The 469650-nt window shown below is 31.0% G+C and overlaps 10 protein-coding genes and 4 long non-coding RNA genes across 21 annotated transcripts; 5 read left to right on the top strand and 9 right to left on the bottom strand.

Moving 5' to 3' along the window:
* Nucleotides 1-2257: 2257 nt before the first annotated feature.
* Nucleotides 2258-13289, bottom strand: LOC130451091 (cytosolic carboxypeptidase 6). Its single transcript, XM_056789887.1, has 9 exons — nt 13271-13289; nt 12332-12579; nt 9714-9808; nt 9361-9586; nt 9178-9307; nt 8340-8566; nt 7667-7758; nt 4894-5117; nt 2258-2733 (listed from the first exon to the last, which is right to left on the bottom strand). Exons 1-9 carry the CDS (start codon nt 13287-13289, stop codon nt 2258-2260), a joined length of 1737 nt encoding a protein of 578 aa, XP_056645865.1.
* A 2347-nt stretch (nt 13290-15636) lies between these two features.
* LOC130451326 (cytoplasmic FMR1-interacting protein) lies at nt 15637-29207 on the bottom strand. The gene is made up of 19 exons (XM_056790279.1): nt 29075-29207; nt 28776-29022; nt 28543-28722; nt 28262-28443; nt 27326-27656; nt 26821-27216; nt 26258-26472; nt 25154-25284; nt 24904-25074; nt 23231-23313; nt 22958-23100; nt 22304-22477; nt 21485-21737; nt 20954-21132; nt 20764-20897; nt 20242-20637; nt 19127-19460; nt 18876-19023; nt 15637-18188 (listed from the first exon to the last, which is right to left on the bottom strand). The coding sequence occupies exons 2-19, from the start codon at nt 28986-28988 to the stop codon at nt 17988-17990; spliced, it is 3864 nt and encodes a 1287-aa protein (XP_056646257.1). The 5' UTR covers nt 28989-29022; nt 29075-29207; the 3' UTR covers nt 15637-17987.
* A 98-nt stretch (nt 29208-29305) lies between these two features.
* Nucleotides 29306-37715, top strand: LOC130451327 (uncharacterized). The gene is made up of 3 exons (XR_008910706.1): nt 29306-29366; nt 30283-30496; nt 37542-37715. It is a non-coding gene; the product is annotated as an uncharacterized LOC130451327 (long non-coding RNA).
* A 953-nt stretch (nt 37716-38668) lies between these two features.
* On the bottom strand, nt 38669-41318 carry LOC130451211 (uncharacterized). Its single transcript, XR_008910694.1, has 2 exons — nt 40610-41318; nt 38669-40391 (listed from the first exon to the last, which is right to left on the bottom strand). It is a non-coding gene; the product is annotated as an uncharacterized LOC130451211 (long non-coding RNA).
* Nucleotides 41319-41532: 214 nt separating this feature from the next.
* On the top strand, nt 41533-303706 carry LOC130451864 (plexin-A4). 5 transcript variants are annotated; one of them, XM_056791218.1, is made up of 22 exons: nt 41533-41958; nt 112162-112261; nt 153422-153468; nt 206045-207204; nt 252274-252456; nt 271504-271632; nt 272993-273093; nt 273747-273876; nt 274678-274840; nt 277546-277754; nt 278200-278533; nt 279048-279394; nt 279511-279743; nt 279940-280225; nt 280318-280566; nt 280845-281082; nt 285388-286193; nt 289876-290059; nt 291011-291409; nt 293076-293387; nt 293499-293644; nt 293879-303706. In XM_056791218.1, the coding sequence occupies exons 4-22, from the start codon at nt 206083-206085 to the stop codon at nt 294053-294055; spliced, it is 5748 nt and encodes a 1915-aa protein (XP_056647196.1). In that variant the 5' UTR covers nt 41533-41958; nt 112162-112261; nt 153422-153468; nt 206045-206082; the 3' UTR covers nt 294056-303706. The 5 variants fall into 5 exon arrangements, with proteins under 5 accessions (XP_056647196.1, XP_056647199.1, XP_056647198.1 ...); XM_056791220.1 differs by having other exon boundaries at nt 41560-41958; nt 112162-112265; XM_056791221.1 differs by lacking the exon at nt 112162-112261 and having other exon boundaries at nt 41536-41958.
* A 634-nt stretch (nt 303707-304340) lies between these two features.
* On the top strand, nt 304341-312758 carry LOC130450682 (CTTNBP2 N-terminal-like protein). The gene is made up of 7 exons (XM_056789208.1): nt 304341-304731; nt 305175-305276; nt 307746-307994; nt 308511-308795; nt 309804-309964; nt 311658-311821; nt 311886-312758. Exons 1-7 carry the CDS (start codon nt 304588-304590, stop codon nt 312341-312343), a joined length of 1563 nt encoding a protein of 520 aa, XP_056645186.1. The 5' UTR covers nt 304341-304587; the 3' UTR covers nt 312344-312758.
* Nucleotides 312759-319900: 7142 nt separating this feature from the next.
* Nucleotides 319901-376673, bottom strand: LOC130451090 (ras-specific guanine nucleotide-releasing factor 2-like). Its single transcript, XM_056789886.1, has 21 exons — nt 376595-376673; nt 367428-367604; nt 347308-347439; nt 342637-342743; nt 341813-341960; nt 340496-340979; nt 340089-340282; nt 337332-337457; nt 337051-337277; nt 336194-336294; nt 336013-336137; nt 334977-335244; nt 334584-334916; nt 334334-334525; nt 333799-334280; nt 333596-333741; nt 333158-333533; nt 330178-330275; nt 329611-329893; nt 329135-329332; nt 319901-326745 (listed from the first exon to the last, which is right to left on the bottom strand). The coding sequence occupies exons 2-21, from the start codon at nt 367584-367586 to the stop codon at nt 326551-326553; spliced, it is 4374 nt and encodes a 1457-aa protein (XP_056645864.1). The 5' UTR covers nt 367587-367604; nt 376595-376673; the 3' UTR covers nt 319901-326550.
* A 17372-nt stretch (nt 376674-394045) lies between these two features.
* Nucleotides 394046-405269, bottom strand: LOC130451342 (GTP-binding protein Rheb homolog). 2 transcript variants are annotated; one of them, XM_056790302.1, is made up of 5 exons: nt 404941-405269; nt 404810-404881; nt 403937-404144; nt 402427-402556; nt 394046-400916 (listed from the first exon to the last, which is right to left on the bottom strand). In XM_056790302.1, the coding sequence occupies exons 1-5, from the start codon at nt 404987-404989 to the stop codon at nt 400827-400829; spliced, it is 549 nt and encodes a 182-aa protein (XP_056646280.1). In that variant the 5' UTR covers nt 404990-405269; the 3' UTR covers nt 394046-400826. The 2 variants fall into 2 exon arrangements, with proteins under 2 accessions (XP_056646280.1, XP_056646282.1); XM_056790304.1 differs by having other exon boundaries at nt 394046-400078.
* Nucleotides 405270-408635: 3366 nt separating this feature from the next.
* LOC130451417 (mothers against decapentaplegic homolog 4) lies at nt 408636-422226 on the bottom strand. The gene is made up of 10 exons (XM_056790414.1): nt 422190-422226; nt 421850-422084; nt 420711-420980; nt 420247-420591; nt 419379-419426; nt 418193-418240; nt 417836-417886; nt 416531-416949; nt 416123-416261; nt 408636-414877 (listed from the first exon to the last, which is right to left on the bottom strand). The coding sequence occupies exons 3-10, from the start codon at nt 420970-420972 to the stop codon at nt 414672-414674; spliced, it is 1518 nt and encodes a 505-aa protein (XP_056646392.1). The 5' UTR covers nt 420973-420980; nt 421850-422084; nt 422190-422226; the 3' UTR covers nt 408636-414671.
* Nucleotides 422227-422578: 352 nt separating this feature from the next.
* LOC130450897 (putative transcription factor capicua) lies at nt 422579-440149 on the top strand. 3 transcript variants are annotated; one of them, XM_056789606.1, is made up of 14 exons: nt 422579-422884; nt 422948-423398; nt 424185-425094; nt 425190-425394; nt 427593-427759; nt 429229-429335; nt 430296-430575; nt 430662-431146; nt 431237-431457; nt 431564-432627; nt 433252-433434; nt 433567-433720; nt 433778-434040; nt 434300-440149. In XM_056789606.1, the coding sequence occupies exons 2-14, from the start codon at nt 423084-423086 to the stop codon at nt 434629-434631; spliced, it is 4686 nt and encodes a 1561-aa protein (XP_056645584.1). In that variant the 5' UTR covers nt 422579-422884; nt 422948-423083; the 3' UTR covers nt 434632-440149. The 3 variants fall into 3 exon arrangements, with proteins under 3 accessions (XP_056645584.1, XP_056645582.1, XP_056645583.1); XM_056789604.1 differs by having other exon boundaries at nt 422582-422884; nt 433766-434040; XM_056789605.1 differs by having other exon boundaries at nt 422588-422905; nt 422974-423398; nt 433766-434040.
* A 508-nt stretch (nt 440150-440657) lies between these two features.
* On the top strand, nt 440658-445766 carry LOC130451089 (uncharacterized). The gene is made up of 2 exons (XM_056789884.1): nt 440658-441114; nt 442369-445766. Exons 1-2 carry the CDS (start codon nt 440658-440660, stop codon nt 445764-445766), a joined length of 3855 nt encoding a protein of 1284 aa, XP_056645862.1.
* A 4861-nt stretch (nt 445767-450627) lies between these two features.
* LOC130450898 (uncharacterized) lies at nt 450628-456629 on the bottom strand. Its single transcript, XR_008910640.1, has 2 exons — nt 451634-456629; nt 450628-451582 (listed from the first exon to the last, which is right to left on the bottom strand). It is a non-coding gene; the product is annotated as an uncharacterized LOC130450898 (long non-coding RNA).
* A 5422-nt stretch (nt 456630-462051) lies between these two features.
* LOC130451204 (uncharacterized) lies at nt 462052-463230 on the bottom strand. Its single transcript, XR_008910693.1, has 2 exons — nt 463128-463230; nt 462052-462719 (listed from the first exon to the last, which is right to left on the bottom strand). It is a non-coding gene; the product is annotated as an uncharacterized LOC130451204 (long non-coding RNA).
* Nucleotides 463231-463545: 315 nt separating this feature from the next.
* On the bottom strand, nt 463546-468314 carry LOC130451088 (ubiquitin carboxyl-terminal hydrolase 8-like). The gene is made up of 7 exons (XM_056789883.1): nt 468308-468314; nt 466481-466637; nt 466239-466398; nt 464825-464975; nt 464451-464767; nt 464210-464383; nt 463546-464055 (listed from the first exon to the last, which is right to left on the bottom strand). The coding sequence occupies exons 1-7, from the start codon at nt 468312-468314 to the stop codon at nt 463546-463548; spliced, it is 1476 nt and encodes a 491-aa protein (XP_056645861.1).
* Between the last annotated feature and the right edge of the window lie 1336 nt (nt 468315-469650).

Genomic DNA, 469650 nt, shown 5'->3' with positions numbered 1-469650 from the left:
GTGTATTATTGTCATTTGATGGTTATTTGTATCTTAATATTATATCTATTTATTATATAATTGTATAAGTACATACTGACATTAGTATTAGTTGAGTCATTTAGAAATTTGTGTAGTGTACGGGACCGCGATCGCATACCAGACCAGTTGTATTTTATCACTTTAATATGGGTCACTATTAGATGGATAATGTTTAGAGTTCGGTTCAGATTCGTGTAAAGGGTTTATTCACTAGAAAAGGGCTGTGTAAAGATGGGAACCAGGTCGGATACGGATAGTACTTAGAACGAAACTAAGTTATAAGTACACTGGACACTAGCAAATACTAAAATGGATGCGACTGCAATAAATTTATATTGCGAGTTGTACAGAGATCGACTACATTAATTTACACACGAAGCAATTGTGTATTTCAGGCTAGAAGTCGGTGTTATGCAATATTTGTACTTTTCCATGTTGACAAAATTCAGTACAATAAAATATAAAAGCTGTATGTTAGTAGTTTTTTTCGATACAACCATCCTGTTCAACCTTCAATATTTATCCAAAGGTAACACATTTTAAATATCGTACAATAATAACAATTGAGGTAAGTGGATGATTAAAATTTTTTAGTAATTCATTTAAAAATGCATTTACTCAAAAAAACGTCAACATTTTTAACAGTGACTTCGGTGTATTCGATTTAACACCCACAACGATTGTGACACTCCGTGTATCGTTCCACCAAAATCCCGTGGGCATCGGAAGCGTTTGCACATTAAACAAAACTAACGTTTGCAGTCGCAATGCAGTCATGTTTGATATTTATGTTACCAACAAATCACGGTAATCCATTATGAATTGAATTTTTCCTGCAAAGCTCAAGGTATTGTTAATTAGTACTCGTAGAGTAGCACTTTAACTGGGTTAAAATTAAAGATAGAGAAAGCGGTGTATAAGGGGTTTATCACTCTCTATCTATCTTTATTCACTATTACAATCAAAACTTGTTATCCTCAGCCTTCGTTAAATGGCCAGCTGATACCAACCTTACCCGAACATTTCGAACGCCAATGACGGTGTTTTTGGTATGGACGCTATCCCAACAAACATTTCATGTGTGGAAGGAAAAGGGGCCGCCATTTTTGTTTTGTCTAGAATGTTCCCGTCCTAGATCTAACATTGTTTGTCAGTGACTTTCCCTACCACCTGTTTGGCTTGTTTTAGTGTATTTTGAAGTATTTTTCCGGCGTAATTTTTTGGATATAAACATTATTATTTGTTTTTTTATTGAAAATATTCAGTGGAAAAGTGTGGGTGTGGTTTTTTTGAAAAATTACTAAGTTTTGGAGCCAGGAGAATTTGATAAGGTTAATTAACGTTTACGAAGGTAAACCTTTATTGTCGGACCCTAATAATGATGATTATAAGAACAAAATGAAAAGAAGAGATGCATTAGATGACATTGCAAAAGATTTAAGTGTAAATAATGTCGCCGAGATTAAAAGAAAGATTAAAACTCTTCTAGTGCAATATAGACAAGAGAAAAGTTACTAGCAACAAATTGTAAGTCCGGGATGGGGGCCACAGAAAAAAAGAAACCTGGGTGAGGATTAGCTTATTTTAATTTCTACCTTTTGATTATGTCAATTTTCTATTTGCACTCCACCAAAAATCGGGCAAAAATTATTTTTTAAGAGCGAATCAACTGCTCCAATAGTCGTGTGTACGATAGAGAATCCTGATTTAAGCAAAAAATGGTGCTATGAATGGTGACCGATTCCTCAGTAATAGTGCATTATTCTCAATCTCAAAATATATACTATATTAGTAAATTATTCACTAAAACTAAAAAAACTGAGATGAAATACTAAGTAGAACTTGTACACCAGGCTATTTATTCTTTTCTAATTATGCCATCTTTATTGTAGTTCAAGTAAAATCTTTGGACTATCATTTTGAAAGCTGCAGAAATCATCTTAATAATGGCTTTTATTGTACCATACCAGCACATTCTAGTATGAATAGAAATTATGATTAGATGATCAGACAATTATACAATTGAACTAAACTGAAAAATACTAATATGATATTTTGAAAAATTGACGTGAAGGTTTTGAACGAAAAAGGAAATAAACTTATATAACAGCGAACATTTTTATGTATGTATATAAAATCGAATTATCTATTAGAATTAAACAGTTATTCAAGATAAAATTTACAAAAAGTGAGGTAAAAAATTGAGGAATGTTACTAATGTAACTATATAACTGAACTAAGTTAAATTAGTACATTTTTTCTTTTGATTCTGGTTAATGTAAGCATTAATGTCTTCCCTAATTATTAAATTAAAATCTATGATAGATAAAGAAGGTTCTGGTAAGACCACGTATGTAGTAGGAGATAGTGGTGTATTATTTTTTCCTCCCTGCGTGTTATCTTCTTTCGTGTGTAATTGTTCTGTGAGTCTATTAAAAGTATGTCGATGTGAAGTTGCATGTCGATGACTGAACGTTAACTCATCAAAGGAGGTATCATAATCACATATATTCAGATTTTTGAAATGAAGTTCAGCTAATGTTCGACTAGTCAAAGGTCGTTGAAGTCTCTTTTTATTTCTTCTTCTTATTTCTTTCAATCTTGGTTTTTGTTTCTTCTGAACTATCTCTGTACCGAGTAGAATAGGAATTGCTCCTGTATTGTGATAATATTCTAGGAAAGTTTTCACCAAATTTCTACCACATCTCATATCGTTTGCTAGGTAAGGAAATGTAAGACAGAATATTTGTTTAAAAAACTATAAGGAATAAATTTAAAACAATTTTATAATAAGATTTCACACTCATCCATCTACAGGATGAGGTGTGGTTTGATAAGTCAGTCAAGATTTGTACATGCCATTTAAGTTAAGCAAAATATGTAGTTAACAACTTTCGTCTATTGCATTTTGATAGCAACTTTTTTATTTCGAATAAATATCTTGTACATCATCACATTTTTCTATTTTAGTGCCACATTGTGTTGATATCTGAAATGTACACTTTTCAGAATGTTCATGTTTCAATAAAAATTGACAATGGTACGTTTTTATGCTGATGGTTGATATAATTTTTGACAACAAATCGACACTTCAATGGAGATGCCACATAACTATTTTTAAACTTCTGGATTCCAAACAAACTTTGTACAGAGCTGAATTACTAGCGGTGAATAGATCTATTCACATCGTTTTAAAGATATAGGTATTTTAAGTTGAAAAAACTTATGTATGTGAATCAGCCTATCTTTTGAAGTAGGCCCATAGTTATAAATGTAATATGATCAAAATAGGCAATAAGGACCTACCCCTTCTTAGTAATAAACTTGGATTTGTATATTTTATATATACAATCATATATTGTATATATATGATTTTGGTATAGTTCATTCACTTTTAGTGTTTCAAATTTATGAAATGAATAAAATATCAATCTCAATCCCAAAAAATGATTGATCCACTGACCCACACCAACTTTTCACGTCAAACCATGTGGAGTGATTTCATAATACTGAAAAAAAGAACATTTTAACCAAGAAACGTCTTTGACCATTTTGACTTTCTCGAAATCCCCACATAGTAAGTTGAGCGATAAAACATCGTTACCTCACTTTTCAAGATAAGCTAACAATATTGGACAAAGTAGAAATCTCCAACAAAATATTAGGATTAGGACTCCAAGGTCGTTCCCTCCTCACTTTGTAGCATAGAACAGCCAAACTGGTTCCAAGAGCTTAAAGGACAAGATTAACACTTCGTTAAATATATTTGAAATAAGGGATTTTGCAAAAATGACCGATAAGGTAATCAATGTTTGGATAGCATAACTTTGCAATATCTATCCTGACCACACTAAATTGCCAATATTGGTAATGTACGAGGATATATTGAAAAATTCTTAGCCTAATATAGAACCAAACAAAATTTCAATGTCAAAATATTTTATTACTCAACATATTCTCCTCTTAATCGGATACATTTATTACAGCAAATCTGCAACGTCTGTAGACCTTTCAAAAAAAATGTTTCTTCTTGCTCTGCAAATCAGACCTCCACAACTCTTATTACCTCCTCGTTGGAAGAAAATTTACGACCTTTTAAACTTTTTTTCAGTTGAGGAACGAGATGATAGTCGGACGGAGCCAAATCTGGTGAATAAGGGGGGTGTTTTAGTAATTCAAACCCTAAATCACGAATTTTTTGCATGGCAACATGAGATTTTTGTGCAGGGGCATTGTCCTGCAAAAACAAAACACCTTTGGATAGCTTTCCGCGTCTTAACTCTTTAATTTTTTCCCGTAGAGTGGTCAGTAATGTCGAATAGTAATCTCCAGATATTCTTCTACCCTTATACAAAATCAATCATGATTACTTCATGTCAATCCCAAAAAACTGAAGCAAGAACTTTTCCAGCAGATTTTTGGACACGAAACTTTAGGTATTGGAGAACCAGAGTGTCGCCATTCTATCGATTGTTGCTTTGTTTCTGGATCGTAAAAATGTACCAAAGTCTCATCTATAGTAACAATTCGGTTTAAGAAGTTTACATAGTTTTCAAATCGAGCACAGATCGAACGCGATGCTTCTACCCTTGGACGCTTTTGGTCAACATTCAAACATTTGGAGATCCATTTTGCAGCAATTTTTGTCATGTCCAAATTGACGTAAATTTACCTCTTTTGAAGCTTGCAGTCCAACTCGGGTTTATTTTTTTGACGTCAAACTTTACACTGACACTTCTAATAAGTTATTGTTTGTTGCTATGGTAACGCTATATTTTGTTTATGCATTGAACTGGTCTAGGCTAGATATCAATACATCCTCGTACTAGTTTTCGATGAGATTATATCATGAATTTATGATCAAAAGGATACAGGTATCTTCTGTGTAAGGTATCACATTATCCGATGTTTTGAGTTTATAACCATAAATAGATACTTCAAATGTGTAACAGTTAACTCTATCACTTAATATAGAACAAAGATATCGTCTTGCAGTTCCAATTTTGTTAATGTCTGAATTGAACATAGTATTTTCAGGTACATAGTCATCTGAGGTATTAGCCAAAAGTTTTGGAAATAAAATATGCCGTTCGTACCTATAAAAAATATATTGTGCGTAATGTAAAAGTGTTTAACATGTGAACTTGTTTTATATGTAGACCCTGTTATGCAACGGTATGTTAATTCACATCTGGTTGTCAGCAGTTTTTTTTGAACAGAATCTATAAAAAATTGTATATTTTATTCCATTCACTCATAGAAGAGAAAATACAAAAAAGACATTCTTATGTTAAGTCATATAACACATTTTTGTTAGATTGAATATATTTTTCAATTCAATTTTAATCAATCCTTTTATCGGAAAAAATATTTATCTGTGTGGACATTTTGAGACCGTGGCGATGGAAAAACAGATGGTAAACATTTAATACAACATAAGCTGGATGATTAGTAATAATAATGAGGTAAAGATATTACATTTTTAAATCACAAATAATTATTTAACATCGCAAATTTTTAATAACAAAACAAAAATAAATGGAAAAATATTACTAGATTGTTTGGTCCAGCTATCATGCATTTTATTCTTCATCCACTTCCAGTTCGGGTTTAAACTCTATATTGGCACCAAGCATTGAAGTGAACATTGAATTACAGTTTACAGTGCACAATGCTAGTCGGCAATAATGGTATAGGATGAGTTTTTTGTAAATCGAACGTAAGAGTTTCAATACCCTTGTCCCCTCTTATTTATGCTAAGTCTTTTTTTATATCAGTACGCAAAAAAATTTCATGATCAACATGTTCTTAGTGACTTGATTCCAACTGTCGAAACTTTTCTTTTTGCTGCTCGCTTCTGAGCTTGTAAACAACTCACACCTCATACATTTATCTTTTTTTTAACCTGGTTGAGCTTAGAAGACTTTCAAGGGCATTGAAAACTGTGGTGGTTTCGGGCCATAGGTATTGTTTGCTGATGAAAACTATTTAACAATATAGTAAAAACAATTATCTACTTACCTCGTAAGACGTAAGTAAGAGTTAACATGTAAATGCAAAATCAAAAGAATATCTTTTCACTTTCCGTTAAGTGATGTAACACGTTATTGAAAATCTACGTTAAGGTACATTGTGGATTAACTTATTACCGTTTTCTAATCAATGGGCTTTATTTTCAGTACTGCGTAGAGAGAAAGTTTATCAACAGTTTTGCGATATGAAATCAATTTACATTGCATAACATGGTCCATGAATAGTGTAATATGTAATAATAATGTAATTTGATATATAACAGCCTAAATTGATCTGTTTTTCTATCTTTATCGTACTCTCTGATCACCATAAATAGGAGGAAACTACAAAATAACGAAATCCTATGTTAAGGGGCTATACTAGGCAAAATACTGTCCGTAATACGACATTGCCTTCCGATAGGTGGAATGCCAATTGTTTTTGATTTTTCGATGTTGTCTGGACCTAGGTTTGAACCTGAGTTACCCTTAGGGCTTTTCGGAAGTTGTAACCCGGGTTCAGGTAGATCACCTATCAGCTGATTGCAGATCCTAACTCAGAACCAGATTTGATCACAGTTTCCGTACGTGTTCAATTTTCGGTAGACATTTCCTATTTATGATCTAGAAGAAGTTTTGATTTTTGTTACTTTTTTTCGCGAATTTTGCACTAAAGTTTAGAACCAATAATCTATTTTTATACTGAAATACCAAAATACGATGCTGATAATCAAGATAATCAAAAAGTCACTATCTATTTTGTTTATTTATTTGTTTATTCTTGACTATTCAATGAAACTACTGAAAGTTTAGGTATTTAATTAAGATATTTTCTTTATAACTTCCCCACAAATTGAAGTGATTTTATAAAAAATAAAACCTTAAGCATTAAGTTTTTTTTATTGTCATCTAATTGTTTTCTGTAAGGTTTATAATTTTATGTTTTCTCCACTTTACCTGATGGTACAAATTAGGTAATGATAATGTATAGTTAGTTCAAATGCAAACAAAGTGATTCATGTGACTTTTTTTGGATTAAATCAGGATTTCCTTGGAGCAGTTGATCTGCCCTTAAAAAATCATTTTCTCCCAATTTTTAGTAAATATAAAATAGAAAATTTGACATAATCATCTGGTACAAATTGAAATAAAGCTATTTACTCCTTGATTTAATCCAGAGCTTCAATTTTTCTGTCTGAAGTATACGTTTTTCGAGAGTACGATTTTTCCTTATTTTCTTCACTTTTTGGAAGTTGGAAATTATTTAATAATCTTTTTCTGGAAGTACAAATAAAAACTAAGTTAACCATGTGCGATTTTTCTATAAAATCAATCATTATTCTGCCAGGGTCTTTCTGATATCTACCAAGGAACAACAATGAACGTCATCCCGGTAATTATCCGAATATTCATATTATGATCGGATTAACCTGATCATAGTTTCCGAAAAGTCCTTTTGTTAGCAGACAGAGCATCATTAGACTAGATTACGGCCACAACAGATTTTCTAAATTTAGTTTTTGTATTTAATAACAACTTAGTACCGATTTGATATTACTTTATCTTGCGACGTATATAATTGATTTGGATTGTGTGAAACCTCAATACGCTTATTAAAACTGATGCATACAAACCTATATACATCTTCATAACTATTTCCGTACATAAAACAACCCTTAAGGCTCGAATGTGCATGTATATCAATCACAAAATCTAATTGAAATTCCTGAAATAAGAAATTACTGTTCATTCTCAATTAACGTCTTATTTTTATAGAAAACGTTAGGAGCATTTGTGGTTAATGGAGGTGTTTTCTTATCTTTGTTATATCATAATTCAGTAAAATAAAATTAGCGTTTAGTTATTTTGAATAAGGAAGCAATCACCAAAGAAGAAAATGGATACATGAGATGTTTACAAAAAATCATAAGAAGGAGAATCTTATACATTGTTTAAGGAATTGGAGGATAATGAGATATGTTTGTGCAAACATCTAAACATCTCGGCATCAATTCTTGCTTACTGTTCATCATGCACATTCATACTGCTAGATGGGTTCAGCAACATTACGGATCGTTATGTTGAAAATACGTTTTCAAAGTATCTTAACGGATAGTGTCATTGACGGTGCTAGACGTTTGCTGTATATGGAAACATTTCTATGAAAACACCATTCCGGGTCAGTGACGTAACGTTGACATTCAGTCAAAATGCAAATTGACATTGAAATCGTAATGGAATTAGCAAATATCATAATAGTTGATACAATGTATTTTCGGAAACATATTAAATAAAATGATCTCTTACTTTATTTTTATCTATTCTCATTAACATATCAATCACAGCTCTTAATGCAGGATGGCACCATTGATTCGAAATATGCCAAGATCTGTTTAAATCTGTTCCTATAACGGTGCTTCTGTAATTACCTAAGAAAACTCCATCTGGATTGAGCATTGGAATAACTTTGAATATCACATGTTCTCTTAAAGTTGTTGCTATATAATTTGAACTTATTAGTAGTTCTAGCAAACCTGAAAAGCAAATTTATATTCAATTGCGTTCACTTGAGAAAATTACTTTTCTAAAAAATCAAATATCTAAATTCTCGATTACATCCTTATCGTAAAGCTTATAATACATAAGAAGTTTGATCAAAGCACACGGTAAACTATTTTATTAGAAATAAGGGAAAGGTACGCAATCCACTTCTCCCAACGTTGAAATCATGACTGGAAGGCTTTTTTCGGAATAGCTTCTATCTAACAAATGGTTCCCTAATGGAGACAGCAAACACTATTAAAAACGTAGGGACATATATAAATAATATGAATACTTAGTCCTGCTCCGTAATATATATGAATACCTAGTACAAGTTAGAATGGCTATCGGTCTATTTTATATCGATCATTTTCTAAAAATGTCAATTTATTTGAAACAAATGTAGTATGTAGTTCAGAAACAAATAGTTTCAATCGAGAATATAATGAAATTTTCTTTTAGGCAACTAGGTCACGTATAAAAAGAGGTGTCTTGATTCATTTAATGCTTTGTTTTGTTGTAAAATCGCATATATTATTACTCAATAATTTAAAGATGGCAGGTGCTTGAAAGTTCGTATACCTTTAAACATATAAAAATATACCTTGACATACAAAGCTAGATGGAGATTCTCCTGGGTGTACTCTTGCCATTATAGCAATCACTCTTCTTTTAGAATTTGGATTATTTTTATTTAGAGATCCTATAGTTATTAAATCGATTCTCCTTTTTTGCTAAAAGTAATTTTTTATCAATTGATAGTAATAACTGAGAATAGTTGATGTACCACAGAATGTTCAAGAAGTTCCTTTTTGAAGTTCTCAGTAAGATAAGCTGCTTTTTTCTCTAAAACATTTGAAAATGTCTGAAGCCTCGAATAACTATAAGGAGGAGCCAAACAAAATTGGAAAAGGTCATCTTCTTTATCGAAACCAAATGAAAAACTAAGAACATAATGGCCATGATGAAGAGCAGATTTATGATAGAAGACATATTGTTTAGGAATCCTTTGCCTACAACATATTTATTATATTTTTTCCAAATCCAATTGACAGGAAAAATTTAGAATATTTATTTTTATTACTAAATAAAGAATGTACGCTGGGATATGTAATAACAACCCCATTGAAGTGTACTTACCATTGTGGTCTACTAGAAGATTTAACTAGAGGTGTCATATTTTCCATAAATAAATTTCTATCTTTACTAATGTTTACAATATTGAATATAACTCTCTAGAAGCAATACATATATTCAATTACAAAAATCGGTGTTTGTCATATTGTCAATAAATTAAATAATAATATATTCTCTATGGTCTGAATTTATCTTCAATATCACCCATCAAATTTTTAAACCAGCAATAAAATGATACTCTGGATATTTGTCACATTAAGAATGTCTCATCAAGGTAGTTTCTATGCTCAGAGGTATATGATAGTTAGGATAAGGATGGATGGGATTAACCAACATTGTGCTGCAAGCAGCCCGAGGATTTGTATGTAGCCTTCGTTTGCTGCTAATTATTTTCACAAAATTAAGGCATGTATCAGAAACTCGCAAGATGAATTTTAAACTAACTGTATAAATATATAATAAATAATAAATTTATTAACTGATCGACAAACAAACTGTCTTGTGGAAATTGATAGACATCAGGATAGGTTTTATTTATTTTCAAATAGACAATTTCATCTTTTATTATTGACAACTATGCTCACATAAATACAAATTATTACAAAACATTATTAAGTTAATATATCCCTATCACCCATTGTTATTTCGCCTTTGTGTAGTCTTTCCAATTACAGCTTTGGAGTTAATATTTGGGTACATTGCGATGATTGCCGCATATCATTTAATACGAAATATGTTTTATTAGATATAATATTTTGGTGAAAGCCCTAAATAGTTCACTACACTATCACATATGTTTTTCATATGTTGATTAATTTCTGTTAATAGAGATTCAATTGTACGTTTAATACATATAAAATAATAACTAGTTAGCCAATAGCCAAATCAATTATTCCATTTTTTTTCTAAGCTTGATCTCTTTCGACAATAATCCTATAAAAAATAATTTCAAACTTAAAAATCAACTTACAAAAACCTTTCATTTGTTGTTGTGGAATAGATTTTACAGATTTTAATAATTATTGAGCAGTTACACTAATTTACACGGTTTAAATATTTAAATCTTATGAAAACGCTCCCTTTGTTCATCACTCTTACTTCCTTAGTTGCCAGGAAATAGCTTCAAATGTGATAGCAGAAAATGAATCTTCAAATACATTCACTTCTATCTGTTGATAGTTTTTTAATAAGTCAGCCACATCTTTTTTCAAATTTTCATTTTTTTATTTCCCAAAAACTTTTCGACAAACTTTTTGAATGACTTTCAAGCAGTTTTTTCATTGACAGATAAAATACTTCCAGACTGAGGATATTCTATAACTTTTCGAATCTGTGGGCTCAAATATATTTTTACCTTCTGTAATATTTGGAAATTTGGAATAACCATTCTTGTTTAGCGTCTTCAAAAAGTTCTTCATACGTCCAATGTTAATGTGTAAAGTAATGATTTTGGATCTACTAATGACCTATATTTGATGTTAATTTTCCTGTCATAAACTCGTTTCGAATAGGCCGTTTTTCTCTTACATAATGATGGCCTCTGCCCTGCTGTCCCACAGATAAAGGAGAGAAGAGTATTTGGTAAATCCACCTTGTAAACCCAATAACAAACCAAGGACTTTGAGGTTGCTGCACACTTTCCATTCATGTTCTTCATACTTTATTAATTTCATTAAAGTACACATTAAATCATAGCTGTCATCACCATTTACTGTCGAATGTAAAATTGGCTTTGAAACATTGGTGAATCAAATTAAAGGTATACGTTATTCCTAATTCACCATTTAAGTAAAAAATTCCAGAGTTTTAAAAATATACACGTTTCACTTTCCATCTTGGTTCGCAATATGAAATCCAAAATAATGAAAAAAGGTTTGCAGCTTTTGAAGAATCTATGAGTCTTCTCTTATATCGAAATATAAGCTGTCCATAAACCTCCACATTTTTATCAAATTTGAAACGAGATATTGGACGTTGAATGAGAATGTGACGTGATTGAGTTATCAGCGATTCATTAATACACATGGATTTTTCACCAAATTTTAATATAAGTTATTTTTATGTCGAAAAGAAAAAACTGCAAGCATCGGTAGCACTACCTATAAGAATCAATCATATAAGAAAAATTAAAGACTCTTTAAGTTAAAAAAAAATCACATTTACCTATGATATACTAGAATAAAAAAGATAAGATTTACTGTCCTTTCAAAGCAACAATCAACAATCAACCATTCTATTACTGAAAATATTTTCGAAATAATTTGAGCCTTACGCTCACTACCATCTTGCTGTAATCAAATATCCTCAAAGTTTACAGAAAGTTGTAGCAGCACTAATATTCATTTCTCTATTTTGTAGAATGTCATAGATTGGCTTCTCGTGTTCTATTGAAATTTAAACAGATAGATTGGAATTAAAGTGGTTAAAAATTTTACACTAAAATTCTTATATATAGCAGAATATTTTCCACTACGACTTCTAATACTATAGATATGTCTATACATGAGCCATAATGCTTCAGCACAATTAAAAACCTTAACATGTTAGCTCAAAATTCTGCGTATCATTTTAATAAGAATCACTAAAAACATGTTATGTTAAATATCCAAGATATTTCTTACCTGATCTTGTTTTACATTGTCTACAGTAAAATTAAACCAAAACCTCAATTTTGGGCTGCAGGTATCAGGTCGAATAAAAAGATCATATTCATATTCATTAATTAGATCTACCCTTCCTAAATTACCAGTTTCAAAAGAAGCGTCAAAGCATAAATGCCCTTTTTTTGCCTTTCCAGAATGTCCTGGAGGACGCATAATGATCCTACTTACATTTCCCATACCACCTTCACCATCACTATCATCCGAATCTGAAAGTACCAGTTATGTTAACGTAACGATATCAATGTCTGGTTTGATTATTGTGAGGGGTGTATGAATAAATGAGATACTTTGACATATGTCGGAAATTATTTACTTTGCAGCTATTGAAGAAAAATATACACAATAAAGTGCTAAATAGAAATTATTCAGATTTTTAACTTATTTGCCAAGGTAAGCATTTGTTATAACTATAGTGAAACGTAACAAATTTCTACACCTTCAAAATTGATAGTTTACTAGAATGTGAAAAGAACCCTTTTTGCTTTCTGTATCAATTGCAAGGAGATACAAAATAAAAACAGATTATCGATTTTCTGTAATTGTACACATTTTTAAATTTTTTGTAACAAAATCGACTACTTCGAAAACAGTTGAAACTTTATCTGTCTATTTTGTTAATTAAAAATAATAAGGATAAAATATACATAAAGATATGAAAATATGGAGAATAAAACTATACTCTTAGCAGTTGTGGTAAATTAACTCAATTTATTTAATATTATACAGTCCATGCTTGAAAATTGTTTTGCAGTATATTTAGTCATATGAAATTTAAGATTAATATGTTACTTTTCATTTAAACTTTCTGTGGTATTTTTCTAGCGTTTACAAATTAAAGTATTTTATTTAAGCAAAAATATTATTTTGATACCACTAATCCAAAAAATATATACTTACCTTCTCCGAAATCACCCATATTATTTTAAATTTGAGAAGGCACTTAAGTTTATTAACGACTTGGATTGAACTCATAAATATAGCACCTGGTAGTGACAATGTGTCTAGAAAGTTTGTTGACATTTTTCTAGCATATATTGTTTGATCAATAGGAAAATTTCGTTGCCTGTCTACCTTTGTACATGTTGATAATATAATGACCTAATTAAAAAAAGCATTTTTTTGTTAATGTCACATGTAACAAAAAGTTTTTATGTATAAAGGTAGACAAGCAATGAAATTAACTTCCATTCTTATAAAAGGTTTATCGATCCATATCTGCAATGTAACATGTGTTCTTCTTTTTGAAAAAATGTATACAATGTACCTTGAATAGCAGTGTATCTTATTTACTGATATTGTTAAAGCCACTTTATATAAGTCTGAATCAAATATCTAACAGAATATCTTATACCATTCTAATTTCTCAAAATTTTACATATTTCCACTAAAACTTTAAAACCTACGTCGTTTTCAAATGGTTTTATAATCGATTAGAATATCATAATAATGTTGTGTCGAACTTTTGGTTGATTTTTCCTATATCTTTGTTTCCCAATGCAATTCAAAATTATGTGGTTCACAACCAACAATTGACTGTTACACCTTTTCTCGCCTGAAATTTCCACTGTACGTAACCGTTTACTAAAAATTTCTATCGAGCACATATTTTTTCAATCATACTCGTAGTATAAAAATAAGCTAGTTCTTAAGTGGGTTCTTCTAACAATCTCCACTATATGCTTTTCTCTCGCATCAAGAAGAAACCAACCACAGACAATCGTTGTTTAATTTTACTTCGTATTACCTAGCTTTTCTAAATCCACTAAGGAAATAATGGTAAGGAGCTACATTATTGTAGCTTCTTCATTATTCTGGTCTCTAATTTAAGCTCATTTCTATTGAATATGTCTTTAAATACTCTGCTGTTTTACACCACTTTATATGATCTATCTATTCTATTCTACTTTCACATGCTTTTCCTTTGTCCAACACACCTTTTTAGACAACTTCTATTGTCTTATAGGGTATATTCATGATATCTAATATTTTTCTCGAATCAGTAGCGACCTTCGAACCACAAATGTTTCGCTTCAAGAACAAAGCGAAAATCTCTTGACAAAAAATTATGGCATTCTGAAGACATTGTATATTTTTGAAATCATTGTTTGCCTCCATTACTTTACTTGAAGAGTTAGAAGAAAAAAGTACTGAACAAAAGTTTCTACCAATAAATTCAGTTGCCTGCATTCTGGGTGAATCTGAAATAGGAAAATTTCAGAAAAAAACTTATTCGTCGTAATCTTAATTATTGTCACGCCTCCTAGTAGACATTTTGCAAACTTTAGAATAATTTCAAACTAGTTCTCTTTGCCAACTTCATAACAATTTTTTGTACCAAAAGGTTGTAAATAAAACAGATACAACCACACTTATTTGGCCACCCCATACAAAGAAATGAAAACTTGTTGGGAATTTTAAGATTTAAAATTCTACCTCAATATTATATTGTAATTCAAAATGAGTACCTTTAAAAAGTCTTCGAGTATGAGTACTTCTATGAAAAGTACTAGAATGATTACTTTTACAAATTTTAGAGTACTCGTAAAAACTGAGTAACGAATACTTCAAATAATTCTTATTAGAGACTACAGGACAGGTGAGCAAAGAAAAGAAAGAATTATAGTAAGTAATTCTGTGGTTCAACAATTGGGCAGCTAATTTAACCGCCCAGATCTTCGAAACCCTTAAATAAATCTGTTTTCAAGTTGTACTCAAGATTCCTCTTAATAGACATTAGTTCGCTAAATATACAGGTTTTTTTTTCGAAATTGTAAGCTGTAGCATTTATACATCTAGCGCCTCTTATAATTTGAATATATTAACTAAGAGAGTAGTGATGTATATTAATTGTAATAATATCCACTTACCTTAAAAATGAAATATATATACCAAGTTCATAGATTCTCAAATAAAAAAATAATCCAAGTACACAACCAATGAAACTCAACAATAACACAATACAATAATGAAATCAAATTGCAACTTTGCTATAGGCACCCAAAATAAGAAACTTTACAACACAGTTTAAGGGTTGAATATATTTTTAACAATTTTGGCGCCACCTGTTACGCTACGACGTACAGTAAGAAAAGACGTGCTGTGGACGTCAACTCTCCCCTGCCATCTATTGGTGGCGTCCACCTCGTCAAATGATATCCTCATAACGTTAACCTACTATCCTATTCTTTATACAATGATGATATTAAATTTTAGTTATCGTGTGTATATATTTTCTTTCTGTTTTAATAATTAAATAAAAGACATTTAATTATATAATATAATAAAGTAAATACATATTTATAAAGGATAAATTCATGGAAAATAAAAATTTTATGTTATATAAAGATACAAAATAAGAACATATTTCCAACAAAGCTGTAATATTAATTTACAAACCTACTCCATCATGCAAATACACAATATAATTTTTGGTTCATACTGTATAGTGTGCTACTAAAATATTTTTTATACCTTTTGTGATATTTAGCTACATTTATTTTTTTAAATATTGTTATGCTGTTGTCTAATTGAGTTGAGTATTTTCCTAAAATTGATAGTTTTTTCAACTATTCAAAGTGTTTTGATATTATACACTAATTTCACAATCAATTTAAGAACGTGTTGCTAATGATGACTTCATTCTTCTAATTAAATAACAAATAAAAAAACTTATATAACTAACATATTACTCATATAATATAAATAAATAAACTTTTGTACTTAGAAAGTGAATTATTAAAGGTTAGTAAAGCAAAATTTCCCGTTATTGTTTTTACACAATATAAAATTATTTAAAAATATAATTAAACTAAAGAGAAATATAAAAAATATTCTCCTAACTTAACTGGAAGTGTGGTCGACATAGGATTCAGTAAGAATGTGTAAACAGTTTTAGATATCAATCTTAATTAATCAAGAGCGGACTTAAAATATGATAAATTCATCAGTTTTTATCATTAACCTAAGATTTGAGTTTTAGTATTATAACGGACAAACATTGCGATTATCCACATAAATGTGCAAAATAAAATGAAAATACCGAAAGTTTCTTTATGGACAAAAATGGGGCTCCAAAGTAGTTTTAGTTCTTCGCTTCGCAAGTACTTGTATATTATGTACTTCATATGAGTATAAAAATCCTTTTATATAACAGTCAACGTGCTATACAGAAATAAAACTAAATTAAAAAGTTAAACGAAAATATAATTACAAACCACCCCACAACAATATCAACCTATATATTTCAAAACTAAATATGTCTGAAAAAAATTTATACTGATACCAATGTCTGAAAGATATTACTTAAAAATATTTTTTAATGTTGTGAGACAATTTATATGAAACGATTCTATATAAATCAAATCGACATAAAATAAACGGGATTCGATGTTATACCAATACAATCTATGTGAATACAACTTATATGAAATAATTCTATACGAATCAAATTTACAGTTTTGTGTTAGTATATAAAAAGTTGTATTCCTTACTATATTGGAAAAAGTTAAACAAATTGCGAAAAATACAATCTTATGATTCTGATATCAGTTTTATTCAGTTGGTCAAGGCAATACCCAATTTTTGTTAATTAAAATAGCCGGTGAAAATAGAAATCTTTCAAATGAGCTCATACCACAAAAATTGTAAGCAAGACTTGTTACAATTTGAAGTTGATGTGACACAATTTACTGTGTTTAGGATATTGGCACGATTTTGAGCGACATAAGAACAAAAGAAGACCTATATCGCCCTAGGGTAAAAACGAATAAGATCAATTTTGGCGAACAGTCATCGTTACTAACACTTCTCAACAGAAAAAATTTGATTAAAATGATTAAAGTTGATAAATGGAATGTATTTTTGTAATAAAATAGTGGAATTGCCTACATCATGAAACAAAATCCCAAATTTCAACTTTTTAGTTACCGTCAATTTTCAAATGCAGGAGCATATTTAGATTTTCTGGCATCTTCTTAAAAATTAATTAAAAAATAAGTTATAAAAATATCTACATAGTTTTAGTACAATTTCAGATGACAGCTAAATAATACAGAGACAGAGACACTACTATATATGCTAGTGATAAAAACACAATATTTTTTCTAAAAGAAGTTAATTGTTGCTACAGAGATGTTGAATTCTTTTTAGGATAAAGAAAACAATATGAGATTTTTTTTGCATCAACAGTTTTGTGGTTATATAATAAACAAGGAAAATGTTTATGTACATGGATCTGCTATTAGAAATACTATTATATATCATTATATAATGGAGTTAAAGTAGCTAAATTACACTATGAATAAAATAAAAATATTAGTTTTTCACAATTTTTCAAAGTGAATATAAAAAATTTAATAGAAATTGATTTTTAGAGTGAAATTTATATTAATTAGTTCGATTTAGTATTAACTACTTGTATAAAACAGTTTTGATGCAAGAATTTCAAGGTATAAAATTTTCCACATTAAGCGTTTCATTAAACTGTATCTAAAAAAGTTCTGGAAATTTTAATACTAATTAATATTCATCTTATAGAATACAAACATTCCAAATATAATGTTTAATATTGTAATTTCAATAAAAATTATTTTGGATAAGTTCTTTTTAAAAGTAATCAACACTGTCTCAGATGCTCTGGTGCATGATAATGCTGTTGTGGATTGATGGAGGGATGTATAGGTGGTGGAAAACATCTGACATGTTCTACAGATAATTCATCACTTTCTCCAGATCTCAAAAATTTATTTAAAATAGCGAATATCTGAGAGTTCAATACCTGGAAACGTCGAATCCTGTCTACCATCCTTTTAAGATTCTGAAAAGATAATTATAAATTTCAATTCATTTTATGATCACTACTAGAACAATCCGTTAAGTTGATTTATTTTATATTATTTGTTTATAATAAATTTACAGGTCTATTAGCTTTGCCTATACCATTTAGTTTAAAACTATATTAATAAAAAACTCAGCTTGAATTTACACTGAGAAGTAAAAAATTAAGCCAAATCTTGGCAATGGAAATTGATCCAATGACCTCAAGGTTAGAAACCATTGAATTATCAGATTAAAGTGAAATCGTTATAACCAAAATTATTATATGCGTGTAAATTGTGAAATAAATTCACAAAATTTCATGCAAGTAGGCCTGTGACAAAACATTTGTACTACTACGCCACCTTTAAATGGGATGTAAAAAAACTGTTTTAATACAGAAGTTTGATTAATTATCAAATTAAATTAAATTAAATAATCTATAATTGTTTTTGTATTTTTCATGATAATTAATCAAATGTGTGAAATTTCAAGCCAATAGATTAATTAGAAAGGAGTTATATTGATTGTATAATACCATCAAAATATATAGAGTGCATCAAGTAAAATAAAACAATGTCGGTGAAATTATCAGGAAATATTTACAGCCCATTATAACAAAATTAAATATACTTTCTTCGTAAAAAAATATTGGAATAAAAAATATGTAAAACTTCTAGATACTTACAATTCTTTTAACAACTTCGTCTTTCATATCTACCCTTTGAACTCGTAATATATGATAACAGAAATCCAATGCTTCAAATCTTCTTTGTTGGCCAAGAAGAACTATCATAGTACAACCTGCCCAATGTAATCCCTCTCCAAACATCTCTCTATCAATAAAATACACAAAAATAGTATTTACATTTAGTTGGAGATAAAGCTTATAATTTGAATGTCACTACAAATTACTAATGATAACTGATGAATACTTACTCAACAGTATATTCATTTTCACTAACTGGAATACAGTAAACAAACTGTAAGGCTGACCATAGTCTATGAAATTCAGTACATTCATCAACATTCATGACTCCATTTGTAGGTGGAGGTCCAACCCATACAGGATCATCCAAAAAGCTTCTCAGTCTTTTAAGAACTACTTCAAATATTGATAAACCACAACAAAGTCTTTCTCTTGTCAGTAAGTCCCCTTCGCGAGATATCATGGCTTGTTTTGCTGTTCCTAGTTTTTCTATATTAGGAACTATTTGTAATGCCTGGTACTTTGCTTCAAGTCGTTTCTGTTTAGCTTCAAGTTTTTCACCCTCTGAAAATACAGATATGTATTATGAAAATAACTGTAAAGGTGAGTGACTATCATAGAAAACTGAAACAGTTGGGAACGATGGTAAAGTTATTCAAATATATTACAAATACTATCACTTTGGAAATTTGGTGTCAGGTGATTAATAAGTACAGAATACACATTAATTTTCAGTGTGCAGACTTTGTTCATACGAGGCTTGTCCATAAAATAAGGTTCCCAACAAATTTTCATATGTTTCTTGGCTTTGAATACTAGATGGTAGGAATACTTCCCTCCATTTTTCGATAAAATCGTCGTTTACAGCAATGCATTTTTGCAAGTGTGCCATCTTCTTTATGCCTGAGTCGTAGAAGTCCACCGCAGAGCTGCGAAGATAGCTTAAAACCTCTTCTTTCGGCTCTTCTTCGGTTGTGAAATGCTTCTATCCCAAGTTCCTGGATTGTAAGGGGAATGTGAGACAATATTCCTTCCAAATCTGTGAGACCATCTTTAAATTCCCTGCACCATTTGCGCACATGGTGCGCACTTTTACTCATACACCTCACACACTTTTTTGCATACAAAAATCAAATTAAATAAAAGCCTCATCTTTCACGGCTACCAATGATAAGAATAAACGTTGTACGCAGCTCGCTGAGGCGGGAACTAAGAGAACGGAAGCCAAGCTGCACGCCAGTCTCGCTAAATCTAGCATAACAGCGTTCTTAGCGTCTGTAGCTCCTTGGTAGTCTCATTTTATGAACAATCCCCGTATACAAAAACTGATAAGTATTCATTTTACCTTTACAAAACGGTCTGGGAAGAATATTTTGGAATGGTGCAGCTTGTAAAAGATCACAAACTTCTTCCTGTGACAGAGCTTGTTCCATTAATAAACAAAATAAAATTATATTTCCAAATTCCCTAAAATTGTGAAATAGTTCAGTGCGAGCATCAGGATATTGAACAATATCATTGAGTTGTGCTTGATAGTAACCCAAAACACCTGGAGAACCATAATCATATCTAGGGAGTTTGCAAATCTTTGGCATTGCTTCCATAAGTGTTTTTGTAAATTGAAGAAGACTTCCTTGGATGAGACTTTTCACTATTTTGAGAAGTTCTTCCATTACTACAGCTATACCTTGATATCCCAGAAGTCGGCACATTGTGTGGAAGTGTTGAGGACCTACAAAACCTATAACAAAGAACATATATTCAATTTTTTCATATTTTTCCAAACTGTGAAAATGTTACGTTCGAAATAATTATATTAATTATTCAAGACCAAATGAAAATTGTAGTTGAGCTTTCTAAAATTTACCTGAATATTGTGAATACTGAGTAGTATAAGCTAAGTTCAATTGTTTTGTTCCCCACAGATAATGATGAGACATTTGTGGAGGTCTATCTCTAGACACAGCTGCACCAAATGATATACCTCTATATTTAGTAAACCTTAAAGTAATGAAAACATAAATTCACACCAAATTGTAGCAGAGAAATTAACCTACCTATTGGTGGCTGCGTTGTAAACATAGTTTGGTAGAAAATCGTAATTCAGCTCCCAAAACACATGTAGGGTTATTCTTCCATAAGGAGCCAGGACATTATGGTTTGCTTCTCTGAACATTGAATCAAAATCATCCAAAGCTAGCCATTTACTTAATAATTTGTGGCATAACCGATTGACCTAAAATTTCAATTTCAGGAGAAACAATGGAGGTAGACGAAATGAATCAAAAGTGGAAAAATGAATCGATCTAGCAGAGTTGTTTCATGCAGAAAAAATAAAGAAACTATTAATAATTGATAACAGATCAACATAAGTGATAAACAAGAATAACAGGGAAACAAATTAAGAAGATATTTAATGGATTCGAAATGACAGGGCACATGTAAATAGAGTAGTTACTGAAAATGAACAAACACAAGAAGAAATGAATGACTGGATAAAAAAATATTTAAATAGAAGAGGAATAAAATAAATAGAATATATTTATACTTAACCACATTATATTGGTACAGCAATAAAAAATTCTTACCTGTAATAGTCCATCCAATTCTATAACTCCAGTGATATCACCTGCTTCAAATTTACTAATTGCTAAATCTAAAGATTTTTGCATATCAGCATTTATTCTCTGAGTTATTAATTTGTTTAAATCAATGGATCTACCCAATAGTTGAACATGTCTTTGTTTCAGAAGAGTTTCGTATCGATTTGCTCTTGGGTATGGCAATAAGTAAGCACCAACTGCTGAACATTCTACTCTGAATCGTTTATCCAAGAATATACTGCCAAATGATAAAAACAAATTTGGATAATGCACTTTTCTTTGTTTAGAGTGCTATATTAATTGCAAAGTTATATATTGACAATATAAAATACACTGATTATTTATTGCATTTTATCCTTATATATATTGAGTGTTATGGTTTTCACCACTTAGCGAGTGAAGTTTTGAAGTTTAGCTGTCAATTATAATTACATATGTAAAAACAAGTTCAAAAATAAATTATTTCCTAATAACATGAAAATATTTTTACAGAAAATATCAAGTATGCCACACTGTTATGCAGTTCCGTTTTGGCCACAACAGTAAATACTTATTTAGTAAATAAACAAGAATTCACGCTCATAAACAGTGACTATTAAAATGAAATTTAGGAGACCTTCAGTCTGCACCACGTCTCTAATGGTAAATTCAATGAAGTAGTCCTCTTCGTAGGAGATTTTAATTATAATTAAGGACTGTCAAATAAAACAATGCAGGACCTATTAGCGTTAATGACAGTTCTTTAATATACTTCTGTCAATAATAATATATTTTATATTGTATTGAAATAACAGTAGTACTTACCTTGCTGCTAATTGTTTATAATAAGCAAAAATTTGTTCACTTAGTTTATAAACAAACTGGTCAAAGCACAAGTTTACCTCAGCTTCTACTTCATCATATAAAAACTGTTTCCTGAATATTGTTAATGCATATAAAGCACTATCATTATATAAGTCTAAAGGATACAAGACATACCTAAAATTAAAGTAGTAAAAACATTAGTCATGGAATGTGAAATACATAAATAATGTTAAGTATGAACATCAAATGTTATCTAAATTTCTACTATACATTGTCATTATCAACAATTTATAATAAATCTTCCTATTAAAGGCCAACATTGTTTTGAAATTCATCAGAAAGATGACTTTTTAATACAAAACATGAATAGACATTAGAAGAAGAGTATTAGAAATGGCAAAGTAGCAATCTGTCAACTTTCCTCCCGTAGTGAACAGTATAATAGTATTCCGATTCAGTTCCCAATATTCTTGCAATTTTCATACAAACAGTGAAAACATTCTAGAACATTGAGGAATTTTTGATAACTAAGCAATCATAGGCAATTGACAAATTACAGAGGAAAGAATAACCTATCTACACTCTCTACTATATTATATTATTTAATATTGAAAACCAAATGAAGGTAATAATTTTGATAATAATTATACTTACTCCATCATTGACGGTTCTTTAGTTTTTAAAATATGATCAGTAAGAATCCAAGGCATTGACATATCAATGGGAAATTGTATTCTTTTTTCCATAGTAATCAAATCATTACATTCCTCGTTGTGATTATGGCGTACTGTACATTTCTAAAAATAAATTTTAAATTACACTTATAATTAAGTGATATTCACAATTCTTGAAATTGGAAGGAGATTGAAAAAAGAGATTTAATAATATTGTATGAGCTTTATATTTATATAAAAAACAGCAACTTACATTAATTCTTTTGCCCATCGTCATCTCCAAGTAAAACTCCCTATACCATAACTGAGACAAATCACAGCACTTTTGCAAATATTCTGAAAATAGAGAATGTATGAAAACTGTACCTAGTCCAATAAATTGCAATTATTACACAAAAGTGCTTGAAAACATAGCACAGGATAACTAGTTTTCTTTAAGTATAACAGTTGAACTCCATAAATTAATCAGTTACAAGAGACAGATTTATTTCTTAATGCTTATAATAAAATAATTATGAATGATGAAATTCATACGTCAAGTTATATAGGAAAAAAGGCTCATGTATTCAAAGTTAGGCAATGATAATGGGTCTTGCAAAATTCATGAAATAAATGCTGACATTATTTCAATGTAACAAATAAAATCTTCAATTTTATGTAAAATAGTTAATTACGAATATTATTTTCAGCTATTCATTTTGTGTGTTTTGTAACTAAACAAATTTGGTTTTAGAAAATCAAAAGTGACTTCGTGAATGTAACATATATACATACATACAATTGTTATATATTTAATCGATGTACCTCCCTCTTGCTTTCATTATTTTAGTGCAGAATTTTGGCATTCTCTGTAAAGATTTCGACAAATAATTGTCGTCTATTTGGCTCCATTTATTTTTCAAGATATTTCAAACATGCGAAGTGGAAGTAGGACTCTGCTTTCTGACTTCCTTGTTCAATTTGATGCACAACCACTCAATTCTATCAAATAGTCTTTGCACAGCTTCGAGAAATGCTTGGGATCCTTATCTTGCTGGAAGATAATTTTCTGTCGATCGGGCGCTGGCCAGAACGTAGTAAATTTTCTTTTAAATTTTTTTATAGCCTTCTTTCTTCAAAATCCCTTGAATTTTTACCAGATTTCCAGCCGCCCTTCCTCCAAAACATTCCAAACCATAACTGAGTCTCCGCCGTGTTTTAGAATCGGGATTACACATGGATCTAACATCCGTTATTCCTTCGACTTGCATACAAACACTCTTAAACCTAAAAACCTCATCACTACATTAAACTTTCTCCCACTCTCCATGCGTCCAATTTTTATGTTTTTGGCACATTGCAAATTCAATTTGGATGTCTTAAAAGAGGTTTCTTCACTGCCATCCTTCAAAAAGGCCGGCTTTTCTTAGTCCTAGTTTCATTGATCTGAGCTGCTATCTCTGGGTCTGTGAGTCATTGATAACGTTTACTGATCAATACAATTAGTTTATTTTCAGGGGTTGTGGTTATTTGAGGCCGATCTGAACGTTTTCTATTGCCAAAGGTTCTGGTGTATGCATATTTTTTCATATTTAGTCCACGGTACGTCGGGTTATTTTTAAATCGGCGCTACTGGTTAGGTTAGTTTTGCCTCGATTATGAAGACTTGCAGTTAATGCGAGAGTTTAAGCCGACAGTTCCTTGGTTTTACACATTTTAAAACTTACCAAGTCTAAATTTACGAGAACGAAAACAATTTGTATACAAATTTTTCAAAAAGATATCTTGGTCCAAAAAGTTATGACATTCTCTGGACATCATGAAATAGAAAGAAAGTGTATTATTTTCAAATTTAATGAATGGATGATGGGATGAGTAGAAACTTTTGACCTGTAGTGTATAAATATAAAATTATTTTGTATTATTAAATACAATATAAGTACTCACCACTAAAACTCAATAAGTAATTCCAGTAGAATGAAGTTTTGTGAAACGAATCTATATGCATTAAATATTGTCCATCTATATCTTTGCGCAAAGTTCTTTTACCACCAGATTTATCTGCTATCAATGATTCTAACATTGTCCTGACCATATATAGTTGTGTAGACGATGGTCCTAAAAATTGATATTGAAAATTATCTGCTAGATATGTGATAAACTGTAATTAACAAGTTTATCAATGAACACTACTTACCAACATTTCTTCTGGGAACTTTGATATGGAAACCTGTATCAGGATCTTTTTTTCCTTTTAATACATGATCTTGAATGGGATCAAATTGTTTTGACCAGTCAGCACAAGTTTCTCTTACAGACATAATTATACTGAAAAATATCACAAAAAAGATTATTATCTTAATTATTTTTAATAGAAAAAAAAAGTATGAAATTGAGAGACTTCAAATATTGTGACACAGTAGTCACTACTGATTTACTTAAAGAAATTCAATAAAACTTCAGAATGTATTCCAATTCTTCCTCTACCTGTCTACACTTTAAATAAAAGTAAATTTTAGTTAATTTGTGGTGATTTTATTCTTTATATTTGATGGTAAGTTTTTCTTTGCTTTTTATATTTTGTTCACAAAAATTTATATATATATATATATATATATATATATATATATATATATATATATATATATATATATATATATATATATATATATATATATATATATATATATATATATATATATATATATATATATATATATATATATATATTAATTCAATTCATAAGGCGTTTCCAGCTTTTCCACCTTTTTTTTCATTTTTATGTCATTCCTTCAAAAGCTGGTGGCGTCCAATTTAATATTAATTCTTCACCCCAACTGAGTACCAATTATTTAAATACTTTAACTGAAGTCGAATACCACTTCCTGGGGAAGAGTCTCGTGCGGGGGAATAAGGTTATACATATACAAGAAATTTACCGGTGAAATTATTTACAATAGAATATTAATTTGATAGATACTTACTTAAGGTGTGAAAATAAGGACATATACATTAAAACAATCTGGATAAGAAGGTAACAATAGATATACAAAACTTATACTTAAAAGAAGAATCTAAGGACTGTGATTATTCAGCCACTCGATAAATATCAGAAAAAAAATAATGGAATAGACAGTTGAAGGTAGAATTTGTTAGTACTCAATATGACACATAAGAGAAGATTTGGAAATGAATCGGAAAAAGTGTAGAAGATAAGACATGGTAAATTTAATACCAAAAAATAAGCAGTAAGGATAAAAACATGTTAATTGAAATATTCATACTGTGCAAAACTAATCACCTTCGTATCAAATCTTTTTTATTTTTTATAGCTTTTCTTAGAGGTTCTCTCAAAGTAAGTTGTGCAAAATCTTGCAACTCAGCATAAATATTACGTCTTATAGCATCTGTAAATACAGTTTCCATTCTTGCCATTAATACTTGTAGTCCTTTAATCATGGCAATTACTTCAATCAATGCGAATTTTTCCTCTTCACTATAGTTGTACCTAGTAGCCTAAAATAACATATTACACATCAAATAATTTTACCGAAAACATACCAAAGTTAATAATCATTATATTACTTTAATAATCATAGTTTCCTACCAGTTTCCATATTTTAATGTTCGTAATACTTACATTGCTCCAACCTCTCTATCTATAGCGAGAAATGTAAGTTCCATGAATGTGCCACAAAATTAACGCATGATGTAAAAATTTAAAAAATTAATGTATGACGACATTTAAATATATTGCAGTGTGTGTTGTTGTCAACAGCTTGATGGTGAATAAATTAAAAAATATGAGAATCATACAATTTTGTTGAAATAATCTTACTTGTTCATGAAATCTATAAAACTTACTCTTTCATACTCTTCTGCATCCTTTGGACATTCCTTATTTTGATGATGATCAGTAGGGTGCAATAACTTCCAAGAGTACAACTCAGTTACTACACTTGTCCATTCAGATAGAAGCTGCAAGCCTCTCAAAGCCAAATCTGCAGTCTCTTTATTTTCTGTATCACTACCACATTCTTTGTATGTTGTGGTAACTTCATTACTATATCTAGATAACTCACTTATGTATTTAACATGGTCTTCTCTTATTTGGGGAAGATGGACCATAAGGTCAGCTTGTGGCGATGGTGTATTGCTGTTTGATAAAGGCCATTTGTTTGCATCAAAGTGTTTGCTTCTTTTTATATAGTTAAATGGAGCAATTTGCATATCACCAAATAAAGGAACTACTTCCAAATTCTAAAACAAAATCAAAGTTACTACATAGAAAAGGTAATACTAATTAGTTGTAAATATATATAAAACGTAAGCACTATGTAATTACTTCAAATAACATTATATGATTTACCTTAAAAATTCTATCAATTTTGTCAAGTCTCAATTTCTTCTTCGTATCAAGTTTATTAATATTGCACAGTTCACTATCCATCAAAAATAGTCCAAAGCCCATAACTTTAACCAACATATGTTTTTCACTGGGTGTCAGGTACATTTTTGTTTCAAACATGTGTACACAGATATTCACTACATCAGCAAGCAACTCTTCATATCCAGTTATTTTTTCTAAGTTTTCTTTAACAGTATCTCTTATTTTATTTTGAGTTGCCAAAAACATGGAAAGATTCTGAGATTCTTGTAGAGTTTGTGAATCTGACATTACTTTCAAAAATTGGGCAGCTCTTGAAAAAGTATTTATACATGAGATTTGATCAAACAATGAAATTAGTTTGATAAAATATTGGTTAATGGATAAAATTTTGGTATAATTATATTTCTGTAATTACAGTTATTTCCATAGCATTATGTTTTAAATGATTCATAGATTAATTGTACTCTCATAATAAAATTAAGTTAAATTTAAAATTACAGTAGACTGCAGATGAGAATCAAAAAACGAGAGAAAATGTTAAAATAAGTACATTACTACATTTATTTATTCATAAAAGGGTTCACTCTTAATACAAAAGAACAGACATACATTTAAATACTTATAAAACTAAACTAACTGACAAAATATGAAATTTATAATGCCCTATTCATTGAATATGAAAGAATTATTTATTTCAAGAACATTGAGAATTTTTCCTCAGTTACATGAAATGTGTAAATAGATAATAAAGCTATCTTTTTGGAATTTTCAATTTAAATAACAAGAAGTTTTCTATGCTTTGGTCAGTTCATTTGACTTCAGCTACTCATACAAAACAATATTCTTAACTGATTAAATATAATCCTATTTCAACTACTTATGACATGCTGATAATGTGGTTTATGATCAATTTACCTTCTATAAGTTGAGTAGTCATTTTTAACACTAGATTTCATATTTTTCAGTTCATCCAATACAGCAAACATATTAATAAATTTTCCCAGTGTTAGTAAATATGCTTCAGATACAAAATCTTTTCTTTTCTCTGTATGGCATAACCTTTTAACTTCTTGTGAAAACCTTTCAATTGCCTTTCTCTAAAATAGAATTATATCCTATTAGAATTTACTACTTTGATTCATGCAAAAACAAGAGGCTTCCAAAGTAGAAACATATACAACAAATAGAATTAATACCTGGAAATACATAAAATTTAATAGTTTATTCACTTCAGGTGCTAGCACTTCAACAGTCTTTTCATAGATCTCAACTCTATTAGGTTGTTCATTAGATTTAGGCTGTGGAATTGCCCTAGAACAGCAACGCCAGGTATAAAGCATAACAGCATGTTCTTGTCCTTCATCTAATAGTTCATTCTAAAAGATAATATTCATAATATTCGTAGCATGTGTGAATATAAATAACATACTAAACTAGCATGTACTGTGGCCTCTTCTATATATTTTGCTATGCCTGTAACGAATCCATTCCTATCTTCAAAGTTTGTATCAAAATTAGCTTGATACACTACAGAACATGGTTGGGCTTCTATACAAGGTTGTTCATCAGGTAAAGGAAGCTCATCTAATACTTCTACATTCGATAGAGCATCGTTTAATGAAACTCTCTCATTGCCAGCCATAGTTCAACTGATATATGATTTACAATTTAACTAACTGAAAAATAGTCTGATTAATGACATATACATTTTAAATTGAATGTACATACATGTTCACGTTGGTCTCATATCTAATAAAATGTTTATTAATTGTTGAAACTAAAAGAAATAACTATCAGTAATTAAAAGGTGCGGCAGTTTATTCGTGTAAACATCCCAGTTGACTAATTGATTTTGACATTCATGACATTGACGTTGACATTTTGACGTGTACTCCATTAGTGCGTTTTATTTATAATTTTTTATACTCTAGGCATGCTGATTGTTTAGGTTTTTTTGTTCTTTAATATGTTATGAAGTAAAATTAATTTGAAATAATTACTTCCAAAAACAAAATTGAAGGTAATAAACAATAATAAATACGCAGACTGAATATTATTTAGCCGACTTATTCTTTAAATAAGCTCGGAAATACTAAACTCAGTGTGTGAATTGTATTGTATTAAAGATCATAAACAATTTAATATTGATTAGCCGTATATAATTTTAGAGAGCTACAATGGCTTCTAATAACAACCCAAACTATTAAGTAAGCATTGACGATAAGACGTATAGTTATTAAAAGTCAGATCAGAAGAATAAAGTCAGTGTCACTCGGACCTCTATTTTCAGTTTCTAAATTATTATTATACAATGTAAGACCAATAATAATTTGTCATATTAACGGTTTATAACTTGTGCTAGAAAAAGTAGTGAGAATAAACAAATTAGCTCTCGTCAATTGTACAAAACATGTGACTAAATGACTAGATAAAATTTGTATTGAAGGGTCGCCTTCTTGATTTTATTATCGTTCTTGACGATGGCAGACATTCAATTAATACAACTTACCTCAGTAATGTTGACATTTCCCAAATTGCATTTATTTAATAAATTATGTCATTTGTAAGTTGTTTCTTATTTGGATATGATAATCTTATGGTATTTAATAGTTTTTCTTCTAAAATTATTGATTATAACAAATTTTATTTACCGTTACTGTCTAATTTCAAAACTCTAAAACATGTTCTAATAAATTATTCTGGCCCACCCTGTACTCTTCCGACCAGTTTATACTACTCCCACGAAAATGTTTATGCAGAGAGATTATAAGATTATATTGTACATTTAAATAAAAGATTGTAACAGAGATGCCACTAGTTCTAAAATTACATACTGTCCAACACAAAATTGAAATTGTTTTATTCTTATAACATCACAAAAAAGCAGTTCTAATGATTCCATATAACTAAAGTTTTAATTTATTTTGCCCTTTCAGATGTCATATGTAGTTTGTTTTAAATTATGGAACAGCGAAATGGGATAAATTCATCAAATCTATTATTAGGCATTTGTAAAATCCCGAAATACGTGAATTTCACATTTTAACATGGCATATATTTTAAAATGATAATTTCATTCCTCATTCCGTTTCCTTTGAATGACAGTCGCAGCCTCAAAATGTTTGAAAAGGAAGTAGGAACTTGTGATAGGTATCATTTAAAAGTTTCCTATGTTCTGTTTTAAAATATTTTTATTTCCAAATTTATTGTCATAAATAGGTTACAAGGTTATCGTTTTTTTTTTTAAATTAACATTGTTATACCCTACATTCTAGTTCATGAGGTACAGGCCGATAAAGGCTATAGAAGAATTAAATATTTTATATAATCTCGTGAAATGGTCATACAAATTCAAAATTTGATATGTTATACACTCTTGGAAAGAAACCAAAATTAAATTTAAACCTTTACAAGCCAGTGGCGTAAAGTACCTGAGTTTTGAGAGAATAAAGATATCGTTTATAGCATAGCTATTTGCTTTACATTTTTTTAAGCTATCAAAATTATCTCATAACTCTGTTAATGTGATTGGATATAATAAAAAATCAATTGTAAAAGTATAATTTACATTTCAAATAAGAAATCACATATAACCATATCGGAATTAGTTCGAACAAATTGGTCGTTTTTCACCTCTCTTGAAAATATTGAATAAAGCAGTAATTTGATAATGTCTCGAAAATCAAATTAGGGTATGATATGGCAAAAGTTAGACTTTGTTTGGGATCTATGTTAAATAACTGCCACTGACCAGTAGCAGATCTACAATTTTACTTTGGGATAGGGGGGTATTGAACGGGGGAAAATTTTGTGAATGGGACCGCTGAGTCACTGTATCTGCGTCCTCGATAGTGCGCGTTCATTTCAATGAAACTAGATAAACTGATCGGGCACAAAAACCAAAATACTATCTGTCGATTGATTGCAGACAAAAAAATGCAACTAAGATATTATACATACGTTTACGGATATCATACAATTGAAAACGTAGTAGTGGAATTATGTCGTTCTTGCTAATGAATATATGTTAGGAGCTTTAAACTAATTATATTTGTATTAAATTTGTATTTTTATAAGTACAAGTTATTACACTAACTGCAACCTTAAGTGAACTTTTCAAATTGTATATGTATCTATAGTTTATACAAGTTTTATTTCATAGATATCTAATATGAAGCTGAAAGCGCTATGATTCATTAAGAGATGTTAATTTGACAAAAAAACGTTCACCAAAAGAATATTTTTCACTCAATATACTGTTAGAAACATTTTATAAAATAAATTTAATGCGACACTCTACTTCAGAGGATCATAAAAGAAGAGTAAATTTCATTGTTCGTACAAATTTATAATGATGTTACTCTCTTAAACTTAATAGCAAGATGTGTCGAAAGAAGATTTGATAACAATGGGATTGTTAATCATAACAATTGCTAGTATTGTTAGCTATTTTGAAACTTATACGACAAACAAATTTTAAGATAATAATACATATGAAGAGTTTTTAGTTTCCTAGTAATTATTTCGAAAAGAGGGTTTTTTCAAGTTGAATCTACCTGTCAAGCAATGTTAAAAAATGATGGACGTCTTTAGAATAACATCTTCTAGGATTACCTACCTCGCCATAGAAATAATTAATTTGTAATTACAATTACCATCATACATAGTATCAAGGTTCTGAAACATATTAGAAATAATGTGTATTGTAACTGATTCTTTTCATTGGAAAAACTATCACTTTTTGATATCCGGTAGCCTAATTTGGCTAAATAGTAGGTGAGTATACTCGACCATTTAGTCTACCAATGAAAACTGCTCTTAAGTAGAGTTAATCACGGTCCCAGACCTTCAGTATCATCAATGTTCATATGGCCCCAAAAAACCGATTACTCAATAAGACAGAGCCCAATCAGGATAACTTTTACGTAATTTGGCCTCGGTTTGTTCAATTGTTTGATCATGTAATAATATTTAATTAATACTTGGAATTCATAATCTTCAAAAACAATATAATCAACGTAGCGTTGTTAAAAAAGTCACTTCCGTCAAACCTCCCTCGTAAATATTTAATGCACTCGATGTGACTATTGCAAATTAACCTAAGCGTTTTCTGTTCGTAATTGTTAATACTGAATACACTGTTTACACCAACACTTACAATTACACTGTCAGACAGTTCCAGGGATTCCAACATAGTCGTAACTGTTAAATTTAATATTTGTCGTTTTCAAAGTTTTAAAAATAGTAAGAGAAAACGCTTGGTAGGACATACTGTACATATTGCAATATTGAAGCGTTTCAAAGCATTCCTCAGGAATACAATGGAAGTAGAAAGACCTGCTATTTAATATTAAATATGAACCTACATTATTTTGTGTTTGAAAGCAAATCGGTGATGACGTTAGCTACTCGAGGTATGTTAGATATGTTCGAAATATTTTCGAAGTATGTATAAGATTTTCTTTTGAATTCTGCAGTTTGAATTGGAATGTTAGTTGTTCAAAAACAGTTCATATCAAGATATTGTAAAATGTATATATATATATATATATATATATATATATATATATATATATATATATATATATATATATATATATATAAATCACAAATTACATGAATATAATTTTGTTTTTGTCAAAATTGTCAACATATACAAACCAACCAACTTTATAGCGGCCACGAACCACGAACACACATAAAGAAACAAATAAAATGAAATCTAAATATAAAGTACATATATACAAAACTACAAGTAATAACGGAATTTAAAATGTACATGTGAAAATTTTTATATGAATATACTTTACATGTATACATTGTCAAAATTGAATCAGAAAATAAAACTAGCTACAGCAATCTCTAAATAGGTAATAATTTGTATTATAAGTCAATAACAACATAAAACTAGTGCATAGGATGCTCCGATTTAAATATTAGTATTGGAATAAAAGGCGTTTATAGAGTAGAAGGCACTTTCCAGTAAATATTGCAAAATGTGGGAAAAATGTTATAGATTTGATTTCAATTATCAAATGATTGTGCATTTTTTGCACTGTATAGTATTGAGCTCTTAACTAATTCTGAAGAAGGTAGATAGAGGTCGTTCTCCACGTTCCTAAGTGGATAACTGTGCAATTATCTTTCTAAAATTGGAGAAGCGTGCTTACGTATTAGGCGAACGGATTCAAAAACGAACAAGGAAGGAAGAGTCAATATTTTCAATATAGTAGTCCCGACAGTGAGCCCTGCTGTTTAGTCTGATTTAATGTGTAACAGCTCTTATTGGTAGTTTGAAGATTTACTCAAATTGAGTCGTATAATGAACTGTTACAAAGGATAAGTTTTGTTCCTTGGAAACTGATCTTAGCAAAAAAAAGGCAGAACTTAATTTTTTAGATAATGCGGCGATATGTATCTTTCATTTCAAAGAATTGTCTACAATAAGCCCTAAGAATTTTCCAAATTTAACGATGTCGATGGTGTTCAAATGAAACGGAAAGAAATGTCTTGACAGCGAAACTGGTTGACATTTGAATTCATCTTTTTGGGATAATGTAGCGAAACACATAGAAACGTGAATGTAAGGTCCAGTTTAGTTGTGCGCATGCGCTGGCGCCCACATATGACACCGAGGAGAGGAAAGCAGTTGTGCGTTCGGTTCAATTGACGTGACAGTACGCAAAGTGATAGTCAACGTCCAAAGTTGGATACTTGAACACTGAACATCCTGTGTGACGTGTACTTCGTATCTTACACAATTTTTCGAGTGCAAACGGTCACAGCACAGTACAGGTTTTCAGGGCTACACAAAGTGTACTGACCAATTTTAAATGGGAGCAGTTTGAGCATCCGCCCTACCTCCCGCACATGTTTCTCTGTGACTACCAGCAGTTTGATACACTAAGAAATCATCTTAAAGAGGAGCGCACCAGCTCGGACAAGGAACTGGTAGGAACAGTGGAAACTCTTATCACAGCCACAGGAATTCTGGCTCTCTGTGATGGTTTTTACTAAATACCTCTATTATACCCACAGTGTTGTTTCATACCTTTTTATTTGAACACTCTGTCTAACACAGATCCTTTGTCAAATGATGATACGTTTTTGAATTTCAGTTGTTGTTTTTGTCTGCATTTTTTGGTCTTGGAATGAAAAATTAACTTGGCTACTCAAACAGCGCACCTGAAATGGATTGATATGTACAATTTGACATGGTTAGACAAAAGGAAATCTAGGAGTATAGACATGATAATCTCTAGAAAAACAGTAGTTAAGTTGGTTGTGTGCTATTTGGAACAAATGCGCAATCAAATACAATACGAACTTATAAAAGAGACTTAACATAAGTGTTTCGAATCGAGAGATCTTTCCAAGTTCATACATTTATCGTAAAACTACTTTTCATTTTTCCAAATTATGATGTTTTTGAGTATGAATTATTCGCAGCATAATAAGTAGTAAAAATTAAAAGAAATCATAGATCGAAATATTTTTTATTTGTCCTATAAACTGCCGTATCATCAATTTAGATAATTTAATTGACGATTTAGTTAATTGGCTTTACAAAAGCTTTAGGAGAATAAATATTTTTGCCTGAAAATATACAATTTTTCCAATATTTATCATTATTTATGAATACTATTTTTTCATGCTATCATTTTATATTTTTTGAATGATTTGTATAAACATATTCCTGAGGAAAATGTTGAGTTAAAGTCTATTGACCTGTAAATAATTCTAAAAATCCAAACCATATTTTTCTAAAGTAAAGTGAAAACAAATAATAGTTTAGTTTAAATTTGAGAATTAAGATGAAATTGGAACCTTATGATACAGTTCCTAAGCATATTTTATTATGCATACAGAAAATATGAAGAGTTATTCCAAACATTACTGCTTTTGTTAACTTCTACTTTGTAGATATTTATGTAGACAAACTTTATCCCTTTAACATAAAATAATAAAGATGGGTTGTTTCGATTATTAAAATAATAAATCGCGATATTCGTCTTCATATATTTAAAAATGTATTAAGCTACTAAAAATATCACTAGTGTTATCCTAACAATATTTTGCTACACACGTGTACATTTTACTTAAATAATAATTATTCTAATCAGAATTATCATTATCTCTTTATTGTATCTAATTTTCTCTCGACTAAAGTTATCTTGAAAGGAAAATATTTCCCATGTACATCAGAATTTGTGATGGCCATATTACCATTAAATTATATTTCAAAGTATCGGAGTGACTACAATCTATGCCTAAAATTGTAAAAGTGGTCGATATATAATCTTTGGGGTCGAAATAAGTTTCCCAGGGTCGACATAAATGAAAGCTGATTTTGGGGATTGGCGACGTTTACAAATCGACCCTATCAATTAATATAAGTTCTTTAAAATGTTCAAGATATTCTATAGGTTGTATTACGTATATCAATTATTCAAGGACGAAAACAATTAAAATAAAATATATATGTATCTTGAATTCGATATTTTTTTGTGTAATGTATGAAAGTACATGAACAATAAACATACACTTCCCTCCAAAATTAACATAACTACAAAAAGGAGTTTCAAACAAAATCTGAAAAAACTACTTGTGCGTATTTCTTTCCCAGACATTAATTATAATTATACACTCTCTAAGCATAATTTTAATCCCATTTCCAATTTAATCGTGAGTAGAGGTCCAGTTGCAGGCACGCAAAATCTTGAAGGTGGAGGGAAACTTTTGTCTTAGCTTAAATGGGTCCCAATTTGTATATATTGCAAGGCCATGACCCTGGAGGGAAAACATTTTGTATAATTTCTCAAAGACCAACAGATTTTCTCTCCGGTGGGACAAGTCTACATTAGCCGTGAATGAAGCTCTGTTGTTAAAATAAATTCGATAAATTAAAAGTCAAAATAAATAACGAGAACATTTTTCGCTACACATTCAGAGATTGAAATGTTTTTTACCAACAAAGCTGTTCCATTATATCTCTTGCGACTGATGGTTCACCAATGATAATTTTTTTACTTTTACTTGTTTTCAAGAACCTTACTCAATATTTTCAGATATATTTGAATCTGTGTTGGTGTTTTTTCAAGGAAAAGATCCGAATTTGAATGAAAATATGAACAAAACAGTCATTCGGATAGATATTAAGGAGGTTTATGAATATCTTAAGCTCACAAATTTCTCAATAGATAACAAATTTATAGCTTTATTATAGCTTTTAAGGCTTATCAATATTGAACCAGACTTAAGTAGATTCACCAGTCCAGTCCATCACGAATTTGTCGTTGCTTTATCTCTCCTCTATGATTTTAATGTTTTGTCCAAAAAATCATTACCTTTCAAGTCATTTTATATTGATTATACTCTTAACTATTAATTACACTTGATCACTCTATCATGATAAATTTGGATGAGAAAATTTAGCCACTGTTTAGCCACTTAAACAACATATCTTTTTTGAAATTAGTTCTAACACTATAGTCTAGAGTTTTACTCCACCCATTTTTTGGTGGCCGCTTAAAACCCTTAAATTGGCAGTGTAAGTTGCAAGATACATGACTTTCCCTGATTTTTGTTGAAATTTAGCGCCTTTATTTCTATTCCATTTCATTATCTACCGCATAGTCTCTTTAGGCCTTGTACAGTAACCTCCATCAGTTTCCAATACATACTTGGAGTGAAACTTTGTTTATTTTTCAAATTGGAACAGTCAAATCAGCCTCATCCAAAGAAATGGCATCGACCTCCGGTTGGGTAATTTTTCAGTCAATTTACTATTATTTATCATCTGAATTCAGCTTTTCTAAATTATGATTCACCTGTATTTACATGTAAACATCTGTTTTGAACAAAAACTGAATCAATTCAATTGATATTGACCTAGAAAATTACGTTTTACCATCTGTATCCTGTAGGATACATTGCCAATTCGGCTAATGGTTTAAACATTACTTTTGATTTGGGAGAAAAAAAGTCATTACTTCAATAACTATAGTAAATTTACGTGTTATTTTTTCAAAAATCATATTCATTTCAAACAATGGAGTATAATTTAAAAAATCAGAGTTATTTTACCTCAATACAAAATTTATTTAGTTTTATTATTTTAGTTTCAATTTTATTTAGGAGTTTGTTAGCATTTTTGTCTTCTCAACCTCATTTTGATGTTTTTTTTCTTTTTCAGAGGAATAATTTTACTTCAAGAGCTGGCTATATTCTTTCATTACTTCCTAAGCCAAAAGCGAGCTCTGGTGATGAGGAAGAAAATGAAGAAAATTTGGAAAGTGAAGATGTATTACTTCAGGCAGCGAGCAAATTTTTAGATGTATACGTTGAAGAACGTTTTTATGCATAGGATGGATCACAAGCTCCAGAAGTGTCAAAGGATTAGGCAATGATGGACCGGTCGATTGCTGACGAACCGGTACCGGTAGATGAATTGTACACAGACCTCCTGATGAGAGATCTTTGTCCATCTGTAAGCATAATTGATCAACAGAATAGCCAGCATCACTCAGTGATAATATAGCGACCACCTCACATCAGTCTGGATCAACTCGTTCTCGGAGACATCAACCCCAAACCATTACTTCTGCCGCCAACCTTAAACCAGCTTATTTGGCAATGTATCCTACAAGATACATATTGCATATTTCATTCAAAAATGAACCCAAATTTTTCAAACTTTAAAATTTGTTATCATCAAATTAGATCGTTGCCAAATTAAGGGTTGTAATTAATTTTGCAACTCCGCATGAGAATGTAGGATCACCAGTATATTTAGAGTACACATGGAACCCCAAACTAGCTTATAGTTGACTTCCACAGAATTGAGTAGTGTTAGCGCTGCTTGGCTGTCTTTGGAAAAACATTTTTAAGCATCTATCTCTCTTCGTAGCAAGACAATTTTTAACTCTAGAAACTATATAATCTGTTTCCTTGGAAAAATATCCTGCGAGCGCCACTGATTCCAAATTATAGTAATCTCCGTTCGTTGAAGAAGCCGCTAGTAGAAAAACGTATCAATATTCATTGAGCCATTTTTCATAACGTCTAATCAAACTTCTCGGTTACCTCATTTCCAATAAGAATATTACACCTGGCCATGATCGACTAAAACTTCTCAGATTACTCTGACCTTTCAAATAGTCTTCACGCTTAAAATCGGTATTGGAATATTTGCATAATTTTCGTCATTTACATTTCTGAGCTCCGAAAAAATATAATACGTTTCACGAACTGTATTTCTATTTACTTAAGGAAACTTGAGGAAACCATTGTGAAAAAGGGCAAAAAATGAAGACCGCCATCTTTTTACTGTATTTTATTTAATCCTTCAAATGTAGATATATCCAAGATTGTATGAATAATGACCAAAATTGAACTAAGGACCGGACTAAGTTCGAAACAATAGGGTGGTGTAAAATAAAATATATGAATAACTCAGCCAAACAAAAGTAAATAATAATTGAAAATCGGCAAAAAGTCTGATAGTAGCTGAAATTCTGTAGTTATAGAAAACTTGTGCGTTTAACACACCATCTTACATGTTATCATTATGAACGATTTTCTGACAAAAAAACTCAATAAACCTTTTCATACAACCCTAGTACTCTGAAAATAAGGATTCGAATTTTATTTCTTCCTTTTAAAAATCACAAAGTCTATGAAATTTATTTCTAGTTTATTGAAATTATATTGTTTCTCCTTTTCTACTATAAACTTCTGGCCAACATTTTGTGAAAAACGCTTTTATTTTTTGTTAATGATAAAGTAAACCCACAAAATGTGAGTTTACAAGTTCATAATAATAATAATAAATAAATAATAAATAATGTTATTACCAAATTATTTTTCACTATCAATATACAAATAGGGAACCATTAAACAAAAACGATTGACAAATTTTATTGGTAAAGCGTTATTCTATTCATAAATCCAGTACTTTTGTAAAGAAATTATTTTTTTATTTGGTATACACATAGCGGATTTGGATATTTTTTATTTGCACATAGCTGTTTTCGTAAACTGAAGAAGCATAAGGAAGTAGTACAAAAAATCATTTTTTATCATTTTATTTAAATAAATCAAGAAATTCATTAAAATTTATAAACAACAGAATCGATAATTATCGTCAAACATATTAGAATTGAAAAACAAAGTAAAAATCATTTGTTTCACATGGATATTAGTAATAGGACTTATGCATTGATTCTTTTAAAGACTGCAATACATTATACGTTGACGTTTCAATTTTTAGCTGTTCTTGTACAATTTTTTAGAGGATTGATATTGTGACTAAGTCTACGTTGAGACAGGAGGTCATTCATCGCTGTGTCTGATTTTGTAAGAGAATTTATCGTTTTCATAGAGAATAGTCCTGATATTTACAACTGTTGGATCAGCTTATCGATGAGAAATTGTTTGGAAGGCTCTCAAAGTCTTTAAAAAAAGAGTAATTCACTTGGTTTATCGAATAAGGCTGTTTAGATCTCGCCTGTCTCATTCTGCTTACATATTCGGCGGGCGTAAAAATAGGAGCTTTGAAGTAATGTACTAATGATGAATGTACGGAGTCTACTTCCACCATAGTATGGCCTTTTTTTAATTTTAATTTAATTTTAATTGCTGGATTTGAAACTTTGTAATCTGCTGTAATTCTCACGAGATGAAACATAACAATGCGCGTCCTTGTTATTATTTATGTAAATTGTGAAATTACGTAGATAGATAGATAGACTCCTTAGATACTACAGATACTATTTACAAAAATTCCTGCAAATGTTTGTAATTCTATACCCAGGTCTAAATTATTGAGACTATTATTTAGTGTGTCATTGTGACTGATACCACTCAAATTTTGAAGTGAGATTTCTGTCCATTTGTGTGAATATTTTTTTTCACAGGTGCGTTTGAGAAACATACATTTTCTTTGTTTATGTCATAATTTGGGCTTAATGAAGTTTAAATTCTATTTTTTAAGACAAAGTTGACAGTAGAACGTGTTCTTGAGTTGCTTTTCTTCATTTTGCAACTGAAAATAACAAAGAATTTTCATTCGCGAAAGCCTTAAACTATTTTCTATAAAAAATATTTATTTCAAATCCTAAAATATTCCTATGTCATTTTATTCGCGAACTCCCGCGCTAACCTAACAAAATACATACGAAATTGGTCTATATTACGTATTAATAAACGATTAATTATTCTCTAGTCAAATATAGTCATACAATCGTAATATAATGTTATTACCTCATTAAAAATTGGAATATTAATCGAAAAAATAACGATAACTGAACCAAACAAGCTATGCGGACGAAAATATCAGAAGACCGCCATTCTGAAAAGTAGAAATCCGCTGTGTACTATGCTTGCACATAGAGAGTTACGGCGCCCAATTCAAATGGGTCAGAAAACGCTAATCGCAGGAAATAATCATTTTCTTCACCTAGCGTCTCTTGAAGACAGACTTTTTGAATGTACACATAGGGTGATTCATATTTTTGTTTTCGTGTGACAAAATGCTTAGTATTTTCACATTTAACTGATTTTTAATCGACGGAGTTTGATTCACTATATTTTTTTTGGAGGCGCAACGCTATGTATTATACGTACTATGAAGAATAACGATTTAGGTATTAATATTCATCCATTTATAATTCATGCACTAGAACATCTATTTGTTAAAAGCGATCAGAATATCAGCGAAGTGATCATACCTATTTTTTAAATCGTAAATAATTCGGAACATACTGTATTATAAAAAATCTACCACCAAGAGAGAGAAGTGTTGGAAGGTTTAATAATCATTTCTATTCACTTTTCGTAATCGGTTTTCTTCTGATGTGTACGAGGTTCATGTACTTGGAATATTCCATTTTTTCTATTATAGAAAATATGTTATCTAACTTTTAATTCTTCTCGATGCATTATCAGTTTAATAGAACAATGTAGTAGTTATACGCAGTCGAAAATATGAAGTGAATATTTATTTCTAATCATGTAACAGTCTTTTATTAAATAACAATTTTCTGAAAATGGCGGAATCCTTTCTTTTCATCCCCCTTTGACTCAAGGTCAGTGTTATAGACTGTGCAGTAGATCCATCAAAAGATCATGCTCGGCGAGCGCGTGCGTATGCTAGGGTGCTGGGTGGGGTATATACCTACTACACCACTATTCTAGCAGTCTGTGTACTGAGCCGGGCGGGTGTGCAGAAGTTTCATAACTGACTCAATATTACTAAATTTAAAATAATAACAACAGAAAATATGTAATTAATGCACGTCTCTCTTATAATTTATGTGACTCTATCAATAGCATCAAGAAATTTGCATAGAAGAACATTGAATAACAAAGCAATATGTGTTGGGTCAATTCTAACCTCTACAAACTGAAAGTGACAGAATGGCAGGTTACGAGTTTACTAATGAAATGTAAAGTGGACTAAATATTCATTCGAAGTATTTCACGAAGAGCTCAGTGAAATATATTTAAAACCATATAACTGCTTCATTTACTATAATAAGTGGAAAAAGTGGACAATACTTTCTTGCAGATTGAAATGTCATGTGAAAAGTAAACAACTGGCCATTATAAAGGTGCGTTCTTGTCTTATGTGTAAATTAGTTGTATGATTAAGATATTTTATGTTATTTGATTCAGATGTTGTTATGTTAGGCTTTGTATATGTGTTGGGTTTGTAATTGTGAAAGAATCTAGTTGAAGTGCTTGGCCAGCTCCATCACTGACACTTTATAATGGAATCAGGGATTCTCGTTATTAGTTAGATATAATGTTGTGAGCTAACATCTGCAAAAGAAGTATTGTCATGAATACTGATGCTTTGTCTATTACAGTTTATATTTAAAACTACAATTTAAATAATTTCCTATACATAGAGATTTTCCAATGCTACAACTGCCAACATTTTTTCTAAACCAAGAAAAGGTTGAAAATATTTCATTTTCTAGAGATTGAGTCTCTTTCATTATCAAAGGTAAATATTTTTCCTATGATCAAGCAAAATGCATTTATTATATTATGATAGTTGTAATATTTTTGTTAATTTCCAAAATAAATTCTCTAATCCACTTGAAAAGTAATATTTATATTCTGGTTGGATGCATATTTTTTTAATGCACAGCATGTTCATGTTTTCACTTTTTTTTTAATTGTCAAAATCAGGGTAAGTATTTCAACGTTTTAATTGTTGCATGATCCTGGAAAAAATAGTGTATGCCATGTCACCTGGAAAGAAGAACAGAAATCTATAAAAATGGGTACAAAAATTATCCAATTTATCTTAGGTATAGCAACTATTTGAAACTCAATTATGCTTATTCTGTGAAGAGCACACTGAAACATGTGTAACTTATATGTGCCATGGAACAAGAAGAATATGTCATAGTATGTCAGCATAACCTTCAAAGTTTGAAAATTTTTATGTTAGGACTATGAATTTTTCCTTCAAACTATAATATTCAAATTGAGGCATTAAAATAAATGGATCCAACAATAAATTTGAAGGGAATTTACAACCTTCACAGAATGAGTTTCATTAAATATTCATTTAATTTCTCATAAATATGACTGAAACCAGGAACAATAGCTTAGAAACGCTTTTCTGACTTAGGTACTAATATGGTTATTCTAAGGATACATATAATGTTTTGTCAAACAACATAAACTGTATACTTATTAGTGTGGGTAGGATAATATTAGCCATAATAATTTACTTACAACTTAAAATTGCAAACAGGCCTTTAACTACTTAAGTTATAATTGAAAGATTGTTGTACAGGGTATATTAAGTGTTCTGATACTTTAATTTTGGTTTTAAAGGAATTGTCTAAAGATGAGAGCTCTTTTATTTAGTTGGAACTATTTTGATTTACATAATAAAAAATTTCACTAAAGGTGGTCCCAATTTAAATTTGGTCATACTAAGCTGTATATCATAAAAAAGTTAAGTAGTAACATTTACTTAATGAAAACTAGAATCAACTCCATTGTTAGACCTATTTTAAAATAATGAAAAATATTTTACAGTAATATATACAATTGTTGATAAAAACTGTTTTTTTCTTGTTGACTGGAAACAAAAATTGGTTTTGGCAATTTCAAAAACAAAGTGAGCTGGTGTTAAATTTTTTAGATGAATCTATAGTATTCCAGCCCAAGTTATTCTAAAATGCAATACATATTGGGTATATTATTTTTCTTTCAATTAAAAAAAAAAGATGGAGTGTGAGTATTTTATAAATAGATATTCATAATTTATCATTTTGGTAGGATTTTAATCAGTACCTTAGTTATAATTTACAAAAATATAAGTGTCCAATTTTTATGCTTTCATTAATTTAATACTTAACTTATTTATTTATAAAAAATTGCCCATACCACTGGGAATCAAAAACGTATTATGTATGTATTATTTGTCCAAATCTATAGTACCACATTTTGAGTAGAACTTTTCCAAATGTAATATTAAATCAAAGAGTGACATATTAATCAAAATTGAAGTTTAGTACTTATGGGAATTATCATTTTGCTACAAACGGGTGTTTCCAAGTGATATTTTTATTTTTGGAAAGAGAAAACAGTGAAACATACCTATATCACAAGAATAAGATGGTTGTTTAATATAAATGATTGTCGTTTAATTGTTTTACTATGTTTCCCTAACATTTATTATGATATGGATTCTAACTGTACCACATTAAAAATAAAAAAAGTACCTGACTATCAATTATAATTCTTACTACTGAATAGATTCCATAATTTTGTCACCAAAAGAAAAACCATCAATATAATTATTAGCTTTATGTATTTTTTTTTCTCAAAATCCACCTCTATGAACATAATCAGTTTTTACTTCCATATTGGAAACAGTATTATTTATACTGTAAAAATATAAAGTAGCCCTGCTGCTCTTAAGAAAAGTATTAGGAATTGCTGTTGGCCTCAGAATTACTGAACTTTTTCAACTATAAAACTTTTACAACATTTCCAACTTCTTTCTTGTATAAATTATGTTGTATCTGTTAAGAAGTAACCAGTCATTCCACTCATATAAAAACATTACCTACTGTTGGATGCCCATAAGGTATGAGAAAAGGAAACCTGAGTTGTTTTCTTTATTTTCTATACAGATAGTATCAGATTACTAGCAATTTCAGGAAGAAATACTTTATCTGTTAACTTTTGGATCTCAGTACATAGACATGCTTTCTCGGCCAGTCTCTATTATTAACAAATGCCACAGCCACAACTGGAATATGGTTTATATGAATATACAATTACCTATCAATCAGTAACCTCACTAATTTTTATTCACAAAGGATGTGTGTATATATCCATATTAAATAAATCTATATATGTCGAGGCATAAAACTAGGAAAGTAAGTAAATTGACTTTTCCATCGAAGAATGGTCACATTTTCATTGAAAATATTTTCAAACACAGTTTAGTGTCAGTAGTATTTACTTATTACTTATAATTTTTTAGAAATATTTCTTAGTTTATGATAATGATTTTACAATTTATTGCTGTAGGACAGAAAACTTGAGCTTTCAGTTCTGAATTAGAATTAGAATTTGGTAGTTGTAGTACTGATAAGAGGCACGTTACAATCGTGTCATCTTCTGTTCAGATTAGAGAGGCAAAATAAAAAAGTATATAGACGAGTCCCGCAGATTATAATCGAAATCTTCAGATGCATTTTTTTTTGTAAATGTGAGTCAATTATCCCAACCACCGCCATGTTTTTCAAGGGAGATATGATTCAATATAAATGCTCCACAAATAAAAGTGCTCTCAGACATTTAAAGTGTATGCTTTTCAAATTGCAACAGAATGATTTTAAAAGAGATATTCTTGTAAGTCTTCTTGTAAGCACCAGATACTTCAGATACATTGTTGAGGTTTGAAGTTCTTCGAGTTTTATAATGAATTTTTAATCAAAGATGCTTTAGCAATAGGCGTGGATATATTTTAGGATCGATATCAGTATGTAAGTCATTAAAAATTGTGAAACTTCTTCAAGAGCTCTAACACGGCCGTGAGAACAAATCATCATTAAAATTTCAATAGGCTTTTTCAGGCAAAAGTACCATCAACAACTATCGATTTCTATATACTTGATAGTTATCGAAAATCTATTTCCACTATTTAAGTATTGTCATCAATTATTAACAACGTATTTTCACATCTAAATTACTTCTATTGTTACCTATTTATTTTTCATTTCTGTTATTAAACTTAATGACGTAACTCGTAGAATAAGTTTTTTATTTTAATTTTGGTGGTATTGAACCATTCTAATGCATGAACTAACACTTATTTACAGATTTAAGATTGCATGAATAGTTAATTGATTGAGATTGTTGACTTACAAGCTTCAACTATTTTTATACTTTTTTGAAAAAGCTTGTATACCCCCAAAAAACCTAGAAATTCGCGCGTATACGTTGCCGTACTTTTATTTTTGAAATTATTATTTCCATTGCCGTTTATTCCAGAGTTTTTTAAATTTGTTGTTTTATTATATTTATCAAGGCAATATTCCGATATATTATATATATATATATATATATATAAATATATATATATATATATATATATATATATATATATATATATATATATATATATATGTGTGTGTGTGTTTTGATATACTTATTTAGAACAGACTAATTATTTTATAACTATATCTTTCAATACATTGTAATTGGGTTGATTTTTAAATTTGTCATTATTCAATTTTCGTAGTTTTTTTTAAATAAGGAACCATTCGACCTATTCCTTCTTCATTTATGTCATAAGCCATTATGACATTAAAATTTAATATAGTTGGAGAGTAAAGAAGCTACTTCTTTGTAAAAGAAAAGCAAACTATAGTAATAATTGTTTTCTAATAAAAGTCATAAATGTTGTCAGCTCACCTGAAACTGATTTTCTACTCTTCTATTAAGTACGAAGTTTATTAGAAGAAATTAAATTGGACAGAACGTACTTATTTACATCTTTTACTTTTTTCAAAACAGTTTTGGTACGTTTGATACGATGCGCTTTAGCTTGTCATATTCAAAAAACAAAACAATGACATTTATGGCACTGGATACGGTTAAACAATTTTCAAATATCAATCCTTGTCTAATTTTCCCTTCAGAGGATTTCTGAGTTCACTCTTTAATACTGAAATACTCTCAAACCATCATATTGCCATCACCATATATAACAGTAAAACTCAAATAAGCTTCTGTTGGATATGAAAGTTTGAAATAATATTGTTTCTTTTTTTTACAGTTTTTACACGCATTTGCCCATTCTAGTCTTCTTTTTCGGTCGAATTTAGCTCTACCTACCAGCGTTAACATCACCTTTTAGCCTCGACAGTTTCCATCTTTTGATAGTTGTAATTGGAATGGGTGTTTCGCAGTTTTACGCTGTGGCATTTTTTGCAATCAAGCTTCGTTGTAATTGAAAACATTGATTCTTCACCCTCTTGTGTCATGTTCGTTATCATACTCCCTCTAAATTCTACCTGTGTTGCTCTCCAGTTAACACAGTTTAATAACAAATTCAAACGTCTGTGTTGAGAGACCGTATCAGGCAGAATACTGTCGATTGTATGCCCATTGTCTTCTGAGAGATGACTCATCGTATTTTTATTTTTATATTGTGCGAACCCGGATCGTGTTGCTTAGCAGACATAGCACCATTCCGCTATATCCTCTATTTTGATTTTCTTTAGTTTTCTGTTAAGAGTGTAGTTTTCACCTTTCAAGCTACTCAGAAGTTAAATGGACATTGTGGCACTCTCCCTGTAGGATACAAATAGCAAAAACATAAGTCAAATAAGTAGTCAAAATGTTCAGGATAGAGATGGTACGACACTTTCTCTACGCTAGATAGTTTTCGCCATGTTTCGGATGTCATCCGTGAAAATTTTATGTAATAAACTAGTATGCAATATTTTGGATGAAAGGGTAAACCATAATTGGTCAATATCATGTTAATTTGCTGACACTTTTTGATGCCGGACGCCCTCATTTGTTGAAGACAAGAGTTCTCTTCCATCACGTCAGTGTGCCTGCCCATTCGTTCGCTATATTCACCTGATCTGACTTCCTTCGACTACTTTCAATTCCCAAACTTCAAAAAATGGTTTAGTGGCAAGCGATTGCCGATTGATGATGGCAGAGACAAACGCATATTTTGTGGAACTTCCGAAATATTATTCTTTAAATGGTTTGAAATGGAAACTTGCTGGGCTAAGTGAGTAGAGTCAAAAGAAGATTAATTCGAAAATTAAAATATTTTTTTACGACTGAGTAACTTCAATTCATTGAAAAGTCATTTTAATTATCGGTTTTTATTAGATAAATTAACTCCTATATAAAATGTGTCATTTAAATATGACTGTTTTGTCATTTTGACAGCGATAAAAAATGTGCATCGTTTTTTATCACCGATAAAAACGCCTGTTCCACTATAAGATACGTCTCCATTGAACAAACAATGGGGAAACAAGTTTGTCAAACACGTTGATTAAAGTGCAGTTTTAACAAACATTTCTTATTTCAACAAACAATTGTTTGACAAACATTTTCACTTAAAAATTGCGATTCGGCATGAAACATTAGTCAGTTAGGTTTTGTCGAAGAATGGGTGATTTGAACCGCCGCCGTTAATATCGATGATAGGTGATAAGTAATCAAAATACTAATTTTCGCCAAGCAATTGGCGTTCAAGATCGTCTGGGTATAACACTCAGGTTTTTGGCTTCTGGTGATTCCTATCATTCGTTGATGTATTTATTTAAGGTATCTCAACAAAGCATTTCAAAAATTGTACCGCAACTATATACTGTTTGAAAGTGTACGAAAAGACACATTCAACGCCCAAAGAATGGGAGTTAGTTGCTGCGGTCTCCTCTGATAGTGGCAGTGTACCTTGGGAAAAGGACTATGCCTGAGTGTAGGTGATTTAGTGTATTTATTTTCTATTAATTAATATCGGCGACATTATTTACACCTAAATCTTTTGCAATGTCATCTAATGCATCTCTTCTTTTGATTTTGTTCTTGTAACCATCATTATTAGTGTCCAATAATAAAGGTTTACATTCGTAAACGTTAATTAACCTTATCAAATTCTCCTGGCTCCAAAACTCTTTACTCATTTTGCGGAAAAATCACACACACACACACTTTTCCACTGAATATTTTCAATAAAAAAATCCAAATAATAATGTTTATATCCAAAAATTACGCCGAAAACCCTTTCAAAATACACTAAAACAAGCCAAACAGGTGGTAGGGGAAGTCCCTAAAATTTTCGACAAATGTTTGGCAAATAATGTTTGTCCATTGTTTTTCCAGTGAGGACGCCGATTTAAGCGTCTATATCTAGTATGCTTACGTCACTTTAATGTCAGTTATTTAAGTATTGTTGATAACTGATAGTGAAACATTAGTCGTTTTGGGGAAGTTTCGACTCAACAAATATAGAAAAAGCAATCCCGCAATCCACAAAAAATACTGAAGCGTCAATATGGAGACAAGAGTTTTTTCAATTACGAACTGTCGATACAAAAAATAGCAGATATATTGAAGGGTTGGGCTTATAATATAAAAAAAGAGGAATGAAGAAGATTATAAAGAATATATAGTTAAATCAATTTGGAATTCAACTCCCGGTGCTTTACCTATTTTTATTTTTCTATTGCCTTTATTACCTCGCTCTTTTTTATGTCTGCTCCTGGCTTTTCTAGTATCGCGACCGCTACTGTTATGTTGCCGTATTCTCTTTCTGATTGTTCTTCATCTCCTTTGCTTCTTTCTGTCCCACTGCCCCTATTTTCAAAGTGTTCCTCCCATCTGTCAAATATTTAATTTTCTTCGGTTATATGTATTACCTTTTGTAGCTTTTAAGTTGCTTAGTGGATTTTTGATTGATCTCAATATGTGATACAGTTTTTCTCCAAATTCCTCCCAAATTTTAGCAATAATTTTATTTACATCGCCATATCTAATTGCATTACAAATACAGAAGATAGTATACCTACTAATATATCTTAATTATAATTGACGTCTGCCATATTCTTTTACTCACACCGACTGGGCAGCTGTTACATCTGATTTATTTAACCTAAAGGTAAAATTTCGCGCATATGTTGCAATGTAATGCAATGTTTTGTTACAAGTTAAAAGAGAAAAGTGTTTTTTTCAAATCTGTTGCAACGTGTTAATGTAGTACCAACTTTGAAGCCTGTATGAGTGGTATAAGCGAATCAAAAGTCGAATTGAATTAAAAATGGGGAACGGTCGAGTCATTCTTCGCGCAGAATAACAGATAAAATGTGCAAAAACGCGACAGACTTGATTGTTTAAACAGGCGTTTGGCTAGTCTAGAGTTTTTAGAAACGATGCTGAAAGATACCTGAAAATAGCGCAACGATCGTTTCACAAGTCTCTTTAGTTTCGTGAGTTTTTGACCGCTAAGTCTTCCTGTCTATTACCATACTAACTTGTATCAATATAACGAAGTAGGGATTGTTGAAATCAGGAAGAATGGTGATCTACCTGTCAACTAGACGACCACAGGTCAAACAGTGGGTCCGGATAGTGGAAAGAAAATAAAAATTCGGCATGTCACCTATCGGGAGGCAACGGCAAACTACCAACAGTACTATGCCGCACATAGACGTTTGAATTTATCATTCTAGATCCTTTGTATCTGTGGTAAATGAATAGCACAACACGACAGAAGTGACAGCGCGTGATGTAAGGATGAACTAAACTAACAACTTTTGATGGGGATGCAAAATAAAAAAGAGCAACACCTTTCCTGAAAAATCTCTGACAATAAATAGCGGTGATTGGAAAAGCGTGTTGTCGGGGAAAATACCATATTCTACTGGAGGCATGCCTCGTAGGACAAAACTGAAATCGTTGACCAAAAAATATTACTCAGAATAAAAAATTTTGCATTGAATTTTTTTGTTCAAATAATTGTGAACTAGACTGATAAATGTGTTAATTAAAACCGCGTATTTATAATTGCCAAAGAAATAAAGCAGATAGTGAAATGAAATAAAAAAACAGACATGAAAATGAATACAATGAGAACGTTGAAAATAAAAAAAACATGAAGAGGTTTTAGGGTGTAAAGTAATAGTAACATTAAATTTGAATAGAAATATCTGGTGTAGAAAAGTAATTTTTTTTTTGGATTATCATGAACAATTACAGTTCTTTTTTAATTACCTCGGTCAGTTATAATTCGTCCTAAATTTTCTGTAAAGTCGTACTTACTCTATATAAAATTCAGTACGAATCATCTGTGCAACTTATACAGGGTGATTCACTAAAAAGTGTAAATATAAAACTTGGCTTCTCTTGTTTCTTCTATATACCATTAGATATTTTTCGATCATAAGAGGTAAGGAATGTAAGTATATCAGAATACATTGAAATTTTGTTAAGATGGGGAAAATTTTTTCCTTCCTACATTCTTTGCCGCTGGACGGCAGAATTTTTCAATTCTGCAAGAATTTTTATCTAAATTATTTACTTACGCTTCTAAATTTAAACATGGGACTGCAATATCACATTGAAATCTGAAGATGTGTTTCATATTTAGATTTTTTCATCGTCACGAATTGCATTTAATTAACGAATAAAACGTTGTATTTTGCTATTTAATATTGAATATCAATGCTTACGGTTAAAAATATTACAACTTCAATAAAAAAATTGATGTAATGTATCCTGTGTAGAATATCATATAACTGTTTTGGTCTAATTGTTGGCTATGGTTATTTTGAAATGCACAGTTCTAAGTAAAAAAATAACTATTAATTACTTGGGGGTTTATGAAAAATTGACGCAATGTTTCTAAACTGGTATAATGGTATTCTGGATAATCTGCTACCTTTTGCTGTATTACTTCTAACGTCCTTATATAAACTATAAATTCTGCTAGGTATGAAATCTTGAGTAGCTTTGTCAACTGATTTCAGTTTTTCTTCACATGTTTTTCGGTTCTGTCAATGATCCACCCCTTTGGTGACTACTCGATAGATGGAAAATTCATTTACTCTAGCTAATTCTTATCATGATTACATTATTAGATTGTTGATGTTAATATCTAGCAGGAATATTTCGAAGGAATTGTGTACATACAGCTTCGGCCAATCGAAATGCATGCAATGTTCACGTATCGATGTTTTCATTAGTAAACAGAGTTCACTTAGACTGACGGTTTGCTAGATATTTACTGAATTTTATACGGGGAGTAAACATTATTTTTCATTTCTTAATTTGGTATGAGTGCCGTGCGTATTTATGAAATATTGATTGATCCTCGCACTACTACTGAGTTCCCTCGGTAGCTTATTGCTCTTATTACTCACTTGATCTTCTCGAATTCCTTCGTGATCTCCTGGTAATCTCGAGTCATCTGATAAAAGTGCGTTACTTGAATGTACAAAATTTTAGTTTTAGTGTTTTCTTGTTAAACTCTTGACCCATGAACATAGAACTGCTCTTGTAATATACTAAATTATATTCACCGTTGATGAATACTTTACATTTCTCACTATGTTCACATGCTCACTGAACTTCCTCAAACATGCAGAGACCACAAATCGATTATCACGTGCGGATCCTGACCTCTCAGTATAGTTACCGGTTTCATTAAATCTATGACCTCAGCCGCATAATATTGGCTATAACCATCATGATTAAAGCCACTACCTTTGCAACATCTGTCTCTATTCAGATCACTTTGACGTCAAACCTTTCAACAAAAAATCGTACGAAGCATTTAATTAATGTATGTAATGTCATCGTACTTATACAAGGATTAGTCTAAAATATTATATGCCTTTAAATTGAAAATGAAAATAAGTGGGTAGTGTATATCATCCTGTTTCTTTTAATTCACATGGTTAATCTTCATCAAATACCAAGGACCGTTCGTGATCTACGTCACGCCAAATTACACTAATTTTGACCCTTTCCTCCCCCACAGAAGCTGCAGCCCTCTTTAATAGTTCGTAGTGACTTGATAATAAATATTAATATTTCAAGATATTGTTTTTAATAAACTCATAATAAAGCAATAAATATTTGAAATTACAAGCAAATAAATCATTTTTTATATTTAATATCAGCGGCCCAAAGGCTCTCCAGCAATGTATGAAAAAATTTTTAACTTTCCCGAACCTCGCTCATCTTTATCTTTGTACCAGCATTTCCTGTTTCAACGGTATCAAGTATACAGAATCGGTTTTCGCTTTTATATCGGTTCTGCAAAGGGAACCTGTTGAAACGTGTTTACAGTAGAAGCCCAAATGGATCGTGTTGAACAACGCAACTTGCATTTAAAAGAGTAAGACAAACGTTCAGGTCAAGCACCCATAATTGCTACCATAATTTCGTGTTATAAGATCGACAAATAGTGAAAGACAGTGCCCTCGCAGAACATGTGATACATAATATATTTACTGCCGAACTGAACACTGAAAGATGCGAGAATGCAATAGCTCAGCAGGGTTCGTATTATTTGAGCGTTCCCCATATTTTTCAGATTTGACTACCAACAATTAACGACTGTTTCTAAAACGTGAAGAACACTTCCAATGTAAATGATTTTCTTGGGATAATTAAATCAGATGTCCGGTTTGTGGGGCTTGAACAAATTTTATATCAAGACGAATTTGAAATGTTAGAATATAGATGGGAAAATGTGTTAACCTTGATAGATGCAGGATAGAAGCAGGCTCCTTTGTGCTCCATCAAATTGACGCGACAGCAGCAAGGTGATACTGACGTCCATTAATAGTGACGTGAAATATGAAACGGTCGATCAAGAGCAACCATCCTCACAGAGGAAGTAACTCTGCTCCACGGTAACACGTGATCGCACGTCTCACACAAAGGCCAATTTCACGTGAGAATAGCTTGAGCATCTGCGGTGCGGACATGTCCCTTGTGAATTTCATCTATTTGTTAAGCTGAAAAATGTATAATAAATAAAAAAGTAAAGCGTTCCACCTCAGACGACGAATTGGGGGGCATAATAAAGTACTGGCTTTTGTCACAGACACAGAAAGTCTTGGAAGATGAAATCCATTGGCTCTTCAAACAATGGGGTAATTCAGCTCGGGCCTTGCAATGGGCCTTTGGTGATTGCTTTTGAATAAAGAGCACCCCCGTATTCTCTCGCACCGCAAAAACGTTTTCATAACTATTTAGGAAACCGTCATCATATGCATCAGCCCAATCTTTAGCAAATGCGATTTAATAAGGTAGATAGTCTATTTTTAAGCAAACAAAGGCAGAAGCGACATTTTATTTAATCAGTACTATTTACCAACGGAGCGGGATTTATGAGACTGACATAATCATCTCAGATAATTTACTTTTGTGGGACTAATGTTAATTCACACGACATAATCCAGGCGCGGCATCAGCAAAACTTTATTGTAAATATTTGTTCTGGATAATTGATTTCTAGTCCAATTATGTGGGAATTTCTTGAAAATAATGAAAATTTATTGTCAGAAGATAATTTATCAAAATCCATATTGGTATAATCCTAAGCCAATATGATTCTTAGTTTCCATTATATTCCATTTTGATTTAACTTTAATTTTTGTAGTGCACTGTTAACTAAACTAAATGTAAAATTTTAAATTCGCACTTTTCAAAAAATATATTTTTATAATCTGATATCTTGATATCACAATTTCCGTAAATTTCTGCTTACTATTATGGTAGATAATAAATTTATGATAATCCTGTTTAGTTCCTTATTTATTTAGTTTTATTTACGCGGTGAATATTCTTTTAAGAAACAAATGCTACAATTAAATATCAATAATATCAATAAAATGTATGTCTACCTGCTTTATACGCAATGCCTTTATATAGATTGGGAAATAGCAAAACATCATTAATTCAGATTGTTTAACAAAAAATATTTCAACTTGGAAGTACCGATGCGTGTGTGCATCTGTGATTTTCAAATAATAAAGCGCATACGTGTGATATACAATAGTTATTGATTTATTTATTCATAGTATAACACATGGTTAATAAATTGATCATATTTAAAACCACGGCTACTGACACTAGTCCACGGGGGAATATAATAACTGTCAGATATGACGAATATGCGTTTTAATAACTTTTATTATCGTGTATGTAATATCATTATTATTATAGTTAAATATGCAGCCATATTATATGTATTTTAACGAAAAACTCGCGAGCTCAATTTATTTTCAGATTTATTTGAAACCTACCAAATTATATTCTTTCCATTTATACTAGTCGTTTACATTGTTTATACCAAAGTGGCTCGGTACTGTGTCCGACTGATGACATGTCACATACTTTACAAAACTGTCCGTTCCAGACTGCACTTCGTTCCACCTCTCTCAAATCTCATATGATTTCTAAATAACGACTAATTACGACGAAAAACGACCTTGAACACTTTACAGATAAACTACAGATAATATAGGTGATTCCTCTTTATTCTTCCGTTGATCTGACGTTTTTTTGGTGTTGGATGCCAGACGTACTCGTCTCTGGTGTAGTTCGTTATCAACCTCAGCTGATCTATGGCGCTGATGCTTGTCTTAGGCTGATGTCCTGCTGGTCTTTGAGATTCTTTCGATAGGTTCACTCCTAGGTGTTTGGTGATGTTGGTCCAGGTGGTTTCTTCTTCCGAGGTGTCCACGTTGATTTCTGTTTATTCTTGTTAAAAAACACACTGCTTGATTTTTTTCTGCTATGATACAGATTTTCTACGTTTTCCACTAGTTGTCGATTTGACCCGGTCTTCGTAAACTCTTGTGTGTTTAAAGCTTGTGAAAATGAATTGGTGCATCCCTGCATCAAGGAATCTTAATCTAAAAGTCTATAGAAAGAATTACGGTTCTTCCAGATAAGTGGCAAAATGTCATCTATCTGAACGGTACATATATCACATTTAAAGTGTTTGAAATTCAGATTGGAATACAAGAAAAAAAACAAATTTCTTTTTCCACAACAAAATTTGAATCAATGTATAGAAGGGATTTATTGATTTTATAAATAAGACAAAATGTATGTCCCACACTTAATTCACTCAATATTAATGCATCCATATTTTATTTCCATGATTCGACCAATATAATTGTCCAATATTGGATAAATTTATTTATATAGGATATTTCCCAATAATTTGAAACTTAAAACTTCATTACGTTTTCTTTATTTTATTCAAATGATTTGTTTGAGTTTTTAAATTAATGTTATTTTTTTATTTTCATAATTTTGCCTTGTGTTTTGTGCAACGATATATTTTGTTAATTCATTGTCTGATTTCTACTTGACTTTTCTATTATTTTGGTTCTTATTGTTTGAGCAAATAAACATTATTCTTTGATCAATTGTTCACATTGATAATTTAATTGTCAGTTTTGCCAGACGTCACAGTTTTTTATTTACCAGAGCTTATCTATTTGCTCCGCTCCTGACCCACAGTCTCTAATAAAAATCGACATTTAAATTTGGTTCCACCAAACTTTTATTGTAAGAAAATCATGAAGCTATTCAAATGGCTCACTCATTTCTCAAAATTGTCGATGGTAGAATGAAATTAATACTACGATTAAGCTTCATGGTCCATGTTCTTTTAATATAATAATAAAGTTAGCAGAACAGCCAATTTTTCTAAAACTTACACTGCGGCAAATTTCATAGTATGGCACTTAATTTTCCGCTTTTTGTTTTTTCTGTCTGTTCATATTGCTTTGCTAAGTTTAGTAATATTCAAATCAGTGGTTTGAATATCTGAGTCGCATTAGAAATACTAGAATAACGATGATGAAAGTGCGTTAATCCCAATGGAGAAATAAAAATTATTCTTTGTCAATTTTTTGTTGTAAGTAGGTTAGGGGTGGAGAAAAGTCTTAGTACATTTATAATTTGCAATAAAAGATTAATATTTATTGCTCGATGCTCGGCCGTTCAGCATATTAAAAAGTTTATAAAAATTTAAAAAATGTGACTTTATGTATACATTTATGAGCTTACAAATTTGTTATGTAAACAAGTAGATTTAAAGGATCCTTTTAAAAAGATGAAAGTTCATAGTTTTTGAATAAATTGATAAAAAAATATATATCTTATTGTGAAATTATCTGCTACACTTTGAAGATATGATTAAAAAAAGTTTCAAATCTATAATTTGCAGGCTTGCTATTTCGATGGTAATTTGAATCCTCATTATATTTGACTACAGGCTGAGTTGGGGTTATTCTAATAATTAAAATCAATTTCAGTTGATACAATTTGCTATTCTGAGGAATTTTGAAGAATTGATTTTTAACTAGAGTCGATTTATATCCATATTATTATTTTAAAATATTCGTTATAATTTATGTCAATGTGACACGGTCCAAAATAAAAACTGGCTCAAATGTGTACAAATCTTTCTTATCTATGGCGGTCGAATTCTGAAAATAATGCTGAATACCTTTTGTATTCTTGATTTCTTTAGGCCTTTTTATGTTAACGGTCGGCTTTTGGCTCCTAGAATAATGTGTTTGTGTGGTTGAAGTTTACCAGTAGTGGCGTTGATTTATTACAATCTGAAGTATTGGACAAATTAATTATTCCAATGAACTTTATAAACCTACGTAAAAAAACTTGGCTAGATGGTGAACTCTTACAAAAAATGTAGAAATGATAAATATGTACAATTGTCAAAAAATACTACATAAACTATGAAAAAATAAAGCCTGATAGTTGGAGAATGTCAGTGGAAGAGTCATGAAAAAATTATTTTATGATGATTAGTTAGACTGAACAAAAAATATCCCTAACAAGTGGAACGATATTTAATTGATATAAGGATTACAAGGTATTGCCAACTACAATGCGACAGCCGGGGACCGAGAAAAAGTGGAAACAAAAAATGAAGAGAATAGAAGCTTGTAGCCTTAAAAACGTTTTTTGTGTATGAAGTAACTGTTGATATAATTGAGAGTTTTGAATTCCTATATCCCACTGATATATAACATGAAAAGCGAAAGCAAAAGGTTCCAAAAAGTAATATAAATAGATGGGCCAAATATTTCGTATGCTATCATATGAAATTCATTTTTTTTATTAAATTTCATTTTATTATTCAATATAGTGCCTTCGAGGGCAATACAATTATCTCTATCTATTAACTCTCGACACCATTTTTGTAGTACAATATGGTAATAACCTCTGGAGGTCTAACAATAGGAAAAAATCGCTGGGGGACTGATCTGGAAAATACGGTGGATGCGAAAGCAAATCTAAGCCCAATTCATGCAATTTTGCCATCGTTTTCAATCATTTGGGACACAGTGCATTGTCTTGATGAAAGATCACTTCCATGTTTTTCAAATGGGAACTTTTTCTGCAATCTCGTCCTTCCAATAGTGGAACGTAATGGTCGCTGTTTATGAATTTCCCTTTTTAAGATAGTTGACGAATATTTATCACATGCAACCGAAAATACTGATGCCATAATCCTACCAGCCGACTTTTGCGTCTTTCCACGCTTTGGGGTCTCTTCATCATGTGCCATTCACTCGGCTGACTGTCGATTGGACTCCGGTGTGAAATGCTAGAACTATGTTCCATCCATTGTCAGATTTCGACGCAAATGGATTTATTGCGATTGAACATTTTTAAACAATGCTCAAAATCATCAAATCATTGTTGTTTTTGGTCGATCGTGGGCTCACGCGGCACCTACTTCAAATGGAGCTTTCACATACCCAAATATTCATTCACGATAGTTCTTTTGGTAACTTTAAACTATCAGCTATCTCAATCAGTTAAACTTCACGTTTATTCGAAATTATAATGTGGACTTTGTTTATGCTTTCGCCAGATACAGCCTCTTTGGGGCGTCCACTGCATGTATCGTTTTCATTGGTTATTTCTCCTCGTTTAAACTTAGCAAACCACTTCTCAACGGTGGATCCAAATGATGTTTATCGAGCCAAGCCTGTGTTTCTGTAGTATTTTCTCCCAAAAAGCAATTCTTTATTGACACACTAAATTTTTTATATATTTTTTCAAACTAACAAAAGTTGCATCACTCAAAATGCTCTAACTCACAAACTAATTGTACGACAGCTGTCAAATTTATACACTTGTCTTTTAGAGGCTAGGTCTAACTGAAAATCATATGGATGCAATACTAGTAGCGCCATGTTAGCCTACAAACTTACTAGAAATTTCCAATATTATGTTATAATGTTTGCTTTTTTATATAGTTGGTTGATATCCGACGTGGAGGATCAATTTTCGTTAACCAGAGTTTTTTGGTTTGAAAAATTGGCTAAAGATGATGTGTTAGATAATAGGAAAAAAATATTTATTGACCGACGACGGGGTAGAGGAGTTTGTGCTTATACGGCTGTCCGTGTTGCCCAAGAAATTTTTCGTTACCGGTATCAAAATGCTTCCGGAGAGATGCCCAAAACGTGTGAGGGGAAGTATTTTCGATAATAAATGAATGTGTCTCGATCATATTTAAACCGCCCTCGTAATTTTAATTTGTGGTTGTGATGAATAATTACGTATGTTTTCTCTAAAAGTCCATTTTAACCTCTATAATTGTTCACTATAAACTTATTTGTAATAGTTTGGTGGGTTCATTGGGTGGTAACAATTCATTTCTTTAAAATTTTACAAAACAGAACGAGTGCGAGTTAGGCTCAAGGCATGGATTGTGCGATTCGTTTTTGTCCAACAGGTTAACATAAACTACCTATATTTCATCTCCGGGTACAATTTGCTCTACAAACTGTAATCTGTTTATCTGTTTAGACGAGCTGAGCAAATTACAGATTTACAGATTGCAGCTATGCTTGCGCCTGATTTTGTTTTTTTTGACATTACCAAATAACGACAATGAAATAGTTTTTTACGCTATTATTCTAGCAACTGATTTAGGAAATTAGAAATAATCCCATCCTTTCTTTTGTATTGGATTCTCATCTCCGGTCTTCATGATTTTCTGATTCTCTATTACACTACTCAATTAACTCTTGTTTCTTCCCTTCCTCTTCTTTCCAAGTAGTATTATTTGTATCAACATTTCTCTATTCTTAAATATTCGTTTTATGTATCCCAGCCATTTTCATTTATTTATTTACAAAATATTGGTTACATTGGAAATTTTTATTTGCTTAAATGACAGTTTCTGGAAATAAGCTTGCAGAATTTTTTTTTTCTCAACTGTGACGCCATTGGATAAGTCATAGTATTTTTTAAATTGAACACAAGAGATGAAAAAAATATTTGTGTCATTGGTTGCAAGCTACTGGTTTCCCGGAGCCCTTGAGAAACATCACTGTTATGTCATTGTTATATTTCACTGTTTATAAAAGAAGCAATTTTTTAAATGTGTTAGAACCTTTGCTCGAAAGATTTGTTTTCACACATAGTTTCTAATTAATTCCAGTAGCAGGAATTTAACACATTTTCCGTTACGTTGTGTCTCTTTACAACCAACGGCATTCAAAGTCTACATTTTTTAAACAATTGCTCTATTGCATCTATTATTTTCATTTTTATTAAATGTCTGTTATTGAGCATAAGAACAAAACTATGGTATATCTAATAAACATTGCATATAAACAAAAAGCGCATTTCCCTGGGCACGTTTGTCGGAAAAAACAAATTGTTGAATACATAAATGAATCTTATTTCTCGTACCCGTAGCTTTTGGTTTACTGTAACCCCTCAAGACATTCTCGTCATTAGAAAGGTAAGAGATAAATTCTACAATTTCCTGTTCAACTTGAATGGCAAATGGTTGAAGAGACGCAATTAAAAACATCTAATATTTATTGGGTTGCAACTGTACCTATTATTAACACAACTTCTAAAAAACCCATTCAGTCAAAGTTGTTAAAGACTACAAAATGGATCATAGGATGGCGGCTTTTTTTAAATATCGGATGTGCTATAAGAGATAACAACATGATTTTATATTAAAAAATGGCTCAGTCACGACGTCTTCAAGTTTTTCGTAGGTAATGAAACGTTGTCCACCTAACCACGCCTTCATTTCTCGGAAAATGTGATAGTTACTAGGAGCTGGATTAGGACTGTAAGGGTATAGTCAGAATTGTCACTTGTGTCTTGTAATGGATCAGAATCACGTCACATTCATTTTGTATCGTTCTCCAGAGATGATTTACACCATGGTAGACATTCTTTGTTATTGGTATTCCCTGTTTTATCTCAAAACACCAAAATCACTGTTTTTCTGTTAATCAAATTCTGTTTTAATTGTTTTGGTTTAATGTTAAAGTGCGTGCATCCATTGCTTTAATTGTTCTTTGGTATCGGAATTGTCGTTCGGTATCCAAGTCTGATGTCAAATAACAATTGTTATTATTATCTCAACTAAAAATTGTTAGGGCTTACGCCATTTATGGCTCTCGTCCAACAGTTTTCGGTATTCTGGCTTGGTGATTCCAATTTCATACAGTAATTTCCAAAAATTAGGTGATAAAATCATTAATCGTAAACCTTGATATCATCCGTCTCAATTGATTTATTTGGTCCACCATACTTACAGTAGCGATAGACTTGCTTTCTTGACCAACCGTCATAAGCGACTGTTCGACCTTTAGCAAGCTCCTTCAGCAGCAGCGGCACTATCACTCATACAGTGCTCATTGTATACTGCATTCATTTTGCGATGAATGTTAATAGTAGTGTAGCTTGTAAAAAACGGATCAAACGTCGGAACTCACAGGAGCATGATCATAGCAGCCTCCGTCATTGGCCCGTAACTTGGCGACAACTAGAGATACAATTGTACAGCGAGCAGACCGTTTGACATGAAAACAAAAACTGCCCTTGTATTATTATTTTTATTTTTTTTATAAATATAATAATTTTAACCGAGGTTTGTTAAATTAGAGAAATTAGATATGAGTTCTATATATTTAAATACAAACAGTTCCATAGGAAAATTGTGTGAAGCAGAAAGAAACTGATAATGCCAAATATGAGAAAATCCATTGCAGCTTTGTCGTACGTCGCTGGCAATCTTAAATTATTATCAAATAATGTGACGTTTACCCTATCGCAGTAACCCCAACAGCTGATGCCATTAAATTGCATGGACAGCAAATATAACATAACAGGAAGGGAAATGTGCTAAATCCCCTCCTGCGCGGTCGAAAGAAAACACAACTGTGTCCCTGCACCGAAATCTCGAATGAAAAATGTCATGTGGATGTTTAACTGGTTGTCATACGAATTGTAGAAAATTTGGCATCAAAAGCTTTATGTTTTTCAAGAAATCGGTTGCGAGAATTTGATATTTATATTGCAATCGTAAGTTTTTATATTGGATTATTTGAATTGTAATGATAAACAATTCATATATTTTATGACTACGAAATTTATGAATTTGTATGAAATTTTCATTGTACAATGTAAATGGTGAAAAGCTTGTCGGATAGTGTACTTTGTGAGTGATGGTGTAGCGGTAGAGTAAACAGTGTGTTCATTATGAATGTCATCAATAATTCCAGAATGTTCTCACATTCCTCAGAAGTGTTTTTAGTCCGATCATCCTAAAAATATATAATTTTGTTGTAAAAAGTATAACTTTAGTTTTATTAATGTTTAAATTTAGAGAAACGCACTTATTGTTGGAATATATGTATGTTTGAAATATTCATTGTGCACTCATATTATACCTAACCGCATGACTCGCGTTTTAACAAATTTTCGTGATAGTTTTTGCTATAATTATGGTTTATACACGCCAAAAATTCAAACTAAGACAATTCCGCCATTGATTTCGAAGCGTTATTCAACTTGTTCATCAAGACAAATACTTGATGCCATAATTCTGTTGTGTCAATTGCCGTTCAAAACTAGCTTGATGGTTTAGAGAAATCCTAATGCAATGCCTTCTAGCCATTCCGTAATATGGCACGAATGAACAAATCATTTGAACGATTATTACTTTTGTCTCTTTCTTTTAAAATAATTTTCGAGAAAATCACATTAAAAAAGATGCAACTAGCTGTAAATATTGCTTATTACAAAAACAATACCATATTTCGACAATCTTCCAATACCTAAGCCACCTAACACTCGACAAATTTCAAGTCATTGGAAGCTCAACGATATAATCAGAAAACTAGGCTTATTTGAAACAGTAAATTCAAGATGAAGCAGTGAGATCTCCTTAATTTTGACGTTAATGTTACTTTTTACCGCAAGCGTCATAGTCCCTTTATAGATTTCAAATTTTTGAGGGGAAAGTTTCCGGTTCAGAGCGAAGTCAACAATTACACAAAGAATATTTGTGCGTTCAGCATTCATTTTAAATTTGGTCAATTTTCGTTGATTTCACAGAAAATTTTACAACCATATTATTGAATGAAATACTTGGGATGTGAAAATTGTTTGGATTCGCACTTAAATTTTTCCATGAAAACATAAGTAGTGCACACAAAAAACGATTTCATCAAGATATAACCGTTATTTTTAACCCATAGAATCGTTTCACATGAAATGCTACATAAAATAGTTACTTATTAGGATGTAAGTAACATTTACTAGTCGAGAAATAAAGTTCGAGAGAGAATATACCTACATTCCATAATATCAAAAATTGATCAAGGGAGAAGTATGAAACAACGTATCAATATTTCAAGAAATTGTGACTACTACTGCAGTATTGAAGTCTCCATCAACCTTATGTTGTGAAATTTCCATGTCGAATTCCACCCTTTTCATACAGGAAAACATAGATATTCTAATAATTATACTATTAATATTCATATCACTTGATATTACTCAATTTTTATGAATCATTGTCAGTTTTACGTTGTTGGTGAAATAGAAAAGTATTTTATTCATTTCCTATGTTTGTAGTGGAACTTTGATGGATATAGGGTGTTTTTTAAGTAAATAAAATACATTCTTCATATGGCATAGATTATTACCACCCAAGGATGGTAAATTGACTTACAAGCCGTGTCAAGGGCAATTCATATATTTTTGGTAATTGTTACTTACGTACTTCAAAACAGTGTCAAAATGCGTTTCTCACAATATAGACAGGAGAAAAAAATTTATGTTGACCACTCTTATCACTATAAAATCATTATAAAATATGAAATTCCATTTTCATAATTAGTGTAGTGACTGCAATTCTTCAAGTTATACATGCAGAATTGTAATGGTTTCGAATCAGCTTATTGTGTCAAAAGTGATTTCTGTTCATTTATAATGGTCTCAATTTATAGCTAAATTAAGTTATGCCATCGAACAATTTTAAGCTGTTTGTTAGAATTATTTAAACCTGCGAGTTTTTCAAAACAAAAAAAAACTTTGAGGCAAAGGCTTCATTTGAAAAGGCATACGATGATTCCTCTTCAGAAAGATCAAAACATCCTAAATGGCACCTGGAGCTTAAAGGTGGGAGCTATACCAGAACTTAATATGCGCAGTGATTAGGACGTCCCAAAGAGGCGGTTACACCAGATTATATGAAAGAATTCCTGAAAATAGTGGTAGGAAATCGCAAGAGAAATTAAAAGAGTATCATTCTAGATAGACATTTGGGCATGAAAAAACTTCTTTCGGAGCACTGTTCGGAGTTTCTGCTTGACAAAACTAACTATTGATACTAACTAACTAGACACTTACATAAAAACGGCAGATATCTGAGTGATGTTAATTTGGTGAAAGTCGTTTAATGTTGGAACCCAGCAAAATTCGCTATATGATAAGATCTATATTGTGGATTATTGATAGACAATTTGAAAATGGAAAAAACAACCTCACCAACCCGAACACCCTACTATCACTACACCAACACTTACAATTACACCATCTCACACGTGTTTCCTTAAATATACCTTCGATCTTTGAAGACGCGTCAAAGTGTAATTGTGAATATTCATTTAGTGGTAGGGTAAACAGTGTGTTCAGTATGAATGTCACCAACGGTTACAGACATTCCAACCTATCTTTTTCACCAAGACAATGTTCTGTGTTGATAAAACGATTATCAAATTCAGTTAATTGCTTCCATATCTAATATATTCCAAAGACCTAGCTTCCAGTATCTATTAGCTGTTTGGCATAAATGCTTTAAGTAATGAAAATCAATCGCTGAAGCAGAAGATTTGAGATCGGAGAAAAATCATTCTAAAACAATGGCAGAGAAAGTTTAAAAAACATTTGACTGGTTATACTACTATCGAAGAATACTATTCTAACGAATAAAAAATAATTTGGATACTAATACTTTTTTTTTGCTTAATAGGGTTTTATCGATGGGTGTTTTCTATCACTCCTGTATGATCGTATGAATTCATCCTTGTTGATATTATTTAAGAGATTCTGTCATTGTGAATAACATTTCAAATCGGCTATGTAGCTATAACTAAATATCATATGAGACTTGGCAACCTTGATCAGTATTTACGGCAAGAATGTATTACGCACCCTCAAGGAGGGGTTTATCCCCGTCATGTTGTCTTTATGTGTGGCTGTAGTTGCTGTGAGCAAGAAACTGTGTTTACACAGGTTCTTGCACCTATCAAAATTGTATATCCACTTCGAATAGTGTTATATTAGAAATAAACACGTGGATAAAACTCATCCGCACTCTTTATTAGTACAACACGTTTTTGTTTACATAGGGGACGTAATCTAGATTCAGAATCGACATTTGGTCTAATCTACGGATATGTCGATTTAACATAATCGTCAAGTTATAAAAAGTCTTAAAATAACCCTTCGCTTATTCAGTTAAATTAAAATTTGAAATTTCTAATAAGAGTTCTATTAACGAGGCGTGATGAAAAAATAGGATAATTTATTTTGTTAAAAGCATAAAAAATTTGGAACGTTGATTGTCGAATAAGCATACCTGTAAATGATTATAGTAAAGGTGATTTACGCACTAGTTATGTCGGTGTTCTTTGGCTTGTACAATACATATTAGTTGGAATAGGTGCAGCTATAAAAATTTCATTTATTATTATTGATATGTCCTTAATTTGGTAAGTTAGATCATAAAATGTTGACTACTTTGCTTTATCAGTGAAACGGCATGTGTTGTACAATATTCTTTTTCGTGGAAAATCCAGATGATCGGGCAACTTCAACTTAAGTCTTAAACGGTAACCTTTCTTCATTCATCTTTAAAAGCTTTCAATCTGTTTTTACAATAAGGAGAAAGATTCAAAGAATGATTTGCTGTTTTTAAAATTGTTAAACAGAATTTCAAGCACAAGAATGGTAGTTTCAAGAAAAACCTTATCTACAAATCTTACAAATCCAGTAACGAAAGTTCAGAATTTTAGAAAAATAATAGAAGGGAAGAATCAGATCGAAGGAATGTTCCAGTTTCATATCTCGAGGAGGTTGGTAAAACTGACTTAGATTATCACCGTCGGTCCTATTTTATTGTAACTTAACTTTTTTCTTTCTATAAAAATTAATTAATGAGTTCGCGAGGTTCTAGAAATGATCAAAGAAAATTTATGTAAATTTAATTAACTGGAGGACAAAGTTATTGTGACTCAAAAGATGAGGCATGTAATAAAAGACAATTTTTGCGTTTACATAAGAATCTGTTAAATTTGTGAACTTTGAATCTCGATTACTTGAGGTCGAGTCTTGATAATGAGCTGCCACAATTTCATTATTGAGAGCCGTCGAAAAGTTTTCTTTAATTCAATTTCGTATAACTCTTAATTGTATTTCTTCTACTTTCATCCACATTACAATTGTACAGAGGAACGATTTATTTAACTATAAAAGAGTCGAGAAACTTGTAATGTAAGAAAAATCGTTGTGACAGTTGGCGATTATGAACCGTATCATAATCTCTTCGCGTCATACTCCACTAAAAACTATCAAAGACCGATGTCCTTGGAAAATTCAAAACTTGCCCCCCATATGTTTGAACCTCGCACGTGTGGACGCTTTGCACTTACCGATTACGTGGTCTGTAGTTCCTTCCTAGTCCAAACATTAGCAACATTCCGGATCGTCCGTAATGCATGGAGATCACTCCGGAGATCCGGGTTAATAGGCCAGTCACCAGTCGTATTTCGCACCTGTATGTATGTGAATCTTAGCCATAGTGTAATATCCCTAGAAATTTTGTCGCTAGCAGATTTCTGAGAAATGTGATAGCTACATTAAGAAGAATGGTCCACTGGTGGTTTTACTGATCCCAGTCTAACGCGCGAATCAGTCTCATTTCTCGACAAGGAAGAGAGCTTTTATAACGAAGAAAAGGTAGAAGATCATCTATGAAACTTTTCTTACAGAACTAATTTCTGAATAACTCAAAGCTAAGTAGAGCTTCATACGAACTCCAGATTTTTCTCGTCTCGATTTTTTTGACACAAGACTGAAATGATGAATTTTTTAAATTCTCGCCATACATTGTCTCGTGTGAAGCCATGAAGCTCGTCAGAGGGTAGTAAGATGCCGTTTTATTAATGAATAATAAACAGAACTACTTGTGGTATTATATTAGCAAAATTAATGAGGTAAAGATCCAGAAATATCTGGATAACCAAAACAAGATACAAAAAACTGCGTTAATGTGTTCCGATTATTTGTACTGAGTTATTTGCAAATACAGAATATGCAGCATGGACGAAATCCTACAATAGATCAAGATTCTTTGGCTGGTGTTTTTATAAATTTTAATTTATCAAAGTTGTAAAGAAAAAAGATATCGCAAAAATGTTAATTGCATTCAATTTTTTATACTCTGCATACATGTAACATCCATACAAACAAGGAATGAATTATTACAACGAATTCATTTCCATTGTGACTCTATCCAGGAATTTTGTTCCAAGTATAGCATATTAATTGTAGGACGTTAAAATTATCATGTAAAGCTATTTTTCTGAAATTATATGACTGAATAACTTTTTGGCGATTTCATTAATGTATATTCTTAATCAGTTAATTTTCAATTCCAGAAAATGATGGCTTTGAATGTTCATGATATTGTAGCGTAAAAATTTTTTTAACATGGTACAAACTGCCCCGGTTAAGTGCAGTTGCAGACGTCCGTTATAACGAAGTAAATTTTCCACGGTGTCAATTGTTTTTGCAGTGAACTGTACAGCTAATATGCAGATGTATTCTACTAAATATGAAAACAACTTGCAATATTGAATTGTCTAATTCTAAATGTTTTTTATTACAGCTTCATATGCCTGTTAATACAAATCCAATTTCCCAATTATAAATTCCATAAAAATTATGAATCAAAATATATTGTTAATTTGTTTACCTATCTATAGTGAAAGTAATTATCACATTCTCCATACACTATAATTGATTAAAATGTACTGGTATGTTAGTTACGTCTATGTGTGAGTAAGAACTGCAGTTGAAATAAAGTGTTAAGGTTATAAATATATGTTGGAATCAACATATTTCATCTGGGATAGTGTAGTTTCAGTTATGAAGTTATATTTTACCACTTTTATATTATTGCAGAATCACATTCCGGTTGAAATTTAATATTTCTCACGTATCAACCATTTATTTCTTAAATAAATATTATTTTCATGTTTTGCAAAGTATGAGGTACGCGAGAAAAGTCCGGGGACTGATTTGTCATTATTTTTTTCAAACGATTTTATTGCCTTTTAGGGAAGTCCCTTTAGGCAGCTTCATACTCTTGATAGCAGAGCTGAAAGTTTTCAACATGGCTACTAACTGATACATCAGTTTTCTTAATGTTCACTAGATTTTAAAACTACGTATTTTGAAGACATGTTCCAATTTCGGGAAAAAGAAAACGTCACAAGGATTTATCGGTTCTCACTTAGCCTTTTTAGGACACTTGGTAGATAGTTTCTCCTGGCGAAACAAATCCTTTATGTACGATCGAATTTAGCAGATTACACAAATGAACTACTAATATTACAGTTCTAATGCATTACGAGTGACAGTGAGAGGCATTCCTTAGCAACTGATTTGCTCTATTTAGGAGACTGATAGCCTCCCAAATAGAGCAACATTTTGGATACTGACAGACTTCCAAATAGAGCAACAGCTTATTTCTCCAACGGAGCTGGATGTTTCAACTACATAGGACATAAAATTATTTGGATAATTGTTAAGTATCAGTCGGAACGGTATTGTTTTCAAGATTTTAACAAGCGATTTCTCGAAAACCGTCATTTTTCATTTGTAAATATAAAGCTCAAAGTTATTTTTGGTATTAAAAAGTATCTTTGGGGTCCATCTTTCAAAATAATAGTTTTGAGAGATCCGCATTGACTTGAAAAAAATTATCGCATATATTTTGACTTTTAGTTATTATGAGGAATTTTACAAAATATGTAAAAGGATAATTTGGTATTTTATTGTGGAATGTGCAGGATATGATCTATGTATCAATCAATTAATGGTGTACTAGACATTCCATCAATCTTTCTCTTAAGTCTGCTGTATCTACCTTTAATTTTTACTTTAAGTAAAAGGCTATGTGAATTGTTGCCAAGGCTTTATAATAGAGTTTATTGGAGCTATTGTAACTCCAAACTGTATGAAACTCTATTTTAATAATAACAAATGTTCCTAATTTTCTAAAGTATGTAACTTCTATGTTGGAAACCAAGTTTCCAACGTATTAAGGTAAAATTAAGTTTTCCGACGCTTTTGTTTGTCAGTTGTACCATAAATAAACGTAGCTATTGAAGTTTTTTTAAAACGTGCATACTTAACTTCATAATAATGTTGATTTATTGGTTGTTGGAAAACACTGAAGAACGTCGACAAAATAATTCGATTTCCAATACAGGACCTGACCTGTTAAATAACGTCAATTTTTTCCACGTTTATTGAAACTTCGCAGTCTTCTCTACATCGCATCTACATCGCAAAAATTAGGAAGAATGAACAAGGAGTGAGTGTAAAGTTGAGAAGCTTAATAGAGATGACAATTGGACAGATAAGTGACCTGACATAAGAAGAGGAAAAATTAAAGGTTGAAATGAAGAAAAACTAATTTGCAATTATGTTGTTTAACCTGGGGCTTAAAGTCGTTCATAGAAAACTACTAGAGGGAAATAATATGGGTGAAAGTCAAATAACATGAAAAATATTTAAGAGATTAATAATAAATCCGTAAAAATCTAAAATAATGAGATTTAGAGAAACGAGGATAAAATAAGAATAAGAAAAAACCGGCGTAAAAAATTTTAATAACTGGGCGTGATAATAAACAGTAGAGGGGACTAAAAACTAAGTTTGAGGAAACAATAATGCCAAAAAACTGAGCATATGAAACAAATGAAAACCTATTCAAAAGCAAAATACATAAGGCTTACAACAATGTACGCATCAAAAACGATCACTATGACAAAAAAAGAACATGAGTTAAGAATTAACCAACAAAAAGTAATAACAAAAATTGGAAGAAATAAATGGGTTGAAAAATTTAAAGCTGTATACAATGAGGTAAGAACTAAAAGTAGTAAAAAAGGCTTCCGTTACAACAAAACTAATAACTTTTTTCCAAGGATTTCATTGAACCGATTTAATTTTGTTAGATTATAATAGAAAATGAAAACAAAAATTGAAATTTCCTTTAACAGCATTGCTTAGAGATTAATCTACATTTTCCATACATTGTAAACATAATTCCTCTACCGCGAGATATCAGTTTCGGGAGAATAAACAACTAACCATTCCTATAAGAACTTAATATCCCTAAACTAACGTTCGGACGGAAGTTCTAGGAGATTACATCTGAATTGAAGGAAATTTAACGGTAAATAAATATTTGAATCTTCTACAAAAATGAATTATTTCCACGGTTACATCTATCCATTATTTGCAAAATACCTCCTAGTTCAGAAGAATTATCTCCAAATAATTGTTTTCTTTATGCTTATCTAAGACAGATACACATAGCTTCCAAAGAGCTGCAAATTTAAATGAAGTAACAGTAACAGAAGGCGTTTCATTCCAGTAAGAGTTCCAAATTCGGGCACGAGCGCCTAGATGTTACAACTGTTATGATTGTTTTATACCATTTTCTCTGTTTCAGCTTGTATTTATTTGTAGAAAAATTATTAAAATTATATCTTAGGGAAATTACAGCGTAACGTAGATGGCCGGTTTGTAGCACTGATTCATGTTTGACAGTTGACTTTGGAAACCTTATTTGAAGTTGAAGGTTTGCTTAGGTCAGAAAAAACTCATCCTGTAAGAGGAATTATTACATTACTCATAATTGCATTACCTCTTTAGATAGTGATACATGATAATTTCTAATATATTAAACCATCCTACCAAATTAAGGTTGAGAAATTTCTTCACTGTAGATTTGTATGTTTTGTCCATATTTCATGACGACTACATTCACTTTGTCTGAAAACTCATTATAATTTATCGTAAAAAATATTTTAAAATTGAAATAACCTCCCACCACCCTCACAGGTGACCAAATAATGTATCGTTTAGTCACCTGTAAAATGAAACTGTTATTCAGGGGCACCAAGTCATTACAGAAAATTACCAAAAATCGTTTAAGAATAGAGTTCATTCTTACACGAAAATGCGTGTGAGAATAACGTTTTTGTAATACCGAAAGAAGGAAAGGATATTTCTATGTAATAGATAGGGATATTGTTTGGCTGACAGGTGGATTATATAGGTGACACTATATATTTTCACATTCAAGAAAACTACAAGTCTTCTTAAAAAAATATCTCTCTTTATGTGCAAAGTAATTACCATCTACATTAATACAATTTTATAACCTAAGTTTCCACAAGTTGAAAGCGTGAAGCCAGTTATTTTTTGGAATATTCTAAAAAAATTTAATTGCTTCTGGGAGCAGTATGAATATCGTACTGAATACACTGGTTTACACCACCACTACACAAACACTCATAATTACATTCTCTGACTCACGTCAGACAGTGTTGTAGTGGTGGTGTAAACCAGTGTATTCAGTATGAATATCGCCAACTTAGTATGAATATCAGCAACAATTCTAGTGATTATAGCCAAATAAGGCGAATAGGGTTGATCTTCAATGACAGTTACATTATTTTAAAGGTCAGGATTTACAGTTGCCACTCGCCACGTGGCGACCTACCTTTAATATGTGGCGAACTAAAAAATATACAACAATCGCTAATTTTTAATATTCATTATCCACGTGTTTTATATTTCCGAAAAAAAAATTCTTTATTTCCTTTCTCCGGAATACCGATGGTATTACTACCTACAATAAAAGAGATATACAATACAGAGTATTGCTCGCGGAGTATTATAAGTGTGCAATATACGATTTCAAAATCCCTCCCCACATCCTTTTCAATAGTCTCATAGTTTCATAGTCAAGGTCAAAGAACCTTTCTTCTTAAGTACTTGAGGGGTCTCGGCAACTGGGCCCCTTTCCCAAGTTATTTTCTTTTTCATGTGCAAACGCGATCTACAATAATTACCGATGTTATCGGAGATTGCGTTGACAGACACTATAATATTTTTCGCGAATCGAAGCGGTTCAAGGTCAACGCTAATCTTCCCGTATCAGGGTGTTTCGATGGTGACGGGTCACGTGATCTTCTATTGGTCAAGTTATAATCCAATGCTGATCCTCAGTCTGAGTTCTATACAATCTGTTCTCTGTAGAAGGCAAGGAAGAAATCTATTTTTAGACTGGAGAAGTCGTTTGTTTTATAAGTTGTTCGTTTCGTTTATTTACCATAAAGACAAATCTGCTACAGAATCTCCTACTTTGGATGTAGTTAGTGCATATGTGTTGAGTAATGGCCAGTAAAAAAAGGAAATTAACTGACGAAAATTGTCAGCCACGGAAAATAACATCGTTTTTTGTTGCAAAAGACAAAGTTACTGATAGTCCACATAGTCAGATTTCAAATGATGAAATCACCTGTGAACGGTAAGTAGCTTTTTTCCCTCTTCTGTTTTGTATAATTTATTTATTTTTGACTAAGAAGTGGATGTTTCTGTATGCTTAATAAGAAGGAGGGGTAAAATTTACGCAGATTTTCGCTTTTTTAATTTTTTCCCTTATCAATTCCGAAAGAGTGTTTATCATTTTTCAGTTGAGTGATAATGGGAATCTGCGTTTATTCGCTTAATTTCTGCGACTTTGGTGCGATTTTTTAACCTTCAAATTTATAAAGTCTAAGAGAATCTTTGAAAAAAAATGAAGTGGTTTAAAACGGAACGGGATGGAATTAAAGGAGGAAAAGAATGACTCTTACGTCAAATATTTAACAATTTTTTTCTCCTTAGATTACCACCGATGTCATTGATTATTCCCGTTGAAGAACAAAATGTTCTTTCAGTTGATAGCTCTAATCAAGGCCAGTCAGGCTGCGAGAAAGTTATTTATTCTCGGAAAGAAAACAGTCGTCACCTTAGAGAAGAATGGAAATTTGTTAAATATGATGAAAAAGCCACAGAAGAGAGTGTTAAAAATCTCATCATTGATGCTGATGATTCTTGGGGTATGTGGTGCATGGCTTGCACCAAATAGGCTCAACAGCTTGGCCCAAAATATCTTTCAAATTTCGTGAAAGATTCAAAAAATTCCCAACTTCCCCGCGAAAGAAGGAAAGTGAAAATACACTTTAAAAGTGCTAAGCATGCCCGCTGCTCAGAAAAGGCAAGAGCAATGGAAGAGTGGAAATCATTACGTCAACTTCTGTCTGATTCATTCAGACTAACCAAGAATAATTTAATTAGTTACACTAATCTGACTAACGTAGTAGACCAGGGGTCTCCAAACTACGGCCCGAGGGCCACATCCGGCCCGCGGACAGATTTTGTCCGGTCCGCGGATAGCATACTTGTTTTTGTGATAAGTTGGATAAAGAAACACAGAATTGTAATGAGTAAAGACATGTATAATATGCAGAAAATTTAACTTCAGTGTATAATAACTAACAAATTATTGAAATGAATCCAACTAACATTTTATACATTTTAAATAAAAACATAACTTACAACAAGCACAACGGCATATGAAATACTAATGAGATTTATGTAATTGAGATTTTCCACTGACAATAGTTTGTAGTTGTGGACTAATTTTACTTGTACCAATTATTAAAAGAGATTTAAGATGCTCATCAGTTAATTTAGATCTGTAAACATTTTGGAGAAGGTCTTCTCACACAAATAAGTAGTACCAAAAACAGAAAACAGACCACGATCAAATTTATGCAAATTATCAAATTGTGTCAGTGGAAAACTCATAAAATTCCAATAAAGATGAGTTTTGATATTTGTTCTTAATTATCACAATCACTGCACTGTATATCAATCATTTCCATTTGAAGTTCCGGGGCTAGGGTTTCAATGTCAGTATCAAAAGGATTCTGAAAAATCTTAATTTGATTCGCAATGGCATCAAAGTCCGAGAAACGAGTATCAAAATTTATTTTCAAAGCACTCAAAGTTTCGATTGCAAAATCGATAGGAAACTAAGTCTCAGTGGTGTGGCTGAATATTTAAAATGTGAAAAACATTTACTTCTTAGTTGTGATTGAAACAGTATCAATTTCTTCCGGAATGATTTGATATTAGTGTATAAATCAGGAAGATGCTGGTTTTCTCCTTGCAACCTCAAATTCAGTTCGTTCACATGTTTTGTCAAATCAATATAGAATGTTAACTTCCACAGCCATGCGTTGTTTTGTAATTCAGTAAGAGGGCGATGATTTTCATTTAGAAAAATTTCGATCACTGCTCGAAGTTCAAAAAAGCGCTGAAGGACTTTCCACAACTAAGCCAACGTACGGCAGTATGATAAGGTGAGTGATTTTCTCCAATCTCTTCAATAAATTGTCGGAATTGTCGCTGATTCAGCCCAAAAGATCTGATAAAATTAACAGTTGATATGACTGGTTTCAGAACTTCAGACATATCCAAACATTTTCCGCACAAAGATTGTTGATGAATGATACAATGTAAGACTAATGGTTTTGAACCACCGTCATTTTCTACAGCCTTTGACACAAGAGCGACCACTCCTTTATCTTTCCCACTCATGTTTTTGCCTCCATCAGTTGTAATACATTTCAAGTTTTTCCATCGAAGGTTCTTTTGATTAATGGCCATTTCAACTCCTTTAAAAATATCTGTACCAGTAGTTGGCCCATGAATACTATACATATCAAGAAGTTCTTCATGCACTTTATAGCGTTTATCTACTCGAATATAAATCAACAGTAATTAGCAGTATTAAATTTGTAATGTATCTGTATAAATATTTCTCTTTTTAAAGTTGCTTTTGGCATGAAAAAAGTATAAACTTTAATGATTGTTTAAGATAGTATATTACTTTCATGGAAACCTTGATTAAGACATTAAGAAGTGAACTTAAGTTTATCTATAATTCTTTATCTTGGGAGGTAACTGCATGATATTAAATTGAATAATAACTTAGAAATTTAATTTATTTAACTATATTAAAGTTGTGCAGTTATGGATACATACACAACGCATGAGTGGCCAGTGAATTAATCAGGTCCAGTGGCCACTGGCCACTTCCTAAGTTTCTAAGTCTTGACCTTTACATTATTTTCTTCGCTGTACATAATAATGCATTATGTGATATTAACTGACTCAAGAACTGCAGGTAAATATTTTGTGGTGTACCACAACTGGATTTTCAAGCTCAATTGCTTTTTTCAACACTGTACTACAAAACACAGCTGTGTATATAACTTTCTTGACAGAACTTTGTTTTTTGCATTGCATCCAACACGAAGAGTTGCATTAATAGCTAGATCATAGCGCGCAGATGTTCTCTTGAGAAATTTCGATGGTGAATCGTATACACCACTACTGCAACTGCAGTCAGAACTCCTCTAATTCAGTTTTGTGGCATCTTAGAAATATTCAGACTCTCGATACCTTATTACGAGAATATTTTATTTTATGACTACTTATTTTTGGCCTTTATTTTGTATCTTTATCACAATCTACCTATTATTCCTTTTTTTGATAGACTCGCCGTACTGGTTGCTCTTGTTTTGGTATCGATCAATTTCTAATCTAATAATTAAGGTACTGGAAAATAGTGCCGAAACAGCTTATTATAAGTCATATCGAACTCCTCTCTAGTCACACAAGTGCAAAAAATGTTACACTGTATGCGTTTCCCGATAAATCTAGTTTTCCACAACGAAACAATTATAATAGAATAGATCTGTACGAGTTTTGTTTAAAATGGCTCCCCCTCAAATATTTATTGAAGATGCATTTGTCTTAACGCATCACTATTCCATACGCCGGTAATAAGCATAACTGACTTAAATTCAAACCAGATCTTAACTCATTCTAATATCTTTTGGGTGAATCATTATGGATTTTCGCAAATAATTGTACGGTGACTTAATTTTTATTTATCTATTTCAACTAATACATTCCAGACTGTGTTGGCTCAAGCAATAACAAGTTCCGGATTGTCATTCTGCTACTACATCCGCTTTAGTAAGATTGTATGTCTTTCTGATGATAAAGTAAATTAGAAGAACGTTTACAAGCAGAAATTAGCCATTTAATATCGGGATGCCCTGTGGCTGGGCTAAATAGTCAATTAATTATTCGATAGCTTAGCAGCTAAGAAATAAACCTGAAAAAGGAGCTCTCTTCTTTCTCATGACAATGTGCCGTACCACGATTTGCTTTTTATTCGCAAATTATTGGTCGCTAAAAATATTATTGTCCATCGACATCTGCTTTACTCACCAGATTTAGCACCGCGCGACTTGTGACTCTTCCCGAAACTAGAAAACATACAAAGAAGGAAATTTTCTACATATGACAGAAAAGATGAAAACCATTTCGAAAGTAGCCTTCCAGTCTCAGATTTAACCTAAGGATAAATGCGTTATTATCTATCCAAGCGCAGTATTTTGAAAGAGAAAACTCAATTTTTTTGTTTCGTTTGTACTTGGTTTTCAATAAAATAATTAATATATATTATCAACCTCGTCATTAATGACCATTAAAATATATTTTTTTTGTCATTTTATTATACATTATCGTTGATGCCATGTGTTTTATTGATTTCACTTTATATATTATTATGATGCCCTGATCGATACTTTCCCCGGTAATGATTTCAGGTTTTTAGAGTAAACTTAAAAAAATGCTAGCAATTCGGATCGATAATAAATTATTATTTCGGGGGATTTCGCTTTTCATTTTGAGGGTATTATCAAGGTAGACTCCATTCTTTCTAAACGTTTCGAAATCAAAATATCAAAGTTGGTATGACAATTTAACGTCACATTTTTTCTCGAATGTATTATATGCTGATTTGTTTTAAAGTTTCACAATTTTTTAAATATTTAGGAGTTAACATCGCGAGCAATAGGAACTTGAAACAAGAAGTCAAAACGCAAACAACAGCAGCATCTAGGATATCAGAATTCCTTCGAACCGTGATATGGAGGAATAAATTTTTAAGTATCGAAAGCAAAACACGGATATATAAAACTTGTGTCAGACCAGTAATGACATACGCCATAGAAACGAGAGCGGAGACTGCAACTACTAAGCGGATTCTTAGAACGACCGAGATGAAGATATTACGTTCAATCACAGGGAAAACACTATGAGACAGAATAAGAAGCAATGAAATTAGAAGAATGTGTGACGTTCCGGATATAATGAGATGGGCCAGAACTAGAAGAAGAGCATAGAGAGATCATGTCAATAGAATGAACGACGATCGACTGACGAAAATCGCAAAGGAAGAGAGACTCAATACAAGTAAACCGCCTGGAAGACCACCAAAGCGCTGGTATGAGAGCTGGTCCTCGGAGTCACAACTTAGGCTGCCTCTTTGAAAACACAAGACATAGTCTTAAAATAAGAAGAAGAAGACAATTTTTCCACAATTAGTGGATTATTAATGAAAAAAAAAATATTGAACGAAACAAAGAACCGTTGATACATATTGACAATTGACAGATAGCATCTTTTTCTTGGTATTGGTTGTGGTTTTGCACATTGTATACTATTGTTTGGGTTTTCCATTTATTTTTTAAAATTAAGGTAGGAATGCTACGATTACAATTATGTCAATATTTCAATAAATATTTTCAACATTTCACAACAAAATAAACCTTAACTATTTATCTATTTTTGACAAACTGAAAAAAAATTTCGACGATTGCGAACAATATTTGTACAAATAAGAATTTTGACAAAAATGGAAAAAGTTTTACGTATTTGGTCATACATATGTCTTGCAATACTAGATTTTGGTCATGCACTGCTCGGTCTTGGTCTTACGAACCTAACCTAACCAAGACCAGTCTCTCTCATCACTATTCAAACTATTAGTGAGTAATTTGACTTGTAATAAGAAAACGGACTGCCTAATATAAAGTGTAGATCTTTACTCACGACAAATACACATATGACAGTCATAACAGTACAGTTGAAACGAAGGACGATCCAATATCTCGACTGACCACAATCCTAATCCTAATAAAATCGATAACTTGGAGATAATATAAACGTGTTCGAACTTGAGACATTATATTACGCTTAAAACGAGTAGACAAAATTGCAATAAGTAAAAATATCTGTACCAGTGGTCTTTTGTGAACAGGACTCTCTATAAAAAGTAATGTGAAAACTTTTCCATGCCACATCTATTCCTCTAATATTTAATGTGTTGTGTCGAATGAATTAATGATTTTGTGAGGGTAGTTCGAGTATTCATAAAATGGCAAAACAAAAATGGTCGTACTAATTTCACTCCACACGTTCGTCTTGAACTAATATTGATCATGAGATTATAACAAAATTTCGATTCTCCTTAAATCACTAACGTCAATTCTATTTGATGAAAAAATTATATACCTTGTAAAGAATTGGGTTCTCCGCTGACTCTCCTTGAATGAGATAGCAAAAATCAAAGTGTTCATCATGATCCCTCTCTTTCAGTGTGTGAACGATTTTTGGTTTGAATGGTATTTATTTAGTTCTAAAATATTACCGTAATGATGTTGCTTTCTTAAAGGAACTTCAAACGTATAAATTTTTATTTTGAATCAATAATGTAATCAACCTCGTTGTCAATATTTTACCATCTATTGTAGAATATTTAAATGCAGGAGCGATATAAATCAATTGTTTTTTAGTTAAACATCGCGAGATGACATTTTAGAGATCCTCCAAGTTTTCAATGTTATGACACAAAGATAATGTTGCAGTGCTCGGAATAATGAAAAGCTAAAGCTGCGATATTGAGCGAGTATGGTGGGTGGGACACCTTTTCTGTTGACAGTTTCCGCTTTTCGATTAAATATTGGTTCACTCGATCGATTTGTTAACAATAAAGATCCTCATTAACCATTTGTACAGGTTTTAGCACTTCAAAAGTAACAATTCCGTGTAGACTCCAAACACACAGAAGCACCTTTTTGGAATGTAAACCCGGCTTCACAGTACTCTGTGGTGATTTGCCTTTCGAGCTTTGAATTATCATATAGGATCAATGGTTCTGTATGGTGCAGTTGAACCAATACGTTGCATATGATGAATCGGTTGACTTAGTTCTGTTCGCATCCAAAAACCTGATCTGGTTATTTTCCCATCCCGCAAAAGTTAATGGATGGTCGACCAAGTTTGGTTAAGGGTGCTCCTCGATTGTCTTATACAGATTTTCATCCACCTATGCCATTAGTATTTAATTGTAATATATTGTTGGTCTTTCATATCTATACAAGTCAGAGAGATCAAAATTACCGGATCTGAACTAAGAGAACCATCTTCGACATTTACGAATAACCTTAAAATGTATTTGAAACAACTTCCAACTACATATTGTACCGAAACGACATCATTTCTGGGTTCCCTTTCTACATTATTAAGTTGCTGGATTGATGTATTAAAATTATTTCCAATACTTTTAGTTCTTTTCTATTTATCCATTTACGTAAATCAGTAGGTTGCAGTGATTAAATTTGTCTTCCTATTAAGAGGCTCTAGAAATGCTGAAACATCGATGGGAAAAATGGTTTAACTTTGATTGAAACTATTGAAAAATCGAAGCAAAGGGTTCAACCCTCGTACAATTAACTTTATTTGTATAAAAATAAGGTGGTTAGGTTGCTTGACCTTCCCTTTATTGGAAATCCACTCTGTAACCTGCGAAGGATGTTAAATATGAATATGAATATATGTTGTGAATCAAAACCAAAAATAATAACCCACGCAAAGAGCAATTAGAAACCGACCAGTGTTTGTCGTAAGGTCGTTGCCACATGTGGGCAATCTGAACTGTGTATTCTGCATACGGTGCTTTTATTTCAAAACTAGACAGTATCACTTTTAATTTCTCGAATATTTGAAGACAAATACAATATCTGAAAAATTGTTTTGCTTACAACCAACTAATCTATATATTCTAATTAAATTAGAATTTAAATTACTATCCGAAAGGCAAGCCTGAATTAATCATTCTAAATAGATTTTAACATATATTTAAAAGATTTTTTGTTGAAAAATGTTGTATTATCTATAAAATAATCGTGAATCACTTGTAATGTATTTGAGACGGTTTTGTAGAACATTTTAACCCCTAACATTTTTGTTTTTGAAATACTTATTGAGAGATGTACAAAATTTTAATCGCGTAAGAATCGTAGGAGACGGCTAGAAATAGTCAGTTTTGATTTACTGGGCTTCTGAATTTAATACCCAAACCAGTTAAATCACAAAATGACGAAATGCAAATGTATTTTTCTTTATCGCGGTGTCATCCGTATTCTTTACAGATGGGGACAATAAACGATATGATTTTCTAAGATGCAGATTTCAGATAGCGAATTCGTCGGAAAAGACTAGACTCTTCTTGTGCCGAACATTTGATTTTATTACAATCTTTATACCGTTGAAATATTTTGTAAACTTGATTTGAGAGGATGTGATTTTTATTGTTGTGAATGAAGACTTCAGAAATCAGGAGTTAGAATTATTGGGGCAAATTTATAATTCTTCCTTTCCATCTAGTACGCTCCCAGTTATCCGGTCCTTATTATCGTACTTTTAGTTTATTAAGTATGTGCAAGGGTGCTCCATTTTCTAGCCCTCAGAATCTGTAGTCGTCTCAGGGCTGTAAGGAATAGGCCTATTGTTCCTATTTACACTATTCTCACATTTAACAATCGCAATGTTTTCAAATGCATCTAACAATTTATATTTATTTCATAATTATGACTGATAATTTCATATATACCACTTATTTCCGAATTTGGTATTTTCTCCTTAGGATTGCCCAACAATTTTCAAACAAGTTTCAATGTACACCTGGATTTATAATCCCACTGTTGAAAATTGCTCCCAATCCTTTTTATAAACAGAATTGAAAGGTACCAGTGTAAATTTTTCTTCTTTTTAATTTTGATTTTGGAAATGGGGGGCTCCAGATTTCTTAAGCCTATGACGGTTAATCAGCTTATCTACAATTCTCTAATCATAACCGTTGAGTACAGCTACAAGTACATCCAAATAATTATCGAATATTAAATTGTTGGATGCATTTGAAAATATTGTGATTATTAATGTAAGAACAGATTAAATGGGGACAAAGGGACTATTCCTGACAGCATCTATAGATTAGTTGTTAAGGAATAAATGTGAAGTTTTCCGCTGGAATTATTTTCCGCGGAAGAAGGCTCATTAGTAGAAAAATTAATAATAAAAAGTTAGGTCAACATGATAGGTTCTAGTTTACCTTCAGTCTTTGTTATTGCGAGTGTTGGTGTAGTGGTAGTGTAAACTGTGTATTCAGGTTGAATATCACCAACGGTTCCAAAAATTCCAAATTCCACCAATTGCGTTTATTTTGATTCCTTTCACATTGGCTTAGATTATTAGAAGATTGATATAGCTGAAGGTTTAAAGTCTGAAAAGAATAGTAAAAAAAGTGAAAATAAGGAGGTAATCTAAATACTATTGGACTCCGCAACAAACGGAAAACCTCAGTCTTCCCCAAAGTTTTTCAAGTACCTAATTCTGTCCCAGAACCAAAAATCCAAAAAATTTCATGCGTACTAACACTGGAGTGTTGTTCCTAAGGTACCGCAGAAACTGTTTGACTTATTCAGGATAGATGTGAATATCTGCTTATTCAACGTATTCCCAGTAAGTAGTTTACAATATATAGCCTTCACACTGGATTTTTCAAGGCGATCCAAATTATTATTCAAATAATAATATTTATATAGACTGGTTATATGGAACAATGAGGTGGTCCGGTTGATCTGAAGCATTGCGTCGAAAAAGTAAATGTCCAGAAGCCAGAATAAAACCAAAAATGAAACGTACAATAAGAACTCGTATCCCATTAAGCCAACTGTAGACACTAGGTGACTTTTTGAACTCCTCTCGTAAATATGCCATTCAAAAGTTTCGCAAAATTAGTTATAACCCGCTGGAATTCTTGAACTATGGCTTCTAACAGTATTAAAGCTGCAGCAACTACATAAATCCCACATACAATTAAAACGATAACTATGTTTTATATTTCCAATGAGAATTACTGAAGATGTACAGACTAGAACATTAAATGTTCTAGTCGGTAACAAATTTTGTTACTTTTCTAAATCAACGAACATGATCTACACTTGCTCTAAAAATATCAAAATATCGTGGTTTCGCGATAAATATTCACATCTCTTTGATTTAGGTATATATAAACAATATATTTTCACCCGAGTTTGTCAATTTGCGGTATCCTTAGAACCTTTGGAAATCCTTCTTTGCTTCTCCGGCTTTTAATGATTAATTAAAGAAGAAGCAGTGAAAAAACCCAAATGAGTTTCTGAAATAGGCGACTTTGTTCTGTCGGAACCTGTGTTAATATTCCTAGTGCAGACTTGTTTTGCCCAGTCCATTCTTCTGATCTTTTATGGTCATAATTTCTAAATAGTATTTTTGCCTGTCTTACCTCTAATATGTTGTCTCAGAAATCCAATTTTTTCGTTTTTTTTTAATCTGGTTCGGTCAGCTCAAATTCATTCAAATTCAAAAAACACCGTTAATGGTTATTATGTTTGAATTTTTCATCTTGAAGCCTTTCGAATAATATGCCAGTTATGATATATTCCATATTTAAAAATAAGGGGTTAGGTATGGGGATTTGCGGACACACAACTGATGTCTGTATTTTAAAAATAAGCCCCCTTAGAAGAAAAGTTGACGTGTTTCAGCATTTCTGTTAACTGAGGGGGGACTGTTCTGTGGCCCACTCGGTATTCATTTACCTGTTTATATTTTGAATTGATACAATACTACTCTGTTTTCAAATATGTTATGTATTCATCTTACTGTAAGTAGTTAAAGATATATTTGTTAGAAGCTGGTATATTCGAGGACCCTCCACTAGCATACTTGTATCGATGACGAACAGTAAAATCAGTCAACAAGTAGAAACTTACATTTCCTCGTAAATTTTTACGTGTTTTATGTATCTAACCTCAAAATATGCCCGTAGCAACAAGCTTCTACAATCACAGAAACACTCACTCTATGTCAAAGATTTCTTTAATAACGGAAATAAGTATCTCGAGCTCTCAATAGAACTGAATTCTATCAATAGATAAATGTTGTTTCGTCTCAACTTTTCAATTGTTTTGTAAACTAAAATCTTCAGAGTTATAAATTTCTGAGTAAAGTTCAAATATTACAGCATATCCAAACATTCAATAAAGAAGGAAAACATTTTACCTTAAAAGTTCAGAACTAATTAGAAATAATAATTTTGAAAGAATGAATCGTTCTGGAGACTGGCGAAGTTAGAAAATGGCATATATAATGTCTCAATTTAAAAATAGATATAATCGGCTGGGGTATTTATATTTTGTGAAGTTACAAGAATACAAATATCATCTTTTTGGTATTATCACCGTAGTTTTGGTAGATAATTTGGTACCTTTGACTGGATACAACTATAAAACAGGAAGTTTAATCTCAGTGCTATCTGTCTTCTTTTAGTTTTTAATCTTCACGTTTTAATATTTTTTCTGATATTCTATTTTCTCCGTATGATCCATATCTGGAAGGCATTCCATTATCTACTACCTCAAAGGATCGAACTAAGCCCGTAACACATTCAGGGTGTCCCACATAAGAAGAGATACAGAGCGTATAGGGGAACCCAAAATGACGATTGGGGACAATTTACATCTATACCAAATAGGGCCCAAAATTTCGAAAAAATCAATTTCTTCGCAACCCTTCAATTTAAAAATATAAAATTTGGTACACTGTATTAGACTGTTGAGGGCAAAAGTAATGGTGAGTAGAAGGGGATTGAACCATTCTTAGTGGTTAACGACAGGTAACTTAATCTTAAAATTTCACAGAACCTTTTTTTATCTGACAAATTCTTTTCATGCCATGAAAAATTTTTCATAAAATTTTCCTATTTTCAAGAAAAGCGAACAATCAAAGATATGTTTGCAGCAATGTTATTTAAAAAGTTACAGAAAAGTCAAGAGTCGGCTATAAATTTATACATCAAATTTGCCAACGGGACACCTTGTATATGCACAGTTATATATCCTGGTTGATCGTTTTAATTTGAACTAATTTGAATAGGGGTGATTTCATTTTAAATTCTGTACAGTAATTACAAGATTATATTTCCAACAACCTAGGAGAATATCATTAAAACATTTTTTAACGTATTTGAAGTCATAGACATATTTTCTGGCATAACTTATAGTTTTAATTGAAGCCACGTGTGGCCTACGGAGGTCGTAACATCATATGTTTCAGTTTCCTTTTCAATAGGTCACAAACATATACGTTTCATTCGCAGAGAATGTCATTAAATCTTCCGAAAGATCAGGTTTTTATATTAACATTTTTCGGAATATATTTCATTCGCCGCCGTGTAGTTTCAATGTCTGAATTTATATTATTTAAGCCTATAGCCATGTGTAATTGGCGACACCGATGCCTTAGCATTGTCCATTACTATCACGCAATTCTCAGGAATGTCAAAAAATTATTGAAACATTCTTAACAAAATCAGTCGTATCTTTAGAACTCCATGCAGCATTCTTTTATATTTTCGAAGCCAAAAGGTATTTGGGCCCTGTATGTAAAATAGTTATCCTTGTTCCTGCGAAAGGAGAATCTTTGGTATTTTATTCAGCTTAAATAAGTTTTTAAGTTCGAACAATGTTCATTAAAGTGTATAGGTTTTTTTTAATCTAATGTGTTATTAAAGGTTTACGCAACCCAGAGCAGTAACGGTCGCGAAAGCGGAGGCGGTGGCTCGGTATATCTCCTATCGATATTTTCCAATCTTTGAGAAATGGGGTTACTAATAAATCAAAATATTTTTATTTCGATTATTGTAAATTTCTTTCATTTGATTTTAATGCTTCGGAAGGTGGTTCTTATATACGAGCAAGGTTTGAAGTAAGTGTGATTTTTGCCTCTATCGTCACCTCTAAATGTATCTGAAATCGCTTTCCAGTGAGCCATTTTTTCAAGTTTGGGAAAAGGAAGTTATTTGATGCAACAATAGCGGACGAATGCGCAGACGTATTATCGTGATGAAATCTGAAAGCGGAACAACAGTTTTTGCCTTCTCATGTTCTTAGGATGAAGTCTACTTATTCGACTATATTTTCTGTTTCTGAGGTATTAACTTTCATTTACTGTGATAAATCGACCGCAGAATTCAAGAAGATGACTTTTCAATATATCTCTGAATTTTTTATACGTGTGAGCTTTTGATCAACATTGGGTAATCGCGACACCAACTTTGCAGAGAGCTGTTTCATCTGTAATCTTCATTAACTTTTTTAAGTAATCTTATTCGACGATTGCTGAATACAAAGGCACGGAGCAGGCACGGAGCTTATATCCATTTCTGGAATAGTTGAAGGAAATCACGGTCCCAGATAACCACAAATACTTATAACTCATTCCATGGAATGGAGCACTCTCAATATAATATTTACGGCGTCCTTTTGTTTTGCTCAAAATGAATGATGTTCATTAACATTAACAATTTTTTTTCTTAATATTTACTCAAAAACTTTTTCCTCTATACGAGAGAAAAGCAGTTTTGAGGTTGACGTCGCAAGTCCTTGAGCTTGGTTACTTTCAAAACTAAATCATGCTAATTGGTTTGGAAATTGCAAATATTCTGAATTGAAATCGTATTTTGGGAATAAGTATTGTGTATCCCTTCGAATAAAAAGTTCGGCTTCGAGGATATCATTCGATAGCTGTTGTCTTCGTCTACGCTTCTTGTAAAGTGATATTTTCACGAGTGGTTTGGATTTGTAAATTTTTATTAGAATACTGTGTCGCAATTTTTGATTCTTCGGTTCGTTGTTTTTCGATTTCTCTCCTTCTAACGGTGCTCGTCTTAGTTCGTTGGGAGCGTAGACGCGTTTTTTATACTGATCTTGGAATTTAGTTAAAATAAAGTAGGTTAGGCCTCCTTAGCAACTCTTTTGTAACTTTAGTGGTAGAATCACTGTACTGGCATATCTGGATATTGTAACATTTTTTACCTAAAAAATATCTGCGTTAAATATTAAATAAAAGAATAAATTTTTATTTTCGTAGATTTAGTGTAGTATTTCGAAAAAGAGTACCTGAAAACGAATATTGCAAATATTCCACTGAAATATTTGTGGTAGAACTTCAAACAAATAATTTTATGAAACATGGTGTTCGATGAGAGAAAAAACCGTTAAAAGCCACCATATTTATAAACAATATATTGTGAAGAAACAGTGCGTTTCCAGATGTCCGAAGAAGCAATCCGATGATAAAAATTATGTAGTCCTGTTCAGCCAAGATGTTAATAACCGCAGGAATCAACACGTTGAAGAAATGAATCAGAATAATCTGCGTGGAATTTCTTCAGAGTTGAATAACGTGTAGCATATCGTTTCTGATATCCATTCCAATGTATGTTTTCGACAAATGATGGGATTCAAAGCAGATCATAATTATACCACTTTGACAAAACTTCGCAATGCGAACCGACCCAAACGACAGGCCGTGTTGACTGAAAATGGAGTAGTCCTGCTGCATAACAAAGCGACGCCCCATATTTCTTAAGTAATAATGTGGTGGAAATTCAGAGTAGTTCAGATTTGGCATCCAAAGTTGATGAAGGATACAGTTCTCTTTAGAGAGTGATGTCAAAATATCCACCGAAACCTTGCTTAATGGAGAGGGACTTAATTTCAATCAAGACGGGATAACAAACTAGTTCATTCATGTTTACCTACTAAATAACAAAAACTTTTATCAATCGTTTTTATTAACAAAGTAAACAATCCAGGTTAATTATTCTACAAAACGAATTTTACATTCAGTCACTGTAAAGCTTTAATTATTGGAAAACGTAAAGCTGTCAAGTAGCAATTAAAATATTTTTAAATAAAATGTACACTAAACATTTTTCAACGAAATATAAATAGCTGTTTTGTTAAGTAAAAAATTTTTAATTGGGGTTTCAAACTTTTACATTTTGAGAAAAAATCAAATGCAGTGCCGGCGAAAAACATATCCGTTGAAATTTATATGTGACGAGTTAAGTGGAACCACTTTAAAATATTATTTGCCATGAAACGCTGTGTCGATCAAGTTTTGCCAAAAGAACTGATTTTCTACAAAAACTCACGTAATCATCGTTGAAGATTGTTAAATCGAGTCAAATCCGATTCCACGTTTGAGAACCGCATTGTAGCAGGTGATAAGTTCACAACTTTGACTCTCAAACCAGTGAACAAATACCTTTTAATTAAAACTGAAAAAAGGATGTCAAAGTCAAATTGAAGGGCGAGGTTGATATTAACAGTTTTTTTCAACACAGACTTATCAGACAATGAGATGATAAAGTATATTATAAGTTATGCTGCGTTTGGAAGAAGAAATTTGTCGATAAAGACCAGATTTGTAAATAGAAAATAGAATAAAAACTTCAAAAAATTTGATTAATCACCGAATAATACTGATATCGGCACATCCATAAATTAGAGCGTCACTATAACAAGTTCAGAGAAAGTATATAAAATTCTAAAATGTTTTTCGAACCAAAGACAAAACTTCTTGAACAAACAGGTATCCTGAAATTTATTTGAAACTTTGAGTTTCCAAGTGACTGACCACTTACATTTCATGTAATCCCCCTACGAGGGTTGTCTGAAAAGTTTACGACGTCAACCTGGAGATTTCAGCACTTATCAATGTAGGTTGGAAAATACTAAAATTTCAGTTATTTTGGATGCTTATTTTGTTTGACAACCTTATAACTGTTGTGTATAAGTTGTTGTGAAGATTTTTTTTAAAATTGAGGAAAATTGAGTATCGAGCTGTCTAATTAAATAGTTTTTTATAAGTAATACGTCTATGCAAATGAAAGTTAAGATATTACATGCGGAAAGCACCATTATTTGCGACCTCAAATATTTGGGCTGCTAATATCACCAAATAGTTCGGACTACCTTCGGATTAATGATTGAGAGATAAAACAGGCTATCGAGATATCAAAATAACGCATCTTCCATATACTGACTGAAGAATTATGCACGCGTTAGCGTTTACTTACTTTGGACCAATAGCGAACATTTTCCAGGACTTACTGCCACGGTTTAAGCAAAATAGTCGGATTTTTGCGACGATTCATAACTTTAAATGAAACCTGGTTCCACCACTATACTCCTGAAAAGAAAAAACAAAGAAAAAAAAAGACATTAGATTGCAAACGGCGAACATACTCCGAAAACGTCAAGGAAGGTTTCATCAGCCGGAATGCTTCTCCATTCACGAATTGCATTTAGCATTGGTGGACTATCCACCATATTCTCCAGACTTTTTCCTATTTTGTAACCTTAAAGTTTCATTTTGTAGAGTGATTTTTCTCATACGAGGACTTTATCTTCTACGTAAACGCATATTTTGGGAAGAAAAACGGCAACTATTTGGAGGGATTAAAAAGATTAGAGCATTGCTGGAATAATTATATAGTTTTGGAAGGAGACTATTTTGAAAAAATAAAAATAATTATGGAGACGCTTTGTATGACCTTGTATAGTGCGTTATCTATCGAAAACTTTAATCGATACGATACAATTTATTAAGTAATATAAATACATTTCTGTAGCCCTAATGGTAAATCACCCAGCGGTGATCAAAAACAAAAAATTTGAACAATGTGAAACCAATATTTTCATGAAATTAGATTTCTGACTTAACATAATATATATGTAAGAATTGCAATATGCAATTTATTTGTTTTTATCGTATTGATGACCTTTTAGTCACTTTTCTCAACACTGAGATGTATACCCTATGTAGATAGGGACACAATTAGTACTAGGCACTTGATATATAATATCACTTCTTTAGTATTTTGGTGTTTTGGTTCACATTCAAAGAATGAAAAAGCTATAAATGATAAAAAATTTAAAGCTCTATTTTGTAAATTCCAATAAAACTACAAATAATTTAGTTGATGATTGCTACATATTTTTAAGATGAAAAACTAAGGAAGAATCCAATTTCTAGTTTATTTTTTTTATTTTGATATTCATGATGTAGGTAAATAACCAAATTGTCCGTGTCAATATCATATTTTGATAAATACTGAAAGTAGTCGAAACCAAAAAAAAATACTGGAAATTTTTTTTATTCGAAACGACACGCCATTGCATTAAAGAAGGAATATTGAGAAAAAACCATGTGAAGGACATATGTGTGTTTTTTAATTCGAACTAACAATATTTTAAATAAAACTTATACTTTATATGTATAAGCACTTATACATAAAGTATAAGTATTTTGTAGATCAAATTATGCAAATAAAAGGTTAATACATGTTTACAAGTTTCACTTAGCTAATTTTTTTTTTGTACTTAAGATCTCTTTTCGTACGTATGGATTTATTAAAATTTCACTATCTATTTCGTTTGTAATCATCTATCCAAATAATCATTTTACACATGAAGATTTAACAATGTCTGGAACGATTTAAGCATAACAGCACTCGGAACACAAATTGGATAGAAAAAATTTTAACAACACACTTCAGACAATATGCTAAAATAGTTGCTGCAACTTAGGGTACGTAATACCGAAACTGTTTCTGTATGAATAAAAATTAAAGTAGGTACGTTGAAATTTTTATAACCCTGATTTTCATACTGAACACATTGTTTACATTACCACTACATCAATACACAAATTCACTGTCTGACAAGCGTTTCGATGACCAACTTATCGTCTTCAGAGATTAAAGTTATAGGTTAAAGGTTCACATTACTTTACCATTCAGTTTGGTCACGGAAACGCGCATCAGATAGTGTAATCGTGAGTGTTAGTGTAGTGGTAGTATAAACAATTCAGTAAAAATTTCGGTATTCATGTGACTGTGATTGATACGAGATGTAATCATAATTACGTTGAATTATTTTATTAGAAATACATATCTCGTATAACTTAGTTTTCCAATAATATTTTCACACATAACGTTTCAAGGGAAATGTTGTTGCCGCCGCCACCGCTGCATTACGGTTTAATGAAAATTAGGCACGTTTTATATTTTTTTTTTGTGGTGCACGAACGCACGCATATGTACTATTAACCTACCGACTAGCGCAACGGGACCCTCAAGTCCTCACATATTTAAACGTATCGTTATATTGTATGTACTGCAAACCTTTTTTTCTCTGTTTTACGTTCGTGTAATTACCGGACATTCGATTAATCGCAACATTTTTATTGATCAAGCTAACTTAAAATGTATTTTATGCGCCTCCAATGGAAAAGCAAAAGAACATTTTGTAGTAAATTTTATAATACTTAGTAAGAACGTTACACTAGTTGTACCATTATAAAGATTAGAAAGTCATATCTGTAACGACACACTTGTTTTCATACTTCGACAGTAACAAGAAACATCAATATTCAAATCATTTTCCTTTTCATACTATTATTAGGCACTTAGAAATAACCGAAGTTGAAAACTGGACTTTGAAATTTGAATTCAGAATGTACCTTATAAATGATAAGGAGAATCAAGGGAGACCGAACCCTATTTACAATATACGAGAGAGATTTAACAGAAGAATAACTTTTCGAAGATTGGAAACACCTTTGCTACGGTAATAATATTGTTAATGTTCCATATGTTTCTGATATCATCTGTCAAAATTTTTCGTAAATCTTACTTAGATTAGCTTCAATACTCATATAAAGATAATACATGATTATATAATAATATTTGGAGGATTAAAATATTTTTACGTGGATACACATTTAAAGAAACCGAGAAAAGTTACGTAAATATGATACAGAAGTGGTTCTCTGCTTTTAAAAGTAGCCATATGAAAGCGGATGGTGCTGAACGTGCAGGGCCATCATTTACTGGAAGTACTCCAGAGATAGTTGATAAAATGAGCTTGTAATTTTTCCATTTTACCACCAATACAAAAATGCTGTCGAAGCAATGAATTTTATCCGAGGAATTTGCTCCCTATAAACCAAAAAAAATTTGTTTCGGTCAATAAGGTTATGACAACAATGTTTTAAGATTATAAAGTTGTGATCTTTGTTGATTATTTAGAAAAAGTGGGAAATCATAATTGGTCACTATTATTCTGATTTGCTGAGATATTTTAATCCCAAAGCTGAAAAACCAACCGCATTTATTGAAGAAAAGAGTTTTTACCATAACGACAATGCCCTTGCCCATGCGTCCGCTATTGCTGCCCAATAATTAACCAAACTCCTTTACAGTTTATTATCTCTGCCAAATTCACCTCCGATTACTTTCTGTTGCCAAACCGGTGGTTTGAAAAAATTGCTAGGCGTATTTGAACACTTCGTTGTTTTAAGGATTGACATAGTCACCGGTTTTTTCAAAATAATTCTTAGTCGAGAGTGGGAAGTGTCCTTCACACTATATCTTTTTCATACAGGAAAAATGTTTTGTATAGAATTTATATTAGTGTCCAATTGTATGCGAACCACATGAAAGTAGCAATCAGTGAGGCGTACTTTAGAAAAAAAGTATATAATAATTTCTCTGAAATAGAACACCAGGTATATTTATACAGCGAATTTGGAAATAAAATTTTTTTCTTTAAATACTAGTCGTTTCCTTACTGGTAGCTATAATAAATTACATAAATAAATGAATGTATTGTGTATTCCAGATATACCTTTGCTCGAAAAGAAGCTTTTAAGAGAAAAAAGATTTTTATGAAAATGAAAAAAATTAATATCAAGCTGTCATTAAATATTAGTTTCTGAAAATCAATACGCCTATGCAAATTAAAGAAGAGTTAGACAATTAACTCAAACAGAGCCGTATCACACTTCAACAAATGGTACTTGACGACTATCGGATTCATGTTAGAAAGATGGAAGAGGCTATCGGTATATCAAAACAGCGCATTTTACATAAATAATACTGACTGAAGAATTATGCATGCTTAAGCTAACCTCGCATTGAGTACCGCGTTTGCTCATTTTGGGCCAAAAGTGACTCGAATGAACATTTTCCATTTTCCGTTATTGAAGCGGTTTAAGCAAAATAAGATGAAGTTTTTGCGTCGGTTGATAACTGTAGATGGATTGGATCCATCACAGTGGATTATAGGGCGAACATGCTCTGAAAAAGAAAGACGGAAAAAAGTGTACCTATAGACTTGAAAGGAGCATTTTTTCTCTGTTAGGTCAGTAACTTTTCAGTATCAGTATCTTTCGACATAAAATATTTACATTAATGGATATCAAGCGTCTCACGTTTTTTTTTTACATCGGAATGATATCTTTTATTAATCACTCTATCGTTATTTGAAGTATTAAAAAAATTATTTTCTAACTTTCAATGTGGTTTGCTATTGAAGCGTGTTTTTATATAATATTGTTTTCTAATTATGAGACTCAACAGTACCATAGTGGAACAGTATAAAAATATGCTAATAAACTTTCTGCTATTTTAAATACGAGACGTTTTTTGGCGTTGTAGGTAATTGACCAATGAATTGTTTTTTAGGTAGAATTCACAATGTGTTTTTTTGCTTAAACCAAATATATAACGGATTATTTTTTGTAACTCAAAGATACAATCGATTGTTATTAAGAACAAGTGATTATAGAGTAACCATATAAGATGCATCTACAATTTTTGCTGTATTGAAACAAAGTCTGTTATAATCAGAGCAGGTTCAAATTGTAGTAAGATTCTTGATTATGATTGTAAAGATGGCATATATGAGCTTGCTGATAATGACGCTCGTGGTTCGAAATATCGGAATTCGGAAATAGAAAAGACAAGCTCTAAACTTTGAAAGAGTACGACAAAGTTTGTTTTTACTGATCTATCTAATCATAACCTCATTGAATGGGTTTTTTCAATACCTCAGAAAAGAAGTGTCGCTGGACATAAAGTATCATCTGATATTTTTGGTCACGATGACCCTTGACGATTAGATAAAATATAATCATAAGTAGACCAGTTTACATCGATAATATTCGTATTCGAAATTAAAGTTATTTATGTATAACCGTTCAAAACTATGATGAGGGGAGGGAACTTTTAGATATATTTATATGGTAATAATTGTAAACGGCATTCCTGCGAAAGCATTTAATTGATTCTTGACGTCATTTTTCATTTACTTGTTCATTGCTGCTTGCACACGGTATTATTTTCCGAGGTAAAATTATACACAATATAATACTTTTTTATAAAAAACGTATTAATTCGAAAATTGAATTATTTTGTATCACGTTTGTGTAACTGAATATTATAATGTAATTTGCCCCTGTTAACTTATTTTAATAACAAATTCTACCTGGATTATATTTGACCATAACTAATTGAATTGTTATACAATTTTAAACTGAAATTAACTTATCGTTACATAAAAAACATAAACTTCATTCTCTTTGAAAAACATTTAAAATGATTAAAACGTACCATGACATAGTATACTTCCGAAAAAACAATGATACTAATATAATATAGCGGATGCGGATAGGCTGAGAAAATTTTGTTGTATTAAAGATCCATCATAATTTTATACAAGTAGGTATCAATCCTGTATCCTGAATTTTATCCTATAACTTAAGGAACATCCTATATATCATAATATTTTAATGCGAACAAAGAGCCGATAAACGGTTACTAATACCTACAACTTGTGTTATATAATATACTTAAGCTTTAAACTTAGAATTTGAATGAACGTGACTCAACTCAACCGGAAACATAAAATAAGAATTATGGAATAATTTGAATATTGGCCGATGCAAAGAAATGGACGACCATAGTCTGATTATTAGTACTTGACATTTTTCCCCCAACTTACTATGTTAAAAACAACCTTCGCATAATAAATACTAAATTTCGGAAGTAGAAACTGAACCTGATAGGAATCTAAAACACCCTTTTCGTTATCATATATTCTCCCGCAATAATTCACATGGGCTGTCAACTAGACGTAGATTCCGACCAATGGGTTTATAAATGACGTCTCCATTAAAGTGCTATGTGAAAACAAAAGGGATTGATGCCTTTTGTTCAATTATAAACGCACTGCAAATTGAGCTGGAAATTTTTTCCTATAATAATTGGAATAAACTGAAAAGGGAAAAAAATATAATCGAGATTTAACGCTTTCAATATCTACACATATCAAAACCGAAACATTCTAGTAAGGACATGGACTGGGTTTTTAATAGAACAAATGAGTTTTGTAGTTAATAATCGTGCTTTTCTGTGTTCTTGTTTTATGTACACTATTTTTCACTAATCCTCTCTATGTAGTCCCGTCTCGTTTTTCTGTTAAATTATATATTTTGGTTTCTAAACTACAACATGTTCTCTTCTTCTAACAGATATACTGAAATACTACTAATGTAAAGAAATACTAATATTTTCAACCTAGACCTTTGCGGTTCTAAAGAGGAATGAAATCGACAAGTCATGGTCGTGCGGTTATTATTAAAAATAATGTTTTGTATTTTAAACGAATTGACTATTATAAAAATAAACAGGTCACAGTAATTGAATTCTTATAGAATATAAACCGATCAACATAAACTTTATTCTAAACTGAGTCATCTTTAGATTAATCAGTAGTATTTTAGCGTAACTATCTACGTTTTCAATGGTAATTTCAAGAATTACCAAGATATTTTGTCCTTTTTTTTATTACGTGCTCTATACATTGTGTCCACGAGAATTTTTAAGCATTCATATAATTTAATGCAATCCGTCTTTCTCTAAATAATAACCTTTTGGTTAATAAGTTTTTTGCACTTTTCCTATTTTGGTTCTGGCAGGAAACTCCTTTTCCTCTGAACCCTAAACTACTTCTCGTTTTCATGATATTAAACAAATGAACTATTATTGGAAAACTTTTCCTTACTTATCATTATTTTCTTGTTCAAAATTTTATGTTTTATTGCCATGCACTCATGTGGTTATAAAAAATAAAATATTTTACTACCCACTTCAGAACAAATTAAATATAACTAAAAATTCCAATTCAAATAAAATTATTTTCTATTAATAAACTAGACTTTTTCCTTTTGACATCTACATAAAGCAGATGTGTGGTTTGTCTGGTTCTAAGCTCTTGAGTGTTTTTCTAAACATCGAAATGCTTAAGTGAATTGGCCTATTAAGAACATACCTATTGTATATGAAATTCGATATGATGCATGTCGTCCGATAAGGTTACGTAGTCATTACTAGACAGCAGTTTGACGAATAAACGACTTCTCAATGAAAGTTACCTTATTATAAAAATTTCTCTCACATAATATCTCTTTAACTGTACAGTCCAGCTAGGTCTAAATTTCTTCAAACCATCCAAAGAATAATCTTCCGGCTAGGAAGTCATCGGAGGAAGAACGATCAGGTGAATTTGGCGGATCTCTTTCGCGCGTTTCGGTAACAAATTAACGTCTTCAAAGATTCAAATGTTCGTGTAAACAGTGGAATTTGACAGATTACTCATAATCATAGCGGAATTAGATTAATGGTATTAATATGATATATATATCGGGAGATGCAACGCCTAATATTTCGAGCTTGATTCACATTTTTATAAAAACTATAGCTAATCAACAGGTGGCGTAGTTTTTATCGTAGTTGCAAACGTATTTTTCCATTCCTCTAGTGCCCAGAACTTTCAATTAGTTCAAGTTCAAGTAATAAATCGGATCGACGTTTTTCTAAAAGTTCGGCCAGTATATTTTCTGGCTATTTTTTATCTATGATAATTTAACTGGTGACATTCACAACTTTGTTGTCAACAAGATGGAATCCCCCTTTTACTATGATGTACGAATTCCCAATTTCTTAGATGTTCGCATAGTCATCTACAGCTATGTCACCTGATTGAACTCCTATAGATTTTTTGTCCAACTATTTGAAGTATAAAGTTAACACTACATTACTTGAATCCTTTCGTCGACCTCAATAGTGACAAAATTTGGGAAGAGGAGAAACCAATGCATGAAAGCTGGAGATTTGCATTTAGCTCCGTACATAAGTTAACATTACGTGGCTTATAACTACTATTGTTTTTTTACAATAACAAGTAGATTAAAATAACGGAGTTGCATGGGCAATGGAAAACTCTTGCCATTTAAAGAGGCTTTAGCGCTATAAGGGCTGAAAAATTAGATTAAAACTTTTACTAATTTCAGCTCCCTCCAGGATAAAATTTACCTTCCAAATCTAAATATTACTCTAGATATTGAAACATATACTAAGGTTGTCAGATAAGTTACCGACCTAACAAAGAAACAAAACATTTTCTACGAAAATCATGTTCAATATTCAACATAGTCTGCTTTCAAGTCTAACCTTTCCAAATAATATTTGCCGTATTTCTCCTCATAATAGGTATTCACGTATTCCCTGTCTGTTGGAGTCAGAAAAAAGTCAAAGGGAGCGATATCTGGAGAATATGGTAAATCAACCAATTTGAAGTGCAATTCGTTCATTGTCCTGATGGAAACACATCTTTTTTAATCAAAATGCGGTCGATTTTTTGAAATCCCTCCTTTTACTTTATTTCCTGTAAGAGTTTGGTACAATGTGAGCAAACGCACTAATAGCTTACGTAGCGTTCTTTTGATACGTAGGTAGCCTCTTAGTATGTTTCTAAACTTATTTCTATGATCGTCCAGTCCCGTTTGACGAACTTTTTCGATGATATGGTTGGTTGCCACAATTTTTGGTTGTCCCGAACATTAGTCGAGTTGATACGGCCACGTTTAAATCCAACTGCTCAAAATTTTACGGTCGTAAATGATGGTGCAGAGTTTAACAATTATTTAATGAAGATTTAATACTCAATTTTATTCATTTTCAGGAAATAAGCGTTCAAAATGGCTGAAATTTAACCTCTCATCGCATACACTAATAAATTTACCAATTTAAATTGATAAGTACTGACATCTTCAATTTAATGTAGGAAACTTTTAGATAACCCTCGTAGGTATCATTAAAAAATTTTTGGTATCAAATAATTTTTATTCAGCTCATAACATATCTTGTCACAGAGTTGTTCTGAAAGTAAAAAATGTCGAATCACTTCCGTGTTGTTTTACAATGTTAAAAGCTTTGCTCTTGTTAACAGTAAAATAAAAATTTTGGAATTTGAAGCTGTCGGTGACGTGGTAGAATAATTCTGAGGCTGGATTCAATTTTCTCCAACAATCGACTTCCAATCTTTCAAGAACAACTCAAATTAATGTTTGATTAGAACAAATGAATGCGTAATTTCTTCTTCCCAACATCCACATCGATTATCGTTGGAAATCGAGATTTAACATAAAAGTTGAAAATTACACGTTTACCTTGTTTTTAACGATTTTATCGATCGCAATTGTAATTGTAAGAATAAAACTGTCTAAAAATTCATTTTTTTTTTCATAAGACCAATATTATTTCCGGACTGAGCTGTATAATAATTTAACAAAATCACATACATTAATAATATTCAAAACTTAGAGATAATAAGCATGAAGATATAAGCGCGTAATTGCATGTCGACAGAAACATCGCGGACAGAACTTTCATTTAACCACAACATAGTTACCTCTTCGTGTGAAGATCTTATTCTTTTACTGATATCTATAATAATTGTTGACATAAGCAATCTACTTTTTCTGTGGCATATACTTCATTTATATATTTTACAAACAATAATATTACATATTACTATAATTCAACAAACTAATAATGATTAGTCAGCTAAATGATCGATATATAAAAACGCTACTGGTAAAAGAACCTGAATTATTCATATTTGAAGAATATTTTTATCGTAAAGTCATGATTAATAAACGATTTAATCCCCTTCTGCTGATATGAAATCATCACTATCTTTGCTACTACGAGCCCTGAGTTTTTCAGTTTACGATTAGGGTTCCATAGGAATTATCGAAATTTAATAGACTTGTATGAAAGATAAACACCGAGCTGAGATAACGACAACTATGTGCCCGTTAGATTCTAAAGACCTTTATTATAGAGGATAATATTTGGGTCTTGAACGAGAATTCAGAGACAAAAAACAGTGACAGCAATAAATATCTAGAACGAAAAAGAAGTATTTGTTTGTTGATCTCAGAAACAAGAATAACACATAAAGTCTACTGTAAGATTCTATTTCGCCTTTGGAGAGCGATACATAATAAATGAAGAGGCATGCTCTTCTCCGGCGTGATTCTGATCCATGACAATGCACGACCGCATAGTAGGTACCAATCTGACGAAAAAACTTCTCCAAAAGTGACTATCATGTATTTCGAGGAATGAAAGTGTTTCAAGACGCTATAAAGATTTATATGATCGCACTAATGGCAGACTTGCCTGCAAAAAATATAGAAAAGCTGATCCTCCGTTATGACAAATACCTCAACCTTCATAGTTGAGAAGTAAAAGAGATTTCATTAATTAATTAAAAATAATAATAATGAAAACAATCCCCATATTATCGGTCCCAAAAAGAGAATCTAATTCCTTTATAACGTTTTTCTGTGCTAATGGGTATCGTTCGTAACTCTTTGTTCCTAGTTCTAGAGGATCGAGTTCGCTATGATACGGTGGCAGTCGTAAAAATGTAATACCGCATGCACGAGACATTTCATCGATAATGTATTGAATGTAACTTCTCGACGTAGTTTGATGGTTCACATTAACTTGTTAATTGCAGTATTATCAAATACAATCTCTTTTTTTATGAAGCTATTAATGTATTTCACCTTTTTGATTGTTTGACATGGGACTCCTGTGACTATGAGGAAGCTTATGATAATCGACCGCTTTTCGACACGTTGCAGAATAGATTCAAACCATATTCGAAAAGATCTGCGGTCATTTGCTCGTTTTTTCAAATACAAAAATCATGTCACTTTTTTTTCTGCCTGTTGGTGCTTGAAAACCTGTGGTTAAAACTTCGATAACTGCTTTCCGGTTGGTTGCGACGGCTGTTTCATACGACCTTAGTCTCTTCGAAATAGTGAATTTATCGATTTTGTCCTCGTAAATAGATCTCCGATACCAGAACATTGTCATAAAGTAGTTTTTTTGACGTATATATCTAAAAATAGAGGACGTTGTCGATATTATGTATCAAAATACTAATATATAAATAAGTCAATACCTATTTATCGTATTTTTTATAACACACATCACCTTCCGCTGGCGCTTGAATTCGAATGTTTTTATGTATTCGACTAATTTCATTTTGGGTTGATTAGACTTAGAACAATAAAATTCATACTAATGATAAATTTCTATATTTCTAAATAAAACTTTTGGTTTTATTTTTTTTATTCTTTTAGTGGTATGAATTATTCTTTTATAATAGCTTTTAAAATTAATTGTTTTATTTAATATAGTTTGGGCCATTTTTTCCGAATCATACAAATAATTAACTTTGAATATATTGAAGAAAAAAAAAATGTTTTGAAATGTAATATATGTACTAGCTGATTTCTGAATGGCATAAAATACTTCACAGCTATCCAGCATTTTTCTGTGAACACTTTATTAGCTGGAGAAGCTTTTCATGGGATTTTCGAGCGACTTAATACGATATTTTCCAGAAAATAGAGACTTTTTGGAAAGCTTGCTCATTTTTTAAGTCTTTTCAATACAAAACCCGCAATGTAAGAGACGACATCCTCAACTTAAATTGTTGGAAGTATCGTGTCGGACATAAAATTACTTTTATTAATTTGTTGTGTCACATTCACCATGAAAGCCAAATAATCTTCACTTTCTGCAGGATTTTGTCTGATTCGTTAGTTGAGTGGTAACAGAACGGTGAAAACGTTTAAAAAATGATTTTCTTATCGAGATAATAAAATACGGACTTTTTTGAAAAGTATCTAGCTATTATCTATTTATCTGTTGGTTTGGAACAGATATAGAAAATAACAAAATATATGATATACAATGCACTAATAATATCCGACGTAATCCCCTGGAATATGTTATGAAATCTTAAAATTATTGGTTTGTAACTTATAAAGAATAATTGGAGCTTCAGGATCTTAATTAAAACTAAATCAATAAATAATGAGTCTAAAAAAATTTTCGAAGATTCTACACATTCTATTTACATGATTAGTAATTATTTGTACTAGACTTCTCAGTCATTATTTTTCAGCGGCAAAGTCAACCTCTTGAAAACTTCTTGGAGGACCCCTACGTGATCTAACCGAAGTCGAACTGCTTTGGTAAACATGGTCTATATCAGGGGTCTTCAAACTACGGCCCGAGGGCCGCATCTGACCCGCGGACAGATTTTGTCCGTCCCGCGAATAACTAGCATACTTGAAAACTCCTTTTAGAGAACATTTTTTATAGCAAATTAAATTTAGTTCTAATTTTATGTTGAATAATTATTAATATGACATCTACATTGATATGGTCACGGGCTTACTACTCATAACATTGTTGTAGGCTTATTGTTAATGTTTTTGTGATAAGATAAGAAACAGAGAATTGTAATGAGTAAAGACATGTATAATATGCAGAAAATTTAACTTCAGTGTATAATAACTAACAAATTATTGAAATGAATCCAACTAACTTTTTATACATTTTAAATAAAAACATAACTTACAACTTACAAGCATAACGGCATATGAAATACTAATGAGATTTATGTAATTGAGATTTTCCACTGACAATAGTTTGTAGTTGTGGACTAATTTTACTTGTACCAATTATTAAAAGAGATTTAAGATGCTCATCAGTTAATTTAGATCTGTAAACATTTTGGAGAAGGTCTTCCCACACAAATAAGTAGTACCAAAAACAGAAAACAGACCACGATCAAATTTATGCAAATTATCAAATTGTGTCAGTGGAAAACTCATAAAATTCCAATAAAGATGAGTTTTGACATTTGTTCTTAATTATCACAATCACTGCACTGTAGATCAATCATTTCCATTTGAAGTTCCGGGGCTAGGGTTTCAATGTCAGTATCAAAAGGATTCTGAAAAATCTTAATTTGATTCGCAATGGCATCAAAGTCCGAGAAAAGAGTATCAAAATTTATTTTCAAAGCACTCAAAGTTTCGATTGCAAAATCGATAGGAAACTAAGTCTCAGTGGTGTGGTTGAATATTTAAAATGTGAAAAACATTTACTTCTTAGTTGTGATTAAAACAGTATCAATTTCTTCCGGAATGATTTGATATTAGTGTATAAAACAGGAAGATGCTGGTTTTCTCCTTGCAACCTCAAATTCAGTTCGTTCACATGTTTTGTCAAATCAACATAGAATGCTAACTTCCACAGCTATGCGTTTTCATTCAAAAAAATTTCGATCACTGTTCGAAGTTCAAAAAAGCGCTGAAGGAGTTTCCACAACTAAGCCAACGTACGGCAGTATGATAAGGTAAGTGATTTTCTCCAATCTCTTCAATGAATTGTCGCTGATTCAGCCCAAAAGATCTGATAAAATTAACAGTTGATATGACTGGTTTCAGAACTTCAGACATATCCAAACATTTTCCGCACAAAGACTGTTGATGAATGATACAGATTTTCTACAGCCTTTGACACAAAAGCGACCACTCCTTTATCTTTTCCACTCATGTTTTTGCCTCCATCAGTTGTAATACATTTCAAGTTTTTCCATCGAAGGTTCTTTTGATTAATGGCCATTTCAACTCCTTTAAAAATATCTGTACCAGTAGTTGTGCCATGAATACTATACATATCAAGAAGTTCTTCATGCACTTCATAGCTTTTATCTACTCTTCGAATATAAATAAACACCTGAGCAGTTCTGACACATCTGTGGAATCATTCAAGGATAAAGAAAACCACTCAACATGTCCATTTTTGTCGAACAGTTAAGAGGATATATTTTCAGCGATGTTTTCTATCCTTCGAGCCACAGTGTTTGCTGACATACTGACAGTTTTTAATAAATTTACCTTTTCAGAGCACATTTCTTCGGCTACTGCAATTATGACTTCTTTGATCATTTCTCCATCGGTGAATGGCTTTCCACGTTTTACATTTTCAAGAGCCACACGAAAGCTGGCACGAGTTGCAGCCTCTTGTTCAGTTTTGGGTTTTGTAAATGAAGATTGCTGCGATTTTAATCCGCGCTTCATAGCTTCGAATTTTTCTGTCCGCAAACTTCTTGTATATTTTGAGTAATTTTGAAAATGTTTTGTTTCATAATGACGTTTAATGTTATCTTCTTTGAGCTATGCTATGCTTTCATTGAAAATCAAATCTAAATCACACACAAAAGCAACAATTCAAATCAAAATACTGTTACAAAGATGTCTCAAACTTAAACACGTACAAACACGTTTTAAGGAGGTACGCACTATTTTATTTCACAACAGTGTCATAGGAACTGACTTGTAGTTGCGCCACTAGCCCTCTTATATATTCCAATTACTGCCATCTATAAGTGAGTGGAAGACACCAGAACTATCTCGAACCAACGAGATTATTCTGTACGTGCTATTAGCGCCATCTGTTAGCACTTGTAAAACACCAGATGTCGTGTTACGTTACTCCTCATAGCTCGTACTCTACGACTAATCTAGAAATTACAGATAATGAAATGAAAATTAATAATATGCAGTGTTGCCGTTTTGCGGACTTTAGTCCGATTTGCAGCCTTTTTTAAACGTTGCGTACTTTTTCGGACTTTTTGTTCATCAATGGACTATTTCACTTTTTACCACCGGCAACAATGATACTAATATGGTTTTGGCCCTCCGAACTTACTGAGTAATCAGTATGGCCCTAAGGCTGGAAAGTTTGGAGACCCCTGCTCTATATGAAAAAACATGACAGCCTAAATGATTGTTCCTTGAAGTTTCGAGCTAATCGTTACGGCTATGGTGCCATGAAGTTCGGAATTATTGTCTATAAAAACGAGTGGACTGCAGACATTATCCATTCAACAAGCACAAATTCTAATCAGCTCTCGATAACTTCCATTTTATTCTCCTCTATCAGTCATTAAACATTTGTTTTTTTTTTATTTTTAAGCCACTTATATTTTTTCTATTCACCAAATTTTGAATAAAAAGGAGAAAAACACTTCCTAAAAGAAATAAAAATGATGAAAATTTGTTGGAAAAGCTTGAATATTGATTAACAAATGCACAAATGATGCTATATTCTCCTTTTAGAACACAACACTAATTTCTTCATGTATTTCACTTAACGTGACTAATTCATATTCACTGACGCGTCCTCAGGCCTCGTTCATCCAATATTATACCAACTTCAACTTTCGATACATAGAAATTTGTAAGGTGAAGTTTTTCTGGAAGGTTCTCTTATTTGCATTCGCCAAATATTGAACAATTTAAATAAATTATAAGACGGCTTCGAGGCCTACATGAGTATTTGATTAAGTTAAAATATTCATATATATAGTATATTGAGTATATTATATTTTTTAAAATCGTGCTGTAGTTGTGATAACTAATCCTATGTTGAAATAATTCTTTCAAACAAACGATGCATGTTCGGTGATTAATTAAATATACATGTACACATTTTTTCTTACAATTAAATGAAAAATATGATAAAACAAACTTCAGAACCATACACGTAAACCAGCCATTCCGCATGACTTCCAAAAATCCATAATGTTAGACAACGTTGTCAATTATTGGTGTACATTTTACTCATATTTAAAATACCACATACATTAAACAGCTAGCTTACAGTTTTGATCGCTCTGAATTTTCGTCATTTCAATTCCATCGGTACAATGCAAATTTGAAAACAAAGATAATCATCGTCTCTGCACTTCTAAAGTTTTGGTAATATTAAATAAAAACAATATTAATTGTATCTTGGATCATTAAGAGCAGCCTTTCTCTGGCCATTTGTTATGGTTACTATGGCGATAGATTGGCAGTTAGCGCAACGACATTAGATGATTTTTTGCGACCTATCTGTGATTTTATCACACACTTGCAGTCGTATCTACTATAATGCGAAAAAACACACTTAAACAAGGTAGTAGAAACATTTAAAAAATCGAAAAGCAGTTGAGATGACTACAAACTTGTGGACTTATGCTAAATTATGCTAAGCTGTGGAATGGAGTTTTAAACCACAACCAAATAAAACCACAGTGGCTTCATTCACATACGGAAAAAACCCAAAAACTATGAAAAAATGAATTAGAGAAAAAGGAAATTATTATAAAACGGCGGTAATTGAATTTGAATATCCTTATGAAGTTCATAAAGACCTATCCAATAACAGTAATGCAAATTATTCTATCAAAAAAGAGATGCCAACGCGTCTATGACAATAATGGCCAAAGGCAAATAAGGGAGAAGAGAATTTCAAACCCGGGAAAATAGAAACGATTTACCTATTTTGAGTAGAACTTATCATAATTACTGAGTCACCATTTTAATTGGAAAAATGACACACTTTACTCAATCAGTAAACATACCGCGAAATAATATATTATGTTTTCAAATCCGAAAAAGGAACAGGGAGTACCGTACTGCAGGAAGTACTGCAATCTTATCAGACAGTCAATTGGTCTTAAGAGCGATCAAGTCTAAGTTGTTCACGTGTATCTATAGACACTTAATATAATAGGAATGGCAATTAAAGTTTTCCTAATCCGGATGCATAAGGGAAAAAAGTATATAATTTATGGAGAAAGGAGGCTAAGATCAGAACCGTTTTATTTTCGAAGAGGTAATCACTTAGATAGATAGCCTCAGTCGACTACTCGAATATATATATATCCGTCTCAGAGAATCAAAACTATATGTCCAAAAAGTGTAATAGATAAAATCGATTTCACGAGGTTTCCAAAGAGACACTATTATTTGAATGAACAGCTAGTGAGAAAGAGAATAGATAATACATTTAATAATGTTGTCTACGTAGTATAGTGTATAGTGTAAGTATATTGTGGCAGGCAATCAGCGTTGTTTGTGCATGCATCAGCAGAAAAACCGGCGTCGGTTTTCTTTATGTGTGCGGCATTAGAGACGATCGACATCGGGAACGGAGAGGTAACCCCCCTGTAGCTGTCTCAGATAATAGCCATCAATGCTCTGGGATTTATCAAGAGCTGTAACATACACGTTAAGCACAGCTCTAGCAACAGAGCATACAATAATTTTTGAAGTGGTAGTGCGTGTACAACTGCCTTAGATTTTCAATCTAATCTCGATATAAACAAAAAGAATGTTGTTTTAACGAGGTATTTCAATATTTTGTGTGATTATTGTTTGTTTAGCTAAAATCAAATTTATGTTACAACATAGTGTATTAATACAGTATGAATCATGAACTACGTTAATCATGAACTCAACAATCAATAATTTATCAGGTGATTAGAAATAAAATGTTATAAAAGTTGACTTTGACTACAAGTGGTTGACTAATGAATCATTCCAACAACGCCTTAAAAATACTTACATAAAATTAACGAAAACTGGTTCTAATGCTAGCATGATATTATAATTGGGAAACGTACAATATTCAATTATAAGTGTGTTGATTGAAAGTGCTTTATACAAACAATGGCGGTACAGAGAGTAACCTTAAACTTTGTATAAATTTAAAACACGTTTATTATTTTTGTTCAAAGTTTTTGTTTGATAAGAATTTATACAAATAAGGAAACTTTCGGTACGACGGAAAAATTATCTTTTTTTAATAATTTAAAATTACATACAGTAGTGTAAATTGAATTAATAAAGTTTTATCAGCTTAAAATTATTATTTTCATTACATTTAAAAAATTAAAACTATTTTTTATAAATTTACTGATGACTGCTTAATGTAACACATAATTATTAATTTTAATAAAAAAAACAATGGTACTCCAACTGTACATTTGAATATAAGAGTGAATCGAAACATTTAGTTTCGAAGGAATTGGCACATGAATACAGAAAACTATTTTTTTTTAACAAATTGTTTACTGGAATCAATTTTACAAAAGTTATTTAAGCATGATTTGAAACATGTAAGATATAATGGTATTTGTACATTTTTTGACATAAATAATAAATAATAAAAGGTAAGCGTGAAATTAGCATTTAAAAAACAGAAAAAAACAATGGAATTTGTTTAAATTTCTATTAGGAATATTATTAACTATTGTATGAAGAATTTAAAAATATTTGTATTCTATTTTTTCAATATATTATTCACGAGTTGAAAGCACCAGTCAAAATAGTTTTCAAATCCTTAAAAATTCATATCTCTAAAAATATTAACTTTATCGAGAAAAGTCATAGAACCTTTTTTATTTCTATTCCAATAAAGAATATAAAAAAAAATCCGAATGAAAAATAACAATTTCTTGCAATTTTTTAAACAATTTGGTTTAAACATTGTGGTATGGGGTGCCCCATGGCATATTCATTCATATCTTCAATAAGGCAATTTGAAGAGGATCGCATAAAAAAACAGTTTTTGGTAGTCATTGAGGTGAAATAGTTTTCGGTACTCATTCCTCCTGGACTAATTAACATGTTTCCAAATTTAGATATGAATGAGTACCTCCACCCAGATACGATAGGTCTCAGAGTACCATTCACGAGTACGTAAGGTCGTTTTTGTAACAAGAGTCTTAATTTAAGGCCTTGGAACGTATCGACTAGTGAATCTTTGAAGATAAATACGAGCATCGTAAGCACGCGGAAGGTTCTTTATAAGAAACGCGGATGTAATAAACCGAATGAGAAAAGGAAAATAACTGCTGAAAATAGCACAACCTGGATCAAAAATACCAGCTATAATTGTCACTTAAGTTGAGCAAATTAATGGAGTACTTCAAATATATAAAAATATCGCTTTAGCTTTTCTTCAAACATCTAAAAGTTCGGGTTTATTAGGTGGCGCCATCTTTATCGGCCACGTTCTTGCGACATTCCTGTATTATACAATTGTTATGGACATTCACAACAATATTATTCAATAGATCCTTAGGGTCGCAGTGTCGACGAGACCACAAATCTATATTTATATACATACAACAATGTATATGGTCCAAGGGAGTTTAATAATCGGCAAGTAATGGTGCTAGGTTGGCTTTCTACTGCTTCTCTTATAACCTCAATATCCCACGCAGATGGACGACGACTTGATCACTAACGTTAAATCTCTACTATTAAAACGATTAAACCGTTGCTGTGCCGCACACTCATTAATTGTGTGTTTCCCTTCAATTTTACATATTTTCCTTGCTGCCACGACTACTTTAACTTTGGTTTCCAATTATGTCTTATGTAAAGAAAGCAATTGTACCCAACCGAAAACCTTATATAGGTATTTAAAATAGTGCAAATATCAAATAAAATGGTATACACCTTGAAATTAATGGAGTAATCTATTATTTGAAATATATTTAGATCAATTCGTAAATGTTTTCATATAAACAATTGGTATTAATTTTCTTCATTGTAAGAAATAATAATATTAAATAATTTTGCTCAAATTGAGTGAATATCTTAATTGATTGCCGTTATGAAGGCAGTAAATTTTCAGTTTTAGAAATCGAAACAAATCTTAACTTTGTTCATTGTGAGGAAGTAGCTATCTGATCTTTACTCACGCAAGAGGCAAGTACATACACTTAAAATGATTAGAAGTTTGCTCACATGATACTCAAATTCCTTCCTGTACATAGTATTTTTCTTAAACCCCCAACAAATACCGAATTTTCATATTTTTTTAGATAGACAAGTAGAAGGAAGCAATATATAAATGTCGTAACATTGCTATCTATTTCCTATATAAAAACAATTTACATTTACATTTGAAAAATTATATCAAAGACAATAACCAAAAAACCTAAAAATACTCGTAAATACTTTAATTCTTGTCCTTTATAAATGATAAAAACCAGAGTCATGAAATAAACTTCTTTATGTTCCAATTAATATCAGAATGAACCCGAATTACTTTATGTAAAATTTAACGAATATCTGCCTTTGATGCAGTCGCGGGATACTGGGCATATGTTTTTTCTTGCAAATCTGTGAGACACGTGTGCACCACATGACTCCAAATTGATAATTTGATCCCTTGGGCTGCATGATATACACTTGCCTCACATTTGTGTTGTTTACCTATTTTATTTTAACTGTTCCAAACAAAAACAACATTCGATTCGGAATGTGTCAAAAACTAAAGCCACCGACGTGTTGGGAATTATATAGTTATTCTATTCTACCTGGAAACTTCTCTTGACTAAGGATTAACTCTCAGTGGGTATAGTTGTGGATTTTTTAGATTCGAAATTGGAAACTTTGTTCTAACTTACTACTTGATACAATAAATGTTGAGTCGATTGGTGACGCTTGAAAACACTTGAAGAAGTGACGCGGTCTCAGTCGTCATAGCATGCTTATATATAAAGAGCGGTTTTTTATTGGGAACGTGGCAAGGAAACACCAAAGTGGACTAATATTAATAAATTTTCCGAGCTTTCGAAGACATCGTCTGGGAAATAATTAATTAAGAATTACGTATGTTTTCTATAAGGGTTTCTCAGAAACAGTTGAGATGATGGAGACCAGCTTTCAAACCATTTTATTGGCAATTGTGATTTGTTTTCTTAGTAACTTACCGGTTATTTTGTCTAAGTGATCTCTCTACTCTCTCCTTTGTTTCTTACTTATATCTATTACTAAGTTCTGTGCCTCATAATATATTAGTATTATTTCTCTACTTCTCTAGGACCAATTTTACAAGTGAAGCTTAAACCTCAAACGTCGACTGACAAACTTTGGTTTAAACGTTACCGGCGGTCTGGTGGTAATAGTACATGGAAAGGAAAATCCGAACTTATTTCCAAATTGTTTACATTTATTATAAAGGGTTTTGGTAGAATGATCGAACATTTGCAGTGTATATTAGATGAACTCGATGAAGGAATTATCAACATTGTCGACACGCCGAGAAAACAAAGTTGTTTTTTCTAGAGCGAATCTTTAAACTGTCTCACATTTTTTAAATTCGTTGTGGTTCTATCGAAAACATGTTTATGTTAATTTCATCATTGAGTTCTCTGCCAACATCCCCATTTTTTTTCTTCGCCTCCAAGTTCTTTTTGGATTTGATTATTTCTTTGTATTTCTGCACAAGATTAACCAAAAGCACTACGGCGTACAAACTGCACGATTTTTTTGTTTTTTGTTCATTTGTGACAACGGACAGAAAAATGTCTGAGTAAATGTCACCTGTAAAATAGAGCAAACTAGAGTTCAAACCACAGATTGCTCCGAGAAGTTTTTTTAACATTACAAGATGTCGAAGCTTAATTTTTGTTAAATTTTGTATTTTTCTCAAATAAAAATATCTGTTTGTGATTAGCGAATAGTTGATTTTTGTCTACGTGTAGTTCCGAAAGTATATTGTGTCCTATAGGGATACAAGGTGAACTAATTTTTCCTGAACCAACTCGATGTCAAATTTTCGTTATAACTCGAATCGATCAATAAAATTTGGTTCGTGAGAAGGTGCCTTAATTCCCTAGAAACGAGGGTGAACCAGTTGGATATTCTCAGAAGAATCGAACTTTCAGTCTATTCTGGGAGGGATGCGGTAGACTATATAAAATGATGAGTTGAAAATCAGTTCAATTGTATGCCGATATTTGATTAGTTCGAAGTTTTCTGAACATTACACATTAAAGAGAAGAATAACATAGAATGAGTTTCATTTTTTTTATAAATTCAGTATTATATCCTAAAGGAATTTCGTTGAAGCAATTTTGCTAATAAGCCATTCATTGTTCCGTTTTAACCGAGCAGTTTTGGATCATTCACATTGTCTGAAATTGTTACTGGCGGTTACAGAAATAAACATTCTCGAAAGTACTCTTCCGGCTATATATTTTCTAAACTGAATACTACATCTTTATATCTAAACATATTGTGAATGTGAAGATATTTTGCCGAGTTTTATGAGTATTTTACTTTTAATGATTACATATTGAGACCGTTTTATAATGCGTAACAGTCGCGGTTTTAAAGATATTAAAACTTTTAAAACCTTTCCTTATAGTTTGTTAGATCTAAATTTGAGTGTATGTCGTTTGAGTGTAATACTAACTATGATAATTGCTTCCAGTGAAATTATTTTAGAGCATGTCTCTAAATTATATATATATATATATATATATATATATATATATATATATATATATATATATATATATATTAAGAGAAAACGCCCAGTCATTTAAGACTAAAAATCATCTAGCTGATCTACTATTCATTCTATACCGATGTTTCCTTATGGTTAACGAAGCACGAAAAATCTGCCTATATGTTGGTACAGATGTGGCTTGAATGCTGAGAAAATCCCTCGCCATCGCACTCAGCACAGGAAACTGATAGTCATGGTCCTTCCACCATTGTCTTGTCACATCACGGCAAAGAAATATATTGTTGAAACTCCTCCATCATTTTTTGGCTATGCGATAATGATGAAGCCATCTTATATAAAGCATCAAAATCTGAGTTTAAAAAGCCTTTGCAAAATTCTTAAATTTTTTTAGGCTAATTTTCTTCAATTCTTTTTTTACTTGGTAGCGTCAAAAGTATCTAATTTATGCTGACAATCTAAAATTAAAACTACGGTGTAAATCCAATTTGTTCTTTGGTAGTGTTTTAGAATTTTATCTTTGGCTGTCTGAAAGCCCATTATAAGCTGTTCATCTACTTAGTTTTAGTCGGCTTAAAGGTCCCATTTAACAGTTTTACTTTTTACTTTGTCATTAACACATTGATTGGTACAATAAACTTTGGCAACCCAGCATATTTTCCCATGTAGTTTGTTTTGTTAAAATTTTGTTTATCAATAATTTATGTCTATCGATTTTCTATTACTGCAAATTTTTGTAGATATGCATTCTAACATAAAAAATTGAGGCCCTTTTTACATTTCAGTGTAACTGCTAGAGCATGCCATCACTGAAATTCCACCATCTTGACTAAAAGCTCTAAAAAAGGGCGTTGTAACGTGGTAAAAAATTTCGAAAAAATTTTGCGATAATTAGAATAATCGATTAATATAATCCATTTTTTCTGCTATACTTCGAAATTTTTGCGAGACTCTCACGCGAGACTGGAGGCTTTTTAAAAGTTCCGTCTTGTTTTGCATGGAAAATGTAAGGTGTCGTCTCCACAGCCTCGAGATTCTACCAAACGAAAATATCGTGGGCAACACTACATCTATTTCTTCGAACGCGATCTACAGCCTATATCATCAGAAAAAAATAATTCGATCTCTGCTAAATGAGTCACTTTATAATGAAGGAGGCCTCACAGCTGCTTATAAGGATAAAGGATCAAAATCTTCAAAGATACACTTCTTCGTCTGAGACATTCTGATCCTTCTGACCCCTGAACGAATTGGAAACCTTTCAAAATACACCCTACACTCCAGAGTATTTCCTCAACAAAAATCATACTAATAGTATTTCGGTATACTGCATTGGTGTTTTGTAAAACCATAAGATTTCATGAAAAGTTGAGTTTTCTAAATCATTATTGGAGAACTTGGAGACTGAATTAATTCTCGCTTTGTCGAATGCTCCAAATTTTTGTACCATCACCATTTCCATAATGGTGATGGTACTGTGTGTTTAATTCATTTTACCAATATTAGCATTGTCTTGACATTTTTGAATCGAATGAGCTTTTTTGTTAAATTCATAGCAGGATCTTAGAATTTTAAACCAAATTAAGCGACTTTGGGCCAGGATAAGAAATATATGCTGTATCTTTTACTTTGTTTATACTGAACCAAAATAATGCGAACTAAACTCAATTTCAGTTTTATTACAGACATATTCGTATAATTTTGTTCTCACGTTTTATATTTTACCTTCGATAAAATAATACATACGACTATAATCATCGCAAAATAAGCAATTTGTATTGGTTTACCGCAAATTTCACTTTGAAGTTGTTATTGTTTCCCAAATTAATTTTACTGGTTATGTAAAATATAAACCTCTCATTAGTCGTTCGTTACATTCCTGGAGCAATTGAAATTTTATTGAGCCTGAAACAGATATAACAGGTTATGGCAAACATCTGAATCTATAATCTTCTATAAAAGTAGTACTACTATTTGTGTCTAATAGAATTAGTAACGGTTAACTTTTTTACAGAAATTCTGTTGTTAAAATGGGCAAATTGAAATATCCAGGTCACAGAAGAAAATCTATTAATCTTATCATGTTTTGAAGCAACAATGGAAAAAAGAAACGGGTAGGTATGTATATGGACTAGACTTAGAATTAGGAGATTCAAACATTTAGCATAGAAAATATTATAATATACCATAAGGCCACTACCGTTGAATAGTTGAAGCAGGACTTTGCTCATATGATACTTTAGTTCCGAGTAGCCACCGATACCCTTTAAAGAATCATCATAACTACTAATGCTATTTACTTTTGACAGTTTTCCACCGTAAAAAAATAATTCTGATCTGAAAAAACTTCAAATTACGATTAAAAAGGTTATACAGTCTCACTACTTTATGTTTATGGAATATGTGATGTGGTCAAGTCTCTTTCATATCCAAACACATAACAGCAGTATTTCTTCCGCCTACTCCGAGGGGATTGTTTTACTTGAGTAGGTTTTGGTTATTTAGCAGCCATATTTTTAGATCCTTTGTTTTTCTCTCTTTCTCACAGTTTAGGTGTTCCTTAATCCGTGAGGAAGGGCTCTCAGGAACAAATCTGTCGTCCTTTTGCCTGCCTGCTCATTGAGCACCTTTTATCATTCTAAAAGAGAGAGAGAGAGAGGGAGAGATTATGGAAAGAGCTGAAAATGAAAGAAATGGGGAATCAAATTTTCAAAATTATTCAAAATATATCTATAGATGAAACATACAGAAATTTCATACTACAAAATAACCATAAACTAGATGGATTTAAAACCACTATAAGATTGAAGCAAGTAGGAAGATTATGCCCACTGTTAAATGTAATTGTGGACAAAATGTAGGAAAACTTGACAAAAGATAAATGTAGAGAGACAAATTGCTATAGGGTTTTTTGGAGATTTATTATTAATAGCGAGGAGCTAAAGAGATTACAAGAAAATATAAATTTATACAAAGCTGTAAGATGGTATGAAATTTAACATAAAAAATTTAAATATTTGAAATTTCCGTGGAGAAATTAGAATGGATAACATTCAACTAAAACAATTAAATTCAAATTATTTGCAGCTACATTGAGATTTATAAAATATAATTATAAGTTTTACTAGAAATATTCATCATCAAATCAGTGAAAACTTTCTGATCTTTTTTTCTTGTATTTATATTGATTCAAGAATTTTCGCAACTTACATTACTAAATTTATGTTTTATTTAATATTTCATGGTTTATTAATGTTAATTATTATTTTTGTTGTAATAATAACTTTCTAATCTATTTTCTAATTATCAAGATGTTTGTCCTATATAAATTATTATATTATATACTATATTAATTTCTTGGTGTCTTAGGATTTACTTATTATTCAATTATTATGTATATATATATATATATATATATATATATATATATATATATATATATATATATGCGTTTTCTTATTGGGAACGTGGCAATTAAATATCAAAGTGGACTAATTTTAATATATTTTCCGAGCTTTTCTCTTTTCTGGAAAATAATTAGTTAAGATTTGAGGTGACTTTAAATTGTATAAATTGTAAAAACTTGAAATTCATGGGATTCAAAATTCAATATTCAAAAACGACGTGTGAGAAATATTGATTAATTGAAATATTTCAATTTCAAGGTTCCTATCTTCATTTAAATTTGAGAAAAATATTTAGAGATTTTGTTTTACTCCCCTGTCCCCACTTTGGTTGAGAATAGGCAATTTGCACGTTGGAAGTTAGAAGCACCCTGATATTGTTATGTTTTGAGATCTTTATTTATTTTATTTTCAATCTAATATCTATCATTTTGATCGTATTCATATCAATAATAACAGTCAATTTACTTATAATAACGTTGTCATTTATAAAATGTAAATGAAAATAATTTGAATCCATAGCATCTTCCATTTGGTGTTGGTGAAAATTTGAAATGTATTAGTTAACGATAAAATAATATGCAATTTTTTTTGACATTTATGTGGTAAGTGATCGATAATAATTGTTAAGTTTTATTTTCATTATATAATGAGCAAACGTCAAAATTGCATTCATGTATTATTCGTCGTTTTAGTTCTTTCAACGAAGTAGGCTCTGTTTTATAAATTTTGCTCATCCCACAAAAATAAATCCAAAGACCATTGGAGGATTTTGCAAGCCATTCAATAAAGCCTCTACATTCATTCCGTTACCAAGAAAGCGTTCATAAGCTACTGTCTTACAGTGTCTTAAGCTCGGCAATAATGTCGATAAAAATAACCGTTCAAATTTTGTGGCAAACAATTGTTTAACAATACGATGGTACCATTAATTCCTGCACACACATTCAATTCGAGGGGGTATGTGTTTTAGAATACTCTTATCATTTTCGTTATCTGATTAATATTAATTACGTCGATTTATTCTAAGAAAAAGGAAAATCATCTAAAAAAACAAATATTAAATAAAAAGCATTAGTATTTATTTTATGAGTGGTAATGTCAATTAACAGTAGTCGTGTATCTCTAAGAAATGTATCATTTAAAGATGAAAGCTATGATATTTTAAAACCGTAGTGCACGAAAAATAAGATTCTTCAGCCAATTTTCTTGTACTTGTGGGATCTAAATTAACATGACATAAAGGTGGTGCTGCAGTGCTAACAATATTTTCATAGTTCTTTGATTTTATTAGCGACTGACTCAGTTTTACGAAATATACTCACTAGCTTTAAAACTTATGTGAATGATAAAGTTGCTTGTCTCCATGAAGCTGATTAAATACATTCTCTCTTCTTGCGCACTTTCTGATTTTAAAAAATACTCGTTCTGCAATAGAATAATATATCATTTTGGAAGCACTCAAAAATACATTTAAACAAATTATTCTAATATCAAATTACAATTTTTTTACAATATGTGACACATTAGCAAACAATAGGCCCTGCATTTCATTTTTAAGAGGTGTTGAACTCTTTTGCACACAAAGTGTTAATAACCGAAAAAATCATTATCAGAGATCATTATATCTGAATACTCTCATCTCGTGCCCCTTTTAGATTTAGATTCCATACTAATAAATACGAAGAGATAATCCGATATAATAAATAAAACAGTAGATAAAGTTAAACAGAATAACTATACTGTTGAACATGAAACATACAATACTTTTCTATCAACCTGTAAAACCAAATATTTCATAGTTTGCAGGAAATACTTCTTCATATTCTATTATTATTATTTAGTATCAATTGATAAACCGAACAATTATATCAGCTGAGAGCACTTGTTCTTTTTATCATTTGAGTTTGATTGTTGTGCTTAATTATCTCTTCGATTAAATGTGTTGTTATCATGTTTTTAATATGAAGAGTCATTAACTCTTGACAGTCAGATATTTTGTGTGCGTGAAAATTTATTTTTAGTTTTTGTTTAGATAAGGAATAACAGTATTAGGAAAATACTCAATGTTATATGTAAGTGAATATTATACGTATGAAACTAATTTATAAAAGATATATATTTTAAACGTAACAAGTCTCCTTTCCTGAACCATGTAATACAACCAGTTTCATTACAATCTAACAGTGCGAATAGAACGTCGCGGTAAATTATAAAATTGTTCCACCGGATTCCCATTCTGCTTGTCAAGTACCCCACTTATTAGAATTGAAACCGATCATTATCAAAACAAGAATGGGGAGGTTTCTATCGAGAATTTCTAACAACGACTAACGAAATTCTTTCCGAAGATCTTATCAAACGTAAATATATTTTACGGATGAATCTACGCTCTCAATACATCGTAAACATTACCTAATTGGTTTCCTAAAAGTAAACACTTGAACATGTCTTTACTTACAGTCTCAATATCACCAAAAAGTTTAATCTTAGACGAGAATTTTGTGGATCTACATAATAGGCCCTTTCTAAATTAATGACATTTATCGGAAAATGAATATTTGGATAAATGCACATTGTTTCTATAGTTCTATCTCTTCATGTTAACTCTACGACGGTTGTCTTGCTCACAACAAACCGCACTCCAAGTTATTTCCAAGTATTTCTTCACGTGGTGCCATCAAGCGACGTTTCAAATCACTAGATTCATATTTAAATGATTTTTGTTCTTTGGTGTTATTTGAAACATAATACTCACTATGACTTTGAAAAAAAAAGATAAGAACACATAATCAAGTTTGTGGTAGAATCACAGATAAATAATTGAGAGTTATGAGATTGTAAAGAGATGAAGATATTGTTTGGCTGACAAAAGTAGATTATTCCAACCCTTATTATGATTTTGTTTAATATTACTTTTTATTTTTTGTAATTATCATTTTGTTTATTCCTTATACTCCTCATTTTTTGGATTCTTATTTATTTCTTGTCTCAAATAATAATATTAATTCAATAAATTATCGTTTAAAAAGTCTAATTTTCTCGTATCTTTGGTACTGATCAATCGAATGAGTAGGATACTCGAAAGAGTACAAAGGGAATTGGAACTGTTGAATTATAACTTGAAATTCACTGGTAGATTGGAAGTAAGTTGGTTAAAGTGTTAAAGTTTTTCCAATACCATATTTATAAAAAATGTTCAGGGAATTCATAAAGTTAGCTGACCGAGCAATTTTTATAGAAACCGCTTTTACTTCCATTTACTATATAATTAACAAATTGTTTTGGTATATTAAACATATATTTAATAAAATTTGAACAAAGTTGGTTATTTTGTTTAAAACTGCTCTGTATTATCTCAATGCAACTATTTTCTCAAATATGTGTCTATTGTACAACTACTTAGAATCTCAGCAAACTAATAACATAAGGTGTTTAATAAAATAAATTAAACAGCTCCTTACAAACATTATGGAACTATTATTTTCAATATTTGGTGTCAAGGTACAGAGCATCAAAGGCCGCTACAATTTATTATTCTATATAGATATGCAATTAGTACTCTTGTATGTAATGCCAAACGCCCATTTTTGGAAAGGAAATATTGTAAAATAGTAAAATACCTCCAAGAAGTAGTTATCTATACTTTTGATTGGACTTCGCCATGTCTTAACGGGACAATTTGAACCAGCAGGTTAGAGCTTTACAGCATCTATCTAGAGGTCTAATTGAATGGTCATTGAGACTAAGCGAAATATGGTAAAAAATGGATTAAATTGCAATCAGAAACTTAATTTGAAGTATGCCAAAAAGGTGTGCAGCAATAATCCAATTAATACAACAAATTGTACAACTGAATTTTTCCTTTCTTTTTTCATTTACCCAGTTTTATTTTTTGTAATACAGAACCATTGTTTGATACAGTTAAAAACTATTATACAGTCAACATGTTAGACCCTTAACTCGAGCCTTTACGATTTTTATAGCCTGGAAACCCATCGAGTAATTTTAGTAACAAAATTGTGCGTATCAGGATAATACTGTGGTTGTTTTGAGATTTGATTTTGGTCGGAGATTTTTTCGCAATCATACGGAGAATAAATTTTCTTATCCCAAATATGTTTTAGTTTTCGATCAATTTGTTTCATTAAACCCTGCATATCATTCAAATTATTTTCTCGTAACAATTCCGACTGCACTTTAGTTGTCTGTGTCACTTTCACTATTGACCGTCCATTTTTGGATTCCGTTCAACTCAAAGACGTAACTTCCTGCCTTTTTACCCAAAGTAAAATCACAAAATACACTGGGATGAACTGAGAAAAAGTAGCACAAAGCAACTGCCTTCTGTGAAAACACAATGCCACTTTAACGACGGGCTTTTTGAATGATGAATTCTGGGTACTTCCTTGAACATATTCACTCAAAGTGCAAATGTCTGCTAATTTGTTTCTCTATTAATCTTTCTAATTCATTTTCTCAAGTGCAAACGAAATTGTTTATATATTGAAACCATTCTCAAAATTGTGCTAAGTTTTTCCAAAATAAGTTGATTTTAATCAGTGGGACTTTTGTTATCCAATTTGGAGAAAAATTCGATCGGGAAAATTAACCTCAACTTCAACTGACGGCTGGCAATATATATATCTATCCACATTTATAGCTCTCCGTCAATTTTATCTCAATTAGTCCTACAGAAAATACGTTCGAGACATATGAATAGGGGAGTAGGAAATATTTTCTTCTACAAACGACTTCCTTTTACCATTGGGAATAGCTCTACGGGGCGAAATTATGGAGTATTGTTTTGACCCTTGCAAACACAGTTGTAGAAGGAAAGCGCAATGTAATGAAAGTTCCACGAAACATAAACTAAAAAACAAATTTATTTCCTCATCAAACCATCCATCAATATCAACAAACAGTGTTAAAAATTATATTTCAGTAATATAAATAACCATAAATAATTAAACTCGTTAATATACTTTGATGTGTAGATATACACGCATGAACGATTTTTAATTAGTTTGAATTCTTTCAGCCATTATATCTTATCATCCAAGATTTCAGATTGTTTGCTATCTAAATATAATTGTGTACTAATAGAACTGCAGGAATCGAATTCCCGGTCATTACAGGAATATGACAAGAGAGCTCTCGTACCCTAAACGGAATACGAATCGGAACAATTAGTAGCTTCAGCAATAGGGCATTTATGAAGAACGATTTCCAAACCGAATCATCTCTCAAAACTCTTATGTTAACAAACATTCAAGCTTGTACGATTTCTTTGTTTTGTGTTTTTTGGAGCTACATATATATGTCAAAATTTCATTGAAACTTGAAGAATATTATGGATTATACCAACATATATGAGTCTCTGACCAAAATTGAATGACAGAAAGGTGCGTCAATAAAAAAATACTTTCACAAGTTCTTGCACTTCCTTGAAGGAAAGTCTATTGCAGACGACATGAAAATAGTATCACCTGAGTATAATAGGCACCTCAATTGTATACAAATTAAAATCAAGAGGTCCAATAGAACGGATGAATGTAGAAGTACCTAAAAAGGGAATAGAATGGGATAAAGAACAAATTGGCAAACCTTAAGTGATAAAGTGTTGAATAGTTTAAAAGAATTGTAGAAGCAAAGCTAAATCAAAGAAGAAATGGAATATACGAAACCATGTCTATATATTCATATAATTAGGCTTTTAACTTTATAACTGATATACATTTGAGAGATATAGTATTAAAAGTCTATTTATATTTCAAATTTTCTAATCAGACTACGACTTAAGGTGTCTATAAACAATCTGATTACGTCTCAATGTTCTCATATTTATTTTGATGTAATTTATCACTGTACCGTTCCCATCTGTCTTTCAACCCCGCTAAATAGAGAATGGGTCTGTCTAATCGAGAGGGGAAGCTTTGAGGTCCGAATTATTTAGCACTAATTACTCATTTGATATTATCAAACCTCATTCGAGAAACCATTTGATGAACTGATCAAATGTCCTGGAAATCTTACGGTCAATCAAACAAATTTGTTAATGATCAAGGTCAATGAGTATTATATACTGATCATCTTTACGTCCTACATGAAAATTTCACGTTTAACTTTTGAATTTTATCAATTTTCTGAATTATTTGGTGGATGGAAGAATGAAAGAGTACATAATTTGTGGACCATTTCAGGAGTGGTTACAGTAAATGACAGATCCGAAAGTTTTGTATAATCCGTTTTGATATTTCCACATGGTAAAGCAGAATACCACCTATAAGTATACTCATTCCATGAAACCAAGTTTCAAAAACTTGGATCGGCACTTTGTGATGATGATGTGTATTAATTCTATCGAAAATTCTCACTATATATTTTCCACTACAGTTATCTTGATATAAACGCTTTTTGAGAAAAACGCAGCTTCCATTTTCTTCCAACGCTGCGTGCCCGTTGAGGCAGTTCCTTTTCAAACCATCGACTGTTTTTTGGTTTCAAGATTGTAGCGATACAACCACGACACATCACCCGTAACGATGTTTTTCGTACGTTCATCACCAATTTAGCCCAATCCACTCTATATGCTTTACGTGCATTAGTTAACAAATAGGCACTCATTTTGAACATAGTTTGGATGGACATGAATGATCTTCAACATATTTCAATTCGAACGCCGAAAATCTTTAATTTCGTCATATGTCACATGATTATCTTTGATAATCACAGCTTCATTGAGATAATCCCCACTGGGTAGTCAACCAGGACGAGGTTCACCATCTAATATTTTCGTTCTTCTCTTAAATTCTACATACCTATTACACGTTTTTGCTCTCGAAGGGGATGACCAACCAAAACACCAAAGATTGATGACATTCCTCTTATTGTAGGCCTTTTTAAAAATCTTTAAAATTAATTAATATCACGAAATGCACGTCGAAAGTAATATGCCGCTGGTCGTGTGGCAGTGTCGGGGACCTTTCACATTTCTCCTCCCTCCTTTGGTGTTGACTTCGTCCTCGAAGTCTTTGAGAACAAATCTTGGAGAATCTGGATTTGAGTGGGTTGTAGTTTGGGACCATATAAGAACCTGGGAATTCTTCTTCGTTTCTTTACAGAGACTGTTATTCAAATGGCTAAAATTATCAAAATTTTAATTAAGGAAACAATACTGAGTCCTGCAGAAAATTGCGGCAGGAATGGAATTGGTTCAATGGGTTGATCTTGTCTATGCGTCTCTGGAATTTGGAGTTTTTCCAGCATAATTTCGTGCTTCGGATGCAGCTTGATCGGGACTACTTGCGGCACTGTAATTTCTTGCACAGTTTTCTTATTGTATCGTATTACTTCTATAGTAATTGGCTCGTTTGTCATTAAGATGCTACTTCTCCTAATGTCTTGGTTTTGAAATATGGTTGGATGAACTATTCCTAATAGAATTACTTTGCTGGTTTCTTGTGAAAAGTTCTCTGTTGTGATTGACTTGGTGCAATTCACTATATTCGGGATTTTGCATTGCGATCTTATACGTTTCGTACAGATGATGTGTTCAGCTAAGCTGGTGCTGATTTGGGTAGATTCTAGATGTAGGGTAAGAATGAGGATAAAGGATGGGTACTTTCAGTATTATGAGCATTGTCTTGGTGCTAATGCAAACTAATGATTTAGAAGATTCAATTAATTGATAGAGATGTTCGTTACTGATTAAAAGGTCATTTCGAGAATATGCTTCTAATAATTCTTGTTTTTAAGTTTCCAGTTCATCTAAAGTAAAGAGTTCAATATTCGAAAGGTCTTGTTGGGATAAAGTTATAGTTAGAATCAGTTTCAAAAGGAATTCGTTTATAGTTTGAATGCTTAGTATGTCATTATGAAGTGCAATTTAGAAGATTACTAAATCTCGTATCAATAGAGTGTCCAAAAGATATCTCTTTATTAAGATTGTTAATGATTTCATTTCCTTTAACCTCTACAGCAGTAATTTGTGATTTCAATAATTCCAAGTCATAATCATCAGGGTTTCCAGATATATATTTAATAGTTGTTCAGAGGACGTTGAACAAACCTCTTTTATGTTTTGCTTCGTTTAAAAGGTGATTATATTGAAATTTCAAAGGAGCTAAAGATCCATTTTCTAAAGGAGAATCGAAAAGGTCATTAGGGTTCGTTTCTAAAGTATCAGTTAATTTTTCTAAATTAAGTAAAATATGTCTATGATTATGATTTTGCTATGATAATGATATCTATGATAATGATTGCCTATGTCTTCTGCATAATAGCCGTTATTGGGGATTTCTTGTATCTTGAGCAGATGTCCCAGGGATAGGGTCGTCCTGTAAAGATGAGATATTCTTTTTCTTTACGTTACGAAGTCGTTTTGCGAATTTTAAGTGAGTACTTGTGGTGTTTTGTTTGTCGGTCATACCTACAATTTTAGTTTTGATTTGTTTTTTTGGATGTAGTTTAGAATATGGAGAGCTTAGTTTAGGTCGATGTTTTTTCTTAGTTACGTAGACAGAACTAGTTGGATCGATTACAGAAATTGGTTCAGTATTTTCATTTTGTTTGTCTAGAATTTTCTGTCGTTTTTCTTTATTATATAAGTCTATTATGAACGGTTGGAGTTCGTCTTTATTTCTTTGGTTCTATGTTTCGTATAGCGGGAGATCAAAATCGAAATGTATTTCTTCGGTATAGGGGCCATAGAGAATTGAAAAAGGTGAGAAGTTAGTGGAACTGTGGATTGATTGATTATAAATTAAAATTGCATGTGTGAAAGTATCATCTAAGGGATCATCTGGATTTTGTTCTCGTAAGTTTTTCTATAAGGGTGGAATGGAATCGTTCAACAGGGGAATTAGAAGATGAGTTATTGACCGTTGTGAAACGTATTTCAATTTTGTGGAGTTTCATGAATTCTTTAATTACAGTTTTATCAGAGATTTTATAGCATTGAGCATGTTTGCTAAATGAATCTACAATCGTTAGGTAATAATTTTTGTTACAATGGAACAAGTCGTTCATATTTATTTTTTAAGCAAATCTCGCATTGGTTAATGAATTAGTAATAGTAGTTTTCATGGCTGGACAATAAAATTGATTTTTCAAATGTTTATAAGTTTCGACTATGCCGTTGTGATATTCGGTATGATATTGTTTTACACAGTATATTTGTCTTTGTTCTTCTTCTATGTCTTGTAGTAACTTATAGCCTTAACGGTCGAGTCAATAGTTTTCTTGAAGTAATCACAGATAAAAGGTCGAAATTCGTGGGATACATGTATAGCGAATTTTTCATTTGGTCTAAGTATTTTTTGAGAGCATCAGGTATTTCCATTATCCAATTAATTAAATTAATTAATTAAAAGGTTTCTTATAAATATTGTCATATTCTCTGAATTTAGGGATAATAATAATTTGATTTGTTGCTGAATTGATGGGATCTTCAGATATAGGAATTCCGAAAATCGGATTTTCGGTTGCGGTGTGTTTGGTATTCTCGCTGAGAGATTGATTTTTATGGATTCTTCTTTAGGAATTCGTCTAGATCGAAAACGTGGGGATCAGGGGGCTCGGCACAAATAGAAGAATTTGAAAGTGCGTTGACCTGTACTGTGGAAAGACAGTCGGCTACCTGGTTTTCTTTGCCTTTACGTTATATTACATCGAAATTGTAATCTTCCAGTTTCAATCTCCCTCGGGTTAACCGAGTCTTTAATTTTGCGAATCCATACTAGAGGATTGTGGTCGCTTTGGACAGTGAATTTTTGACCATACAAAACGGGCGGAAGTATTTAAAGGAATCTAAGATTGCCAGAAGTTCTCTTTCGAGATAGTTGAATAATTTTGCTCGGTGGAGTTCAAAGTTCGGGAGTAATACGAAATGGGATGGTTTGTTTTGTGATAATACAGAGCCAATGGCAATATTGGAAGCGTCGGTTGTCAAAACAAAAGGTTTTGAAAAATCTGGGTACTGCAGAACTGGGGCATTGCATAAGAGTTGTTTGCACTTCTCAAAACATTATTTGTGATTAACATTCTTTGTGTCTCTGATAGCTCCTTTACGAGTGCATCGACAAAAGGGTGATGTTATTCTTGAGAAATTTGAGATGAATCTTCTGTAATATCCAATGAGTCTTAAGAATGGTCTGACTTCTTTCACAGTCTTTGGAATAGGAAAGTTTTTAATGGCCTCTATTTTACTAGGATTGGGCCTAATGCCTTCATTCATGCCTTCAAGGAGTCACAATGTGAATACAGAGAGTCGTTCTAAGTGAATTAATTGGTAACCGCATTAAAGCAAAACGAAAGTTTTTAAAATAAGTATTTATAGTTTTTCAAAGGAGAATAAATGATATAATATTAGTAGTAAGATTTCAGACAACGCGAGAGCGTTTCGTGAGAATATGGAACATTAACAAGTAACTAAATATAACTTACAATTTCAATGTGCTTACAATTCAATCGACTATTGTTTTATAGAACCAGCTTACATCGTCAAGATTGACAAATGTAATTTACGTACAGTTGATATAACTCGAATAATTATTGAGTCAAGTGTTAGGTAACATTGTGAGCCTCGAACAGATCTATATAAATAATTCTACCTACCATCTAAATTTTCTTAGTATTTGACATACATAAACCAGTAAAAATTGCTGATTGAAATTCAAGAATGCACAAACATACTTAAAACGGAATGAAACGAAAATTGATGGCTGTGCTGTTGGGCCATCCATATTAAGTGATGACAATCATAACAGAATGAGTCTTAGAAGATCTTGAGGATCGGATCTTTAATTTAAATACACAGTTTTCAAAATAACAAAAACTGCATCAAGATAAAATAATTATCTCGATAAAATAATAAATAAAGTAATCAAAAGAAAGATGAACGGATTAATTAATCAAATAAGAAACAGAAAATGAAAATCTAGGGATGATTCCTTTACTTTTCCAATAAAAATTTTGCAAAGATATCATTCCCATTTTTCAATATTAGTCATTAAGGTTACAACATTTTTGCTTACGTCAACAATATATTGTTTAACCGTTTCATACTACAACAAAATCTGTTACCGAAGAGTTTTGGAAACAGCCGTTGATCGCTGGGGCCAAATCTTGGAAAAATGAGGAGATGGACTAATTGAAAAGGTGCGATTTTCTGATGAAGAGGAACAACTTTGTTCAACTTTATTTCCGTTTTTGTCTCATTAGCTCTCGTAATTAAATGGACATAATAAGTACCTGTAATTATGACTCCCTTGTACCCGCAGTTGTGGCTGCATATAATCTGTTCACATTATGCCCTCAGCATCTCAACTGCAATAACATGACCTTACCCGATGAAGGTTTCATCTTGAACTTTTTCGATGTCTCCACTCTTTACTCTACATTTTGGTATCTACGTAGTGCGGCCTATGAGTTCTTAGCCTAACAGAAAGAAATGTCATAAATAAGAAACCTATTATAAATTTTCAATATATTCTCCCTTTATTTTCAAACACTTTTCAGAAAGTCTGACTAATGCTTTCATGTTACTATAAAAATGTAATGCATCTTTAGAGTCCAAATGTTTTATACCGCCTGTTAAATTCCATCGTCGCTGTTAAACCTTTCAACTCGGTCTTCAGCTTTGCAAAAGAGAAATAGTCAGACGGGACCAGATCAGGGTTTCAATTTCTGTGAAGCTCCATTCCTTTACAATAACCTTGGAAAGCGAAACAGTGTGGATTGGAGCAAGTGCACACATCAAATGATTTTTCAGCATATTTTTTCGATGATTTTTTGACTTAACTACCTTTGTAAGATTTGACTCCCCAATCAATCGAAAATATATCCTCGCACTACCAAAATATTGTAGTCACCACTTTTATGGAGCTTTTTGTGCCCTTCGCTTTCTTTGACTCTCATTTTCGATGCCGTTCCGATGCGATTTCTTTTGTTTTTATATTCCTGTCACTTAGACCAATTTCTTCCACTAACTTTTTTAATGTTTTCTAGTAGTTACCGTCACACGACCTCCTGCAAGTGGATCATCTTCTAATTATTCGTCCTGCACGTGGGTCTTCTAATGATTCTCGTCCCCAACTTAGACCAACAATTTTTTTAAATAACTTGACTGAGTAGTCATTCCAGCTCTATTATAATAAAATGAATCGAAGCAGAAACTGTAAACTTTATGTAATGCTTGATGAGACATATCACTGACGCGTGCATTAAGATTTTTGTCAGTGAAGTCTACCATATGAGGCTCATATGGTAAACTCATGTACTACACTGTGTACATCATTGTTACTAATTTTCTTTGTTTTGACTACACTCCGCTCATTTTGTCATGTTCAGTTCGGTAGTGAGTATATTATGTACTAAATGGTATGAGAGACCATAATCCTTAACTATTTGCCTAATAGTCTACCACATTTAAAATCACGACACTATCCTCTGTTCACTCTGATATAATACTGCAGATCCCCTGATGTAAATGCCAAAATTTTTGTGAAATTGCGTTGGGACCAACTCATTTAAAAAAAACATAAAAAATTAATCACCGCTTATGGCTCTACCCGATCCATTTTTGAACTGAGAAGTCAGACTTTTACTAGGACTAGGATTGCTTTAACAAATTGATATTTGTCAAGTTCTACCGTGATTCCTGGTATAATATGTTACAATATAACTTATTTTGATTTATAAACTCAACAGTTATCAAATTATTTTAGGAAAAAATAAATAAGTTATGAAGAACATAATAAATTATCAAATTATATCTTGCTTTTGCTACGTTATTTGTATCTGTATGTAATAAATTTTACATAATTAATATGAGAATAAAATGAATGTAAAGAAAATTAATTTCACTGTTCTAAAGGCGTGGGGTGCTCAATATTAATAATATACCGTTTCACTTATCTTATTTCGAAACACAAGATAGTTAAAAAATGTACCCCACGCTATTGGAACAGAGACTTTAATTTTCTCGTCATATTGCTCTTATATTAAGAATTATTTTTTGTTCCATCGTTCGATTAACTCTAATAGCATATTTTTAGTATTTTTTAATATAATTTATATATACATGATCACAATATCTGGTCGTATTATGAAATATTTCGCAATATAATCATTTTATTTAACGCTTTATCGTTCTATCGGATTCTGCTCGTTTAGAGCCATCAAGTTCTTCTATTCGAATACCGTTTGAGAACTGTACGCGGCTAGGTGCTACTACATAAATTTGTTAAGCAGAAAACAGTCGAGAACATGTATTAATGACGTTTCAGATTAATTCAGAATGACGTTTTCAATCGATAAATTCTTTTATTAATTCTACGTCATCTGAAGGCGGAGAATTTTTATTAAATAACTAATTTATTTACTCCACTGGAATAATAGACTCCGTTCCTCAGGCCGCAAATCCAAGATAAAATCGTTAATTTTTATTATCCGGATATGAACATAAGACAAAATTTTGAATTTATTCAAGTTGGCAGAAAAGAGTAAAAATATTACGATATATACTATTATATGTTATTTTAAATCTGGACATTTGATCACAGATGGTGCTGAAGGTCCGGGACAATAATACCTTTTTTAAAAAAAGGTTAATAAATTTCGTACTTAGCAATCGTGGAATATGTGATAGCTCCTGGAATATATATTTCAACCGAATGAGTCTGCAATATTTTGCATAAAAATTTACATATGCAAAAGTTATCTACAAAGTTGGTGTCGCAGCTGCTTAGTGCTGATCAAAAACTTGCTAGAAGTAAAAATTTAAACGAATGTTTGAACATCTTCAAACTTAATGCAAGTAAATTTGGAAACATATTGTACCGCATTGCACCAGAAATAAAAGTTCAGCCAAAACAATGGAGTTCATCGGAGGATCTTACTCCCAGAAAAGTAAAAGTAATTAATTAGGACAGTTTTGGGTACCTAAAGATGTAACATAAGTTCATTGTATTGAAGGCAGAGAACTATAACTGACCAATATATCCTCATTTGCTGAAATGTTTAGAAGCCGAAGAAAAACCAACTGCATATGTTGCATCAGAAAATAAGCCTGTCCATTATTATCACAACAGCGTTGATTGCTTAATTTGCCATTTTTACCTGTTCTGGCTCCCACTGGGTGGAGAGCGATTTCAGACAGATAGAGGCGGAGACAAACACGTATTTTGCGAAACATTTATTTTTTGAATGGTTTTAAAAAAATTGGAAACTCGCTGTTAAATATGTATAGTTATTATTTTGGAAAGTAAAATATTTTTCATAGTAAAGTAACTTTTTTTTATGAAAAGTCAATCTTCCTCCCTCGTACTGGAGTCAAAATATCTCAGTCCTGCACTGGATAAGGTGTGGTGAAGTTTCATAAAATCTCGACCATTGAAAGCAAGGTTTTTTAAAACACTGTGTGAGAATATGGAAGCTGAATACTCGTCTTTGTTGTACTATTGCAATTGCACGATGGTTCTTTCGTGATGATATTTTGTCACGTACATTTGAAATGAGGCAGGAAATTTTCATTTCACTTAAAGAAGAAGTATACAAAGACATCTAAATTTATTTTATGTACGTGTGAAATTCAAATCAAACCAAAACTAATATAAATTATATGAAAATTTGAAATATAATATTAAAACAAATTGGAAATCTAGTTCTATCAAATGACTTACATATTTTTTGTTCCATCAACTCTTATGTTTTCATTGAGTTTCAAAAATTACTGAAAGCGACTCCCATTTTCGAGTGGATTATCTCACTTTCAAGCCACTTTAATTACCAGTATAACGTTTGACGCTATCGTTTGTTGGTTTTACCATTCCTTAGTTATATTAGAAGTGGAACAATGAATACCTACATTTAAAAACAAGAATAATAAGGGGGTGATAATATTTGATGTAAGAGAACTCAAGAATCAAGAGGTACAGAAAGAGTTACAGATAAAGATATGACGAATTAATAGGATTGCCAAATTCGAAGAATGTACTGACGGAACAAAAATAGATAAAAATCATAAGAAGACTAAAACTTAAAAATAACAATATTCCAGTAAAAATAGACATTTGAGTTAGGCAAAATTTGCATAGAGCTGAAAATTGACATTAAATACACCATTACAAATGAAATGTCAAAAGTCCCCTTCGATCCTACCCCTGCAAAAAATTTTATTCAAGGTCAAAAGTACAAAATTAAGGTTTTTTTTATTTTTCTTGAAAACAGTAAGTATTATCGTGAAAGTAGGTCAGACAAAAGTTGTAGATCATACAATTCTCTACAAAAATGGTCCATTCACTTTTTCTCTTACGACTCAGCATTCGTGAGATATCGCGGTTTTAATCATTAGAAAATTCATATATTACATAATATGCACACATTTCCGCACCACCTATGGGGTAATGTACTTGGCGCATGTTTTTTAACGTGGTTTCCCCAGTAGGTATACTCCACGATCTATTGTAATAAAGAAAGTTTGATCAGATCTTATCCTATTAATTGAAAGAATAGTAATATTGCTAATGATTAAAGTGGAATAGGTTGTTTTTTTTTCTACATATATAACATGATTCTAATTCTACTTCGACAATTATTTCTTCGTCTTCATTCTCTTCTTCTTGCAGAATTTCTATTCGCTATTCTAAGAAAAGGGATGCATCAATAGTCTCTTCATTAATATCATAAATATCTTCATCTGTTGTATTTGTTTCTATATTGGAGCTAGTCTAACCCTGACAATTGGTGCATACTTGCGAGCAAAATAATCCCACTTTTTGACAGCCACAATTTTTACTACTTTTAAAAATTGCTGATTTAGTATCTCAACCAGTTATTGCATGTAAAAATAACGATAATTCTTTCTTGTTCATTTTATATGAAAGAGGATATGTAATCAATATTGGCTAACATAGTTTTGATTGAAATATCTTTAGTAATTATAGGTTTAATACTTCAATACTGAATTTAGGTCCTAACGATAGAAACTCTAAAATATCCTTAGGTATCTTTGTATTTGAAATATTTTTAATCCAATTATCTTGGGTTTTAAGAACTGAATTGATTTTTTTGTTAATAAGTTTATTCTTTTGTTTGTTTTTAATTTTATGAAATAATGTATTATAAATAACTTGTTGTCTGCTCGAAAAATTTTCAAAAGTGTATCAATTATTTGGTTTTTGAATTGTGAGAGATCATTTTCAAGTTTGAATATTGTTTTTTGATTACAAACAATTTCATTATTTAAAAGTTTATGTAGTAACATATTATAGATGTAATAACTATTGTTAGTCTCTTGTTCTTGGCGTATGAGTATTTTTTCAATATGCTTGATATTATTCTGTAGATAGGTGGGAAGAATGTTCTTTTTTCTACATTGTAGTAGGAAGCATCTTCTGTTATATTCCTTCGCCATTTTGATTTTTATTTTAAATTTTTAACAGCTAATTGACCAGAAGTTCTTGAGATGGTTTGGAAGTATCCCATATTTGTATGTGAATTGTAAAGAAGTCTTTGTCAGCTATATTATGAGCGGTTTTTTATTGGGAGCGTGGCAAGGAAACGCCAATTTTAATCAAACCAATCAAAAATTAATAAAAACTCCTATAGTAACCAGAATAAATATTTGAATATTGAATTTTGAATTCCATGAGTTTAAAAATTTTTACAAGCCTTAATAATATCAAAATCACCGGAAATCTTAATTAATTATTGTAAGTAAAATTTTATTATTGTTATACATTTATAAATATTTCTTATATTGTATTTGACCATAATTTCAGTCCCAGACGATGAATAGATAAGTATTCAAAAGCTCGGAAAATATATTGAAGTTAGTCCACTTTGGTAATTCCTTGCCACATTCCCAATAAAAAAACCGCTCATAATATACAAAACAAAACAAAACAATTCTACTTTATTTCATTCAAATGGACTAAAAAAATATGAAATCCATGTTATTAGAGGCGACGTATTTTTGGTATCCCGTCTTAAATTCAAATTAAAATAAGTGGAATCTATTTTTACACAGAAATAAAGCAACCTAAAACACTGAATATTGATATTTTGATGTGAATTAAAGTAGGACAATAGAAGAAACCTTTTTGGAACCGCTTGACACGCGAAGGTATTGAATAATTGTACTTTTCCGCACATTTTGATTAATTGAAGACTGTATAACTGGATATTTCCAATTGTCATTTTTCATCCAAGAGCCACTTGACAAAAGAATCAGATTAGAAGAGAATAAACAACATGCAGCCAAAAATAGCAGTGCAGTTGCTCTGAATTAAATGATAATTTAAAAAACGCCTTATTCGAAAACCGAATTAAAAAATAAAGAAGATAATGAAATGAATACAATTAGAGTGATTAAAAATATAATAATTTCACCATCAACAGCGGGGTGAGCTTATATCTCTATATCTTTAATGTCTTATTTCTTAGTCCTTTTCATATATTAATGCTTCTAAATTTTAAGAACATTTAGAAGCATTAATATGTCTATATCTAAATCAATAAATATATTTTATAATAAACAGATATTAATAAAAATACAGTCTGCAAAAAGAACACGTAAAAATCATAAAAACCAACCTACGCTTTTGATAATATTTTCTTCTTTAGTTGTATTCTAGATATATCGGGGATGATTTTTTGATCACTTTAATTTTACGTTGAGAGTTGGTTTTATAATGAAGCGTGCTTTAGTTTTTTTCGACTTTTATATTTTTCATTTAATTGAGTTTTACAAACCAGAAATCTGTGAAAATTTAATTGCTTACAATATTTTCAGTATCTAGGAATGAAGTAAGCTTGTTTATTTACGCCTTGGGCACTTTGTAAACAATAGATTATCCAACTAACTAAAATATTCATCAATAATTAAGGGTGACTTAAATAAATGAATTTAAATGCAGCAATTTCACATTTTCTTTCCAATAATAGTGTGTAGAAGAACGATTTTAACATATTTTGTAAAAGCACACTGCTGAAAACTGAACATTTTCTCGATATCTTTATTCCAGAAATTTTCCTGAATCAATATAAGGTAGCGATCTCCTTTTAGCTGAATTTAATCTTTCTGGCAGCTGGTAAAATCGTCATAGATTCCTAGATTTTAAATTTATCCATTTTGCGCGTGAGACTTCATGTGAAAAGTGTAAAACGTAGATGTACCTGGTTAAAAGCGACTCCATTGTAGTTGTTATAGCGGTAGGACTTTCGATACCTGAGTGCTGGATTCCATTAAAATAAAACTGATTTTTAGAAAATTAGTGTATCTATAGTTATTTGCTCTTGAAATTTTGGCATTAGTTTTTTGTACACTCGCTACATAAACTTGTCTGTAATAGAAACATGATAAAAATTTAAGAAATTATCTGAAGATTATGTTGTTTTCCACAACTGTTAACACAAACCTGCAGTGAAGTTTTATTTGAAAGATATTTACTGAATGTCGAAAAAACCGAGAATATTTTTGTGATTTCTTTGGTATTTTCGATACTTGCTTGATAGCAAGTACTGTTATAGTCCCAGACCTGGCTACATAAAACAGCATCGATAAGGTACACGACGTTTGAGCTTGGAAACGGCGGGCCCGTAATTAGTACATCACCAAACGGCATTTCTGGCACTCTGTACAGGTCGGATATGAAAATGCCAGCCGTGTTTCCCGGGCGAAAAAATGGTCTAGAAAACCTCATATGGTATAAGAGAGAAAACTATTGGATCGTGGGGTCCGAACCTCAAATAATAACGCCAGAAGTTTTGCAGGTCGAGAAAGCCTCGCCAGAAGTGACTGAAATTTCCGGAAAATTCGTCCGAAAAACCCGATTTGGTACACGAGTGAAACCTTGTGGAAAGTGAGACCGGACTCTCAACTAGTAGCGGTGTAATAGCGCCAGAAGTTTTACAGGTCCGGAAACCCTCGCCAGAAGTAACCGAAAGTGCCGGAAAAGTCGTCCGAAAAACCACACGCGGTACACACGTCAAACTTTTTTGCTTGTTTTCGCTCATAGCCTTAGTTTCTTTGTGAATCAATAACGGATTTTTTTTTTCTAATCACAACATTTTGAATTTGCTATCTAGGAAAATTTTATTTAATTATATATTGTTTAAACAGCTGAAATGGAATTCTTTTATTATTATATTGCGTGCAAAAAATGTAATGAATTAAAAATGAAATTGGGGCGTTAAATAAGCGAACACGTCAACGCATTTATAAGTTTCTAAGTTCATGAACATCGGTTAATAATTAGCGCTGTAAATGAATTTACAAAAAAAAAGTTAGAAGCCCATTTTCGCGGCAGCGGTGGTGCAAAAGGGGCGAAAATGAGTAAGCGTCATAAAATCCACGCGTGCGAAAAAAAAGATTGTATTTCAGCGAGTTTTCATCGTTTCCTAATGACTTTTTTCAAATTTTGGGTAGCGCAAACAGTTTCAATAAAGCCTACAAAAATAATTTTCATTTGAACCGAAAATAAAAGCGAAAAATTTTCATTTTCACGTTGATTTTCCTTATTTTTATCCCAAAAGTCAAGTGAAAAAGTTTGATGCGTGTACCACGTGAAGTTTTTCGGACGAATTTTCCGGCACTTTCGGTCACTTCTAGCGATGCTTTTCCGACCTGCAAAACTTCTGGCGTTATTACAGCGTTCTTATTTGAGGTTTGGACCCCACGATCCAAGAGTTTTCACTTGTGTACCATATGAGGTTTTCCAGGCCATTTTTTCGCCCGGGAAAACCGGCTGGTATTTTCATATCCGACCTGTACAGAGTGCCAGAAATACCGTATGATAATATACTAATTACGGGCCCTCCGTTTCCAAGCTTAAACATCGTGTACCTTATCGATGCTGTTTTATGTAGCCAGCTCTCCAACTATTACCAGAACCGTGTATGGCCAGAGATTGCTCAGAAAATATCATTTAAACACTTTCAATAAACTCAACTTACACAGACATTCTGCACAGTTATGACTATTACTCGCCTATTATCGCAACCGTTGGAGTGTCAGTCATAATAAAAACACCACTACAAATATTACACAAAATCGTAGATTTGAAGATAAAGCTTAAAAAACCGAGATATCGAAATGGCAACTATTTAGCTCGCAACTTCAGCTAGCACTCCAACCTCTATACCAAATTCAAAACAGATAAAAGAAAACAAAGCTAACCCGCTCGAAATAAAGAGACTAATGCAGAAAAGAGACAGGCTCAGGCTAGATAGCAAAGAAGCTAACACTCTTACAGACAAAAAACTACTATAATCGAGTCATAAATTAAGGAAAAAACTTGAAGGAATAAGGGATGCACAATTTGAGGAAAGCGTGTCTTTACTAACAAGAGCAGATAATTCCATTTGGAATTATCACTACAGCCTTCTAGCCACTGGGTCACGAATTAGATCCAGAAGTAGAACAAAACATAGCAAATCCAATAAACATAAACACCTCATAAAAGCAATGACTCCTAAAGAAATGCGCAATGAAATAAAATTACTAAACCAGAAAAACACACCGGGCACCAACCTAATAACCGCCAAACTGCTGAAAGAATTGCCACAAAAATGGGTAATCATGCTAGTATATATTTACAATTTATAATAATTACGATACTGACCAAAACCATATAAAATTGCACAAATCATATTAATTGGTGAATCAGGCAAAGACTCAAGCAACGTGTCATTTTACCGTTCAATAAGTCTGCTACCAACAATATCCAAACTTCTTGAACAACTACTCCTATGTAGAATAACTGAAGACTTACTTCCACAGGAATGACTGACGCAGGAAATAAACAAAGCCGTGGAGAACGAAGCTCTGCTAATTTCCTCGATATCGGACAGGCTTTTGGTAGAGTATGGCATCAAGGACTGCTATACAAAATTAAAAGAACTCTGCCTCAAACTACTACTTACTCCATCAAACTTTGGTTTCTATTAATATAATCAAACAGGACGACTGTTTTTCGGGATAGTCATGAGATTGTGTACATGGACTATCTTCAAAAAGGTAAAACAATAACAGGAGAATTACGTATCATTACTTTATAAGATGAAGATATTTCAAAAAAGGTTGGAAAAGTTGGATCAGTGCTGGAAAAGTGTATAAACTCAAAAGGTTATGCTGAAGAATGAAAAAAATTATGAAAAAACTGTTTCTTTGTTAACTCTTTAGCGCTTCAAAATAGAGAGATCTAGATTTACATTCTCCACGATTTTGGTTTTTCGGGTGTTGAATCGGTCTTCTCCAAAAAATTCACAAACACTGTAGAATATTCTGCTCGATCTATGGTGAGTATTGATTTCATCGAAAAAATCGATGAAAAAATACGCGACATTTCACAAGATCCAAATTTTTTGCACTTTCCAAACATTTTTCACTCGGACAGTTTTGTATGAAATCAGCTTCCAAAAGTTGTGTACTCGATGGGTATCAAAAATGCTTTTTCAGAGGAATTTGGTTTGTTGTTGTTGATTCAAAGACAAATCAACAGGTTATGACATGGTTGGTTATGCCCGTACAAATATGTCAATGAGGAATCTGATTCTTACCGTCTTGTGGGATGCTCAAATATTCTTGCTTATTAAATCTATCACACGTGGAGAAACAATCAATTTGGAAGTCTCACGTTAAATAAACTGAAAATAGCGATCCATAGTCGACTACTTAATGGGATTGGGCTTGTGCACGTTAATGCACACCTTCGCACAAAGTTGTGCGCCAATTTATTTCAACATATTACCCGTAGCCCGGAATTGGCTCTTGATGATTGATTATATACACTAAATGCCTGGGGAAAGCATTTCACTGACAACGTGGAAAGAAAACACTGTGAGATATTGTTTGAAATCGCAATCGGCCGCTTCTCATGCAAAAAGAATTGATAAGTCCTTGAATCATGAATCTTACAAAATAGTTGTACTCGTAAATATTTTTTCTTCCCTTTGTGCTCGATCTTTTTTATAGCGATTCCAAGTTACTTTCCGAATTTCCCTGGTATCATAAATAAGCACATTAATGTGCTCTGTGGTGACTTACAATTTACATCAAAAGCCATTGAGTTTTACTAAGCCAATTATCGAGTTAAAACAAATAAAATAACCATAAAATACGAACTAATTTCCTCGTTAAGTGATGTAACTCAAGTGGTGAAATCTAAATGTCATTAAAATTTAGCGTGTTTATCAGAAAGATCCTAGAAAGAGGTTCACATGTTGACAATTGTTCGTTATCTTTTATTAAAATAAGGTAAATATTCTGTATATGGAAATTTTGAAATAGTACCTCCCTTTCTCAAAGACAAGATAAATGTATTGGATAATTCGATTTCTTATAGAATCTTCTTTTACATTCTGTAAATATTTTCATAGAATTTGTCAATGTTTCAGATGTATTCTTTCAGTACTCGTCATAAAATATTGTTCTGCATTTATTTCTTTTTATGAGCTTAAAATAAATCATTTACTTTAGACCTGTACTAGGCTAAATTATATGACACTCAAATGGTTTTGTATGAATCCAAATAAATAAATTTTCGTTTACTTTCAAATTTTGTATTAAGGTATCATTTTGACTATATGTAAGATTGAAATGTTTCAGCAGGCCAACGAATTAATTCCTTCCAGTTTAGCTGCAGTCTTTCTTGTTTCTATAGTTGAAATTCAGTGATTATTCTTTAAATTTGTTTTTTAACGTTCACTCATATATGGAAAATAATAAATCATCATATAAACACTTGGAAATGATGTATGAAATATAAATATAGATAAATAAAAGAAAAATAGGAGTATTAGAATTATAGGAAGAAATTCTCCGTGCGAAATGACAATTTACCTTTAAACTCTGAAGGCGATTACTTTGTTATCAAAACGCGCAACATCAACGTAATTGTGAGTATCGGTTAAGTGGTAGTAGTGTGTTTAGGTTATGTTGCTCACACCGATAAAATAATACCCTACAAAAGGATAATTGATGGAATGCATACACTGTTAACCCAAAAAACAAAGACAGTGTTAATTATTTGTTGTAAAAATGCACATGAATCGTAATTAAATACGTAGTGCAGTCCATGAGTTCTTAGCCTAAAACAAATGGTCATAAATAAAATAAAAATATACACTTTTCAGAATGTCTCACTAAAGCTTCTATACCACTATAAAAATATGATGCATCTTTAGACTCAACATGTTCTACACCGCCTACTTAATTTCATCGTCGCTGTTAAATATTTTACCGCTCGGATTTCAGATTTGCGAACAAAAAATAGTCGAACGGGGCCAGATAAGGGCTATATGGCGGGTGTTCAATTTCTATGAGGCCACATTCGTGTACAGTAACCTTGGAAAGTAGTGTGAAATGGAACATGCTTGAAGCACCTCGGCCGATTTTACAGTCCCTTTTTTCCGTAATTTCTTGATGCAACTGCTTTGGTAAGTCAGAGTTGTATTTGATTCCTCAAAGTCATTCAACAATATTTGCAGTCCCAAATATTGTAGCCACCACTTTTTTGCTTTTTATACGCACGGGCTCGGGAAGTAAAAGACCATAGTTTCATCACCTGTTACAATTGATTGGATTACACTTCCTTGGTCCTCGATCACAACATTCTTTCTATTCGGCGATGTTTTTACGCTGAAAATGCGGGACACACACCTTGCATTAATTTTTGTCTTGTATAAATACTCATATAGGATCCTTAGACAACTTATCTTGGAAGTGTCGGTTTGTGCTGCGATTTCAATTGTTTTTTTTTGTTTCATCTTGTAGATCCATTAATTTTTTGAGTATCATGCAAACTACTTCTCATAGTAGTTAATTTACGCATTCAACCATAATTGATATTAAATTCAAATTATTTATGCTTATTTACTTGAAGCTTATTACCGAAATAGAATTAAATTTGTTGCAAATCGATTGTTGAAAGTAGTCAAGTAATTTAGTTTCAAAAACCATCTGGTTAATGAATACGAGTACATTAGAAGAAAATATTGTTATTGCTCTCATAAACTTTACATATTGATGATGCTAGATGCAGACTCTAGGACCTGTTAAGGCAAGAAAAACAACTGTGTATACTGTGATAATATAAAAGGCCGCTCAGCAAAAATGGGTTTGACTGAATACACTCCAGACATTGGCACTATTTATTGACAGTTTAAAACGTATTGTTCAATGTAGAAATACCAAATTTACTTCAATTCTTATTGGCCATTTCAATACTATGAAGGAATATGAAACAATTGGCTTAAAAAAACACTTTCGTTAAAATGCACCAAAAAATAAAATGTTTGACGAACATCTTTGTACATTTGGTCTTTAAGAATGTTTCAAATAATAATTATGAACTATATTATGCTTCCCAAAATGGTTACAAAAATGCAGAGGAAAGTTGATCGTGTAAATATTACTGTCGCTAAATCTGGTAACCAATTCATACTTTCTACAAATGGAAAAATAATTCAAACATGATTATGATGATAATGTCTGTTTCTCAATCAATATTTGTCTTTCAGTTAATACATCTAAAATCTGTTTGCAATAAATATCTAATGAATGATATTCGATCTCGAATCGATATAGTTTTGTTAGTAAGCGAATTCTACCTTAATCGTTATCTCTCAATTAAACTATCCGGTTATCACTTCGTATTACACTTTTATCCTTTCACAACGATATCGATACATGGTTTCGATTGTCGACTAATTTCTAAATATTGGGGTTGATCGGATCTATAATTTTACTCGCCGTTGAATTTGATTTTTGGTGATTTTACAAGAAAAAGTTGTCCTCTCATGTAGCGGTTTATCTGTTTCGTTTTGGAACCAATCCATTGTGAACAAGAACTTGTCTTGTTTAATTTACAGTTATACTGAATAGATTAGATTATAGTGTCTTCCAAATATATAAATCGATTTAACAACTACACAATTTTTACCAGAACAAACAAATAAAGAAATATGTAAATCTTCCTAATGGTTGTAATGAAGTTACTTCCTATTTATAATTTTTTTGTACACTACACAAGTTACAAAAAATAGAAATAGAAATATTGGAAGTAACATCAACTTTAGTATTAAGGGAAATACATAAAGTACCTCTCTGGATTCGTTCTGAATAGAGTTCAAATTAAAATTGTCTCTACAACTTCTCTTCCTTCACCCTGCTGCTCTTAAACCAATATGGCAAATCGAGAGGGAACAAAGATTTTCTAGAATTTAATACTGTGGGAAGAGCAATCAGGGAGATTTTTATATGAGATATTTGCATCACAGTCTGGCTTGTTTATAAAGTAAGATTTTGAAAATAATGTGTTTCATTCTTCATTTTTTTAAATTTTATAGAAATCAAGACATAGGAAAACATTTAATTGAATAGTTTTTTTTAGATATCATCAACTTTTTCCAACCATAATACAAAAGCAATATAGCAATAATTATAACAAAACACTATTCTGAAACAAACTAACTTACAACGCAATCGTTATACTGATTTCGTAGAAATAAGTATTTGATAGCATTCCCCATTTCTAACTTATCACGACTTTGTCGTTTTCGAGTTCTAGTCTTTATTGGAAACTAAATAGTAAGTAAGCATCTTGATTGCGATGAAATTCCGTGTCCAAGGCAACTTTCTTAGTTCACTTCGACTTTGACGTTGAATTCACTCTCATATAAATTAAATAGCAACAACAAATGTTTTTTAACTCAAAATTAATAGAAACCTCAGTCGTGGTTTCCTTCAAGTCCCCGGTCGGACTCGTAGAGGTCGTCTCAAATTGCATTTCTATATCTACCCTTTAAAGTGCCAACTCTGTTTCCTCCAGTAGTCAGAATTTTTATTATTATTATTTACAGCGACCATTCTTCAGGAAATTATTGACTGGTATTCAGAGAACAATATAATAAAAAAAATGTTGCATCGATATGTGGCCATGTATGAAACTTGAAATTACCACTTCACCACGACACTCGTTCCAGTGGAGTGGATCCAATAAAAGCCATCTGAAAAGAAGAAAAACTACACACTACGTTCTGACTCCTGTATTTTGGGATACATACGGCATATTTTTCATCGACCGTTTGAGAAGAGAAAAACAATACAGTCACCAATATTGTAAATTATTGGATCGATTAAATGGGAAAATCACAAAAAAATCCCATAATGCAAATAAATATTAGCAAGACAATTCGTCTATCGATAAAACGGTGGAAACATCGATAAAAAGCATCCGCTCCATCTGTATACTCCAGATCTACTCCACATCCACTATTGCGACTGTTTTCAAATCGGATGGAATGCTTAAGAAAATATCAATTGATTTGTCATGGCTTAAATAAATGTCTATTTTCAGGTCAAAAAATATAATATTTTCATAAAGACTGAAGCTAAGTCAAAATATAAATTTTTTGCATAAAAAAATATTTAAAAAACTAATTTTAGAACAGAAGATACCTAAACAAGAACATTAAGCAAATATATATATATATATATATATATATATATATATATATATATATATATATTTACTTCAGGCCTTGAAGGCCTACGGCCAATAACTCTTGTATTAATTAGATACGGGACAAACTAAAAAACTAAAAACTATTATCAGAATTTCTTAAATTTCATCAATAATACAACATTTTTAAAAATTACTAAACCTGTTAATGCGACAAAAACAAGAAAATTGCTCTATAATTGTAATATTATAATATGTAATTATAAAAGTCATAATTAAAATCAAATTTATACTACCTATTTTGAGAAATAAATATCAGTTCGACGGCGCAATTATTTTTTTGCCACATTCTATTTCTTGCAGAAAAGTGAAGGTCGTATTGAATTCTCCTCTGTATTGACACAGCAATTATGTAGCAATCATATACAAAATATTTTTCAGAAATGGTGTTTTCTACACACAAAACAGTTCAATAGTTGTTTTGATTCTTTTTATAAACACAAACGCATTTGATATATGATCATACAGTTGAACCTAGGTAAACGAGAATTTATCGGATCCAATTGATATACTTTTAATAAAATATAAACAACAGTATATATACACATCTAGCTATAGAAAATACGTATTTTATTGAAAGAAAAATGGCAGTTGATTTTTCTGAATATCTTTCTTCATACTTTTTCATGCTTTGAAATAAAATACCGTGAAGTGTATCAGCAGCATTTGAAGCATTCTCTTAATAGACTTCCTATCTACATCCTTCTTCATTATATCCATTTTTTTCCTTGAATGATTTCGCTTACAGAGGTCTCTAAAAATGGTCTAGACTAAAAAACTGTCACTACAGGGGTCTAAAAGTGAAAAATGATTCCGACTGGAAATGTTTCTTACGCTGTCCATTAATAGAAAGTAATTATCATTTAAAAATGATAAATAACATATTAAAAAAAAGGATAAACAAATACTATAATAATTTAAGCCATATGTACTAGAACATATTATTTTAATAAAAATATTAGTATGAGTAATAAAGGACATAATATATTATCGAAATATTTCAGTAAACTTAAATATGAAACATCCCAAAACAAAAGAAGTAATATTATATATCAAATATGTACCTTGTAGAACAAAAAATATCAAAACAAATCAAGAAACTCAATATTTATATCAATTGTCATTCTGTAGGTTGTTGGGGCTTGCGACGACCCTGGCATGTGGTGGTATAGAGGAAAAGCGAGTTATTTCCGAATATATCGTGATACACGTGGAAGGTATAACAAACAGCTTCTCCTAATTATTAGGATCTTCTATTTCATTTTGCGACCCTAGATATTCGATCGTTTACGTTTAAATCCCTGTGGCGTGTACTCTTTAAAAGAACACATTTTTAGTTCCTTTACTATACCAAACTACGGTCTTAAAATTTCAACCCTCAAGGGAGGGGTTTTATTTTCGATCGATTGCTGCCAAAGTTGTTAGTTAGAATTCTGAACTGGATTAGAATTAGGTGGGGTGACTGCATGAATTTTAAGAACAATTTTGGTGGGAGCATCAACCTGCCTTAGTTTATTGGAGATGGTAACCATATTAAATTTCTGCAAATGATTGTAAATTCCTAAGAGACTAACTGCTATGTAAGTTGAAGTACCCCGAATCAATTAAATTATTTGAAAAGAAAAATAGTATTAAAACAACTAATGAAATGATGGAAAAACTAGATTTATCTACTTGCCTCAAGACTTACCGTGGAGGTGAGAAAAAAGGGACTAAGAAGATCTAGATTAAAAAATAACAATTTGACAGCCATATAAAAACTTGTAACCAACACACCGTTCAGTTCAGTGAATGACAAGGTCGCGCGAATTAAAAAAACATAAACAACGTCTAATTGAATTAAAAATCATTATAGTGTCATAATTTGGTCTTATGACACGCAAATAAATTGAAATAATTTGTTTAAATAAATGGATATTAATTGGACTCAGACTCTTATTATAGTTTGATTATATGTTATAATAAACAAAGTGAGTTTTGTACTATAATTTGAATCGTAGTAAATTCAAAGCCTTGTATCAATCCCATTTTATCTATTGGTTGGTAGATTATCAATTGATCTTATAAAATATATTTCTCTTCGCCATTTCAATTTCCATAATAATATTTTCTTTTGGTCCTCATCTTTACGAAGCACCAAATTTCTATTTCGCACATGTCTAAAAAGTATATAATTTGAGGCACTTGATAGATATTTATATTTTTTGGTTTCATTTGGATCTCTTAATACGTACTCAAAACAGAAAGAAAAAAATTAATATATTTAATTGCCAAATAATTTAAAAAATAGTGTTTATGCCTGTAGGTATCCATTCCAAGCAAATGTAATCGTAAGTGTTGATTTTGGTATGTAAAGATAACGTTACCTGTCACCACACATGTGTTACTGATTACTTTCCGGTTTATGTAAGCAAAAATTGTCATTTTTGTACAAAATTGAAGTCCAATATTTACAAAAATAGTGTTCGTAGGAAGAAAAGCTTAGAAAAATAAACTTAGACTCGCGTGTTGTCTAACATGATTAGTGCCTTGTTCATTCGCACTTGTATGAAATTTGTCGCTTGTATATCTCGTCGTTATGTATCCTAATATTTTTCAAAATATTCATCAGCGTTATAATAGCAAAAGAAGCAGCAAAGTGCAATGAAAAAAATAAACAAATAGTATTGTATGCGAGTAGTGTGGATATATGGAAAATCCACACGCGATGTGCAGAATATTATTTCTACGACCCACTTAAGAAAAAGTCTGGAATATGTAATTTTTATTAAACTATACGTAATAAAACTACAATTTTTATTAATGTTTAAATGTATTTTTTAAGTCAAAATTTAATAATTCAATTTATAGATGTTTTTATTGATTTTTAGTGACAGATGTTATATGTTTAGGTTCCCTCTTTTTCATTTGCGTATTTATGTTCTGCGATGCTATTAATTTTGTTTGAATTGAAAATGACAGTAGATCTTGTTCTTTTTCCACTGACCTCACGAAGGTATTACCGATACTTGTCTTTTTATTACCCAATAGGAACGTCCTATATAATTTTACGGTGATTTCTAGCCACCGAAATTTTTCAATGTTAAGGCATGACCTCCTGTATTTGCAAGATATTGGCCTTTTCACTATAATATCCTTTTAATTGTACTCACCAGCAAGTTCTCAATATTTTATATTAAAAAAAATATATGCGTTTGTCTCTGCCATCACCTCTTCATTTCTCTAACATCATTCGGCTAATTTTTCTGCCACAATAAATATGGTCGTGTTTCCTATATCAGAATGTATCAACAAATCAACATAATATTGGCCAGCGAGCTTTTGATCATCATCAAGCAATATCAGCCCTCACCTTGCAGATATCTTTTTCATATGTAACCCATACCCATTCAGTTGAAATATTCACTCTCTTACGTACTTTTATTCAACTATAACTGAATACAAAGAGGCTGAGTTCATTTATCATTTTTGAAGTAATTAAGTTAAATGACGGTCTCGTACGTTCAGCATCATACTTGTTGAGATGGTCACTTTTAAAGCAGAGAACCACTCACATTCCATGGAGCGCGACACCTTCAAGATAATGTTTACATAACTATTCCTCGGTTTCTTCATTTGTTTTGCATCTTTTAAATGATGTTCAATAACACTCGAAACAGAAACTAACGATATAATCCCCGTACGAAAATGTAAACCTCTTTCGTCAAACTTCCCTCGTATATGTTTCTAAAGCACGTCTTTTAATACTTACAAATTAATTTATACATATTACATACAAGGGTTGTCGTAAAAGTTTCCAACCTCAACTTAAGAATGGCCGCACATCAATGTTAGTTTGGAAATATATTTGCGCATGCGTTGAGAGATTTTCACTAAAATTTCAACCATTTCGGATGCTTAGCGTCTGTTTAACTGTGGTATAAGTAAGTAATTTTTTCTAAAATGGCAAAAATTGGACTCTGCACCATCATTTACGCTGGAAAATTTTGGGCAGCTGAATTCAAACGTGGCCGTATCAGCTTGACTGACGACCAGCGTTCGGGACGGCCAAAAACTGCTACATCAGTCGATTTGATTGAAAAAGTTCTTAAAATTTTACTGGCCGACCGTCGAATTAAGGTTAAATTTATAGAAGAGGCTATCGGAGCATTCAGATGCTTTTTTGACACGGTTTAAATAAAATGAGTTGCATTTTTTGCCGATTCATAACTTTAGATAGAACCTGGATCCACCACGACAATCCTAAAATGGAAAACAGTGAATCGCAAAGGGCCAACCTGCTCCAAACAAGGCAAAGACGGTTTCATCGGGGACCGGGGACCGTTTTTGGGATAATCTTGGGATTGTGTTCATCGACTATTTTTAAAAAGGTGAGCCAATAACAGGAGAGTATTACGCATCTCTGCTTGGTGAAATAAAGGGAGAAATTATAAAAAAAACAACCGCATTTGAAAAAAAAAGAAAGTGCTTTTTAATTAGGACTACGCTTCTTCTCACACTTCAGTGGTTGCCGTGGTTGAAATACCTGAATTACCCTTCGAATTGGTCGACCACCCACCGTATTCACCAGATCTGGTCCCTAGCAACTTTATCTTGTTTCCTAACCTTCAATGTTCACTTACAGAGAGAGATTTTCATTAGACGAGGCCGTTATCCAAGAAACACTATTATTTGGATCGCTGTACTATACTTGAAATGGAATATGATTATGAAAAAAAGTGTCATGTTTCTTTATTAAATCAAAAACCTCGTATATCTACTACTTTTAAATAGGCGATGAGTTTCTGTTATTTGTGTTAGGTGGTTTATTTGAACTAAAACTCCTGATTAGGTACGTCCAGTAGAAACTTTTTATTTGCTAAGACGTTGAAACTCTAGATCATTTAATTCTATATTGTAATTTAAGAAAGCATTCCAATGTACGGTAACTAATTTTGAGTTAACAGTTCTTTTCGTTTTTCAATGATTTTTTTCTAACAAAATTCATAGTATACTTATTAATTTTTAGGCTAATAATGTGCTGATATACGTCTTAATTATTAATTATTGATTCGTCACTGAAACCATCATTTTCACTAATATATTTTTTGAAAACTATATTTTAATACTTTTCTTTAAAATTGTAAAAAATATGAGTTGGAAAATACTAAATAATGATTGGTGGGTCTCATTACATTATATGAAATCATATCCGTTCAGTTAACTGATATGGCCTACATATTCATTCTGTAAATTGTGCAAACAAAATTGATAATATACATGTGGGTTTGGAAAAATATTGTTTCCTTGTTTTTTTTTTAATTTATAAAAAGTTATTATTCTTACTGTATCATGCAGTTTCATCATTTTCTTATCCGTTGGAGGATACTTTCTTCAATTTAATATTTATTGATTCAAAACTATTAGACGCTGATTTCAAAATAGGTAGCATATACGCTGTCGTTGAAAAGATCATTCGAATTTTAAATTGTACTTAACCATTAAATATCTATCGATTTATAAAGAAGTATAAAACCACAGAAAATTGTCCAGAAGAACTGGGAAATAATTCACCAAACCATGAATAAAAGACAACTGAAATACAAACTTCTCGGAAAAGAAAGGCGCAGAATAAGATACAAATTTGGTCCCTACTTTATATCAAATCAAGTGGAAGTAGCATGGGAACAACCTTTAAATAATGAGCTGTGTGCAGTGGTGAATGAAGTGGATTAAAAGACTTTCAAAACAGTATAAAATAGTGTATCAACGAGTTGACATCATTTGAAGACAGAATTGAGTAGTTTAGAATATGTAAATCAGCAAAAGGTCTAGAAATAAATTACATTAGAAGCAAAAGGGTGGAATGTTACGTTTCCATTTGAACTTTATAAAATCCATTAATTTTTCAATAAAATTTACCATATGTTATTTACAAGAAGCCTTGCTTTTGGAAAGGTTTCTTAAAATATTTCATTTCCTGCTGACTGATGTTATTGCTAATTAGATAGATAGTAGAAAAATATCTGCTCCTGTCTGATTATTTTTTATATTATTTCTCAGACGTTCTTCTACGTAGGTATAACTTTGAAAGAAACATCATTCCACGCCTTGCCCATAGTATCCTTAATTTTGTCTAATATTCTCAAATTAGAAGTTATTGTTTACGTTTTAGTTTTATTAACTCTAGAAGTGTGTTTTCTAGTATTTTCAAATTACAATTTATTTCTTATTTCGATTTGCTATAAAAGTGTGTTTTATAAACTCTAATTTATTCGTCAAATCATATGTCTAAAACTTCAGATCATCTTATGAATTATTTCTTCACCCCTTAATCTAATGCTTCACCAATCCATAGATTTCTGACAGTTAATCTCTAGCAAACAAGTTCTTCTATTCGAAAACCATCTAAGAATCGTATGTGGCTAGATGCTACTACGTATATTTGTCCAGCAGATAACAGTCGAGAACCTATATAAATGACCTTATAGCCTTGCATCTTGTGGAACGTCGATGCCAAACTCAGAATAATCATTATGCCATATTATGGCAGCTAACAATATTTATTAAGTTACTAATTTATTTACCCCACCAGTACTTATAGTAGTCTTCGTTTTTCAGCTGCATATCCAAAAAGAAATCGTCTGATGATTCTGCCGCCTTCAGCAGCTTATTACCCATTATTAAAATAACTTATGAGTTATAATAAAGTATTGAAACTTTCGAAAGAAACCATCTTTGGTTGCATCGTCAACTTATAGGTATCATTTTTCTGTCGAATATATAAAATATAATAAAAATTGAAATTAATTAGTCAATCCGTTACATAATAACATTTTCTGACTTACCTTCATGTTCTCGTCTTGACACTCAAACCCTCTGACATTGGTCATGTAAATTTTGATGTCCTAACTCCTGACTGATTTCCGTACTGAAACTTTCACTAGCCGTCACTGTATCGTCTACCTCAAATGGTCGCGTTGGCCATCAATGGATGAATCAATGAATAGTTAATAATGATACAAACGAAATACTACAATTAAATACAAACTTGTGAACTCTGATACTTTTGTATTCCTTCAAGTAGGATATCATTTAAAGTGCGTGATAATAGAGTCAATCATAAGAATTTATGAAAATTTTGCAGCGGCATTAGTTTTTGAACAGTGTGCAAAATTTTGAATTAATCCAACGTTGTAATTGAATTTTATAAAAACTCCGATGAGAATAATTATACGTTGCAAATTACTCTTCCAAATAACCTAAGATAACCACAAGAAACTTGAATACTATCAGAAATTTTCCTCTATTTTCGATGATAATTTTTATTATTTTGTATCTTACGACTTCAATTTATAGAGTTCAATTTATGGAAAGAAGTGTCGTCAAAAATTTGTTAACGAACAGTTTGCCTGATACACCATAAAAACAGTTCCACCCCTTTTTCAAAATAGCAGTTGTGACCCCACATAATTGAATTTAACTTCACACTAACCTCTCCTACATATTAATGCTGCAAATCCACCCTATTATTTCTAATATTTTACGTATATTTGAAGACAGTTATAAATCAGCGAGACAATTGCCTTTACAGGAAAGTATCATACCATAAAGAGGTGGTCGCCGCACCGCTGCCAAAACGTATTATCACCATGTTGGCATCAACATTTATCGAATATTATAGAAAGCAATAATATTTATTGATTTAGCATCTAGACAACGAATTTGGAAGCCAATATGGGTGATAGGTCTAATTAAGAAATGTGAAAAAAAAAACAAAAATTGAATAAACTTGTTAGACAATACCAAGACGATAGAGCACTTTTCTAATAAAATGTGAAGGCTTCAAATAATGTTTATTATAATGGTAAGTAGCTGAATTATTATGTATAGACTCACGTTAGAAACTGACATTCTGAATCTGTTGAAGCGTACCTACAGTAGAAACACAAATTCGTATCACATCAGTATTGATTGTGTCGAGCAAATTCACAAAGATTTGGTGGATATATTAGGGGAATTTACAATGTCGTATGATATAGTGAAAAGAGGGTGTCGTGAGTTTGGTAGACAATATATATAAACGAACATGTAGGTAGAGCAGCTACAACCGTTACCAGACACAAAATTTTTAAAAAGACCATGATCTCATGCTGCTAAATCGATGTGTAACTATTAGACACACAGTTAACTCATATCATGTTGTACATAAAACGTACTGTTGAGTTGAAAACTTTCTTGCAAGGTTGAGTAGTAATGGATTTGATCAGAGACAAAAACAGAGAGTGGAAAGATAAAAAATTAAAAATGTAACGTAACTTTTAGCAGGGAAGATCACAGATCACAGAAACCTTATGAAGACGTAATTTAGTTCCAAACTAACGTGAGGCGATAATGCACTAGGTCACAAGTTCAATATTGCAATAATCGTAATAGTTCTGGCAGATAATGTGTCATATATGTGGTAAATAAATTGTTGAACAATCTTTCATTCGGATCAAAGGAAGTGCATATCGTAGTGATATGCCTTTAACCATTACTTTCCAATCTAGTGACGTAAAGAAACTTATGCTATTTGGTATAGTTTCATTTGTTAGACTATCCGCTCAGAAAGTGTTTTTTTATAGGAGTCCAAATCAATAAAAAGATGAAAGCTTTGATAGGATGGCTAAACCCTTGCTGTAATTTGTGACGTCTTAAAATTGGATTTTCATAAAATTGGATTTTTTGGCGATTAATGGAAATAGATCGTCCAATTCCTCGTAGAATAGTTCTTGATACTTCCCTCCATCTATTGGCAAGCAACAAGTGATTCTCTTCTTCTTTAGAATCTTGTCCTTTATTTGTGGAACCAACAGCAGCAACTGTATATACCAAAGAACGAAAATAATAACAAATGAAATTAAGTATACGTAATTGAATACCAAAAAGAGACAAATCTTAAAGTTGAAATTTTAATTCAAATGTTACAAAACCACTTGAAATCATCATATCAACATTTTCTATAAATATATTGAAGAGCAAATAATGAAAACGAACAGTTCGCTACAAAAGTATTACACGAAATCAACCTGCGCTCAATATAATTAGAAACCTCCTTTTCTTTATAGTTCTAAATTAACTTATCTCCAATAATTTGTTGCAACAAACTAAAGAGGTTTAGTCAAGGGTTCCGAGTCGAACTTCATTAAAACATTTTATATTTTATTGTTTTTCATTTAAAAATTTACAGAAATTGACTTTATCTAATTAATACTTATTCTAGAATATTTCTAATATCCTTTTGAAAAATTCTTATTACATACTAACTACTCATTGATAAGTGACATTACATTAACTACTGTCCTACCGATATCTTAACTATTATATTCAACAAAACAGTGTAATTCTGTTTGATAGATTGGCTACTGTTTACTTTGACAGTGAGACAATGAGAAAAATAATTTATCCAATGTATGATAAAGGAAAATACACATACTCGTATTATGATGTACGTCTAATTAGAATTTTGTATGTGTTATAAACTGAGTGTTTTATTAAGCATCCAAATAACAAAAAGTATATAAAAACCCCGTCTTTTATCACAATTGTATTGAAAATATAGAGGATGTATCATAAATAATGACGGTTTTCAATGTTTTTTATACAAAAAGTGGGCACAAGAGGGCTAAAACTATTACACTCTACTGGTTGAAGTGGTACACCTATTGTGTGGAGATGCCTGTGGATATTGATCTTTAACTTCTGTTGTTTGGAGGTGAACTCGGTGTTCTTGAACCACACCTGCTTGTCGAGTCTTATAAATAATGCTCTAGGTGTCAGATTAGGGATCGTTTTTCTATGCTCGAAGCTGTCCATGTTTATGATCAACTTTGGATCTCCTATAGGTCGAATTGCTCTCTTCTGTATTGAGTCGAACATTCTCAGGGTATGCTTGGGAGCCGAGTTCCAAATGTGCGAGCAATACTCCAAAGATGGATAAACCTGGGACTTGTAAAGGATTATAAGTTGTTGCGGAGTATATAGATTTGATAGTGCAGTTGATGCGACACCAGTGTGCTATCGTTGGCGAAGCTATAGATCAGATTTGCAGTTTTGTCGAGTAAATCTTTGATGTACAAGAGAAAGAGATTAGGTGACAAGATTCATCTCTGGGGAACACCATCGTTGACCTCTAACATATCTGAGGTGTGTCCATTGCCAGCGACTTGGATGGAAAGATCTTTGAGAAAGCTATTCAGCCACTCGATAAGTGAGGACCATAAACCGTACGATCTTATTTTATTTAGATAGTTGAAATGCCAAACCCTCTCAAAAGACTTCGATATGTGTAGTGGTCTGGACTCCCCATGTTTCTGTACGGCTTAAGTCCATACGCTGATTACATAGGCCAACACCTTGTCAATTGCTGGAAGTAAAGCAATCGGACGGTAGTTATTGGGAACCCGCTTCTTTTTGTTGGCATGAACTGAATCCAAGCAAGTTCTCAATCTGCAGGAAAAATATAGAGAAAAGAGTTTGCTTAGCGGTTAGCTCAGCTACGCATTTTTTCAATACGATTGTTGGTATTTTATAAGGGACAGTGGTTTTATTGATGTCCAAGCTTCTGAGAAGTTTTGTTACATCTCGGTGTCCGAATTATATTTCTGGTATCGATGAACCATCTCCAGGTAGGCTGGTTGGTAGTTTTCCCCGCGAAAAAAGAGTTGAATGTGAAGCAAACATGCGACCCAGTAAGTCCACCTTCCCTTTTGCGGGCGGTCACTATAAAGTACTTCGATTCGACTAATAAGCAGACATACATGCAGATTTTTGTGTGGTACTATTAGACCACGAGTCTGCCAGAAGTTCCTTCAATTGTTCGTGACAGGCAGGTATTTAAGATAAGGTATTAAAACTATCAATAATCACTGCAAATTAGCTGATAAGAACCGCAACTTGATTAAACAGAAAATGTAAATGGAGATCCATTTGGTGCTATTTAGTTTTACCTGTTTTTAATACTTGTTTTTAATTAGGGACTCGATGCTACTTATTCACAAAACTCATTGCATATTTCATTCACGAAATAAAAGTAAATATCCACGCCACTGTTTTAACTATTTTTCTATTTATTTTTCAAAACATGATGATCGAAACAGTTTGATTAAAATCGCATATTTTCTAAATCAACTCATCAGGAAAAACAAATGGTTTAAATTGAAAACTATAGTAATTTATTACTAGTAACTTCAAGGAACAGTACTTTCCATTTTGGCTTGAACAGCCCAGCCCCTTCACTTCACATCATTTGCATTGAACGACGAGTGAAATCAACTCTATTCAGTTTATGATTCTTGTTTACAATCGGACATTCAAATATCATAACGTCATTGGGAATATCAGTAATATGCATAAAGTTTTTGGTTTTGATATTTTTCACTAAGTAGGACGAAAAGAAGAAAACGAATTATTTTTCACTAAAAGCACCCCTTTTCAGTATATTCGACTACGTTACTTTACCGCCTAGGGAAGACCCGATCTAATTCACCCCAAAATATTTTAATTGCATTGGAAATCGAGTAAGATTACTTCCTTACTTTTTGAATTTTAACATCTGGCTCAACTTTTTGAGAATTTGTTTTGAACGCATTTGGGTGACAATTTTTTTCTGACAATCTGGCAACTTAACTCCAGGGGATTTTTCAAATTAAGGTCCTAGTTTATGTATTGTGAATTACAAAATAATATTTTTGTACATATCTATTTTTTCAGTCAATAATATATCGTTGATTCATGAAATAGTTTCATTGGTTGACCATTACGGCTTCAGTAGAATGTTTACACTGTTAAATAATCTGAGATAGGACTTCTTTGTACTCCATTACCTAGCTAAAAATAGAGGTTTGATAGAAAAAAACAGTGAATAAAATTTTATAACAGTAATTACTTACGCTGCATCTATTTCAACTAGAATGTTCTATACCCTCAACTGTTGGGAGTAGTAATAATAAATTTTAATCCATTCTAGTTTGCTAGTTTGCTATGGCAGCCTTAGAAAGATTGTTGTTGCAATGTATGTTTGGACGAGGAATGATCGGAAAGTCCTTCGAACGCGAAAATAGATAAAAATATGCAAAATATGGGCTAACTTGTTCCTTGAGATGAATTCTCTAGATGAGACTTTAATGAAGAATGTAAAAGTCCGTTGCGAAACATATATCAAAAATAAACTTGAAAAAAATGGCTACAGGCTTTTTTCCTTGCAACGTGTCTTGCTGCAAGTCGTTTTTAATACGCGAGTTTTTACAGCTCAAATTCCTGTCTGTCCACAACCACCTTACATGTTTTTCTTTTGAGTATGCCATGCACTTCGATGAGAAGCATAAAGAACCACATTTCAAAAAAAATAATCAATTGATAACAGGAATCTGGTTAAACTGGAGTAATACTTTATGCGTGTGTTCCTCAGACCCAATGACAGTTTTGAGAATAGTCAACGCCAGAGTTTTCAAAAGGATCCCAAGTAAACGGGACCAATTTTCTTTTGCTATATAAATTACTTCCCTTCATGGCAGATCTTCTATATTTTTGGATTTTTGATATAATATACGGTAACAATACGAATTTATCTATATTTAGCCATCAAGCTCGAATTGAATCTTCAAAGTTTCATGAAATCAACTATATATGACTGCATATGTTTAAAAAGAGTGGGTCAGTGGTCTCAATTGAATGTCTCCAGTGCAAAGGAAGATATGATATCCTGTTCATATCTTGATAAACTTAAGACAGAAAATATGGGATAATTTTTTATAAATCCATAACAAAAAATGAATGTAGAAAACAGACGTAATGCAACTTCTTTGGGGCGTTCAAATCATTATTTATTTATGACATTTTCCGAAGCAATTTAATTGAGTGGCTGATGGAGCATGTAATATTTAATTTATTTTGAAATTCTTTATTCATTCCCGAGAACTTGTATTATATATGTTCATTAAATTATCGTTTACCAAATATGATTTATGTTGGAAATGGTCTCGATTAGAAATAGGGAATCGATTTCAGTAATATATATTTAATGATATTTAAGTTATTGAAATAATGTTCGAACTGAATCGACATTGTTTGTAATTGCAGCTTCTAAATAATGAATCATTTCATAGAAATTATCAATTTATTAAATCTAAATGTTCATTCAATGCTGCAATACAATTGAATTACACAATATAAAACACTAACACAAGGATAAACATTATTTGGAGTGCATGTTTGTTTAATTATTTTTCTAAATATATTGGAAACTAAGTTACTGATTTTAACAAGTTTCAAAACATTTGTTAAAAGCTTCGTAATTTATAATTGTTTACTTCTCTTTCAGGAATAGAACGAGACTTAGCGATCACAAACACATTTTATAAAGTTGAGGTAAGCGTAACTCAGTTTTTGAACTAACCAAATGCCATTTTAAAAAAACAATATATTTTCACCTATTATATTCATTTTTAATTGATAGAGACCACATTTATGCAAGGAAGATTATAAATCAATTAATTGACAGAGATATTTGAACAAGTTATATTGCATAAAAATATGTGCGGAGTAACCACATTAACTAAATTAGAAGTTATGATACATAAAACATTTTCAATCAATATTGAATTAATGAATTATGTTCTAAATCGTATAATATAATATAATAAAACAATGAAAATATCAATAATTTCATTTATTCAATAATTTTGACTTCATTATTTCTTGACAATTCACATAATAATTGGTTTATGAATTGAAAACTGACCTCAAATGACATGAATTGACGTCCATTGAGGCCAATTGACATCTATTCGTATTTGATGTTGGTCGATGTCTTATGATGTCTATTGATGACGGCGACTGATGTCGAAGCACGTCAATCATGTTATTTGAGGTCATTTGGCTAATGTGATCAATGAGATCAATTTTAATTAACTTAATTAACTAACAACAAACTGTTTTGGCATTAACTTGATATTTTTGCGATATTCCAACTACAATTGCTGCGTTTGTCTTTGAAACCAAATGCTGCTGCGCGCAGAAAGTTATGGGTCAAATTGGACATATCGTACCTTCTAGAAGTTTCGAATTAGAAAAAGTATATAGCAATGGTTTGGGTTTTAGATACTTTGTAATTTTCCTGAGATTGCAGCCACTTCCATCTAAAATACCACTTTCCATAGTATCTTGCAACTGTTTTGAAGCGCACTTAGACCTTCCGATAGGCTCGCCGTGCTTCACTTTAAACTACCAAAGGCAGATGTTCTTTGAAAACAAAATCAGACACATTTGCTTAAATGTTTTTTAGCTTCAAAGTTTGAGAATCTCGCACGTGTGAGTGCTCTCACCTATGACTTGGTCTACAGTATGTTTTTCCGCAAACAAATTTCCGGTGACTATAGCATATAAATGACCATGTCCGGTTAAAAGAGCAATCACCGAGTCGAATTCCTCTATAAGTGGAACATTTCATTGGTAAGACAGGCAGAAGATCTATTTATGTGTTCATTTGCTTGTATCATCTGATCTATCCATATGAAATAACGTAAATTTTCCGTTACAGTAATTCAATATGTCATATACACTGCGACTCAGAAGATCTATTGTGCCTCTTAATATTCTGTTAATGAGGTATTATAATATGATCTATGTCAAGGGTACTACTAATCTAATAGGCTTATGGCCTCATCTGTTCTATCCCATTTTCTTCCTTTTCTTTTGGTTAATTTCATTTGTATATATACACCCCACAAAAATTATCGCATCACTGGTATTTTAGGATATTTTTAATACTTAATACTTTAGGAAAATCTGTATATGTATCAACTTAATAGATATTTCTGGTTTCTTATCATGGGCAAAAAATGTCACAATTTCTTACAAATTTTTTTGGAAGCAAAAATACTCGAGTAAATCATTTCTGTCTTAGAGAATGCATTGAGATCGAGAACTTTCAAAGCAAATTGTGTTCTTGTATAGTGAAAATTTGATTTATTTCGTTAATAATGGACGTGCCTCAACGTTTATCAAGACATGTGACGAATGAAGAAGCCAAGTAAAGATACGTCGTCGGGGTAATTGGAGTTCAACAAAGCTGAGTTGTTATTCGCTACCAAGAAACAGGACAGCTAACCAGAAGACCCGGACAAGGCCGCGGAAGGGTAATTTCGGTAGTAGATGAGGATTATTTGAGGTTAACGGCGTTAAGAATTAGGCATACCACCGCTTGAAGGCTGCAAACAGATCTGTTGGCTACTCGTAATGTCCGAATAAGCCTACAAACTGTTCGAAATAGGCTGAGAGAACCAGGTATATGAGCCAGAGTGCCAGCTACAGGTCCACGTATTACCAGAGAACATTGAGTAGCAAGATTGGAATTTGCTCGAGAACACGCAAATTGGAATATTCAAAATTGGTCCAATATTTTATTCACGGATGAATCAAGATTTTGTCTGTATTCATTAGATAGGCGTGTACCAGTATATAGGCGACGTGGTGAACGGCACGATCAGGTTAATTTTTGTCAAACTGAAAGCTTTGGTGGTGGCTCTATCATGGTTTGGGGAGGAATTTCTTTCGAGGGTCGCACGGAGTTAGTACCACTGAATGATGGAAGACTAAATGCTGAAAGGTACATAACCAATATCCTAGAACCCCATGTAGTGCCCTATATTCCTCATATCGGTGACAACTCTGTGGTAATGCACGATAATGCTCGTCCACACGTTGCTAGAGTGGTTCGGCAGTACCTAGAAGAGGTCGAAATACCCACCCTGAATTGGCCTGCACGTAGCCCGGACCTTAACCTATATAGAGCATGTCTGGGACCATCTAGGATGGCAAATTTAGCAACATCCGGCACCAATAAGAACACTAGATGATCTTCAAAATGTTCTTTTTAACTTCTGGGAAAACATGCCGCAAGCATACGTCCAGAACATGTTTAGAAGCTTTCCAAGACGAATAGAAGCTGTAATTAGAGCGAGGGGCGGCAACACACGCTATTAGAAATCCATTGGCTGGTTTTAGTTTAAGCACCGTTCATTTTTTGGTATAGACGTTTTGTACAATTTTTTTGATATTTTCTATGTTTTGGTAAATCAAACTTTTTGTCCTCTGTAGAATAAACTGATGTTGCCAAAGGCGTATCTATTGGTGTTTTAATTCGTAATAATAATAAAATTCGAAAAAGAGGCAACACATTTAAAATATTTAAAAAATAATTAGTGATGCGATAATTTTTATTATTGTTTTATTTATTGTTTAAAAATATTGTCAGAAATTTATACAGAACTTAACGTTTTGAAAAATATCATTCAACCAAGAAAAAATAAATATCTTCTTCTTGTTCTTTGCGAATATGTCTAAATAAATTAATGTCAGGTATTAACATGTAGGTAATTCTATCAAATGGATTTCATTTGCAAATTGTATAAGCTTTAAAAAGTTGCTGGAACAAGATTCTCTTAATCTTACACTAGAGTTACAATTGCATCTATCCGTCATTGGTTAACCACTCATTCTAATTTAAATATCCAGTTACCGGTAAAGGAAGGAATTCGTAGGAGGTTTTATATGGGACTATGAACCCTAATTAACTTTTTTCACGTTACAGACGATTATGTCATATAAAACAGATTCCTTCTCAATAAACATTGATTAATCTATTCACACTGTGGCATTGGACGCCTTGTCTATTGTTTTTCATCTTCGTGAAATAACGACTGAAAGAATGAAATGCTGTTTCGATTGTCGACAGTATATAATGTGAACAATTAATCTTTATTATGTTTAAAAAACAAGGATACAAATCTTCCTTTTTACATTAGGAAATATAGATGTTGTATGGAAATGAACGGATCAGTAGATGAATTTAAATTGATAATAAAATAATCATTTTTATTTGTGTTTTAAGCAATCAATAAACATATCACATAATTAATATACTCAGTGACATATACTCAGAAGAAGAAATAATTTATCGACTTCCATGTTTTGGTCAATAAAGAATTGCCCTCCTATGATGCACATTTATACTCCGTGTCATATTATGAACTTATTGATATGTGGTATATATCCCAAGTTATTGAATCCGTAACTGAGGATCGTGTAAGATATCCGGAAGGGGCTGTATATTACCCTATCTTCTACCGATCGCAACATTTACAAGTTCAATGGGCGACGCATCAAGCGGCCGAGCAGGCCATGGAAGGACGGCAACATCAACTTCTTCCAAAAAACTGTTGGTAAACAAACGGATCAAAAAAAAGAGTGTAAAAAAATATTAGAACATGATTGGACCGTATAGAGTCTAATTAATATTGGATACAGCTGTTAGTCACCAAGAACAAAAGAAGTATATCTATCATATCATATATGATGATTCTGACCCTAGTTATATAAGACAGACATCTCAGTATTTAGAAAATAGATTAAAAGATCATCAATACGATAAAAACATGAAACTGTATTAACAAACCATAAAATATCTAAAAATCATAAATTCGATTATAAAAGTCGAAAACTCTTGAAACGGGACCAAATAAATGAAAAAGAGCATTTTTAGATATGGTTTACATATATGGGAACAAGAGATTAAATTAAATTGGAATAATTCCATTGATGGCTGCTGCATATTTTTGAAATATAATAAAGAAAAATAAGGTCTATTTTTGAGATATACTACATGTAGCATATAATTTACATACGTTAGTTATTTATCATTTTAAATTTGGAATTTGGAATTTCATAGGTGCTGTAAATTTATCGTTGTTAGGCTCTTTAGGCTTGAAACACGGTGTTAAATCATCAACTCTTTTAAACTTCATTAGCTAATCTTTTTGTTTAATTTTACGAAGTTCAATAAGACTGTTGGAGGATAGAATGAGTATTATTTGAGAAAACATCACAGGTGTTTTTGCCAAATCTATTGGAAATTATGTACCTATACCTTGTTTTTCTTTATGTCTTTAGTATCAACAAAGAAAAAGTAGCAGACGTCATGTTAGTACACAAAATTTATTGTTTTTCATTTTTCAAATTGTCTACTGTACAAATAGCGCACGTGTTTTAGATACAACAATTTATTTTGATTTTTTAAATGAATGCAATAAACATTCAAAATTCACAAATTCAGATATATTTTTTTTCTTTCAAAATATATTAACATTGATAATGAGTATGTGGAGTTCATTGTTACTATATTATAAATCGACGAAAAGTAGCGAAAAATGATAGCACACCTCTATATGCGAAATCCTAATAATATAGTAAAGCGAGAATGACCAAGGAACGATGTATGGTTGTGGAGATGAAGCAGATGTGAAAAGGACAGAAGAAGACAATTCCAAGGATATAACAAGTAATTTAAAACATTAGATGGAGCTACGGCTAATTAGATTCTGAATAGGAAACTACCGTTTTGACAATTGAAGATATGTTTATTTGTGAATTTTTGGCTACTTTCAAAACTCAATCTACCTGTATCTTGAAGTCAAACTGGAAGGAAAACATATTGTACAAAATACTTACCTGTAAAAACGTTTGGTTGAGTGAGTCAACTTGACATCATTTTACTACTGAAGTAGGCAATATTTTTTGAAAATAAGCCCTAAAATTGGAAAGTTTTAACTATATTGAAGCACGATAGAAAAGCGATAATGCATTTTTGAGTGATTCACAACAATGCAGGATATTACAATGTTCTAATATTGCGCTGCAACTAAAACTTCTCTTAACCTAGTTCTTCCACGGTTGTGGTATTGTGAATATTTATTATCCCTTGCGAAATTTCCAAATTTAAGCGATCCTCAAACCTAGTAAAATACTTGTGTAATACGTGCAAGTGATTGCAATGTTATATAATTACATGTTCTTGAAACATTCTTGGCAATTTTGAAAATGCGGTAAAACTGGATATTCTTTACTGACAAGTTTTGTTTAAGAAGTAAGAGTTCACCACAAGAGTCGATATCAATGATTTTATTTTAATCTAGTTGAGTTAGTGACCTTACAACTGTAACTTACAACCCTATCAGAGATATACGTCAAGTAATAAATGCCTATTTTGCAATTTTTCAAGTTTTCTTCCAAATTCGGATCATTATCTTGTAAAAACACACCGTCAAAAATAGCGGAAAATCTTGTTAAACAACAGCCAGATAACTACAATGCGAGAAGTAGCTGAGTAAAAACTTTTTTTCCTCACATAGCTGAGAAAATACTTTAAAATTCAAAAAATTGGTCCGAATCTTGTTGAAAGCAATTATAACATTGTAAAGTTCTGAGGTTTCAATTCCTGTAAATCACGCAGTGAATGATAATTACCTAAGTCAGTTGTCGCTTTGTCCATAACATTGTAAAATTTTCTCTTTCTCTCTCTCTCTTCAATTCAGCTATAAAACCGTGTTGACGTCCAACCACCCAATAGAAACAATTTTCTTCGGTGTAATAGCTTTGCCGGTAAAAAAGTTCCACCACTTGTATTTTGTATGTATTTTCTTTTGATATCAGCCACTAAATATGCAAAAAGCACTTCTTGGCATATATTTTCGTCTCCATTGCCGTGTAATGTAAACTTATAAAATGGAGGGAGAAAATGTTGGTCTAAGAAACAAATTACATAAAGTGTGTTTGTCGCGTCTATTTACCCTTAAATAGTCCACGTAACACTAGCTATACAGTTTCAAATAAGACCTCTTCGATACCCAAAATCAGTTTTCGTTTATGTTGACCACTGTCTGAATCTATTTAAAGTAAAGTTCATCGTTCAACTTGTTTTGAATTAACTATAATTTATCACTAAACAAAATATTTTTACGAAAACTTGTAGTAATATTTGCTTTACATTCAACTAGTGTAATTTATTATCATCTTCACACGAACAAATAGGAAGAAAAATTAATGACGACAATATAAGATATTACGGCGTTAATTGTAGTTCCACTCTGAAAAATTATGTAATTTTAATATTTATTACGTAGTACGGATACATAAAGGTGCATCCAATTATAGAAAACAAAAATCAATTTGTGCAATACACATCTGTTTTGTAAGCCGCTGTTCATTAGTTATTATACAAATAATTGGACAATGTAAGTTATGACCAATAATTTTACCAAAATAATATTTTAATATACGAGGTGTGGTTATTTAGTAATGAGTCTAGTGCAGCTACAGAAAAAGTCAAAACTAAAGCAAACTTATAATTTATTAGAACAAATATATGTTTGTTGCATTCACGTGTTTTTGATTGATTGAAGTGATGGCCGAGAAAATGTTGAAGAGGATTTACGTTCGGGTCGCCCGTCCACGTCAAAAACGGATGGAAATAGCGAAAAAAATCGGCAATCTTGCTCATTCAGACCGTCGGCTTAGTATTCGTGCGATGGCTGAATCTATATACATTGCAAGAATGTGTCACAAAGTTCACATGAAAATTCTTACATGCTAAAAATGTGTGAAAAACTGGTGCTCGTTCCGCACTGTCCGTTAAGAGGTTTCTAGCAAAATACCATCGCAGTGATCACTCACCTTATTCGACATATCTTATACCGTGCGAGTCCTACCTCTTTCCTAAAGGCAAATCTGCATTGAAAGAAGCAAGATTTGAGTCTGTTGAAGCTGTGAAAGAAAAAGCGATACGCAACTGACTGAAAAAGACCTGCACTGTTTCACACACCGTATACAGAAAATAAAAATGATCATAGCTCAAATAATTTTCACGAAATTTAGAAAATATGTTAGTACTTATTAAAAAAGTGTTTTTACTTCTTAAAATTTTCAAATGAGAATCGCACTAAATCATTTCAATGATCATTTCCTCCCCTATGTATAGATATGTATCCATACATCCCATTCCACAAAATGGCACTTGGTTCGTTTAATGATTTTTTAATATGGTGCATATAAATAATAATTGATAAAGATTTTAATTTATGTATTTGCATAGCTTTTTTGAAATGTGTAAATTACTGAACCTGGTACACAAATTTATTCTAAGCTATATTCATTTCATCGCTAAAATAGTGCGATTGATAAAAATTGGACAAGCTCAACTTAAATTAGATAATATAAAAATATTGTCCATAAAAAATTTCTGAACATATAATTAGAGAAAAACTCGCCATTCAAATTATTTAGCCAAATACTAATGCACTTATTCTGAAATATTTGTTGAGTCAGAATTCCTTGAAGGACGTTGTCACTTACTTGCTATGAACCGCATTCGATATCAATATCCGAGTTGGCCGCAGATTGACGGGACAACGTTTATGTACCGCTTACATAGTGAGTGCATTTCAGTGTATATATCAAAAGAAAGCAGTGAAAGTTAAAAAAGAGAGAAACTATTCACATTTTCATTTTGAGACTATTGTCTCAAAAGTATATTAATTAGATGATTTGTTTTAAATGTAAATAAAAAAATTTTAATACTGAAATTAAAATATAAGAAAATCAATTACCGTATGCCAAATTGATCTAGAATGTTAAGAGTGTTCATTTTTCAATCGAATTTATTGTATTAGTTACTAAATTTTCATAAAAAATTATCTTAGTAATGTTTTTTGTCTAAACAATATCGTTTGGGGCCAAGGTTTAGTGATGAAATGTTCGATTGATAGAAATGGGTAAGATTTCTCATAAATCAAGAGCCGTTCTCCATTAGTCTAAGAATAGGAAATTTTCTTCACCTATTCAATTGAGATATTTCAAATTTAGTTTATAGATCTAACAATATTTTGAAACAATTATTAAGTGCTCAAACTCATATTTGGAACCGAGTGTAACCTAATTATTAATTATTAAGACAAAAACTATGTTACCAAACTAGGAGATCTGATATAACAACAGAATATCTATAATAAACGAAAATATGCATGGGCACAAACTATTTCCAGTACAAAAATGAATTTTATAAACAACAGCTATGGACAATTGCCTATGGCTGAACTATGAATCACTTTGAAAAGTAAATTAGTCAAGAGTTTCAGTATTTTCTCAGGGTATAGTACAAGTATATGTAGTCGTACATTATTTTTGCTATATTTACTACGAGAAAAATGTAGATTTCATCTTAAAACTCATTTCAAAATGTCCATCTATAAAATTTACTTGTGAAATGGAAAATAATGGACAATTGTTTTAGATACCTTAGTAATAAAGAATAGTAAAAAGATGTAAGTTGTTGCATTTAAGAAAACCACCGCTGCATAGAGGTACATCCCGTTTGATTATATCCATTTTGGCGAACATTTCCATTGCCTGGTGAATCGTTTAATTAATTTTCCACTTAATATTGAAAAATACAATAAGAAAAAGACTTTAATTGGGGGAGTGGCTGTACTTAACATTTATGATAAGAAAATTGTTGTTATATTGATTAACCGTCATAGATTTAAGAAATCTCTTTGTGAAAACGACAATACATCGTAACAATTATTGGTTAATCTTAAGGCTAAATTTTTGGATTTGGAAAAGAGTGGTATTAGCGAAATTAACTATAATGTTAGTGACAACAAATATTTTGTTTGAATTATTAGGTCTGTTAACATGGTATTTCCGAGCACGCTATCAGTCATAATCATGGAATAAATATAAATAAGTTGTGGTTTTCCCCACTGAAATAGTTTATCGTAGAAGGAGATTCATTGGTGACAAAATTTAGTAAAATTAGATAGGTCAAATCTTCAGTTCACCTTTAGTTTCTAGAATCGATAACTTGGTTATCAAAACACTCATCACACAGTGTAATTGTTTGTGAGTGTTTATTAAGTGGTAGTGTAAACAGTGTGTTCAGTAAAAATATCACCAAGGGTTTCAGGAATACCAACTTTGTAGGAGGTATGTTAATTTTTTATGTAAAGAGCACCTATATCTTTTAAAATATGGATAGGCCAAAAAGGCGGCTATTGTTGAGCACGCTGTTAATTATAATAATGCAATAAGCGTAAGTAATATAAAATAGGGTAATTATACACTTTCGCGGTCACCTGGTTTTTTGGCTCTAGAAAATCGAAAAATGGATGGATTTTAATGACCTTGGTCTCAAAATGTTCCATTTTACGGCGGATCTATAAAAAAAATACGAAAATTAAAAAAAATAAATATTTTTTACAGTATCATGACTTTAAATGCAAAAAATGACTCTACATATCTCTACATATAATCCTTCGTAACTGTTTCTGACGTCGTGGAATCAAGTTCGTATATTTTTTTTTCGCAACATTACATAAAAAAATGAATATTTTGAAAAAAAAAATTTCAAAAAAGTTAATTTTTCTGAATAATTGTGAGTTGTGGGATTTTGTCAATAATAAATTGAAATATATTGACAATGAGTTGCAACAATTGTGAATTGAATACATTTGAAGCACTTACAATATTCAGTGATACAAAACAACCTAACCTAACCTAACCTAACCAAAATTATAAAATTTATCTATCTATCTAACCAAAAACTATTAACATTGAAGAATATAAGTACGAAACTATTCACGAAAATTGATTGTTTTTCATCGATTTCATTTTAAGCTATAAAAATTGAAAAACTCATTCTTTTTGGATTTTTTTTAAATTGTTTATTAATTTATGTAGAATACAAAAAAAATATAAGAACTTTATCTGATAATGAGATAATTTTTTGTAAAGGATTATTATGCAAAACCGTTTTTTCTACGATATAAAACAGTAAAACTATGAGACATTTTCATTCCAGCTTTTTCTACTAATTTTTTTTATAAATCCGCCGTAAAATGGAACATTTTGAGACCAAGATCATTAAAATCCATCCATTTTTCGATTTTCTAGAGCCAAAAAACCAGGTGACCGTGAAAGTGTATAATTACCTAAAATAGTTTAAAAATGCATCCAACGAAAGGTTATTGCAGTTCAATATACTATATTTGTTATTTGTTATGTACAAGACGTTTCATGCAGACTAATAACCTATAGTCCGTTTTTAAGTTTAGAAATAGAATAGGAAATTTTCTTGGTCAAGTATGTTTTTCCTCTGAAATTCTTTTCTGCGAGAAAAGATGCATTGGCGTGGAAATTTAGTATATATATATTGGCGTGGCATTGGCGTGGAAATTTAGTTTTAGTTTAGAATTTCAGAGGAAAAAAATACTTAAATACTTGACCAAGAAAATTTCCTATTCAATTTCTAAACTTAAAAACGGACTATAGGTTATTAGTCTGTATGAAACGTCTTGTACATAACAAATAACAATATATATATATATATATATATATATATATATATATATATGTACGACAATAGCTTTGTTTTAGTTTCCTTCGTTCTCTATATAAAATATACGCGTAGGCCATGTAATTGTGTAATTATAGTGTAAGAATGTATTAGGTATCTGTTGATTGAATGCATTATCAAATTTAATATTTTAAAAAATTATAGTTGTGTGATCGTTTGATCAAAAAATTCCTGCCCGTGTTATGATTTAGTAAAAATTCCAATGTGGCTGCTTAAAAAATTAAGTTCATATTAGAAATCTACACACAAATACAAACTTACTTGTGCATGCCTGAAAACATAATATTTTGATTGAAAAAGAAAAACAGGTTACGTTAGTTTATGTTTGGGTTGTGTTATTATTAGTAAATTTATAGATTTTCAAGTGGAAACTCATGTAAAATGACAAAGCTATGAATCATATACCAAAAAAGTTATCAGAATTGGTGTGAAGGTATACAAAAATGTATAGACTTTAACGGCGAATATTTCGAAAAGCAATAATACACTTTGTTTCGACCTTGCTCGTTTCTGTTTCACTTTTCGTATAAACTTGAAAGGCAACCTTCGTATATACGGTTAACAACTAAATTATGGAAAATAATCATTTCATAAACAGAATACTTTTTACAAAATCACGAATCATGCAGATTTTTGTTACAAACATTCAAATTTCTATTCAGTGGTGGTAAAAATTTAATTAAATTATTTTATACAGACTAGGGAAATTTTTTGTTTGTTTAAATTTGCCAATATTTTACTTCATTTTGACAAATTGATAGAAGTAATACTTTCATTATAAAATATTTTCTTTTTATCAAGTGCAGGTAGTACCACCCGGGTTGGGGTCAATTGATGGCTTTCACAAATAAAAATAAAAAGGAAAGAATTTTATTTTAACAGAATAAAAATTAGGCATCATGTACATAGTATTAGGTACACTTATTATTTATTGAACATTATACGAAAAAGAGATTATACAGAAATTAAATTATAAAGAATCATAATATTCTTCGTCATCTGAGGAACTGTCATTTCCTCTTGACGTTATAATTAACGTGTCGACGTTCCGATCGATCAAGTAGTCAAGATCCCACATTTTCTCCTCTTCTTTAATGACATGCTGGACCGCTTTTCGCCAGTTCTTTGGTAACACCTCGTTAATGTCTTGATCAAACAGTAACTTCACGTCTTTTATTTTAAATGTCGTGTTGTGTCTTGCTACAAACTATTTCACTTGCGCCCATATAAGTTTTTCTGCTATATCTTCCACGGCGTATTTCATAAAACGATGTTTGTGTAAATTTGCTATAGCTAATAGTTCTTTTTTATCAAATTATCTTCAAATTCAATACTTTTGGTGGTTAACCAGTCAATAATTTCTTGTTTTCTCCAAGATGAAGTTGCAGTCTTCTCTATATGTCGAGAATGATAACTTGCGTTATACATAACTACTACTTAATCAGTCGGTAGATATTTTATCATTTCACCAAAATAATCTTCAAAAACATCCGAATCCATGCCCTCGTGGTAATCTCCCGTATGACACGGTGGTCCATAAAAGTTTTTCAGTTATCAACGGAATACTGTCATCCTGGCCAAGCTCCATCAAAATCTTATTTAGGGTGAGTATTTCTTTTTTAAACTAAAAAGAGTGAACTTTTCTTCGAATTACACTTTTGGTGTCTTCATCAAGGACTTTTACTGGTCTGCCTGGACTTTTCTTGGGAAGTTCCACTTAGCCTGCTATCTTTTTCCCCGCAATAATTTAAAAACGGTGGACTTTTCAACTCCAGTGATTCTGGAACATCGGTCGACAGTTTCTTGTACAGTAAATTTCGGTTAATCGCATTTAAAATAATAAGTTTTTCGTTCACTGATAGTAGAGAATTATTGGAACATCTTTTCGATGGTGTAAATGTCGCCATTTTATTACTAATCTTATAACACTATTTACGGCTTAACAGCAAATACTGATGCGCTAAACTAAACGACTATATTTATAAAGGTCTAAAAATTTTGGTTAAGGCACCATCGCTCTTCCGGCGCATGGTTAAGCCAAATCTGAAATAGAGTTGGAATTAGGCAGAGGAACTAATAGAAGGTTAAATGGTACCTGTTAAACGCAAAACGTAACTGTGTAATCTACTACCTAAGTAATCCCTACACAATATTTAAAGACCCACGTCTATGGCCGACACCGAAGTTGAACCGAACTGGACAGAATTCCCCATTTTATTGCTCTATACCTTTCTGAAAAAGATTATAGTTACTGTAACGCGTATTTGATGAAACTTTTAGAAGATTATTTTGTGGAAAACAAAATGTTTGAAAATGGAATATATTTTTTACTTCTTCATAAAGTTACTTTTCGGTCAAAACTTTCTTGTATTTAATATTTAAAATACATGAATTTTAGAAGTAATTAAAGATATACATATTAGCCAATCAACTATTTAAATCCAAAGAGAATTTAGAAAAACTTGGCACGTCAAACATATCCTTAAGTTGATATATACAGTCCATAGAGTTGGTTCAAAACAAATTTGTGTAGATACTGGAGTTTCTCAAAGATCGATATTACGTATTTAAAAAAAATACCATTTCTACAAAATTCCTCTATATCAAGAACAAAACTAGGAAAATCCTCATTGCAGTTTTCTGAAAGTGTGCAAGATTTATTTAACCACAATCTAGGGCTCATTAATAAAATTCTTTTCTGCGATGAAGCCACATTTTACCTACATTGTACAAGTGGATCGTCAAAATTTCAGGAAATGTAGTTAATAGAACCCACACTGGATGATCGAAGATCACACGTGAAATCCTCAGAAAGTGATTATTTGCGCAAGGAAAATAAATGACAGCATTATTGAACATTTTTTCTTCGAAAAATATCTAACGGTAGAATGTTTTTTTAGGACCCGTCCTTGCAAATTTGTCAATAACTCAAATTCACCTCATAACAATATCTGGTTTCATCAAGATGGAGATTCTCCGCACTTTACAGTAGGCATTCGACAATTTTTTAATTTCTGTTTTCCGGTAAGGTGAATCGATACACAAGATTATATCGAATGGCGGCCGACAAGGTTTAGTTTTGTCCTTGGGATTAAACACAGTAAAAGCTGCATATCAGATCACAAAACGAAGAAATGTAATGAGTGATAACTGCAACAATGTACTTGATGCAAGAATTTAATTTAAAAATTAATTTTATTTTTTATATTTAACATTATTAATTACAATGTTAGTGGTAACATTATTGAATTTAAATATAATAATACTGTACAAAATAATAATAATGCATTAGAATCCTGTAAATGCGTATTTTGAAATAAAAATTGACATTTTCCGCAATTCTTCATTATTCAATGCCATAGTTTTATTTTTTATTGTGTACTTTCAAGAACCTATAAATTTTGGGACCGAGGAATTTATCTCTTCCCGCGTGTTCCGTAGGCTTTCGGTTGATACATTATTTATTTATGACATAAGTAAGTCCAATTAAAAGAAAGATATTTATATTTTACATAAAATAATTGTAATCCATTAAACCGTTGGATGGAATACGGTTTTCCTATGATACTATAGACTATACAAACTTTTCTAGTCGTTTCCAAGTAAAATCACGAAGTATATAAATTAGGAGTCCAAAGAAGGAAGTCAGAAAATACCAAGAGATATATACGGCGTTATAAAAATGAATAATTAATGGTATTCTATAAATCAGTTATAATATTATTATAGAGTACTATTCATGTTAAAAAAATAGTGATTAATCAAATTGAACTATTAGTTTGTTTTAAAAAACTCAATTTTTAATGAGATCTTTTAGAATACAAATATAGCTCAGGATAAGAGAAATTTCGAATTTATCTCTGGTTTGAAATATCTGATACCAACCCAATTTGCAAGAAGTTTGATGAGCAAATTACCTCCCTTGAAAATAAGTTCGATTTAAGCGGTATAATGAAAAGGTAACTCATAAATTAAACGACATAATCATCGGTCCATCCAATATCAACCTAACTTAGTTCAAATATGCACACAAAATATGCGAGAGCCCCTTTGAAGTTACAAAGTGAAAATCGATTTTATAATGAAAATGGACACGTTTGGTGAGAACCTCTTCAAAAAAAAAGGAATGAAATCTGTGCAACCCATAAAGCGTTTATCAGAATTGTGATTAATGAACCCTTCTAATTTCTGTGAACGTTGCAAACAAATTAATATTGGGGCATCATTAGTTTAATATATAATTTGAAATTTTTTGCCTCGTAGTACTTTTTCAAAAAGCCAGTTTTTATCGATACACGGTCTTCTTTTCCATTATGCGAAAATCAAAAAGTAGGAGAGATTTACATGTCAATCGAAGTTCCAAAAAAATATTCACAATGTAGGTTTGACACGAATTGAACTAGGAAAACGAACATTTTGATAAATTAATGGGTGCTAAAACAATTTATTTGATATAACGTGTGCGGAATTTAGGTCTCATTCTAGTTTACTTATTTAAGGTCTACGATTTCATAAATAAATGAGCTTTCCCAAATTATTACCTTTAACGGTAATGCTAGAATAGAAACACGGAAAGTTATTTCCATCGATTTCTCTTGACTATTTTGATGAAGTTTTACGATTAACATTTTCTGATATACAGCCGGAGAAACGGCTTATTAGGTCCTCGCAAGAAACCATGCATTATATAAATAAAAAATCACCAAAATGTGTATAATTAGTCTGCATTAAAGTAATAATAGATCACGACATAAGTTGTGTCGTATTGACTTTTAATATAGCACGGCGTCGACTTGCTTATATTATAAAGTACCTAAAATTTGTCTATAGACTCATACAATATAATCTAATATAGCCATTGAAACAATCCAATCATTAATTTTTTTAATCTGTCTCTATTGAACCGTTGGCAATTGCTGGTTAACACCGCTACTATTTTCTACAACTTTCGTCGAGGACTATCTGTTGAACAGTGTGAAGAGAAAATCAAGAATGTATTTGTTCAGGATCATCCAGCCTCAAGAACCATTCAGCGAACTCAATTCAGCTTCTACTTACCTTCGAGTGTGCGGTATTTACACTGGCGAACTATACAGCATCCTTCAAGCTTCCAAATACATCTTCCACTTCATAAACATATCGCCATATGTACTGATTCCCTTCCGTCTATTCAATCAGTTAAAACCATTAGTATCGACCAACCAATGTTTCAAAACATACTTGACATCTTTCAAACTCTTTTTGCTCATGAAATGCTATTTGGCTCATATCGTACACTGGAATTACTGGAAACGAGTTTGCAGATAACATTAGAAACCTCTAACAACCCAAATCCTAGTCCAGTTTGGGAATGAATCAGAAACTTAACTTCAAATACCCCATCAAAAATCCTTTGCGTGATCTATGGAACAACAATAGCACAGCACAATACATCATCCAACCCTCTACCTTTCATTTATCCGTTAATTTAGTAGGAAAGAAGCTGTGGCAATAAGAAGCATTCGTATCAGCTACAAAACTTACAGACTCTTATTTGATTTTTTCAGAGATTTGTCTTGTGTACCATAATTATCTTGCTATTATGACCGTCAATTTCGAGAATGCTTTAGAGTTTCTCAACACTACCAACTTCTACCAAAAAATGTAATAAAATACTATTATTTATTGTGACAGTATTATACTAGGTCAACATATATTGTAATTTTTGTATTTTATGCGTTGAATAGGGAAAAAACTTTGTACTCTGCGTCCAACTGTGTCCAAATCAGATCTAGGGGTCAATCGGCCACATGTGCGCATTATCGTCAAAATGTTGCTTTTACTCAGCATTATACGCCTTTTATTTTGAACAACAAGGCGGAATATCCTCTTACAATGTTTATTTAAAGTTGACTTGGGCGACGTTGTCATTCCATAGACTGTTGTTTTGATGGTGTAAAATAGGCTATACATGTTTTATTGTCAATCTGTTTTAAAAATAATTGCCATCTTTGTCTGGCCGTCAAAGTAAAGTGAAAGCATTAACCGAAGACTTAGTGAAAACAATTTTCAATTGATTTCCAACAAATCGTTAGAAGTGCATGCGCGGAACACGATCACAACGATGCAGGCGCAGAATTTCAAATGGAAAATTACATTCCATTGACAACTAAAATTGTTTATAAAACAGTCTCCATATTTAGAAGATTTGAAGGGATGAATAGAACATCATATAAAATATCTTTTACTTGATCAAAATAAGACTCAACTCCGATTGATATTTCTATGAAATAATTTAGCTGTGTAGGTCCATAATAACTTTGTTCCTCCAGTTTCTAATTTTTAGTGCATTCATCATCTCGTCCATGTACCTATCTTTCTTCCTTCTCCAGTTCTACTTCATATCATCTTTTTAGGTACTCTTTCCTTATTCATTCGTTCTATATAACCACTATCCATTTGCGCACCTATTAAATTGGGTTGAACCGTTTTGAGGTTTTTGTTTATTCATTACAATTGTTGTTAAAAATCATTATTAATTCCACTAAATGTTTTTCACGGTATATTGATTAGCATTTTCTCCTATTGTCACTATCGTTTGACATGAAGCCCTGTTATAAGTACAAATATAAATACGTAAATAATACAGACAACGAATTGGGTCGCAATGGACAGCAATTTTTGAAGCATCTCAAAGAGAAAGCATCAAATAATTTTTTAAAAAATAGTTGCAGACGAAAATCACGAAATTATATTTTGAAGTGACAGAGATTTGCTGCAAACTATTATCAACAAAATACCTGTATTATTATAATGATAATTGAATGTTTCACAAAGACGTTGTACATTATTTAGACGACCCAACAATTCAAACTATTGAAAACGAGTGTTACAAATAGGCTTTATTCTTTGATTTTCAATGTGATAGTTTCATCAGTGACAACTACAAATTTAATTTTCATTTTGTTAATTACGTAAATAGGTGTACCATAAGTTTCCAGCGGCTATATAGTAGAAGCCAAACCAGACTTTTACGTACAATGTGATATCACGTTTCACCGATTCCATTCTCCGGATTTAATATAATTGGATGTACTGTTTGGGGTATGATGAAACTATGGATTTTTCGAGATAACTCTCCATCAACAATTCAGTATTTAAAAGAGAGAAAATTACCGAAGCGATACTAGAAATACAGCTTCTTTATTCGGATATATCAGAAATGTACAAAAACGGTGATTTATTCATTCTTTTGACAATTTAAAGAATATAAGTGATTAGTAACATACTCAACCATATCGTTGGAGACTAGCTATTTCATTACAAGTGATGTTCACATAGTCCGTCATATAGGGTTAAATTAAGTTGTAATGAGAGAAAATAAGCTGAAAACTCTTATAAACCAGCATCATAAAACCCCTTGTCTGCGTCTCAAGATATTCCGAGTCAAAGGGCACAAGATCAGTTCATTTTCTTATACATTTAACCGTTTTTCAGATATAGGATGGAGAATGCTCAATACTGGACATTAATTTATTTATTTCTCCTTTTAATTTAACCTACTCAAGCAGGGATGGATCATTTTGGCGCGATCACTTTTAACTTTAGTTGGTCTTAATGACATAGGCACAAACGACTTGGGTCAGTTCGACGGGGATATCAGAAAAATATAAGATTATACAAGAACACAATTGATAACTGACAAATTTAAATTTCGAAAGTTAATTGAGTACTGAAAATAGATTAAGATATTTCAAAATTTCAATTATAATTATTGTAATTACAGTTTTTTCTAGTGAATTCAATCGACTTCACACAAAAGCTGGTGTACGTTTACATTTATTTTTATACATGTTAATGAATTAGTAGTATATTAATGTCTCCACAGGAATGTGGATACTATTTTATTCTATATAAGTTTGAATATGTACAGCTTCCAAAACATTTAATAATTTATAGATATACAATTGTGATTTGAAGCTGCTATAATAGGATTCAAGAACTTTACTAATTCAAATGAAACCGACAGCGCATTATTTCAATTTGGCTCGACTGCTTTTTGTTGGATAGCCATTTTGCAAACAGAATGTAACATTACGCCAACACTCCCAATTACATTTTCTGACGCGCGTTTCGATAACTTATCATCTTCAGAGACTGAAGGTGAATCTATTAACTTGACTTACCTTTTTTTTACTAACTTTTCCCACCAATAAACATCCTCCCACGAAATTTAATTCCAGAGGGGGATATAAGGAATTGGGCCTTTGTCCCTATTTAAGCCTTTTTTACATTTAGCAATTTCAATGCTTTCAAATGCATCCAACAATTTATTATTGGATACAATTTTTATCAATTTCACATTATTAATATTTATGTCATGATTATGAGTGGCAGCGTGATCGGCAATACTCGAATTTTCGGTTTATTGGTCAAAAAATTTAGTATGAAACAGAAATGCAAGTTAATAGGTTTTAATTTACATTCAGTATCTGAAGACGATAAGTTGGTTATCGAAACGCGCGTCAGAAAATGTAATCACGAACGGTTCCAAAAATTCCACCTTACCTAACTTTTGAATCTATTCATTCCGGTGACTACCTCCAGGACATGAATGTTGATGTTTTTAAAGAACGGGTCGAACAAGTTATTAGTCGAGACTTTTAGGACAATTTCCCACAACTAAGTGGTTAAAAAAATATTAAAATTAGCTAAATTCAAAGAATAATAAGTACTGCAACTGTTAATTTTCAGATTGCAATTAGGATTTGGATTTGTAAGAAGTAGCACTACTGAGTTTTTATATTAAAATTATTATTTTACCTCTATAACCAGTATGACACAATGTTCTTTATACCTTGTGGAAAAATGGAACATTTTAGAAAAAATTACACTTTCTTACCTTCAGCTCTTTGGAAGTTATAAGCAGGTTAATGAGGTGAAAATTTAAGTATACACCCGATATATTCATTATATTTATATATGTGAAATGGTTCAAATATTTATAAGTTTTTATTCTTTATTGCCGTCCCACTACGTTACTCCACTGCCCAAAATTCTACTGAATTACAATGCCACATTTTTATCAGTAGACGTTCATGATTTAACAAAATAGAAATGAAATAGGAACAGATTGAGGATTTCATAGGATCAAGACAGTTCAAAGTTAAATTAGTGATGAATTTTTTCTGTATTTAACTATGTTTATGGAAGTAGGAAAACAGATTTTTTGCTACAATAACCTTGTTCGGTACGTTATTTTTCTCGTGTTATGCTGTAAAACAAAATGTGTATGCAAAAACACTCTTATGCTTGAGACTAGAAATACGTTATTAAGCTGAATTAGTTAACACAATAGGCGTAAAACCGCCCCTTTAATATTATGTTGATAAACACCACTAAATGTTTGTAAAGAAACGTTCCCAATGAAAATGTTTTGTTTGGGAGACAGTTTAATGGAAAGTTCCACAGGGCGTTTGTCTAATTGCAAATTGTAATCCTTTAAGTAGTATGCACTGTTTAATGGATATTTCAAAAAGTTTATCTTGACCTAAACTTACACAGGTATACATACCACCCTGGGTAAATATGGTTAATCCATATGCTTTAATTTTTCGACTTTAAAGAGATAGGCTACAATATTTTAGATTAAGAAATTCGAAAATATCACCATCATTAAACTTTGTTCTGATAGTTGCTTTGTTTAGTATTTAGTGTGATACATTCGAAAAATTTTGTACAAAATACAAATGTATATGGTTTACTATACGTACATTGGGAAAATAAATAAATGCCTTATTACAAAAATCAATAAATACACAAGATCATAGATTAAAGAATCCATAGATATACACTATTATCGGGGAGTTGTTCAACACGTTGTTTGGTAAAAAAATTAATCCAAGAATGTCTAGTTTGTTCTTTATTTGTTATATTTAGCGGCCCTTTCTCTGGCTTCAGTGGTGCCACTTTTTACTTTTTTATATTATTTTTAAGACTTAAAACTTTATTTTACAATTATATTTTAGAGTTTCCCATTTAGCAACTATGCAACATTAAACTAATTTTAACGCCATGTCAGCTTCACACTTGAATAGCATTAAATTATCAATCCCTTGATCAGGCATCTATAATAATTTTTAATGGACTAAAACTCCTAAAATGTTTGATGTAAATTATTTTTAAATTACTTATATATACAGATAATAGTTCTCAAAAAAAATTACGTCACCATTAAATAAAACCTCTAATTCACAGAGAGACCTTTTGGGCCAAAAAAACGTGAATCAGAAACTACTTATAGTCCAGATTATTTTTAAGATCTCATTCTTCTCTAAGCTCTTGAAAAGCCAAATGCCTTTTTGAAAGAATGAGTTTGTACATTTTCATCTGTTTTTGACGTCGAGAGACGTCCCGACCGGTTTTCGTCCGGTACCGACTCATTTATTTATATTTTATTTTAGACCTTCAGTCAGATCTCAACTCCCGTTTTTTTACATTCAGCTTCCTCATTATACGAGGGCTATTCAGAAAGTCCAAAATTAATAAAAAGTAAACCGGAAACAGATTGAGGTTCTTGTTATTTCTTCGTCATAGAATTTTCTCGCATTCGATATCTGCCATTCAGTTACTGGTATCGTCCTGCTCTCTTAAAGTCTCCGCGCAAAATTACAGATTTTATTGTTGCACCACGTTCGAAAATCAGAAGTCCACTTGCATATCCCTAAAGACAGATCTCTTAACTTTCCATGCGGATGTATCAAATCATTTTCTTGGTTTATTGTGGAAACTTTTATGTCTATAGGACTGTAATTTTTTCTCGCAATTGACCTATATCTCGTTAGCAGTTACGATTCGATTCAATAGTAAATCACCATATCGGTTCTAGACCAGGAATGTTATATATGCTTATATATGAACAATTTTGGGATAGCGTAGTTTTTCCTTGACAATTTCAAAAAGGAAACTCTGATATATTGTGAAAAGCAAAAGCTATGTTATAAAACGACGATTTTTACTAATATTTGAAGTGATTACAATTTTTCAATTTTTATACATTATGTTGTTTTATGTACCCTTTTCGGAAATTTTTCATATACTTCATTTTTTTGGGACTCAAAAATGGTATTAAAGCGCGCCCCTAGCAACAGATGGGATTTTCAATTGCGGGGCCCATTTGTTTACTCTGTAGAGGGCCGCATATGTAGATATTGTCTTATTATTTATCTTGGTTTGTTTGATATTTTCATTCTTTATGTATTTTATATATTTATCTTCATTTAATCATACATTAGTGCATTTATGTAGATTGGTATCTGTCTCTGGTATCCTATGTGTGCTTTCTCCTCCCCTTCTTTTTTTACTTCTTTAGCTATTTCCTTCATGGTTAAAAGCAATAATAACGGATTTTAAACGCCTCACTCCTCAGTCAGTTACAAAACTCCCTATAATCTTCCCGCTAACTCGTACCACATTCTCTGTTGTCTCGTATAGATTCTGAACTGTGTTTACAATTATTGCTTCCTAACATTTTATTCCTCATTTATTTCCATAATTTCCCCCTGTTCATACTATCTAAGGCTACCTCTAAATCAACTGCTGCAACATAAATCCCATTGTCTGTGTGTGTTATTTTTTTCTCTCATTTGTTTCAAAGTGAATATGCAATATTACCTTGATCTATTGCATCTGAATGTTGCCTGTGTATTATTTAATGTGTTGTCTATTTCCTGTCTTAGTTTTATATCTTCAAAATCAGATAACAATTGTGGTCCACTAATTTTCAATTGATATCCCTCAAATATATCTACACGAATTGTCATAGATTCACCCACAATTTCTACTTCTTCGCTAACATTTCCCCAGCTGTCTATCGTATCTTCTAATTTCACCAGTTGATACCCTCCTGAATTATCGCATGATTTCACAATTCTCGTTTGATTAACAATTGTATCGTGTGTTGATTTTATCATTTCTCTTCTCTTCCAACGATATCAGTCAGTTCTAAAGTTCGTAGTCATAGTTACTTTTCATGCTCTTACCATCTTCTTTTTAAAATTTGCTATCAATTTTATGAAATATTACCCTCGTATTCGTGAAACATTGTTCATATGCTAACTTGTGTTGATTATATTCCTTAATTTCAAGGAAAACGCGTAGGATCATAGCAAGTTATGTATACCGCTGACATTTAACGGGGATACGCTACCTTGAAACAATGAAATTCTTTCTTACGAAAACGAGAAATTTCGGTTAGACGGTTGTTAGTTGAATAACCAACTTCCTTCCACACAATTATTTTATGAAATGCGATAAATATTTATACATCGTGATGCTAAATAACGTTGGATTAGATAACAAGATTCTTTTAGTATACATAATTGGATCAAATAAATATCTGAAATATTTTGAATGTTATATTTCAAGTCACGTGCAGAATTAAAGTCCTAATTTTCTATTCACAAGCAATACCGTTACTAGTACGTAGACGATATGTACGAGGTATAGTTATAAAATAACGACGGAATAATTCTACCGTCATGATGGTTCAGACATTTGTTCAAGTACAATATTATAAATTTAAATACGCATTTGAGTAGCGAACAAATACTTTCAGATTTTTTCAACACACTTTGATTAGTTTCACTTGTATGTATTTAACTGACTTATTCTGCCAATTCTGCCGTATTTTGATCTAATTCAACGACTTAATTCAAACCTTGCACATTTATTAAATACTAACGACAATGCAATGATTCGATCAAAATATCTGATTACCCCGATTAGATTAGCCAGGATTCATAAATTTCTTTTTGTATCCTTTGCATGAGAGTGCATGGAAGTAAGAAAGATAGAGCTAGTAGTCAAAATACGTAAGCATTCAATAATCCCAGATTTACAAAATCGAGATGCGACCATCAACACATCTTGCATATTAAAATGGGTTCAAAATAGCAAATTGATCTAAAAAGCAAAAATAAAATATAATTCTAAAACACTGAAAAACACGTTTATAAAGTTAGTTATAGTAAAAAGTGAATTATAGTTCAAAAAAACTAAAAAATCACTTTAAGCAATAGTCAAACTAAAAAGTCAACAATAATTTTTGGGGTGAGGATAAAATTACTGATGAGATAGTTAATGTCACTATTACAAAAGTATGGAGTGCGATTTATAATATTTTCTCCAACTTTCGGGAAGACCTAGTTAGACCTACTTTTTACGGCCATTAACTCCAGAATCAAAAGCTGGCTGGCTGGCTGGTCATAATTAAGAAAGAGTTTTCTATTGAGAATTCTGAATCTTTTCTTTTAATTCCATTCAAAATAGAGGTCAAGAAGTCTTGGAACAAATTTTAACCAATGGTCACACTTGTTAACATATTTTAGATGGATCAGGGTCTCGAATAGTCCATCTTAATGTACAAAAAATTGTATCCGCTTTTGGCAAAATCCTCAAATCATCAAAGAGTTTGATTTTTTGTAACCATTTTTTCTGAACTTGAAACCCAACTTAATCTTAATGCGTTATTATAATTCACTAAAGCGGCTATAATAGCATGCTGATGAGCTGGACCGGGCTCAACCGCTTTTCTGAACAGTAGTATAGGACAAACTTTTTGAAAAATATGAGATCTGATAGTCATCAGATACCAAATAAAGAAACAGAATAACGCCAAAAAACAATAACAGGTTTTGTAAATTTTCTAAGAAACACCTCAACGTTTTTTTTAAACAATGATATCGCGTCAATTGATTCCTGATTACTTGTGAAAGCTTGTGTCTGCTTTCATGTCTTTCTTTCAAAAATTTTAGTTTTTGCTTTTTTAACTTGGCAATCCTTTTTACTTGTTTGTCTGAAGTAGATATTTTTTCTTTATCTAATGTTGTATAAGGTCCTGGTCCTAACCTAACCTAACCATATCTAATTCTAAAGGTCTCTGCGAATTATCGTTAGCTTCTGGAAATGTTTCATGATGTCAATTAATTTTTCCGTATCTTCGTCAGAAAATGACCTAATTTTTAAATTTTTTACATGATTTTCGAGCGAGACATGCGACACAATTTGTGCAGGTTGGAGACCGTCTAGGGTCTCTGCCTGTTGCATAAGTCTCGCAGTCTGACTACCTCTCATACAAAGCCTAAGGACAAGAGTTTTCGTCTCCCGTATTGGTCTCCAGTCTATGTCGCGGCGTGAACCAAGACCTTTATATCTAGTTTGACATTAATTTTCCATTTCATATTGGAAATAAAACTAATAATAATTAATGAATTGCAAAAGACAATAAAAAGATTAATGAACAGTCAATTTAGCAAGGCTTCGTAGATTATTGTCAGAAGTAAGTAATCATTAACACAATGTAATTTATTTTCAGCTATCTAGTCTTGCAATATCGACAGTTTTCATTAAGCTGAATCACAAGTTCACTTCTATTAAGTACATATATCATTTTTTTAAATCAACGTGACGTATCCATTATTGTGCGAAACAGAAAGAAACAGAAAATTGGAACAACCAACGTATTCAATAAAAAACATTCAAATGCATTGATACTTACGAAGTCTGGTGTTTCCGGGGTATTGAAAAATTTTGATGCAGAAGACAATTTCTAGAGTTGTAGCATTCAGTCCACGATATCAGTGAAAAAATTCACGAAAAAGTATGAATTCACACAAATAAATTAAATCCGTATTTTACTAGAAATGTAGTGTTTTCAGATGATGCCACATTTTGTCTAGATGGTACCGTTAACACTATTCTTACCGACATTTCCGTATACATTTCCTTACCTTTCCGTATACCTTACTATAATCAAACAAACGATCAGAATTTCGCAAAATTGTACATAATGGAAAAAAAAATTATAATCAGAAATCTTTTGCTTGCTGTTGTTCTATATACGGAGGCAGGTTCTATTACCAATTAAAATAAAAATGTTTGACTTGTTATCTTTTTGCCTGTAGTTTTTTTTATATTAGATCCATGCAGCTAAGTCCAAGCTATATATAATATTTGCAATGGGGCTATCTTCCAGACTTTAATTTTACATATTTGGTCTGTTACATCTACGCTAAATTAAATGCTATTGTATAAGCTAATTTTCTATGGTATATGGCTATTATTTCGTTAGGTATCCGCGGAATCATATATTGAGCTGAGAATCAGAACTTTTTCGTTTGGCTTAGCTTTGCAAAGCATAATGTGCAATTATCCGAACGGTATAATTCTGTTTAAAAGCATGTAGTTTATTTTGCTAAGAGTTTTTTCGCAAGAGAAATGCTTGCGAAAAAATTGTCGATAATTACATATCTTTCACATCCCGTATAGGTTGGAGGACAATGACATTGATAATCCAAATTTTCTTAATAGTGTAGTATTTTCAGGGGATCGGAAAAATTCCCACACCCAGTGCCTCCAAAAAATAACCGTTAACCGACCAGACTGTAGAACTTCGAAGATGATCGAAAACATTTCCTGTAAGAAATAGCTTTGGTTTAATATTCTCTTTAGTTAACGCTAAAATTAAGTTTATTTCTATTTCTATTAAGTTTCTCCTTTTTTCTGATGTGACCCCTAATTAAATTATTTTTCTAAAGCATAAAAACAATCAAATAGTGTAAAAAAACCGAGCTTCCTATTTAAAAAAAGATTCATAACTTTGAAGTTTTATTTTTTGACTTATGTGAAATGTCGCGGAATAAAATGAACTGGTTTTACATTTTCTTTAGTGATAGACATATTCATAGATAAAATTAAGATAATATTCCAGGTACAAGAATCTTCTAGTGCAGAATATATTGTTCAATGTATTGCCTACATTTTGAGGCATCTCGTTCTGAATTCAAAATGTTTCTTTAAGTTTACGTAATAACAATTAGATTCATTTTGAATGATCCACCAAATTTTCTTATGACAAACCACGTGTATCTTGAGATCTCATCACGTGCATGTTGAAAACTTTTGAGTTCTACTTTTGACGTTTACTAATTTGGAGTAGAGAAAGTTATTGACTAAATATGATATAAGATGTTTTTACAAATAATTTCTTCACTCCTGAAACAAGAGATATATTAGTAGATTTTTTTGCAGCTCCTCGATTTGGATACCTTGCTTCACGTAAAGTAATAACAACAAAAAGGTATATTTGATAGTTTCCTGACAATCACAGTCTTCAACAACTTCCTTCGTAGGTAGTAACATCAATTACCTAACGCTTCAAGAATAATAGTAAATAGGGACGGTATATCTCGATGCTTAACAATTAGGATTTGAATTGTTTGAGTAAAATTAGAGAAAAGCTAACTAGCCATATGTGAAATTGACGTTCTGTACGAATATTTGGTTTCATACAAATAGTTAACTTTTGTGAAAATTAAACAAAGTTTTTTATCCTGGAGATGGCTGTTTAATTAGTTTTGTGGGATTTTGTATAAAGAAGAGTTTAATACTGAAACATTTTTTTTAAATGAGAAAAATTTGTTATTTAACAATCAATTGTTAATATTGTTTTATTGTTTCGCTATTATTTGGTTGTCATACGTTTTCTTTAAATCAATACAACTGGAAACTCTTGAAAATCAATTTTTAATAATTTAAAGAAAATCAATAATTGAAAAATTTAATGCAAAAATCACTTAATCAGTTCATAGTCGCTCCCATTCATAAAAAGGTTAATGTCCACACAAAATGTCAACCTAACCTCGTCTTATTTACGTTCAGAGAAGTAACAAAAATTCCAGCCCAACTAGAATTTCTACGAGCGTTTAGCAGCCTGCCGATAGCGGTACGGTACCAGTATCTCACGGACGGTCGTGGAAGGATGTTGCAAGATTGTGTGTACAAATTTGTGTTGAGTTGCGCGCAGACGATTCTGTTTTACCCACTGTTCATTTATTCGGAGTAAGACTTCTTTCGTTCAATGTTCGATCGCCTCTCGAGAACAGCGTTGCCGGTTGGAACGAAAAGAACATAACTGAAACTCGAAAAGCAGGGGATTCGTTAAAAAAAGGTTTTGATTGTGTAAAAAATTATGTGCTTTCGCATGTGTTGTGTATCAATAGGTTTTACTGCGTTGCTGATGAGCTCGTTGATGTGTGAAGTGATTACAAACTAAATAAAATAGTAGGATTTACAGTAAATAAAACCAGCAGGTAGATACATATCATTGGAATTTTAAATTTCGGTACTTACGCTTTAAATTCCTATTACATTATGCTAAAAAACCGAGTTTATAATTCAAATACACCTTTACTGTTGCATATGATTCAAAATTTTGGTGGTGTATTTTCATAAAATGCTGTTATTTTTTAGGTCTCTATTAATAACTGTAAAATTTGAGAAATAAGTCATGTTATTATACCAAAGACACAAAACAATATACTGGGTATTTTGAAGCTTAATATATAGGGTTTATTTATTACGCTTTAACTGTACTTCAAGTGTTGACAAAAAGTTTGATATGTTGAGTGGCCCAACCAATTCACAAATTTATGTAATATTTCTATTGCCTGATGCTGAAGTCAGAAAAATATTTAATTCATAAATCATAACATGACTTGGGTACATGAAAATGTGATGGAATGTGTATCTATGCATGAATTAATAGTATCACATTGTAGTAGAATAATTTTTTTCTACTATTTACCTTGGAATGAATAATTTTATATACCATTTAACTCATATATTTGCATAATTCTATACTTTCCACGACCAGATGATATACAAGCAAAGCTTTCAAACGAACATCTGTCCGGGAACCATAAAGGACTAGTATTATAAACTCTCCTTAATTGTTTCCGGTTGTATCCAGGATCTGTAATGAATAAAACGAAAGTGCTGCTTGTGTCGATAATGAAGCAGTAATAGTGATAGGGAGAAATATAAGAACTATACCGAGACAGCAACTAGTGTTTCATCATTAATCAGATTTGGTCTTGTAAGTATTCATACAGCTAGTACCATAACGAATTTAGCCCGAGTATAAAGTATAAAAGTTTTGTGTGATTATATTCAGACTGTTACATAGTTTCACATGGGAGAACAGTATACAGTTTTTTTCTATTAAAATTTACCTACTCCAGGAACTTGTATCGACTCGTTTGTGGTAGTACCTTCAAAGAAATAGCGTTGCCAAGTTGTGAATTAAATCTCCGAAATCAATCACAATTCATTAGAAATTTTTGTAGTGTGTAGTTTTTGATTATTTAGAATATTTAGAAGTAGTAGATATCTGTAAAAAATTGAAAAAAAGTACTAGTCCTTATTTCTAATGTTAACCATTATTTTCTGCTAATACGCGGTTATTACTATCGGGAATGTATCAGTAAAAAAGCAGATACCAGAAAATTTTATTATAGAGTTCCATAATAGTTTCTATTCACCTGAAGTTGACCAGTTAAAAACCATAGTTACTACTTATTTGACCTCTACGTAAACATGATTACAACCTTTGAGGTTTGAATTCATCTTAGGAAATGAAAAAAGTCGTAGGTAGATATAGTCAGAATTTTCCAGCCAGGAACATTTTTGCGATGAAAGATGTCGGGGATATCGTAAAAACACGATCAAAATTGTCATCTTCTCCGCCCATTTCTAACTTTATTCACCTGTCACATCTAACTTCCGGCTTATTTCTAAATTTAGTAAAACAAATCCTGTATATCACTTTTCGCACTTGTTATTGGTTGAGGTTCAGACCTTTTGCGCAAATCTTGCGCATTTTTAAATCATCGTATAACATAATTATCTGACAAAGCACGAATGGTTAAGTGCTGATCAGATCTAATGAGCTCGCACAAACGTTTCACATTTCTGTTGGTACGGAAACTCCTCGTGGATCATCTTCTACTAACGCCCCTCTTTGAACCACAAACACGTATGGTTTTGGCGTACACCTCCGAATAATTTCACTAAAGTTTCACTAAAAATTGAATTACTACACGTTGCGTATACTATGAGCCACTTATTTCACGACACTACTTCTTTGAAAAAATACGTACCCAAACAAGCTATTGCCTTCAGGCTGATTTCGCTACATTTATATTTTCATGTGTTTATAGATGTCGCTATAACAAATCAATCAAGATGACGTCAAGCTGTTTTCACTGTTCTATGTATCAGGTGTCACAGGATTAGGTTAGAATTTTATTGAATCATTTAAGTTGCATTAATTATATCTGTACCGAGAATAAAATTCATTTTGCTTCTTCTACTTTGTAAAAATTATTATTCCTAAATATTTGAATGTACAAATTGTTGTATTATGTAACTGAAAAAATGGAATTCTATAGGCTCCACTTTCAGCATAATCACTTTTCATTTTCTACGTACTCTTGTAATTTTTTCTTAATAAGTGCTATTTAAAGACAGCTTGGTACATATGACTAATTTTTAATTTTTTATCAAATTGTTTATTTTGGTTCTAAAACTCACGCAATAATACCGTTTATCACCTTTAATGTACCTCAGATAAATCATTTAAGTGTTTGATGATGACATTTATTAGGAATTTATTTTAGTTATTCCGCCATAATCATTTTTCTCATATATTATGTCAACTAGTAATCTCAGAATTGCCGAATTTGGGAACATTTATTATAATCAATTATTGAATATTTAAAACATAGAATATATACTTACTACCTTAGCTGATATTCAAATTTGGTCCTTGAAACTTCAAATTATTAACCGATAATAAAGACGGTTAATTTAACTAGTGAGAACTCCAAATTCAGTTTGTGAAACAAAAATAGATCTTATATTGATATTAACATGATTGAGGTACATAAAATTAAAAGTTACTGAATATTCTAGAAAAACATTAAATATGTCATCATTGCAAATATAAAATCTAATTATCCATTTAAGTTTTTTAAATTAAGATGATGCTGGGAGTATATTGGCGTTTTGTGATAATAATCGCTCTATCCTATTTGGTGTTGATATTTAGTCACCATTCCCCTTCATCAACAGGTTTGTCGAGCAGTATCTGCAAATCTTCCAGGCAGTCTGTAAATCTGATTTTATTTATCACTTCCCTGTTCACTTTCGAGCTACCGTTCAATGCTTTATCAAAAATAAAATCAGGAGAGAGCATAAATAGTAGCGGCGAAGGGTATGACATATCCTAGGATCGGCTCTCCTAGAACCATTTGCATGTCAAATGATACTATTGTTGAAATATAGGTGAAGTAATTAATGTTTTATAAGCATCAAGGGAGCAATTATGAAAATTTTACAATCTTACCGGAGGATAGTTTTATTTTTAGAGATAAATTTAAAATTGAGAACAAAACTGATCTATTGGTTGCTTAGCATTATTTTTAATGGTTACCGGTTTTTTCCATAATCACTTTCACTCTCTATTCAAATAACAGTTAAAAAAACCATTTGTCGCAACATTTTATAGGTGATCTATACATTTTCCCATTTACAAAGTCAGTGGTTTGTAAAAAATTATTTCCAATATCTTCAAGATTCTAGTTATCCGAGAGAGGTGGAGGGAAAGAGAGAGTTGCTAGCGAGGGTCAAGTGTTTTTATTAAGCTAGGAATTCTCTAATGGTGGATTAGGTTCATTGTAGATAGTCCTGATATAGAATCCTTTTCTTCTGTAAGGCTTGGGTTGGGATGTTTTTAATGGGGTTGTTTCGCGTGTGTCGTCTGCGTGTGGGATCTCATATGGTGTTATTTTGACTCGCTTAAAAAACTATATTAAGTAGAGAAAGGAAACGGTACAGTTGCATCTGCATTATTTCCGTACTAAGTATAGGGACACCACAGAAATCCTGCAACATCGATTTAGTTTTGCTACTGTTAGTCTTATATATTCTCGTCCTCATAATCATAATATGGTAAGCCTGAGTTCGCCAGTTTTATTGTCTATTATTAGTATAAAATTTTTCGTGTTTCCAACCCATTCTTCAAACATCGTTGACTTTTATAAAACTCTCTCATTGTTACCTAAAGATATATGATATATCGTCTACAAAAATTTGTCCTTATATGCCTTGAATAGTATTGGACTGCGTACTAATGTGTTATTGTGTTAAATCTATACGTACTTAGTGTTCATTTAAAAAAATATATATTTTTTAATGAATCGTCTGTAACAATTTGTGCTACTTTTATATTATCCTTGTTCGCTTTAAAATTTTATGTTATTTATACAGGTTTGTTTCTTCTAAACAATTTTTTTATAGAATAGTAAATTAGAAATACCTCGGTGCATATATTTCCTAATTTGGCAAACTAATTCGTTTAAATAAGTAAGCAAATGACTGGTATTCGAAAGAAATAATTTTCAAAAACTTTTTTCTCAGAGTCATAGAACAGATTATTCTTATTAGAATTGGTCGAAATTAAAATCGTTCTGACAACAAACAAAAAATAATATATGCAATATTATTTAGTAATATTAATTGTATTAGCAAACTAATACGTGTTTCTTGTGGTTATACTTCAAGGTGTGTTGATGCTTATTACTTTTTATGTGAAGGTTTTGTATGGACATTGATCGAGTTGTTGACGAAAGTAAATATAGATAGGATTCGTTTCCTATATTGAATCGTTGAAATATGAATAAACAATTCTTCGAATATAAGTTTATTGCAGATTTTAATCATATGTGAACTAAACAATAAATTCTTCCACCATACCATTCAAATTTGAGAGGATTTTATGTGAATCATTTTTAAAGTAAGGACTTATTGCGCATCGTGTTAGCGCATCATTTCAAGTGGCGTCGGTTCAAGGTTGGTCGCTGTTTGTCAGTATCTCGCTACGGCGCCATTACGTTTCACCGACTGCTTCTTGAAGTTTATGTTGAAGGTGTAATGAATGTTGGGAATGTTTATAAATAGTGTAGGCTATTCATTGAAGGAATATATAAATGAAGAACGATCTGGCGGCCTAGTGTCATGAATGAGGATCTGACACAAAAACTTGATGAAAAAATTTTCACACATTCCAACACTAGCAGAGTTTCATCTTTTTCTAAGACTTACTCAAAATTTCTTGGTGGAAAGCGCTTGAAAAATAATGGCAAGAACTATTTTATCATTCAAGCGGCAGACTCCTTTGATGATGTGATCTAAAAGCATTATGCATAATAATTGCATTGTCTACAATTTTATAGCCCCAAAAATCAGTCTGTAACAACTGAAATAATCTGAAAAATTTGGAAATAGCTTGAGATTACAATGACGTCAATTTTATGCTCGACCGTGTAATAACTTATGTCTCTTACATGTTTCTTCAAAATACAAAAACCGTTTTGTGTTTCCGCCATTATTCGCAGAAGAGAGTGAGAAATTAGAAAGAAAAACTCCTGGCATCTGGTGTCAAATTATTACAAACAGAAATATTTGATAGTTTACGCTTAAACTTCCTTCTTTGTCGTGTAAAAGAATAGGATCCGTTCAATCATCTGCCCATTGTTGCGCTGATTGTCCAGTAGTTCCAGGTTTTTGACTCTTGACCTTATTAGCATTTACACGTTTTGCACGAAGTTCTAGATGGTAGATATCTCTCACAATATCCAATATTCTTAATTGTCTTGATGTGTTCGTGTTACGTATTCTGTCGAGAAGTGTGGTTCCTTTTAGTAGTCACGCCAATAACTACATAAACAGGCAATCTTTAGAAGTCCTCAGAAACAGCCCAGAATTTGTTTTTTTTTTATTTTCAAAAGCAGAAACCTTCTGGTGGCGGAGACGGATGTTGAAAAAATAATTATTTTCAATTCCATTTCCATATTTACATTATATATTTATGTTTTACTTGTAAGAATTACATATATTTATTTCTGATTTACGTTGTATTAGAAAAGTCTTCCGTGTTATAGCTTTGGAGCCTTCAAATGGAGTTACCAAATTTCACTCATCAATTTCTTGTTAGTTGTCTCTCGAAGAACATGTTATTTTGTATCATTGGCAATCCATGATTTGCTGGAGTTAGGTTGTTGAGGACAAAACAGGAATTTTTTGTATTATTGTATAATTTTGGTGATGATCTAGGTATATTCGGTGATGCCTTGAAACCGTTTCGTTGGATTAATTTTTATTTCGATTGCGGGACCAGACAATTGCATGTAGGAAATATATCTCGGAAATATGGTGTTAAAATTATTCCGGTGGACAAGGAAGTTAGTCTTTTGTTGTGGTACTTGGTGTGTCTCCTTCACAGTCATGTTGATCCGTTTACTTTTCTTTTTCATAGTTTTTTGTATTTCATTTTGTGCATTGATTTTGGTGTTATTACCAAAAAGCTGTTTATTTGTCTTTCAAAACACATAGAAACATGGAGACTTTTAATTTGTTGCATGTGGTATACAGAAGTGCTTTAATCAATCTCTCACTAATTTAGTAGACTTCTAGCTTCTGTGGTATATAATTACTGAAAAAGTTTAATGAAATATCGAAATTATAACTGTTTCCGAGAGGGAGAAAAAGCTTTATGGACGCTGGTATATTTTCTTCTTTTTTTATTTTCTCGCTAGATGAGACCCTCCCCTATACTTATATTAAGAGGCGATTGAGTAATATGTGTAGAAAATAATAGAATTATTAAATTGAGCGCATTGGAATTTTTTTGACATTTCTGAATTGCTTTTTCAATAATAATAAGATTATTCGTCATAGTAGAGTATAATTCGACTTAAAATGAATCATTTGAATACCAGTGATGAATCTATTTCCGGTGCTATTATAAATATGAGAAGACGTTATCAATTATTTATATATACAATAATGATGACACCTTATCATATAATAAATACATAAATTTTCCAAATAAATTTGTGTTATCCATTTTGTTCAAATATTTGGTGTAATGGTGATGGTACTTATTGTATCTTCAAATCAAGAGTTATGCAAAATTCAGTAAACTGGATAGATCCCATTCAATTTTTTTTTGTCCAAATGTCGATAAAACTGACTTTTTTCAACCCATTCGTGAAATAAAAGTTTTTGAAGGCGGCATCAGCGAAATTACCTGTTGTTCCGCTGAAAGCGTTAGTTGAAATAATTGAATATACATGAAACAAGGTAAAAACCCACATTACAGATCATATGTTACCTTTGATGTAAAATATTGAATACCCGTTTTATTGAAATATTTACTTAATATAAGTATTTTTGGTAATTATACACTTTCACGGTCACCTGATTTTTTGGCTCTAGAAAATCGAAAAATGGATGGATTTTAATGATCTTGGTCTCAAAATGTTCCATTTTACGAAAATTAAAAAAAATATATATTTTTTACAGTTTCATGACTTTAAAAATGATTTTCTACATATAATCCTTCGTAACTGTTTCTGACGTCGTGGAATCAAGTTCGTATATTTTTTTTTCCCAATTTACATAAAAAAATGAATATTTGAAAAAAAAAGTTTTTCTACTATTTAAGGTTTAAAACTATTAAAAACCGCAAATACAGCCACTACCCCCGTGTTTTTCATAAATTCGTCGTAAAATGGAACATTTTGAGACCAAAATTATAAGATTTATCAATTTTTCGATTTTTAATGGTCCAAAAACTATTAACATTGAAGAATATAGTACGAAACTATTCAAGAAAATTGATTGTTTTTCATCGATTTCATTTTAAGCTATAAAAACTGAAAAAATTATTCTTTTTGGATTTTTTTTTAATTGTTTATTAATTTATGTAGAATACAAAAAAAAAATATAAGAACTTTATCTGATAATGAGATAATTTTTTGTAAAGGATTATTTTGCAAAACCGTTTTTTTTTTACGATTTAAAACAGTAAAACTATGAGAAATTTTCATTCCAGCTATTTCTACTAATTTTTTTTACAAATCCGCCGTAAAATGGAACATTTTGAGACCAAGATCATTAAAATCCATCCATTTTTCGATTTTCTAGAGCCAAAAAACCAGGTGACCGTGAAAGTGTATAATTACCGTATTTTTATTCGACAATAGGTTAGTACACGAAATTTATCAACTATTTTTGGAGTATTTACAGTAAATGACTATCATTGATGTTCAACATCATCCGTGTTCATATAGTTACTTTTAAAAGCAGAGAACCACTCACAAATCATTCCATATGACTGAAAACTTACAGGCTGTATTTCACGTAACATCTCCTGGGTTTCTTTAATTTGTTTCTCTGAACAAATAATGTATAATTAGCACTAGAAATTCTTTATCTCCATATTTACCCAGCAAAAAAACAGTTTGCTTTATATGAATATTGAAACTAATCTGTATGGTAGATTTAAGGAAAATGTTGATAGATGATAGCAGAAACATTTCGGAATCTAATAATATAATGTGTTTTCAACCTCTGAAAAATTCACTTTACCATCAAACTGCCCTCGTAATATAGAATCTGATATTTTAGTTTATGAATCGAAATTTGAAATAGAACAACTTGAAAATTTAAAGTGTTTAATTAAAATATTTTATTGTTCTTCCTCATTGTTAAGACGCATTTGAAGAAATGTATGTTTTATTTCGAGAAAAAAATATTATCATGACTCATCGGTGTCGTCATGAAACGAATGAAATGAACCTTCCTGTCATATTAAATCCAATAATATAATATACTATTTTTAGCACAGTTTTGAGAAAAAATTCTATTTGCTTCCTTATCCTAATTTTCTTTATAACAATTTTTAGGAGAAATCATAAATATTTTTTCATTTCAATTTTCATTTAAACTGATAACAAGGGTTTTACCTGATTTTTAAGGATTTTCGATGCCGTCGATTGAATGTTTTTTCACAATAAGCTGATATTTTTTCTTTGTAACATATTTTCTTTCTTTGCCTCTTGCCTCTTGTCATTTCCAGTAAAACTCGTTACTGCCTTGAGAAGTATTATTTCCATTTATATTAAAGATGTATTGTTTTCCCAGTTTTCTCTCCTGTTTCTGTTTACAACTGTGGATTTTAGAAAACCGATTATGGATGATTTTTCACCTGGTACGTGATAATTTTCCCTAAATGTGAGTTACGCCTGAACAGATGTCGATACAAAAAGTGATTATAAATTTGAAATATAATGGAATATTGTCAGTATTACCACCTGCATACATCTCCTTTAAGAAACTAATTTCAAGAATGTTGAACACTTCAAAACTGCATAATCAACAAATTTCCGCAACCAGCTTAAATGATTTCAAACAAAAATTTCATTCAACATCTCTACTTGTCACTTAAATATTCTTTAATGTAATTCGCAGCAATTTTCTACAGGATATTATGTTTGAGGCTACAGTTTCATAGAAAATTAAACGCTAATCAAATCTTTGTAATTGTATTACTGCACTATAGTAATTTCATGTTCGTTCATTAAACTTTTACAAATTTAAATAACAAAATGAAGAATTTAAAGTGTATTAGAAGTAGTTTTTAATTAAATTTCCAAGGTCATTTATAACGAGAGAGGTAATTCTCCAAATTTATTACCAGTTGGTGTAATGCTTTGTTGAGACTTATTTCAACAGACTGCAACGTTGCCAAAGTTATCACATTCCTATTTAATCCGGCTGCTAGATAGTATAGTAGGTATATTTATAGCTTGATTCATGAAGATGTTTAACTGCTGTTGGATATTTATCCTTTATTAATAATAACAGCAAATCGGACATAATATAAAATTGAATAGAACATTTCTATTGATTACTGATGTTGTATGTGTTCACTACGTTTTGATTTATCCACCGGGTTCCGTGAATATCCGGCAAAAAATTATACTGTTTAACTAGTAACTTGGAAAAACGCTGTAACTCGTTAATTGATTTAATTTTAATGTATATGTTGCATAAAAAATATTTTCTTCAACAATTGCATGTCCTGTGTAGGAGGAAATATCGAGAAAAATAGAATTTTTTTCCTTCCATATATGGATTATTGGGCAATCAGAAAACATTTGTTTAAAAGCAAAAAAGTTTCTTTAGTGCAGTGTTGATTGACTGTATACTCAACTTGGAAGCTTCCAAGCGATGGTAAAGCCTAATATTTCCCAATTTTGTACGGCCTGAGAAGTCGAATAGATAAGAAATATGCTTCCTTCTTCGTTGATGTCATTTAAGTGTAAATCGCACAATTCACATTTTGGAGCCGAAGATACTGTGAATGCTACCACTAACAAACAATATCCAATGTCCGGTGCATGAATTTCCACCTATCTTTTGCCTTGGATACACATGCCATATTGGCTACTTCATTCTTCATTACCTTCATGAATGCACCCTCCTTCACAAATTATTTTATATTGACCCCTGTCATTACCCTCAACATTCTTTCCAATTTTGAAAATAGCCTACATAGTTGATGCTACTGCTCCGACATTTTCTGAAGGTTAACAAATACAACTCCATCATTTGTATTTGTTATCTTTTGCTCTTCAATTCATTTTTATAAGCGTATAACCCTGATTCTGCTCCACTATACGATGGTGGTATGAGGAAAGAGCCACTTTTCAGAGGTTGACGACATTTTCCTTACAATGATTATATTTGTAGTTTCTACTATGTTTCGTACATATGAATAAGCTATCCGCAAAGTGTGTGTGACGCGTTTGCTTGAAGCTGATTTAAAGTTCTCTCGCACTAAAACAAATGTTTGGATATATTCGGACAGAATCAAAGTGAATGGTTGCTTCTATTGAAACAACGGATTCCAAAGATTTCGACCAATATGATTTAGGGATTTAGCATTTTGGGATTAGAAAGGTGTAATCTTCGTTGATCGTTTAGAGTTTTTGACTGATCAATCACTATTCTGCTGATTTACTGACATGTTCTGATGCCTAATTTAAGAACTCACATGTTGTAGAAAAGTTTTCATTTATCACGAGAATGTGCCTACCCGCTATAGCTCTCTCCGATTACTTTCACTTCCCAAACTTGAAAAAAAAATGACTTGGTTGGTGTAAAGCAATATCAGACAAATGGAGAGATTATTGGAGAAAAATACGCGTATTCTACGGAATTTTCGAAATATTATTTTTCTTATGGTTTGGAACATTTAAAAATTTGGCTAAATCGTAACTATTTCATTGAGAGGCGTTTTTCCGTGAAAACTCTCTCTCGTATAAGTAATGTTATTTATTTTTAAACAAAATTATATGTCTCAGATATACTTCAAAATACTATCATTAAAATGTTGATCTAAGTACTGTAAATTGAAATTAATATGTATATACCAGTAGTAATTAACAGTGATATTAAGTCTCCTAAAATTGAATTTTGGTTTACAATTCAAAAAGATATTTCAAGAAATTTTCACAATTCTCTTATTTATATTGAAGTAGGAGAGTTATGAGAAATGTTTGTAAGAAGGATCTAAGGAATTGCCGAAACTGAATACGTCCCTTTCTTTTGGTAGCAGGTGTAATATTCTTCGTGTAATTTTCCTATAAAAACCAATGTGCGCCGACAGCCCGATAAACTTTACAAACATTGCGCGTCTAAAGAAAGTTCTTTATCCCCCTCTTTAACTTTTTAATAACAAGACCGTACCAAAGGAAATTCGGCAATTGTACACTGAAATTGAAAGACATTTTTAAAATTAATATCTTAATATATACTCAATAGAGATTCCGGTACACACTGTAAATATTTTTAATGATTACTTCCTAGTGAGACATAATTTGAAAGAAAATTTAGTCGAGAATTAGTACAAAATAATTCTAGAAAACATTCCAGCTATCTATCTAATCTTAGAATCTCAGATATTCACGCATATTGAGATTTCCTATAATGCTTCCAAGATTTTCGGGATTATTATTGCGCAATCATATCCAGATGATAACATCATCACCACTACAATTATTGATAGTAGGCACTACACGTATCTCTCACTTTCTTCTGTTTTGACTGGTGCACAATAACAACACATGAGCCGAAAATCAGAAACTTTGATCGGCTGCTTCGAAGGACTTTTTATTGACGAGGCTTTTCATATATATCAAAGGTGACACATGGGACAAGGACGGTTTTCAGTATTAACACAAAATCAAAGCTTATTATTCGCCATGTTAGTTGTATGTGAAAAATAATATTGTCAAGGTAATGTCCATCATTTCGAATGCAGGACTTGAGCCTCTTTCCAGAAACCTCCGGACTAACATCTCTGCAGGGCAGCCATTTCTTGGAAGATTACCCAAGTTTCACAGATTATAATTATAGACGCATCTCTTAACGCCCCAATAAAAAAAGTCACACACTGGTAAGTCGGAAGATCTGAAAGACCAGGAAACATTTCCGAAATGTAAAATAATGTATCCTGGAAATATGCATCTAAGAACTTTAAATATTTACACTGTGTGAACACGTTTTAAGGGGATTCGTCTTATAAGTTTTCAAGTATACAAATGTATCGAGCCGAATTAACAGTAACCTTGCCCCCGTTCTTTAAAAAAAAATAAGGTCCAACGATGTCAACAAAGCCAGAACCATTACGCTTAGAAATTTTTCTAAGTGTAGTGAACGCTGGTGGATAAGATGTGGATGCTCTTGTCTCAGTAACTTAGGTTTGGTTTAGTCAGGGTCCCGTTTGAATGAAAACTGAATTGATATTCCAACTCAAAATCACAAGCAAAGTCTTCGTCCCTTATCCCTTTTAATATTTTCTGATATCGTTACATTAAGTCTCGGGCCAGGATGCTTCTCATTCCGTATGCTTTCAGTCGATCCAAAGATTTGTGTTACGGCGCACGAAACAATCTGTTGTTTCAGTAATAGACTCGCCACATCTATAACGTAGTACCACTGCTCCATTTATTGAGTTAATGAAATGACGTCTCTTTTAGGGCACAATATCACCACCATCACCCACAATCACACACTCAGTATTATTCAAAACCATCCGTCTCCTTTGTGTCACTCTGTAATTATTTTTGTATAACTTTCTATAACTAAAAATAAATTTAAAATGTTCTTTAACGTCTTCAATTCCCAGATTCTATTTCTCCCAATTTTTATTTAGTGGTATCTTGTTCAAAATTTGTTTTAATCGTCATTATTCCAATTTGTTGGAAATGTCTACATTACTTTAGCAAACCAAGTATTGTCTTATATGATCATGATAATCTCTTTTTATTTAATTTTTAGCTTTGTAGCATTTCTAGATTCATTCCACACGTCCATTTCTGTGGTTTTGAACATTTTAATTTTATAATATCAACAAATATGAAAGAAAAAGAAAATTCAACGGTCATGTGCCATGAAGTTCAATCTGGATGTCACGTTCACCATCTTGAATCTCTATTGGTCTTTTCAAGAAAAATATCCGCTGTAGTGTAAACTAATTACATCACTCTAACGAGTTCAACTTATATTCCATTCGATGCCCTTTTATGCCCCCGTGACTTGATTGCACCATTATATTTTTTTCTCCTCATTTTTTGTCAGAATCGTTATTACGATGTCATGAGAGGTAGACCGCCTCCAAAATATCCAATATCGACTTCTCTGTTAATACTTTGATGTCATTCATTATATTATTCCTTTATTGATTCAGATAACAGTGTCTACACGTAAATATAGACAAAAGAAGATAAAGATCATAATTACTACTTATTTAATGATTTTCACTTTAATTAAAATGTATATTCTACTGACACAATCATTATTGAAATTACTATGGATAATAAGTAGAAAACAGCTTTTCGACACGTGGGTAACATAAACACTACAATCATTGAATTTTATAACATTATACGGAAGAGAAGAGTTGGAATTTCTGGAACCATTAGTGCAAAAAAGGCAAAATGTTTTTAAAAAATATAACAGAACCCCATCATGCAAAAAATATTTAGTCGCAAAGCGCCTTTCTTTGATAGCGGCATTTCTCCGAAATATTGTTTTCTTATTATTACAACAATACCAAAATAGTGAGTTGAGCGTTCGGGCGAATCGGGCGGCGTAAAAAGATAATAAATAGGTAATAATAAAGAATAAGCTGCTTGCGGCAAAAACGACAGAATATATTAATCCGACTAGACTAGAAAGTTACCTCAAATCTCGCCTCAATAATCAAATTTCCACTAGGTACGCTAATAGGGCGGCATATTTTGCTCTTGCACCCGGGCGGCGGATACCCTAGGTTCGGCCCTGCTGACTCTAGAGAACTCTGAGTTTGCTCAGGTTAGTTTCCTTCACCATATATTCAAAATCTCAAAAATAGCTTGACCACATCTAAGACACTTTCCGAATGACTCATTTTGTATTAGAAAAACCCACGTTGTCCTAACAATTGTTCAATAATCGGCACATTATCATCACTATCTTCAGAATCACTAGATGGTATAGACAAAATTCAATTTCTACTAGGTCTAAATAATTCCTAGTCAATTTCAATTATCACTCAATTTTAAAAAAATGGCCCAAAATATTTATAGGGACTGAAGGAAATACTAAGTGTGAGATACTTGAACATTATTCGAAACAGTTACAATTTTTTCTAGAATTGACATCAGTATTTGTACAGAACGTAATGTTCTTAAGATAACAAAATATGATTCAAAGTTTGTCAATTGTTTTAAAAATTTGTCTACGTAATCAATTGGACTAATAAGTTATCTTATTCCTATACCCGTGAGATCATTCCTCATACTAGTAGACAGACTTTCAATAAATATCCAATAACAACTTCAAATGTAACTATAGAATTTTCTTCGTTATCCGAGTTTCACGTAAATAATCATTTCCATTTGTACCCGTACCTTTTAATTGTATTTCTGATAGTTAAAAATGATTTAAAGTATTTTTTTAATGACACAGTAAGTAGATAGCTTACAGATTTCAATATTTCAATCGATTGTCTAAAGTTTTACTATAGCTTTCAATAATTCTAGTATAAAATTGTTCCGTTACATATGAATCTTTGTAACATGAAGTATAATTTTTGTCACAATTTTGTCATTTTGATATTTATGAACTCTTATATTACCAATCTGATTAGTAATGTATCAAAATTTATTTGTACAAAAAGATATGGACATTTTAAATATTTTTAACTTCATAGAAAGTATACGAATTATAAATCAATTTCAACCAAACAGCCAGTTCCATCTAAGTATCTTTCTACCAAAAATAAAGTATAGCATGGTGAGTAATAAAATCGCTTTTGATAGTTTTACATAGTTGAAAGGTATGCGGGCAATACTTATATCTAATTTAATAATTTTCTCGCTATTCTATGAATTTCTAATTTTTAATGTTCATTTCTGCATTTGCTTTACGGAAGCGATTTGTTGCAAGAAAAACAAACATATTTTATTTTCCAACATAATCCTATTAACTATACACAATGAGTACAGCGAGTTTCCAAGTTTTTCAAACCGTTAAAAAAAATAATATTTCGCAAATCCCTCAAAATTGCTTTTCATCAAACCGTGGGGGGAGGGAGCAGATTAGGAAATATTGGTAATTCAGTTCGACTAATTTTTCTGCAATAAAAGTGGACGAAAAGTCAAACGCATTGTCCCAATGAAATAAGTCATTTTTCAATAAATACGGTCGGTTTTTCTGAGTTCGGCATTAAAACGTGTCAGCAAATCACCATAATGTTGGACAAGGTGCCACCTTTGGAATTCCAAAGCATACTTAAAATTACCTTATGAGCCTAAAAATGTTTCTGGTGTAACCAAGGATCATCTGCCATGGCATATAGATTTCCAATAATAACTAATCTTTCTCCATATTTACCACATAAAGGAAATAGTTTTATTGATATCACTATTAATACCTATAAATTAATTTATTTCTATAATTTATGAAAAATTATGACAGTTGATAAATCTTGTACTTTATCCGTCCAACTGTCCTCGTATATATAATACTTATCAATTACAAAAACTGATTATGCAAAGAGATATTGGCTACTGATTCATATATTTTAACTTAAACTTTTGACTACAATAAAATAAATGTTAATGATAAATTGTATTGATAAACATTTATAATCAATTTGTTATGTGCATATATAATATATAAAATAAAATAAATAATTTCACGTAGGATAGTCCTTCAGATGTACAACGAAAATATATAGATATTGAATGAATTACATCGTTTGTACACAGCTATTTTTATGTCAGTTGCCCTCCTTCTTTGTAGGAATTTTCGTTGTAGACAAGGGCAGTCAACAAGTGTGTGAAGAGATACTTTTTTGTATTCGATCCTAGACGTTTTTTTTATTTCTTTGTTGGCATATTGACGGAACTTCCAGTCACATTTGAAATCAATAAAAAAATTCAATCAATTAGAGAGTGAACTCATCTAACTAACAAAGATAAAATCCGAGCAATCCTCTTTTTAATGTTTTTAATTAAATAAACACAAAGATGAATGCTTGTTATAAAAAGATCGGTAGTAAGTTTGCCCTGATAGCAGGTAGATGACCTTTTAGTGTGGTAAATTGTAAATTCGCCCAGAGAACTTTGGGATGCAATATGTGTACATGTAAACTCGGCCAGATTTTAGTGTGCTATATATAACTATCAGATAAGTATGTATATTTAAACTTCATATTTTCAAAAATGTACAAATTCGTACAAATACAACAACAACTTAAGCAGATATACAGGGTGGTCCAACCAAAACGCACGATGTTAATTGTAAATAAAAAAAAAGTTTTCTGAGAATTATCTTGATATTTTTTATAATGATAGAAGGATCTATGACAATTATGTGTGAAACAAAATATCGGCCAAATGCTCGCCACGGCTTCGGTGGCATATCTCTATCGGATGGTCCATATTTTCAATGACTCAGAGACATAATTGAGGTTCCATGTGATTAATGTGCCGAATTATCTCATCCTTTAGCTCTTGAATTGTTCTTGACTTATTGACGTACACTTTTTCTTTCAAATATCCCCAAAGAAAGAAGTCCAACGGTGTTATATGATCGTGGCGGCTAATTAACATCGCCTCGACATGGGATAACACGACCATTGAATTTTTCGCGCAAAAAACCCATTGTTTCGTTGGCTGTGTGGCAAGTGGCACCATCCCGTTGGAACCACATATCGCCCAGGTCCATACCCTCAGTTTATGGCCACAAGAAGTTCTTTATCATCTCGCGATAGCGAACACCATTCACGGTAACTGCTTGACCGAACTCATTTTCGAAGAAGTACGGCTCGATGACGTCGCCAACCCATAAACCGCACCAAACAGTCACTCTTTGTGGATGCATCGACTTTTCAACAATCACTCGTGGATTCTCATGTGCCCAAATGCGGCAATTTTGCTTGTTAACGAATCCACTGAGGTGAAAGTGTGCCTCGTCGCTGAAGATGATTTTCTTTGTAAAGTCACCATTCACTTCTGTCTGTTCAATCAACCATTCGGCATATTGACGACGCTTGAAATGGTCAGTAGTCTTCAGCTCTTGAGTCAATTGAACCTTGTAAGCGTGTAAATTCAAATCTTTATTCAAAATTCGCATCAGTGATGTTCATGAGATGTTTTATTGTTGGGAACGACGACGAGTCGAGGTTGACGGCTTTTCTGCCACATTATCGCGAACAACAGCAATGGAAACATTTGGTCGATTATGCTGACCAATAAAATCACGAAGTGCACGAAATGCATTTTGATTCGAACGCCCGTTTTTGTAAAAGGCTTCAACAATTTTAACGCGCTGCTCAATTGTGTACCTATCCATAGTTGAATTTGTCAAACACTGAAACAAAGAAATGTCAAATTAAGTTGGGCAAAAAAATTTGACGTTAAGGTGCGACTCACAAACATCGTGCATTATAGTTGGACCACCTTTTATAAAAATCTAATTTAGGGATGTTTTTAAGTCTCTTATTGTATTAAAATGTAAATTAGAGTGTACCGATTTAGTGAAAACCATTATTTTCCCATTTTCGAATACTTACCTGCCTACTGTAATCAGGTAGCTGTAGCACTTTTTGACCAGGGAACCTTTACATTGCATTGTTTTGATTGCTCTTTTGTTTCGGATGTGAAGTGATGAACCTACGTTTCATCCATGGTTTAGAAATGTCACAAACATTCTACTTTATTTGCGCATAGGTTTTTCCGCAATATTCCTGGGGATCGTCACCTCATTTGGTCGACCATTGCGATGCTGGTCTTCGCAGGTAGTACGGCCTTGTTTAAATTCTGCTATCCAATATATTACTGTTGATAACGAATGAGCAGTCTCACCCAGAGTAGGATCTGATTTAGCTTTTATATTGGTTGGACTAAGGCCTTTCAAATAAAAGTATTGTACGACATAACGAGGACCAATTTTTTCCATGTTTACAAATTAATTGATAACGTTCACTGTTAATGGCTGCCAAACAAATGCTTTATAGATTGTGTAGTCTCTAATACAGTGATGGTATTTCTCAAGCAACCACTGCCATCTCAAAGTTAGGACAGGTACTTCTGGGACCATCGTGGTATGTTTAAATTTTCAGTTGAAAGAAAATAATATTTATCTTCTTTAAAATTTTCTTCATTATTCATTCATTATAGCCTATCCATAGGTATTTCCAAAAAATTTTGACTGACAGTTTTGAGGAAAAAAGTAGCTTGATATCGACCCTATGCTATTTATATTTCGTTAAACCTTTATATCCATATAAAGTACAGGATTTCCGAATCATTCTCGCCATTACCATTCAAGCCGGAATCTAGGAGTATATTGTTCAGTTGTTGTAAAAAAAAAGAGATGATTAGAGTGAAATTTCCAAGGTGGTTAAATTCTCGCCTTTGCGATGATGTACTTCTGAAACTATAGGTCTTTTGAATGACTATTAGTACATTGTTCTACATTGTCAGTCGTTTTATGTGTATTTAATAAATTGTTTTACTCTAGACCTGTGTTAGCCGTGGCACATACGTGAAAATAGAAGTTCTAATGGATGTCTGAATTGATAATTTTTTTTTCTTTTTCGGAAGGTACAACTGATAAATGCCACTCATCGACCAGGTTTCGATGATTGAAACATTACGTGAAATAAGAGATAAAGTAAAGAATGTGTGACATTCTAATAACTTGCATTTAAAAGAAAACAGAAAATATTGAACATATCAACAACACCGTGGAGAATCGTTAGAATTTTGCAGTAAAAATAAAACGGTAGGAGCTCTATGTGAAATATCACATTCCATTATGAAAAGAGATGTTTTTAATAAGATTTGTGGGAAATGCGAATAGTTAGAGGCAGCGAAAAATATTCAGAACATGACGAAAGTTCTCATTTTTAAACAACCAATCAAAACAAGCAATATGTAACGTTGGACATACAGGCGCTAGAGGTTTTTTGCTCCAACAGGATATCCACAACTCTAGAACTAACGTTAATTATTTTGGACAAAATCTTTAACGATTCTTGAAAAAAGACAGAAATTATCGATACAGAACTAAAATGCGTATTTATTGGTGTATGTAATAGAAAACGCTGCAAGTAATATATAGAACAAAGGTATGCAGCGAATGAAAAAACTTTGGAATGTGACCATGATATTTAAAGATTACAATTGTCATTTTAATAGGGGATTGTGGGTATGAAAGAATTAGGAAAACGAATTCCTTATGACATTATGGTATATTTTTTTTAGTACTCGACAAAATGAAAAAAAGTATATTCTTACGAAACGCATTATACTGTATTGTTATCGGCTATACCGACGGTGGTTCTATTGTATCTTCACGATGTAAAAATAAAACTTTTTAATATTTGATTCATAAGTTTAAAATCAATCAATCTTTGATTATCAGTCATTAGTCGACGCCATTTAAAGAACCTATTTACGAATCTTTTGTATATTAAATTTTTGACTCGAAAAGCTAGTTTTCTCGCACAATAGCAAAACGGACTGAATTTAAAATCCTTATATCTAACTATTTCTTTATTTTCATAAAATTTCAACGATCTATATATTCACAACAAATTTAGTTATACGGGGCTGAAAATTCAGCGTAGCTTAGCATTTTCTGAAAAACACTTTTGTAGTTGGTGTAGGGGTTATTTGAATAGTTTAGTGATACGTGGAGAAACCGAAACTAAACAGTTTGTTGCAATTAGTTTAGCTGCAATTCTATTCAAGGAGGATTTTCGACTTTAGTATAACTACAAAATAACAAACACCAGGCCTACGTGTCATTTGTATTGGTAGTAAATTTTCTATGGCCCTGATTAAAATATATTAGGAAGGACTTTTTTAAATGTGTGGCAATATAGGTACTATCATCATAATCCTATGATAGAACAAATCATTCAACGGTCCTTCCTAATACATTTTATTCATGGCCATAAAAAATTTACTACCAATACAAATGATACATTTTTATGAATATTAGAAGAAAATGATTATATAATATTAGAATGCTCCGGTCTGACTCAAAGAGTATGAAAGAAAATAAATATTCAAAGTGGGTCTGATCAATTATAACAAAAAAAATTCGAGTGTTAATTAATTATTTATTATGAACAACAATTAAGGAAGTTAAGTAAAAATTATACTGATAGTACATTTATAAGTATTTTTAAAAGTAGCCATATTAACAAGTATGATACTGAACATCCCTGAACTGCCCTTGAACTGATGCAAGTAAATATTTTAACCGAACGGGTATGCAATATTTTCATGAAAAGTAATATATGTTCTACAAAGTGAATCGGTGATTGTTGAACACCAATTAAACGATCACTTGCTTTAAAAATTCAAATAAATGTTTGGATACCTTCAAAAGTAATCGATATGATATAGTAGATGAAACTTGGCTACACAATTACACCTCAGAAACCAAAATACAGTTTAAACAATGAACAATGTATATAAAATATCGTTTTTTGTCTTACGTCAACCAGATATGTAATTTTATAATAGTGTTATAGACTTCACCCGAGACCACATATACTTTTAGCTTCTATCATCATTGTAGGAAATGTTTCTACTATATAAGGTGCTGTCAATTTGTTTGCAATAGACAGCAACTATTTAATGGGAAGCATATTACCGAGTAGGCGTCTGTCAATTCATTTGTCATGCTCCCTTTAAATAAGAAAATTTTCATTATTTATGTAATACCTCAAATGGCAGAATACACGTTCATTGAATATGTATTCAAGGCACGGAAAAACATCTGACAATTCTAGTGAAGCTAGAACATTTTATTCGGAGAATTTCCCTGATAAAACTTTTGAGCGTGTTTGCAGAAGCAACTGAAAACGGTGTGGGAAGAAAAATTAAAATTATGCGGTTCAAATTAGAATACTTGCAGATACTTCAATACAATAAAAAAAACAGTGGTAATGACGGATATGTTATTAGAATCTAATTTTTGTGATATATATATATATATATTAAGGTTATTTGTTTTGAAATGAACTGTATTAAGAAATTTTTGAAATAGAATAATATTTTCCTCTTGCTGAAAATCTCCAAATCACTTCTGCAACATTTCCAATGATTCCTTAGCCAAACAGGTAACAAACACAAACTGTTTAAGATTTGACGCTCAAACTTCATGAACATCCAAATAGGTTGTACCAATTTAGAAAAAAAAAATGGTGCCCGAGTTGATTCACGCGCACAGTCCGGGTCAAATTTGATCAGACCATACGTCTAACAACGACCCTCTTCCAAGCACATAGCTTTGGTTATTATTGTTATCCAGCTACACCCTGTATTAGACAATATCTGTTTCTTAAAAAAAATATATATATATTTGTTACTAAATCACAAATTGATAATAGGATGTTGGTCGATGTTATTTTTAGCATAAACATTTTTGAGTTTATCTTTGTTTTAATGTAGTCTCCATGCAAGAAACTTATCACAAAAGTTGAAATATATGAAATCAGTATCCAACGTCTCTTTGCATAGTCAGCATCGCTTTTTGTAATTGATAAGTAAAATTAATATACATATAAGTTTGAATAGTTGACTTCTGTGCGTGCCCGTTTTTAGTTAAAATGTAAGTAGGTACTGTTTTTCGAAAAAAAAATAAAATTTTTTAGATAGTAATAAACAATTTTTCATATAAGCGTCAAGTTTAGGGTATCAACGACATTACCTGCTCCTGAAATTCGTTTTTGAACGAAAACAATCATTGAACACTTTCAAATAAATAAAACCATCATGAAGAACTGTTGTGTCTACCTTTTTTGTTGCCTATAATTATAAAAAACCGTTAGACAAGTGAGATTCATTTAGAATTTCAGATTTGTATATCTAAAGATGTTCAATATTCTTATTAGCCTTACAAAATAATATTGAATAACATTATTGACCCGCGGTAAGTGACCTTGAAATATATTTATGTTATATATATATGTTACACAATATTTTTTTGAATTTATGTAGTCAACATGATTAAATATTTTTATACATAATATCCTGTGGAAAAAGTCTTCGTAACAGAAACTCATATAATAGGATAGTTAAGGTGACAATAGAATAAAAAATTATTGGAATATGGAAAACAAAAATTACATGAACTTGTAGGTATTTCCTCTAACCAAAAATAAAATACCAGAAGATTGACATACTAGCATAAACACAAAGAATTATAGGAGACTACTAAAACGACCTTCAGGAATGTCAACTGCAAATAAAAATACGCCCTTTACCGCAAAAAACTGGCAAACAAACATACACCTTCATATATTTCAAAAATGTCTTTAATACAATACTTACAAAGCATTTGGTAAACGAAGATAGGATAGCCGAAAAAAATCTCTTAGGGACAGAATAGAGCAATGTTAGAAATAAAAAATTTACATAAAAGTATGTTAATAAAACGATTAGTTAACACCCTACGAAAACACAAAAGAGAAAAGTTATCTTAAGATATTGGAGTGATAAATAACAAGAATAATTATTATGGGACCAAATACTACCAGATGCAAAATTAATAAAGAAATAAATTAACTAAAAAGGAATAAAATCGTAAGATGTATAAAAGCACCAATGTTATAATAGGCAGGGCATCTAATAAGACGAAAAACAACGATCTTTCACTTTCTATGGAAACACATTTTTTTTGGTTATTGTGTCAGATTTGCCAATCGACTCATTTCCAAATCATATATTGAAATGGTTTGCACTGACCCGTACGAGCTTTTAAATTCTGCACCAATTTCTCTAATAGTCAATGAATGGCCTGTTTTAACGAACACGTTTTCAAATTTTCGTTTGTTTTTGAAGTCGATGAAGACATATCGACAATTCCTCGTCTTAACCGACTTCTAAATCGCTCATATTACTTGTAAACAGTCAAACTAACTATACGAAGACTATAAATTTTAACAATTCGTAAACTTTGGCACTTTTTAAAACTTGAAACAAAACTGCAAACACGATCTCACTAATACGGATATAAGAACTGGAAGACAAGCTGAAACAAATCAAACTTGTCGCCGTTTTTAGCAACACAGGAGGGTATGAGACATCCTTCATACAGGTGATATAAATATTTCTGTTGCTAATTTGTCTTGATTTTTCTAAACAGGTAAAAGTTGATGTTTCGACTGATTTCGGTGTATGCAAGAAATTAATTAGTCTTTTTTCAAATCTAAGTTCTACCATTTTACAAATCAGTTAAGGTTAAGAAGTTAAGTTAAGAAATATTAGCTAAATGATAGAATTTTAAGCTTCTAACGCGATTAGTGATATCAACAGTGATAGTGGTATGAGAACTTTGTTTCAGTTTAATCCGTCACGATGTGACGTAATTTGGCTCTCACATTGTGGCGAAGAACGACGAATTTTACCAAAAATTGTGAATTGGATTGCAGCTTTGGAACGATGAAATGGCCAAAAATAATAATACTTTTTGAAGAAATATCGGTGTCACACCATTTAATATAAATTCATTCTTCAATTAATCGTCTTATCGCTTTCTTTCATTGAATTTTAGCTAGTCATATCGAGTAATGCGATAGAATCATGCGTGAAATTTTTGATTTTTCCTATAAGGCATCGAAGAAACTAGTTGTAATCTGTGTGGCATGTTTCAAATAACTAGGACAACACTTGAAGTTTGGCTGGAAACTTTTGCAAATCTCATTTAAAAATTTGTCCAACCATACACCAATGTCCAGTACTATTCATTCGCAAAATCGTTCTTAGATCCCTTCTAATCGAATATTTTTGGTGCCTCGCCAAAAAAATTTCTTGAAAAATAGTCTCGTGTGAAAGTAAGTTACACTTGATTAAATTTAGGAATAGATTATTATATTCACGCCATTGAAAATATTGTAGCGAATTTATTTTAAAGATAGGAGTAGTTTCATTTTCACATTTGATCACTATTATATTTCTTATTTACATTGCAATTACTTTCACCTACTTTCAACGATACGCGGCACTGTTAGTGACTCATTGCAGGTGTTTTTATACTAATGTGAAATTGTATCTTAACATCTACTGATGCCAGTGTACTACTCTATGTTTCGAGTTTTTCTCCACACTTTGGACTCTATAATTCTAGTAAGATGTGAATTATTAAAACCGGATGGAACCCATATGAAATTCTCTAGAACAAAAAACATAATTAAATCGAATATATTGTACAAACTGGATAATCAATTTTCAAACGAAATTTTATTTTGTTTAAATGATAAGGAAATAATTCCATAATTTTGAATTAAAATAGTTGTCACAAATTTAAATGTTTTCTATCACAATGGGAGTGACTGAATTAAAAATTGCTTTATAAAAACATTTTAAGACTCAGGTTATATTTCAATTTTTGTTATAGGACCATGATGTGAAAGTGGACATCAGCCTGGTGCCGCCATGAAGCGGTCCTATCCTTTCCTCGTATTCCTGGCCACGGTGATGGCTACAGCAACATCAGCGGCCGTTCCCAAACAAATAGTCAAAACATTTTCGGATCCGAAAGTGCAAGCTTTTAATCATCTTGTTATTGATAAAAATACTGGACGCGTGTACATAGGAGCCGTGAACCGTCTTTACCAACTTTCCCCCGATCTTGATTCAGTTATCACCGAAGTAACAGGTCCTAAATTGGATTCAGATGATTGCTCAGTCTTAGAATGTAACAATGCGATCAACAAAAAACTCACAGACAACGTTAACAAAGCTTTGGTGATTGATTACACCACATCTAGATTAATATCTTGTGGAAGTCTTTCTCAAGGTATTTGCTCCGTTAGGCCTCTACAAAACATATCTGAAAGTAGCATAGAAGTAAGAGAAGCTGTTGTGGCAAACAATGCAACTGCTTCTACTGTGGCATTTATTGCCCCAGGTCCTCCAAATCCTCCAGTATCACAAGTAATGTATGTTGGAGTGACTTTTACCTTAGGATCGCCGTATCGGTCCGAAGTGCCAGCGGTGAGCAGTCGATCCTTAGATAAAGACAAAATGTTTTCAATAGCTCAAACGGCCGTAACGACGGGTACTAGAATGTTCGTTAATTCTTTAGCTAGGGAACGATATCCAATTACGTATGTATATGGCTTCTCCTCCGAAGGGTTTAGTTATTTCTTGACAACGCAAATGAAACATACTACTTCAAGCCAATACATCAGTAAATTAGTGAGAGTGTGCCACGATGATGAAAATTACTATTCTTATACAGAAATACCCATGGACTGCATTAGTGAAGCACAAGGGGGTAGAAAATATAATCTAGTACAGGCTGCATATGTTGGTAAAGCGGGTTCCGATCTAGCCTCAGATTTGGGTATAACAGCACAAGATGATGTATTGTTTGCGGTGTTTAGTGAAAGTGATCCAGTGATTGCCAATAAACCTTCTGATCTTTCGGCACTCTGCGTTTATTCACTAAAGTCGATTCGACGAAAATTCATGCAAAATATCAAGACGTGTTTCAGTGGAAAAGGACAACGAGGCCTTGATTTCATATCTCCAAGTCATCAATGTGTACTAACGGTAAGCGAATAACATTTTTTATTTTATTTATTACAGATATTCTAAACTACTGATTGATAATAACACAGAAGAATCTGATAATCGATTTCACATTTTTATGAATTGTATAACAGTTTGTCCAAATGTGCAGATATATAACGGAAATTTACAAGATGAATCGCGTACCGTTAAATTAGCGTTTTCTTTTAATGAAATATTACATTAATCAACATTTTGCAAAGTAACAGTTGAATCGTCATTATGTATTGCTTCAATTGCATCAGTCAACAATCTCTTCAGAAGTTTCAGTTACACAATCAGTAATCGTTTGATTTTGATGTACACATCAAATAAATTGATGGACGCATCAAATAAATTGGAGTCTTTATCGTATAGCAAGCAGGTAGTTAAACCGACACTCGATCTATTTAATTGATTCTTTTTTATCAAGGTAACGAGATAAGTAAAAGAGAAATAACTATTCAAGTGTTCACAATTATGGGTTAAAATTATTCTTAAAATTAAATAAGGTAACGATATCTACCAACTGGTTTTCCAAGTGACAAAGACACAATTTGATTATGGAATAATGGAATAACAAGGTGAAGTTAACATAAAACTTGAATTAATGTCATTTAAAGAACTCCGTTGGGTATCAATACACTTCTTCCAACCATGAATCCACGACTGGAAACATCTTTGGTAAGCTTCTTCAAGAATGGCGTCAAATAGTTACTCTTTTATTCCTAAAAATTCTCTCGTGGTGCTAAATCTGGTGAATAAAAAGAGTGGGAACATACAGAAAGAATTTTATCATATAAATACTCGATATGAAAGCGACTTCGAGCGCAGCAGATAAAATTATGGACTTTCCTATCAGACAAGTGTGTCGTTCAAAAATATATCCTTATATCTTGAAAACACTCGGAATGTATTGGCTTTTAGTTACCAAACATGTGAACGTTAAATCACTGCTAAAGCTTCCCATTCATTTAGTCTGACAATGTTACTATAGGCAACTTTACAGTAAACAATATGATAAAAATCAGTCTGCTGATTATCACCAATCCAACAATCATAAGAGAGTACCTGAAAGGTTTTGTCAGACAACAATTTTCTCGTATTTACTATGAAAAAATATTTGATTTAACCTAAACAGTTACTAAAATTGCAGCTTGCTGGTAATAATTGTTTTAAAGTAATTACATCGTTTCATTTCTTTGCTCTTCCCACATAAGTTTTGGAAGAATATTTTCAACGTTATCATTAACACACAGTAACACTATAAGTCATGTGATTAACTAAGAAAAATACGTTTTTTGCCAAAAATCCATTTTATTCCTCAATGTTATCTCCTTCAAAACAATACAATCCTTCCAACACTCCTCTAACTTATCGATGCCGTGCTTGTAGAAGGATAGACTATAGAAAATAGACTTCATTTTCAGCAATTGCTTCTTCATTTGACCTGAATTTTTTATCAACGAAAATTTTTTTGAGGTCAACGAATACTCAGTAGTCACTGGGGGCCAGATCTTGGAAGCAATTCCAAGTGAAATTCGTTCAATTTAACCATCGACTTGTGAATACGTGCATTGTCTTTGTAGCAGTGGTTTTTTTTTCGACACATCGGCAGCAGTCCACTCAGATTATGATCGTTTTGATTTCGGAGTGAGTTTTATCCATAGTTACACATCGACGCAAAAAATCTGATTTATTACATGTAAAAATGGCCAAACACTGATCTGAATCATCAACACGTTGTTGTTCTTCAGCGACTATGAGTAAACGCGGCACCCACTTTGAAAAAAGCTTTGTCATGGTCAAATGCTCATGCATAATTGTATACACACTGCCTTCTCATATCTTTACGGCCTCAGCTATCTCACGCAATTTCAATTTACGATTAGATATAACCAATTTGTGGACTTATTGGATGTTTTCTGGAGTAACTACCTAATTGGACGACCAGAACGTTTCATCGGTGTCTGTACGACCATATTTAAATTCAGTAAACCAATAACAAATGGTTCTTTTCGATGGAGTAGGGTCCGTATAATATTTTTGAAGCCATTGCTGAGCTTGTACAGTATTTTTTCATCAAGAAGTAATAATAAATTAACACGCAAATTGTTTTGAAAATAACAAAGGTAGCTTCAATTAAATGGCTGTCATTTTTATCTGACTAATCGAAATGCCATGAAATTTTACACATAGGGTTCATAAACATCATATGGACTTGACAATGGCAGCGCTATCTGTGTGTCAGTCATACGACTTATTGAGTGATGCGATAGCCGCCGCAGAACATGGTGTTGTACATATACAGAATTCTGACGAGGTTGTCTCTCACTGTCCGTAGGCTAGTTCTACGATTCCATGCAATTCCTGCACACCATTAGAGACATTTTATGCGTTTATTTCAGGAGTTTACTATCCATTGTCATGCTTGCTTCAATATTCTCCACATAGTTCTTATTTGGGCTATTATCAAATTGAAAAGTTGGGACCTTGTATAATTTCCGTTGGTGTATCAGATTAGGATTAATTAATATTTGGATAGATGTATTTAATATTTAAGTAGTTTTATTTTGGATCATTTCCCTATTTTGAATACATATTTGAATATATATTATATTGCTTTTAGTTACTATAATGGGGATTAAGAGGTCTTATCACCCTATATCAAAAACATACTTAAGATAAAGACTCGGGGAGTGTCAATGACATGAAAAGAATTGGAACGGGCTTAGGAAAATTGACTATTGAAGGTCAGCAATTCCTAATACCACCATAAAAGATATTAAATTCACTAGTAGTTTCTTGTAATTAAAATTGTAAATTGGTCCATCTCTCTTTAAAATGCTTTGTAAAATCACAACCCATAAAGGCGAATTAAAATAGAGGTATAATGCAAAAATACGGTGGATGCATGTTTATAATAGCAATTACTCACTTATAAGTTTGAACCCGTTTCAGCTTGCATTTGGCTATCATAGCTGCTTTAGCGAGATCGTGGATCTTAAACAACGCATTAACGTTTAGTTTAGTTCCAAGTTGAAAGTAGTGCCAAAGTACTTTCTAAGGGGAATATCAAATTGTACAAGGGGGTACCGGAACTGGGCTACAAGTGGCTTTTGATTCGCGAACTTTAAACCGCCAAAAGTCTTCCTTGCCTCTTCCCATACTAAAGAGAAAAAAAGTTGATACGACTTCTGACATTGAGACGACAGAGCAGATGGAAGTCATTCGTAAGATGCCTTCTAGAAATGCTAACTTTCATGAATTCCACGTTGGGATAAGTGCATTGTTGCCAAGGGTGATACTTGAAATTAAAGTTATGTGTTATTTTCTTAGTTTGTTTTAAGTGAAATCTTGTTTATCATAAATATGAAGTCGGTAAATAGTTGAATCTCACATTATTATAAAGTTGTTTTTAATTGTTCTTGAAAAGAAAAAGATTCAGTATTAGGTTAATAAAAAGTTTTTACATATTTATAAAAATCTGGCTTTTACTCACTCACTTCAAAGACTATTCGTTCAGATGGTTTGATAAAAATTGACAAAATCTCTATCTTCATATATTTTTTTGTATATTCTTTTTGTTGAAACTGTAAAGATAGAACGTTGTTAGCGTGTGTGATTCAAATTGCAAGAACTGGCAAGTCTGTATCTTTATTGAGTGAGAAATACTGTTATTTCAACGTTTACTATTTAGTAATTATTCGTTTATATTTCAAAAGAGGGACGAAATATCGAATAACTTTATACTCGTATGATTAACAATTAGTTTTGAAAATCAAATTGATGGGGCTGATAACTTGATTTTGCATGACTTTATTGACTTCCAATAAGATGGATCTCCACCAGCAATCCTTTAATAGTTACTTCGGTTGCCGAGCAATGTTTATTTATTTTATATTAGTACTATTAATCTAACTGCTATAAAATTTTAATGGGATATAAATATTTATAGCAGAATAAAGGAGTTCAATAATAAAATGCACTCAGATTGATTAATTATTCAATCGGTTTAAACTTAATGTTCGTTTGCCTTCTGGGCGTACCGTTATTCTTTTATTTAGTTGATATCTATGCATTTGGAATGCTTGAGTATACATATAAACTATACAATTGAGTGATAGACTATATATGTATGTCTGGGGTTAAGAAATATTTTTCCTTTTTTTCCAAATTCATCATATTGTGCCTAAATCCTATAATTTATTTTTTTTTTACTTATTTCTGTACTTAATTATTTCTATCAGATAAATTATTAATAGTTTTTATAGAACCGATGCAATTTTCTTAGTATCATAAACCTGAAAAGGTTTACTCACATTTTCTATCGATATGGCATCATTCGAAAATGCAAGAATTGTGGAACAATTTGTTTGAGACTCGTAATTTATTCGACGTCTAACATCCATGCGATATGGGTCTCCGGTACCAGCGCTATGACTATCATTTTCCTTTTCGTCATTGTGTTGTTAGATTTCTGAGGGGTGATAATACTGGTACAAATTACACATGACTAAAAAGTTTGTGATATTCATACTGAACACACTGTTTTCACCACCACTACACCAACATTTACAATTACACTGTCTGATGCACGGTTACCCTTCAAAGACTGAAGATGAACTTAGTCACTGACTCTGTTATTTTGAGTTTTAGTGTAGTGGTAGTGGTTCAGTGAAAATACAACAAATGTGGAAAAAATAATTCATAAATACCAGATTTATTCATACACAGAGTACCTCATATTTATATCTTTACTCACATATACAATCCTTTTCATTCTCGTCATTACATAATTAGACTTATAAAGGGCAGCCATATTATTTTGTGTCACCATTTCCATTAGTTTTGTTTGCTGAAATAGAAAATATTGTAAAAATAATGAGAAAAATACTTTTCACAACAAAACTTACACCAAAGGGAGTAATCAGATTTTTCAACCTAAATATATTTTATAAAAATCGGATCCATCTGCAGTTTTAGAAAGTTTTCATAACCAGCTCAAAATTTTCTTTTAAATTCTCATTGTTTTCCACATAGTTTCTGTTCACGGAAAATGTATATCTACTATAAAAACATTTTCGATTTCAACATGGATATCGCTGAGACTGCTATAAATAGAAATAAGATTCTACCATTCATTAATTACAGACTCCTTAGGGATGCCCATACATTCACCGAAAATACAGTGTGTTCAAATGTATTTTAATTGGAGAACATTTTTACTACTTAGCGCACGATTCTAAAAAAACTACGAAACCGATTTTGACGTGCGAGTAATTATTTTTTTTATTCAACTAATGCAATAAAAATAAATATTTACCTTTTGGCAAATATTCGTAGTCATTAGACTCATACTTACTATACTTTATAGTTTGCTAGCCTACAAATTTCATTTTTGAAATTTGTTCTGGACTTGTTAGATAATGGTTTGAGCGCTCGATCATATACATTGAGAGCACAAGTTTTCAGTGACATAATCATCCAGAACCGTCGAAAATGGAATGTAAGACCAACTTGAATATTATAAAATGTCAAAGAGAAATTGGCTGGATGGCCAGGCAACTGCTTAAAACTGATGACCCAGAAGACTGTCTTAGTGAAGATGAAGGTAGTACCAAAGAAAGTAGTAATGACGAAGGAAGTAGAAATGATAGAAGTGTCGACGAAGACATGAACAGAAATAAACATGATGAAAACAAGCCTTCATTTTTTGGTAGCATTTTGGAAAAAACCAAGTGCTTGAATAACAAATGTTCATACAAGAAAACTAATAGGATGATAACTTATGAAATAAAAGATGATGATCTGAAAAATTCTCATGAAAATACATTTATATTAGATTTCTGCGAGATTCCGCCCAGTAAATGTCCAAATTGTTTTGGAAAAACTAAAATCTGGAAAAATAAAATAGATAAATAATTATTTATATTTCTGTGGCTTTCCGGCATAACGGCAAAAAGTTGTAATTATTTGATTGTAGGTGAGATAGTGATATTTAGCATTTTTAACGGAGAGGAGCAAAACATTCAATTCCTATTGAAGGATTTTCACAAGAAAATCAAAAATCCTTTCAACGAGACTGAGCCGCTATATCTCACTGGAGTGGTCGGATACATTGGTCCATCGGGTCCTCCACGAGTATTAAGAAAATCAAATAATGCACTTATTGATCATGATGAGGATGAACCACTTGTTTATGTTGTTGACTAATGTAATGTCAGCGCATTCTTGTCAGAACATTTTTAATTCATTTCGCTTGTCCCTATTATCGTAATTAATGATGACATTTGTGGTTACAATATTACCAAAGCCTCGTTCAAACGATAAATTCCTTTATTCATAAATTGATCGTAATTACAACTTTTGCTTTTTTAAATGTGATATTTCCTTGCGCTATATACCTAGCGCTCATTCGATAACAGCACCGCTCAAAATTCAAAAATCGACAAGGAGGTATCCCGACGTAGATTGATGAAAAGTGTATAGTTTTCCATGGTACAAATCGAAAGTATAACTGCTAAGAATAAACCGGAACTTGAAGTGGCTTAGCTGCTAGAGGTATTTTTGCTCACAACCTTCAGCCCGCAGACCATCTAGCCAGCATATACCGTTTATCCGAAAATGAAATTTTTTTCCGACTTTGCGGGTACAATAGCTCAGTGATTTTTAAACGTACGCTCGTGAAAAATAGAAAAACAACAAGTTAAAAGAATTTTAATTGTATTTTTCACAAACATCAATTTTTTTAATGAAAAATTATTATTTACCGCGTATATTAATAAACTAAAAATTGCAACGTTACTTCGACGACGAGACGGCGCATTTCGTGATTATTGACACAAAAAAGGCAATTTTCTGACTACAACTTAGTCTTAAAAATTGATTAAGTATCCAGCTGCCGTAGCTTAAGACCGCCGAGGGGTTGTCCAGTTCGAGTCTTGGGGGTGGTTTTTGGGATCCGGGGCCCATGCCATCTTCTAGCAATTAATTAGCAATAAATTTTCCCGAAGAGTGCGCGTCCGTAACTATTTACGTCGCCGAGATAGCGTTTCCGGGCTGCCGTAGCTTAAGACCGCTAGGGGGTGGTTTAGATTTGTCAATATAGCAACGACCGGTATATTTATAATATTAAATTTGAAAAATTAGGATATCATTATATTCGTTTTAAATGAATTAAATCACTTCAATAGATAGACAATGCTGTAAAGTTAAACCGAATGAAATACCACAATACAACAACAAACGGTTATAAAACTCCAGTCAATTATTTTCATCACACGACGGGTGCAAAAGACATCATCTGTGGATTTATTTTTTTACTGGATAATGTGCTGCTCAAATTCTTATTAACGGTGTGTATTTAGGGCAATCGGTAGTTCATGTAACTTAATCCGTTTTAAATCTTTTTCTATTTATTTGATTATCTTAACTTCATAGAACACTTGTTTGGAGACCAAGTGAACATAACAAGTTTTTTAAGAAATTACATGATTTTTCATAAATTAAATAAGAGGGTTATGCTAGAAATTGATAACACGCAGCAACACAAAACAATCTCGTACTTTCAAGTGCAATGATTGGCATTTGTTGTTTTTATATCCTAGATAATCTTTTAATCAGTTCAGCACGAACTTCGCTATGGTGCTACGAATTAACGTAGTTTGTGCAAATAAACTCGATTGATATTATTTCATTATTTATTATGATTTTAACAATATCCTAAATAGAAATAGAATACTGAGAATGAACAAGGGTATTCTATTAGGGGCAACGTGACAACATTTAATGACATTTTTCCAAATAGTCTTTTAACTTAACAATAGTCAGCACAACCCTCGTGCAATATTACACTCTACTGTAAGTGTCATTAGGCAATAAAACGACATGTTACGTCTGAATTACTAGTATAAATTGAAAAGTGAGGTTTTCACACTTTTTACATAGACCCTTACATAAACAATGGTAGATGTACAAATTTTTTATCCTTTATTATTTTCTAAGAATTTATTATATTTATTCATACAATAAACTTGACAACTGTGCTGAAATAACTTAAAACTAGATCATTCGCATTGCTACATATTATGCATCTGTTTCTCTTTTCATTTTCTCAGAGATCACTACTATCCCATTCCGGTCGTACTGTGAACCTCTCGTTGTGGATCAAGTTCAATGAGTAGTTAAATTGAAATGTGTTCGGATTTTTCACAGAATGTGGACTGTAATGCCATTGTTCTTAGCTCTGACAAGGGTTAACACTGACAAATCGATAAAAACACAAAGGACCTAGTAGAGACAAATGTTACAAATATGTATAGAAGATAAAATAGGAGATGAATGGAGTGCAAAATGTGAATTAACCGGTTCGAAGCGAAAAATGTACATGGGGTAGAATTTTACTGATTCCAGTCTAACTTCTATTTTGAAATTAGAAAATTGTTTAGTTGTGTTGTAGAATTCAAAAAAATAGTACCAATAAATAATCTCGATTCAATTTAAAAGTACGATATGTAAAAGGTTGAATACCACAAGCATTGTTTTCGAGCAAGTTCTTTATCACGAATTTTGAATTCCAGGCGAGATTATTAAAGCCAACCAAAGTCGATATATAGTGATAAATTTACCAAATATTCTATAAAAAATATTTACAGCAATAATTTCGAGTTGTACGTTAACATAATGCGATTCAAACATTATTTTGTTATAGTTGCGGGAACTTAAGGAATGTTAATAAGTCACAACTGTTGAAGTAAACATTATTATAAATAATTTTTAGAATATTTGGTTCAAACTTGAAATTCTTTAACGATTTAAACCAAAAAAACATCTGATTTGACCTTTTAACGCTAAGTGCGGAGGTGTACTTGTCCTGTAAAGCTGAAAAAACCCCATTGAAAATTTTTCTTGGGTTCTAAAACAAGTTTTTTAATTGATCGTTGGTTTGTCTGTTCATTGAGGAATGTTTGTTTTCAATGGTAGCTATCCATTTTATCTATTGCGTTTCATTAGTTTAGTTTTTAAATGCACCTATTTTATTTCCATTTATAAACTTTCAATGACTTTCTCTAGAACGAATCATATTTATTTACGGTAAATGGTTTTTATAGTTTTAGAAACTTTGTTATTCCACAAAACGTAGATGTTTTTAAATTTAATGTGCTGGTATACTTATATATATATATAATTTATTAGATCAGTTTTATAGTATTAGTAAACTTCAAAATTTTGAAAATAATTTCCAATAGCACCTTCTTATAGCGATATCAACTTCTTCTTTTCATCAGTGAATAAAACAAGTTTTAGAGTTTGATGTTGCCCTCCAATTTTGATACAGCATTGTGTCAGCCATCTCAAAATCCACTACAATTTCCTGTAGCTCAAATTTCATTTTTAGTTTGGTATAGAGACTTTTAGATTTCGTTAAGATCACTTCATATGTCACTTCCTTCTCGGATTTTAATAAGCCGAACGAAGCGAAATATAATAACCATATATAAAATCTACACACACTTATGTTATTTTTTGATTTATCATAATAAATAACGTTTTTAAAAAAATATTTGATGTTTCAGCTCAATTTTGGACTTTAATATAGCAATGAAATATCAAAAAATCATTTATGTAACCATTACAAGCCGTTGCTATACTTTCCTGACTTGTTAGTGTAATTCCATGTTGTATTGTCTTCGTCTACAATTGTATATAAATCTATAGATTGAATTACTTATTGCAAATTTAGAGGGCAACATCCTAAAAATTTCAGAATAATTTTTAATATAAAACCTTATTCGCTATACAACAGTAGTTGTGTCAAGTATTAGAGGTAACTAAAAATTATAATTATAATTAATTGTATGGTAATTATTGTTTATCGCTGACTTGAACTTGAACTAAAATCCGTTCCGTTTCTATATATTCCAATTTCATTGCTATCCTGCCATGGCCTGCTCGGCTGCCTGATTTGTCACTCATTGAACTTAATGGGATGCGATCGGATAAGCTACCACACCGTATCCACAAAGTTTGTTCAAAGTAAGGTGAAGAAAAAACAAAAAATCGTTTGGTGCAAGGACCAGCGTCGTGCATAATAGATTACTAAGAGCCTAATTCAATTGAACCAAGAATTCATATTATTTATTATAGAATTCATAAAAAGAAAGAGTTGGTGGAAAAAAGTTGTAGATTAACATTGAAAACTACAGTTCTTTTAATCATCCACCCACACATACCGAAATACATGATGACTACAGAACCGATAATTGGGCTTAAATAGTTCTGTCTGTAACGCGTTTCCATTAGTTCATGCTCGTATATTTTTCCAGTGTCGTAACTTCATTCGATTTATATGAATTATAAATGTGTCCAAAATAAATCTTCTGATATTCCCATCTCAGTATTCATATTTACTTTTTTTCTTTTCACAGAATAATGTACCACCACACACTTTTCGATAAGCCTGTTAATCGAGTTCCGACAGTCAGTTTTAAGATAATGAAAAAGCAGTCCTTGACTTTGAATCAAATTCTTACTAGTCGTTGTGTTTCATTTCAAATTTCAATTTCTTCAAAATATCTCCAATATGCCATAATTATTATTATAGTTAAACAATGGACTATTATAAAAAATCTTGAAAAATAGGCTCTGACATTCAAACAATCAACCATGTTTACACAGAAAAAAATGATTTATGTGCCAACATTTTCATTTACTGAAACAAGTGTTGGCAATATGAAAAGTGTATAGTGCATTTATTTACTTGCTAAATATAAGAACCGATAAAAATGTTTTTGCTCTTTTCGCTAATGTTGATTATATCGAAAATACAACACAGAAAAACTAGAAACAAAAATTCCTTGTACATAAGGCTTCCATCAACTTACAAAGTATACATCACCCGATCTCCTGATTCAAGAACAACGATATACTACATATAGACATTTAACTTCATAAAGTCATAAAAAATCGTGACCAAGCAACTTATTGTTGCAATTTTTTTGGTTCTTTTCTTGTCAAATTCATACTTTTTATGTAATATTGTTATTATATTGGTAGGTTTTGTCTTCTACCAGCATCTTACTGGTCTGATTTGCTCGCGATTTTAATACAGAAGAAACGAATTATGACATGAAAATGAATTCTCCAGATATATCATTCACTTTTATCATGCCGCTCGTTTCTTTTAAGAAACAAAATTTATTAATATGGGGAAGACAAAAATCAATAACTCTCATAACTTTTTGTAGTCTGTCTGTAATTTCCAAGGTATGAGCCGACTGAATGGTCACCCTATACTACACCCTTTACGGAGTTACACACTAATGGAACAAACTTACAAAGGAGTAATCGATGACTCATAGGTATACTAGATTTATGTAATACATTTGAAGTATTACGCTATTGAAATCTCCAGCAAGCGAAGCATTTAATTCAACCCTAGTAATTCGATATTATGATTTAAGATGCAGGGTTGAACAGAACGAGAGAAAACTGAAGCTGGGGATTAAAAGTTGTACGATTCAACAGAAAACTTTTATATTACGCTAGTTTTCAACGTTTTATATAAATTAAGAAGGAATTAAATTGTTTCGTGATAAATTACTTCAATTTATAGTTAAAAAAAAAACAAAACTTATTTTAGTAGTAATATATATTAAGAAGCAATAGAGTGCAAATATTTTATTTAGCATACAAGATTTATAATATTCAATCTCTATACTACATATTCTAAGACCTAGTGATTAAAATTTAAATATTAATCTTCATATTTAGCATCCTCATGTTTTCACAATTGGTTTTTTGGAATGGGGATTTCCAATTCGGACTCTAATGTAGCATTGATAATAGAAGCCGCCAGATACACTTGGTTTTGTTAAGTAACTCAAAGTAACTGACAACCACTCCATCTCTCGCATTTTAAAAGTACATACAATTATCTCAAAAAAAAGTCACCTTTCTTTTGCAACTTCCTATGTCCTAACAGCATCCTCCTCTGATATACCTGGTACACGTTTTAGGAACAAACAACAAACCAACCCTGGCGAGACGTTTTGAATGGAATAGAAGTTTACTCTGTCTCGGGACAGCGAAGCGAGCAGATCTCGAACGCCTATATCTCATATATCAATTTTTAAAAAAATAATTATTGGTTACATAGTTTGCTTATTTGAAGTACGCCGCAATGGTATAGTTCCCATTGTTACATAAACGATCCGACAAACGTGAAGTCTATTTTAAATGTCAACTTTTCACTGATTGATCTGAAGAGCCACCTTGTAACATCTAATACAATTATTAACGAATGTTTTGGAAGCTTCGTTCAAATATTTAACAATCTTAAATTTTTCAATTAATGTGAAACATAAAGTTGGTATTGTTTAAAATATTTATGCTTCGGTTTGCATTTTTAAGCGAAACTAAACCAGCAAACTATTGCCACAAATATTAATTTCAAGTGATAACAAATTGATTTTTTCCAATTTTCACAATAACCAAAGTTGTACTAAATATATACTAACAAGAATTATATAACCATTTTAAATTATTTCCTATTCACATTTTTTTACATATTGATATCAGTATATATTAGGGTGGTCGATACAAGTATGCGACGCCCCCTAAAGTGCTCCTTTTGATGAAAAAACACTGGATATTTTTTTTAATTCAAAACAAGACGTGCTTGTACACGATCTAAGTTATTATTTATTATATTAAATATAATAATCTTTTTTGGAAATTTTTCAGTATTTAAAAAATAGACGTAAAGGCCATCAATACGATAAAAACCAAGAATTATCAAAGAAACGTGAATTCAATTATAAAAATTCAAAAGTTCTTGTTCGGAAAGGTTTCAGCGATGAAAATTCTCGACGTTTCGGCTCTCGCTTTGCAGCCATTATCAAGAGAAAGGTGGGGGTAAGGTGGTTATTCATTCATTGGTGGAAGTAATCAGATTTCGTGGTCTCAGTCTACCTACTTCACCAAACGAATCACCCCTTTTCTTGGTTGATACCATAGCCTCAATCTGCCTACTCCTTGGAATTTAACCGAAGAACAAAAAAATGTAAAATGATTAAAATAGAAAATAAAAGTAATACGCTTAACATAGAGAACACTGTTCGAGACTAACACAGTCACACTGGTGTGCTAGTCGTCTGGACCTTCTAATTATAAGAGTTTGATGAACCCTCTGGCGAATTTTATGCTCTTCGAAATTCCTTTAGAGTTTTTCTATGTACCTCGCACACGCGAGATATACGTATTTCGTATAAATTGTTCTTGTAGGATTCTAAATAGAGGGGTCCATTGAAATTGGTTGGTATTTCAAATAGATCTAGCAAATAAACAAATATTACACCACACCAAATGTTAACCTTAAACTCGTGCTAAAAGTCTTTTAGTATGTGAATTCTCTCAAATGATTATATTTCTGATTAAAAATTCCTCGGCAGGTTAATGTTGTCTCATCAGCAAAAAAATGTATCCAGAAAATCTGAATTTTGTTTATCTTGCAAAAACTGAACATAACTTTTTATAAAATTAAAATTCATCGAAATTTTTATAATTAAATATCTCTACAACCGATTTAGTTACATGAATCAAAGTTTTTCGATAGAGTTTATCGCATTTCATTAATTTTTAGCTTTAATCTTTGATCAAGATTGAGAAAAAATTGGTTTGGTTTACTGGATACATATGTAGCCAGCGCCCTTTGTAGCAATCCTTAATAAGAATCCAAATTGTGAAACCTCATACCAAAAAGCATAAAATTGTCATTTGTGAAAACATGAAAAGTTATTGCAAAAATCAGAATTAATATTTAAACTTTGAACATGAGGTATCTTCAAAATTGGAATAATTGTAAAGGCATCATTATCTTTTGGGTCTATGATATACGAGATTGGACATTCTTAATGAATGTAGAGAATCATATGTAAGAATTAAAAAATTCCGACAAAATGAGAATAAAAACAAGGTTTTATAGGGTATATCATATTTGGAAGTATTTCCCTAATTAAAATGTAATAATGAACACTTAAAAATAAGTAAATAATCTATAGAAGTTGACTAATTGATGAGTGTGATACAAGTTTCCTGTGATTCGGGTAATATCATGTCTCAATAAATAAAGATAAAAAATTTATCATTACAGCTAAATGACTCTCCACTGATAAAATCAAATTTTGTCAATAAACTTACAGGAGTAACTTTTTTTTATTGGTTAATAAATCGATAGAGGGTTTTATTAACAGTATTTTTATTATGTATCTATCTAACCAGCTTCATGCGCTCATTTCGGAACAAGGTCTCCCATTCCGTTCTCTATGCTTCTCTTTTTTGGCTTGCGTGAATTTGGTCCATCCAGCATTTTTAAATCGGAGTTTTCTAAACATCAGTACGAATACTCTTTTAATCTACAGGGCCACACATCGGAAACTTATATATAACTATGATAAATTGTCATCTAAAATGGAAAAAAAAATACCGTTAACTATCAAAGGAATATCAGCCGTTTTGAAACGTAAATAAGTAAATAGAAAAGGCGAGTCTTCCTGTGTCAAAAAAATGATGATACAATAAACTGACAATAATGAATCAATTTTTTGGTCGCTTTAAATTCAATATTTAATTTATATTCATGAGAATCGGCTGAGCTATACATTTTATTACTATGAAGATGAAGACTTTATGACAGATGAAAACTTTCTCTTCTTCCGTATCCATTTGTTTACTTTTCATTTCACAAAATGGAAATATATGCAATCACAATGAACGAAGTAGATACTATATGTACCCCATGCTTGACATGAATTAGAAACGGCTTCTGTCCAATGTCTATAAAATAATAAGTTCGACTTGTTTGTACTATTTTACATTCTATACCAGAAGTTATTTCCTTTATTTAGTTTTCTTGTTGCTCTTTTATTTGCTTCCTATCTCTATTATTTCCCTGGTTATTTCTTATCGGCTCAATCTAATAATGAGTACACAACAATTTAACTATTTATTTTTTATTTCATTTATTTTTAAGGTTTGTCCCGCATTTTCCTTTTGTGCTCATTGCTGATCCTTTTGTGTTCATTGCTGATCCTTTTGTTCTTCCTACTATTTCATTTGAATTACTTCAATTTTGGATTCGTGCTTTCTCTGAATTATCCAATTCTCTGTTGCATATTTTATTGTAGAGTTAGTTATGCAGTTTTATTTGGTGCACGAAGAATTATCTAGATACCTTGGTGTTGTTAAAAAAATGATACGGTTACACTGGATAATCAAAGAGAAGTGACTTTTTTTCCAAAGTAAAATTTCTCTCTTTTATTTGGAGTTATTGATGTTAAGCTACTTGGTCAATAATTTAACCATGACAATGGAGCACTAAGGTGATTGAATGGTAAATTTAACAAAATTCGAAAAATGTGTGAATTAAAATTTTTTGATCAATGGTTTTATCGAATCAAATAGTCTTTTAATGTTGCCGTATCTCAGAATTTTCAGCTCGCCAAAAATATTGTCCAATATTTACTAGTACGATATTCGATTTATTCGCGATCGTCTGATATTCACAATGTAACTAAACTCCGTTTACACATTACATGATAAATATAGCCTAATGGAATTAAATTTAATAAAATATGTCCATTATTATGTTTACGAACTTTTTAATGTAAAAACTTGATGAAACTAAATTCGAACCAATATTAAACTCCATCAACTTGATTAACACCATTTTACTTGAGTTTTTGATAAGTCAAATATAAGAAAAACATGTAAAAACAGTTGAAATTTTCTTGTGTAATTGATTAAATTATGGTCTACCCCTTCATGTTTGATTTTAGTACACGATTGTACACTCAACAAATTTAATAACATTTATTTACTTGAATAATTATTGGGGTCGTTATTTACGAATATAATGTGAGAAACTGAAATTTAAATTCTCACTATGGCATTATCGGAACGTATAAACCTGTGACTGATATACCTCAAACTCAGAAACACTGCGGAAAGATTGATTAAAGATGCACCCGTTAAATCGAAAACTCATCGTCATATGGGAAATCGGTCAATGTTCCTGCCACATAAATTAAGATATAAAATCCCGAAAGACCACATTTTCACTTGACTTTTGAATAAGATCAGCAAGAATCGTTTGTTTTTTGAGTAACGTTCATTTTTTTCTGTGATTTCCTGATGGAATCGCTTTTCTTGTCCTTTGCTTAAATAACTCGAATTACATTAATTTAACGCTCATTTTACAGCCTATTAGAATGATATTATAGAATCTCTGAAATATTAATATTGTGGGGAAAGGTTTGAAGCATAAGAGCACCAATTTCTACAGATATTTCTGCTGCAAATATTTATTATTTGGTTTATAAAACATTCGATTCCAGTTACAGTTAGAGAACGACTACGCTATAGGAGAGAATCGCTATTATGACATCGTCGTTATGGAAATAAGCCTAAATGGATCTAGTGTTGTATTGAAATCAATAGACAAAATTAAGTGAATACGAATCGTGTATGAGGGCCAATTAAATACGGAAACCCATAAACTCCGTAACTATAGGGACACATTTATAAGAATCTATCTAATTACATCTTTAGTCTTTCATAAAAATGAGTGATGTGCTGGGTATGAAAATATATGTAATGCGGTCCTCATAAAGTAATTAGAATGCGTCCGCAAACATCTTTATGTATGCGTCTCTGGCAAGTTTCATCTTTTTGCTTCGAATCATCTTATTATAATAGAGCTCGAACAACCACTCAAGTTGTTTCTAAAAAATTGAGTTCCACGATATTATGAAATTTTTGAATAAAGGATTAACACCAACACAAATCAAAAACATAATAGAGGCGGCTACGGTGACTTGTATCCATCAATTTTTAGAGCTTTGCTGCGAAGACTAAGAAAGTATAAACTGATCAATTGTAACGAATGATGGAACTATGGTCTTTTAATATGATTCGACCTACAAAAGAGATTCCATGGAATGGCATCGGAAAGGATAGCCTGTGGCAAAAAAGCAAAGATCACGAAAAGCACTAAAAAAGTGATTGTTCAATATTTTGGGCACCGTAAGGGTATCCTTTTGATTGACTTCAAGAAATCAAATACTACCTTGAACTCAGCATATTACCCTAGCTTACTAGTTTCGTCAAATAATTATCGAAAAAAGGCACGGCGAAATCAGCTGATGTACACGCTTGCTTCATGACAATTATCGAGTCCACACTGCTTTCTAAGGCTATATGTATACGAATGTGCCATAGAAACTTTAGTCAGACGTTCGGAATAATGTATGGAAATAAAGGGTGAATATATTTAAAAATTAAAACACTATTATTTATTTATGACCTTTCTTTCTATGTTAGGCTAAAAATTCATGGACCGCACTGCTTATATTCCAAATATTCAGTTGTGCATAGGTATATACGTTCATTCGTATTTTGGCTGTTATTGATTTTCTTGTTTGTGCCAATTTGGCCGTATTATAAGTTTCCCTATGCTTTAATGGGGCTATGCGGCCCGCCATTTCTTGCTTCGAGGCAATATCCCTTGACCAACCTGCTGCGAGTCACACGCATAGCGACGGAGATCAACAATAACTCTACTGTATTTTATTTTCTGAAATATTAACCTTCACATAACAATAGTCTTCTAATGACATGAAATGTGGTTGTGGATTCCAAAGTCTGTTGCGTTAGATGCTTGCCGCTATGTGAAGATTGATAATTTCTCTATGCCATAAATGCAATTTCTTACTTCACACCTTCATCCAACTTTCATCCAACTAAAGCGGCTTTACCTTCCGATCTTTTACCACAATAATACGGTAATATATACACCCTACTTAAATATTTCTATATGTCGTCCTTAACAACAGCAGGATGAATTCAATACTCAGTCAACTTTCTCGAAAATTTTTGCTCGATTATCAAAATATTAAATATAGAAATTTACACAAGTAACTCTATCAGGGTAGGTATTACTTACTTTTATTAAATGGTTATACATTGACAAGCAGATTGTGGTTTACAAGCAGTAAAATGATTTCAGTCAACAATGTTTTAATGATAATTGATAAGAAATATCTGTAGAAACATGAGTAGGGATTACTTTACATCGCGAAACCACTGTTTTATAAGCAACGACAATTGAGTCAATTCACAGTACCACTTAAACGTTACTTCGTCTGAAAATACAACACTGTTGAGAAAATTTGGGCCTTGATCACAATGCCTCATGGACGTATCACAAAATTCGAAACGTCTGTCCAGATCATTTCCTGAGAGTTCGTGAACAAGTTGAACTTTACAACAAATGACAACATTTTGTTGTAAGGCAATTTCTGTTGTGGTGTGATTAACAACACAAATTCACAATCGAGTTCATTTTATTTTCCATTAATTCTTAGTTTTCCAAGTGAAGAATTTTTACATTTTTTTTTTTCGAAATCAAAATTGTACGTTCTATGAACTGTTCAAAATGCCTGACTAAGACACCATTTTACGATAAACTTCTTAATAAATATAAATTCAATAATTTTGAAGTTTATTGAAGTTGCATAACTTTTTTGTTTGTCAGTATAGTGACGCTAATATGGTTTTCTATATTTTTATTCAAGTTGAAAGTTATTTATCTAAAGTTGAAGTGTAAATGTACTTTTAAACTTTAGATAACATATTTTTTAATAAGCACGTATACCTTCATGAAAAGTAGTCGAGTAATGGAAAAAAGAAACATTTAATCCGTCTTCAGTGCACAATGTGAAGCTATTCTATCTCGAGAAGATAGTAAACATCGCTAGTATAATTGATTTATTTGCAGTAGTTCCTATGTTAGTTCCATCTTGGGAAGTAAAAGTTAGCCCATACTGCTGAAGGATTCCATTTATTCTATTATAAATTCCATTATATTAATGAACGCTATAAATGTACTTTAATGCGATATCTAGTTTACTGCAACAAAAGTAAAATCGACAATAATTTAGTAGGCTCCTAGTTATACTATCTGTCAAACAAAGAAATTAAAACTTTCACAGTAAGGCTTTCGAACACATCAAAATTAATTATCATGAATCGTCGTTTCTTTGATAATCCAGAATAATGTAGGTTTAAGTTGAATTTATTGAACTAATCCGGTTAATACCGATTTAAGATACTTTCTTTTGATGTAACTTATTATACTTATCGAAACAATAATAAGATAATAGAGTTGTTTCCAATTAAAATCCAATCCGCGTTACATAATCAGGACATAAATAGATATAAAAAGCAGCGCATCTTGAATTATATTCTGATTTAATCCGTATTAAATATCAGTGAACGGAGTTGGACAGTTGGTAAGGTTCTTTCTACTTCTGTTTTTTACGAGGTCTTTCCAGCTCATTGCTAATTTTGCTCAATGCTTCCTAACCTTCTTCCCATCTTCTACTGTCTCTCATATCAAGACTCCTTTCTTCTTATTCCTATTAATCAAAATCATTTCTATTTAGCTAGTTTTGACTATTATTTATTTAATAACTGCTTCTTCAAATCTCTACTGATAAATGCGGTAATAATTTCATAACCTTGTGAATAGTGTTTTTCATTTCACTTTCTCAATGCTCCCCCATTTTACTTAGCAGAGCAATATGAGCAGACAGAAAAAACAAGAAGCAGAAAATTGAGTGCTAATTAAGTGCCATTTTACGAAATCTTTCGCCGTGCAAGTTTTTGATAAATTGGCTGTTCTGCTAACTTAAGAGAAAAAAGCTAGCAGAGCAATGCAAGTTCAATGTGCAAAATCAATATATGATTAAAGTAGAGTACTTCCATGATTAAATGTTCAGTTGTTCAATGATAGAAAACAAGTTTTTGAAAAAAAAAAATTCCCTATTATTGGACGTTAGGATGTTAAATATCATAGCATCTAATAGGGATTTCACTCTTTCATTTATCGATACTATTTTCTGTTATCTAAATCAAAGATATAATCTTATTGAATCAATCTATGTTTGCTATCTTAATTTTTAGAATCTTATAAATGTTCAGTTTTATCCACTATAAATTTTCATTGTTTCAATATCGATTAAGATTCTTTTGTAATATCCCTAGAATTTGCTATTTGCATTCTATATACATATAACTGTTTTCTTTTTGACCGGATAGTCATCAACCGCTCTTATTTCGTCATGAGATTTTCCTTGTGCCTCTTATTGGATAAAATGATTTCAACGCATCTATCATTTCTTTTATTTGTTCTTGTCCCCTACTTTTGAATTTTGTTCCCCTAACTTTCTAATTCCCTTATGTATTTTTATTTATACTACCACCCTAAAGTCTACTCAGTATAAACTGTAACGTAGTATGTACTGAACGTACATGGTAAACTTCGCTTTTCAAATCAAAAACAGAAGATAGGGAGAGAGTCATGTCTAATAACACGTCTTTTCTCATATAGTCTCAGTGATGTTTGAGCCTATTTGTTCATGAATTTGAAACTACGAGGGTGCCAATACTAAACTACTATATTCAGCATAATTGATAAATCCTTCAACTATTTAATATATGAAAAAGGACTATCAATAACATCTAGTTGTTTTTTTGGTTACGCAAGGTTTTCTTGTGGAAAATTCATAACTATATAAAACGATGCTTTTACGATATACCAGCTCCAATGAAAACTTTCCTCAACTTCAAAGCATGGTTATCATAACTTGCTGTCCCTGAATGAATTTGACTGAGGTGTGATGGGAAGCATCTTATCAGAAATGCTGGAAAAGGAAAGATCAAAACAAAAAATAATGAAGCCATATGGAACTAACTAAAAAAGTTTGTTCCATGGAATACATTTACTCTTAAATACTTACGAGCCCATTGTCAGTGTAGTTAGCCCTCCCCAAATCATCATATTTGTGAATATACTTAAAAGGCACGACAAAATCAGCCGAGGTACGCGCTTGCTTCATGACAATTATCGAGTCCACACTGCTTCGCTTTCCAAGGATACTATACACGAATGTGGCTTCACAGATATTGGACACCCAGCATATAGCCCTGATCTGGCCATGTCCGATTATTTTTTGTTCGTAAATTTGAAGGCGTAAAAGATTTAACAGCGACGATGAAATTGAACAGGCAGTGTACGAAGACTTTGACTCTAAAGATGCGTCATATTTTATAGTGGCATAAAAGCTTTAGTCAGAAGGAAGAATATATTGAAAAATGATCACAGTTTTTTTAATTATGACCGTTCTATATTAGGCTTAGAATTCATGGACCGCAAAGTGCTTCAAAATACATACGTTCAAATAATATTGAATGCATGGTGCCTCTAGTCATACGGATAAAAAGAAAGAGATCAAAAAGCAATATTTCAGTTTCAAAATGGACGTCCAATAGTCCAGATCTCTCGCCGATTGTGGCATAAAATAAAGTAAAGGCTCGTATCAAATCCCACAAGAACCAATTCAGAATTATTGCGAATTTAGAACAGAACAAGACCGCTAAACGTTAGTTAGTTTATGTCCAAGACAAATGGAAGTAGTATTCAGTTAAAAAGGCGATGTAACACAATTGTTATTTGATTTGGCTCCTTTGATTGTGGTAAGTCTGAAGTATTTCATTGTACTCTTCATTGGCCACTCTTATTTCTTCTCTAAGCGAGAGAACTTGTTGATTTTTTGCAATGATGTTATTAGAAACATACCATGAAGCATTTGTTATCATCGAACTTGATTAGAGGTATTTCTAAGTTTACTAATTTATCACAGACTTGACTTGAGGAATATCACGAAGCAGTACTTTGTGTCTTCCGGACCTTCTATGATTTCATTTGTTATCCTTGAAGAGAACCTCTATAGATTAAAAACAAAGACTTCAAAGCATTTCTTGGCTAAGTTACACGAAAGATCGAAAGGCTAGATTCAAAAATAGTTTAAGTGATAAAGAGGAAGTAATATTTAAAAAAAAATCGAGATGAAAATAACATGCAAAATTTTAAGTCAAAGTTTTATATTATAAAGTGCAGAGAGCTGTAAGCACAAAAAAAATTAATAAGAATCGTACATTCACGTGACAGAGAGGTCCAGGATTACTAACGAAATTTACCAACAGATAAAAGAATTCAGAAAGACACAGATTCGGATGTCGACAGTTATCTTGTCCCAGAAGAAGAATTCGATTTTAAAGCTAAATTATAAAAATCATTTTTTATTCTCATAAATTATATGATTTTTTCGGGTAAAATTTGTTTTTTTAAAGTTCACATGATAGCTGTAACATGTATTTGTTTTAAACATAACTTTATTTGTTCATATCTATATTTGTCCTTTTTTAAGCGCATTTACATTATAGCTAAAAGTCACATTAAAACACATAAACCCTTTCTACCGCTTCTCTTTTACATACATTGTTGGATAATAAGCAAATAAGTCATGAAAATTATGGTGAATACAAATTTTTGTTAAAGTACCTACAACATTACTTTCAAAGGAATATGTTTATTTATAACATAGATCATAAGATCAACTGTATCGATGGTCAATTTGGATTCTAAAAATCCCTTATTAATGTGTTCCAAAACTTCCTCGTGCCGACGACAGAATTGCAACACTTTTTCTTTGTCCCTGCCAAAACCTTAGCATAAAAAATTTTACTTTTACTCACGATAAATGTCTGGGTCAAACCTTTATTTGCAATAACTGTCACTGCTTATTCAAAGTAACACCTCGAACAATAATTTATATCCTTAACCAATTTGTCGGTATTAGTAATAATATCTGATATCAAAAAACTGGCAATATATTGCTTTTTCAGAAAATCATGTATATATGCCACTGTCCAAAATATGATCATCAGACTTCCAACATGGTTGAGTACCCAACATGGTTGAGTACCTGGTTTCTTAGTTTGAGGTTATGTGTTAACATTTGCAAGCCCCTAAGGCATTTATTTATACAGCAAGTAAAATATTGTGAACTAGAAATGGGAAATTCAAACCTATTTTTCACATTATCTAAGTTCTATAAATCCTAGAACTTTTAGTGCCATACAAAATACATTTATAGTCACCGTTAGAACTATAATTCTATAGTTATATAATCAATATTTAATCCATTCAAAAGGGTTTCTGAAATAAATAAAGAAATAAGAGTGGTGAGAAATACCGTGGGTAAGGTTAGGTGATAATAAAATCGGTAAACATAACATACCCATGGGTAAAATAAAAGTGAGATCGCGGTTTTAGAGGTCTTTTAGAGTCAATATAAACTAAAAATATGCGAATATTACATATTAAGGTCAAAATCATGATTCAATATGCTGCTATCAGTAATTATATTCAGGTAAAAGCACTCTAAATATAATTAATAGGCTTTCGATACTTTCAAAAATATAATAATGATTCATTTTGTTGAAAGTATAAATACTTTGCGTCACGACTTCGAAAACTGTTTTAAACAGGTTTTCTATAAAAAATCGTGCTAAGAACTTATTAGAAAATGTATTACAACGAGCGATTATTATTAAAATCGTTATCAAATGAAACTCGTAAAACGTAGAATTTAGTATGCACTTCACATATTTGATAAAACTTAAAAGTTACAAGTTTTTCAACAATATTTTTTAGCTTTAGATGCCTGAAAAGGTTTCCACAGTACCTTTTGGTAGTTTTCTTTTGATTATGGATCAATAAATTGCGATGTACATACGAGGATGAGTAATTTATATTAAATGTTGGTTTCTTCATCCAAAAATATGGAGATAATACTAAAAATTATGTAATAATAAAATAATATATAAAAGCTGGTCAGCTATAAATAATATTGACGTCAAAATACAACATTTTCAAGTTTTAATATAATATAACGATTTTTTGATAATGACATTATTTTATAAATTAGTTTGAAACAATATATCTTAATATTATGTTTCTATATCACAGTTCAAGCAAAAAAAAATTGTATTTTGTTTTTTTATTTTACAGTAATATGAATACATTTATTTGGTATTATTCTTTGTGATACAGTTTTGCAAACAGATAGTTCATAATATATAAAAAATATATTTTTGATATAACGGTAATCATTAAATTGATTTTTATATTTAAAACTAGTTTATAATGCATTATTTTTGCAAACAGTTCATACTTGTAACATTCTAAATTTTATACTTATTTCATGAACATCTGGTTGGCTAATCGGATAATAAAATGTTTGCATAGAGGTCAACACTTTTTTAAAATGATTCGTGTGGGATATGTTAATCCTGTTCTTCATACACATATTAAACAAATCTGCTATTAAGATCCTCTGCTATATTCTATTTCTAAACTATTTCTTGATTAATAATTTTATACAATAATTATTAATTTTTTCCATTATTCATAGTAGCAACATCTTTGAAAATATTAAAGGCATATTAGAGACATTATATGCTATTATGTCCAACGCTATCAGAATTCACACACGCACACATTGAAACACACATACACACACGCACACACATACATACACTCGCACACATACACACACATGGATGTTTACATCACCTGCCTCAAAGAAGGGATTTTTCCTCGACAGTGGAAACAGCAACGGTTAGTGCTGCTTCCTAAAGGGAAAAAGCCACCGGACGAACCGTCATCTTACCGCCTACTTTGCATGCTAGATACAGCGGGTAAGATATTTGAACGCACAATTCACCAGAGAATTGAAGCAGTAGTCGACCCACTCCTGGCAGACAATCAGTATGGATTCCGGAAAGGACGATCAATCCTGGACGCAATCAAATTGGTTGTTGATACGGCCAAGGAAGCAATGGATTTGCTTCGTGCAGGTGATAAAGTATCTTCCTGTACAGCTCTCAACACCGTGTAACTCTCAGATGTATGAAGGAATACTTCCTCAGAACCCACTTAAATGGTTCTGTTTTTAAAGTCCAATTGGAAACCATTACGTCTATTCCCAGAATCACGTCTTCTTCAATGTCAGCTACGATTACCTTCTGCACCAATTGCCAATTGGATGTGTGTTTCCCTGTGAACGCTGGCACTCTCACCTGTGGGGGTCCGTAATGTGGTTATGATGGTTCTAGTTGCTCCAGTATCTACCAGCACAGTGGATGTCTTCCCATTCACTTCTTTATCCACAAGTAATTTGAATATCGGCAAAAATATCGCTCTTATTATCGAAATCTTCTCATCCATATTAGCAGAAATATTGTTCTTTATAGTTGACATCTTCTCGTCAATATTAGCTGAAATATCGTTTTTCAAATTTACATACCGCTCTTCATTGTCAAAATATCGTCCTTTATTTGAGAAATCGACGAGAACAAGATCGAAGCCTCGTCTTCTAATAAATAAGTTTCTGGATCTGAGCTATCACTTATCAGTGCCACTTTGAGTCTTTCTACTAATTATTTATTCACACTATCACTATCGGTAATGGGAATTTATAAACACTGTCTCTCACGTTCTTAATTTACAGAACACTTTACACTACACATAACTAGTTCTTAATAAATAACTTATCACTACACCTTATATAATTTATGTAAATTCTGCAATTTGTTTTCTATTTCTGCTCCGTTTACTATGACTATTTATTATAAACTAACTAACTGCGCCAAACAAACTCGTTTATATATCCAAGACCAAGTTCTCAAAAATTCTAGAGAATAAAGAAACAAAACAAGTAAATAAATACACCTTCCTAGAAATTAGTTCAAAACAAACAAATTAAACAAACATCAAACGAATTCTGAGGTTTAAAAAAAATACCAAACGTACCGTCCTTCGCCGAATTTTAGAATTCCGCTACAACCGCACCGGCTCCAAGTTTGTAATAAATTTTGTTTTTAATGTTTTATAAACCACTAAATAAATAAAAATCGGCTACCGAACAAGATTTTTCCATGTTTCTTAGTTTATCTAAAAATTAACAAACCTAACCTAACTATTTAACTCTAATATCTTACTCAATACCTAGGCAACGAAGGAAGCGGTACACCCCGCATTTTGGGTGCCGCTGTTTTTTCTTTGGTTTTACTTAATGGATAAACACGTCAACGGATTCTCCACCAACATAATGAGTTGAAACCACAGTTATGGAAATCACACACAACATCAAAACTGACAGTATCTGATGCTTACACTGTGATCCGATAATTCATAATGATGATAATGATTTTTAAAATGATTTTGTATAATATAGCGACACAGTTCTCAACCAATTTTTTTTATATGGTTTGTATCAGTCTATAAGTTGTGAATAAACGGTCTTCGATTTTTTTATTACCCAATTAATTGGGCAACCCTCCAACTAATATGTACAATTCTGTTCATTGCAATAGAATACAAGTTTTGGGACAGATTTTTGTAATTTGTTAGCTGTGTTAATTCACTTGACATTTCTTGCAATGTCAATGACAGTGACATTAGGTAGGAACTCCGATTTATACAGGCAAAATGAAATGTATGGTTTTTCATTGAACAGAAGTGTACATTCCATTCCGAAAGTTATTAAATGAACTGGACATTTGTTGAAAGCAAATTTTGTCTTAGTGTTTAAATGCAATATTACATAAAAGACGTTATGAAAAATGTCTCAAAGTAGTTGTTTATCAATATGTATTTCACGTCAATAATTTGTTTATTTAATTAGCAAATCTGTTGTGATTGCACTATTGTTGCTTTTATTACCTTGTACCAATTTCAAGCCACAACTATAATGGATTTTAGTCATTAGCTCATCAAGTAAAATGAAGAAATTGAATTATTATCAAAAATAGTAAATTTCCGATATAGATTGGTAAGGAAACAAATTTTCGTAACAAATTAAATTTTTTTTTTTTTAGTAGCATACTTCAAATCAAGTAATACCTCATATAAAATGTTATTATTTCTAATAATAGCAAAAAATCTTAAAGAATCAACGAATTGTTCAAAATAACCTCCATACATTGATAAAATCTATTTGCATACTTAACAAAATGATATTTTTTTGTTAATAATCATTTCCAATTCAAAAATATTGAAATGAGTTTTTGTGATTCACGAAATCACAATTTTTTATTGTGATTGATGGCAGCTGCCCTGTGAAAGTATTCATGTCAAATATTATAGTACAATTAATAATATAAGATATGATTTTATAATCTCAATAATAATAATATTTCCACCTTTTTCACTATATATGGTGAAATACTGCAGAATCAACAAATTTATTACCGTACGTAAACCATCTAAAAATTCAATTCAATGATAACAATCAGTTTTCTCTATATTTCGCTGAATGGAATCAACTATAATTTGATGGTGTAAATAAAACCAATCAACCTGTCAAGACATAATATTGATTCATATCATTTTACTTCTAAATCTTGGTGAATATTAAAGTAGATCTTTAAAATACAAAGAGCACGAAAGAAATGATATATTGAAAACAATTAACAAACATTATAGGTTATATTAAACTGCAACCTTAAGGTACATTGTGTCCTGTATCGGATAAATGAACTCCACTATCTGTGCTGGCTTCAAAGAGATTGATCTTCGCTACAGGCTTCTGGTCCTAATTATTTTTTGCATATACTTGCATTAGCAAGACATGCTAGGACTGGATGAACGGAAATTTCATCCTTCTACCTACAGAATCTCGATTTATCAGTTTCTGCTAGACTTTATTTTATTTTATTGCTCTTTCGACCTATGATAGCAAAGTTCCGACGACACTTTTTGGAGAGATCCAGCCGGTTTCTTCCTTCTTCCAAAACACTTACAAGAGCATTTTCAGAAAGGCTCTGATCTAAAAATAGGTGTTCTCGATTCCTTCATGACGAATATATTGACATATTGATTTCCTTCAATTCATGTATGATCAGGACACTACACTAAAGAGACTGTATTTTTTTTCTATTGTATCAACATTTTTTCAGTAGTTCCATCTCAGCATTGAATGAATAACAATGAAGCTTGACATCAGAATGAATTGATACCTATGTCCGATTTTTAATAATTTCATTCAAAATATTCAATAAACAAAATAAATCATGAACTCCTGGCTTACCATATACACACTTTAAAACGTTTAGGAAATCTCAAATCAAAAACTAACTACATTTGAAATGCTTTGTAATGTATCTATCTAATTTTATTATTAACATTATTATTCAGAATGAAAGAATAATAAAACTTATTATTATATTATATTAAATAAGTCATATAGGACATAATTCTTTATCAAAATATTGAAGTAAAAATCTAAAACATCAAAAAAATGAAAAAAGTCGTATTATGTATACGGTTTTGAATGTATAACAATTATAATTTTTCGAACTACTTTACATACATAGAAAAGAGAAAGCCATTTAAATATTTAAAAGATCAAATCTTGACTGACCGATTGACTTGATTATCATCACACAACCATACTTATTAATGATCAATAAAGGTATTTCGACATTAGATTCCTTTTAAAATATAACCTCCCACTAGGAAAGGATTTTTCATTTTCTGACTCCAATGTGTTTAAATAGGGGATAAAAATATATTTGAAAGTCTATCAATTTTATAGTTAGAATTTTCCAGTTTTGTATTTAGATTAAAAAATGAGAAATAACTACTTCTTCCAGCGTTTTTGAAAACTCAACCCTACTCAACAAGGAGTGCAAAGGGAGATGAAACTTGTCTACGAAAAGTCATCCAATTTCAATTTAAAATTCATCTTGTTTATTGATGTGGGGCGTATAATTGATACTTTCCCATTCTTTTATAGTCACTCATGTATCCCTTATGGGGATGTAGAGCATCGATGCTTTACTACAAACCGCCATTTTCATCAGTATTTTATCACTCCCATAAATTCAGCAAGTTAGCCGTGAATACCAGAAACTTGAGAAAGAGGGATGACATTTGCATAAATGTTCTTTGAATGACATAAGTGCGTAAGTAAGTAAGTTATTTGAAAAATTCAGCAAGGGTGCAAGATGTGGGTTAGAAGTTCATAAATATGAAACTTCATTATACTACGTAGTAGCGATTCCAAACTCATAATTCATAATCTTTCTTAATAGTAAAGAAAAATACTAGTTTTTCAAATTTATACCTCAAAATAAAAATGGTGAACTATTTTTTTATAAACTTACTCAATGTTTAATCTTCACAAAAAATTATTACTCCTATTTTTATTGTGAACTATGAATACATAAACTAATTTTGAGAATTACCTTACCTTCAGTAGTTTCTATTGTTCTCAGCACGAATCAAATGAATAAATAATTCAAATTGTTAATGCTATGACGTTCATGTGATAAATAATGATTTTCGTCCACGACTATACTATAAAGCATTCATTATACATTTGATAATAATACCTATTATTCACCTGTGCATAATGATTCATTATCAGTGCATGATGTCACACTCATAACGAATATCTAAAATTTACATTTACATTCATTTACATTTTTATATTAATATATGTTAGATTTTGGGTTTTTGTATGGATGCACATCACCTGGAAATTATAAATTTTATTTAAATGTTGTTAAGTACTTATTATTATTAATAAGACGCGCAGCATTTATGTCCAAGCAATTTGATGAGTTTTCCTCAATGGCTCAATATGTATTCCTTATGTGCAACACATTTTACAATGTCTCGCAAGTTCAGATCATAGCTTAAGCCATAAAATCTTGGATTATAAACATCAAATTACATAATAGTTATGATGTATATTAAGTTGCGGCAGCTTTTTTAAGGGGGAGCGCCCGGACTGGTACCATAATTTTTCACTATTTAATTGCTAATTTATTACCCAAAAAGCGATTTTATTGCTCAAGCAGTTCACGAGAAACGCGACTCCTTCCTACCTTAATATTAAACTACGGCAACCATATGCATTATCTCGGCAACGGTGAAAGCTATCGAAACGAGCTTAGCGCGATAATTTATTGCTAATTAATTGCGGAAAGATGGCATGGCTCCTGAATCCCGAAAACTACCCACAAGCGCCGGACTAGCTTACACCTTAGTGGTCTTAAGCTACGGCAGCCCGGAAACGCTATCTCGGCGACGAAAATAGTTACGGACGCGCGCTCTTCGGGGTAATTTATTGCTAATTAATTGCTGAAAGATGGCATGGGTCCCGAATCCCGAAACCTAACCACAAGCGCCGGACTAGCTCACCCCCTAGCGGTCTTAAGCTACGGCAGCTGGATACTTTTAAATCTACGTTGTAGGTCAGAAAATTGCCTTTTTAGTGTCAATAATCACGAAATGCGCCGTCTCGTCGTCGAAGTAACGTACTATCTTTCCGGTCACTCTGAAGCTTGTTAAAAATCATCCATTTATGAAAACATCTAAATGGATTGTAACCTTATTCTAAAGCATTGGAAAATCATTTCAAAAGATGAAAACAGTTAAAATAATTGATGTTTGTGAAAAATACAATTAAATTTCTTTTAACTTGTTGTTTTTCTATTTTTTACGAGCGTACGTTTAAAAATTACTGAGCTATTGTACCCGCAAAGTCGGAAAAAAATTTCATTTTCGGATAAACGGTATATGCTGGCTAGATGGTCTGCGGGCTGAAGGTTGTGAGCAAAAATACCTCTAGCAGCTAAGCCACTTCAAGTTCCGGTTTATTCTTAGCAGTTATACTTTCGATTTGTACCATGGAAAACTATACACTTTTCATCAATCTACGTCGGGATACCTCCTTGTCGATTTTTGAATTTTGAGCGGTGCTGTTATCGAATGAGCGCTAGGTATATAGCGCAAGGAAATATCACATTTAAAAAAGCAAAAGTTGTAATTACGATCAATTTATGAATAAAGGAATTTATCGTTTGAACGAGGCTTTGGTAATATTGTAACCACAAATGTCATCATTAATTACGATAATAGGGACAAGCGAAATGAATTAAAAATGTTCTGACAAGAATGCGCTGACATTACATTAGTCAACAACATAAACAAGTGGTTCATCCTCATCATGATCAATAAGTGCATTATTTGATTTTCTTAATACTCGTGGAGGACCCGATGGACCAATGTATCCGACCACTCCAGTGAGATATAGCGGCTCAGTCTCGTTGAAAGGATTTTTGATTTTCTTGTGAAAATCCTTCAATAGGAATTGAATGTTTTGCTCCTCTCCGTTAAAAATGCTAAATATCACTATCTCACCTACAATCAAATAATTACAACTTTTTGCCGTTATGCCGGAAAGCCACAGAAATATAAATAATTATTTATCTATTTTATTTTTCCAGATTTTAGTTTTTCCAAAACAATTTGGACATTTACTGGGCGGAATCTCGCAGAAATCTAATATAAATGTATTTTCATGAGAATTTTTCAGATCATCATCTTTTATTTCATAAGTTATCATCCTATTAGTTTTCTTGTATGAACATTTGTTATTCAAGCACTTGGTTTTTTCCAAAATGCTACCAAAAAATGAAGGCTTGTTTTCATCATGTTTATTTCTGTTCATGTCTTCGTCGACACTTCTATCATTTCTACTTCCTTCGTCATTACTACTTTCTTTGGTACTACCTTCATCTTCACTAAGACAGTCTTCTGGGTCATCAGTTTTAAGCAGTTGCCTGGCCATCCAGCCAATTTCTCTTTGACATTTTATAATATTCAAGTTGGTCTTACATTCCATTTTCGACGGTTCTGGATGATTATGTCACTGAAAACTTGTGCTCTCAATGTATATGATCGAGCGCTCAAACCATTATCTAACAAGTCCAGAACAAATTTCAAAAATGGAATTTGTAGGCTAGCAAACTATAAAGTATAGTAAGTATGAGTGTAATGACTACGAATATTTGCAAAAAGGTAAATATTTATTTTGATTGCATTAGTTTTTCGTAACTTCTGTTCCAGTTCTGTACATTTATATTTATATAAAAATTTATAAAGGTGAAATGAAAAGGGTTCTGGTGAAAATTTCAATTTTTTTCATTTTTTTTTTCTACATTTTGTAAAAATTCCGTTTCGATAATATTTAGAAAAAAGCAACATGAAATAGTATTAAATAATTTTTTTTAAAAAAAAGACCAACTTCAAAAACAAAAAAATGCATTCAAGAGTGAATCGCCATATTTTGAAGTTGACGACAAAACAATATTTGTAAAAGTAATCAGACGTTGTTGAATGAAGAACTCGTGTCTGCTATCAACGATTTTCAAATACAGCGATTCAGTCTTAAAATGCATTTTTTAATACTTTTTAGTTTTTATAGTCAGTTTTTTTTTGTAAATAATTATAATCGTTTCACTTTCATTTTATAACCTTGGTTTAAACCTCGTATACAGCTTTTACTATGAATATTTATTTGACCCTGTGTAGTTTTTGAAAACGATATATTATGATAATAATGTTGTAGTCCACCAAACCGTTTTGTTTACGCTGCTCCCCATAAAAACCCGTGTATAAGCGACGAATTTCGGCATTTTTTTTTTTTTCGTTAATATTTCAGTGAAAAAAATATTGGAAAAATTCATGCTGGTGTAGCATGCTTGCAAGTACCACATATAAAAAATATCAGATAATTATATGATTAATCGAACTCGCCTGTAAGTGAAGCTCTATCATGCAGATTCCAAAAAAATCACTTAACAAATTTGACATGCAAGGTCTCAGGGGAACTATAGGGAATTGAATAAAAAAAAATGATTACTCGCACGTCAAAATCGGTTTCGTAGTTTTTTTAGAATCGTGCGCTGAGTAGTAAAAATGTTCTCCAATTAAAATACATTTGAACACACTGTATTTTCGGTGACTGTAAGGCCCTTATGAAAAATCGTCATTTAAACACTTACTTGCATGAACAGTGAAAAAACTAATAATTTTCTTGAATTGTTTACATTTGTTAAAATGATTTCCCATGCGTTGGACTTCATTCAGATATTTCAATTAATTGATAATGTTGGTCAAGTTTTAGAGTAAACAACACGTTAATGCGTTAACTCAACGACTAGAGGGCCTATTTTAATGCCGTCAAGGGGTTGTCGAGATCGAATCATGGGGATGGTTTTCGGGATTCGGGACCCATGCCGTCTTTCAGCAATTAATTAGCAATAAATTACCCCGAAGAGCGCACGTCCGTAACTATTTTCGTCGCCGAGATAGCGTTTCCGGGCTGCCGTAGCTTAAACCCGCTAGGGGATGAGCTAGTTCGGCGCTTGGGGGTAGTTTTCAGGATTCGGGACAGATGCCATCTTCCAGCAATTAATTAGCAATAAATTATCCCGAAGAGCGCGCGTCCGTAACTATTTTCGTCGCCGAGATAGCGTTTCCGAGCTGCCGTAGCTTAAGACCGCTAGGGGATGAGCTAGTTTGGAGCTTGGGGGTAGTTTTCGGGATTCGGGAGCCGTGCCATCTTTCAGTAATTAATTAGCAAGAAATTATCGCACTAAGCTCGATTCGATAGCTTTCATCGTTGCCGAGATAATGCATATGGTTGCCGTAGCTTAATATTAAAGTAGGGGCGAGTAGCGTTTCTCGTGAACCGCTTGAGCAATAAAATCGCTTTTTGGGTAACAAATTAGCAATTAAATAGTGAAAAATTATGGTACCAGCCCGAGCGCTCCCCCCTAAAAAAACTGCCGCAACTTAATATACGTATAGTTATGACTGTAACAAATCTAAGACGTTTTGTTAAGAATACAAATTAAAAATGTCGTGGACAAAGTATAGCATTTGACTCGTATATAGTGAGTATCTTCGTAATTATATTTAACATCATATGCTTGTTGAATAGTAATATTCCATTTTATAACAATATTGTCAATATCAAATGATTGAATAATGCCAAATAACTACCAAAACATCGTTTATAAAAAAAACTTATTGAAACGAATCGTTAGATAGATGAATAGGAAATAATGAAATATTAATAAATCCAAATATTCCAACACTTTCATTGCCTATATAAAAGACCGTAACAAATAATGGCTACAGGAGTTGGACATCTTGCTATCGTCCATCAACGTCCGATATATAAAAAGGATCTATCGTAATGTAACCAATGCTTTTCATTGAAATCAATAAAACATATAACGGAAGGCCCACAACTGACCTTCACGAGATCAACTTGGAGTCACCAACAATTTACAAAAGACTCTCTTAGTGAAAACGACTCTAAGAGAAACAAATTTTCATCATCAAAATATGTCTGCAAAATACTAACTGTACAATACATTGAATATACAATATGAATCAGTAATTTGAGGAAAATTTTTTCAAAAATTGCCAAACGCGTCGATTATTATTTTCAATCGCGATTTGTGCATAAAATACTAATGTATACAGGGTATCCCAATTTAGAGATATACGTCATCTTTGATTTTGGTAATCGCCAACAAATATTTTTGACTATTTTTATAAACCAATTATATGACAAATCAAACGCGAATATGTAATTTCTTCACATTTGTATAATTCAAAGACATTATTATTCTATAAAAAACTATCAATTTAAATATTAACAACAAGATAGTAGTGGGTTGTGGGTTTTAGTAAGTCGATAAATATTCAAAAATATTGATTATTAGCAAAGTTACTTCTTTTGGAGATATCGTTCAATATGGTGTATTTACCTTAAATGCATAAGATTGAAATTTTAAGAATGATTGGATATGGAGGTAGAGCAATAACACAAACGAAAAACATATCCCGACCTGCCTCTATTTTCCCAAAAGATTGTAAGTACTCAAACACAAATTATCTTTGTGTGATAAGAATGTATGCACCAATATGTCCTAATATCTCTCTTGGTATGGAAATTAGACAGTAGCACATAAATTGCAACCTTACAAACGTAAAATCAACAATATTATAGTAGAGAACATGATATTTGTGATGAATTTACATTCACCTTCAATGGTTGACATAAATCTACGACATTGTCCATATTGAGCGGATGAAACTCCACTCTGGATAAAACAAGGCCATACTCATCACCCAGAAAAAGTGAATTGTACTATCTCAATCCTTTGGATTTCTCAGGGGATTTTAAATCCAAACCGACAAAAACGTATTTAGATCACTTTTATATTTCCAAATAGTTAGTGGACAACAAATTAAGCGTTTTCTTTATTGAAATAATTGAATTCAACTTGTTTTTTATAACTTTGTTACTTTTTATCTTGAAATTAGCAAGCAATACAAATTTGGTATTTAGCAGTTACGTACAACTTTACTCATTTATGTAGTACAATGTTGCCATTTAAGAAAATTAACTATGACATCTTCCACTTGACCAACATATATTGTATACACAAAATCGCGAATGGTAAATCTAATCGACGAGTACGAGCATTTTTTTTAATTAATTTTCGAAATATTGAACTATTTTTATCACTACCTTGGTTAAAATTGTTTATTAAGGCCAACTTCCATAACAATAATAGACAGGATGTTGAAATTGAAAATATAGGATCAGCTATAACTAGACCCATTACTATTTTCATGCTACTTTCATCCTTAATATTACTTCGAACAAATATTGAATGACATATTTAATTAGGAATAGTAAAAATCACAAATCGGAGGCTCTTATTGTTGTCAGTGATGGGGACAGGTACATAAACTTCTATTAATATCTTGAGATATACAGCAACTGTAGCGGGAAGAGAACAATAACAAAGCAAAAGTTTGTTATTCGTGCTTACCAGTATAATCAAGGAGATACGTTCTCAATTTTATCGGGCAAGGTGTTTAATTTAAGCGGGCGTCGGCGTCGTGTTTAATTTCTGAACGGCATTTCTCAAGAAATTCTTATGAAAACGTGCTGAAAGTTGAGAGACACGTTCTTAATTTTGTCAGGCGAAACGTTTAATTTAAAAGCGCCTCGTGTTTGATTTGAAGACAGTCGGTTCTCAATAAATTCTTATTGGAATGTACTGGAAATTAAGAGTCAGGTTCTTAATTTAGCTTGTGAATATTCTTGATTTCATCAGCCTCATTGCTTCAGTCCTGAATATGTCCTTAAAAAGTCCTGTTTTTGAAATCAAACTGATTAATATAATGCTGTTGATGGTGACAAATAAATTTAATTAGAAAATTAGGAAACGGTTGGTGTTGGGCATTTACGAGTACTTTTTTTCACCTATTATTAATGTTAACTGATATCCCGTATTCTATGAATTTTGTAACAATTTTTGTTGTATGAGGTATGTTAAACCATTATTAGTAATATAGGATTATTTCATATATGTACTGAAATGTTTTTCCAAGTGAAAAAATCTGCTATATTTCAGGAAGTATGGGGCGCTTTAAGGAATAAATTACTTTCCAATAAAAAGTTCATTGGTCAACATAATTTCACACACTTAAGCCAAAGACTTACCGATTTTTTAAAACCGTCTAAAAATAATCGTTTCGAAGTACTTTTTCTAATTAGGGAACAGAAAATGAATATGGCCGATAAGGCATTGTAGTCGAAGAAATAAAGCACAAAAAATGGCAAAATCTAGGAATTTATGACGGATCAATTGTCTTCGAGTCAGGAGAGCTTCAGTAAACTATACAAACAAAAATTATGAATAGGAAATGAAAATATTCATTATAACTTACAAGCGGGAGAAGAAATGGAAAGAAATTCTTCCACTACTTAATATTTTTGCTCTGATTGATTCATTATATGGCTTATTCAAGCTTTTAAATTATCTATATTAGTCAGCCTATTGAAGTACATTCGCAATTTTAACTGTACCCATTAAAAATAGGTATAGTTAAAAAATTTATTAAGGTAAATAGATATTGCTGCTGGATAATGAAATATATAGCTACATATTTTCTATGAATTTCCATGCTGTGCTGATCAAAAGCGTTTTTATTTCAGAACTAAAATAATTATAAAAAATTTAATGTTTCCTCAAATAAATGTTTCTATCCATCATACCAACAAATGTATTAATACAAATTACGAGGTATGGTAGAAAAATACGATAAACGATTTTCTATAGCAGCAATTCTCATACCCTCTTGTGTTGAAAAAAAAAGTTCGAATCCGTTCCGGATTGTCAGTCTACTACTACAACCGCTTTAGTAATATCGTATTTGCAGTGTCTTTTCTTAAACATGGATCTAGAACAACGCATTAATTTTTGTTTCATGTTGGAAAAAGTGTCCAAGAAGTAAAAAAAAATGTTACAATGTAGCTACCATACTTCGAAGAAGTATAATTGCGGAAATGATCAGTCAAAGACTAAGTACGGTTAGGACGTTAATCGATTTCAAAAGCAGATGATTATATGCAAAAAGGGAACAAACCTCATCGTTCAAACAACTGACTAACTATTCCAGAGCATCGTGAATAATTCAGAATCTCCTAGCAAAGAATAGAAATTTGACTAACAGCTTTCTTCTACATCACGACGAAGGGCCGTGTTCCAAGTCGCTTTTGATTCGTGAATCTTTTGATACTAAAAGTCTTCCTTTATATCCACATCCGTCTTATGCACCAAAATTATCACCTTGCGTTACTTCCTGAAAATGAAAAATATTCTAAAAAATTGACGTTTCAACACCATTTTTGGAATTGAAAATCCGACGACAAAGCAAATGAAAGCCTTCCTGGAATGCTTCCAATTGTGGATTTTGCGTTGAGATAAATTCATTGCTATCCAGTGGTAGTACTTGAAGAAGATAACAATTTTATCCTTTTACTTCATCTTATAATAAAATGATTCACCGTTATTTTTTCATCATACCTCGTACATATTTACTATTTATGCGGGAAAAATATACTATTTCCTCTAAATCTATAATACGGTATAATATGCACATATCCGTTAGTTTGGGACTTCGCTGTATAAATTGAACATAATTTTCTTCATTACCAACAAAGCTAAATAATATTGAGTATAATTTTGTACGTTTGCGTGCAGCAATCAGTGTACCTACACAAGTACCATAATCACCATAAGCTTAACATCACTACTAAAGATAATCATCATATACAGTTATATTAGAATTATTCTAAAATATTGACAGAGATGTGGTATTTTACTTACGTCTAAAGATTTTTTTTCCTGATAACATGTTGTTTTTCAGTAGCATCCTTGAAGGTCGAAGAAGTACCAATAGTTGTTGATTTAACCCCGATAAAGGGACTGTAGACTTTTTGTTGCCATGTAGGGACAACTATTCTTCATACTTACACGGTTTTTAAGTTTCAACTGTCTTGTAGTGGGTTCGCATACATTCCATATTGTCAATGCATTTCACATATGCAATTTTATACAACAGGTCAAACAATGGAATTCCATGAACAGAAGTGATTAAATTATTACATAATTCTTAGAAAACGCACGTGCTAATGAGTAGTACAGTATATTTACCAGAAAGATGTAGTGAACGATTTTCATTGCTTATGGCAATCATCATTATTCAAATGAACACAATTAAAGAAAATGGTTATTGCAATACGTCGTATTCCTTAAGTATAGTCAACGTAACTACTGGAATTGTTATGTCTCTCAAATTAATTCTAACTATTTTGAATCATTAGGACTTTTCAGAAACTATAACCCAGGTTCAGGTAGATCACCTATGAGCTAATTGAGACCCCAACCCAAAACGAGATTTAGATGTCAGTTTCCCAACGTCCGGTTCAAATTTCGGTGAAATTTTCAAATTTAAAACATGATATACAAGAACTTTTTAATCTGCAAATATTAAGATTATGATGGGGTTAACCGTATCATAGTTTCCGAAAAGTCCTATTGTTTGTTATGCTACAGGAAAGTATGGCACAAACTTGCCGTGATCGCTCGTATCTTATATTCAATGGGAGAAAATCGTTTCAAATCAAACGAAGCTGATATCAGATTAATACCATAAAATATATGTATACAGGATGTCAAGCTGAAAACGTATACCACCCTCTATTCTTCGGTTCCTATAGAAAATTCAAAAACATGCAAAGCCACGTTCTACTAAGTTATAAGGGGAACAGGTTGAAGACTGGTTTTCAATTCAATTAAATCTACACTATAGGGAGAACAGCCACAACACATAAAGTGTCAAATGGAAATAGGGTTGAGTTATGAAATTATTTCAAAGGCCTTTTGACTACTTTTCAAAAAAATTTGACAAGGTATTTTACGTATCAAGTGTTTTGCAATAAAACGTGCAAAAAATTATAAAATAAATTATTAAATTTTCATAATATTGTAAGTTATTTATTGAACAGTCCACTCAATTTTTTCTCGTAACATTCCGAAAAACGTCTGCCTCAATTTCTCTACAATCTTGAGACTGTTTTATAACTTATCGATATTAAATATCTCCCTAGGAAGCAGACGCCAAGAGGAGCGATCATGGTGGCCATTCTATTCCTTCTATCAGATTAATCTTTCTGCCAGAAAATCGTAACATTTAGTTTCTGTCTAACTGGAAAAAAAAGGAAGAGTGGAGTTCCATTTTGCTAGAAGTGAATAAGATTCTAAAAATCTTGCTACCAACTGCGCTCATTTGATTTTCAAAATAGTTGTTATTGAGGGGTTTATTATTTCTTGAAGCAAATTTACGCAGAGCTTGCCGGTTACATTTAAAACATTGAATAAAATTCCAATACTACTCATAAATGGGTATATTTTGTATGATCTCTGAATTAGTAATTGTAGCGACAAATTAGCTTGTTAACATGCCTTCACTCATCCGTACAGCAAATATTTTGGTTTTAAATTATAAATTTGTCGTTTTTTCACAAAATTCAAACTCTCGAAAAGATTTTGCATTTTACGTAGAAGAAATTTATTTAACTGTGGTATTGTTCTATATTTATACTTGGACGTACTACACCGCGAAGTAATGTGCACGGTTCTATGGTGAACTTCCATAAAACTTTTATTTTTGTAACTCTATCCAAAACACGACAATCATTTCCCATTTTGATAGAAATTAAACCAGTTTCATTTATTTATTTCAGAACATATTTCATATATTCAAATTTGTATTCGGATATCTTGTAAACACTTTTGATGTTATTCGTGCACCTCTTTCACATTCCTCAAAAGTGCTAGTTTCGGTAAATTACATTCTTCCTAATGCCCTTTCATTATTTTGTTAAACATTAGAAGTAATTTATTGTTATTTGATATGAGTTTAAATTTCACTCATTTTATTACGTTAAACTGATATCACAATTTTTTTGATACATATACTACACCATTCTCGTACTTATTAAAAAACGTCAAATATGGGTTTGTATGCGCTACCTCAAGAGAAAATCATTCTAGAAACTATCTCCTTTAAAAATAAATGTTGCTGTATTTTTTCGACTCGATCACTTTGAATTTTACAAATGAAATATTTCTAATCCATTTCAGTAGAAAATACGGCTAAAAAAATCAATTGAGAAAATGAATAAAAGTGTGAATGAAAAAGAAAACAGGAATAATATAAATTAGAATTGGCTTTAATTAACAAAATTTTTTTAAACAATATATACTTCATCTAAAATAATAATAATAATTCATCAAAAATATCGTATTAACAAAAATATTTATTCTATTATAGCTTCTAATTTTGATAATTGCAAATTTTCCATATAAGAGGTACTGAAGCCTGCCCTGCTTCTTTCTAAGCCTAAATACGTATCCTACACGTTTGCTCAGGTGTCGGTCCAGTTTGTGATTTATTCAGTAATGTCAGAACAGGTTAAGTTTGGTTAGGTTATGTTGGAAACCGTTTTTTATTAAATATTAACCTCATAAATTTCATACCTATCAAACAAACAAGATAATTTTCCTAAGTCAGACAACGTCAATTATATGTAAAATTATACTGTAAGAACAAGTATATCGCATTTAATTCTAACGTTTATTTAAAATGTAAAATGAGCATAACTCTTCATCCAATAAATATTTTTCATCTAAATTATAATTTATTGGCGTTTGAGTAAATTATAATTCGTTTATTTTTTAAATAACCAAAATGTGGCAACATTGAAAAGGTATAAAATCGAATGCAGAATTATTTGGTGAAAATAACAGAATTTCATCAATTTTGTTTTTATCGACCTCTGAAATTTCTCATTATTGGAATGGCATTTATGAGGTAGAAACAACCCCCACACGAACATATTAAATCAAATTAAATTTGAATAATTTGTCGAAAAGTGACCATTTAATGGAAATGCAATGTTATTTTTTATTTCATTTGCAATTTCAATTAAACGTATACCATTTTTATTTAAAACAAAAGCCATTATGAACCGCATCTGAATTTCACACCACTCAATTTTGGTATTTTCCTTAAAAAGTAGGTATTCATTTAAATGTATACAATCTAAAAATATTAAACCAAATTCTTAAATGAAAATTGTAGACACCATAAAACACATTATGTTGGTAGAGTATTTGAAATGTTGCTATCATGTTCACTTCAGCAACTTACCAAATAACAGGGCACAATAAATTTTGAATTTAGAAATACTCCTTAAAAGAACTGACGAAATTCATTTCTGCAATTATGAATTGCCATCACCAATTCAATGCATCATTCTCCAACAATTCTAAGGACAATTGTCTTGGATAAATCTTTGTCTAAATTTATTTGTTGCCACAGTAAGTTAATTTGAAAATTTTAATTCGTGTATACTTTAAACTTGATGCCTTTTGTTTTCAAAAAGCCTATGCTACTTATATTCATGACGATCTTTGTTATTGAAGAATTCTTCATATTCCCTGTTAATTTTTGTAACATTGGCAAGTTAAAAAGTTATATAATAGGATGTAAAATTTTCCACACATATATTAGAAAACTCTTGCCTGATCTGATCTTTCTATCTTTCAACTTTTATACAATATAACTGTCATGAAAAGTATCAAATGAAGTTGGAACAGTTGTTATGGAAACGTTTAACATGTTCTTTAGTTATAGTTTCTAATTACATTCCATATAAACTTAATTCTTTTTCAATTTTCAATATATCGTGAAACTTTATTTTTCTATTGGATACATGAGAATTTCCAATTAATATTTGACATGCTGCAATATGTTTCTCATTCGTTCATTCGTTTAAAAACTTATCAGTTATTATACACATTTTAGACACCTCCTTGGAAATCTGTTAATTAAAAATATTTATCGGTATCGGAGAGTGAATATATTGGATGTAGCAATGTTCTTTTATCTGCTTCTCACCGGAAGGTTACATCCCTGATATATTCTACTTCCACATATCGAGATTTTCGCAGTATGTACACCCATTATAGGCGGTCTGATGTAATTAACAGTTGTGGGAAACATGAATGTGAATAATTATTAAATAACTACCTCTTCAAAGGATGGGCTCAAGCCAGTGGAATAACCTATAAAATCCGGGGGCAAATTAATAATATTTCATTATGTTTCATATAAATAATAGAATGTTCCCCTCTGTTTGTAGCATTCTAATTGGTTTCTAAAAGTAATCGATGTCAAAACTTTCCTAAATATGTTTTTAAACCAAATAATAGATAGCTTGTCTTATTACAATATTGAAAAAGAAAGAACTTAACATTTGAACAGAATCATTTATTTCAATTTGTTCCTTCACAGGTTAACTGTTATTTTAGGAAAAAAAGCCAAAAAAACACATAAACGAGCTCGGACGCCCAGCGACGTTGATGATAAGCAACACTAATTTTCTTGTGTTATCTGTAATATGAAACGTTGAAATATTTTATGTTATGATTTATAAAAAATTGGAGCGCTGTAATAAATCCCCGATTATAAGAACTAATTTTAATAGTGTGCATTAGAATTATGTAACTGAACTTATTCTCAAAATAAATAATTTATTTGGTATCTTTGTCCATCAGTTTACTTATCTTATATTTGTTTTGGTTTGTTGTGCAATCGAAATCACCAAAATGAAATGTTCTGAACAAGATAGACTCCATGTGAGTCGCTACCCAGACAGATTACAAACAGAAGACAATTCAAAAGATGTTTGTTTTATCCTTTTTCATCCATTGACGTTCATTCATAAGGTATCCAAAGACGGCAAATAATATTTATGTGTATAATACAGTACATACAAAATGTTCAATATGTTTGAAAAACGAGGGTCGTCAGAAAATTTTTCGATGTAACAAAGAAAAATACATTTTTTCCATAATAATCTGTATTTTTCAATATGCTTTAACCTAACCTTTTCAAATTATAGTTACCGACTTTTTATTCAATATAGGCGATAACGTCCTCGTTTCATGAAAATCACTCTCCTGTAAGTGAAACTTTGAGGTTAGGAAACAAAAAAAGTCGCTGGGAGCTATCTGGTGAATACGGTTGGGGGTCAAAACATTCGAGATGCAATTGTGTGAGAAGGTGCGTTGTTCAGATGGAAAATCACTTTCGTTTTCTTCAAATACGGTCGGCTTTTGCAATTTATTCCTTCACTTTGTCAACCAATGACTCGTAACATCGCAACAAAAGGAGAACTACACTTCTTCGGCTGATGAAACCGTCTTTGTCTTTCCGTAGCAAGTTCACCCTTTACAATCCACTGTCTTAACTATTTGTTTGTTTAAAGAGTGTAGTTGTGGATCCAGGTTTCATCTACGGTTATTAATCGAAGCAAAACGCGGCACCCAATGTGCGGATTGCTTACATATGAATAATGCTTCAGTTTTTATTTGACAAATGACGATAGTGTTTTCTATCTCTTCAACCTTGATCTGACGATCATCCAGTACGATTTGGTCAGTCTAGCTGATATGGCCAAGATTGAATTCACTCGACCAAAATTATACAGTTGTAAATGACATTGCACACTGTGTCCAATTCCTTTTTCATCTGTGTAGGCGTATAGGCTATGAAAAACAATTATTGTTACGCTCGGAAACCTGTAATTTTTTTATAAACTGACATTTTCAGTCACAATTATTCACTATGTGAATATTGATACTCAAATTGTATCATTATTAAATATTATAGCACGGGACAGCAAGAAAGCTAGGGCTGGGCAATTATCAAAAAATATAATCGATTATATAAAATAACCGATTATTTTCGATTATTTGATAATTTTCGATTAATCTATTACCGATTATTTTTAAAAATATATATCGATTAATCGATTATTTTTCGATTAATCAATTATTTTGCCCACCCCTAAAGAAAGCACGGTTGTTACATTTTTTTTTCTAAAAGTGCGAAGCTGGATATACAATTCGTTTTTTTATTTTCTTAAAAAACTAGATTGGAAATGTTTGGGAGAATACATATTATAAATTTATTGACTAACATTGATGAAAAAGTAATTGAAACAACTGTATATATTACTATAAACAACACAATTTTGAAGAGTTCTAATAAATGATTTTTTTGAAGTACCTTGCAAAATTGAAACTTTTCCGCACCTATTTTATACATAGTTTAGAAGGATTATTCTATATGTGACTACCAGCATTTTTCAAATGTATTTAACATACTTTCAAATGTTTACTCAAGCCGGAAAATATAAATGCTGTTTATTATAACAGAAATTAGCTTATAATATATGCTAACCTTTTCAATTTTGATGCGTGACATTTGTAAAAATAACGATTTTAATTTATTAATGCCTTTCAAACTGCGTGTGTAGCATTCTTAGACTAGTTATGTAAAATATCAATTGTCTCTTCAAAACTCACTTTTTTAAAAACATTTTTACGAACTACGACTTTTACAAGAAATTTAAAAGTATACACAACATAACGAAACTAAAACTAAAGTCAGACTGAATTTTATAATTTTGGTTTTGTTAATTTATATAAAAAATATTTATCGAATGTTCTATTGAAAGTGTTGTCTATCTATAGTTCTTTCATTTAAATGAATTAATTAGAAATAATTTGTTCAGTCTAATATACTGTAATCATATTTCATGATTACATGATTTTTTTTTTTGGTTTTTTGAGTTAGCAAAGACCAGCATCCGATATAATTTGTTTATAACGTAAACTGATATATTCTGTTCAGTCTATCTTAAAGAGGTTCAGAACTCGCATATTAGTTTTGATTAATCCGCTAACGGATCTTATAACTCCTACATATTATTGTATATATACTTATTCAATTGTTTTCAGAAACTACAAACAATCGGTGAAGATTTCTGCGGTCTGGACGTCAACACACCTTTAGGTGGAGAACATGCTTTGTCAGCTATGCCAGTTCTTATTTTCAACACTCGTTTAACAGCTGTAGTTGCTACCTCTACTGGAGATTTCACCGTTGTTTTCATTGGTACATCTACAGGTCACTTGAAAAAAGTAAGTACTATTCTGCGGTACCGTAATATAAAAAATATTCATTAGTGGTATTGCTTTGGTTTTCCAAAATTTATTCCAATTCAAGAAATTCTAACAAACCGACAAAACAAAAGATAATACAATTATTATTAATAGAAATGTTTCCATCTATATCAAATATAATTCGTAGTTGAACGAATCATTAATAGCTAAACAAAAATATTGTAGATACATTAAAATGTTGATGATGTTGTTGATGATATTTCCAATAACTGGTCAAAGTACATGAGTCAATATTTAATACATAGGAATAGATGATATTATAACACTCATCACCCACACCTAAATCCGATTGAGTTCGTTTGGGTGTGGCACAAGAAAATTCTATATTATAGGTGGTCGACAGTTATGTGACAACTTTCTTTATATATTTAGTGCTGCTAGGTAGATAAAAACGTGATAGGCACAAAAACAGATTCAATTGGGCAACTATTTTGAATCGGATCGTGAAAAGGAAGCAGATGATAATGACATTTAGCAGGCTACGATTACTAAATAATTCACTATTAATAACAAACTTTTAAAATAAAACGGCAAATATCCAAATTAGTTTCTTCATAAACATCATTTATATTTTGTCCGATTACTTTCTCTCTTTGACATATACCTTGGCATGACGCAGCCAACAGTTCAATGCATATTAAACTTAAAAGTTTTTTTTTAATATTATTGTTATCTTCTGATGTCTGATATTTGAAACCTGTTTCTCATTCATTATAAGATTGTAGTTAGTTTATATTCTCGTTTAACTAAGCCAAAATAAATTAATCTTTTAGATAGGTAATGGCAGTTACTAATTGCCCACCAGTTATCTTTGTTAATTACAGTTGTACACCATCTTGTGCGAACTACAATTCTTATATGTCCTTTATAAATTATGTAAATTAGAAAATACGTTATCTGCTATATTACCCTAATTTTAGTCTCAGGTAATCCTAATAAATTTGAAGCATCGCGTCAGGAATGTCGCTTCATTCATTCATGTCAATCTGAGCAATAAACTATGTGAAGCCTGAATAATACGCCATAGGAATGAAAAGATACTAAGACAGATCAAAATCATTATTATGTCTATGACTACCTTATTTTCCACAATTCGATGACTCCTCTTGTCAATTTAGTGAATGAAAAATAATCTAATAAATAATATTTTAGTCTGACATTACGATACTTTTATAAATACACCTCTAGTATAAGCCGCGCACGAATATGAAAAAATATTCGAAAGCTGGTTGAATTTCATTATGTGTATTAATTAATGGCTGTAATTGTAATAATCACGTTATAGTCGAAATTGGATATTCGGTTTTTCCAATCCTGCGATCGAAAAATGCCGATCACGCAGCACAATTTCAACCATTAGTATCCTTTAATTTCACTTTGATAAATTAACGCCTGTATAAAATGTGTCGCTTAATAATATTAGATTATATTAGATATTTAAAAAATTTCATTTTTCGTTATGGTATAAAAACATGTTCCTCATAATATGGTTCGTACACTTAGTTCATTTAACTAATAACTTGAAACTCGCATTAAACAATATTTGAATATTTTTTTTTTACGAATATACTCTGTGTAGAACTTAGAACATACTTGGATCAAATCATATACTAATAATTTTTTCACTGAGGACAACATTCTTATCTTTTCAAAAGAAATATAAATAATAGTTTAGAAAACTGAAAAACACGCTTTAATAGCAAAATAAATTGAAGATTAGAACACAATGTTTTTAACACTTTAAATAAGGATAGAGTTATTAATAAAAGATATCAATTTATTCTAAAGAATTCCTATCACAAATCGGATATAAAAAAATCACCAATCCTGGTGAACCTGATCATCATCGCTGAAATTCATAAAATTATTGTTAGGTTATCGATCCTTAATAAGTGTGCGTAATTACAAATAATGAAACCGGAATTTTAAAGTATTCAAAAATCGACTTCAAGTTTCCGTTATATATATATACCAAGCTTAACATAATCATAGCAGAAATTTATTGAATCATTTTATCGTCGTTCGGTCCATAATAGTACAAAATATCAAATAAATCTGACGTGTTCAAGTACTCAAAAATCAACTGCTAAGATTTCGTTGCATACATACATATCAAGCTAACATAAAAAATATTAGAAATGACATTTTGTACTCATATTAAAATGTGTCAGTTTCATATTCACATCAGAAGAAAAATTTTCTCAAATTTTGAGATTCAGTCGTGAAAAAAATATTAGTGCATTTTTATACATTAAATCGACGCAAATTCCTTTCTACTAAGGCAAGATTAAGATTTTTGCCATGTACATCAAGTTTATATCAGAAAACTGTTACTTTATGTTTCCCTAAGGTATATGCAAACCTAATTTGTATCAGAACAATGGGATTTTTACTCGGCAACTATGTCGCGTGTATGATGCCTTTTGATTCATGATCTAGTTTTCCCTGTAAGCCGAATAAAAACGCTGAATTTAAATTCTGTTCTATTGTATCTAATAATTGAAAATTAATTTTATGGTCAAACAATCTAATAGTGTAAATCTCAATCGTAAAAAACTCTAGTACACTTCCCTACAGCAGGGAAGTGTATGTCGAGTCCACAAAAAGAACAGATATTATTAGTTATTGCGGGTTCGTCTACTTGCCTTGCTAAGTGTAACAGAATGTCTTCGGCTAAAAGATGACAAAATTATAACCAAACTAGTGGTTTCTATGGACCTATCGAGATGTTGCTATATCATATCGTGTTGTGTTACTTGTACTGCAATAACGATAATGCATGTGAGTCGTGTGTGAATAGAAGAAGGTAGAGGAACATGAAGAAGTCCCACTGATCGAACAAGACGTTACACTGCCATTGGTTATTTTAATCGATTACCCTGTCGAGTTTATACGAAACAGTATGACAACTAGGCTTTATGTTGATGATGTCCTTTACATCACTCCACTGCGTTACTTGAATATGAGTTCATAAGTTTATTTAACGCAAGTAATATAACGCACATTTAAAGATAGCACGTCGAAATACGGAATTTCTTCAAGAAGCTGTATTCAATGTTCCTCCATAGAGAGTTGCTTGGAACGATGTGACACGTACATTGACTTCTTTATGTATCGAGCTACGAGGTCGCCAAACACATTATTATATTTTTTTCTGAGAAAATCAAGGTTCATACATATTGCTAAAACTGTCTCACACATAATTTTGTTAACCTCATTGTTTTTTCGAATCAACGGTAACCATTGACAAGATAAAGAAACATACTTTTTTATTTCATGGTGCTTGTATCAAAGGGTCAAAATAAAATTTAGACTGCACCTGCATCTCTAAAAATTTACAGAAAACCTTTAATATCTGGATAACGTTAAAGTTTAGGTCTAGGAAAGTATACATGAATTTGCCATATTTTTTACCCTTGCATGTATTTAAATAGAAAAAACCGGGTGGTTTTATTTAAAAAAAAAGAAATTTGATATTGATGTAGTTAAACTTTGAACACTTTTTATACACATCCTGTATAAAATAAAAAATTTTTCAACATAGATTCAAATACGTCTGACCTTGCTAACAGCAACCGAATTTTCATATCTTTAAGGGTAAAAAATAATTTACAATGGTCAAATTTAAAAAAAAAAAATTAATAACTCAAAAAGTATACATTTTTCGAAAACAGTTTTTTTGACAAAAGTATATTAAAATTTTACGTAGATTTCAAAAATGTATTAATATACAGAGTGTTCCATTTAAAATATAAAGTTACAGTTTTCATGATTTTACTATAAGTATTTTGCCATATACAGATAGTTTTATGAATGAATTCATTATAATGACCAAACGCCTGAACTGATTTTAGTGAAATTCGGCACAATAGTACTTGGGTACTATATCTCTGTCCAGTTTGTTATGTTTAACCTAGATCAAGCCGTTAATAAATAGCGGCTGTTAGAAAATTTTTGAACGGATAAGTTTTGAGAATTGATAAATTTTTTTGGAGATTTTTCGACATTAGCATTTATTCAGCTCAGCGATCTGACACTATCAGTGCTAGAAGAGTGTTGTCGTCGCACGGCCGAGTGATAAGGGAACTGCACGTGCACGGTTTAGTTCGGTCTCGATCCAGTTCGTCAATGGTTGAGCTTGATCCAGCTGCTTAAAAATGGTGGCCATTAAAGATTAACATAACATATAACAAATAACCCTTAAAAAAACTAACTTTTTGTATATAATATAATAACACAGTACGTACATTAAAACAAACCATATTTATTAAACACCTTTTTCACAAAATAATACGATTGCTTACAAACAATGTAGCTACTTTTTAAATAAAAATTGCATATAGTCAATTTAAAACTAATATATTAACATCTACTAAAGTTCAAAGCTGATTTTGGTTTCCTTAAGTAGGACCCGGGTCGATTTTAGCACCAGTCCCCACTAATTCTTAATGCAACGCTAGGTATATGGTAGTCCTTTTTTTACAGAAATGCAAGTAGAGCATTTCTTGCAGACGAGTGCGGCTCTTCAAAACTTTAAGGGGCCTCTGGAATGGTTGGCCACACTGGTAAATATCTAAACTAAACAAAGCTAGTGGCTTGCAAAGTGCATTCTTAGTGAGTGGGCTTTATTTTTAATAATAAAAAGAAGAAGAGAAGGACAATAAATGTTTGTATTCTTAATATACTGATCACTATCTGGATTTCTACCAACCATCAACTGTTCGTAAGTTGCATTAACATTTGGGAAAACCATCCACACCTTCCTAGCTCTTTTTAACATACTCCATGGAATGCTTAGACTGTAACACATCATGTGATTGAATGGAAAATGGGAAAATTCTTTCAGATATCTTGAGAAAACTAAAAACACAGAACATGTGTAGGAATGTTTCTTGGGTGTTTGCCGGTACCAAAATCAGTTCAAAGCTCTCTTATATTTATTAGTTGTTTGAAGACGGATACAGCCACCACCTTGACATCTGACTTTACAGTACATATTCGGATATATTAATGGCCATTACCATCTCATGCTTCACGTGAAGAAGAATGTGACCATCTATTTCTTCGTGCCACTAGAGTTACATTCTTCAAATTTGCACAGGAATTGGAATAACTGTGCTTTGTCTACTCACAGTCGTAGAAATTGCTCGGAATTGTCTTAGATGGTGTTAATTTGATTATTTACTTACAATCATTGTTCCATATATCATATTTATAATAAACTTTTTATAAGTTATTAGGAATTCTAATGATAATTAAACTCGATGAAATGAAATTAAAGCAGTTATAAAGAGGAAGTATTTAACATTTAAATATAGTGAATTTCCAAACAGGATTTTTTGTGATTGATATATAAGATACCAAGGTCAATAATACTGTGAATACAGTGTAGCTACACCCAGAGAAAGTTCACTTGTTTAGTTTTATTTTTAATAAATTTAATTTAATTTAAACACAAAAATAGTGTGTTAATAACCATGCAGTTATTCAAGAGAAACTAATATTGTTGATTTGTTCAGACCAAAGTAATTATTTTCAATTGTAATTCTTTCATTACCACTTTTTTATTTTGATTTATTATCAAAAAAAGGAGCGTCTATTCGACAAACCACTTATCTTTATATTTATTTTCCAATTTTTCCTCTTAGGGAAGTAGTCATCAGTAATTCAACATTATCGATCTGTAGAAGTAAACACGTAAATGTACGGACTAGTGCTTATCCCACTAATGGTCTCAATATCAGAAAATACCGGATGTTTCAAAATGAGTACCGGGGTTTTTAACGCTTCATCACATTTATTAAATTAAAATTACTGTTATAAATGATACATTAAATGAAAGAGCAACTTGAACAATTTTAAATAAAAATGTGCGATATGCGAGTGCTTGCCAAATGTGGATATCAATATCTCTCAAGTACAGCTGCTTCCTATTTGTCAATACAGAAAAGTTAGTTGGTTGGGGAAGCTCTTATACACAATCCTTCATTCACCCAGAAGAGTAGAAATCGCACGGCATTAGATCGAGTGACCATTTAAACCGTGGAAAACAAACTCTTTGCAGCCAATCAAGCGGTCGCGTACAGTACATTCATTACAATTACGCACTTCTTTATGTCAGAGAAACGGTGCACCATCTTGCTTAAAAATGAAGTTTTATGGTTCATCTTCTTCTAACTGACACAAGAGCATTAACTTCCCACTGGAGAGTATCGTTGCACTTGTACCATTACCTGAGGATTCGCATCCACACATCATGAGTGTTCACATGTCTACTAAGGTGAAAGGTGAATTCGTCACAGATGATTCACACACAGATGATGGAATCCAGAAAATCTTCATCGTCAAAGTGTGTAGGAATTGATTAATGACAAGTTCATTTACTAACTGTAAACGAGCCAGTTAGTGGAGAAATGATGATAATACACTTTTGAAAAACGAAGTTAATCCGCTCATTATGTGTATTCATATGTCCTCAAAAGTTTTCATCGACATGCAGCAAGATTTAGCAAGCGAACTTGGCATGTCAACTTTGTTTTGTAGGCTAGACTAGAGCCCTTAACAAATACAAATAATAAGGACGTAGTTGTAGATTATACTGGCCGTATAGTTGTTTTTAATTGCTAATTTACGACACTCACACACTCTCTCAGTGTAAAAACATTGGAAATTGTACTAGTTACATTTTTATATTAGAACACGCTAGCAAGACTGAAAAACATTACCAAGACCTCTCATACAAAACTTGTTTTAAATGTTGAAATAACTGGTTACATTGAGCAATTCCACTAGCTACTAGCAGCGAGCTCACACTCAACTAATCCCATTCGTGGAATAGTGATGACGAAACATCACTCAGTAACCTACTAGCTAACGACTGGTAACCACTGCTATGTACTCGTCTAGGAATTTAAACAACACATCATCGTTCGGAATGAGCAGAAGGAAATTTGCTATTAATTCACAATTTCGATTTAATTCTGTTCACTCATGGAGCACTTTTTTTCTCAAATTGTTATGTGAACAAACAGAATTGCCGAATTTGATGCGATTAGACTCGAAATACAAGTATACCCCAAAAAACTAACCATTTGGTGCACTTTATAGTGTGATATTATTACTAACTATGATGTAGTCGAAAGGCAATAATGTTGCACCAGGGTAACGCCATATACCCCACAGCGACCAAACAATTAATGTACATTTTCAGTACCAATAGTTTCACGAAATGTATCTGCTAAGTAGTCACCTCGTTCACGGGAATTGGCACCATTGGGTTGTTTTCTTTGAGTTTCATCACATATCTCCATGGAAAAACAAGAAAAACTGGAGCATTTGGATATCAACAAATCATCTTCAATATAAAAAATACCATTTATTATATTTTGTCTCATTCTCAATTTAGTATCTATAGAAAATATTAAAAATAGATTATTCAAATATAATTTACTTTACAATGTTTTTCATAGAAATAATAATTCTTTGTTTGTTTTCAAAAGATAACGTTTTCGTAAATAATCACAGATTTCGGAAAAATGAAATATTCAAATACAGTGGAACCTCGATATGTCGAATCCCATGGGGGACAGGAATAAATCTTTTTTGGAGGATTTCGATGTCTTGAGGTTCAACATATCAAAGTGATTTTCAGCAACTTTCGATATGTAGAAATTCACAGCATCGATAAATCATCAAAACCTAAAATCTTTCTAGTTTCTATAACATTTCATACGTCCCAGGGAATATAAAAAATAAGAACTTCACAAGCAAGTGAGGGAATCATTGAAACAAACAAATTACTTTGAATAGCATATACGTTACACTATAATAATTTCATATATAATTAAAGACAAATGTCGAACGTAGACTAGGTATACATATTGTAAATACTGTACTTCTAATTTAATGGTCTTGTTTAATAATAGTCCATTGAAAAAAACTCAAAAACTAAACATACACAACATACTACATCGCGCATCATGAAGGGTGGAAAATGGAACCGTTATCTCGACATCGCTGTCACCGACATCCTTAGTTTTGTCGGGTATTTGGATAAACTGATGCGACGTCTGCCTCAAACACACTGCTTATTGGTACATAACCGTCAACATTTACAAAACCTTCCATATTATTCCTTTAATATTTAGGGCTTTTGTTCCCATGTTCCAGTACTCTGGATTTTTATTTCCAGCATTAGGCTCAGCAACAACCATTATTTCACAGCTTCTTCTAGTTAAAACCCTAATTCTCCCTTCTCTTCCAAGCCTTTGCCTTCTGATGAGACTTGAAGTTCTAAATTATACGCTGCTCTGTTGCTCCAAATTTTCACACACATTTTTTTAAATAAATATTTCATTTCTTTTTTGAAGCTCTGAAACCAGCCATTACTGATCCCATTGTCTAGTAACTTCAATTCTTTTTTCTTGGTCAACTTATAGCCAGATACATCAAAGTTTCAACAACTGCAAAACGCAGTTTTCAATGTCAATGAACTCCAGACCTTCAATCTCATTGATGAATATGCATGGTTTTCATATTTCTTCTTGTACTTCAGTATTATACACCGAACTCTTTTACGATATTTCTGACATTCACGGCCTCTAAACTCCTTTCCTAGAATAAACGAACAAAAAACTCAAATAATCAAAAAATTGACATAGTCTGAAATGAGGGCATGGAATGGATGGTTCGCTCCACAATACAAGTGAACATGAGTGTGGATTCCAAGTTACAACATGAACGGTTTTTATGTATCTCTATCTAAACTAAGATATATAAAGATTTTTATTCACACCTTTGATATATACAGATGATTTTACAAGCTTAAAAACCACCAATAATGATTCTATTGAGATTTTACCGCAATTACGATATATGAAGCTGAAATTAGCATTGTAGAGATAGACAAGTTCAAGAAAAATTGAAAAATATCGATAGAGGAATGCGATATAATGAGGTTTTTTATATCCAGATTCATCAGTCCTCTCTTTTTACAAGCTATTTAACTTGCGATGTATATAACCATCTTGTTTGAAATGTTGGTAACTCATTTTGAAGCAGATATCCAATCAATTGAGTCGAAATTTTGTTTACACATTTTGTTTGGATGGTGAGCTATGTGTCGTCATTTTATATTTAACATGGCTGAACACCCAAGATGGCGGACTAGTTAGATTATACATTCCTAAAATATGGGTGTCAAATCAAAGGTCTTTCTGAGAATAAGTTGAAAAATAAGATGTAACTCGGGAACACACTAATAAACTTGTGAAGCGGTTAGTAAAAAGTGAAAAATAAATTGAAATTGAAAAACGTTTTTAAAAAACAAGCTGTTATTTAAATATACAAATAAGAATAAAATGAACAATTTTCATATACTTTAATGTCAATTATTAACGTCTTTACACATTTCATAAGATCGCGAGATTCAACTGTGATTATAAGTAAATTAAATAATATGATTGATGCTATTTTTTTGTGTCATACAAAGTAAAGAAGAAGTATACACTTAAATCTCGCAACAAACTTTAATGTTAACATAAATTGTGTAAAGATGCTATAAGATGGCATTAAGGAAAATGTTTATTCTATTCTTTTGAGTAAGTACATTTAGATAAAAGCTTGTTTTTTAAAAAGTTTTTTTTTTACTTTCAACTTATTCTTACTTTCGATGTAAAGAAAGATATAATAAATTGATTACTAAAAGATGTGACTCTATATATCTAATATTTAATTCACGATTTAAAAATTTATTTATATCATATATTATAACTTAATAAATAGAAAAACTAGCAAATCTATTCCAAAAATTTGAAGGTGTTTGTTCGATTCGATTTAAGTTTTATTCGAGAATATATTCAAGGAGACATCATAAAGGAAGCAATAATTAGTATGTCATTTCAGTAACTGTCAGCAAACCGATAATGAACGTATGTATATTCGTCGCTGTTAAAAAATATGTTTAAAATTATAGCCATTTCCGAAAGAATTGGAAGTTATTATTCAATGACACTGCGTAGTGTATATGTTTCGAAATACACAGGTGCTCGAAAAGTAATGTGTGAAGAATGTAGCAAATTAAAACTGAAAGCTTTCGCTTTTTGTTTCCATTTCATAAAATAGTGAAGACTCATTTCATTATAACAATATCATATTTGAAATTTGCTATTTTTCCCATTTTAAGCAAAAGTTCGACTATATTCACTTCGCTCGTAGCTCTGTAGTACTTTAATGTCGTCATCGACAACGAAACGTATCGACTAGTGTAAAAGCGGTCTTATTCGTCGATATATGTGATATGTCACTGTTATTTTATCTTAAAAGTATATTTTCTTGCGTGTGGTCATTCCAATTATTTGTGATACTTAATTCACTGGAGAATTTTTAGTTAAAATATATACTGCTATTTTAACTTGAAAAGGGACCCACATAAATTCCATTGTTGAATATTTCATTATTTCGTTTGGTAAATAGTAGAACGGGATGCCTGCTATAGAGTTCAGTTAACGCCGTTTGGGAACTAAAAGAATAAATAATGATAAAATTTTTATATATTCCCAAATTTGAATAATAATTCAGGATTAATTGTGATTGATCTTTCTTTGTTATTCGAAATAAATATGAACAAATGTTTATATCTCTGTTATTCAGTTATTTTTTCTTAACAAACCTGTTTTCGTTACTTGGGTCATGTTCTGATTCGTAAGAATTTGAAATTAAAAAAATGATAATAATTGAAAATTATACTATATGGTATTAATACTGCTGCTATTAGAGATAAAGTTGAAATACAATAATAGGTGATCAAAATACACATTTTTTCATGCCATTAAACAAATCAACATCTGTTTTGACTCTAAAGTAGATAACTAAAAATTTAAATGCTGCAATGACGTCTTTAGGCCTACATGCTTTCTATTTTTGAGTTAGAAATCATTGAAAACTGAATACGTTCTTATTACTCAAAAATAGTTTTTCGTTTTGTATAAAAGCAAGTCACGTCATGACCGAGAACTCAAAGAAATCCCCAAGAAGAATGAGAACAAAAAAAGAAAGAGGGGTTGCTAATCAGAGAAGCAGTATCTCAGTAAAGACAGTTTCAGCAAATATTGCAGGTTTTTATGAGGGCTAAAAAACACATAAACAAACTGCAGAATACAAAAGGTCTAAGGTGCAAGAAACTACCCTAAATAAAAAGAACAGATAGACGAATACGTTCACTGAACTCGTTTAAGTGGGTGGTGCGACCAGTCAACAATGAACGTATAGAATGTAATAGGGAAGGCTGAAAGTTTTTCCAGCATTCTTCTTTGAAGGATGAATTCTGGAAAGGATATGTTTTATCGAGTGTGTACCTATGCTAAGATTGCTCTGCATTTGTTTGTTTTTGTTACACACTGTTTAGTTTTAATATATCCATTTAATATAAAATCTGTCACATACGTTATGTATACTATAACTACAATTTTATGAATCTCATAAATCTTACTTGAAAATCTGAATAATGAATGAGAAATATTATCCTTTAGCCAATAAATATTTTCAATGTAACATACAATCCTTCAGTTCAAATTAAATGATTAATTTGCAGTCAGATTTTATTCACACTCATTTTCAGTTTATTGATCCCTGAATAGAGATACAATTTTTTGGAATAGATCAAAAATATTCAGTACTATTTCAATAGATATATGGATGAGACATAAAACATATAAAATACATATAAAAAACATACATATAAAACAACTGGGAGATTTCTCATTAAGTTGGCTTTAATTGTAAAAAAACTACTAGAATTAATTTTTGATCAAAATGATTCGATTATTAACATACACTAAATATTGTTGACTACTAATGTAGTGCGGTTCTGTTACGCATCTTCCAATGGTATTTTTGTTTCTTTCTCTGTCCTCTGATTTCCGTCAGTTACTCTATTTTATTTTATTGGTTTAATTGACATTTCATATTTTTTTCAACTGTTCTGAATGAATCTCTGTTACACAATAGTTTCTAATAATTGCGTCTATTCACTCTGATATTTATTAAGTAGGAATTTCTGTTTACTACTACCACTACACCAACATTCACAATTACAATATCTGACGCGCCTTTAGATAATCAAGTTATCGTCTTCAAACACTGATGTAAACTATAATTTAATTAATTTTCAAGTGGGGACAACCTACTTCAGCAGAAAAATTTAATAAACTATAAAGTTGACCGTAAGGAATAGGTAATTAGTCAATTCTTACTTATAAAAATTTCAAAACTTTCATCCAACAGGCTGACTCTATAATAGAAGAAGTGTACCTGCGCTAAACACAAGCAACCGATGGCAGTTACCTTCTGTTAAGAATGTAATTCCTCTCGTTACTGTATCAAACTGAACAAATCACTACAGAAACATAACTTATTGAAATAATTGTATGGCAGAAATGTTTATCTGGTACATCTATTTTTGAGTGATTAAGTGATTGAACGTTCTCAAGATGGTCGAGACCACGTTAGGAATGAATGACAATATTGAAAAAACGATTCGGTATGACTTTCGATTAAGTATTTGATTGCTGAAACTGTAGGAATTTATAATGAATAGGTACGGAAGAACAAGATCTGACCCATTCAGTATTTGTGGTAAAGGGGTTTCCAGCAAAGTTCAGCATCTCAACGTTTTAGTCTATTTTTATGAATGAGAGAGTGATGTAATGATGAAGCATACGTAATTTTGACAGGTTCAAAATCTTTTTCTATTGTTCTGTACAGCTGATGGTTATTAAAGACCAATAAAAGCCCGAAAACTTGTATTAGCTCAGGTAAATTTATTTTAGTTTTGGTTAGCAAGTAGGTTTTATTACTATATCGATGCTTATTAAACCTGACATCAATAGATTCCGTAGTCTGTATATACATGTATATAGCACAAATCAAGTTTGTTTTAATCTATCTCCCTCTCCGAAGACGATTATTCGGTCATCCAAATACGCCTCAGGCAATGTCATTGTGAATATTGGTGGAAGTAAGCAGTGCTTCACAATTCTCTTATTTATTAGTAATTTTCTACTATGAAATACTCACAGCTTATCTGTATTTGGGCTTATATTCTAAAATTTATCTCTATCGATTCTCAAGCTCTCTGTTCTCTTACGGATATTTTATCTCAGTTGATATAAGAGTATCTCACATTGATAAAATATAGGTCAACTGGCGTCTTCCAAATAAGAGAAGTAGTAACTAACAGTTAAAATGTCAAGGTTAATTATCCATTAAAAAGTATTTCAACAATTTCTAGTAGGAAATAATATAGAATATTAATTAAGGCTCCTGTTGTATTTGTGAAGAAAACATCACATTTTAGAAAGAATGTGAAACATTTACATTTAATTAATTTCGGGTTTTTTATTGAAGTTGTTAAAATGTGAATGTTTTTATTGATTACGTTTAAATATTTACTCCTTACATTCGAAATATATAACTAGGAGTTCAATTTATATTTTTATTACATATACATTTATGACTGTACCTTGCAAATAATTCTTATGTAAATAATGTATTATTTTCTCCTATTGCTTAGATTCTTCACTATTCTTAATAAGACTTATTCAATAAAAAATCCAATTCCAATAAAGTTCATTCCAAGATATTTCTTCTTGACTTACTACCTACAAACCAACGATAATCTCTGCAAGCTGCAAATTGCGAATATTAAATAGTAATAGGGTGGTACTTCAAAAATAAATTTATTATGTTTTTCTGTCAGGTTTGCAATAAAAGATTATAACATATAAAATTAAATATTTGGATTGTTATTGACTGTCACAACTCCAGAAACTGTTATTAAAATCCGTCCGCTTGTATTTAGCGATTGTCAAAAAAAAAAAAATACGTGAGATATCTAATAAAGTATATATTTCAACCGGGTATGTAATATTTTGCATCAAAGACTATACCTGTAAAAGGTATCTGCAAAGTAGCTGCCGCAAGTGCTTAATGGTGATAAAAATCTCTCGCATTAAAAATGCAAACGAATATTTGTAAATCTTATATCACCATAATAAGCTAAAAACCAAAATTAAACCCACACAATAGACGTCGTGTGGAAAATGTACTCACAAATAAAATCTCTCTGTCGGCCAATACAGATATTATTTTAGTTTTGTAAAGTTTTAAGGGACAACGACAACTGATCAATATTATGCTAGTTTGTTCACATATTTTGATGCTGAGCTCATAAAAAGACCGAATTTGTTGAAGGAAAGTTTTGTTGTACCACGACAATGCGCTTGCCTATCCATTTGTTTTTGTTGCAGAAAAATTAGCCGAATTACATTACAATTTATTACCTTATTTGCATCCGTCCTATTTAGGTACCTGATTTGGCTAAACTTTTTTTAAAAATGATGGAAAGCGGTTTCAGAAAAATGAAGATATGGAAAAATAAAGGCGGATTTTGCGGAACTTCCGAAATATTGTTTTTCTAATGGTAGATTTTATAGTCGTTTTGGCTTTCCAGTTGCTCTGCACTAATATCTAGAAAGATATTTTATGTTTAATTCTACATCTAATTATTCTGCCTTTAAAATGTGTAGACTCCTCGCAAAGAAGGCTTAGCAGAGTAGATGTTTCTATCTGCAGTTGTCGTCCTCTGTCATGCCTATCGTCTTAAAGTGGTATTTGACGGAGCAATGTCCCGTCAGAAAACCTACCACCAATTTAATATCGTTTCTGGACATGTTGGGAAGTCCCTTAAACTTATTAGCTGATATCTGAGACCCACGGCATTCTTCCAGTAAGACTTCATCCGATCGTATCCATTCAGTTTGTTGTTAATGTGACATCTCATTAGGCCACACTGAGGCTCGAGTAAAAAATATGGAGTCATTGCCCCTTGTTTGGCAATGCTGTTCGTTTCCTCATTACCTGGTATATCCTGGTGGTTTGATAGCCAGATTAGGATTACTTTCTTTATATTAGCTAGTGCTTTTAGAATTTGTTCAAAGTATCACGCTAGCTTGGACGTGAATTCAATAGCCTTCTATTCAAACAGCCCTGGTAACTCGCTGGACTGAATATGGAGAGTTGAAAGATGATTATAAAATATTTTTTATTTGTTAATTTGTTCATTAAAAAGTCCGGCTTCCATCAAACCGTCTTCGTATTTTACCTACATGGGTGAAATATTTTCAGATATTACTACATATCTTATACTGGAATTCTACTGATGCCATACGTGTTCAATTGCTTTCGATTCACAGGAGTATGCAAGCAGTCGCAATTTTAGCTGTAAATAATAATATTAAACTGCTACTAACGCTCTAAAATATCAGTTTTCTATATGTATTTGTTTTGCTGTAGCTTCTGTCAAATTAAATTTCAAGATTCAAAAAATATTATTCAGTTAATTTTATATTACTTGCGCTATTAGGTATATAACGGTATATATAGAAGAAAACACAGTTTCAAACAGCTGTGTTAACATGATGGTATTCCTACGCTTGCTCCTATGGTATGCTTATAGATAATGATAAGAACGCATTTACAATTTAACCTTTTGTTCTCTATGTAGTAGTGCTATTATCCGATATTCTTCAGAGGAATCTACCTTATTTCGTAGATCATACCATGTCTCATGAAGATAAATAGACTTCGATTTTCACTTCTATACGTTTTTATGTGAAATAAATGACAATCTCACCACACTCTTAAATGGTATGATTCCATTATTGCATATCTTTTTCGATCTTATGGTATTTAAACTCTATCTACTAATTCAATCATGGGTAGGTATCATTTGTTCTTTGTACGGTATCCTTTTCAAATTCTAAACATTCAATTGTCTTGGCATTTTTTTTCAGTTACCAAAATGTTTCAGTTTATAGTTACTTTCAATGTAGCTACTGTATTTTTGTTAATTGATCCTGTTTCTCAAAATCTCAATACTTTAAAATTTCATAAACGTTTTGTATAATCAATTTTGCACCAATAGTCAAATACACTTTGATTGCAGTATACTACAAGTTACAACTAACTCAACAATGTATAATTTGAAAATACTTGCAGTAACGTTAAAAAACTCTGATTGGATACTATCATTATTATTTTAGACTAACAATTCCTATGTGAAGATTATTTTATTGATAAAAATACCTATTTAAAACATTCTAAATTATTACCTGTACTAGTTGTTGGGGATTACTGACCACATACTTATGGATTATTATAGGTAAGTATCCGTATTTGTTGGAGTCGAGACGAACTAAATACATAGGAACGAACGACATTGAATATTGTGTTTTACATTGGAACGATTGATATTTTATCGATTGAGGAATAGCAGAATACAAGTTTTTTTTCACTTGAAATGCCAGTAGTTTCACAAATTGTGACCGTTTGGTACGAGATATTTAATGCCATTTTACGGTCCAGTTAAAGAATGTATTAGTTTTAAATTTCAAAACTTATTTTATAATAAAAAATCACATACCCACTATAAAATTTATAGAAAAATTGTTGAATAATAGGAACAAAATTTTCCATCGTTGTTGTTCAACAACGTCGAGTCGTTTTTTTATGGTAATTAGTTACATAAAATCCATATCACATCTAATTTATGGTAAATTTATGAAGATTCCATTTATAATTTAGAAGTTTCGAGTTCTACGATAAAGTTTCCTTATAACTATCAAAAACTGCTATATATATTCACCACAAGTGCCCTCAATATGTTCTCAGGAAAACAATCACGAAATCTCCATGTAAAAACGAAACTTAAAGTAGGTGCCCCTCCTATTAACAGATTTGAATCTAAGAATATTTATTATCAGCTTAGATTTTCAAATATAGTAGTTTAAAAGCAAATCTTTATAAAACCTTTTCACAAAGATATTCACAATGTAAATAACGGTATGTGAAAGATCAGCTTCGCATTTAAAAGTGCACCGTTTGAATAAATATCAAACATTCAGACGAATAAAATCCTTCTAACTTAAGTGAAATATTATTAGTTTCTGCTATTTACAATCAACAGTAAACAATTGTTTGTTCTATTCACAAAGGACCTTCTGTATTGAAAATATGGCAAAAGAAAACATTATCAAAAAATATATATATATAGGTATAAAAACATAATTTGTTTTTCTCACTGTAAAAGGTCAATACATAAATTCAACTTATAATTGAATTTTGGGTTTTATGTTTGCTCTTTATCATTTAATATAATGACAAATATCAATTTCTATATAAATTAGATCCATTTTTACACTTCATTATAAAAACTTTTCAATGATACAATGGGAGATAAAATTGAGCAAATTAAAACAATTTTTCAGAAAAAGATTGAAATAATGAGATTTCATACATTTTTCGCATTTTTATAAAATAACTTCCAAGAGTCTAAATTAAATAATACGCTGCTTTTCTTGTCGAAAGTAAATGGAGTTTAATTTAACTTTCATAATTCTTCCGCTGCTTAAAAGTCGCTAATTCTAGTTATTTTTAATATCTCATTGTTTTTATAAGCTTACGAACCTAACCCTGCATTCAGAATTGTGTGTGAGGAGAAATTAGATGGATTGTTCAAAAAGAATGGAAAATAATCAGTTTTATGTACATTGTTGATTGAGATTTTCGTGGAACTCTTACAAACAAATTTGATTGGGGAATGCTCTTTCAAATAATTATAGTTTATTAGTTGAAAGAAAGAGATAAATAAATAAAAGGAGTCTTGTTAGGCGTCACGATTTTCCTGCGAATGATATACCATGAAACAAATAATTAATTCATTTGTGTGATGGATAAAAACTATTACATCAATCAACCCTGTTCTGCCTTGGGTAATTTGTGCTTCGCAGCGAGAGGCAACTATTTCCTTCTAAATTGGTTTAAACTACCTATTTTCAAACATTATTAATATGCTCTACAGACCGTGTAGGAATAAGGCAAAAATGGCAAATGTGACAAATATTCTTTTAGCCCCATGTATTAAGCAGTTTGTTAATAACAAATCGAAAAATCCATTGTTTCCGATTACCGTCTCTAGGCTTCTCCATTTTTCCTGTCGACAGTTCTTTTTTTCTAATTTAAAATATCTTGGGTCTTCTATAAGATTTCACCTGTTTCTTTTTCTCTCATTATTTAATCTCCAAACGTATGCCTCTAATTCTTTATTAGCTTTTCTTCAGTGGTTTTACTCCGTAGATTCCTCTTAGTATCTTCTTGTCCTGTGTCTTCTTCGATATCTATATCTTGCATATGATGCCGTTTACATTTACATTATAATTATCCTTGACACCTACTTTGATTTGATCAGTACTCTTATGCCATATCGGATTAATTATGCTTAATGGATAACAATGATCCTGTTTAATCATCATCCTATTTGATACGAATAGAGGAAAATGAGAAAATGAATGAATGTTCAAACTACTTATCCTGACTAAAGTTCATTCAGAAGCTGTTTAGTGTAATAAATCATAATCACGCAGATTAGGAGAAATCTTTTTCAATTAAACCACTAAAAACTCAGCATTTGACCATGAACTTATTTAAATTCAAGTATAAAATAATGTTTTATATTATTCACTCAGTAAATATTATTTATGGCACACTTTTGGTTGGTTAAGCAGGTTATTTTTTGGAACATTTGTTCAAACGTAGAAATTTTGGCTCGTACTGTAAGGTAAAAGAAATGAACCTTAGACTGGTACTTGCGGAACTACATTATGTTTTGTAAGACCGAAACTATAGAAATTTGCATTCGTATACCATGGCAAATTTTTAAATAATAACTAATAAATTATAGTTCAAAAATATTTTTATAAGCGTATCAAAATGGTCAATATCATATTATCTGTCAATAACATGTGAATTTTCATCCATTATTTTCTTTTGTTTTAACATCGTTTCGAATATAAATAGATGTTATCACTACTGTAGTAACTGTGGTGACTGTAAAAAATATGCTTGATATTTTCCTATCTATTGAAATCAATATTTTTTTTTTACTTTTAGGTTGTCGTAGAGTTGTCAAACTCCGCTTTGGAATATGGAGATTTGACTGTCGAAGAAGGGTCTCCCGTAAATCCGGATTTGCACTTTGATTCACAGTCTATGCATCTATATGCGATGACAGAGAAAAAGGTAATGCGATTTGTATAAAATACATTAAAGATTTTCATATGGAAGAGTCACATATAACTTCAATATCATTTTGACAAAATTCCTTCTACCAAAAAAGTTGATATTGCAACTGTTACATAATAAGAAACATGCTAAGCTACAAAATTGTATTATTCTATAAAAATGAAATAAGAGTTGCGTATATTCAGTTGAATCTACCAGAAAAGAATGAATTTTTCATCAATCGATTACAACCTACTCTACAACTTATTTAAAAGAAATAACAATAATAGTTATATTTAAATATTCGACTATCCATTGTATCTAAAAGTTCTCGACAATCTTGTGCAGTAAATCCATGTCATATTTTTGGAAGCATTGCTATCAATTCTCTCACTGATGGGAAATTCTAATGATGGAATATTATTCGGACGGCTCTTTTCAGACAGTAATGTGAAAACATCTGCTGAGAACTAGCAATGTTAGACTCAATCGACAAGGACCTGATTTAATCAGTCAAAGGTTAAGATGGTCAATCTGCTCTTCTAACCATTTCCGTTAAACCTCCATACATACAAATTTTAATTATCGAGCCACGGGGGTCACTAATAATGATTTAAAGTATTCCCTTTCAAAATAATACTGCTTTTTCTAATTCTCGTATTATTTTATATGAAGGAAATAAAAGGGCTGGATGTTTTAAAATTTACACCCAATACTTAAAGTATTGGGTGGTAAACTGCCACTATAACAAAAGATTTCTCTCTCAATATACACATAATATCTACTTTCTTCATTTTTCTTGGTTATGTAATATAAATATGTTTTGTTTTTTTTTTCCTCTCAATTATATTTCCAACTAACTTTGATTTTAGTGTTTATTTGTTAATAATAAGAAAATTTGTACACTAGCATTTTAAAGTATTTTACATTAAATAATTAATTCATAATTGTAATTAAAAAAATTTAATATTGTTGAATATATATATATATATATATATATATATATATATATATATATATATATATATACTTTCGAAAAGTAAAACAGTGCAGGGTGTTATAGTTTGGAGAATCGATATTTAGAAATTGAATGCCTGGAATATTTTGCATTTTGATACTAATAGTAACCAAATAATCAATTAATCAATCATTAATACCAATATCTCATCTCTACCCAACACCTAAGCCCTAAGTCCTACATATTTCTGAAAATCAACAGAAAAAAACAATTCTCCACTATTTTTTTTGAAATGGCATTCAAACTGTAGTTTACAGCATAAATACTAATTTGTCGTTAATTAATTAACGATACTAATTATAGTCAGAATTATCTGATATATTCCTAAAATTGTATTACCATAATTAAATTACTCCACAGGTATCGAAAGTCAAAGTGCAAGAATGTACCGTTTATAGAAATTGTTTAGAATGTCTAGGAGTGAAAGATCCCTATTGCGGTTGGTGTTCCCTAGAAAATAAGTAAGTTTTGTTTAATTATTAGACAAACGTAAGGTTTATATATGGAATTTCTCAATATCATAGCTTCAATTATTATTAGTATAAATATTATTATAGAAAAATAAGATTGTACTCAGGAATCAGTAAAAGTTCTAAAGGACTTTCCTATAATTTGCTTTTATTTTACCAACCCTATTATATCACTATTTCGCCTTTTACTTCTGTTAAAGTTTAGAATTGTCTTCATCAAAACAGTTAATATTTAGACTAATTCAGTTGAATATTTTATCAACTTGGTCAACATGTCAACTCCATGTCAATATAAGGAAATATAGAAGAATCAATATATACGTGCTTCCCGGTTTTCTTTGAGCATCACTGACTATTGTATTGCTTCAAACTTTCATTTTGACTTAACAAAATTAGTTAATTATAATCTCAGTACCACCTAGATATTTGCTCAGTTACCTGTTGTTAATAAAAGCAACTTGATAACTTAAATAGAAGTAATCAAATTCAATCATTATTGAAATAAAACTTATTTGTCTTTTGAGATGTTGAATGTATTCTAAATTATTGCGATCTTCCTTTCAATTAAATTACGTTCAACTGTTACCATTGTTACCTAGATTCTTGATGTCTTCTACTGAATTGAATATTCAATTTTTTTTTAGATGTAGTCTACGATCTGATTGTCAAGATGCTGCCAAAGATCCTCTATATTGGATAAGTTACAAGAGTGGAAGATGTACAACTATAACATCAGTAATACCCAATCAATTACAAAGAACAACTGCAAGAACGGTAAATTTTTGTTGTTTAGTATTAATATCAAACAAAACATGTATTGAAACTAAATTAGTGTTCTTCTTTGATCATTAATTTATTTCTGATACTATTATAAAACAATTTTAATCCGCTAACATTCTCATTAATTTATTTTACAGATATGAATATTTTAAATTGGATTATTAAATTTTGCTTTTATTCGTAAAACAATAGCGGTTTAATCTTCAGATTACCTGCAAGATTCTGTAAAGATTCCTACTGACATACATTTCCTTTCTGAAAATTAGCCAAAATATATCTTCTTAGTAAGAATCTATTGTTTGTTCTTTAAATAATTTTTTTTCTTTGATTAGTTTCTGAGTTTTATCATTATTGATTAATTTAACTATGGATCTCCAGATTATTTCAATTCTTCCATGAAAATTTTTTGACTTTAATAAATTTGATTTATACCAAAAGTAAATGTGTAGTATGTTTTGTGTTGTCTGAAGATTTTGTGAAGCTATTTTGATAACAGCAGAGTAACTGAACTCTAAATCAAAATTTTTCTCTATATGAAGATTGTTAATATTTCTTGCTTAATTTTTTTTGATTGACTTGATTAGTCTTATGTTTAAATAAACATTAAATTATAGAGTTGATGTACTATTATTTCTTTTTTTTTTATTTTGTAGATGTTTGATATTCCAGCAACTATATGATTTTTTAGTATTTTTAGATTTTTGAATATTTTTAACAAATATAAATTAATTCCATTAATTTTGAAAAATAATATTAAGTAAGTGCATATATCTATTATTTTAATTCAATTTATAGTTGGATTTGGTCATTGACAATTTACCAACACTAGAAGGACACTTCTTGTGTGCCTTTACAGCTCTCGATAAAACATTGATAACAAATGCTACAAGAAAAGGATCAGGAGTGAACTGTACAACACCAAGAACTGATGCTTTACCTTCAATTCCTCCCGGACAACGTGAGTATATAAAAATTGATTTTACTTTTTACACTAAGCTCATTTATATTGTTACAAATTTTCTCATGATGAGACATTACAACTATGTTATCAGTTTTACTGGGTTGTTTTGGGTTAAATCATAATCATGTGGTCATTATATTTACAGTTCAAAGTATTTTTTTTCTAATTCGAAACAACGGATATATGAATACATTTGATACTCTTTCAATCTCTTATCCCTATGCCTACATTTGATGTGACAATTAAGAAAGACAAGAATTAACATTATTAAAATAGGTATAGATTGTAGTTTTCTATCAATTAATATGGTAAATAAACTTTTCAAACGACACGAACTGACTATAAAAATTACTCAAATTATGTGAACTTTTTTAACAATGTAACCAAAACATCTTAGATCTAAAAAATATAACTGAAAAAAAGTTCATTTCATTTTTGTAACATTTGTTTCAATTAACTAAGTCATAAAATAATAACAAAATTCAATTCGAACCGATATTTTTTAATAAATCCAGAAAATACACTTGTAATAAATAATACAGATACATGCAATTTGTTAGTTTTGCATCATAGCAGTTTTAACAACTGTATTCGAACTAATCGACAGAAAAAACTCATGAGAAATTAAAAAATAAGACAACTATAACATATATTGTACATCTACCACCACACTATTCTTCACTGTGAATTAGCAACAGTGTGACAGTCGGTAGAAGTAAATAGATACTGAATAGTCGAGCCTACTATTATGTAGTAAGTTCAAGCCCAAAACATTTGCAGTACCAATGACAACCACGTGTTAGGCAACTGAGTGGACAAATAATGAATAGAGAAATTGTATATGTGCAATTATACAACATAGTGAACCATGCTCAAGCGGGGAAGTTAATGAAGAAATAAACATGGATTAAAATAGAGTTATACACGTATTTTAAAAAGATTGAGGATTTCTTTGATATGAGAAATTCTCGAAATTTGTAAAAGTTTGTCCCAAAATTGAGGAAGATAAATGTATTTTGGCGAGAAATATATCCTGATTCATTTTTTCCCATCCATTCACTTCAGATGTTTGTTAAACTTATGTTAAAATTTCTCAATAGACTAATTTCGTTTTATATCGAAAATTGTTAGGATTTGATTTGAATTAAGAGAGAACAAAATAATCGTACACGACAGAAATAACTAAAATGTGGACTTGAAAATAATTCTTTCCAATAATTACGAACGTAAGTCAATAAACCCCTGGGGTGAATTAGAATATGTCGTGGCCATTTGTCCGTATAATCAAATCAATATAGTGTTGGGAATTTAAACGATCCATATCTTGGGAATATTATAGTGCACAGTATAATAACATCACCTGATTTGTTAGAATTTCCCATTTATAAGCTTATATTTCAGTTGTTATGTATATAACAGTAAATATAGTCATGAAAAACGTATAATCATTACTTAAACATAGAGTACAGAAAGTATAGAATGTCTCAAAAACAAAAACCGATTTTCATGAAAAACATCACTACTTTTTGTAGTTTTTCAACCAAGGACTAACACTAGAATTAAATATTTATTGAAAAATTTTAACGAAAATCTTTATTAAAAATTTAAAACCTCAAGTTTATATACTACAATTTATGTGAACATTAAAAACATCTTTATTTTTAAATTACAAATAAGATGTTTTTCCAATCGTTTGAAAAATTAAAAGGTTTTGAGTAAGTGAAACAAGGTCAACAAACCATACTTTCGATTGAATAATTTCATTTGAAAATAAATTTGTAGTCAAAATCTTTTGGACCTAATAAACAGAGTGCATAAAATGGTACTATACTTATACTTCCACCCTTCTACTTATTAAATATATTCACTATCTCACACTCAAAAAAATGCATACTAGAAGCAGTAGGTTGTCTATCAGCTTTAATAAAGTATATTTTCATTTTTCTCTATTCTTTACAAAAGAGTTTTATCAGACAAGGCTATGTAATCAAGATATGGAAGAAATTGATATAGGCAATTATGGAGAAATTTATGTTGATAATTTTGTATCATATATTTTATTTCAGTTGGTATTATAAAATGTCATTGCTTAAGAAAAATTGATCTAACCCTTTTAACTTATTGTAGCGACTTGATTATATTATTATTAGTTTAGATAAAAGATACAAGCTTTTCAATGTATCAAACCCATTTTTTGTAAAAGTAATACATTAATTTTATGATATAAGTTTTTTTAAATACTTTTATTTATTCACTGTTATGGTCAGAACTGATCTGCTTAACATTTCCAATAAATATTAATATTGAGGATATCATTCAATAACTGTAATGTAATAACTGTAATTTTTGGATCCGTTAGTGATATTTATACTGAATGCACTGTTTACTACTATTACTATACGATCATTCACAATTACATTGTCCCACGCGGGCTTCAATAATCAACTTATCGCCTCAGAGGTAGAAGGTGAACGATGGTGAACCGTTTACCTTTGATAATTGTGATTGTTGGTGTAGTGATTGTAGTAAATAGTGTATTCTGTAGAAATTTATTTAAAGCTGTATATAGAGTTGGCCCAACCAAATCGTTTATTTCTTTTAAGTTAAGTGAAAGCGAATATTGTTCTCAATAATCAAAAGAAAAATTCTTATAAATAGAACAAAATCTTCAAGATGTTAATATGTATGATTTTCATTTTCAGATCATTTTACTGCCAAACTGTCTGTTAGAATGACTTCGGGTCCTGATTTTGTAGCTACAAATTTCACTTTTTTCGACTGCAATACTTATAGTTCTTGTACTCAGTGTGTTTCATCCTCGTTTCCCTGTGATTGGTGCGTTGATGGCCACAGATGTACACACGATACTGCCGAAAATTGCCGAAATGATATTCTAGTTACTGGCATCAGTGTAAGTAAACTAGATTTACAAATATTCATGTCCCCAAATATTCACATTTGTATATTATCTCAGTTTATTTAATATCATTGAAGTTGTAGGAGGTATAAAATTTTAATAGTAAAATAGAATGCCTGTATTCTGAAATATAAAACATTATACTAAGTAGTAGTGATGTCATGAATCGATATCATACTGTTTCGTACCAAAATATAGTAACCAACATGTTATATTAATTGTTATTTCTTCCAATTATCAGAAGTAATTATTTACTTTGTTGAGTTACTATAAATTTGGTTAATGATTACTACATTGAAAATCTAGACAAACTCATATCTATTTACGCCCTGTAAAATAGTCATAACTATACACTTTCTTGATCAGTTAAAAATGGTGTCGGACTTATGACGTCATTCTCAGTGGCTATTTGATATTAATATATTGTTTTTCATTTCAGAGGGCAGGGCCGAGCTACAGATCGGGTCCGGCGTTTTGCCCAACGATAAATGCCACAGTGGGAAATTCTCCGGAAATCCTTGTTGCTTCTGGCATAAAGAAGGCCATTAAAGTGAAGGTTCACATAATTGGACAATTTATTGTTCAAACCAGATTTGTTTGTCAATTTAATATTGAAGGACGAGTGACCAGCGTAAATGCTCAATTACTTGGTGATACTATTTACTGCGACCCAATGGAATTTGCATATACCTCTCGAGCACCAAATATAACCGCTACATTTGCTGTTATTTGGGGAGGATCCAAGCCTCTTGATAATCCTGATAATATTCATAGTGAGTATTAATTTTTATCTCAAATTCACGCATTTAAACTTCCCTGTCTTCCCATTTTTTGAAGTGGTATGTACATGCATTTTTGCATTTTCTTATAAAGAGTTTAAGTGTATAATATATAAATAAAATTAATTCATTTGAAAGATACAGGCTATTTCAAATTACTAATAGATTAGTTTTTTAATAAATTAGCACAATAAGAAATCATTTAAGCTACTTGATTTTGAAGTATTTTTAATTTTATGGCGCCTTTAGATCTATATAGAGTGGATTTATTTCATTAAAATGCTCTTTAAGTATATTGAATATATATTTGAAAACATGCAAGGAGATTACTACAAATAATATGTGCATAGTTTAATTCAATATTGTTGTTACAAGTACGAGTTTTTTAATTCCATTTATTAGACAAATACTTCAGTGTGACTGGAAACGACAGTGTTTTTAATTTGCTTCAATGGAATATTATTACATTATTTATTGTGTATAAATATAATTATATTTCCATTTTTAGTTGTGATATATCGCTGTCGTGATATGGCAGACAACTGTGGAATATGTTTGGCACTAGCTGAAAAATATGATTGTGGTTGGTGCCAAAGTTCTGATCGATGTGAGGTAAAGGACCAATGCGAAAAAGGATCTGCTGTTTGGTTGAATAGAAGTCAAACATGTCCAAATCCAGAAGTAACATCTTTTAGTCCAGAATTGGGACCTTGGGAAGGAGGAACTAATATTACTATTCAAGGTATTAACCTTGGTAAAAACTTCCAGGATATCTATTCTGGTATTAGCATTGCTGGAATTAATTGTCAACCATATGAACATCTTTATATCAAAACTAAACAGATTGTATGTCAGGTTAGTATTGAATAATATTCAAACCAAATATTCTAAATTTGAAAGATTTTCAAATCATACATTTAATGTTTTAATAGTTTTGTATAATTACTAAGATGTATATATATTTATTACAGGTTGATGGGCCTGGTACTAAGGAACTGCGTCAAGGTCCTGTTACCGTTAAAGTTGAAGATTACCGTGGCGAATCTAAAATGCATTATAGATTTGTAAATCCCAATATTACTGGCATTTCCCCTAAGTGTGGACCAAAATCTGGAGGAACAATGTTACAAATTACAGGGGAATATATGAATGCTGGTAGTAATATTCAAGCGTTCTTAGATGATCTTCCATGTAGAATTCTTTCGTAAGTAAATTGATTGATATACACATTACTTATACCAATTCTGGAATTAAGCATAATTAAATTGAATTATTTCTTCAATTTCAAATGTGGCACAGTTAATATCGAATATATATTGAAATATAAGTCTACAATTGACAGGGGAAAGTTATCACATTTAATTAACAAGCAGTTTATTTAACAATAGTATTATTTTTAGCACTGATCAAAATCAAGCTTTATGTATAACCAGTGCGTCCGAAACTACTACCAAGAGAAAGCTGAGAATGAAGTTTGATAAGGGCGATCGATTTTTAGATAGTATGATGTTTGAATATGTAGATGATCCTGTAATCGAATCTGCAGAATCTGGTGTAGCTAGTCAAATAAAAGTACCCAAAGGCATACCAGCAGGCGGAATAAAGATCTCAGTTACTGGTAGAAACTTGGCTTTTATACAAAAACCACAGATGTATGTTTTTTATGAACAAAAAATGTTTATCAGTGTAAGTATACAACTAGACCCAATAATAATGTGTAATATTTTCAGCATCAACATGAACTTGACCACTTGACCAAATAATTTCGTATTTTTTAGGAATGTACTGTTTTAAGCAATACAAGTATGGTTTGCCTTAGTCCAGTTATTGATGCTGCTGAAGATGTTAAATTAGATGCTGACAACCCTTTGAAATTAGAATATGGATTTCGTATGGATAATGTAACTGGCGTTCAAAATTTAACACTGAACAAAGAATTTAATCGATTTCTTTTGTATCCCAATCCAATATTTATACCATTCGAAAAAGAAGTTAAATACTACAAGTCTGATTACCTCAATATTAATGTAAGAATATAATTATTATATTGTGTAATATTTATTGGTTTGTTTTTTCTGCTCTGTATACTTTACTCTATAGACTGTATTTCAGAAAGTATTCCATTCAGTTTTATTTTATACTTACATCATTTTCATTCTTCATCTGTGATTTGTTGAATCAGTTATTGGGATATTGGCCATAGGAATCTGAAAAGGTTTATAAAAATGATATTGACTTTACGAATTACTAATGTTTTATATAATAAATCTTGAACATTATTAACAATAGCTGTATCTTATTTCAGGGTCAAAACATTGATCGTGCTTGCCAAGAATCTGATGTGCAAGTACTAATAGGAAGAAGTACTTGTAATGTAACATCTTTATCACGTCAACAGCTAACATGTCGGCCTCCCGAAACTCAACCTCCTGCTATTAACGAGCAAGATGTACCAAATGGCGAAGCATTACCAGAAGTAGTTGTTATAGTTGGGGGATCTCTACATTATAACATTGGAGTTCTTTCATATTCATCACCTCAAGGTCCTTAAATTTCATTTGCTTGGTAGTAGTAGAAGTAGTAGTGTTCTGTATATTTTTTTTAAGTTTTATTTTTATTTTTAAATTTTACTCTCTACTAGTGAATTGGTTATGTAAAATTAAATTCTTTGGGAAAGTTTTGTTTTAATACAAAGATGAGACAGAAACCATATAAATAATTGATAGGTATTGTAGTTACAGAGGGTGGTGTTGATTGGTTGGGGTAACTGAAGGGTTGCGAGGAAGTACATTATTTACAAGTTATAAATGAATCTTTACAAAATATTAAGTATGCTCACAGATTAACATGAAAAAAACTTCGATGCTTTTCACATGTTCTGATTCCTCTTCCTCAACACCCTCTATCTGTTTCGGCTGCAAAGAAGGTGGTAAAGCCTTTCTAAGATACTATTTAAAGTTACAAAAACTAAAGCATATGCCTTACATTTATAGATATATAGTTTGGTTTAAAAGTGTTTAATATAAAAATACTTTACTTACGTGTATCAATAAACATTTGTTTATTCACTTTAGTACTGTTTCTATTTAGACATAAAAATGGTTTATAAACAAATATACAAATGAAAAAAATATTAGTTGTGAATGTTGGAGTAAATTAACACGAAACACATTGTTTATATGGAAAATTGGCAAAGTTCGCATGTTACAGTTTTCTATTGTATAACCTAGAAACAAAACAATTGTAGGAAGTTTTTTGAATATGATGTGTTTTGGAAGAAATATAAATAAATAAATAATTTAATATGCAACTTAATCTTCTGCACAATGTCTTATTTTTATCCTAACACAAAATCCATAAAATTGTGCTTATATAACCTAAAGAGATATGCATTTCAGAAGTACCATCACACAGATTACAGTGTCGCACCCTTATTTAAAATCTTAATTAATTATTGATGAATACATAAGTATTCGAAAGCTCAGAAAATATATTGAAGTTAGTGTTTCCTTGCCACGTTCCCAATAAAGAAACCCCTCATAACATAGCTGGCAAAGACTTGTTTACAATATATATATATATATATATATATATATATATATATATATATATATATATATATTAGGGTGCGACACTGTATCTTTGTGATGGTACTTCTGAAATGCATATCTCTTTATGTTATATAAGCACAATTTTATGGATTTTGTGTTAGGATAAAAATAAGACATTGTGCAGAAGATTAAGTTGCATATTAAATTGGTATTTTTGATTTGCATGATTAAATTACAAGGTTGATAGTTTTACCTGACCATGGATTCTATGCTTCATCATTAAATTAAAATGAAATCATTAGTTTCGTATCAATTACAAAAAATTAATATATTATAATAAGTTGATGTGTCTTTTATTTGATATATCCAAAGAACTGATTGATGTTTTGGCCCAGAAAACTCATACCATTGAATTACTGTACAGTAGAATCTGAAAAAGTAAACATCATGGTATGTATGGTACAAAAGGTGGTTTCTTTTCAATGTCCATGTGGCTACTTGAAGTATATTAGTATTTTGTTCTAAATTTTATATCGCTAATTATATTCTAAGATTTTCGAAGAGTAACTGCTAATAGAAATATATAAATAAAACTATAAAGAAGACATGTATGTTTACATTAAGAATAAATCTGATCTTAAACTTTTTGATAGTAATATTCAGCTTAAGTGGGTAAACTAATTAGATATTTTTTTCTGGCAGAGGAAATGCATTTATACAGTGTTGGACACAGTGTTCATCAATTCCCCTACCATCTAAAACCTTCGCCTCTTGTTCCGAATACTAGCCTGGAACTAACACATTTCTTTGAGTTGAGCTCTTTTTTTCGACCTTCAGGCTCGCTACTTTCATGCTCTTGCTTGAACCGCTATCTGGTCTAGATCGGCCTTTTTCATGCTTAGAACGCCTTGGATGTATTGAGAAACCAGATTCCCTTCACTTAACATCTTCACCACGATAGTGTCTGCTGACAGTTCGCCGATGTGCGACTCCAATACCTCTCTGTTCACTATCCATAGAAAAACATGTGCAGAGCATCATACTGCATTCCAACGCAGTAAGGGAATTCGGGCGAATCCCTCGTGCCTATCCTGCGCAAGTAGCACGCAAAATACCCATGTCTGGATAGAAATTGTTTAAGGTAATATCTAACTTCGTTATGGTGCCTTTCTATCCAAGATGGTACACATGAGATCAATTCCTTCGTTCATCTTCTTCTTTGATCTTGCTCCCAAGAATTTTGCCATTATTCTATCGTGTGAGTCCTTTCTTCCTGTGCTATTCTCATGCTAAATGTTATCCAAAGGAAGAAGTTTCACTGAAATAACTCTCGAAATCATTACAATATCTGGATCCGAGACCGTTCAATAAGCTGAGGCGACTCTCAATGCCGCACTTCTCTGCACCTATGTAAGTCTTTTTTGATACTTCTGTATTCTGATGGCTTAGGCTTCCCCTCCATACAAAAGTATAGATTAGACTGTGTTCATCAGCAACCGCCGCTTACTCGCCTCCTGTCTACCTACATTGACCATCAACCTGCTTAATGTTGCTTGTCAGGGCGAATCTGCTCTCAAATGTTTAGCTTACTATCGATAGCTATTGAATTTATTTTAATACTATAATTTTTGGTTAACAACTGTTTCAAAGGCAGAAATGGTTTGGAATTAGCACTATTTATGTATATGTATGTATGTATGTATGTTACCATGCTAAAAACATGCTAAATGACTAGTGGACCTCAACTATAGGCCATGGATCCATTTAATCATATCTTTGAAAAGACGTGTAATGCAATGATACACATAGAAAAATTTGCTAATATGGTTTAAAGTAACTGAACCGCGTCTATAGATGTGATATGTAGGGAATACAATGTATATTCCAAAATAGACTATGTTATTGATAAATCACAGTTATTAAACTTGAGTATGCACAGCAAAGTCACTAGTATCGACTATCAATATATACTTTGGCCTGAACTAAGGTTTTTTGCCATAACAAAGGGCAACCATATCACAGAACGTTGCAAAGAAACAAATTATTGTTGTGTATGTCGTCTCAGCTACGTTATCAACCAATAAAAGCACTTATACCTATAACTCCTCCAGTGTTAATTGTTATAGACTTCAAGCTACCCTCGTAAAACAATTACTAAAATAAACCCAAGATTTTATATTGAGTTGATTGACTTCTTGACTTCTATTTCTTTTTTTTTATAAATGTGTTTACCATCAAATTTAACATTCTTATCGAAAAATAAGTCAAGATTAAGTCATCTTATAAGTTAAGGTCATATCAATAATGGTTACATAATTGTATGATAATAGTTAAATGTTTAAATATACATAAAATTACAACTGTTGTTAAAATAAGTATATTTTGATAGTTAGATTATAAATATCATAACATAGTTTACAGTGAGTGTGCTGCTCAGTATACTGTTATTGACTGTTCCATGGCTTAAAGAAATTAATAAAAATTATGGTTGATTCCATAAAATTTTTTCATTATGCTATAATACAAAACAAAAATCAATCAATTCTATTTACAAATATGAAAATTCTATTAAAATTAATTTTAATGCTTAGCTATGGTAGTTTTATGAAATTATGAATGGAACTTTTTTGGATAAGATATTATGTTAAATTGTCAAATAGGTAATACTAACTCAGCAATAGTCTGATAACTTAGTGGTTTTTGGGAATACAAACACAACATTTTGAGACATATATACTATTTTAGATGATATTGGTTCTATGCATAAAAATTCAAAATAATCGTTTCACTATTTACTGTTTGGAAAAACTTCATAAAAATATGTGAGAAACACTTTCCAACCACTTCAGTATATATTTGGAGATAAAAATTGATCCTATGATCAACCAGTTGGTTGATTCCATACTTTCATCCTTAATTTATTTGTAATTTATTAATGTGGAGTATAATTTTTCTTAAATATATTTATTAATTCATTCACATATTTACATCAACGTATGGACATTAATTCTAAAAATATAGAACTTTTTTAGAGCTCAAATCAGTCCTACTATATACAAAAATATGAAGTTCTATTTATGTTAATATTTACCTTTATATCGACTAACTTTATTGTTTCTTAATTGACAATGAAAACTCTTATATAGTTTCTGTTTAATGCTGTTTTTCAAGCACATATTAGTTGCTTAACTAAAACAAGAATAAATATGAATGATTTTAAATGTATTAATTCAGTCTAAAAAATAAGAAACTATCTGTAGCTCTATAACAATTTTGAAATGTTTTCTATTATTTTAGGAATAAATGGTTCAATCACAAAACCCACACTTATTGCAATAATATGTGTAGCTGTTGCCATCGTCATCGTGTTTATTATCTTTTTGATCGCCTACCGTAGAAAGTCCACTGAAAGTAATCGAGTACTGAAGAATATGCAAGAACAAATGGATATTCTGGAACTTAGAGTAGCAGCAGAATGTAAAGAAGCATTTGCAGAACTACAAACTGAAATGACTGATCTCACAGGAGATTTGACTTCTGGTGGTATACCCTTCCTTGATTACAGAACTTATGCCATGAAAATTTTGTTTCCCAATGTTGATGATCATATCGTTCTCCAGTGGGAACGTCCAGAATTATTATGCAAAGATAAAGGTCTAAGGCTCTTTGGGCAACTCATTATGAATAAAACTTTCTTATTACTATTCATAAGGACTTTGGAAAGTAATAGATATTTCTCTATGCGAGATAGAGTAAATGTAGCCAGCTTAATAATGGTTACTTTACAAAGCAAAATGGAATATTGTACAGACATCCTCAAAACTCTTCTGGCTGAACTGATAGAGAAGTGTATGGAAGGAAAGAGTCATCCCAAATTACTGCTGCGCAGAACTGAAAGTGTTGCTGAAAAAATGCTTAGTGCTTGGTTTACCTTTCTTCTTTATAAGTTTTTGAGAGAATGTGCAGGGGAGCCTTTATTCATGCTGTTTAGAGCGGTTAAGCAACAAGTTGACAAAGGACCAGTTGATGCCATTACTTCGGAAGCTCGTTATTCGCTCAGCGAGGAGAAACTAATAAGACAATCAATAGATTTTAAGCCAATGGTAAGTTTTATCATTTAATAATTTCTCTAGATTTGAAAAGAGTGAGTAATAATTAATTTTTGATTTTAGGTATGAATGAGTCTTATTAGGTGATAAAATCTCTCAAAATTATTATTTCTAACTAAAGTGCTTATATTTTTGTTATTCAGTATCACATTTACTTTCATATATAGGAAGAAATTTATATACCTTGGAATTTTGAATGTTTGGTCATTTATTATACTGAATATAAGTTACATCATCATAATCACCACTAAACTAACTTTCAGATACATATGTTGATAACCAAAACATCCTATATACTGAAAATATACAGTGTAGCATTCACTTTCAGTCTCTAAACAAGATATTTGGTTGTTGAAACATGTATAGCTCATTACCCTCCTGTGACTTTATTCACATAGTTATTTATATTCTTTCATTTTTTGGCTAATCAATAATAAGAATATTGCAAATGTTTATCAAATTTCTAGATCTTCAAACAACTAAATTCAATATAATATTATGTTAGGTGAGTGTTTTAATAAAGAAATGTTGAATGAAACTAGTGTTGGTAAGCTGTAACCATTCTATGTATTTAATTTTAAATAATATTATATTAAAACTTTTGTTGATTCAGCTAGTAATGAAACATTTGACATCACTTTATCAAATTAGCTAATATTTTATGAACATTAATAGTAGATTGCGATGAGTTGGTTCAAAATTTATAAATAAAAATATCGAATAATAATCTGGGGCTTTTTACTTCATACAACTAATTGACTGTAGCTGTTATTAGAATGAATTAAAACAGCGTTTTATTCAAAAAATTTTATATATTGCAATTTATGACTCTCAATTTAACAAGTAACTTTACAAAATGAACATTAGTGAAAAATTGGTGAAATTTTGGCAATGTTTCAAACTAAAAACTCAATGTAACAATCTCTAAAAACTTCAGAGATACATAAATATGAAATTAATTATCAACAAGCAATTTGATGAAAAATGGATGTTTCAATGCATCATTTAAGGTGATTCTTTCAGTGGGGACGTATGTTAACATTTTTTTAATTAAATCAAAAAACTCGTTATGTTCTCGTTCTTCCATCATTTTGTATCTAATTAATGGTTCATATTTTAATCTTGCAAACTTTCCAATTATATCCTTATTGTTCCATTTGAGTTTTCCATTATAAAAATATTTGGTTCTACTTCTTTTTACCATCTGAAGTGGTATATTTCCTAGAACTTTCTGCATCATTGCTAAATGCTCTATATCCTCAATACTTTCAAATATTGTTATACCCAAATACAGTTCAAACAGAATACAACCTAGGGACCATACATCACATGACTGATTCCATCCTAATTTCAGAATTACTTCAGGTGCTCTGTAAGGGCGAGTAGAAACTAATGTATCATGATATTCGTGGTCAAATATAGCATTTCCAAAATCAATAATCTTCAAATCAGTATTCTTAATTCGTTTAAATGCGATATGTCTCCTATTGTTATAGAGTAATTCATAATTAGAATCGAGGAATAGAATATTCTCGGGTTTGAGATCAGTATGTGTTAATTTGTTATCGTGCAAAAATTTTGTGGAAATACATAATTGGTGAGCGATATGCCTTATTTGATCCAATGGGAATGGTTGGTATTTATTGCTTCTCATAAATTCTAGTAAACTCACACCAAGCATCTCCAATACAATAAACATATATCCATGGCCATTATACCAATCCAGCATTTTTATACAATGGTATGCTGACTCAGGATCTTTTTGTCCCAATGTTTTCAAAACATGTACTTCTGATATACCTATACTGTGCTTGCTAACATCCTTAAATGTCTTTAAGGCTACCATTTGGTGTTTTATCAAATCTTCAGCTTGAAATACCATGGCAAAAGTCCCTTTACCAAGAGTACTTATGATCTTATATCTACTCATTAAAATATCACCTTTCTTTACGCCCTTTTTCTTTCGTCCTTTTTTATTGACTTTTTTAACAGCTTGTTTTTTGTTATTTGATTCTTCATTTTTACTAGGATCATATAGCTTTCGTTTTTTTCTTACTCGAATAGCATTTGCAGGTTTTGAACCCTCACCAAGAGCATTATTTATCACATCTCCTATCTTTACATCATTTCCTTTCTTATGTAGTTGTGTAACAGCTTGGTTTTTGTTACTTAATTCTTTATTTTTGCCAGTCTCGGATATGGTGTGCTTTTTCCCTACTTGGATATCACTCGATGGTACTAATTTACTTATGGAATGTCGTCTTTTTCTTAAATTTGGCATCATTAGATGACTAAGTCTTTATCGTCGTACTGAAAATCTGCAAATTTTTAAAAAGTTTTATTCAAGTAAATTTGAGTTCATAAATAAATTACTACATATTAAAAATTGTTGTTTTAGATGAAAGTGAAAGGCTAAATTATTTATTTCAAAAATTAACAATACCAAGATGCACATCTTTTAAGCAAAAGTTAAAAGTTCAAAAACTTAATAAGCTGCAAAATTGTGTGACCACGGTATTAAATCAATTAATTAACACTTACTTCAATAAATATTGAGGAATATTTGGGCCAAAAAACTGATTTATCACCATTAAATAAGACATGAACTAATTAACAAAAATATTATGACAATAGCATTTTCCGGGTGTCATACTTAATGCCGTTTTCAAAGTAGAGATGGGTGAAATTTTCATATGGAACCGTTATTGTTGTCGTGTTATTTTTCGTAATATTGAAGGTGTTACAATGTGGAATAGAGTTAATACCTAATAATTAAAGGATGTAATACCGTTGAATATTTATTTATAAAGTATAATCTGAGAAGTCACGAACCTTGAAAGCTTTGTAATCGTAGATTGCGCAATTTTCGTCAAAAATATGAGGATTTATACTCTAGTAAAAGAAATATGCTTGGCTAGAGTGGATTTAATTGTAGAAACTCGAAAATTCCAAGTGCATAATAAATATTCCTAATTAAAAAAAGAATAACCTAGCCCGTGTATCACTGGCTCTTATTGAAAGAAATAATGAAAGTCCTGAAAATTTTCTGTTAATGCTATACACAGAAAAAAAAATTACCCACGTACCAAACCCTCAATAAATCTGATTTTATATTACTTTTAAAAGAAGCATTTGTGAGGTATTTGAATTCGTTGGGTATCTTATAATATATGAAAATATATCTAAATTAAAGAACTATTTTTAACTTCGTTCGGTCAGATGTTTTTAATATAAAAAAATTCATGTAAGAAATAACTGTCTTAAATCTGTAAATGATATAGGATGAGGTTAGGCAAAGTAAAGCCGGTATTCCTACTTCAAGTACACCAACATAAAAAAAATTTATATCATTAGAAAGATATACTCGGAATGAAACAAAGAATTTTATAATTGTAAAACTTGTGTAATTACATACATATAAACTATAACAAAATTATAATTTTATTGATAATAGTATTAATTTTTTCTGTTATTAGTTTTGTTTTATTTGTACATGTTGCTAACTACTCTACTACATAATTTGTAATACTAAATTTAGGTAACATAAAAATGTGATTAAACCTTTTTAGTTTCTAGAAGATGGTAAATTTATCGTTTTTACGTGTTCTCATGATCTTAGTAATAAATTTCACATTTTCACTATTTTCCATAATTTAATGGTATTTTTATTTTTTAGACCGTTTATGTCTCCATATCACAACAGACTGTTTTTGTTGGAGGCATGGATCATAATACAGATAATGTTCCTGTAAAAGTTTTAGACTGTGATACTATTAGTCAGGTCAAAGAAAAATCACTGGACACTATTTACAGAGCCACACCTTATTCGCTACGACCAAGAAAAGATGACTTAGATCTAGGTAAATACGATTAGTAATGTTTCTTATATTCTCGTAATTTTAACTAGATGTTTCCATCCACTAAGAGAGATTTTTTATGCAATATATTTCTTAAACATCTGAGTTACATATACCATATTTATGAGAAATATTCATAATGTATCATTAACCTAGATATACACAGTTAATTGGGATTTGGTTAATATATTATCTATTAAGAAAAAGAAATTTATTGAGTCGTTCCCTTATTCTAATTATCAAAAAATGAATCAGACTCGTCGAAAAAATGAAAAATGATAGAAACTGAACAATGTGAGATAATCCCAAGATTAATTTTGAAATAATGTAATAGAAATGCATAAGTCTCATACATACAAATATATTTGGTTTCAACTGTTCAACTTACAAGTATGTCAAGAGAACTAAAATGGTCTACCTCATCAATTTCAAATTTTTAATATAACTAAGTCTACTTACAACATGGGAAGGAAATAATATCGTTCTCAAAATCCATCCCTCGTGTACATCAAAACTAGAGAATTTAAATTTAAATCATTTAGAATAATTTTTTTTTCGTTTCTGTTTTCTTCTTCTTCTTCTACTTCTTGGAGATCTGTCGATCTGTTAATTCTGAAGCTGCCTCTGCATCTTTTCCTGAGAGGTGGATTGCCAACTATCTTTCCACCTTTTAGGTGGTCTCCTGGGAGGCCATGAGCCGGGCGAGTTGTTTTCTAGGACTATTCTCGGAAGTCTGTTCTCGTCCATCCGTCTTACATGGTTGTATCACTGCCTCGTACGTTGTCTTGTATCCCGCACTGTTTCTGTTTAAATACTTTATTCGTAAGCTAGCAAAATTATATGCCTATCTACTTCTTTATCCCCGCAACAATAACGTTGTTGGATTTGCTGTATACAGTTTAATTAGTTACATTGTTTTTTAGTTATCTATAATAGTATCTATTTCATTTTTAGAATGGAGAACAGGTACCTCAGGCAGACTGATTTTATATGACGAAGATAGTACTACTAAAATAGAAGGAGACTGGAAAAGAAGAAATACTTTGCAGCATTACAGAGTACCTGATGGTGGATGTCTAAACTTAGTATCCAAGCAAAGTTCCATTTATAATTTAAGTATTTTCTCTGAGAAAAACGATAAGTCTCACAAATATGAAACTCTAAATCTCAGTAAATTTAGTTCAGTAAGCCCTCCACTAAGTCGAGCAACTAGTCCATTAAACCATGACCACGATCAAGGACTAAAGGTGTGGCATCTTGTCAAACATCATGATAATGATAATCAAAAAGAAGGAGAAAGAGGAAACAAAATGGTTTCGGAAATATATTTAACCAGACTTCTCGCAACAAAAGGTATTTATTTTATACAAACTGGAAGAGTCTTTCATTTTTTTTCAATACAATTAGCAAGTAAATATGTCATGCATCAATTTTTTAACAAATAATTTTCATTCTCGTTGCAGAAGGTAACAATTCTCAGGGTCTACGAACCTTAATTAACAGTGATTTAGCTTCATTGACTAAAAGTAGTAGGAATACTAAAACTACCTTTATATGTATTGTATAAACAATTATTTTCTACAGCAGTCAAGTTAAGAAGTAACACAGACCTAGTATAGGTTGAAAGAACATAAGAGTTGTTTTCATACATAAATAAACATAACAGAGTCTAAAAACTCTCAGATAACTGGTAGAGTTTAAAACTATTTCAGTTATTAAATTGTTTTCATGTGAATTACTAAAGAATATGAATTCTTAAACTTCATTCTTTTCATCGAATATGTCTCAATTACACTGTGGCAACATGTAGCACACTACACTTTGTCTGGTATTTCCTATTTGTTGAAATATACAATCAAAGTTCATTACTTGGGTAACTTTCACTAACTATAATTTTTAGCAAGCGTCTTTAGATCAATTTAGATCAAAATATTTTAAATATTTATAGGAAAGGTTAAACTAATCGAGGAAAATTCTGATACCAACTTTCATGAAATACCAATTTGGGTTAGATTATTAGTATCATTAAGATTTTGGCTACCAACAATAGCTTTTCCTTACTTATATACCATTTGGTGTTTTATCTAATCTTCAGCTTGAAATACCATGGCAAAATACCTTTAACAAAAGTACTTATAATTTTATATCTATTCATCTTTCTTCGCGCTTTTTCTTTCCTTCTTTTTTATTGACTTTTTTAACAGCTTGTCTTTTATTATTTGATTCTCTATTTTTACTAGGATCATATAGCTTCCGTTTTTTTCTCACTTGAATAGCATTTGGAGGTTTTGAATCCTCACCAAGAGGGTAACAGCTTGATTTCTGTTACTTGATTCTTTATTTTTGCCAGTCTTGTATAGGGTCTGTTTTTTACTGACTTGGATATCATTCGATGGTATTAATTTATTTATAGAATGTCGTCCTTTTCCTAAATTTGACATCATATGGCATAGTATCATTAAGATTTTGGTTACCGGTAGTAGCTTCCCCTTCCTTATGTACCAGTTTTGGATACCAAAACGAATTATTCTAGTGATGTGGAAAGCTCTGATCAACTTCTTATATGATTATTATTTCATAAGTTGGGAATTGCGATTATCTAAGATGAATAGTAGTTTTTTTACTCCATGCACTGAACCACTGAACTTATGACTATAGGATAAGTACTGATATTGTATGACACGTTTAATCTTGTAAAGAACTTATGTATGCATTGCATTTGGACAAGAACGGTCAACATGTGGTATTCGTCATTGTCACATGCTGTATGTTGCTTCATTGCGCGTTCACATTATAAATTGTTATTTGAACAATATAAATATAACTGCCATTCTTCATTATTTAGTCACTATATTATTGCACACCTTGGCTAAGTCATTGCTAGTTTGTAACTATATCAGAATTCTTAACAGACTATAGTGAAAATGTATAAAAAATGTCTAGCCTTTTTTTACGAAGGCTGTGATGAAGTATATTTGAAATATTACAAGTGAAATAATATAATACTTGTGGTTTTCAGGTACACTACAAAAATTCGTAGACGATCTATTTGAGACAATCTTCAGTACAGCGCATAGAGGATCTGCATTACCTTTGGCGATAAAGTACATGTTTGATTTTCTGGATGATCAAGCTTTACAACATGGAATATCAGATCCTGAAGTAGTACATACATGGAAGAGTAACTCTCTTCCATTAAGGTTTTGGGTGAATCTCATAAAAAATCCCAATTTTGTATTTGACATACATAAGTCTAATATAGTAGATTCTTGTTTATCTGTGGTTGCTCAAACATTTATGGATTCATGTTCAACGTCGGACCATAGATTAGGTAAGCTTTCAATATATTTTTTTTCACTTGAATCAGTTTTAAAAGTATTGATTCTGGTGGTTTAACTGGTACTACTTGGACTTTACCGTGAAATATAAAATTATATTTTAGGAAAAGATTCGCCCAGTTCTAAACTTCTGTATGCAAAAGATATTCCATGTTACAAAGAATGGGTAGAAAGATATTATTCTGATATTAAGACGATGCCAGCCATATCTGATCAAGATATGAATGCCATGTTAGCAGAGGATTCAAGGGTAAATGTAAATGAATTATTTGTTGGTTTCTTCAGTCGCTTATATTAATACACTCCTCGTAACTCGTGCTCTCATTATTTTCTAGATTTTATTAGTTACCTTCAACTGCAACCTTTAATGTTGATTTGCTTTTGAAAATCATCTGTGATAAATATTGAGAAATTGATATCTTCAACATTAGTGTTTTCAAAATTTATTTGAATACAAATACTAAGTTCAATTTTCTCTTTACAGCTTCACACTACAGAATTTAATACAAATTGTGCTCTGCATGAACTCTACACATATGCTATGAAATACAACGAGCAATTAACAGTTACCTTGGAGGAGGACGAATTCTCCCAGAAACAACGACTGGCCTACAAATTAGAGCAAGTTCACAACATAATGGCAGAATCGGGGCAGCCGTGATACTGGCCTGACCTGACGTGCCCCCCCACTGCTCCTCCTTTGTCCCCTATATTCCCTTCGGCACCTCAGGAACTGGCTTGCTGATAAAAGTTTCATGCCAAATATACATATCCATTATCAAAACAATTTTTATGTGTTATGGATTGCTGTTGTGCAATTATTGTTCAGTGTATTGTGGAGCAGTGCTCACTCAGTGACTTCAAAGTGCCTCTGGTAGATTGAGTGTGGTGCTAGCTCCAAAAATGTGTACTATATTTTTATGATAACACTAGAATAATGCTTTACTGTGCTGAAGATCAGCGTCTTAGTCTAGGCCCGTTTTCAAGAAAGCTTAGGCTGACACAGTTTCATGTACAGTACTTTTAATACACTTTATTTCTATATTAAGGGTAAAATGTACCTTATTGTATAAATTGTGTAAACAGAAGATAGAATTTTTCAGATCATCGCACAATACAGGGAAAATTTGATGAATTTTGCAAATTATGAATACCGCGAAATAAGTAAAAGACATGGTGACGCAACTTTTGCTGTTATTTTGTTTTTTTTAACATACAAATTTGAGATTATCGATATTTATGTATTTTTACGAAATTAATTTATAATTGTATATCTTATATTAGACAATGCATTTTATGCTCACATTATATTTGCAGGCATAATAACTACGGCTGGCAGCTTTTTAATTTTCTATTATTACGTTTTCTGAAAGATTCAAAATGTTTCTTTAAGAAAGGTGTGAAAAGAAAATAAAATAATATCAAAACACTGTATTCCCTGCTTTTGCAGAGCAAGCTTCCTTGAAAACTTCCACATCGAAAATCTATCCTCAAATATCTTATGTTAAATACATCATATATTCAATAGAAAAGAGAAGTCTTCATGAGTACTTGATAATTTCTATTTTTTATTTTTAGAAACAAATTAAATCATTTAGTGATTGGCGATATAACAAGATAAGGTCAAAGCTTAGTTAAGAAAGAGTCATATTACAGATTGTCGAAAAAAGTATAAATGCTGATTCCATATCAGTTCCATAACAATTACCCTCATAATCGAAGTTTCAATTAATATAAAATAATGTACTTTTTCTTTTTTTATAATTTTTTTTCAAGTGAATAAAAGAATGTAATGAAAAGTGTAAACAATAATTGTTCAGTCAGCGACCAATATTGTCAAAAAACGAACAAAATAATTTTACATTTTATTTGGTATCAAGTATTGTTTTGTATCGAGTAGGCTTTTCATTTTTTCCTCTTAAAACATCTCAATAAACTATTTTTTAATTATTTATTCATGGGCCTAATACTCAGTAAATTGGCTGGTTCTCCATACCACATCTATAAAGCAGATTTTTGCGGTATAGGCCTTTCAACCAGTTTTAGTGATTCATAAACTTGAATATAAGGAACAGAATGTCTTAGATTTAAATGTGAATATCTATAATTCCTATTATTTTGCTTAACAATGTTCACTTGATCTCCTAAGTTTGTCATATATACATTCCATTTCCCTAATTCATCTAATTGATTGACAAGTTTTAGTGATTTGCAAACATGTGGAAATAGGCAAAAATTTATCTAACTTGAGAAGTAGAAAACAGTAATATCCTGCATTATCTCTGGAAATCAAATTTCTAAAATTAAATTATTAAAAATTATAGTATAATTATTTGGAATTTCACTATTTCATTGTTATCGAGAAAATTCAATGATAAAAATTGTAATAGTAGTCAGGTATTTGAGAAACATGTTATTGTTTTTTAGAATTGGGCTTTTAAATTTAACACCAATCCAATTGCAATGAATAGAAAGTATATTTATATTATTGGAATACATTTGAACTACTTTTGTCAAATTTTACTTTCCTTTCGAAAACCATTATTTTGCACGTTGTAGTACGGGATATTTAATTCAGCAAATTTTTAAGATTGTAATTATATTGATTGATGATTGCAAATTATGGCTTTGATTAGATCGATACGTAAAGGCAGAATTACTATTTCTCATGCATGCTTTATTGATTGCTGTAACCAGAATGATATTTTTTATAATATATACCAAAAAAATTTGTTGTCAACGAAAAAATAGTAAAAGAACGTAAAACGATTGTCAAATGAAGTCTGAATTAAACTTTAGATACGGGAAGTCTGATTAAATACAATAAATTATAAAATTTTATATTTGAATATTCGATAAATTTTATACTGTCATTTAATAACATAGTTTATATAAATATTTCTTTCCATTTATAATCATTTTTAATATCATTATTGACATTGGAATAAATTAGGGAATGGTTATTTGTAATATTTCATCAGAGTGATATTTGGATATAAGTTGAATACTAAATGTTGCTCACTTGAACATCATTTTGTATTTTGCATATGCATTTATCACATAAAAAATTTTTAATTGATGTATAGAACAAATAAATTCTAAAATTTATCTGGAAACTATGTTTTCTTATTTTGATTGATTAATTTTTAATCCTGATTTCTTTGAGTAACAACTACAAACACAAATACTATATTGGATAAGTGGATCAGTTGGGTCTGAAGGCTGAGTTGGAAACATTACAACTAAATTTATACAAAATACATTTTAGTTTATCAATCTGTGGATAATGAAGATTCTAGTTAGTATCCAATACATTAGTTTTGAAATTGTATTAAATGACAGTATGACGTAGATTGTTTTAATGCATTTTACAGGGTTTATGTTTTATACTAGTTTATTGTTTTTATTTACAAGGAAGACCATAAAAGTATTACATAACACCTGTAAGGCATCAAAGGTGTTGAATTTATTTAATTGAGCAAGGAAATCGTAACATAATTAATTGTTTAGTAATACATATTTTGTAAAAAGTTGCTGAGTGCAGTTCTAACACATTGATGTAAATATATGTATGTCTAAAAATTTAGTTATAATTTTTCTATTTCCCACTTAATTTTCAGATTTCAAAATATTTTTGTTTATTATGCAGTACCATGTTTTTTATGTGAGATTACAATAATGTGATGATGATTACATTTTAATAACTTTGAAAAAAAATTTTGTTCTTTGGACCAAATTTGTATAGGACTTTATTATTTTATCCATCTCCTGTGGATCCGGAACGTCAGTTTGGGATATTAGACTTCTATGGGAGGATGAAGATTACCTCCACAACATTGCCACATAAAAGTATCATCATATCAGAGTTACATAATTGTTGGTTTTATAAGATGTCCAATTTTTAGATACATCACTTCCTTAGGCAGACGATCAAACTGTCAGAATAACTAAGGGCATTGATTACTGCGTTTCATTATGACATTTCACAAAAACATCTACTTCTTTCTTATTTAGTATTATGATCATAGTTTTTTTGTCTTGTATTCTGAGCTATAAAAGTACCATTTCTTTAGACTAAAAAGATTTTTTCGTACACATAACCTTAAGGTATGTTTGAATACAATTAATTTCTTTAGATATCTTTTGATCTGCAAACTTTTATATGAAATTAGAAAATATCGAAATAATTTTTTAACAGTGTCAGCAGCCCCTATAAAAAATTATAAAAATCTAGTATTGGGATGATATTATTAGACAAGATAATTGTGTATCGAAACTAACGAGTCAACACAGGTAATTGGCATGGAAATGACAGTTTCTATCACAATAAGCACAATAAATCAAATCGACAAATTTATGTTTAGTACTTTATGATTTGCAATTTTTTAGAATGTTGATTAACAATAATTGTTCGAAAAACTGGAAATATGTCCGATGAAGAATGCAATGGCAATTGGAACACTTTTTGAAGATATTAACATCTATCCGTTGGACAAGTTATGTCTGAGAAGACTGAAGGATATGATTAATTTTGTAAATAATAACAATATATTTTTATCATTTAATGGTCATTTACATGTATTTGCTACATATGTTGAACTATAGTAACATACCAATTTCAATCTTTAATATTGATACCAATAAAATTTGTATCACAAAATGTGATAGGTAGTTTTATATAAATTTTTTATATTATTATAAATTTGCTAGTAGGTAAAACAATATGTAGTTCCTTCGGTTTACCATATGTAGCATTCAAATATCTTGATATTATATGCTTATTATTTTTTATCTTGGAATTAAAGTTAAAATTTAGAGAAAAGATTTATGTTTTTTTAACAGACAATTTGACTAAATAAATTTCAATTGACTTGAAAAGCCCTTCCATTACATAAAATTTTTGACAGTTTGAATTTTTGATAGTTCATAAAGTGATTAATAGATTCCACAGAAAATTATATATAGGAAAGAATGTCTTGGATTTAAATGTGAATATTTACAATTCCTGTTATTTGACTTAACAATGTAATTTGATCTTCTTATATCGTCATATATAATACATTCCATTTTTTTATCTCATTAGTGTTAACCTTGAAATGTTTATTTCCACTCATAAACTGATATTTTACTTGTATATATTAAAATAATATCATTTGTGGAAACACTTACTATCCGCTGGTTTTGTTGAATCTTCTTGGAAAAATCTACTAATTTTGTTGTTAAAAAACTATGATGGATTTTCAAATCAATCATAAACGATGTGAACCTGTTAAAAAACGATTAAACTAACGCAGTCATGTTCATTTGGGTAATTACAAATACTAAAGAATCTAAATGGCAAAGGGACATTAGAAAAAATTTCATTAAAATCACTGCCTATCTGTGGACTCAATGAAAATTACCTGCTTAGCTTGAGTAATGAGTGTTTATATAGAAATTATTTTATTTTCATTTTTCTTCTGTTTATAACAATTTCAACTAAATAAATTTTAGTTTTAAAATCACTGTACTTAATAAGCCTTCGCTTGACAAATATTGGTCCTAGACTATTAGTCCATATTGTCGATATATGCTTTTTTGAAATTTGTAATATGATCGTACCTTTATACATTTAATATTTTTATATTTAGTTGAATACAATCATAAAGATTGTCTTCCGTAATGAAGGAAGCGCCAGGGTGTAGTATTTAATTGCGACCTTTCAATCATTGGATGTTTCAATCTATACATTACATACTATGCACAAGGTCGTATCAATGTTGTTAGTGTATGTGTAATAAGGCTGTGTAAATTTTCTTATTTGTAACAAAAAAATATTTTCAGTTGTCATATCTCACATTTTTCATCTAATTTGTATAGGATGAATCATGAAAAATTTTATATAAATATGTGATTGTACATAATGGTGCGTATTTCTTTTATTAAAACTCGTTTGCTGAAAATACCTCAATCTTAGAATAAGTAGTCAATGGTTACATCAACATATAAATTAGATAAAGTAGAGCCTACAAGTGCGAAAAATAACTTCTCGTATTTTAGGAATCAGTTGCTTTAAATATAAATTTAGTTATACATAAATATTTTATTTAAAGGTGATTTCCAATTTATTCTAACACTATAAAACTAATTTATTACTTGCATTATATATTACATATATGTGTTATTAAAACAAGATTCCAGGGATTGACCTAAGACGGGCAGCTTACGATAGTTAAACTATTGTTTTTTAGGGATATTCGAAGAAGTTCTAAGCAAACTGATGTAGTAAAATGGAGGAAGTCCTAAGATACCCATGAGGATTGAAGAGTTGAAATAGGGACTAATGGGCCTAAAATTATTCTTATGAAAATATTTTTCTGTTTTTAACTTATGATATATAGAAAGGTATCATAATGTACAGCAGGAATGATCTCAGATAAAAATTAAGATCCTGAATTACTTGTAATTAGCACATAATAAATACATGCACCAATAAATAGAAAACTAAGTATATGTAAATATGTTGTACATTATTAATCAATTTGAAAGCTTTATTAAGTTTCAATATAACATACATAATACACATCATAAAATAAATCAAAATATTTGTCTCAATGAACAATCTCAATTTCGAATTTTGGCCATTAATAATACTTAACAACCAACTTAATATAAGAGCGATGGATTTTAATAGTAAAATTAAAACACTATATTTTATATAGATTGTAGCTATCAATTTAAATTTCTGCTACTTTTGTAAAGTTTCATAATTATTATGTATTTATAATAATTTTATAATTGTAATTGTTATATTCTTTAACATTGGACGTTCCATTTTTGTTACACTACTATGCACGTGCAGCCTCACAGACCGCTATCTTTACGAGCTAGTTTCTATTTTGATGAGTGAGTATTGTATAATTTTTTGTTTTTATCCCTCAGAATAGTTACTACATGTAAATAAAAGGTGTGATTTTAACGCGAAATGTATTTGTTTCAACTAACGATTTAACAATCAAGGGTACTTTTCAGACTTTTTAGCTTGAGATCACTTTATAGTTATATTACCACAAGAAAATGACTTTTTTAGTTAGTTTAACTTCTTAACAATAAAATATAAATAACAAGGAACATAAAAAACTTGATATAATCTTCTCACAACCAAACATAAAAATTTCGACAACTTGGTCATATTTATTGGCAGTTTTGCAATGCGGCTTAGAGCGTTGTAGGCATATTGACTGTTTGACACAAGTCCAGAACTCTGCGGAAAATTGAACTTTTTTTTGTCCGTTTAATCTACCCCTGTTTGGTGGAATTATAGAATAATATTATCTTGGATTTCTTTGTATGTTCATCAATAATATTTATCATGATGCATAGATGATATCAGGGACACAGCTTTATTCTTCTTTGGCACACGAAAACTCATAGTTTTGTCGTTTGTAAAATCGAATAAAGTTGAACCAATCTCTCAGGACTTTTGTGCCTAAATTAAATTTGGTATTTCCCTTTTATTATTTTCCAGTCCTTACATACGTTACGTTTAGACAATTCATTTACAAGTTCAATAGATGAGAACCAGTTGTCTGCTGTCACGTTACCATTGCTTCATTGTAACAGCTGTGTCAAGCGTAGCACGCATTGAGTGGGAGCAATACATTTTTCCATGTCAGCTGATAGTCCCCTGCCATCGTTACTTTTCCCTGAATTTAAATAACCATTATAAAAGTTTTTGTTTTTGAGAATTAGCGATAAATTTATCAAATATTCCAGAAATGGCGGACAGTTTACCAGTCTTTATTCTCTCGTTGCGATCTGCTGGGTTGTCAAAACTTAGACTGTTCAGAAGAACTAAAAATCTGGTTTCTGGCATACAACACCTAAATATTTCACAAACTGTTCTAATCCAGCCATTTTGAAGTTAGTCCATATCGAAATTCAAAATTCAAAATGTTCAACACTATATTATGTAGTGGAGATCAAACTCTTTCGGAAAGTGGATCTGTATCCCATTAACGAACCAAGAAATATCAAAAAAACATACATCCAACTAAAGATTGGAACATTCTTGAAAAGAAAACAAATGAACTCAAAATTTTTAGAAATGGTTCACATACTAGAAACGAGAATGTTAAGAATAAAAAAGACCTAAATAATTATATAAGTAAAATTTATTTTTCCATTTTATAAATTTTAATGCAATTACGATGCTGGCTGCTGGTCAATTTTTATGTATTATTCTAAACTGATTTTAATAAAAAGAACCTAAAATCAAAATAAATGATCAGGAAAAAGAATATTTACATTTAAAATCCATCCTTGTTACTTGGACAACCTAATCATCCCCGAATTCATCTATGAAAAATTATTTCCAAGAGAAATCTCTCAGTTGAAAATAAATATATGGTATGTAAGTGTTGACCACCATCACGTTTTCTAAGAGAGGTCAAGTATCTTTGGAGATATGTAGTCAGAGAGTTTCTTTTAACGGTCCAAACGGTCCAAATTTCTTTTTATAAAAATGTATATCTATTTAGACTAAAAGGTTTTAAGTCAGATGGATTCATTAATTACTATATAAATTATACTCGTAAATTTGTTTTTTATTCCGATCGTGATAAGTTTTTTGCGATTTATTATGTTGATAACTTATCATTTCAGTATTTAATAATATTTATGGCTAAATTTCTATTCTCAATATAATCCAAATTATTCATCAAATTTCATTTTTGAGTATATAAAGTTTTTGCTGATTCATCCTGTATACGCCCATCTTCAGGCTGGAAGAAATACAATTTGTAATTGGACTTAAGTTCTCCAAGACCAAGCAAAATGTTTAAAATAATTGTAAATCCAATGTACTTCAATATGCAAACCTAGTAGGAGCGTCTGTTAGGAATGCATGAACTGAACTGTTCTCGTGGACAAATCGCAAAAAAATAAAAAACTAAAATGGATGTAGTTAACTTTTAAGGGTAAGTAACTTTTAAAGGTTCAGAGTTACGAATAGTTAAAATATTATCAATGTAACGTTGTAACTACATCCGCTTAGGGCATCTATACGATGATATTATAAAGTTGGTGTCATTATATGTGCTTTTAATCGATTAATATCTACATTTTTAATCTAAGGGCGTTGTCAACTTACGTGAGCTTCACTAGTTCAAAGCAAAAAACGACAAAATGTATACTGACAACTTTTTAAATATATGTGTAGTAAGAGTAAAATTATTTTTGTCAGTTTTCACAGTACACTATTGCTCTCATGACAAATTATTTTTAATTGAATTTAGTTAGATGGATGTGATGTAACCTGGGTGACAACAAAAACTAAATGGCAGAATATTTATGGAAATATATTTATAAAAATTTATAAGAATATTTATCAAAATATTCAGAAATAACTACAGATATTATAGATAGTATGTAATCTATATAAAAAAAGTTAATTTCTCGTCTACTTTTGTCTGACGAATTGGCGTTTAATATACAAGATAACATTAACCAAAAACTTCAAGTATATGTACATATCATCTTAGACAGACCTAGAATTGTTAAAAGTACACTAACTTAAATTTACTTGATTTGCCAATTGCTAAATAATGATTAGATGTATGTTTCTAATACACCGTGATTGTAAACTTCCATCGCCTATATATTGACGTCACCTTGGTACCTATAATATGTTGAAAATTGATATTTCTGCAATTTTTCACATCTTGGGCGTGAAAATGTATTCAAGTATTTTTTGTTGAAAACCGTATTAAAAAAATATTTAAGTGTATTATAACACTACTATTTTTAATTTAAGGTAAATTGGCGATGTCTGTGATTTGAGTGTGGAAGTCAGACAATGTCGTACCGACTATCAGAAATTGGAGAAACAGCTGTACGCAGTATCGACATTTTAACAATTTTACCGTTTATTTATTTTTAAAATTGGTTAATAATACTCTATTTTTTTAATACTGTTTGCTTGGTTTAGGAAACGAATGTCTGCGTACATCTTTTTCCCACTTTCAACCTTTCATTCCGTACCTATTTTTTTTTTTTTCGTTAAAACAAACAATTATTATTTTCAGTCTGCTAATTATTGAAATTAAGTAAAAATTGTTGCTTTGTAATTGTCTATAATTGGCATATGTATAAAGAAAAAGTAAGTAATAACGAAAACAACTGACTTCTTGGTGAATCAGTGTATAACTTGATGTTGTACAAATAATGTTTTGAGTGTGACTTTCTAAGAAGTTATTTGTCCTTAAACACCAGCATCACACATGGTTGATGTTTTTTATATTTTGTGCGATTTTCTTAAAATAAACGTGTTTTTTAATTATTGTATTTTTTTTTATAATTCCTGGAAACATTGATATGGTATCATAATGTGTTTTAAATGTAAACGTCGTTTCTAAATTCATGTGGAGCATTCTACTAATTGGTCCACAGCTAGATTGTCACATTGTATTATATTTGAAAGCAAACTTATTTTATTTTGATTACATTCTTGTCTGAATTTTCTAATTCACAAATTAAAATATGAATTCTAAATGGAATAAAAAAATACAGATTATAAAGGGATCGATTGATGGATGATAAGGAATAGCTCATTAAATGAGCGTATATTTTTAAGAGAGCGTATCTGTCTACTTAAATATGAATATGATTTTTTTCAAGATAAATTTAAATTTCTTGTTCATTGGGATAAATAAATGTAAATTAGAGCGTATCTTCGTACTTATATTGTATAATTAATTATGTTTTCATTGACATCCATTGTTGTTGAATTATTCTATTTTTTCAACAATCACAATTTTTCAAGATTAGTTCATATAACTAATTTCGCATCGCCTGTCAACGAACAACTTTTTACCCTTCCTGTATTTGCAATGGTTTGAAAATGACGAATTTTCAAAAAAGTAGGAAAAGAGTGGCTTAATGCCATCATGCACAGGGCTATTACAATCGAGAAGAAGTGTGTGTGGCGAAACTGAACATTTCATTAAATAAGAATTTCCCTATGAGTACTTACAAAATCGATTGTCTATACTAACCTAAAAAGCATTGAGTTTGTACCTTAAAAGTGATAATGTAATTAAAGAATTAGACCATCTAATGCTTAAATTATTAAATGAATTCAGATGACATGTGAAATAAGCGCTTCTGTTTATTTAAAACCCAGAAAAAAACAGGGATAGCATTAAATACTCCAATATGGCTACTAACAACATAGGAATTGAATGGCTGGGGTCTATGGGTAGCTTAGGTGTTGGGGTTGATTTTGATAGTACTGAAAATCCAGGAACTTCTAATATGAATCAATATGAACAAATGGATAGAACAAACGCAACTTTGAAGGTTAGAACTCGAATCTGTAACGTAATTAACAAACTGTGTTTATTTGTTGTGTATGAATAGAGGTCTTTACAATGAAAAAATGTATGGGAATAAATTCTCTTCAGTTTTATATTTTCTGTCAATAATTGAAATAATAATTTTAGTAATGCTTTGGTTACAAACATGTCTATTATAAATGTATCTCTTATTACTGAGGGAATTTTAATAATGAATATGGATGATAAAAATAACAACGGTGGTGAAGTATTGATTCACATGATAATTATTGCGAGTACTGAGCATAAAATATTGTACACTATTGAACTATCCTATACAATAATTTGCTGAAACAATTTTAAACCATCAACACTGAATTTACATTTTCTATATTATTACACCTCCAACTAACTTACATATCTAAAATAATATAAGTGGGATTACTTATGTTGAAATATGTTTTTTAGAGGAATCCAAAAATGGAACTGTCAAAAAATGATCTCATCAAATTGGTTACTTATTTTGAAGGAGAAATACAAGCTAGAGATATTGTGATTGCAGCTCTAAAGGTTAGTTTATAAATTGCTAGCTATTAAATTTTAAGATATCAGCACTTGTTTCTCTTATGATACATTATTACGTCTTTTTTTCTGTTCAAGAAAACATTTCAACATAAATTAACTACAGTAGACTCTCTCTAATCTGGCAGATATCAGATCAGGGTAGTGCCAGATTAGCAAATATGCCGGATTACTGAAATAATATACCAAAATTATAAAAAAAGGTTTTATTGAAAAAAACAATAATATGTAATAATAAACAATAATAATAAAGTACAGTACTGCAATTCCAATTATAGTTTGAGTTAAAAAAAGTAACTGAATTAATCTTTAACACTTGTGTAATGGTTATGTGTTGAAAGAGGTTTTTATTAATACAACTGTATTTTTAACATTTACAGAAATGATTGTCTATTCTATTGGGGTGAAAAAAAACGGAAATTTTCTTTTGGTTCTTCGCTTGAAAAGAGGTTTTTAATACTTTTTCTTGGAGCCTTTTAAACACAAGAATATCACTTGCGGATAATTGTTCTCCTCCACCCACTTCATTGAAGTAGAGAACGTCCATTGCGACTTCTTGGCTAACTGAATGAACAGCAGAAACTTCGTCTTGTTTGAGTAACCTTCTTCTTCCCTACTCATTGCTTCTTCAATTATTTCTTCATCTGTCATAATGTGCCCATTTCTTCTTCCTGTCCGGTTAGCCAGCTGTCTACATCTTCTGTTGTAAAGATTTGGCTTTCGCTTTCATCAATAAGTTTTCCTACAATTGTGTCACGCAACTCAGTTTTTCATCATCAGGAAGCACAACTTCTATTTCCTCTTGGCAATCTTCTTTTGGTTTATTTTTCTTTTCGTACTGCTCTAACAACGTCATATCGTGCCATAAGTTATGCCATGAACAAACAATCACTTTTTCTGGTAGGTTTTCACAGGCGTTTGCGAGTGAAAAAACTATATCCTTAAGGTTTGTATCTTTCAACGACTGGATTGTACTGTCTTCCTTAGACAATACTCTATACAGCAAAGCTTTTTTATACTGCGTTTTGATAGCTTGAATCACATGCTGGTCCATGGGTTGTAAGAGTGGTTTAACATTCGGTGGCAAGTACAGGACTTTTCAGCTATCCAAAGTGTTATACATATATATGTTACAAGTATAACAGTCATCACAAATTTCCATCTCAGGATTTGTTAAATGGACATGATATTCGTTCAAGAGGCATGATTCAAACTGACATCTAATAGTTTTTTTAATTGATGAATGACACTGCAAGAAAGTCCTGATATAATTTACAATATCTACTCATCTGATAAATGTTAGTTTGGAGTAAATGGTTTTTTATGTTTGAATAAATAAATAGATCATCTAGTGTGATATTCTAGGTGATTATATGGTTGGACCATATTTTCTTGATGAAAATTTAGAGAGTGTCTCATCTACAATTACTTAGAGAATCTGTGATCTAGAAATTACATGAATTTTAGAAATGATGTTAATACATCAATATGAGGCACTTCCATTCCTGAGGTATGACAGTTTTGGTTATTGTATAGGCATATGAAGTCTAATTGGATTGAATGGTTCCATCTAGGAAAATGTTTTTATATTTTATTTAAAGTTTGAACCATTTTGCTTTTTATTAGTAGTATTTTGCTGTTTTTCTTTTGGTTAAGAATTCAGTGATGTGTAGCTTTCAGATAATCAATCTATAATAATATAAATCAATAATATTCTTTTAATCTAACCTTATAAATTTTCTATCCATTGCTCATTTTCTTATTCAAATTATTTAAAAATTAAGCAGGAAAGCTTGAAAAATGATAAACAGTGAGGTAAGATTAAAACTAATTTTTGTAAATTTGATATTATCAATTGTTAAATATTGAATGTTTTAAAAGTGTGTTACTTGTTATAGTTTTCCTAGTTGAAAGAGGCAATCTTACCAGGAACATCTGATAATTTGTGTTAAAGTGCTTCCAACACTTTCATATATATTTCTACTAGTTATTCCTTTTGATCGCCTTCATGAGATCTTTCAAGGGGAGTTGGTCGTTTTTAAATCCTGGTAACATATTGATTGTTCCTGATATATTAAAGAATGTATACAGGTAGTGAAAATTTGGTTCCCAAACAAGCCTTACTTAAATAAAAATACATGGATGGTGTATATCTAGAGTCTCTAATATATGCTTTAGATATTATACATATTCAGAATCTCTTGTTATAGGTGTGTTGAAATATATAGGGTGCTCCATTAATAAAAACAGGTGTAGAGGAAATTATGAATAGAAGGTATGAGCAAAAATATGTTCCCCTCTATATATATACCCTAAATACAGTATATACGGACAATATATATTACTAAAATTTTTAGAATTATTTGATAATTATGTGTGTTACATGATTTATTAAGCATATTTATTGTAGGAAAACATAGTAGTTATGTATAATTATATATATTCATATATTTTCAGTCAGAGAGATTAAAACAGGTAGTAAATGTTGGAAGATACAGGCCTGCAGTATTATCAGATCCATATACTGCATTACTTAGAGATAGTATTGCTGATGGACCTAATGCAAAATCCCCAGTCAGTGAAAAAGAAATGGCACAGGCAGCTGAACAACAACTACAAGCATTTGGACAACTAATTTTACAACAACGCTGGGCACATCAACACATGACAAATATATTAAAAGAAGCAGAGAGTAAACATAAGAAGGTATAGTGATAATTTAAATTGTTTTCCAATATTATTATCTTCAGTAAAATAATAGTCAGTTATCTAGCTGCCAGGATTTGACTATTTGAAAACTCTTTTCCAAGTACCCAATAATGAAAAATGTTTCTGTTGTCAAATAGGTAGAATTATATATTAAATATTTATGCATAGTTTTAATGTCATCAGAAAATCTGTTTGTTCACAGTTTTTCATTTTGTTGAACTAAAATGAAAAAGTCTATCCATCTGAAGGTCACAGTTTTTTTGTCAACAGTATCACACGAATTTGGAATTTGATAGGATATAGATTATCTTAGCTTACACCACTTTTTAGAATTCAACAATGCCTATCATAATCACTTATTCCACATATACTACAAAGCATTTAAGAAATGTTTTGATGACATTTGAGGCTGATTTCGATGAAAAGTATATATTTTGAGTTTTAAGGGTACATAGCTGGAGCTCATTAAAGTTGTTGTGCTTAGAATAATTCAGTCAATATATATTTTTCTAGGTTATACAAGAATTAGAAGAAGAAAAATGTAAGCATGAACATGACACAGCACAGGGTGATGACATCACATATGGGTTAGAAATGGAAAGGACTCGACTGAAACAAGAATTAGAGATGGAAAGAAATGCAAGAAAAAAATTAGAAAAAGAAGTAAAAAGACAAATGGAACTTGCAGATGAGGAAAAAGCAAGGCAAAAACAGATTGTTCTTCTCTTAGTTGCTGAGCGAAAGAAAATTATTGTAAAATATATTGAAGAAAGAAAAAGGAGTGAGGACTTAGCTCAGGTTAATGTTACTTTTTGTTTAAAATTGTCAATGTGTTTTCCATACCATTTGTCAGGTAGAGTTTATACTAAAAAAGTGTTTCAAAAATAGAACGAATAAAAACAAGCTCTTTGTACAAATAACAATTTGTTATTACATAATATCATTGAATGAGCAGAAAAACATTTAAAAAATAGTTTGTTCAATCGTTCTATTGGAACTTAGTTCTAATGCACTCATAACTTTACTTCTAATAAATTTCATATCTTAATTTCTATTTTTTTATTTCACTATTTTTCTTAGTGAACTATTGTTTCCTCTTAATATTTATTATATTCTTGCACATTATTATTCTGTCTTGTGGTTTTTGCTATTTGTTTCCTATTTAGAACTCAATTTGACAATTTCTACCTTTTCAACAGTTCTATATTTCTATATCAATCTTATTATCTGTTTCTTATATTTTTCTGCAAATAATTAGTACTCGTTTCCTGTCTTGTAATGTGTTTGTGCAAGTAGGTCTTATACTTGCTAAGTAAGTTGTTTTTTTAATCTTTTCTGATATAATTTCACAAGGTTCTTATGCAATTTCTGTTACAATTTCTTGCCATTTATATTGGTAGCTGCTCCTAAGAATATGAAGTTATTTATTTTAGGAAACAAACTCTTGTTCATTTGTTCATTCAATATATTTGGAGTTACTTCTACCGTTATAGTACTTCTATGATTGTCCCATAATCACGTATTGATTTATCTTTGCTTATCTCTAGGCCAAATTTCCTTGTTACCTTATTTGTTTTTCTTGAATTCCTCTAATTCATTATCTATTTTTGTTATCACTGCCAAATCTACTTTTTCAACTCAACAGCTTTATTACTAAATTGGTTTTGTACAATAGGATGTGAACATGTAAATTTGAGTCAGTAATAATTTATAAAAAGTTTATGGGTGCTTGATTTTTGTGGTATTTCCATAGCTTTTGATTAATTGATTTATATTTTATATAAAAGCAATATTTATTGACTGCAGATTCTATCTGAGGAAAAATCTCGTATTGATTCAATGGCAGAAGGATTAGAAGAAGAAAGTAAGAAGTCCCTTCAGATGGAAGCAGAATTGGAAAAACAATTACATATGTATGAAATCGAGAAGAAATCTCTCAGAAGTCAGTTAACAGAAAAGGAACTGAGGTTAGTTGTTTTTACTGAATTATTTGGATAACAACAATTTAAAATATTTTTTCAATAAAATTCACTTTGTTTAATTGAAATAAAACATACCGAATTTATGGGATTTAACTTTTCTGTAAAAAGATGTTGAATAAAAGTTTTTTAGAATAATTCCTGCCATATACATGTTGATTAGAAGTAGACAGGATGCACCATTACTCCAAAATAATCTATTAACATATTGTTATAACTTAGACACCCTGTATATATTTTCAGTTTTACATAAAGTACTGTCAGGCCCGCATAAATCTATATTCATTCTACATTTATTGAAAGAATAAATAATTCACGGTTACGTTTTTCTTACAAAAATAACGTGAAAAAATGTTAATATTATTCAATTAGATCTCAAATTGTCTTCTTTTTGAAAGCATACAAGTTTATTATAAAAAGCTGATACAGGATTATGTAATTACTGTTTTATTGTTTTTTTATTTATCAGTATTCAATTTCTCATTTAATCTCGATTATCAGGTTTTTTGTTGTATACAATGTTATTAGACATATTCACAGAAAATAGTCTACAGACTATAAATTGGGATAACGGGCTGGCTACTCTATTGTGTCTCTCTTTCGAATTCGTCTGTATTGGAAAACTTCGTTAAGTAATTTCAAACAGCAACACTAAAGTGTCGCAATGCACCATCATGTTTAAACCAAATGTCATTAAAATTGTTACCAACTGCATTTTTTATTGTATAACTATTTGATAACTGCCAATAATTTCATTGGTTGGCTAGTTTTAGGGTAATTGATTTTGATAAAGACTATTACATGTTTTAAAACTGTTTTTTTTGGAAACGAAACCTAAATGTTAATAAGTTAATTTGGAGTAATGTTACATTATTTAACATATTTTGTAAATGTTACTTTATGAACACACTGTATAAAAACAGTATGTTAAATTTAAACATATGTTTGAATGAATGGTTCCCCTAACAATATTGTAAATAACAAAAGTAAATATTTTCAGGGATAATGTTTTAATGTCACAATTATAAGTCTAGAACAATATCTTGTTTCCATATTATCTCTTTTTTCCAGTTTTCAATCATATATGATTACTATTTCAGTTGTTTTAAAAAATAAAGAATTGAATCATCAACTGTGGTTCAGAGTTATGTGCCTGGGGATAACAACAAGAGATGTCTATTTTCTTAAACAAGCAATATATTAGTATAATGAATGTTTCCTAATTATTTTTGACACTTTGTATGAAAAATTATTTTCATATTCCACTTCTTTTGTTCTGCTATTTCTTTAGAGGTTCTGGAACATGTGAATTGAGTTGTATGTATTCAATCTCTTTAAGATAATAGTTTTATAAATACAATTCCAAATGTTGATAAATTTTTATATCAAGTTTTTAATTATTGGATGGTATGTTGAAAATTGCAGAACTTCTTAAGTAACAATGTTACGAACATCCTGATTTCAGTTTTTTTTCGTAGTGGCAAATTTAAATCTAATCTTATCTCAGTTTTCCTTTGTAAAATTAATTTGCATGAAAGTATTTAGATTTCATATAAAATGCCACAAAACATTTGAAAATATGTTACAGTTTTAAAATGTTCTGAAGTGCTTTAGCAATGTAAATTTTTATATTAATTATATTAATTTATGAGATCAATGAAAGTTTTTTAAATTATTCAAGATGTCAAGAGCTCGAAGCAGAATTACAAAGACTTAAAGCAGAATTTGAAGTATTGAGAGGTAGGTCTTCCATTCCAAATGATGGTAGTGCTGCCATGATAAGCAGTGTTGCTAAAGTTGTTCAGCCTACAGCTACAGTGACTAGTGTGCCTGTTTCTGGTCCCAGTAAGTAATGGAATGTGTTGATCACAATACATTTATATTAACTTTGTTATAATTTGCTTCACAGCTACTGGAATTGCACAGTCAGTTTTACCTGGGCAAGCCCTTCGACAAACTGCAGTAGCCCCATCTCCAAGTATTCCTTTGAAACCAACCACCACGTCTCCAACGCCAATTCCAGTATCAGCGCAACCACCGTTAATGCGTACTCCGCCTAAAGTTGGCATGTTTCATGGACAATTCCAGTCTCCCAGCAACATGGCACCTCACACCCCTCCTAAAAAAAATGCAGCTGCAGCGAGAGGTGTGCCGCCTCCCATACCTCCCAATAAACCAGTGATTCCTTCCAAGGCACCTGCCACAGTTCGGAGGCCTGAGAGTGGCGAAGCCGATAAAAAAAAACCAAATGTACCTCTTAAGGATGGAGAACCTATACGACCTGGACAAGGAATAGAAATTTTGGGTCAAGAACTAGCTGATTTCCAACAAATGTTTGTCACCATGGCAACTAGCAATAATACTTAAAAATTATGTAAAACTGTTTCTACCCTATGTAGACAAACAAATATTGTTGAATTTGTGAATGCATGAAAGTTGTGATTAGCTGAAATTTTTATTTATTTTATTTAGATTAAAACTTCATTTGGAACAAATTATATTGAAATTGTATTTTTTATTCATTAGTGACAAAAGATATTAACATTTATTTTTATGAAAACAAAAGACAAGTTCTATTTAGAAAAAAATGATGAATGCACAAACTTCTAAATTTCATTTTATTATTCAAATTTAAAACTAAATTTTTCAGTTTAAGAATCATTTAATAGTTTTATTGTTAAAAGGTCACTCCACATGTAGAATCAATCTCCAGAAATTAAACAAATAGAGCAATAAAATTCACACATAATTGATAGGTGTATTAACTACCAGCCATTTACCTGATGACATTTGTTTTTTAATTACAATGGGAATCTTGGGCCCGTATTTTTAACGAAGGTGTATTCTAAGGGCCGTGAAATTAATTAATATTTATATACCTCAATATAAATGTATCTTTATGAAGAGAAGTTTATGGTGTGAAGAGATTTAAAATCAAGAAGATTTAGAAACATAAATAAATATATATATATATATATATATATATATATATATATATATAAAACCCTATCACATTTCCTGTATAATACCAGCAAATTGAAATAATCTTCATTAATAAATCCTGAACGTGACATGATGAACACTTTTGCAACGCTTAAACGTCAAGCTGTTTTCATTGTTTGTTTGTTGGTTGATATGTTAGCTTTTGTTTTTTTTTGGTCGCTCCAGACAACCGGCAATTAAAAACAGTTTATACCAAAATCGTTAATTTGAGATATATGAGTTTACTAACGAAGTCCTCTTAATTTAAAACATAGAATCTATTGGTGGATAGAAAAATGGGAGTTGGCATTTGAAAAAATTTTCGAAGTTTTTAGATAGCGAAATTCGGCACCATTTTTTGAACACCCTATATAAATTTTTGTCAAGGTTTTCACAGATTTTGAAAGTTGTAAGTGTTGTTTATCCAAATCCCAAAAATATTAGACCTGACTCACCTAAACTTAGAAATATAATTTTTTAGTGGAGGGAATTTTCCTTGTTTTGTTGTCATCTGCTGAACGATGAGACCTTAACTAAGTTTTTACATAATCATCTGGTTTAAATAATTGTTGTTGTTGCCATTCATTTTTATAAATAAAAGATTTGCTAGATTTTCATTTAATATTCTATTTCTTTGTTCATTTAAAATAATATTCATATTACTGAATCCGCGTCCACACTCTGCCTAACTGCAAGGTACAATATTTATGTATCGAATTAAGATTTCTACATCTTCAGGAATTACTTTGCCTCCAGTATCAATATAATCTCTATGCATTGATGATGATGATATGATTTTTAAAAAAATCGGTGATGCTGAAATTTTTTTATTAATAATGAAAATGAAATATACTTACACTTTAAGTTTATTAGATTAAAGATGATCGAAAAATGCAACTACTACATACTACATACATTTATGTAGCGCGCATGTAATCTTGTAGCGAGAGGTTCTTAGAAATATGCGAAATTGACACTAACTCGCTTTAATCGAAACTTTGAATATATATATATATATATATATATATATATATATATATATATATATATATATATATATATATATATATATATATGTATTGAAAGGAGCTTATGCCGAATTTTGAGGGATTATTCCAATATATTTAAAATAAAGGCCAGGAAACAATGTTAAACGTGTAATGTTAGAAGAAAATAATCACAGTCAATGTTAATATATACAAACATATTTATCCATTATCTACATAATTCCTCCGTAAATTGTACATAATAAAATTTACATAGGGTCCTAAAATAACGTATGGAAAATATCATTTATCCTTGACTAAATTAAATTGAAATATTTAGAAATTACTAAGAACTTATTGGGTTATTACACGAATGAGAGTTGAAAATATTTAAAACTTAGTAATTATATCTGTAACCCAAAGTATGGGTGAATATATATATATATATATATATATATATATATATATTTATATATATATATATATATATATATATATATATATATATATATTATATATATATGTGAATTATATACATTTATTTAGAACTTTTGATACTAGAAACAAATATTTAAGATATGTAGAAGAATCTGCCATCACCACATTTAAAAATTTTACGTTGTGGTAAGACTAGGTGATTCACTTTCGTTACTTTAATAGAATCTACAAATTTAAACTATATTAAACAGTCTTATTATCCATAGTTAGTATAAAGTGTGCAGTATAATGTAATAATCCGTGCAGCTCTTTATATTTTCAAAAGATTCCAAAATAGTGTCAAATATAATGTGGCCAATGCTGGCTAAACGGGAAACACCTGAATTTTGCAATTTTAAATAGGATACTAAAATATTTCTTTGCTAAGTTTCACATAAAATTTTAATCCTATAGGAAAAAAATATTTTTTAATTGTAATCCTGTAATTATATGGCTGCAAACCATTGAAATATACAAGTGCGCCTGTTAGGATTACTACTTAATAAGAATTAGTAGTAGGAATAAGTAACTTTTGAAACAGGTATTGCTCATATCATTTCATTGTTTATATTAACCAGTCCACTACTTCCATGGAGTAGATAACGTTAATAAGAAAATTTGAAGTTAGTTCATATGCTTTATTATTGGTTGTATCGTCTATTTTCAGTAAAAGGAGGTGTTAACAGGTATAACTCGTGGAAGTATGTTATCTTGCTATGCTACACATGTTTTGTCTACTAACTATGCAGTCCAAAGTGTCATTAAATCTTCTTAAATTCATGATCAGAATTCAATATTAGTGATCGTCTGAGGAAGCTCAAAGGTGACTTATGCTTGATTATGATAAATAGAACCGTCTGGTGGCTGGTTTACTTGAAAAATCTCTTCAGAATAGTCTGCGTTAGTTGTGTATGAGTGAAATCTTTTTTGATAAGTGAAACTAGCTATGAGATTAACCGAACGTCGCCGTTGAATGAAAGTATTAAAATCGGCTATGCACCATGTGTCTTTTAATTCATTTTTTGGTTTTAATTTTAGGACTTCGTGTGTCTGAAGTAGATGGGGACTCAAAGATGGTGAATTATGCTTATGAGTAATTTAACAGTGCAGTGTCTGGTTTCTTTGGAAAAGTCTTGGCAAATTGAGACAACAGGATGATGACAATGGAAGTGGGAATCTAGCCCTGAAAATAAATGGTACTGATCCGACCGTAAGCATCATTTTAATTTTCGTTTTTTTTGTTCCTCCATTAAACATCCCGAGCACTACGGAGGTGTGCGCAAAATTGCTAGCTGTCTGGTATTGACGTCGGTACAGATTTTTGTTTAAAGCGCTTCAATCAAGTTTTTCTCATCTGGTGTTATAAGGATTAACGTTCATGATTTTCTTCCATCTTCTACATAAATTTCCACGAACACCGATTTTTTCCCAAATCTTTTATGTATTTTTATGTATATAGCTCGATAAGTCTTTACGCTGTAATAAGCAAGTAAGAGATTCTTGTTAGGAAAACTATTATTATCATCGCCATTTTAGTGAAATTTATTTGGGTTAATTTAGTTCGTAAGAGGAAATCAATTTTATGTGGATAAGACGCAAAGGTCGTTTATATAGCTTTGTAGACTTGCAAGTGTTTGTATTATGGAAAGCAATACGTATTGTAAGTCATAAGTCAACGTAAACAATGGGATAAGAAACATGTGGAAAGAGAAAAACATTGTTGGCCACTGCAAAGACACATATGAGATGCAGTGGGTAGTTTGCCGCGAGTTAATATTATTTATATTATAATATATGTGAATATTTATCTACATTTGAAATGCTCAAAAATATGGCCGAGATTTGCTTATATCTATTAGTTAGTATTGAACGATTGTCTTTCATGGCATAGTCCTTTAAAATAACGAAATAGAATCACAGTTATTAAAAGTTTTGATAATGATAATTTACAAAATTCACTGATGACTTTCAAAAAAGGATCTAATAACGGAATGACGTTTATTATGAAACATCTGAAAGAAATTCATATGCAAGATATTTATAGGCTATACAAGATCAGAAATTATTGACTAGTATTATCTTTAATACATCATATTAGATGAATAAATGTATTCTTTGTCGTCGCAATTCTCTAGGACTCCAGACTGCATAATTGCCTGGAAAGTATTTTGAATATAATGTATACCAGTTTATATTTCTAACAATTAAAAATTGCTAAAAACAATTCTATAAATACTTTCGCAAAAAGAAGCATATTAACGCTTTCACTGTGTTTTGAAGAAGTGCAATAAAATGCATCGAAAGTCGAGTTTCCACGGAGTCGTTTTGTATACTGTTTGCATGGCATACTCAAAAATATATCTCAATATTTTAACTACGATCTTTTCCGAAATGTGCGCGTCCGGCTTTTAAAAGGTCGTACACAATTATTTCCGTCACTACCACATTGGGTTTTTACCTTGAACCAATAAAGCAGGCTCTTGCCTAGTTCACAACATGAAGGTAAATCGGCTTAAAACTGTGTTAACCAGCGGTATCGTACGACCCTGTAAAAGTCGGTTGTGCTTACACCGGTGTGTGTAGTGGCGACCAAGACAGTCACAAATGACATTTTATGAATGGATCTCTTTGTTCAAATATCGAGCTATTTCTTTTTGAGTATTGCACGTCTTGGAAATTAGCGTAGTAGGGAACAAAGGAAAAGATCGTACAATACGCACAAGAATAGTATTCTCCTCGCCCACACTTCGCAACTACTTCGTGAGAATTCGGCTTTAATAATTCAACGCTGGTCGTAGCATATAGTTCGAACAATTATTGGAAATATGCGTAACCTATTATAATTATTAGACTTCTAATTCTAATATAGATTTTTTCGCAATTCCAAACATTGAAAAAACTAAAAATGAAGCAACAGAGCACTGTAAACAAATGCTAAGGAGTAAACAGGCAGTTTTATAAATTATCGGTCAAAATATAAACTTGATAGGACATTTTTCAAAAAATGGTCTCTTAGTTAAATTACTCTTACAGCAAAGAACATTTTTTTAAATAAAAATACAAAAGTTCATTAGGAATACACGTATCACGTATCTACCACCTCAAACAGGATTGTTTATTTATTACTCACAAAAACGATATCACGAGTTATGCTAAAGTTTAGTTTGCAAAAAAGAGGTATTAGAATCGAGTTTTGACGGAGACTATTAGTATAGTATAAACCCAGATTTAGGTAACTGTTAATTCATAAAAACAGTGCTATTGTGCTTAATACAACAAGAGAGTAGTTGAACTGTAGATAAGAGTAATAATTTATTGTCGTAGTACATATGGTTAGATATACTAGAAAATAAAAATATCTCTTGGTCGTATTGAGTTTTGCTTAATCGGTAATTTTTAAATGCTCTGTTAAATCCACTATCACACGTTTATATTTTTGGTAATGTTCAATTACCAGATAATTTATTTTCTTGGATCTGCATATGGTGAAGAATTTTCCCATTGTATCTTAGCTTTAAAGTAAGAAGTCTGACCGTGCTGGGGTTTCCACTTTTTAGGCTTTTTGTATGTGTTAAAATAAGTGTAAAAGTATTGAGTTGCTTATTGCACATACCGAATATTCAATACATAACACGGCCTAAGAATATCAGGCAATATCAAGAATACGAGACTATTTACGAGGTATGATAAAAAATACGGCGAATGAATTTATCTAGTAGCAATTTTGCCACATCTATTTAATACAGTATGTCTCATACATTCATGTGTTAAGACGAGCAGTGACAAGTTTAAATCCGTTTCTGTTTATCTACCACTATAGCTGCTTTGGTGAAATCGTTTTTGAATTTCTTGTCATGAAAATCATATTAACATTAATTTTTGTTTAAAGTGTTGATACTATTCACCAATGGTGTAAATGATAAATATAATGTTATAGCCAAGGACAGTACTATTAAGAAGAATATTCAAATTACTGTTTTAATCATTGTTTCCAATAAAATAGTTCACTGTATTTTTTTATATATCACGTATGTTGACGGAGATGAATATACTTTACATTTTTATAGAAATTTTTTGACGCAACAATTACTAAGCTCCCAAAATTGGTAGATCTACAAAATATGCAGAAGTCCGTATCATCACAATATACATGATAAGTCAAATCCTGTTTGGTGTAGGTATAGTATAGCCCTAGGAGGCAGCATTGTATATTATGCAATTCTTTCATTTTGATTCATTTAACCCAAGTGGAATGGCTTTAGAAGCATTTTGAGTGTTGATATAAATATTGATGAATGGCAAAACAGAAACAATAAATCAAAAGAAGTTATGTTACAATTTTCAAGTCATTGAATTTTTTAGCGGAGTAGTTAACTAATTTACATGAAAATAAAATCAAAATATCTTTTCCAGCGATTTCTTCAAAAGTACTTATAATATCCCATACCGCATCAAATAATGAGATAGATTCTCATGGTTGCAATCTGCGTTGCCTTAGCTTTGAAAATTCGGCCAATTATTTCAACTGTCACTTCGACCCACCACATGACAATGGTAGTCAAGAACAGTAGTCATGACGTTATGAGTGACGTTCTCGCCACGACCACAACGATCGTAGTCGCTATGTGGAACGCCCAAAAGAGTATTTCTGGCGCCGTGAACGCTTAGTGGAATACACCCCACCCTCTTTGCTTGTTGGGTAAAAGTGAATTTAAATTGTTATTTCTTACGGGGACAAAAAACTGAAGCAGTCGAATAAAAGATACACAAGTATTATCCTGAAAGTACTAAGTCTTAAGCTCTTAAAAACTCGGATGTTTATAAATCAAACGTAATCAAAGTGAATTTTTCCATATATATGGGTAGATCAAACTTTGGAAAAAAAGAAAAAGATAATTCGTCAATATTATAATTTGTTGTTATGGTTTCATGCGAAACTAAACAAAAAACGACAACTTTTGTTATTACATTAGGTCAATGCTGTCCAACCCGCTGTTATGTTATTTCATCCACCATATTTATCTGATCCTTTCGAGTAGTTCCGAAACTTGGTAGAATGGTTTCGTAGAAAGCGACGTTAGACAAATGAGGTGATAGTTTGGTAAGTAGAAATATTGTTTTTTTGATGAACCAAGTGTGTGGAGTCAAAAAGGGATTATGCTGTAATATAAAATATTTTTTTTACAATTTGGTAATTTTTTTAGTCAATCTTCGATCAAACCGCCCTTATTTAATGATAGTGTTTTGTAGTATGAAGAAAAAATTCCTACATTTTCTACTTGGTTACTTAATTTCGGTCAACTTTAATATAACCAGGGGATAAAAGTGACTTAGCTTAACTTATAACCCGACTAAAATCACCATTAAAAATACAACACTACCTCCTAGATTAGAAAGTAAATATCGCCACGAAACGTATTTGAGTATTTGTTATTTAAATTTTGTTGGATTTATAGATTTTTTTCTAGTTTTGTTGAAATTTCTCGAGAGTTTATTAATGTTGAAAATAGTAGTAGTTTCTATTGATATGTATAATCTACATTAGTTTAACAATAAATAAGGCAACAACATCAATTAAATATTTGTGTTTTGATTTCCGAAAATTCGCCGTTACTTTATTATCTAAATTTTTGATATGTGCACTTTTCATTACAACTGTTAGATAATAGAGCGTACTGCAGATAGAGCTGTCAGCGGATTGTACATATTTAAGTTGCGTTACAGGCTTTGATAGAAGTTTACTAATAATCAGGTTGAAAAGAGATAAATAAAACAGCAAATAAGTGACAAAAATAACGTAAAAAGTTTGAAACCACCTGAATGTCTTAGAGCCTGAAAAATTTCAAAAATATTCTATTTAATTCTACGAATTGGTCGTTCTGAAAATATTTAAAAATTATAAATATAACAGCATTTCTTCAACTTCAAATCATTTTTAGTTTGCCCTTGAAACTTTTCCGTCCTATTCCACAAAATAAAGCTGATGTATCGAACAATCGTATGTTTAAATTTACAAGTTGAAAAGATCGTACTCTACCTTTGTGGGACAAAATAATTGCGATAAATAATTTTCTTCCCATAGAGCAATTAAATTATATTTTCAATGTTCTAGCCCATGGAGGCCTGTTCGGCCGATTTGAAGATCACACTTTTAAACAGGAACACGCAGGAATAATCTCAACAGTGTGATTTAGAAACAAGAATAACGTCATTTTCCCTTCAATATTTGCATTACATATGCGAGTAGCCTAATTCTCACCAGGATCATGTCGAATTAAAAGCCATTAAAGTATTACTTTAGGAAGGGACAAGGTGATGTTTTTACTTTGCTTATTTTTGATGTCTTGGGGGAAATAAATTAAAGTACACACAATTCATGGACAGCACTTTCCAATCAGTTTAGCTCAACACTTAAATTCTTCACTTAAAGATAATTTGCAAATGTCTGATAATATTTTTGTCCAAGAGTAAATATTAAGTTAAATCTGCTGTTAAATTATCACGTCGATATTATTAATAAAAAATAAACAATACCGAAACGAGTAACAAAACTGGAGACAAACCACTGTCATATCACGTGAGAACTAATAGTAAGGACGGTAATGCTACATTTTTTCGATGACTCATACTCATACCGACCCAATTTTTTTTCAGTAGTAAATTAATATTCAATAATCAACATAATGAGAGTCACTCACCGCACCTGGTGTGTAAATATACAGCAAGTCAAAATTGTCAAAAAAAAATTTGGCTACCATCAGCCGTAATGTAGAAGGGTGATATAACGTCAGTTGCGTTAATGAACTATGTTGAAAATGTAAAAATATTATGTTATTATATACTGTATAAAATTGATAGAGGTTAATCCTCATACTTTCGAAATAATAAAAAGAACCGTCAGTCTTATTTATGACGGTGGAAAGACCGTCAGTTAGCGGTATAAACATGCTGCGCGCTAAATGCATCTGAGAGCGTTGTATAGTCTCTTTGATAGATGAACTGACGATCTTTCCACCTAAAAGCATGCACAATTATGGCATTTTAATTAAAAATGACCTCAAAAATAAAAAAAAAACATTATTCTAATTTTGATACGGTATGAAAACACTGGTTGCGAAATTTTTTTTGCAAATTTAAACATGCTATTATGTATTTCTCATTCCACTACTACTGAAGTAGCTGACGATAAAAACTCTATGTATTTGTGGAATACTATTATTGTTACGATTTTCAGTCGGTATGAAATGACTTTTATTGAATATTTTCCATTTACATTGAAGACATCACTCGATATTATACCGTATCTCATGTCCTCGCGCGTTCTTGTAGATTCTGCTTGGCACACACTTCGTCAAATCTGTACCGTGACTCACAGTCGTGTTTGATAGTAAACGGCATCTTAAACCGATATTTTCTTCTTATTAGCTTATCTATTTATTATTATTGCATAATCATTTTCTACTTTGAAATGAAACAAATACCCATAAGCTGCTTGATCCACTCATCTTCCCGGTTACTTATACACTGAAAAAATTTGGACTTCACTGTTGTATGTAAACAAAAGAATGCGTACATTATACTACAGGTAACAACTGTATTACAACACATGTCACGTCTTATTTTTTGTTACATCTATGTTCTTGAGTTCATATGAACGTGAACAGGTTATCCCTTGCTCAATAGTGCCTAACAGCAATATATTGATATCTACAAATCGTACTAAAATGGGGCAGTTAATTTGATGTCGCAGACCCAAATATGGATAGAATGAAATTCGTGGCGTGAGGTGTGTTCAAATTAAATATACGTTTTAACAATAAGAGATAACGTAGAGACGTGAATTTAGTGCCCGGTCTAATAATACACACTACACTGTCTTTTTTAACGTCCGAGCTCCGATACTCATCGAATTCCTTTAGTACGGAACACTATTAACAGTGATGTGTAGGGAGAGACATTCCGTATCCTATGGCAAGTCCCTCAAGAGCAAAGGGCCTGAACTATTTTCTGACGGAGTGATTCAGCTCCATAATAACGCGCGTCCACACCTCTCCAGATTTACAAAAAAGTTCAAGTATTACAACCTCACAGCCCGGACATGTGGCCACACCATTACATGGTATACGAAATATACAAAAAAAAATTGTTTCAGACAATGTATGAAAAAGTCATAGTTAAGCCAATAAACTCTGGTCTGCCCATTTTAACGACCTTATTTAATTTGCTTAAATTAATCTTAAAAGTGAATGGAATTTAGCTTAACTAGAAACATCATTTGAAAGGTAATTGATTTTTTCACATAATTTTTTAATTTATGAAGTGAGCATAAAGATACGAGATATATCCACAAAATGTAAGCCCCGTTCGACTTTATAAAAAAAGTGTACCGACTCATTTACAAAATATTCATTGTACCAAAATTTACAACGGTTAAATTAAATTTCTATATAGATTCTTCAGAAAGTTGCCGCCTGTGTTTTCAACCATAAAATGTCCATTCAACTCGACAACATCTATGAAGAAAAGATGAAAGTCGCTAGGAGCGAGGTTCGGGCTGTACAGAGGATGATCAAACACATTTCAGCCAAATTCCAGTAGGAATATTTTTATCAAGTTCGGAGTGTGCGGTCGGGTATTATCGTAAAAAACATCACCTTTAAACAGTAATCCTTGGTGCTTGTTTTATGTTGCGCGGCGTTATTTCTTAATAGACTCGCATTTAACATCTACATTGATTGTTTGACTTCGTATCAAGCAATCAACCAGCATAATAACTTTTCTGTTTGCTTAAGGTTAACTTTCATTGGCATACATTTCTTTTGCTTGAGTCAGAGGAACTTGCTGTGCATGCTCAGAATTACGACCGCAGCGCTGCCACTGATAGGAATAGAAAAGAAACTTACATTGTGAATACAGATACCTTGTATTATTGATTTATCCAATTGATCTGTTTGATATCAGTATGAACATTAAAATTTCACGAAATGAAATTGAATGTTAGATATAACCTCCACTTACTTCTATACAAATATAAAATCAACCTGCTTATTGTTGTTAGCCATTAATAAATTGAAAATACATGGTTCATATAGAAATTTTGTGAAGAATTTGGTGAACTATTAAATAAGAAACTACTCATCCATATACAATAAACAAGTGTTCTTACGACAACTGTACGTTTATATTGAATGGTAGACAGAGCTGCAATAATTGCAGTGTCGTTGTTCTTAGACACATACATACACACCTCAGAAATGAATTTATTGGTTGGAATTTTAGGGAATTACGTAATTTCACCATTATTTATTGAAGAAAATCTCAATGGAGCTACTCATTTAAATTTGTTATAAGGATGTTATTGACTCATTGGCTACAGAAGTATTGGAACATGATAATAAACTTTTAGAAAACCATTTTGCTTCATAACAGGGTACCTCCACATTATGATAGACGCGGATTGGTTTGTGGTTCAATAGATTGGCCATGAAGCCATAAAATTTCGAATAGTCTTTAATATGGTGAAATTTTGTGATTTTTATGTTATTACTTATATCCAATAGATAAATTAGATAAATTCAAAGTACTTTCAATGTTATTTCATAAATTAAAAAAAATGCAAGTTAGTGTGGAGAAATAGGTAAATTAGCTTTAAAATGATGTTTTTTGCATCGAGAATAAACTGTAGGTTTATGAGAAGAGGGAGTCAAGTTTACGTTTTATAGTAGTTATTGTTGATAACTGATTTCATGGGAGTAGAATTGTGCAGATATAGTGTAGGGGGAGCTGGAGAATCACCAAAGTTCTGCGTACGTAATATGGCTCCTTATCATAAACATTCAGATGTTGCTTTTTGACGTAAGCAAGAATTAAAATACATTAGCGACATCTTGTAAACAAGACAGCTCTGGCTGCAGCTGATTTATTTTTTATATTAATAATATCAACATACTGTGCTAATAATGAACAATTTCGTTATAATATATCCATATTAACAAATTCGTACTCCTAATTGGCATGTTGTGTTTTCCTGTTACCACACAGTGTAAACCCTCTTTTTGAACATATCTGTTTATTTCTACAAGAGTAGACTCTTAACCTAATTGCCCTAATGTAATATTTTGATTTTACGTGTACAATGTAGAATATACATTTATAAGTAACAAGAACAAAGAATTTTTATATTATTATGAATCGTTTCAAGTATAGTAATAGATTTAGTGAATTGTGAGAATTAATTTGGGCATCATTTTGTAAAATAGGTGGTTTACACTTTACAACTTCTTTCCTCATATTCAATAAGTTTTTTTTTCAAGAACAATAACAATTATCTAATTTAAATTTTTTAGAAAAACCTTGTAAAGCATATAGGAAAACACAAATTAGTTTGTATAACAATCTATCATAGTTTTCTATTTATTTCAATATGATTGTGATATTCACTGATTTAATGTCCCAAGGTGTTCGATAGATTCCAATGGATGAAACAATACTTGTTATTTTTGATATGATAAACACAAAAAAATATTTTCAAGCTCCGATAATTTTTACGCACTGAATCAAAATTACATAAACAATATTTCTCTTTGCAAAAAAAAATTAAAAAGGAATTTTTTTTTCTAATTAACCATTTCATTTTCTTGTAAGGAACATTTGTGTTTCTATGGGATACGAAATATGGGAGAAAACAATAAAAGACAAGATAACGCTAGTTTACAACATTTAACTTTTTGTCTGTTGCCGCAATTGTGTGGTTGATAATGTTCACTTATGACTTGTTTTTGTTAAATCAAATCAAATCTCAAAATTATTTCAGCGCTCGAGTTTTTTTTGTTTCTGATTTTTATCATTTAAGTGTATATATTAATCGATAGCAGGTGCATTTTACTGTAGTATATAAAGTTTTTGCGTCATAAGTTTATTTAATTTATTATATATTATTTAACAACACTGATTATTTGAGGAGAACCAAGATTGTTATTTTTGTAGAGTGAACTAAAACTTTTTAAACACTAAAAATCGAGGTTAATGGCAATATCTAAATTCAACAATAAGTATATCTGAACCTTCATAACAAACATTGGACCAAGTTCATCACAAAATGATGCTGATTTTGAAAGTATTTCGATTGAGCCAAAATGCTTTTCCCAAAATGAGTTAGATTATTTTGTAAGAGATTTAAATATCTCTAAAGAAACTTCAGAATTGTTAGCATCAAGACTGAGAGAAAAAAATTTGCTCAAAGCGTAGCGTAAAATGTGTTTTTTTACAATTTGGGAATAAATACGCTGGTGTATCTATCGCCCACAGTACAAAGTTGAAAGAAGAACATTGTAACATTTCGGTATTCTTAAACAAAATAAAATACAATGACCATAAGTGGCAACTGCTTTTCTTACATTTGTCAAAAATCTTTTGAGAACTCAATGATTAATTTTTGTAAAGTTTTTTTAGTAAATACGCAAATACGTGAAATTAACTTTTTTTTCTGTTCTATATTTACATAGGTGAAAGTTAGAGCAGATAAAAATTTAATTATCTTTATGAAAATAGCATCATATGTAGTTAGTAACAGTTAAAATTTATTTGGCGGTAAACTATTTATTATAACATATAAAAAGCAGTTGGAAACAGATGGATTTGAACGTATGCATATTGAAATCAAACCAAAAGAAGTGAATTTAAGAAGAAAGAGGAAAATGAAGTGGTAAATAATACAATAATAGTTGCAAGTGGAATCAATTAGTATGGACATCACAAGGAAATATTGGAGGCAGGGCTGAAATAAGCCTGGAAAAATTTTGGATATAAAAGTAAACAAGAATAGTGCAAAAATTGATAGGTAATAACACTCCTTTACCTAATGGAACCATAGACGAATAATATTATTCGATTATTATTGAAGAAAATTATTATTATATCTACAAACGTTAATTCAACCATGTTATTTTTATGAATTTCAAATATAAATAAGAAATCCGCTATATCATAAATATCTAGTGAAGGGGAAATATAAATAGTATGTCAAAAGACACCCTTTGAATCGACATCAACAAACACCGTGGGACCAACAGTATAATAAATCCATATTACCTTCGATTGTCTTTGACATAAGAAAATATTGTTTAGTTTTTACTTGATAGTTGTTGTCGATGACTGTGAGACGAGTCTAGAAGTTCTGGGCTCTAATTCTAAAGATGTGCTATATAATTCTTCGTCGTCCATTATTATAGTCGTGTCCAACAAATAATTGGCTACTCTTTGAATAAGTTCTATTTTATAAGGAGTTTGTTGAAAATGTCGAATTTCTCGAATGACGTGAGCAATCTGAAAAGACGACAAAAAATAAATTATGCGAAATTCGTAGTCAAACAGAATAAGTACCAAAAAGTTTTCTTCATATCAATATGTTATAAATCGACTGATCAAAAATAAATACATTTTACATTACAACAAAATAGGGCAAATAACATTATCGAGATGTCTTTCTCGCCGACTCGCCGACAGAGTTTGGAGTGATATGTTGAATATATTTTGGATTCTTTGTCTAAACTGGTTCAAATATATTGGGTGCTGATGTATTTCTTTGAGGTATTCCTATAACAATATGGGGGTTGTATATGGACTTCTGAGAAACCAGCTTATATCCCCTCGTCTAAAGATAATCCTTCTTGGAAGATTATTTCCTTTCCATCAAAAAAAGTGCAGTGGTCTTTGATGTTTTTCAGAGAATCCGTAACGGCAGTTTTGCTTATTTAGTAAGCCGTCCAGATGAAAGTGCGCCTCTTTGTTGGATAATATACCGTCATATGTAACAAAAGTAATTTTTTACCAAGAACAATGCGAGGTAAATAATTCTCAACTTTCAAGGTACCTATCAAGTGAATGTGTATGGGTAGAACTTCAAATATTTGATTTGTATGTTAAGATAAATTCAAGGTAGCTCAATTTTGCCGGATCGGACACCGAGAATAAATACTACACTAATATGCGCCATATTTTCAAGATTTCTATTATCCTTGAAAGAATTGTAGGATTCGTATTCATGGTAGTGCCATAGTGTTTGGGAATTATCTTTTATACGCAGATGACTTGGAGAGTACATAATGAATAATAGCTGTTAGAAAGTAGCTAAAGAAATCAATGTGATGAGAACTCTCACCAGAACCTATTGAGGAGCCAACCCGACAGTCCTTCTCAATATATACAGGAGAAAAGACCACATCGTGAGTGCGGAATGGGATTAAGCTGCAAGGCCTTAAAAGAGACAATGAAAAAATTAGATAGGTGGTAGTATCAGACTGCAAAATTCTGTTCTAAATTATTGTCACTAAAAAATGATGAAATAGGAAGATCGTTGATCACGTTATATTAATGATATAATGAGGAACCGACGTTTTGGAGAAAAGGGCCTTCCCAAATTTAACGGAGGGACTAGATTTACAAAAAATACAGAGGGACACCCATGTTACAACTACAGGTATTGACCGCAAATACGGAGACTGAAGTAAACAAAATTGAACATGTCTAAGGGGACAATGGGATGCAATGAAAAATTTTTGGAAATGGTGAAGCTTAGAAGAAATTGGCGAAGAACAGAAAAAAATTATAATCGTTTCGGAAGCAAAGCTTAACGGCGTCAGAATTAATGGTCAAAAAAGACCAGACGATTAATTACTTCTAATTTTTCAGGAAACGAACAAACGGATGAATTGATAATCAAGGGAGACAATTTAATATGGGACTAGAAAGAACATAACAATAACAATAACTCAATAACAAGAATAAAAGAAGAATTTGATTATCGATATGAAAGCAAAATCAAAGAAAGAAATTTTGCTCTATACAAAATACGCCCAGGAAAATACCATGGTTTAACAATGCTAAGTTACCAAGGAAAGTGATTATAATTATCAATAGCATGATATCAACAAATTGTAGAACTCCACAACATACATTTAAAATAAATGTTAAGGAAGATCCCTACTGCGACTGTGAACAATTAGGAGACTTGATTCACATGTTTCTTGGTTGCACGATTAGATTATCTCAAAACCATGAATTACACAAGGAAATGCTCAAATATAATCAAGCTCTCATCAATATTTATTCGTTGCTTATGTTTATATTAATTTTTCAATGCACGACTTAGGTTATAATAATTGTAGAATGATAGAGAGTATATTTATTTTGAACTCTCTAAAGTTGACTTTTTTATCTTCCAAAAAAAAAATCCTATCCTTGTCCTACTCTCCTAATGCACCCCTATGGGTAATGTTCTGGATACACCACAGGACGAGAAGAGTCTTCATTTGTTTTCCTTTGTAGTCACCTATTCCTACTCTGAAGCAGGTCCTCAGACGTACCTCACGGTGCACTCTTTAAGCAATCTGATGACAAATAAACACAGATCTTGTCTGTATGTCGTTAGACAAATGGCCAATAAGAGAAAAGAGAAAGAGAAGTAAAATAAAAGAAAATTATGTGAATAAAAATTGACGTGAAATATAACACAATGGCGCACATTATCTTTCCCTACATAAAGTTTCTTGTTTTTTATGTAATTAAGGACTAACTTGTACTATGAAATCGTGTTTAATATAGGTCAAAATTTACACGATATCTGTTTTCAATGTACGATTAACGTGATTCGGTATTTTTCATAAGCAGTTAACTAATATATTTCACAAGTTACTGTTAATAATTTAGTTCTCACCATTCTCATTTTAGAAAAATTCAGAAGACCTTCAGCTGTAAAGTTAGGTGTACCTTCTTCTATAAATGATAAATCAGTCAAATAGATTCCTAAATATGGTATGCATGGTGGATCACACCTATGTAAAGCATCGCGGAGAGCTCTGAATCTCCCATCAGAAGATACTACATTTTGCAACTTCTCAATCGTATGTTTTGTCTAAAACAACAATTAATTTCAGGAAAAATAGACTATCTGTTAATATTAGTTAATAATAATAGCGCTAAGCTGGAAATTATGGAATCGTTGGTGATATTTATACAGAACTATTTACTAGAATCACTACATGATTACACTGTTTTACATTGTAATTATGTTTGTTGGTGTAGTGGTAGTAGAAAGTAGTCTGTTTAGTAGTGATAATACTGCTAGTAGAAAAATGTTAATTTTTTCACGGATTAATATTTTTTTATATAATGTACGATTTCTGAGCTTACTGTTTTTGAGACTTTTTCCCACGTTTTTTTCAGTCTAAATATCGAAGTATTAGTAAAAGCCGAACATATTTGCAACACTCCATTGAAATTATGAAGACACCTAGCAATATCTGCTACAGCTGCCCATTTTTCAATAGCCGAAACTCTTGCTGTGATTGATTTACGTCTTAAAATTTCTGATGAAACTAATCTAGAAACATGGTTGAATCGTTTAGTCATCATAATAATATGGGGTGCTCGTTTATCTTTGTCTGCTTTCATCCATACTTGTCCCAAAAATTCTCTACAATTCAAGAATTATATTCATTAGAGTCGATAACAAATTAAGTTTTTCATTATAAAAAGTGAAGGGCAATAATAATGCTGTGACATGATGAAGTGAATGTTAGGAAGAAGAACATAAAAATGAAAATAGTATTTAAGCTGAAGTAAAGAAGAAAGTAATGAAATAGAAGCTGGCAATCTACGCCAGGACTATATTAGATGAAATCATTGCATTACGGCTTCATTAACGAACAATTGAATATTTTTCTTATTGAGGTTCCAGTGAAATATTTTCATACTTACTCGCTAGATATGTTTATAAATATCTTATGATCTATTACTGTGAGTTGCTCTGCTATCTCTAATGCCGATAATGTTTCTATGGATTCCTTACTAGGAACCTGGAAAAATATTTTTCCTTCACTAAGCCTGAACCTTCACTGAACCATGAAATTGACATTATATGTAGATATATCTATAATACCGACCGAATTCTTGTCAACCAAATATCCCTAATGACTCAACCGCTTAGCTTACATAAAGAGTCTCACATTCAGTATCTCAATAAAGTTAATATTTGAGCTAGTGCAATGGATCACCGAATTTACATTACATTGGCTGGGATTTCTCCCAAAGTGTCAAAATTTTTTCTTGATTATATCAACTCTTCAAAAATTTTGTAAGAACCTTAGCACATTATGTAATAATACCAGCTAATAAATCAGTTTTTTTCCAAGAGATTGTATTTATAACGAAGGTTATTTATAATAAAACAGTATCCAAAGATAAGTAGCAAATATTGTTGAGTTTTGAAAATGTTGAGTCTTAAAATATTTCGACGAATGGATTATTTATCTGTTGATATTGAATGTATTCATCCGCAAAGCTCTAATTTCCGGGCAAAATAATAAATTTGGATACTTTTTTTAATCTTAAATGATTTCCGAAGATTTTCTAACATCGTGAACGGATAACCAAAAGCTCTGTCGTTCAATCAAAGATGGCGATATTGGTAAATAGAGGTGGCGTCACTGTGGCATCCGCGTAAATTTTATAATAATTCTTTCAGGCTATATTATTTTGTACAACGAAAGATAGTTTTCTCAAAGCGTTCACAGGTCACGTATATCAGTGGTTTGTAAGAGATACTATCTCTTACACACCAGTTTGCCACTTTCTCAACAACATTATTATAGCTGTAAATGAGACTTGGATTTAATACACATTATTCTGAATCAAAACAAGAGGCCAGTGCTTGCATCATTTCTCTAGGATGTAAAAAGATTTTTAATTGTGTATTACCTCCGTATGGGAGAAACAATCTTAGAGTATCATTTTGATTTGTTGTATCAAGATTATATTACATAGAAAAATTTCTATTAAGTAAAATATGAACTATTGCAATATCCACCTTATTCGCCGGACTTGAATCTCCCTAACTACTGGACGTTTCCACGCCGCAAAAATCCAAGAATATAAAATGTTATTCATTGAAGGAATAATTAATTGACGCCATAGAAAAGTATTTTGACAATCTTGCAGATTTTCACTTAGGGATTGGAATCCATAAATTAAATCACTGGAACAAAGGCATTGAAATTCGGGAAGAGTATATTGAATAATAAGATAACTTTCAAACCATGAAATTGCGATTTTCGTGTCGAAAATGACTTATAACTTCGTTGTTATGGAAATCATACAAAAAAGTTATGCTTCTTGTATGGGACATGTGCCAATATAACTGTGCATATTTCCCTATATTTAGAATTCTCCTATAATATTCGTTCTTATAATATGCAGTTTTACCAAATTGTATAGGGTACTCAAAAAGGTTCAGGCAATTTTTATGTAGAAATCGCTACAAAATTAATAGAAAGTATTTGAATATCTAGTAAATTAACGATTGCTTGATTTGCTTGGTAAGTAGACAAATATTCCCTTAGTTTTTTAAATATTGCGGCGGCTATATTTTTTCTTATTGCATCTGGTATTTCCTCTTATTCGTAAATTCAGTTTTTTCGGATATATTTTAATATTCTTCAACTTTAATAAGCAATTTTAATTTCTGGAACTGACACATATGTAATATAAGAAAATATGATTTTGATTCAGTAACTATCATTATGAACCCATTGAAACTGCAGATAATTGTGCAACATAGAATAGAGCGATATCAAAAATATTTCCTTTAGACAGAAATATTTTCAATGATAAAAGCAAAACTTCAGGTAGGCTATGGATACAGGACATTTGTTGTATTATTAATTGTTGTGATCTTTGTGTTGGAGAATTGTAATTTTAGAAATGAATTTTTCATGAAAGAACAGATATGATTTGAGAATTAGATGAATATATGTAAACAGCTGAACAGAAGCGCCTAAATATCTGATTAGTGGTATATGAAAAACATGAAAGAATTACATTGTTACTACCTAAAAACAGGAATGTACTGCCAGCTGTTACCGAGAATTGCCATATTGGTACTCGTGAAAGAACACGCCGAAACGGTATCAGTCAAAAATAGGCCGTAAATATTCTACACCAAAATAAAATGCAACCGTAATATTACACTAATAAATTCGTGTTTTTAAACCTACGTTTCCTGTTTGGGATGGTATCGTTGAGGATCAAATAATAATCGGGGCATTCTTGAGAATAATTTACCAACTCAACTTCAAAATTGTTCACTTGAATTTGATACAGAATGTGGTTTTAATGTTGATGATGTTAATGTTAATAACACGGCCCTTATTCGTATTTATTTTTTATTCGGATCTATATAGAAACCGTCTGTGCCAAGATTCTACAACAACAGAAAATGACATATAAGAAAGAGAAGAGAAACTTTCAAAAGTATTGACGTGTAAATATTGATAAAAATAGCAAATTCGAAAATATAATACAAACTTGCATAGACATTGTAGGTAAATATTTTCAGGAGTTATTTTTGTTGAATATTGTGACGGTTAATGTTTCTTAGATAACAATGTTTATATAAAAAATATATGAGCCATCCTGTAGATATCCGTATATTTTTCAAAGAGCATATCACATTTGACAAACATTCATGATAGGATGGCTTGGGTTGATGGGGGACACAATATGAAGTTTGGTATTTCAGTTGACAATGGGAGAGTATCATAAATTTCATGTTGTTCCGGTCAGTGTTTAGATTCACACAAATTGTTTTCGGAGGTTTTTATTTTGAAGCAACAAATATATATCTAACTTGTGAGAAAGCGAATAGCCTTATATTAATTATATATTAATCTAATAATATTACCGCGGTTGGAGTTAGGAGTTTCTGAATATCGATTTTACTGCTTTCTGGATCTTCTTTCGTAAGTAATCTCAATAACTGGGCTGCAGCTTTATGTTCTGCAGGGAGCAAATTTGGACTATAAATTATGTCTTCTAAAAATTCGATTGTTAAATTTTTCAAACGTGAATCATTTTCAAAATCTTGAGCATGTTTTGAAATCCAATGCCGCATTACATTCAACACTCTCATTGTACAGGCTGTTGACATAACCGATTCCTTTTGCCTTTCTCTTTCAGCGTTAGTATCTTCTTGTTCTTTGGCAGGAGAAATATCTCGAGGATTACTTGAACCAGATGTTGCAATTGCAAATGCAGCTGCAGCACTAGATGTACTACTCCTAACAATAAGAACATAATGTTTATATCAATTTTTAACTTGATCAGATGATCTTATCAATACCTTCGTTTTGATTGTCTAAATGAAGTAATAACAACACCAGCACGACTTGGTTTCGAAGTAGTTTCATGCTGGAAACTAGATCGGGCAGTTGATACATCATTATCTTGTATTGAACGCCTGGATCCGTAGTAGTTGTAAAACAGGGACTGAAATAAATATAGTTACTTTTTGATATTCATACCCCACATGTTATTGAAACATACTTGAATAATACCAGTTGAAGTTGAAATACTAGATTTAGAAGAACTACATGACGCTCTATGAGTATGGGTATAATATGAATTATCATCAGACTGATCTTCTGATTCAACCGAAGTACCTCGCTGGATATTTTTATGTTTATCAGTAGCCTCTTGTTTCAGTGTAATTGATGGTCGTTTTTGATGCTCAGCCTTCCCAGTTCCTTGGTCTTTTGTAGGGGATAACGTTTTTCCTGATTTGGTGGGTGAAGGTTTTGTTAACGGTGGTGTAGATACTGCTTTTGTGGCTATTGCTGGTGCTGGCTTTGATATATTAACTTTAGTTGGGGATGTTTTTGGCGAAGATTTCGTAGATGAAGGTTTGCTAGGGGATTTTGCTGGGGAAGAACTACCTTCTTGGCCACTATTATCTGATGGGGAAGAACCAACTAATGTTACTGAGCTTAGGTTACTTGGAGAATATTGAGCACTTACAACATTTACATCTGTAAATCATAAAGGTTAATCAATCATTGATTAAAAAATGAAAATAACTTACCAGTTAAGGTTTCACTGCTACTGGAAGTTGCTACATTTGGGATAGTTAATAATTGGTTCGTTTCATTATCATTAGCAGTGTCTACTTTAATGGAAACTGGCTTTGTTCCTGGTGGAGCAAGAGTGTCACCAGTTTTGGTCGGACTATATTTTGTAATTTTCAGTTTCTCAGGCTCTTGTCCTTCTTCTTCATCTATAATGCAAAACGTTTTATCTTCAAAATTTTATACATTATTTGAAAGAACACTTACACATTTCCAAAGTTGCTTTCCAAACCCTATGACCTTGTGAATCGTAACTATGAGATCTATCTCTGTCACTCATATCAGAACCATATCCAGAAACTGAGCTGGCTCCACTTGTTCTTCTAGGCGAAAAGCTGCTCCTTCTTCTGTCATCGAATAGCTGTGAAGTATTTTCATCTTTGTTCTGCAATCCTTCAAAGGTCATATTTATTTCTGGGGGATCCTGATCAATACTATAAAATACTTTTTTCAGCGCTTCCAAAACACTTACTCCATCAGTAAATACTCTATATGTGAGCAGAAAGGTGTTGAGGAAATCAATTGATAGGAATCGTAAGTCTATAAAAAATATTCAATTATGTTCTCGGAACAAATAAAGAAAATTATAACTTTATGTACCTGTTAATCTTTGAAGTAACCGTTCGGGTGTGGCATATCGGATTTGAGGTACTTTACATGAATTTAGAGTACGACTAAACCGTATATCAGCTTCATCTCTAAATAATTTTGGATCATTTTTAAGTGACTGGGGGAGACTTATTGAGCTGCTATCGGGCATTGCTGGTCTCATCATGTCGTTAAATTGGACATTATCCAAGCACTGCACTATATCCGAGATCCATGCTGTTTTTTCTTGTATTGACGATGCCAGAAGATGAACAGAAAGCTGAACAAATCAAATCAAATCATAGAGGAGGAAAGAAAGCATTAAAAAATATTTTATCGTTAAAAGTAATTTAATTCGATAATATTAAAGAATTGAAAAGTTACCTTAGACCATTTCTGTACAGTTTTTTTGAGAAATTGCTTCTTTGTCAACTAGTTTATAAACATTATTATGGGACTGTGGATGAATGAACTCACATCTTAATGTAACTTTCAGGTAGTTTTTTGAAAGTATTTATTTTAAAATTTTATAAAAAATGTATTTCACTGCAATTCTTCTTGTTTAATTAATTTCCTGACGATGAATATGTAGTTATTCGAAAGTTTGTATATATTTAAAAAAGACTACATTTTGGTATTTGATTGCCACAGCCCCACAATAATAACGTTTATTCATACATATTCTATTATTACTTATTCTATTGAAGGTTTTTCACTTCAAAACTAGCATTCAAATCAGAAAGCAACCATATCTAGTATATGGTGATTTTAATGCAAAGTCGATGATGTGCGGCTCTCCTATAAATGATCACAGAGGAGAGCATTTTTAAAAAGGCCAGCAAACTGCTTGGAAAAAAGTGGTGAATGAGGTTGAAAATTTCGAGTGCCCTACATTTTTAATGAGGGACATATAATTCCTTCTGTGGACACCAGTATAATAACCAGTATAAAAAATGTCACAATTTATAAACAACAAATGAATAAATATAAAAAAACTCCACATGATTAAGAACTATATAGGAAATACATATGAGCATTATCAATGTACCTGGCTGGGTTGTGCAATATTTTTCGTTTCTACAATTATTTTGAAATCCCTATTGTTGTATCCTGATCCTCCAACTGATGATTCACTGATGGTAGATTGACTAGACACTGAACATACAGAAGATTCTGTTTGGAAATTTATTAATGAATATATTCAATATTATATCAAAATTAGTCCTTACCGTCGTCGTCCGTATTATCATACGGATCCTCTATTAAAAGTGCATCAGCCAAGGGTATTTTACCTACGTCGGGTATTAAATGTAATTTTCCACTTGATGTTCTAGAAAATACAATTATCATTGAAATTTACTCGTAGCTGAAAACCTTAAAAAATTTAACTAAACCGAAAAATTGCCCACATTAAAATACTCAGATAAGAAGACATTCATTATTTGAGACGTGGTTAAACTGTCCCAAATATTATCTCTACTATGAAAATACAAGGAAAATAGTGTGTTCACTTATATATCAGATTAAAATGTAATTTGGTACAAATCTTTCTTGAAGACGACAGTCGAGGCATCTATTTGTTTATTAAAAAACCACCAATTTTCAAAACTCTTCAATATTGTGATTGAAAGCATTTTCGTAAAACACTGACAATGACGTTTGTGTTGTAAAAGCTTACATTACAAACATTCTATTCAGAGAGAGACAAAGCTTTGTTTGCTCCTCAGTTCTTAAAAAACCTATTATTTTGGTCGTTGTGACTCAAAAGTCGGTAGGAGTCAATTTTACTTCCTAATCTAATCTCCTCCAAGTGTATGAGCGAGCGATAACAGCGTGCGGTGCGAGGGCGCCGCTCTTCACAAATGTTCCAGCGAGCGTTAGCCACCCCCTCTGTAACTGGCGAATATATATATATATATATATATATATATATATATATATATATATATATTGAACACCCCGTATCTCGGAAACTAACAATATTTGCATAAGGCATGTTGAGCAGAATCATCATATTTTGAGGTATAGAATCTACAGTTCGGAGATTGAACATTCTTAATGAATCACCCTGTACAAAACTATTTACCTTGAAGCAATAATAAGATGATTTGAAAATAAGAAACATTGGCGAACTATTTCCTTTTCGGTTTTAAATGGAAGTTTACTTCTTTGAGATTTTGGTTTCTCATTAGGAAGTTGTATAAGAGATCCCTGTCGTACAAAAACCTGGTTCACGTCTAGAAGTATATCACAACCTTCAACAATCATCCTTTCAACAGCTAAGTTTTTGCGTAAATTTTCTGTTTCAGATACCTAGAAATTATATTGTTTCATATTTTATATACGTTTATTGGAGCAAATATTTACCTCGTCATGCATTTGCCTGGATAAATCTTCAAGTTGTTGTCTAGCATTCTCTAAACTTTTACGTTCCACATGATCATATGGAGTATGTGCTAACAATTCGTGAAGAGTTATTATATATCTTGGAACCTAGATGGAATTAATAATATATTTAATCGTAGTAAAGCTCAATTATTTATTCTAGGTAACAAGGATTTTATGGAGAATAAACATTTTTCATTTTACTACCAAAGCTTCTCGTTTTACTATTCACCGAGTAGTTCTCCCATTTTCAAGTCTTGTCGTGTGCCGCTTCTATAGCAAATTCGAATATTGTCGTAGTTTTAGAATATTTAATAGATTCGTAGTACTAAAGGCAAAAGACAAGTTACGGAAGAATGGAGAATAAATTAACTATCTGAATAATGAAACTTCGATATCTGTCTCGAATCAGCAATGAACTAGAGAAAAATAACCTATCTATCTGGATAATCTCCGCCATACTGCTGCCTCCTTAGAAATATTCCTCTGAAAAGACAAGACTGGACCCTGATTACTGGAGAAGGTCAAATTATTTTTATTTTGAATGTATTGTACTCGTTAGCTTTCCTTTGAATGGTAACAGACGATAATGATCAGATCCCTGTTTAATTGCAACTGTATAGATACCATTTAATGGATTTCCTCAATATTTCTCAATATTATCTTTCGGCCTGGTTCTAGTTCTAGTTATATAAATACGTTCGAGAGTAATCAAGTATTGTTGTATTCACAACCTTCAGTTATAGATCGATCCGTGAATAGTTGCATGTATGTTACAATTTGATTGCAATATTTGGCATTTTTCTTGTAGTTTATCCAATAGAATATCTCACTTAATTTTTGTAACGCCAAAATAACCTCCAGAACTGCCATCATAAAGCTGTGTCAACATTTTCGCGTTAAAGTTTCTTGAGACTAGGACTGCTTTTTGTTTTTGGTATCTTCGATGTGCTTCACAATTCTCTGAGAAGACTTTCGTATAGAATTAAAGAATTCGAATTGCCAAATACGTCTTCATGGTAGAAAAATATGCGCGCACATCGCGGTATGCTGCTTGCCGGTCTATTCGTTCGCTGATCTTCTTTCCAATGGGATATTTTCCTGTTGGTCTTCCAAGTTCACTCGCAGCTCCAGTCGTTGTATTTTAGATTTTATAACTGCAAGAAGTTCCTGTAGGTAATGCAGTAGAGTCTTCCTGACTTGGTTACCGTCTTGATGAACTATCCAAGAAGTCTTTCCTTCGTATCTTCTAGTTTTAACAAGACAGTTGCGATTCCCACATTATCAGTGTCCGTATCCAAAATGCGTTTCGTTTATTATTAGTTATATCTTAGTTATTCGTTCAAATAGTCAAGGGCACATTGAGACTCTTGATCACATAAGAAGCTGCTGTATTATCCAGTTAATCGTGTCAACACTTTGATAATTTTCCCAGAATTTGTCTTATCCGTTATAATATCTAGGTAGATTAGAAAGCCTGTGATGATGGTATCCATCAGTTGGTCAAAAATGGGAGCATTCCACTAGCCAAATGGCAGAATTGTAGCCTGCTATGAACCTGATTATTTCCCTTGCTTAAACGTAGAGAGGGAAATGGGAATGAGCAAACAAATCTCTCGACAAAAATCCTCTTAAGTATGTTAGAGAATGGAGGGCAGGGGTAACTGTTCATTCCAATGACATTGCTTCCGGTAGTCAACGCAGAACCGCATTGATTCATCTTTTTTCTTTACTAGAATTACCGAGAAATCCAAGAGACTAATGAATGGTTCAATTATCTTGTCTCGGATCATTTCCTATAGAACTTTTTGACTTAATGTCATCTCTAGTGAGAAGGTATAACTGAATCATTAAAAAGCTGGATAACGACTAGGCCTCTTCAAATAGCTGTCACCTGAAAACAACTATGGCTGATGGACGACACACACATTTCACTTATGGAAGCACGTATCTCTAGATATCCTTGATAACGTGATGCCACCATCAGTATGAGTACTTATTCCTAATAATTCTCCAGTTCATACAGTTCGAAGGAAGTTGATGGTAGCAAGTTCTTAATTTTTATCCATATATTTTTTTACAAAGTATCCACGTTCCCCTAGTGGTCATTTGATTCTAGTTCTAGATTTTTCAAATTCCAAACTTGTATAAATAAATTATATTGTATAAATAATTATATAATGAGTTCAAATATTTCAGTAATCTACAATTTAGAACACTAAAAAATAAAATGAAGTTAGGTAGAGATATGAGATCCTATATGTATATGAACTGTTTATATAGGACAGAGAATATTTAGAAAATTGATTAAGAAGTCACAAATACGTTGAAAAAATGAAACTGCAATTACAAGCTATGAAATAGCAAAAAACATACATTTGAATTCGAAGATCCTAGAAGAGACAAAAGGGGAATTCTTAAAAATGATTTATAAAGACAAAAAGAGGAATTCATTACTGTTAAAAAAAGATCTAAGCCATTTAAACCAAATGTATAAATAAACTATAAATAATTTCAATAGATAATTGCTTCTTTATCGTAAATTACAATTTAAAATATAACAATTAAGAATATGAAATATTATTACGTGGTTGGTGATCTATTTGTTCCTATAACAACATCAGGTTATATTTTCATAAAGCAATATTTACGGAATTTGCAGCACTTTCGTCATGAAACAAAAAACCTTTGTAGATACAGATTTTAAATTTCACTTTATAATTAAAATAAATGGATTACCTGATGCATAGGATACGTTAAAAATGTCTCCAAAGATCTTCCTCTACAAGCTGGTTTATTCTCAAGCCTTTTTAGTAAAGCGGAAAATTGTATCGACTGTTTACACTCAGTTAAAACTTGAAGAGAATAATGATGATTCCTTACATACTCTTGATATATGCTCAACATTGGAAGTAACATTGAAAATAAATCTCCTGAGAAAAATAAATCAATACAGTGAACAAAACATTGTGGAATGTAAATGAATAAATTCTTCCTGGTATATTCATATCTAAAATTTTCGTGGGTTGAGAATTTTGATATGTGCTACTGAATAAATATTCATTTGTGCATATAATAATTATATGTCCATATAATCAATTAATATTGACAATATTAGTATCCAATCATGATAAAAATGAACTTACCCAAAACCAGAGTAGGCCAACTTTCCAGTCTTGAAGTCAAACCTTTTAAAAAAATTTGATGTAGAAACAAAACAGTCTCGCTGTTCAAGAAAATGGAACTAATGTCTTCATGTGAACAGGGTGGCTTTTTCGATGAAGCAGCCATTTTGAAAGGTCTTAAAAAACAAGTGACCAGCACTTCCATTTGTTCCATATATTCCTCCTCATCTTCCACCATACGGAAAACTAAACTATTTCTTTTTCGCATGCTTTCAGCATGAGGACTTTTTATGTATTGTTCTACTATTTGTTTCCATCTTCTTCGACAAAGCCAGCCGCGAAAAAAGCTTTGAACTTTTTTTATTTTTCGTAGTTCTATTGAATCCTGATCTAAGTTTGCGAAATGGTCACTAACTTCAGAACTATTCGATCGTTGATTCGATAAAATGTTGCCACTTGATTGGTGATGTGGCAAAGGTTTCCATTCCTTCTTTAAAGCAAATAACTGAAACAATATATATCTAAAATGATTGATTTTTGCAATAAATCTTGGTGTCGTTAGTGAAATATGTCTGTTTTCCAAAGCGGGAAATATACCATAATATCTTTTCAGAGCACACGCGCAATGTAACATTCTCACCCATATTTTCATTGAATAGGGATGTAATTATGAGTATTTTCGTATTTGATGATGGTACTCTTATAAAATTTTCGTAATTCGACAGTTTAACAAAAACTGCTTATAATACTTTAAAATATATTGCTCCAGAATCTTGACCCCTTCATACGTTCGTATCCTCTACTTTTCTTTTATGCCTTACATGACACATTGGAAGAAATTCGTTATTCATAAACTACAGTTTAGTGATTTTTATCTCGTTTATCTCACTGCAAGCAGTTTATCTAACGTATAGTAAGTTATTGAATAGTATTATCAGCGGCGAAAGCCAGCCCAAACAAAAAATATATATTATATTGGTCAAAACCTGAGAACAATCCCAGAAGCATGGTCATATCACATGATCGATCACCTGCAATTCCAAACACGGAACGCACCTTGCAGGAAGAAAAGAAAACTTTAACTGGGGTCCAGAACGTTTGGCATCTTCCATGCTTAAATAATCACAACCAGATTCATTAAACCAATTTTTTAAAATTGAAATTGATGATGTAAAGTTCCTATAATATTTATGAAGATTAACCTTGGTTTGAGCTACGGTTTTTTATCAAGAAGCAATGCTTAATGAATACAGGAAATTCACCCTTTTCTGTTCAAATCGCGAAGTGACTGGTCTTCATAATAACAAAATAGAAGATATAACTTATTGAAAAACTTACTTCAGCTCTTAGCTTTTTAATTTCCGTTGCCAACTCTTCACATTGCAAAGTATATTGCCATTTTGCTGTTTTTTCAGATTCTACGATTTGCAACAAATGTAAATGTTTTTGTTCTAGCTCTTCCTTTTGAAGTAATAGCTTATTGAAACTAAAAATATAAATAAGTTACAATTATTGAATGATATTTTGGGATGAAGCAAAATTATAAGACAAAAATTTGGAAAATGTAAGTGAAAAGGCCCGCTTGAGAGTAGTTTTTGAAATTAGTAAGATATCATCATTTATGATCACTAAGAAATATATTTATCAGTTGAATTGTGATTCTCTTGCCTCTTTTTTTGTTTTTCATAAGATTTAGTCCCAATTTCAATTTATTTATAAAATTATCTCTAAATTTATATGAACCTTTAGCTGGGAAAGTAGGTGTACCTAAAAAATGGAGCAAAAGTATTCGATTTGAAATTTAATTGAGTTGAACAAATCAAATATTTTACAATCTCATAGATGAATTTCAAATGTGTCCGGATCTTTTATATGATATCTTTCTCGATATATTCGATGGCAGTATAACTTCGCAAATCAAGAATAGAAATCAGTGAGTTAACGTGATCAATATTTTTATCGGAGCAAAAAAGCTCAAGGAATATTGAATTCAGAGAATTATCAAATAGTATTTACTTCCTATTTTAGAGGAATCTATTATAGAGATGACTGATCTAATCTCTTGATCGAATAAAAAACCTTTTAAGAGATTAAAAGTGTTTTGAGAATCTTTTTTTAAATTATTTCACGAATTATACTATTAAAAAAAGGGATTAACTTACCTAGCTTCTCTTATAGCTTCTATCCAGTTCTTACAATCCATTTCATTAAGAGCTCGTAATTCATATTGCCGAATATTTTCTCGCCTGTATGATATTGCAAAGCAAAACTGAAACAATATTTTCAGATTTTGTGATATTTCAAAGTTGTATCACTTGAGCAAGTTTAAATTGTACTTTTCCAAACATTACTACAAAGAGCCCTTTTAATTTACAAAATCTGTCTTTTATTTTTTATTTAAAAATCTCTATTTCATATTTTACATACATTGCTGATATTTGATTCAACTGAGTGAAGGCAATTTTTTACAAGAAAATTAGGAACCTAAAGGCAGCGCGGGAACAATATATTAGTTCATTTCCTTTGTTAGCATATAATTTCAATTCTGCAGAGCGGATTAATAATTGAAAAAATATATAAAACATCTATAAACGTGTTCTCAAGAACAGGTTGACTAATTTAAAGCATTAAAGAGCATCAGATAGATTAATTTGCCAAAAAATATATTTTTTCAATGTAAATCACTCACCAGTTTTCCATATAATTTATCTCAACTTATACCTTGTTTTTATCGAAGATTGGATTTTTTAAAAGAGCTGACGTATAGAAATTCAAATCGCATTAAACAACAATGTTTAGTTCCAAAAATTAAAGTGTGATGTGGAATATTATCTATCTTAAACAGTCTTCTATGTTATGTAATTAATTTTTAAAGCGGAATCTTGAGAAGAAAATATTATGATACAGCTGATTCATTTGCTCCCCCTTGCCCCATTTATAAATCAAAAGAATTATTTATCATCATGTCACATTCTAGTTAATATATTAGAAACTAACAAGCCTGAACCTACAGTATCATGCCTACAGTAGAGGTCTGAATTCGTATTACATCACATCAGTCTTAAGTTTAAAACAATGGACCTCAACGTACATATACAGCACATAGGAAGAATCTCCAGTATCATATAGTCAAGTTCATATCCACTTCTATCCTGTTATCCCGTTTGCACTAAGAATGCAATCTAGCAAAATTTTATTTCAATATTTTCAATAGATATGTTTTTATATAGAGTTCCTCGCTCCTCCTGAAAACTCATTTTAACTTTATCATCCACCTCGTTGTAGTTTATCTTCCATAAACGGTATGCATTGAAGATTGAAGTACCCATTGCTTTTTGAAAATCCATTTTTGATGTGATTGTTTTTTTATCTAGAATGGATTCGAAGGGCGCTTAGGATAGTTTTCAAGTGGTATGGAATGAATGTCCGCTAAATTGTTTTAATCTATTACTTAAATTTTAAGTATTTAATACAAACGTGTGTGTGTGTGTGTGTGACTTTTGACTTAAATGAAATATCGATAGTATTAGTTATAATTTATACTCTAATGTTTGATATCTACAGATTTACTTAATAATGGATCTTAAATGCACTAAGAGTTCCGATAGCAAACTTAAGTGGACGATCAAATTAAAAACCTTTACGAAAGTGGCTGCCAAAAATAAAGGGAATGTTTTAAATTTTCAATAATGTCTAAATCGTCAAAAAGGAGAAAAGTTAATAATCTCAAAACATATATCCAAACAAGCGTTTATTGAAAGAACAGGATTATTTACAATGGCATAAATATTACTGCAAAACTTAGTGCTCATCCGTAGGATACAATTCAAAGACGAGCATCACGAACAATTCCATTTGATGTTCAAAAATGCGTATTAACCCAAAAACGTTATGAAAATCAAAAATTATGTCTTCATGAGCAAAAATATTAAAAATTATGTTAAAACTATATCTCGAAGCAATCCGATAGTTTACTCCTGAATAGGCGAGCTTGAATCACGTGAAACAATAAATAAACCTAAAGAAGGACATACAACATCTACGGGTACGAAACAATTTGATTTGCTAAACGAATCACTGCAGCAGTTATTCATATGATATGAGTTAGAGAAGGGTTTTGAAAAGGAAAAAGGTTATTTGACGACATCAGTTTATAAAAGCGAAATTGATGGAGACGTAGATTTAAGAAAGAGCTTTAGTCGAAAAAGTTAAAGAGAAGTTTAGCGAAGATATCGAATTAGTGAAATCTCAAAGACAAAAGGAACCAAGGATTTTTTTGAAACAATTTTTTGAGGAACAAGCTATTGAAACAATGGCGCGTCACACTGAAACTTCTAATTTATCCTTTGTACCGTCAGAACTACAAATTTGGATAAAGATGTGCCAACATATTAGAGTGGAAATAAATGAAGCTCCAAGTAATGCCGTTCCCAAAACCTTAAAATTAATTATTACAAAATGTAAATTCCAAATAATTTATAATTTCTAATTTTTTAATAAGTATCTAGCGAATCATGCAATGACAGAAAATAATCTAAAATACTTAATATATCTCAAGATATCATTTTTGCAAGTTCAAATGGAAAAAAAATATACCCCTAAACTCGTTATCTTAGACTAATACTCTGAGAGTACGCAATAGCATTGCACATAAATAAATTCAACTTCATTTAAAAAATGATTATGTCACAATCTCCAGACAATTTGTACCTAATAAGTTTGTTCAGTTTGCTACAAATACGGAACTCAAATGGCAGCATTTCAAAGAGGTCCAATAAAAGAAACCATCCCCTATAATGTAAAACTCGCTATTCCTGACGAATTTCATTCAATTAAAAGAATATACTTCAACAAGGGTAGAAGAGTGGTATAAGCGGAAGAAAATCGGAATATTTTTACAGAAGCAAGTGAAGTCACATAATGAAATAGGGCATGCAGACTCTGAAAATGAAGAGATGATAAATTCTCAATGGTCTGGATTTCACTTATCACTATTTCTGAAAATAATTGTAATATAAAAACCTATGGATATTGAATATTGAATGTTGTAAATGACGAATGATAATTGATGAAGATTCTGTGCAACGATTACAAAATGAGATTCATTGTTTTCTCTGAAAGTGAAATATACAACAAACAATAATATAAAATGTATAAATACCATCAGAGGAATATTGGCCTCTTCTGAACCAATTAGCAAATTGCCTTCAACTTTGGATAACCTAAATGGAAACATTACACTTGTACTGACACCAAATTAATGTTCCCAGAAGATACTTCTGTGCTAAGCATTTTCGGATGTAAAAAAGTACTTAATCACATTTCGCTTTGTAGAAATGCATTTTTAATTTAAAAAATATATATTTTAGACTGCGTCGGCCTATTGTGTTCCTGTAGAAGAAAACAAAATGAGTTGTATTGGTTCCTCTGAATGTATGGCTTAATCAACATGTGGCAATAACGGTGAAATAAATAATCCCGTACCAAATATCTGGGCATTAGAATTATTCGTCTTTGAATTGTATCCTTCGGAAGAGCACCAGTACTAATTTTCACGTATTTTGTGTTGTAGGAAGTGATATTCTTGGAACTGGTATAAGTTTTGTAGCAGTTTTTGTGCCATTGTAAATAATATGGTTCTCTCAACTTTCCAAATAAAATATGCTGAGCATTACCATTCTGGCCTTTACAAATAGTCTTGGGGATTTTTGTACATTCAATAAACTTTTGTTTGGATGTGTTTTGATTTTATTAACTTTCCGCCTACATGATCAATTAGATATAACTGAAAATTTAAAACATTTCCTTCATTTTTTGCAGATATTTTCGTAAATGTTTTTAATTTGATTGTCGTCTCAAGCTCTCTATCGGAACTAGTAATGGTTTTAATATCTATTATTAAGGAAATCTGTAGATTCAAACATATATAAATTATAACTAATATTACCAACATTTCTTATCCCAAAATTTTTAGTTAAAAATCACAAACACGTTTGTATTAAGTACTTAAAACGACAAGGGCTTAAAATTCGACCTCACTCACTCAAACAGAACTAATATTCACTTGTAAATCCGGACATTTAAGTCAGATTAGATTAAAACAACGATTTGGCAGACGTGCATTCCATACCATATGAAAACTATCCTAAGAGCCGATCGAAACCATTCTAATCGTTTATTGCCTAGCACGTCCACACTGCTTAGCTAGCGACCGCGGTATTCACGACATTACTTTTCATGTTTCTAGTTTAAAAAAAACACTATCCATCAAAAATGTATTTTCAAAAAGCAATGGGTTCCTTAATCTTCAATGCATAGCATTCTAGAGGGTTTTTTTTTGATAAACCATGTGGTTTTCAGGAGGAGTGTTTATTCGTTGAGGATTTCCATTCAAAAGCATTGCGTCGATTGATTTTAAAATTAAAAATTAAATTTTTCTGATTAAAATATTGAAATAACATTTTGCCAGATTAATAGCCGTATGTTGTAGATGTACAATTCATAAAAATAGTTTTTTGCCCTTTATTGAATAATTCACCCATCTCATTCCCTGCACCGTTTGATTTTTGGAGCACCTGTTGATTTTGCTTTTATAAGGTATAAGGATGATAAAATTAGTGCTTACATTTTAGCAAAGCGCAAACGAAAATCTAATATAAGAGGCTTTTGTGAGCTTTCATGTGTACACATAAATACTCAGCTTAGAGTACAGATGATTCAAGAAATAATTTTTGAAATAGGAAAATATGTCAGTTCGAGTTTTGTTACTATAGATACCAATATAGTTCGTTTTATAATCATATTTAATATATTCAGTAAAAAGATTTGCTCACCTGTCTGTCTGAACCATCTTTAGACTTCGACGCACTTCCCGTTGTAATTAACCTCTCGCAGTAACATCCCTCCAATATCAAAATACCCGAAGGACGATGGCAATGTTCTGAATCGTAATAAAAGAGGAGATTCTGTAAGAAATTATGTCTATTAATTACGATGTATGACAAAATTGAATAACCGATCAATAGATTTAAGAAGTTTTTCTAATAGAAAGAAGAAAAAACATTTATTGTTGGTATCTTAAATCACTTGATTGTGATTCAAATAAAGTTGAAACAATTTTTTGAAAACGTATTTATTTAAAAGATTTTTCCACTATTCACTTCCATAAGTCGAAATTCTCTCGAAATTTTGATTGAAACTTTTGCTGGATTCCATTGTTTTAATTCGCTAAAAAATAAAAATCAATTTCATAAGTTGAATATAATAATAATAAATTGAAACAGTCTTTACCGTAAAACTAGACATGGTAAGCTTTGACATATAGATTATCACCTACCTGTATTCGTGATTTGATTTGAAATTTGAATTTTCTCCGAGTTTTCATGGTCTGGAGAGAGGAAGTAATTGCAGAATTACTATAGATAAATTAACTCCTATATACAATGTGTCATTTAAATATGACTATTTTGTCATTTTGACAGCGGTAAAAAAGGTGCATCGTTTTTTATCACCGATAAAAACGCCTGTTCCTCTTAAGCGACTAAATCTAGTGTGCTTACATCACTTTAATGTCTGCCCTGTCAGTTATTTACGTACTTTTGATATTGATACTGAAACATTACAACATGTGTTCATTTAAATATTTCAATTGTATCAATATAGATAATTATTGCTGTTGTTCATTCATATATTCGGTCGTTAATTTATCTTGCCAAAAAAACACTCGAGCTTCTCTTTTAAGGATAAATTTCTTTTTAACTCTTTTTAACTTTTTCCATCAGTGATTTTGCTCGAAAAACTGACATTTGACAAAATCACTCGACCTTCGGTCTCGAGATATTGTCATGTAAGTTTTTCTCATAAAATTACTGATTGGCAAAATTATTTCGTTACAAAAAGAAATTAATCCGATAAAAAAAGCTCTTGTGTTTTTACTATTGATAAAAGACAAAATGAAACTTATTTTGAAATACTAGAAATCAAAAAATGTCTTATAAATTATTTATGTCAAATTATTCAACGATACTAAAACAGTTTTCGAACAGTGTTCATCAAAGACTATAATTTTGTGAAACAATAACAAACTTCACTTCTACAATGTTGTGAATACAAAGGAATTAATTTTAACTTCATAACAAACATTATTATAAACTCCAAGTTTATTAAATGCGATTATTAATTTTTCAAACCAGAAAAACAAGAGTTTATACTGAATTTTTAGACAATGTATACATGATGGGGAAACAAAACCAATAACTTTTTTACGCGACATATATACAGTAAATAATCTTTTTTTATTTTAAGCATACGTAACTAAGAAATTATCAATGAAAAACGATAGCAATGTCTTATTATGAGGCTTGTAAACGAGTACGTATCATTCAAATACTCATTTTGATTTGATGTTTATTGGTTTTACATATTTTATTGGGAAAGTGTCTGAATGTACTTCTTGAAAATTAGTCGAAATACATAATTTCAGTATTAAAACACTCATTGAAATGAAGATTTATATAATTAGTTTCAAACATATCAATAGTTACTGAACATATGAACAATATCTTGTATTTTTTATACCTTGAATTGAATATTATACTTAGTGTTAATCTCACAATGGGTTCCGATCGGGTGGACGAAATTAAAGAGGCACTGAAAAACAAGGACAATTTTAAGATCACTTTTTTGAGGACAGCTTACAGGTGGACACAAAGCGCTACGGTTATTGTTAAAAGTAATCTAGCAGATTTACTTATTGAATTGCGAACGATAATAATCGAATGGATCATATGCTAAATTCATGGAAGTAAAAAATTGGAAAAATGCGGGATATGCTGGAATACTGGGGACAATGAGAGCGACTGTAAAAGCACTAACAGAAAAGAGCTGTGTAGAAAATGCGCACAGAGAAGACATATGGCAAAGAGATGTAGTAACAAACCTTTTGGTCTTGATATTGCCAAATAGAAAGTCATCAGACTGGTACATGATGCTAGCGGAGGTAGCTGAGAACATAACAAAGTTCATTTACTTCAAATAATTGTGGACAGGGTGAGAAAAGCGCATGACCTACTTACCACTACAAACTAAAGATATAGGAGCAGATATCATTTGTGGCAAAGATTCCTTGATTGAAATAGAGGATACAAGAGTGTACAGATATTAATTATCGCTAAATACAGAAATAGGAGACTTTGAGAGCGCTCTTGATAATTATAGAAGGCCATAGTCAGTAGCAATAAAGATTTTTGGCGACTTCAACGCAAAATCGCCGGAATAGAGAATTCCGTAAACGAATGAAGAAGGAAAAATCTTAATCTATTGATGATCAAAAGAATAATAATCTACAAAAACTGCAATGTCATGGAGAAAGGCAGCAATTAGAGTCTGCAGTGCATACTATCTCCACTGATGCAATAGGAGTACTTACCGACCGCCCGCACGTAAATTTGGAAGTCACAAAACGACATGAAACGTGCTTGGGAACCTAGAAAACTACGGCTCGAAACACAGTCATACTTGGATGGCAACAGCGATGGGAAAACACAAACAACTAGACGAGAGCACTCATTCAAACTTAACTGAGTATCTTTTCCAAGTTATTGAGGGTTCTGTATATCTATACTATAACAACAACAGCGAGGCGGAATATACCCTTTTTTAATCGGTGGAAAACATGAAGGGAAATATGCCAGAGAGAAATAAAAACTATTTTTACTGCTGAAAATCTTGTACCGACCCTACTGGACTATAATTGCCACGATATTAGACCACTTGAAATTTTGAAGTAATGCTTACACGATACCAAAGATTTAGAAAGGTGGGAACAGAAAGTGGTGTGCTTCTAGTGGCTCGAGTGTCCTCATGAACGAGGCGCTAAAAAACATTTTCACACCTCTAAAATAACACGACTGTTTACCACATTTGAACTCACGACATCACCTTTGACCTCTCATATGATACTGCATATTTTCCTTCCCGTCTCTATGAAAATCTACCGATAAATTATGTTCAAGTCTTTGAAACTAAAGACTTTAATCATAGCACGTGGCAACTTGTCAAACCAACTTTTCGAGTAGAAATATTGCTAAGAGCATCGGTTTTGGCAAGGGTTGTCGAATATATTTAACATAACGTTTTTCATAAACCACGGAAACAAAATTTTGTTAATAACGAATTTCTCAAATTTTCTCAAAAAACTGTAATAAGACTATTACAACACATGATGAGTACAAATCATGTACGTAAGAAGTGGTAATCATAGTTTCCAGCTATAATAAAAAAATACACTTGACTATCATGTTGGATGTCGAGAAATATACTCAAGAATAGATTAGAAGAAAGTTGGTTCTACTACCAAATGTGTATTCACCAGCCTAAATATTATTCATGGCTACTATTACTACTACTAGAGATTTCTGTAAATTAGAAAGAGTCGGAAATAGAGTAATAAATCTAAGTAAGAGACTCGTGTCAGAAGAAACTGTATTAGGATTAGTTTTATACACTAGCTTTATTGTAGAATTCTTTCACAGTCTAAGAATTATACAATAAAGCGCCATTGATCCAGTATGGGCTATACATACCGAGCAGTTTTAAAAGTAAAGTACTATAGAACATCATTGAAGCTCCTTGTTACTTTTTAACTAGAGATAGAACTATCTTAAACAAGTGATTTCTGAGTGTCATGCCGGTTTCGACAACACAAAACAAATAAAAAGTTTAACTGTCCCTAAGCAATGTATTTCTAAACTATATCTTCAAATTCTTATTTTATAATAAACCATTCCATTCTACATTTTATATCACCTCTATGAATCTAATTATGCATTTTATTCAAGCAAAGATTATGATACCAAAAATGATTCAATCAAATACAGTTGCCATTGTTACTGCGACCTATTCAATTATAAAAAGGAGCTTTTTAATTATGTAGTAGCTTTTTCGATCGACCTACTTTAATAAGCGCTCATTTTTTGCCATTCATTTGAAGTTTTATACTGAAAGTTAAAACATGATGAAAAGACATACCAAAAATCTGGGATATACAATATTTTGTCATGCTGAAACTGATCTGTCTTAAACTAGTCGAGGAAAAAATTCGATGTTTAGAATAAATACAAAAACAATGAGACAATTGAAATAATTACTGGTGTATACTTACATGAGAGATGTAAACTAGACCAGAAAAACTAATGAGGAAGGAAGAAAAATATAAAATAGAACAAAATAGCCATCAACAAGTGATACTATATACATGAATGTATCATATATTTAGGATGAATAGACTGATGTCAAAGTGAAATATGCTCGCGCCAATGATAATTCATGCATAATAGCAATATTAAACTCATTTTCAGGAATCCATTTCAGTAGGTATTGGCTGCAAAGTTTCCAAGTTATATTTGCATTTTTGATAGAGAAAAAAATCAGACGTAGTTATTAAAAGATGATAGGAAAATTCCTTTATAATAATAAAAAATGTTTTTTTTTACATATCCGTTCGTCAAATTTCATATGCAATGCTAAATTTGCTACAAATTATTTGATCAATGTTTCCATTGCTCATGAAGAATTACATGAATGATCTGATAAAACTGACCATTGTAAATAAACAACAAAATAATTGCAAATATTCCGGTAATTTTGATTAATGAAAATACAATGTATTTTGTCAATTTGTTCGTCATCAAAAGATTTGAAAAGCAAGATTCTTTCTTTGAGTGAATCAGGTACTTTCACTGACATGACTTTGATATAAACTTTTTAACCACATAGGACTTTCCAAAAGTCTGTTGTTTGGAATTACCCGTGCTCCAGAAATTGCCGATGTGTCTGTACTCTTGCATTTTAATGCAAAAAGCTCTCGTATTACTGGTTACTACGAATAAAAATGAACTTCAGCAATAAAATGGGCAGATGAATATTTCCATAATGATTTGAGCTTGTAGGAGTGATGAACTCTTAACTGTCATTTTTAATTCTAAATTACTTCTAAATTATCAACCATCCAGAAAGGAAAAATAAAGGTGATATTTTCTCTTGGTTATGTTGATGTAAAATTTCTGTAGAATCATTTTAAAAAGAGTGGCATTCATTCCTAAGAAACTGGAAAAATGTTCAAAAGAAAATGAAAACATCCAAGGTATGATGTTTTAGAACATAATTGAGCTATTACTCTGATATTTCACTTGGGGATGAAATAGTAATCCCACAAAAGCTTAGGCAAATAACCCTAAACTTAGCTTACGGAAGTCATCTTAGTATTTTATCAGTAAACAATAGATTTACATTCACCTAAGTCCATATTTTTTTCTAATTACCCAGTATGTTTATTTTAATACTTGTCTTATTATTTCTAAATTTTATCCAGTTCACATTTCGTTTTCATAAGAAGTCTTGAGTGTAATTGTCTTTTTTTCTATTGTTACAACAAAAAATATTCAGTTTTTGGTATGAGTAAAGATATTATAAATACTTCCTTTTTCCGCGTGGCTCCTATTATACTCGCAAATCATCCTGACTGAATAGAAAGTGTAGAAACTAATAGGTACAATTTTTTTAGCAAAAACGGGGCAATGAGGGACACTCCCTAATTATTTTTCAATCGTTTTGTCTCAATTTTAGTCATTTCTAACCATCAAAATTACTGGACACACAACCAATATCAGGATTCAATTATAACTGGTACGGTTTGAGGTTGAAAAGTGATAAAATTTGCTTACTTACCTCATAGCTCTTCGTTATTTATTATAAACTTTCAAAAAGTTTTTATAGCTTATAGTTTTTATTTTCCAAAGTAGCCAAAGCCGCACCTGTTTAGTAGTACATTTAGATTGTTCTATATTTATGAAGGAAACAAATATTCCAGATTAAAATTCACGGTATATATAGAGAAAGTCAGAAATAAAATCATCACGGTTGAACCAGTCACTTAAAAAAAACAATGAAACATTTGAATTGATTTGACGTTGAATGTATTTGTTGTTAATAAAATGAACATTCGCTCTTCAACCTCTTTGCTCCAACCCTAAGTACTTTTTTTCCAAATACAAAGATATCGTGTGTTAAGTGATTGAAAAGCTCGTGAAACTGGAAAAATATCACCATAATCTATTTTCCACTTATGTGGTTATTGGAGGATTGTATTGTATCGATGGATGAGCTAGTAGCAGATGTTAAAAATAGTATCCACACACTACTTGGCAGACTCACAGGCTATAGTAAAACCTTATAATCGGTAGCCTATCAATTCATAAGATTCAGTTTTTTTAGTTTCTGTTACAGTAATAATAAGTACGGGAATAGTGATGTAATATTGAAATCACGATCGACACAAATAGAAGAACTCCAATCGCTCACCTGATACAAAATACACCTTTTAAACAAAGTAATTTTGTATGTGTTTTAGAAGGAAAAATAGAACGTCAAAAATATATGCCACGTGCTCCAATTAATTCTACATGTAAGGATAAAAAAAATGAATCAATTCTAAATAAATTAAAATTGTCGCATTTCCCATTCTGTCCCGATCCTCTATTTGGCCAGGTCTCTCCTAATTAAAAAGAAATTAATGGATTATTGATACGATGTAGTCTCTTTGTGAATTATGCTGTAATTCTATGCTGTGCATAGATAGCGAAGAATTAAAATGTCACGATATTTAAATCTTAGACAGTATATATCCCTATAATCCTCTTCAGTTTGGTGACACATCTAGGTAGAAATCTTTATATTTCCCTTATAATCCACAATAAAGCTGATTTGTAAACTTCGCTTATTGGTTTTAGGATTAACCGCATACTAATATTGATCCAGAATCATAAAACAACAAAATTACAGAGGAATATGAATGTTATTAATTACAGATTAAGACAATACAAAATTTTTCTAATATTAATAAGACAACTTTGGTACTTACAATGAATTTATGATGGATTGACTCGAAGTGATTACTTAGGGAATCAGCCGTATACAAAACGAAGAAATTTGATGGTTATTTAATAACTTTTTTATTTAAAATTAGTTAAGATGAAGCGTTATCGTTATGTACCAACAAACGTTTGACATATTTGATTCACGTTTGAAATAGTACTAATTTATTTGAGACACATGAATATACAACCATTTCCTTTACTGGAAGGATGGTGGTGAGATTAATTGAAGATGTTGATGGCAAGGCAAATGGTTCTTCATGTCTTGATAACCTCCATACTGTACCATTCACAAGGGCACAGTTTTGATCATTTCCTCTAGTTACATTGTAAAAATCGCAAAACGCGGAGATAACATGGAAAAATGTGAATTTTATTGACAGATGAAGATGCAAGACACATGAGTCTATGAGTACGAAGTAACATAAGCGAGCTTTTAAATTGATCTATGATCTAAGGACTTCAAAGTACTAACATATTCAGGTTGAGGTCGAAAACTTCTAAGACAACCTGTTAAAATCACTTTAACATTTTGTGTCGTTTTTATTTTGTATCATTTTTAGCACTGTCACGTCTTCGCCAGATTTCGTTTCCGAATTCGATTTTGACTTTAATCCATTCAGACCACTAGCATCAACATCACTCAGTTGTAAATTGTTTAAGACCAAACTCATGCTACAAAACACTAAGTCGAGCTTTGGTACAAATCAAAACCAAATAAGAAGGTTGTAATTCTTCACTTAACATCCTATTTATTTTTTCACATATTTGTCCGAATCACTATTAAGGTGAAACCCGGAGATTCAATTAAATTTTTTCGTATCATCCGAGCTCTGATTAAAAAGCTACCCAATGCAACGCTTTTATAGCTGGCAACTGTGCATGTTTTATGTTGTTTGAGTTTTTCAATATCTTTCAAACGAGAAGTCATTTTGGATAAAAAATGCTCTAAGAAATAGAGGTAAAAAAACGTCTCAAGCACAGAGACAGCTGAACGCCTTTACAATATTTGAATGATTCCGACTTAGCAAAAAATATGTGAATCAATCAAATGAGATATTTGAAAATATATAACAAGAAAATATATCTGAGTTTGTATCTACATATATACGTTTTTTCAGTGAGGTATTTAGGCCGATGCTGCCCTAGGCCCTGTTTATCGCACAGCTCTTAATGTATGAATAGATTTTATTAATTTTGATACATTATTTTTACTTAAAAATTGAAATGTATTTCGTTAGAATATTATTTTTAATTATAACTGATAAATAGAGATACATAACGTTACACAAATGAATAAATATTTGATATTAACAATTTTAAAATTTCTTTTTCCTGGCTTTAGTCTGAGCAAAAGTATCAATTGTATCATCATAATTAATGTCATGGTCTAGTTGAGCTTCAATGGACAGTAGTGGAAGAGCATAAGTCCAGCTTAACCTATACTTGCACGTGGATAGGTTTTTACTCTTATTAAAGTAGAAAAGGATCGTTCTCATAAACAATTTGTAGTCGAAATATTCAAAAAAATACGTAAGTAATATTAAAATTTGGGTAAACATCTGAAGACTACGTGAATGTAATACATGGCGTATTTTTCGTGCATACAACTTCCGTATTTGCTGAAGAATCTTTGAGTAAATGTAAATAAATATATTCATTTCCTAATGTCTTTTCTAAAACGCGAGGATTCTTATCAACTAGTTCATTGGAAATACTTTTCAATTCGTGTATCTATTTTAGATTAATTATCGAATTTTCGTAAAGCTTTATTTAGTTAATAATCTTGGAGTACAGATAGTGTTTTAACTTTTTCTTCATATTTCATTATCTATCTCTCATGTTCTGCAGGAATAGACCCAGAGAACTATAGATCTATACAACGGATGATAAATCAACTTGAAATTCTTAAAGTTTCTTACTAGCATCATTACATCGATCTAAAATTACGTTACAAACAAAGACTAGAATTGCTGTTTACACCCTGTAAAATTCTTGGAATTATATGGAAAAACACCACTGATGTTCTTAAAGTTAGATCCTCTGCTATGTCAGAGATATCATATTTGACAAAAAATTGTCCTTTCTGCTAGTACGTTTTCAAAAAATGTCAGAAGATGGAAAAAAGTAATGTTATGTAATTATATGAAAATGTAAATTCATATGAATTTGGAAGATGTTGCTTATTTTTTTTCACTGCAGTGTAGATGAGAAAAAAGTTTTTTATTGGGAACTTGGCGAGGAAACACCAAAGTGGACTAACTTCAATATATTTTCCGAGCTTTCGAATACTTATGTATTCATAGTCTGGGAAATAAATAATTAAGATTTCTGGTGATTTTGATATTATTAAAGCTTGTAAAAATTTTTAAACTCAAAATATATTGAAGTTAGTCCACTTTTCCCAATAAAAAACTACTCATAATATAGCTGGCACAGACTTCTCTATATATTCTCTATATATAGCAAAGACACGCGAACAGGCTACATAGTTGATCATGAGAGATGTATGGTTTTTCTAAATGTGCTCCCGCTTCCTGTAATGTCTGCCCTTGTGCTTGGTTTATAGTAACAGCAAAGCTAAGCTTGAAGGAAAACTGAACCCTTTTGAATTGCATTGGAAGGTCAGTGGGAATAATTGGTATCATAATGAATAGCATCTAACCACAAAAATGACACTTCACCTCAAAAAGTCAAATGACACCTAATCTCAAAGATTCAAATAGTTTTATACTACATATATAATGACAGAAAAAAAGTATAGAAAAACTCCAACCAGCTGAAACTATAATCAATTGGATTGGATATTGACTAGACCGTCGGTAAAACAGTGCAACGGTATTAAAGTACTCTGAGCTGGAACTTCATTACTGGAATGCTAGATGGAGTTGAAGAAGCTAGATTTAGAGATGTTTTGACAAATAATTTTTTCCTATAAAAAGTATCCTATGTTACTTCTAATACCTCCAAGAAGATGTGTACAAAGTTTCATGATAATCGGTAAGTAGTTTTCCCATGAAAGCGTAACAAACAAACTTACATTCATATTTATAATATTAGTACGGAAGTACACAATGAAACTTTTCAGGACCACGCAATTTCATTTTTACATTGAAAAAATTATATTTCATGTCTTTTTACAACGATGCTTGTACCATAGTTTTTTTACCAATACTTGTAGTGTATTATATTCCATTAAAGTTGATCGAAACCATATTTTCTTTTTCTTTCTTGGAAACAATCTACTTAATTTTATTCCAAAGTGAAATAAGTTGATCATTTAAGAATTTTGTTGCATGACAATGATTTTATTAGAGATAATCGACGTAAACTGCCATGAAACCTACAAAACAATAAATTATACCAGTTTCAAGCCAACTGTGTCATGAAATTTAGATAAGGAAATTCCTTTTTCCTTTCTTGCGCAACTTGAAGTACAAAGTATTGCATATTTTTCAAAAAAAAAATTCTAGAAATCATGATAAATCAGGTAGGTGTATTTTATAGTAATAGTTCGCTGTTAAGTGAACTTAAGTATTTCACAAAAAGGAAAGCAAGCAGACGTCATAAAATGTTTGTAACAATAAACGATTTTTGGCACTCTCATTTGCTTTTTTGTAATATTCGGTGAAGTAGACTGCATTTCTATTTCGCTCACACTGTCACTGGCCATTTGATTAATTTCTCAATTATGATATTCTGACGTTCAAATGAAATACCAAAGGTATGTTTAAGCACTGAATCCTGAATTAGTTCCTACTTGTGTTGATATGACAGCGCGCAATTCCCATAGGTAATCCAGTTAAATTGTAATCCATATTATTGGTTTGGCTCGGAGCGACGACAACGTAGCATATGAAATCCATTTATTTTGAACTTGATTAGTTCAGATTATACTTCAGATCACTTATATTTACAAAAGTGTTGGAATGCTTCATTCCAGATTCTCATATAATTTTTTGAAAATTAAAGTTACAACCCACGCATCTTTTTTCAAATGTACTTTAGATTGCTTCAGAAAATCAACTTCCTTGATAAACATTCCACTCAACCACCAATAACGTATCTTAAATGAATTTGAATAAAAGGAAAGCAGATTTCAGTACCTAACACAAACAACAGATGCCCATGAAAAATGAGACACTCAGTACCAGACGGGCGAAATTCATACAAACAAGCTTATATGAAACTAGACGATGAAACTTATATGTAGACGTGGAAACCATATAGGGTTTCAAAAAAAGCTTGTTGTTGTGAATTTATATAATAAAGAAAAATGATCCCACTACCCGTGACACAAAGCCGAAACGCGCAAAAATATTTTGAGATTAAAGTTTTCCCAAACAAAATTCTAAAAAGTTAATATTTTTTTATCTTTAATATATAGATAGATATAAGTATTGGAGAGTTGTATGATAGCAATACTGAACTTTGCGAGATCCTATTGTAGGGCATTTTTTATATTGTGGTAATGTGAATTGTCAGTAAAGTCCACTGCGAGAGAAAATTAGTGCATTTACACAAGTTAACTCCAGAAAATAAGCCAATTTTGTTCTCATAAAGAAAAATTATAGTGACTTTCTTTTAGGAGAGCAGTTCAAAACACCACTCTATGTCTCATATCTTCCATATAGTTAAATTCTCTTGTTTTCAATAATGAGTAGCAACACAGCACTCTGACGAAGGGATTTAAGATGTTCACTTTATTTAATTTCATTTTGTTTCTGACATGGACGAAAAGTACACCCATTCTCACATCCATCAAAAAGATTTGTCTGATTACAGAGCTACGGAAACCAGTATCGAAGGGCCAACGATAAGCCATAGCTCATGCACGGGAAAATACATTCATACCAAATGCTTTGGTTATTTCCACATTAAAAAGCAAGTCGGATAATTTTCATGACATAAGCTTTATCAGTTACAAAAATGTTAAGTTGAATATATGCTAAGGAACTTTTTAATAGTATTTCTTTTGTCTTTCTAATGGATGCAAATTTACGTGGTGCGACGACTTACTTCTTTTTCAAAACTTGACACATTTTCAGGTATGAATGTGAACGAATGTTTCAACGTTCTATATTTGATAAAATAATAAATATGTGCAAATCAATCAAAAAATTTTAATACCTATTTGCTTTAAGATGTACGCTCGACTGATGCATCCGAACATTTATTTAAGTTTTCAAAATGTAATATGTATATAGTCAGAAAAATAAATATGATTATCTTATTTTCAGGACTTTCTATTAAAAATATATTCTCTTGGTAAAATTTATCATCAGTGCGTTTTTCGGTTCTTTGCGTGCGCATTTCATAATCAAAATGAAATTAGACAAGTACAGATATTTTTTTTCGTCTACATTACAATAAATTATTTCGCCACCTCTCTGATTGATGCAATTAATAAATCTCATCATATAAAAACATTATACTTACCCATTTTTAAATTTTCATCAATATCAAACTAGTGGATTGTGCCATTGAATTGACCGATCGATGTTAAGTTGGTACATCCGAAGTTTCTTACGGATTTTATATTCTTGCATGTTTGTTTTATGTTTTTAAATTGTTTTTCTACCTCAGTTAAAAATGCATGGCTTAGTTTAATTAGATTCATCTAAAAAACAAAAATGTATCTCACTATAGCATTACAGTTTTTTCAGCGACAATTTCTTGCAGAGTTAAAAAAGACCATGCCTTTCAACTACCTTGTAGTAAAGAAATACAATGTACAATGCAACAATTCAAATGAGTCATAATTATATTAGCATAAAAATCAAATTGGAAAATAGTCATATGACTGATAAACATAATAGAAAATGGGATAGAAAATAACCGAAATGTGATAGCTTAAATGACAACGTCAAAGTGAATGAAACTTTTGCATAAAAATAAACTTACTTCTTCGTTTTTTTATAGCTAAGCTACTTAGTTTCACTACTGATAGACTGAGAGCTGTTGTCGACTTCTTCTCACTGACTGATGTCTCAGCCATTTAAGCCGATTTTTCTTTTGCACGAAACATGTATGTATTTTTTGATTTAAAAAAAACGCCACATAATTTTACGACTTGCACGAATATAATCACTGCAACTACTTTTTAATATAAATATATAGATACCAAATTGAATTCATTTTGTATGTACGTATGTTGATATTTGATTGTATACCTTTTTTGAATAAAAGGGCTAAAATTACTGATAGTTATTTTGAAATGGGAGAATTCCAAAATTTTTACGCCTTACTAATAGTCTATGATCTCATCGGCGCCGGATCAAATGAAGGTCACAACGGTAATTATATTTATATTGGCTATCTATCTATCGTATTATTTTTTAAATGAATGAATATTTTCACAGCTTTTTAGTTAAATGTATTACATTTTCCCTATTTTTCTCAACTTTCAGTCAATAACTATATTCTTGTATGAAGGTGCGTCAAATTTTGTTTTGCTTAGTGCGTTCATAACCCATAACTGGTCCTGGATGTCATTTGTCAATTATGAAGGTATTTATTTATTTAAGTGGAATTAAATTAATGATAAATAAGAATGTATTGCATAAGCTCCTGGTTGTCTATGAGATACATATGAGTTGTCACATAAATCGTGTTAAAACCTTGTATGACTACTTTTCAAAGTAACCATTCATCTTTCCACTGTTCGAAATTGAGCTGTAGATTCCCTATACACTTTCAATTTCAAAGATACTCAGAACTCAGAACTTCCAGAAAATTAGCTCAACTTCCTAGATAACTCCCATCTCCATAAGGTGGAACGCTCTTCCAAATCCCACCTCGTCGATAATCGGTGTTGCAGGTTTTCTGCGATTATCCTATATCTTGGTGAATCAATCTACCACTCAAATGGCCGACGATAGGGAACGATGTAGCTGCAGCTACAGCTTTACCTGCCTACCCAACTACCCGCTTACCTAAATAAACAAAAAATTATACAAAAAAAAACAAACAAAAAATTATAACAAAAAAATGTCACAAATCTGAGAAGAACCGTTTTTCTTAATGTATGTTGTTTATTTCTTTTTCTTTTACACGACTCGTTCTCATTTCGCTTTCTTTTTCAGCCTATTACAGTGCAAATTTCCCGCTCTGCAGAGGAATTATTCCTAAATCACGGGCAAACATAATACATTCCCTCCTTTACATGAATCACATCCTTATCGCAACCACAAAAATCAACGAATCTCTCAATAGTCATTTGGGGAGTTGTTTTGGTTCTACACCTTCCTAAACTAAGAATTTTATTAATTAACGATATTCAAGTTTTTCCATAGTACCAAAATACTACAATACGTTAAATTTGAAAAACTGAGAATATTCGAATAGTTACATGAAACTTTACACGTGTCCAAACCAAAAAACCAAAACGGTTCATCCAATAGCGTTATGTCTCATTAAACCACGGAATAAAACATTTACGTATACGGATAATCCATTTATTTAAATATTTTAAGAACATTCTCAAGAATCGATAATATTGGCTACTTATCATCTATTTTGACTTAAATCGGCTAATCCTTTGTATAGTGATTGAGTGTAGCCACATGATAGTGGCCCTTATGTTTAACCCAAACTCGGCTGATTTAGCATTGACTTACATACTATTGAGCCCTGGATAATTTTTTGCTAAAGTATTTCAGAATATAAATTACGATTTTATAAGCGTTACTATGAGAAGAACAAATTCAAAATAAGCCGATTTCAGATTCAACATGGCGGCCCCTCTGTCTCTATCAAGCTATTGTAATTTCTCGCAGTTAATAGCGCCATCTCTTACTGAACGACAAAACTTATTGAATAGCCCGTTATAATGGCTATATTCTACTTTAAGCACAAGGCGCTAATGTCCGAAGACGATGAAGTTCCCATTCCACTAATGTAAAAAGGCCGTCAGCATTATAGGTGGGACGCATATCGAGAGTAAGCTTACATTAGGGTGGTTTAGTAAATACGTATAATTTGGATAAAATGTTTCGTATGTACTTAAAATTAGATTAACAAGAGTTTTCGTGAATTAATTGCTGCATTTTTGACAAACTCTCTACAATTCCACTCGAACGTCAGCTGGAATTGTGAGAAATGACTTACTTCGTCGCTATAGCTTGGGTTGTCTAAATTTTTTTATAAAATCTCGTTCCGACCCACCCTTTTTTGGCAAAGTGTAGAAGGTGTCAAAGACAAAACCCGCCAATAGCTACCATATATTTACAAGGTCCAGATAGCAAGGTCACTAGTTGACTAAAATGGTGAGAGCATTTCTTTTATTTGTAGTATTCCAATCAATCTTTTATTTTTTTTTTCAGCTTCCATTTCCTTGGTGAAATTCCAAGAAGTAAACCGCTTGAGGCATGAAAATCAATCAAAAAAGGGTTATTCGTTGTTTAGAGTAGGCCGATTGGAACTACGGAATCGTAACACTTTTTATCAATGAATAATTAGCATCCCCACTCTCTTTATAACGGCTCCAGCCTTTCAGGAAACTTCATACGCTTTTACGGGGAATATTGTTTTTGTTTTACCAAATCTTACGAAAATTCCATATACACGATTAGTCAAAATCTTCACGCCACCAATCTCTGTTTTCTCAATATTTTCCATCAAATCCACTCTTTCTGTTTTCGCCCATTGATATGAGACACTTTCGACTATATATCTTACCAGAAAGGCATACATCTGACAAACAGATACAAACCCAAAAGGAAAATGTTGTCCGAACTTATTTCGCTTTGAAAACCTCCTCCAAAAGCTATTGATACGGACACACTAGTCCACAACTATTCCGACACCCTTATTTTCGAATACGCCAAACAGGCTCTTGCCAAATGCTTGTATTACGCTATCGCGCTCAAATCCGTTTCAATAGAAGCAATTATCTGCTGAATTCCCTTCCAACCAAGCCGAAATTATCAGACAAGATGTTGCCACGGTTGTCCTCGATACCTCTTTTTATCTTAATAAGATGGATATCCTTCTCTATACTTCCGTTAACAAAATTTTCCCCAATGACCTCACCAAATATATGGAAAAAGAAGCTCTTATCAGTAAACTCAGACTTCATTCTGACATTAAAGCCAAATTCATTCATCGAGAAAAATCATCTCTTAATCTTCGTATATACCTCTTCCGAAAATCCATAATCCGACTACGTCACATTGTCAGTGCCATTTTCCGATTTTCTTTCACAAATGATCTTGTTAACTTCAATATTGTCTCCTTATTTGCCAATATCCCCAATGATGAAACTTCTATTTTATACACTAATCAATACATTGCTCCATATTGTCCGACACTTACAGACCACAGGCTACAACTCAAAGGTGCCCTCATAGGATCCCCTTTCTCCCCCCTCCGACCAAGTTGTTTGTTAGCATATGTTGATGACACTTTGTCATCTGGCCCCATGGAATAATTTAGATTTACATTACTAACCACATCATGTGAATGGCGTCCTGCATACAAGTCACGATGAAAGAGGAGGAAGACTCATCTCTACCATTTCTTGACGACAAGATCAAAAAAATTTCTTCATACGGTTACTCTCACTCCATCTATCGCAAACCTACTCACACCAACCGTTTTTTCAACACTCAATCCCATCATCATCCAGTTGAACTTAATTCTGTAATTGACACACTCATATTACGATCCATCCCGCTAATTGACGAATCCAGTCGGCCATCTGAAATCAGTTATTTGAAATAAATATTGTTCCAGAATGATTACAACAATTCTCAAAACTGTAGTAGAATCTACAAATTTTTATCTCCAACTCCTCTACCCTCCTCCACTGTTTTAGAAAACCAATTAAAAATGCCCCTTCCTTATATTAAAGGGGTGACAAACAGAATTTGTGGATTCTTCAAACCCCATCAGAAACTCTGCCATCTAATCAGATCTACTAAAGATGAAAATCCTTGCTCAGATTTCCCCCGTTTCTACATACGCCCGACAAATCTAAATATTTCTATCAGGGCAAAGGAATATCCAGCTTCTCATTTTCTGATATTTCCTCATAAAGGACATAATACATAATCCAAATTGCATTAACAAACTATGAAATATCATCAAGTATCAAATATATAAAAAAAAAGAATTTTTAGAAATGGCTCACATACACAAGCTATCAATGATAAAAAAACTTAAGATTAAGTAAAATTTATAGTTCTAGATTTGATGTATCAATTTTAATACCCATATGAAAATAACGGAAAAAAATTATTAATTCAACGTAATAAAATAATAGTACAATGATGTAATTGCAACTTTTTTGGATAAAATTACTTATTAATTATCTTTACTAGCCCAAATCATATAGAAAACAAAATTGCGAATTCAATTAGGTGGACACGTCAAACATAGTTTCTAACAAAAATCCATTATTTATTAAAAGATACCTCAATCAAGATTCTGTATTCACGAGAATATAAATATCAAGAGGGCTCTTAGTAGAGCTAGATAGCTCCGTTTATGTAATAATGAATAGACTATATGCTGGCCTAGCCAGACGATCGCGACCAACAAAAGCAAAACAACCATTGAACGGAATAAAGCTATAGTGAAGCAAGAAGTGCAAATATTTAGGAGTCATATTGGACAACATCATTCTTGGCAGCTCCATCTGGAAATTAAGTGCTTGAATCTCATAAAAGAAGTAAAGAGCTTTCTACATTTTTTTAAGTTACAATTAAAAGTATATCACACTTTATCTTAAATTGGAAGGAACAAATGAATCCAAAACTTCCTAGCTATTGCTACTAAGTATATAGAATTACATCTCCAAATATCGTGACAACGATATCAATATCTTTAATGGCTCGCAATAGCAAGGAGAGAGATGAAATCAGCTGACCTGTTTCGATGTCATTGAATCGAAGCCGTCCAATACCTTAAATACCTCGTACATAAACGAAATTTCATTTCAATTTATCTGTGGTTACTGCTCGACTCACTTAGCAGATGGTTTTAGGCGATGATGGCGCTAAAGAGCGTTTGCTGGACAGTACACGAACCAAATAGCAGCGCTGACCGGTGTTGTCTTCAGCTCGGCTTAGAGACTCCAACGAGAGAGTTACCAGATTTCATATTTTGAAAAATGAGTCGATATAGAGGAAAAATTAAATACCTATGGTTACATTAGTGCTAATAATTGTAATGTTCTCATAAATATATGATGATAAAACAGTTCAACAAGACTCTCAGCTCTCACCAGATCTCTCTCGGAAAACCGAAACTAAATCGATACAAAAGAAGTTGACGGAGTCAAGAACACAGGGAAAAAGAATATTAATGAAAATTTTATCATAAAATGTTTACATGGGTCCTGATAGAGGCTCTATGTATTATACAAATACCGAAGGGCACTACTAGAGCTACTGCAATTTACACAATCTAGTAATGAGGTCAGACAATATTAAGTATGCACATTACAAGTAGAATATTTAGATTAATGTTTATATATATAGAGTATTTCATATGTTTGTTCACGTTTGTTCATCCTGATTTTCAATATGACTAAATATTTTAGTAAAATAATAAACAAACTAATCGAATCGAATGGGGGATGCAATGAACATTATTCATTATAAACAGTTTTTACATATTTTAATGTGAAATAGCAGTAGTGTAATTTATTTTTATTGTATTTTGTACTCAATATACACCGTGTTTGATAATGTTTTTTTCATCATCAACGTTGGTTAAATTACATGATTTTATTGTTAAAGTTAGTATGTTTTAAAATGTATGGATTGAAATCAAATCTTGAATAGCAAACTATAATATTGTATTAATCTGTTAAATGCAATCTAATGGTGACAAATGAATCATATATAAAACATATGTTGAAACAGGCGATTTTTTACCATCATGATTAACTTTAGTTATCTCGCAAATCTTCCCAAATCTGTATAAGATAATGTCATTTACATAAAAAATATTGGAGATTTGAAAAATCGTATTAAAATGAAAACTTCATCAGGGTGGAAATGTGGGAAAGAAAAAATCCCCTTATCCATTTCGTATTTCTTTGCGGATACTACATCTCAACAAATGTCATTGTATCTTTATATGCCTAAATCCATTACCAAATATAGAAGTATTCATTACCAAAAATTTGGTAAATAATAATAATAATAATAATAATATATCTTAGAATAGAGCGAAATTTCATTTATTTTAGTTCAAAATTTCATATTTTAGGCTTAGGATTTTTTTATATAAAATATCCACATTTATTATTAAGTCACTTTATATAGGGTTTACTGAAAAGGTTGAAAATAATATTGAATATTTTTTATCGTCTATTTCTCAAAATTTGTATATTTCTAAGAATATATGTGAATATGTACACAAAAAAAACTATTATGTGAGATGATCCAATAAAAATTAATTCATTTGATAAATTCACAACTATTATCAAGGGAGGGTGTTGTAGTTCATCACTTCTTCATAAAGGGTTTCCTATTACTTTGGTCTGGTTTGGAATCGAATAACTGAAAAATCATATTTGCATAAGGCCTGCAAGTATGAATTATTCAAAGAACAGAGTTCAAAAACTATGTTCAATATTTGAAATAAAAGTATACATTTTCTGTTAATCGTTCCATACAAATTTTTTCTTGTCCAAGTTGTTACATAAAACTAAAACTATAGTAGTCTGCTCAAATTAAACGCAGGCGGATATATAAAAATTTAACATATTATATAAATTATTCTGTTGTTATGAAAATCATAGTAAGGATAAAAAAACATTTTTATGTATTTCTTCTGATATTTATACTCTTTAAAGTTCCTTGTAGTTCACTAATTGTTCTGTTTTCTTCAACTTGCCAAGCACGTCATCGTGAATTACTGTTAAAAATTAAGTAACAAATAAAAATTCATAACAAATAGTTTTTATTTAAGATCTTATAAAAGCAGATGTTTTATAAATTAAGAAAATATATCAACAAGTATCATATATAAACTATACTAGATATGTCCCGAAATTAATAATAACTTACTTGATATAGAACAAACCATCTCATCTGCCATTTGTTGCTATCACCAGATCGTTTGTGGAGATAGCCAGCTTGAGAATAATCGTAGTGAGCTCTTTCAGACAGCATAATGAGTTGGCTCTCATTCACTCGAATGGTTCTTTGCATTTTAGGACTCAACATTGCGGTAAAATAGCTTACCTGAAAAAAATGAATACATTAAAATATTTCAAGACTAGCGATCCATCCAGGCTTCGCTAGAGAGTAGAGTATATTACGCCTACATGTTTTATCCCTCGCAGTGTCCCATCAGTTAATATGGATTACATTTATATGTTATGTCTACACTATTAAAAGTATTTCACCATGCAGATATAAGTATACAAATAATCTAAGAGATTTCTGTACATACATGGCAGCGTAGCGAGAGACAACCAAGAGCGGCTAACCTTGAACTGACTTAACTAAACAAGATGCTCAATCAGATCTTATTTGGAAAATCATATTTTGTGCCGAAATTTCAGGCATCGGTGTGAAAAAAGTGCTTGAGTTTATTTTCACGTACATTAATTTAATGCGATAACCGAATTTCATCGAAATTATATGATGTAAACTATAATAATTTACATTAAATGCCAATTTATAAGTTGATGAAGATCATACTGAATACGTATTGCAAAGTAATATAGGTATTGTAATCTACTAGAGGAATATATAACAATGTTTTGTTATATTTCCAAGAGAATAGGCTATGATGAAACTCCCAGACGGCTCGACATTTTCAGATACTATCAACAATTTCCCTCATTATTCAACCAATTTAAACAAAATCTTCACCAATCGTATATCGAAACCTTCCTCATGAATCACTCTATCTAATGGTGAAATTCACATAAAAATCCGTTCAGTAATTTTTCAGTCCATTGCTGCTGAGGACTTTATAATATGTGGTACTCTAATTGCCAAACTTGAGATCTGTTTGTTAAAAGGATATGTATTTATAGTGAGTATTAGTTCAACATAGTGTTACGATATTTCTCATCTTCTATGGTCGGCTGAGTATGATACATTAAATCCTTCTACCTCATATATACAAGTCTAGACACGTCAAATCTAGCAATAACTTCCTATTGGATAGATTTCCAACAATATAAGAGCAAAACAAAAGATATCGAAATAAATATAGTCCTTGAGACTCCTTTGTTATCATAATTTTGAAAATACTATCATGATGTGTTATCTTAAATAAAAATATATGGTGCTATAACTTAAATTGAATTTTTTAACAACAAAAATAATTCCACTGAATTACATTCATTCAAATCAAAGTCAAAAAATTTCACAAAAAATTTAAAATAATAGAAGAAATTATCGTCTAGTAATCAGACTGGATATAAGAAATGTATTTCCAAATGAGTCCCTAGGATACCTGATATATAATCGAAAAACAGGTTGTGGGTCGTATGTATAACATAGATAATCAATCCTAAAACAATAGTAAAGAGATAGTATTACAAAATTATTTAATTTCTCTGCGTTCCTATTCCAAGTTATCTTAGAATTACTCAAGATAAATAACTGAACAGTTGATTTTAAAATATTTTAGTTGTTACTATTTCCATAATACTATTATATGCCACCGAGGTCATCAAAATGTAATAATATTATCTATACCAATTTGTACGTATAAAAATTGAAAATTGCGCAACTGAAAGTGATATTTCGAGTTTATACTGTAGCGGAATAGATAAAACACCAATTACTCATGTGTTCTCTTCAATACCTAGTAATTCGACCCAGCTACAACTTGTCTACTGAACGCTTGTATAAATTTATTGTGAGGTAACTACAGACCACTCATAAAACTGTAATGTCGGAAAGACGCGATCAAGGAAAAAGGTTTCCGCGGTCATAATTATGATTATATATTATGTTATGCTGATCATAATGTTTCATAATCCTGACAGCGTAAACCTTTCCGAACATTCCATTCGTGTCTATGGGAAGGATTGTTTTTCTCCAACCAAATCACCATCTTCTCTGTGATTTCACATTTCTCAAAGCTTGTCGTGACTATCAAGTCATACCCAAAGGCCTTCAACTTAAACATCACACCAAATGATCATCAATCTCTTGTATAATCTCTTATTAGAAATTCCATGTAATTTCCAGCTTCCCACTATTTTTCATCAGATCCAAGCCTTTCGTATTCACTCATTGATATGAGACTTTTGTTAGTTTATTCAAGCAGATAGTACAGCATATATCTGGCAAAAAGACCCAAACCCAAAAGGACAACTTATCCAAACTAATTTCACTTCAAAAATCTCCTCCAAAACTATTGATATGAACGCAACTATTTCGACACCTTCGAATATACCAAATAAGCTCTCGCTAAAGATTTTAACGTCCAACTGTCTGTCCAACACCTACTTAATGAAACTTTTGTCATTTGGCCCTATGGAAGAGACAGTTCTAACCTAACCTAACCAAACTTCGTGTGCATAGATGACACATAATCGATGTCAATAGAATCAAAACTATCGCCCCACTTCGTCCCTTCAAGTCCAGAATAATTCGAGAAGCTATCGAAATAGAAAAACGTCCAAACTGTCCAAACACAAAAGACGATAGCCATAGAAAGTCAACCTGGAAACATCTTCTTCATCCACTTCTTTACGATGCCACTTTTCTAAAACCCCTCGAGAAGCCGAGCCCTACATATTTATTACCCGTTCCTCCTATAATATATTTCCCACGCGTGCCAGAAACACAGAACCTTCCAATAGGTACCCTATAATTACAAGGTCCAGGTGGCTAGCTCTCCAATTTGCTCAAGACCAACAAATAGACAAAACTCAAAAATACTTTGAAGAATAATCAATACCCAGAAAATCAAATTAATGGAATCATCCAACAACGTACATATAAATTACACAATAAGAACAATATAAATCCAACTACACAAATAAATTCATGTAAAGAAAAATATACATACATAGCACTCTCCTATACATACCAACTATCAGAAAAATTGAAATACATTTTATCGAAACATAACATCAATATAAGTCATAGATCACACTACACTAAAAAACAAAACTAAAGACACTAAGAAATCAAATATTACATATTCCATACCATGTTTGAATTGTCCTAAAAATTATATAGGAATGACTACGCAATATTTAGAAAACGGAATAAATGGTCACAAATACACCAAAAATCCATCGACTGCTCTACATAAACATAATTATTCTTTTGAAAATGCTCCCAAGGAAGGAGCGAAACGTTAAGTTATATACATAAAAATGTAGTGTATAGTATTTAAAAGCAATAGGAATTAACTGAACTTCATTTTTAAAACAACTAGCTATTTGTAGGTGAACTTTTCGAAAAATTAATTAACAAAGAGACTTTTTCTACTATGTTCTATTTGAAGATGAATTCAAGTTTAATAAAAATGGTTGAGTTAACAGACAAAACTCTTCACTCTTCACTCTTATTCATCAACTAAAACCCATATCACATAGTGACACACAGTCAAACTACATGGTCATTGAATATGTGGGGAGGTACTGGTGGTGAATATTGTTATGTTTTTCTATTTCGTTCCTCTCACTATAAACTAAACTGCGCTAAACAAACTCGTTTATATATCCAAAGTTCTCAAAAATTCTAGAAAATTAAGAAACAAAACAAATAAACAAATAGACCTTCCTAGAAATTAGTTCAAAAAAACACTTTCAACAAAACATCAAAGGGGCCGCGACTTCGTCAAATATTAATATTCCATTATAACCGGACAGGACCGGTTTCATGTCGGGGATGAGTTCGTAACAATATGTAGTAGGACTATATTTGTTTAAGGTACATTTGAACGCTGATATGTATTTAGATTTTCTAGTAACCCAAATTCTCCTTTTATTGGAAGTCCAAATTCGTACATGCCAAAGGATCTGGTTTTTGCATGATGGTGCGCTTACTCACGGTAGTCAATTAATTAATGGTGAACTGAATGAGTTATTTCCTGAGAGATGAATCGGCAGAAATGATCCAGTACAGTAGGCCACCAAGATTACCAGACTCTAATGAAATGGACTCATTTTTCTAGGGTCACATTAAAAATTAAGTGTACAAAATACCTCCAACAAGGAATTTTAATTATCGCTATCAAGTATACATAGAGGTGATTGGGAGTCAATTCGAACACCTATTTTGATAATCATGATGTGTACGTATATTGTAGTGGATAAAATAGTTTTTTATTGTTTTGTTCCTATAATTTATTTGTAGAATACTTGTTTTTTTTTGTATTTGTAACTTAACAATGACAGTACCAGACAGCAATGATAAAATTTAGATATACTTACATAATCATTGTTTTGTACAAAAAAATCAAATTATCTGAGAACTAATAATTGTAGGAATAGGTGATGATTGATAAAAAAAGAAATGTGTTTGTAATACTTTTCGATACTTATATAAAATACAGGGTAATTCATTCGAAAGAACTAAGAAAATAATTTACTAGTATTTTGATTCACCCTGTTTCCAGAATAATTTTCCAATATTCACAACTCGAATTTTCTGCCCGCAACATATCTTCATTCTTGAATTTTTCTCACATTGTAGATGGTACTGAGCTTGTTACGATTTTGATAAAAAATTAGTTATAACTTCTTAAATACCCCGTAGAGCACATAACAATACTATATGATTGTAATGAGGAACTCAAGCTAATTCCAATTAAATAAAAATTTAGCTTTGATATGGCACAGAATTTGGAACACCCTATATATAATTTTAAAATGTGAAGACTAATGATAGCTATAATGTTCGGTTCTGAAATCTGTTTCCTATGCTTGTTTCCTGCCATTTCCTATGACAGTAAATTCAAATGGTATTGAATAGATCTTGAATCTACTACAAGCTTATGGTAATTTTCTTTTTGATGGAATTTCTCAAAGCATATAAAGTTTTCTTTGAGTATGGTTTTTATATTTCCATAGAGATCTATGGAAGGATTAATTTTATACAACAGGCTACTACGAAAACAGTTGTTACAAAATACTTTGCAGCTTGTACTCCCTTGTGAAAGGAACAAAAATCTGTTATTTGGGACAAAAATATTACATAAATTTATCACATATTATTCGGTTGATTCAGAGATGAAATCAGGCGCTATTCTAAAAATGACGCAACGTACATGGTTATTTCAAATAAATACATTTTCATTCGAAACAAATTCTTGGTTTCTCAAAAACCAATGGTTGATTCCAACAGAGTACCTTTTACACTACTTAAACATTTCTGAAAACGATAACTTGGTTTTCGAAGCGCGCGTCAGATTGTGTTATCGTGAGTGTTGTGTAGTGGTGGAGTAAACAGTGTGTGAACATGTATATATAATGGATATCTAATTAAAAAAAGTTATCAAGATTCAATGTTTCTAGACATTATTGAGATAAAAATATCTTTTGATATATTCACACAAAACTAATACAAGGAACATTTAAAAAACCCAAAGCAATAAGCATTTCAAGTAATAATCGATCACTAATAAGTATTGAATGATAATGCTTTTGAAATTTTTATAAATATTTCATATCAAATCATTAACTCTCATGCCTCTTCTACATTGACCCTACATTTCATAGATCCTTACCATGGAAAAAATAATCCCAATTGTTCGAATCCTATTATATTGGTCAGCACCGCAATCATGCACTAGTGAACTCGGGAAGCAATAGCATCACTTGAATCTAGAGAATATTTCTGACTAATTGAAATTTTGTAGTTTTGATCAAATTTTTTATATTTCTAAAGAGAGCAGATTAATTTGAACCTCGAGTTTCCTGGGATAAGCATAAATTAATCATTAAACCGATGCTGGGTTTAAAAATCAGAGTTCATTTCCCCGAACCACAATTTAAACTGCATCTGTTTGTTTTATACTCTGATTATGTAGATGCAGACAGCAGATTTGTATGTTGTCTTCACTGGAATTTCATTTACAATTTCTCAATTTCTACAGTACGTGACTCAATGTTACACAAATTCAAGGATTCTTGATTGGTTTTCTAATCTCTTTCAAAAATACTCTCCTTTTTATTATTTTATTTTTATACTAATTTGGAATTAACGATGTCCTTAGTACATATTATAAGCAGATAATTTCCTCGTATTATTGAACTATATAATCCACCAATTATTGGCTGAAAAGCATTTTTTATTCTCACAATTCTCTTGAGGCGCATGATTTACTGATAAAAATTCTTGTTTTAGGTGGTTGCAATGGCTATTCTATTCCCTTAGTTTTTGAAAACATCTCAAGATATCTTCAACGCTTTTTTTCGATTTCCTCATTTGAATTGTCAAGTTCGAACATTTCATAAAAGCAATCTTTATTTCCAGACTATAATTTACTATCGGAAAACTTTGAAAAAGCTTGATATTGTCAATGGTACATGGTTGAACAGAAAATTGAAACTAAATTGTCGTTATTACAATCGGTTCTTTTTAATATTTCAATAACAGTTCGGTTATGAAAATGGAAGTAAATTACAGTGGGTGAATAAAACAATTGTAAACAAGACAACAAAAAACAAAATCATTTGAAGATAAGTAAAAGCTTGAATTACATTGGGAGTCATGTAATGCTGAAATAAACTGGTGATTAAAATCGAGACACTTTTCTGTCTCGAAATATCACATATATTATAAGTATTACAATAATTACCCGAAGAATGCAAATATAACAAATATTATGATTGAGCAAAATATAGTCTCTAAAATTGATACAAAAAATTGTAGATGAATAAACAAAATCATGAAATATTATTTAAAAATTAAAGATTGGGTTTATTCTATCGACAATTATTTATAAACATATTGGCATTGACACTATAATTTGCGGAAGCTTGGAAGAAAATTATTTATAGTAACTCCAATGATTTTTCAAAAGAATCATAGAAGGTCTACTCCGATGATGTGTACATAATTTTTTGAAGTGCTGCATTAATATCAATTTCAATCTGCTGAGATGGTAAAATTTAAAAGGTTCGATATTACTTTTTTTTAATTAGAAAAGTATGCAAAGCTAGATCTCAGGATTTAGGGATCCTCAAAACGTTTATATCTAAAAATAATTAATGTTGAACTATCTTATATCCGAAAAGTAGACGAAATGTCAAGAGCATTTTCGTTATGGAACAAAACTCTTTTCAGCATCAAAAGGCAAATCAGTCTAACATTGGCCGGTTGTCATTTTCTCTTTTTCCTAAATAATAAATAAAGATACACCGTGGAAATCACAAAGCACTGTGGTCATTATCTTATTAGCCGAAAAATAAATTTTTGCCATCTAGGTAACACATTCCTTGGATGGTGTTTATTATTTCGACAGAATTTTTGTTTCTGGGGTATAGAGGTGAGCCCAAGTATTTACTATGACATATCAATGGAAAATTTCACTTGGAGATATCCAAACATTCGTTTGAATTTTGAATGCGAGCAAGATTTGGATCAGTATTAAACAATCGCGGCACTCACCGTATTTTTTTTTTATTTGACGATACCTAAGTTTAAATGCTCCGATTTTATTAACCGTTTCTTGAATAGTTACAGTAAATGACGATCTCAGATGTTAACAAGTTAAGTCGGAAACTAACAATATAATCACTGCAGTGTCAAAATTTAAAGTTATTCTTTTATTAAACAGACATTATATTAATTTCATTGTTCGACGTCCACTGGTTTCAAGTCTACTTCTAGTCTCTCATAATCGTTCCATTTCTGGAATAGATCTTCAACTCTTCATACACTTGATCCATTGTCCATTTAACTGCACTACATATCCTACAAGCTTCTCTACGCTAATTTTCGTACTATTTACAATCATTTCGTTTTTTGAATTGTATAATAATTCCAAATCTATTTCATAACTACCATTCAACATAGAGCAATTATTTTGAGTATTACCGAATAAGGTGCACTACAAAAATGATTATTTCAGCCCGGAACCGCTTAATATCCGATCGTAAAATGAATATCCTAAAGTTATCATGCAAGCAAGAAATAATTTCCGAATGTGGATGTTTTTTTCGCAAGAAAAACAACGAATTAAGGATTCAGGTGAATAGAAGGAAAATTCGAATAACTAATCAAAGCGTCCGAAAACTCTATAATTAGAAATCAAGTCATTTGTATTTGGGAACATACACAGAATATTGTTCATCGACTTTCTTATAAAGAATAAAAGGATCAACGAACAGTAATCTTCATTGCATTATTAACCTGAATTAATGATGCAATCCAGAAGTAACGGTAATAATTTTCACAAATCTAATTGCTTCCAGAGCAGATCTAATGTCATGTAACATATATCTTCTGTGATACATTCTAGATCCACATAACGCACCGTTCAATTTAGTGCTGCAGAAAATAGCAAAATTCGGCAGCATGAAACTGACCAATATAATTGGATTTAAATTATGGATTAACATAGCTTTTAAAATAAGATTTTATAAAATTGTATCGAGGTAGAAAAGGAATTTGGAATAACCACAATGATTTTACTTTAAAAAGATATAGTGTAAACATTTACTGTTTTTTTTTTTTTTAATAAAGGTTTTACTGACTTTTATTTATAGGAAATGTCAGGGTTTTTATTAAAAATGAACGTCAGGATTCACACAAGTTTTATGGATCATTATTTACTGAGCTATCGAGAATTATTAATCATCTTTCAATTATTTTCTTTGAATTGGATACATTTTTTCATTGTCTATCTAATGAAGGTAGTTTAGTAGGATTAAGTTAGCTATCGTAAAGTTTTATGTTTAATTATTCATATAAATGAGGTATTCTTTTGAGTAATGTAGTAACAATAAAAAATTGTTTGATAAATGTCAAATGTTATAAACCTCGTCTCGTTATTTGCATCACTATCTTATAGATTCGTTTTTAAATTACACAATAATTAACAATAAAAATATCAATTGGTTGAATCAAGAAATGTCAGGAACATGTGTTGGAAGTTAAAATAAACCATTCAAATACCGTATTATTAAGATGTCTTGAGTGGGTTTAGGAAGAATTCATGACATAAATAAATAATGATTTTTAATGGAAGTAACAAAATTGATGTTTATAGTTTATAAACTGCATTGAATTATAAAAAAACTTACATGTCATACGCGCCAAAAAATCTGCACATCAGTTACCGCATAAGCACGTTTCAGATATCAACTGGAAAACTGTCCTCAGGTTTTCCACAATACGAGAAAACAACTTTTCGTGCGCAGACGTACTTGTTGCACATACACACTGACAAAAATAAGATCGATAAGAGTGAGGCTCACCTCATCACGATTATTTGAGCAACAAGTATCTAGAATTCAATTTGTGTTTATAAACATTCTGAAACGATCATTACTTCCCTAGATTATTCTAAAAGGATATTTGAATGTGAAAAAATTAGTTAGCTTCAGGGTATTAGAATGATTAATAGGTAGTCAACGCACAATACATATTAACTGTCCAATAAAACTTTGCTTTGTAATTAATTTATCTTTCTCGATATTTTCTTGATAAAATAGAGGCGTGCAATAATTGAACGTACCCGAGATTTGAATTTAAAAAGTAGAAATATACTTTTTTGGAAAGATTTTAATTTAACTCGATGGCTACAACGGTTGGTAATATAACAAAGACTGAATGTTTTATAAAGCAATAAAAAATGGCAAAGAATGCTGAGTGAAATAAAATGAAATATTGAAACACGATAATGTTGAGAACTGATTCCTTTGCTCCGCTTCTGATCCACTTACAATAGAAAATTGGTGAAGATATCATGTTTATTTTCTAATATAGAGTCCATCAACGTTAAAACATTTCCCCATCGATGTTATTGTATTTTAATGCCGCACATTCGAAGAAATTGTTTAGCAGATAAATGCTCTTTAAGTTTTGGAAACAGAAGGTAAACGCCAATCTACAGAATATGGCGGATGCTCATCTAATTCCATGCATGTCGTGTTATTGCGCCTGTTGCAGTAGGGGATCTGTGACTGGGTGAGTTATTCTCATGCAAGATAACATCTTTACAGAACTTGCCCCGGGGTTTTTCTATCGACACAGATAATTTTGTAAGTAAATTGACTTAATAATCATCTGTGATTGTTATGCGTATGTGATAATGTCCTCGTTTAAAGAAAATCTCTCTCCTGCAATTGAAACTTTAAGATAAGGTAACTGTAAAAGTCGCTGGGTAATTGGTCAACGAATTCGAAGTTCAATTTGTGAATTTTAGCCATGGTGATTACCGAAAAGTGAAAAGTGCATTGTCCTGATGGAAAATTACATTGTAAGTTTGCACTTTAAAATCCACTGTCTGCTTTTTTTTGCTACAGGAGTATACTGGTGGATCCAGGTTTCATCTACAGCTATGAATCGAGACAAAAATCCGACTTATTTTGAGCCAATAACGATAACGAATAAGAAATATTCATTCGAATGCGCTTTTGGTCCAAAGTCAGCAAATGCGGTAGTCAACGCGCGTATTGTTTCAGCAAGCATAATTCTTCAGTCAGTTTATAGCAAATTCGTTCTCGATATGCCGATAGCCTTTTCCATATCTGTTGTCCAGTAACCTTTTTCGATGATATCGCTGGTTGTCGCGAAACGGCCCACGTTTGAATTCAGATGCCCAAAATTTTAAGGTCATATATGATGGTGTCTCTTTACACAGTATCTTTTTTCATTTGCGTAGATGCATTTTTGAAAACAAATATTTGATGACATCTTGATACTCAATTCAAACAAATAATCATAATGACTCATACGATTGTCAAACAGAAACTAAGCGTCCAAAATGGATGGAATTTTAGTGAGTGTCTCAACGCATGCACACATATATTACCCAGCTTATATTGATATCTTAACTTCTTCAGGCTGAGGTCGGAAGTTTTACAAACAGCCCTCATATTATCTAATAGTCACACATCGCTGTTGTACACGACTGTCCACAACATTTAAATTCACACCAACACCTATTCACTACGCCACATGATACTACAGACAGTACAGACCCTCTCAAATTTGAGCTTCTACTGTAGGTACGATTCAACAAATTCAGACTTGTCAGTTTCTTGCGTGACTCTAAATATAATAGGTTACAATGTGACGTGATGATAAATAATAGTTTTAATTTATAAATTGTTGAAAGGTGGAGCAAAAGAACTAACTTAGATATTAATTAATTATCCTGTCACGCCGGTAATTACGACCATTTATAAACATAATTGACGATCATAGTGAGTGGTAGACTCTCATTATGGCTCAAAAAATTTTTCCTACGAACAAAATTGCCCAAAATTGTTTTGTATCTTCCGTCGTTGAACATCCATACTGCATTAACAAGCCCGTATCTCTCTCAAAACTTACACCAGTACCAACTATCACTGAGCTCTCTCGGTAGCTTATTGTATTAGACAAATTTCACCCTTGATCATTTCGAAGTCTTACCTAACTTACTCATAAATTTTCAGTTACCGATGACGTTTTGACAAGATAAATACAAAAAATTAAGTCTGCAGATATTGTTCTTGACGTGAAGTCCTTATCTACTACTTTATTTTATTTTATTCTAAAAATTTTTTTTGTGATTTTTAAAGCATACTTGACGATAAAATTGTTCAAAAAGATTTTTCTATCACTAAACTAATAACAAAAAGAAGGATTTTATATATTTGCTACTAGGAGGGCTGCTACTTATGTTTTGAGATAGACAAATAAAAACAAATAGTTATATTTGGATATGGCTTTATTGTTTTTCAAAATATTCTCCATTAGGATCAATACACTTTTGTATGCGTTTGAACCAATTGTAGAAGCATTTTTTTCCGATTGAGGCACCTCCAAAAGAAATCATCAAACAAAAACTGTTTTTACCCATCCCTTAGATGTTTTGACTGTTTAAAAACGTGTTTGTTTGAACTGATGTGTGAGAACTCGCATTTCCATGGTGGAGAATGATTCGTCTTCTGAAATTAGTTTCCTGGCAAATGAACGCTGGTGTACCATTCAAATTTATTTTTGCGTTTTTCTAATGGAACGGTGGCGACATGTCCACTCATTCCGAAAAAACCGACAACCATTTGCTTCGAAGTACTTCGTGTGCAAACAATTGTTGAATTAGGCACGTCTTGAAAGACTTATACCGTCGATTTTTATTTAGTTTAGGGTTCATTTGTATAGATCCATGATTCGTCGCTGGACATCGATTTTGGACATCTTTTGAAGCACCGCGATTGAATGTTTTCAGCATTTCTTTCCAACAATCGACACAAGCTTTTTTTGAGCAATTGCCAAATTATGCGGTATCCAACGCGAACAAATCTTGTTGACAGCAAAATATTCATGAAAAATTGAGTGTATGCGAATGGAACTAATGTAGCGGTATACCTCAATCTCACGGTATATAATATCAGTTTGCGCACAGCATCAATGTTTTCTGGTGCTTTATCACCAAAAGTCGATACGAGTTGATAGGAACATCGCTGTTTGTTTAATTCACGTCGAAAGTCATAGAAAATAGAAAATTTAATTCCACTTTTCCAAATAGCATTCGTATAACAACACATTCTGAGTACGCTCCACATTAAAAATGTCAAACTTTATGATGGTAATGTCAGATTTGACATATTCACATCAGTGTTGCATATCTCACGATTTAAGTAGAAACCCTCGTTACCAAGTTTTGTCCCTAACTATTAAAAAAGATATCTATTTGATTTGAAACAAAGAAAAATCCTGTTAACTTGATGTATTTCTATTTTAATTTCAATGAACCAGCAGAATCGATAAAAATGCCAGTATTTTATTCATTCTAATAATTTTAAATGCACAATAGATCGTGAAATTATCGTGAGATTATATGTACTGTAAAGTTTTTCTTATTTCTTTAAACAATTTTTATACGGTGGAGTGGATTTATACACACGTTTCTTATCTACTCATTTGATTTATTTACACGCTTACATTATGTACACTAAACTATATGCTAAGATTTATTGCAAATACATATCTAATTCTTAACATGCTGATTTATTTAAACCATAATTTACTTGTCTATACCGGTGAGTTCGAGATGACATCAGATTATTTACTGACTCGCTGATTAAACAAGCCACCATTTATTCAAAAAGTCGAATTCTTGATCATTCAATTCTAGAAAGACCTTCCTAGAAACAAATCGTCACTTTAAATACAACAATATCAAAGGTTTCCGCTTTATTTCCACGAAATTTGTACCCACCCGTCAACCAAAATTTAGATTCTATTCAAATAATCAAACAAAACCAACTTTACAATCCATGTCGTGACATGGTCATAACAATACTTATATTTCAAAAAACTAATCTCTATTTTTATTGACTTTTCGTGAGGATTTCGTCCACAACCGATTTTTTCACAGCAACTAGATTACAATAACATTTCATATGGTAACTTGCAGATGTTCAGGTATTAATATTAAATCGCCATACTTAAAATTATTCTTTTTTCTTATTTCAATAAATTAACAATAACTTTGAAATGTATCAGCATTAAGCGATAATACTTTCTCTTCGTTAGTAGAGAAATTATAGATAAAGCATTTTATTTTCTTCATTTTTCATATCTAATTATTTAGATAGATGTTACTTAAAGTCAGTTAAATAAAAAAAAATTCGCAGTTATGTCTACGTCATTATCAAGAGACACCTGCAAATCTGCAACATAATAAAAATACGCTTATTATCTTCTCCATATTATAAAATTGTATACTGTTCAATTTCATGATTTTGCTTGACTTCAGCCTTTAAATAATTTTCTAAAACATTATTTCTAATAAAAAATATAAAAGTGGTGCAATCAGTAGGATCCGCGCGAGTTGTAATGAAAAGAGCAGTTCATTTGTGTTGTGACTTTTCGGTACTTTCACAACTTCTATTGTTTTGGCAGCTTAAGTGCGGATTCGAACATTTTTTTGATTGGAAAAGTAAGCAGCAATAGCACTCATTCCTTGGAGTATCAGAAGCAGCGAAAGAATCGCAGAATTTTTAAACAGTCGTTTTTCAGCAAAACGTAAGTGCCAAATTATTCCTATTCTCATATTTCCTAGCTATTTTTAGGTCTTGGATTGATAATTCAGTATAAGTAATTTGATATACATTGAATAAATAATCCATATATTAATGATATTTTGGAAACTTCAAGTACAGATCGACTCTGAGATGCGCAAACGATAAACAGAGAGGGTTAGTATGCGACAAAGACCGATTTCGCCCCTTCACCGGGAAGTACAATCCAGAGAAGAATTTTAGTCGAAACTGTTGATTGAATGCAGTATCTGAATCAACGTCGAAACAAATTTGAATGTTCTATATTGTAATCCTAGTCAAAATTCATTTAAATAAAAGATGAGGATTAAAACATATCGGATTATGAGCAAGTATTTGCGAAAAATGGATTACCTTAAAATTGATAATTATTTAATGATTCAATAATTATTTAACAGTTTTTAAGAATTTTTTGAGTACTACTGCCTATAGATTATAATACGGCTTTTCGTCCACTGTTGACACATTCTCAGATTGGTTTTCGTCAAGTAGTTTTTCGACTCCTGATAGATTACGATCTTCATCTTCCTGTTCTGATTCAGTGTCGCTATCCTCATCATTTAAATCAATAACCAGATCATCTACGATAATGTCTATTATCGATTCATTCGTTATGAAATTGTCCTCAAATTTCTTCGCTTTTTTGCAAAGAGATTTCCACTGCTCTGGAGAAAAATCGTCGCAATGTTGCATAACATCGTTGAAAATAAAAAGATACATTTTTATTTGCAACATAGTCTTTGAGTTCGACTGAATTCAAATCCGTATGATATGGTGGTAGTCGCACAACGTTATGATTTGCTGCTAGAAAAAGCTGATCAATTTCATACCGCTTATATTTTGGCTTATAGTTCTTTATGAGGGCATATAATTCAGGTTTCAGCATCGATTTATTAAATGGAATATTTTTCTCTGCTTCTCGGCTTTTTTAGTCAATGTCGTTGGCATTTTGTCGATTTGTTTATTATGATAAGGTGCATTATCGATAACCACAACGCTCTTTGGCGGCAAATTTGGAATCAACCCATTTCTTATAATTATCAAAATTCATCTCATTATGATAGTCACCTGTATTGCAATTCGATTTGTATCTTATATAAGCATTAGGCACAAATCCATTTTCTCCACCTGCATGTATTATGATTAAACGTTTTTGGTGCGTGTGTGTAGCATGAATATAAGTTTCATCCATGTAAATAATAGGTCGTGCCTCTTCTCTGTAGGTCCGCATTTTTTTTAAGAATTCTATTCACAGTAGTCGAATGTGCTGGCGCTCCATTAATATTTTTTCTGTTCGTTTCCACCTTCCTCCATCGAAATCCAAGTTTATGAATGTTTTCTCTCAAAGACTCTTTGCTACCCTGATAGTCCATATGGCGAATGATATTTCTATGAATTACCCTGAGCGTAGGAATTATTTTTTCTGTGATATGGAAATTAACTACGCACCTACGTAAAATAGCCAAGTCAGCATCATCCATTGTGAGGTTTGAATGTTTCACTCTCTTTTTATTTGGAGTTGAAAGCGTTTCCTGTTCACCTTCTTCTATTTTTTTCAACTCTGATTTAATTTTCCTTACGGTTCTTACGCATTACTTCTTACCTTCGCAAAAGGAATCCTTATTCCATCTGCCGTTGCTTCTGTCTGCATAAATCTTAAGCCATTGTTGACAATTTCTCTGCTTTGTCCACTTAGAAACTTGTTTTTCCTTTTACTGTTCAAATTTCTGCACTGACTGTACTAACCGATGTTGACTGGACGAGATCCTCGACATTAATGAGTTCTCGCCCCACTCCGCCGACTAGTCTACTGCGCATTCAATTCTCAGAGGCAAAGCTATGTTGGTCGATCTCTAACCGTCTCAATTCAATTGGTTTGGACGAATGAAATATAAATACAAACAAAATGCCTAACAAGGCGACACCCTCAATTAACAGGAACCCCTTCAAACAAGAAATAATTTTAAACCTTCCAATGATGATTCTGATTATTTAAATAAGTTTATGATAAAATTGTGAAAACTTAAAAAGAGCTTATCAAGCATATGATGCAGAATTAAAATATCACGTTTTTGAATATATGTAAGATATAAATTGGAGGGAAAAGCAGAATCTATGATAAGCAATCGAACAAAAATAAATAGTTGGAATAAATTGCTACAATGCTTCTCAGATAAGCGAGATCTAGACTGTTTCTCACAAGAATTAATTAGGAGCAGACCCCTTAAGGTTGAAAGTTTAATAAACATTGGTATCAGGTTATATTTAATTAGAAGTAGGGTATTTCAGAGTATATATATATATATATATATATATATATATATATATATATATATATATATATATATATAATGAAATAAATTGAAAAAGATTGTCAAATTAATCGGTATGATAGATCTGCTTTAAAGACATTCATTGCTGAATTCACTGGTTTACTCAAAAATAACTTGCAGTTTAAAAACCAGAAAGTCTGGAAGACGCTATGGTACACGTAACGCATTTTAAAAATTTTGAAAACATGTACGGAAACATTTTTTCAAAAAAATAGATACGATTTTAACAAACAGCATCACAATAATTCAAGAAATAATTCTAACATTTATAAAAACTTTTTGTTCCCTAATAATCCTCCACAACCAAGAAACGCTTTGACTCAAATAAAAACTCTTTTCAGAATAATTCTCCAAACAGGTCTTATCGTAACAATTTTCAGCATCTACAACAATCTTATCAAAATATTAATAATGCTTCATTCTCGAGCCAGCCCATTAACATTCAATCGATCCCGTAAAATAAAAAATATTTCACGAAGAAACAAGTATTTGGCCCACCGAAAATCCAAATCAAACTAATCAATCCCTTTATTACAAACCAGAAATCGCTCTAATAATAATAATAATAGTTACCCAAACCAAAGAGCAAATTTTATCGCTGTAAAGCTTTACTCTAATCAATATACAAGCTGATTATGAGCCAATAGAAGAATCCTTGATAACTCTGATAACAACGAAAATTTCCAGATACTGGCCCGTCCAACATGACGAGGTAGTCGAAATAAATGATAAATAAATAAATGAAAACCTAAGTTAAAATTGCTAATGGACACAGGTAGCTCCCGGTCAATAATTAAACCAGACGTAATTGAGAAATATTATCGACAAACCATTTACCATTTAAATGTTAAATTATGAACTAGCTTAGGAAGTAGAAATATAAAATATCAAGCTCTGTTACCTGCATTTACAGAATTTAAATGTAATGATTATTTAATGGACTTTATTTTGTACGACTTCCACGAATTGTACAAGATCTTAATGAGATCTACAAGATCTCATTAATATGAATTTAAATAATGATTTATGTAATAGAAAGTTATTTAATCAAAGCAACAAAATACCGTTTGAGGTTTGAAGAAAGAGATGAAATTGAATATTTAATAGGAAAAAATAAAGTGGTAGCAGACGCTCTCTCGTGAAATGTATCAAATCTTAATATAGTTGAAACTGCATTTGTTGACGCAAATTTTGATAAAACCGATTAAATTGATCTTAATTAAGTTCTACAAGAACAAGAAAACACTATTGAACAACTTTTACCGATTTTAAACAATGTAGATCTATCAGAAATGTTAGTGTAACAGCTGGTCGCCACTTCGACTAAATTTTTTCTAAATGTTTTCAATATATTTATAGCAGAAAAATCAACTTTTGGCAGGGTTAGCGCGGTTGCAACAATATTCACTGTTTTTTGCAAATTGCAAATTTTTTATTTAAGAAAATGTATCTTCAGAAATCTGGCTTTTGAGTATATATATTTTTAATTAGACAATTTTGAGTATAAAAAATATTGCCAGATGATTTGTTCAGTTCCAAGTATCTGTAAAATGGATTGAAAGTTGCTAAGACGGCTGACACGATCTTCCAAATCTAATTCCTAAGGAAAATATCTTTTAAACTATATTGTAAATTTAGGCATTTATAATAAAATATCATGATACATGTAATTTCATATACATATATTTTTCTTCAATTACAAAAGCTTAATTGTTTAATTACAATACTTAAGAAATTTTTTTCCAATAATTAATCCATCGTTTATCTCTTCATAGCAATAATCTCGTCTCTCGAAATTACATCGTCGTCCTCTACATTTTCTTCGCTCTCTGAAAAAGAAATTATTATAAATATTACACATAAATGTTCATACACTCAATTGAATTATAATTATAAACTAATATTTCTGTCAAAACCTCAGCAACAAATTTTTTCGAGATTACAATACTTTCTTTTGACCCTGGGGTGTTAAGAAATGAAAATATACAAATTTATACATATATTGTGTAACTTAAAAGTTGTCACTCTAAACTGGCACAGTCCCACTTTTAAACGACAGTGCCCGGAAACGAGTACTAGTTCTTGGCCTGTTAAAAATTCTTCACCCGAAGTAGTATTGTCCTTTTTTTAAGATTTTTTTTGTTCTTCTGAAAAATGAAGGACTGACATCGCAACCCGTCATTGCATGAAATGCTGGTAAGCTTGATGATAGTAATGGTCCTAATTGATTATATATATCGGTAGACTTTTGAGATGAAAATACTGTACTACCCGTCTTAGCAACTTTCGATCCATTTTACAAATACTTGCGACCGAGCAAATCATTAGGCAATTTTTTTATAGTCAAAATTGTCTAATTAAAAATATACTCGAAAGCCAGATTTGTGAAGATACATTTTTTTAAATAAAAAATTTATAATAAGCAAAAAACCGTAAATATTTTTGCAACCGCGCTAACCCTGCCAGAAGTTGATATTTTACTTTAAATATATTAAATAACATATAGAAAAAGTTTCAGCCTTGTGAAAGCACCTTAGTCGAAGTGGCGACCAGCTCTTAGACTATTAGATACATTTTACGAAATTCAACAAAACATACAAAATAAATGAATAAATATCATCTGAGACGTAACATTAGAAAGCTGTGCACAAACAACAACAAAAAACAGAGACGATAGCGACAAGACTTTAGATACTATACACACAGCAATAGAAATCCAATTCTGAATATTTCAATATCAGAAAAACCTCTAAATCTGTATAAGAATCAAATTTACTTGACACTAGGTGTATCTATGGCCGGAGTAACCCGTAATAAAGTATTCCAAAAATTTTAGATTACATGTTAAAATGCCGAAATTTAAAAGCGAATCTAATATAATAATATTTATCAAAGAAAGCACATTTTCAAAATAATTCTCTCATGCGAATATTTGTAGTAACAACTCAAAACGTATTTAAAAATTTAGCGTTCAAATTTATTCACGGCACGAAAGTTTTAACGAACGTAGAAAATACAAAAGAACAAAAAAATTGAATATAATCACGTTCACAATCAGGTAGGTATTAACGAAGTAAAACAATCACTTATTACGCAGTATTACTGCCCAGCATGTATCACGAAATTTATTAACAGTTGCGAAATTGTTTAAAGAACAAATAGGACAAAATCACCCTGTCAATTCAATTCAACTCCTACATCACCAAAACCATACGAACTTATTAATTTAGACGTTTTTTATATATCCAACAAGTCGAGAACAAGTACGTTAGACTTGAATTTAGGCTTAAGCAGATCGATTTTTCGAAAAAATAAATTAGAAATTTTATTAAAAAAACTTGGACACGTCAAAGACTACCAGACCAATGGTTTTTCAATAATCTTTATAATATACAAAAATTAACATTGCCGCTTGGACTACTACCTCTCTCTTTGTTGAAGGTACGACCTTATGGCTTTGGCTTCAATATGGATTGGGGTAGTTCCATTGGTTCACTCCGGGGTTTTTCCGATTTTTACATTTTTCTAAAATATTTTCTATGCAGATTTAAGATCATAATGAAAATTATTATTGTTGTTAACTGATTAACTTCTTTAGATAGAAGAATCGGTTCTCGAAACTGTGGTAGCAGCATGGTTGAATCGTCTACATGTAAATTCTTGATTTTGTAAAGAATTTCTGTGGGGTTCTTGAGCGTGGCTCTTCCTTAAGTGATTGATCCATTGGATCCCATCTGGGTTCTACAATGTTACATTTTGAGATTTCCAATTATTTAAAATTTAGTTTACAATCTTCGTTAATGTTTGTTTTTCTCACTAAGTATATTAATGTATTTCCATTAGTTAGTCAAATGAAACGTTAAAATTCGTTTTGTATTTGGGCGTAACTGCAGAGGCCTTCTAAGTTACAAGGGTCTTCGTGGGGTCCTAATAATTTAACGTGAATGTGTAAGAAGGTAGAAGGAAATTATTTACATCACTGCGAATATGTATAATTTTGGAGAAATAAAGTAATTAATTTGATAGTATAGGTTCTTAAAGAGTAATATATGAAGTTGTGAAGTATATAAAGGAGGAATACGAGAGGCAATCTCATCGTGAAAGTAAACAAAATGTATATAATTGAAAATTAATTCTAATTCCGTTTGTTTAATTAACTCCACATTCAAAATTTCTTGATAACTAAATTACTTTTTTCTTAGTAATTTGTATATCTAATTAAGATTTTAATTGGTTCTCACTGAATGTGAATACTATTCTAGGTATTCAGCCTAGCATTCAAAGTATTTAATTATTTTAGAACTTTTTCCATGTAGATTCATGTTTTAAGTAAATCTGTGCGTCAGCGTGGAAGTAATCTGTTCTGCAAACGTATGAAACTTCGAGATTTCGGTCATTAGCTTCTTTTCGTTTAAATTAACTTTTTCAAAGATTTTTTGAATATTGATTACGTCAATTTCCCGGAATATGTTTTATTACTGTACCGCTGAGCCTCCTTTAATCACTTTTTTCTACGACCGTGCGTTTTAACCCATTTTCCCGCACGCATTTTAGTTTTGAAAGTGTCACTTTCCCGCAATAGTACGAGAAAGTGAAATTATGCAAATTTTGACCTTATTAGATAGTTTTTTACTTCGGAGGTTATAACTATTGTTATAAATAAATATTTACGAAATAGTCCATCAAATAAAATTTAAACCTTTTCTAGGTTTTTGCGACATTTTTAATTTTTTGAAAATATAAAATAATAAAGATATTTTTTATATAACCATGTACATTTTTCAAAGGAGTGTCACAAAACAACTATCAAACCACCCTGTTTGATATCAGTTGCTATGATAACCCAGGTGTGTAATTGTTAGTCAAACGTCTTGGAAGTGACCGAATAAGTACAATTTTCTTCTATATTAAACCACATTAAACCGAATCCGATACAATAATATTAATGGATTCATCCGACGAAGAACTTCCCGAAGCCATTTTGAAGACTGCAAATGAAGCTAATTCATTGTTACATGGTGTAAGGAGAAAGGAGCCAAAACTTATAAGGAAGAGGTATTTCTGGCGTATTTTTCAGACCTAAGTAAGGTTTTGAAATCCAATACATTATGGTCCCGATATTCGATGGTAAAAAGTTTAGTAAAAATAAGACAAACTTTGGATATAGGAAACTTCCATAAGCCAACGTAGTTTCTTAAACAAAAAAATATTGGTTTTCTAGCACAGAAAGCGCAAGTTTTTACCAAAGAAGATATATCCAGGGTTATGCTAGCTCCCGATGAGGTATACCTGATGATTGAAGTGAGTACCATTTTTGAACTGGCTGGCGCTCTCCGCAGATCCGAGCTTTTAAATATCACTGTCGACGACATTCAAGATAAAGGCAACCTAATTGTTATGAAAATTTCTGATTCCAAAAATCATTCGTCAAGATCATTTGTTTTATTTGAAGAAATAAATGATGGAACCTATTTGACGCTGTACAGATAGTACGCAGATTTACGAACACCTACCACTCCACACCGCCGATTTTTTATTCATTATAAGAATGGAAAATGCGTTGGCGTAAACACTTTTGATAAGATGCCAGCAGAGATTGCTGCATATTTACGCCTATCTAATGCGGAACGTTATATAGGACACAGTTTCAGACGTTCTTCGGCAACGTTCCTAGCAGACTCCGGCGAAGAAATAACCAACCTAAAGCGCCTCGGTGGCTGGAAATACTACTGTCGCTGAGTACTATTTGGAGGACTCCGAGAATCAGAAGAAAAAAATTTCAAATAAAATTCTTTGTACTACAAATGACTTAGATGACTCATCGACGTCATCTACCTTCCAGTTGAAATCAATTAACTCCACTTGACCGGCAATTCTTACTAGTCTACAGAATGCAACAAATTGTGTTCTCAATATTAATATTTATAATAATTAGTAGTTTTCAGTTAAAGTTTTGTATATTATTATGTTTGTTGGAATAAAATAATTTTTGAAAAATGGGTTGGTATACTTTTTTGTATATACGGTCGTAGAAAAAATACAGAGTGTTTCAGGACTTAATGCAAAAAATTCAGGAGTGAGTAGATGACGTGAAATAATGCTGTGACATAATAAAAATTAGTTATATGATGATCGACAGAATACACTTCCATTGTAACGCAGAATCTTGGAATGCTCTTTCAAGTTCAAAGAAATACCCTCCGAAGACTCCGGAAGTGTGTAGAAGTGCACTTCGAATATCCATTATCCGTTTTTTTCTTATGTAAGTCTAACACGATGTTCGACAGTATGCAGTTTAATTAAAAATGTTTAATTGTGTTTTAATACCTCCTCTAAGTATTTTCAATAAATAATCACAATTTATGATAATCTTCTTCAGAATGTCTTTTATGGCGAACGGTTTCTTTGGCATGTACAGATTGTTGTAAATGCAAAGGAAAAATCTATATATCTCTTGAATCAAATGAGTTGAACAAGGAGTACCTTTTTGTTACAAAATTCATTTTTGTTATCTTTAGATTGCATAGGTTGTCCCTGTAAAAATTACGGATCGTTAACCATTGGGCATGAGCCGCCCATGGCCTTCAAATAGTAGTGTAGAATTATTTATATACTTAAATATATGTTCTGGTTTCACAGCTTATAGGTCTGTAGTGTGAAACGAGAGAAATTTTTTTATGTCACAGCATTATTTTCATGTCATTTACTCATTTTTGTCCCGGAAAACCCCGTAGAATAGGTGACCGAAAAATAAGTTCAAAAGAATTTCATTCAACTTGTGTCCCGTTAATATTATAAGATAATCTACATGGAAAAGAAAGGTGAATCATCTACTTGTACGATGTAAAACATATATTGAGGATTATTTTTTTACTGAGGAACTTCAAGAAATTTGTTCGATTCAAGAAAATAGGGATTCGTTAAACTCAATTTTTCATTTCTCCGGCAAGTGAGAACAGAGTTCTTGGGCTTAATTTTTTAAAAACATTCCAGGAGGATGTATTTGTGTTAGAAGTTGTAAATTTAATTTAATTAAGAATTTCATCAATTTTAAGAAGGTACCAGGAAAACCAAGTAAACGCTAGTTACAACAAATAAAAATCCAATTCTACGGCGTCGTTTCCAAAGAACTTTGATTCAAAAATAAACTGGAAGTCTTGAAAAACATAACGTATTTTGATGCTCGTCTTTACGATGATTTCCAGCTAAATTATGTAAGGGGTGCCGTAGTGGACAAATAAGAAAGCAATCTTACATCCTGGCTCTCAACCGCGTTTTGTTTTGTGAGAAAATTGTACGAAAAACAGGGAGGAAATCATTTTTTTTTAAATTTACTAAACTTTCAGTCTATAAGATCATTTTCATTCATTGTTTCAAAATATTATCGAAAAATAGTTCTATCGCCAAGAAAATGTGTTATAAAACTTTTTCACCTAAAATTTTTTTTAACTGTATTATGAAGTATTGGTAGATTTATTTCTGGGGATCGACTTGGTAAATTTTCATTTTTATATGATCCTTAGAGAAGTGGAGATGGGATAAACTTAGTTACTAAATAAATTGATTTTTTTTTATATTCTTTCGATGTTCGTCTTAGGATTCTCAATTTTTCTATCAAATTTGATTGGAGTCTATTGCAGAATTACCACTATAAGATTTGGGGGCTATGTAATATACTTTTATATGAAAGAGTGTCATGAGCTCTTTAAATATTTCGATAATTAATATAAAGTTATTTGCAAATGGTAGTGATGTTGGAAAAAATAATTACGAAGTTTATTGAGTAGTATAGTGATAGAATTTGAAACACTAATTTTGTAAAAAAAACATCTGGAAAATAGAGTGACGGCTCTGGTAAAATACCGTAAAGTAGTGTAAAAATCAGCTCTCGTCTACAAACCAATTTCATAAGTGCAAACATAGTTTTTAGTGGAAAAACTACAAACACTAGTGCAAATCGACAACCTCATATACCTACCTCAAAGTAAGCAAATCTTAAATCATCAAAAAACGAATTTAACATTTGAACAGTATAAATCAAACTCGATTGTTTTTTACACAAAAGCGGTCACCTGATAGCAAATCAACTTCCAGTAAGTACACAGCACAGGCTCAAGTACGAAAATATGATAATCAAAATCAAAGGATGGATGGATGAAAAGAACATAAACAATCATTATGCCATCCCACCAAACAACTCCCGACAATCCTACTCATCCATTACTAAACAGCAAAAAACAAATTTTCCAACAAAACAACAAGCAATAGTAATCAGCTCACTAAACGGAGTAAAACTGGAAGAATACCTAATAGCCATAGTCTCTATCATCAACTCCAACAAAATCATATTTCCATCAAAAATAACCAATAATAGAATATGCGTACCTATCAACAAAAGAAGAAGTAGACAAGCTCCTAACAAAATGCAATGGAATGATTGAAGTCTATAACGAAATTCTTCCTGTAAGTAGACATTTAACACCTAGTGAAAGATTACTTTTGTCCAACGTATTTCCAACTATACGTCACCAAATTATCGAACAAGAACTTAATAAATTAGGCCTTCACTTGTCTTCTAATCCGAAATTTTAACACATTCGAAGTTTTCGCCGTATCGTTAACATATCTCCCACGGAAATACCAATGCCAAGCTCCATTCTTATCGACTTCGAAAACACACCATACCGAATCTTATCACATGATAGCCAATTCGTACGCTATATTCAATGATTTAGGCATTGTATAAAGAATAGGATAGTAGGTTAACCTTATGAGGATATCATTTGACGAGGTGGACGCTACCAATAGATGGCAGTGGAGAGTTGGCGTCCACAGGACGTCTTTCTTACTGTACGTCGTAGCTTGAATTACGTGTTTTCTTAGTTTTGGTTGCCGAATTACCCCAATAACAGATGGCGCCAAAATTATTTAAAATATTATATTCAACCCTTAAGCTGTGTTGTAAAGTTTCTTATTTTGGGTGCCTATAGCAAAGTTGCGATTTGAGTTCATTATTGTATTGTGTTCATTGTGTTATTTTTTCGTTGGTTTAAGTTAAGTTTCGTTGGTTGTGGATTTGGATTAATTTTTTTATTTTTATTCAAGTCGTGCCATCTAGTATATCACCTAAGTACCAGTCATGGACAAATTACAGAAATAGATATTATTCTTAACATTCCCATCATCAACGTCAACATGAATTCCATTAAAATGTAAAAAACAAACTGTTCTCTAATAACACAATCGTTCCATACTCTTACGGAAGTATGTTTTAAAGAATACCATTTTCTATACACCAACGCATCCAAAACATCTAATGGCTTAAGAGCTGCAGAAGAAATCAATACAATAAAACAGCCATAATTACAGACTCCATGAGCTCAATACAAACCTTTCAACAACTTTTTCCTAAACACCCAATAGGTATCCTTATTAAAACCCAATTAACACCTTATACACCAATCCAAGGCAAACGTATCAATTATTTGTCTCCCATCACACACCGTCATCCCCGGAAACGAAAAAGCAGATAAATGTGCCAAAGAAGCAGCAGAAAACAACGAAGCAACAATTTTACGCGAAGTGGTAGCAAACGATTATAAAGGGACAATAAAAACAAAATCTCACTGCAAATGGCAAAGTGAGTGGAGCGAATCGCAGTCGATATTAAAATCTATAAAACCATCGCGAATTGCGCGAATTATTCTATTTTTTTAATCTACATTATCGTTCGAAATTTGTTCATAATAAACTATCTGTTTCCCCTTCCCCATACAAAAAAATCCATTATTGTAATTTGTGAGGATCTGGCAAGCCAGCTAACCACACCCATTTTCTTACCAAATTGATTATTAAGTCAATCAGTAATGTTTTGTGAATGAACAGGGTAGACCAAACATTCACTTTTTTGAAATATTGACTTCTGGCTTCAATTACGTAATAGTGATTTCCTTTGCTCCAATACCGACAGTTTTGGGAATACAGAACATCATTTGTGGTGAAAGTACTTCCGTCAGAAAAAAATATCAATTTATATATATTTCTGTTTTCTAAAATTAGCTCTTCTAAAAAAAATAGAACTACAAACCCTTGCTTCGTCACCTTCGCTCACGGCAGACATTGAATAAATAAATAAAAAACAAAATGTTTTTACACAAAATATATTTTTGTATATGAAAATCGAAATTCATGTTACTTTTTCAAGTATTTGTTGACTAAACATATGTTTACATATATTATAGGCTATAGTTTACTACTTAATTTATTAGTATAATTATTAAATCACTGGTTTAGCAAGATTCAAAAAGTAATTTTATTTTTCACATATATTATTTACGGATTTCTGTGTTCTTTGTTTTTAAACTTAAATGCAAGACATTTCTCTTGATATCTCATTTTTCTCATTAGAATTTATTATTTTTAAAATTATAGTTTCAAAATATACTAATTTAATAATTTAAAAAAATTGGAAAGAGAGGCTGCGGGCACATCAATTATTAAAATAATAATGACAGATATGAAAACAGAAGACAAATGAAAAACCTAATATATTTTGATCTATTTTTCTAAAAAAATGAAGAATGAGTAATGGTGAAAACAATATAACATCTAACTGTGTTATACATGGGGATGTAGCAATAAACAAATTGATAAAAAAATTATTGTTTGAAATGTCAGAACAGAAATAACAGTCTTATTTGATGAATATCAGTTAAATATACTTTATGAATCTCTGAAAATCATATGATTTATTCTCAAATTATACAAATAAACAGTTCAATTACGAGTATATACACTTATCTTTATCCTTTAATAATTTGCACTATAAATTGGCACCAATGTACTGGAAATAGAAACATAGAAAATTATTAATAATATGTGAACAATCTGACAAATTTCATTTCGTTTTGAAAAAACATTGACTAGGAGATGCCTGTTTTAAAAAAGTGAAATCTGTAATTAAAAAGTTGGAATTACCTGACTAATGCTAATGTTTCTGCCATGTGTTTGTTATAAGAGATGTAACTAAACTACAGCTAAATATTTTAGTAGACGATCAGATACAAATCACGAAAAATATGTAATAATGTCTTTATTTCGGAAATAAATTATTCTAATCGCCTAAAAATAGGTAGCAATAGAAAATTATGCTACTAAAACAAAAAAAATTTATTAGAAAAAAGCCAAATATTCTTTTGTATGAATTTTAAGATATGTTTACGAAAATTTTTCATTCAACCAGTATTTAGATATAATTTAACGTTTTTAGATTAAAGCCTTTCTACTTTTTTCTCGATTGTAGATTACTAGAATAATTATTATTGGTGGAAATAATAACTTTGATATGTGGATCACTGTACTTGAAATACACTGGAACGTTCTTATATGCGTATTAACTTTACAAGTATAAATATCAGTTTTTTTGAGGAAAAAAAAGAAATCTGTGTAATTGTTAATACAATTACATAACAAGGTAACGTTCTCTTTGTGCGTTATCTGAAGTGTTATATTCTTCCAAGTTTTAATAAAGTAATTACAGTGTAACTTAATCACAAAGTTTGGTAACATATTAAAGATTTCTCCAAAATATATAGCAATTCTTTATGGAAATAGGTACTAATCAAATCATGATCTTTAGTGTTACAAGTCAGCAGCATTTATGTTTATAACTATTTTATGAAAAAAACATTAGCAAGTTGTCAACATATTTAGAGAAACAAAAACAAAGAATACATGAACAGCACAAGAGAATTAACAAACCAAATATTTAGGGTAGAATATTTACAATTACCAAAAATATTACATTAGGAATGTCGGTAAGGTAGTGTTTTCGTATATAAAAAAATCGCATATTCCAATTAAGTGATGGAAAACAAAACAATGAATAACAGGTAAAATACAATTTATATAAAATAAGATACATAAATACCTGCAAAAATAACTTTAGGAATGTCAGTAAAGTGGATTATATACAACAGATAATAATTAAAGTACAAACACAGTATCTAATAGTTTCATATTTGATGAAAAAAAAAAATATATTTGTAATATTGATGTATTGACCAGAACAATATTGAAACAGTTGTAATAAAATACATTAAGCTAAGAAAAAATTTACTTCCAGAACAATCTTCATATGTTTCATAAGTTCAGTTTTAGTAACACATATTATTACAACCAGTACTATTGTGCCATGGTTCTAAAAAACTAGAAATTATAAATATGTATGCAGGAGAAGATTGGTATGTATATTTTTTTTCTCTGTGCAATTTTATTTGTTGAATTTAGAAGATAGTCACTGGTTTGTAACGTATTTTAAAACTCTTAAGTTAAATTTAAAATTGTTCATTGGAACTACTAGAATCAATTGAAAAATTTCATCAACATTATCGGAAACATATGCTATTAACGTAAATATTTGAATATCCAAGTATGGTGAAATCCCAAAATATTTGGATTATTCTGATAAAATAAATCGTTGACTTAAAGGATTTCAAGAAACAATAATATGATGATAATGCTTAATTCATCATTTATTCAGAAAACAAAATTATAGTCAACAGAAAAGCTATTTTCAATATTGATAATGTCTATATATTGTTTGATAAGAATCTAAAACGTATCTTGAAATATATTTGTGACAAGCTCATTTCAATTTGTGATAATTGTGAAACCTCTGCAAGAAAGTAATTTTATAATAATAACTATTAGTATCAATATGTTATGAAATAGTTGTAAAATTCTCCTCAATGGCTGACTTAAGCATTAATTCTTTATAGAACATTCTTTATCTGTGACAAAACACAGTATTTCAATACCATCAGTATGTTGAAACTTCATTATAAATTAATTGAAGGTATACAAAGTTGCTAAATTTTGTTAATGAATTTCTCGATACGAATTATTTTTTATGCATCTGGTAGAAAACTAACTTGATAACTTTTTTCTTTCATAACTTACTTAGTTAATAAATGGATGTATGTTATGAAAATAAATGTTAAATGCTACAATTGATGAGATTTAAAATATCAAAATAATCCAAACATTTAAGAATACGTTGCCTGTTGCTATATACTTACCTATATACTAGTTTACTAAATTTCTAACAATGTATTACGTATTTTTTCGAATTTCATACTATCCTGCAAATTAATGCAAGTAATAAAATTAATATATAGTGTATCAAAACCTGTGGTACATCCTAATCAATTGTTTCGCCTATCAAGGAATGCTATTGACAGTACAGTGACCACCAATAAAAGGCAATAACATAATGTTGCCCATGAGATAATAAAATATAAAGCCAATCTTTGAATGAGACTCACATTGAAACCGCTTATCATTCAATTCAGTTTAAAAAGAAAGTATCAGCTTGACATAAAAGATCGCACATTTTATACATAGAGGGACCGGTATTGTAGGAATCAGAAAACTGATAATATTTATGGAATAGCACAAAATATACCAGCACCAGAGCTACCGTCAGAACTAGCAGAGATATAATTCTGATCGAACTGGTCCGACTTGATATGCACATCAAACCTGCCCTGGTAGGTTACGCCTTTTATTTATGAGATAAACCCAAAACCTATTTCCCTATATTTACTCTTCCTCTTCACGCAACATCTTTATAATATCTTCCTCTTAACTACACACTTCTATGCTGTAAACTGAGCTAAAATTTTCTACAATATACTAGAACAGTTGCATTCGGGTGGATAAATGTGACACTTCGTGCAGAATGAAAGTACGTGTCGCGTCGGTTCCCGAAGGATGTGCTCTAAATTTTTGGTTCTTAACATATAGTTTGAAATAAAAGAAGCTGCATTTAATTAATAAACATAAGAAAGTAAATATCGGAATAGCTATAAAAATTTCATATTATATATTATAGCGTTGAAGTAACATTTATTTTAATTTTTTTCTTCATTAAATTACTATAAATTGTGTGATTGAATTGACAAAATGTCATTGTAATGAAGAACTACAAAGAACAATTACAATGATGACATAAATGATCAATAGTGTTCATTACAAATAATAGTACAAGGAAAAAAAGAATATGAACAGTAAAATTTTCATCAAATACTTGATCTTCAGAGAATGTTGAATCATGTACATAGAAAAAGAGGAAGTTATTTATTAGTTAACTGAAATTTTGCAAAGTCTGAATATATTAACATACTTTCTCTTCCCTAAATTAAGAATACATCAAAATACAATTAACAGGATTACAATGACTTTAAGTAGGTCACACTATATATTATTTCAATATTTAAATGATTTATTATTTTCGAGTTTATATTAAATCATAGAGTAAACCACATAGGAATAGAATAAAAAAAAGTACTTCACCACCTTTTTTAAAAAATCGTATATAGGTGAAGAGCTTTTCATTAATAATAAATTATCTAACAATAAATAAATAACAAACATTTTAGCATGTTTAAAAAAACGGGCACTTATACAAGAATTATTGCATCATTCTTGTTATATATATTATGTTTATTATATATATATATATATATATATATATATATATATATATATATATATATGCTTAAAACTTAACAAACATAGCATACCACATAGAAATGTTGTTGCTACAAAACACTTACTATTTGGTTGTCCTAAATTTATCACAATTTTTACAGACTAAAACTGACACAAACGGGTGTTTGTAATTAACTGTTTTTTGTGAATATACCTACTTAGAATTTGATATGTAAAAACCCATAGATTTACATCTAACAATAAGTATATTTAAATGAATCCAATTTCAAATATCAATTGAAAAGATATATTTCAAAGTTATAACAGACAAAATATTTCTTGTAGCTATATGAAACTAATAAATCTATATTGTGAAATCACTTCCATGAATTTTATTTACAAAAAATCGATACAGAATAATTTACAAATAATATGGAATGGACTTATATTAGAAGATGTAAAGAATGAGACAGGATAAAAGAGGTTCGGTATAACCAGGTTGATATAAAAATAAACATAATCGTGATTAAGCAAGACAAGCAATACATCGGGATCAGCATGTTTTTTTTTATAGACAGGACAATTGAACACCATAATTACAATAAAAACTAACTTCTACAATCATTAGAACCAAAAATGCTGCTAATTAATGGATTCAAAGTTTAATCAATAAAGAAATCAATCCAAAAAGTGTGATACTGATTGCCGATCGATTAACAAATATCTAATTTGTTTTCAAAAATGTGTGTTCGTCCACATGTTCACATATATTTTATTGATGCAATTGATGAGAAAAATAGTTTTGTTCGAGTTTAAGAGCAGAGTCAGGTAAATTTGGATTGACTAAATTGGAATTTCTAGATATATAAGATATATATATATATATATATATATATATATATATATATATATATATATATAATAGAAATGCACTTTAGTAAGTGTAATTAGTGTAGTCCTAAAAAAAATGTGTAGTATGTAGTATAAATTTTAGAATGTCTACATGAATATGGGTAATTTAAGGAATATGACTGAAAAAGGATAGTAATTAAAAGTCTAATACATCGTATTCACACTTTCGGGAATGCAAGCAAAATTTTTGTAAGAAACTACAAGTATATGTGGATTTTGGATTTTTCAAGCATATTCAATTCAACTCTTTAACAAAAGGAAAAATAGAAAAACAATTTCCTCACTATGTAATCTACAGAATATTCCTAGCGAAATTGATTTATATTAATAAAATTAAATATAATTTACAATATTACAATATTTATAATTTGGTTAATCGGCAACCAAAAATAATGAAAAACTAACATTATTACTTAAAACTATCGCACACTAAATATATTAAGTTTGTGAATTAAAATATATAATAATCTTACACTAGATACGTCACAAAACGAATGCCAAACTTATGCAACTGATAAAATGATTTTTTAATACATAAATGATTTTTTTGATACATAACTTGAAGGGAGAATAACTAAAACAATAAGACATCATTCAAAAACATATCTATTAGAAAATATTGCATTGTTTTAAATAATTAGAAAAAAAAACATAAAAACACAACATAAAAACTGATATCTATAGTTATACTATACCTTTGCCCAAAAATCTATTTCAATTTTTGCAAATAGTTAGATCACCTTTGCCTGATGTTGGTAGACAACATAATCTCCTAAACAAAAACATGTTTTAATATGCTGCCACTTATTATCTGTAAAAACTGAAAAATATTTATAGGGACAGTTTTTAGTGTTATAATGAATCAAAATAAATGAATAAATATCACGCCGAATACTAATTGAAATAATGAATAATTATGCACACGGATATAATATTTAGTAAAACATTACAATAAGTAGTTGATAAGCCTGGCATTCGATCATTGAAACAAAGTACCAATATTTATTTTAATTTTATTTTCTCAATTAAATAATACAACATACACAATAAATTAAGTAGAAACATATAAACACACAACAAATTAATAATCTAAAGATTTTTGCATTTTCCGTAAAAATTTAGAAATCTTGACATAAAAAACAATTAATTACAAACAATTAAGATAGATATATCTTCACAAAAAATATTATTTAGTATTTGTAAAACAAAATCTCCTAATTAGTGTAGCAAAGTTTCTACTACATCAAAATTTGCCTTGTTATAAATTTTGGGCCGGTGGCAATAAAAAAACGAGATATGGCTTTTTATATATCTCAATTCTCGAAAATTTAAATTTTATTAGTTGACAGAAACAGTTTGAGTACCTTAATATTCGTTAGTATTCACCATTCCTAATATGTAGTAACTTTACTATACTATATTGATATTACTTTTGGAAAAAAGCCTTTACAAAAATTAATATCTAAACACAATATTTTCGAAACTCTAATATTATTATACATAGTTTGGAATCTGTATCATTAACAAACAACACAATTTGTTTTTTCATTTATATTTCCATCTGCTTTCTCAATTTCCATCAAAAGAACATGGAAGATGTCTGAAACAGACTAAAAACAAAAAAACTTTGAAGAATAAAAAACTAAGAATTTAATATCAATTATCTTATAGGTACCATGTTTTCTAATGTGAGAAGGGAAATAAAGTATTATTAATATGTAATACCTAGTGGCCTGGGCCTTATTCAATAGAGGTACAAAATTAAATCTAAAGTTGATCTTATTGTGTGATCTATGAATATTATCAATGTGTAAAATATAATTTTCTTAAAATCCTTCTAAAGTCACAACATATAAATATAGTATAAAAAAACTACAAAACACGCTTCTAAAGCACATCAAACTAATAAATTAAAAATAATTTTTAAAATAAACTTAAAACAATTTCACATAAATGGTACAAGTACAATAAATGTGCATATAAATTAGAGGGTAGAGTCTGGATATTTTACAACATAAAGTAAATTGTAGTTATTAGTAAGATAGTTTCCAAATTCAGTTGTAATTTATTTTCATTTAACAGTAAACATATGTGTATGTGATTTTGAATCAGGTTAATTATATTTTATTATTCTTTACTTTCAAAAGTGTTAGAAAATAAATAATAAACAGGATATCAAAAATTGAATCAGACTTGTGAAAATTATTATGTACGAGTGTATATTCCACTGCTAGTCATAAATGTATGAAATAATAATGTGTTACAGGATGTGACTACTTGTAAGAATTTATAATTATACTTTTATTCCAATAAAACTGGAGTAACGCCAATGTCACGTCACTTTCATTCTATTGAATGCAAATTAGAGAGATCTAGGTGTATAAATCTCAAAAAATGAAATTAAGTTTTTAATGTAATTGCATATTTACAAAGCAATTTCAAATTGTCTTCTCTATTTAATGGATTCTGTAATTGTTAAGTCAATTTTTATCACTTTTTCACATTAGAAAACATCATATACATACCATTATATAATATGAAAATAAATGCTGTAAACTATTAAATTTGGAAATTTTGGAATTGGAATGCTAAAAAATGTTTTTCATATATCTTTCATGATTTCATTTCCTTTCATTCTTTTATGACCAAGAACTAAGACTGAGGAGACTATTATTATTGTTTATGCATCAAGTTTTCTTTGGCTTTGGCTGAGTGGGAGCTCAATGCCTGACTTACAGAATGAATCAATTTGTGACATTTCTTAGTTTCTTAGCAGATTTATTCCCATGCATTTGGTTCCATCTACTGTTGTGGTTTTTCAACCATCTGTATACCATTTAAGGGGATTTCTTTTGCATGTTTGGGTAGTATATTGTCCTTCCCAGTATACTTATTTTCTCAATCATTTTATCGTTGGGAATCATTGATACTTGATTAGGGTAGGTCTGGACTACCTGTACTTTATGTAGTTAGAGTAACATTATTTTTCATATCATTAGTTTATAACCAAATATATCTTTATGCTCTTGATAATTATAGTCTTATTTCATGTTATAAATTGTTCTTATAAATATTTTTCAGCAATATTATTTCTCAAAATAAAAAAAAGTATGTACTCACAGCATTTTGTTTAGCGGAAGTTTCTAAAAATGTAGCTCTCCATTCTTCTGCTAACCTTTTACCTTCTTCTGTTGGAATTGTTCTTTCTAAATGAAGATCAGTTTTATTGCCAACCAACACCACAGGAACACTGCAATAAAAGGGAATAATAACTAAAAATAACTATATAAACATCAATATTCAGATCAATATTTATATTTCCTATAATAACAATCAATTTGAGTTATGTTAAGAAAATGTTTTAAACTTTTACTCTACAACCCAAAAACTCAGCCGGCACCTGAAGTTGAACCAACTGTTGGCGCAAAACAAACAGGTTAGTGTCCACAGTGTTCTCGACGGTGAGCACATTATCTTCTATTTCTATTTTATGCACCTCTATATTTTTTTTGTTTCAGCTTTCAGTTCCATGGTGAAATTCCAAAGAGTAGACAGATTGAGGCCTTGGAATTAACCAAAAAGGGGTGATTTCTTGCGTGGAGTAGGTGGATTGAGATCACGAAATAATATATCACTTCTTGAACAAAGAAACATCCTAGTGTGGGATGCAAAACATCGAGAATCAATTTAATATATACAACATACATATTCGATGTGGATCATAATTCATGAACTTTAAAGTACTACCTTGGCTTACACCGTTATATTAACACCTAGGAATTCATGCTCAAATTGAACATAAGTCAATTTTATAATATATCATAAGATACACATGTTTTAGACATGTTTCGATTTTTTATATTATGCTCCATTTATATTGTAGTTTCCTGATGATGGGAAGAACACAACAAGAACAATGTGGCTTGATCACTAACAGTTTTCTTCTTTTTTAATTTTGTCTTTCATAAACCAACTTTATGGTTTTTTATCTAATAAGCGCACCCCCACAACAAGCAACAATAAATCCTTCAACACTCAACCACCTTTCAAAAATATCAAGAGTTAATAGAACCTTCAAACTTGGAATTATTGGAGTAAAATATAACATGCTACTGAAACATTCTCTTTGATAGTCATAATTATAAGATGAAATTTTTTGAGTAGGTATCACTTAAATGTATTTTCAAAAACAAAATGTGTATCAGGTTGAGTTTATATATATATATATATATATATATATATATATATATATATATATATATATATATATATATATATATATATATATATATATATATATATATATATATAGAACCCGTGGAAAATATTTTTTTCACTACTTGTACCGGGTGTCCCAATAAGAATGGTTAGGTTAAACTAACCAATAACAAAATATGTGCACTTTTCTATATTTATTGTTCAAGTTAAATAGGGAATATGACTTGTTAAAATCAGAGCCTACCAAATTTCATCTTGCTAACACACACATTAAACTTTTACTAATTAAATATTATTTATTCCAAGTAAAAAACAACTTTGAAGGAGAATTCATAGTTTATAAATAATGTAATTCTCAAGTTTGGAATTATTTTGTAATAATCAGAAGTATTTGGATAAAACATGAACTTACTGTTCTTTTCCAGTGATATCTAATAATTTTTCATGAATGGCTTTCACTACATCAAAGGATTTTGTACTTGTAATGCTATATACCAAAACATATCCATGCACATCTATACTATACTGTGAAGGAAATATTGAATATTCATCTTGGCCAGCTGTATCAACTAATTTTAATTCATAATCTTGTGAATTGATTCTTGTCGATTTTGTGAATGCTGAAAAATACATTTTTTTAGGACCATCAAAATGATAATGTGCCTAATTGAGGGGCACAATCAACTAGTTCTAGATTATTAGAGGAATGTTCTTCTATAAAACTAACCCATAGAACACATAATTTTGCTGCTGATTAGCGAGAGACATGGTGACTGAGATGTATGGATGGCTAAGTCATTGGTAATTAGATCTTATTCATACACAAAACATATATAGTTTCTAGTTTCTCACTAGATCGAAAATGTGTTTTCCTTTAAGAAATAAAATTAGAACATTTTTATAATCAATATTAGATGAATGAGAATAGAATTAATTGTTTATTGCCTACATCTTTCTATAAATTATAATATTACAGCATAACTATTTATTTGATTTCTGAATTTATAAAAGCATTCGTATACTTCACTTTGTAACTTTGTTTCTATCCAAGATATCATATTCAACTAATTGAAAATGGTTTTAAAAACATATAATTTTTATTTTGATTTATCAAGAACTACTATCAATAACATCCTTATCATTTTGAATTACTGTGTATTATTATTTTCATTTTGAATCCATACTTAAGCAAATATGTCTAAGCAAAAGTTAAAATAATTAAAATTGAAATTTGTTTTACTATAACTTGTAGGTAATAACTTTTCCTGTATAATGTAATACTCACTATTTTCAATAGTAGGATCATAAGAGTCTACAAATTGACCTTCCACAAATTGTATACTAAGTGAAGACTTTCCTACAAAACACGTAAGAATCCAGAGCTTGTACATGAAACTGATAAAACATCTTTCTCACCTACTGATCTGTATCCCATTACAGCTATTTTCCTTTGTTTTGAAGGCATATTGTACTATTAGAAAATGACACTGAATATCACAGGCCTATGTTAGAAGTGTTGTATATGTTTGAACAAAATCCTAAAATGAGCTGATGGAAATACCAAACACCATATATTTACCTATTTGCATGTAGATAAAATACTTTCTTTTTTGAAATATATATACAAAAATAACCAATATACAAGGTTGTTATGTTTAATGTTGACAATTATAATTAATAATCACTGCTAAAGTTTCTTGAATTTGTCATTGTCTTTTCAATAGTAAAGATTAAAGTCAAAGTCCAAGGTTACCGTACAACCAGTATTGCCAACTCAAAAGTTACGAATACCGTTATTCCTTGCAGTCCAACTAAATTAAGAGTTTGAAAATATATATTTGGTCAATAAGCACGAATTACTTCCTAGTAAAGAAAAGTTGCAATGCATAAAAGAGCTGCTAAATATTTTAAAATAATCAAAAAAATGATGAACTGACATAAACAAGTCCTTCTCTAGCTGTTATTATGATTTAATATGTTCTACTGAGGGCCGGTTAAATTAAGTATCCGTCGGATAATATCAACCTGCAGATAAAGTTCCAGTTATGTTTTTCTTCTATATTTTGTCCACAAGTTTATAAACTGACTTGATAGGGTGTTGTATTTTTTCCTTAGACCATATATGTAATACTTCTATATGGACAGTTTCTATAAGTGGAAGCTGTTTCGACTGAGAAAGACAGAATGGCAACGATTTCTCTATCCTCCGAGGCTCCAGTTCGGTTCTACGTATTTTCAAGAATACGCAGAATAGATAAAGTGTCTCGAATGAGAGAAAAAATGAATAACATAACGTAGGGACGTTTTTTCCCATACCAACTGTCCATATAAGAGTATTACATATATGCATTAGACCAATAAACATATTGTACATAGACAAAGTAAAGCTAGACTGCGCTTTCAATAAAATGCGTGTTCCAATATTAGAATGAGATACAAAGAACGTTTCAGTAATATAATATTTCTTTTAATTTCTTGTATCGTTTCACGTTTCACCAATCACCGCAAAGTGGGACAAATATAGGTCTACCTTAGCTTCATAGATGAACCACATCCTTAGACCGGAGGCTCTTTCTTTCTAAAATCGGCACAACTTTTCAAAATAGAAATTATATATATTCAGCAGTTTAGAATTATTATGTCTATGAAATTTTATTGCAATTCTGGTTCATCAATCAATAAGTGATATTAGTTCATTTTTATTTTGATATTATGGATTTTGTTGACTAGCTTAACTAACAGTTAGAAGTACGAGATATCTTACAATCTAACCAACAGATAAAAGTTATCCTATGACCGATAAACCCAATTTTCAATAATGACTGATAGTTAAGACTGGTCTTACAGATAAATTGTAATCGATAAACCGGGCATTAATTATGGTAATGAAATCATGAATCTACAACAAATATATGGTACGTTCCATTAAACATCCGCAATGAATTTGACAGCGATAACTGAAATACACGTTCCACTAACATACAAAGGGAGCGAGCGTTATAGGCTAAAGTTATGGGTCGAGCTCACATTTTAGCATAGTAGGCTCCTCAATATGGTAGTTAGCTAAAAACGGATATGTTGGAATAAATATTTCATATGAACAGATGTAAAATTTTATTCATAATGGATTTCCGTGAATTTGGTTGGTTGACTTTTTGACAAAACTCAACCAACTGCACACCTACGGTAACTTCAGTTTAGTGGAATGGCTTATGAGGCGTTTTGAGCGTTGAGATAAATATTAACGAATGACAAAACAGAAAAAAATTAAGCGGAAGCTTTAAGAGGTTATGTTGTAAGTTATTGAATTTTTTAATGGACTATTCAACTGACTTACATTTAAAATATAATCAAAATATCTTCTGCGGCGATAGTAAAATAGTTGGTGGTGCGTCACAACAATGCTTCAAAAGTACTTATAAAATCCCTTGCCGCATCAAATAATGAGATAGATTCTCATGGTTGCAATTTTCATTGCTGGAGTTTTAAAAATACCGCATATTTTTCAACGTTCACTCCGACCCACCTCTTGACAAGAGTCATTGTGACAGAATTGTAAAAAATAGAAAATTTGTAATAAAGCGTCGAAAATTGTCTGTTGGATCAAAGACGAGGGATGGCGTTGGATGTGCAGTATACATTCATAATATAAAGCAATCTATACGAATCAGGTTACCCGATATAACTAGCAGTCTATCCCGGTTGAAGTCAAATAAGGAAGTTAAGGGTGTTATATCTGACTCTAGATCAACACTCTGTGCTATGACATTTATTTGGGTTAAAGGACTTATTATTGGAATATGTAGTAATGAATTTAATATAATGAATATTTTGTCAACAATAAATTTGTAAAATTTCGCTTTGTACACTTTGATAACTCTAAACATACGAATTTTTCTTTCTTCCCAATCTTGAATGCCTTCTATGGGTTTTTTCTTACTATAGTAAAATACAATACTTAATACCTAGTTATATACAAAGTGTGTAAAGTAGCCTTTTTCGATAAATGTGAATATTGACTATCACTCGAGTCGAAAAAAAGGCCTTTACATACGAATTGTATACAATGTACAATACCCAACCAGAAATTTTATGAAAATACAATAATTCCATATTCATTTGCTTTACACACTAGTGCGTAAAGTGAGTTTAATTTTTCTTTAGAAGAAACTATAGGTAACGCTTTTATTAATTCCTAATAAAATATAATATATATTAATATTTTAAAGATTTTAATCAAAATCAACAGACGAATTCAATAATTAATAATACTAATATTAAATGTGCAGCTGTTCAGTTTTAACTCTTCAGCTTATTCTAAAGAGTTGTGGGTAGAAACTACAGTAGTGTTGTTGATGTTAAATATTCCATATGATGAAGAATTGCCAGTAGCGAGAATGGATGTAGTAAAAAGAGTTTTATATTCCAATAAAATACTATTACCATAATTTTGGGATGTACAAGGGATATTATGATAATCCATTAATATGGAATTAGGAATATTGTTTTACTTAATGTAGAGTCTACGCAGCCCTCTGCAACTGTAAACGACTTTCAATCTCCCCGTTTCTTTACGATTAGGAGGTCTCCTCCACAGTTCACTAACATGCTAATGACCTTCTAAAACGATGTCGTCTAATCATAGCTGGAGCAAATTAAGATACTTTGCTATAATTGATGGCAATATAAGTATTCCTACTGATTATTTAATTCATTTATTATTTGCAGTTTTAAAAAGAATCTTAAAGAATTCACTATAGGAGGTTTTGAAGCAATATATTTTGTAATACAAATAATCTATTTTTGAATTAATTGGATTTAAAATAGTAAAAATCCTTTCCGATTCAATATCCTCGATTCTTAGATTTGTCAACTCTCTTCTTTCGCGAGTGCCAAAAATACTAATTAAAAATACCACCCAAAAATAATTATTACTAAATAAAATAATAAAAAATGGCATTAGCGTGACTTGAATCTGGGACCTCCGGCATGTGAGTATCGCATTATAGTCACTACGCTATGGAGACTTTAATAGTGCATAAAGATTTACGCAGTCTAATTTCGATTTTAAAATAAACAAATATCAACAAACATGGGTATTAAAAAGCAAATAAGAATAATATTTTTTTAATATCACACTTTCTCTTGCTTAAAAATACTTGAAAATTACAGAATATATAAATATTATACATCATCTAAAAAATATATATAAAAATAAACTGAGAACAATAAAACTTGTGAGCAAAATTGCCAAAATATATTAGTTACATTTACTCAATTCGATTTTTTGTCCTGAATCTTGCTGTTAGCAGTTTAGACTGCTTTTGGGGAATTCATATTCGATTTCATTATTCAGATGAAATAAATTTAAAAATTAAACAAATATTTTCAGTGTTGTGCAAAAGGCAATTATGAAAGTATGAAGTTATTCTTAACTCAAAATCGAATATGAGCCACCCTACATCATCTTAAATAAGTTATACCAATTGCTTCAATATACTATAACATGTATAGGGCGTTTCACGATAATCTCTTATTAAAAAGCTTAAAATAAAAAATTCACAAAATCGACATGGCGAGAATATTGTCCTTCGCATTGCATATAACGAGGAAATTCAAACATTTCAGAAAAAAAGTACTGAGTGGTAGCACAATTCTCACTCAATGTCAATAAATTTATTTCTTATTGTTGGTAAGAATGGATAGATAGTTCAATGATTGATGACACCAATTAAAGCCAGTGGAAAAATAATCGTCTGTACTATGCAGCTTAATGATTTGTACACAGTATCAATATTTATTTATTTACAGTCATTATAAAGTTGTTATAAACGGTTCAACTTTTGTTAACTATAATATCAGATTTTATTAGGTCGACATTTGAACATCGTCATATTCTTAAACAACTTTTATTATACACCTTGTGCAGTATTTTAAACAGTATGGACTTCGAAGAATACTTACATCAAACAAATTAGTTATGTTGATAGGATATCTCGTAACAAATAGACTAGGTTCTTATACAAGCGATATTTTCAAAGAAAACTACTCTACCTCGATCATTCAAACAAATTCTGTACAAAAAAACGAAAAATAAGATGAAAATGGAACTTCTTTTTGCTTAATGTCAGGCATCAGATATTTGAAAAAATTAAATTAACTGTTCTGATTGAAAAATAGTAAAATATTATAATAATAGTACAATTCAATTGTTTCTCGCAATGATTTAAGTTGGGATAGTTTTTAATCAAAATCCACTGTGTTATACGGCAGGAATCTGATACGAAGAACACATTAAGCGACACGTTTTATCATTGCAAAAATAAATGATGAATATACGGTAAATAAAAATTACCGTTGACTTGATATATTTCATTAATACTAAAATTTTGCATGATTTTGGTTCACAAATACTAAAACTGATTATGAAATATATAATTAACATCTGCGTTCAAATAATTATTTTAATGGACCTAACTGAATATCAAATTCTTGGAGGTAATATATATTTACGTGCAGTAATTTGAATAAAATATATACTTATTAAAATCAAAATTGCAGTATACATAATATAAACCAAAAGCAATAATAAACTGATGGAAAATTAACACTGGTATTGGTACAATACCAATCATTTCGACGTATCTACTTATTGCTTCTGAATAGGATAAATCACGAATATTCATTTATATATGACATGAATTCGATTTAAAGTAAAATATAACTAAAGATAACTAAGACTTCTATTCAATTATAAAAACATATACATTTTCTCAAATAAAATAAATTAATATGAGAGTACTATTCACAGAAATATTGAAAACTGTATAAAAAATTATACTTTCTGACTACCTACACGAATTATTGTATTTCAAATTGTGAGCTGGCCCCGACATTTTCTGTATTAGTTGCATATTGAACTATTTCAAGTACTTTAAATAATTTGTAATAATGTTTTAATTGATAAAAAACAGGTGATTCAATCATTTAACTATATTGCAGGTTCTAGTAATTTTCATACTCCTAAATCCCCACATTTCAAATACAAATAAAGCTTTACAATATAATATAATGATTAAAGCGAGGAAAAAACAATAAAAAATATTTGGAAAATGTCATCGGATAAAGCCCATTCTATGAGTTTTCACAATCTAATTGGTTTGAAATTTTATGTTAAAAATAGAGATTATAGCATGCACATGATTTTGCATAACGTTCAGTGGTAGACTCGAATTTTCACTATTATAAACATCTAAAAATATGAGAGTCTATATTTGGACTTAGGCATTAGTCTAGAAAGTTTTGACTTCAAATAGCTTGCCTAACGTTGAGTCTAGTAACTGTATTAAGTTTGTTTTTTGGAGATGACAATGTAGGTCTATATACCTTTGCACTAGTTATGGTTTACAAATCATAGCTTTCAAGTTATTTGGCCATATCTGTTAATTGAACGATATATACTAAGAATTTAGTATTATTTGGTAAGTCATGATACCAACTTTTCACCAAACTTTTTCCATCTTAAGTAATGTGATCAGCTCTTAAAACTAACTTGTTTTATGGTTTGTTTTTTTTTTGTTAACATTAACAAACAAGGAATCTATTAAATATAATTTACCATTTCTTCTGGTTTAATTTATTTGTGTGAATAGAATAAGGCCTCAACTGAATACATGAATATTTATGAGAAACTTTATTATTATCTAAGCAAATGTTTCTTGGAATGATAATATGGGTATATCTCTGAGTATAGTCAATTGATCGAACTAGCTAAGGCCCTCTTTATGAACAAAAAGCTATATACTCTGCAAGTATTACACATCTACAGCTCGGTTTCCAACTTTATCTTGAGAATGCTCGTCTCTACAGAAAAGTTCAATTCTACTTTAGTGTCATGATAATGGTACGCCGTTCCGACACTGATTTTTGGATACTTTAAAATATGATATATGTTTTGTTTCAGCCAGTGACGATAACGTTAATGGACAAGGAAAACCGATAATACCACGACAGATGCTTATCCGAGCTGTCCAATATGTATCCCCGAATAAGTGACACACTCTTTTTCTTATAGTTCCGTTAAATATGTCAGCCAGACATGTGGCTTCCTGGCTTGGTGAGATAATAAAATATCAGTACCATCAGTTGTATAATCTGGATTGGTCGAAGCTCGTTTACATTGGGTACACCTAAGGTTATGGCGTGAAATACTGTAATTTATGTCAAACATTTTTAAAGTTATATCCAAAAATGCAGCATACCAGTATTTGTGGTTTTAAAAAAATATGTATAATGTTTAGCGATGGTTTTGATGTTATCTATAACAGTGAATCACTAAGTAGAAATTACTTCAAGGATGTGAGGAATAAAATCGATTGTTGAAGGGGTGAGAGTCATTATACGAGTATATTTCAATTTTGTGGTGCTGATTTTTTTCTGATTTTTCTACTTTTTTTACCCTGTGTTGCAAGATTGGTTAAAAATCACGCATAAAGTATATTGGTTGTAGTAACAGTACATTAAAGAGTATTGCTAATGTGCCAATTTTATTTCTCTTATCATATTATTGCTTCAACTAAAAATCTATTTACATACTTCAATCACTACAGTGAAACTTTTTATTATAAATAAGCAAGTTCAATCACCCACATCATTATTTTAAATACTCAAAAATATTTATAGCCAATTATTAGAATAATACCGGTACACAAAAAAAAACGAAGTGTCTGACCTACGTAAGCAACGCTTGTCTCCTATATATTCTGACTCGCCAAACACGAATCCGATCTCAGAATCGCTCTATCACACTTCCAATAATCTTGTATTGGAAATACATTCATTTCAGGTATTGTGACCTGCTTGAAGAGAATCAGAAATCGACTACACAGATCGTTAGAAAATAGAAGTGTATGTTACAAACGGAGAAAAGAATTAATCTTTGTCACCACCAGCGTTTTTAGTGATTCGTTCATTTTGTATTTTTTAATGCAAATTCGTCTTCAGTAATTGAAATTACATACAGAAAGATGGAAATTCGAGTTTTAAACTTGATAAGCAACACACAAATCATAAAAGATCGATTTGTTCGACGGATTTTCGTGTTTGAGGAAAGATAAAGCCGATGAGTTAAATCTAATTACTGATTCGTATTCAACAGGTCAAAATACACGAGAAAAATGAATATTCAATAAAAGATTACGTTAACTTCTATCTATCGTAAAAATAGATAAGCTGTCAATTGTTGCGATTAACTTACCACATGCAATTTAAAAAACTGGAAGGTGATATAGCGATTTATTTTCAGAGAGCCAAAATAGATACGTGCCAGTGTAATTTATGAAAGACAGAACTTAAAAGCAAATCATATAATTAAAGTAAAATAACTATATCACATAATTTTCAAATTAATTTGAAATATAAACGATTACATCTTTGTTTCAACTACTAATTATAAATATTCTTTATTAAATAAAAATACATATACCAATAGCATAGTACCCTTAGAAACGTCCAATACGAAGACTTATATTTACAAAAAGACTTGCATAAGAAAAGTTCACAAATAGATTTGATTGGATTATAATATGAAGATGTTAGCATCAAATATTTTATAGTTGCACCTGTTTATAAATGTCAAAATTGTCACTAGCATTGAAAAATTTAAGTAGGTTTTTCATTTCACAAAAATGAATAATATGCAATAGTACAATGTGCAACAAATGAAAAGAGTATATTTTCACTTTTTGCACATTTCACTTTATATGCCAATTAATCTATATTTAAATATAGAAATTAATTTTTTTTTCGTTATTTTAAAACAAGGCGAATCTTTGTAAGAGTAATTCATAACACCAAAAAACGGAAGTAACAGTTCATATTTATGACAGAGGCTGTTACGAGCCGTTGCAAACATAGGCCTCCCGATACTCCTTTAATGAAAAAACGAAAGTAAAATACTATCGTGACAAAAATTCTAAAATCTCTTTTATAGAACTAACATAACTTGTATCCAAATGAGTAACTGTATCTCTCTAAAATCCTAACTAAAATTAATAATCAAAAGAATTCTTACTTCCAGTTACCCATATACCCAGTCTTGATAGTGCCATATCCTAATAAAACTTAAAAAATGTTTAACAATGAAATAAAACGCAGATGTCTCCGTTTTTCAGTTCCATATTTTATGTGATTTTTTTGAACCAGAAATGCCTGAAAAACATTTTTAGAAACATTCCTCGTTTCAGTGAAACATTTATTAAGCTATCAAACAATTTTGTGTGAACCATTTAAGCATGACATAAAAATGGGAAATCGTGTCTGAAGAAGCTTTAATGATAAAAAATATCTATAGATAGGTAACTGCTATCTGTTAACAGAGGAAATCAATAGCAGAAGTTTTGGTTTTTAATTCTTCTACGAGTCTATGCATTTTTGAATATTAGTTAACAACCTGTGTTGATGGAAACTTATGTGTGAAAACAGTAGAAAAAGTTGAAAGATTAATGTCACTTGCTCCGGCTTCAAATAAATTTTCTGCATACCACGAATTTATATTTAATGTATTTATCAAATATTATGTAAGAATTTCATTGGGATTCATTATTTTTATTTGGGATAGTATGTATATTATTCCATGGAACTATAATCTTTTTAACCAACATCCATATATATATATATATATATATATATATATATATATATATATATATATATATATATATATATATATATATATATATATATGTATATTGGTTAAAAAGTTATATATATATATAACTTATGGCAAATAACAAATTTATGTGTGGTGATGTATTTTTCAGTGATGTCGGAATCGATTCCTTTTACTAATTTTACTACTTAGAACTGAAGATAAATAAAAAATATCTATAAAAGAGAAATTGTTTGTAAGCATATATTTCAAGCTGCTTCTCATCAATCTTAAAATATAAAGTTTCGAGATTACTGGTTCCACTTAACAAATTGTTAAATTTGAATTGGGTTTGCATTGAACTTTTGATATAAACACAATCAAAATTCTCCCATTTATTACATTTTTCATATATGAACAATTTTTATGATGCTGCGTAATATGGGAAATTTTGTTGAATTTTAATAGAAAAAGAATCGATTCTTGTGAAAACTATCGTCTACTGTCGCGGTCCATCAATAGGCATTGTGTGTAAAACTTCATCGAGAAGTTGTAAAGCTCGATGAAGGTGTACCTCAATCCAACACGGCGTTTCTTTTATGGACTGACGGGGGTAATCCGGTCCCCAACCTTTAACAAAACTTAGCCTCAAAATACAAAGTCGACGCAAATCGTCAACACCTATTCCGGTTGCAGCAGATAAACCTGAAAGGTTATAATTTAATTTAAAAAAAGAGAAAAAATTCAAAAATTTTTATACTGTGTATTTAAATCCTATAAAAAGCGTCGCAAAAATTAACCCATATTGTTTTAAATTGAAAAATTTATAAATTTATGAAATAAAATTCTCAAATAAATTAAAAAGAATTGAAGATTCCTCTTCAATGTTTTAAAACACATATTTTTGAGAATATTAACAAAATGGTAAGTTGATCAATTCAATAAAAAGTTATTATTTCTGGAGTTTGTTCACTTTTTCATTGCAACAGGCAATACTACTGCCAAAGCACTTATGGAGCAAGACTTAGAATTATATTTTCAGCCGACTATAGGATTTGTTACAAAGAATTTTTCTGTAGGTATAATTATAACATTATTCAAGATACAGTGTGAAAAAGGTTGGCAACGAGCTGCAACTGATTACCTTACAAACTTAGACCATTGATGATAGCATCTCCAGTTAACCCAATTACATGAAACTGGACAGAATATCAAAGGGGCATTATTCTAGTTAATAATGAGTTACATTTTGTCGTTTTAGTGACAATCACCGACCGCAATAGAAGAGTTTATCAACAATCTTGCAAGTGATGCATCCAATGCAACATTAATGGACCATTAATCTATAGTGGAGGAAGTGTTATTGTGGTGCGGGTCTGGGGCGGCATTATTTTGAATCCTCCCTCACAGTTGGTAGTCATTCGGAAAAGCGTTTTTCTAGAGCTAGACGGTTTAGAACGGCACATATAGTTTTTATATTGATTCATACAATGCAAACCCTCATGGGGCTAGAAAATTACTTCCAGGAAGTAGAAATTGCAACTTCAACTTGATCCACAAAAAGTCCCGACCTGACTGAACACTTACGGCACATATGGATGTGGTTTAAGTAGGCTTTGAAGATTTGAAGCAGTAATCAGAGCAAGAATAGGAAATACAAAGTATCAATTATTTAGTTCTTGATTATCCTTTATTTTTATTGATATGTCACACATTTTTGATAAACCACAAAAATATATTGATACTATTATTTTCCATCTTTTCCATCAGGGTCAGTTGAAAGAATTGAGGTTTTTCTTTTAATTTTATAATGTGTTAATTTTTTGGTGCAACAGCTAATTTTTTTAATGTAATATACATCAATAATATTGAAAACCTGATAGAATCGTAATATCCAACGCTAAATTGAAAGGATTAGAAGTTATAAATTATTATTATGATTCATCTTACTTATAGCCGGTGCTATTCCACCTACTGAATGTGGTCCGGGTATGTGTCCAGCTACAGCAGCAGCTTGCGCCGCAGCAGCGGCTTGAGCTGTTGCTGCTTGTGTAGTCATTTGGTGGTGACATTGTCGTAAATCAAAGACCTAAAAAAATATAATTTGCTAACAGTGATTATATGGACATATTTGAAAACAATATTTATCACTTAGATTCATTAGTTAGATACTTATATATTTTTTATTTTTTCATGAGATCTCACTATGTATTAAATGTTCAAACTCTAGACTTTATATGTATGAATATTATTTTTCTATGTGTTGATTATCAAAATTTTCTATATTAAGTTTGTAAAAAATATTGTTGCTATTACAGTTTATGTACTAAGTTGTTGTCGTTTTTTTTTTCTATTCACCTTAATATAAGCTCCAGGGTATATTTTATGCACAGCATCTCCAGGCTGTCTTCCAGCTTCCCTATCCAAATAGTAACTTTGTACAAAGACTGAATGATCACTTAAACACCTCAACCATACATCTCCTTCTCCTCTAAGATCTAGCTGAACTCCTTTACCAATATGTAGTTTTGCTCGCTCACTTTGTTCAGTTCTATGGACATTACTTAAAGCTCCAAGACAAAATCGATTACCTCCTGAAGGATCTACATATCCATCTATAGTTACATTTGGGCAATTTGAAGGTACTTTAAAAGTTTCTCCTACTTGAGTATCCAATTCAAAGTAAGCCACTGAACACCAAAATTCAGGAGCAGGTTGAGATGACAGTAAACCTGCTATGCTTACATCAGAACTAATATGATTGGGAGAGTTGATTCCTTAAAATAACATAATTAAATACTTACAATAAGCTTAAATAAAAAGTCTTTTGATGCAAAAATGTATACCTCCTTGTCCTTAAAAAAATATATTCCGTTCAAGTTGTAAGTGTTGAAACAGATTACTTCAATTTTTATCCAAATATTTAATTGCAAGAAATACAGTTCGAATTCAAATAATTATGTGAAATTAGAGGGACTGAAATTAGCATCACATATAATACTGGAAAACTGCTATGCAGGTATTAGGGTGATCTTAGACAAAAACAAAAATCTAGAAGTTTATAAGTTGCTAAAAACATAGAAACATGGGAACAAACGAGAAGAGCATAAAACACACATAAAAGACGAAAATATTGGACAAGTCCAAAAGTTTGTGAATATTTAAATATAATGGTATTTGAATACACAAAACTAGAAAAAAAATACAACAAATAATACCTGCAGAAGATTAAGTGATAAACTCCAGTTAATAACAAAACTGAATACAACTGAAATAAGATTAGTTAAAAAAATATAAAACAAAAGAGATAACAGAAATTCCACACATTGAAAAAATCAGAAGTTAAGATACACATTGAAATCTTTCAGCCATACAAATCAAATTAAGGAAGAATATTGAAGCAGGTTTTCAAAGATAAAAAATTCAAGACGAAGTTTAGAGGAAGATCCACAAGAGCATAGTTAAAAAATTGTGAAGTAGGTAAGAGTCATATGGAATAGGAAGATAAACAAAGACCAAAGTAGGACAGAAAGCTAGAGAAGAATATCAACAATCTCAACTCCAGCAAACAAGGGACATTTGCAAAAGTATGATTCAAAAATTAAATAAGTATAAATATATAAGCACCTCTTTTAAGTACAGTCTAATAAACTAGTAACATACCTAAGCCATGCGGTATAGTTTCTTGTGGTGGTTGTCTCACTGGGTTTTGACCTAGAAAAAAAAATGTTATACAAAAAATAACAGGTGAAAATTTAATTTTTCAGCAGAAAGACTGGACAGGAGATTTGTGGTTTAAATTAAAGGAGCCATACTATCATAATTCATAAATGATAGTGACATAGCCTAAATAATTTTTTGTGTCGATAGAGAAAATAGACTGAAACTGGTAGCGGTAATTCATGTACTAATTTTGAAGCATTAATAACATACATTATACATTTTCTGTAGATAGAAGTATAATGTCCTCAACTATAATGAGAATATAAAACTAAACATAGATATTATTTAAATACATACCTAAGCCATGTGGTATAGTTTCTTGTGTTGGTTGCACTGGATTTTGGCCTAAAAAATCAAATAAAAATTAAATTAATGAAAAGAACGTACACCAACAAAAAAGGGCAACTAGCAATAGTAGAAACTAGTAACATATTTCTTCATCAAGTTTTTGTACCAAGTAAAGTTGGTATACAAATTTATTACATCCTCCAAATTAAAAATAGTATAATTGTGATTTATTGAGAAAGTTCATAACAGACAAAACAATAAACTATTTTGAATCATAATTACTCATTTTAATGTATCATTTCTCATAAATCACATTTATGAGATGATGGTAATCCAATTAGCATAATTTGAACATGATATCAGCAAGATCCACAGCTTTTTTGCTGGAATAATACATATATTATTTAAACCCAAGTTATAGGAAATTTTTCATAAAAGAATGAAAGAAACATGTTAGGTTTTTCCCTGAGTAAAGCTAGGATCTAATAATAGATTATATATATATATATATATATATATATACAGGGTGATTCATTAAGAATGTCCAATCTCCTGAACTGTAGATTATAGACCTCAAAATATGATGATTCTGCTCAACATGCCTTATGCAAATATTGCTAGTTTCCGAGATGTTAAAAGTTTAAATTTGGTTTTTCGCAATAATTTTTTTATGTTTTTACAATTTCTCTTTGAAAATTGGCAATTTTACGTTTTTTGGCATGAGGAATCATAATTTGCACTCTAACATTGCTAATAAAGGGCGCTAGTTACACTTGTTTGTGTTAATTAAATCAAAGTAAACTTTTTTTGGGCTAAACTTACAACTAAAATAATTTAAAAAATTCGTGTAACTCAATCGGTTATCGAGTTATTTGCTTCTAAAAAGTTCAATAAATATTAATTTTTTCATGAAAAAATTTTATTATTCCTTAAATATGTAACAATAACAAATTTGTAAACAAAAATAAAGAACTTAAAAGCAAATCCTCAAAATGCCCATTTACTTCAATACACTTTATGATCTGCTTTCGTAAAGATCTCTTAATATCAAATAATCCTTGTCTGTTATTTTTAATTAAATCCGCGGCTTCTTCTATTTTCCGTCGCAGTTGTGGAAGAGAAGTAATTTAGCTAATACTATACTATATTAAAAGTTGTATTATATCTTTCAAAGATAACTTACAAATGGACATACCTAAGCCATGTGGTATAGCTTCCTGTGGGGGTTGTACTGGATTCTGATCTATAAAAAATTTAATCATATAATGCCCATAGAATGTGATATAGCAAATAATGTATGCACAAACTTGAAATTCTAATAATTAAAAAGATAAAAATTATAATACAAATCATAATTATCACTAATGGCAATAAGCAGTAGAAAATCTTAAATACTAAATTGTAGTGAGTACAATTTGCTCACAAATTGACTTTCAACTAATTAATCTTATCTGTCTGTAAAACAATAAGCACAGGTGGAGAAAACTTAGTCATGTTCAATACAGCAATCTTTAACTGAACCTTGGCTGTATCTAATAAATTCCTTCCTGTGGTCTCATACAGGCAGCTGCCCACTAATTCTCACTTTTAAGAGTTCTTACATCTCTCCTGACCCAGTTCAATCATCTTAAATTTGAACTTTCAGCTTTTTGTTGTTTGAGAACTTTGTAGATGAATACTTTAATTAATATAGATAGTCATGTAATCCATGAATATGTGATAGATTCTGTCTGCAGAGGCAAGCTGTGCATCACTTCTTGATTAATATTGTTATTAGTTATCACTGAACCTAGATAGAAAGGCTAGGGTGATGAATTTAAGTGAAAAAATCCTTTAAATGTAGATTGGAAGTTAGTTGTTGCTATAATTTTGACACTAACAAGTTTATATTATTTAACAGTTGTCCTGGATATTTTTCCCACATTACCTCATAACTACTTAAATGACATGTAATTCCAAATATATATAATACAGTGAAATCCACATTAGCAAGATTAAAGTACATATGCTCCTTAATATACTCAACCCACCATATAACAGCTTTATATATTTAAACCACTTACTTGAAGGAGGCGATTGAAGTCCACTTAATGTGAAATTTTGTTGTGGAGGGTGATGTTGTATTGTTGGAGAATATTTGATTCCCATGTCAGCATCAATTTCCATGCTGTTAGCAGTAACGGCTGTAGGAGTATATTCATCTTTAACTAATCTTGGAGTTCCCGATTGAAGTGTTAAACCTGAGAGATCAATACCAGGTGAAACAACCCTTTCATAATGATAAGGATTGACACAAACTGAGTCACATTTCAAATCAAATGCAAATTGACAGTACTTTACATGTTTCAGTTCATTTTTATGCAAGTCTGGCCATCTCCATATTCGAGCATAGATTACATGAGGAAATCCTAAAAAATTGTATATACTACTAAAATATGTTATATTATTTGGAGTTTTAAATATGTTATACATATTGGACTTAAGAACAATTCAAAGATAAAGGAATAATTCATTTTAGTTAAATTACCTTTCCTTCCTGCTACTTGTAATCTACCATCTAATGTTCTTTGAATAGTAACACATTTACTAGGATGTGCTCCACTCGTTGTAATAGCTGTGATTAGTGAATCCAGCTCATCTCTTTTTTCTTTCAATTTCTTTACCAAAGATTCAATAGCTCTTTTTGCAAAACCTTCACTTTCTCCACCCTGTCTGTGGCACATCAAACTGTGTACAATACTTAGACAGGCATCTGCTGATGAAGGAGCATTTGTATTTATTGCAGACATTCCTCAGCCTAAAAAAAATTAAATATTACTTTTAAATTATTGTTGATAAACAAATGTTAGATGATGTAGACCTATAATGTGGTATCATGTTGAACAATGTTTGTAAATGGTTTCATATTTAAGTAATATAATAATAATGCTTTTATAAATTTATTGCTTAAGCTATATGAAAGTCCAATAATAGTATTTAACTATCCAGCTATGTAGCTTATGTATTGGAAATATAACCTTTATATGACACAATAGATAATGAGAAAACATATTCATATTGTCGGAACCCGATAACATTTTATTCACATCAACAAACACAAAATCTGGTTGTAAAAACAATTTTAACTAGGTACTTAGTGAAATTATGTAACAACTTTTAAACTTAGAAAAAGAAAAATGCAAAAAAAACTATAAGGAAATGTATTACAATTTCATGCAAATTTCTAAACGTTGTTAACTAATGTTTCTATATAACTGGATAGAAATTTTAAGAAATATCTAACAAGATTCACACACGTTATTTTTTGCTTTTGTAGATTAAATATAATTGTGTTCAACTTAATCAGAAGATGTCTACCTCGAAAAATGGAAATAGAAAACAATATTTACGATGCTTAACAAGTCATTAATTATTGGGGGATGTAAATAGCACCTTTACTTCCCATTTAGCATTTTTAAAATCTAACATGAGGATATATTTCAAAATTCAATATTACTGTAGTTGTCACTATTTAAAAAATATGTAATTTGCTTAACAGTAATCTCTAAGGTTTGATGATACTTTAATAAATTTTGTACATTATAAAGTTATACAAGGAGATACAACTTAAATATTCGAATTTGTATCAAAGTATCAAAGTTTTTACTATTGCATTTTAGTACTTACTGATATTTTGCTCTTTATTGAAAAATAATCAACCCCATTCGGAGGAATTCAAAATATTTAACAACAATGCATATAACTAAACACCTACATAGATAAAACTAGATAAAGCCTCTCTCACATTTGGCATAGGTAACAAGTAACAAGTAACAAGACCATGGTTACGTTGTGGTGACGGATAGTATTGGTTTGCAATCGCCAATTACTCTTAAATTCGCAATTCAAGTATTTTTAGTACCTACAATAAAAATTTCATACAAATTCAAGAAAAAATGATCTGAGTAAAAATACATATTTATGAAGTACACTAGCATTTTATTGTAATTAAAAAATTACTTCTTACTTCATATGCTTGAACTAAGTAGCAATCACACGCATCTTAAGAATTAACCTAAAAATAAATGGGTAAAATGTCAGTACGTAATTTCAGTGTGGCCAACAATTTTCATAACAGTTTCTGTGGATCGACTAATAACAGCTTCTGTAAAAGCACCTGCGTTTATGTGATCAATAAAATTAGAATTAAAACTCAACGACTATGACCTAAAACATTTTTAATACTATAAATCTGTCTTTTGTTTTGCGTTTTTATTTCAAAATACCAAACAAAATTTGAGAAATTATGGCCTTCTGTTACGAGATAGTTCATAAAACCGACGTTTCTTTGACTTTAAATGACAATTACTAAAGTGTCAAAGAGAAGCAGACCGTATGTATTCCTTGATCTGTGTTACTAAGATTGAAGGGTGAGGGGGGACCACTTAATGTCTGTGTTCTCTGGATTTTGTGGGTGTTTAGACAAAAAATGTTGTAAATCTTTAATTTCAATAATTAGGTAATATTAGTATAAACATTTAGTGTTTTATCAGGCCTATTACATATAAATATATGGGACGTTTTACCAGCTTTTATGATGTCGCCCATATGACAATAAAATGTTTATTTACTATCAACTACTATAACATTCCATTCATAAAGCAGTGTTTATTATTACTCATCCTGATGTAACGCAAAGAAGCTGGATTCTCGGAAACAATTGTAATAATTTTAAACTTTGTAGTGAGTATTGTATACACTTCGTTTGTCATTGTATTATTTTAGATGATCCCATCAATATATCTCTCTAGAATGACACTGAATGAAGAGTTAAAAAATGTTTCAAGATTGCCATTTAGAACTTATTCATAGAGGTTCACGTTTTTTACATTTGACCCTATAAATCTCAGTATTTTTAAACATGGAAATGGGGGTGAGAAAATTACCTAAAAAACGTAAATTTGATCTCTCAGAACTTGAAGAAAATAACCAGCCAGCAGCTTGTATCCCAGTGTCAGTAGTTCAATGTCCAAGTGTAATGTCAGCTCCTCAAGCTACTGCTGTGGATTATTCTTGTTCTACAAGAACCACAACTCAAGAGGAAGTAATATTAACACAAACTTCTTGCAAACAAAATGCTGTTATTGATCTTAGTGAATGGTGTAATCATAGAATATTGGCTAAACAAGGAGACTTGTATTATCCAGGTGTTATTAGAGAAGCTAATGGTTCTAATGTAAGTAAATATATTCCTTTTAGAATAATAGTAATATAGAAGAAATTTGATGATGCCTATAATATATTTAACATGAAGTGATCACTATTGTATCTCAAAATTTACCATTAATTGATAAATGAAATCAGTACTTAATATTTATTAATAGGTTGTTTGGATCTATTTAAAAAAAACTACAGGTTAAATTTATTGTTACTTTCTAATAAGGATAATAATTACCTATAAGGGTACCTTCGATTTATTTTTTGTAGTGTAATATTTTTGCTTGGAGGTGTATTTTTTGTAGTTATATTTTGATATTTGTTTTATACATATTTATGCATGTTAGTTAACCAGTTTGATTCAGTAAGGAAATCTAACTAGCTGAAGATATATAAATGAAACATACATATTTCGAGAATCAAGTTACTGTAAAAGAGTAAAGTTTGTAAACAGCAAATTTTTATTGAGTTATAAAAACTTAATATCATAGATTTTAGGGTGTGGAATGTCTTTAGAACTAATGATTTTTTTAATGTCATGTTAAAATTTTTAAAATAAATAACTGTCAATATTTCAGGTTGTTTAATGTGAGTATACATATATTCTTATTTATTTTTATACTATATATATATATATATATATATATATATATATATATTTATATATATATATATATATATATATATATATATATATATATATATATATATATATATATATATATATATATATATATATATATATATAATATAAAGTAGCAAAGTTTTCGAGACATCTTGTACCAAAAGAAATTATTATTTTCAGATAAGAGTTGCCTTGGATGGAAAAGAAGAAACAATTACATATGCCAATGTTTTTGATAATGAATGCTTTAATGTGATAAGTGATGCAAGTCCTTCAATTAACCAAATAACAGTAGGAACTAGAATCTGTGTACGTCTCAACCAGAGTGTAGAATTTATTGAAGGAGTTGTTTGTTCTATATTGGAAAGGCAACCAATTCGTTTTGTGGTTGCTGTTATTGGCGAAAAAACAGTAGAATTAACTGTTAAAAGAGCAGACCTAAGATTACTTCGTCCTCCATGGTGGGACGAATTAGAAAATATAGAACCCAACATAGACAATGTGATAATACCCACACTTGATTACTATAATAGAACCAACCAGACATCTCCAACACAATTGCACACTCCCATATCAGTTTGCACACCGCTATCCAACGGTAGGCATTGTGATGAATTTTGTGAGAGTGAAGATGAACTGAGACAAGATAATATAACATTTAATTCAGAAGTTGATGCTAAACTATCTGGAAGTAGTAAGAGAAGTAGTATGCATAGTAGAGGCAGCTCCTCTAGCAGCATTACTCGATCACAACCAACTACTCCAAGAAGTCAAGCAACCACGCCTCACAAATATAGAAAGGGAGATGTTGTTTCCAACCCGAATGGAATTAGGAAGAAATTCAATGGAAAGCAGTGGCGGAGATTGTGTTCTGTGGATGATTGTAAGAAAGAAAGTCAACGTCGGGGATATTGTTCCAGACATTTAAGTTTAAAGGGCAATAGTCTTCGTAGTGGGCATTTTCCAAGATCTAGTAGTAAAGGTGATGGTGAAGATACTTCGAGAGATTCTGAAACCTCTCCCAATTGTAGTGATAGACGAATGACTGGTCGATTTGATCAGGAGGAGACTGAAGCTGCTAATATGTTGGGTAATTTACTATTTCATATGGTCATTAAACTAATAAAAACAATAGTACCATACTATATATACCATATATATTTCTTATTTAATCAATTTGTTTAGTTTCATTGGGCAGTTCAAGATCAGCAACACCTGCTTTTTCACCAAATGGACAGGGTTCGTCACCTCATACTATGCAATCACCAATAACAGTGGGATCTAGACAAAATGTTTTTATGCCAATATCAAGTAGTCATACAATTGGAATGCAAAAGAGAACATCCCCAGGAGTTCAAGGATACAACACTACATATCAGCAAGTTATAAGGTACATCACTTATTAACTGTATAACCTGAATTTTCAAATGTATATATTCTCGAAAACAAATATTGTTACTATTATGTCACTTTTTCATATTAACAATTAAAGTATTTTATAACCCAAAAAAACTTATAATTTCCAAGTAATAATTCCAAATTCTCATCTGAGAAATTTTATTATTTTAAAATAACATTGCTGGACACTTGTACATGGAATTACAAGTAGATAATTTAAAAAAATTCACAAAAAGTGCATATGAATATTAGGAATCATTTTAGTAGGAAAATTGGACTAGATCCAATTCTTAGTATACATAGAATACAAAATTTAATGAAACTTAATTATTACTTTGTCTTTAAAAGTATTACTGTTGATCTAGTTGTAGATATAGTTCATACTTAGGTTAAAGGGCATACATAGGTCTTCTGATAGGTCCTTATCTTATTTAAGACTACCAAAAAGCTAATCAAGCACCTTGGCTTAGCAAGTTCCACAAATGGGAAAAATATTTACAGGTATATGATTATTTTAATAATATACAACCATAAAGACAGCAAACATAAACTACATATATTGACCAAGTAAAGTAACAATCTAAAGATGAAATTCCTCATCTTTTTCAATGTAGATTTATTTAATCTAGTAGAAAAGAGCAGCTTATATGTCCTAGAAATACTGTTAATTGCATATTGTATTCATTTAACTTCCAGGTTCTTGTCTGAATAACTGAATATTTAATTTGGCTTAATAAGCTTAATCATTTGGGGAATACGGAAAAAAATATTGCTCCAAATTTATAAAAACAGCATTTAAATTTCGTTGTACTATCACTATGCATTTATTCAATGAGAATGAATGAACCAGGAGTACTTATTACATAGGAAAAGTCGCATTTCGTGATTGTTTTTGATGTCACAATTGTATTCTACAGTTTTGATACGTTTTTTTTTATTTTTCCCTGTGCGTTTTGCTTTGTTTTATTGTATTTACATACTTTTGAGCCTGTATTGGGGTTAGTGATTTATTTAAAATTTTCTGTTTGTATTTCTTAAACTCTGTTATTTACTTATAAGGAGGTGCTAGATTCCCATTATACTATAAGTACAAGTGTATTCACAACCACATAAGTTACAGAAATTATGAAAGTTTAAAATATGAAAAAATAAACAAAAATCATTTCATTCTAAAAAAAAATTACAACTTCAGGTAACTCCAGTGAAGCTAAATTATACATTTATAGTTGTGGTTTGTTAATCTTCTCATTACTAAACTAATGAAAATACTTAAGTCCATCCAATAGTTCAATTATCACAATTTGCGTCACTGTTAAAAATAATTAAATCTTGTTATTCTTGTATTTCACAGCATAAATGTATGACAAAAAGTAAAACCAAGTAAAAAAGTCATCGTACTGTATGCGCGCGACACTATAACGCATTTTTTTATCTTTAGCAATCAGTAAACATTAACAAAAATCTCAATTTGATTTGTGAAATGAAAAATATTATTCATAAATAAAAGTTTCAATTTTGTAAGCACTGAATTTTGCAATAACTATCGATTGTTGTGTTTGCATTTGTTGTAGCTTCTCTAGAAGATACAAAATCGATTTTAAATGTTGCTTTGAAAAAATTTTCAAATTTGGTGGTAGTTGATTTTGATTAAAATCTCCATATAGTAAGACATTATCGTGATTTAACTTATTTTTGTGTTAATCTATAGCAAGTTTGAATGAAAATTTAAATGGGAAGATTCACATTTTCGTTAGTTTAATCAATTTCATCGTAATATCAAAAATTTATCATTTCGGCACATCTACAGGCTACAGTTAGTTATACAGGTATTAAATGCAAAAAACCCGAGCACATGTTTCCTGTGAGGAATCGCTGCTACAGACGGACGGAAGGACAAAATACTAGTAGAAAATGCTTTATTACTGTAAAAATTAAAATGTATATAAAGATATTTTTCTATTGAATACTTTTATGAACAAAATATTAACAAGCCAATAAAGAAATTCAGTAGGAAGGGCGAAATGTTTCAAGATTGATTCTTTGCTCATTGATTCTCATAACATTTATTATATAAAAAATATTTCTATTATTATGAACCAGCACTATACAAGTGGAGTAGTAAACTTGAAAATAATTTCCAGCAGCTTTTTCTATGCGACTATATGAATATAATTTAAAACTTTTATTCAGGCCAGAAGCTCGACCAGTACAAAATGTTACCAGTGTTATTAGGATATCACCAAATCCGAGGCAGTGGTCAAATAGCCTACCAGAACAGCCTAGCGTTATATTACAGCATGCTTTGACTAGTCCTCCTATTCAGCATACAGAACCAGAAACCAATTCACTATCTCAAGGTAATTTTTTAAATACCATATAAAAGAAGTGATATTTGCTTATTACCATAATGTATATAAAATATTGATCATTATGTAGTTGGAATATTCAAAAACTTGATTTGTGAAATCGGCCATAAATTTGTTACCCACATTCAAACAACTGTTTGCTATTGGCTAAAGCTTATTATGAAAACTATAGAATGTTTTAAAGGCGACGTAATTCAAATTTAATGAAGTTAATTGAATACTTTCAGGAATATCAAGATAAGAAGAATTGCTCAATAAACTGAAGTACTTTATAAAAAATATTTCTTCATATAGATTTAGTAATACACATTTTGGGTTTTCAATTGTCTACCTTGAGCAGCAATATTAAATTGTAATAGTAATTCTTAAGTAATAAAAAAGGTGGTCCAGATTTGTGTAGATACATCAATTTCTAGAACTTAAACTACATCTGAAAATAAGGGTACTTATTTATGTACTTTTTCTTAAAGTAATAATAATAATGGATATGCAACCCTTCATAGGAATAAATTGAGTTCCTTATTTTTTTTAATAACTACTACATGGTTTTGATTGGGTAGTTCATATTTTGGAAGCGATTATAATATATTAAGATAATTAATTTCTTGTTACCATCTACTCCATTCTATATAAATGAAGGAAAATTTTACAAAATAATTTTTTAAAATTTCAATTGTTCCAAAAAATTTTTTATTTGACTTATCTGTGCAAATAATTCGATAGGTAGATATCACCATTTTCAATTTAATTGAATTATTAATTTAATTAAAATACATCAATTAGATGATAATACAAATTAATGGAAAATAAATAATAATGTACATTTAAGTAATTGTAAAAATCATATTTCACTACAAATTTTCGATATTCATATATAAAAGGTTATTTCTTTCTATCGCCTTTATTCCATTTTATAGAAACTGTATACGGTATCCTATCCTATTCTGGATGATAATTAGGATCACCTACACAAATAATATTTCATTTGATTATATTTATATATATATATATATATATATATATATATATATATATATATATATATATATATATATATATATATATATATAACTACAATTTAAAAATATGTATAAATGTATAACAATAATAAAATTTAATTTTAAGCATTAGTTAAGATTTAAGATATAATAACCAGAATCAATATTTCTATGAAGCGTCAATTTAGTTATTGAATTTTGAAATCTATGAATTTAATTTTTTTACAAGAAATTACAAAATTGCAGATCTTAACTAATCATTGTAATTTAATTTTATTATTATACATTTATACATATTTTTATGTATTTCACCATAATTTCCTAACCATACAATGAATACATAAGTATTCCAAAGCTCGAAATATATAAGTAAGTACACTTTGGTGTTTAATTTTGTCATATTCCTAATATGAAAACGCTCATAATCTAGTATAAGTTGCAATTCATGTTTTTCCATTTTAGGAGCTCTTTATTGCGTCGTTCCTCCAACACATGAAAAGAGTATTATGATTGTGAAAAATGAGGTAGAGAATAATGACCCTAAGGAACCTAAATCATTTCCTAGACAAGTAAATATTTTTTGTTTTATTAGCTTCAATATTGAAAATATGTGGAATGATATTTATTTATGATGTATACCATCTATATTTGTCTAATATTTTACAGAAAAATATCAATTTGTTGATGACACATAACATCAAGATAGTTATTTGTAAATTTAAGTGTATGTTTCTTATCCATTTTCTTTTTGACACTATAAATAGCAAATATCTTTGATAATTGTTTTAATGTTCATCAATCGATTGAACTCTGTATTTGGTTAGTTGTCCATAGCAAACATAAAGGTAAAAGGGTTATCATAACTCATCTAGTTTTAAGCAAATGTCCTTTGTACATTTGGTTTTATGTAATGGTGCAATTTTATTGAAGGTATTATAATAATACCCAACAAATATTTCATCAGGGCTGCCTACACGACATTTACTGCACTCATTTTAATAGGAACAGCTGTCTTATCAGGAACTAAGAGAAGTTTCTGTTAAAAAATGATTTGACACACGAAAAAAAAACTATTACAAAAGCCTATAAAAATGGACAATAGTTAAATTGCCAAATTTTTACATTTTCAGTTCTAATGGATGTTTAAAATAAGTAAAGCATGTACAGTGCACTATAAAAAATGGTAATGTCATGATTTAGGAGGTTAAGATAATAGTAAACTAGAAAATCTTGTAAGGATAATCAAAAATTGAATACAGAAAGCTATTTGAAAATTATTTAATATTTTTCCATATAAATTGGACTGAATGTCATTTGATCTGGAGAGTAACCTGACGTTTCATTAAGACATGTTTGTAATGAATTAATTTTATTCAGTTTTACCTTTTATCTTCTAAGTTTTGCATGATAGTGTATATTTTACACATTTTTAATAGATAAACATAACTTTAGTAACATATTTGAAATTAATTGTTACAGAATATTTTGAAGAGTGATAGGTTTGCAATATATTTCACGGGTTTTTTTAGGTAATTCAAAGCGATCATATACATCCAACACAATTAATACGTGTCACTCCAAATAATAACAATACTAGTAACGTTAATAACGTTAATAATATACATTCACATTCCAACGGCCCCGGATTGATTCAGCCAACTTCTATTAGTAGTGGACTGCCTGTTATTGTTAACCCGACACAATTGGTACCAGTGCTACCATCTACGTCGCAATCTGTACTGAAAAGAGTTATTCCCACTGCCACGGTTCAACAAAATTCATCACCAGTGATTGTTAAAACTGAACAAAGTAAGCTGCTAAACTATTTATTATCATAACAAAATTAGTTAAATCTAAAAGTAAATAAATACGCATGACTTTTGTCTTTTTTGTAGTGTCCCCAAGTACATCAAACCATCTAAAAGACTCATTAGTTTTACATAGTCCTATTCAAGTTCAAAGTCATCAACGAGTTGCAACAGTTTCTCATATTCCAGCATCTCAGATAAGCCAACCTAATAGATCTGTTAATGCTACTCAACATGTGAAAGTTCAAACTAGCACCGCAACAACTCAATCCGCATTTGTGATACCATGGCATTCAATAGTACCACTGTTAACAACTTCTTCAGGACCTATTTCTCCACCTCTTTCTCAATTATCACCTCCCTTATCTGCACCTCCCAGTACAAATAGTGGACCAATAATAAATACCCATGATGACGAGGGAGATGCAGAACCAATGCCAACACCAACAGAAGAAGATGATGATGTTTTTGAAAGTGAACCCAGTGATGTAAATGTTGATGGTAATATTAATAGCAAAAGAAGAAGTCAGTCTTTAAGTTCACTACAAAGTAATCCCAAAGAATTAAATAAGGTGAGTTGAAATATTTCTCAAAGATGTTCTTTAATTATATATCTATTGTGGTCATACAGTATTTTAAGATTTTTATTTGACTTTTTTTAGAATAAAGAACGTATTAGAAGGCCAATGAATGCATTCATGATATTTTCAAAACGACATAGAGGTCTTGTACATCAACGGCATCCAAACCAAGACAATCGAACAGTTTCTAAAATTTTAGGTGAATGGTGGTATGCATTAGGTCCTAATGAAAAGAAACAGTATCATGAATTAGCTTCTGAAGTGAAAGAAGCTCATTTCAAGGCTCATCCTGAATGGAAATGGTATATATTTATATCCCTCTTTCTGTGTGTTCGTTTTATCACACATATTCATTTAATTTCCCTTATTTCTTAAAGTACCCTTTCTTATATGTTTTATATTTTTAAGGTGCAATAAGGATAGGAGAAAATCATCTACGGGTTCTGGAAGAAGTAAATTGAGTTCTGCCGGAGATAGTGGGGAGCCAAGTGATTTACCAATTAGTCCAAAAGTACCATCCCCTTCTCACAATACAGAACCTTCAAAATTGTTGCAAGAGCAGGAAGGTGTAGGAGATATTTCTGATGATGATCAGATGGTAATATGCGAAGACCCAAGCACTGAAATTGATCTTAAGTGTAAAGAAAAAGTTACCGACTCTGATTCGGAATCTCAAAGTGACATGGATTCTTCTATAGAAAATCGCGTATTCCAGCGATTTAGCCCTGTTAATAATTCTAGTTGTTCAGAAGTTACGTGTCGTCCAAAACCAATAAAAGCAAGATTACCATCTATTGAAGTACCAAAATATAATTTGGCTTCAACTTCTACAGCTTTCCATTACTCTCCTGTCAATCCATCAGGAATCTCCGGATTTCAGCCTACTGGAGGAGCCTTCAAAACCATGCCAGCTTCTCCGAAAGTATTTAAAAATGAAGTTAAAAATGAAAATACGGAAAATAATGAGAACTGGTCAGGTACATTGATCAATAAAGCAAATGATGTATCACAACGCTCTAATTCATCTAACATACAAACGAGCACAATCATGAGCAAAACTAACTCTACATTAGCTATACTAAAGCCACAAATTAAACCAAATATTATGCAATTAAATGATGGTATTAGCCAGAATTACCAAACACAACCTCTAACAGTTGTAATTGGCGGACAACCAACTATATGTTTATCAAATGAAAATGAACGATCACAACCTTTTGTTGTTGTAGCTTCTACAGCATCAGAAATTCCTGTTCAACTGTACATGCAACCTTCCCCCTTCAGCATTCCTGTCTCTGATTCAAATGGTCGAAGCTTGTCTCTACAAGGTTTACAGTTACTGAAACCAAATCATGCGCAATCTGTCATTGTAACCCAAGCTCATAACAAAGTTTGTGTTTCTTCTCAAGCGGAGTATCAAGCTACACAGAATACAGTTCTTACATCTTCTAAATCTTATTTCAATAATACTGGTAAGAATGCTAATATTAAAAATAGAATATGTAAAAAAATAATAATTGCAGACCATTGATTATATAATTTACTATAAAAGTGGAATCGTATACAAACGCAAAATCAAACTCCATTGCTCATAATTTGGTTGAATAAAGTTGCCACGAAAAATGAGCTGAATTAAGTTGAAATTTCTGTAAACATATAATATTCACACCTAATACACTCTTTACCAATATTACACCAACATTCATAATTATAATGTCTGGTCTTTCCATTCAGATATTAGTTAGCGACCTTTGGAAGGCTCAAAGGACTGAATAATGTAATTGTTTGTTTTGGTTTAGTAACAATATCAATAACTTAATTTGCTCAGATTTTTTTCTCATCTAACCAATATTACATTTAGTTCCACAACAATTATTAACTATTTCTTTACCTTTCATTCTGCTATACTCCAATGTTTTTTTTCTCACAACTGGTATTGACACAATATGTTTTCAATATTTTCTTCTGTGCTTGTACTGCAGAGAATATTGGGCATTATATTATTTAACTTGACTTGTTTTTTGTATATAATGTTAGATTAGAAGTTATGGAATTTACTGATATATTCGAAAATATTTCATGTATTTTCTTTTAAGGTGCTGTTCTACATATTCCTGAGACTAATGATAATAATATAAAGGAAGATATAAAATCACCCACATTAGAAATGATTCCACCTGTTTCTGAATCATTATTAGATAAACCGAACCAGGAATTTAAACTTGCTCCTACACCTGCTCAGCTTGGTAAAGCCCCTCTACAAAGAAGACAATCCATGGGTAAGTATAGTATTCACACCTACCCATTTGCTACCACTATAATGGCGAATATTACTGAATATAATTGTATAAAAGAATGTAAACTAATATTTCGAGTCAACTTTTTGATTTAATTAATAACTTTCATTTTAGCTGCTTTTGTAAGTACAAATTCACAAGGAAATCAAGAAAATGTATCAGGCTCTTCAAATTCTTCTGTAATCGAAGATAGTAGCCAAGCAGACATTATGTCTCCTTCAACAAAGAAGAGCTTTTTTAAAAGATCTGTTGAAGATGGCATGGATAGGTAATTTTAAATATAGTGTCAGTAATATCTGTGTCTCTCTAAAAGTGTATTTTTCAGAGTCCTGGAGCAAGTAAATTTTGAGAAAAAATTTACTGCCTTACCTCAGTTCAAACCTGAAGATGGTCAGTCGCCAAGCGCCTTCTCTATATCCAGTCCAGGACTTTTCTATAATAAAAAAAGACCTCCACTAACTGCCACTCATCGTACCTCCCTAGAGGAAGATTCAGAAGTTGAAACGCCACAAAATGTTCCAAAATCGGCATCTACGAAGCCTATTGTTGGAAACCAATTTTTTGGGCCAGATTTTGATAATGTAAAAGGTAAGTATTGTGAATTTTTACTGAATGACTAAATTGTTTGTATTATTTATATGAAAAAATTATTAAAAATACTCTCAAAATTGAACTAATTTATTATTCATTAAAAAATAAAATGTGTTATCTTAAAAAATTTTTGGGTCCCTTAATTTCCACTACCTAATTTTCAATACTTTGAGTATTTATTGTATTCTTGTTGTGTTTACAGTACAAAAAATATCTGAGAAGAATTTTTTTAACTATAATACAAATTGAATTTCAGCCGAATTGAATGAAGTCGAAGAAGGTACTTCTCCTCGAACGCCAAGAACACCAGGAACATCTCGGGAGACTGAAAAAGGTCACAGAAAAACATTAGAACAACGCCGTCAGTTAGTGATGCAATTGTTTCAGGAACATTCTCTTTTTCCTTCTTCTCAAGCGACTTCAACATTTCAAGCCCAGCATTCAGACGTTTTCCCTAACAAAGCGAGTTTGCAATTAAAGATTCGTGAAGTGCGTCAAAAAATGATGGCACAAAACTCCCTTACACCTTCTAGTGCAAATAGTCCTTTAACCCCCGCTGAACCTGTTAGAGTATCTTCAAACAGTTAGCTAGTAGTGTGCAATAGAGTGTCTTCCTTTTCATATGTAATTGTCAAATTGACTGATAGTAGCACATAAGCGTTATAAAGTATTTATCGATTTGACACAAAGTGTGGTGTAGATATCATAATTTAGGTTTGTGGCATTTAAAATTGTCGTTATATCCTTTGGGTACCTTAAATTGTATCTACAATATGATTTATTTTGTGAAATTTGTTTTCTTTATTTTGGAGGTGCATGACCTGTCAGAAGACCGACCACCAGTTTGATGTCGTTTCTGGTCATCATGAGAAGTTCTTCAGATTTCTTAGTTGATATGGTTATTAATATTTTGGATTATCTTGGGGAATGCTTCTCCACTAAGACTCCATCGGATTCTTTAACCATCTGTTCAGTTTGTTATTGATGTGGCATCTCATAATGCCACAGTAGAGCTCTGGTCCTAGGTATTGGGTCGTTGCCCCTTTTTGTGACAACACTGTCAATACCTGCTATACTCTACTCTGTTTTTGTTAGCTAGTGCCTTTAGTATTTGTTTACACTCCGACACTAATTTGTGAGAATGTGAATGTACTTTTTAGAGAGATTTCTATAACACTTCTGAGCACATTGGTGGTTTTTCTTGATATTTTCTCCTTTCCCATTATCCAATGTCCCACCTTTTAGTGTCGCTTATTTTTTTGCTTTTTCCATATTTTCATAAAAAAACCGAGAATAGCAGTGGGCTAAATATACATCCATGTCTTACTGATCGCGTTGTCTTGAACGTTTTGATATTTCGTATCTTGTTCTTATAGCATTTGTTCTATTCTCATGTAGTCCTTTGATTCCATTTATCATTGTTTCATCTATTTGTCTATATTTTAGGATCCTCCATATGTCGTTCTTGTCTATTTTATAGAAAACCTTTTCTAAATCTATGAAACAAAGGTGCGTCTTTCCTGATTCTAGTTTTTCCCGATATTTTTCTTGTTATAAAGTTCACTTCAGGGTGAATCAAAATAGTAATACATTGTTTTCTTGGTTTTTCAAAATGAATCACTTTGTATTTTATGTGAGTATGGAAAAGTACTACCAATATACTTCTTTTTTTATCGAGCTTTCCCTATACCTAAATTGATTAGTCCTCGAGATATTTAGATTTTTGTATACAAAACAATGATTATGTACCTATTTCTAATCATTTAACAATTATTCATCAGTTGGCTATGATTTATTTGTCAAAAACTGATAAATATCAGACAGTGACATAACATGTTTTTTGATTTAGCTGTTTGTTACATTTGAATTTGAACTAAGGCAAAAGTAATTTCACTAGTGTTGAAATGATTGATATGATCTAAATATTGGAAGAATACAATAAAAAACGTCCTTACTATCCACAAGAGTATACGATGAACGTTTTTCTGAAAGGCGACAACTTACAAAATCAAGCTTGGAGATATTGTTGGAGCGGTTCAAACATGGGCTCAGTTAGTTATGAAAAGCATGAACGATTAAAAAAACCTTCTGGAATTTTTTTATAGAAAGGCTTCGTAATGTGAGTAACTCTTTCAATAATCACTTTAAACATACATAGATGTCTTTGGAGGTCATTTCAAGTAGACTCTCGCTAATCCGCCAGATATCAGACCAGGGTAGTGCCGGATTACTGAGATAATATACAAAAATTACAAAATTGAAAAAACAATAATATGTAATGATAAACCATAATAATAAAGTACAGTTTTGCAATTCCAATTATAGTTTGAATTAAAAAAAATAACTGAAGTAATCTTCTAACACTTGTGTAAGGGTTATGAGTTGAAAGAGGTTTTTAATACAACTTTGTATTTTTAACACTTACAGTAATGGTTGTCTATTCTATTGGGGTGAAAAAACTGGAAATTTTCTTTTGTTTCTTCGCTTGAAAAGAGGTCAGCATTATGTTTACACTTAGTCGGGAGTTAGTCCTAATTCCTCAATAACGTGATTAGAAATAGGTACACAATCATTGTTTTGCACAGAAAAATAATTTTAGGTATAGGGAATGGTTGACGTTCATGTTATAATTTTGCTGATAGTAAGGCGTTGTTATTGCATTTTTCCAATATCCTGATCATATCAGTCATAGTCAACTCACAATTCATTGATTAGATATAGGTACATAATCATTGTTTATGATTGAATAATTTACCAGAATTTTTACTAAAATTTGAATGCTACGGCCGCAACAGATTATCATTCTTGAATTTCTTCTACATTGTACAGGGTATTGAACTTATTACAATGTTCTAGATACTAAAGGGTTTCCATTGCTCTATTTGTGCAATTTATTATTTTTTACAGGTTTTGCTAGAGCTATTCAAATTATATTAGATTGGTACAAATGCATTTACATTTGGTTCCGAGAAAAAACTAATTTACTTTTACCCCGTAGTGTTTTAGATTACCCCTCAAAGTATCACGACACCAAAACTCACAATTACATTGTCTGACGCGCGTTTAGATTACCAAGTTATCATCTTCAGATATTGAAGGTAAATAGTTCACCTTCACCGTCTCTGAAGACGATAAGTACATTTCATATGCTTTCAGTGACCAATTCTAAACATCTTGACATCTGACTGAAGGTTCACTGGTTCAGTCTCTAAAGACGATAACTTGGTTATCGAGATGTTCGTCAGACAGTGTAATTATGAGTGTTAATGTAGTGGTAGTGTAAACAGTGTGTTTAATTTGAATATCACCAAGGGTTCCAGAAATGTGAACTTGGTACCGAAACCAAGTTAGAAAAATCTGTAAAAACAATGAATTTTGCATCGTATTGAGGATGTTCACAATATCAGCAACAGATGGCTGAAATTCTGGGTCCAGGTTCTAATACATATGTATCTCAAAAATAACATTTTCATTGGAGGAGAAATTTTATCTGTTCTCGATACACCAATTACAGCCAGTTTCATAATCCCATCCTAACTGGCACTTTAGCTAAAGGCTCCTTTAGATTAAAGGTCCCTTTAACTTAGTTGTTAGAGTGAAGTGGTTCCATAACCGATTTGTAACGGTCTCTCATGTAAAGGCTCCTTTAAGAAACAAAAGAAACGTTAGAGAAGAAACAAAATGAAAATTAAAAGTGTGAGTCATTTGGATATACGTCGGGCTCAATCGTACCACTATCGACTTGCAGAAGATTTTGGAACCCCTGCAAAATCTCTTAATTGTTATAAACATGCTCCCCGTATCTAAAAATCGCAGTAGAAGTTGTGTGACAAGTTAAAACACCCAGCTCTTATTTTTAGTGCAATAAGATAACTTTTTTTTTAATTGTGTGATCCATATTTTGGTGTTTTACCTATTTGTAGGTAGTATTCGATTCAATAATGCCGTAAATGTGGACTTACTTCGAAATCGTTCGAAAAAATCCAAGTCGTCGTATGTTTCCAAATAGTTTTTTCTATGTCGTATTTTTCATCGTCTTCGGACAATAATATTTTTCTCTTTGGATGAGCTGGAGCTCGAACCTTATGTAGCATAATTTTTAGACGTTGTGCCATAAACCTTTTATTTTTTTGAACTTATTAAAAAGACGCCTGGTTCAGCTTAGAATTCAAACATAAGTTATGTTAGAATTTGACGTTTGCCGATAAAGGAGACTTAAATTACCTAAATTGAAACGTTTCCGACTTCAAATTAAAAGAATATAGCAAAATAGCAATTACGAAACGTGCGATTTGATTTAACAGTTTTAAAAATTGCAAAAATTCATATCCAGTATATTTGAGGTACCTAAGTATGAAGGCAAAAAATAAAGTCCATAAATCTTTTTTTAGACGAATTAGAATTTTAAGATAGTCTTATTTCCTAAATTCGATATTTATGTACAGTTGTTGTATTTTTTTGAAACTTCAAAATTTTTAATTTAGAACATTTTATTTAAAATATATTTTGGTAATTTTTTCATAATTACTTACATGATGCAACCACTGCAATTCGTAAATATTCGAATTTTTGATCTCAAAATTTAGTTCTCCGTCTAATGTATAGAAATGTTAAGCGGAATATAATGATGATATATTTCATAATGAGGAACTTGAACCAAAAAATTAACCAATTGACAAACAATGATATTCAATGAATTTTATATTGTCTATCTTATCTTCTTAATCGTTACGCTTCCAATAAAAACCAAGCACTCTCATTTTTCTTAAAGGATTTAACATGGCAATATAACTAGTGAAATTATCCAACAATGCTGTTAATTATATTCGGAAGAGAATTCTAAATAGAAGGCTCTAATGAAACGTTCGCTTGATTGTAATAATCGTAGAATTTTGGTGAATTAAACACATGATTGCTACTTACCTAAAAATTGGTTGACTTTTTGAAGTTGTACAAGTTCCTAAAGTGATTATTTTCTATTGTTGTTTCATAGTGCAATATTTATTTATATGAGATAAGTGCTATGAATATTGTTTTGTTAATTTATCTCAGTGAAATTGATGTTTTAAATGGATAAGAATGTGATTATAACAAATAATGTTTTTTACAACGTTTCGAACTTAATTCAAATCCTCAAACAGAAAATACCAAATTCGATAGTGTAATTGCCAAAAATATTAGAATAATTAAATCTGCCTGGTCACTTGAAAATATAATTGAGTGCAAAATGTCTATATGAGCTTTGTAGCTTAGTAAATTTTGGAAGTATTTCGTTTAAAATTTATTGAGATGATTGCAAACTAAAATTAAAATGTATATGTTGTTCGCACTTCGTTTAGTGTATAAAAGTCTCACAAAACCCCGCTTATATATCAATTTGATCACACAATGTTTTGCAAATATGTAATTATCTATCTGTGATAACCAGATAATCTATGAATAATTGCAATGGTATTTAGAAAATCGCATGGCCTATATACTTGGAAATGAAATTTTTTGGCCTAAAAATAGAGCTTTCAAATATTTTTAGTCCTTATGATCAAGTTACTGGAAAGTCTCGTTCGACTCGAAACAACTAATCTAACGTTGATCATCCGTTAATTACTGGACACTGGCCCAGATTAAATACTACAGATATCTCAGTGTGGCGGAGAAACGAAATTATGAGAAAAATGCAAAAGGTAACTGATTTAAAAGGACGGCAGAGTAAAGCGAACACACATGATTATAGATTGAAAACATATGTGCAATTAAATTTTGCAGCCGGATAGTGAGGCCATCCTGAAATTAGATGCTAAATTTCGAAGATACAAAGGTAAGGAAGAAACTCCGATCTACTTATTACTCAACTGCGCGCGTCTCCGGGGTATTCGACTGGATATCTTAGAAAGGAGCGCTGGTAAACACGTCGAAATTAAGGAGACATATGCGTGGGCTTCTTCTCTTGGAATACAAAGTATAACTAATGTAATGTTATGTTATCTGAAGGACATAGAAGGTAGATTTCAGAATCAGATTACAACTCATTTATTGTATCAATTGGACACTAGACGGCGTTATAAAGATCTCAGTTCTACTTTGGATTTTCCCTGGGAAATTTTTATATATGACTGTTCACGCCAGAATTAATTCAAAACTCATGAAAACTGGCAACGCTGTCCGACCAACCGACTACTGAGCGAATGGAAGAAATGAGATAATATAATAAGTTCTGTTGTTAAAGCTATGTAAAAATTTTCTTACAAATAAATGTTAATGTGAACGTGTTAATAATAACTATAATACAAAAAATGGTCCTTCGAGCCGGATTATAAACAAAACCAGTGAAAATTCGCAATAAACAATATATTATTAACAACTATAACCCAAAAACAATTTACCACGTGCTGCAAGCAACTATCAACGAGTGCAAAGTGATCGACCAAACAAGTAGTCGATACAATATCACGGCGACCAGACATCAACTCAACTGGCCGACTAGTTCAATTGCAAGAATCAGGCAGTTCGACCGAAATCAGAGTGAGTTTGTTCCAAATTATTTATTTCCGAATTTTTCTTTCCATTTGCGATTTCAAAGCTTCTCTGTTTGTGCTTGAACAATTTGACAATATAAAATGGCAGAACTTGGCAAACTAATAAAGAAAAGAGGTGTAATTAAAGCTCAGTTAACTATTTTCACAAAAGCGGTAAATGAATTTGCAACTATATCTAATTTAAGCCAAACAGAAGTTACAAAATTAAAAGATAGGTTACGTGATGCCGAAAATTATCTTGACGAATTCAAATCATATCAATTAGAAATAGAGTTACAGGATGATATAAATTTAGATGAGCAATTAATCGAACGAGAGAGATTTGAAAATTCATATTATGATGCAATCGCTGTTGCTAAAAACATTTTACAAAGCTACAATAATCACGATAATGATACAAATCTTAGCGTGATTTCAGACAAAGCTTGTTGTAAAAACGAGGGTATAAAGCTTCCGGATATATCACTTCCTAAATTCAGTGGAAACTTTGAAGATTGGTTAGAATTCAGGGACACATATAAAAGCCTTATTCATGATAGTAAAAAATTAGATAATATTCAAAAATTTTATTACTTGCGAAGTGCACTAGGAGGAACAGCAGCGGCGTCCATTTCCAAAATCAAATATACGGCCGACAATTATGAAGTGGCATGGGCCACAATTTCAAAAAGATTTGACAATACTAAAAAATTAATATATGAACATATTAGAGCTATTTTTTCATTAGAAAATATACAAAAACCGACAGCTGAAAAACTACAAAATTTAGCTGACGATATTCACAAACATTTGGGATCTATTGAACAATTGGGGCAAAATATAACTAATTGGGATCCTCTACTAATTTTTTGGATTACTAATAAATTAGATACTAGCTCAAACCTTGAATGGGAAAGGGAAAATAGAGATCAGGAAGAATTGCCAAAGTTAGATAAATTCCTACAATTTTTACAAAAACGTTCCAATTTTCTTAATATGTTAGAATCAAAGAACAGTCTCAGTTTAAATAAATCAGATTCAAAATTTAGTAATGAGGAAAATAAATTCAATAAACAAAGTAGAGTAAGGTCATTGACCTCAAGTACATATACATGCTCCTATTGCAAGAAAGAGCATTCAATATATCGTTGTGCAGAGTTTCTCGGATTAACAATAACACAAAAAAAAGATTTTGTCAAAAAATCAAATCTTTGCCATAACTGTTTGCGTTCGGGTCACTCTGTCAAACAGTGTAAATTAGGGCCTTGCAAAGTGTGTAAAGCTTGGCACAATACAATTTTGCATGAAAAACTCGAGATAGCGGACAACGCGAGCTCAAGTTCCGCAGCACTAAGCAGTGGCGTAGTGGTACCAGCGGCGGGGCAGGTGCTATTATCTACCGCCTGTTTACTCATTTCAGACAATTTCAATAATTTTCACAAAGCAAGAGCGTTATTAGATTGTGGTTCTCAAACTTCCTTTATAACGGAGGATTTGCAAAAGCGTTTGAATATTGCGACACATAAAACAGATCTTTCAATTTTCGGAATTTCAAACAATATTTCAAAGGTCAGTAAAAGGTGTAAGGTTTCATTTAAATCTATACATACCAATTTTAAAGCGCATGGCAATTGTTATATTCTAAAAGAGATTACAAGTGTGATGCCGTGTTGTCGAATCAACACGCAATCTTGGGCGATTCCAGGTGATCTAAAGCTAGCTGATCCACAATTCAATATTCCCGGACCAGTAGACATGCTCATTGGCGCGGACCTATTTTGGACAATTTTAAGCAATAACAAAATTTCGTTAGGAAAAAATATGCCGCTATTAATTGATACAGTGCTAGATTGGGTTGTATCTGGGCAAATAAGTACTAACAACGTTGAAAAGGCTTCTTGTAATTTAAGTATAAACCAGGAATTATTAAATTCAATAGCCAAATTTTGGGAAATCGAGGAAATATCTAGCACGCGACAACTTTCTCCAGATGAACAATTTTGCGAGGACAATTTCATCAAAACTACTACCAGAGACGCGAACGGACGTTTTACAGTCACTATACCTTTGAAGCAACAACCTTCTAGTTTAGGTGAGTCGAAAGCTCAAGCCGAAAAACGTTTCTATGCATTAGAACGAAAATTCAGGAGAGATCCAATGCTGCACAGCAGATATATACAATTTATGAACGAGTATAAAGAGCTAGGCCATATGACAATTTGTAACGGCAATGATTCAAGCTTCGAATATTTCATGCCGCATCACGGAGTTTTGAGAGAAGAGAGTTTGACCACAAAACTACGGGTAGTTTTCGATGCATCAGCGCCCTCTAGCAACGGTCTATCCTTCAACAATATTCAAGTCATTGGACCCGTTTTACAAGACGATTTACTATCAATAGTCTTAAGGTTTAGGAAATATAACTATGTAGTTTCGGCAGACATAGTTAAAATGTACCGGCAAATTTCAATAACGCCCGAGCAAAGGCATTTGCAAAAAATTGTATGGCGCGAAAATCCGAGTGATAACCTGGAAGTCTACCAGCTAAATACCGTTACATACGGGCAAGCCTCTGCCAGTTATCTTGCAATACGCTGTTTAGCTAAACTCGCTGAGGATATTCAAGAAATGAACCCGGAAATAGCCGAAATCATTAAGCACGACTTTTATGTAGATGACCTGTTAACAGGTGCACCTACACTTGAGCATGCGCAATACATATGTAAAGCGATAAGTGACACTCTTAAATCGGGATGTTTCGCACTCCGAAAATGGTGCTCTAACGACACCAACGCGCTCAAAAATATAAGTTCAAATGATTTAAAATCCGATATACTAGAATTTGCGCATGATGGCAAAACAAAAACATTAGGCTTGATATGGGTTTGCAATAACGACAAGCTTCAATATAAAATTCATACCAATCCTATAGGTACAAAGGTCACAAAACGCACAATTTTATCTACTATATCAAAAATATTCGACATCCTTGGTTTACTAAGCCCATGTACTATTATCGCAAAAATGATAATGCAAAAATTATGGGAAAATAAATTAGCTTGGGATGACGCTATTCCAAAAGCTATATCTGAAAATTGGGTAAGGTTGGAGAAGGAGCTTCTTATTTTGAACGATCTTGAGTTAAACAGACAAGCTATTTGCAAGAATGCTGTTGAATTACAACTGCATGGTTTCGCTGACGCTTCGGAAAAGGCTTACGGAGCCTGTGTTTATTTGAGAAGTATTGATTCCGATCAAAAGGTTCATGTATCCCTGTTATGCGCCAAAGCAAAGGTGGCACCTATAAAAACAATACCAATCCCGCGGTTGGAATTATGCGCAGCATTGCTTCTAGCCCGCCTAACAGATAAAGCTAAAACTGCTTTGAAAATTCAATTCAAATCTTTCACACTTTGGTCGGACTCAACTATAGCTCTAGCTTGGGTACGCACAAGCCCGAATCTGCTAAAAACATTCACGGCCCATAGAGTGGCAGAAATTCAGTCTCTCACTAAACACGCCGATTGGAGGCACATCCCCACCCACGATAATCCAGCAGATATTGCTTCAAGGGGAATATATCCTAGTCAAATTTTAAACTCTGATTTGTGGTGGCGCGGCCCTACTTGGCTAGCTAAGGACCCAAGTTTTTGGCCCAATGACAAGCTGGAGGTGCTTCATGATTTACCTGAACTTAAATCCAGTCTTCTGACCAATGTTGCGCCCCCTACTCTGAGTTTTCCCTTTGAACGTTTTTCAAATTTCTCAAGAATGCAACGAACAATGGCATACATTTTACGATTTAAGGATAATTGTCTTCAGAGAAATCGCAGAAGAGGCGGTTCTCTTACAGTACAGGAGTTAAGTGATTCTCTAAAATGTCTCATTCGAATTTGTCAATCTCAATCGTATTCTACCGAAATTGAAACATTGAAAAATAACAAGCCTTTGAGCTCCCATAGTAATCTATTAAGTCTTAGTCCCTTTCTAGAACCCGATGGTTTGCTACGCGTAGGAGGGCGACTAAAACATTCAAATTACTCCTTTGACAAAAGGCATCCAATTTTGATCAATTCAAAGCATCATTTTTCAAAGCTACTATTTTTACAAGAACATGAACGCCTATTGCATGGCGGCCCTCAGCTGCTCTTAAGCACTATAAGAGAAAATTACTGGGTTATATCCGGTAGAAATCTTGCACGAAAGACTGTTAAGAATTGTGTGAAATGCTTCAAATTCAATGCTAAAACCATACAGCCAATTATGGCCAACTTACCGCGCGATAGAACTAATCCTTCTAGTGCATTTTCAATAGTGGGAGTTGATTACGCGGGGCCATTTATGATTAACGATAAGAAAGGTAGAGGTTGTCGTTTAAGTAAATGTTATATTGGCGTATTTATTTGTTTATCAACTAAAGCAGTCCATTTGGAATTGATTTCTAGCCTTTCTTCAGAATCATTTATTCAAGCGCTATATCGTTTTGTCTCTAGACGAGGCAAACCATCAAAAATATTGTCCGACAATGGAACAAGCTTCGTCGGGGCACAGCGAGAGCTAAAGGATTTTCTAAAACATGGCAGCAACACTATAATCGAGAAATGTAGCTCTCAGAATATAGAGTGGAGTTTTATACCACCCTACTCTCCTCATTTCGGAGGTTTGTGGGAAGCAGCTGTCAAAAGCGTAAAGCATCATTTAAGGCGCGTTTTGACCCAAGTTCATTTATCATTTGAAGAATTTGCCACAGTTCTCGCACAAATCGAGGCGATTTTGAATTCGCGTCCTTTATGCCCACTGAGCTCTGATCCCAACGATTTTGGACCTCTTACCCCAGCTCACTTCTTGATTGGAAGACCAATAATTGCAGCACCTGATCAAGATGTCACCGACATAAAAATGAATCGACTTTCCAGATTTCAGCTCGTACAACAATTAGCACAGCACTTCTGGAACAGATGGAAATCTGAGTACATTGCGGAGCTCCAAAGACGCACCAAATGGAAGTCCAACCAAGGCCATCTAGTAGAAGATTCTCTCGTTTTAGTGAAAGGCGAGAACACTATGCCCACTCAGTGGTTATTAGGTAGAATCAGCAAGCTCCATAGAGGCCCTGACGGTATCGCTAGGGTCGCTTCTATAAGAACTCCCTCTGGAGAAATCATCAAAAGAAGCTTTCAAAAAATCTGCCCCCTTCCAGTTGACCTTTGAAAGCCATCCTTATGCTTTCAACGCGGGGAGTATGTTCACGCCAGAATTAATTCAAAACTCATGAAAACTGGCAACGCTGTCCGACCAACCGACTACTGAGCGAATGGAAGAAATGAGATAATATAATAAGTTCTGTTGTTAAAGCTATGTAAAAATTTTCTTACAAATAAATGTTAATGTGAACGTGTTAATAATAACTATAATACAATGACTTAACTAGCTTAGATAAAGGCAAAAGGAATTGTAAAGACTTGTGGGATAATATTTTACTTTATTTAAATTGGTTACAACAATGAATATGAAACTACCCAGAAAACATTACAAATAGATCTAGACATTATACAGTGCCCTTTAGATTTCAATTAGGATATTAAATGTGCTATTGTCATCTGTTTCTGCTAACTAATATTAACGATCTTTAAATTTTGTTTAACTTAACCTTAAATAAAATAAACCCATTTCATAACACCTATTTTCGGACCGAGTTTATTGCAAGAATTATGTTCCCATACTTATAGGTCATATGATGCACTAGTTAATTAATATCTGCTTAGCTATTCTATAAAATTGAACAGGTTTGAATTTGTTGAGGCCTGTTAATACATTTTGGTAATATTTTAAATAGTAATTATAATACATACAGAGAATATTTGCAAAACAGTGTTAAGAATCATCATAAAATAATAGCAGATATTATTTTCGGTCACAGAATAGGCCATTTCAATTACTCGTACTTTCCTTATCTCCCCTTCGCAGAAATTATTTTACTCAATGTGTACATCCTAGGTGTATTTAATTGAAAAGTTACGTCTATACATATCGTCAGATGTAGATTGTATTTGTCTCTGAATTGTAATAAAATATTTAATTGATGAACTGATAGCTTTCTTGGTACAAAATATTATTTCTATTGAAATAAGTGCCTCTTTTGTCTTAGGAAAAAGTTGAAAAAGTAAATACGATTGGAGAAATTTTGTTTGTAAATCTTTATAGGCTATAAGTTGTTATTAAATTTAACAGTGTTCAATCACTTTTAAAATAGTGACGATAATTGTGAAACAAAAATTTAGTTTGATTATTAGATATTCAGGTATATATGACTTACACTTTATAATGATTGTCATATTTATTTCTAAAGGACTCTAATTCGTTTGGTAGTTCCAGGTCGACTAAGATTAGGTAATAGTCTGTTACATCTCATTGCTGTTTAATTCCAATATTTATCATTTTTATTACTCAGAAATTGTTTTTAATACACTTTTTAGGCTCGTATAAAAAATAAAGAATAATTCAGTGAAATTAATAGACATATTCAGTACAAGTCACGAATAGTATTTTGAAATCCAGGGTTGATGTATTGCCTTAATTATTACTTCTATCCGTTAGATTATCAAAATATTCTTTGCGAAATATACTGTATTATTTATTTTGTTGTTTTTAGTCAAGCAGCTGCTAGTATAATTTTTAATTTGTATTAAAACACTAGTAATGTAGATACTTAGATTATACAGGGTGCATCCTAACTAGCGTTTCTCATAACATAGTCATTAGATTCATGTACATATTCTAGGCACCATTTTTATATGTTATCTTTTCTTATGTTTTAATTATATGTTGCAACCTTTTTATCATTGATATTATTACTTTTTTTTAACTTGCCAAAGATTTATATCTTGATTAAAACTATACATCTTCAAAACATATTTGAATTCAGGTGTCTAATCGTATCTAATAATAGGTCTAATCTGATGTATCTGCTATCCTTAATAAATGGTCTTATAGGCTTCCAACTGCAGGCAGTGAAGCCTTAACCCTGCGATCCATATCATCTTACAAGTATGCAAAACTTCTTGTGAGCCAATCTAGAGCTACAATTTTTAGTCCTTTTATTAATAATAATTAAGAATACATATGGTACATGAGGTTATCAAATATCTTATATATATATTGAACAACTGTATGTATTTATGTATAGAGGTAGTCGTTTACACTATGGTAAAATGTCCCATTTTCTTGCTGTGGCACTTGTTTACAGGCACAACAAAGGTTTTATCCGCCCCTAATTTAACAAATCGTTCTACTATTTTATTTCCCTTAAATTATGTGTGTCCTGTAACCCATTGGACAGTAAATTTATTCTTTTTGCCCAGCTCATTCAACTTTTCAAGTTATTCCCAGACGAACCTGGGTCTTATTATTATATGGAGCACAAAGCTCGAATGGCTCCTCCCTGTATTATAACGCACTCTGTATTGACCTCCAAACTCATGTCACCCAGACCATAACACTTACACCACTCTAACTTACTACTTCGATAATGTTGCATCAGTTGTATCGCTAAAACGAAAATTCCGTGACTTATATCTTACTCCATTGACGTTATCCCTAGATTCGGTGCTCTTGGAAAAAATGAAAACTTTGTATTCGATGATGTGATGTTGAAAGAGAACTATTTGCTTATTTTCTATGTCTGCCAATCTTCTTCACTCTATTTTGACTAATAGAAAAAGTCTTGCTGCACTGCAGTGCTTGTCAAAAATCTATCTTAATTATTTGTTGTCGCCGGTCCTGGTCTTGTTTGACACCAGCACATTCCACGGCTCATATATGTTTTGGTTGTCTACCAAAAAATTGGAGTTATCTTTTGGCTAATTTCACCAATAGATAAAATCATTTTTTGAAATGTTGATTGAGCATAATTTGTTTTAAAGTTTTTTATGAATCAGAAAGGTTTAGAGTTTTTAAGTATGTTTCTACCACTATGCCGAATAGTTGACAATAAGTTGTTCAATGAAATTCATTATGTGAGGAGAATACTACAAAGGAAACGGTCTCTCCAGTAACTGATATCTGAAACCTTACCTACCAGGTCGCAGTAGCCAATTTTTATAAAAGATATAAGAGTATTAGTTTATTTGTGAAATCAATATTGAATGAAAATTCTAGAAATAAGGAATTATTGTGAATATATATTTTGATATTAACGTTCAAAACTTAAGTAAAAAACCGAAAAATTACTTGTGTCGACTACTACCACTGTTTTAAACAAAATGTTGAATATATTGGCAGTAACAATTTTTGAATTTTTTATAGAATAATGGTCTCATATAATGTGTATTTCAAACTATACCTAATCTTATATAATTCGGAGCACCTTGTATAATAATTAAATGTGATTTTTATTAAATTTTTCAATTGTAATTCTGTTTTCCATTCCTGGCTAATGGTGATAAATTGAAATAATACTGTAGGAAACACCATTTGTTAATCGATTTCTTATAGTCTAATCTAAAAGTTCAAATTATGTGGATTATCTAATTCGATCTGTAATTATGTCCATAGCATTGTATGTAAAACGATAATTAGCTCATAAAAAATTTCACACGTTATAAACCATCAAAAACCTTTAAAAATAGTATTTGGTTTTTCGCTTATAGTTCTTAAAGTATGAATATTTTTGAATTTAAAAAAAAATTCACAAAATAAAACTTAATTAATAATTAATAGTTTGCGCGCTCCGCCTCGAAGGCAAGTACGTCAATTAAATAAAAAATGTTAAGCCACTTAAGTCACACTTCTTCATCTTCTAAAAAAGAAAGTTTGAATAATTGTCATATTTTTTTGCTTCGTGGAGCCCTTCATATACATACAAAACAAGATTGTTTTAAAAAAGTTTTAATACTGTTTATAACAAACAGTTTTTTCAAGTTAACAATTCTCTACAAAGTTGTGAGAAATATTTGAATAGTCCATAAATAGTTGATAAACAGATGAAGGAAAGAATTATTTCTTATTAAATTAATAATTTTTTTTTCTTATTAAAAAAATATAAACAAATTATTTATATTTTTAAAACGTTGTTTTATATTTATAAAAGACAAACTCCATGAGTGCAAATATTTAACTATTTTTCGAAGGTGCTCAATTGTTTATAACTTTTGAAATTGTTTATAGGCTAATAAACTTTTTACATAGTGATCTACACATCATTCCGGATCGGTTGAGCTAATCCACATTTTAGTATTAGTATATCCAATAAACACCAATTTACTCTTGTAGACTAGACTACTATTTGATTCTTTTTTATTTCTCTTTCCAAGCTATTGGTGTAGTTTTAAAACTCTGACAAGACAGTTGAAAATTTTTGCAGTGCTAAAATTCACAACATTCCCTTTAACCAAAATTGTATTGATACAATCCTTTCATCAACCCAACTTAACTGAATATCGAGCATATAGTATGTCAAATAAATTAAATATTTTGTTAACAGTTGAACATTGTAACATTAATTTTAGTAAATGTTATTCTGTTGTATTCTCTTTCAAATTACAAATATTCTATACACTTTGTAAGTATGTAATTTCAAGTATATAATTAATTGATGTTTTTAATTTGTAATTAAAATGCCCTTTAATCTCGCTATTTTATGTTTTTCAGCTTCTATTTTATTCATAATTAATTATTGTTTCACAGAATTGGAAATAATGACAAATGTCATATTACTTGAAACAAAAAAAATTGACAACCGGGTATTTGGAATCTTCATTCATAAAGTTTTAAAACGGGTCCAAAAACAGGGATGTATTGTAATGAACATCACTATGAGAAACAAAAAAAATATTTATTTTATTAAACTATTATAATAAGCAGCACAATAAATACATACCATTTGGTTGACAATGGTGTAGTGCCAAGAAAAATGCAGGAGCAGCAGAACAAATTGCAAATTTATAAATAATTGTGTATAAATGTATAAATTAGATAGGCCGAATACACAATATGAATAGAGTGAATGAATCCAAAGAAGGGAAGGATTTATGTTATGAAGTTGATTTAAAAACTTAAAAAAAAAGACGTTCAATATATAAAAGTATCTTGTTAAGTACCTTTAAATAATACAAAACAGAACAGACATATTGTATAAAGAGAATTTTATTCAAATATAAAATTATAAAACCATTAATGGCAAGATAACTAATACCATTTATTATGAATTATGCATTACATACTTTGTTGCATTTGAGTAGATATTATACTTTTATAGATCATAGTAAAACGATGTTCTTGTGTGATTCTTCATTATTTTCTTGAAACATCTGGTTAAACCATTGAGAAAAATCACCATATATTTTCAGTATTTTCATATGTGCAAATTTTTTTACGTCGTATTAGCGGTGACACCACGTCTCGGTTTTTAATTGTTCGGGTTCCAAACTGAACAGGCTTCATTTAGTTGAATTATTAGAGGCAATTTTATCTCTTATTATATCATTTTAAAATGGAAAAAGCTTGCTGCTTGAATTATATTATCTATTGAAATGAAAGTAGAATCAAAATTAATGTTTTAAGCTCAAGTTATTGTAAACTTTGATGTATAGTATTGTTTACTTACCCTTAACCTCATAATTTTATAAATTGAATTAGATCTCAATCTTGTATAATTAACAAAATTAATTTTTGTGAAAACACAAACTCACACTAATGAAACTTTCAAATTGAGTTTGTGTTTAATAATGTAGAAGGACACTTAGTAATCTGATGATTTCACGAAAAGATATCAATGAAGTCTAGAGATGAAACTTTCAAGAATTAAGTACTTCTAACATTGATCCTGAAATCTTTACATTTAACCAAATATGGTTTTGAAATCTTTAAACTATATTCTGGGATAGTTCTTCAATAATATTCAGAACAATTGTTGCAAAAAGAAATGTGGATTACATTAAATATTTTATGAATCCTGAACAAGTGACCGAGGGTTGGTTGACGGATGTCCATTCCATGGTTATCCAGGGCCATTCAGTCAAAATTTCCACCTGAAAACGGTCAAATTCTTATTTTGTTATTAATAATGTTTCCCAACTAACATTTGGAACTATAACACCAAAATTTTTGCAGCTGTTTGGTGCTTGATAAATTGTTTAACTTATATTTGCATGGTATATTTACATGTCGAAAAGTCATTGTTCAGAAAAGATTTTCATCAACACAAAATAGCATTAAATTTCTTAGTAATTTTTTCGAAATTACCTTTTTGCATGTATGGGGTATTAACCAAAATATAAAAAACTTACTCTGACTAAAAAGCGAACATATTGCTTTTTAGATTTGTGGCTTAAATTAACTTGTATTAGTTGTATGTATATTTCATTTTACTATCATAAACAGCCATATTGAATGTAAATTGTTGAATAAATAAAAAAAGAATCACTTTTCGAAATATTCTTGCTCATATTCGGCTTGCGTAATAATTACATAAGTACAAATAGTATGCTATAATGTAAAACGGAAACAGTTTAGTTCTGACAAGAAATCCAAGATTAATTTAGAATTTAAAAATTCACGAACCATTCCGATATCTGTTGGAAATTATTCCTGCTTGATTCGACACTTTTCTATTAGCTGACAGAAACGCAGATCGTAAACACAAATAAGAATAATTATATAACATTACATATCACAAATCACATTGATTAGGTTAAAGCACCGATCATAAACAAACCTCGTTAACTCTTAATATACCCATAAAACAATTCGTTATGTACAATCGCGAGCTCGAATCCAATTGAAATCGACAAACATGACGAAAAAAGTATGAAATCAGTTCAAGAAACTGTTGGAACATTGGACATTACTATTCCAGTTTCAATCCTTTGCTTCATAAAACGAACCTGTAAAATAATACAATAATTTTATTTGTTTATAAAAATAGCGGCGTAATAATGATTAGAAAACTCTAAATATCTTCTAAGAGTAGAGCCAAAACATTTTTCAAAGCGAATACGCATTCTTTTTAAGTTTTAACAAATATTTAAAATGTTATAGTATAATAAATAACATGATTGTTAATTATTGTAAAAAGTCTGTGATCCATAAAAATGATATCGCGCGCTTTACATTTTTTTGTCTAATAATGACAATCAAGCCCTTCTTCTATTATTTATAATGTATATTGTGTACTTATAGAGAAAAAATATTATTTCTCATTTTATTTGTGAAGAAATATTTTCATAGTTATATTATAGTAGTGTCTAGCAAAAAGGTCGAGGAAATTGTGTCAAAATATTATAATAGCACATTTGTGCAATATTTAAAGAATATTATAGTACAGTAAAAGCTCTTTTAACCGACTCTTATGGGATCGGATAATGAAAAAAGGCTAAACTTCTGAAGTATAACAAAATTTATTTCTAAAAGTGGTAAAATTTGTTTGTGAGTCACCCAGTATTCCTAAAAAAATTGATAAATATGTACCTGACGCATTAAATTAACAAATTCAATTACCTGTATACCTCAATTCTTTGTCTATACAAGCTTATTAATAACAAGCTACCAGTGATGGAACATTCACATTTTTAAACGCTCTGAAACTGTAATCCTCTCTTTATGAATTCTAAAACTTTGAGTTGATTTCTCTTTGCTGATGGCAAGCTTTTTATCTCGTAAATGTTTGAAGTTAAATATCTGTTCAGCATGTAAGCCTGTTTTTATAAAATCACACCAAGTTGTTTAATCCATTCTGTAAATACAGTTGGGCTGACGCTTGGGAAATCAATGACTTGATGTTTTTTCAGCGCGCTAGCTACCGTCACTGCATTGAAAATCCCCCGTTTTCAATTTGGAATATCATGTCTTTTTTTTTTTCAAAACATAGTCATAACTAATCTGTACGGTCCAACGAGTTTTCCAGTCTATAGCTGTGGTAAAACGGTTTTACTAAAACAGACACCGAATTTATCACTAATGTTTGGCACAGCATGCCTTTTCCGCTAAGCACTAAAGATGATACAGTATTATATAATGAAACAATAATCAATTATTAAGTGAATTAAAAACGAAATTAAGAAAAACTGCGAAGAAAGAGCAATTGATTGCATTTTGTTTGATACGGAAAGTTATTTGTGGAATAATATTTCTTTATGGTTATCTATTTTTAGTTAATGCGACGAGCGGCTAAACCTAAGTTGATTAAGAAAGCTTTGACTGTATAAACTTTATTTAGAGTTGTAGTATCATCTATAAAAAGTGTCTTGTAATTCTATTTACCGTATCTATAAGTCGATTGGAAACAAATATTGGCATCCCATCTCATCTGATGGGGTCTTCAGTTTTCTTTGTTACTCACTCTCCATCCTACTTACATGGGTTTAATTGAATTGTCCAGCTATCTTTTCTACTCCTTCAGGATATTGCCATGCACTTCACTCATTTTTTTCTGTATAAACGTTCTCACTGGCAAGGTTATTTGAAGCCTCTAGAAGTGCTAATTTTTTACTCTATTCGATATCCTACTAATCTTTAGTGAAAAAAAGTGGCCCTCTTTATAGATGGTACTTCTTCCTTTTTTATTCTTGACTGTAATGTTGGAAGGCCTACTAAAAATTCTCGAAAATTCTTTCACTATTAACTTTTAATTTAGAACAATAAATACCCTGTATTTAAATTAGTTATATACCAATTTTGATTGCTCTTATCGAGCAATCGGAATCGTCTAAAATTGCTGCCAATTCATTACGTACACGCTCTGGTTCGGGCTCTAGATTGGATAATGCTGTTTCCTCTATATTAGTAGAGCATTCTTTCGAGGTACTGGGCTTATAATGTGATTTACCGGCATTTTGTCTTCTAACAAACGAAATAAATAACAATGTTGAATGTAAACATCTCATTTAATAATAATACACTTACCATTACTAGGTTCAAACACCATTTTCAACATACGAGAACTGCGAGAAGACATTTTTAAATTAATATAACTACTAAAAAATCTCAAATTTTTCACACTCCGACAATAAGTGCACGCCACATCTCAAAGTTTTAGGTTATGTTTATATAAAAACTTTAGAACAGCTGATACAGAGTCACGTGTGTATTTCCGAATTTTATACTGCCAAAATAAACTAAGTGCGAATTATTTTACTAAATGTGATGAAGATTGTGTATTTTACCGAAAACAGTACAGCGAAAACCAGATATCTGGCACCAAGTTGTAAAAATGGAGTTGGGTTTTTGGACCTTAACAGTTTATTTGGAGTTCTCAGGTTTTGTAACGGATCCACGTTACGTCGAAACGACCCAAAAACAAAATGAACTACTGAGCCATGTGGGATACATATGGTTTCCATAATCTCCAATCAACTAACAGCACATGTTGAATTTATTCAGTTATTTCGACTGTGGTCACAGATCCTCCGTCGTGGTGATCAGAATTCAAACTTTAGTTTTTGAAAATAGACGAATCTCACTTTTTTGTTCTTAGTTACGGTTTTAAATATCCTTGATATCAATTGTAGAGGTGTGATCTAAAGTGGATTATTTTATTAAAAATAAAGTAGAAAGGTTATTTTGATCAATCTTCTTTAAAGTACTGCTCTACTGGAATAATCTTGGTGTATTATAGTCAAGGACAAATATTAACTTTCAGTGATTGTATTTGACATTAATTTTTCAATTTGGAAAAATATTATTGTTACTACCTTGTTCTAGGTACATGTTACACGACAGATATTGCAAAGATCTCACAAAAGCTATAGTAGCAGACCACGGCTAGAATAGGTTCGAACTTGTCATCGCTCAATACAGATACTAGTTGCAAATATTTCTAAAAATTATTAACTGTATCTTTTAATCAGACCTCGTTTCGAAATTGTTTTCAATGCTTTGTGGCAAACTAAATAAGAAACCATTAACAAGAATGCGGGCAATTGATACGCTATTCTTCAGAAATATTGAAAGTAAAACAAGAAAGTTTATAGAGTGAGGTGGTTTGGACATTTATGTCTTATGCGGGAAATACCAGAAAAAACTATAGAGGAAGACCAAAAAAAAAAAAACATTTCAAAGTATTAAACAAAGAAGAGAAAGGTAGATATATATTAGAAGTAATAAAATATATAAAAAGACGTGAAGAAATACTTGTCATTGAATAATAAAATAAAAAATTAAAAGTTTTGGACAATTAAATTTGTCAGGACTATATAACACAGGTTATTAAGCAATATTTTCAGTTTATAAAAGTGATGTCATTTAATTAGTCTCTGATTTTCTTCGTTTTGAGTATTTTTCGTCATAAACTAGGTACTAGGTTGTACATAAATTGATATATTGTTGTCATATATGTTTAAAATTTTTCAAGTGGGAAGTTTGTATTTGAAACCTTTGAAAAGTAAGTAGGACCTTGTGATCATTTCCTCTATTCATTCAATTTAATTTTTTTGTCATGTGAATTAATTCTTTGTGTCCTTCATTTTATTCTAATTTTTTTATGGAATTTTAAAATGTACCTTTTGTGAACCGCCGCCTATGTATAGAGATGAATGATAATGACTCATTTGTTATAATCGGAAAAGTTAGTTGCCTTCATTATAGTGTTGTATTTATGATATAGCATTTTATAGTCAATGATCTCGTTAGGAAATTGTTCACGTATAGTGTAAAAATTGTGCATGTCACTGTTCTATGAGCACATGTTTAAATTTGATGTAAATAATATCTTATCTTTAGATACTATTTGTACTTGTCATATTTTATTTTATTGAAGATAAAATTAAGATGGACACGTACAGTCACAATAAATGTATTTCTTTTACTGATATTGGTTTTTCACTTTCCCTAGCAATTCTTTTTAAATAGAGTACCTATATTGTTATATTACTCATGTCACTAAAAGCAAATACGATTGTTCACGTACTAGTTGTCATAGTCATCAATGTATAAGGTTCATATTGTAATAAATGAGATTCCTGTTGTAATAAACTGCGTTCGAAACTCCGTTGTCACCATTGTCATTTTATTGCCTTCACCCTGTATAGGAAGTCAATTCAAATCCTTCCTATGTCGGAGGGTAGCTGCTGTTACTAGTACCGGAACGCTACAAGGGTAAGAGACTTATCTGTTACCGTTTTTGTAAAAAGTGGGCCGTTGGCCTGAGTGGAAGGGTAATCGTTAGGGGGCTACTACGCTCCTAACGAAAACTCTATGGATCGCCAGGGCTTAGAAACGCCTGGACGAGGTGCGCTCTCTAATTCCTTGGCAAGGTTTTCTGCTTTGTCCGCGCCTATCTTACTCCTGGTAGCTGGGCCGTTTTCCTTTAAACGGAAAGTGCACCTAGGCTGGAGGGGAGATTTGGGAGGGTGAATATCGAAACAATAGATATAACGATAAAACAATAAATAAATGATACATTAGCCTAACTAATCAAAAATGAAAAGTGAAAAGGATCGTATCAGCACAAATACGAGTAGTAATTATTTGTCTAATAATCAAGATTCTCTATATTTCAAGCCTTATCATTTAAAAACAAAATCTTCTCAATTTTGGAAAAAAAATATATATTTCTATAAGAAAAAACAAAAAAGTTCACAGTTATTCGCAATTTTCATGAATTTCTTAGATAAAAGTCGCCTGGCCAACCCAAAATTCCATTTCCCAGGGCCCCTTTAAATTTCAATCAAGTTTTATTTTCCAAGTCTGTTGCGCCATTAAGCCACTGTTTTACAAAAATTTTCTGAAAAATGGCGAAAAATTTGAACTACTTACTGCTACCTCAGATCCAATAAATTTATGTTCTTTTTTCATCTCTTTTCATTCAAAATGGTATCTTGATACACATCACAAAAGGTGGAATTTTGAAAATAATGAAAACAAAATAAATTTGAGAAAATGGAAATTGAAGAAAATATTAATTTTTAAATAAAATATTGCATATAAAAATAGTCAATTTAAATGTTACATATTAAATAATTACAGCTAAGTTCAAAAAAATTTTATTACTTGAACTTAATATATCCCATTGTTGCCACCTATTAAAATGTTTTAAGTCCTTATGAGGATTTGGGAACAAATGCATTACATTAATGGATTCGCAATGTTATACACTATACAGCACATTTATTGAGAAGCATTTTGGAAAATTAACAACTAACATTACACAAAATCAGAAAACCCAAAACACGAATGCGGCACAACGATAGAGAATCATTAAGAGAAATTGTACAATGTATACCAAAATTAAATTATCTGGTTTTATGTCAAATTCGCCAACTTATACTTACAAATCCGTCTAGGGCTCTGAACTTAAATTAAAAGATAGAATCAACTGTAGGTCATCTGTTTGAAACTCTTTAAAGTTGTTGATCTGTGATTCTGCAATAATGATAAAACGAAAGAAAGAAAGAAAAAAGAAAACTCCTTCAGATCAGATTCAATTTCTGTAGAACCAACATAAAAATTTTTTTGTCAAGTTGGAAAAGCAAAATAAAACTAATTTTGATATTGTATTTTAAAATACAAACAGTATACAGCCATGATTAACCATTTATATGTGGGAATTAAAAAAAGTAGTTAACATCTGGAATTATGCCAACGAGAATTAACAAAACCTTATATTTTGTCGACAAAGTATAAGAGTTGTTCCAAGATACAACTTTCCAGCTGTACATCTAGTGCAGTGTTATTTAAGTTTACATTAATATATGATTTAATGTAGATACAATATACGAGACTGATTTGATAAATACTTAGCTTATAATTTCGGCAAATTGTCGATTCATTTTCTAATTTACCACTTGACCCAGCGATGCTCCAATTGCCTTAACTCATCTGAAAAATATTTCTTGAGATCTGCAAAGTAAGCCTCTAACAACCATTCGAATTAAATTTATTTTTCTTGGGGTCGTTCTTTTCTTTACAATCCTGCAACCGTTTAGCTCTTCTTTAGGTAATAATGTATATCACACTCTGTGAATCCCAGAAAATGGCAGCCTTCACCTTTCAGGATAGTAGGATATCTATCCCCTGTTCACTATGACATAGTGAAAATTTTCCCTTAATGTATCCATCAATTGTTTGTGAATTGGCGTTGAGGTCAACCATTTTATGTGCAAGGATTTCATCTCTATTTGATACAATCGATTAGGATACTGAGATGTAACTCTAGAATTTGAATTTAAGGCACACTTACATACTACTTACTACATAATAGATTAAAATTTAATGTAATGATAAACAGTTGTTCTGATTTATAAATGGGTCTGAGTCGAACAGAGGAATCGGTCCTTGTACATAAAAGGGTGAATAATAATAATACTATCATTAATAATAAATAACCAATTTATTTTAACAATTAATACAGTCAACTATAAAACACAACTTTTGATACATGATTGTAGAAGGTAATTTTATCTTAAGTACAAAACATTACGAAAACCATGAACATTTATATTTTGAATTTTCAATTTTGTTTCTAGCAATCATATATCAGAACAACATTTTTTAAAGTCTATTATAATATAAAAAATAGTTCAATGATTGGTTCATGTAAAGTAATTTCAAAAAATAACAATAGAAATATTCAGTATTTGATATAACTATCTATTAAAATTTAACATAGTTTCAAAAGTTTCGCATTACTATGTTTTGATTTGAAAGGGATCGAACTGAACCTATACGAATACTAATAATAATAATAATAATAATAATAATAATAAAATAGACTAAAAACTGAAAATTCACAGTTCTCTGGCGACTAGAAAAATTATCCGTTGAAATAACTATAATAAATCACAAAATATACATAGGTACATATAAAAAATGGAAAATATAAGAAGAAGGGGAAATTTGTCACAAAATAGATAATGTCAAGATCTTGCATGAAACAATCAGATGAGCTTTATCTGCGCATGCTTTTGATCACGAAATATGGAGTTTTGCATTGAATCATGTAAAGCGGCCTTTAGAGACGGCTACTGTGGAGATTTCAGCCCGTTGGAAATTATAGTTTTGTTTTGACTATGGAGTGTAGAGAAGGAGTAACATCTCTTATGGACGGTACGTTTAAAATATGGTCTGAATTCTGTAGGGATAATACGTGGCACTGATTGTACTATGGGATTGAGATCTGAAGTTAAACACTTACTGTATAAGAAATTATCAAAGTTGTGACTGACGTTTGATTATATTCATGTGAAAAGCTGTGCAATCCTTAATATCTTATTAGATTTTTATTTTTTATTAAGAACTTGATATATTTCTGTACCTGCTTGCATAAGCTAATTACCAATGATATTTTAACAAAACTATAATTATTATATTTGTTGCGGATAGAGTTCAATATTTTATTTCTATGAACCAAAATGTTTTATTTTCAATTATTTTATTATTCTTATTGATATTTTTATATGACTATAACTATTATATTAGTTGCTAATGAAGTTCAATATTTTATTTTTATGAACCGAAATATTTTTTTTATTATTCTATTATTTTTATTGATCTAATTATATCGCTATAATTATTATATTAGTTACGGATAAAATTCAATATTTTATTTTAATCAACCAAAATGTTTTTTTATACTATTTCATTATTGTTACATGATTCTACTTTCTTTTCATATTAGAATATATGTATTATCTAAACCAAATAAATAGCTAAATAATAAAGTTAATTTAACGAGATTCTGTTTTGTTAATCTTTTCATTATTTTAATACTACTAATTTCATTATCACGGTGCATAATTTAAAGCATTACTATACAGTTATTTTCAAATCAGCGCGTAAAATTCAAGCGAATACCCTCTATAATCAGCGCCACCTATTTACCCATCAAAAATCAGCTCACATTTTTTAACCCAGAGACGTTCCTCCTTCTCTACACTCCATAGTTTTGACCATGTATGGAAGCGGATATGTCCGCGGATTTTAAATAAATGGAGAAACAGCGATATCCATCGGTGATTCGATTCTTGTTTTTGGAAGGGAAATTACACAGCGAAATCAATGATCGTTTGGATGCTATGTATGGCGACTCTTCTCCTTCGATGGAGACAGTCAAAAATTGGTTTAAAAAGTTTCAACGTGCTAGCACGTCGTAGATTGCCGATTAAATATAGAAAAAAATCAATGAGAAGATATACAGGCAAATATACAAATAGAAAATGTTTCTAAAAATGTATTGAAGTCAATGTGAATAGATTAAAAACTGAATAACTGTGTCTAAAAAAATAATTGCGACTTTCACAAGTAAGTGAGAGAAAGTATAACCAAAGAAGAGAAACATGGAACATTCAAATACCATTTTTCATCAAAATATTTCAACAGAAATGGATATTAATTTTATTCAGTATATCACATTTGAAATTTTATTATTGTCGAACATAAAAGAAACCTGTTGCTGTGCGTCTCAAGCTATTACTACTATTTTGTAATGGGAGGAGAGTTATCATATCATCGTTAAATTGATACCAATTTCCAAGTTCTTCATTCAACTCTACAGCTGCATAATAATGTCCCCTAATCAAAGTCCCTGAATGTTGAACCACGCTGTGGCACTTGTATTCTGAGGTGCCAAATTTCAAATGTTTAAGAGGGAAATCCACTTGTGCCTCGTTTTTACGAAACTTGGCACCGTCAGCATAATATCTATAATGCAAATATCAACATATTTAATATCATATCATAATTCACTAAATAACTATTTAAAAAGAGAAATAAAATAAAATTCTTGATTCTAGGCTCTAATAGTAGAATATCCGAAACTAAATGGACCTTCACCAAGCTGATAAGAAAATAAATCCCATTTATATTTTTTATTATTTTTCAAAACATTATTTCATTGGATGTTGCAACATCAAAATAATAAAAATATATTTTCCTGACCTAAAGTATCAACATATAGAATGTGTAGATTTCGATGCCAGTTACTTTTACTTAATTAGATAATTGAAAATATTTTATACCAATACAATGTTTTATTGCGAACACTTTGATATAGGGTTGTCTGTTGTCTGCAAAACATTCGGTTCTTATAGAGGTTTGCGAACTACTACCCTCCATATAGTAAATAGCATGGGTTAGTTTGGAGCAACTGACATATGAATTGCAAAAAAAATGACTGATTAAATACATCACAATCCAATATATGTAATATAATTAAAAAATATTAAACAATATAACATCAATTAAACAAATATATTTATATATAATATATATATATATATATATATATATATATATATATATATATATCTATAATAGAAAAGTTTTGTTAACTCAAAATATGATAATGTAATTAATGAAAATATCAATTACTTTGAAATTATTTTGCTCTTTTTGAAAAAAGTCAAAACAAGTGGACTGTCGAAAATTCAAATTAATATAACAAAAAAGATAGACTAAGGAACATGTATTACATTTGAAAAATTTATTACAGAACTGCATAAATACAAAAATGATATTAGTGAAAAATAAACTTTAATAAACATCTTTACATGTATTGTTCTAAAAATTATTTCTTAGTAGGAAAATCCAACAGTATAAAGGAGTCAAAACTTTTAATCGTGTGGTTCGTTGTCTTCTTTTGTACCATACTTCTTCTAATTTAGTGTAAATTTTTATAGAAAAAGTTTCATAAACTTGAATAACACTAAACTTAATTCTTCAAAAAACTCATTTAGATCACAATTTAAAAACACCTAATGAAAATAAAGGATGGCCAAATAAACACTTCAATACACACATCAAACAAATTAAAAGACACTTCAGAAATATTTGGTAAAATCTTGAAAAAAATGGAAAACTCCTCTTCTTTCTTGTGAAGTATCTGCTTTGAAAACAATGTCTGCGCATTGAATGCTTGCCTCATCTAAAATTCCAGGGAATCCGAATATTTTTCCCTTGTCAGATGTTCGTAAGAATTAAACTTATATGTCCCCATCAATACAAAAGCTTAGTATTTTTACCATGTAATGTTCCAATGATTTCTTTTCTTTAAGTTCAACAACAAGGATATCTTCAACATTGTATGTGATGCTATCTGGTTCCATACGTTGGCCATAGGAAACAGTTGTCTACAGTCTTCTTCTTCATGGTCCGACTGCAGAACTTCTTTTGAATAATTTATGTAATGTCGTCTACCCAGCTTTCCCTTGTAATGGCGTATGATGACGGGAATATCTGAAATGAGGGAGAAAATAGGAAAATAATTACAATAAACTATTACATCAAAATTAGTTTTGAGATCTTGGTAAAGAATTTTCGAAATGGAGAATAGGATAAATGAAGAAATGATTAAATTCAACCATTTTGTTCACTTTGTATAGTAGATAGAAAAACGTGGAATGATTATAAGACTTTAATCATTTTCATAGGTAAAATTAGCATTATAATATTAAAAATAGGTAATTTAATGAGGATTCAACAAGAAAACTAGGTGGACAAAGAAACCACGTTTTTCTGGTGGAGTGCAAGATGACTTTGCCCACAAGGTTTTTGAATTTTAATTAAACGAATTAAACAAAAAAAACAACTTATAGTCAATCCTCATTATATACCTAAATAAACTATATAGTTCATTTAACTCACCTTTTGTTCAGGGAAGCTCCACAAACTAAAATTCAACACCACTATAAAACACATGTTGAATGTTTGGTAGAGAAAACAGCTGTTTCAAATGATGAGAAATTTTTAGACCTCCAAAAACTCAGTGGTGCCAACGGTATACCTAGGAAGGTTGATCCAAATACATTAGGCGCCTCTCGTGTCACTCGTATCAACCATTTTTAAGTACTGAACATTTTCTTAAAAACTGGGAAAAGATACTCCGAGGGACAAAGTCACCCCTATTGACGGTTTTATTTTATTATCAGCTCATTGAAGGTCGATTTAGGTTCAGATCTTACACTATAAAGTCGAGTTCCTTTATTTCTTTATTAGTCTTTCTTCCTCACCCACATCTTTGATACTTTTAGTTTTTGGGATACTAATAATACAACTTATTAACTTACCGTTTCAGTACCACAGCAAAAACTTTGGGTTCAATGGAGACTTCTTTTCGATTTATTATAGTGTTAACTGATTTACAGTTATTACATGGATAATCAACTAAACTGCTCTCTTTCATGTAGTCATTAATCAGGCCATCTAAAGTACAATTTTTGTTTGGTACGGGTAAAAACAAAGCCCCCTCAGTCTCGAATGATACATGTGTTTCATGACAGTTGCGGCAAACTTTTACATTCTTAAATTGGAAATAAAACGTTTCAATCCAAAAGGAAGAACGGCCTTGTAAGTGACTAAACCAGGCTTTTTCACTCTCAGTCTCTACTTTAATAGGTAAATCTGTTGAGCAATCTTCACTGACTAAGTTGAACAGAAACAAGAAAAATTCGAAGCAATCTTCGTGAGTGTTATTGTTATAATTGGGAGCGAACTCAACTATCCGATTTTTGAACTCTGATATAAAATATATTCTAGGCTTACTACTTGTTCCACTCCAAAGCTGTCGTAGGACCTAAAATATATGATTTAATAAGCTATTCAATTGAAATTAGACATTTATTAGCCATTTTCACTTTCGTTGATTTTTTAAAAATTATTTTTAATGTTGGAATGACAGCTTCATATTTAAATAAGTAAGGATGTTAATTTCTATGAGAACTACTTACTTCTGCTAGATGATTATTAATATTTGGAGGCTTTCTAGTTGTATAAGACAGATATTTGTCAGATGTAACATAAGTTTCCTTAATGATAGGAATTACTTTTAGGCACTGTAACAAACTATTCATGTAGCATATATTTCCCGAGTTTTCTAATCCAGTGAAACCGTCTTCAATTATCTGGAACAGTATTTATATATATAATTCAATCGAATGAAAAAAATGATGTAAAATAAAATTTCCTTACAGCTACTGGTCTGACAGTACAATCCACAGATGATGGTTTCAAAGAAGAAGCTCTGATTCTTTTTGTTCTTATCAATCGGTTTCCTCTTGTATTTCCATGCTTACTCTCTCCATGAAATGATGGTTTTGTTGTTTTCTGATGTTCTTCCACAGCCGTATCAATTTTAATGTTATCAATTTCATTACACACAGGAGCTAACGCTTCTGGTAAAACAATTTTTTTGCTGTCCCTGTTGTAGGGGGAAATGTCCTCCAGCATTCTAGCCTCTACTTTTATCTCTGAGAATGAGCCTAAATATCGATTCACGTATTCCAATTCTAACAATAATAAAAAAAAAATTACAATGATGTACAACTTCTCTGGACAGTTTATACTTTCTAATTCCTGCAGCTTGTACATCTCGGGATTAACCTGCTTCAAAAGCTTATAAGCATTGATAACTCTGGTGGGATAACATTGAACAAATTCTTTCAAGCCTCCATTCAATATAACTGGTTCATGTGTATTTCTACGCCATATATCACACTAGATAATCATAAATATTTATTAGAAAAGGGTTACATCATGCGCCCTTTTTAACGACTTTTGATAACACCACCTTTCCCCAAAACGAGGGTATTTCATCTCACTTAGAAATTTAATTTTAGATACTTATATACAGAGTGAAATTTCTCTCCGTGGAATTACGAAATTTGATAAAAAATAGGTCAATTTAGAAAAAACTAAAAAGATAAAATACAATTTAAGTCAATTTCCTTTAATGTAGTACCCTCATTCAGGTTCTGAATAGTGTCAAAACATTTCCTTTTTAACACATTTTACATTTATGCAATGAGTCAGAACTCGCATGGTGCTAAACTTTTTTTATTAAGGACGACCAAAAACCCCCAACACGTGGTACATTTGTCATGATAAAGAAACCGCTGACCAATTTTCCAATATTCGCAAAGGTTCTACTTCCCCCATAAAAAATTTAGTGCTTACAGATGTTTGCCTCTGAACTACAAGTTCAAATGTGTTACTGCTATTCTTAACACATAAGACTATGAGACATTCTAGATGAAATAGAAGCAACGTAAATAATAAGATATGACATTCATCAGTTGGTTACATTTTATAACAAACGAAATCCTAACTTTCTAACTAATATGTTGTTAACAGATGAGATAACAATATTCCTTGAACTAGTGGTTCATGCACCATGATGCTGCACATTTTCTTTTTTATGTTCTTAATAAGTAGTTATTATTTTTTATTTACAATGATATAGTATTTTTTCTCCAAATCTATTGATCCCAAAAAAATTTAAAACGGAGAATTTTGAAACAAACAAACATTTTAAGTAATATATAACAAAAATGTAACGGAAATGTTGGAAAAAAACCAGGTGATTAATCATTTGCGATTACTGGGAAACATTCCTCGCATTAATTAAAAAGAACCCTGTATTAGATTATCATACCAAATATTAAAAAAAGTAAACATTCTAATTCTATATGTAAAAAAATTCAAGTATATATCAGAATTATATGAAAGTTGTAGAAAGAACTTTGAAATATGGTTCAATCTAAACAATATTTCCAAATGAAAAACTTGCTATAACAAACTTATTTAGTTAAATGCAAAAAAAATGGCTTCAATAATTGTATACATCTGATTATGAGATAATACTCGTATTATGTAATTAATCTACATCCACTGACATTTTCTAATTACAATGTACCAATTTTTTCTTGAAACACAGATGTATGTAATTATTGAACTAATTTCACACCAAAAAGGTCTTACTTTTACAATAATATTCCTCAATCTTGATAATCCTGTGCCTAAATAGTTGCGTTGTATAGTGTCTTTATCTAATAGAATTAAGATATGAAATTGGTCCCTTTTGTCCCAAAGTTTTTTTGCCGAAGACACAAGACGATATCCCAAAGCATTTGCAGAAGATCTAAACATAATCGAAAAAATGTACAAGTAATTGATAAAAATACAAATTTTTGTTTATTCAAATACCAATAGAATATACTTACCCTGGTATTATGAAAGATTCAGGAATGTTAATAATATACCCTTTACTGGGATTGATTTTAGTTTTTAAAAAATCTTTAACTGGACGAATATCAACAATAAGAAAATTATCACATGATTGAAGGATTGAGAGTAGTTTCTCAGGTTCTATGAAATGATCTGAAAAAATAAATATATATAAAGGTCTTAGTAGTGGGATTATCACCAAATTAAACACCAAAGTGTATGTATTTATCATCGGTGATTGAAATTATAGTCAAAGTACAACATAAAAATATGTAAAATTAATTAATTGCAAATTCCAACGTCTTTGGTTAGGTTTTGTTTTTTCTTTCAAGAAAAATATTCAATTCATAAGATTCAAAAATCAATATAAAAATTTTACGCTTGATAAATATCATGGTTGTTATTCAAATCGTTGTAAATTTTCATTGATTAGATTATTAATAATATCAAATTTTTATAAGTAAAGTTTGTAGCATTCGGTTTAAAATTAAATAAGTTCAATACTTCAGCATTTTGTGGCTAAATGATGCTACCAGTGTCATCTTGAACTATTATGTTAATGGTTTGTTTCTACCAACGAAATTAGTGCACGAGGTTGTTGAAACATTTTAGCTTGAATTTATTTTTGTAGTTGCTTTCTTTAGTAGAAATAGTATGTATATTTCATTCTATTTCTAATAAAAACATTAGCGAAAGCATTACATATAAGTAACGCTAGGCTATTAGACACTAGTTAATAGAACAATTTTTTAAAACATATTTTTTTGTTTCTAGGGGTTCCCTAACGTTAGAAGAGGCCCTTGAAATTGCTTACATTGATAAGGCACAAGATATATTTATACAGCCACCAGATCCAATCGTTCTTACTGATGAGAACTCTCCCGACAAGGATCAAGGAAGTAGGATAATCTAAACAGCCATCAACTTCTATCTTAAGTTGAAATAGAACTTTCGAATAAACAATGCATTTTTCCTATGATTCTGAAGACCTAGTAATTCGAAGAGTACTACTAATAACACGAACATAAATCAAGCTACAGAAATCTTGCTATAAAAAATTGGTCTCAAGGATAAATAAGCTGGATTGAAAATGGGGATCTAGAAGAATCAAGATGTTGGACTTTCCCTGAGTGGAATTATAAACAACTATATGTAAAAAGTGTGATTTAGGTTTATCTATTGAATGTATTGTAATTTTTCATACAAAATAAATATAAAAGTTTAATTTTTCTTTCCCGTAAGTCTATAACTAAACGGCCTAACTTCACATATATGTAATTTTTTTGCTATCCTTGTACTCGACCAAAAAAAAGGAAAAAAGTCTCGGTCATAATAGGTTGAATGTTGAATAGGTTGAATGTTTTTAAGTTAGATTAGGTTAGGTTGTTATGTATGAAGTTGAATTTATAGATAAGATAAAGTTAGTTGTTTGTTGTGATTGAAATAACCTTAGTGTAATAAAAACAAACAATTAAATTTTTTTACAGCTTCCATTTCCATTATATTGGTGAACGAATAAACAACCTCCCCACCGCCTTCCAACTTCATAATGGCTTCAAAATGGAGGCCGAAACTTCGAGAAATTTAAAATTTCTCGAGATTCAGGCTTCCACTTTGGATATTATATATTGTCCTCACTCATGTTCTGTATCATAATTCAGTACTCATGAGTATGAGTTTGCTAATTACAAGTATAATTACTTATATATAAATGCGGATGGTTCACCTCATTTATGTGTTTGTACCAAGTATCTTTATCAGGCAAAATGAATACAATTTAATAATAATATCAATATAATATTAATAATAAAAATTATATATACCTTCCATTTTAAGCGTCACACATTTACACCTATAATTTTTTATACTAAAAACTGAAAAAACTTTTAGGAGCCGGTTTAAACTAAACGAAATTGAAATTATAATACTATTTTGCTTCAAATATATACAAATGAACTATAATTAAGCACAATTACACTACTAACAGAACCAAAAGGTGAAAACGGAAAAATAATAACCAAGTAACTCAATAGATCACTCACAAACTAAATAATGGATGCAAAGCTTGTTGTTTCATGAAATTACCCCATTGTAACTATTCTTTTTCTAATGCAGTATTGTCAGATCAAATATTAAAGTATATTAGTATTTGAAATCAAGAAATATGATAAAATTTTGACTACATTAATTATTTTTATGTGGTTAAGTAGAAATTTGAATAATTGTCTTTCATTTTCATCAATCCCTAACAACATTTGGTGTAAAACATATTCCATAAATACTCCTATGAGTAAGTGAGACAACAATACCTATTCTATCTTTGTGTCAATTCTTGCTCGGAAGCAGACGGACTTTCGTGGGAGATTTGGCAAGTACGCTATTCAGTTTTGGCGGTATATTTGAAGAACGCTTGTGAGCATGTCCTATTATCGGACATGAGCATAAGATTGGATGTTAGACGCCAAAGAACAATATATTTATAACCATAGATTTGCTAATTTGTGGATTCAGTAAAAAGACAAAAAAACTGTCTAAAAATTACTTAAAAAAAGGAAAGGAAATCTACATACAAAATTAATGGAACTTAAATAGAAATAATTGAACCAGTTCAAGCTGGGATTTCAATCAGGAATTTGGAAAGAGATATCCAATTATTTTCTAAGTACTAAACATACAAAACATACTAATTGAGAATAGAAAATAAGCTAATAGATAAATTAAAAAATATGGAAGAATAAGAAATTATAAGTACAATAAATAAAGCTATTGAGATTAGAAAGAGCAACAACCGATACTATAAAAGAATATAATGGAGAGAGAGGAGGTGGGACGCGATGCTGAATTTGTTCAAGGACGATATAGAATGCTGATAGAATAGAAGTACAAGTCGAAGATTAAGCTTGTAAAATAGAGGAAGAATGAGACTGTTTAATTGGGTTCAATAATACAATCGTGACTTAATATATATTGAAATATTGATGGATTATCTTATTAGTTCATCCCGTAGTTATTTTTCCTTTTATTTGATAAAAATAATCAGTTATATTTTTTATACCATATATCTAGGCACAGTTTATGCTTTCGAAAATTTTATAAGACATATATAGTAATGTACTTGAATAAAATTTGATCCAAATAAGGCTCATGCTGTCTGCGCCAGCCTGTG

The sequence above is a fragment of the Diorhabda sublineata genome, chromosome X (genome assembly GCF_026230105.1).
Source record: "Diorhabda sublineata isolate icDioSubl1.1 chromosome X, icDioSubl1.1, whole genome shotgun sequence".
Lineage (NCBI taxonomy): Eukaryota > Metazoa > Arthropoda > Insecta > Coleoptera > Chrysomelidae > Diorhabda > Diorhabda sublineata.
The sequence above is the reverse complement of the archived record's forward strand: the minus strand, read 5'-3'. Positions and strand labels throughout refer to the sequence as shown.

What these genes read in the sequence shown, in the direction of transcription:
- LOC130451089 (XM_056789884.1), top strand. Translation starts at nt 440,658, where the DNA reads ATGGCAGAACTTGGCAAACTAATAAAGAAAAGAGGTGTAATTAAAGCT. An exon ending in TAAAAGCCTTATTCATGATA is followed by an intron (nt 441,115 to 442,368) that starts GTAAAAAATTAG and finishes AAATTTCGTTAG; the next exon opens with GAAAAAATATGCCGCTATTA.
- LOC130451417 (XM_056790414.1), bottom strand. Translation starts at nt 420,972, where the DNA reads ATGTCTGCAATAAATACAAATGCTCCTTCATCAGCAGATGCCTGTCTA. An exon ending in AGCTATACCACATGGCTTAG is followed by an intron (nt 418,241 to 419,378) that starts GTATGTCCATTT and finishes TTGATTTTTTAG; the next exon opens with GCCAAAATCCAGTGCAACCA. An exon ending in ACCCTGGAGCTTATATTAAG is followed by an intron (nt 416,262 to 416,530) that starts GTGAATAGAAAA and finishes ATATTTTTTTAG; the next exon opens with GTCTTTGATTTACGACAATG.
- LOC130450682 (XM_056789208.1), top strand. Translation starts at nt 304,588, where the DNA reads ATGGCTACTAACAACATAGGAATTGAATGGCTGGGGTCTATGGGTAGC. An exon ending in GGAGTGAGGACTTAGCTCAG is followed by an intron (nt 308,796 to 309,803) that starts GTTAATGTTACT and finishes TATTGACTGCAG; the next exon opens with ATTCTATCTGAGGAAAAATC. An exon ending in TGTGCCTGTTTCTGGTCCCA is followed by an intron (nt 311,822 to 311,885) that starts GTAAGTAATGGA and finishes TTTGCTTCACAG; the next exon opens with CTACTGGAATTGCACAGTCA.
- LOC130451088 (XM_056789883.1), bottom strand. An exon ending in GAATCTTTCATAATACCAGG is followed by an intron (nt 466,399 to 466,480) that starts GTAAGTATATTC and finishes GATTATGTTTAG; the next exon opens with ATCTTCTGCAAATGCTTTGG. An exon ending in CAAGCTGCAGGAATTAGAAA is followed by an intron (nt 464,768 to 464,824) that starts GTATAAACTGTC and finishes TATTATTGTTAG; the next exon opens with AATTGGAATACGTGAATCGA.
- LOC130451342 (XM_056790302.1), bottom strand. Translation starts at nt 404,989, where the DNA reads ATGCCTTCAAAACAAAGGAAAATAGCTGTAATGGGATACAGATCAGTA. An exon ending in AATGGGATACAGATCAGTAG is followed by an intron (nt 404,882 to 404,940) that starts GTGAGAAAGATG and finishes CGTGTTTTGTAG; the next exon opens with GAAAGTCTTCACTTAGTATA. An exon ending in TGATCCTACTATTGAAAATA is followed by an intron (nt 404,145 to 404,809) that starts GTGAGTATTACA and finishes TGTATTTTTCAG; the next exon opens with CATTCACAAAATCGACAAGA.
- LOC130450897 (XM_056789604.1), top strand. Translation starts at nt 423,084, where the DNA reads ATGGAAATGGGGGTGAGAAAATTACCTAAAAAACGTAAATTTGATCTC. An exon ending in ATCCCAAAGAATTAAATAAG is followed by an intron (nt 431,147 to 431,236) that starts GTGAGTTGAAAT and finishes GACTTTTTTTAG; the next exon opens with AATAAAGAACGTATTAGAAG. An exon ending in GTTGAAGATGGCATGGATAG is followed by an intron (nt 433,721 to 433,765) that starts GTAATTTTAAAT and finishes TCTCTCTAAAAG; the next exon opens with TGTATTTTTCAGAGTCCTGG.
- LOC130451864 (XM_056791218.1), top strand. Translation starts at nt 206,083, where the DNA reads ATGAAGCGGTCCTATCCTTTCCTCGTATTCCTGGCCACGGTGATGGCT. An exon ending in CTACAGGTCACTTGAAAAAA is followed by an intron (nt 252,457 to 271,503) that starts GTAAGTACTATT and finishes TTTTACTTTTAG; the next exon opens with GTTGTCGTAGAGTTGTCAAA. An exon ending in ATGCGATGACAGAGAAAAAG is followed by an intron (nt 271,633 to 272,992) that starts GTAATGCGATTT and finishes ATTACTCCACAG; the next exon opens with GTATCGAAAGTCAAAGTGCA.
- LOC130451090 (XM_056789886.1), bottom strand. Translation starts at nt 367,586, where the DNA reads ATGTTGAGTCCTAAAATGCAAAGAACCATTCGAGTGAATGAGAGCCAA. An exon ending in GAAGCTATAAGAGAAGCTAG is followed by an intron (nt 341,961 to 342,636) that starts GTAAGTTAATCC and finishes TTATATTTTTAG; the next exon opens with TTTCAATAAGCTATTACTTC. An exon ending in GAAAGCAACTTTGGAAATGT is followed by an intron (nt 334,526 to 334,583) that starts GTAAGTGTTCTT and finishes TTTGCATTATAG; the next exon opens with ATGAAGAAGAAGGACAAGAG.
- LOC130451326 (XM_056790279.1), bottom strand. Translation starts at nt 28,988, where the DNA reads ATGGCTGGCAATGAGAGAGTTTCATTAAACGATGCTCTATCGAATGTA. An exon ending in AGTTCCCAGAAGAAATGTTG is followed by an intron (nt 25,075 to 25,153) that starts GTAAGTAGTGTT and finishes ATCAATTTTTAG; the next exon opens with GACCATCGTCTACACAACTA. An exon ending in CGATGGGCAAAAGAATTAAT is followed by an intron (nt 23,101 to 23,230) that starts GTAAGTTGCTGT and finishes ATTTATTTTTAG; the next exon opens with AAATGTACAGTACGCCATAA.
- LOC130451091 (XM_056789887.1), bottom strand. An exon ending in AACTTCTTGAACATTCTGTG is followed by an intron (nt 9,308 to 9,360) that starts GTACATCAACTA and finishes AATTACTTTTAG; the next exon opens with CAAAAAAGGAGAATCGATTT. An exon ending in AGTTATGAAGATGTATATAG is followed by an intron (nt 5,118 to 7,666) that starts GTTTGTATGCAT and finishes TATTTTTTATAG; the next exon opens with GTACGAACGGCATATTTTAT.